The sequence below is a fragment of the Saccopteryx bilineata genome, chromosome 3 (assembly GCF_036850765.1).
Source record: "Saccopteryx bilineata isolate mSacBil1 chromosome 3, mSacBil1_pri_phased_curated, whole genome shotgun sequence".
NCBI lineage: Eukaryota > Metazoa > Chordata > Mammalia > Chiroptera > Emballonuridae > Saccopteryx > Saccopteryx bilineata.
The window spans coordinates 10,192,378-10,769,093 of NC_089492.1; the positions used below are offsets into that span (position 1 = coordinate 10,192,378).

Consider the following 576,716-nt stretch of genomic DNA (forward strand, 5'->3'; position numbering starts at 1 on the left):
CCAACGATTTTCATCTCTCTTGCCTGAAGGAACTTCTTGTGGGTTTTGAGCTCAATGGCACCACATAATCACCCAGCCCCAGACCGTGCAGATACTGCACACAGTACATTAGATAATGTGCTGCCTTTGGTCCCCACAGTGACCTTCAAGCCAGGCGTGCACGCCCAGTTCACAGGCGAGGAAAATGGAGCATGCCTCTCAGTTCAGAAAAGGGTACTTGACTGGAGCTGCAAAGCAAGAACAGAATCTTAACCGGCTTCACATAAGCAGCACAGTATCACATAAAGGGACAATGACATTTTAGATCAGTCACTCTGGATTTGAAGTCCAATTACCAGCTGTGTGACCCTGGGCAAGTCATGGAAACTCAACTACCATGGCAATGGTTATGATGATGATAACTTTATCCCAAGGCTGATCTGAAGATTAAATTAATTCATGAATGGGACACTGCCTGATATATGGAAAGCTTTTAATGAAATGTTTATGAATATTATTATTATTTTTTTAGTGAGAAAGAGGAGAGAGAAACAGACAGGAAGGGAGAGAGATGAGAAGCATCAACTCATAATTGTGGCACCTTAGTTGTTCATTGATTGCTTTCTCATATGTGCCTTGATACAGGGGGCGGAAGTGATGCCCCAGCCAAGCCAGTGACCACTTGCTCAAGCCAGAAACCTTGGGCTCAAGCTCCTGACCTTGGGTTGTAAGCCAGCGACCTTTGGGTTCAAGTTAGCAACCCCATGCTCAAGCTGGTGAGCCCAAGCTCAAGCCGGATGAGCTTGCGCTTGAGCCAGGGACCACGGGGCTTTGAACCTGGGTCCTCAGTGGCCCAGGCCAATACTCTATCCACTGTACCACTGCCTGGTCAGGCGATGTTTGTGATTCTTAACGAGGAAGAGATAGGATACAAAATAGGCAGAGTGCAGAGCAGCAGAGGTGAAAGAGCCCATCACCTGCCGGTGAGACCACAGGGCCGATTGTGGACTTGATTTGTAAGAGGAAGATGGTGCCACTGCGTGTTCTTGAGCAGAGGACTGGCATGGGGAGTGGGGGGCTGTTTGGAGACCTTCCTGACCTCTGAGATGTGATGATAACTTTGTCATCCCATCAGCTGCGGAACTGCAGCCAACATTTTTCTTCATTGCCTGACGCTCATGAGTCTATAGTAGTTCTCTAAACGCAATCAGCCAGGAGCCACATCGCCTCGGAGCCCGAGGAAATTACACGGTCTGAGGGCCCTGCCCAGATTTAGGAATCCAGAAACTGAAGATAACGCCCAGGAATGTGCATGCTTCCAAATACCTCGGGTGATTCTTACCGACGTTGACGTTTGAAAGCCACTCGTCTAGAACAGGGGTGCAGACTTGGACTAAAGAAGCATCTCGTCTGAACAGGTTGTCTTATAAGCTGGGCACTGGGTTTCCCAGGGCAACCACGGTGTAATAATAAACCGAAGACAGTTGTGGCCCTCTTTTAAGCTGTCAGACACCTAAAAATAAAGTCAGCAAAGCAATGTGAGTTCAACCCTAAGAAAAGTGGCCAGAGGTGGAATTACATACAATTAGTAACCGACCCCCTGTTGCAGAGCAGGACTTTTTTTTTTTGGCCTATAGTTCATGCCAATTTGGCAGCCCAACTCAAGTGCAGTTTACACCACTGGCTAAACAGAGTCCTGGAAAGTGAGCGTGACGGTGGCCAACTCCGAGATTTGAGGCAGAGCAGCAGAGCTGGTGGAGGGAAGGGGGAAGTGGTTCAGTTTGGTCCACAGCATGGACTCGGTGGCCACCAGGAGGTAACCTGATGGCTACACAGCTGAGAGGCCAGCCCTCAGGCGACCGCATCCAGTGTGGCATATAACACAAGAACACAGTAGCATAGTGCAAAATGGCTAGGAGAACAGGAAAAGAAGATACTGAGTGTCAGTCTTATATCCACATATGAGTGAATTCATATAGTTCTTAGCTTTTTTCTGACTTATTCTGCTTAGCATAATGTTCTCAGGGTCCATGCATGCTGTCGCAGATAGCAGTATTTCATCTTTTCTTCTGGCTGAGGAGTGCTCCACTGTATGTACGGACCACACATGTACAGGCTGGGAAGGAAAGGCTCTGGAGAAGGCGGATGATTGAGCAAGGTCTTCATCGGAGGCGCGCGATTCCAACAGGCAGCAAGGAGGGAGAGCACAGACAGAGAGAAAATGTGACACAAAGGAAATAACACTGGGGAGCACAGGAAGAACTAAGGATTCTGATGGACTTGAAGTATTCTCTCTTCCAAAACTAACCAGGCAAGAGCCTGGAAGGAGAGGTTGGGAGCAACTGATGTGGGCATCGAGTGCCAGACTGAGAAACCAGGGTCATGACTTTGTAGGCAACAAAGAACTTTATTCAGGTAACCTTGGTGACAAAGGGAGAGTGATTTGCAGTGAGAAGGTGCAGGAACATAGATCAGTCTGTGTTGCAGGTAGTATGTCTGTATCTGAGAGCACCTATTTCTTCTTCTAAGCTTAGCACAGCACTGGGGAGATAGAAGACCCTAAGCAAATGTTTGTCAAATTGGCTTGAAGGCAGATAGATCTGTTTGGAGCTACCATAACTGCTTAGGTAGCAGAGATCACAAAAATCTCCCCTAGGGCAGAGTCAGGGGGTCAAAAAAATGCAGGGGTCAGATAAAGAGATAAGATAAGAGAGAACTTACATTTTTCCATTTGCGTTTCCAACATTAAATGACTGTCCTCCTTTAGTTCAAAGGTTATTTGGTTGATTGCAAAATACTCCAATTTCTATCCCCCAGTTTCTGTACCCCTTGCAATGTGACTTTACAGCTCTTCCCAACAGTAGGTGAAGTCTGTATTCCTAAAACCCAAGGGTCCCTCAATGGAGGACTAGATAAAGAAGATGTGGTCCATACATGCTGCCCACTCAGCCAGAGGAGCAGATGAAGTGCTGCCATTGGCCACAGCATGGACGGACCTTGAGAACATTATGTTAAGCAGAATAAATCAGTCAGAAAAATGCTAAGAACTATATGATTTCACTCATATGCGGGATATAAAACTGAAACTCATAGACAGAGACAACAGTGAGGTGGGCGCCAGAGGGAGGGAGGTGGAGGAGTAGGGGGTAGAGGGGAGCAAATACACAGTGATGGAAGACGGTTTGACTTGGGGTGATGGGCACACAGTAGCGTGTGCCATGAGGGTTACACCTGAAGCCTGTGTGCTCCTATGGGCCACTGTCACCCTATTAACTGTAATTTCTAAATTACAATTAAGAAGAAGAAGATGTACAACTTACTCCCTGAATCTGGGATAGCTGCATACATTGCTTTGGAAACTGTGGAGTGGACCGGTTCTGAGCCCAGACTTCGAGAGGCTTTGAGAAAGTCTCTAGTCCTTTGGAAACATGCAGCCACCATGACCAGAAGCTCGGGGGAGGCTGCTGAAGAATGAGGGACTGGATGACATTCCATCCCAGCCCTCCTCCACTGGCCCACCAGCTGGCATCTGATGCCTGGGAACAGTTCATTAACACCAGCCAAAAAACTGTCCGGCTGACCCACAGACTCAAAAAAATAACAACAAGTGGTTGGTTTGGGCTTTGGCATGCGCGCGCGTGTGTGTTTTTCCAGTGGAAGTTCCGTGGGTTACCCAGGCAGCCATGGTAACTGACATAGGAAGCTCTCGAGCCCAGCTTCTCATGGCCAAGGATACATTTTAAGTGAGGTGGTAAGACGGAAAAGATTCCAGGAAATGATACCTTTTGTGACAGCATGGGCAGACCTGGAGACGGCTGTGCTGAGTGAACTAAGCCAGGCAGAGAAGGACAAGCTCCGCACGGTTTCACTCACACGTGGGATCTAATAAACTAAATGAGCTCACAGACAAAACAGCAACAGACTCACAGATACGGAGAACAGACCGACAGCTGTCAGAGGGGAGAGGGGAGGGGGGCTGGGTGGAAAAGTGAGGGATTAAGGAAAGAACAAAACCCCTCCTAGACACAGATGACACTGTTGTGGTTATAAGGGGCAGGGCGGAGGGGGAGGCAGGAGAGGCTAAAGGGGAGAAACGGTGACGGAAGGAGACGTGACCTGGGGTGGTGGGCACACTGGACAGTGTGCAGGTGATGTGTTATAAAATCGTACACCTGAAACCTACATGACTTCATTAACTAATGTCACCCCAATAAATTCAATTAAAAATAACTTTTAAAAAAAGGAAAAGAAGAATTTTTGAATATCTCCCTGAAGAGGATTTGCTTATGCTATTTTATTTTTTCAACAAGCATGTTGGGCATTAACCATATTGTTTTTTGGGCAGTTTGTACTAAAATGAGTATTTGGTCAGTGGTAACTAAGACAAGTTCCGAGCTGTTGGGTGTAGTCCCTTCGCAGTTGACAAAAATGCCTTCACATCCACTCGTTAGTTCATTTGATTCCCACAACTCCTGGAGGGCGGCATTCTCAGTCACCCCCATTTACAAATAAGTAAACTGAGGGTCAGAGAGGTCAACTAATTTTCGCACATGATGCAACCAGTTAGGAAGCCCACATGCCCACTAGACTGGGAGCTCATTGTGGGATGAGAAGACAGCCTATTATTGTCCCGACTCCTGGGACCAGATCAGTAGATCCTATAATTAGATTTTAAAAGAACAAATTCAAGGACTTGGTCTCAAACCCACAGCTCTGACTTCAAGCACTCTGCTCGCTCTGTAATATCAGCCAGGCCTCCAACAGACTGCTCTGAAACTTGCCTGCACAAGTTCAAGTCCGGCGAAGAAGAGAATTCATCATATGCTTCATATCGTCAGCCCCCAACTCTCGTGTTGAGTGTGGCCAGGGCGCCTGCGCAATGAAGCTACAAAAGTCCAGGGGTTCAGACGTGGTGGAGTCCAGGTGCTCACCTGTTTCTTCTTTCCCATGTCTCAGCCCTGTTTCCTCTGTGTTGGCTTCCTTCTGAGGGAGACTGTTGTAGGGCAGGGAGTAAAATAGCCCCTGGCAACCCCAAGACCATTTCAGCTCGAGATCTGAGAGACGCTTTCTCCCTGAGTGTCCATGTTAATTCTTGGTTTTGGACCCTTGCTCAGCTCAGGTCATCTGCCAGACCCTGCACTAACTATTCTGCCGGGGAGAACGGAGTATTCCGACTGGCCTCCTTTCTCTTAAGGTAAACAAAGACAATAAACGTTTACCATAGTGAACAATAGATATTTTTGGACAAATTAATGAATAAATCTTGGCTTCGCATACATATATTTCCACTGCTAAGGGACAAGCCAGTGTCTTCCCTCACTCCCCTTGCATTCCATGAGTCAAGTGTCATCTAACTAATAGCCCTTCCTGGGAAGCGAGATACGGTCTACAATTCTAGAGGCATCTGTACCCTAAACATATAATTAAATCAGAGGCAAGTACAGCTGGCGAAAGCAGGAAGACGTGCATAAACTCTTCAATCTAGGAATGCTGTGGACCCTGTCATTACATACCCGACACGCTAATCTATCCCACTGGGATTCCATAAACTCGGTGACTCTAACTGTTCTCCAGTTGAAAATACATATGTCTCCTCTGGCCTGTGGTTTTCCTCCTTTCTCCTTTTATTGAAAGCCTTTTCCAATCATCACTGAATTAAAGACTTTATGTTATCAGATAAGGGGTTGCTGTAGGTGTTATTCAAGGTAGAATATGAGCTTTGGGAGTTGGTCACAGGAGGATAAGTTTAAAGAGAAAAGCTCTGTTCCACATACTCACTGTGTTACCTTTGGCAGGTTACTCAACTTCTCTGAGCCCCTGTATCTCTGTCTTGTACAATGTCAGTAATAAAACCAGCCTCTCGTGGTCACTGTGAGGATTAATGTTATTAGAAATGCAACACGCCTCACGTGGTGGTGGGACATGAGAAGTATTTAAGTATTTGACAAATATCAGTTCTTTTCCCCTTTACAGACATGTAAAGTTCAGATTCTACTTGTCAAGTACAGTTAAAACCAACTAACAAATAAAAAACAAATGTAAAAGAAAAGCCTTTAGAAATGGTCTTCTTAAAACAAAAGAAAATTATTCAGCAAATTGTATAGACGACTTATTGACCCACGAGGTGCTGAAATACGATCTTGGGTAAGACACAGGCTCCAGGCTGAAGGAACTTAATCTAGTGGATCTCATCGTGCTCCAATGAGGTCTACTCTAGCTCAAAACTATAATTGAATCTTAGCTGATAAACTTTGTCCTTAAACTCTGGCGTTGTTATTGAAATCCTGAGCATTTATATCTTATCTCTCCAAATAACTATGAGCTAAGCTAAGGTAAATGTTTTTACCTTCCACATTGCCAAATAAGAGCAATTTTTTAAAAGGCAATTTGAAGGGAGAGGTGGGGGTTGGAAAGAAAGTGGGTTTTTTTTTTTTCCATTTTTCCATTGATTAACAATTTTCCTCTGAGTGAATACTTAAATTAAGGATGGCCAAGTTCTGGGATTCCTTGTAGCTCGGCTACAATATTGCAGGGTTCATCTAAACAACTTTGCCATGCCTCAGTTTTCCCCATCTGTAAAACAGACATGGCAGTACTTCCCTATCTTAACCTCATTGCAAGTTCTCAGGAAGCTTTCAAGAGCAGGAACGATTATTTCCTTCATCATTGTTTTCTCTGCATCTAGCAACCTTTGGCACATAGTATTTGCTCAATAAATGGCAACAGTGTAAACAACAAACATTTCTTATTTCTCTTGAACCACAAATCGAATGAACCGTTCTGATACAGGCCAAGTTCAGCAGATCCTGGCTGGGTTCGGGGCTGTATCACTGAGGGTTGTCAGGTCTGGGAAGTTCTCGGGGGAGACGACTGCATTTTGCTCCATTTGGCCTCCCAGAGAGGATGGGTTCTCTGGGAACCAAAAGTTTAGCAGGTCTGCATTAAATTTATTTAATGGTACTGAGCAATACCCTGAGCAAGTTACTCTCTCAGACAGGTCCACATGAGTAGAAAAGAAGTAAGACAGAGAGAGAAGACGGATATACTGGTTTCACATACTTTTATGTTTTGCTGCAGGGCAGTTCGGTGAAACGTGTCGAAACGCAGCCTGGCTGCATTTTAATTATGACGTGTCTCGGTGTGGGCCTCTTTGGGTTCGTCTGGTTTGGAACTCTCTGCATCCCTGGACAAGAAGAGAATCTCAAAAGCAACAAGAGAAAAGCAGTTCGTTACCTCCAAGGGAGCTCCCATAAGACTGTCAGCTGATTTCTCAACAGAAACCTCGCAAGCCAGAAGGGAGTGGCAAGAAATAGTCAAAGTGATGAAAATCAACCAAGATAACTCTACCCAGCAAAGCTGTCATTTAGACTTGAGGGACACAGAAAGATCTTCCCAGACAAGAAAAAGTTCGAGCAGTTCATCCCCACCCAGCCAGTGTTACAGGAAGGGTTCAAGGGTCCTCTTTAAGAAGAAAATGGAAAAAAAAATATGAACAATAAAATGGCAATAAATATGTATCAACAATCAAATCTAAAAAATAAAATAAACGAAGAAGCAGAACAGAAACAGATTCATACACACAGAGAACATCTCGATGGTCGCTAGATGGGAGGGCTGTTAGGGGGGTAGGTAGAACAGGTGAAGGAATTGAGTACAAATTGTTTGTTACAGAATAGTCACAAGGATGTTAAGTCCAGCATAGAGAATACTGTATTGTTAATAATATTCTAATAACTATGTATAGTGTTTGATGGGTACAAGATTTATCAGGATCATCACTTAGTAAGTTATATAAGGTCTAATCACTGGGGTGTACACCTGAAACATAATATTGTATGTCAACTGTAATTGAAAAATTAAAAAAAAAATGATTTTAAAAAAATGCAGCCTGGTTGCCCATTTGAGCTAAAGATGGCAAGGTTTGGAGAAATCAGACTTGCCACGGAGCGGCAGGGAAAAGGTGAAAAGGAGAGGGATGGGGAGGAGAGATGGATGGATGAGCCGTGGGGGGCGGCAGGGAAGCAGGGGGCCTCCTGAATCCTATGCCCCTCCTGTCCTGCTGTCCCGCACTCTTCCAAAGACACCTGTCACCCCGAAACCCAGCCGTGACCCTGTCCCCACGTCCTGCAGACCGGTGAGAAGACAATGTGAACAATCGAACACAGACGTGGGAATCCGGGTGGAACAGCCATCCCACCCGGCTGACTCCCCGTCCTCCCAGCGAGTGGGGTAGAGGGCACGCCCCATGGCACAGCCTCCACCTGCAGCGAGGAAAACAGCTATCGAAACATACTGAGCAGATCACACCGAGCTCACAGAGTGGGCGGGCAGTGCGGTGCTCAAACGGAACTGGATCTCTTAACTTCAATCTCTGCGGCGGGGAAGGGGGGGGTCAGATAAATAAATTGCCTCTGCTGCGTTTTTGCCTTATCTGTCCCTGTGTCTGGGTCACTGGAGTTGGTCACAAGCTCTCAACTGTCTGGAATATACGGTCTTCATTGTGTTTTTTCTGGGAGGAAAATTACAGCGGGAGAAGGAGAGGAGGCGGAGAGGAACGTTACATTGTAAACAGTGTCGGGGAGGTGATTGCCGAGGCCCTTTGGCTCTCCCCCTGCTCTCCCGCCCTCCTCCAGGGCCTAGTAAACGACCCTACAGAAACTGCTGGGGTAGGTGGACCAGACGCTTTGGCCGAGCTTCCCCTGGACGTGCCAGCTGTTTTTCTTCATCTTCCAGGGAAATCAGGGTACCCACCTATTGCTGTACACAAAAGAACATTCCGAAGGTTTTGTTTAGGGAAAGATGGGCTATTTCTTTTTCCCTTGGTGGTCTGGGTTATTCCTTTAATACATCAACTGTCTGCTTGGCCGTGACTTAGTTCAGGTGGCTTCCAGGACACACTGCGTAACCACGTCACTGTGTCAGGCATTGCCAAGGGCGCAGTAATGACCATTTATTGATTATTTACAATGTGTTCAAAAGCATGCCAACATCTCTATCTCTGATTTTATTGAATCCTCATAGCCAGCCTGGAAGGTGAGTTGTACGCTTCTTTTCCCATGAGGGATGAAATGTTGAGTCTCAGTGAGTGCAGGTCATCTGTCCCAGCTCACAAGCTATTCAGTGGCATAGACAAGATTCGAACCTACTTCTGTCTGAATCTCAACCATTTTGCTACAATATGCCCATCTTTCTTCCCTCAAAATTGATAAGGGGCAGTCCGAGTCCTCAACACCCCTAATGTCTTAAGAAGACAGACAATATCAATGAAAGCGGTTCTGGGAGTAACAACGAGATGCAAGCAGAGAGGTTTCTAAGGGAGTGAAAGACTCGTCCAAGGTCACAGGAGGGGGGGGGCAGATGGGAGGGGGAAGAGATTGACATCAGAGAAACAATCCACCCAACTCTTTCTAGAACAGAGATTTAGGAAATTATGACTACCAGGTCCCTTAGCAGATGCTTGAAATAGTGCTTAAAACGATCATCTTCCTTATACACAGCTTGGAAGAAAATGCCACCCCCCCTAAAAAGGGAAAATTACCTTGGTTTTCTTCCTTACACCCCTCCTTCCTTCTTCACTCCCTTTCTTCCCTCTTTTTATTTCCTTCCTCCCTTCCTCCCTCATCTTCCTTCTTAAATTTAAGCATTGGGTTGGTTGGGTCTCTGTGTCCCTGTTTCATGGGTGACGAGACTGAGGCTCAGAGACACTGAGTCACCTGTGATCTGAAGGCCAGGTGTCTTTCCTCCACACTGCTGTTCCTCAAAGTGAGGTCCCTGGACCAGCAGCAGCACCCCTTCCCTGGGAGCTGTGACAGGTGCACATTTTCAGACTCCACCCCCGACCCACTAAATCAGAAACTGTGGATGGGGTTGGGGACCCACACGCTGCGTTTTCACACGCCTTCCTGATGATCCTGCTGCCATGACAGACTGACCGACCTCTGCTTTATCGTGGTCTGTAATTAACAGTTAGTAACAAAATCCAGGCATCAGCCCAGGCATTCTCAATTTTTGCTGCTTGAAATAACAAGATCATTCTGAAAGCAATTTTATGCCGACCTTGGAGAAGTCAGTTGCAACAGTAAGATGGCAGCAAACGTTTAGAAATCTAATCAGCCAGGAAACTCAGGACGTGCTGGCATTGGGCCCTGGCGCAGAACAGCGGGTCGCTGTACTGGGTACAAAGGTGTGGATGAGAGGTTGCCCAAGTTTTCACCACTTCCTCTTGAGCTGTGCCCAGCTGGGGCTAAACTAAGTGGAGTCCTTCCCAGCTGTCAAGACACAACATGCCTCGTTAGAGCTGAACCCATCCAAGGGCCTCACTGTACAGACGAGAAATCCTAACAGCTTCCTCCAAGGTGAAATGACTTGCCCAAGGTCACCCGGCTGCAGAGTGAGTGTGGGGAAGGCAGCCCCTGTCAGCACCAGTATATAAGGCACCTGACTGCCCGGGGACTTGAGCAGATGCTCCAAGTCTTCGCTCATCCCGCCTCCCGGCAATGATTGGCACACAGCTTGCAAGAAAATGCCACAAAAATAAAAACACCACCTCAGAGTAGATTTTTTTTTCTCCTATTTTTTTTAACCGCCTTAGATTTGTTGCATATTTTTCAATGTTTTCAAGTTTTTTCAGTGGTAAAATGATTAAGTGGTATTATAAAGGTACTCGCTTGGGCCTGACCTGTGGTGGCGCAGTGGATAAAGCGTCGACCTGGAAATGCTGAGGTCGCCGGTTCGAAACCCTGGGCTTGCCTGGTCAAGGCACATATGGGAGTTGATGCTTCCAGCTCCTTCCCCCCTTCTCTCTCTCTCTCTCTCTCTCTCTCTCTCTGTCTCTCCCTCTCCCCTCTAAAATGAATAAATTAAAAAAAAAAAGAAAAGTAAAAGGTACTCGCTTGGGTTGTTTCCATGTCTTGGCCACTGTGAACAATGTTGCAATGAACATGGGGCTGCATGTGTCTTTATGTACCAGTGTTTTTTAGTTTGGGGGGTAGATGCCCAGTAGGGGGATTGTGGGTCATATGGTAGTTCTATTCTTTTTTGAGGAACCACCATACCTTCTTCCATAATGGTTGCGCTAATTTGCATTCCCACCAGCAGTGAATGAAGGTTCTGCACGACATGGATGGACCTTGAGAACATTATACTGGGTGAAATAAGTAAATCAGAAAAAGCTACAAACCATGATTTCACACATAGGTGGCATATAAAACTGAGACTCATGGACACAAATAAGACTGCAGTGGTTACCGGGGGTGGGAGGGGTGGGGAGAAGGATGTGAGGAGGGGACTGGGGAAGGGTATAAAGAGGGACAAATATAAGGTGACAGTAAATGATTTGACTTGGGATGATGGGCATACAACGTAATCAACTGTTCAAATGCTGTGGAGATGTTTACCTGAAATCTATGTATTCTCGCTGATCAATGTCACCTTGTTAAATTTAATTTTCTAAATTAAAAAGAAGTACTCACATGATGCCTTCAATTTCCACAGCAAACAAAAACTGAGCAGTGTTCCGTGAACCCAGCGTGGAAGCATCCAGTTGCAGCTCAGGGCCTCCTGTCCTCTGCAGCTGAACTGACTGCCAGGGTGGGCCCATCCCTGGCTTCACCTTCCTTAACACACTCCATTCAGCTTTCTGGTCTACCTCACTGCGCGCGCTCTCCAGCGATTGCCAGCAACCTCCTCATCCAACCATTCCCTGGCTCTGAATCCTCCTCCTGCCCTCACTCTGAGTGTCTCCTCCCTTTCTCACGATTTCTTCTCTCTCCTGCTGGAATCCACACCCTCTGCCGGGCTGCCAGACATCGGGGATCTCCAAATCAATTCGAGCAGATGCTTAAAGTGGCCAATGACATTGAAGGGGACCTCCCACTGCTCTTCTGGGACAATGCATCTGGGGAGACCAGTATCTCAAGCGGTTCTCCATCCTGCTCTGCCTTTCCTTCTGAGCCTCAGGCTGGAACAACTAAGTCTTTGCACGGCTTCTCCAGGGATGCTTCAAACTCCACAGGGCCCAGACTGAATCAACTCTCCGCCTCTCAAAAAACTGCTTCCGCCCTATTTAAGACTAGATGTACCACACCACCAACAATCCAGTTACTCGAGCCAGGACCCAGGCAGTCATTGTCAACCCTCCGTGATTCTCACAAGCATCACTCATACACACATACACAAACACATACACTCAAAGCACAGACGCGCTTTGTCTTACACACGTGTGCACACATATGCATGCACGCGCATGCCCCATATGCAAAGACAATATCCGTTCTGTCTGGCCTGCACATCCCCTCTCCTCTGCAGCTGGGAACCTGGTCATTGCTCACCTGACTTTCGGGAGGATTTCCTGAATGGTCTCCCTCCTTCCTGTAAATCAAAGCTCCCTGGTGCAGCTGGAGGAATTTCTCTAAAATGTACATCAACTGTTGCCTCCCACTCTGCGGATTTCCACCCCTTCCTTCTTCCACCACAGAATAGAGTCCAGGCCCATAAGCACAGCCAACAACGTCCTTCTCGCTCTGCCTCTGCTGTCCTTCACCAGTGCCCGCAAGAACTCCTCCCCCAGTGAGCACCCTGGTCCCCTCCAACGCCTGACTGAAGACGCAGGCCCGATTTGTATCAGTGGAACACTATTAATTAAGAAAACCAACTCTAGTGGAAACGTGCTCTAGGAAACAGAGACTTGGGGCCCATCATTACGTCAGACCAAACGACCCTATCCCTCCAATGCCGTAGCGTTTAACTGACCAAAGGGCATCGGTACAAGGAGGAGTGTAACTATAAAGAAGAATTAGGAAATTCTTCATGCACTGAAGTGGAGGTTTGATCATGTATTCAACCAGCCCTTATTGACAGAAACAAAAGTATTTGCCAATCTTTCCAACCTACGAATCAGAATAACGGCCTGTCTGCCGTAGGGGGCTAAGGGTGAGAAGAAGGGCTCGAGTCAAACTGGGAAGACCAATTATGAGTCACGGACCAACCAAGAGACCAGCTGGTGGCACTGGCGATGGAGCAGGGCTATGTAAAAACCTAGAGGCCTCAGCTTTAAGACATTTAGCATTCTGAGCAGAAACACAATAAACTAATAACACCAATGCACTGATTTATCTAACACAGATGGATCATCCACTGACTATGTTCTCCACTGTGGTTCTGACCGGCATGAGCAGCAGTACCTGGGGACCTTTTAAAAGTGCACCATCTTGGACCCGACCCCTGACCTCCCAGGTGAGAAACTCGGGCCAGGTGGAGCCCAGCATTCCGCGTTTAACAAGTCCTCGGGCTAGCCTTACGTAGCTACAGTTAAAGTCACTGCCTAGAAACCCCCCAAATGTAGGAGCATTTCCCTGACCAGTGCCGGGCTAGAAAGGCAGGAAGTGGCCGACCAGCTGGCTCCTCAAAAGACAGTGAGTGCCCCAGAAGAAGCAGAGCGGGTGAGGAACCTTCCAGAAATATTTGCACATCTGAGCCAGGAGCCAGTTCCCAGGACCACCACCTTCATATGTCTTAATGGATTTAAGACTAAATCAAGGGAAATGACTGATGCGCAAAATTATCCGTGGCATTTTTGCAAACAATTTAAACGCTTATCTGCAGATGCCTGCCTGAGTCAACTCTGAGTCATTCATACTAACAAGCGCCATGGCTCCATGTAGGGGAGAGGTCTCCATCGACCAGCGTGGAGACGAGCTTTGGAATCCGTGCTCACTGCAGACAGACAGCATGTGTGGGGCGTGCTACTTTTTGTGTGCAGATGCAGATCTCTATCTGTTTAGAATACTGCAGAGATGCACAAGAAACAAGCAGCAGGAAACGGGCAGGGGCTCCAGGGCAGATTTTCACTGGAGACTACTTTGTACCTTTCAATTCTGTTCAATGTGCATAGATTACTGATTCAAAGAAACTGACGTGTTTCTTGTAATATACAAACTAATAGTGGGGAGAGGGGAAGCTGTTCTGAAGGTCCTTCTAGCCTCTAAGAAGGATCCCACCCCCCCCCCCAGTCAACCTCTCCCCTCTGACACCTCTTGGGGGAATTTCACAGGTCGGGGGATGTGACAGGGAGGGGCGTTCGGTGTTATAATTACCACTTTCAGTACCCATTTGCTCTAACAGGATGTGCTGCTTTAGGTCAAAGCCCGAGGCCAAAGTTATAGCAAAATTCGCGGTACCCCCTCCGAGTTCCCGGTATTTGGGAAATGGTCACTGAGCAGCCAGGGTGGGGGTAAGATGGGGCAGGGGTGCAAGAGTTCGGGGGGAGGGTGCAAACAACCACTGTGGTGGGAAGGGGGGCCCCCAGGGGCTTCATTCAGAAAAAGAAGATGTGGTGGTTTCAGGCAGCTGAGGTGAGGGCAGGAGCGAAACCAGCAGCCTCTCCGCGGGGGGAGCACTGACCCTCGCTGCCTCTATCCAAAAAAGGGCAAAAATAGGTGTGGATGAAGTGGCCTTTAGTGCAAAAAAATACTCCTTCCCCAGCAGCTTTTAGCACTCTCAACATCTCACCCCCTGCTGGGCCTCCTCACTTCCCTGGGAGGACGGGCACCCCTTTCCCGAGTGCCCAGCACCTGCCAGGTTCGCACTGTCAGCCCTTCTGGTTAATCACATTTCATTCTCTCCGAAACCATTCCAGGACAGCATCACAGTTGCAACTGTGGAAACGGACGCTTTAGAGAAGCAACGCAGCTTGCCTGAGGTTGCCACAAGGAAGCGGGACGTGAGGACCAGGTTCCTTCCGACTCCGACATCTCTGCTACGCTGACTGCTACGTGGAGCGAGGGACAGACCCCTCCCCAGACTCTGATCATTCGTCCTTGAGCCAGACACACAGACCCCGACTCGGAGCCGTGGGGGTGGACACGGCAGCTGAGCGCGGCGCAGAGAGCCCTGGGGTATCTGCGAGGGGAGAAAAGGAGGCACACGGAGGGTTCCCAGCTCTATCTGCTTGGTGACCACGACTTGTATTTGCTTCTGTAGAAATACTGGTCTATCAAGTCATGTACTGGATGCCACTCTTGCCCCCACCCATCACAAGAGTTTTCTGTTTGCACGCTGCCCAGGAGCTGGGCCCACACAATTCCCCAGCTCCATGTTCACTGTCAAGATAAAAGCTTGTTTGGAAGGGACATGACCTTCTCTGGGGTTTCAAAAAAAAAAAAGGCCCTTGCAGATGGCTTTAAGCTGAAAGGCACCTTGACTCAAATAAGATAAGGCGTCTCTGGGATCTGCTTGTTGAATCGTTCAGCAAGATGCATCGAGGACGCCGACTTGCTGACGCTGTCGAGCTGACTGAGAGGTAGCTCCCGTCTCTGCAGTCCCCTCGGTGTTCAGTGGGACCGCGCTAAGCTCCAGGAGAGCCTGGTGGGATGCGGGGAAGGGTGTCCCAGGTGGAGGAAGAGTGGGACCGCGCTAAGCTCCAGGAGAGCCTGGTGGGATGCGGGGAAGGGTGTCCCAGGCGGAGGAAGAGTGGGACCGCGCTAAGCTCCAGGAGAGCCTGGTGGGATGCGGGGAAGGGTGTCCAGGTGGAGGAAGAGTGGGACCGCGCTAAGCTCCAGGAGAGCCCGGTGGGATGCGGGGAAGGGTGTCCAGGTGGAGGAAGAGTGGGACCCGATTTCGGGAAGCTCGGAAGTCGGTTATGTGCACAGGGGTGCCGCTTGCTGACTAAGCTGCTGCACGTGGAATTCCAGAGGCCTCTCTCGCCTCTCTGACTGGAAGTCTCCAGAGAAGCAGAGACAGGGACAGGGACAGGGACAGGGACAGGGACCTGCCTCATTTGAAGGTAAGAAGAAACACAGAACTGCATATCACAGAGGCTCCCGACGGGTTTATCACAACCTCCAGGCACCTCCGCCTGAAAACACGTGTGCTCGGTTCCAAAGCCACAGAGGAGGGACCCCAAGGTCAGCTGGTGGCTGTGATCCACACCACCCCAGGTCTCAGGTATCTCTGGTCAAGTTCTCAAGAAAAGAGGAAGTAAAAATAAAAAGTGCTAGACAGCTGAGAGCAGCTGGTAGCTGGTGCTTGGGGAGAGCCAGAGGCGGACTTCTCCTCTCACACTGTGCCCCCTGGCAGGACCACCTGCACCCGCCCTCTCTCCCTGGCCAGACCCAGACTCACGTCAGCTCAGCCCACCCCCTTCCCTGACCCGGAGACCGGCGGTCGGGTCCGCCTCTTCTATGCTTTCGGGCCCGCCGTGCTTCCTCCACGGGAGCCTTTATCATCCTGCCTCGGTCTCATCTAGCGACCTTTTCACAGCCTTCATTAGACTGTGTGTCACCTTGGAAAGCCATCATGTCTCTCCATTCTACCCCTAGTTTGTCACATAACAAGGAAAAAGGAACAGCTTGAGAGATGTGAATGAGTGAACCAGTGGACGTGGGAATGAGAAAATGAAAGCTGGCAGGCAGCAGCAAGTGGCTCACCTCCGCCCACAGGGCAGCCACGGGGACGAGCCCCTCAGGGCACATGGCACACGCGCCCCGGGATGCCAGGCACCATCAGGGTGCGTGCGAGCGCGGAGCGGGCGCCCCAGCCAAAGAGGCGCCGTATCGCAACTGCCTTGGAGACCCGATGTCCCCACCACCACCCCTGCTGGAATTTGGATTATCCAGGCGGGATTTTTGGCCATTTTCCTATGGAGATAAAAGGACATAATCTACTGTCTTCCACAGTTAGCCTCAGATGGCTAAGCCAGACGAGATTTAGAAGACGCGCCATTATTTGATATGGGAGAGGGCAGGCTAGAATGAAGCGGGCAGGTTGGGATGCACCTCACCTGAGCTGCAGGGATCATGGTGAAGGCTAGGCGGATGAGGAGGAGGAGGGGGGGGAGGAGGAGGGGGGAGGAGGAGGGGGGAGGAGGAGGAGAAAGAGGAGGAGGAGGAGGAGGAGGAGGAGGAAGGGGAGAAGGAGGAGGAGGAGGAGGATAAAGGCAACAATAATGATGAGGGTGATCGTGATGACGGCAAGGAGTTGTCAAAAACGTGAGCGTTCTACATCTGTTACCTCATTTATTCCTCACAGCAACCCTAGGAGGGGACGCTAGTCTTACACTAGGCTGCAGACGAGGAACGTAGAGCTCAGGAGGTTGGAGTAATTTGCTCAGAACTGCACAGCTCACTGGCGGCAGAGCCAGGACTTAAACCCACGTCTGGCTCCAAAGCCCATTCAGTTCAACATGGCTGCTCTGACAGTCACTATTTGTTTTAATGGGTTAATATTCTCTGACCTAGGATCTTGATAGCTTCCTGCTGACATGCCCTCGATCGTGAATAACTGTCCGTCATTGCTAAGAAGAAATAAACTTTCTGCCAAACGTAGGTCCCTAAAAGTGGGTCAAAAGGCGCCTGACTCTCACGCTAAGTCCTTCTGCCATGAAGGACTGGTGCACGGCAGACAGTGCCCAGAACTTGATTTCCGAAGATGAGAGGCGAGTTCGGATGCAGGAGGACTCGCCCAGATTTTAAATAGTGCATGTTGTCCTTCTCCTGAGCCACTGCATTGGCATCGAGAACTCACCGGTTCTGCTGGAGGCCCCTCTTCATCCTAAGGCAGCCCCAAAATCCTCTCTCCAGCCTTTGCTTTAGGAAGAATGATCATATTAGGTGCCCGATCCATTCCACGGTGTTTGGTCACTACATTTTAACTCACTGCCACCTTTTAAACATCAGGAAATATGAGCGTTAACTGCCATTTAACCAAAAGTCACAGGTTAAAACGTTCTCATGAACTTAATAGTCTGGTGAATCAAAAAAGGCTAATGACAGAAAAAGATGGATTTCTAGATTTCCACAATATACTCTATGGAATACAGTATTTTTAGCCTTCTATAAAATAAGGTTGCCGTACAGTTTACAGAGCATTTTAAGAACGTCACTCCACGTTACTACAAAGCCACGGGGGAGATCATACCATGGGTTGTCTGCATTATAGACAGAGAGCCTTGGAGCTGTTCACCTATGTGTCCCAGGTCACACAGGGAACAGGGAACGGAACTACAGTTGAGCTGTGTCTCTTAACTCCTTACTCAGTGAGCTTTCTGTCACCTGGCCGGCCCCAAATTTTGGTCACTCTCCCTTTCTACTCAAGGCAAGCATCACCAACATGGAGGGACAAACAGAACTCACAGTGAGAAAACGATATAGAAGTGCAGCCAATAATCTGACCCAGTGCAAAGGAAATGTGGAATTTATTATGGAATATGGATGGTTATAAGTCCCTTGAGTGCACGGGTCACGTTCTGTTGACCATTTTTATGCCTGGGGCTCAGCACAGAGTGAATGTTTATTGATTTCAGCAACCAGCACGTTACTGTTCTATTCGGATAACAAAATGTTTTAGGGGGGGAGTCCTGAGTTGTGAGCTCTCTCTCTCACAATTAGCTACTCTCCCACGTCAAATCAAACCAAGAGCTCAGATTTGGACTGAAAATATTCCTGAGCAGGCTCCCTTGTGACCTTCCGCCCAGAACAATGTCATCAGGTGCTGTCAGCAGATGTCTCCCCAAGAGCAATAAAAGAAACACGAAGTGACATGGAGCTGATGAAATCGGAGCCTCGCCTACATCAGCCAGTGGGTGCAAAGTCAGGGCCTGGCCTCCAGCACGGCTTGCGCTTACACGCAGGCCACGCTAGGTGTCCCCAGGAGTACCGGGAGATCACACTGAAAGAGTTGTTCCCAGTTTCAGGTCGGTGACCTCAGTCATGAGGTCAGACAGAGCTCCCATGAGGGCAAATGACAAGGCCCCATTTCCAGAGATGACCAGTTACACATCTCCCTGTTGACCATGGACCCCGCTCACATGGGGGCACTGTTGCTACCCACCACCCAGATCAGTCAGCAATGACGGGAATGAACAGCCAAAGGCTTGGCTTTTAGACTATTTTAGTTTTAAAATCTTGATTTTTGTAGCTTTGCAACATTGGGCAAGTTGATTCACCTCCTTCAGCCTTAAACTTCTCTTCTGTAAAATAAATGGGCACACAGGTGAAATGAGATATTATATATAAAGCATCTAACACATAGTAATGAAGCTGAATTTCATAGGACATGTAAAAGTTACCCATAACAGCACCTTACGTTGTCCAGAAAGGACAGTATCGATGTTCTCTTATATAATCTGCCACAGTAATATATGCATATCAATATATGATGCAAATAGGAATTAGTATACATGCAGAAATATAATTTTATACTATTGTAATGACGTATAAAAGACCACGTAGTTGAAGTTGTATGAGTTAAATAGACAAGATGGGAACAGTCCACGCTAAATAGAAGCTGAGCATTTACGACGCTACTGCTCTAGAGGAAGCAGATAAAAAGAAGCATAAAATAACTAATAATAGTGAATTAAGCATATTCCCTAATTAGAACTATCTTCTGTTCCATTCAGTCTTCACAACAACCCTCCCACGGAGCTCCTGTTATTAGTTAGATCAGGGAACTGCAGAACAGAGACATTAGCACGCAGTCCGGCTTGCAAAGGACAGCACCATCGCGTTATACAGGTGAACCAAACCTGAAGTCGATACTACAGTAATATCTGTACGATGACAGCCTGGAAGGATACCAATGAATGACAGAGGGGCAGTGCAGGTCACACTCCCTACATGAGGACTTTTGAGCTGGAAGGACCCTGAGTACGTCTGGTCACGTGGGGAATGAATGGGCAGTCACTGTGTAGTCCAGTTCAGAAAGGACTGTTCGCAAGTTGAAACCAAGGCTCTGCCCGAAAGGACACGTTTTCCTAGTCAGTTGGTAAGAAGATGAAAACAACTGCATGTATGTTGATTAAGGGGTGCAAAAACACGGGGGCAGGCATGGGACATTTTGTCTAGTGGATACATAGAAAAGCCTAGCTTTAGTTACAACGAGAAAGGACTGTGGTGATATGGAAAATAGGCCAAGGGCATACTGTGTCCATCTCGGGGTAATACTCCAGGGAATTTGATTGAGAATCTTAGGGTCTGAAGTGTGAAGGAAGAACATAAAAAAGGGGGGTAGTGGAGAAGATCATTCCTACCCCCAGCCAAACCTATTTGGGCCATCGAACTAGCTGGAACGCCCCTCCCTCCATGAGAAACAGCTCAACACAGTTCTGTGGGGGCCATTTTTACTCAGCAGGCCAATTGCTAAACAAGTGTGTTTTCTTTCAAGATGAGTCTGGACTTTCTGAACTGTCAGGAGACATCTTCACACACAACCCACAGAGCCTCTGCAGAAGGTCCCTGCAGCCTGAAGACAGAGCCATTCCTGGCACTTGACAGGACGCTTTCTGTTCAGTCCTCCTGGTAAATGACAGCTCCTGGAAGGCACCTTCCCTGCGCCCTGTCCCTCCGGCATGCCATGCCTGCCACCCCACGCTTCCGCACACCGGGTGTATGTGTGGACTGGGCAGACCACGGACAGGGACTCTAAACACTTGTGACGAAGCATCCTGACATCCGGTGCCTAGAACTTTTGTAGTCAACGAAAGTATTTTCCTCCACATTTCTTCTTAGTATTCTCTCCCCTCTTGGAAAAATAAATCCCACTGGGGAAAGGAGGTGGGAGGGGTGACTGAAAAAGGGGAAGGACATTAAAAAGCACAAATGTCCAGTTATAAAACAAATCACAGGGATGTGGTGTTCAGCATGGGAATAGAGTCTATAATATTGTTATAACTATGGTGACAGATCATTACCAGACTTCTTGCGGTGATCATTTTGTAAGGTAGATAAATGTTGAATCATTATAGTATTAAATGTCAACTATAATAAAAAATAAATTTAAAAAAAAATTTTAATTAAAAAATAAACTCTACTGGCTTGTTTTACAAAGCTAGAGACACGAGGGTTTGATCCACTAAGCCCTGGTTAATTTTAAAGAACTGGCAACTCAGTGTTAAAGTAGCCCTCGGGTTGTATGGTAGCGCCTGGCGGCAAAGTGAGGTGTACTAACTCAGTCCTGTAAACATTCAAAGCAGTCGGTCCTCGTGGTTCATGGACTCCGTATCTGTGAATTTGCTTACCTGTGAAGAGTTATTTGTAACCTGAAAATCAATACTCACCACACTTTCAGGTCATTCATTGACAGGGACAGCACAGCAAAAAATGGTGCCACCCATCATGCAAATCCCCAGCTGGGGTCCACCAGGGTGATGCTCGGCCTCCTGGTTTCTGCTCTGCTGCTGTAGATAGGTGTCTTTTTCCTGAGTTACTCCGTGTCTCGTTTTCCTCATTTTTGCATTTTTTTGTTGGTTCGCTGTTTAGAATGGTCCCTCGCGATAGAGCTGAGGTGCCGTCCAGTGTCAAGAAGGTTGTCACAGTGCACAAGAAGGCTGCAATGTGCCCAATGGGAAAATGAGTGTGTTTGATGGGCTTTGTTCAGGCATAAGTTGTAGTGCTGTCGGTTGTGAGTTCCATGTTAATGAATCAACAATATATTAAGGTGACTTTAAGTAGAAACACACATAAAGCAAGTTTATTTACTGATCAGTTGATGAAAATGGGACCAGAGGCTCATAGAAACCTAACATTATATTTCCCCTAGGAGCGATGGTATATAGTATTTACTGGTTCATTCACAGAATGTAAGTACTGTGAATAATGAGACTCAAGTCCCCTGGGAAGGGGGTGTGATGTGTGTAGAGGAATGATGGCATGAGACTCACAGGGCAAGGAGGACCCAAGAGAAAAGTTTCAAAGGAGTTTTAAGACTGGAACAAGTTCTAATGGACAGGGGAGTGGAAAAGAATGTACCAACACAGAGAAGACTCAGAAAATATAGATTAATGGCAAGTTCAGAGAGCACTCCAATACTCCTAAAACATACTAAACATCTCACCAACTTTGCAAAATTCTGAACTCAGTGGATTGTTGATTTTGTTCTGCATGAATATATATTCTTTTGGGGGGAGTCTATCTGGAAATATATTTCCTTCATAGTTAACTTTATTCTGGAAAACCAAGAATCACATTACTTTTCACCCCAAGAGTGACCTGATTATACTAGTTTCCTCATTGACCCACAGGTACAAAGGGCTGAATTCTAGCATGTCATTCCTGCCCTTTCTTGTGCTCCAAATGCTCCCTCCTCCTATGACACTCTACACAACACTTTAGGACCAAACATAATTCTTTTCCAGAGCACTGACCATCTACCCTGTATGCCAGTAGCATAATTATACGCACATGCATTGGATTTAGAAAGGGGTTTGGATTCCAGCTCAGTCATCTACCAGACTTCTCTGTCCTTGAGGAATTAGTAAGTGCCTCAAACTTTAGTTTCATGATCTCTAAAAATGAGTGTTAAATAAGAAGATATGCTGGCTTCCAGAACACTACAGCTGCTTTAGCTATGACTTACTGGGTTTTCTGTGTCCTTAGCACTCGACCCAACACTCTCATTTCAGGCTCTGTATCCTAATTCTCCCATGTGCATGAAATTTGTCCCTGAAATAAGACTCCAAGCTCTTTGACAGCAGGAGTCATACTTGTAATCGTGACTGTCTCATAGCTGACTTCTGTTCTTGTCTGACTGCCTGCTAGTATGTGTCAGTTTCTCCCTCCCTCCCACCTGGCTAATGCTACTTTTCTCCTTAAGCACCTCCAAGAATCTCATTCAGACTCCTGTGCAAATCTCCCAACTAGAGAGCCCCTTTTTCAGTCTCCCCTGTCTCTGACCCATTATAATATTAATAACTCCTCTTTCCTGTGCTCTTCCTACTTAACAGGGACTAATATGAGCGTGTGACATACCCTCCCTCTAATTCCGTAACAACAAGACTGCTATGTCTCATTACTCTGCTTTGTGGATGAGGAGACTGAACAAGGCTGAGAGAAATTGTTATATGCCCCAAGGCTACCCAGTAAATGACCAGAGTCAGCTTCAAACCCAAATTTATGTCAGTTCCAAAGCTTTTCCAGGATGTCCAGCTCCATCCCAATGTACCTTAAAGTCTACTTGCCAATGAATCTCGCTAAGTCACAGAAGTGCTCGAAATTCCGCAAATGCTTTTTGTTGGAGAAGAAGAAATGTGACTTCGCTGGTCTGGAATATAAGGATTTCTATGTCTGACCCCAGCCGAGCACCCACTGCACCTTCATGTGTCACCACTGCACTTTCATGAACTTGGCGTGGTGAACAAAACCATGCCCCATGATTCTTCACGGAAACCCGGCATTTGCTAACCTCTGCATAGTTGTTTAAACTGGCCCTTGTTGTGGAGAATGCTCCCCAAGTGACCACTCTTCCCTCTGCACCTCCAAATCCTTCCTGTCCCCCCAAGCTCCTCTCCCACACTATATCTCTCACGACACACGCACCCTACTCACGCCTTCATCGCAGGCATGCAGCGTCTACTGAATGCCAAGCAGTCCCATTTCCCGTGCGATTCAACACTCACCGGGGAAGCATGTTGACAAGATACGTACAGGGGATGGGGGCCCCGGGTAAGGGCATTAGCCAGTCAGTAATGCCTTTCTGGAGGAGGTGATTACATGGCTAAAACGGAAAGAGACGTTAGTGATTCAAAAGCAATCTCTTCTCATTTCACACAGCCACACCGTTTTTCTCCATCTTTCCTAAGATCTCTCTTTCTCCTTTGCATGACAGGGTTTAATTTTCCCCCCCCTCACATAGTTTATCACTCCTGCTGGACTGAGGGCCCCTAAAGGACATTATCTGTGGTTGTTCCACCTTTGAATCTGTTTTTACTAATAGGTACTCGATGATGACCATGAACCCAGACTTTGGGACGAGCAAATGTGGATTACATATTCACCTCCACCCTTTCTGTGCCGAGTGACCTTGGTCTGACTGGTTAAACTACCTCTTTAAGACCCCATTGCCACGTGTCAATTAAGCAAGAAAAAAAATTTATTGCATAGAGCTGTTATGCAAACACAAAATAAGTATGAAAATGTTAGTATAATGCTTAGCATTGTACCTGGCACACAGTGGAAGCCCAGGAAGGGGTAGCTTTGTACTCCTCATACAGTCAGTGATTATTTATTTATTGTGCAAACCTCTTAGCACAGTACATAAGGACAGTCCCACGTGGACACTTGCTGATTTGAATTACCTTACTCCAGTTCAAATGCATGCACATAGCAGGGTCATGTGAATTAAGAGCATGCCACAGAGAGCTCTTTTGCATGGCAGATTTTTTTTCTGCCCCCAAACTCATAAAGAAATGGCAACTGAGGTTAGAAAAGCTAGTGCTTAATCATACACCGCCTTCTGCTGAGTTATCGATTACTATACAAATGAGTCAAGTGATGTATTGTGCAGTGTGTGTGTATGCATGTGTGCGGGGGAGGGGGTCATTGAATTGAAAAAATAAAAAGAGAAATACAAACAGAATCCAGGCCTAATTAAAAGCTAAAAATCATGTTATTTTTTCTAAGCAGCTTTTGTGGTTGGTTCTTGGTTTAGATGGTGGTGGTTTGAAATGACCCACGACACAGGAACACCCATCGAAGAAAAGAAGTCCCATTCAACTTTCCCAAGTCAACCTCTTTCATCCAGGCTAATAGAGAGGGAAGGGCCGATCATGAATTTAATTTTAATTTCTTTTTGACAGAGACAGAGACGGAGAGAGTCAGAGAGAGGGACAGACAGACCGGAAGAGAGAGATGAGAAGCATCTTCATTGTAGCATCTTAGTTGTTCGTTGATTGCTTGTTTATTGATTGCTTTCTTGTATGTGCCTTGACGGCGGGGGGGGGGGGGGCTACAGCAGAGCAAGTGACCTCTTGCTCAAGCCAGAGACCTTGGGCTCAAGCCAGCGACCTTTGGGCTCAAGCCAGCGATCCCATGCTCAAGCCGGATGATCCTGTGCTCAAGCTGGTGACCTCGAGGTTTCGAACCTGGGTCCTCCGTGTCCTAGTCTGGTGCTCTATCCACTATGCAACCACCTGGTCAGGCCCAATCATAAATTTAAAAGATGGTCAAAAATGTGTTTGTATTACCTTCTAATGCACCTGGAGAATGTCAGTTACCTCTCTACTAATTAAGCAGATGCACATAGAAATTCTCTGGACAGAGAGACTATAATTGATTAGAATACTGAGCCCTTTAAGGGGACTGGGGCAGGGGGAGAGAATACACCCAGGAATGAGACCCAGGTTCTTTCCATAGCGAGAGAAACATGCAACCTTTCTGGGATAGAGTGAAATAACACACTTCGTTTTGAGATAGTGCAGAGGCAAAGTGGAAGCAAAGTTAACGTGTCATCTGAGCTTCCAGAATGGGTCAATCATTCCAATTAGGAATGACTAATTTTCTTTTTTAGAGGAAGTAACAGTGTATCTGGGCTTTCAAGACTAAACTCACAGGAAAAATCTAGGAAACTTGTCTTTATTGAGAACTCACTCTGTGCCATACATTCCATGTACCCCATTTTATTTAATTCTTAAGGTAACGTGGGTATCAGAGTTACATTCCCACTGAGAGACGTAAGGCACTCTGCCAACGGCCACTGTGCCGGTGACTAGGAGTCTGGATGCTAACCTGGGTCCATGAGTTCCCCTCCTCTTCCGTCCTGGAGCCTCTGTACAGAATGTCTGAGGTCGCTATCCGGGAGACGAAGTTCAAGTCCCAGTGCCGGATTTTCTCACCACAGCCAAACAGGGGCTGCGTGACAGCCTTCGTGGGCAGTTCAGCCCTGGAAGTCGATTCTGCTCACTGCCAATACTGCTTACACTACTCATTACCCAATATAGATGAACTAATTTACAGCTAACTTATAGCTAATTTACACAATTAATAAGGATTATTGGATTGAATTGAATGAATTTCTCTCATCAGAGACCGTGTAAAGGTTAACGGTACCTAAGTGCAAGCCTAATTATAATAAATGATACAAAATCCTGAATTACTCGGAGATCTAATAAGTTGTCCCTAGGGCTTTGATGAAGACACCAGCCCACCAGGTCCTAATATAGAGCTGATGTCTGTGGGAAAGGCCAGGAAACATGAGAGAGCGCTGTCAGAACGTGGGTAGTAGACACTTGAGCGTGCTTACAGAAAACAAGCTAATAGAAATCAGCCTCATGTCCCTCCCGAGTGGAGCGCCTCAGGAAGTTGCAGTCCCTCCACATTGTGGAGTGGGATGCTGCTATTAAGCATTTCACTGGTTGCCTCTTGTTGGTCTCCTCCATAAGCTCCACCTCGTCTCTCCGAAGGAGAGTCCGTGGTGCTCTTCTCTTCCTCGTCTGTTCTCCCCCACGAGGTGATCTCACCCAGCCCTACAGTTCTTACCACCACTCAACACGCAAACCCTCCGAATTTATGTCTCTAGACCTCTCTCCTGCATCCTAGACGTGCATATCCAACCGCCGGCTGGACGGCCCTACTCGAAAGCATCAAGACATCTCAAATCTAATGGAATTATTGGTTTCTGCCTCTCCCTGCCTCCCTTCCTCCCCCCTGAGCTGTCCCTGCTGAAGTTTCCCCAATCTCAGGCAGTGGAAACACCAAGTGTTCAGTCCTTTTGGTCCAAAGAACTTGGAGACCACCCCCGACTCCTCCCTTCCTCATACTCCGTCTAATCCCTCTGTCTAGACTATCTTCTCATCTCCGAGGAAATACCATACAACCATCTCAACCTTGAAACCACGTGGAGAAACTGACCGCTCCGGTCACCTTCTCACTCCCACCCTGGCCAGAGCCACTGTCACATCTGCTTGCCCTTTCCACACTGTCTCCAACGACTGTCCTTCTTCCTCTCCTGCCCCTCCGTTCTCTTCTCCACACGGCAGCCAGGACGCTGGTGATGTCTCTCCGTCTCATCAGAGTAGAAGCTCAAATCCTGACCGGGCCCTGGCCAGTTGGCTCAGCGGTAGAGCGTCGGCCTAGCGTGCGGAGGACCCGGGTTCGATTCCCGGCCAGGGCACACAGGAGAAGCGCCCATTTGCTTCTCCACCCCTCCGCCACGCTTTCCTCTCTGTCTCTCTCTTCCCCTCCCGCAGCCAAGGCTCCATTGGAGCAGAGATGGCCCGGGTGCTGGGGATGGCTCTGTGGCCTCTGCCTCAGGCGCTAGAGTGGCTCTGGTCGCAACATGGCGACGCCCAGGATGGGCAGAGCATCGCCCCCTGGTGGGCAAAGCGTTGCCCCTGGTGGGCGTGCCGGGTGGATCCCGGTCAGGCGCATGCGGGAGTCTGTCTGACTGTCTCTCCCCGTTTCCAGCTTCAGAAAAATGAAAAAATGAAAAAAAAAAAAAAAATCCTGACCGGGAACCCTGAGGCCCTATATGAGCTGTCCCTTCCCTCCCGCCCACTTCCCCTCTGTCCTTATCTTTGTCTTCTCCCCCTTGTTACTACAGTCTGGCTATGCTGGCCTCCTTGCTGTTCTTAAAAACGACAACAACTTTCTTACCTGGGACCCCAGCGCATAGCTTATCGACCCCCTAACCTCCTCAGGTGCAAAATGTGGTATCGGCTCACAGGATCGTTCAGGGCCCTCCACAACGCTGTCGGCACCTTGTAACTATTTCCATCTGCAAATCGTCAAGATCACGAAGCCCAAGCCTAACAATACGGCAATACTAGGAGCTCTGACCACCACTGGCTTTGAAAATCAGAATGAAATCGAATAAGCCATTCGTATACTGAGTACTGGGACATAAACAGTGATCAGTGGGAGTATTCTTGAACTATAATATTTAAATGTTATGGCAGGATACGGTATTATACTAAATTATTCTGTTAAAATGTTAAGGGGAAAGTAGAAAACAGCTTTCTATGAATACTATTACGATGAATGAAAATGTAAAAATAAGTAGGAAGAGCTGTGGAATAAATCACCCAGGCGCTGAGAGGAACGTTGCGGAAGCCGTGGGGTCCGAGGCACTTTTTGGCCTTGGTACTCGTATCTAAAGTTGCTGCTCTATGGTTTATTTTACGACCTTTCGTAATGAAGATGTGTGTAGATGTGTTTAATCTTTTAAATGTTTCAACCAGGAGATTGCTCTCTGACTAGAAACAACACTTTAAGTTCTCCCAATTACTGGGTCCGCACACTGCAGGCAAATTAGGAACAGAGTTCTTTGAACAAGAACACAGTAATAAAAGATTAACAGACAATTTCCTACATTGATGTGGGTTAGCCGTGCAGACAACTCGGTTGGCAGCCCGGAAGCCCCTGCACACAGATGCAGGTATGGTTTTGTTTTTGTTTTTAATCACATAAATATAGCTAGTGGCATCCTCAGTGATTTTAATTGCTGGGCATGCTCAGAGCCCTCAGAAGAATGCTGTATTCTTTCTCTTCCTGGTGATGCCAAGAAGCTCTTCTCCAGGAAGGGGCTAGAATAAGTCACGTCATTCAGAAATATTTCTTGAGTTTCTCACATGGCGATGCATTCTATCCAGCATTTATTCATCTAAACTGTGGGTGTATGCATGTGGAGTCCACAGTTATATATTCAGCGACTTCTATCGAGAAGCTGTTTGGCTTTGGCCAGGCTACTTATCGTCATGGGACTCAGTCTTCTCATCTATAAAATGGGAAAATAAGACATTGGCCACTAAGGAAGAAAGGGTGAGAGAAAGGGAAGAATAAGGGCGGATGTCCTCCATCATACCAGGTTGTTATGTACATAAGTGTCAAAACAATGTCACTTAATATTTGGGTCACAATATACACTCAAAAAACTCAGTCCTTTACCCATTCAGACCAATACGTATTGAAAACTTAGGATGTGCCAGACCTGGGCCAGGTGGTATGGATCCGATGGAGAACAAGGCTCATACCCCTCCTCTAAAGAGCAGTCCAGGCTGGTAGGAAAGCCAGGAAGTATGGACGGTTAGCGCCCTGCGGGTCGTGCACCAGACGCGCAAACACAGCAGCACAGAGGGGGGCAGGACGGCATGGGACACAGAACCTCGATGCACAAATTTAATGAGTGCTCGTTAAGTGCCAGGCACTTTCCAGAGATATCCGGAACTTCTCACCGGCGCGATCTCCTTGACTCTAGTCTACGATTCATTGCCCTATTTGAAGATAACTGAGACACAGAGTGGTCAAGCAACATGCCTAGAAGCACACAGCCGCTCGTCGCTGGAGCCAAAAACACTAACTTCCCATTTGCTTTTCCAACCACTGGGCACACTGCCTCCTTCACTGGATGGTGTGCTCACTCAGTGAAATAACAAATGCGAAGTGTGTTAGAGCACCCTCTGTCACTTAGTGGGTACTCAGTAGATGTTAGCTGGTGTTAGTAATAGCAGTATTAGCAACAGAAGTCAGAGTAATAGCAAGAGTCGCAATGAGCAGGCCCAGCAGTAACAGTGGTCGTGGCGGTAGTAATAACAGTAGTGGCAGCGGCAGAAGGCAGAGCTCTCTGGAAACCCTGCAGCTCTTATCAGTCTGGGCGCAGAAGCGTTCTAAGAAGGAAGGGGGGAAATGTCCCTGTATCTCTGGGTTGTAGGGCTCCTACTCTCAAGAAACCCACTTCTTGGTACAGAAAAAAAGGACCCCCACACAGAATGCAGCTGGTAATCTAGAATAGACACTACTGAAGTTTCAAATTGAGTAGCTGAATTTCCAGGAACCAAATGGTTTAGGAAAATGTCATCTGGTAGGGTTAGCGCGGAAGGGAGGTAATAGTTGAGTACCATGGCACACGGAGCCTGCGGGAGGCGCTACAACAAGTGCGTGACAAGTCCCAGGACGTTCCTTCCTTACAACTGCTCTGTGTTTTCCCTGTCGACACAGGAGAGGCCCGGGGTTGAGAAAGGGTAAACCATTGGCTCATCAGTCCATATCTAGGTAGCAGCAAAGGCAGGATTTTAACCCAGAGCCATGAGCGCAGCTCCCCTGGCCGCTGGGACGGGGCCGAAGCACTATGCAGGCTGATGGGGGCTGGGCAGACCTGGATAAGGAAAGAGAAGGCAGGGCACAGGGGTGGAGAAGCGCTGGGCCAGCTGTCAGGCGGCAGCCTCGGCCCTGCCCACCCAGGGCTCCCCACCCAAGGAAAACCACAGCCAAGACACACACTTGTTTACAAAGCCTTTGATCTTACGTTGTGTTTTGTTTTCGTCATGTGGACCGAGGTGTACAAGACCAAGATGAGAACACTGAGGGGAAACAGCTTTTGTTTTTTAGTTTGGTGTCTTCCAACATGATACCAAATAAAACTGTTTTTAAATGCTACTTTAGACTTGGGATTATATTCGGGGCCACATTTGCATACCCATTTGAGTCCTCTCCCAAATAAAAACCCTCTAGAATGAATTCTCACCTAAAACAACCATCAGAGGCTTAAAATAATAGTTGTGTATTCAATCAACAAACATAGTGTTTCAGCCCATCTGCTCAGCAAGGCAGACGTGGCATGGGACAAGATGAGGCACCGCCCTTGCTCCCCTGGATTTCACAGTCTTTCTGGGTGGAGGGGAAGAGCGATAGATGTAAAGTCAAATAAATAAGATAATACCAGATTGAGACACACACTTGGGCTAAATATGAGTGACATGGAAGAGAAATGATCCGGTGCAGGGTCTAGACTAAGCTGTGCGGACAGGGTTGGGCCTGAGAAAGTTATGTTTGGACTGAAGGAGGAACCAGAAGCAGGAGGCCCTAGTAAAGACCTGAGGCCGAAGGGAGCCAGGGGGAGGGAAGAGCTAGCACCAAGCCTCCGAGGCTGAGGAAACCAGTCTGGCTGCATCACAGACGGAGAGTGTGACGGCGGAGATGAAACCCAGAGTGTCCTCAGAGACCGGCTCTAGAGGGATCTCACAGGTGTGGGGCGAAGAACCTGGACTTTACCTTGAGGGCCACAGAAGCCGTGTGAGGATGGTCAGCAGACCAGAGAAAGAGCTTATTTTCATTGGGGAAAACATCTCGTTGGCACTGTACACAGCAGTGCTTTTCAATCTCTTTACACCTGGAGACCGGTGAAAACAGGAGGGTTATTTCAGGGACCGCTAAGGCAGAAATCACCCTGATCATAAGCGAATGTGAATAAGATCATTAGGTTATAATCGTCATACTACGCCAGGGTGGTTAACCCGTTCACAGACCGGCACGAAATTTCTGGGGGATCTATCGCCGACCGGCAGTTGAACAACACTGGTGTAAAGAGTAGATTGTAGGCGAGCAAAGAAAGGTGGAAACCAGTTAGGAAGGTAATCTAGTAATCGAGGTGGGTGAGGATGGGGAGCTGACGGGATGTTTCAGTTTATATGGAGCAAAGCACACAGATTTAGAAAACGTTTTCAAGGTCGAGGGAGGCGCTCTCACTGACTGAGCAGAGGTAGGGCATGAGGGCATTTGTGAAGTCCAGGAAGACCCCTCGGTCTTGGCTTAAGACACTGGACACACTGGGATATCAATCAATGAAACAATGTGGAGGACGGGTGGAGAGCAAGCCGCTGGGGGTGTCGGGAAGGGAATTCAAGGGTTCTGTTCGACATACTAGGTTACCAGTGACTACCAGACATCCACGCAGAAATGTCCAGTAGGTTCTAGACACGTGAACCCAGAGGTTAAAGGAGAGGTCAGGCTGAGAATAGAGACTTGGGCTTTCCACTATGTAGATGGTAAGTTTGGCAGGGAACTGGACAGGACTACGCTGGAGGAGAGAGAAGAGGCAAAAGTAGATTTAAACCACCGCAAAATAGACACCATGAGCCTCAGTTTCCTCATTTATGAAACAGCTATAATAACAGACATCCCATAGCGTAGTCTTAAATTTTAATTAAATTCTATTTGTATATAAGTCTCTAAGTCCAATTCCCTGGTCCATTCTAGTGCCGCACCAAAGTCTCAGCAAAGCCAATTTCAAAGGGTTAGAATTTCTCAAGAGACGAGGTTAATTAATAGATTTGCAAAGCCCAGATTCTACAGACCTGGGCTCTCCAAGCACACTGCCTTCTTTCTCCTCTTCCCTTTTGGACTAACTCCATCTGCAACATGTTTCTACACAGCACACAACACGCACAATACACCCGGGCTGTTGCCTGTGGGCTGCTGAATCCCGGGTCCTCAGGAAAGAAAAGGTCTTCAAGAGTTCTGACCTGGTGACACATGATCCCAGAGAGTTATAATTGGCATGGATCGAGCCCCATTACAAAATGTCAAGTCAAGTGACAGCAAATTCCCTTGGCTGGAATAAGTAGTGGCTTCACTTAGAGCCCTGGGTTGGTGCCCAGTAGGGTGAGTGGCAGGCGAAGGAGTCCTTAGTCAGTGGGGGACTTGAGGACACAACACGCTTATGCCCCAGATTGCCCTCTCTGCCACATTCCATTGTCCGAGAGAAAGGGCAACAGAGTCCGCAATAATAATAGCTAACATTTATCGAGTGCCTACTGCGTATCAAGTACTAGGGCAAGAACTTTCCGTGCCTTATCTTATTGAATCCATCCATTAATCTAGTGAGGTTGGTGCTATTATCACTCCCAAGCTACATACGAGAGAACCGAGACTCGAGGAGGATAAGTCATTGTCAAAGGTCAAACAAGTAAAAAAGTGGCAGTGATCTGAATGAAGGGCTGCTTCAACCATTAACCAACATTGGCCTCTCGTGCGTACAGTGGTAAGAAGTCAGGCTGAGTTCTAGTCTCAGGTTTGTTACTTAAAAATTATGTCACCTGTAGTAATCAACTTACCTTGTATGAGTTTCCTATCTTCAGAGTGAAGAGAGAAGGTCTGCCTCAAGAGCATTACAAGCACACAGTGTCTGAAGTGACGTAAAAATCATTTGATGTAAAAACCTCTCCTGGAAGGAATGTGCATAAATGATGATGATGATATTTATATTGACACATGCGCACACACACAAATCAAAACATTTCGGAAGTCTCCTTACTAATTATTAAAAGTAATTAGGATAGTGACTAGTCCCTAAGTAGTGTTCAATAAATATTATTAAATAAGTAATAAAGATGAACAAGAAAGAGTTGATAAAGAAGAATTCAACCGATTTCAAACAATTGGGCCAGTGAATGAATAACCTGTATATACAAGAAGTCAGAGTCAGGATGCAGTTCAAGGTGTTAATAGCAAGGTAAAGAGTCTATATCTATGGTTCAACTTTATCCTCCAGGGACTTCCGGAAGGGTCCATCGTGGCTCAAGAACGTCCCCTATCCAGCAGTTAGCACAGTTTAAAACCCAGTAGGTTCTTTATAAAGGTGTTTTCTCATTGTCTCCCTTGTACTCTTTCTCAATCCCCTTCCCTCTCTTCTCTCTTACCTTCCTATCTTCCTTCTCCTCCTCCTCCTCCTCCTCCACCTTCTCCTCCTCCTCTCCTTCTCTTCTCTACCTTCTCCTCTCTCTCAGTAACTGCTAGTTCTAATGTCTTCTCTTCTTTCAGTCCCTCCATCGTCTTTCTTCTCTTATCTCCCTAGCTTTTCCTCTCCCATTTATCCTCTCCCATTTATCTGCCTAAACAGGAGGTCGGCAAACTCATCAGTCAGCAGAGCCAAATATCAACAGTCCAACGATTGAAATTTCTTTGGAGAGCCAAATTTTTTTAACTTAAACTATATAGGTAGGTACGTTGTTATTAACTTAATTAGGGTGCTCCTAAACTGGCTTTTGCTAAAAACGTCCTCAATCTGATTGAAGTACGTTTGCTGAGGTCAACCCCTTCTAACTCTCCCATCCACACTCGTCTTGTATATTCATTTCGTCTATCTCCTCTCGTTCATCCTCTCTATATGTCCAAACCATATCAACACACCGGGATTTGCGGACGTGACTAGCACTAAGCACTGCACATGAGACTGCTGACTGGCTCACTCAACTGCGCACGAATCGCGCACGCCTCCCCCGCGCTGCGTATCCCAGGCGCCTGCGCTGCATCTCACGTCTCCCGTCGCCCAACCGAAGGACGGATACCTGGCGACGGACACCTGGCGTGTACCTGCGCGCCCCCACGTGGTATTTTGTGGAAGAGCCACACTCAAGGGGCCAAAGAGCCGCATGTGGCTCATGAGCAGCGGTTTGCCGACCACTGGCCTAACCCAATATGAAATGAACTCTCTTTTATGGTTTGTATCTCCACCCTAACATGAGCCAGTAAGCTCTTCCTTCCCAAATTTTAATCACTTTAGTTAAGAAATTAAACCATGCAGTCACACAGGAAGTCTTCCCTAAACACTGTCACCATCCAATGGCCAAAGTTCAGTCTCAATGTCTAATATGTGGATTCACTCATCCCCAAAGACACCATTAAAACCATTGATATCATCAAGGCCAACTTTCACATGAATATAGTGGTTAAAGAGAATCTTGTTAGTCTTAGGAAATACGGGTTGTCCGTTTGTGTTGCTGTAAAAGACTGTCTTAAGAACTAGCTATGTGGGTTTCTATCTTCTTCTCTGAACTTTGGGGAAAGTCCTATTCATTTAATTCCTACAACCACATGGGAAGACCCTATTTCCCCCCAACTTTGAGATAAGTAAACTCAAAACTAAAGAAAGAGAAAAAAAGATCAAAAGAAAGAAAAAAGGAAAGGAAGTTCTCCAAGTTATATATTTATTAAAAGGAAAACACTGAATTCAAGTCTAGGTCCCTGACTCCAATGGCATTGGGAAAACAAAGACGACTGCTACCACCACCCCAAATCCCCAGTAACTTTCTGAACATTCACCATCCAAGTTATTGAGGATAGAGAACATACAGGTTAAGGTTGTAAAATCAGACAGATCTCAGCTTTCTTTCTTTTTCTTTTTTTAGCAAGAGAGAGACACAGAGAGACAGAGAGAGAGACAGAGACAGACAGGAAGGGTGAGAGATGAGAAGCATCAATTCTTTGTTGCAGCTCCTTAGTTGTTCATTGATTGCTCTCTCATGTGTGCCTTGACCGGGGGACTCCAGCAGAGCAGGTGACCCCTTGCTCAAGTCAGCAACCGTGGACTCAAGTCAGTGACCTTGGGCTTCAAGCCAGTGACCTTTGGGCTCAAACCAGCGACCATGGGGTCATGTCTATAATTCCACACTCAAGCTGGCAACCCTATACTCAAGATGGTGAGCCCACTCTCAAGCAGCAACCTTGAGGTTTTGAACCTGGATCCTCAGCATTCCAGGCTAACACTCTATCCACTGCACCATCACCTGGTCAAGCTGGGCTCATTTCTTAGCTCTAAGACTCACTAGCTGTGTGTCCTTGGGCAACTTATTTAGGATTTTCACGCCTCATTTGTATGGAGTTAAATATATATATATATATGTGTATGTGTGTGTGTGTGTGTGTGTATTTCTTGTAGAATTAAATGTGATAATGCCTGTAAAGTCCTTAACAGAGATCTTGGGAAATAGTGGTCAAGGAAAGCTAACTATAGTTACTGTAAAGTTTTGATCCCTGGAGAAGATGACCCCTTAAGCCACCCTTAGGAAAGTGAATATAAGGGTCAGAATACAGAATGAGTAATGCCCAGAGGTGACTCTGAAGCAGAGTACTCTCCCACCAGCTCATGAAGAAAAAGAAGAAATTGTGAGAAGCAGACCCCCATGGTTCTGGTGACCCGTTCTCCAAAAATTCTCACAATGGTCAATATATAAAGATGTCTTGTCCCCCACAGATTTTCTAACAAGTCTCATTAGAGCTAATGACAACACATTCCAGACATCTGTGGGCTTTAAGAAAGTCATCACAGAAGGCTCGATGATGTTCAGCCCTGGGCCCTTTGATTTAACAGAAGGAGGAAGGGAGGGGGAGTTGAATTGCTTTCTTCCTGCGGAGGAGTCTTCAGGACATCACGAGTGTGTCAGAGAGGAGAGGACATCACCTGTCTTCACTCTCCTGTGGATGAGAAGATGGGTTAACTGTCCATGCTCACCTACCACAAAGCCCACATATATAACTGGGGGCCGGGCAAGAGATCAGCTACCTTGGACAGCCTCTGAAAGGAACAGAAATCCTGGAGATTAGAGTTAAGGAGTGATGTCACACTCTTCAATCTTCATATCCCTGACGATGCTACTTAGAAAGGGGTTCAACCTCACCATTTAACAGGGTACATCCAGGGAGCCAAATCCAGCACAGAGTTTAAAGTGTTCTTGTAGGTTCTCCAACACTCTCTGCCACGTGGATGACGTTTACCCTTCCGATTATGAAGCCTGCTGGGAGCTATGGCGGGTAGTGAGAGAGAAAAGGGCCTCGTCAGTCTCACTTGGCCAGGAGGATGGACAGTAGAGATGGCTTGTTGGTGTGGCTTCTCTTTCATGCTGCCCTGCATGGGTGAATCGAGTCTCCAGAGGGACATGGCTCACCTTTCCCCAGGCCCTTCCCTGACCCTCCATCTGTGCCTCATTCAAAGGCTGGTAGAATAGGCCTCTGGGGGTACTGTCAGTTGAGTTTTGGGTAACCGTCACTCTGTTCAAGGTCAGGTGTAGTTACTTCCTCTCCTTCACTCAGACCTCACCATTATTAGGCAGTTGTAAGGTTGATCTCTGGCAAATTCTCAGTTTCACCGAAATCTTTCCTCAGGGTCTTTTGATTCTTTGTTGTTTTTATTGGAAGGCAAAGAACCTCTCCAAACCCTTATTCTGCCGTCTTCAAACCAATTTTCTCATTTTCCAGTGAAGTGAACACGTCCAGAAATACAGTCCGAGTCAAGCACCCTGAGGAGTCAAGCACCCTGAGAAGCAGTGACGGGCGGAGCTCTGGTCCCTCGGTCCCACCCTTCTGCTGGGGAACAGAGTCTGGGAAGGAGGGCTTGCCCGCGGGCTGCCGTGGTGATCGCCTCCGAGGGGCACCGCTGCGTTGGAGACTGCTGCCTCCAGTCGTTTCTCACTGTCTCATTGCTGATCCCAGGGGAGCTCAGCTGGTCACAAACGCTCGGAAATGTAGTTTGGTCAGCAAGTTCATTACATATAATTTACTATCTCATTTGGTGTGCAGAATCAAATTTGGCGAGAGAATCAGAAGGAGCTGTGGTTTCCCAGTCAATTAACATTTATTAAGATCCATCTGTGAGATAAGTTGATTCATTTATTCATTCAGTATGGCCGGTGTCCTCTCCACGAGGCGGAGGCAGCAGCGTGCGGGAAGCTCGGAGCTCGGGTTCTCCAGTCCAGCGGCTCCAGCCTGCCTCCTACTTCACTTACCAGCTGCCTGACTTGGGATCGATTCCCTAATCTTTATGAGTTTGACTCTCCTCTACATTAAAATGAGAGCAAACGTTTCTACTGGGCAGCATTGTTTTTTAATTGTTTTTAACTTTTATTTACTGATTTTAGTGAGAGAGAGAGCGCGCGCGTACACAACAGTGAGCCGTTCCTGTATGTGCCCTGACAGGGGATCGAACCAACAACCTCTGTGCTTTGGGATGACGCTCCAACCAACCGAGCTCAATAGCACTTTTTAAATAAAATAATGTAGGTTAAACATTTCTCATGGGACTTGGCACATTAATGTCTGAAGATTGTAAATAATAATAATAAGTGCTAGGTTATGGTTGAGGGAGAGGATTCCATATGAGCTGGCTACCTCCTGTCTTTTTTTTTTTTTGTATTTTTTCCGAAGTTGGAAACGGGGAGGCAGTCAGACAGAATCCCGCATGCCCCCAACTGGGATCCACCCGGCGTGCCCACCAGGGGGCGATGCTCTGCCCATCTTGGGGCGCCGCTCTGCCGCAATCAGAGCCATTCTAGCGCCTGAGGCAGAGGCCATGGAGCCTCCTGTCTTATTGAGGAAAAGTTTTGAGAGACTTTTCAGACCCTTACTTGGTACCAGAAACACTTATTTGTCAGTAGAAGGTCAATGAGTTTGCATGTGGGTCCTCTTGGGCCAACACTCATTGACACAGATGTTTCACTCTTAAATCTGCTCAGTCTTACAATTTTCATCTTACTCATAAAAAAAGATTCTGACCTGGCCAGGCTGTTTCCAATAAGTCATTTGCGTTTTCATCTCCTTTCAGTTTAATGTCAGATTTGAGCGTACTGTCCACCGGGGTGGACTCTTGCAGTGTTTTTCTAGGTACATACATCCCACAATGAATTTACACCACACATGAGAAAGGTCACCTCTCCCAAGCCAGCCAGGCAACAGTGGAATGAAGTGATGGTTTATTAACATGAAAACTCAGGTCACATATATAATATATTAAAATAAGATGTGCAATAAATATATTTGTATATTTTCTCCTTTTTATGTATATACTTACATAGTTAACCCCCCTCCAAATATACAACCAATTATATTTGGATATATATTAGTAGCAGTAAACTCTAATAAGTTATTACTTTTGTATTTTCAGAAATGACTATAATGGACCTATTTTTTTTTTTTTTTGCAATAAGGTAAATAACAAAGCTAAAATTAGGTTAAAAAACACACTTAGCATAGTACCTGACAAATTGTACCCACTCAATGAATGTTTAATGATTGAATGGATTGCCCACAAGCTGGGCAATCCCTGCTGAGCCAGCAGTTCATCTGCCTGGAGTAGCCATCATTCCAGCATCACTACTAAATGGTCCCTCCAGGACAACAAGAGAAAAAGGAGAAAGGAATAAAGATGGAAATGAGAACGGAGAAAAGAGATTCAGGAATAAGGTGCGATAGGGGTAGGTTACACACTTGACCACGGAATGTTGCACCTACAAGGCGAGCTATGAAAAGGGGACTCTCATTTCTTGGGCAACTGTGTCTGTTCTTCCCGGAGAACACAGCCCCAATCCTTTGCAACGCCCAGCCTGCAGGAATCAACCTGGCCTGCTTCGAGTGTGATTAGTGGCGATGAGCTGTATCAAACCCTCCCCGACCTCGGTTCAGGATTCCTCATGATAAAAATAAAAATTTATAAAACGTGCGTATATGTGCAAATTTCATATAATGTAGGGGCTCCAAAGGGTTATGGGAAACAGAAAAGACAGAGAGAAATCAGAACTTAAGGGCATATTTACAAACCTTTGTTCAATATTTATCATACAACCTCCAGTCAAATAATATTTATGAATGGCAGGTTTTCAGAACCTACAAGGAAAAGCTGTCTACAAAGAAGAAAGAAGTAACTTACCCAGTGACGAGAAAGTGCCTCGTCAGTCCAAACAAACAAATAAGGAGATATTTAGCAACAATCTGTGGGAGAAAAAAATTTCCATTGTACATTCCGAATGTCATTCATTGTTCTGCCGAGTTCTAGATGAACGTGGCAAAATCTATTTCTCTTTACTGAATCGTTTAACTTTTGTCCACTACCCACCACCACCTAACCTCCACACTGTAAGACAGGAATTACCTAACTGTATTATTTACTCCAACCCCCAAAATTGTACCTCGAAATGCCAAAGGGATGATTTCAATGCAGACTCCTTACTGACGCACCTGGACAGCCTAGCATGCAATCACAGGGGAAAAGAACTGTGGTTCCTAGATCGCAAGTCTCTACTTAAAGGTTAATCCCTTTTTCCGATTATACATTTATTTTCAACTGTGAAACGGGACCCTGTATTTTAACCAGGATCTGATCATGCTTCCACGATGTTATCTAGGGGCCAGTGTTAGTTTTGTCTGCTCTTCACATCCCTTCTGCACATTTATTGATAAATAAAGTTCACTGGGATATTGAGGACTTACATTTTATCAGAGATAAGGACCAAACCCTGAGGGGACACTATTCCTCTCATTTCCCAAAGGCTGGGGAAGGGCCATAAGAACTTTGGAATCCTTTGATCCCACTTTGCTGACCCTTGTCTTTTGCCCTGTATTGTCACTGACCAACTCTAAATTTGAGAGAATATTTTGTCTGTATTGATTGTAAAAAAAAAAAAAAAAAAAAAAAGCAAAAACACTTTGGTTTCCTGGAAGTCAACTCATCATAAACATCATTAATTAAAATTTGGGTTTTGACCTTCCTTTCATTATTAGCAAGTGATACAAAAATTACTTACTGTACTATTAGCTAATATGATAAATAAATTTTAAAAATTTATCAAGTCCCACCCAAATACGATAGAAATTTTCACAAATGGAAAATCCAAAGTGGGTGCTATTGATCAGCAAGGGGTCCTATTTCTGATTCCAGGAGACAGAGTCCTTCACCTCCTGGCTCCACGGTCTTCCAGTATGTGGCTCCCGAGTTTAAGGGTGTGTATGTGTCTGCCCCAAGCTCATAGACTAGAAGGAGCATGGGAGAGATCATGAGAGAGCTTTATGTACTAGACTAGAAAGAGGAACATTTCCACCTCTGATTACATTTGATTGGTTAGAGCTTAGTCACATGACCAAACCTAAATGCAAAGGAGGCTGGGAAATGTAGGCTGTGTGCCCAGGAAGAAGAGGAAACAGGTGTGCTGTGCTGCTACCCAGTTTCCATCACAACAGGGCAATGATTTTCAACCTTTTTCATCTCATGGCGCACGTAAACTAATTACTAAAATTCCAGCGGCACAATAAAAAATATTTTTGCTTATCTGACAAAAAAAAAAGTATAATTTTGATTCATTCACAAGATAGATATTGTTGTGTTGGTTGTCTTTTTTTTTTTAATTTGACAAATTAAGGGAAAAGAGGATGGTGCCCCTGAGTAGTCAGGTATTGCATATTTTAAAAGTTCTTGCAGTTGGAAATTGCTGCCATAGGGGAATGACATCAGCACAAAAGCAATAAAATGGCAGTTCCTAGCGTGTGCCCTGAAGGGTAGAGAGGTGAGGACCACGCTCCCCCAACTCACGTTCAGTGCCATAGCGGAATCCCTTTACAGAATTAAGACTGCATTCATACTGAATGTAGATATCACTCTGAAAATGATGTCATTTTGCACAAATTGGAGGCAGGCTTAAAATATAATGTTAAGTGGAAAAAAAAAAACCCCAGAAACAGAAAAGTGTTGGTACAATCCGGTAACAAACATAAAACAATAAAAAAATTTGAAATAGAAAAAAAATTCTATTTTTTGCCATTTTTCTTCCCCCCCTTCAAAATCTTAAAGAAAAAAAAATAAACTCTTCTTTGATAAAGAAGAAAAAGGTATATATGTGAAGTTGAAACTAATGGCCTCTTAGGGTTATACTTTCCTATATCCCAACTGCAACTCTCAAACAGCATCATTTAGGTCCCATGCCGGCTGACATGAGCCATGTGTCCGCAGGGCTTCTCGGGAAACTCAGAGGAACTCACTTATCCGCAGAGCTAGCGTGAGCCCTAGGAGGACGGGTATGCAGGTAGCCAGCCGAGTGTCCCGTGTTCACACCCACGCCCTGTGGAGTCAGGAGGGTGAAGGTGACCGCCCGTTCAGCAAAGGGATAAAGGAAGCTGTTCACCCTGCCTCCACTCCGCCTCTCCCCCTTTCCCTGGCTCCAGAATCGTTTCTCAGCCTGGGGGGCCGGGGGCAGCCGAAGGGCCAGGACCGGCCTTTCCTCTCTAACAGCAGTGCATGCACCACAGGCAGAGACCTGAGCCACCACAAGGCAGAATGAGTCAGGTCGCGCTGCCGATAATCTCCTTATTGCTCTTGTGGGCAAGATGCGGTTTTGTTTCCCTTTCGGTGACAGTACCACTGAGCCTAGCATGGGTTAAGGCCTTCTGCATCATCCTGAAAGAACGTTTTCTTCCTCTCTTGCATTGAGTCAGACTCTTAGCTCCTGTAGTTTAATTTTTTTAATTTATTGGGATGATACGGTTCGTCAAACTATGTATACTGCAAGTGTACAACTTAACACAGCACCGTCTGCACACATCAGGCACCCTCCACCCCAGCAAAGTCTCTTCCTGCCCCCATTCCCCCCTCTGCCTCCCCGCCCCCCCATTCTCCCCTCTGCCTCCCCCCACCCCGTTCCCTCCAGCTACTGCTACCGGCTGTCTGTCTCTATGGGTTAGGTAGGTATGTTTTAGGAGCAGTACTTAGATCCTGTTCAGCTGGGGCTTCAAACAGTCCCTTTGCTTTGCTCCCAAAGTTCTGATGAAGGAGATTTGCCTTCAGCTTGTGAAGCAGTTCAAGAATCCTCCCTGCCTGTGTTCCCACTCCAGTCCCCAAGTCCTGCCCCCTCTCCCAAATTCAGCTGCAGTGTTGACTTTGAGGACGTGCAGTGCCAGCTGGCCACGTCACCTTGTCAGGTCCTGAGCACCTGTTGGGTGTCCACAGTGCATTAGCTGCTAGAAGTGTGACAGTGGCAACATGCCGTCCACAATTCCTATACGTTACAGGGATTGTAACAATGTCCCATAAGAGACATCCTTTCATCTAAGGCCGCGACTCTCTACTGGGGCGACCCCCACCCCCCACCCAGGGGACATTAGTGATGTTTGAAGACATACAACTTGGCAAGGACGTGAACGGGAGTGGTGCTGACACTGAACAGACACACGCTAGGATGCCGCTACCACGTCAGCAGCGTCGGGGGAGAAACGCCGGTGATTTTTGTGCTTCAGTAAAGAGTCACCTGGAGAGCCGGGCCCCGGCCCAGAGTTTCCGATTCTGGGGTGAGACCCGAGGATTTGCATTTCTCGCAAGTTTCCAGGGGACGCTGCTGTTTGCTGGACCAGGGACCACCGCGGAGAACTACTGGTCTGCAGTAGCAGCAAAGGCGTCCCCAAGAGAAGGATGTGTGAAGGTTTAGCAGGGGTTAGCAGGAGCGAAAGGAAAAGATGACATTTCGAAGGCAGTCTGTGCCAAAGCCCAGAGGAAGGAGGTCTGGGCTTGTTCAAGGAACTGGAATACTGGAGCATGAGGTCATTCCACTTAAAGCAACGTCAAGGCACTGAAGAGACTTCAGCAGGGGACTCAGGGAATCTTGACCAGGCTGCTGGGGTGGGGAGCAGAGCAGGGCATGATGCCTACAGTTTAGTATCATAAAAGAACATGGACTTGGGAGCCAGACAGTCCTGCATTTTCATCCTTGCCAGGTCTATTACTAGTTATATGATCAAGGGCAAATTACTTGACTTCCATGCGCCTCAGTCTTTCTCATCTGTAAAATGGGACCATTCATACCCACTTCACTGGATTGTTTGGAGAGTAAGTGAGATCATGTTCATAAAAGTGTCTGGCACACAGAAGGGCTCAATGAATGTTAATTCTCTTCCATTAAGTGTCCATGATGAAAGGACCGAGGGCTCCTCCACCACCTAATTTGCATCTCAAAGAGCACACAGCAAAGCATGATGTCAGCAGCCCGGTCTGTCCAAAGAGCGCTTGCATCATCCGTGTGCCAAACCCGCGCCAGGGCCTGCTGCTGGCGTGTTCAAGGGCAAATTAGGCAACCACCGGCCCACACAAAAATGCTGCAAAGCTAATGCTAGGCTTGCAGATACCATCACAGGGCTCAGGCCAGGGTTACCTAATCTATTAATGGCTGGATACTTCAGAGACTCTTTAAGCATTTCCCTTATTGTTTTGTAGCCTGACAATGGGGAGGAGACACAGTGTTTGGAACCTCAATAAATAATACTTAAATAGCCTTTGTCATCTTCAAAGCCAGCTGTGAACACTCACAAATTAAGACTTACGCAGCCCCGACCTTGGGAAAGTGTCATTATCTTTGTTTCTTCAACACGGCAAAAAGGATGAGGTCATGGAGTTGCCCAAACCCTGGGCAGCTGGCTTTGGAACGGGCGGCTTTCACTCGATCGGGCATCCCTCGTGGGTCCCTTCTAGAAGGCTGTCCCTGGATGAGGGCTTGTGCAAGATGTGTGATTGAAGGAACAAGCTCCTCTTTTCAAGAATCCCTTAAAATAATTATTATAAGAAATAAAGAAGGTGGAAGGAAATTGTCGGAGGGGATGATATGTTCAAGGCATGGATTTTAGTGATGGCTTCATGGGTGGATACTTATCTCCAAACTTATCAAGTTGTAGACATTAAACACATCTAGTGGTTTTGTATGTTAACCACACCTGAATAAGGTCTAAACAAAGGACCCCTGTGAGTCCAGTGCGGCCCAGATGGTCCCAGCACAGTCTGAGTTACACTGGAAGGGCTGCTGTTTAGCCAACAAAGGGCTGTCTCAGGGTCCCCAACTCTTACTCCACCATCTCCCAGAAAGCTGATTCTCAGGGTTTTTTTGTTTTGTTTATTTTTTGTTTTTGCATGTGTTTGATAATAACATAATTAATAATGATAGTATCTCCAAGTTTCCTCATCTGTAAACTAGACATAATGACTCACAGGGCTGTTGTGTGGACATCGCATAAAGGATGCCAGGGTGGTGACCCACGCGGGGACACTTGTCTTATTGCTGCGGCCATTGACACCATGACCCTTGTGTTTATATCACTTTATTATTTTCTATAACTTTTATATATGGTCCGTCATATAGTGCTCAAAATGATTTTCTTCTAAAGAGATCAGGTAACATTATCTTCTCCGGAAATATGAGCTCAGAGAGGGGAAAATGGATTCATCTAAATACACACAGTTAATCATAGGTTGTCCATCTATCCACTCCCCCCCACACACACACTTCATTCATAACTTCCTCTCCTCCTACCCCAGAGATGACTTCTTCATGCTCATGAAGTCAAGGATGTTTGCATTCCTCCCTCTCCACATTCTAGGCAAATAATGGTGTCTCTCATCTTCCCTCCCACAACTCAAGACATTGATTAAGGACCTAATATGTGTCAGACACTGTACCCAAGGTCTATGGAATATCTTCAAGGAGTTTGTCCTCAAGAAGTTTTATGTCACGTGGGAAAGATGAGTACCAGCGAGAACAACTGTTTCTCACAACCAAGATTCAGAAAGGACCTTCAGAATGGCCACCACTGGAATTCTGGGTCTGTGACAACCACCCCCATCTTCTAGATAAGGCCAACCATCACCAAACGCCGTTCTATGCCATTGAGGACATGATGCTTTTGAAACAGAATCAGACAACTGCATAAGATAGTCCTCATTTGTCTCGAGATATGAGGACCTCCTGTTAAGTAAGTGCCTGTTAAGTATATGCTTATTTCAAAGTAGGCAATGTTTTCTAATGTATTGCACTGCTGAAGTGTTCAGCCATACAGACCTGGACCCAAACCCCAAGGCCTCCATTAGCCTTAGATGTACCTTGTACATCTTACTTAACTTCTCAGAAACTGATCTTTTTTTAAAATTTTTATTTATTCATTTTAGAGAGGTTAGGGGGAAAGAGAGTGAGAAGAGTGAGGGAAGCAGCAGAAAGCATCAACTCCCATATGTGCCTTGACCAGGCAAGCCCAGAAATTGAACCGACGAGCTCAGCGTTCCAGGTCAATGCTGTATCCACTGCACCATCACAGGTCAGGCCCCTGTCCTTCTTATAAAATAGAAATGACATGTTATGGGGTAGAAGATTTAAAGGAGAAAATGTAAGCAAGTGTTTAGCACAAAGCTGGACACAGTGTAGCTCTCCATAAACAGCAGCAATCATTACATTATTAGTCTATTATTCTGTTGTTGAAACACAATATTGCTTACATAAAATTGTATTAAACTTTAATACAAAGTTTGGCAACGATACTGCTAATATTCCTCCTCCAGATAATAGTGCAAACTTGCTAGTTTTCTATGATAACAATAATGGGGTCCTTGAAAATAATACAGCTATCCATGATATTGTTGTGTAGATTAATTTTTTTAAAAAAATGCTTTGTGCTTTTTGACTGCGGTTGCATTAGCTCAGTTTGGAAACACCGGTCATGTCATGGCCATCAGAAGTGAGGCCCCAGCTCAGAGGACCAGTCGTTGGAATCAGACGGAGTAGAGGTCCCAGCTCTGCTCCTGACGGGCTGTTTGTTCATGGGGAACGTTACTGCTCAAGGATTTGTGTCCTCATTTATAAAATGGGGACAATGAGGTCAACTTCCTCAGGTTATTGAGGAGTTAATGAATGGATACATGACACTCCACAAATGGTGGTAAGATACTAATGATGAGTATCGTTACTGTTCTTAAAATACTGATAGCTCTAATTAATGAGAAACTGGAAAACAAAGAACTTATTTTATATGGTTATTTTGTGGATAAACTCTTTAAAAATAAACTGTTTATGATAGAAAAAAATAATGAAAGGGATGCATGGGGCAAAATGGTGAAAAGCAATGCACCACCCTTATTAAACACCTTTCATGCACCATGCAAGTACTATGATAGTAATTGTGTGGTCCCAGATCCGGACAGACCTGGGTTCAAATCCCAGTGCTACTGCTTCTTAGCCGTGCAGTCTCGGGCAGCTACTCAAGCTCTCTGGGCCTCAGCTTCCTGGGTGACAAATATGACCTACCTCGTAGCAGTTTATGAAGACTGCATATAAAGCACTTAGCACAGCACCTGAGAAGTAGCAGGCATTTAATACATGTTCCGTTTAACTAAAAAGAGGCAAGACAGCTTAGTCAAAGCCCTCAGCGGCAGCGCCTGAGGGAGTGGCACAGCAGCTACAAGGATAACGTCCGAAGGTGCTACGCCAGGTGGGAGCGGCCCAGGCACGGACGTGAGCTTGTGCAGGCCGCCCGGTCAGAGAACGGCAGCCTGGGGAGGAGAATCTGACCGGCAGCCTGGGGAGGAGAATCGGAGCTGCGTGCAGCGCACCTGAAATGTGTGCAGCTCGGGTGACTGCCTAGCCCAGCTGCCCGGCGTCGCGGCCATCTTGTGACACATAACAAACCACTCCAAGTGTAGTGGCTCAAAACAACATCATTTTGTTCATGTATCTGCAACTTTGGAAGGGCTCTACAAAAAGGCAGAAAGAGAAGAAAAGGGAAGGGAAGGGAAGGGAAGGGAAGGGAAGGGAAGGGAAGGGAAGGGAAGGGAAGGGAAGGGAAGGGAAAGGAAGGGTAGAGAAAGGAAGGGAAGAGAAAGGAAGGGAAGGGAAGAGAAAGGAAGGGAAGAGAAAGGAAGGGAAGGGAAGAAAGAAGGAAAGAGGAAGGAAGAGAGAGAATGAAATAGATTAGATAGATAGATGATAGGTAATAGATAGATGATGATGATGATAGATAGATAGATACAGATATAGATACTGTTGAAAGTTAAACGAGGGCAGAGTTTGTGTGAACTCATGGAGGAGATGGCAGGAACTCTCCAGCCCTGGAGGCTCCACAGGAAGGAGAGTTCCTCTGGGAAGTGCAGGCTGCACCCTGACCCGCTGACATCCCTTCCAGCTGTCAGCTTCTGTGACCCTCTCCAAGGAACAGAAAAGGTGGTGAATAGCATTCCCTTTTCCCCAAACTGGGTGGTGCATGCTTTCATCTTTCAATGTTTATAAATGTCTTTGAAAATGGAATATGTGCCACATACATGCTAAGCACTATTAGTAACATGGGATCCAAACCTCTTGCTCCACAGGATGGTTAAGGCGCAAAGCATTAGGGACACGAGTGTCAGAGAACCCCCGCTTGTGTGCACACACCCCAATCGAGGAATGGTCCTTATTCCCGCCCTGCCTTGGGAGAGGCAGAACAGCTCACAGTGCTGGAGATGGGGCGGAGTGTCAGAGAACACACGCGTGTGTGCACGCACCCCAGTGAAGGAATGGTCCTTATTCCCACCCTGCCTTGAGGGAGGCAGAACAGCTCACAGTGCTGGAGATGGGGCGGAGTCAGGAACGTGGAAGCCCGAACAGAAAATTGGGTGACACAGGTGGAGCATAATGAACTAACACAAAGTTTTCACGGACCTCCTACTGGCAAGACATGAGCTGAGCACTAAGGAAAATGCACAAACTGAACGGACACAAGCCCCCGAGCTGGAATACAGGTGACAAAGACAAGGGACCCGTCTTTAGGAAGTCTGCTATCAGAAGGCAGACTTAGAAACTAGGCCCCAAATGCAGATAATCCACCAAGACTAAGCAAGGAGGGACGATCCCACCTGTAGAAAACGAGGGATGTGTCCTCTAACATCCTGGCTGCGGCCGCAGAGGCGACGGTTCGCAAACACTTGCCAATGGCGAATGCTTGAAGAATTCAATGAGAGTGATGAACCCTTCTCCCAGAAAAATACACATAAAGATAAAATGGTGCCCTGAATTTCTAACAGAGCTCACCAAGGTCCTACAGCTCTGTGCGGGCCCTGCTCCTGAAACTCCCTGGGCCCTTGGCCTGAAGCACGTGTGTAGCTGTCACCTCTGAGTTGAGAAATGAGCCAACTCTGAACAGACTCAGAGCAGACAGGTGGGACCCTCCAGCACCAGACCCCGGGCAGAGAGCCCAGCGCACACCTAAAATAAACGCGTGTTTACTAAATAAACGTGGAATGGAAGTATTTTAAAGAGTAACAGGGCCTCCTTTAGCTGTACCTCTAAAGGCCTTTTTTTTCCACTTGTTTATTTTCTGGTTGTTGTCTAATACCTCTCAGGAGTTGGACCACTGCTGGCTAGGGAGCCAAGAACACGTGAGCGAGCAACCGAATCGCCCACAATCATCTCACGAACAGGGAAAGGTCCAGACACGTGCTCTCTCTTGCCCCCAACACAGGATGGAAACTCGGTCTGGAAGCGTACTGAGGGACCGTGTGTGAATCAGAAGGACCCACCTAACATGGCAAAAATCAAGGAGCTCTCCAGAAATCCCAGACGCAGAGCCTCTGTTTGATCTGTGAACAGAAGAGTCCTGGGCTCACGTCTTAAACTTCCACACGCCCCTCCGTCGGGAAAGAAACGGGAGGCGGTCACGCTCCAACTCACCCTGGCTGGAACTGTCCCTGAGATAAACCCCCGCAGGCCCACTGGCAACTCGTTCCCTGGAAGAAATAGAGCCTACCCCTCAAGCAGGGTCCTCGTGTACAAAAGTCCAGCTGGCAAGAGAGAGGGGCAGAGTTCTGGAGAGAGTGACAGAGAGACAGAGAGACGGGGTGGGCGGCAGGACCGACAGAGACTCAGGGCCTCTGGTTTCCTCTCTACTAAAGTAGTCATTCCCCCAGAAGAGGTAAATAAAACAGCACCCTATGGGCAGGACAACATGCAAATGAGGGGCCAGAGTGAAAGAACCCTTCGAGCTGGTTAGAGCCAGAGACCCAGAGGGAGCTGATGCCCCATCTCCGGCCACCCCGCCCCCGCCTGCCTTTGCATGCTGCTCCCGGGCTCTGCACTCTGAGGGCTTCCAACTTCCGGCCACCTTGAGGGGCTTTCTGGTGGAGGGCCACAGGAGATAAAATTAGAAACCAGGCTTCCTTTTTCCCTTCTCACTCGGTTAGTCACTCACAGAGCAGCGTTCACTGAGAAACGCGCCCCTCCGATTTCAATGGCAGACAGCAGAGGAAGCGGAGTTTCAGCGGCTGCCTCCACACCTGTAGCTCCTTCTTCACCTGGCGACCCAGGCAGAGAGAACAAGGCCCCCTGCCCTGCGTTCTCTCCCGTTTCCTCTTCTTCTGAAATGTGTGACCCTGGCAAACAGGCCTCACTTCCTCAGTCCTCACCCATGAGATGGGAATTTAGAAAGCCTGTCCACCTGCAGAGTTATTTTAGGGCTCAAAGGCAACAACGTGGGTGGTCCTTGGCACAGGCTGGGTGCCTGCTTCTGAGCGAAGGTCATTGTATCCGCGAGCCCAGTTGTTCGAGGTCATAACCCCCAATCCGGCCTCCACTGTGATCCTCAAGGGCACGGACCTGCTGCCCTGGTCACTCGCTGTGGGGTCTGCGCCCCAGCGGGCGGTCAAGAGCGCTCAGCTCTCAGGGCCAGGAATAAAAGACTCACTGATCCACTCGCTTCCCCAAGGACTCCCTTACATCCTTTATGTTTTTCAAAAGGACAAAGTAAAGGTAGAAGTTTTGTGTTGTTTTTTCATAAGGGTTAAGACTTGGTTCATGTGAATGTAATTCACACTGGCTTTCAGGAGGCCCTAACTTTGTAAGTAACCCCGAGAGGAAGCATGGTGAAGAGAGCATCACCTGCTGTGACCAGTGAGGTCTTCAGGAAGCCCCGGGAAGCTTTTCCCAAGGTGACAACGCCCAGGGAGGTGCTTCTAGCAGTGTGTGGATACACACCACCTTTCTGTTGTCAAGATCCTGGCCCTTCCCCAGGATAAATGCTATCTTTCTGTTGTGCTATGTGACTTTGGAGAAGTCATATGACCTCTCTGAGCCACAGTTCTCCCATGTTGGCACTGAGGTTTTAAGGCCCCCGATTGCTAAGGCTCCTTGTAAGTCACCTATCCTGTGGCTTATCTTGGGGTCATGAAGCCGCATGGTCTCTGCTGTGATTGACATCTTCAGAGTGGCCCAATGGCCAGTGCACACCACGTGAGCTTGGTCCTGACGGCTGTTCGTGACCTGGCCTCGACCCCTTGCTCCACTCTCTCCACCCCCTTCTCCCCACAGGCAGACGTACCCTTCATTCCGGAGACCTGTTACCAACTTTGCCCTGTCATTGCTCTGTTCAGCGGGCCACCCCTGGAGGGACTCCCTCTTGTCCTTGCTTCTGTCTACCTGGTGCAATCAAGATCCTAACTTAAAGCCCAATGTTCACGCTGCCCCGGAGAAACTTTCCCTGCTTCCCCTGCTCCAGCTGTGCCCTCGGTGCCCGGGCTCCACAGCACTCTACCCACCCACTAGGCAAGACCAAACGGTTTCTGGCCATACTGAAGCTTACCCCTGGGACTGGTGGAGTCATGATCCAGCTGGCAGGTCCCCTGGCTCCTTGTCCTGTTCTCTTTCCATAGATGCTTTCTCTCTCTCTCTCTCTCTCTCTCTCTCTCACACACACACACACACACACACACACACACACTCATTCTAGGAACTGCAGGAAACTCTAATGAACACCCGAGACAGTTATTCCATGCTGAACAAGGCTCAGCTACCCAGCCATTCTAATAAAATTGTAAAAATGTAATTGACCAGACCCTGTGACTCACTCACGGCTGGCTCTGTCCCCTGAGATAAGACAACGAGAGCTGGGGACAGAGCTCATCCAGATAACAAAACAGAACAGGGATGAACTAAGGGACTCTAATTCCATCAAGGGTCTCTGACCATGACAGAATCCCCCAAAGCAGGCTCCTGTGGTCACAGAAAAGAGCGGCTCGGTGACACCATCGGTCCCTGCAATATCTGGCTTTGATTCTGACAGTGACAAGACTCACCAGACGAGGCCATTGGCTGCAGTAACAGAGTGGGTCTGGGCAGCAAAGCTGTCCACACGTGAAGGATTCACTATATGTCCATGGAAGCCGATGAATTTCAGTCCAGAGGCGGGGCCTTGTGTCCACACCTCCAAACAGACTCACCTCTCCTCCAATGAGAAACCGTTCCCGTATGCAAAAAGGGAGATGCTTCAGGAGGCAGACAAGTCATAGGAAGAGAGACTTTGCTATTATGTCCAACCAACCATCAACGCTCAGCAGGAATGAGAGGCCGACAGGATCTGCAGGCCTCGAGAAAGTGGCAGCAACGTGGGAACTCTGCCTCAGAACAGCAGCATAGGGGCCGTCAGCCTAACATTGTACAGCAGTGATCTGGGTAGACAGAGCCTCACAAAACCCGTAAATGTGGGCAAATAAGCTACACAGTTGTCCCCATTTCACACATAAGAAAACTGAGGCTCAGAGGTCCCGAGCGAGTCCCCTAAGGAGAGACTCGGGGACAGTCGAGGTTCCGGGTACAGTGCCTGTTGCACCCCCTAAACAACCCCCCTCCCAGGGGCTCCACACACCATCAGAGACATAGAGAAGCTGAGAGACAGTGAGCTTGCATGACAGGGAATGGAAAGTTCTGCATTCCAAAGAAAATTGGTTTTTCGAAGTTATCAGGTGATAATATTCATAGTTATCATTTCTTATAATAAAACTGGAGTAGGTTCTTTTATCTATACTTTCAGTCATCCCTCTGTACGGGAGGTGTTTTCCAAGGGACAGAATACAATATATGTACAGGTATATAACACACACACACACACACACACACACACACACACACACACGGAGCGCAATGGGATATGGCTCCAGGCAGACTTGGGTTCAAATACCAGCTCTGCTATTTACTAGTTGTGTGACTGAGGGCAAATGACTCAATCCCTTTGAATCTGAATATCTTTACCATGAAAAGAGGGACAAGAATTCATACAGAGCAAGGAGTAAAGGAAACAGCATGTGAAATGTGCATAACAGAGTACCTGGCATAGCAGGTGCTCAGAATACGTCCGAATCAAGAGAAACAAACTCCTCACCATCGTCTTGTCCACAAACAAGGAACAAGCCACCCGCAAGCTCACTTAAAGCGTGGCTCTGCTCAGAGCGGCCGGCTAGGGCGCCGCTCCTTGCTCCACCTCTCACCCCCCTTGCGAGGCAGAAACATGGTCCTGAGTAGAAGACTCAATCACTGTCTTCGGGTCTTGGCTGTTGAGCTGGGAACTAAATGAGCCTTTTCATCCACCAGCAACAGATCGGGTTCTTTCTTCAGGGAGCTGTGACTTTTTAGTTCAAATGAAACACGTTGAAGCATCTCAGATAGATGCCAAGGCTGGGAAAGAACCGGAGGTCAGCTAACACTTTTCCGGGCACCTGCTGATCCCCCCACCTTTGAGCTTTGCCAAGAACTCTCCACGTAGGCTCTGGAGAGACAATCTTCTCTCCGCCTTATGTGTTAAGAAACTGAGCCTGAGGGTTACCCGAGGTCACAGAGCTCCCACAGTGTTTGAGCCCGAGTCCCACCTCTAATGTTTCCCCCTTTCCTTTAGGACACAGGCTCGCTGCCATGGGCCTCCTAAGCCATCATGCCAGCACCAACCCCAGAGAGAGCAGGGACGGCCCAGAGTGAGACACGCCCTCACCTCTGACTCATGACCGGGGGATTCTGCAACAGGTCTTCGCGCCCTCTGACTCTTCACTTGTGAAATGGAACGGCTCCTCACTCGGTCTAGATTTAAGTCAGTATCAAGTTACCAGGTAGCCTGATTCATTTCAGAATCTCGCATTTCAGAATCTTCCAAGAAAGTCACTTGGAAGAGCAGCCTTTCTCTAAGTTTGCTTCTTACTACTTTACTGAGAAAAATCTTCTTTTCACCTTCAGCCACTATTTAGGGAGTGACCACCGCAGGCCTGGCCCTCCGCTAGGTCCTGAGGATGGAGAAGCAGAGCAGACAGACTCCATCCCGCCCTCGTGGAGCCGACCGTCCACGGGGAAAGGACACAACTTAGCAGGGTAACGATAGAATCAAAACTCTGCCAACGGCCACATAGGGCGCATCTAGAACGCACTGAGGGGGTGACCAGGAAACATACCCCAGCCTCGGGTCAAGCAGGGCTTCCCTGAGAGAGTGGCGTTCAAGGGAAAGCGGAAGAATGAGCACAGGTTCGTCCGTTGAAGGGGGTGGCGGTTCATGATACTCCAAGCAAAAAAACCCAGCACTTACAAATTCCCAGGAACCTGACTTATCTGAGGAACTGAAAGACCAGGGTGGCTCCAGCCCAGACGCGCATGGCAGGAAGGAAAGGACATGAGACCTGTGGTGACAGGAGGACCCCGCCCCTTCCCAAACACCAAGTGGTGACTCGGTCACCTAACTAGCTGTGGTCACAGTGACTACACCTGTTTAGCCCAGTGCTCGTGTCAGTTAATGGGTCTGATATTTACACAAGTTAGACCTACCTCAGTGATGAGTTCAATCCACTAGCTTTTCTTTCTCCTTCTCTTCCTCTTTCACCCTCCTTTCTTCCTTGGTCATCATCTCGCTTTCTACGCACGGTAGAAGAAGTGCAGCAGAAGAGACCAGGTTCCTAAGAAGCTACAGGCATTCAAAAGGTACACAGTTCCAACGACAAGATGAGTAAGTTTGGGGGGATCTCCTACGCAGCGCAGTGACGATCGTTCACCACACTGCGCCAGGCGCACTTGAAAGTCGCGGAGAGAGCAGAGCTTCAAAGTTCCCGTTGCGCACACACCAAAGATAACTGTGAGGCAGTGGAGGTGTTCACGAACGTCACTGTGGGGATCATGTCACAATACAGTATATATATCTGTATCAGTTCATCGTGGCGTACACCTTAAACTCACAGAGTGTTCCATGTCCATTATAGTTAAATAAAGCTGGGGGAAAATAAAAGTAAAAAACAATGTAAAAAGGAAAAAAGGAAGGAAAAGAAAGAAGGAAAGAAGAAAGGGAGGGAAAGAAGGAGGGATGGAGGGAGGAAGGGAGGGAGGGAGGAACAAACAGACAAGCAGAGGAGTGCCGGGAAGGAGGGGACACGGTGTCAGTGACTAGCCAGCAGTCTTGGCCACCACCCCAGGATGAGGGGGAGCCCCTGCTGCTGAGCCAGCCTCAGGAAGCCCGTCCACCTGCAGTGGGTACAGCAGGCAGCCTCCTTTCTGCTGGGCCTCCCTGCAGTCTAGGTATAGGAGTGACGAGGACCATCACAGGACAATCCTCTTCCTCCCGATCTGCAGGCTCCCAAGAACACATTGGTAGCCTAACTCCTCCCTCTCCTTTATTTCCCCACCCACCCGGTCATCCGATTTTCTGGTTTTCTCTCCTAAAATGTGTAAAAACCTTTCTTCTTTCCATGATGACTGCTGCTGCTCTCTATCTTTTCTCCCCTGAATCGGGACAAAAGTTCCCTTATGTCCCCATTCACCAGACTGGTTCCCACCCCTCCGCCCCCACCTCCAAGTCCAGGCCACCCTCCTCCCCAGGGCCACCAAAGGGCTGGCCCTCAAAGGGAAATCTCAAATGTAGTGGCCACTGGCCTGCTTCGAATCCTATCAGGTATGTCACACTCCGCAGGATGAAGACCAAAGCCCCTCATGCGACAGCTGACAGGAGCCGGCCCTGCCTCCCAGGAGCCTCCTCCTACGCTGAGCCCAGCCTCCAGCTGTCCCGCATCACCCAATTACTGACCATTTCCTGCACACAGAGGCCCCGGCCAGAGCCTCTTCTCCAGGTTCTTAACTTAAATCCTGCTGGTCTACTTACTCCATGCCCCTCTATAAAATCCACCCCAGGCATCCCGACTCTCGGCAGCCCCCTCCGATTCTCACCCTGCTCCTGTGTTCTCAGAGTACCCTGTGCAGATACTTCCCCCTGAATGATGGCTGCTGTATGTTCATCTGTACCTCACTCACCCTCTCCACCATCCCTGAAACTCCCGCAGCAGGACGACTTGGAGAGCACTGAATGTAAGTAATGCAAAGGACAGGAGGTATATCCTCAGTGTAAGAGGAATTGCTGGGACTTCTGATAAAGGGAGTGATACAGTGCAGCCAATATTGTAAATAGCTCTATGGGAAAACCATCAAATAGATTATGGAAGGACTGCCTGGACACAGGACAGATAGCAGGGCCGGACAGGACACCGGGGTGGAGTTTGCTCTCTAGCCAGGGACTCAGGATTTGGGTCCCAGCTCTACCGGATATTATCGAAGTAACCTCTGAGCACACCGCCTCTAGCAGTCTTGTTTTATTTATGAACAAAATGGAAATAATAAACCATTCTGGACCGTCTCCCCAGGCCTATGGGAGAACATTGCAAGATATACATTCCAGCCTGACCAAGTGGTAGTGTCGTGGATAGAACGTCAGACTGGGATGCTGAGGACCCAGGTTCAAAACCCCGAGGTCGCTGGCTTGAGCGCAGGCTCATCCAGTTTGAATGCAGGCTCACCGGCTTGAGCGCGGGGTCGCTGGCTTGAGCGTGGGATCATAGACATGACCCCAAGGTCGCTGGCTTGAGCCTAAAGGTCGCTGGCTTGAGCAAGGGGTCACTCGGTCTGCTGTAGCCCCCCGAGTCTGCTGTAGCCCCCCGAGTCTGCTGTAGCCCCCTGAGTCTGCTGTAGTCAAGGCACATATGAGAAAGCAATCAGTGAACAACTAAGGAGCCACAATGAAGAATCGATGCTTCTCATCTCTCTCCCTTCCTGTCTATCTGTCCCTAGCTGTCCCTCTCTCTGACTTGCTGTCTCCTTAAAAATATATTTTATATATATATATATATATATATATATATATATACACACACACATATATATATCCACATACACACACACACACACACACATTCCAGTTAAATTAGTAAGGCTAGTAGTTAAAATCCAAAGAAATCTAAAGCGAGCTAGTTTCACCATGCCCTCAACGTCAGATCGAGCCCCTTCTTGAAGTCAGATGAGCCCCAGAACCCCCCAGTCTGCCCCTGTACAATGTGAGGCTAAGATTACCCATGCTGGCCTGTCACTTGAAAGGTGACTTCCAGTATCTGAAGGGTTGTCACACGCATGAAGGAGAGGATTAACTCCGTGGGGCCGTGTGACAGCTCCCAGGCGACACATCTCGGCTCAGCAGAAGGAAAGACGCCCCCACTGTCAGAGCTGCACAAAGGCTGCGGGGGGCAGAGGGAGGAGGGGGCCGTGGACTGCACGAGACGAGATGACAGGCCCAGGCCGCAGGCTTCAGCCATCGGAGAGGTCTGAACCGTCAGCTTCTCAGTTTCCTTCCGATTCTAAAATCCCATCGCCCGTGGCCCTGCGCGTACTTCTGCCATTGTGCGTGTTGCTCAGATTGTAATTGTCAGTTTATGACCTGAAATGGCCGGTTTAGAGGTCTGTTTCCTCCACTGGGACCACCCAAACGGCAGGCACTGGGTCTCCTTCGATGTGGGGCTTCAGTGCCTACAACTGTGCCTGGAACACAGTCAACCCTCCGTAATTGTTGGTGGAACGGACGGATGGACGGATGGATGAATTATTCGCAGTTTACAGATGTGACGTGGAAACCCCACAAGGGAACTGTGACGACATCTTTACGTTCACGCCAGGATGAGTTCTTGCATAGTGAGGCTTGTGTGTGATAATGCTGGTCTGTATCAGTACTGTCCAAGGTGGAGTCTTTTAATTTCTAGGAATCTGAATTTAAATATTAATAGAAAAAAACAAACAACTATTACAAATCAAGCATTTGTCCATGTCACAGAGTCCCGAGGTTTCAAAAACAGTTTCTCTGCATTAGCTGGGGACTTATCAATGCGGTGTGGCCACTCTTTCTCTCATTTGGTGAACCATCACCCTGGGACTTGATGCATATCATCTAATTTAATCCTTGATACGAACCTGGATGTTGGGTCATGTGCCTCCAGCTTGCAGACAAGGAGACTGGGACTCAGAGAGGATTCTGACCTGCTCCGTGATGGACGTTGACAGTACCAGGGGCAGAATTTCAATCCAGCCCTGGCTGGCCTCTTAGCACATGCTCTTCCCAGGTAGCCCTCAGTTTCATCCCAGAGCAAGAGGCTCCTCTGATGTGTTCCCATCACAGAGGTGCTTGCGATGGGGCTCTGTCCTGTGATCAGCAGTCCCCTTTTCTTGATGACAATGATGCACAGAGGGTCTTCAGACCACTCCAACCAACCTGGGCTACTGAGAAGGCAAGTACACCCACCTCGCAGACTTCCCAGCCTCAGACGCCCCCGGCTTCCTCTTCTGGCAGAAACGACTTCTTACCCCCCAATGATATTAGATAGAAGAACATCGGGACATATCCCAGGATCTCTGTTCTAGACTTTGTATTGTCCAGTGTTGACAACTTAACACAAGTTCACACTTACTTTTATGGGGAAGGATAAGACTCCGGAGGCAATCTGAGCACCAGGGAGAGAAATGCCACATTGCTCCATGTAAATATTTGACTAGGCTCTCTCCAGGCCATGCATCGCTGTGCTGAGCCCCCCGAAAGGCTTCAGGTCGACTGATCTGCTGATAAGATACCCCAGCAATGAATTATGAAAGGGCACATTTAAAAACCAAGGCCAGCCTGACCAGGGGGTGGCGTAGCGGATAGCATGTTGAATGGGGAAGTAGAGGACCCAGGTTCAAAACCCTGAGGTTGCTGGCTTGAGCGCGGGTTCATCAGCTTCAGTGTGGGGTCCCTGGCTGGAGCGTGGGATCATAGACATGACCCCATGGTCGCTAGCTTGAGCCCAAAGGTCACTGGCTTGAGGAAGGGGTCACTGGCTCGAGCAAGGGGTTACTCGGTCTGCTGTAGCTCCCCGGTCAAGGCACGTATGAAAAAGCAATCAATGAACAACTAAGGTGCCACAACGAAGAATTGATGCTTCTCATCTCTCTCCCTTCCTGCCTTTCTGTCCCTATCTGTCCCTCTGACTCTCTCTGTCTCTATCAAAAACAATCAATTAATTAATTAATTAATTTAAAAAAAAAAACAAGGCCAGAGTGAGGTATTCATGGGGTAGAAAGCAAGGGAGACTGTTTTATGTGACCAAAACGGTTCTGAGGAAGTCAAGAGCACAGACTGGTCTTAGCTGGCCTGGAGTTCCCTCCTTCAGTCAAATCACCCTTGAGAAAGGACGTTTTGGTTGGTTGAAATAAAGAAATGACTGCAGCCATGTAGCTGATGTACATGTCTTTACACAAAGTAGAAAATCAGCAACAGCCTGAAGGTCGGAAAGAATTACTTGGATCCATCAATGCAGTGGGCAAATAATAAAAAAAGTATTGATAATAATATATATATTGATGGCTGACGATACACCAGTAACTATCATAGGTTCTTTTCATGTAATCGCCTCATTTAACCCTCACAACATGCTCTTGAAGGCTCTTACATAAGTGTTTCCCTTTTAGCACTGTGGAACCTGAGGTAGGCAGAGGCTGGGCAACGTGGCCAGGGTTGCCAGGGAGCAGACCCTGGAAATGGTTCGATAAATGAATACTGTTGACTTAAAAATATGTTCATGATATTAAAGGGCGAAATGCAGGTTCCAAACTTGTGTGATTCCACTTTTTTTCCATCAAAAGAAATGGAAAACCACCTCACACTCATGAGCAGGGGTCCCCAAACTACAGCCTGCAGGCCGCATGCAGCCCCCTGAGGCCATTTATCCAGCCCCCGCTGCACTTCCGGAAGGGGTACCTCTTTCATTGGTGGTCAGTGAAAGGAACATAGTTCCCATTGAAATACTGGTCAGTTTGTTGATTTAAATTTACTTGTTATTTATTTTAAATATTGTATGTGTTCCCGTTTTGTTTTTTTACTTTAAAATAAGATATGTGCAGTGTGAATAAGGATTTGTTCATAGTTTTTTGGGGGTTTTTTTTCTGAAGCTGGAAACGGGGAGAGACAGACAGACAGACTCCCGCATGCGCCCGACCGGGATCCACCTGGCACGCCCACCAGGGGCGATGCTCTGCCCACCAGGGGGCGATACTCTGCCCCTTCGGGGCATCGCTCTGCTGCGACCAGAGCCACTCTAGCGCCTGGGGCAGAGGCCAAGGAGCCATCCCCAGCGCCCGGGCCATCTTTGCTCCAATGGAGCCTCGGCTGCGGGAGGGGAAGAGAGAGACAGAGAGGAAGGAGGGGGGGGTGGAGAAGCAAATGGGAGCTTCTCCTATGTGCCCTGGCCGGGAATCGAACCTGGGTCCCCTGCACGCCAGGCCAACGCTCTACCGCTGAGCCAACCGGCCAGGGCCCATAGTTTTTTTATAGTCCAGCCCTCCAATGGTCTGAGGGACAGTGAACTGGCCCCCTGTGTAAAAAGTTTGGGGACCCCTGCTCATGAGGATGAATATTTAAAAAACAGTCACACAGAAACAAAAACAGAAAACCAAAAGTGTCGATGAGCATGTAGAGAAACGAGCATTGTTGGTGGGTATGTAAGATGGTGCAGCTGCTGTAGAAAACAGTGCAGGGCCTTCCTCAAAAGTAGAAAAATAGCATGAGCATATGATCTAACAATTCCACTACCGGGTATACAACCAAAAGGAATTGAAAGCAGGATCTTAAAGAGGTATTTAGATCACAGTAGCATTATTCACAATAGTCAAAAGGCAGAAACAACCAAAACACTGATCAATAAATAAATCCAGTCTATACATGAAATGAATGAACCCAAGGACATTATGCTAAATGAAGAAACCGGTCACAGACAAATGTTGTATGATTCCACGTATACGAGGTACATAGAGTAGCCAAATTCACAGAGCAGAAGGTAGATTGGTGGCTGCCAGAATCTGGGGCGGAGGGGAGGGAATTGTTGTAGAATGAGTACGTAGTTTCAGTTATGCAAGACAAACACAGTTCTAGAGAATGGTTGCACAACAATGTGAATATACTTAGACTGCTGAATGGTGCAATTAAAGGTGGTTAAAATGGGGGGAAAGAAGGAAAGATCAAAGTGTTCCATGTAAGCCCTGTCTCTTAAGTAGGTTTATGCATTCAAGAATCCACTGTGTTTGTGTTGACCAAACTCTCTCTCTATATATTTTTTTGACAAACACTACTTTTTGAGTCATCATGCAGGAGCCAGAGAGGAAGTTTGCCTTAAGCTAGTCATTATAAGATTGGTGAGAAGTAGCCAGACAGAGCCATGTTCCAATCCTGGGTCCACCACTTTCAGCCACATGACTTTGGGCAATGATTTAATCTCTCAGTGCCTCAGTTTCCTCTTCCATAAAGATCGTAATTCCTGCTTCACGTATGTATCAGAATGCATGAATAATTCTTAATAGCAGGGGTTGAATAAACGTTCTTTTTCTCCTCCATCTGTACACAATTTGTCCAAGGATTTTTAAACACCCCCCCCCCCCCCGGGCTGTGCCCTTCTCAAGGCCATCTTCTGGAGCCAAGGAACAAAGCCAGATGAGGAGAGAATACTCTTCAGACTAAGAGAAGAAAGCAGTGAACCAGGCTGAGCTCGTTCTGAGCAGGGCAGGCAAGCAGCAGCCCCGGGGCCAAATCTGACCAACCTACCCTCTGATTTCACAGATCAAGTTTTAGTGCAACACAGCCATGTTCATTTATTGACATATTATCTGTGTCTACTTCCCCTATGAATGGCAAAGTGGAGTAGTCAGGAGAGAGACTGCGTGCTCCACAAGGCCAAATATAGAAGTTCTTTGCAGAAAATTTTGCCGGTCCCTGGTTTAGGGCATAAGTGGTATTTGATCAGAAGATGGTTGACACGTCATTATCTCCTGGAGCTCTCTGAAATGAAGAGGTGTGTAAGGGCAAGGCCAGCTCGGGGAAGGAGCAACTTCTGTTCCAAAGCAGTCTAGTGACCGCTTTTTCCGAAACTCCTTCCCACTTCTGTTTTTTTTTTTTTTTTTAATTTAGTGGGTGACACTGGTCCCTAAGAACACATAGGTTCCAGGTAAACATCTCTATAGCATTTGAACTGTTGATTGCGTTGTGTGCCCATCACCCAAAGTCAAATCATTTTCCTTCCCCTCTTCTGTATGCTACTGACTGGTGTCAAGATTGACAAAACCAGTGTGTGGTTGTCAAGTGGGAGGCAGGGGGGAAACTTCATTGGTTTTCCACCAATAGATCAGTGAGTTAGATCTAAAACAATAAAAAAGGTCAAAATAGTCCTGGGCCTACTGCTACAAGGCCAATGAAAAGTCACAGCCCATCTCAGCGGTTAACCCTGTGATACTGAAATGACTCATCAGAGTCCGTGACTACTATTATTGACTGCATTCCCCATTCGTTCACTCTATTCATTCTACAAATACGGCTGAGAACGTCCTGACGCCCAGCAATGTTGGCTGCAAAGGCTTCTCATTACCCCACGGGTTTCTTTTTTTCTTCTTCTTTAATAAAAAGAGCCTTCGGCCTCTTGCAGCAGTTGAAGAAACCGCCTGCGTTTCCACTCCACCCCACAGTCTGTGCACTCAACCTCTAAGTTACCGATTTGGGAAATAAGAGGAATAAGGTGCTGTAAGACCATCAAGAACAGAGTGCTTAACTCAGTCTGGGTGTTTCCAAGTTGGGGCAGGAAGATAGGAGGCCCTACGGGGATTTCAAGCAAAAAGGGACTGAATACAGGAAATGAAAAGTTTGAACAATTGTGGGATGGGTTAGAGTCATGTTGCTAGGGACATCTTAAAGGGCTGGAATCCAGGGAGCTGCTACCCCTGGAAGCCAGAAAGGAGTGCTAAAGTGGGTGGTTCTCAGAGGATCCGTGAAAAGAAGTCCCTGTCAAATCCCCATCTAACAACACCAACTCCCTGACAGCTGCTGCTGAGAATAACATCTGCTCGTCCTCAGCCTTTGAACACCATACCAGCATCTCTCCTTGGCAGAGTCCAACCTGGAACCTGCTAACAAAAGTCTAGGGAATGTGTTCCTAGGCTGTCTTCTCCCATGTGTGGGACAATGCAGAGGAAGAAGGGGAAAGGGTTGAGTTGAAAGATGAGAGAAGACTTCCTAAAGAATGTGATGCCAGAGACATGATTTTGTAAGATCAAGGTTGGCCAAGCTTGGTCAGTGAGTCATCAAAAGAATTTCCCTTTCTAGACTGCAAGAGCCTGAGTTAGGGAAGTGCCACCTTCCCAAGAAAGGCTTATCTTATGCAATCAAAGGAGGAGAGAGTTATAAATAGCCCGACCTTCTCACCATTCAGTGTTCAAAACAAACAACTGCAAGCAACTTTTCCTTCCTGGAAAAAGAGTTATGAGTTATAGCTACTATACCCAACAGTAATAGCTCTCCTTATTGGAAATGTAACTGGTGAAGGGTTTCTCTCTGAATGGACTGCATAAGCCATTTGAGATCATTGTGCCAAGGGAAGGAGAATCTGCCAGTTACAGTAGTTGCCAGGGCAACGCAAGAGTGACATCCTAGCATCTCCACCTTGAGTACCATTCTCCCTCTCCTTGGTAGCCGCCTCCTCTCATTTTCAGGACATACCAGGAACTCTCCAGATAACAAGTCCATTGACAACACATCTTTCCCTCCTTAGATTGACAGAAACCTCGCAGTACTGGGAAAATAAAGGTGCACTATAAATTAAGCACCTACTGTTTCTCTTGCTTTGTTAGATGCTTTGTGCATCTAATGTGTTGAATCCTCTAAGGGACCTTCGAGAAAAGCCTATTGCCCACACTTTCCAGATGAGGAAGCAACGGCCAAGAAAGGTAAAGTAATATTTCTGAGGTCACACACCCACTGTTCCCCACAAAGAAGGTGGTGAGACCCTCCCACTCCCCTAGTACAAGTGAACCCACATTCCACGGGGTAGGCCTAGGTCACACGACGGTCAGAACATCCTCACAGCTCTGCAAAACCATGCAGAAACTTGAGCTCATCCCTCATGACTCTTCTTCCTTTCCCTTTTACCCCTCCCCCCAAAATGTGGGGTAGCCAGATCTCACAGGGGCTAGGGGAGAGCTCCATCCCCACCCCAGCTTACCTTTGTGTCATTTTCCCACAGAAGTGAAAAAAAAAATGATGGCTCCTTGGAGACTAAATCCCATGTAGCTTTTCGACATTTCACGTAAAACTCATCTTAGGATATTTTATTTCTTTTTGCTCTCTTTTTTTTTTACCTTCCTCTGTTCATTAATCAAGTAAATACTTATTTTAGAAAAACAGGAAGTACAGGTACACCTAAACAAAATTCAAACCCATACACACCTTCCAAAGGCAAGATAAAGATGCGATGCACAGGTCCTGCGTGAGACAGTGAGTGCGCCCCTTTGTGGCCTTCCCCACACCCCATCTCAGCCTTTAATAGTTCTCTGAGGTCTGGGACCCAGGTCATTGATGTGACCCTGTGTCATCAACACTCTGTTTCCTGACTGCTTCAGGTGTCCTTTCAGTTTTCTCGCCATCATAGCGACACCTAAACTGATCTCTTCTTGAACTGTGTCACACTACTCATGGCTAGGACTTCTCTATGATGACCATCTAACTCTGAGCTCTCACCACTCGTTCTGCAAATGTATTAAAGACCTTTTTCAAGGAGGGTTTGTGGATCATTCATTTTGTCTCCTTTGCATCTCCAGTGTCATCATTACTTCCTGCGTATGTGAAAGCTCACTGGGCCGTATCGGTCACATCCCTGGGTCGTGTGTCTCCTCTTTGCTCTCAACTCTATAGATGCTATTAAATCATCTGCTGGCACGTGGTGCGCTGGGAAGATGAAGGCTGGGTTAACGGCGATCATCTGACACCACCCGCTGTTGCATGTCTGGATATTCACGGAATTTTGTACTTCTCTTATTAGGCTGACGCTTTCCCCAGGGTGTGAGGCGATTATCCTGGGATTTTCGTGAATAAGGGTCTGTTGTTTCTGTCTCCCATGAAGTTTTCCTTCCCTTTTTGCTTGCGAATGCTTACTTATGTCCCAAGCCTCCACCTTTTACTGCCCAATGTTTCTGAAACATCCACTATTGTCACTCTCACCCTTTCTAGTCTTTGTTATACTTTTCTAAATTCGGGGAGACTTTCCTCAAATACCTGATTTGCAGCAGGAACATCGCTCCAGGCAGCAGGAAAGACCGACACTGCCCTTCCGGCCTCTCGCTGGACCGACTCGCAGCCACGGAGCACACATCTTCCTGCCGATCCCACATCCACGCCTCCATCGAACGCTTTTGCCTTCCCCCTCCGGATCTCGCGTCAGCCATCCTGCTGCTGCTTCAGAGTGACCTCCCTGCCGCGGCGAGCCTGTCCCCGTTTTCGGAAGCGACCCTCCAGCTTGCCAGGTCAGTCAGTCTCCGCATTTCTCTGCCTGACTGAAGTTATGCCTCCCCCCTGCTTTAGGGGGCGGGATGAATTTTTCATCAACACTTTCTTTGTTGTTCATAATGATGCTGTTCATTTTCCTTATCCTTGGGCAGGATGAGGTCAGGGTGTCAGTGTTTTTCTTTTAATTGAATTTATGGGGGTGACATTGGTTAATAAAATGATATAAGGCTTCAGGTGTATAATTCTAGAATACCTCGTGTGTACATTGTTATTGTGTATCAGTTATTTGAAAGCCAGGCAGAGGGATTTTTCTCTGTGAACCGACCTGGGAGTCCAATTCTCTTCTCCAATCCACAATTTCTGCTCACAGACCACAGTCTAGTTCGCGCCTAGTGGCCGGCTCTCCCCAGGGGTGCCCCGTGTCGGCGATGCCTCCCTCGTCCTCAGGGACAAGCCTGGCAGGACAGAAACAGCCCGACCCCTGACGGGGTCACTCTCCTCCCTGTGGTCACTTCAGTCCCTCCCTGTCCTCTGCCCAGGGATTTCCCACGGCTTTCCCAGCACCTCCCTGGACTGGCAGACAGGGGAGGAAGGGGAGCCTGGGACAGGGAAAGGACACTGTCTGCTGTCTGCGGGGACAGCTCCTGCGGAGCGGAAACTCCTCGTGAAGGAAAGGAGAGTGTGCCGCGCGCTGGGGCCATGGGGGCCACCCTCCCCCAGGCCCACCTATCTCTGGGGCCACGGGGGGCCACCCTCCCCCAGGCCCACCTATCTCTGGGGCCACGGGGGGCCACCCTCCCCCAGGCCCACCTATCGCGTAACTGCCGGCCCTCGCTGCAGAGTCTGCCTTTCGGCTACACGCGGAGCCCTGGCGTCCTGTCTCGCCTGCCGGTTAAACAGAGAGCCCGACGGCTCTGCTTCGGGGGCCACCAGCCAGATGCCATTTTGAGCTGAATGTTGGCGGGCAGCTTCCTTTGAACTTGTCCATTTTCCAAGTAGCCCTTATCTCAAAGGGTCAAATATATATATAGAACCAAAAACTGAAGCCCCTGGTGGCTTCTTCCTCTCTCTCCTCTCAACAGTCTGGTTGAAATGTTGCTCATAAAGCGAGAGAAAAAAGGTGGCATGCTTTTTTTTTTAATTTTATTTTATTCTGTTACTTCATTTTATTTTATCTTTATTTTTTGGGCAAGCCTCCTCAGACTGAGAGTTTAGTTTTCACTCAGCCTTTCAGCCCCGCAGCCCAGCCCAGCCCAGCCTCCTGCTCCGTGCCCCGGGCCTGTGCAGTCCCATCTCTCACAGCGGGCCACGCAGTCCGCAGACATCCATGCCCCGGGTCTGTGCAGTCCCATTTCTCACAGCGGGTCACGCAGTCCGCAGGCAGCAGCCTCTGCCTTGGTCGCTGGAGGGCGCAGAGGCCTCGCCCTGGGCAGGGAGGCTGACCTGGAGCCCCCCACTCCCCACCCCTCCTCAGGGCCTGGGGAGGAAGAAGGGGACCACACACGCTCTCTGATCCTCACCCGTCAATCTAGACACCTCTGTTACCTTCCACCCCTCCAAATGTCACCTCCTTTCCAATCTGGACTCTCCCCCTGTTCAGGCTGGAGTTCCATACCCAACAAAATATAAAAGTCATACCCCAAGGGAAACCAATTTGACAAGAAACTCACACGGTGAGGGTATATTCATATGAAGAACAGCATGGCGGTTGGTGCATTTGTATACTGTGGACGGCCCAGGTTCAAATCCCAGCTCTGCTGCTTAATAGTTATACAAATTTTGTCAAGTTATTTAACCTCTTTGTGCTTGATTTCTTCATCTATGAATGGGGCAATAAAAGTACCTTCCTCATAGAGTTGTTGTGAGACCTAAATGAGTTCATATATTCAACGTGCTTTAAGAGCAGCGGTTCTCAACCTGTGGGTCGCGACTCCAGCGGGGTCGCCTAAAGCCATCGGAAAATATATAATGCATATCAGGTATTTACATTCCGAATCATAACTGTAGCAAAATTACAGTTATGAAGTAGCCACCAAAATTATTTTTTGGTTTGGGGTCACCGCAACATGAGGAACTGTATTGCGGGGTCATGGCATTAGAAAGGTTGAGAACCACTGTTTAAGAGGAAGATGCTCCATGACTGTTAGCTACTAATATCACCTATTGCAGGGCAGGAGGATGCAGGCTCTCACACCCGGTGGCAGAATGTGCACAAAGGGTTCGCTGTGAACGGGCCCCACTCGGATGAGTGACGCCTAAAGGGACGACGGTAAGCACTTCCTGCGCCCGCCTTCGGCCATGGAGAGGGACAAATCTGCCCCCCCCCCCGCCAGAGCTTTCTCAGGAAAGTCTCCCCCCGCCCTGTCAATGGTGCACGGTGACCCAGACTCCCCAGTTAAGGACTGAGGTCCAGAGTGTCAGTGTAGAACCACAAACAGAACCAGGCTGGTCCCAGCCCACGGCCACGCTGCTCCGCCATGCCCCACCACAGCAGAGAGTGCCTGTGTGCGAGCCACAGCCAGGACAGGTGAGCGCTCTTCGGCCAGTCGCTCAGCCAGGCGCAGAAAACCAGTTCGCCAGGAGCCTGGGAATCTTCTGAGCTTCAGGCGGGAGGCTCTGTCATGTGTCTGTTATGGCGGCTCATCCGGATTCTCTTCGGGAAAGTACACCGCTCTCCTGCTTTCCACTCGGGGGTTAAATAAAACCTGCTCACATACCTGACAGCAAGAGTCCACCAACGTTTTCTCAGGTTTCACGGGGGCTCCGGTTTCCCATCTGTAAAATGGGAAGAGCAGTATTGATTTCGCAGGGTGTCGGGAACATTACAGTGAATGTTCTGAGTCTCTGGTATCTGCTGGATGTTCACTCGAGCGTCGACAGTCTTATGTATTAAGCAAAGTGGACTCCCGGCGTTTCCTGATATTCCCAGTCTTTCCCTGACCTTCTCCCACTCTGGCCGTTAAACAGAGTAGCATCAGGTGATTCAGGGACAAGACATCACAACAGAAGAAGCAAAAAGGCTTTTTAATCTCCCAGAGTTTAATATCAGTCCCAGTCACAGAGACTACATAATAAAGATCAGAATAGGGCGTTTCCTGTCCCCTGAAATTAAGTAGAGATTTCGTGGGAGCGGGAAAGGAGAGGAGAGGACTCTTTGGAAGGGGGCCTCACGCTTTGTCACCTACGTGACAGGTGAGGATGGCAGGTCAAGGCCAACAGGAGCCCCAAGAAGAGGGGACCTGTGCTTTCTTCTCCAGATTGGAACGGGAAAAGTGGCAAGTGCCCAGACACTCAGCCTGGTGTGAAGAGAAGAATATTCACCAGGCAACGAGGAGCAGCTGAGAGCCAGTGGACAGCCCCGAGGGAGAGGGGGACAGCTGAGGCTCAGTGAGCCGCCAGTGTGGCTGCCGCCGGGAGAGCCAGCAGATAGCAGCGGGCGTCAGGGGCCGCTGCACAGAGGGACCAGGAAGCACCAGCTGACTTCGGCCTTGAATGAGTGCGATGGGAGTCTCTGGAGGACTCTGGGCAAGGGAGTGGCACGCCATGACAAATGACAAATGACATTAGAGGAGGGCTATGGCAGTTGCAATGAAAGTAGACCAATGGGGAGGCACAGAGGACTTGGGCAGAAAGGTCAAAGGTCCCCGGGGACCAACCTTTTACATTAATTCGAGCCCAGACGGTGGAATGAACAGGACGTATCAATGGCTGGGGGTGTGGGGACCTCTACAGGATGCTGTGTGGGATCTTAGAAGAAAATCCGCGTGGGGCCCACCAGCAACCGGGGATCTCAACCCACAGCCTGGGTCCTCAGAGTCCAGAAAGATCCACCCGGCCTGGTCAGTGGAACTAAAAGTAACAAGACCAGACCACCTCATCAAAGCAAACAAGGAACACTAATGTCTTTTCCACACTGGATCGAGCAAAGAGTGTTTGGACAGAGCTCTGCAAGCTAAGCATGGGAAGAAAGGGGGGAAGTGGCATTTCAACTACGCAAACATTCTCGAGTACAAAAGGGAAAGGAAATGCAATCCGCAAAGGAACAATAAAACACTCGGTATGGAGTCATTTATACAAGGCTGGAAAACAAGACGACCGAGCAACAGGCCGGGATGAAAAGGAAGATTACCGGATGAGGGCAAAGCAACATACTCACAGATCAAATACATCAGTGTAAGCGAGGGGAGAGCAGGCGGCACGGCTGAAAATTCCTGCAGTGATGAAAGGGGAAGGCTTTAGAATGTCACGGTGAACACAAAGGAAAAAGATAAACTGAATAAATCAATTAGAGATGATGACAAAGACTTCAAAGTTGACCCATATAAAGATCACTTCTATTTCTTTTTTTTCTCTTTTTTTTTTTTTTGTATTATTCTGAAGTGAGAAGTAGGGAGGCAGAGAGACAGACTTACGCATGCCCACCAGGGGGCAATGCTGTGCCCATATTGGGTGTTGCTCCATTGCAGCAACCGGAGCCATTCCAGTGCCTGAGGCCATCCTCAGCGCCCGGGCCAACTTTGCTCCAATCGAGCCTTAACTGAGGGAGGAGAAGAGAGAGAGAGAGAGAGAAAGGAGAGGGGGAAGGGTGGAGAAACAGATGGGCACTTCTCCTGTGTGCCCTGGCCAGGAATCGAACCCAGGACTTCCATACACCAGGCTGACACTCTACTTGAGCCAACTGGCCAGGACCCAAGACCACTTCTATTTCTTAAGGAGAGTGCCCAACAAATGAAAGAGTGTTTCAAAGATGTAATGCATCAGGGTGGCTTTCTTTCCTTTTTTGATATTAGAAAAAAAGTGAATCTGCAAATCATAAAGTTTTAGTATCCTAGAAAAAATATTGTTTACATAGGAACACTGAATGTATCCTGATCAACTTTACCAGTAGAGAATGACCTCATCCAGGCAAAAAACAAACAAAAAAAAAAAAAAACAGGGAGCAAGCCAGCTGACCCCAGATTTCTCCACACTGATTTTTTTTTCCAAAAGAAATAAGAGTGATGCCCACAAAGCCCAAATAAAGGAAAATGTTACTCAAGAATGTTAAAACTTGAAGACATTCTCAAACATGTGAGAATTCAGGTCTATATCAGCCCCTTCGGAAACTAGACCAGAAGACTAATCCAGTCACGAGATGAATGTATTGAGCACACGCCCCGCTAGAGTGAAGAAATTACGGTTATGAGATCACTGATGAGGATTAAATCCACTGAAATAAGTGTAAATAACAGCAAAGCAGCAAACATTTTGAGAACACGTAATCAATCATTTTAAGTTAAAATTACAAATGTAACAAAAATCAGGAGGCAAAAGAAAGGAGAAGGGAGAAAGTATCAGAGGACAAATCACCTCATCTTTACAGTATAAGGTTAGCTAATACAACCTAAAAAGTTGAAAGGTGTTATGTTAAAAGGAAAATAATCACTCCAAGTTATGTGATTTCATTGAATTTTTACTTACTCTCACTTAGAAACTGGACAAGATTCAATCACTGGCAATGGAGAAAAAAAAACCTGATCTAAATCTCAGCAATTCTTTAGTTTCACTTCAGTTAATTTTTCTTTGGTTCTAGTCAAGTGAAATTAAGTAAATGTTTTCTTAGCGTGGTCTCTAATAAGTTAGTTAACTACTTCTCTCTCTAAATAGCCTTCCTTTCACCCAATCTATCTACTCACAAGGACATTTGGAATGATGTCTCCTTAGGGTTAATTAATGTTGGTTACTCCTCACTGGTGGAGTTTTGGAGTGATCTGTTGCTTTCTTCTTTGTACTTTAAAAATATTTTAAGAAGTTATTTTATTATGCAGATTTATCAATTAGTAAGAAACAGTGATTATGTTTAAAAATGCATATGCTTACTTTAGTTTTAGAGAGTGATAAATCACTATTTGACAGTGTTCTGAAATCAGAATTATTGCTCAACAGTAACTGCTGTATTGAGGGCTTGCTGCATGTCACATGCTCTGCCCAGGGCCTTCTATAAACAATGCCACTGTCTTTAAACCTCACACCTCCAGGATAACGTTCCCATTTTAAAGATGAGGAAATTGAACAGTCCCGGGATGTAAAGCCCAGCATGGGGTATATAGTCAATAATATTATAGTAACTAGGAACGGTGTCAGGTGGGTACTCGCAGGATGACCGTGCCGTAAGTTAGAAAGATTTCTAATCACTAGGTTGTACATCCGAAACTAAAAAAGCATTGCATGTCCCCAGTAATTGAAAAAAATTTTTTTAAACTTCTTGAGGTCTTCAAGAAAAAAAAAAAAGATGACATGAAAGCTCATATATGTTTAGTGATGATGTCACATATTTCCAAATGGCTGAGAAGAAGCTCAAGTCCATCTTTTTCATGCCATTCTCCTTATTAATTCATCAGTTGTGGACGGAGGTCCCGCTCGTCCTGCACACTCTGTATGCACATTCTCTATGGCACAATCCCTGGACTTCCTCCGATGACGCATTGTAACCAAGAATTTCCTCTTTCGATGGTTAAAGAAGAGTGCGTGGCAACATTTCATACTGATTCGGACTCTAAATCATCTGAGAATCACATCTATTCAGCTTTCCTTTTATCTTCTCTTTGAAGATGAACTAGTTACTAGATTTACATATATGCTGCGGATTTATTTTATTTAAAAAAATAAAATCTGCTGAGATTGGAATCAGGATGTTTGTGTAGGATTCTTCCAGCTGCGTGTTTCAGCTCTGGGACTTTCTGTCTGTGGCTCTGTTTCACAATTCTTTAAAAAAAAAAGACTGTTCACTGCAAGCATGATTTTCCAGTTTGTTTCACTCAATAAATTAAATTTTGATTTATGATAAATAGTAAAACAGATTAACCATATTTACATAAATGGACATAGGATTATTTATTATTTACCTATTGCTATGTATCAAATTACCCCCCAAATATTTATTGTTGCACAGACACTGGGTTGGGAATCCCGCTCAGCCTAGCTGGGAGCCTCCGGCTCACTCTCTCACACAGAACCAGAATCAGCGCGTTGAATGTGGGGGGCCGAGGGGGGCAGCCACCACTATGCTCAGCTGGGGAGGAGCTACTTCCAAACTCAACCATGTCGCTGCTCCTTGCTGCCTGTTGATCCGAGTCCTTAGTTACGTTACCACATGATTTCTCAATAGGTCTGCTCACAACATGGCAGTGAGTTTCTTCCAGAGAGAGAGAGAGAGAAGATGGAAGCCGCAGTCTTTTTACAACCTGATCTTAGACGTTCCATTCAATCATTTCTGCTTTGTTCTGTTCATCAGAAGTGAACCACTAAGTCGAGCCCTCACCCCGCGGGAAAGGTGTCAGAGGGTATAACCAGAGGTGGGCATCACTGGGAGTCCTGCTGGATTGTGCTTCCTGTAGACTGAAAAGCCACGTACCAAACTGTTGGCAGCGGTTGCCTCTAAAAGCAAACTGGAATTATGGGTGTTTTTATATTATATTTACTGCTTCTCTAAATTGCCCATGATGCAGAGACAGACAAGGCTGAAAACATAAGCTCTGTGTTTAAATTCTGATGTGTCACTCACCATTTAGACAAGACACAGCCTTACTTAGCCTTGATTTCCCCGGTGCCTAATTCTTGTGATTACTGAGAAGATCAATGTGACCTAACCGTCAAGCGCTTACACAGTGGCGCACTTTAAGAGCTTACGCAATATGAACATTTATCGCTGATGAATATGTAATTTTTAAAGTAGGAACAGGGAAGGTGGTAGAAGTTACGATGGTACAAAAAGTATTATCCCGTTTATGCTTACGTTGTATGTGCATCAGCAGGAGACAGATGTGAACACATAAAGCACTGGAAAAGTGAGAGCAAGTAGTATGAGCAAATGCCTAGTTGTGTAGATCAGACCATTAGAATAAAGGGAGAGTGGAAGAGGGGTCATGGGTAGAGGAATGCATTTCAGAGGAGGCAGGGCTGTCGTGGACAGACGGAGGGCCGGGTCAGAGGCTCTGATACTCCGGCCAGTTCCTCATTTAGCGAGGCTCCGCCACACCAGCCGCTGAAGATGGCAGAAATGTCTTCCTTGAAGAAACTCAATGCAGGGACGTAATAAGCTCATAGTCTAGAAGGCAGGGACAGCAATCCAGAGAGCCTCTCAAACTATTTGGTGACTTCAGAGATAAAAGTAAGCATTTCATCGACAGCTATTTATTGAGCACTTATTATAGGCAAACATTACAGGGGATACTAGAAATCACTGCCCTCAAAGAGCCCATTGCAGGAGGTGGACAACTTAACAGGCAGTCTCAAGATGATGTAATAAATGCTCAGATGAGCAAAGAGTCTTTCTACAAGAGATTACGTAAGACGGGAGAGCAAAGGGGAGCAGAGGTGTGGGCTAGGGAGTCAAGGAAGGTTTGTGAGCAAGGTCAGGTTTAAGCTGAAGCCCTGTTAGCCAAGCCACTGTCTGGGAAAGGAAGGTTCTGTTTAAAGGAACGCCCTAAGGACAGAGCTCTATGACAGCTGACAGCCCAGAGAAAAAGGACATGACGGCCATACCATGGGCTTGAGGGTTGAGACAGCTTAACCAAGGCAAGGTTGTGGAGCACTCAAAACTGCAGACGACAGACACTGGGATGCGTGTTTGAAATCTGCAGACAGCAAGGACACAGCGGGTGCTCCGGGGAAGGATGACCTTGTGTTTCCTTCAGAGGCAGTATGGGTAAGGGGTGAGCTCAGCACCTGGGGAGCAGATGACCTTGACCTCAGAGGTGGTGTTCACCTGGAGCAGTCCTTTCCAGGCGATTTCCTTAAATGCCAGTAACAACTGGGCCAGAAGTCATGCTAGCTCTTCCTAAGCTCTATAGGACTCCCGGATACTTGCAGAAGCAATTAGTCACACACGTCACAGACAGTGTCACAGAGAATGACCAAAAAAAGAGAGTTCTCAAAGCAAAGTAAAAATATGAGGGCTCAATCGGGGTCCTTGCAGAGAAAGTAATCAGTGGGGGAGGTGGCAGCAAAAGCGGGGAGAGCCAGAAGCAAGGTGGAAGAAGTCATTAGTCCCCCCAAAGCGGGACAACCATCTGACTTACTATTCCAGAGCAGGGTGCCTTTGGGTAACTCCCTTCACCTCTTTGACCCAAGTTTCACATCTGTAAAACAGGAGTAATAACTGCTATTGCACAGGACTGCTATAAAGATAAAATGAGATGAACTCTATGAAAGAACAAAGCATTGTCCAACTGTAAGCTAATTTTACTACTCTTATTAGACAGGAAAGAGAAGGTGATTGAGAATGTTTAAGTTCTGGAGTCCAAGCTTGGATTCAAATCTCAGTCTTTCAATTACTAGCGACATGATCTTAGACAAGTTATTTAACTTCTCTGGGTCTCCCATTCCTTGTCTATAAAAGGGAAAAAAGAATAGTAGCTACTTCATAGGGGTTTTATGAGGCCTAAAGGATGAATTCATGTAAGATGCTAAAACAATGCAGGGACGTAATAAACTCTCAGTAAAGAGCCACTATTATTAGCAGTCATCATTGGAATGAATAATCACAAGTAGGAGCAGTAGTATTTCTGGACTCCGTGGCCCTGATTTTTATAAGATGCAACTAGGGCTGGAAAAATAACACATTAGTGTAAATAAGATTTAATTAGCGCCTCCCAGTAAGTCCATGTATTCTATGGTTTCCATACTCTAACGGCAAGGCCGCTGGATTTAAACAGAAGGAAGCAGACCTGGAGACAGTGCATGAATTTCTTAAGAACACACACCCAGCAATGACCCGAGTTTCCTGATGGCCTCGAGTTTCCTGATGCTAAATGCAGCCGCCCTGACCAGCGGGGCTGCCACTGCGGAGAGGGAGGGAGTCGTGTGGAGATCACTGCACCGGGAACCAGGAACTAGGAATTTCCGTTAGGCTGAGCTGAACCCAAACGGGATGATGTCAGCGAGGCTGGCTGCTGTTTGAGAAAACTCGGGTCTCATTTGGTTGTCTGTCCGCTTCCCCCCCCCCCCACAAGAAGTTTCCAATTAACCAGCAGCTTACGCTGCACACATTTGTTCTGAAATGCACTCATTCGTTCTTGCAGGTGATTAAGGATGAGGGCTGTATAAATACACAAGCACATAAATGACAAGCCAAGCCGTGTGCGCGCGGTAATTTAATTTTGAGGTGAGTACCACCTCCTTGCAATGAGCGTGCAGTTTCCCACCCCCCTTCTATCACTGCCGATATTCAAGGGAATAGCCTAAGTGCGGTACCAGGGGACACATCGACGCCGGCCAGGTCATCTGCAGCTGGGACAGGCAGGCAGGAAGGCTCTCTCTGGACTCTGAGTGTGGCGAACTGATGTCCCCTGGTCCCTTCCTGCTGCCCTGTTAAGCGGGGGTGTGGCAACCGGGTACGTTCCACCGGCTGAAGTAATATTGATCCCAGTGGGAGCATGAGATTTGAGATGAAGTTCTATCACTTGATTGAGAACTGCCGAGAATATTTATTTTGGTCACTATCACAGATGACAGAGTTCTCACATTATGTAAATAGAGAGAGGGGACACTACTTCCAGCTCCGTGAGATGGAGCCGGGGAAGAGAGGAGGAGAGAGAGGAGGAAGTGCCTTCTAGAAAGCAGGAACTGAGTCACAACAGGGTGTCTCTGCAGGGACCCACGGGCAGTTTGGTGTTCCTACGACAAAATGGCAGAGAGGAGACCCAGGCGGGCCAAGGACAGGTGGGGAGGGTCTTGCGTGCCACACAGAGGGATGTGGACTTTGTCCTGAGGCCGTGGGGAAGGTCTCAGGCAGTGTAACCAGGTGTGCATGTTAGGGGAAATCACACCCGTGAAAATCACGCCCGTGAGAGGAGCTGACAGCGTGGTGTCTTAGTTCAATAACTGGCCAGAAGTCCCAGTGCGCTCTGCTCGGCCTTCCCCATTGGCCTTCACTCACGGAAGCTTCCAGACCACCCCTCTTCTCCCTGCTCAGCAGGGAGGCCTAGAGAGAGTGATTCTAGGAAGCCTAGAACATTCTGGGTTGTCAAAATCAAAACTGAAAGTCCTCCCTGGCAATGAGCAAAGTTGAAATGCCAGTAGGTTTCAGAGGGCTCTGTGCTAAGCGATGGGAGCCCTGCAGACACAATGTGAAACCAGCATGGAGCCCCAGGGGGCCGCATGCTCCCCTCGGTCATTTCTGCACCCCTCGGGCTGTTGGCTAGAGCTGAGCTAGTGCACAACTGTGGGTTTTGCAAACCTGAGCCCCTGAGTTCTTTCCCTCAAGAGCCCCCTCCATATCTCACACCGTAACTGTACCCCACTCCAAAACTCTGGGGTCTTAGGGTGGGAAGTGCAGCTCAAAACTCCAAAAGAACCACGAAGCCCCTCTGCTGTTATCAGCTCCCCAATCTCCTCTTGCAAAGCATAGCTTCTTTTCTTTTCTTTTTTTTACTGCACATCTACCTCGCAGATGCTGTGAAGTGGATTCCAGATGTGACACTGAAAGGACCCTGGGCTTGGAGTGCAGGCAACTTGGTTTCAGTTTTGCTTCTGCAGCTTTCTGGCCATCTGACCTTGTCAACCTATTGAACATCTTGAGCCTCAACTTTCTCACAATAGAAAATTAACTAGATGATGTCGGAGGGAGCTTTGGGCTCTTTTATTCTGTGACGATGAGAACATCCTGCTGCTCATTCTTGTTTGCTGAAGAGGAATAGAGTAGAACGAGCCCCAGTCCCACCGTCGGGATGGGGCCATGACACGCACAACTGGCAGCTACCCAAATGATGCTGTAGGCTCGGGGCCACGGAAAGCTCTTCAGCTCCGTGCTCTCACGAGAAAAGAAGCTACAAAGAAGGATGGTATGATCTCATTTTTGTAAAACAAATAGGTACACAGAAAAATATACCCAAAGGACAGTCTCATGGCTATCTCTGGTCATGGAGTTTTCTTTTGTTCTTTGCTTTATTTATTCTGATTATTTTTTTAAAGGAAGCACTTGATTTTTACACTGAGAAGATTGATTTTTTGAAGCAGCATGGATCCATTGACCATTCTTATGAGGAATTAAGGAAGACTTTGCCGATGATGTGACATTTATCCTGGACAGTGACGATCACATAGGAGGAGTTTCTCTCTCAGCACCCCCTCCACTGGTTTCTCCTGAACACACGCGGTTTCCCGGGAGTGAGCCCCGGAATCCACACTGACATCAGCCCTGCTGGAGGACAAGCCACAGTCCCCAGTCCCCCTGTACCCTCGCTAACCCCCCCAGAATACACAGAACAGATACACTCACACTTGTGATGGGGGCTTTGTTGAAATGAGGGGTGCTGATTAACACCTAACTCAGTGGACTCTTATGAGAACACCCCATTTCTGATCCCTCGGTCGGTCTCCAGAACCCTCAGTCATGAGTTCACTTTCTGCATCCCTCAGCTCCTGTCAAACCCCAGACCAGTGTGGCATCATTCACAGGGGAAGCTGAGCAGAGGCAGAGCAGTGAGCACAGGGCAACAGGGCCCGGCCATGTGGGTGGATGGTCGCACTCCATGCGGAAGCACGGAGTCACTGGGGTCGCGCAGAGGGGGCAGGAGGAAGGGAAGAGGGAGGGCGGAGGGAGGAAGGGAGGAGGGAGGAGGGAGGAGGGAGGAGGAAGGGAGGAGGAGGAAGGAAGGGAGGAGGGAGGAGGAAGGAGGAGGAAGGGAGGAGGGGGAGGAGGAAGGGAAGAGGGAGAGCGGAGGGAGGAAGGGAGGAGGAGGAAGGGAGGAGGGAGAGGAGGAAGGGAGGAAGGGGAAGGGAGGATGGAGGAGAAGGAAGGGAGGAAGGGGGAGGAGGAGGAAGGGAGGGAGGAGGAAGGGAGGAAGGAGGAGGGAGGAGGAGGAAGGGAAGAGGGAGAGGAGAGAGGAAGGGAAGAGAGGGGAGGAGGGGGAGGAGGAAAGGAGGGGGAGAGGAGGAAGGAAGAGGGAGGAGAGAGGAGGAGGAAAGGAGGAGGGAAGAGGAGGAAGGGAGGGGGGAGGAGGAAGGGAGGAAGAGGGAGGAGGGAGGAAGGGAAGAGGAAGGAAGAGAGGAGGAGGGAAAAGAGGAGGAGGAAAGGGAGGAAGAAGGGAGGAGGAAGGAAGGGAAGAGGAAGGAAGGGAGGAGGAAAGAAGGAAGGAAGAAGGGAGGGAGGAGGAAGGCAGAGAGAAGGAGAGGAGGAGGAAGGGAAGAGGAAGGAAGGAGGAGAAAAGTAGGGAGAACCCCCACTACTTGGACTGAAGCTGAAACAAGGTGAAATCAATCTTGGGAAAAGAACGGTTGTCGGACACACTGCATCTATAAATACCATCTATCTACACGCCAATGAAGCCCCAAGCTGATGTCGCCAGGCCAGACACATCTCCCAAAGCCCAGTCTTGTATGTTCACCTTGCTACGTGATATGTCTACCTGGATACCTAACCCACCTCTCAAACTCAGCGTGTCCTAAACTGAAGTCCTGATTTTTCCTCTCCAAACATAGGCTATCTGTAGCTTCCTCATCTCAATAGATGCGAAGCTCATCCTTCTAACTGCTTAGACTAAACCCCAGGGCAAGGTGCCATCTGTGCTCCTCTGTCTCGTACCCCACCCTCGGTTTGTCAGGGAATACTCGAGGCTCCACCTTCAGAAGATATCAGGATCCAGCGACCAACCCACCCTGCCACCCCTGCTCAAGCCATCACGATCTTTTGCCTGCATTACTGCAATAGCCTGACTTTCCCCTCCTTCCCTAATGTCCTGTAGTCCCTATAAGCATCACAGCCAAAGTGATCCTTTTAAGAAATACAGTATTTTATGACACCACCCCTGCTCAAAATATTGGGCTGCACCTCCTCCCCATTTCGTTCAAATACAGGTCAAAGTTTTTATAGACAGTGTTGGATAGGACCCAGTGTGATCAGGCCCCGGTACCTCTTCCCTTGCCTCCTCTCACTCACTCAGCTTTGGCCACCCGCCTCTCCTTACCACTCCTCCTGTGCCATTACCCACTGCTTATTACTCATCATTCATGGTTGTGTGCATACGCTTCACCTAACTGCTGCGAAACCTCGTATTTGCATAAAAGCGAATAAATTACTTCCGCATATACCATTTCATATCATTCTCACAATGGTTCTATGAACTAAGTATTACCTTACCCATTTTGTAGATAATAAGTCTGAGCTCAGAGAGATTAAGCAGCTTGTTGAAGGGCACGTGGTTAGTAACTGGTGTTCTTACATTCAAATGTAGGTCTGTTTGACCCTAATGGGAGAAAAAAGGACTTAACATCGATTGACTCCTGCTAGGTTAAGGTCCTTTAGTTAATCATCTCATTTAATTCTCCTTCACTTATTATCTTCTCTCCTTTCATTATGTCCTACTTTAGTCTATAAGGTGTCACACACAGCAGATGATCGTAAGATGTTGACAAACTTCATCATCGTTCTTGTCATGACATTAAAATTTTTATCTTTTGAGTCTTCGCTTCAGTTCCATGGGTCACGTTTTTTGTTTCTTCCTTCATGCAGGAAAGAGAGACCATACAGCATGGCTGGATAGTTAAAAGTCAGGGGGCAGTGGCTGGCTGTGTTTCTTCTTTCTAAAAATTGTTACCAATTTGTCCTCACCGTCTGTTCTCTATAGTCATTCCCAAGGCAACACTTGGACCACCCGGTTCCTACCTAATGCCCTTCCCACCAGCAATTCAGTTATTCAACTTGTCAATTATATGTTTTCAAGTGGCCTCTCAATTCATTTTATAAATGTGAATATGGTCTAATTCAGCATTATTCCCTAAATGGTTCACCTGTATTGCTGGATACAATTATTGTTCATCCTTTTCAGAAAACTGCTCAAAGCTTGATTAGCTTTTGAGTCAACAACTACTTGTGTAGCCCCTAGTACAGGTCAATCCCTGTTCAGGAATTGGAAATAGACAAAGGGATAGGACACTTGGCCCTGTTATGGTACAACAATGAACAAAGGTGAGAAACAAGGTTATTTTGGTTTATTTCTAAAATATAAATATCTGAATTTGAAGGTACCTAAGAGATCAGTCAATCTCCATTTTACAAATATTACAACTAAAACCCTGATTTTTTAAAGGCAGTTTCCAGTTTTTATACCAATTTTTTTTTTATTCCAACAGATTTAAAGTTTTAAAATGATAGTGTACCCATTTTTAAAAATATATTATTTTAGCCTGACTAGGCAGTAGCGCAGTGGATAGAGCGTCAGACTGGGATGCCGAGGACCCAGGTTTGAGACCCCCGAGGTCGCCAGCGTGAGCATGGGCTCATCTGGTTTGAGCAAAAGCTCACCAGCTTGGACCCAAGGTCGCTGGCTAGAGCAAGGGGTTACTTGGTCTGCTGAAGGCCTGCGGTCAAGGCACATATGAGAAAGCAATCAATGAACAACTAAGGTGTCGCAACGAAAAACTGATGATTGATGTTTCTCATCTCTCTCCATTCCTGTCTGTCTGTCCCTATCTATCCCTCTCTCTGACTCTCTTTCTCTGTCTCTGTAAAAAAAAAAATATTTTAAAGCAATTTTAGTGTTTTATATACTGCTCACCAAAATTAGGGGATATTTCAAAATGAATATGTGTGATAAAATATCCCCTAATTTTTGTGAGCAGTGTAGCTTTATTCATTAAAGATGCCAATTAGGGCTTCTAACTAGCATGAGGTCGTTCTGCTACACTAAATTGGTTTCATTCTAGCAAAGTTAGAAAAGCTCGACATTTGGCTGAGCCCATGCACTAATCAGAAGACTAAACATATATTTTCCGTTGTAATCGACACAATTTTTTTGTGGACTCCTGGGATTCGGAAAGTACAGTTTAGGAAAACTTGCTGAGTGCATAATAGTGCCAACGTCAAGACCAGGGCCCTGTGTCTGACAGTCTACGCACAGCTCGTCATAGATCATGCATTCAACACGCATTCCTTGAGCCTCACCTGTGCTCAAACCACTCTGATCTGTTCTGTGGGATACCAAGAGCTACAGAAGCTCCCAGAGAAGAAGAGAGAAGAGCAACAAACCACTCACAGCAGTTAGAACTAGTACAGGGCACCAGTGAGCAGAGGGAGAGAGCAGGTAGGAAGGGATCTGGTTCTAAAACTATTTATATTGCATTTCATAAGAAGTGAGAGGCCATTGAGGGTTCTGAACTAGGAAAAGGACATGATCACTTTATGTTTCTCCAAGGTAGCAATGTGTATTGGCACGGGGGAAGAGATCAGAAGCATGTAGACCAAATCAGAGACTATCACAGGAGTCTAAGCAAGAAGAGATGGGGGTCAAAACAGGGGGGAGGGAATAGAAATGAGAATGATATAGCGTACTAGGTGGGATTAGAAGAACAGGAAGGAGGAGTTATAAATTGCTACATAGGTCCTAGCAGTCGATTCATCAGTCACTCCCGGTCTCCTTTTAAAGATCAATGTGTCATGTTTCTACATGACTTTCCCCAAGTTGGCCTCAGTGTATTGGACCAGAGGTAGACACCTGATCCCCAAATGGACCTATTTTCTTTCCTGGAAATCTTACAGTAGTAAGACACTGAGACTTAATCTTCCATTCACTGGAAAGTCCTGGAGATTAAGGTTGACACATGGAGACTCGAGGGCCAAAGGCCACGTTGGACCATGAACACATTGTTGAATGTAGAATCAAAGACAGAGAACGGGAATGACTCATAAAGAGAGGGCAAATGTCATCCCAGGAATGGGTCAAGTGAGACAGGGATAGGGAAAAGGGACAGAGGAAGAGAGACAGAGACCTGGCTAATGGATCATAGTCTGAATTATAAGAAAACAAACTGAAAATCATTCTTCTGCAAAAGCTGTAAGATTTGCCTGTCCCACCTGAAGAAGGTGTTGAACAGAACATTATATTCCACTTTAGAGTGCTTCCAGGAGACAGAAGAAGAGAACCTGGTAACGAAGATGAAGACATTACAAGGCATTATGAGTCAGGAGAACAAATACGGCACAAAGAAGTTGTGACACATAGTGTTTTTAAAATGTGACAAATCACAGCATTTGCCAGTGTTTGGGGTTTTTTTTTTTTAAAGAAAGAAAGACTTCCACAGAAACAACTGGGTGACCACAGTCATTAAATTTATACATTCATCTAGCAGCAATAAATTGCAATGTCACATTTTGGGGTTTGGAGGTTTTCTAAAGAATAGTTGTGGTGAAGGGTAACAACAGCCTCATTAAAGAAAAAGAAAAATGCATCTTTTGCTGGCCATTGTTCCAGGTGGACAACAAGACACAGAAATCTTAAGACATTTCCCAACCATGGAGAAGCTCACACTCTAGCGATTATGATGATATAATGCTAAATGTTTAGAAAAGGGGGGTGGTTGGACAAGAAATCCTAAGAATCAAGATAAGCACACATACTTGAGGCAAGGAGAGAGGGGGAAGTATTTTCCAAGGAGGAGGCATTTGAGTATTACAGGATAAGCAGAGGTTCACTGGACGACTAGAAGGTTGGAATTATCACACATTTCCTTCCAATAGTATTTCATACATGTAGACTATGATTCTAAAACAAAACCTTCAGCCTCTGGCAAGTAGGGTCTAAGTTTATTTTAATATTATTCTTAATGAGCTGATGTTTTCTTCTTGGAGCCCTAACCATTCTTACTATAACAAGCGGATCACTTCAGGGTGGTAAAGCCCACATGAACTTCGGAGTCCAACAGCCTTGCCCACAAGTTGCAATGCTGACATTCCTTGGGGAGTGACCTTAGGGATGCTGCTAAATATCTCCGTACCTCAATGTTCTAAAACAGGGGCTCCCACCTACTTCTTCGATGGTTCTGAGAAGGATACCATGTCAAGTACACAAAGTGCCTAGTCCTCTTTGGGTGACACAGAAAATATTCCAAACAAATTCCTTTAGAAAAAGCTTATGCCTTGTGTTTCATTACTCAGTAAAATCATATCAAAATTGGAAGCTGACAAATGCAATTCATTCATTCACTTCCTCTTTTTAAAATATTACATAAAGTTGCGAAAGAAAATTGTCCCTCCCCTGCCATGTCCGTTCAAACAATCACCTACCTTTCACGCTTCTCCAAAGCTTCCTTCCAACGATTATCCCCCTACACCTTGAACTTAAGTCGGCCAAATCCTAGCACACATTTAATTATGTGTTCTTCTTCTTTTCTGCTAACATAACTTACAGGTATTTTTTCCTCCTTTTTTTTTTATTTTCCTTCTAATTGACGCTCAAATTATTTTAGTTCTGACATGTCACAGTTCAGTCAGCTTGCACCCTATTGTTAGATGTGTGAATTACTTCTAGTCCTACTGGGAAAAAATATTGTACTGCTTTCATTTACTCCACAAACATTTACTGAGCATCTACTAAGTGCAAAACATAATGTTGCCATGTGGTAGTAAGTTTATTCCAGGAGAAATTCTGTTTCCAAGTAATTTTCAGCCTAGGGGAATATGGCTAGACCATCAGGCAGAAAAACACATGCAGTAAGAATTGCTCGGGTGACGTAGAAGATGCCCAGTCACACTTCTAGAACAAGTGATTCTCCTTGGCTCTGACTCAGGACCAGTGCAGCAAAGCACAGGGCGATGAACTTGGAATAGTTAGAGAAGATCACGTTAAGTCTTCAACTCCACGTCAGAGATCCTGGATCACTTCTGATGACTGATGGTTTACACTCCACTGAGGTATCATAGAATAATGATTTTAAAAGCCCAGATCTAACAATAAAAGGTTAAACACATCACATGTACACATGATGAAATACCATGAACCGTTAAAGTGATAAAATAATAAGTGATGGTTTGAAAATGATGCACGAGATGATCTACATAGAAAAGTCAGATCATAAAGCAATATATCCAGTATGATCCCAATCTTGTATAAGAAATAAACTAAAGAAAAAAGCTGGAAACATTTGTTCAGCAATTTCTTTGTGATTATTTCCCAGTACAGGCACAATGAATGATTTCTTATTTTTCTTTGTGCTTTGCTTTCTCTTTCCATTTTTAAATCGAGCACTTAATACATCCTTAATTGTTCAGCATTTGGAGTGTTTCCAATTCCCATTATCTGAAGGAATGGCTTGAAGAACATTCTTGGCCATAAATATTTGTATGTCTCTCTGTTAATTCAAGTAAGTAACAATTGGGGATCAAGAACTATTCCCACAGGGCACTTGTTACTTTAAGATTTTAATTTTTAACTTAAAGGGGAAAAAAAGGGAGGCACTAGACCCAGATTACCTGTGTTTGAACGTGAACTCCACCGCTTCCTAGAACGTCACCTCCAGCAAGTTCCAGGAGGATTTTGTGCCTCGGTTCACTCTTTTTAAAATGAGGATATTAATTGTACTTCCCCATGGGGCTGTTGTAAAGATTAGATGCATTAATTTCTGAAAGAGCTTGCAATGGTGCTGAACAGATGTTAGAAATCATGAATTTTTATTGTTGACAACACAATAAAGTTTTCTTCTTGTGTTTTTCCCTGGTGCATTTTTTTCTGATCATTGCCTATTTTTTTTCTGTTAGGGCAGAATCAACTCCTCTCCAGTGAAGCCTTCGCTCTCACAACCTCTTCCCATCACTGCTGGAGAAAGTGCTCTTTAAGGATAATTCCCAAGTCATGGGCTACAAACCATGTCTTTTTTGCTCTTGATGTAAAAACTTATTTTTAAGTATTTCTTCAACTATCCAATCATTAGTCACAATATATCCTGGCATGGCAGTCAGCTCGGATGCAAGTTCCACAATGTCAAAATCAATCCTGAAAGAACACCGCATCCCCCCCGGAGTTCACGCTTCACTTTTCACGGGACTATTACAGCTCAAACAAGCGTTTGTTCCCAACACGTCCCTCTGGGGCCTCCCTGAGATATCAGATGAAAGCCGGAAAAGGGGTCTTTTCCATTAAGTAGGAGGCACTCCTGCCAGAAGCAATTACTTATCGCCAAAGAAAGCATCTTTTTTTTTTTTTTTTTTTTTTTTTTGGTTTTTGTAGAACATAATTCTATCGCATAAAATACTCTGTTACACGGAGCCTGACTTGCAAGATGAGGCTCCCGAAGAGTTCCGAAGTGTTCTGTATGCGAGCAAAAGAAACGCGCCCTTTCAGAGTCCCTCCTCTTCCTCCTGCACATCTGTAACTGATAGAAGTGTGCGTGTGACGCACAGGAAGGCCTGAGGACCGGAAATCAGGATACCTGGTTTTCAGACTTGCTCTGCTACTAATTACCTGGGTGACCTATTCTAACAGAGCACAACTTCTCTGAATTTCAACTTTCTATCTGCAGAAACGAGACATAAGACGCAACTGACGTCCAAGGTTCCTTTGGGTCCAAACATTCTAACGTGTTCTTCCTTATTTTGTTTCCTTCGAGACTTGGCTCAGAATGTGGGATGTATGTAGTGTGTCATCATTAAATATTACAACAGAATTCCCCTTGGCACTTGGAGGGAGAGGGTGGAAATTCATGTGCTAGCATTTTCTCGCTTAGCACAAAACCCCTATTTATAAAGAACCTATTAGGTGTCAGGTACTGCTACGTGGTAGGGACCTGTTACGAGCAAAATACAAACCATCTCTGCCCTCTGAGGTTTACAATAGATCAGACAATGAAGCAAGTGATGACAGTTCAGTTGATAGGTGCTGTGATCTCTGGGACTGCCAGCTTTGAGAGACTGGAACTTTGACGCTGGACCAACAGGAGAGAGAACACTGAGGTGTTGGCTCCCCTGGTCCTTCCCAACTAAAGTTAAGGGGATATTCGTCCCCATGGCACCCTGTGCTTACTGCTCTCTGACCCCTTAGCACATTGTATTGAAAATATCTATACATATGCGTCTCCCCCGTTAGACTGCACAGACCTCAAGAAGAAGACCATTTTATTTTGTGTGTCTGCCTACAACCCCTAGTTTAGCACATAGCACAGTTCTTCATGTCTAGTGGGGCCCCCAACATGTTTGTTGACTAGGAATAAAAAATAATCCACAATTTTAGAAGAACGATGACAAGTGGGAGGAGTCAGGATCTAATCAGAGTCCAGTCTGCCCCGTGAATCTAGATCCATCTCCAGCCAAAGTAGAAAATGTCCAAATAAAGGTAGCCCTCCGCCTCTCTTCATTCTTGTGCCGAGTTTTCTTTTCCTGCCCACATAACTGTAATTCCTTTCTTTAAAGAGCCACATGGGAGCACGGACGCTTAAGGAGATGATGTTGGCAAAGGCCTTTGACCTCTCTGCAGAAAGGTGACCACATACAGAATACCTCGACCTCCGGGGCTCAGAGGGAGTGAGGGGGACGTGAGAGGCCTGGTTGTTACAGAACTTCCTCAAATTGGCATCCTTCGTTCTTTCTGGGCTACACCCAAGATGGGCTGATTTGGGGATGAAAATCCTTCCATTGCAAAGGAACTGTGTGAGCAAAGGCACAGCATGTAAGCAAGCATCGCACCTTCCGTGACGCGGAGAGTGACCTGACTGCAGGGTCCTTGTGGCGTGGGCGGGAGACTAGCAGGGGCTCGGCGACAGCTAAGGGAAAGTTCAGTGTGATTCTCTGACTGTACAACTTACCCTGGGGGGGCGGGCCAGGGGAGAGAGGGAGAAATTATAAATCTGTATAGCCTGCAAACACTTTTATTACAATTAAAAAAACCTGCAAAAAAAAAAAAATGAGCTAACTACACACAGAAGCCTTCAAGAAAACCAAGGCAACACACAAATGTAAATTATGCATTTCCCCAGGCTAAGGGGGAGATGCAGCTTCACACTAAGTACTGTTTCTAGGCACATCACATTTATTCACTGTGTCTGTACAGTGATTTAGACCCGTGCTTATTTGAAACATCCATTATTCCCCCAAAAGTAAGGAGGAGAAGGGCGGTGCGGAAGCTTGCCGAGCTGAAGGGGAAAGGCAAGTCACAGCAAGTGCACTTCAAAGTACAAGTGCAAACCATTGGTTTTCTGTGTGTTTGTTTAGTTGTTCATGCGCATTTGTCTTTGGGTACATTTTCATTCATTCCTTCTTAGAATTAGTAACCGATACAAAGGAAATCACTAATACTCGCTGGAGAAGGTCATTTCCCTCCATCTTAGTTGCCTTTTGCTTCTGTTTTGGATGTTGGCTTTCTGTGGCTGCCATTTTGAGAGATCTAAAAATAATAGGTAAAGACAGGTGATGGGCAGATCAGAGGTGAGGCAGGAACTCAAGAGTTGGTGCCTTGAATTGTTGCAGTTCTTCCACTTCGACTGGGCAGGACCCTTGAAGATCCATGTAGAAGTTCTTGTGCAGAGTCTTGCATGAATTCTCTGGATCCCACTTTTTTTGGACCGAGTTCTGCGATGCTCTATCTCAGCCAGTAGTCACCAGATCCAGCATCCCACTTATTGTATGGTCACAGAGTCAAGAATGGTTTACATTTTATTGTTTTAGAAAGAGAGAGACAGAAAGGGGCCGGGGGAGGAGAGAGATGAGAAGCATCAACTCAGAGTTGCTTCACGTTTGTACCTTGACCAGGGCACTCCAGCCAAGCCAGTGACCCCTTGCTCAAGCAAGCGACCTTGAGCTTCAAGCCGGCAACCTTTGCACTCAAGCCAGAGACCTTGGGATCCTGTTGATGACCCCACACTCAATCTGGTGAGCCCTCACTCAAGCGGGCAAGGCTGCTCTCTAGCCAGCGACCTCGAGATTTCGAACTGAGGCCCTCAGCATCCCAGGTTGATGCTCTGTCCATTGCACCACAACCCATCAGGCACTTTTTAAAAACTAAGGGAAAATATCAAAACTATAACAATGGTTTGTGATATGTAAAAATGATATGAAATCAAATTTCATCATCTATAAATAAAATTTTGTTAACATATAGCCACCACCATTCATTCACCTATTGTCCACAACGCTTTCCACTATGCCTGTCAGCTCTGCCTACTATATATAGCACAACACCAGAGACCAGTAACCTAAACAACAGATTCCTGCTAGTGCTGCAATCCCGGAAGTCCAAGACCAAGGTGTTGGCGGGTCCACTGTCTGGTGAGACTCCTTTGCCCGGGTCCCACATGGCTGTCTTCTCATGGCGTCCTCACAGGGTGACGTGCAGGGAGACAGCTAGTCTCCTCTTCTCAGAGGCCCACCCACAGGACCTCAACTGACCATAATCACCCCCTAAAGGCCCCACATCCACATACCATCACATTGCGGGTAGGGTTAATGACATGGATTTGGGAGGGACACAAACATGCAATGCAGGACACACTGCAAGGGCAGAGTTCAGTGACTGCAACACAGACCCTATAGCCTACAAAGCCTAACATAGTTGCTCTCTGACCCTTTAAAAACAGTCCCATGAGTGAGCTACCCCATGGTCCCATTTAACAGGTGAGGAGACTGAGGCATGGTGAGGGACTTGTTCTACTTAACTATCACACAGCCAGCGAGTGGATGCAGGATCCACACCACCCAGACAATCAGACGCCAAAAGGTGCACTCTTATTCTATACAAAACTGTCTCCCTAACAGTCCGGGTTGATCCTCCAAGCCATCATTCAAGAGCCACTGAGTGAGTTCGGAGTCGAAGTCTCACAGCCTCTGAGAAGTCTTTCTCCACCATTTCAGCTTCTACCACCACAGTCTCCCCTCATCCAGGTTTCACTTTCTGAGGTTTTAGTTACATGCAGCCTACTGTGATCCAACCATGTGAAGTGGAAAATTCCAGAAGTGGACAATCCATAAGTTTTCAATTGAACACCCTCTTGAATAGCATGGTGAAATCTCGCACCATCCCACTCTATCCCACATGGGACGTGAATCATCCCTTTGTCCAGTGTACCCACACTGCATACAGCACAAGTCAGTCACAAGAAACACAGAGGTGATGTGAGGTGAAGCTGGAGAGATAGAAAACGCTGTGTGATGTCACGTTCCCCAGCAGAGTGAAGCAGTTGGTGTGACATGATGTCAACACTTTGTGAATTATAAACACCCCTCAAAGGTAACTGATGAGCCCTGATCTAAAAATCTGTGTCTTGAAATGTTTTGTTATTCATCATTTTTTAGTTTATTTAGAAAGGTAATATAGTGTGTATAGAGAAATTATGAAAGAAGACAGCAGGGACTAGAGCAGGAAAACATAGGAGACCCAAGAGAGTAAATCATAGCTCATTAAAAAGATAAAACAGCCTGACCAGGCGGTGGCGCAGTGGATAGAGCGTTGGACTGGGATGCAGAGGACCCGGATTCGAGACCCCGAGGTCACCAGCTTGAGCGCGGGCTCATCTGGTTTAAGCAAAAATCCCACCAGCTTGAACCCAAGGTCGCTGGCTCCAGCAAGGGGTTACTCGGTCTGCTGAAGACCCACGGTCAAGGCACATATGAGAAAGCAATCAATGAACAGCTAAGGTGTTGCAACACGCAATGAAAAACTAATGATTGATGCTTCTCATCTCTCCCCGTTCCTGTCTGTCTGTCCCTGTCTATCCCTCTCTCTGACTCACTCTCTGTCTCTGTAAAAAAAAAAGAAAAAAGATAAAACAGAGGAAGTTCACGTGCAAGATTTACATACAGATTTTTTTTTCAGATTATTGAATGAGGAACCCTACCAGTCTGGGTGGGGTTTTCAACTCGATGGGTCTAGCTGAAGCAAAAGGGGAAGTGGAAGTCAAGAGGGAATGGAACGTTGATTTGGGGTGGAAAGCCTACATTATGACAAATGATCTGGGTCGTTTTGCAAACTCCTTAGAATCTATGTCTCAAAGAAATAAAAACGCTCTGATGGCTTGGCGGGTGCCCATGGAGACACACGGCCCGGGTCCCTGTGATGGGATGCGGAGCTGACTGGTGCCCCTGCTGCACCTGTGTGTCCCTGCCAAGGCCACACCCACCTCACACGTGACTAAGCATGCAGAGCAGGGGTACAAGTCCAGGTCCGTTTCTGTAGGACAAGGAACTGCTCTCATGGGCAATTTTGGCTCAAGAACGTCCATCGACCTAGCCACATACTAAACTTTAGAAATGCACTCCTGTCAGGGACTCTCCACCCTTCCTTCCTCCTCTCCTCGCTCGGGTGTGGGACCTGCATCTAGTCTGCAGGCTCCACCGGCCTCCTTCTTCTCCTCCTTCCTCCTCCTTCTTCGCCTCAGCGTTTCCTCCAGCTAGTCTCTGCGGAATATAACCCTGCCCAAGCGTGCGCCTCTTCCACTTCACTCCATTCTGGCTTCCCGGTGATCAAGTGAGAGCTTTCTGATATATCTTCTTACGTTTAGTTTGATTTTTATTCGGGGATTTGGAAAGAACTGCTTAAAAAAGGACAATTGTTTTCTTACTCTTTGACCCAAGGAACTTCTAGCATTGGAAAGAATGCTCAATGATTATCGCAATAAAATCATTTTGTCTTATATATATTTTAAAATAACCAGCTAAACGATATGGGTGGGTATTAAAATGCTGACGAGCCTGACCTGTGGTGGCACAGTGGATCAAGTGTTGACCTGGAACACCGAGATCGCTGGTTCAAAACCCCGGACTTGCCTGGTTAAGGCACATATGGGAGTTGATGCTTCCTGCTCCTCCCTCCTTCTCTCTCTCTCTCTCTCTCTCTCTCTTTCACCCTCTCCACCCTCACTGAAATGAATACATAAAATCTTCAAAAAAAAATAATGCTGACATCAGGGATCAGGAGTCCCAGAACAGTGAAGTGAGCTGCCTGAAGTGTGCTACTAGACGGGCATAGACGGGCACAGCAAGACCACCATTGCTCCGATGCTGGTCTTCCGCATCTTCTATGCTGCCACACGAGGCGCCTCCATGGTTCACCCCCCAACCCCCACTGCAGGACAGAACTTAGGCAACCTGAAGAGACCATTCTGAGTGACATGATCAAACCACCCAACCCAAAGAACCTCATTTGTGCAAAAAATAAATACACATCAATTCCCTGGGTACTTCTTACCTGTCCTTAATTGACTGGTCAGAGTTCCTTTCAGCAAGCTGAAAGGCCCATTGGTTCTGAATACAATGCCAGTGACCAGCACGATGCCAAGGAGACAAACAGTGCATCAAACCACCGACTGACTGTTGGAAGGACCGACACTGGGAATCTCCCCAGTGGCGCAATCTATTTTTTAAAGATGACGATGCCAGCTGTCCTCGGAGAAGCTGCTCATTTCAATGGCAGACAGAACACCACCCTGTTGGCGAAAGCGATACGAGAAGCTGTTCCTGCGCCTTTACTTCACTGCACACACAGGACCAGAAGCACCCTCAGTCACTGCCCCGTTCTGCAGATGAGAAAATTGAGGGTTAGAGGTATTAAGCAACTTCCACTGTGTGTCACAGCTAATAAGTGACAGAGATCAGATTCAACACAGATTAGACAACCACTCTGTCAGTCTATCTCCTGCCCGGGGAGACTCCGGAATTGAGCACGAAAGTCCCCATTTTGGCCCAACAACGGGGGTAAATAAGACTGACATAATGAGTAATCCAGGATAATCGCTTATTCAAAGAAGTATTTTTAGGTCTTTCATTCAAACTAGATTTTTAACAAAGTGATGCCCAGAAAGGCTGTTGAGCCCTTCTGAGCTCTGAGCTAAGTGGAAGAGGGTTATAATTCTCTCATTAAACGCTTGATAATGAACGCTTCCAAGGTATGTGGAGCACTTGACCGTTTCTCTTTAATATTTTCTGGAGATTCCTGTTATTTTGTTGACATTCTAATAGGGGAGCTTGAAAAGCCATAGGAGCTGCCCAGAAAGAGGATTACAGGAAACATACTATCCTGATTTCCAGTCTCCCTGAGTGTGCGCGTGGTCAGGCCCGTGCGCGAGGTCAGGTCCGTGGGCGTGGTCAGGCCCGTGCGCGTGGTCAGGCCCGTGCGCGTGGTCAGGCCCGTGCGCGAGGTCAGGCCCGTGGGCGTGGTCAGGCCCGTGCGCGTGGTCAGGCCCGTGCGCGTGGTCAGGCCCGTGCGCGAGGTCAGGCCCGTGCGCGTGGTCAGGCCCGTGCGCGAGGTCAGGCCCGTGGGCGTGGTCAGGCCCGTGCGCGTAGTCAGGCCCGTACGCGTGGTCAGGCCCGTGGGCGAGGTCAGGCCAGTGGGCGTGGTCAGGCCCACGCAGGCCCGTGCGCGTGGTCAGGCCCGTGCGCGAGGTCAGGCCCGTGCGCGTGGTCAGGCCCGTGCGCGAGGTCAGGCCCGTGCGCGTGGTCAGGCCCGTGCGCGAGGTCAAGCCCATGGGCGTGGTCAGGCCCATGCAGGCCCGTGCGCGTGGTCAGGCCCGTGGGCGTGGTCAGGCCCACGCAGGCCCGTGCGCGTGGTCAGGCCCGTGCGCGTGGTCAGGCCCGTGCCCGAGGTCAGGCCCGTGCACGAGGTCAGGCCCGTGCGCGTGGTCCTGGAGCTCCCTACCGGCCTCACCCCCCCCTGAGCTTGCCTTGGCCACAGTGATCAGCCCACACCAAAGGCTAAAAATGGACAGTGTGATTGGTCATAGACATTGGGAGAAGGCATCTTCAGGCAGGAAGAACAGCTCCAGGACTGTCTATACTTGATTCAGAGAAATGAGGAAACCAGAATTCATGAGAAAAAAAAAAGTCAAGGGAAAGAACATTCTAGTAATTATTTATTCATCCATTATTGTATTCATTCCCTAAAGAAACATACGTGGAGTGCCTATTTTCGGTCAGGCACCGTGTTGGAAACTGGTGAGCAGGCAGACGCGTCCTCTAGCCATGGGCCCTGGTGGGCGCGTCGGGATTCTTGTCAATCACTGTCACCACGGCCCCTGTACCGGCGGCTGGCTCAGGGCTGGGCATGGAAACCCTTTGGTCAATGACACATGAAGAGAAGTGTGCAAAGAGCCTTCTTGGAAAGATGTCCTTCCCTAATACAAAGAGAATCGCATGAGGAGTCCTTTTGTGTCACCTGCTCCCTTCCTTCTCGTCTGAGGTGATGTCCTGGGTGAACACGATCCTTGGAGCTGACACAGACATCCTGTCACCAGGAGGAGAGAAGGGGACACGCAGCAGAGCTCAGCGAGCCTGTCAGCAGCTCAGACTGGCTCGGCCCTTCTGAGGATTCGTGGAGTGTCACGTTTTATAAATGATTACCATAAAGCAAGATAAACCCTGCAGCAGCCATTTATTCCAGCTCTGCTTTGTACCAGGCAATGCACAAGGTGCTTTGCAATTTTTTTGTAATCAGCACCAGAAAGATAACATGACGTTCACAGGACTGAGGGGAGGCAGCCCCCTCATATTTACCCCAACCACCTGCAATGTCCTCATCTCCAGCATCCCTTCCCCTTCCTCTGTTATCAGAAGCTCAGTTTCCCATGGGAAACCACAGTCCATGTGGTTCTGGGTGAACCATCAACCATGACATCCTGGCCCCTCCCACGGACCTGACATGCGGGAAGGCCTGAAAAACCGCTCATGTTGTCTCTGAAGCACACTTGCCTTGTTCTCTTTAATGTATTATATATATATATATATGTTAATTTTTATTGAATTTATCAGGGTGCCGTTGGTTAATAAAATTATATATATATATATATTTAAATCTGCTGTCTTCCCAAGACTTGACCAAATTAAAGAAATAAATAAACCATCTCTTTAATCTCTTTTCCAGGAAGCACTTCTTCTAGACAGATTTACCATATAACTAACGTTGTACTTGGGAGACAAGCAAAGTCCCCAACTCCCAAAGGCCCAGTTTCGTCAGCACGGACGAGTTCTGGAGGGATGTGCACAGTTCTAGAGGGAATCGGCACCGTTGCCAGGAAACGAGGAGTTAGAGGGAAAGCTGTCCGTAGACTCCCCCACTCACACTTGGTAGAGAAATATCAGTAGAGAAGTATTATAAACAAACGCAGACTCTGAGAGCACAGACATCCTGCTTGGAAAGTGGTGCTCCTCTTTAACTGGAGCGAAATGAAGGAATGAGCTTTCCCGAGGAAGTTCAAGAGTATTTGCAGTCTGTGGTGGCTTCCTGCAACCTTTCAGGTTCACACGACTCCAACCATGGAGTCCAGAAATCAGCACACTACAACCCGGGGGCCAAATCTGGCCCTTCCTGTTTTTGTAAATAAAGTTTTATCAAAACACAGTATGCCCACTTGTTTACATATTATCTATGGCCATTTTCACATGACAATGACAGAGTATAATCTTTGTGACAGAGATCATCTGCCCCACAAAGCCTAAGATATTTACTATCTGGCCTAGTTCACAATATCGGCAAGTATTATCAACTATTGAACACCTGCATCTACCCCCGCGTGAGGCCTCAGAGCCTCTGAAATAGGTACCCAACTCCAGTTTTTCAAAAGGATGGGAAGTGAAACTTACAGACCTTTAATAACTTGACAAAGGCAACACAGAGGAAGCAGAGATTCAAGTTCAGACACAGGCATTCATTTAATGAATACGTACTGAACAGCTACTGTGTTCTGGGCATGTGCTAAGGGCAAGGGACACAGTGGTAAAAAGAAACTGTAAAATCTTTTCCTCGTGATGCTCATGGTGGATGGGAGATTGCTGTTATATCGATAATCACCCAAAGAGACACACACACACACACACTTATACAGGATTACCAGTTGTGCAAGAAAAAGATGAAAAAAAAGTAGGTATGGGGCACTAGAGACAGAAAACAGGGGAGTCGAGTTCAGGCGGGAAGGGGTTTCCTGGGTATGGGTTCCGCAGACAGCGGGCCCTGCAGGGGCGTCTCCTTGCCCAATAAAGCTCTATTGGGAGACGCGGTCTAGGACAGGAAGCCGAAGGAAAGGGGAAGTGAAGCAGGAACGAGGAGAGCGGCGCTCCCCATGTCCCCAGCCTTGCCAGGAAACACAGCCAGTGGGTCAAAAAGATGGGCCATCTCAAACAACCGTGATTGGGAGAGCCCACTCGGAGAAGGAGGAGGGTGAGATTTCTCTGCTGGCTCCTCCCATCTCGTCTGCTCTAAAGAGGCCTGAGACCAGGTGACACACATGAGGTTAAGACATACCAAGCTGGCCCTGGCCAGTTGGCTCAGTGGTAGAGTGTCAGCCCAGCATGTGGAAGTCCCAGGTTCAATTCCCAGCCAGGGCATACAGGAGAAGCACCCATCTGCTTCTCCACCCCTCCCCCTCTCCTTCCTCTCTGTCTCTCTCTTCCCCTCCCGCAGCCAAGGCTCCATTGGAGCAAAGTTGGCCCAGGCGCTGATGATGGCTCCATGGCCTCTGCCTCAGGTGCTAGAATGGCTCTGGTCACAGCGGAGCAGCTGCCCAGATGGACAGAGCATCGCCCCCTGGTGGTCATGCTAGGTGGATCCTGGTCAGGCACATGCGGGAGTCTATCTCTCTGCCTCCCCACTTCTCACTTCAGAAAAATACAAAAAATAAAATTAAAATAAAATAAAAGACATACCAAGCTAACATGGATGCTTTCGTTCAAATCTCCTCGTGCTCTCTTGTGAGAGGGACAGCCCTGCCTGGCTGGGCACACACTCCTCTTTCTGCACGTGCCACCTCGCTGACTTCTGTTACCTTCTAGGCATCGCCAGTGGGCATTTTCATTTTCCGCTGATTCAAGCAGAGATGTAGGGGGTGGAGGAGTGTGTTTCTGCAGACCTCACCATGGCCCTGACTCACGGGTGGTCCCAAACCAACTCCAACCGTCTGGGAAATCCTTACAGACTGCCCCTGCCCCCTCCCTCTTCTCTAAGAACCATGTTAATAAAACACACTCAGAATTCCAACTTCCAAACAGAAGTTAGAGACAGGACCTCCTTCTACCTTCACCATACCTTACGTCCCCTGTGGAGAGGCAACACCATACAATGGTTAAGAAGGAAAACTCTACCAGAATCTTGCATCTGAGTCCCGCCAGCCCAGCTAGGTGACTCTGGACAAGTGACTTAACCTCTCTGGGCCTCAGTTTCTCGTGTGTAAAGTAAGGATTACACCCCGTAGGGTCATTCCGATCATTGTTTGAGTCCAGGATCAGGAAGCACTGAGAGTGAAATGCTCAAGGAATGTGAGTCTTTCATAGTATTTCATGAATAAGCCCAAGTGTTCTGGTCCAGTCACACAGGCAGAGACAGAGTGGGAGTTTCTGAACTCCAACCCCCTTTCCTACAAGCTAGAGAGGACCTGGATCCCAGCTTTCTCTCGGTCCCCTGCTGGCCTTGCACTCAGCCTGTTGCTATGGCCTTGTGGCAGATATTCTTACTGGCAGAAAATGAGCTGCGGCTGGAGATGACAATGGACCAGGGCCCAGCACTGTCCAGAGAACCAGAGCAGGAGCTCAAAAGGGATGAAAGGGAGGAAAGTCTGTGAGGGCCAGAGGGCCACTCTGAGAGAGGTCAGGCTGCACTGAAGGACAGGCGCACCCTGGACAGTGGAAACATTCATTGCCTACTTTGTCACCCATGACATACAGGAAAAGCAGAGCAGGTGGCCGGTTGTAGCAGCCTTAGCCTCCCCATATCCTCTCAAACAATTCAGCTCTGGCCCAGACTTGCATTAACCATTATCCCTTTTAAAAAGGCAACTAAATGGGGAATTGTATCCACACTCCCAACTCCAATAGCTTTCCAAACATGCTTCCATACAGCATTCTCTCTGAGAGTGGGAATGAGAAATACAATGGTTTTCATATCATTACATTTCCAGTGATGTGTTGGCACCTCTTACAGAATCAATCTTCTAGAACCTTCCTGGCTGGCCCAACCCTTAATTAGACAATCATCAGAGTTCTCAAAGCACACTGACAGAACCAAAGTAAAGGAGCCATAACTACAAGATAACTTCCGAGGCCATGGAACCGAGCCAGCCTCACCCACCAGGTGGATGAGCAGGAAACTGGCTTTAAGTGAAAGGAGATTGAATCTATGTTTCCCCCCTCCCCTCTCACCACCAAACTCTCTTCCATTTGCTTTGCCAAGTGGCCTCCTTATCAGGATATTCTTCTTTTCAGGAAGAAGCAGCTATTAAAGATATCAACTGATAGAGAACTAAAGCTAATACATTAGAGCCAGAAATTGGGAGTTAGTCCTGATTTCAAATTCCACTTTCACAAATACTACCTTTTCCTCATTTATAAAATGAAAGCAATGATAACCACTCTACAGATTCCCGTGCAACACTTAATGTGCATAAAGTGCCACACAGCACTTGGCGTATGGCAATGGGTCAGGCAAACTTAGTGCCCTGTAAATAAATAAAGGATGTCAGCGGATCCAGCACCTAGGCTTGCCCCCAATCCGCTAAGCGACCAATCAGGAAGGAGTGGCGAGCTGAGATGCCTTGAAAACATTGCTCTCTGCCATCCACCAGCCACCTCCCAGCAGCTGGCATCCAGGTGGCACGCACCCACCATGTTGGGTGGCACAGGTGAGTGGGTGAGCTGTACTGTGACCTCCGTGAGGACAGGGCTCTTTCTCAGGCTGGACCTCTGGCAGAGGAAGGGTCTGGAGGGGGAACTTGGCGGGAAGGGGCAGAAGAGATGTGAGGCGCCAGTGGACAGACAGGGGGAGACCTCTGAGGCAGCAGACAGCCGAGGCACCGCCCTCTCTCCCCGGGGTGACTCTCCCTTTACAGCCATCCCACCTCGCTGGCATGTGAGCCGGGTCTTGGACAAGACGGCAATGACCAGGCATGTTTCCTGAGCACCCGCGATGAGCCAGGCAAGCTGCTAAGGGTGTTCTATACACGCTCTCTTCCAACTTCCCTGATCGTCCTCAGTTCACAGGTGGAGAGCTCGTCTCGGAGACCTTAGGTAAACTGCTTAGAGACAGTGTCAACGTCAGGGATCAAACTCAAGGTCATCTGTGTTACAGTGTATGGCTGCTGACACGACGAGAGCACTTACAGCCCAATAGATGGTGACAACAATGACTAAGAGGAGGAGACAGCCGTGGGTTTGTGCAGCAGTCCCAGGAAGCCATCCCTATCCCCTTCCTGCCCCTCTCTGAACCAGGAAGCCATCCCTATCCCCTTCCTGCCCCTCTCTGAACCAGGAAGCCATCCCTATCCCCTTCCTGCCCCTCTCTGAACCAGGAAGCCATCCCTATCCCCTTCCTGCCCCTCTCTGAACCAGGAAGCCATCCCTATCCCCTTCCTGCCCCTCTCTGAACCAGGAAGCCATCCCTATCCCCTTCCTGCCCCTCTCTGAACCAGGAAGCCATCCGTATCCCCTTCCTGCCCCTCTCTGAACCAGGAAGCCATCCCTATCCCCTTCCTGCCCCTCTCTGAACCAGGAAGCCACCCCTATCCCCTTTCTGCCCCTCTCTGAACCAGGAAGCCATCCCTACCCCCTTCCTGCCTCTCTCTGAACCAGGAAGCCATCCCTATCTCCTTTCTGCCCCTCTCTGAACCCCTCCCTGAATCTCTCCCCCTCCCGGGACCACCCACCTGCTGCTCCTTTTTATTCTTCCCCTCTCTCCAGGCTATCTCTTCAGGAGACGATGGTGACAGTTACTGAGAATACCTCATGATTCAGAGGGACTCTCCCACACTTCGGACTCACTCTCGCCCTGTATAGAGAGGCCTGGGTTTGAGTCATTACCTGTCACCGATTACATAGCCTTGGCCAAGTCCCCTGACATCAGTGAACATGAGTGGATAAACAAGACCTGTTCTACAGACACATCATATCCTTGGAAGGGGCTGCGATGTCACCTCCCCACGTCCTCCTGCTATCAAATCCTCTCTCTCTGGAGAGATTTGGCATCTGCTCTATTCCCTCAGGGTGGTCCACAGCCTAAAACAATAGCACCTCTTGGAAAGACACCTTCCCACGGCCAAGCTTACACGGTGGCCAGTGTTCTGCGTAAGTCCTCTTCGTTTCAGAGAGCACAGCAGCGTCACAGCCTCAAATCCTGAAACCCGAGTGCGCACCCACATCCACGGGAGACTGCCGCCCCCCCCTGCCGCTGCGCCCACCTTCTGAAGTTTCTGACTCAGTAGGTCTGGAGGGGGCAGGACTGCGCATCTCTAACAAGTTGCCTGGCTGATGCCAGTGCAGCTGGTCGTGGGACCCTCTGAGAACCAGGGGCATTGTCCTAGGGCGGAGCCAGTATTTGCAGACAGGATTAAGTGCTCAAGCTGCCTCGTGTCAATTCCCAGCTCCTCGACTTCCCAGCTGCGCAATCCTGAACAAGTCAATCTCGCCAGGCCTCAGTCTTCTCGCCTGGGAAATGGGTATAACAACGACACGTACATCATAAGGTTATTGTGAGGGAGAGCAAGCGCCTGTGTGTGGAGCCTTCAGTAAGTGCTTGGTGTCGTGAGTTGTTGTGATTCAAGGGGTCCGAAAGCCCCGGGGGTCACTTCGCCTGTATCTTCTCACTAGGCTGCGCTTCTACTGTCATTATGGGAGGTGTCTGCATCCCAGAAGCTGGCCCAGGACGAAGGCCAAGATGCAGAGCAAACTGGTCATTAGATGACAATGAGCCAAATATACTGAGAAAAGTTGAGGCGTCTTCGATTCTTCCTGTAGGGAAGGAGCGGAGGCTGTGAGCATCAGAAGCTCAGATTCTGGGGCCAGGCCCCGCCAGTTCCCAGCTGGGTAACTCCAGACAAGTTCAGTATCATCTCCGAGACTCGGTGTCCTCTCCTCTTCTGTTCCCAGGGACAATCGTGCTCACCTCCAAGTCAATGAGCGGCCGGTTTGTTCTGTAAGTTCTGGTCTCTCGGTTGTGAGAAACCCAGCAGCTACCTAAATATTTGTGTCCCCTTCTGCTCCAGGCCATTAAGGTGCCATGGCTGATAACCTGAGCCCAGCCACACTCCCTGCCCCTGGCTGCGCTGCCATCTGGATTCTGTTACTTAACAAACCCTCAATTCTGAGAAAGGCCGGGTCACTCCACTCGTGACCCACATTCCCCGGCCTCTACCTCACCGCGTTTCCAGGGAAAGGTCATCATCGGTCTGTGAACCCAACTATAGGTCACTCCGAAAGACAGAACATCCTGCCAAGGCCTGGCAGAGTCATGGTCAGCTAGAGCCACAAACCCCACAAGAGACAAAGGCTCGTGGTAATATATCTATTTTCCTTCTTCTCCATCCTCCAAGGAGTCGATCCCACCAGGTACTGGACATGCTTTGAAAGAAAATCCCACAGGAAAGCACCACAGAGTGTCTGTTATCGTTCTGTTCCATTTCTCCTGTTTGCTTAGTAATCCTGGTAAATGGACTCGTGCAAACAGAAGCCTTTTGAAGTCTATCGAGTTCTCTCCCGGGGCACGGACACCTCGGTCTGCAGCTTTGTGTGTAGGTGGGTGGAGGAAGCTCTTTGGGACGGAACTTCCTGATCGATGGACATGGAACGAAAATGAAGGACCACCCACCAGCCATTTATTTACAAGAAACGTTGGCTGCACGTGACTGGATGACAGGCACAGTTCTTGGGTGTCGGGGACAGAAGAGAAAACAAAGCCGAGTTTCCATCCTCGCAGATCAATAACTAATCAGGGAACATTCCAGATAACTCAAATAATTAACTGCAGAGTATCCAGCCAGTGAGCACGGGCTCCTTTTTAAGACATATTGGTCAGAGGACGTGGGCCAGCAGGGCAAGACTTGATGAAGCGAGCACCGACTGGCTTGCTAACTGGGTCAGAAGAAGGGATGACTGCCCAGACCCAGAAACGAGAGACCGGGAAGAGTTCGTCTAGTTCAGGGGTAGTCAATCTTCTTATACCTACCGCCCACTTCTGTATCTCTGTTAGTAGTAACATTTTCTAACCGCCCACTGGTTCCACAGTAATGGTGATTTATAAAGTAGGGAAGTCACTTTACTTTATAAAATTTATAAAGCAGAGTTACAGCAAGTTAAAGCATATAATAATAATTACTTACCAAGTACTTTGTGTCAGATTTTCACTAAGTTTGGCAGAATAAATCTTTATAAAACAACTTACTATAGTTAAATCTATCTTTTTATTTATACTTTGGTTGCTCCGCTACCGCCCACCATGAAAGCTGGAACGCCCACCAGTGGGCGGTAGGGACCAGGTTGGCTACCGCTGCTCTAATTCTTCTTAACTGGCTCCACCGCCCCAGCTCGCCGTCTGTGTCTTCGTCTGCTCGTACAGTTAGCAATGTTCTTCGGGACTTTTTACGTATCAGGTACTAGGGATCCAGACAGGACTAAGACTAGTGCCCTGTCCTTCAAGGCCGCTCAGTCTAGTGGAGACAGATAATGACCGTTCCATGATGCGTTGGAGGAAGGCGAGAATAACAAGGTACAAGGGAAACACGAGTCTACAGCCTGGTTGTGTGTATCTGACAGGGTGGCTCATGCCTCCTGGTGCCATTCCAAGTGCTTTACACATGTCCACGTGACCTTCACAACAACCCCGCCAATGACATTATAAGCGTCATTTTACAGATGGGAGACTAAGCCACAAAGTAGTTTACACAATTAGTAAGTGCCAGATCTGAAGAGGCAACCCAGGTGGCTTTTAATGACAAAGGTGCCTCTCCAGCCACACTCTACAACAGGCATTTATTAGAGGTTTGGTGACAGAGCATCTTGCCCTAGAAAGGCACCCAAACACAAAAACTTCTTATCCAACAAGACTTATTTCGAGTGTGAGAGACTCTAGCAAGAGTTTTTCCAGTACTGGGTGCCCAGGAGGGTTACTGACATCCGTGGGTGGTGGCCAGAGAAGCACCATCATGGAAAACAAAGATAGTAGGATAGAGAGACGAAACTCAGGCCCCCAGCCCAGCCTGGTCTCCCTGTGGCCACGTGACCACTGGTGAGGTGTGGGACATCCGGTTCTCCTTTCAGCCCAGCCTGGTCTCCCTCTGGCCACGTGACCACTGGTGAGGTGTGGGACATCCGGTTCTCCTTCCAGTCCCGTCGGGATAACGGTACCTATCTCGGCCATATTTTGAAGGGGCTAGATATGAGTGGCTTTTTTTTTCTTTCTTTTTTTTTTTAGAGAGAGAGAAAGAGACAGGGAGAGAGATGAGAAGCATCAACTTGCAGTTGTGTCCCTTTAGTTGTTCATTGATTGCTTTCTCATTAGTGCCTTTACAGGGGTTGGGGGGGGAACTCCAGCCTGAGCCAGTGACCTTTTGCTAAAGCCAGTGACCTTGGGCTTCAAGTCAGCAACCTCTGAGCTCAAGCCAGCGACCCCAGGGTCATGTCTATGATTCCACGCTCAAACTGGTGAGCCTGTTCTCAAGCCGACAACCTCGGGGTTTCGAACCTGGTACCTCAGCAACCAGGTCAGTGTTCTATCCACTGCACCACCACCAATCAGGCCAGATGTGCATGGTTTTAAAGCTGCTATATGGGTGCTATACATTTTTATTATCACTACCGATTCTATCAACATCATTATTGTTGTCATTATTATTGCTGTCATCGGAGACCTGGCCCACAAATCCATCAAGATGGATTTGTTAAGTGGGAACTAGTCTGGGAGATCAGAGTCCTGAGCCCAAGGTCCCCTACTCAGTCCCAGCCACAAGCCCTAGGGAAAAAGAGATCCCAACGTTTGGGACCGGAAGGAGACACCAGTAGAGCCTCAGATGTGGTACGAACCAGATACTGTGAATACACACTTTACAGAGACCCAGAGGACTTTGCCAGCTTAGAGTTTCCACACGGCCCCACTGACCTTCCCTAAATTACCGCCCCAACACCAGGCAGTGACCCCGCGTGGAGCGCCACACCACCACCATTAGCGAAGGGGAGGATACCTTCTTCACCAGCGTGGTTGCGGTTTCAGAACCTCCTCCCTACCATACTGTATTTTCGGATTTCTCGTCTCCCTAGCCCGATTCCCACCATCCAGCGCCTTTCTCTCCTCCTGCCGTGCTGCCTGGGCGACCGGCTTCCCTCGGCCCCTTCCGTCCTGACGCAGGCTGGCACTCTCCACCGCCCGAACTCCAACTCATTCTCTGTTTCCTTTGACTTCCAGCCAAAAGCCAGCGACTCCCCTGGTTTCACTCCCGGTTGCTCAGATAAATAAACCCAGTGTTAATTTGTTGCTCATTGATTACGATTAAGCGCAGAGATGTTGTCACCGGAAATACTAATGTTTTTCTAGGAGCCCACAGTAGAGCCGTGGTGGTCTTGGGTTTTGTTGGGCTTTGGTTTACCAGGAGAAAGGGGATGCCCCTTCTTTAATGTCCATTATCCCCCCTGATCCTCCCAACAGCTTGGCAACGTAGACAGGACAGGAATTGTGAGCCGTATCACAGGGGGATGAGGAAACCAAGCTCAGAGAAATTAAACCGCTTGCCCAAGGCCACGTAGCTCAGAACGGCCGCTGGAATCTGGTCCACCCGACCCCCAGTCTAGCGAAACTTGGGAGTGGCTCTACTTCCCATTATGTCGTCAGCTGGGATAATAGCAATGATTTCCAAAATATATTTTCAAAGACATGTTCTGAGTTATCCAGAAGGCCTTCCGTGTGATCAAATACGTCAGTAACGTGCTATACACTATAGCAAGGGTCGGGAACCTTTTTGGCTGAGAGACTCATGAACGCCACATATTTTAAAATGTTATTCCATGAGAGCCATACAATGACCCATGTATATTACGCATTATCCAATAAAAATTTGGTGTCGTCCCGGAGGGCAGCTGTGATTGGCTCCAGCCACCTGCAACCAAGAACATGAGTGGTAGGAAATGAATGGCCCGTAATGCATGAGAATGTTTTATATTTTTAACGTTACTATTTTTTTTTTATTAAAGATTTATCTGCGAGCCAGATGCAGCCATCAAAAGAGCCACATCTGGCTCGCGAGCCATGGGTTCCCGACCCCTGCACTATATCCTCCTGTTAGTGATTCACTAACTGACTAGCTTAAACTGGTCTCGGGTCCCTGGATCTGGGCAGCCGGCACAACCAGGGGCGTCATCAGGGTGCAGGGGCAGGTGCCCAGGATTTCACTGTCTCTCTGAGACGTCCCGCTGACCAAGACTCTGAGATGTCCTGCTGTACAAGACTTAAAATTTTTTGACCCATAATTGTCTGAAAATATGTGACCACGAAGAGGCAAGGGGCAGAAGCAGAGACCACATCCCCACAACACGGATAAAAGACTGGGTAGTGTCTGGGTGAAGAGGAAAGGCAGGACTGGGCAGAAGAAAGTGGATTCTGGACATATTCCAGCAGCAGAGCCAACCAAACGTGCCGGTGGACAGGATGGGAGACACACGAGAAACAAGAGGAGGCTAGGAGGACTCGGGGGTGTTAGGTCGGAGCCACCAGATGCAGAGATGGCCACTGCCTACAGGAAGCCTCCCTGAACTCACAGCCCACCCATCACTGCAGCCTCTCTCTCCGCATCAGATCCCTTGTCTTCGGGATTGCACCGCTTTATTTCTATCTTTGTCTATAACAGTTTTGACAATAGCTGAGCGTATCGTTTTTTTTACTTACTAAAGTCGGCCTTCCACATTCGCAGGTTCTGCATCCATCCATTCAACCAACCGCAGGTCATAAATAGTCTAAAAAATATTTATAGAATAAAAGGTTACATACATTGTTGTTAGGGTTAACTATACGTGGACTACGCAGGCTTACAATGGTTGTGTCTGTAACACACTTGTACAGACTTTTTTTTTGTCATTTTGCCCTAAACAATACAGTATAACAAGGATTTACACAGCGTTTACATTGTATGAGGTATTGTAAGTAATCTAGAGAGACTTTAAAGTGCACTGGAGGGTGTGCATGGGTTATATGCAAATATTGTGCCACATTTTCATAAGGGACTTGGGCAGTGCAGATTTTGGTATTTCCAGCGGATGCTGGCACCTACCCCGTGGATCCTGAGAGGTGACTGTGGCATGTCCCCAGTGTCTAGCACACTGCAGGCACTCAATAAATGTTTGCTCCATAAAATGAGCAGGGACTTGCAAGCAGTAAATGCTTGACAAACTGTCGCTTCCCCTAGCGACTGCTTATTAATCACCGAGCATACAGGTGTTATGGATAGTACCGGCCAATTTAGCGGACAGTGGAGAGCTGGAGGCCAGTGGGCGAGGAGTGACCGCTAACAGAGAGGAAGTGATGGTCAGAACACCCAGTCTGGACTTGAGCCCCGTCCCCTTATTCCTGAGTTAGCCTTGGCCCGGTCCGTCCCATTCTTGGAGCCCAGTTCTAAAGTCCATCCTCAAGGGGCAGAATATGATATCCACCAACCCTGCCCCTTGCTGCTCAGGAGTCCACGTGGGGGCCACGGCCTGTGTCCTTGGGAACGTGTCGTGTGGCACTGCCTGACCCAGACTGTGTCTGACCAAACACTCCACGGCCAGCTAGCACCGCTTGAGTCCTTCAGGTACGGAGAGAAGAGGGGTATGTTAGCGCCGGCGTCTGGAGGAAGGCTTCCTCCTTCCTCCTTCCTCCTGCCTCCTGCCTCCTTCCTCCTTCCAAGATGAAGATGGTAATATGTGCTGGAGGAAAAAGTACCCAAGCATCTTATTTTGTTTTCATCCCTCCCAGTCCAACCGGCAAGACTGGGATAGGGGCTTGCTCCTCGTACAATCGCCTTCTCCTCTCTTCCCCTTAGGAGGACACAGGAATACGCTTTCCATCTGGACCCTTCTCGAACTATTTGACCTACGGGCTGGTCTCGGGCCCCTGGATCCGGGCAGCCGGCACAACCAGCGGCCTCATCAGGATGCAGGGGGCGGGTGCCCCAGATTCCACCGTCTCTCGCTAGGAGGGTTCCCCCGGAGAAAGCTCCAGGGCAAGTGACTTTTAGTTTCGGTTCATTCCTTTTAGTTTTCCGCTTGGTTGCCCAGGGTAAACACCCACCCTGAGTGCTGCTGCCCTGGGGACCATGCCACCCCGTCTCTGCTGGCACGCCTTGGTGCAGATGTTGTGAGGTCCCCCAGGGCTGAGGCCCTGCTTGCTTTCCCCAGAAGGGGTCGCTGCACGATTAAGAAAATTGGTCGTTTTACCCCAGCCCCCCAACTTTCCCCACTGTCATTCAATAAAAGGTTCTGCCCAGTAGTTAATAACCAAAGACCACATGGCCACTTAATCTTGCCTAGTATTTTTACCATTGATTTTATTATCATTGTTATTCTGAAAGATATTCATAGCACCAGGTGGTGACTGTCACTGCCTCAGTCTTGGCAGAGATCTCAGCAGGACAATCATTGCATTTCCCCCTCGAGCTGCCCCTCTGCCACTGCCTAGCCTCATTGAGAGGTGGGAAGACTGCAGGACAGAGAGAATGAGCTCGCACACGTAGAGATGACCAACAGCGAAGGCTGGGTGGGACCCCGTGTCTCCTGATGACTAGTGTTGAAAGAAAAGGCATCAGGGAGCTCGTTGGTTGAGCTACCTTCTTAAGGCAAGAGGGAAAGACTGGAACACAGTAATAACTCAAGGTGAGAAGTAGCATCCTGTGATGACAGACAGACAGGAAGGTGATTTGAGAGCCAGTGGCTGAGCGAGAGGGGAGCTGAACATTCTTCTCCATCTCCAGGATTCCCAGAAAGCCAGCAATGGAAACCAGGCTACAAAGCCAATGGCGGCAGAAGAGCCCCTCTGCCACCACGGGGAGGGGCTCAGAGATCAGACCAGCGCACCAGGGATTCTTCGTCACTGGGTGACGTGCCTGAGGTACGTAGTATCTCATTCTAAGTTCTTGCTCTCAAGTAACATTTGGAGAAAGAAAAGTGAAGGGGGGCGGGGCAGGTAGTGATTTACTGGATGTTTCCCAGAGCTTACAGCAACGAGTGGTTTTGAAAACAAGAACCATCACAGCCTAGATGATTAAAGAGCAGGAAGTTCAACAGTGATCTTGTAGGAAGAAGGGAGAATGTAACTGAAGGCCACCATCAAAGCTGCCTTAGTTATGAATGAATTCTAAAGGACCCTTTAGTCTTAGAACATACACTCAGGTTACAAAAAATAATAATAATACCAGCCATGCAACCAAGATCTTAAATGCAAGAAGCAAGGTCCCAGAAGCATTCGACTGGCCCAGCCCTGAACACCTGAACACCGAACATTGGCTCCACTCTGGCGCCTTTGGGATGAGGTGTGAGCTCTCTGACATCTGTGGTGGGTGAAGGCTCCCGCAAGACTACAAGAAAAGATGCTGTACCAACAAAAGAGGAGCTTGGATGCTGGACAGCGCCGAGACTGAAAGTCTGTGAGATACCACCACAAATGAGGTTGGCATCCATCCTTAGAAATGCAACGTTTCTTACAAAGAGTCCTGGAGGACGCAGGGCACTCCAGCATTCATGGTCAACACTGGTCATCCCTATCTTTAATAAGCCCCTACCATAGAGGGAGGAAGGGAACAAGTGCTATGTACATACATTATCACACTAATGCTCGCAGCAGCCCTGAAAGCGGTGTGTTGATTCCATTTCCTAGAAGAAGGGCCTGAAACATGCAGATGCAAGGCACCTCTCCTCGTTCATCTGCTTACCCAAGGAGGATCTGCAGTGGATGGCAATCCACTTTCTCTCCTGTGTGTCAGTAATGTTTTTTTAATGCTGAAAAACCACATACGTGCAGTTGTTTGCTGTTTGTTTTTATTAACAAAGCTATGTTAGGTCAATAAAACCCACTTTCTCCATGTCTCTACCCTGCACCCTTCACTCATCCAATCCAGCAGGTGCCAGGGAGCCCTCACCCAAGCCAGTAAGCCCCAGAATTGAATAAAGCTCCAGTCATCTCATCAAACAGGACCCTGACATTGGAAACGGGCCCTGGAGCTTCAGCAGTTTGGTTTTTTGGCAAGAGCCAGAAACGCTGAGCCGGCCTCCCTGGCAGTAGCCGTGACCTGGGAGAAGCCGTAGATGGGGAGTTATTATGCTCAGCACTCTTCTCCATGACAAGGGACCTGGCAGAGGGGTGGCAGAGATCTCATAAAACCTTTCTGAGCCACACTTGCCTCCGCAAAGACCAGCTCTGGCCTTCAGCTCTGTAATAAAGGTTCCACAGAAAGGCTGGCCAGATTCCTCTCCGCGTCTCCCACATTTTGAGAAGCCCCAACAAGTTCTCCGTCTTCACTGCGACGCAGGCCGACCCACTGAGCTCTTCTCTGACGTGGGAGACCCCTCCTGCTGCCAGTCTCCCAGGAGGAAAAAGACGTGTCTCGGAAGGTAAGCACTAAACAGGGAGAGGCGCTTGCTGGGTCCTTTGTCCCCAGAGACATCCGTTGTAGAGGAGACCTGAGACCCTCGAGAGAGAACTAGGCAAGGCGTTCTCCGAGTCTGATTCTGTGTCGCGTTGTTTGTGCAATCCCTCAGGAAGTTGCGAAATCTTTTCTACTGTTGATCTGTTCGGGGGGAAGGCGATGATAATGGCGGCACTAACTGCCGTCTGTGGGGCCAGGCTCTCGGGGTCCTCCCCACGGCTGTGTGTGAAATGGGAGAGGACGTGCCCACGGTGGAGGAAGGGACAGCTCACGAGCCCCAGCACTGTGTGAAGCCAGGCACGCACCCCAGACCTCAGCTCGGACTCTCATTTCCTCCTCACAACAACCTTTAGAAGCAATGACATCACCTCCACTTCGCCGCTGAAGTGGAAGGAACGGACGAGGGGCACCGGAGAGCAAGTCACTGTCCCAGGGTCACAGAGCCCATTCGTGCAGGAGATGGAATTCAGACTCGGCCCTAGGAGCTCCAGCTACTGCGCCCTCCTCCGAAATCACAGAGGCGGGACGAGGTGTCTGTACTCAGGCCCAAGTGTGAAATCAGGAAGCAGAGCAGCAGCAGCATAGGGGGGCAGAGCCAAAGGGAAGCCGCCTGCCCACACGGGAAGTCCTGTCTCCCGGGGACAGGCGGGCGCAGGCACGGCAGGCTCTGCCCTTCCCCGCCCAGCTGCCCCGAGGCCCGGCATCCGTGAACCTGGACAGCCTGCTGCTCTTCAGGTGTTAAGGGAGGCTGCGTTCTCCAAAAAGAGGAAGCCTGCTGTCCCTGTGAGAGATGTCCATTTGGTCCCCTTGATACACATGGCTGACCCAGGAACAGAGCGAGGTGCTGAGGTTATAAGGCAAAGGTGTTCCCAGCCTAAAGAGCAAAGGTATCCAGAAACTGTACATCAGGGACCGTGGCAGACACGTGAGCAGGGTCTTCAGAACAGGGAGGAGAGGCGGGCCACGCCCAGCAGAGTCCGTGCACACTTCTGTCGCGGTCCCCGGCTGGCCGGCTTCGCTCCCAGCATGCTTCTAGGTACTCGTAGGGGGACTTCCGGCCGCCGACCTCCACGTGGCATGTGCCTGGCCTTACCGTTGGAACAAGCTAAGCCGTCTGAGGCAGGAACCTCCAAGGCCACAGAGAGCCATTCCCGGCAGACATTCTGCGCTGTTTCTGTCCCCGTCTATCAGAGCAGCAGTGACAACAGCTCAAGTGGCTGAAGGAGACCGAAAGAGCCTGCAGCACAAACTGAGGCTGCCTCAGACCCTGCAGAACAGCGTTCCCCTCGCTGCCCACCTCGCCTCTCCTAAGAGCTCCGTCTGCCGGGTGCCAGAACTCACACCCATGCCACATGCGGGCACTCAAGGACGTACACTCACACAGGTGCCCGGGCTCTCCTGGAGTAAACATTACTGTCAAACCGTGGCGGGCGTGACCTGCGGGCCTGCTGAGCTTGAATTACGGCAGCAGCAATTTTCCTTTCCAGCCAAGATCAGATTCGAGTCCACACTGACGGCCCGGGGGCCGTGTTCCTGAGTGAGAAACGCACCAGGACTGCGGCAGATCGAAGCCAGCATGCCACGGATCCATCGTCGGCCATGCTAAGAGCAGTTAGCCTTCCGGCTCCAGCCACTCTGATGTCTGCCCGAGAACCGTGTCAGCAGCTGATGGCAGAAAAGGAGGCTGTACCATTCAGCTTAATTGGGCGATCATTAGGACTTCCTCCAATAAAGAAAGGAAGCCGGAACCCGCAGCTGACCCCCCCAGGGCTCTCCGGGGTCCCGTGCCCGGGAGCGACCTTCCACAGGATAACTGTATTTGAAGTTGCCTAACTTCCCCACCTGATCTAATTAGTAAACACCTTCAAAGGGATCGAGCTGACTTCTGAGACAAGGTCTGCCACACACGGCCGAGGTGGGCAAATCAATATTTAAAGGGCACATCTGTGTAGGTGGAGTGGGGAGGGGAAAGCAGATTAGAAACAGACAGGAGGTAACCGTGGGAGCGCTGTTGAACAATTGCCCTTGCCCTTGTCCTCCCAGCGGCCAAAGCTGCCCCTTCCCCTGGGTCCGGAGCACCCAGCCCACCGGACACTCAGCCACCCCATTTCCAGAAAGGATGATCCCAAGACAGGGACTCAACTGGACCAGAGCCCTGGTCGCTCAATACCACAGTTATTCTGGATGTTCGACTTGAACGAGACGCAGCTGGGGGTCTCATTAGCACCCGGGGACCACTGAAGGCATCGCTGTCGCTTCACTCCATCAGGGGTTTCACCTCAAGGACTGACTCCAGTGGGCACTTCCGGCATGACCAGCGGCCCCCAGCTGGACCTCGACGAGACCAGCCCTGTCTACAGCACTTCCTGACTCTCGGTGCTCTTTTGGTGACTGGAGGTCAATTATCACACTGCTCCCCGCCACACTGTGCTGGGACAGCCACTAACAAGACCTCCCAGGTCACACAGCGTCTTCGAAAGAGTCAAAGCACAGGGTGCAGTGAAGAATAAACGAACTGTCATCAGTCCCGCCTCCACTGTTCACACTCTGGGAGGACCCAGTGCAGAAGCATTTTCATCCAGGGATATAAACCTAGCAGCCTCCATGGAGGTGAAGTGCGGTCCTCTGGGGTGGGTCAGACAGGTAGACGGATACACGCTTCTTAATACATCTGGTTGCACATACCCGGGGCGGTGGAGGGTGAGTGGACAACACCACCCACGGGGCACCTGCCAAACGCCAGGCATGGTGGTGGCTGCTGTCCGTGCATTCCCTCACTTCATCCTCCTGGCACAGAGGAGGCTGAGAGTTAAGGACGTCAGATGGGCCACAGACACTCCAGTCTGTTTTGTTCTGAGTCTGCTGTTGATTGACTTGGTTTTGGGTTTGGTTTTACTGCTATATGACACACGTGATCGTTCATTCAGCAAACATTATAAAACACTTGAAGGCAAGAGTCCTGTCTGTCTTCTCTCCACTGTGTTCACAATGCATAGCTGAGCACTGAACCCACATCCATCCATCCATCTATCCATCCATCCACTCATTCTCTCAATATATATTTCTCAGATATTAGGGATACAGCAGTAAACAAGACCAAAATGTTACCTGTTATCATGAGGCTTACATTTTAACTGAGATAATCAATCAATAAAGAAGTATATGAAGGAAGGAAGGAAGGAAAGAAGGAAGGAAGGAGGGAGGGAGGGAGGGAAGGAGGGAGGAAGAGAGGGAGGGAGGGAGGAAATAAGTATCCAAAAGTCATGAATGTGGGGGTGGGGAGGTAGAAGAGGGTAAGGGGGGAGATGGTGACGGAGGAGACAGGACTCGGAGCGGGGAACACACGGTGCAGTGTACAGATGACGTGTTCTAGAATGCCACACCTGAAACCTATGTAATTCTATTAACCTATGTCACCCCAATAAATCCAATTTAAAGAAAAAGCCATGCATGTCACGCAAAGACCTGGGATTGAAAGATGGAACAAAGAGAGGCAGTTGGTACCACAGACTGAGCATTCAGGATGGGCTTCTTGGAGGAGGTGACCTATACATGGAGATCTGAATGACAAGAAGGGGAAAGCCTTAGAAGGCCACAGGGAAGAAGGTGCAGCCAAGGCAACCATGGAAGCCCTGAAGCAGGCATGAGCTCTAAGAGTTCAGAGGGCTCAGAAAAGGCCAGTGTGCCCGGAGCAGGTCAGTGAGCGAGCGGGAATTACACAAGACGACATCACCATCACCAGGAGGTGCGGCAGCCAGGTGACACAAGGTTTTGTAAGCCAGGTTGGACTCATTCATCAAATATTTGGTGATTGAATAATGCACAGGCCTTGGAACAGTGTAGGAATGTAAGTACCGACTGCCATTCAGAGTCCACGGTTGCGTCAGAAAGATGAAAGACACCCACACCCATTCACTCAGGAAAGATTCACTGGGGTCTAGAGGGTGCCAGGCACTGGGGCAGATAAAGGGAACAGCAGGGTGGAGGAGCCACACTCCCTGCCTTGCACCAGCTCAGGGTTTTAAGGAAAGACAAGCTCACAGCACGGAGCCATGAGTTGCTTTAATGTGAGGAAACATGATCTGAGCACTCAGAAAATATCTATCTCAGCTTGGAAAAAAAAGGGTCAAGGAAGAAGTCAAGAACAACATATGAATTAAGATAAAAAGTCAAGGCAACCACGGTGGAGAGTTCAGAGGTGGGTCGGTCCCCGCCGGCTGGCAAGGTCAGGGACACTGGGCAGAGAGGAGCGGGCTTGAGGAGGACCTGCAGGAAGGAGTGGGACTCGGAGGCAAGAGGGAGGGGCTCCAGGCTGAGCAACAAGCACACACAGGTTTAGAGCAAAGGTCCATGGTGAAGTGCAAAGCTCCCCGCTGCCTCTCTGCCTCCCGACCAAGACCTGCCGCGCACACGCGCTCCCCCTCCACGCTCGGCCTGCCTCTGCGGACCAAGACCTGCCGCGCACACGCGCTCCCCCTCCACGCTCGGCCTGCCTCTGCGGACCAAGACCTGCCGCGCACACGCGCTCCCCTCCACGCTCGGCCTGCCTCTGCGGACCAAGACCTGCCGCGCACACGCGCTCCCCCTCCACGCTCGGCCTGCCTCTGCGGACCAAGACCTGCCGCGCACACGCGCTCCCCCTCCACGCTCGGCCTGCCTCTGCGGACCAATACCTGCCGCGCACACGCGCTCCCCCTCCACGCTCGGCCTGCCTCTGCGGACCAATACCTGCCGCGCACACGCGCTCCCCCTCCACGCTCGGCCTGCCTCTGCGGACCAAGACCTGCCGCGCACACGCGCTCCGCTCCCCCTCCACGCTCGGCCTGCCTCTGTGGACCAAGACCTGCCGCGCACACGCGCTCCCCCTCCACGCTCGGCCTGCCTCTGTGCTGGAAGACCACGGAGGTTACCTGCTGCCGCTCCTCACACTGCTGAGCACACCAGTCACTCTGGAACGGAAGTCCGACCCCCATTCTAAGTGAAGAGACCATGTACAGCGGCCTGAGGGTTGAACATCCCAGGATAAGGGACTCCTAATTACACCACAGGTTTTATTTGGGGACAGTTCTTTTCCTTGGCAAAGAGGTCCCGACTTAAGTCCAGTGGAATTTTGCTTCCTTGATACAGCTGTTCATTGATTCTAATTTTAATCTCTGAAGTATTCTGGTCAATTATTACTTGATCAAAACCCAAGGAGTGCCTGACTAGGCGGTGGTGCAGCAAATAGAGCATCAGACTGGGACGCAGAGGACCCAGGTTTGAAACCCGAGGTCACCAGCTTGAGTGCGGGCTCATCAGCTTGAGTGTGGGCTCACTAGCTATAGTGTGGGGTCGCTGGCTTGAGCATGAGATCATAGACAAGACCCCATGGTCACTGGCTTGAGCCCAAAGGTCACTAGCTTGAGTCCAAGGTTGCTGGCTTGAGCAAGGGGTCACTCGCTCTGCTGTAGCCTTCCCTCACCCCGATCAAGACACATGAGAAAGCAATCAATGAACAACTAAGGTGCCTCAATGAAGAACTGATGCTTCTCATCTCTCTCCCTTCCTGTCTGTCTGTCCCTATCTGTCCCTCTTTCCATCTCTGTCACACACACACACACACACACACACCCCAAGGAGAATATAAGAACAGGTATTAATTTCTCACTCATGACTCTATGTCTGCTGGAAAGGCTCTGTCGCATTCTGCAGGGTGGTGGGGGTAGCCTCACATGTCTCTCACCTTTGTCTGGGACCAGTGAGCCAACTGTAACATGCTGCTGTTACGGTGATGGCAGAAATACAGGAGAGTGGGTCCACTACAGGTGCTCTGTAACATCCAGCTACATTTCATCAGCCTAATCAAGCCACAATGTCAAAGAAAGTATCCAAGAGAGAACACTGCCCACCATAGGGCCACGGCAAGAATGGAGGCGGTGAGGCAAACACTGCAGCCAATCACTGTCTCCACCCAAGAAGTTATGAAGAACCCCTCCCACTTCCCCACCCATGCCAAATCTCAGAGGGCGGGCTCGTGCTCCAAACATCCTCGCTTTTCAGAGCAGGCTTCCTACACATCTTACCATCGGGTTTTCAGACCCCTTCTCCTCATCCAGCCCTGAACACATTCTAGTCTGTTAACATTTCTAGCTAATTTTGTTCATCAGATGTAGCCGTGGTACTGTCTTCCAGTGAGGGTTTGCCAGCGCAGGACAGTGGGTGCACCGGTTAGAACTGGATGCCTTGTAAACCCTCCGAAAGTTAGCTTATGATTGTGTGGGTTAATTCCTCTAGTCTGGGCTGGGCTCACTTCTGTATCTGCAATCAGGTGGCAGACTGGCTAGATGTTGGTTGGTCTAGGAAGGTCTCAGCTAGGAGACCTGGGCTCTCTTTCCATACTGTCTGCCTTCCTCCAGAAGGCTAGCCAGGATTACTTCTACGTTGGTATCAGGGGTCCAAGAGTCCAAGAACGGAGGCTGCGTGCTTGAGGAATAGATTCAACATGGCACAGTATTCCTCCTACCACATTCTATTAACCAAAGCGGATCGCAGGGCCAAACCAAAATCAAGAAGCAGGAAAATAAACTCTACCTAATAAGGGAGAAGCTGCAAAGGACCTGGCCACTGTGGAACATCCCCTTCTATAATGTATGCTATGGGTGTATGGAGTACATACAGCCAGGCATACCTTGGGCTCCGGCTTATTCCCACTGTGATTCAAGTTAGACATCAATTAACAACCCCAAACTTTGAGCCATGAATTACCGTCAAAGAAATTTCAATTCCATGTGTATCTTGTTGATTACACAAAGTATAATCCTTTGCGTTCCATTTCATCTTCACTGTTCCAGCAAGCTTTGGTCCTCTTGTATCCCTTCTTGTAATAATCTCTCACAAACCCATGTAGAAACGGCCCACTTCTGACCAACCTCTTCCTGTACTTCTTTCCTGTCCCTGGCTTAAGTGACAGGCTGTTGCCATGTTGGTTCTAGCAGTTTCAGGACAGGAACGATCACGTTTTCTAACATTGCTGAAGACTCCATGGAAGTATTCCAAGAAGCCACCATGGTGCTGGGCACACCGCTGGACCCTGGACCACTTCCACATGAAGTCACACAACAGTGAATCATCCCTCAATGAAGCATGATTCCAATGAGGTAAACTGGTGGCTCTTCCATTCTTTTTTCTTGTTTTTCAGTTAAGTTGTTTTATTTTTAAGATGAAATACGACATAAAAATCCAACATGGAAACCAGATAAACAACAGGGACTGTTTAGCGAGAAGAGGGAACATTCCTGAAGCTCTTCCTACTCAACTTCCGATCCCAATCTCCCCTAAAGTATCTGAGGCCACCTTGGAGGCCGTGGAACAGAACTTGAAAACCACCGAATGAAGCCAACATCTTTCACACTTTGCAAAACATGATCCTCAAATAAGCAATGCGTCCCACATGGTGACTGAGGTCACACGCTAACATACACACACACAACTGAAACAACTGCTTCTCAGCACCACTTCACCCCAAGTACAGTGCACTCTGTGTTTTCTCTTCTATTCATCTCATGTGGAAATGTTGGTCATGAACTACTAAATTGATTTTACAACTCTACTAAACAGGTCATTCCCAACAGCTAGAAACCAATGGACTAGATGACCTCTTAAAGTATTTCAACATCAAAACTATTGACCTATGGTTCCGTCTCTTCCACACTCTCAATTTCCATGACTCATTCTCAGGAATGGGGAGAGGCTGGTGGTGGGCACCCCTAAAAAGCGTGGAAGTTAAGCTCTGGCCATAACGATGCTCCCCCCGAACAGTGGAGACCAGGCGACCTCGTGGACACTAATAAAACCAGTCAGTGAGACTTAGGAGGAGAGTTTACTGTAGTCAGACTATCTGTGTTAAACTGTGCCCATTAGAGTCTGGGCTAATTTCCTCGGGCTTATTACTTAATCTTTCTATACCCGAATAACGACATCTTCTGATATTTAGGTCTCCTATTAATATCTTCCCTGCAGGACTGTTCACGGCGCTAAATAGGATAGTATATAATGGGCTCAGCATAGCCAGGAACACAATTTCAGGGTTCTTTAAAAATAATAAGGAAGTAGAGGCTTCCCCCCAAAAGGAGTGGGCTCAATAATAATACAAAGATGGATTACTCTCTCTGCCCCCTGTCCCTAATTTAATACTCAGAGGGATCTGAGTTCAAATGCTTGTTCTCCCACGTAATAATGGTGGTCTTCACAGTGGGCGTGGACGACTCACACTTTCTAAACCTCAAGATCCTCAGCTGTGTAATGGGAAAGAAAGCCTCCCTGAGTAAGATGCTCTCAAGATAACTGGAAACAGAGGCAGAACGCTTGGCCCGGGCCTGCTGCACAGCAAATGCTCAGGAAAAAGGAAAGAGACAGACAGATCTTGGTAACATCCAGAAAAAAAAAAAATCAAAGTGCTTTTAAAGCAACTGTTCATATTTTGAAAATAACTGAAGAATATTCAAGTTGTGTAAGAAACAGCCAAGCACAGCCAAATCACTCTGGATGCCTCAGCTATGATTTAGTATTTAGTCATCTAAAACACGGAGCCCTACCAAGGAGTTCCAGCAGCATGAAGTCATGAAATTCATCCCTCTGCGAGTGTGTGTGTGTGTGTGTGTTTGCGCGCGCGCGCGCACGCGCGCGCACGCACTGCATTTGCCTGGCTCAGCAAGCACAACTGTCTCCCGGGTGCCCCAATATGTGCTAGGGTTTCATGATAATGAAGGCCGGTCAGAAATCAATATATTAATAACTGATCAATGTCGCACCCTTACTCGCCCTCTTATGGAGCAGGTTTCTTGCCACTGGGCCTGTTGTTTCACAGACATCCCTTCGCCTATTCCTCTGAGCAACCCAACTGCACAGGCTCTGTTGTTCCCATTTTACAGCCGAGAATCCGGAGGCCACATAACCGTGAGACACAGAGCACAATGTGAGTCCAGATCTCTGACTGCCAAGACTGAAGTCCTCAGAAGCTTCCCCATCCTACTCCCATGGACTAATAGCTGTGAGGATCAGCAGAGAGAGCATCAGCCACCAGCCGCATGGCACCTCTATGCATGTATCTTGATAGGGCAGGGTAGGGTGAAGAATATGGGCTTCAGTATTGGCCAGATCTGACCTCAAATTCTTGCTCTACCCACTGATCGCTCCAAACTTCAAGAGGCAATCAGATGGATAGATGATAAAGTTTTGTGAATGCATGCACACACACACACTCACCACCACACCGCCACAGACTCAGTGCTGAAGGGTACCTTAGAGAATATCCAATTCAAACTCCTTACTTCGCAGCTGAGAAAGCCAACACCGGGCAAAGCTGAGAGCACCTGGGGGCTTCCGGCCTGAGCTCCCACAGGGAAGGAGAGACGGCCACCATTAAAACCAGGGGGCATCAGAACCCAGCCCCCCACCTCCGTGCCCTTCCCAGAGCCCCACCTGAGCCCACCTCTCCGTATAAACATGTCCGGGTTTTCCAATGGCTACCGCCCAATTCTAAAGAAATGCCTGGCCCAGATGAGGTAGACTCCTCTGCAGAAAAAAGAAAGCCCATCTCATGCTGAGATTTTTCTCTGCCGGCTCGTTTGCCGAGGTCATGAGAAGGGAATTCTCTCATGACGTGACTCTTGTGTCTCCACACCCAAGAATCCAGGAAGGTGTGAATAAATCAGACTGCAGGCGAGAATTCAGACAGGCTCCCTGACAGGTTCTGTGCTTTTTCCCCAAGTGGATGCCATCAGCTGTCCTGTTGCTAAGAGACCAGGGTGGGTGGGAAGGGCCAGTAGCCGTATTTTTCAAACTTATCTGCAGAACCGGTTGTGCTTTTGCCTCCCCCCTCCCCCCCCAAAAGGCTGGGCTTTCTTAAGAACAGGATATCCCCACCAGGACAAGGGAGAGAGTGAGCAGATATTTTTTCGAGAAATGAATCGAGCTTTTCCTGGACGTCTGCTGTCATCCAGCAGGGTGCTGGGTGCTGCCAATTACGGGTCTGATTCAATGTTTGGGAAAGAGCTGCTGAGTACACATGACTCAACAAAATCTTCTGATCTGCATCCTTATCTCTTGGGAGGCCGCACTTATCAGCCCCAGCAAGTGCCATGGTGGGGGGGGGGGCGTTGGTCAAAGCCCTGGGCTGTGTCTGTCGTCTGGAGAATTAAAAAGGGATTAAAAGAACCAGCAGGGGTGGTGGGGAGGTGAGTATCTGAATCACTCCGGGACTTTCCTTTTGGGTTGCATTCCAATCTGCCAGACCGCAGCCTGGCAAAGTCATTCCATTGCTCAACGTCAGAAACATCCGCCCGGAATGCGGGACATGCGAACTTGGACGCCCCCCCCCCCCCCCCCGCAGCTCCCCTGTGTGGTCCAGCTCGCTGCATCACTATCAGCACAGCCGTCCTGGGAGCAGAGGCAGGGCCCGGGGCAGCCTCAGCGAGGAGACAGCACATTTCACATAAGGGGAGGCAGGGAGGCAGCATTCCTTTAAGGCCTTTGTACGGACTCACAAAACACTCTGATGAGCAGAGCAGAGATGGGAAGTGAGCCCTGGGGAACAGATGGGTGGGCTTCTCCCCCCCTTATAAGAAAGCAAGAATGTGAATTAACTTTCTCCTGCTCTGGGTTGATAGCTGGCAGTCCAAGGCAGAAAAAAAGAAGAAGAAGAAAAAAAAAAACCTGTTACCGTTACATATTTCCAAAGAACTCTACGAGTGATATATATGGACAGCTAATTGCCTGCTCTGCCTTCTGCCCATGAACCCCTCCAGCCTTGGCTTAAATAGTCAAAGAAGCTAGCAGTCCTTACCACTCTAGTATAAATGAGAGGGAAAAAAACTCAGTATACTCAAAAAGCCCATTCAGACCTGGCAGCATGGTCTAGAGCTCAGCACCCCAACCAGCGAAGGACTAACGGCAGACAAAGCTTTTGGGGTGACCATATCCAAATCACATCACTCCCTTCTCCACCTTCCGACCATTCGCAGAGGGTGAAGCTCACCGGCGAGTCCTCGGGCCAGCTGTCCCAGATGGCGCAATCCTCCACCAGGGCGGCACGGGCTGAAAGAATGCCAGACCGTGGCTGCCTTTCACTCCTAACTGCCCATCTCGGTTTGCAGTGTTGTTTACCAGAAAGACAAGAGTAGCAGGTGAAAGGGCTGTTCAAAGAAGATTCTAGAATGAGGTAAAGTGTGTCTTTTTTAGAAGACTTGAGAGGTAGGCAAAAGGTCGTAGGCAGGGTGAGACCCAAGGCAGGGTGTTCAGAATGGAGTTTATTGCCCTCTGAACCCCTGGTGCTGGGCGGCAGAGATGGAGGTGGGAGCGATTAGAAGACAGATGTGACAGCTGGGACTTCGGGGCAGAGCCCGCTCTTGTTTCCATCACGAACCGATGTGTGACACAGACATTTCGCTCACGGAGGCATCAGAATGCAGTACACTGGATGTCGGCCACGCGGTTTCTCCTTTACAGTCAGACAAACTCGCACTACCTCACGCAGGCCTTTCTTCCCTAGCTCAGCAGAGGGCCGGACTGAGCGAAGGCGTTCAAACCCACGCTTCTAGTTCCTGTAACGGCATTCGTAAGTTATCTTCCAGACAGGTTTGATCACATGGACGTTTCATCCGTAGGTAAAGTAATAGTCACACTGACACCCAGATTTGTATTTGGAGAGAGTAGTAAAAGACAGTCTCAGACTCTCCCTTGTGTTTTTGAGAACATACAGAATAATGGCCCCCCCCCCAACAGTAGTTGCCCCTTAAATAGCAACGTGCTTTGTCATACATAGGTGGACAAGCGAGGTGATTGTGGCCAAGTTAAATTCTGACACTGGTTCCCGGACCTGGAGAAAAATCACCAAGAGAGAACTGTCAGCATGATGTCCCCGACACCCAGCACACTGCAAAGCACGTCGTTGTTGACTAGATCTTTGTTGAGGACGTCAGTGCCTCGGTGGAATTCAGTGTTAACAGGCTGCAAGGAGGGCTCTCTCTAATGAGTACTGGAAATTCTGTCCACACGGGACAACTCGAGTCGGTTGATCAGTGTGGGCCACGACTTCTCTCACCCACCTGTTTGCCCCCTCCTCCCGTCTCTCCCGTGTTGATCAATGCTGCTTCCCCCACGTTTGCCTGGAAAACTCCTATTTCTACTTTGAAACCCTTCTCAAATATCTATTCTGCCAGAAGCCCATCTCTGCTACAGCTCTAAGGACAACTGGTCACTGCCTCTTTTGTGCCCACACTGGATACGTGGCACATAGTACAGTGCCTGGCAAATAGTATCGCCTGGCTACATTGGGATTGATAAACAAATGGATAAATAAACGGTCAGTGAGAATACAGACTATTGGAGTAAATCAATCTATAGCAATTAGGTGCCCACTCAGTATAAGGCACTATCCTCTGACTTTAGTTAGAATCATATTTGATAGTAAATGTCTTAGGGGAGGTGGGTAGGGAAGAAGCTATAAAAGGAAAATTCATGTAGCTTTTGTTGTACCCCAACAATCCTAAAGCATTTGAACTGACCCCAAATAACATTCTAGAAAACTAAGGAGCCAAAAGGAGTGCTAATGCCGATATTAGCCCTTAAATATTCATTATTACCCACCAGCGTCTCTGAAGGGCTTCCACCCAGTCTCTAAAAAAAACAAAGCAGAAGCAACTGCCTTCCTCCTTCGGAGACTCTATGTTTTAAAATAATGTTGGTCATTTTCACAAGTGCTTTTGACTCACACAGTTTGTCACCCAGACATATTTCCTCCTCGGCCTGTCCCATCTCACACTGGAAGAGGAAGGATCATTCGAGCCCAAGGGACCGAGGCTTTGGGAGACAGATCTGGTCTAGGGTGACAATGCTCCAGAGTGGAGGCCCAAGGACGCGAGGAAAAGCTCGAGCCAGGGGGAGAGCTACGGCTGTCAGGTCCTCCCAGCCACTTCCAGACTCAGCAGGCGACTAGGACGCATTAGCACCCGCCCTGTGCGGGACCACTGAGAGCATGGGACCCGCTCTTCTCCCGGGGACGTCTCTCAGGAAATCTGTGTGGACATTCAACTCACAGAACACACATGGCCTCGGTGAGACAGTCTCCGTGTCTGACTACGCATGTTTCAAACCCCTGGTAGAATGTCTAGAAAGGCACACGGGACTTTTCACCATGGTTATCTCTGACGATGTGTACAGGATTGGAGGGTAATTAAAATAAATTTTTAATATTTTTCTCTATAAGCTTCTGGATAGTTTGATTTTTTTCCCCCACCACAAACACACTGATTATAAATTTTAAAAGTAATAATAATAAGTTTGTTTAAAAGTAGATAAAAATGAATTGGGTCCACTGTGATCCTCAGAGCTCTCTTTCTCCATCCCTGGAAACCCTGAGAACCCGGGCCGCGTGGCCTTCCCACTCCAGCCACAGAGCCCCTGGGTGTCCTCTGTCCGTACACACTTCCCGGGTCACTCCAGAGGGAAGGGTGGTCCCCGAGGAAGAGAGACTGCTACTACAACTGGTCCCGTGTTGGGTCGGGCCCTTCACCGCAGGGCCTCATGCTGACCTCCCTAAAAGCACCACCACCTAAATACAACGAGCTGCACTTTGAGGACGGGGCCATGAAGGTCAGAGAATGAAGTCAGGTCCTCAGGGTCACACAGCTGGGGGGGGGGGGGGGGCAAGGCAAAGCAAGAATCTGGACTCAGACCTGCCGGGCCTCCAAGCTCCTGTTGCGGAAGCTGCTTTGCACTCCGTCCCAATGGCCACTGACCTGCATGGTCTACCAGGAGGCCCGGCCACCGGCCACCAGCAAGCAGCCTCGCTGGACCAGGCCTGGCCACCCCACCTCCCCACTCACATCAGAAGTCGCCCTTTTGAGCTGAAAAGGAAAATGCAAAGCTCACGCACCTTACTCCCCCTGGGTCTCGTGAGGGAAGGTCGCTGTGACTAAAAACTTCTCGCGACCAAATTACCAGGCGTATTCTTGGACTTCCTCATAGTCGACGGCATGATTTGAATGCTCAGGTGCCTCATCCACCTATCTGCTCCGTAATAAGTTCACTCACGTCCAAAAAAAACCCAGAAAGAAGAGATAAAGTAAAAGCACCACTAGGGGAAGAGAGAAGATACGACCAGTATGAAAATGTTGGGGGTGGGGGGCTTAGTCAAAGTGGGTCCAGAATGAGTCAGCAGGGAGATATGGGTGACAGGACTGTCACCCATATGCAACTCCGAGTCACTGCAAGGACTCAGGTGGCCAGAATGGGGAAAGGAACCCCTTTCATTGCGGCCAGGGCCGCGGGACCTCCGTCTGAGTCTCACCTTCCTCCTTTGTAGAAGGGCAACAATGCCGGAGAGCGCGGGCAGGGGCTCAGCACACTCCCCGTCATGCCGCAGGCTCTCCGGCCCAGGGCGGTCTCATCACATCGTCAACAACGCAGGAGGAGGTACTATTACTGTACCTATTTTACAATCATGAAACGGAGCTGACCAAGCTGTCAAATGGCAGAAAATAGACTAACCCCAGGTCTGGCTGATTCTGAAGTCCATTTTCATAACCACTAAACTATAGTTCCTCCTCCAATAGAAAATTTAGAACAAGAAGAAATTCCCCCATCATCTCACGACCCAGAGATAAACACTTTTACCTTTTAAAACTTTCAAATTTTCTTGCACACAACTGCGGGGGGTGGGGGTGGGGGTGGGGGGACTCATATACTGCATTCTGTTTCACAACCTGCTTTTTGTATTTGCCAGTACACCCCCACCATCTTTCCAGGTCAATAAAACCCATATTCCTCTAGGCATGCTTGATAACTGCTTAGTAATTGTTCACATGGACTGTGGCCATGCTATAATCTATCAGCCAGTCCCCCGCCATTAAATATTTAAGCGATTACCGTGAGTTTTTCCCACGTGTAGTCAATGCTACCGTAAGCACCCTCGTTGCTAAGCCTGCCTCAGTTCTTACCAGTCCGGTGGCACAGAGGCACAGGAGCCGGTCTCGGGCTGGCAGCTGGGTGGGCAATGAGACTTTGAGCCTCATTCTCTGAGGAAGGTATGGAGGGACTGACAGGGACCGTCCTACCTAGACAGGTGAGACTCGGGGATAGGACAGCGGCCTTCAGCGGCTGCGGAGGGGCCTGCGGCACAGGGACGGGGCTTTCCCCAGTGGTCTTGAGCAAAGAGGACCACAGAGAAGCAGACCTCTGCTGAACAGGCGAAGCACCTCCCCACAGACTCAGCTGTCCGAGGATATATGATACAAATTAACCCGCCCCGAGGAAGGGTGCGTTCCCCACCATGCAGGAGGCTCAGTTACATGCTGACCATGCCCTCTCTTCAGGGATATTACAGAAGAACGCAATTAGTCCTAGTTTGGGGATTGCCTACATTTTAAAAAAATCTAAACTCTATCTCTGACTGACTTACCATTAAAGTGGGGTACCTTCTAAACATCAGGTATTTGGCAAACACCATCTTGTTTAACTCAATGAATACATGAGGAATGGGTTGCAAGAAAACTTTTTAAAAAACTACTAACTTTCCTCACTTGACACAGCTGGTAAGTCCTGGAAATTCAAACCTAGATTTTCCTAATACCAAAGCCCCTTGCAGTCAGGTATGGTGATGAAAGGCCCAGGTTTTAGAGAAAAACAGACTTGGGCTCAAGACTATTCCATCCCTTGCTGGCTGAGTGACCTTGGGCAAGTGACTCCAGCTCTCTGAGCCACGGGCACACCCTCTGCCGGAGCAGGACGACAGCACTCGCTGTGAGCATGACTATGAAGCCTGAAGGAGCTGTCCCACGCCAATGCTCAGCCCAGGGCCCAGCACAGAAGAAAGTCAATATAGTTGGGGCGACATCTGCTAGCTGGCATCTGCTGAAAGAAAGGTCTAGAAGAAAAATATGAAGGTTTGCAGATTTTGTTCAGTCATGTGGTAACTGTTCTCTAAAATGGGACCGTCTGTGTCTACCCATGAAGACCAGAGCACCCCCGCTCCCAGAGAAGAAGTCGAGAGCGTTGACCCGCACGCTCTGTTCATGCATCTATTGCTGGGCCCTGAAACCATTAGGCACCATGGTTCTAATGGATGAGCAAGCAAGCGAGGGTGCCTGGCCTGATGGAGCTTCCAGCTTCCTGGAGAACGCAGACCCCAGCACATGACAATGACCAACGGTGGAGTCCCCTACTACGGGGGAAAAGCAAGACGTCATGGAAGCATACTGCAGGGCACCCCACTTTGTCAAGGGGAGTGAGGGTCGGCACCAGGGGTGGGCGAGACCCAAGCTGAATCCTACAAGCAGAGGAGGTGGTACCCAAAAGCAAGTCCCAGGTCAGACGGTCCTGGGTGAGCAAGGTCCCAGGTGGGAGGGCGAGAGGTCGGCACGAGGCCGGGAAGGTCAGCAAGCGCTCCTGTCTATACAACCAGACTCTCCCTGGAGGGCACTGCGGGGCCGTACTCCAGGGCTCAAGCCCAGAAGCAGCAGGCGGAGACTGGCGGTCCGAGAGCCAGCTCCTCTGGAGCACGGCTGGATCGAGCCTGGGGCCGACCGGGGGCCGGGGCCTCTGGGAGGTGGCAGCAGTCCCCGCAGAGAGGAAGAGTAGGTCACAGAGAGGGATGGGTGGGAAGACTGGGAGACGCTGAGTCTGCCCAGCACGCCCACACTGAGAGCCCCCAGCCCCCGGCCTGCGGGTGACCCGGGTTTTCTCTCTGCAGCCTGTGTGCAGTCCTGGGAGCTCCCGCCGGGACCTGAGAAACCCAGACCGGGAAAGACGGGGAAGGGGGGTCGGGCTCCTTTATCCTTCCTCCTTGGTTCCACCTGCTTAAATCCTAGCGTCCAGAAGACTCCCGGTGAGCGGAGCAGATGCTCCTAATTTCTGGCCTGGAAGGTGAACCTCCAGCAGCCTCAGCCTCCAGTCCCTCGCGCAGGGGAAGGAGAGGGGCCGGCGGAAGCAAGACCAGTTCTGAACAATAACAGGTCCCCTGGGGATGACAGCTCCCGGTTTACAGAGCACTTTCACAGACATTATCTCACTGGATTCGCACAGTAAACGGGGCGGGGGGGGGGCAGTCCGCATTAGTCCTACCCTTTCAAATACGAATGCTTGTGGCCAGAGTGGTGAAGCGATCTGCCCAAGATTACAAAACCGGTGTGGAGTGCAATCGGGAATGCCAGATTCATGACTCCAACTTCAGTGACTTGGCTCCCCTCCCCCCTCGAGTTCTCTTTTGGGGAGTGAGAGTGGCTCTTTCTGTCCTCAGAGAAGGATAACTAACTAACCAATGTGTAGCCATTTGCTCTAAACAACCAGAGAGTCAAGAACGGAGGAGGATCCCTGAGTGGCCAGGGCACAGAACAGGACCGTTCCAAACGCTGTGGGCAGGGGACACTGATGACAGGAGAACAGAATCTCGGGCTGGAGGTGGGCTGGATGCCCAAGAGGCAGGAGCCCCGCAGGCCCGATGGGACTGGGTCAGGTGAGGAAGGAGGAGGCGAGACCCCACGCACAGTCGGGGCTGCCAGTGGGAGTCCTTCAGCATTCCCAGAGCCCCACCGGGTCCTGGGAAGCAAAAGCAAATTCCACACCCAGCACCCCCAACCCTGAATAGGGGCCTTCGGGTGAAGGGGTCTTGCTCTGGTGCCTTTCCATGTCACCCAAGAGTGGACACGAAGACTGGAGACTCGGTGTTGGGGCAGCTGGGTGAAGTCCACGAGCAGAACTGGACTCACGTGGCCCCGCCCGCCCTGGGCGCCGAGGGCTGACCGGGAAGGGTGTGATGGTCCCTTTCCTGGAGCAGTTGCGCTAGGCCCCTCCCACGGCCGGGAACCACAGAAAGGAATTCTGCAAGGACGACCCGCAGTAGCCAAACAGGAACGGTTTCCCAGGGAGCCACTGGAGAGCCACAGGAAGATGGCTCTGCCATCTCCGACCTGCAGTGCAGAGAACCGGGGCCCAGAGCCTCAGACCACAGGCATCCTGGGCACTTCCTGCACACCCACTGTCCCCCACCTTCTGTGCAAAGCCCTTTACACTCAGCCCCATCCAGCCCTCCCGATGCCCCTGCACTGTGTGCAGAAAACCGAAGCTGAGAGCGGTGAGCGATCTGCGCAAGGTCCCATCTCAAGCGCACCGGCGGGCTGAGCTTTGCGGCCAGGGCTCCAGGGCTGGCAGCTCAGGACCCACGCTCTTCCCTCTCCCCGCAAAGCCTGGTGAGTGTGTGTGCTGGAAATAGCAGGGCAGGGAGCGGAAAGGCAGGGAGCGCGGAGCAGGGCGGGAATGCGTCTGAAGCCACCACCCTGACTCACTCCCCTCAATAAGCATCGAATGACAGCTGGAGTGCCTTTCTGGGGGGAAGGGGGTTTACAGAAGAGCACAGCGAAGGGGAATCCAGAACTGGTAGTGACTGAGGCATGAATCAGCTCGGTGACTTCCAGGTCACAGCAGCCCAGATACAAGAGGAACAGTGCAACGCTGTCTGACAAGTCTGGGACCCAAAAGACCCTGTCTTAGTTCCCTGCTTCCATCGTCAACCTTATTTCAAACTGTTCTCTACGATGCAAACCCCTACAGCCAAGCCTTCTTCCAGGTCGCCGATGTACGGACCTCCATCTGCCTTGGTCTCTGCCCATGAAAGGGTCTCCACTGAGGGTCCAGTTTTTGTCTCCTCTGCCTTTCCGACTCTGACTTCTAATTCAAGGCCAAACGCAAGTCCCTCTCCTTCCAAAAGATCTGTCTGATCTAGTCCGTTCCCTTGTGAACTGCCTGTCATTGAGAGGATGTGTTGAAGCATCTACAATTTCTGGGTGCTGGAAGGCACAGGCGTACAGCGTTAGAAGACTGTCCCTGCCCCCACTGCCTCGTAGGAAAGGGAAATAGAGTTTAAGGACAGTAAGAGCTTGGAGGATGTTTTAATGTTACAGAAATGCTCGACTTTCTGGGTTATGAAGGGGTTAGGAAGGTTTCCAGAAGGATGTGTTTTGAACAATGGATGAGATAGATGAAAAGCCACGTACTATAAATCAAGAGACCAGGGTTCTAGCCCACACTCTGCCTCTGTTTGTGCTGACCCTGAGCAAGTGATCTCACCTCTTGGGGCCTCAGGAGGGGGCTGGACTGGCACAGCAACCAATCTCTCTCTTTCCTGAGCCCCCATTTCCATATGGAGTGACCACCTAATCATCACTCATCTTGCATCTTGTATCTCCAGCCCTCTGTTTCTTTGCACGTAAAATGGAGATGCTAATCACCAAACCTTGGGGCTCCAGAAGATTCAACAGGAGAGTGTCCGGGAAGGCACTCTGGAGAAGCTAACACGCTGACACAGTGAGCTCTGTGGGAGGACTCTGTGGCTATCCGGAGAAGCTAACACGCTAACAGTGAGCTCTGCGGGAGGACTCTGTGGCTATCCGGAGAAGCTAACACGCTAACACAGTGAGCTCTGCGGGAGGACTCTGTGGCTATCCGGAGAAGCTAACACGCTAACACAGTGAGCTCTGTGGGAGGACTCTGTGGCTATCCGGAGAAGCTAACACGCTAACACAGTGAGCTCTGAGGGAGGACTCTGTGGCTATCCGGAAAAGCTAACACGCTGACACAGTGAGCTCTGTGGGAGGACTCTGTGGCTATCCGGAAAAGCTAACACGCTGACACAGTGAGCTCTGTGGGAGGACTCTGTGGCTATCCGGAGAAGCTAACACGCTAACACAGTGAGCTCTGTGGGAGGACTCTGTGGCTATCCGGAGAAGCTAACACGCTAACACAGTGAGCTCTGCGGGAGGACTCTGGCTATCCGGAGAAGCTAACACGCTAACACAGTGAGCTCTGCGGGAGGACTCTGTGGCTATCCGGAGAAGCTAACACGCTAACACAGTGAGCTCTGCGGGAGGACTCTGTGGCTATCCGGAAAAGCTAACACGCTAACACAGTGAGCTCTGCGGGAGGACTCTGTGGCTATCCGGAGAAGCTAACACGCTAACACAGTGAGCTCTGCGGGAGGACTCTGTGGCTATCCGGAGAAGCTAACACGCTAACACAGTGAGCTCTGTGGGAGGACTCTGTGGCTATCCAGAGAAGCTAACACGCTAACACAGTGAGCTCTGAGGGAGGACTCTGTGGCTATCCGGAGACGCTAACACGCTAACACAGTGAGCTCTGCGGGAGGACTCTGTGGCTATCCGGAGAAGCTAACACGCTAACACAGTGAGCTCTGAGGGAGGACTCTGTGGCTATCCGGAGAAGCTAACACGCTAACACAGTGAGCTCTGCGGGAGGACTCTGTGGCTATCCGGAGAAGCTAACACGCTAACACAGTGAGCTCTGCGGGAGGACTCTGTGGCTATCCGGAAAAGCTAACACGCTAACACAGTGAGCTCTGCGGGAGGACTCTGTGGCTATCCGGAGAAGCTAACACGCTAACACAGTGAGCTCTGCGGGAGGACTCTGTGGCTATCCGGAGAAGCTAACACGCTAACACAGTGAGCTCTGTGGGAGGACTCTGTGGCTATCCGGAGAAGCTAACACGCTAACACAGTGAGCTCTGAGGGAGGACTCTGTGGCTATCCGGAGACGCTAACACGCTAACACAGTGAGCTCTGCGGGAGGACTCTGTGGCTATCCGGAGAAGCTAACACGCTAACACAGTGAGCTCTGAGGGAGGACTCTGTGGCTACCCGTCAGTTCTCCACTGGATGCCGGACAAGGACGCAGAAGACCTGGGTTCTCGGTCGGATGAGCCCTACAACGGCCCTTGTTTACTGCCTTGAGAAGGTTTCTTGGCCTCAGCACCCAGAGGAAGAACTAAGACTGTGCCCGCAGGCAGACCGGGCTGAAGAGATGAGGCTGGGAGCCCAGCAGAACAGTGTGGCTGCAGCTCACAGAACCCAGAACACCAACAGGCCACCTCCACAGTCTGCACTCCACACCCATCATAAGGGCTAAAATGGAAAAGACTGACCATTGCAGGTGTGGACAAGGACGCAGTGAAACCGTAACTCCCCTACCCTGCTGGCGGAAATACACAATGGTACAACCAAGTTGGAAAACTGTTGGACAGCTTCTTAAAAATGTATACATACAGCTAAAAAAAAAGTGTATGAACAACGAAGATTTCTACAAGAATGTTTACATCAGCTTTGACTGACATAACCAAAAATAAGGAACCCACCTGTCCATCAACAGGTAAATGGATATACAAACCAGGATACAACCATACCATGGAATGCCACACAGTAACAAGGAATGGATGGATGACTGGTATGGGCTATGACATGGGTGAATTTCACCGTAAGTATTCTGGTTGAAAGAAATCACACACACAAAGAGTATGCTATGATCGATTCCATTCATATAAAATTGTAGGGGTGAATTAATGTACAGCAACAGAAGGTAGACTATTGATTGCTTTCAGGATAGGTGGGGCGGGGTTACACAGGGAGGGGCTTGAAGAGAAACCTGCATTGATTGACATGTTCATTATCCTGCTTATGGTAACGTTTGCATGGATATACATGAATGTCAACATTTATCAAACTGTACACTTTAAAAATATGCAGCTTACTACATGTCTATTATACATGGATAAGGCTGTTTTTATTTAAAAAATAATAAAATCCTGGAATTGGGGACATAGGTATGTAGATGTCAACAATGATGAAATCTTCCATCCTGGCCAGTTGGCTCAGTGGTAGAGCGTCAGCCCAGCATGTACATGTCCAGGATTCAATTCCTGGTCAGGGCACACAGGAAAGGCACCCATCTGCTTCTCCACGCCTCCCCCTCTTGCCTCTCTCTCTCTCTCTCTCTCTTCTCTTCCCTGTAGCCATGGCTCAGATGGAGTGAGTCGGCTCCTGGCACTGAGGATGGCTCTATGGCCTCGGCCTCAGGTGCTGAAAAGAGCTTGGTTGCTGAGCTACAGAGCAACGCCCTAGATGGGCAGAGCATTATCCCCTAGTGGGTTTGTTGGGTACATCCTGGTTGGGGTGCATCCGGGAGTTTGGCTCTGCCTTCCCTCCTCTCACTGAATAAAAAAAGAAAAAGAAACCTATTAGTTTCCTCTTTTATTGTCTCTTCCCCCTAAGATGTGCCAAAAAAACATCATCTCATTCATTGAGAATGTCTAGTTATTTGAGCTCTAGTCAAACAGCTCATTTCCTCATTCATACAAGGGCCCGAGTCCTCGGTCCCTATGAACGTGGGCTCCCAGGGATGGTTTGCCTGGTTTGGAGCAGCACCTGATCATGAAGTAACAAGCTAGTTCCAGGGCCCACTCTGAACACACAGCCTCCCGGCACCAAGAATGAACCGTTCTGTCACCCAGCAGGCTGGTCAGGCTCATGACTCTCTATGCTGGCTGCCACAGTGCTAATGGAAACTGACACCCATCACTGAGGATGTCTGTAACAGTCTTCCCAAAGAACAGACCTCTGCATCCGATCCCAGCCCTGATTTGAACAAAATAAAGAATAATGATAGTACTGCTAACAACAGGTAGCATTTACAAGGCACTGACCATATGCCCAGAGACCAGCGGCACTTTGCATATGTTACTTCACTGAAACCCTGAGACAGGTTGAATTATGGGCCCCAACTTCGTATCCCTCTTTTTGCCCTTATCCTGCCCTTGGCCTTGCGACCTTATAGCTCTTCTCTCTAGAGGTGGAGTGTATTGTCCCGACCCTTTCACCTCAGACAAGCCGAGACTACATCAGCCAATGTTCAGATACTTGAGCAAGAAAAGCTGGTTTTGACCTGAAGTCACTAAGTATCGGGGAGATTTGTTACACAGCAATAACTGACCAATTCAAGTCCCCGAGAACGGAGTTTGGCAAAATGAAGCCTAGACCTGCTGCCTGTTTTCTGTAAACACATTTTATTAGAACTCAGAATTACTCATCCATTTCTGCACTGGCTGTTTTCAGGCCACAACAGCAGAGCTGAGAAGTTGCAGTCAAGCCCGTGTGGTCCACAAAGCCTCAGATATTGGCCATATGGCTTTACCAAAAAAAAATATTTTTGCAGATCTCTGCCCTAGAACAGGGTTTCTCAAACATTAGCCTCCATCAGAACCTTCGGGGGGGGGAGGGTCTTATTAAAACACAGACTCCAAGGTCCCAGCCCCAGATTTCCAGTTGTATAGATCTGAGTGGAATGAGTTGTGCCCCTCCGCCCACACTACACACCAAAACCAAATTCATATACAGTATTAAAAACCTTAACCTGCAGGACTTGAGAATAGGACTCTATTTGGAGATAGCATCTTTAAAGAGAACAGAATTAAGTTAAAACAAGGCCATCAGGGTGGCTCCTAGTCCTATAGGAGTGGTGCCCTCATCAGAAGCAGAGATTGGGGCTCATGTGCAGGAAGCCCCTGTGGAGACAGACACAGGGTGAAGGTGGCCGTCTGACGAGCCAAGAAGAAGAAGCCTACCCCGTTGACACCTCGATCTTGGACTCACCGCCTCCAAGAATGTGAGAAAATTGATTTCCGCTGTTTAAGCCACCCAGCCTGTGTCATGGCGGCTCTGCCAAACTAATACGGGAGGAGAGAAACCTATGCCTAAAGGAAAACTAAGAGTCATATCAACCAATGGCAACGAGCGGATTTCATTTAAGTAATGATTCAAACAGATAACGGAATCTCGCATACCTAGTTGTTGAGCACATCACAGGTTCCAAATTCAAATCATAATGAATTTATTCATATCTATCCCTCATTTCCAGAACTGGTGCTTTGAGCATTATTCAACGGACCTTTTCTGGAAATGAAATCAGTCTCCAGTGACTTCCATCAACTTTCGTTCATATTTGAATGCGCTCTGAGGGGAGCTGCTCTGTCTCGTACACGTTTACTCTGTTCTGCCCTGAACACCTTGCTCCTTCGCCTGTTCCCACGCCACAGCTTCTGGGCCCTCCCCGGGGGCCATCGCGCTCAGAATGATGCCTTCCCTGCCCGGCCTTGCCAAATACACCCCTTAGCAGGCTCTGCGTGCTGCCTCGCTTTGCCTCGTGTCACTGCTTCTTCTCTATAAATAACACACATGACACATTTACCTGCATCTTCCCCACCACCAGTCTCCGCCCCCCACCCTCTACGTTCCATGAGAAGGATTCTGCTCTACTCTCTGCAGATCCCAGGATCTCAGACAGAAGACAGAGTTGTACTGCAGGAGCTCAATCAATTATTTTCCGAATGAATGAATGAATGAATGGGGCCATTAGGGTGTCATTCGGGTGGGACATTCTGGTTCCTATAACAAATACCTTTTATTGCACCCCTTCTGTTTACAAGGACTTAGCATGGAGCCTAGAAAAAGCAAAAGCATGCTCTGTGGGCTGGCTGTCCTGCCCTGCCCCTTCAGTACCCTTCGCCCCTGCCCCCCGCCCAGACCGCCCAGGCCGTAGCTGGACAGCCTGCAGCATCTTTGCGGCCATCTGCAGACCGCCAGGCCCCAGGCCGCTTGGCCAGGAGGTGGCAGGAGTCCGTGGGGACACAGGCTTCCGGCGGACGCACACCACGAGGACACATGCGACTTTCTCCTGGCTGGCTTGCTCCTCTGCATCTGCCCGTGTGTGCTTTGGCTTGCAAAGCCTCTGTTTACAAGCTGAGATGGGGAAGGGCAGGAATTCCTCAACACGGGATTCTCAGAAGCCGGCCAGCGCCTCCTGTCCTCGTTTCTCCGTGTAAGAAGGCAGTGCAAAGAAACAGGAAGTCACCCATCGGGTTTCAAAGCCACAAGGACCTCATTCGTGTCCAGCTACCGTCTTTATTTACTGTTCTTGTGACTTAGGGCACATCACATAACCTCGGTGAGCCTCAAATTTCTCATTTGCTAATGTAAGACAAAGATGCAAACTTCTTACCAGGATCAGAACCAATATATAAAGAGAGGTGCGTATGGACGTCCCTTAAAAATTTGATCTTATTAATTACCTTTTCAAGTTATGCTTCAGGGTGTCCTATATCAGGCAGAACTGAAGACTTGTTCTTGATTCTACACTCTCTAAGACAACTGACCATCATTATACACATTCTACATCTTAGTACAGCATCAATGTGCCTCCCCCTCCCCCTCCCATTGACGGTCTCCACAGGAGGACTGGACGGACGTCACAAGCTCAGACTCAGGAGCGGTCAGCCTGGGATGTTACCCATGCCTCCATCACTCAGGCCACCTCTCTTGTGACTCAGTTTTCTCATCTGCCAAGTGGAGATGACAATGGTAGCCATGATACAAGATACAAACCCTGTTGATTGACCGACCTTCTCCCAACCCCCTTGCCCATTGCTGCCTCCCAGAGGAGAGCTGAGAAGCCAAATCGTAGATTCCCAGTCCTCCTTACAACTGGGGGCGGAGGTATGCAACTCCCTCTGGCCCAAGAGATACAAGCAGAAGACTGCTGGTGCGTGCTGACCGAGCATGAGGATTACACTGTAATGTCCGTGCAGAAAGGCCTGGCAGATGGTGCGGAAATGCTTGTGGGATGAACATAGGAAGGTAGAGATGGGACATGAGTCAGACTCAGTACCGGGTGAGGTGATCCCTGGGGTGATGGGAGGAGGCCCCGGGGTGGTGCGTGGCGCTGGAAGAGAGGACAGGATCAGGAGAGGGGGGGAGGGCATGGCAGCAGGACGCAGGCTTTGAGCAGACATCCGGGGACTGGGAGCACCGGGCCTGGACACCCGCACCCCAGGCTGCTTCAAGACCCTCTCAGAAGATGCCTGTCCCTGGAGGGAAGCCAATCAAAGGTTCGATTCCAGGGACCCACCATTCATCATGGGACTTATGAATTGGTCCACACATCAGCAGGTTTATGGAGAGAGCATTCCAGTCGCCATGAGTGTGAAAGTGTCTTTCATCTTACGCTGCCTTGCGGCCTGAGGCCAGACAGGGCAAAGCTCTGCGGGAAGCGCCAGGACACAGGGCTGCAGACAGCAAGGTCCCCTGGGCTGTCCTTCTGCAGGGAGGGTAACCACAGTCCCGCGTGGGGGCAGGGGAGTGAGCAACCGAGTCTGAACCCCCCTCGTGCGCCGGGAGGGGTACAATGTCATGCTAAGGCCTCCGATGGCGTGGAGGTCGTGAAGAGAAAATTATTCAATCAAAGAAACTGCTCCTCTCTTTCCTGAACCCGGGTGGCTGTCTCCCACCCACCCACCAGGCAGAAACACTGATATTGGGGGAGAAGTGAGAGAATACACAGGGAGCAAATAGTCTCCTTAAAGAGTGGCGCTTAGGTGCCCCACTGAGGTGACCAATTACTGTGCAGAGGGTGTGCCCAGAGGCTGACGCTGAGCCAGGGTGTTGCTAACCCCAGTTTGGAGAGGTCTCAAATGTGTGAAAGGTTATATTATGCTGGGCACTCAGTAGCCCTTTTGAAAACATGTTTTAAATACCTTCAGTGTCCAGTTTCTTGTGGGCTTAACCTGGAACACAACCCCGGGAGTGTTCTCTCCAAAGAGCAAGCCAGACCGTGGCAGTCTCCAGCTCAGGGCCTCGGCGGCTCCGTGCTAAGGGTGAAGTCGGGAGTCGGCCCGCAGATGCGCCCGCCGCTGACCCCTTCCTCACTTCTCTTCCTAGGCTGGGCATCCCTACGCTAGTGTGTGTGCCCCTGCTTGCCTCTGGGCACAATCTCATTCATTCAATGATGTACGCACTCATTGAGCACTTATTTAACACTTGCTGCATGCCTCTATGGCAGCTATGAGGACGCAGTGGTGAGTGAGCTGTTCTCAAAGATCACAGCCTCAAGGGTGGGAGGTCCCTACCCGAAGCCCTCCAGAATCACCCACGGGACTTCTTAAAGGTACAGAGTCTGGACTTCATTCCAAGATCCCGGGATGGGAAGAGAGGGGAACGAATCAGCAAGCAGAGCTGCTACAAAAGAGGAGGGGAACTGAATTCAAATGTCCCCCGTTACCTTCCTGGGAACCAATAGGTCAAGTGTGCAGAAAAGTTGGGCTTTGAAGCCAAAAAAGACCGGTTCAAGACTCAGGCACCCACGTGTTCTGGCTGCCTGGGACATTCCTGCTTTATACCTGCTGGCCAGTGAAATTCCCAACTTTCGCTCTCCTAAGTGCCCACGTTTGGATGATAATTTACATGGTCACTTTATCCTAAACCCAGCCCTCCCCTTTCCCACCAGTGAGGAGCTGGGGAGATGGCAGAAACACCCTGAGCCTCAATCTCACTGTCCACACCACAGAGGGAACACCACCTGCATTAGCAGGCGGAAGGGTACCTGAGGTCACGCTGCCGGGTGCGGCCGACAGGCGGAGCCTGACTCGCAGATGCTATTATTCCATTATGCTTTGCCTTGTAAGAAGTACCTGCCTTCACTGTGCGTTATTCTCTGACAAGGGAAATGAGACCTCGATTATGAAAAAATAGAGCATGTATATTTCTGGGGAGGATGGTCCAGAGTCTGCGAGATCCGGCTTCAGTGGGTGCTGACCAGGGTGGCAAAGCTGTATGGAGAAGCTCAGTCACGACACCGAAACGTCAGTTCAAACTCCCAGGGAGCCGGACTTGAATGTCTCTCTGCGTTGGTTGGAATTTTTCATAGAATGGCATCAAATGCTTCCAACGTACCCACACGGAGGGAACTAGAAGCCAGGCAGATGTCCAGGGCTGGCAGAGGATGGAGACTGACACATTATCTGTCCGGGTGACCGCCCGCCCAGCCACAGTCATGACTCATCAGGTACGAGAAGGGCCTGTCTCGACCAGTCCGAACAGTGAGTCTGCCGTGACTCAGCGATGCCCACCGGAAAGCCCCTCAGGAGGTCCTCTTTCTGAGCTCTTTAATTAGCATCTGAGCCCAAAGAGAGCTGGAGGAGAGGGGGGCGGATAGACCTGGTAGCTGGATGGAGTGGGGCTTCGCCAAGCAGCGGAGAGAGGAGGAGATTCTGACTCGGGCACGCTGAGCGGGAACTTGCAGAGGACCTGGTACAGAACTTCAATAAAAGCCCTAGGTCACGGTGGACAGCCTTAACATGTCAGAGAGCCTGGAGGGGTGAGGACCTCGCTGAGGACAAACAGAAATGCCAGAGCTGCACAAAAATCAGGAATCTCTCTGGTGGCACAAATGAACAGCCACATACGCTGACGGTTTCGAGACCTCAGGCATCTGTCCGGAGATGACGTGGGTCAACACAGACAAGGTGTCAGTGGAGTCTTGAATTAAGGGGAGACCAAGTTAGGAGTTCTCCAGCCCCGTTTTAGAAAGACAGAACCCGAGGCTGGTAGAAATTCGCATCTCCAGAATGAGCCTGCGTCCTCTGATGCGGGTTTAAAAGAAGTGATTAGTTTTCCCCGAGCGTGGTTAGGCAAAATGACTATGGTATACACGCAGAAAGAAAACCATGTTAGTAGCTGTACATTCTCTCACATCACTTGTGCAGGAAACCCTGGGATGTCCCGTTAAGTGAAAACACGCAAGCTTTCTCCAGATATGCCAGGCCTCCGTGCCCACGCAGTTCTCTCTCCAGTGTTCCTGGGCCAACCCTCACCTGCCCAGCGCCTTCTCTTCACGCCGGTCTCAATCCTATGCCTTCTACTCAGCGAGACCTTCCCCGCCCGGGCAGGCTGACAAACCCACGTGTCCCCTGGCAACCCTCTCTGCACTGCCCGGGGCCTCGGCCATGTCTCTGCCCACTTGTTAGGGCCTCGTCTCTATCCACAGAATGCAAGCTCTGGGACAGCAGGACGTCACCTTGTGCTGGCCTCCCTTGCAGCACCTTGCCCACCGCCTGGCACACAGTAGATGCTTAATAATTACTATTTGTTGAATTGTGGCCTTATTGATGACATTATTGCATGGGAGAAAAAAAAGTGTGAGTTGCAGCTAGAGCACGGCTGAGTCCTGTGCCACCCTGGATGTGGCCATGGGAGGATGCAAAACGTCTGGTGATAATTAGACTTCTCTCCACTTCAACGGAGCCAGAGACCTGGGAGTTATGCAGAGAGGGACTAACTGCCTTATGATGGTAAATACGGATTAAACAACGCAGCTTAGAACAGAGTCTGGAATAGGCTCTGTTCCTGTTCCTTCCTCTTCTGATGCAATTCCTCATCCAGCTGCAGCTATAAAACTTCAGGCCTTCTTCCCTTCCTCCCTCCTCCCTCCTTCCCTCATCCCTCCTCTCCTCCCTTTCTCACCCCTCCTATCTCCCCTCACCCTGACTCAGGCCAAGGCCCATCCCAGTGGGCTGGTCATATGCCAAAGGTAGGAGCCCAGAAGACACGTGTGACTCTGAAGTGAGAGAAGCAATAAAGAGCCTGGCAGTGCCAGCCAGGGGCCCTGGCTCCCGGCCTCACCAGGCTGAAAAGCCATTCTTCTATGAGGAGGAGGAAGCCAGGGCAGACGCTTCCTCCTCGGTCCTTCTGAGACTGTAGAAGTTTCTGTGTAGCAGCAGGCTAATAATGCAGGAACAGTTGGAGAAGAGAATGGTTCTCCCTAGAGTAAATGTCATGGTCACGCATGTGTCACAGGTGCAAAGGGAAGTTGTCACAGGTGCAAAGGGAAGTCAAGGACCACTGTGAGCAACCATGAGAGCCTGGAGGCCATGGTTTTTTTATGCCGTCAGCCCCTACTTGGACACCCCTGGCCCTAGCATACATCTCTGTACCCGCCCATCAGTAGCAGTCAACAAGTATGTGCTTAACAGTGTTGCTGAAAGAAGGAAAGGCTGTATGAATGGTGAACCACATCGGTGACTGAGCAAAACACATGCCATATCTCAGTCTCTTAGGAATCTGGTTCATGAGTCTAATCTGAACTCCTGATCACCTCAGCATATAGTCATTAAAAGGTTGATTTCACAAATGTCCAGGGCTGAGAATCAGAACCTGCACAGCAGTGACCTCAGACCTCACTCCCTCAGAGCCACAAGCACCCACCCTGCACACAGGCAACACACCCAGTACCTCAGCAGTATCTGTGACTTACCATCCACAGCCATCATACATCGTTTCAGATCGTATGTCAGCTGCTGCAGGTGCTCACCTCTACCTCAGAGTCACACGAATGGATGAGCCTCTTAGTTCTTACACAATTCCTTCATGAATAAGCATATGCAGGACTCGTGCAGTCAGGCCTTATAGATGGTCCTTAAGGATCCCCGCCTCCTGGAACTCACGCCCTGTGTAACCTTCTCCTTTGAGTGTGAGCTGAACCCAGTGACCCGCTTCTAATGAACGGAGTATGGCAAAAGTGAGGTTATAACCACATCCAAGATGAGGTTATAAAAGATGATGACTTCCATCTGGCTCACACCCCGTCTGCTGAAGCCAGACACCCTGTGGAAAAGACCTGACCATGCCCTCTGGACAACAGTCAGCCAGGAACGAGGGCCCTCAGCTCAACATCCCCGAGAAACCAGATCCCGCCAACAATCTGGGAGTGCGTTCGCCAGTGGATCTACCCCTGGTGGGTCTTAAGGTGACTACACCCTGGCTGACACCTGCTCTCAGCCCCATGAGAGACTCGGAGCCAGAAGACCCGGCTAAGCTGCGTCCAGACTCCTGCCACACAGAACCTGGGAGATGACAGAGTGTAATTAATATACAGTTATCCTTCGCCATATTGTGGTTCACTTTTCAAGGTCTCACTGTATCGCAGATTTTTAAATTGTATATATCTAGTTTTGTATCGCGGATTTTTAAATAGTATATATCTAGTTTTATATCGCGGATTTTTAAATTGTATATATCTAGTTTTGTATCGTGGATTTTTTGCTATATTGTGGAATTTTGCAGTACATAGGTATTTTTATATATTTATTATTTTAATTATTTTTGTGGTAAAATAAACAAAATAAGTGTGGGAAAGGTTAATAATAGTGTGGGAAAGATTTATAAGAGAGTGGGGAGGGTTTATAATGCCTTAAAGTATATATAAATATTAAAATAAATATAAGGTCGCTACTTTGAGGATTTTCACCTATCGCAGGGGGTTCTGGAACCTGACCCTGGCAATAGACGAGGGACGAGTATTACACGCTCCACATAGCACATATACACGTGTATGTTGTATATACAAATAGTTACATACATGTTATATTTAACTAGTACAGTATATATGTACATGCACATATACAGTGATGGAGAAATGCATTCAAGATCACTGGTTTTCTTTGAAATCCCACGTATTTTCATTCTACAGATTTCGGGAGGGGTGACAGGCTTCACCAGCCCGCCAACATGGTCCATGCCACACAGAGGTGAAGAGCCCCTGCCCAGACCTTCTTTGGAGAAGAGATAGGCTCAGGAAGGGGAACCAGGGAATAGCACACGTCTGAAGTCACATCCTCCTGACTTTGGAGGCAGTGAACAGAAGGAGCGAGAAGAAGCAGGGAGTGAGATGTGGTTCAGCTGATATGGTGTCACAGCTCAGAGCAGTCGATGTTCATTAAGACAGCAAACGTCACCAAAGGGAGAAGAGAGAGTAGAGAACCCATGTGGCAAGTGTGAGTCCAGGGTCTAAAGTGTGACAGAGAAGGGCAGACAGGGACAGAGCCGGGAATGTCACACCTCGGGAGAAAAAAGCTGGCCCGGCTGGGCGATGCAAGGGACCCCAGGGACTGCTGTGTGCCTGCGTGCCTTCACCTGGTGCGTTTAAAGGGCCAGACTAGCAGAGAGAATACAAACACATCTCCCATTCAGAGTAAGAGCTGGGAGCTGTGTGACAGGCATCTGAACACTTCCCGGCATGCATCACCAAAGCCTGCCCTCTCACCTGCACGGTCACCTCCCCGAGGACAGGACCAATGTGTCCTTGTTTCCTTTCTACCCCAGAGGTGGCTCCCAGCATCAACTTTCAGAAACCAACTATCTGCTAAAGGGCAGTACTGGGCCTGGGAACCAGAGGTGAATTAGGCTCAGTCTCTGTTTCAAGTGGTTCCTGACCTACAGGGAGGGGAGCCAGATGAAGACAGACACGGACAGCAGCAAGCCCTCAAATATGAACTTCCCTTCCCAGCAGGTCTGGGGGCTCGCCGAGCCTTGCCTTTACACTGCGAATGGAAGGTAGTGACGCTTATTTCGCTGGTTTGTGGGACAGAAAGTGAGATGTAGATTAGAAGGGCCCCTGCACAAGGCCCGCCATTGCAGGAACGTCTACCTTGCTTCGTATTCTCACGGTTTCTGGTCGGCTGGCCTCAAAGCCCCAAGGGATCAGGCTGGATGTCATTCCTGTGAAAGCTGTGGTTAGACTTCTGAAGACGGAAATCTCCCCCAACAGCCTTTCTTTCTCACTGCCAGACAATGTGAGGCCCCATGACGGGCTCGGTGAGCGCTCAGAGCAGGGACCACGTGGAAGTCCTTTCTGCAGCTCCAGCAAGCAGAAGCCCGCGGCCTCGCGGGCAGGGTCGTTCAGCACACGCCCGGTGAATGGTGAGACGATGAGTGAGAACTCTGGAAGAGCCTCCAAGATGGCGCCCAACAAGACTCTGCGAGGAAGGTCACCATGAGTTGCAGGACTCGGGCTGTGGCCTGGGTCGCAGACCCGAGGGGGACTTGGGCGAATGGAAGGGAACTGGCGGTGGTGAGAGGGGGAAGCTGCAGAAGGCTGCACACCAGCCTGACAACGGGTCACCTCTCGGGAGGAAGGAGCGGGATGTGAGGGGCTGGGTCACAAAGGGAATTTCAATGCCCTCTGCCAAGTTTCATTTAAAACAAAACATCAGAAGCAATAGTGGCAAAATGTCAGCACATGGTAAACTGGAGTGGCGGACGCAAAGGTGAATGTTCTTCTCGCCGTGCCTCTTGCTATGTCAGGGGTATTTCACGGTAAGAGGAAGCGGAGGCATTTCAGATGGGAGGCATGACAGGAGTGGGGGCACAGGGTGAGGAGACCTGTGACAAGGACAGAACAGGGAAGCGCCGACTTGGAAGGCTCCTTCCTCAGACACTCCAGGCTTAGAATGTCCCTAGGGCGGGGGCGGGGAGCAAGTTGGGAACTGTCCTTGGTACTGAACCAAAACAACACCCTTGGTCATTGCTATTTCTGGTTATCACAGAACTTTGGGGGTTTCTGCTCAATTCCCCAGTGGTTATAGATTTCCTTGGTATTCTCTAACTTCATGTTTTTTAGTCCAATTTTACCCAGTTGCTGCTATTGCAGCAAAAACAAAAGGCTAAGAACAGAACTTGAGTATTTTTAGGCCTAATAATAGTATTTACTATTTATGAAGTTCTTACACATGCCAGGAACTGTGATAGCAGTTTTCATACATTGTCACAATTATCGCCATTTTATAGATGAAGAGACAGAGGCCATAAATGGCGGAGTTGAGATTAAATCAGGCCGCATAAGTACACAGCCCAGGAATTAGCTCATCACTCCCTGGCAGGTGCGACCAAGGTCTGGACCCAGAAGGAAGTGTCCCCATGGAGTCCATCTCAACACTCTCTGGGATTCCTTTCCATTTACAAAAGCAGGACTGTAGTGGGACGCGCCTAGCTGTGTTCACCCCATTTTAACATGCATCAGCGATATGACTGTGGCTGAGTCATTTGATCACATCCCAGCCTCAGTTTCCTCAGCTGAGACATGGTTACAGCAATAGTATTCACTGTTCCCCAGAGTTGTCAGCAGAGAAAAGACAACGTGTGACACAGCAGCCTAAGATAACTCCGATGATGAGGAAGAAGCGATCACTGATTGGTTGCTGCTGTCTTGTGCCAGGCGCTCTGTCAGGCACCTTATGCCATTAGCTTCAACCCTCATAATGGCCCCAGGAGGTGTCTACTGTTATCTCCTTTTCAAAGATGGGGAAAATGAGACCATACCGTCGGCTAAGTCAGACCCAATCTGAGTCATCCTACCCAGGTGGCCTTTGAGAGACGGGGTGACAGGGGCTGCTAGGTAGAAGGGGGGTCCACTCTTTAATTTCTCCCCAATCGAGGCAGGTACTCTGATGAGCAGGTCCCACTCAGCGCTGGAGCCTGGGGAGAGAAAGCCACACAAGCCAGCACGTAATTTACCAAAATGCCAATGACAAGTACGGTGGAACCCAATCTGGCTCCCCTGATGGCTCTACGCAGAGCTGCCTCTGGCTCTCCCCCATCTTCCTTGCCTCTGGATTTACACGAAACCTGTCCTCCAGGCAGGGGAAGCCCGGTGCTGAGGAGCTGGGCTCCCTCCTCCGGGCTTGGCCAGCGGGGGAGGCAAGGGGAGGGAACTGTGCCAAAGGTCGCAGTGTCCCAGTCGACGTGCTCTGGCTTTCCAGTCGGAGAGCTGCCAGTGTCCAGGCAAGAGAAATTCTGCTGGCTGCTCCAACTGCCAGGCCTCCAACCAGCTCCAGCTGGGCCCGGCCCCCACAGCAGCTGCACGGTGCAGGGACACACACTCAGCCTCTCCCGGCCCCAGCAGCACCGCTGGTGACCTGCAACGGCAGCGAAGTCATCATCGAGCACACAGCAGCCTCACCGACGCGCCGGGAGCTTGCTCTCAGAGCCCCTGAAAGTCAGCCACACGAGCCTCCAACACCAAAGCCACAGGGGAAACGGCGCCTCTATATTCTCCAGCTCTCTCTTGCTTTCTGCACTTTACTTACAACCTCTCTTTCATTTTTTCAATCCTGGACTCCTCCAAAAGGCTCATATATACCTGACTCGGAGGTCAAATAATGGTTTAGGTACAGATATAAAACCATCTTTGTTCCTGTCCTTGTCGAGTTTATAGAGGGGAGGAGACATCAAACCACAAATGAAGGAATTACTATACAATTAGCAATTGTGATGGGGGTCTGAAAGAAACAGAGCAACGTGATATGGGAGAGAAGAGCAAAGTGCAACCTGCAAATAGGAGGTCAAGCAAGGTCTTTTGAAGCGAGGGGGGGGCACTGAAGTTAAGAAGTGAAGGAGCAGCAGGAGGCAGCCTTCTGAGGCCAGCTTCAGTGGGGGTGAAGAGTTTGTTTTGGTAACAGCATGTGTAAAGGTCCTGAGACAGGGAAAAGAGTAGAATGTTTGAGGAGCTGACAATACAGCATATGAGTAAATGTGACTCCAAGATTAAGCGGTGGGACCCTTGAAAATATATATATGAATTCTCAGTACCTTCATTTTCTCAAGTAGGATCAACTAAGAATTCAGACAGTGGGTACATTTGAGCTGATTGGTCCAGGCAGGTTAGAAGATGAAGAATCAGAAGGAAAATATTCTAGTTGAAAAATATTTTAGCAGCTGTCCATGGTCTCCCAGCAAAAGGGTAAAAGCAGCAACAGCTATCTAACTTACAGGTGCACATTTTTCTAACTGTTTTCAGCTAGCCCCCCCCCCCCCATCACCACTGTTCTTCAAGTTGGTCTAGACGTAAGTTGGTCTAGAGGTAAGTTTGTCTACAGATAAAAGAAAAAGTTAGAGAAGGAGGGAGGGGAGTCCAGGTCTTTGTCTTCTCTCTACCTCTGGTTAAACTGGTCCACGCGTGGGGCCAGGGGGAGGTCCTTAAACGGAAATGTTACCACACGCTGGTGCTTCCTCTCGTCCCTGTGCCCAGCGCACCCAGAACAGGCTGGCTAGCTCAGGGTGTGCTTACCTCCTACCGCCAAGTGGGGATACTGGTGGTCCCTCCTGCCTGCGTGTATTTTCTGGGACATATAATAAGAATGCTTATGTAAAGGAATCGACCCGGTGCCTGGCACATACTTAGGGCATAGAGAATGTGAAACGTTAACGATAACAATAGTTAGTGGTTACCACATTCCTGATGATAGCAGATAAACACCACAGTCCCCCCGACCCCCACGCGCACCGTGAGGCACCTGCTAGTTCCGTGTCCCTTTTCAATGTTTGCTGATGCCTCTTCAGCGCCCCTCCCTCATCAGAGGATACAGTTTACTGAAGGACTGAGTCTATTTTTGTTTTCGAAGAAGGAAAACAAGGGCAAGAACCAGAGCAGAGACTTCTTCAAAACAAGACAGGGCCCCAGACAAGGCCGTGGCCCGGCTTTTAGGAAGCGGGAGGGTGGTGCACTTTCCAGTAACCTCCTGACAGAAGCTTCCGACAGCGTCTCTCATCCCCTGCTCTCAGTCAAGGACTCGTCTCCGGGTTTAGCACAAAGGGTCAAGTGCTTCCCTATTTGAGATTCTATTGCTTCTAACAACATCAGATCATGAACTTTCGCCCGTTCCCCGGGCTGCTTCACCCCTCCTCCTGTAACAAGGAGCCATCCTCTGTGAACTCTTTGATCTTTGAGTACATTATGCAGGGCGCAAGGTGGCCACCATTGCAGTGCCTTTCAGATGAGACCTCTCGTTTACCCCTGTCCAAGCCCACCTTGGTTAGTTCATTTCTGCATTCAACAGAAACTTCTTGAGCACTCTGTGTACCAAGTAATAGTGCTAGACACTCAGGGAGAGGACCGTTGAGTGAGATATAATCTATTTTATGTGTGTAAGGTAGCCTATAAATAGAAGATTCCAATATAACGTGTTAAAGGCAGTTAGGGAAAAAAAATGACCATGGACTCCAGAAGAATGGCCAAAGAACTTCAGAGGGGGCTTAGCCCTATGTGCAGACTCAGTACAGACTGGAGAAGGGGGACATCTGACCAATCAGGAACGGAAATGGCAACTTTTCGTCCATCACTTTGCTAAATCATTCATCATAGGGATGAAGCCATCCTTCCCTCAACTCACCCACATCTATCACCCATCTTAGCTCTCAGCACACAGTTCAGGATGTGCACATGTCATTATGTAACTCCCAGACCAGACTCTAAGATCTGTAAACGCAGGCGCCAGCCTGCCATGTTCTCTGTCGAAGCCACAGCCCTTAGCCCAGTGCCTGGTCCACAGCAGGCACACAGCCAATACTCATCACATTGAACAACAAAACATATTTTGAAAGCCTAATATTATGAAGGCCCCGGGCTAGATAATGCTGATACAACTTAAGATAAATATGCGTTAAAAAAGTAATTAACAACAGAAGGTGGTAAATGTAAATATAAAATGAATGTGATAAATTGGAGAAGTTAGGTAGAGGACGGCATGGTCAGCTCAATCCAATTAAATCCAGTTCGAAAACCATGAATTGGGTCTTCCTATGCAAAGGGAATGTTCTAGGAACGAGAGAGGCTGCAACAACGGATTGGGTAAAGGAAACTAATGCCCAGCATGTTAACTTAGAGGAGACCACGCAAGTACACAAAACCAAGGTCTACAGAATTGAGGGGGGAGGACGGCTGGAGGGAGGGGCGCCAGGAGAGATTTAGCTGTGTTTAGCTGGAGCTCGAGTAAAGCACTTCTTCCCTGTGGGCTGAGACAGGGTGGGGGAAGGGACCCTTCCGGGAAGAGAAAAGCAGCAGCAAATAGGAAGACAGATGGGACACTGCTAAAGCTTGTTGGGGAAGTCCAGCATGACGGTCATCTAAAGACAGTGCTCAGGAGCAGAAAGGGCCCGGCCTCAGTACCCTGTGACCCAACTGACCCTTCTGGGACCCTCCTACACAGCCTTCAGGCCCCATGACCCCGGCCCTCAATCGTCAACCAGAAACATGGATCCCTTCGTTTCTTCCAGCAGGGAAGTGTCGCCACCAAAGCTCTGTCCTGAGGACACGGAACGCACCTGGGTAGTGGATGGACGCTACTGCTTCCCCAGAGGGCCTTCTCCTCTGTCATCAAGGGTCCTAGGACTGCCGTCTGGGTAGTGCCCCGCCCATCCCTTCTCAGGAGTGGATACAAAGCCGCGTCATACAAGCGAATCCCTCCGCAATCACGAGGGACCCGGGGCTGCGCCTGTGACGCAAGCAGAACCGTTCCGGACCCTTCCGGGCACTGGCACACCCTGGGGGGGGAGAGCGCCCTCTCCGGCGGAGGCTGCGCGCTGGGACGAAATGGACTGGTCGTGTGCGCAGCCCTCTCCTCTGCCCCATGGAGCGCTCCTGTGGGGGGCAGGAAGCCAGCACCCAGGGGAAGCCAGGCTGAAGGACACAGCAAGAGCCCAAGAGCAGGCTGTGGCAGGTGGCTGAGGTTTAAAACCTGCATGGCCGAAAGAACGGTGGGCTGGTCAGTAGAAGTCAAGAGTCCGGAGAACGACCGATATTCAGAGAAAGATGGTATCGGCCCAAATCTTAAAAAATGAGAAGAAATTATAAAGGGATTTGGTCCAACCCCTCATCTGATACTTGAATTGCTTTTTCGGTTTCCCACATAATGAGTTTCAAGCAGCTGGTGGTTTCATTCAGTCCACAAATGTTGATTAAGCATTTGATCAATTTGATGAGTAAAGTATCAATGGCCCTCATTTTAAGGAGCCTCTCATTTAGTTGTGAAAAAGAAAAAAAAAACTATATATCTATGATATATATACAGATATCTATAGAGAGAGAGAAAGACTTAGGTTGTGAAGGCAGGCTATGATGAACATAACTGAAACAGGGTCTCATGATGATTTGGGGGTACACTGTGTTACATTAGATTACATTAATCATCATCATCAGTGGACAGAGTAACTACAATATGACAGAAAGGCATTAAGAGAGTTTTAGGTAGAGGAGTCCTGTTAAAAAAACAAAAACTAAGAGATGATCTGACCCAGATTCCATGAAATGGGGTTTGACTTGACCCCAGAGGAAGACGGACAGCAGAGAAAGTGAACGGGGAAAACAAACGGAGTTCCAGGGCAGAGGGGAGCCCAGAGGGACAGACACACAGTGACAGAAAATGATCTGACTTCGGGTGAGGGGCACACAACACAGTCAACAGTTCAAATGCTATAGAAACGTTCACCTGAAACCTATGTACTTTTACTGATCAGTGTCACCCCATGAAATTTAATTTATTAAATAAAAGCATATATATTAAAAAAAAGAAACAGGAGTTCCAGGCAGGTGAGCCATGCAGACCTCTGCGCAGCAACGCACAGGCACCTGCGGCGGCGTGTGCAGGAGAGCGAGTGCGCAGCTACGCACAGGCACCTGCGGCGGCGTGTGCAGGAGAGCGAGTGCGCAGCAACGCACAGGCACCTGCGGCGGCGTGTGCAGGAGAGCGAGTGCGCAGCTACGCACAGGTGCGTGGGTGCAGCCGAGCTTTCCGGTAAAGCCCAGGGGACCAGAAACCAGAAGGTGGAGGATGGAGTCCGACTTTGGACTTGGATGTGACGCTAAGGAACACTCCGCAGGTGGGCAGTGGAGAGCCAGGAAAGGTCATTGGAAAGGGAGGTGACCTCGTCTGCCGCTGCAGGTGCTAACTGCACTCTCATGGAGAAATGCGGTGGATTGGAGCTGAGCGCGTGGGACCCGGGTGCCACTGCTGCTGTGTGATCGTGGGAAATCATGCTGAAGGGGCGGGGCCAAGGGAAAAACTCAGGACTACGTCAGGAGGGGCCTTGTCTCCTACGGGAGTGTGCAGGAGTTGGTAAACTACTTTATCTTTGCAAGTGAAATGTTATTGGAACAGAGACACACCCGTCCGTTTACAGCCTTGCCCCAGAACAGCAAGGCCGAGTAACTGCCGCAGAGACCACAGGACTGGCAAAGCCTAAAATAATTACTATCCGGTCAGTCCTCTACAGAAGAGCCGGCTGCCCTGTTCTAGTGTCTTCCGGAATAAAACGTGACGTCACAGGACGGTGACTCCGCAGGAGGCGAGAAAAAATAAAACAAAAACCTCTTACTGCACACAGGATAACTTCGGAAGGAGGGAAAGCGGATGGGACTGGCAATTTCCCCTAGATGTAGGGGGCAGCGGTTTTCTCCCGACGGACAGACAATGGCAGGTCTCCTGTGACATTCAGGGACCCGAGACAGACATGGAGAAATGCTGATGAGAGAAATGGTAAACTGAGAAAAACAGAAGGCGCCTGGGGACAGCAGAGAAACACACAGGAGAGAGACGGGCAGGAGGAAGGAAGGAATAAAAACACCATTCCACAGGAGGAACGGGAGATTTAAAATTATATATAAAATATAGTTATATATGTGGGTGTACATATACATGTGTGTATGTGTGGGTACATATGCGTGTGTGTATGTGTGTGTAATCTCTATTTTTTGTTCAATCTATCATATTTTTCCTTCCTTCCTTCCTTCCTTCCTTCCTTCCTTCCTTCCTTCCTTCCTTCCTTCTTCCCTCCCACCTCCCTCCCTCCTTCCCTTCCTTCCTATCTATCTATGATGGTGGCCCTTTCTAGGTCTTTGACAGAGTACTAAAAAAGAAAAGGTCCTCAACACAAAGAAAACCTTTTGGGTGGAAATGTTGGGAAGTCATTTCTTCATTCCAAACTGCTCTGAGGTGGATAATCAGGATGTATTGACCCTAGGGATAACTGTGTTGACCGAGCCCCAGACAAGATCAATACAAGGTTTCCATAGCAGAGTTTGCAGAAGGTTCAGTTAAATAAGAATGTGTTCCTTGTATGCTTTTATCAGAAACTTCCCCTCCAGGTTTATGAGACTTCCTTCCCAGTCTGTCTCTTTCTGAGCTTATAAAAGTGCTTTTAGGGGATGTCTTACTGACGGCAAATATCACAAATGGAAGGGATGAGCTTTTTTAAGTGTCACACACACACACACACAAAACACACAGGAAAACAAAGCTGCTTCATGATTTTAAAGAGCAGAAGAGGGGCCTGTTATCATAGAAAATTCCAGCAGGCCTCAGGAAAAGTGACAACCCCTTTTCAGGGTGACGCTATCACTGATACTGAACAGTGCCAGAGGCTGGGCAGAGCTGGAAAAGAGGGCTCAGGATAAAGGGAAAGAGGGAAGTAAGGAGGGCCCTTCCACCTCTGCAGTAACACAAATGCCCAACAGACACGCAGGCAAACCAGGACCTGAACTCCAGATCTGACACCTGAGAGCTGGTGGGTCATGGGCGAGAAGTGCCTTCAACTTTCTTGGCCTAAGTCGCATCTGAGGAACTACAAATAGTGCCCTGCAGTTGGAGGAGGCAGTACTCGGGGGGCTCTCGCAGGAGCCCACGGTGGTGACAAAGAACATACATAATTGTAATTGTAACAATAACAGCAGCTGTGATATGCCGCATGCTCCATTTGTGCCTAACTACTCTAAATGCCTTAAAATAGAAACTCATTTTATTCTCATAACAACCTTAAGTGAGTTATCACTACCGTTGGCTCCATTAGACCACCGAGACTCAGAAAGGTACACGGGAAGCAGCCAGAACTGGAGTCCCGAAGGCCCACGCTCAGGGTCTGCTCGCTCAGCCACTCCGCGCTGCTGCCCCCACCATGAGGCTGGAAGGGTGAGCAGGGCTGAGATCGCTGCATGAATTTCTTAGGAGTGTCATAACAAACCATCACAGCTTGAGTGGTTTTATTTTAAAGGTTTTATTTATTCATTTTAGAGAGAAGAGAGAGTGAGAGTTGGGGGAGGGGAGCAGGAAGCATCAACTCCCATCCCATATGTGCCTTGACCAGGCAAGTCAAGTGTCTCAAATCGGCGACCTCGGTGTTCCAGGTCAACACTTTATCCACTGCACCACCACGGGTCAGGCACAAATTGAGTGGTTTAAAACAAGAGGGATCCATTCCACCACAGTCTGGAGGCCAGAAGTCTGGAATCAAGCTGTAGGGAGGGCCATGCTACCTTTGGAGGCTCTGGCATAGGACCCTCCCTGGCTTCTCCCAAATGCTGGTGGCTCCTGGCAATGTCACTTGTTTGGCTTGCAGGTACATCACTCCAACCTCCAACCCCACCTCACATCATCTTCTGTTCTGTGTGTCTCACCTCTTCTAATCAGGGCACCAGCCACTGGACCGGGGCCACGCCAATTCAGTGTGATCTCATCTCAAGCCTCAGCTAATGACATCTGCAAAGACCTGATCTCAAGATAAGGCCACATTCCGAGGTGCCAGGTGGCCATGGATTTTGAGGGGGGCACTATTCAACTCACTACAATCCTGAGACCCACTAATTCCAACCTCACCTAGTAGGGGGTGAAGAGACAGGAGAGTGCGTATTTTTTGGTCAGAGCTCCTTGGGTTGCGAGTGACAGAAATTCAGCTGAAACAGGGCCCTTAAGAAAGAATAAAAGAAATCTGTGAACTCGGGTAACTAAAAAGTTTAGGTATAAAAATCTCAGGGATGTCATCTCCCAGGTGACCATATCAATGTCTCATCTCAACACCTCTCGATTCCCCTTGTGTTGGTTTCCCTGAAGCTGGCTCAGGAGGTGTCAGGCTGGCTTTCCTAGCTCTAGAAATAGGATTCCACGGACACATGACCAAAGCCACAGTGCTTTTATTTCTGTCTGCAATTACTGGTGGAGAGGGGTTAAGGATCATAGTCTGTCTTCTCATCAATCCCGAATGAAGAAGAACATCTTTCTCCCTAAATTCCTACCAAAATCTTGGGAATGACTCTCAGCAGATCAACTCGGAGCAAACCACATCCTTTAATCACTGTAGCCAGAGGAAGGGGACACTCTAATCAGCATGGACACATGTCCACCCTACTTGATCACCTACGTGAACACGTCAGGGAGGTTTCTCCAAAGAGAAACTGGACTTTATTTTTTTTTTTTTTTTATTGATTTTTTTTTTTTTTAGAGAGAGAGGAGTGAGAGAGAGAGAGACAGAGAGAGAGAGAGAAGGGGGAGGAGCAGGAAGCATCAACTCCCATATGTGCCTTGACCAGGCAAGCCCAAGGTTTCGAACCGGAGACCTCAGTGTTCCAGGTCGACGCTTTATCCCACTGTGCCACCACAGGTCAGGCCGAGAAACTGGACTGTTTGACCAGAAGACGGGCTCGGTCCTGGGCAGGCAACCACAGTCTATTGCCAAAATATCAAGAGAAGAAAGTGACATGGTTGAACACACCTGAGTTTTCAAAGGAAGGCACCCAGGGCCTTTTCATCCCGCTGAGCCTTGCATCTCTAACCCAACGTTTTGTAGACAAAATGGGACCTGGCCTCCCAGAGCACCGCAGTCAGAAGCATCTTATTCAGCACTGGACTCTTCAAGGTTCCTCCAGGCTGGGCTTCACGTCACTGCAGGAAGGCTGGCGTCTCCTGGCAGGCACAGCCACGACAGCTACGTGCCTCTGTGTCTACTCTCGCTGGACGGCACCAAGAGCCCTAACCTCCAGAGCTGACATTTTATTTGAAGACATAACCTCTACGACTTGCATAGGGGACTAAGAAAAATGAAACAACACTAGAGTCCCAAGAATGAACTTGGCATAGCAGGATGTCCGAAGTAGACAAACACTTCCCTCTGCTCTGCACGGCTTATGTTTCTCATTTTCCCAGAGGCAAATCTAATTAGCAGCAATGGAACAGGAATGAAGCAATCACACGAATCCTCCTGTGGATGACCATTATAAAAATTGGATTAAAAAAAACTATTTAAAGATCCTGAAATACATCCAAGAGCAATAGACAGAAGAGAGTTTAAACTTCACACACACACACACACACACACACACACACACACCTGTGAGGAAGAAGAGCTGGAAATGCGTGGGGTTGCTCCACAACCCCCACGGCTCAAATGTGAAAACCCAGGGCCTTTGGAAGGTGCCAGAGATCAGAATGCAGGATTATTCAGGCAGGTGAAAATTTAAAGAGGATATCCTAGCAATGATAGCAGCACGGAAGTAGCAGGATGCAAATGCTAAGTATAAGCTTTTTCCAAATCCCTGGGAGACTGAGTGTGTGGGAGAATGCAGAGGGACAGTGGAAAGCGTGCAGAGACCAGAAGGATGCCTGGTCCTTTAAGACAGAGCTCAAATGGGTGAGCTCTGAGAGCTTTCTGCCTTGTTCTGTTTAACTGAGTGCATTCCCACTTTTGCACAGCTTGGGTAGCAGAAAATCAAAGTCCCATGGGCTTGAAATGACATGTAACAGAACCTGGGGCTAGCAGACAAACTAGAAATTAGAAGGGAAACCCTAGAAGAAGAAGGAAAAAAGAAAACTACTGAAAGTATGAGTCTTATCGCTTGCCCAAATTCTCGGCAAATAACCAAGTAAAGCAGGCACATGGGAGACACCCCCCCCCTCAGGGAGTCAGTCTAAAAAAGGAACAGTGAAAACCATAAAAAAGAGACCAAAAATATCAGTTACCACATACCTTTGAATGCAGGCAGGTTAACTGCTTACTATAACAAAAATCCAATAATCCTCAGAAGAACATAGTACCAGAATTACTATAATGCATTATCTGTAATGTCCAGTTTTCATCCAAAAATTATTACACATGCAAAGAAAGAGAGGAACTCATACTCAGAAGAAGAAAAAAGTCAGGCAATAGAGAAGGACATTGCATGGGAAAGAATATTGTCATTATTAGTGAAAAGTTTCACACTATAGTAGCAATAAATGATCAAATAAGGAATGAAAGAAACAATCAATTGATATGTAACAGAAAAGCAGATCAATAGAAACTATCCAATTCAAACCACAAAGTTTAAAAATATTAAGGAACATAAACAGAAGCTAAGAGAACTGGGAGACAATATCCAGAAAGATGCAATGATTGTGTAACTAGGACCCAGACAGAAGCAAAGAGCTAGGAGAGGACAGGAAAACTATCTGAATAAATAATGGCCTCAAACTTTCCAAATTGGGCCTGAAACATTAAAGATCACAAAAGTTGAAAAGAACATTTTGCAGAATAAGCACAAAGAGATACACTCCTGACGACATCAGAAGAGAACTTCTCAAAGCCAAAAATAAAGCTAAAATCATGGAAGTAGCCAGAAAAAAACAAAAAAACCCAAAAACCACATTTCATTGGAGATAAACAAAATAAAAGGCTGACATCTCATCAGAAACTATGGATGCCAGAAGAAAGTGGAAGAGCACATTTAATGCAACTAGAAGAGGGGGAAAAAAACTATCGGTCAAGAGTTGCATATGCTATCACTGGTCCTTTGAAGATGAAGGTAGAATAAAAACATGTCTTCTTGGTGTTCCTTTACTGCCACAGGCTCTTTACTTTCCAAAACATTGCTGTGTCGTGTGTGTGTAATGTCCCAAAGCTGAAGGTGAGACTTCGTTTCCTTTTATATTGACTGAGCACATTTTACATCCTCTTACTTTCTCAGATTCAGTTGAATTAGTGGATGCATAGACCTGATTAAACAATTTTTCCTTGCATCATCTCCTTTCCCCCTTTCAGGCCCTCATGACTGTTTTCTGAAGGGCTACAGGTGTGGGGAAGGACAACTATTTCTTGTTAGTTGTTGGACATGGCTCCCAATGGCAGGATTGTAATGAGAGGAGGGGAGTCAGCCTTCTCCACATACACTCAGATCTCCACTGGGTTGGAATGAGCCTCAGAAGCATTTGACCCAATGGCTCACAGCAGAGGGCCAGGCTTTTAGGTAGTAACTACTGCTTTCCGTGGGGGAGGTTGTATGGAGTTGGGAGTCAGAAAGCAGCCTTTTACGTGTTCTGTGACACTGGTTTAAGTGACTTCAAATCTCTAATCCTGTTTCCTCATCTGTAATACGGACATCATAATACGCCATCCTGTCCTGAAGTAGCATATATATAATATTTTACTAAAATATTTTATCTCTCCCACCAGAACATAAATTCCAGGGATATAGGGACGTTTTTATTTTTTCAGTCTGATTGCTCACTTCCTTATCCCCAGCACCTAAAACAATGGCCAAAGTATGACAGGTATTCAATAAATACTGAATGGAAACAGACACGTATCACTAAATAAATGACTGACTGGCCAGAAGAGAGCCTGGGGCCCAGTCGAGGCCATTTCCCTGTCCTGGTAGCCTTTCCTCCCACAGTCAAGGAAATGCATTTGCCGGTTACTGTGAGGCTGAGTTCATAGCTCTGGACCCATTCTCATTCCAGTCAAAATAACATGATCGTTTGGCTGAGTGAGACAGGAAATGACCAACAGCCGCAGCTAATGGCACAGTCAGTCCCTGGCCAGGGAGACAAAAGCACAGCTTCTGTGCAAAGTAAGCAGCACAAAGCCACAGGAATGGGAGACAGAAACATTTTTTAATGATTATTTTCAATGAAATGATGCGGCTTGCCTTCCTTCTGTTCTGATAAATCCGATGCTCACCTTACACCACTCAACTGGGATGGAGCAAGCATGAAATCCTACTGGCTTCTCCACCCATTCCTGGGAAAAAAGGGAGAAATCACACTCAATAAACATGAGAATTAGAGTTCCTCTCTGAGGGAGGAGTACTGGGAAGGGGGGGGTCAGAGACGTCTCGCAGGACCTGACGAATGTTATGAAACCTCTGCCCAGAGACACACAGACACACACACACAACACTGTGCATATACTCTCATGGTAGAAGGATCCCATCAGTTAGATCCACAGATCATGCAGTCTGAGGCAAAGCACTCCATTTCTCAGATGAAAATACCAGGGCGGAGATGGATGACCAACCAGCTCAAGGTCACACAATAGGGTCACTTGTAAGAAACAGCTGCAAAATGACCCCATATTTCCTAACCTCAAGTCCAATGTTATCTTCACTACTTAATAGTCATTTTGACTTTCGTAAGCAGTCAAAATATTTGTAGCCATCTCTGATGAGTAAGGTATGTGACTCAGCTTGTTAATATCCATTTTTGGTGGGAAAAATGTATGAGTAGAAAATAATGACATTAGGATGTTGTGCCTGGTACAAAGGCAGGGTGAAGTCTGACCCTCCTCTTAGTCATGTGATCCTGAACGCATTAAGCATGTCTCTGAGCTTTGGTTTCCCTTGACTGGAAGAGAGAAATTAAGAGTACCTACCTCACAGGCCTGTTGTGAAGATGAAGTGAAATGATACTTGTGAAGCATCAGCTGTTATTAGTAGTATAGAAGTATTTGTATCACTTTAAAAGTTTCCAAAATGAAAATACACAATGCTTCTAGCAATGACAACAACATTGGGTAAGGGTCCAGCTATCTACAGTAACAAAGCCACAGGCATGGGAGACAGAAACATTTTTTAATGATTATTTTCAATGAAATGATGCAGCCTGCCTTTAAATGGTTAGTTCACAGGAGCTCTAACAAGGTCTCCAGAATGTACAAGAAAGGCCAAACTGTGACAGCAAATCTCGTAATACTCCATAGACAGTGACTACATCCCTCAGGATAGGCTAAGTTATTCTCCTATAAAAAAAAAAAAAAAGTGGCCCTGGCTGGTTGGCTCAGTGGTAGAGCGTCGGCCTGGCATGCGGAAGTCCCAGGTTTGATTCCCGGCCAGGGCACACAGGAGAGTTGCCCATCTGCTTCTCCACCCCTCCCCCTCTCCTTCCTCTTTGTCTCTCTCTTCCTCTCCCGCAGCAGAGGCTCCATTGGAGCAAAGATGGCCCGGGCGCTGGGGATGGATACATGGCCTCTGCCCCAGGCGCTAGAGTAGCTCTGCTCATGACAGGGCGACGCCCCGGATGGGCAGAGCATCACCCCCTGGTGGGCGTGCCGGGTGGATCCCAGTCGGGCGCATGCGGGAGTCTGTCTGACTGCCTCCCTGTTTCTAGCTTCAGAAAAATACAAAAAAAAAAAAAAAAAAAGTAATTCTACAAACTTCCAAGGCTTGCAAACAACGAACCTTCATTTCTTAGCCACAGGATTTGTCCACCATTATTTCCAACTAGCTCCATTCCAGAACCCAGTAGAGAGCAGGTTATCTGGCACACTGCCTGGCATCAGGTCAAAAGCTATGACAAACCACATACAGGTCTTCTTCTTGGCAGTGACATGCATCAGTTCAGAAGCTATAACAAGCCACACAGGTCTCCTTCCTGGCACTGACATGCGTCACTTCCGCTCACACACCATGGGCAGAGCAAGCCACACGGCAGGCTGTATGTCCACGGGGTGGGGATACATGACCCTATCCCCGAGAGATGCAATGAATACTGGTGAACACTAATGCAACTTGTCCTGCTGGACGGGAGCTGCACTTTCTAGCATGGACTGTCCTAAGTGATGGAGTGTGACTCTGGAGTGAAACACTCAGTCCAATGAAAATGATCAGTTGATAAAATAAGAGTCTGCAGGTGACACAGAACCAAAGCCAAGACCAAATCAAAATGACCCCAACAAGGCAAATCAGAAATAATTAGGTTAGTAGAAAGACCAGAATCTCCATGGAGGCTGGAAAGGGAGGCAAGGGGACATCAAACAGAAATGCCACCAGTCACTGCTCAAAATGAAAAGAATTCTAATCATTTGGCGAGGACATCCTGGTGCACTTGGCAAGCATACTTTTGCCATGGTGATTATCTGGAAGACGGGGGTCATAATAATATGTATTCCGTAGGGTGATCATGGGAACACTAAATGGAATGACTATCATGTGCTTAGCTCAGTGCCTGGTCCATATTATGAGATGATTAAATGCCACCTCATATAGCTATAGATATAAATATAGGTGCAGATAAAGGGGTAGACACAGGCATAAATGTAGACACATTTGTCATCACATCCAGGGTCTGGACCCTGCAATGCTGAGCCTCAGAGGCCAACTGGATCTACCGGAGCCCTCTGTCATGATGTGGCATGGCCTACAGCCATCTCTATTGCGCTTTAATGCTTGAAAAATGCATTCTCATCCATTTTTTCCTGTTTCGTCCCTGCACGTCAATAGAGCAGAAGAGCCCACAGTTGGTAAGTCACATGGCCAGACTCCAATGCGACTTCACCTGAAGCTTTCGGGCTCTTTCTTCAGTGAAACCTGCTCGAGGCAGAGTCCTGGCACCTTCTTTGATCTCTCCCCCTCTCTTTCTCACCCTTTCTCTCTGCAACAGCGACTTCAAAGGGACAATATTTGAAAAATGATACACAGCTATCACTTTTCATTCAGGGCCTGTGTCTCCCTCTCATCACGTCCGACCCAGGACTGTGACTGGCTTTGGGTGGGTTTGGTCCCTGCTCTGGGCTCCATATGCCCTGGCACAGAAGGCTGAGCCTGCTTCTCATTGTAACAAGGTTGCGCTAATTAGCTGCCTTTGATTTTGCATATGGAGAGAGAATGCAAATGAATGCAAAGCAATATGCAAATTAGCAAAAATCCTGGCTCTCCAAAAGAACTAGCTTGCAATACTGATGTCATAACAATGTGTATTAATAGTCCATCTCACTAAGGCATGGAGTTTTTTTCCAAAAGGGGCAGGTATCCGGGGTTTTCTTTTTTTCTGGAACAAGAGTGACTTTATGTTGAATTTTAAGTTTATGATCCTTGATAAGAAGTCCATCGGCCACAATGCTCTACGTTCCCTAGAGAAGGTTTTTGTCGGCAGTGGAGTTTGTTGAAAAGAGGCACGAACTTGGACGTTGAGCCTTCCAGGTGGAGGTGCAAAGCCTGGCTCTTTGCCTGGGCAAGCAACTTAACAGAATCTCAGTCTTCCCAGCTGATGAATGGGGCAACCTGGCCAACTCTTGGTGATAACTGAGCTAACGTTTAAAGTCACCTGACAAACAACAGGTGCTCAGGAGCTGTTCATTACCTTCCCCACGTTCACTCCTTCCTACTCTGGCAGACTCAAATGGCAACTCTTGGGGACCGTGGGGCTCCTCTCCCAACCCTTGCTTACCGGGCATAGCTTGTCTTTCCATTTACTGCACCTCTCTAGCACAAAGAACTATACATAGGACCTCCCAGAGGCTTCCAAAAATGAGTAGATGCTCCCCAACGCACCACCACTGAAAACCAGCAGCTTGTCTCACAAAGCCTCTATCATTCAAGCTGGTGAACTCCATCCCCACCCCCCATGCTCACGACTTAGTGTAAGCATCACTGAACTAGAAACCTTTCCTGGGGCTCCTGAGAGCCTAGGGGGCTTCCCTCAGGGCTCCCAGACACCCTGTGGCCCTCCACAGCTAGCTGTTACTGAGCCTCGCCTTCTGTTCCTCCCTAAATAGACCGGATGCTCCTGGTGGACAGGGCTCTTCCTCAGTCCTCTTTGTGTCCTGAGCCCAGAGAATAGGGCCCAGCACAGAGAAGTGTGGGAGCAAGGACGGAAGGAGAAAAGCATCTTAGCATATTCAGCTGGAGCCAAGAACAGCGCATGCTCACGCGCAAACACATACGCACCCATACACATACACACACACACACACACACACACACACACAGTTAACCACCGCAACAAACCCTGATGGGACTCAGACTTAAATTCTGGAAATGTGTGAACACCCGAACTTGATTCTCCAGAACCAAGTCACCTTCTCAGCAGAGTGAGTCACGAGGACACAAATCCACTCTGGGGCAGAGGGGCTTCTGTTCAGGGCACCCAGTCTCCCAAACTAGCTCCATCCTCTCAGAGCTGCAGGTCGAGAGGCTTTGACCTTAGGGAGGACTCCGTAGTCTGCACCGGGGGCCTCCAGCCTGTGCATGACACCGCCGCTGTGCGCCCGTGGAGAGGGCGAGCAATCGCACTGCACACGCACGGCGGCACGCTCTGCGCGCACGCAGACCCGCCTTCACGCTACCCGAGCACACACACTGCCAGGCAGACACTTCACGCTACTCACAGGCAACTCCGAGATAGCGTTATCCTCCTCTCTGGTTCCAAAGGCCCAGACTCGGCGCTGGGGGACAACCAGGGGTCCTCCAAGTCCACCGACCGGAAGGACAGTGCAGTCCCGGAACGCACGACTTTGTGCCCGAGCCCACCGCAGGGCCTCGGCCCAGCCGGCCTCTCGGGGCCCCACGCCAAGGGGCCTCCCCAGCCTCCTCTCGGGACTGTTCTTAAATAAACTCCGGGGCCAGGGCAGAGGCGTCAGCTGAGAGACCCTCGGACGGGAGTCTGGTTTCTCACGGTGGCTGCCCGGCGTGTTCTCAGGGCCAGTCTTGGGGGAGTGAGTCTCACTACTGCGCAGGGGAAGAAGCGGAGACATGAAGCACGCCGCCCGAAGTCACGCAGACACGTGGCCACAGACGTGCATGTCCCCGGAACCAACACCACGCCACGGCCGCTGCGTCCAGGGCTCAGGTTTGCTCCACTGCTCTGGGCCCTTTGCAAAACAAGTTCTTAGAACAAGTCCAAAGATTGAAGGTAAAACGGCTCGGCACCCTCCGCCCCCGCCAGGACTGAGGGACCCTCTCCGCAGGGGCAGGGGGGGGGGCCGGCACTGACCCTGGGGGGGGTCAAAGGGCATCATTCTGCCTGCTGCTTACAGACAGCTCTTTTGGGAGGAGGACAGGGCAGAAGAACCTGAGAAGAAGATCAAGGAGAAAGAAAGGGAGAAATAGAAAGAGGGAGAGAAAGGAAGGAGAGAGGGAGGAGGGGCAACTGGGCAATCTACCTTAGAGGAAGCAGGGGTTCTCCATGGAAACAAAAGTGCCTGTTCGGCTTAAGATGACACTGAAGAGGGAAACTGTAAATCATCAGATGATTGCCTGTTCTGACAGTTGAATCCAACGCCACTCCCGTCAGTCAACGGTGGCCCCAGGGATGCCCACCTATGCCAGATGCTGCGGGGGCTATTTAAAAAAAAGTCAGACTCCATACACCCTGTTTTATCTGCAGCACGTCCTTCAGCCAAATAAGATTCAGGGATCCGCCTGACCTGTGGTGGCGCAGTGGATCAAGTGTCGACCTGGGAACACTGAGGTCGCCTGTTCAAAACCCTGGGCTTGCCTGGCCAAGGCACATATGAGAGTTGATGCTTTCTGCTCCTCTTCCTTCTCAATCTCTCTCTCTCTCTCTCTCTCTCTCTCTAAAAACTGAATAAAGTTAAAAAAAATAAAATATTTAAAAAAAAAAAGATTCAGGGATCCTTTCATCTCTTCCTCCATTCTCAACCTCCGAGAAGAGAAGGAAGAAAAGGAGGAGGGAGCAATGACAAACAGAGGGACTTGGGCCAAGCTGCCACCGGCCATGATACGAGGGTCTCTAGTGCTAGAGATCGATGGGTATGAATCTGAAACTCGACAGCCCTGTGCCAAGCAAGGGGGCCTGGGAACCCCACTCAGCCTCTGACCCTCTTATCCGGGACTGAGAGGTAATGTGCCCCCAAGCTCCCTGGCATGCTGGAGATGACTTCACCTACCCGTATGGCTTCTGCGAGAGAGCCTGGCAGAGCACTGGATGCCTAGCCAGCCGGCTTGAGACCCCACTCTCTCCTTCCCCACCCTGGCGCTACTGTTGGATAATTACCTCAAAACCACGTGGCTTCAAACAGTGGGCATTCATTCTCTCACAGTTTTCAGTGGGGCAGGAATTTGGGAGGGGCTGGTCAGTGTGCCTGGCACACATGGGCCTCCCCACAAAGCTGCTTGAGTGCCCTCACAACATGGCAGCTGACTTCCCAGAGCCCAGGATCCAAGGGAAGGCGGGTTTGTCTTGTCCAGTCTCCTGTGGATGGACATTGCGCAGAGCAGTTTTGTGGGACTGCAAACGCTGCAGTTCTCCTGTGCGCATGAGCGTTCTCCGGGGAGTCTAATTAGGAGCAAACTTGCTATCGTGTAATATTGCCAAATTACTCTCTAAAGGCAGTATGGTCTCTAAAAGAACAAATCGAGCTGGAGAGCTTAACTAAGTTGAAAAACAGGGTTCACGTTCCATTCTGCAATTAGCGGCATTTTGAAGGCCTGTAGAAGCGTCCGGTTGGAATGAACCTCCCACCCAATGTAGGAATCCTTTCAGTGGCATTCCCAGGAGATGGGCAGACCGTCCTTGAAAACACACAGGGGAAGATTGTTGCTTTAACTGTGAATCCCTCTGCAGAGCAAGAATAATTTTGAAAATAAATAAATAACCCTTTCCCTCTGGAGTGCAGCGGACGCCGGGGCGTGTAGCCGAAGGAAGAAGCAGCACGTGATGAGGGAAGTGGTGGGTGAGTGGGCTGGAGCGGATCAGATCGTGGAGGGACCGCTCTGTGCTTCATCTTGCAGTATGCCGGGAGTCACCCAAGAAAACTGGGCAGGCAGGAAAGGAGCAAGTTCAGATTTGGTTTTTAAAGTCATTCTACAGAGAGGATCCAAAATGGAGGCAGAAGGACCAGAGAGAGAATGATAGCTACAGTGACCCTGAACAGATGGTGAGGCCCAAGTGAAGAGATTATTAAGGATGGAGAAAGGAACAGGATACAGTGGTTGAGGCCAGAATCTGGCATAAAACTGCCACATGACCCTGATGGATGAATGAATAAGGAGGCACTGCTTGTATGCGATGGAATACTACTCAGCCATGAAAAAGATGGATTTATTTATTTATTTAATTTACAGGGACAGAGAGAGAGTCAGAAAGAGGGATAGACAGGAACAGAGAGAGATGAGAAGCATCAATCATCAGTTTTTTGTTGTGACACCTTAGTTGTTCATTGATTGCTTTCTCATATGTGCCTTGACTGTGGGCCTTCAGCAGGCTAAGTAACCCCTTGTTCGAGCCAGCGACCTTGGGTCCAAGCTGGTGAGCTTTTTTGCTCAAGCCAGATGAGCCTGCTCTCAAGCTGGTGACCTCGGGGTCTCGAACCTGGGTCCTCCGCATCCCAGTCCGATGCTCTATCCACTGCACCACCATATGGTCAGGCAAAAAAAAAAAAGACGGATCTTGAAGGTATTTTGTTGTTGTTGTTGTGTGTATGTGTGGGGGGGAGGGATGGGGGTGTGGTGAAAATGGGAAGCATCAACTCATAGTGGTTGCTTCTCTTGTGTGCCTTGACCGGGCAAGCCCAGGGTTTTGAACTGGAAATCTCAGAGTTCCAAGTTGATGCTTTATCCACTGTCCCACCACAGGTCAGGCAAGGGTATTGATTAGTCTAAGGGAAACAAGTCAGAAAGGACATATACTATATGGTCTCAGTCACGTGGGGAACACAGAACCAAAGAGTAACAAATGAACTAACAAAACAAAACAAAAAACAAACTCCTAAGTACAGAAAACAGAAGGGTGGTCAGCAGAGGGTAAGGGGGTGGGGCGGCGGGAATTGGACAAAGGGGTCAAATGGTAATGGGAGGGAACGAGACCTTTGGTGGTGAGAAAGCAATAAGGTATACAGATACTGAATTATAATGCTGGGCACCTGAAATTTATTGTTATTAACCAATGTTACCTCAATAAATTTAATTAAGAAAAGACTGTCATATGGTACTTACTTACCATGCTAACCTCTTGAGCATTTGCTCCTTCCTCTGAAAACCAAGGACAGTAATAACTGCACCAGCCTGAATCCGCCCTCGCCGTGAGGGCTGACCTGTGCACGGTCCGATGGTGGGCGGCAACCCTGACTCCTGCCCGCTAGAGGCTAGTCACACGCTCCCACGCCCGGGTCCTCACAACCAAACGTGTGTCCAGACACTGCTGAAGGTCTGCCGGGGGCCAAGGGATCCCTCACTTACAACCACTGCCGTACAAAGCAGAGGGAGGCAAGGTTCTGGGGCAGCTGGCCGCCTCTGACAGAGAGACAGGAAATTCCAGCTCATCACTTAGCCCAGTTCCTAGTCTCCACTAGCCTGTGAGCTCCCCAAAGGCAGGCGTCTTGGACCTTTTGTTTACTGCAGATCTCCTACCCCTGTCCCTGCCCCAAACCTAGAGCAGCACCTGACACCCAGAAGGCACTCCATACTGTACCCAGTTGTCAACTAGCTGAACATGAACTGTCGACTGGACCAACTGTCACCCTTCCAGCATACCTTGAGTGCCTTCCATGAAGCAAGCAAGCATTGTGCTTATGAAGGATGCTCTCTCTCCTTGCTTCCAGAAATATTGATGATGCTGATATGCTGATGACAATGATGTTGATGACGGTGAAAAAACGTCAGATCCACTGGCAGAAGGAAATCGCATGACATCTGCCCACCCGCCACCCCACCTCTGGAGAACCTGGTATCTAAAGGGGAGAGATTCCAGCTCAGGATGCTGCCCTGCCACCCCCACCCCACTGCTGATTTCATCTCCCTGAAGGGGCTCCGGAAGCCAGAGTGTCGCAGACCCCCCTGCCACGCCTGCTTCAAACTGCGGCGTTCTCCGGGGAAAGGCCTGATTATGCGAGACACAGCCACCTGCGGGTTCTCCGCCACTAAGTGAGGCGCCGTGGGGTTTTAATTCTCCCCTTCGCTGCAGAGGCCCCCTTCCCTTCTGTTAAGTCCCTCCCTCCTCCTGGCGCTGACATCCCTGTCAACATCATGGGCCAGGCGGGAGACACGGTGACATTACGGTTGCCATGGATTAATCTAATGGCTATGTTGATGTCTCGGTCACAGAGAATCAGCCCCTCAGGGTCTGGAAAGATTAAAAAAAAAAAAAAAGGAGAGAGAAAGTAACCTAAGTGGACATTGTTTTTTCCCTTTGGGGGAATAATCGCTACAAACAAATTAGTGCTCCAGCCCACATTCAGAAGCATTTATTACAGGAGACCATGAAATACAAGCACAGCGGTCTAGACATGTAATGTGCGATGCACGAGAAACCCAATGCCGAAATGGGCTGAAAACGAAGCGGCAAGGACCGTTAAAGGCGCAGACGGGTTACATGTGTAATGAAAAGACACTTACCAGCTGCATGTAATTAAAATCGATGAGCCACAATTCCCTCACCTGTAACGTGGAGCAAATAATATCTACCTTGCAGGATTACTATGAAGAACAAATGAGACAACAGGCATGAAAGCAGCAAGCAAAGCCTCTGCCACATATTAAAATCTCAATTAATACAAGTTTTGATTGACGGGGGGAAGACTATTGTAGACTCAAAACCTCTGGGTGGTTTTAGGCATGGCAATTGGTAAGAAGTGAAAATCGGGACAGCACTGGAACAACTATGTATAGATAGTATTAGAAACAGAAGAAAATGTCTGTAGTATCATATGCGGTTCCTCCACATCAGCAGGCAGCAGCCCGTGCGTCCGTCCAAGGAAGTCACGGGGGACGGGAGCCAGATTCGGCCCTCTGAGCCTCAATACCCGCACCCCGGCTGCAGGAGCCCGTCACCAGCACAGAATCATCTACCTGGCCTGCCTGGGGCGGGGAGGGGGGACGGGGGTCGGGGAACAAACTCCCCACACTGCCACCCCCAGGAGCCAGCGGAGCAAGCAAGTGCAGAAGGTGGAACAGAAAGGGGACAGGCTGAGTTCTAGAGCCACCTTGCAAAGCAGGACCAGACCTCAGCTGCCAAAAAAGTCGAACACATGGAAGAAGGGCCTAAGGACTGTTTTGGCCGAATGTTGCCATCTAGCCCATGACACCAGTGAGGCAATATTGTGACTCCAAATCTTCATTCCTAAGATACCGGCAGTGAGGAAGCTCCCTTCCTGCCCTGCTGCCTGCCTGCCTGCCTGCCTCTTCCTCCCTCCGTGGTTTCCAGGCACTGGGTTAGGCAGCGGGGTTCCTGTGGACCACGACACGCTCCGAAGTGGGTCAGCAAACATGGCAGCTGCGAAGTTCTTGATGACTCCCGCATGGTCCAAGGAACGCAGGTGTGCGTTTCTGAGTCCCACTGGTCATTGTAAAACTTGGTCATTCAGGACCAGGGAAAGCCTTCTCGTTCAGAAAGAGGCAAAATTCAGATATGCTGATTAAAGGTCACCCTCCCCCAACCGGTGATATGAAGTCAGAGTGATTTGGTTTCATGCAAGAGAAACAGAATCCTGGGTGAGCAGCCATAATGCACCAGGGGTCCCCAAACATTTTACACAGGGGGCCAGTTCACTGTCCCTCAGACCGTTGAAGGACCGCCACATATAGTGCTCCTCTAGTGCAGTGGGGGGGGCGGATAAATGGCCTCAGGGGGCCCACATACAGCCCACGGGCCGTAGTTTGGGGATGCCTGCACTAGGCACTGGAGACAGATTCAGAGTGCAGCAATAGTCACGCATTCATGCAACAAACATTTATTAAGCTCCTCCTATGTTCCGGCCATGACAGTAGGAACCGGATTCAACGTAGTAAACCTAGGGGGAATAAAGGGCATTTTTGCTGCTCTCGAGTTCACAGAGATACAGAAGAGTAAACAGGCCTTTGAAACAGGAGTGGTGAATCCAGAGGGAGTGGCCAGCAAGGGCTGACTGAGGCGAGTCTTCAGAACGAACCTTCGGGAGCTCAGCACAGGCTCTGTGACACCAATGAATGAACGAATAGGGGTGAATGAACAAGTGACGGATACGGAATTGCAAGTGAAGGAACACGAGTGTAAAAGCAAAGGCACATGCAAGACCATCAAAACTGTCAACACGTAGTGAGGGAAATGAGGAGTAGTGAGGTCATGACAAGAGTCATGATGAGAACAGAAAGACAGGTGGCATTTCCTGAGTATTTTCCATGCGCTCACAGTGCTGAAAGGGCTGTCGGTGCAATATTTCATCAGAATGCCCAATGCTGTTAGCCCCAATGTACAGATGGAAGACGGTAGAGAAGCTAAGGATTTTCCCAAAGTCTCCCAGCCACAAGGGGCAGAGCTGGGATTCACACCAATGCCCGAGTCTTCCCTCTCCACCTCTGGACCTGGCAGAGGGCTTGGGACTTTGCAGGACATCTTCTGGATTCAGTCTTGCTGCTAATGAAGAGGCCAGTAACGGATGCCACACAGTCTCTGCTCTTGAACGTCTCACATTCTGCAAGGAGAGACAGGCATGGGCAGAGGCCTCGGAGTCTACACAGCCACAAAGAGGTATGTCTCTCCTCTGGAATGAGGGGAGGTCGAACAACGATGAATGAAGGCTTTCTGGATGGACGGGTGGATGGATGAAGGGACGGGTGGATGGACAGATGATGGCTCCACGGAGCTGGTGTCATTTGCGTTGGGTCTGGAGAGAAGAGAGGGAATTCAGGCAGATGTCAAGAGTATATAAAGGCAAGAAAGCTGGAAACTGCAGGTGTTTGAGGCTGCTGCTTTGGGGCAGTTTGGAGCAGCGGCACCAGGAGCGCCAGGAAAAGCATCTTCCCTGGGAGCCTGTCTGTGGCCCTCGGTCCGGGGTTAGGCACTGGGGGAGCAGCAGCCAGAGGTCTGCTCACATGCTGGAGAGGGAGGCCCTGCACTGCTAAAGACGGTGGAAGTAAAACTCACGCGAGAAACCATTACGTACACGGCGGGACTTTTCAGAGTGCTGATGGCTGTTAAGCTGAGCACCTGGGCCTCTAACAGGGTGAAAGCTGCCGGCAAAAGAAGGGACGGATGCACACGAGTCTACGCTTTCCTTCAGGTCTTAAAGGGGAAGAAATGTCCTGTGACACTGGCTAATAAGAGAAAGCCCATTAAAAGCATCTGAACCAGAGACAAGGCAAGAGATGAAGGAAGAAAGCACCTGAGATCAAGTCCTAGCCTGTCCCTGACCAGCTGTGTGCTCATTATACCATCTGCTCCTCCTGGTAAAGACTACATTTCCCAGCATCCCTTACAGTTAGTCTGAGACCATGTGGTTGAGTTTTGGCCAATGGAGTGTGAGCAAGGGAAAGCCACTTCCAGGTCTAGCCCTTTATAACATCCCATGCCATCGTCTGCCCTCTCCTCCCTCCCATAGTGACTTTGCATGTCCACATGCTCCGAACGGTGTATGGATGCTTGAAGGAGAACCACCACAGTAGGACTGTGACCTGGGCAAGAAATATAGTTGAGTTGTTAATCCAGTAACACCTTAGGGTTCCTGTCATTTCAACAGCAATCCCCAGGGGTTCTAATAGCATGGTCCACAGACCTATGGCATCAGCCTCACCCGAGAACTTGCTTGAAATGCAAATTCTCCAGCCCCACCCGGGACCTGTGAATCGGAAACTCTGTGCACAGGGTCCAAAAATTGTCTTCAGGTAATTTTGATGCAGCTGAAGTTTGAGAACCACTGCCTGACTCACACGGGCTACTGCGTAGCCTTCATCTTTTGAGCCTCAGTCACCCGCTCTGTCAAACGGGAGTGAACTCCTTCCCTGGTTGAGTTCATGTGAGAGTTGAGTGGCACTACATCCTGTGATGTGGGCAGAGAATGTAGGTCAGTAACCCACACACGGTCAACCTGTGACCCAGAGCCAGATGTCCTGGGAGAGCCAGAGAAATGGAAGATGGGACTCCTGCCATCTGTGGGAAGCCGCCTCTAAGATGGTCCCCAGTGGTCCTGCCCCCACCCCGGTATTCAAGCCCTTGTGTAACCCCCTCCAGTGTGGGCTGGACCTGGTGACTCGCAGCTAATGAAGAGAATATGCTAGAGCCATTGCTCCCTTCAAGGCTCAAGGGGAGAATTCCTCCCTCTTCCAGCTTCTGGGGGGTGCAGGCACTCCTTGGCTTGTGGCTGCATCACTCCGGTCTCTGCCTGTCTTCACGTGGCCATCTCCCCCTCTGGTCACCTCTTCTGTCTCTTGTAGGGACACTTGCCACTGGATTTAGGGCTGATTTGGATAATCCAGGGTGATCTCATCTCAAGATCCTTAACATGATTATATCTGCAAAAAAACCTTTTTTTTTCCCAAATGAGCTGACAGTCATAGGTTCAGGGATGGGGACCCGTCTTTGGGGTGGTGGGGCAGGGGTGTCCCATTCAACCCACTACACTACCCAAAGACAGGGACAGGTCTTGTTCAACATTTATTCAAGTCCCTCGACCGAGGCACCTGAGGTAATTCTTCACATAAAGCGGGAATCAACACAAGTCTGTTCAACACGGGCAGCAGAGCACAGGGTTTAAGTGACTGGCTATGGAATTAGCTACACTGCTAAGTCATACCTCAGCCACTCACAGATGCTGTGACGTTAGGCAAATTACTTAGCCTCTCTGAACCTCAGTTTCCTCCTGCGAGCACTTTAATAATACCCATCTCCTGGGGTTATTATGAGCAGGAAGTGCAAAGCACCTACCTTACCGTATGTGGCACGAACAAGGACGGAAAGCACAGGCAGTGCTCGGCCAAGGCCTGCTCTCTACCACCCTGCTGATGACAGGACTCCCTGTGGCGCCCCTCTCCAGACCGTCCCCGCCCTCTGCTCTGACTGCCACGGGGCCCCTTCCCCTGCTCAGAGTCCCGGGGCACCCAGGGGAGGGGCCCTTCCCTGAGGCAGCTGTGGACAGACGCCCCAGCGCCGCCCTCACATGCAGCCCCTTCCTTTCCCACCGCTGGGCAGGGCTCCTCCGGCAACGCCTCCCCGAGCAGGGCTGGCAGCGAGCTCGGCGGGGCCCCTCATTGTTATTCCTGGCATGAGCTAATCCTGCCAGCATCCTCGGAGGCCCATAAAAATACCCGCAGTTTGCCTTTCATCGGAGCAGCTGAAAGCCCCGTGGCATCCGCTGAGAAGATGATGCTCCCCACGGCGTCCGGGCGGCCACTTCCCAGGATGGTCTGGTATGTGCGAGACACAGCGAGCAAAGAGTGTGAACTGAAATAACCCAGGCCCGCCCCGGCCCGGCTAGAGAACCATGCCCCTCCAGGCTGCCAGGGCGACACAAGGCTCCGTGTGTGCCGAGAGGCTCCCTGGGATGCTCTGGAGGTCGATGCTCTGAGTCACACACAAGAGGTTCTGCATTGTGCCCGTGTGCCAGTGAGAAGCTGTGTGACGCTGGGCATTTCACTGAACTTCTCTGTGCTTCCGTTTCTGCCTCTCTAACACAAAGCGGACATCGTAAGATTCACTTCGTAGCGTCTGGGAGGGAGGTCTACAAGGGATAGTATAGGCACAGGCTGGAAGAAAGCAGCTGCAGCACATGTAACTGACAAACCACGGGTATCTAGAATATGTTAACAACTCTCACGACTCAATACCAAGATAAACGAATACCCCCACCTCCACCCCCAGGAGAGAAATGACTTAAACTTCAGACACCTCCCAAAAGAAGATATAGACCATACATAGAAGAAAAGGTGCTTGATGTCGTTAATCACCAGGGAAATACAAATTATAAGAACGAGATACTAATTCAGCCCCCATTACAATGGCCAAAATGAAAACGACTGTTACATTTGGTCACTGCCACCAGGCAGACAAGCGGCGGTAAAGAATGTTAACAGAAAGTGTCAGAGAGTATGGAGCCAGTGGCACTCACACGCGTGGGGGAAGTGAGAAGAAAATGAAATAACTGGTTGGAAAAAGAACAACGTGGCAGTTGCTTATGAAGTTAAAAATACACTTAGCATATGACCCAACAATTCCACTCCGAGGTATTTCCCCAAGAAACACGTCTCCGCAGAGGCCTGCACTGTGCCCTAGAGCCCAGAGCAGGCTTATTCACCTCACCAAATGTCACAAAACAACCCAGACGGCCCCCAGCAGATAAAGGAGGGTGGACAGAGTGGTGTGGTTCCGGACAATGGAATATGAGCAATACGCAGGAACGGCTCCTGGTCTGCCTGGGTGAATGCCTTGAACCATGCCGGTGAAGAAAGGCGGGTGTTAACAAGCCAGACCTCCCGTCGTAAGTTCTAGAACAGAGAAATGAACACGGGGTAAGAGAAATGAGAGCGGCAGTCGTCTGCAGGGGAGGCTGGGGTCGGAGGGTACGTAGAAAGAGGCGCGAAGAACTCTCTGGGGTGATAAGCAATGTCCTCTATCCCTGTTTCCAGGAGATGGGGACGCGAGTGCGTGCCTGGGTCAGCACTCCCCGAGCTCTGTACTGCAGACCTCTGCAGCAGGCTCTGCGTCACCTGCATGTCCACAGAAAGGACCAGGAAGGGATCGCGCACGTGCAGCGCTCAGCACAGGGCCTCACCTCCCCGCGGACGTCAGCCAAGTCAACTACCATCAGCAAATGACAAAAACAAGTCAAAAGCATATAAATGATCCGACTACATGCTGGGAGTTCCAAGTGCTCAGCTGGACCCCGAAGCTCTCCGAGCCATGGCGAAACTCACCAAAGGGCACCGCCCGGAGCCGAGTCTCTGTGCCCGCCCCCACCCCACCCTGTTTCTCCTGCAGAGAGAGAACCAGAAAGGCGTGTGGAGCCCGACGGAGACGCTGTTCCCAGGAGAGGGTGACTCTGGGCGGTGGGGAGGACGGGCTTACTATACAACACACACACAGATGCCTCCATGGGCCAACACCCACTCCGCTACGTCGGGCGTGTTCAAGACGCCCAGCGCTGCGTGGACATGAGACTGGCCTGCTGTCTGGACAGCGGACCCCTGAGGGCAGGCCTGTTGGTGAGATAAGAAAATTGGCTGAGGCCCAACTGACCCCCCCCAAACTTCCATCCTATCCAGATCCAGGCAACCATTTCCCCTTACCGCCCCCCCCCAGGGCCCCTCCCGTATCCCTCACTGTTCCGGAATGTTCCGTCTGCGTGATGTGGTGCGGCCTGCACAGAGCAAGGAGACATTGCTCCCCACTGAGGGCACTGGCCACCCCACCAAGTCCGGGCCTCTCACTGGACACCGCCGCACAGTGGCCCTGGGTGCCGGAGCCCCCAGGAGCCTCCTGTCACACAGGTGACAGCACGAGAGCCCCCCCCCCCCCGCGCGGCTCCGAGGCTCTGCCCTGTGCAGCTGCCGTCCCCGCCCCTCACGCCGAGGGCAGCAGCAGAGAGGTGCCAGGACGGGCCGCAGGGCCGCCTTGATGGCCCCCGCCCGGCACGTGGGGTCTCCCACGCAGACCTCCAGGGCCCGGCTCCAGCCTCACAGGCACCGGGTGTCTGTATCTGCATCAAGTAATTGCCCGTGGTGTCTTCTAAATACAACACTCTGCTCCCGAGGATTACAGCAAGAGAAGAGGAAGAGGGAGAAAGAACAAGGAAGAAGGAAGAAGGAACAAGGAAGAAAAAGAAGGAAGAAGGAAGAAGAGGAATGAAGAAGGAAGAAGAAAGAAGGAAGAAGGAAGAAGGAGGAAGAAAGAAGGAAGAAGGAAGAAGAAAGAAGGAAGAAAGAGGAAGAAAGAAGGAAGACGAAAGAAGGAAGAAGTCCCTATCATTTGCTACCAGAGAGGGCTGCTGGCTGGGAAATGGATCGTCCAAAGGCCTCCGGAGGCTCGAGGCCATCTCCGGGGGAAGAGCCGGAGGGCCACCGTTCTGGACTTTATCAAAAGACTCCTTCAAAGAGGAAGACAAACAGCTTGTAACGTCATTCCACAATCTCCATCTCCATCTCTTGCGGGGTGTCTATTTGCTACTTAACGCCGTGCCCCTCGGGCCCAGGGGTGCTTGGAGGTGAGTGCAGCCCCTCACAGACACCGGCAGTCTGACCCCATGCCCCTGCCGCTCCCACGCCTCTCCCCAGGTGCACACCGGGACAGGAGGCAGAGGCCAGGTGTGGCGAGGGCAAGGGAGGGCGCAGCCAGGAATCCACCCAGGGAGACAGAAAGGTGACCAGAGACGGGACTTCAGTACAAAGCACAGATTCAAAGATAAAATTATTAAAAACGTCAAAATGGCTATGGCAGACCATTAAACCCCAAGCATGGCCCGTCTCTCTTCCCCCACCCCCTCCTTTCTGCCAGTCAGGATGAATGAGGGTTATTAAAGCCCTGCCAGCCAAAACGGGTTCAAGGCCTTGGCCAAGCTAGTAAGCTTCCCCATTTATAAAATGAGGATTGTTACAGCACCCCCTACGTCAGGCTGATTTGAGAATCAGATAACCTAATAATAATTGCTAACCCTTACGTAGGACTTGTCTCTGGCCCCACGTGATTTTATGTGCTTTATACAAGTAAACTCAGTTAACCCTCATAACAAGGTGGCCGGTAGGCAGGCTGGTACCGTTCCTACTTTACACAAAAAGAAACTGAGACACAGAGAGAAGTAAAGCAACTTGCCCGAACCCGCACAGCAGGTCAGCGGGTCGGCGGCGGAGTGAACACTAGCTCACGTCCCCCAGCTCCAAAGGCTGTGCCGGAGGCCACGCCGCCACTCACGGCCCCTATGGAGGGAACACCGCTTGTTGTTCCACTCGGCGATCCTCAGGGTGAGCCAAAGTGTTGGGTTTGCGCTCATTTGAGATCATTTCAGAGAGGAGAACCGGGGAGCTCAGAGAGGTTAAGAAACTTGCTGCAGGGACCCCCGCAGGACTGAGTCCAGGAAGAAGAGAATGTGGGCTCAGGGGATGAAGAGAGATGGGGCCTCTGACAGAAGGGACCGGCATGGAGGGCTTCCGTGCAGGCCCTGGGCTCTGGGTAGAATGCAAAGGCTTGAGTTTGAGAGATTGGGAAAAACTGCTAGGCGCAGCGTCTGGACGCTAAGATCCTAGATTATCAGACAGGATAGCAGCATGGACCTCATCCCATCTGAGCCCTAATCTTATAACTGGGGAAACTGAGGCTGGAGGAGCAAGTGGCTAGCCTGATGTCCCAAAGTCAGAAAGTACAGTCCCAAGAGCAGATGACACGCTGGCCAGGGTGCTTGCCCAGCCTGTGGACTATCCTGAGCACACACCCAGGGGGCTAGTCCATCAAACCCCACAGTCAAAACTGCTCCCAGCAGGCTTCTGGAGATAAAGCCCCTTGCTCCCAGTAAGACAATTTCTAGTCGGGATTGCTTTACTCAGGTGTAAAATTTCAGGGGAAAGAACAGTGTCTTCGAAGTCAGTCATACTAGATTTAAAAAGGGTTCTACCCCTTATTGGCTGTGTGATCTTAACTTAGACAAAAACCAAACCTCCCCCGTTTCCTCACCAGTTAAATGGCTCTGACGTGAGATCACTTCACAGTGAACCCAGATTTCTGGTACAGATTAAAGGAAAGGGAAGCCACGAGCTTAAAAGCTGGCACATAGTAGGTGCTCAATAAAGGCTGTTCTGACTCCATCAGAGGTCAAACCCATGTACCAGGTGACAGAGGAGTCTCAGGGCAGACGTCAATTCTCGAACCACCTAAAAGCACCGACTGGACATCTCCATCTCACATCCCAGAAGGGAAAACGCAGCAGAATTTGGAGAGGTCCAAAATAGGGCCACCATTCATCAGGACCCAAGGGACGAGCCCGGGAGTCCTAGTGACGGGACACGGGGAGGGGACGCTGAGAGAACTGGCGGGCTTGGAGTTTCTTCTTTTCTATTTACGGTCTTGCTGACTACTTGGTAAAGCTTATTTCTGGTTCATGTTCTCAGCAAGAAAGCACATGCAGGCTCACCAGTAAGAAGGGACCCTGCTGGAAAGTCCTCCCAGGTTCTCGTGTCTCTCTTGTATGAAGTGTGACCGAGGCTGACACAGTTGAGCACTTGATTTGAATAATGGCGCTTTGAGGATTTCCAGGGGAAGCACCTAGGACAACCTGCGGATCTTATGACACAGGCAGACTTAAACAGAAAAAACCTGGACGTCCAGAAGATTGTCCCTGGCCTGCCGTGCATTTATCCAACAAATGCGTACTGCTCACCCAAGCTGGGTGCTCTGTCAGCGACAGGGGTCACGTCGTGAACAACCTGGGCGCAGCAGAGGCTGGCCCTCCTCGGGGAAGCTCTCCACAGGGAACTGTGCACGGTGATAAGCACTGGGTAGGGGAAATAGTAAATGGAGCCACAGAGTGTAACCAGGGGACCGAGTTAAGACAGGGAGTCCAGGAAGCCCTTCAGGGGGTGGTGTTTAGGGTGAGAACGAATGGGTGGAAGGGGTGTGTGAGTTTCCTGGGACTGCTATCAGAAAGTACCACACATCGAGTGGCTTAAAACAACAGAAATACCTTCTCTCACAGTTCTGGAAGTTGTAGGGCAAGATCCTTCCTTGCCTCCTCTAGCCTCTGGTGCTTGGCCAGCAACCCTGGCTATTGTGTGGCCTGTAGAAGCATCACTCTGACCTCCGCCTCCATCTCCACATGCCTTCTGCTCTCTGTGTCTGTGTCTTTCTTATAAGAACACCAGTCATTGGGTTAGAGGCCACCTTAAACCAGTATGACCGCATCTGAACCAGATCACGTCTGCAAAGACCCTATTTCCAAATACGGTCCCGTTCACGGGGACCACAGTCAGGACTTGAACATGTCTTTTGGGGGGGGGGGAGATCCAATTCTACGCACTACAGGGCACAAACACGGGTAAGTGAGTAGCCAGTAAAGTCCTAAGCTGGAGATGGAGCAGGGTAGGCAGGAGACGGTGCCTTTGGGGACACAAAGAAGCCAGCACGTCTAGAGGTGGGATGACGGGAGGGGAAGCAGCCGTGGTGAAGTCTAAGCCAGACCCTACTCACCCAGGACACAGGGAAGGCCTGCTGGGGAACTCACCAGCGTCTCACATCTCAGAAAGCCCTGCCTTCCTCTGTTCCAGCCGGAGAGGGCCTCCAAGAGGCTGCCATCGGGCAGGGAGCTGCAGCCCTGGGCGCTGTCATGGTCCGGTGCCCCTAAGGCCCCTGTGACCGGCCTGCCCATCTGGAGAACCGGAAGTGATGTGGAAATTGCCTGGCAACGATGTGCTCTCTGCTCTGGAAGTCTAGACGCTAGAAGTGTGCTATGCCCTTGACAGTAGCTGCCTGAGAGCCTCCTGCCAGGCAGCCGGAAGTCCAGCTACCGGCCTCCTTTGCAAAATCCATGCACCTGGGCATGTAAACTATACTGTGGTCTTCGAGAGGCATACATACACTACGCACACGCACTTTCTATATCTTAAAGTATATGCTATATATATGATATACCAATAAATGCTTGAAATCTTAAAAACACGTATTTTATCACTATATATGTGTACATGGCATATACATACATATGAAAGACCAAAAGCTTTCTGTTTGAAATAAAGGTTATTTTCAGTGCAGGCTGCCTTTGCTATGTGGTCATTCATTCATTCATTCACTCCACACATATTTATGGAGTGCCCGGCGCTGCTGGAGCCTAAGACAAAAACCCCTGCCCTCCTGGAGCTGACTCGCTAGTGGGATGGCGGAGCTCAGGGATCCACTCGGACAGCTGTGAGGACACGGAGGCGCTTAGAACCACGGGGAAGACACAGGCAGGAGGAAGGAGGCGTGCTGACTCGCTAGTGGGATGGCGGAGCTCAGGGATCCACTCGGACAGCTGTGAGGAACACGGAGGCGCTGAGCACCACGGGGAAGACATGGGCAGGAGAGAGGAGGTGTGCTGACTCGCTAGTGGGATGGCAGAGCTCAGGGATCCACTGGGACAGCTGTGAGGAACACGGAGGCGCTGAGAACCACGGGGAAGACACGGGCAGGAGAGAGGAGGCGTGCTGACTCGCTAGTGGGATGGCGGAGCTCAGGGATCCACTCGGACAGCTGTGAGGAACACGGAGGCGCTGAGAACCACGGGGAAGACACGGGCAGGAGAGAGGAGGCGTGCTGACTCGCTAGTGGGATGGCGGAGCTCAGGGATCCACAGGGACAGCTGTGAGGAACACGGACGCGCTGAGAACCACAGGGAAGACACGGGCAGGAGAGAGGAGGCGTGCTGACTCGCTAGTGGGATGGCGGAGCTCAGGGATCCACTGGGACAGCTGTGAGGACCACGGAGGCGCTGAGCACCACGGGGAAGACACGGGCAGGAGAGAGGAGGCCTCCGTGTTCCTCACAGCTGTCCCAGTGGATCCCTGAGCTCCGCTATCCCACTAGCGAGGCATGGAGGCACTTGCAAAGGCAAGTGCAGGGAGACCCGTCTAGGCTGTGTCAATGGTGCAGGTAAGAACCACGGGGAAGACACGGGCAGGAGAGATGAGGTGTGCTGCAGAAGTGCGGCGGCCAGGGCAGGCCTCCTGAGACAGCAGTGCCTGAGCAGAGGCTCGGGACAGGTGGGGACAGTGAGGAGAGACAGCCAGGCAGGTGCAAAGTCCCGAAACACAGGCACCCGGAGAGTCTGACAGGGGACGGGCCGGCTGGCGGGGTGCGGGATGTGAGATGGAAGGAACGCAGACAGAGCTGGGGTGGCAGGGTGGAACCACAGGGGCCTCGCAGGCCACAACGAGGCCTGCAGCTCTTCCCCGGATAGGGTGAGAAGCCTTTGGGGGCTCTGAGCAGAGACGTACGCACTCTGGCTTCCACCTCACGGGGCCCCCCTGGCTGTTGTGAGACTCGACTGTAGAGGGCAAAGGCAAGTGCAGGGAGACCCGTCCAGGCTGCGGCAACGGTGCAGGTAAGAAATGCTGGTGGCCTGGACCCAGGCAGGGGCGGTGGGGGTGAGAGGTGGTGATATTCTGGATCAGTTTCGTCGATGGACAGAATATGATGGGTGTACGCAGGGAGTCCAAGGTCATATGTAGCCTGAGCCACTGAAAAGACAGGCTGTCATTAACAAAGATGGAGGAGCTCTGGGGGAGTTCAGAGGCTCGCGGTTACGGTTAGATAGACGCCCAGCTGGAGGCGAGGCGGGGGCAGCCAGAAGGACCAGTCCCGACAGGCCTGGGCAGGGACATTTGGGAGAGGTCGGTGTGAAGAGGACACGGACAGGCCTAAGACTGAAGGAGCTCCCCAAGGACTCGTGTGCAAATTAAAAGAGATAAGAGATCTAAGAATCAAGGCAAATGTTGCCACTGTCAAATTTAGGGCCAGGGAGAGGAAAACCAGGCCAAGGGGCCTGAGGGGAGCAGCGAGGGAGAGGAGGCGATGCCGCAGTGTGGGTCTGCTGGGCAGATAAAATGTATTATGGTCACTTTGTTAAAGATGGCGCTGACCACGTGGAAGCCCGTCGCCCAGGTGATTGCTTGGGGTGGGTGTGATTGTATTAATGTGTGTTGGGGGCGGGCTGTGGGCAGGCAAGATCCTTGTAGCCTGGGGCTTGGTTTTAGGACTAAGCCTTTCCCACCCTTTTTGATGTGGATGGTATAATCCCATCTTGACTCAGATAAGTGACTTTGTATTAGAACAGGGGTCCCCAAACTTTTTACACAGGGGGCCAGTTCACTGTCCCTCAGACTGTTGGAGGGCCAGACTATAAAAAAAATATGAACAAATCCCTGTGCACATTGCACATATCTTATTTTAAAGTAAGAAAACAAAACGGGAACAAATACAATATTTAAAATAAAGAACGAGTAAATTTAAATCAACAAACTGACCAGTATTTCAATGGGAACTATGCTCCTCTCACTGACCACCAATGAAAGAGGTGCCCCTTCTGGAAGTGCGGCGGGGGCCGGATAAATGGCCTCAGGGGGCCGCATGCGGCCCGTGGGCCTTAGTTTGGGGACCCCTGTATTAGAGACTTCCTTATTTTGTATATTGGATTAAAGGTTTTGATTTCTATACTATAAGGTAGGACAGACCGGGAGCTTGCTCTCTCTTGGTTCCTGAGATTAGCATTAGAGAGGAGAGCAGGGAAAGGCCACGTGGAGGAGAGGAGAAGCAGCCAAGATGGCGGAGTGCTGAGTGAGAAGTCAGTTTGTGCAGAGTTTGTGCAGGGAGAAGGAAGGAGATGGGGAACAGAGGTGAATAAGCCTGGTGAGCTAGAAACCTTTGATTTTAGGAAAATTCAGGTAAGTCGGTAGCTTTGTGAGCACTGAATGAGTGGGTTTTGGAGCCCAGTGTGTGTTTTTATTTGCCCGCCGGGTGCAAGCTAGGATTAAAGGTAATGGCCCACCAGTTCTTGGCTCAGTTGTTTCATTACCATCTGTCCGAATCCAATGCGAACCTGCATGGGCCAGGCGGCTGTGATAGTGGCCGTGGATACTGGCCTCACAGGGTCCCAGAAGCCAAATGAAGGACATGTTTCAGGAAGGATTTACTGACTGTGTCAAAGGCAGTTCAAGAGCAAGCCAAGAAAGAACTCCGAAGGACCACTGGAGCAGGCCCTTCCTTACTGAAAATGAAGGCCGGCTCTCCCTGACACACACGGATTTTCTGTTCTCACCTCACGCACCAGGCACAGTAATTACTTGGTTATCTTAAGTAGGAATCTAATTTCAGTTCTCGTCAGTCCTTCCCACTAGACGCCCACTGGCTGGTGTTACAGGGTCAGTGGAGTTGTCTCCAATTCCTCTGTGGAAGCCCTAGCTCCCGGGCACCTCAGCATGTGACCGTATCCAGATGTGGTCTTTAGAGAGGTGAGTAAGTTAAAATGAGGTCAGTAGGGTGGGGCCCTGATCCATAAACAGGAGAACAGCAGAGATGGGAGAATGTGGCCCTCTGCAAGTCAGAGAGAGAGTTGCGGGAGGACCCGAACCTGCCGAGGCCGCTCCAGACCGTGAGGAAACAGGGTTCTTTCCCAGACTCCCCGTCGGTGGTAGTTTGTGTAATAGTGCGTTTATCCAGCTAGAGAGTAAACAATGATTTCTGTCTTTGCATCTCCGGCACCCTACCGAGCACCAATCACAGCCCCCCAAAGCAAAGGGTCATTGACTGAAGTGCAGTGGTGCTTCCGGCCTCAGACCTAGTGACCTGGGGCTATATTCCCGGAGATGAGACGCAACGAGAGAGAGAGAGAGAGAGAGAGAGAGAGAGAGAGAGAGAGAGAGAGTTTTCTCACATTCACGAAGGCTAGAGGGAGGCAGTTCAGAACCAGCAGGGAACCCCCTACTTTCCTGAACCCTTCAGCCTTGTGGCCCTACAGCCTACCTCAGGGTTCTAGTCAGCTGACCTTTACTATAAAGGCCAGAGAGTTCATATTTTAGGCCTTGCTGGCCGTGCGGTCTCTGTTGCATATTCTTTTCCTTCAAGCCTTTGGAAATGTAAAAGCTGTTCTTCTCTCAAGGTCCTTACTAAAACAGACCAGTCTGATCTGGCCAAGGGGCCAGAGTTTAACAATCCCTGGAGATCTGCATGTGGTTGGGGACTGGGACATGTTCCTGCACCTCACAGGGCTGGGCTAGGGACGACAGTAAGTCCCAAAGTTGCAAACATCCAACTTAAGTACAACTCGTACTTATGAACGAAGCACCATAAGGGCTATTGGTAACCAGCTGCAGGTGGACATCAGTGAAAAGGTATCCTTGAGTCCCGTGACAAAGAACTAACAATGAAGACCTTATGGAACTAGAGCAGATGACAGCGTTTAGGGGAGAAAACAGGGACCTAGAAACTCCAGAACCAAAGACGTTTTCTACAAAAGAGCTGATGCTTTTCGTCTTATGGAAGCAGGGACCGCAAAGTTAAAGGAGCAAGATCCCGACACAGAGAGGGTCACCGAAGTTTACCGTCCAGTTACCGAAGGCCTGAGATGCTGCAGGGCCATCTGTCATGAGATGCAAGGCTCTGTGCAAACCTCCCGTGACGCCTACTTCAGGGAACTGACTCCAGCAGCAGAATCAGACCCGGACTCTGACACTAGTCCTGTCCCCTCCAACAAGTCCACCATCTGCATCATCCAGCATTCTTTAAGCTTGTATTTGAAAATGTTTAAGTATTTATATGCACAGGAAAGTAAAAATAAGCACTAGGTTAAGACAAACATCTGTCTAAGCTGCATTTAATAGGTAAACGTACCTGTTCCAACTTACATACAAATTCAAGTTAAGAACAAGCCTACAGAACTGATCTCGTTTGTAACCTGGGGACCGCCCACATGGTGGGAGGAGCCCTGGGCACAGGGGGACCTAGTAAACTGGAGGATGGGGACCAGGACAGTCGATGACCGGAGGCTGGGGGAGGGCGGGCAGGGTTGCCATGTGCTCTTGTTCTGAACCTGGGGCTCAGCTACTGGCATCCTGAGCATCATAATCTAAGAGACACGTGTGGTTGGAGCCTCTGAGGACGGTAGGCAATGTGTCATTCACAAAGGGTGGCCATTCATCTTGCTGATCAACAAACGTTTGCAAAGCGCTCGCTATGGTTGAGGTATTGTTCTAAGGTGAGAAGAAGAGAGAAGGGACCGGGCTCTCCACCCGCAAGTCCTGGCTGGCCGCAGGCACCTTGGCCAGCCCAGAGCTGAGCTCCTGTCCCGGTCACAAGGATGCAATCACCTGGGTGGTTCCTGGGCGGCCCTCTCCTTGGGGCTTAGCACTAGGGAGCCTGTTGTTCAATCTTTCTGGAGGGAAAAGAGGAAAGATCTGCTGACCGTGTGGCGGTCGCAGAGCAACGGCCCAGCCACCCTGCTCGGCCAGCACAGTGGACAGGGAGCCCTCCAAGGGGGACCTCAGAGGACCATGCTCAGGTCAGAAAGACCCCATTCGCCACCCCACAAAGCCAAGGTCCCACAAGGCTCCTAACTGTGGGATACCTTCAGAGGAGTGTCAACCTGAAGCAGCGATCTTTCATTATCTCTCCTCCAAACAGAAATAACAGAATTATCTTATTACAGAAACAGCTAGTAGTTACTATGTTTCAGGTGTCTGATACATTACCTTAGTCTATTTTTTAAATTTATTTGTATATGCACTGCAGAGACCTTCTTCCAGTAATTTTTAACAGCTTTATTGAGATAGAGTTCACATATCACACAATTCAACCATTTTAAAAGTGTGTACAAGTCGATTGTTCCCCTACTCCAGTCAATTTTAGAGTATTTACACAACTTCAGGAAGACTCTGTACTGTTGTTAGCTATCACCCCTTTACTTCCCCAACCCTCCTCAGCAACCACTGAGCTATCAGTATATCTATTCTGGATAGCTGGTAAAAGGTGGAATTATATAATACGTGATCTTTTGTGACTTTTACTTGGCATACTATTTTCAAGGTTTATCCATGCTGCTGTGCCACCGGAGCTTTATTCCTTGTCGTGGATGAGTAGCGGTCCGTTGTAGGGATAAGCCACGTTCTGCTGACTGACTCGAACCTAACTAAAACATAACTGATATTGAAAATTGTTTTTCTCATTTCTGCTTATCTGACCTGACTGCTTACTCTTATTCTCTTCCCACACATTATAGGAAAGGCATTTTTTTACCAAAATGATGGAAAGTTTATCAATGGCCTTTTAAAATTGAATTTGTTGAGATGATAATTGCTTCACAAAACCACACAGGTTTCACGTGCACAACTCAACAAACACCATCTGCCCACCACATCATGCCCCTTCTGCGCCAGCAACATCTCTTTTTGTGCCCATTCCCCCCTCACCATTGCCCACCTCCACCCAGCCCCCACCCTCATCCCCTCTGGCCATTGCCACACCACTGACTATGTCTATGTGTCATATATATATATATATATATATATATATATATATATATATATATATATATATATAAAATTGGCTAATATCTTGTTTATTCTTCATAACAACTCAACGTGGTGTCATTGTTGCCATTTACAGATTGGAAAACTGAGGCTAAGTACGGTGTCCGAGGTCACTCTGTTCATACCAATGGAAGGATCGGAAACCTATGCAATCAGCGCCCCAGACATAGCGACTCCCTCCTGCTGCCCCCTGTCAGCATCCTTCCCATTGATACCGTAAGTCAGTGGTCCCCAACCTTTTTTGGGCCATGGACCAGTTTAACATCAGAAAATATTTTCACGGACCGGCCTTTAGGGTGGGACGGATAAATGTATCACGTGACCGAGACAAGCGTCAAGAGTGAGTCTTAGACAGATGTAACAGAGGGAATCTGGGTCATTTTTTAAAAATAAAACATCGTTCAGACTTAAATATAAATAAAACAAAAATAATGTAAATTATTTATTCTTTCTCTGCGGACCGGTACCAAATGGCCCATGGATCGGTACCGGTCTGCGGCCCCGGGGTTGGGGACCACTGCCGTAAGTAGTATCTCGTGGCTCTTCCATTTTTATTTCGCCTCTTCTCCTGAGAGGGCCCCTAGGTCAAGACTGCTTGCAGGATACATGGACAACCCCTAATGAATATGCCAGCCAACCACTGACAGGTGGCTTGAGTTTCTTTTTACAAAGAAATGAAAGTAACACCAACTCACATGTGAGAATTGGGGGGGGGGGTAGGAGGGAGAAAAGAGTGAGGGCACAGAAACATCAGTTCAGACCGGGCGGCAGGTATTACAGCGTCAAAGGAGAACAAAATGCCTTCGAGAGAGCGACGAGAAAACGCACCTCAAGCTTGTGACTTGTTTTCAACTTGTATCTGCCCGCACACCTGCAATCAGGGGAAGGGAAATCCATGGCCACTTAGCAGGAGTCACAGAGGTTTACGGTAACAAGCCAGGGACTGTATGTTTCTCTCACAACAACTGAACTCCACCATTGTAGCAGGAAAACTGCCCTTGACCATACATGCAAATGGATGGGCACAGCTGTGTTCCAATAAAACTTTATTCACAAAAGCAAGTAGTGGGCCAGACTTGGCGTGTGGCCACAGTTTGCTGATTCCTGGTTTAGAACAGACACTTCAGTAAGCCTATTTAATGAGAATCTATCGTGCGGCAGGCACGCCTCATATTTTATCTCCTTTCAACAACAGGTGTTCATTGTCAGTGTACCTACCACAGGCTGGGTACTTTTCTATGCATCGGGCTTCCATGCAGAAAAAGACAATGGGCAACTCCAACAGGTGGGATGCGGGAAGAGTAGATGCCATCCCAGGACTAAAGGCCAGGCGCAGTTTGAGCAGGGAAGAGGAGAGAGCTGTCCAATTCTTGACCCTCGGACTTCTTACACCCCTCCCCCCTCTCATACCTGATTCTCACCAACTCACTAGGGCAGCTAGTGGCAGGAAAACTGAGACCCAGAGGCCACAAAGCCTAGGTTGAGGATACAGCCTGAATTTTCCTAGGACTAAGGATAATAGCATTGGTTAATAATAATTAGCCCTGGACATGTTTTCTTTGAATATATGTATCTTGATTTATTGATGTCACCCCATTAAAATTTTTTAAAAAAATAATGATTAGCATTGAGTGTTTACAGTGTGTTTGCATGGGTTATCCTGTCTGCCATTTAACCCTTCCAACGTGATGAAAAGTGACTCCACATATTATAGATAGGAATGTACACGTAACGGTACTTGTTACACCGACATGGGGCCTTCAGCGGAGCGGCTGTCTGTACCAGACCAAGGACATGGCCAGGATTAAACCCAGGCTGTTCGATGTTCAGTCCTGTCCTTACTGCCCGCCCGCCCCTCCCAGCATCTGACAAGCATCACAGGGGGACAGGGAAAGAGATGAAGAAAAAACAATGGTCTTGGGGACACCGGGCCGCTGGGGGAATGGCCATACTCGGTGCCTGGGGCCTGGAGCACGCTTCTGCAGGAAGGGCAGAGCGAGCAAGCGGCTGAAGGGTAGCAGTTCTCTCAAGCGCAGCTAAGCAGGCCGCCAAGGCCGGCGCTCAGCCTGGCAGGCTGTGCAGGGCCGGTTACTAACCTCGGCCCTGCCGGGTCGCTCCAGAACACCAGGGCCAGCTCCGCACCAGAACAACACACTCCTGGAGGCCGGCCAATCGGAGGAGCAAACGGAGGAGTGGTCGCACACCAGGGACCCCTGATATTCCTCCTAGTCCTGCTGGGCTGATAAGCACCGGACTGACCCTGAAGGAGCATTTACATGTCAGGAATGTGTGCTCAGAGCTTTAACTGCAAATGGCTATTTTTTTTTTTTTTTAATTTATTGATTGATTTTAGAGAGAAAGAGAAAAAGAGAGAGAGACACGTTGATTTGTTGCTCCACTTAGTTATGCATTCATTGGTTGATTCTTGCGGGATAGAACCCATAACCCTGCCATATCAGTACCACGCTTTAACCAACTGAGCTACTGGCCCAGGGCTCCATGCACTGCACTGTCTCAATAGTGCATCAAAAAGAGTCCTTGAGTTAGGTGCTAGGATCAGCCCGTTTTACCATCGAGGGACCTGAGGGGGCGGGGTTTACCTAGGGTCCCTGCGCTATCTGGAGTGGATCTGGGATTGGATCCCAGGCAAACTGATTCTGGGAGCTGTACCCAGGTCCTCCATGCTGTGGGGAGGCAGCTAGGCATGTGGCAGTGGAAACAAAGATCTTGGAGCCTTGGATTTCATGAAATCAGAGCTGGATTCCACCACTTCTAGCTGGCGCCAGGTGACCTGGGATTACCTATGGTGAGTGTCCGCTGTTTACGGGTAGAACGGGGATTTCCCCAAGTCCTGGGGTGGTAATGAAGATGGGAGATATAGGAAAAGTGGCTGCCGTCATTTCCCCATAACTGATGTGTCATCTCACAGGGCCCACAGCCTCATCTACCTCAGAGAGTACAGCATGGGTCCTCCCTGAACCTCGGGCTTCTCGTCAGCTCCCATAAAGAGTCTCTCCACCCTGTCGGGCGGCGCTCTCAGCTTGGTGAATCCCAAGTTGGGTTCCCAAACCTAACAAAGGCTACGAAAGACCCTGCCAGGGTCACCCAGCCCCAGGCCTTCCGTCTCCCTCCACAGCCAGCCTTTAACTTTCCTTCGCCCCACCTTCCCACCCGCCTGCCTGCCAGTCCATGATACTCCTTCCACCGGGAAGCAGCAAGAGCAACGCAAAGGGTGGGAAATTCAGCCAGGTCAACTGGGCTGTTCTGCAGAAGTTTAAGTACACAGCCCGGTGAGAAAAAAAAAAAATCCAGAGACCCTGCGTTCACCAGAGGCAGGCCAGGGCCGTCTTCTAGGGAGGTGCCTGAATCTGTCTGAAAGTAAAACCTCCCACTGAGCCCTCCTTGGAGGGAACCGATTCCCTAAACGTAGAATCACCCGGGAAAGCTGTTGTTCCCTCAATGCGCGCACCTCTCCTGGATCCCATAAACCTCCCAGCTGGCCGGGGAGCGGAGGGAGGCCTGCACACAACGCTGCACGCCAGCGTGACTGGTTTCCCGTGCAATCGGAGTGTTTCATTACGTGTGTTTTCAAATGATGATTCTGAAAAGGCCTCCACGGCTTCACGGTTTGTGGAAAGGGTCTTTGGAAACCCCCACCCCCAAAAAGAAGGGGTGGGGTTCCAAAGTTCTCTGGTGCTGGCGTGCCAGGCTCTGGGAACTGACAATTTCACGAAAGTATTTCCTAAGGGTTCCTAATAGCTTTACACCATCCTGTCTCCACCTCTCGGCTTGACTGTGAAAACCGTTTTAGCTGCAGGTCTGTGTGACGGAGGGGAAGGCAGAAACAGAGCAAGCATGACAGCATTCTGATCCGTACGTACTTGTCCAGTTACGACCCCTGCCTTTCTAGGCACAACTGCCTGTTTAAGGATCTCTTCTCCCAGCAGATCCGCAAATCTGAGAGGGCAGGGGCAATGATGCGTCCCTGTGTGCCAACACCCAGCACACAGCTAGGGTGAGCAAGCCTCTGATCCGCGTTTGCTGACCGCATGAGGGAAGAGGTGTTACTGCATACGGCTTCCTTCCTCGTCACCATGGGGAACGTGCCTTCTTTGGCAAACGCCTGGACACTTTCTCTTAGCCTCAGATGCCTGTTTGGAGTTCTTTTTTTTTTTTTGTATTTTTCTGAAGTTGGAAAAGGGGAGGCAGATAGACTCCCGCATGCGCCCAACCGGGATCCACCCGGCATGCCCACCAGGGGGTGATGCTCTGCCCATTTGGGGTGTCACTCTGTTGCGACCAGAGCCATTCTAGCACCTGAGGCAGAGGCCATGGAGCCATCCTCAGCGCCCGGGCCAACTTTGCTCCAATGGATCCTCAGCTGCAGGAGGGGAAGAGAGAGACAGAGAGGAAGGAGAGGGGGAGGGGTGGAGAAGCAGATGGGCGCCTCTCCTGTGTGCCCTGGCCTGGAATCGAACCCGGGACTCCTGCACGCCAGGCCGACGCTCCACCACTGAGCCAACCGGCCAGGGCTTGTTTGGAGTTCCTGACCTCCTCCTCTTCTCTGGGCCACATGGAGGACAAGCTGGCATCGTGCCCGCCTCCCGGGACCAGGGGCTGCCTGCCCATGCTCACTCACACAGGCCTTGCCCCTTTCCCTGCTCTGGGCGCATGCACAGTGAAGATCTTTCTCCACCAGGCAGAGCACTGGGCCGCCCACAGAGGGGATCTGTGGAGCACTCCACCCCAACCCTGCAGCGTCCACGCTCCTGTCAGGGGCACACGCCACACTCCCCGGGAGAGACCGCAGGCCGAGCCGGAGAAGAGGCCTCGATACATTTCAAAGGACTGAAATACATAGACTGTCCACCTTACCTGAGGACAATGGAAATACGTGAGAAGTTAGCCAGAGGAGATAGACGCATTGGAAACCCCCCAGATAGCTGCAGAGCCTCGCTCAGTGCTTGACGTGGGCCAGGCCGTCGATCGTGTGACTTCCTTCCCACAAGCCCCGCCCCGATACCTGCTCCCTCCCAGTGAGGACCCGTCTGCGGTTGCTAAAAGCGAAGGCCAGGCCGCTGCCAGCCCAGGGGGGCGCCTGCTGCTGCCCATTCCGCACAGTCAGCCGGGACAAACAGCCAACCTCAGAGCCCCTCCGCGCCTCTCGCCTGTCACCAGACCCCCACTCAGACAGGACGGCCTGTGCCACCCTGCTGAACGGGGTGCGGGCCTGCTGTCCACTCTGAGAGTGCCAGCATGCTCAAGGGCCCAGAGCTCGCCCCAGGGACGGACATCGCTCCAGTCACTCAGTGTTCTCCGGCAAACACAGTCCAGTCTGTTTGGTTTCAGGAGTCTGACTGACACCCCACTGTGGATGGAAAGGGGCTCTCTAACCACTCAGACAAGTCCAGGGGCGGAAAGTGACCTCAGACGGTGATCTCACACTCTGTGTCCCCAGTTCTATCTGGGCAGGTCGCAGTGGGCAGTCACACCCCAGCCTCTCACATCGTCCGTAAAAGGTATGTCTTTGCCTTAAGCCAGCCCCGGCCATTTTGGGGGGAGTATGTCGGTTAACACACCTTTGAAATGTCTGTTTTTCGGGCCCCTCAGAAGAGGAAGCACCCTCAGAGGACCTTGCTTCCTCCCACCGTCATGGACTCTTCCTTAAGCCCCCTCCTTAATGTCACATGCACACAAGAAACGACAAAACTGTCATTCCCCGGAGCATTTAACATCTTGCTTCCAGGCAATGTCCTCAGTTTGACTGAAAGAAACGCTTATAAAAATTCCCAAGAGGTTTGGGTGTTTCTCACACCATCACCCTGAGGAGAAAACAAGGGTCCCCTCCCCCTGAGATCAATAACAGAGTCGACCAGAAGGACACTCTAGCGGCCAAGTCATCCCAGGGACACGGCGACGGTGGCCCTGACGTCTTTGGGGAACAGAGTGGACCTGAGTTATACTGAAGAGTTTGCTTCAGCTTTTCATATATATATTTAATTTACTCAATTTAGAGAGTGGGGAAGGAAGGAGGGAGGGAGGGAGGGAGGGAGGGAGGGAGGGAGGGAGGGAGAAGGGAGGAGCAAGAAGCATCAACTCCCATATGTGCCTTGACCAGGCAAGCCCAGGGTTTTGAACCGGCGACCTCAGCATTTCAGGTCGAATCTTTATCCACTGTGCCACCACAGGCCAGGCCACTTGAGCTTTTCCAGGCCAATAATCTGGCCCATGGTTTTGGTTCACTACATAAATGGGCAGTGCTGGGGCTGGTCACTCGCCCCCACCAGAGCCAGACGATAGACGATCTGTTATTGGCAGTAACGTGCACTGTGTAAACGAGGATGTCTTCCTGAGACAAAGCCGGCTGCAGCATCATTTTCCTACAAATCAGGGTAAAGACCAGCGGCACAAGAGGTGGAAAATCAGGACGCTCATTAAAGCACATCTGAAGAGGCTGCTATATGACAAAACCCGTCAGAACTCAGTCCGTGGAAGGTCTCCGCGGGGATCCCATCAAGAGAAGGGATTTGAAAAAAGTTATGAGTAGACCCCAGTTTGTCACACTGTTGCGTGGACATGTGACTTCACTTCTGTGTCCCCATCTGTAAATTGGGGGTGATGGGAAAAGAAGTGACCTCAGAGGGGGGTTGTGAGCACCAGCGACAAGAAGGTATGAAGTGGCCCTTCCATCATCGCAGATAACACAGAACCTTTCCTGGGAGACCTCAAGTTGGTGACAACCCTGGGAAGTGGACAGTACGATTGTTTCCATTTTGTAGATTAAAAAATAAATAAATAAAGTCAAGGAAAGGTAAGAAACTTGCCCAAGGACACAAGCTGTAAGTCAGAAGTGGATCCAAGCTCAGTCTAACTCCAGAGCCTCAGGAATCTTGCAGTCTAATGGACTAATAGCAGAGTGACCGACTGCAGTCACCCCCACCAAGGGGGTCGGCCAAGAGGTCCAGGACAATGCGCAGGGGTGGAGATGGCTGAAATCACCTCGGGGGAGCAAGGGTTCAGGCTTCCCGTTTGACCTGGGCCTTGAAAGACATTTTGGTCTTCACAAGGAAGGGGAGAAGCCAAGAGATGTAACTGGTGGGAAACTCACACCGGCACAGGCAAGGGGCTGTGAGAAGAGATGCCATGTTCGCGAAGGCTGGAGGGCAGCTGCAATGAGAGCTCGGGGCTGGCTGGAGGGTCGTATGAACCTATTTCCGTGTCTTTGCAGAAATGCTGATCAATGGCGCAGTACTGCGGTTCGGAGCGCAGCCTGAGTCTGGTGAACTACACTGACATATGCACTGCGTGACTCTGAGCAAGAAAGTTAACCTCAGTCCTGGCCAGATAGCTCAGCTGGTGAGAACACTGTCCTAATACACCAAAATTGAGGGTTCGATCCCTGGAGAGGGCACGTACAAGAATCAACCAACGGGCCCTGGCAGTTGGCTCAACGGATAGAGCATCGGCCTGGCATCTGGACGTCCCAGCTTCCATTACCAATCATGGCACACAGGAGAAGCGTCCATCTGCTTCTCTCCCCCTCTGCCTCCTCTTCCCCTCCCATAGCCAGTGGCTCCAGTGGTCCGAGTGCATCTGCCTCAGGCGCTAAAAATAGCTCGGGACTCAAGCATCGGTCCAAGACAGGGCTGCTGGGTGGATCCCAGTCGGGGTGCCTGAGAGAGTCTGCCTCACTATCTCCCCTCCTTTCACCTAAAAAAAAAAAAATCAAGCCTGACCAGGCGGTGGCACAGTGGATAGAGCGTCGGACTGGGATGCCAAAGACCCAGGTTCGAGACTCTGAGGTCGCCAGCTTGTGCGCAGGCTCATCTGATTTGAGCAAAGCTCACCAGCTTGGACCCAAGGTCGCTGGCTCAAGCAAGGGGTTACTCGGTCTGCTGAAGGCCCGCGGTCAAGGCACATTTGAGAGAGGAGTCAATAAACAACTAAGATGTCGCAACGAAAAACTAATGATTGATGCTTCTCATCTCTCCGTTCCTGTCTGTCTGTCCCTGTCTATCCCTCTCTGACTCTCTCTCTGTCTCTGTAAAAGAAAAAAAAAAAAAAAAAAGATTAAAAAAAATCAAGAATCAACCAATGAATGCATAAGTCAGTGGAACAAATCAATATTTCTGACTATCTAAAATTAATAAATAAAATGTAGATTTTTTAAACACACGTTTCCCTGGCCCTGCGGGGGCTCGCTAACACTCTGCGTGGCTGTGCTGACTCAATAAGGCCCTCCATGAAAAGCTGAGCCTCGGGCCGTTCAGACGCTTTCTTATATCCACTGCCCTAAACACGGCCTGAGACACCTCTGTCGTCCTTCTGCCCACCGACCGGACCCCTTCTGCCCACCAGCTGACGTCTCTCAAGGAACTATCATCCGTTAGTGTTCTAAAAAAGGGAAGACAGAACCCACAGAGAAATGGGGCTCGGTCCATTCCCAGCACTAGAGACAGGCTTCCACTGAGAACTCATCCGCTCACAGCCAGTTAGGGCCTGACTCCATCATCCCTCTTGTAAAACACAATTTCTGCTCAATAACTGTGACACAGGTCATTTGAAATTTAACCATTTACCAGCTGCCCCAGGAAGACAAGGTCTGCCCGCCTACAAAGGCCTCTCTATTGATCTTCGGGTTCCACCGTGTGACAGCGGACGGGAGATCCGAGACTTTAACTGGCATTTGCTTTAAGTTCACCTCTTGCTCCTCATAAAGTCACATCGTGGGGGTCTTGTTCTGTGTCTGAACTTAGCCAGCTATTTGTGTTAATGACTCTTTAAATCAAAGACTCCAAGATACATATCCTTCCAAATTTCAGCAGCTCCCAAATAGGGCTATGTACTAAAACCAGTGGCATCAGGAATTTAATTGGAAGCATTTGTTCATTTCTTAGTGGCACATAAGTTAATGGTGAGCTGTATATAACTGATGGCATCTTTGATTTGAGGAAACATGGTAGATGCTAGAAACCCTGCTAGGCTTTGAACAAAACAACAACCGCATAAACACAGATTGTCACTCGATGAGGAATCTGATGCCCGGCATGGCAGGGACATCGCCTTGTATGTAGGAGGAAGCGTAAGGGCGGAGTTCTGGTTACTACCACTGAGTACAAGTTACCGCAACGCCAGCACTGTAAAACAACAACCACCTTACATTACTCATGTGCCTCTGGTCAGGAATTTGGGAAGGGCTTGGCCGGGCGGTTCTCACTCGGGGTTTCCCATGGCTTTGCAGTCAGATGTCGGCGGGGCTGTGATCATTGCAAAGCGCAAATGGTCAGAACATCCACGATGGCCGTGTGCACGGCTGTCGGCCAACCCAGGTGCTGGCTGCTTGCTCATCGAGACCACAGACCACAGCACCTACGTGTGGCCTCTTCAGCATGGCCATCTCAGCGCTTCCCCAACAGAGAGTGGTCCAAGAAGCCAGCTGGGAGCTCCATGACCTTTTGTGGTTCTGCATCTTGAAGCAGTCACAGGACTCAAGGGAGGGACGGAGACCCCATCCTTCAGTGAGAACGCCACGGAACGGGGCCGCTTTGTCTTAAACCATCACAGATGAGATCCCTGGTCTGACTGGGCCATTTCCTGTCTGGTCTCCAGGTACCAAAGAGAGGAAAAGAACTAAATGGGATGATAAGGAGGACATTTTCTAAGCAAATGCAAAAGAAATCCTCTAGTCACTGGCAGGTTCACTTTTAAAGGGTTTGCTTTGGGGCGCTCGACACTGATCTGGTGCTTTCCGGGAAGTGGATTTGGGGAAAATTTATGAGGTTCTCAAGAGACCTCAGGCTCAGAGCTTTTTGTCAGACAGGCCTTATTTCTAAACCAGCCACAGGCTTTATCTAGTTGAATGTTTACTAAGCACGGCGACTGTAGAATGTTCTGGGCTCTGTGGCTACTCTGACGGACAAGACCGTGCCTCTTCCCTCACAGGGCTTATCCTCTCACGAAGGGGGGGGGGGCGAAAGTCACCCGTAATGGCCTCAGCAAGCCTGCAGGACTGTGGATAATGACAGATAACGAGGGGCGGGGGACTGTGTGCCCGAGCAGGCGGTCAGAGGAGGGCTGTCGGCGAGCTGCCATCTGAGCAGAGACCTAAAGGAAGCGAGGAGACGAGGCAGGCAGGGATGTAGGGGAGAGAGTGCTCCGCACCGGGGTCACATTCCGTGCTAAGGCCCTGAGGCCAGCCTGCACAGGTGTTCTCGGCCTGCAGCGAGAAGGCCAGCGGGGACAGCAGGGTGAGCAGGGTGGGACCGCAAGGGCACACAAAGCACTTGGGATGCTGTTCCCAGACAGGGCGCCATGGAGAGTCTCACAGGCTGAGCCCAATGGTTTGGCTGACATTTTGAAAGGACGCCCCCACCCCCCCACCCCACCCCAGGCTGCTGAGAGAGAAAGAAGGGTGAGCAGACGCCGGAAGGCCAGTTGGGAAGCAGTAATCCAGGCAGAGGTGGAGGTGGCTCGGTCTGGACCAACGCTGGCGAAGAGGGGGAGAAGGAAGGGGGTCGGCCTCTGTTTTGAAGGAAGATTCCACAGGATGTGCTAATGGACATCTCTCTCAGTTCATCCTTTAACCTAGCAAACAAGATCTATTTCCCCAAAAGCCTAAACTGCTGCCCAAATTGAAATCTGGTCTCTACATACCATGGCCACGTCATGAGGGCAGAGCGTGAGAGAGCCCTGGGTCAAAGCAACTCGTGCACGCATGAGCCAGGGGCGTCCCTCTCGGCGCAAAAGGGCCTGGAATGCAGGCATGGGCCCCTCCTCCCCACCCCCTGCCGCACACGCCCTCACCTCCCAGCAAGAAAGATGTGAGGAGATTCTAAAGAATAGGCCACTGGCTGGAAAGACCCTTTCAGAAAGGGGCTCAGGAGAGGCAGGGGCGTGGCTGTCCGGGAGAGCCGTGTCATTTGCATAGCCCACCGGGTGTTCTGCGCACTCACTGCATGACAGGGCTTGGTAGTCACAGCCACTCCTCCTTTCACAAGTCACTGTTCTCTAAGGAGCTTTTTCTGTCAAAAAGAAACCGCCACGGTTACTGCTGTGAGACCGACTGTAGGGCCGTTTCACACTCCGTCGGGCTCCACACCGAAGGGGTCAGGCTCTCTGAAATCCCACAGGTGGCCCAGTGGTCAGGTCAAGGTGCAAACCCAAGCCTATAATAGTGACTACTTTTCTTTCCTTTCCTTTTTTTTTTTTTTTCTTTTTTTTTTTACAAACCTGAACATAGCCTCTTACTATGTGTCAGGCAAAGTTCTAATCATTTTCTACAATGTTTTGTCCTTTAATGTTCATACTCATCCCATGAAGTAAGTACCAACACTGCCCTTCATTCAGTGTTCAAAGCACAGGTACCGAGGACTTTCCAGACGAGGCCAGTGACTCACAGAGAGGCTCAGTGACCTGTCCCGGGTCACACAGCTCGTTAGTGAGAGAGCCGTGATCAGTACCCAGGAACCCTGGGTCTGGAATTTGGCTCCTAACCACCATATTAAGGGGCCCAGCATTGTGCTTTGGTGGAAATCTGTACATCTATTAGAAATACTTCCAGCTGCAAAACAAACCAACCAAACCGAAACAAAACAAAAAACCCACTTAGTGGGGCACAGGCCAGTTGGAATCGTTTCAGCAACAGAAAGTTTGGAGGCCGTCTTCCCTCTGGGGTTGCTGGAATTGCTTAACAAGGCTCTTCCACCTCACAGCCAGGCTTTTCCTATATTTTAGGAAAATTTCCACCAATGTAATCTGTTGCTTATTACCTCATGTTTGCAAGATGGCTGCTGCACCTCCAAGTATCACGCCGAAGAGCCAAGTAGAAAAATAAAAATCAAATGCACTTGCCCAAACAGGGGCTACCTTCTTATTTAGAAAAATAACCCCTCCCTAGCACGCTTCCCCTGACAAAACCCAAAAACCTATCTGCCATTGTCGCCACAGCTGCCATGACTGCATCTGGTTTAAACCGATCTTGACCCATCTTGTGAAGCGGGGATGGGGGGCCTCTCTTCCCTGCAGTCTGGGGTCTCCCCTCCCTACTACCTGAGCCTATGGAGGCACTATGCAGTGGCGAGGCCACAGCGACTGAGGAGGCAGCAGCCGGCACCGGCCGTGGTGGACATCACTAACGCTGTCCTACAGCCTGGCACCCTGCGGCAGCCAGAAGTCGCAAGGTCAAGGTCACAAAGCTGGCAAAATGGTAGCCCCAAAATACTAACCCAGGTCCCTGCAATTTTAAATCTCGTGACTCGAAATGGATGGACATACATTTGACTTTTCCCAATAATTGCTGCAGAGCCTCAGGCAAGTTACTCAACCTCCTGAAGCCTCCATCTCCTCATCTCTAAACTGTGGCCAGTAATGGCACCTCCCGAGAGGCTGGCGGTGGAGGAAATGAAAGACTACAGCAGACCCTTGAACACAAGTGTGAGCTGCGTGACCCGCTGACACGCGAACTTTTCCCATAAATGTGTACAGTACTATAAATGTATTTTCTCATCCTTGTAACTGTCGTATTAACATTTTTTTCTAAGAACTCCCAAGCTAGTGTCCCCAGAACGCTCTGTTTCCAAACTCTGGCACTCCGACAAGGGAAAGGCATGCTAACTGTATAAAAGGCTGGATAGCAGGCTTAAGCGAGACCTCTTTCAGCACCTCTGGGTGTGGAGTCACCTGAAGTCCCCCACCACAATGCAGCCCCCAAAGAGCAGGGGCCAGCCCCCGAAACCACAAGATAGCATCTCCCCACGCTCCCCCACACCCGTGCTACTTCACCCAAGACCTCAGGGAATTTATCTCTGACTCGCCCTCCCACTGCGCCCCAGAACATCAAGCATTTCTGATCAAGTACCTGTGAATCATAGGTCAGGTTGACTCATTTCTTCAAGTTCCCAGGTTGTGAACAGAAAGGCTATTGATCACTCAGAGGAGGACCAAATAGAGGGAGAGACAATGTGACCTGCTGGGCATTTATCTGTAATAATGCAAACCATATTTGCAAGTATTTAATGGAAACGGTGTTGGCGGGGAGGGGTGATGGCTGCTATAATATTTGCAGTGAGGGTTGGCAAGTGAAAATGATTCCATGTCCTTTTTTTTCTCCCTCCTCTTTTGCAAATGAGAGAATGGGAGATAGACTCTCTTGCATGCACCCTGACCAGGATCCACCCGGCAACCTCCATCTGGGGCCGATGCTCTGCCCACTTGGGGCTATTCTTGCAAACAAACTATTTTTTTTGTTTGTTTTTGTTTTTGGGGTTTTTTTTGTTTGTTTGTTTTTCTTATTGCAAGTTTATTTCTCACATAATGAGGATGGCAAACAAACTATTTTTAGCACCTGAGACAGAGGCTACACAAAGCTACCCTCAGTGCCCGGGGCTGATACACTTGAACCAATTGAGCCATAGCTGTGGGAAGGGAAGAGAGGGAAAGAGAGGGGGGATGGGTGGAGATGCAGGTGGTTGCTTCTCCTATGTGCCCTAACTGGAAATCGAACCCAAGACATCCACACACTGGGCCAACACCTTTATTCTCCTTTTTTTTTTAAAAAACAAATGTAAGGCAGGTACCATGCTAATGACGTTCTTTCCGCCCACTGTACCGTCTGTGTTTTATCTTGTTTAATGGGGAAATATTTATGGTAGGGTTCTGGAAGCTCAGTGACAGAGCCTGCAGAGTGATGCTTTTCCAGGTAAGAAGGGAGAGGGGAAGGAAGGTGACTGGGGTTGAGCACCTTCGACAGACGGTCACATTTGAGCTCACAAAGACCCAGCAGGGCAGGAAGCCTGGGAGAGGGGAAGTCACCTGCCCCAGGAGCTCTCAGAGGAAGGGCACCACAGACTCGCCCAGCCCTCTACGGACAGCCCTGCTCAACCTGGGAATGCTTAGCCCAGGGGATGTTCAGAAACAGAAGCTCCAAGTAGGGTCGCAAACACCCCAGAGACCTTGCAGGGTTACAACTCCCACACAGCCGCCACACCCAGTCACCCTGATCTTTCACCTGCAGAACCACACTGTCCCCAGACCAACGTGCAACACCAAATCAAGGGGCCAGAGCTCTCGCCCCATGTGGGAAAGCCTGGCTCGGACCCCCAGGGAAACCCACAGGCAGTGTGTGAATCAGAACCTGTGACCCTTGTGGTCCCACATCTCCAGTCTGGGGGAACACATATCGAGAGGGCCCGAGGGCCCGGGGCGGGGGGGAACTCGACCTATGAATCATGGCAGCACAGCCCCTTCCCTGGGCCTCCCTCGGAACCCACAGAAGGGCTCGGGGTGTGTCACAAGGGGTGGGGGCAGCTGCACACTTTTCGTGTGAAAAAGCCAGGCGATTGCATGGGTTTTGGTTCTCTCTTAGGATGCCTCATCCGTTCACAAGATGACCTATCTGCAGGTGACACGGCGTCGAAACGCCAGATGAAGCTGCCACAGGGGAGTGTGGTTTCTACCTTTCCTTTAATGAACACTTGGCAAATCTGGAATCGCAATATTACTGGATGAAACCCAGAGGAGGTGAGTGACTTAAGAACACACGGCGGGAACTGGACCAACCTGGAAGTCATCCCAGGTGTCCCACTCTCTGTCCCCAACACCACACTGCCCTGATCAGAACAAAGCACAGAAAAAGTACACATTTTAACTGGGTAATGAAGTAATATGAATGACAGGAAATGTCCTGACCAACCAGGGACTCTCAGCAACCCTGACTCAGCTTAGAGCTCTGGGTCGAATCTCTCTACTGTATAATTTCAAAACTTACTTTAACTAAAACAATAAAATCTATCTAGTTAAAACATAATAAAATATATTTAATTCAAGTAAACGAGAAATTGAAAATATGGTTTAAACCGGCCCGTTTCCTGTCCTGGCACAGAGTGGAAATGTAAGCTAAGACTGCATTCTGGGCCGCAATCCCGATGCCCCTGGGTAAGCCGCATTATTTGGAGGCTAAGAGCTGAAAGAGCTCACAGAGCCCATTGTACAGATGAGAAAAGTAAGACCCAGGGAGGGGAAATGAGAAGGAAATCCAGCTGTCCACAGGCAGAGCCGACACCAGCTCCCACGACACTCACTACCCAGAGCGGAGGAATTCCCAGGTCACGGTGCACATCTCCGGCTTCTGCCGACAAGGGACTTGAGGTCCCTCTGGTGACCTCAGCATCTCACATGACTCCATCTACTGCAGCGCTTCTCAACCTGTGGGTCGCGACCCCGGCGGAGGTCGAACGACCAAAACACAGGGGTCACCTAAAGCCATCGGAAATACATATTTTATTTAAAAGTGTATTGTATAATAAATATGTATTTTCCGCCTAAAGCCATCAGAAATACATATTTTATTTAAAAGTGTATTGTATAATAAATATGTATTTTCTGCCTAAAGCCATCGGGAAATACATATTTTATTTAAAAGTGTATTGTACAATAAATATGTATTTTCCGATGGCTTTAGGCGACCCCTGTGTTTTGGTCGTTCGACCCCCGCCGGGGTCGCGACCCACAGGTTGAGAACCGCTGATCTACTGGGTTGGCTTAATCTCCAAAGCAGCTGGCTGACTTTGATGATGCAGTTACCAAAAGATCGCAGTGGGCGTGGCTAGTTTGTCAACATGTCCGTGAGAAAGGAGCTGAACTCTAATGAGCACAAAGGCAGATCAAGAAGGCAATCGGTCCAAATAAAAGGTATCATATCTACACAATGCACTAGGTACAATGTACTATGTACAATATAGTAATTACAAAGGAGAAGGCAGTTGACATGGTTAGTTGCTACTCCTTGATATATTGCTAACTGGACAAGGCAATTTGCAGAATGATATGTTACCCAGTTTGTGTGTATGCGTGTGTGTGTGTGTGTACACATAAATGCATTAGAAAGGTTTGCAAAGATATATGTGTGTGTGTTTGTGTGTACATAAATGCATTCATTAGAAAGATCTGCAAGGATGTGCTCCGAACTGGTGAAAACCTACACAGAGATGACAAGGAAACAAGGATTGAAGGAGGCGATTAAAAAAAGAAAAAACCATTAGCTTTATCTGGAGTGGTAGTTTTTTCAGCCCTCAAGGTAAAAACTTTCATTTGTTATTTATGCAATAAATAAATTTTTTTAAAGAGAAGAATAAAACAGGATTATATTCACTCATCTATCTATTCATTCAACTATTTAAGCACCTACTAAATGCCAGTCACAAAACAAGATGAAAAATACAGCCACTGCCCACAAGAAACCTGCACTCTAACGGGTGAGGGGGAGGTTTGTCCCCTTGGTATGTGTGCTGAGGCATGTCCCATGTGCTCCAGTCGAAGGAAACAGCACAGAGTGGGGAAACAGTGATTTTCACGTGTCTTCGGAGATCTAGAGGCGGAAACAGCGTCCCCAGTACATTCCGCCAAGGCCTGCCATCTTGGAAAAAAAATGACCATGACAACAATCTGATCTGCAAATGAACAAATCCTTGGTCATTTTACAGGAATTTGAATGATCTGTCTTCAGTTGGAGTTCGCAAAGGAATATACTAGTACAAAGGAGTCTGCAGTTCCCCCAACTCACCCCCCACACACAGAGGGCAAAGATCTAGCCGCTTTTCAGAAAACACTGACTCGGGCTGTTTCCACCAGTACATAGGGTTTACTGTGCGAGGCTAGAAACGGCCTCCGCCAAAACTGCTGTTTTGATTTGGATTTCTAAAAATAACTCTTGAGAAGCCTGCTGTGTGAGAGAAAGATGGTCGCTCACAGCTCCGGGGAGGAGAAGAGACAGTGCTGGATTAGCATTACCTAAGAGCTTGAAATTGAAAGCAAATATCTCCTTGTAGCAACTGCTGTGTAATTAGCCATTCTAATGGAATCCTTTCAAAACCAAGGCAGTTCAACAAGGAAGTTTAATTGAACAGCAAAATTTCCAGACCAACTATTCTGTCAAAACCACATTAACTGAAGATAGCTCTCAGCAGTGACCGAATCCCGGATAAAATGTATTATGTGTTACGGGAGCCGGGGGTGGGAAAGGAGGGCGGGGTTCTCCTCCGTGGGGGAATGTTCTCTGAGCAGTTTTCTCACCTTAAATAAAGAAGAAAAGATTATGTCCCCACACCTCACTGGATGGTAAAGTCAGGAGGCTGTAATACGACAATGTTGCTGACAGGGCCAGAATGATGCCACCGAGCCCTGCACATGGCGTGGGCAGGACAGGGAGCCCGTGATTCGAGCAGAAGCTCAGTGCCCCCGCCCCCCAGAGTTTAAGTTAACAAGACTCCGAATTCAACAAGGGCTACTGGAGATTTGTGAGTCTGGCTCAGTTTAAGGAACAATGGCCTCCACCATCTCTCAGGTGTGTGATTCTGATCCAAGTCAAAGAAGTGATGGAAAATGCCCTTGGGGAGAGCGGGTTTCTCAGAGAGCCCCGTGCTGTGGGAACATTTGTGGCGACTGCCCTGGACGGCTGTCCAGCCTTCCTGCTTCCTGCTTCCTGCTGCAGGAGGTTGGGGGTGGGGGGGAGAAAGGCATAGCCCAGGGCCTCAGGAAACCTGGAGATTCCACAGCCGGGCTGGACCACTCCAGGGCCCAGAGCCATGTCATCTGGGGTGTCCCCATGTCATCATACATGTGGGAATAGGTCCTTTGTGCAGAGAGGACAAGGGAGGGAGGGAGGGAGGGAGGGAAAAAAAGAAAGAGAAAGAAAGGAAGTAGGAAAACCAGGGAGGAGGGACATTATTTTGGGTTTTTTTTTTTTAGGGAGCTTGTATTTTCCTGAAGTTAGAGGCGGGGAGTCAGTCAGACAGAGTCCCGCATGCATCCGACTGGGATCCACCCAGCATGCCCACCAGGAGGTGATGCTCTGCCCATCTGGGGCTTTACGGCTTCATGCGGCTGAGCCATTCTAGCGCCTGAGGCAAGGCCATAGAGCCATCCTCAGCGCCCGGGCCAACTTTGCTCCAATGGAGCCTTGGCTTCGGGAGGGGAAAAGGGAGAGAGAGAATGGAGAGTGGGAAGGGTGGAAAAGCAGATGGGCGCTTCTACTGTGTGCCCTGACCAGGAATTGAACCCAGGACTTCCACATGCTGGGCTGACGCTCTACCACTGAGCCAACCAGCCAGGGCAGGGAGGGGCATTTAAACTTAAAAATTAAAAACAAAAGCCAGCCGAGTCACCCAATAGGCAACACTAGGTTTAAGAGTCCTCCTGAGATGGCACGAAGCCATCATCTTTTTTTCTTAAACCACTTAGTCTGCGACCTTCCGTTCAGACTGAGCACTTGGCCCCTCACACCATCTATGTCTTCAATGCCGAGTGAGACTCTGTGAGGCATGTCCGGTGTGACAGACAGACAGCCCAGATATCCGCTGTCTAAGAACCCCAGCGGCCCGTTTAACTTAGGGAAAAAAATCTCTTCCAGAAGGTTCTGAAGCCCCGGTCTGCACAGCCTTCCAGTGTGACTAAAATGGACTTAGGGGACATACACTTACAATACATTGTATGAATGTCTATAAGTGCAGGTTGAGATAAGAAAGAAGATAAAAAATACCATGCGGAGCCCTCAGTCTGGAATAAGTGACCCTGGCTATGTTCCCTGAATCTTTCCCGCTGGGAGACAGAACAGAAATGGATTTTAAAGACAAGGAGGCTGAGGCCCAGCAGAGTGTAGTGGTGGCATGGGTGCTGTCCCAGGCCACACCTACCTGTCATGTCCCAGGGTCCCCAGCCACCGTCCAACAATGAGCCACCCTTCTACCCACTGCTGGGAACCTGACACTGTGTCTTCACAGTTGGTGGCTGGTGACTATGTCTGTACAAAAAACCTAACAGGGCATTCGGCTAAAACATTTATTCTACTGATAAGGAGAGTAATGACCTCCCGGAACTCCTGAGGTCGAGTTCTGTCCCTGCTACTCCTAGCTGCCTGACATTTGGTTAAGATGATCTTTCTCGGCCTCTTGTTTCTTCATTTTTAAAAATGGCAACCATAGCAGCTAGTATTTATCAGATGTGAACTATGTGTACTCAGAGCCCCCGCTACTCCAAGCCTTTCTTGTTTATACACTCGTGGAACATTTGCAACATACTGTTACTATTCTCAGGAGCCAGTGAGGAGGCCGAGGCACAGAAAGCTGCAGTAACTTGCCCCAGGCCAATAAATGTCAGAACTGGGATACCGTAGGCCGTCTAAGGCCTGTGCTTTTAGGCCGTCTAAGGCCTGTGCTTTTACCAAAACACCGGAATGCTTTCACAAGGCTGTCTGGTTATCCAAGAAGTGCTCAATAAACTGTAACTACCAGGTGCCGCTGAGAATTAATTTCTTTGGTTACACAGAAACACAAGGGTTACTGCTGTGTGCACGTGGCCGAGAGGAAGCTGCTACCTGTAGAGGTACTAGTCCCGAGAGGTGTTCTTCCCCACCTGTCCCCAGTGGCATTCTGCTCCGGAATCCGGGCACAGGAAGGAGCTTTGGTGCGTGGCCCCTTGACCCTCCACCTTGACCTCTCCCACGGGGAGCCCACACGGAAACCCAGGCTGGGCAGCTGCGGTGGGAACAGGTCTGACGGCCAGCTGACAAGAATGGCAATTCCACAGTGAGTTGGGCAGCTCTAACCCCAAGGTCAGGGTCAAAGGCTGGTCAACTCAGAAACATGGCTGATCACAGATCTGGTGAAGGATGGTCCCTTGAACAGAAAAGGCAACACGTGTTCAAAGAAAACCTGGCAAAATTAGAGATGTGGTGTGGAAGGCGCTATTGCTGAGTGAGTACTCAGCCCCAGCTTTCTTCATTCTTACTCAGGCGATTCGGACATGTCCCGTTCTGTTCGGGTGCCGGGCCAGCAGCCCTGTGCGTGGAGGAGGGGCACGCGGTAAGGCGAGCCCGTCACTCGGTCAGGGACTGGCTCCGGGAGGACACTCGGTCCCATCTGGCCAGTAAGACACAGGGAAGCCTACTGGCAGTTCCTGGGGAAACCATCTGCCCAACAGAAGGGCAGGCTGCAGTGAGAAATGCACCCCTTTTCTCCTGCCTGGTCTTCCTGCTGCTCAAAATGTCCTAATAGCCTGGCCTGTGGTGGCGCAGTGGATAAAGCGTCGACCTGGAAATGCTGAGGTCGTTGGTTCGAAACCCTGGGCTTGCCTGGTCAAGGCACATATGGGAGTTGATGCTTCCAGCTCCTCCACCCCTTCTCTCTCTCTCTCTCTCTCCTCTCTAAAATGAATAAATAAAATTAAAAAAATTTTTTTAAAATGTTCTGATAAGTGGATGTGTGCAGTCGAGGGGGGCCTCACGGAGATGCTCATCCAGCACCCCGACATGCTTGAGCTATCAAATGCATCCCTCCTGCCACTGCCGCATCTGATCACAGCAGGTGCCGCCGGGGGGGCGTGGCCGGGGGACATGGTCAAACAGGAACTCGCAGCACACCGGTGGCAGTGTGAATGGGTACAGTCATTCTGGAAGACAATCTGGCAGTACTTGTGAAAATAAGTATGACTGTGCACAGTGACTCATTCCTCCCAGTTAGTTTCTCTAGCTCTCCCACAGTCCACACGAGTACAGGTGTGAGGTGCTCGTCACAGGACGTGTCCAGGCTTTCCTCATGTCCATCAGTAGGGGGCGACGCCGGTGAATGGGGCAGGACCCATGGCAAGGGAAGGGTAGAGGTCGCCCATTGTATCAGCTAGGTGTACACTGAGCAACCAGCTGGGATTTAGAAAGGAGCCACAGGTATCGCATCCATGGATTCAACAAGCTGTGGATCAGATGTATTTGGGGAAAAAAACGTTGCGTTGCCACTGATGTGTACTCCGTGGTTAGGTCCATGACAGCCACGTGTGTACTGAGCATGTGCACACCTTTTATTTTTTGCCATTTTTCCTTAAATAATACAGTGTAACAGCTATGGCACAGTATTTACATTGCATTTGGAATCATAAGTGAACTAAAGATGATTTCAAGTACAAGGGAGGATATGTGTAGGTTATATGCAAATACCATGCCATTTTACATACGGGACTTGAGGGTCTGCAGATCTGGGATGCCCAGCAGGTCCTGGAGCCATCCCTGTGGATGGACAGCTGAGGAGGACTGGAGCCATCCCTGTGGACGGACAGCTGAGGAGGACTGGAGCCATCCCTGTGGACGGACAGCTAAGGAGGACTGGAGCCATCCCTGTGGACGGACAGCTGAGGAGGACTGGAGCCATCCCTGTGGACGGACAGCTGAGGAGGACTGGAGCCATCCCTGTGGACGGACAGCTGAGGAGGACTGGAGCCATCCCTGTGGACGGACAGCTGAGGAGGACTGGAGCCATCCCTGTGGACGGACAGCTGAGGAGGACTGGAGCCATCCCTGTGGATGGACAGCTGAGGAGGACTGGAGCCATCCCTGTGGATGGACAGCTGAGGAGGACTGGAGCCATCCCTGTGGACGGACAGCTGAGGAGGACTGGAGCCATCCCTGTGGACGGACAGCTGAGGAGGACTGGAGCCATCCCTGTGGACGGACAGCTAAGGAGGACTGGAGCCATCCCTGTGGACGGACAGCTGAGGAGGACTGGAGCCATCCCTGTGGATGGACAGCTGAGGAGGACTGGAGCCATCCCTGTGGACGGACAGCTAAGGAGGACTGGAGCCATCCCTGTGGACGGACAGCTGAGGAGGACTGGAGCCATCCCTGTGGATGGACAGCTGAGGAGGACTGGAGCCATCCCTGTGGACGGACAGCTGAGGAGGACCGCGTTGCGTAAAAGGAAAAACCGCAGACAGATGGACAGCAGAATCCCACTCGTCCCAATTGCAAACAGCTGCCCGATGGGAACAGCGCAGGAGCCCGAGGCACGCAGGCACAGAGCGAGCACAGCAGGGCGGAGGCCCTTGAGGGGCACGGGGTGGACAGGAGGCAGGGCAGGATGAGAGCAGAGCGAGGTCTGACAGAGCCGGGATACTGTGCTTACACCGTGGAGGCTTGCACGAGAGAATTCCAAAGATACAGCCCAAGCAGGTTTGGAGTCAGGAAGCCCAGGAATAAATGTTCCCGTGAGTCTTTCTGGCTGTGGGTGCTTTAGCCAATAATCAGACGGAGCCTCAGTTTCCCCGCAGTGAAAAGCCAACATGAAGTACGGGCCTAGCCTGTCCTGTGAGCTTCCAAGGAGACTGGCGCCGAGGCCTGAGTCTGGGACGCCGTAGAGGCTTTCTGGATGGGACCTCAGGGCTCAGCTTTCTCATCTGTAAAATGGGGGTTATCATATGACAGTGGTCCCATCGGGGACCATATGACAAGTTTTGGGAAGGACAGAAAGTAAAATGAGGACCCCGTTTGATAGACAGGTGAGAAGGTAGGCATATCCTTCAGGGAGCCCGGGCTGTACCAGGCGCTGGGACGGGGGCTCTAGAGCTTACCGCAGTGGGGGAGGCACTGGAGCCAACATTCCAGGAGCAGTGCCCGCCCCTCCACCCAGCCTGGGGGAGCAGTGCCCGCCCCTCCACACAGCCTGGGGGAGCAGTGCCCGCCCCTCCACACAGCCTGGGGGAGCAGTGCCCGCCCCTCCACACAGCCTGGGGGAGCAGTGCCCGCCCCTCCACACAGCCTGGGGGAGCAGTGCCCGCCCCTCCACACAGCCTGGGGAAGCAGTGCCCGCCCCTCCACCCAGAGCCCGCGCGGCCTGTGCTCAGCCTGGGGGAGCGCTGGGGACTTCAGGCTTGGCTCCCTTCTGTGGCGTCACCTCTCGGGGGCACACGGGGCCCTGCAAACCCATATATATATACATTGTTCTTCCTTTCTTCAGTTGCAAGTCTTCATTTTTCCAACCAAGAGCACATCTCTCATTCTAACTTTCCGTAACCCCAGGAAGGACACTCTGCTGTACGCAGCTGTCACATCAGTTTGTCACCGCTCTCCTTGAGGTGGCTACCTCTTCTCCCTCTTGAGCCTTCAGCGCCTGGCAAAGACTCAGGGGCACACGTACCCCTGGGTGGCATTTTGTTTCAGATTTGCCCCTAAACGCACCCTGCTTCGGAAACCGCCTTCCTGCACACCACTGCCTGCTCTTCTCCTGGGTCGCGTCTTTGAAATGCATTCCTCCAACAGGGATCCAAGGTCCAAGGGATGCCTTGATGAGTCCTGAAAAATAGTGTTTCTGGAAGGCCAACTCATGCTGCCCCGGCAATGGAGGCCTGTGCCAGCTCCCTGCAAGTTCTTAGAATGAACTTCCAAACCGGGAAGGACCAGACAAGAAAGGTGGTGGGGGTCCTTGGGGGTCTTTGCGTCGGTCTCCCCCTTGGGCTCCCTAGCCCTGCGCCACCAATCCAACCCACTCTTTCAAAGCACCTGTTTATCAAGCGCCTGTTGTCACCAAGACGCTGCAGCGTGGAATTGCAACGCCAAGGCCATTCCTGAAGTAGAGAACCGAGGTAGGGAGCCCAGATGTCGACATGAGGAATGTTAGATAACCACAGAAGAATGAAGTGAAGATAGCCAAACAAGGTGGTCAGAGACTGACTGAGTGTGGGCACCGTGGTCTGGGCGCAGAAGAGCAGGTCCGGTGGCCTGCAAAGGAAAGTCGTCTGAGAGCCTGACTTGAAAAAATGGCCAAACAGGTGGATGGCAGGTGAGTGGGCAGAATTTAGTAGGAGGAGAAGGGGAGCGGTGATCAAAGCCTGCAGCGGGCAAGGGGGACCCTTGCTCGGCGGCCAGTGGGGGTCCTGGGAGGCTGTGTTAGGTCCAGAAGGTTGAGGGCCGTGCATGCTGGGAACAGAGGAGGGAGGGCTATCGGGAGCAGGGCAGCCAATGAGAGAACGTATGGGGAGACGGGGGGGGGGAGGGGGGGCTATCGGGAGCAGGGCAGCCAATGAGAGAACTGTATGGGGAGACGGGGGGGGGGGGGGGAGGGCTATCGGGAGCAGGGCAGCCAATGAGAGAACTGTATGGGGAGACGGGTCCGGGGGAGGCCCTCACCTGCACTGGAGAAAGAACCCGGGTAGGACCTCCTCTAGGAGTTACAGCGCAGAGAGAAGCAAACGGTGCCTGAGCTTCCAGTCTCACCTGCATGCACATGGCAGACATCACCGATCTATCAGAGCCCTGATGGGGCCTCAGAATGTCTGGCTACTCTGGACTCCAGGCAGACCCTGCCAATCAATCCCGGGTGACAGTTCAAACCTCTCTGCCCTGCAGGTTGCATCAGTCAGGAGCTGCAAGTATTATGCTGCACTAACATGTATTCTCAAATTTCAGCGGGTAAAACAATTAAAATTAATTACTCATTCAAGTTATATGTCCATCACGGTCAACCAGAGATTACACTCAGAGCTATCACCATCCATACCAGCTGACAGGGGCACTGCTAGGCCCAGGGTGAGAGACATGGAGAGAAAGAGAGAGAGAGAGAGAGAGAGGCCTCTGGAGGGTCACTTGCTAACATTCCAGCGTGGAGGAGGCCAGCAATGGCATGACACTCGGGCTCACTGCCCACGGCCAGAACTGCTCACGGTAGGCAAGCAGGTACCATCCTAATTCCAGAAGGCACAGAGTCAGAAAACAACAAAGTTAAAAATAAAAAGCTTCAGTGCAACACTTCTCAGGGAATGTGGAATTTATCATTCATTCATTCAGCCAGCAAGAGTTTATGTTTAAAATGTCAGGACTTTCACTGAGTGCCGAACACCCTAAAATATTGCCATTTCCGCTGGACTCTTGAACACCCCGTGAGGCAGGTCCCTTACTCCCATCTTACTGAGAAATGCTGGGCTCCAGGAGCTGGAGATGCCCAGATAGTGAAGAGTGGAGCTGTCTGTGTGGCCCGTGACCCCCACACACATCGCAGGGACGTGCTCACAGTTCCTACGGGAGCACAGCAGCACTTCCAGAAGCCCTGGCTCCGCGGATGGGCCCAGGGGGCTCTGCAGGCAAGCTGCCTGGGTGGGCCTCCTGGCTCCATGCTCCTTAGCCGTGCGACCCTGAGCAAGTCAGACTCCTGCGCCTCAGTTTCCTTAGCTGTAAACTGCCACGATACGAACAGCACCGCCGACCTCACCGCAAGGCTGGGACGACTAAGGGAGAACACGCAGGTAAAGCAATAAGGTCGTTTCCAGCACAGAATCAGCAGCCAATAAGTAAACACCGGCTCTGATAGTAACAGGAGCACCTGACTATTACAAAGACGTGCCACTCCGAGAGGCCTCTAAACCCAAAGATAACCTACGTTCCAACACCTTTCTCGGCCTTCCAGGTGGGGTGGCGGCTGGCAGGGCCGCTGCTCCGTGTGCAGGGAGAGACGCTCTGTGTGCAGGGAGAGACGCTCTTCAGCCGGGGTGCGTGCCGCCCTGGCCCCAGCAGGCCCTGCACCCGGCCCCCTTCTCGTCCTCACCGTATCTTCCCCTAGGCCTTGGCGCATCTGAAACGTCTCCCTCGTGTGTGGCTCTGTCATCTTGCTTCCTGCCTGTCTCCCCCACTAGAACCTCAGCTCCATACTTGCCTTGTTCAGAGCGCTGGGCACACGTAAGATGCTCAGAAGACAGAATGGACGAGTGAACAGATGTAAGCTCCCTGAGAGCAGGGGCGTCGTCAGCTTTATGCCCTGCTGTCCCCACTGTCTTTGCACAATGCTCAGCACATAGTAGGTGCTCAACGGCTGCTGAGAAGTCTGCCTGCTTTTCATGACCCCGTTTCAAGTGAGAGACTCAGCCCTTCTTCCTCTGCAAGGCACGAGGCTGAAGACGGGCTTTGTCATGTGCAAGGCCCATTGCTTAGTGGTGGCCGCCCTGAGAGCCCCTCGACCTTGGTCCTCTGCTCTCGGGGTGAGAGAGAGATGGGGAAGAGAATGCGGGTGTAGAGGAAGTGTGTAACAAGCCCTTGCACACTTGTGCATGCGCATATGAGTTATAAACGCTGTGCACTTAATCCGGACTCTTCTAGAAACTTGCTGTGAGAAATTGAGCAAGTCATGCTCCTTCTAGGCCTCACTCTCCCTCATCACAAAGCCTAAGCACTGAAGAAGAACATTTCTAAGGGCCCTTCCAGGTTGAAATGCTTAAAACAAGAAATCCTCCAGGCCTTTATTTCTCAAAGCTGGGTCCGTGGTCTTAGGGTGTTTTCCGGACCTTCCTAGACCTGGCATAGAGCCTAGCAAATATATACTTTAAACCTACCCAGGTCCTACTTTACAAAGAATTCCTGTGTGACTGAAAAAGTTGAGCTGCACCTGACAAGTTGCTATAAAGTTATGTAAACGTGTATCACTAGTTCAATTTTTCAGTTTTGTTTGCATAGTTTGAAACTGATCATTGTATCTGGGCTCACACTTGTTTGTGAAACCCTGCTAGGCCCCAGGCACTTTGCATCTAGTGCCTTCCTGGTCAAATGGACCTACCTGAGATGTCTTGGCAAAAATGCCATTTTTCCAGGCCCCGCCCAGAGCCAATGAGTTAGAACTGCTGGTGGGGGAGCTCAAGAACCTGTATTATATCAACCTTCCCAGGTGACCCTTTGCAAGCTGAGGTTTGAAAACCACTGCCATAAAAAGAAGCCAAGCCCAGGGGCTGGGGAGGCAAGGCTGCCGGAGGAAGAAGGCGAAACAGAGGTCACAGCAGCAAGGCCCCTGTTTTGCATGCCTGCAACTCTCTTCTGCCCCGTGCACCCACCCGTCCACCCCGGCATGTTTCACCAGCGTAAACAAACTTCAAAACCCTGACTCACCATCTGCTGGGCCCCTCCCCCAGACCTGGACAAAAAAAGAAAAAGAAAGAAAGAATAAAACGATACTCACATTCGGCCGGGGAGAGCACTCAACTATTGTGATTTGCAGGAAGAGACCGTTTCCAACACGACGGGCACAGTGCGTAAAGACAGAAGCCACCGTGGCCAGCGACCGTGCTACAGGGAGGAACAGAAAGAGTGCCGTCACCCAGGTGTTTGTTGCAATCTGTCCCACCTTCGGTTTGTGACAGATAACTGGTTCCAGCAGCTGGCAGTCTCAACTCATCCACGGGAGGAAAGTTTTGTTTAACGTCGAGCCGCACACACAAAGTGTTCCTTACCGGCTGAGTGTGTGTGCACACAGACCCACACTGAACGTTTTGTGCAGAGGTGTGTAAGTTCCTGCCATGGTTAGGGATGCAGCCCAGCCACCAGAAGGCGTCTAGACCAGCATGCTGAGTGCGACCAGGTGCCAGGAAGGTACGGCTGGGCTAAAGTGCAGTGGGAACGAAGGAGCCGGGAAGAAGGGCCAGGTACCGTGCCGACTTTCCCAGCGCACGTTTCCCAACAGTCCATCCCGGAGAGGGTCATCAGTTCATGCTTCGGCTGAGGACGCCAAGACACAGAAAAGATCTGTGACCTCCTCAACATCCTAGGAGCAAACCCTGACCTAGCCAACCCCAAAGTTCACGTTCAACGCTCTATGCGGGGTGGCCTTATAGTCCATACCGGGGGGGGGGGGGGGGGGCACGGCTGACGGGAGGGGAGCCTGCTCTAGAGAAAGGGAAGCCCGTGGAAGCTGGTCTCTCCGACCGCTGAGAGAACCAAAGTAAGTTAAGTAAGTTCTTAACAAACTATGTATTCCACAAGCAGTAAATAATCACTGGAAATACTAAAGCACCGAAATCACAGCTAAGCAAGAAGCGAGGGGGGGGGGGGGGGGACACACACGCACGCACACAGGCAATCACATCTTCCTCCAAATAATTATATAATTGTGTTGTTTATACTTATAGGCTTTTTTTTCTAGCCAAAAACATGTTTTGTTTTTCTTCCTAGCCTACAAATAAAATGATGCAAGCTTTGCAATTTATCAAAAATTTTAAAATACTGATGTTAGTACGTGGGTCATTAGTGATGCTTGCCCAGCCCTGATCTGCTGTGAATTTATGTCAAACCGTGGAATTTGTTCACAGACTCTAAGGTAGAGGGAGCAACCCTTTGACCTTTTGTTTGTTTGTTTGTTTGTTTGTTTGTTTCCTGTTGTCCGTTCATCAGCTACTAAGTCATTTAGGAAAGGTTAAAGAGCGTTCTGTCCAAATGCCGGGCTCTGGGAGAGGACACAGCCTGCAGCCTTCGGTTGGCTTTCTCCTCCCCACAGATGAAAATGGAGAATAAGTTTTGTAGCAATTGAGAAAATATATTTTATTTTAATTGTATCTTAATGCCGAAGGAACATGCAGCCCCACTGTGCAGGAGGCCTGGGATCAGACCTCCCGGAGCCCCCCTGCCCCCCAGGCCCCTTCCAGGCATCCCCTACTTGGGACAATGAAAGATCACCTCCTTTTCCTCCCCCTTGCTGGTAACGAGGCTCCCTACTGAGACGCGGCTAATCACATCAATTAAAAGATTTGTACTTGGCCTGGCCTGCCAGGCACACAGGCCCTCTTTCCAGGGAGAGGGGGGCAAGGTGAGTCATCATGAGATCACTTATAGTTGGTTTTTCTCCCCCCCACCTGTGTTTCGTTTTTTAACTTGTATGTTTTTCCCTTTAATTTCGGCATAATCAACCCATAGTGAAATGTCCTGATCTTAAGTGAAGGAGGGTTTGATGAGTTCTGACAAAGGCTTATACCAAAGACACCGAACTGCTGACACACAACAAACACGTCCCTCACCCGGACAGTGCCCGTGCCTTTCCCGTCGTCGTCTCTGCCCTCCGCCCTGCGGCCCCCTGGCACCGCTGATGAATTCGGCATTCCCTAAACACCCACAGAAATGGAGTCAGGTGGTGCTCCGGGAGGAGTGGGAGTGATGAGCAGGAACAAGCAGTTCCTGGTGGGATGAAGGACGGCACAGGGTCTCGGGAAACCCATCTGGACGGCCGCAGAAAGCTCTGCATCGGTTCCCCCAGGACTCCGCAATTCCACTCCCAGGCACACCTACCCTTCCCCCACGACTCAGCAATTCTGCTCCCAGGAGCACCTACCCTTCCCCCAGGACTCAGCAATTCCGCTCCCAGGAGCACCTACCCTTCCCCCACAACTCAGCAATTCCGCTCCCAGGCACACCTACCCTTCCCCCACGACTCAGCAATTCCGCTCCCAGGCACACCTACCCTTCCCCCACGACTCAGCAATTCCGCTCCCAGGCACACCTACCCTTCCCCCACGACTCAGCAATTCCGCTCCCAGGCACACCTACCCTTCCCCCACGACTCAGCAATTCCGCTCCCAGGCACACCTACCCTTCCCCCAGGACTCAGCAATTCCGCTCCCAGGCGCACCTACCCTTCCCCCAAGACTCAGCAATTCCGCTCCCGGGCGCACCTACCCTTCCCCCAGGACTCAGCAATTCCGCTCCCAGGCGCACCTACCCTTCCCCCAGGACTCAGCAATCCCGCTCCCAGGCACACCTACCCTTCCCCCAGGACTCAGCAATCCCGCTCCCAGGCACACCTACCCTTCCCCCAGGACTCAGCAATTCCGCTCCCAGGCACACCTACCCTTCCCCCAGGACTCAGCAATTCCGCTCCCAGGCACACCTACCCTTCCCCCAGGACTCAGCAATTCCGCTCCCAGGCACACCTACCCTTCCCCCACGACTCAGCAATTCTGCTCCCAGGCACACCTACCCTTCCCCCACAACTCAGCAATTCCGCTCCCAGGCACACCTACCCTTCCCCCACAACTCAGCAATTCCGCTCCCAGGCACACCTACCCTTCCCCCACAACTCAGCAATTCCGCTCCCAGGAGCACCTACCCTTCCCCCACAACTCAGCAATTCCGCTCCCAGGCACACCTACCCTTCCCCCACGACTCAGCAATTCCGCTCCCAGGCACACCTACCCTTCCCCCACGACTCAGCAATTCCGCTCCCAGGCACACCTACCCTTCCCCCACGACTCAGCAATTCCACTCCCGGGCATACCTACCCTTCCCCCATGACTCAGCAATCCGCTCCCAGGCACACCTACCCTTCCCCCACGACTCAGCAATTCCACTCCAAGGAGCACCTACCCTTCCCCCACAACTCAGCAATTCCGCTCCCAGGAGCACCTACCCTTCCCCCAGACTCAGCAATTCCGCTCCCAGGAGCACCTACCCTTCCCCCAGGACTCAGCAATTCCGCTCCCAGGAGCACCTACCCTTCCCCCAGGACTCAGCAATTCCGCTCCAAGGAGCACCTACCCTTCCCCCACGACTCAGCAATTCCGCTCCCAGGAGCACCTACCCTTCCCCCACGACTCAGCAATTCCGCTCCCAGGAGCACCTACCCTTCCCCCAAGACTCAGCAATTCCGCTCCAAGGAGCACCTACCCTTCCCCCACAACTCAGCAATTCCGCTCCCAGGAGCACCTACCCTTCCCCCAGACTCAGCAATTCCGCTCCCAGGAGCACCTACCCTTCCCCCAGGACTCAGCAATTCCGCTCCCAGGAGCACCTACCCTTCCCCCACGACTCAGCAATTCCGCTCCCAAGCACACTTAACCTTCCCCCAGACTCAGCAATTCCGCTCTCAGGAGCACCTACCCTTCGCCCGCGACTCAGCAATTCCGCTCCCAGGAGCACCTACCCTTCCCCCAGACTCAGCAATTCCGCTCCCAAGCACACCTAACCTTCCCCCAGACTCAGCAATTCCGCTCTCAGGAGCACCTACCCTTCCCCCACGACTCAGCAATTCCGCTCCCAGGCACACTTACCCTTCCCCTACGACCCGCAATTCCGCGCCCAGGCACACCTACCCAGGAAAACGAAAACACGCACCCGCACAAAATCTTCTATGTAAATGTTCAGACCAGCATTATTCGTAACGACCCAAGAACGGAAACTTCCTGCTGTCTATCACCTGAGGTTGGAAGAAACAAAACTGCAGTGTTCTATCCCCGGAAGGGAGCAGTCTTCAGGCACAGAAAGGGGTAATACGTAAAAGGGACGGAGACCGCGGCACCGCGGATGAACCTTGGACGCGTCAGGCTACGCGAAAGCAGCCAGGCCTGTAAGACCGCATGTTGCGCGATTCCATTTATGTGAAACGTCCACAATAGGCAAATCCATGGCACCAGAAAGTAGATTACAGGTTGTTTCGAACTGGCAGGAAGTGGGGGGAAGGCAACAGCTGAAAGGTACAGACTTTTCTATGAGGTGTGAAAATGTTCTAAGATGGGTAAATCGTTTGTTATGCGAGTTAAATCTCAATAAAGTTATTTAGAGAAACCAAACATCCAGAATCGACAAAAGGAGAGCCAGCTGTGATGCGTGTACAACCAGTTTCCTTCAGTAGAATTTTAACTGAAGATGCCCCGTGCCCCCTGCGGAGCATAACTGGTATCCAGGAAGGTCTCCTTCCCATGACAAGGTCATGGGATTTGCTGATTTTCCCAGAGGCCCCTATTCTGTCTCCAGAGTCCAAATTGTTCACCAGATCCATTTATTCCTCCCACGAACATTTACGAAGTTCACATTCAGGAGAAAGCGCATAACCACATCTCGTCTTGTCACCAGGGCTCCCTGCTCTCAGTGCCTACACTGTTAAGGACACGTTGAATGCCTCCACATGCTAGGTCCTGTGGTTAGCAGGTGATCCTTGGAGCCTGGAGGGGTGGGAACAGCCCATTATGACAGAAAAGGCCAAGAACACTGAGCCCCCAGAACTGCTTCTAAACCCTGATCCTACCACTCGTGAATGCATGACTTCACCTCTTCCTGCCTCATGTCCCTGAGCTGCAAAGACCAACACGTTGCCCCAGTGTGGAACCATGAGGAACCTCAACTCTGGGAAGCAAACCCCATCTTTACCACTTCCAAGCCGTGTGTGACCTCAGGCCAATTTCTTACCCTGTCTGTACCTCACACTTCCCCATGTGGACGATGGAGATGGTGACCATGACAGCGGCTCTATGCAAGATCCGATGAGCTCATACCTGGAACCCAGAGGCAGCAAACTTTCTGTAGAGGACCAGAGAGTAAATACGTGGGCATCAGCCCACGTCTGTCCCAGCTATTCATCTATGCACGGCAGCGTGAAAGCTGCCCCAAATTATGCATAACGAAAGGGCATGCTGTCTTCCAATAAAACTTTATTTATAAACACCAAACTTTCATCCCATGTAATTTTCATCTATCACAAAATATAATTCTCCTTTTGAAGTAAAGCGCTCGGAGAAGCGCCAGGCAGAGTCAGCACTCACGAGCACCCAGTAACCACAGAGTCAGCACTCACCAGCACCCAGTACCCAGAGTCAGCACTCACCAGCACCCAGTACCCACAGAGTCGGCACTCACCAGCACCCAGTAACCAGAGTCAGCACTCACGAGCACCCAGTAACCACAGAGTCAGCACTCACCAGCACCTAGTACCCACAGAGTCAGCACTCACCAGCACCTAGTACCCACAGAGTCAGCACTCACGAGCACCCAGTAACCACAGAGTCAGCACTCACCAGCACCCAGTACCCACAGAGTCAGCACTCACCAGCACCTAGTACCCACAGAGTCAGCACTCACGAGCACCCAGTACCCACAGAGTCAGCACTCACCAGCACCTAGTAACCACAGAGTCAGCACTCACCAGCACCTAGTAACCACAGAGTCAGCACTCACCAGCACCCAGTACCCACAGAGTCAGCACTCACCAGCACCCAGTACCCAGAGTCAGCACTCACCAGCACCCAGTACCCACAGAGTCGGCACTCACCAGCACCCAGGAACCAGAGTCAGCACTCACGAGCACCCAGTAACCACAGAGTCAGCACTCACCAGCACCCAGTACCCACAGAGTCAGCACTCACCAGCACCTAGTAACCACAGAGTCAGAGTCAGCACTCACCAGCACCCAGTACCCACAGAGTCAGCACTCACCAGCACCTAGTAACCACAGAGTCAGCACTCACCAGCACCCAGTACCCACAGAGTCAGCACTCACCAACATCCCGTAACAACTCCGGGTCGCGTGTTCACCCGTGCTGCGCCCTTCATGTGCGGTATCTCAATTAAACCTCTCCACCATTGCATAAGGCAGGCAACGTGATAACTCAAGTGAGAAAGCCGAGACTCCGGTGAAGAACGTGGCTGAGCCACAGTAGACCGAGGTCTCTCGTGAGCCCTTGCTTCTGACCACTGTAATGCCCCGGACTGGCCACCAGGGCCCACCGGGGAACCAGACCCACTCAGGTTCAGCTAACACGACAGATCATGACTGAGTTCACTGGAGACGTGTGTTACAGAAACCGAGGGCGGGAAGGGGCACAAAGGGGCATCCCACAGTCCACAGGGAGGGGACACAGGCTGAGAAGCCAGGCGTCTGCTGCTGTGCCCACGTGCCAAAGAAAGAGGCTGGAAAGCGGACGTTCTCCCGGCTTCCCGGGCACGGAAAGCTCAGGAGATGGTGGTGGAAGGAGGGACCGGTCCAAACTTCCTGAAGGGGAAAGCAGCCAGGTGTAGCCTCAGTGGTCCTTGCCTCGGCCACTCTATTTTACGGGAATGCCATCTAATAGAAGAGAGCGACAGTCACAAAGAAAATCACAGAAGCACTGTTTGTGACAGTGGGATTCAGACTTCAGAGAAAGGGGCGCAGCACCCTGTCTCTGAAGGATGGGGTGCCCCATGCCCCATGTCCGCGCCATCCAGTGGGGCGGAGCAGATGCTCGTGTGGGAAGACGGCTCTCACATAGTCAGTGAGACAGCTCTCTACAAGCTAACGTGGACACGACCAACGATGACAAGAGCATGTACAGCCATCCTTCCGTTTAGTTAGTCACCTCTGAGTGACCACAGAGGTGTGTGTGGCTTCTTCCTTTTGTCTGGATTTAGAGATTTTTCTGGAAGAGAAACTTAGTGCTGTATAAGAAGAGGTGCAGGACGGCTGGTACCCAGACGGGAGGGCCACGCTCCCAGGGCAGTCTGACCGGTAACGTGGAATGCATCCTTAGGGAGAGGCCACTACAAGCCGAGGACAGGGTGACGGATGGAACAGTGGAGGCCGGTGAGGCAGAGAGCTCCTGTTCTGTGGGGAAGCGGTCAGGTACCCACCTTGGCGCACTCAGTGGTCAGCTCTTCTCCGACACGGGCACAGGGGACCGTATGCTCATAGAGAACAGAGTCCTCTCTTCCTATAATTTCAGTACACCCTCGACTACACTCAGCTAACAAGCTCTTAAACAGAAGGGCTCCTGGTAGCCATGATGAGGCTGGTGTTTAGGTTTAAAGCAGGGGTCCCCAAACTTTTTACACAGGGGGCCAGTTCACTGTCCCTCAGACCGTTGGAGGGCCAGACTATAAAAAAAACTATGAACAAATCCCTATGCACACTGCACATATCTTATTTTAAAGTAAAAAAACAAAACGGAAACAAATACAATATTTAAAATAAAGAACAAGTAAATTTAAATCAACAAACTGACCAGTATTTCAATGGGAACTATGCTCCGCTCACTGACCACCAATGAAAGAGGTGCCTCTTCTGGAAGTGCGGCGGGGGCCGGATAAATGGCCTCAGGGGGACGCATGCGGCCCGCGGGCCGCAGTTTGGGGACCCCTGGTTTAAAGCGAGGCTGCTAGCTCTACACCTAAACCTTTGTTTTCCTCATCTGCCAAGCAGGTACCCTCGCCAGGGCGCTGGGAAGGTGGGCTAAGGTTCGGAGGGCACTGGGCAATGGCACAGCCCTGCCCACACCACCAGGGTGACTGGATGCCCAGATCCGAACCCCTTTCTCCAAGGGTTAAAACCCTGGAATTGAAGTCATGACGGATGCCAGAGCGTGGGGTGGAAAACATGTTTACGACCGAGGACTGGACAGAAGGCAGTGAGCAGCGTGACTCCCAGCGCCGCGCCCCAGCCGGACTCACGCCTTCTGTCCTTTCCAACCCGGCCAGCACGGGGCCGCCGCTCTGACTTTCCAAAACGTGTTTATAACCCAAAGACAGTCTGCACATTGAAATGGGAAAACATTTTCTCTGCAAGATTTGTTCACCTCTGGTACAGGGAAGTATTCAGGTCCTACAGCCTTGAAAAAAGAGATCTTACTACAGCTGTCATCAGAGAGTAGAAAGAGAAAGGCATTCCGGTTAGGCAGACAAGGGTTTGAACTCCGGCTCTGTGCCTGTTTGTAAACTCTGTATTATCTCCTAGTTTCAGGGAAATAATATCTTGCCTGCAGGTAATACTTAGAGCAATATACTGACATAGCATACATGTTCAACAAACAGCAATTGCTTTTTCTTGGTGGAAAGACTCAGGAAACTAACAAAGCACTGAGGTCATGTTGCCCAGAAGTTGTACCTTTGGGGGGAGGGGGAATCAGCCCATGGTGAACGGGAGGGAGGCCCAGGGTGGTCTGGCCACCCAGAGCTCACCCTGACCTCAGCTCTGCCTGGGAAAGGTAAGGCGAGGATACTGTCTCTCAGTGATGTGGGAAAGCGAAATGAGACCGAAAACCCAAGCCTGAGAACGGGCCCTGTGAATCCTGGGTGAGCGTGAGTAGAATGAATTAGGTGTTCCCGGGAGGGAAAGAAAACACCTTCGGCGGACAGCGAGGCTGCAGCCGCTGGAGGCGGCCCCGGGCGGCCTGGAGCCGGGCCGAGAGCAGCAGCGGGCGGAGGGGCCTTGCACCCAGATAACCCCCGAGCAGTGGTTGAGGACTGACTCTAGGGCGGAGGGGCCTTGCACCCAGATAACCCCTGAGCAGCCGGCTGAGTGCTGACGCTAGGTCTCCCTGTTCCGGGAGGCCAGGGCTGGGGCTCCGGGAGAGTCTATCTCACCAGGCCGCCCTGATCCTTTCGATGCTTCCCAAGGACAGGCGTGGGAACCCTCCTGTGACGCAGCAGGCAGCAGACCCTGGCCTTGGAAGGCCTCGGCGCAAGACCCAGCTGGGCCCCAGCTCTCGGGTCCAACGTTAGAACTCTCTGCAAAACATTGGGACCAGGCCCAGGGCGAGGCTGGGACTTCCCTGCAGGCTGTAAAACAAGTGAGCTATCTTTATGAGCTAAGCACTGAATTTATATATACATAGGTGGGTGTATAAATGTACACACACATATAGTATATAAACATGTGCGTTTACATGTACACATCCATGTATACACACAAATAAACACGTTTATATTTATGCATGTACCTATGCATACACACCTATTCACATATATACACGTGCACATGTGTATGTGTACACATGCATGCATGCAGGCCTGCATATGCACACGCACGCTCTCCTCCTAGCACTAGTACTGCCCATTGTCCTGAGGAAGAGCCCAAGGCATGCGGAGAACCAGAAACCCGCCTACGGTCACCCAGCCGGCTACTGGCAGAGGAAGGAGGTGAAACAGGACGGGCCGGCTCCGGAGTCCCTGGCCCCGTAGCAGACAACCCAAGAGGTCAGAGAGAGTAGAGACTGAGAGTCACAAACATGGAAGTGACCTGCGTCTGGCAGGGGCCTGCGTCAGTGACCTGTGCCGACAGTTCTTCCCATCTCTCCCACTGAGAGCGGGGTTGGGTTCTCCTGCCTCCGAATGCGGGCTGGGCGGGCCGGCGGCAGCCTGGCCAGCAGAATGGGAAGGGACGGCCGTGCCCAGCCCGCAGGCTCCACATTGTCCACTCGAGATGCAGCTGCCGTCCTGAACAGGTCGGGCTCTAGACCACGGGTGAAAGAGAGACCCCTCGCCACCGCCGTCACCCCCACTGAGGAACCTGATGTATAAGCAAAGCCGCCTGACCTGTGGTGGCGCAGTGGGATAAAGCGTCGACCTGGAACACTGAGGTTGCCGGTTCGAAACCTTGGGCTTGCCCGGTCAAGGCACATATGGGAGTTGATGCTTCCTGCTCCTCCCTCCCCTTCTCTCTCTCTCTCTCCTCTCTCTCTAAAAATTAATAAATAAAATATAAAAAAAAATTTAAAAAAAAAAAAATTAAAAAAAAAAAAAATCTCTCTGTCTCTCTCTCTCACTCCTCTCTCTCTAAAAAAAAAAAATCAATCAATAAAATATTTGGCCTGACCTGTCGTGGCGCAGTGGGATAAAGCGTCGACCTGGAACACTGAGGTCGCCGGTTCGAAACCTTGGGCTTGCCTGGTCAAGGCACATATGGGAGTTGATGCTTCCTGCTCCTCCCCCTTCTCTCTCTCTCTCTGTCTCTCTCTCTCACTCCTCTCTCTCTAAAAAAAAATCAATCTATAAGCAAAGCCACCTTGGCCGCGTGGCCTCAGCAGAGTGGCCCGTGAGTGTGGCCACCACTGCCTCCAGACGGCTCCGAGTGGAGAAGAACTGCCCGGAACACCCAGCCACCCTACACAACTACGAGAAAATAAGCAGTCCTTGTTTAGAACCACTGAGTGTGTGTGTGTTTGTGTGTGGGGGGGGCAGCAAATCAGAGTAACTAATCCATGCGCCTCCATCGGTTGCAGACAAGTATGAATTACACCAGTGGTCCCCAACCCCTGGGCCATGGAACGGTACTGGTCTGTGGGCCATTTGGTACCTGGTCCACAGAGAAAGAATAAATAACTTACATTATTTCCATTTTATTTATATTTAAGTCTGAACGATGTTTTATTTTAAAAAATGACCAGATTCCCTCTGTTATATCCGTCTAAGACTCACTCTTGATGCTTGTCTTGGTCTCGTGATACATTTAACCATCCCAGACCTAAAGGCCGGTCCATAAAAATATTTTCTGACATTAAACCGGTCCGTGGCCTAAAAAAGGTTGGGGACCACTGAATTACACCGTAGCCAAGACAACTTGGTGTGCGCTGTGCCAGGCAGTGTATCAGCTGCTTTACATTACATCCTGTTTAGTCTTTACTGCCATCTGCTTGGCAGGGGTTCACATTATGTCCATTTTCCTGACGGAGAAACTGAAGCCCAGTGAAGTAAGTAAATAACTTAAGCAGAGGCAGTTCTTGGATTTGGACCTCGACCCATCCCATTCTAAAGGCTGCATGTATTTCTGACCAGGTTTCTCCAGAGGAACAGAACCAACAGGGCCACCATCTAGCCAAGCTGACATCTGCCAGTCACCGTCACACAGCATTTCCCCCACTGGGTGCCACTTAGCCCAAACCCCCACATTCCCACCCACAGTTATGATTTCCATTATGGATCCCACAGTTGGCAAAATAAATGAGACCTGCAGTCAGAGGCTGTCAGCTGAACTGGGGGTTGGGGTGGGGCCCTAAAATGTGTGGCTTCAGCCACACTGAAGCCACTCAGGAATAAACCCGGAGTGCAAAGTCAACCAGCCTGGCTGACACCGACCACTGGAGCTCCCATCAACAGATGACAGGGACAAGGACGGTGGCAGGGAACATCCACTGGACGAGGAGGAAAATCGGGGATGTTCAGGACCTGGCCTCACTCACAGCCGGCCGTGTGACCTTGGACACCTTCACCCCTCTGGGTCCCAGCTTCCATGTAAGCTTGGTGAGCTCCAAACTACTGTCCACTCCTTTCTATGATTCTCTTCAGCTTCCTCTTAAGCACCTCCTTTTCTTTTCTAAGATGTTACTTATTGATTTTAGAAAGAGAAGAGAGAGAGAGAGAGAGAGAGAGAGAGAAAGGGAGGGGGGGCGGAGTGGGAAGCATCAACTTGGCAGTTGCTTCTTGCATGTGCCTTGACCGGGCAAGCCCAAGGTTGCGAACCGGTGACCTCAGCGTTCCAGGTCGACGCTTTATCCACTGCGCCGCCACAGGTCAGGCTCAAGCCTGGGGGGAAAGCCCAGCGATCCCCACGTTGCCACCATAAAGAACCCAGGGACAGAGTGCGTTATCTCACTCTGCGGCAACACACCAAGCCGCTGATGGAACCTCCAAACCTGAGAACCCCCAAACCCGGCTCCTCTCCTCCTGGCCCCACAATGGAGCCCACATTTGGAGGAAGCCACACTCTCCACCACCTCTGAACGTCATCTGCAGCCACCCAGCTGGCCCCTGCGCCCCCTCCCCCCAGTTAATGAACGACTCAGACTAGCAGGAGGTTATCACCGCCCCTGGGCTTGCTTCTTCACCCCATCAGAGCCAGCTGCTTCCTTCCAATGGGTATCACTCAGGCCAGGAAGTTTCTTTTTCCCTGCAGCCCATTGTACGCAGGAAGATCAGAGGGACCTGTCCAACGCAGGGACGGAACCAGCTGGGCATGTGGAGATACGGGCTGGTGGCCTGGCCTGGCCTTACCGCTGCCCTCCGGTCAGACCCCCGTGCGGGGGGTTACACCAGCCGACAGTGAGGACAACAGGAGACTTGTTGTGATAATTAATCAGCGGCATTATCGGTATCCCAAAGAGCCTCTGGTCTGCTCCAGAGCCAGCGAGGAAACTGACCTCAGCCCCTTCCTGTCTTACGCACTGCCTCCTGTCCAGCCAGGACCAAGGGACAAACACGGTCAGGGAAACAAAGCCCTTGGGAGGCCCGCTTGGACGACAGACGGGACTACCTCTCACTGTCCCCCAGGTGAGAGACCCAAGGCTGGAGACAACGCCACCGTGCACCCACAGACATGGCTCGGAGACGCCGCGGCCTCAGCGGCCCCAGACCTCCATGGAAGCACACGGCGCGACACGGCGAGTCCCGATCTTCCTGCGGATGGAGGTCTTGGCCTCTGGTGTGTGAAAAACGCCACACCTGTGCAACACAATAAAGCCAAGCTTCCAAAGCTTCCCTGGGCCCCTGACGGAGAAGAGAGGAAGACAGAAGTCCGAGAAGAACAACAGTGGTCGGTTCACAAGTCGGGGCCACGATGAGCTTAGCAGGTGGACGCCGATGAGAAGTTCAGGTGACCAGGATGGGATCAAGAGCGGGCAGGGTGGCATTCGAGGGGGCCTCATATGCCACGCTAAGTCAGACTGCTTTTGAGTAGAGAGGGCGGGGTCAACGCTGTGCTCTCAGAATTGACCATCGGGAGGAGAGCTGAGGGACAGGACATCTCAGCACACCCAGCATGAGGCTCCGGCCTGAGGCGGAGGGGGAGACGGAGGGAGACGGGAAGTGGGGACCAGGGCAGGGCTCGGAGGCAGGGCCTCTGGCTGGAAGGTATCCAGGGAGAGGAGAAAGGGGCTTCTCCTTCCCCTCCTGACGACAGCAAAACTACCACGTGAGAGCGGGACGGGCAGGGCAGGACTTCCCAAAAGTTAGAGGGGCAAGAGGCCCGAGCACGTGTCCCCAACAGCAGTCGCAGTACCCAAATCATGTGGTCACTCCCGTCCCTTCCGCCGACCCTGGGGCTTCCCTGGCCGTGAGCGGTGGCCTCTGACAGGCCCCGGTGGGCCCGGCAGGGCCCCTCCCTCCAGGGTCTTCACGGCAAGAGAGAGGCACAGAGACCAGAGAGACCCCAGAGTGGCGGTGAGGGACGGCGGGAAGAGTGACATCACCCCACGCTACGGGCGGAGACGCTGAGGCGCACAGAGGTTCTACAACTTGCCCAATGTCCCAGAGCGAGCGCGTGCGCAATCAGGATCCGCGCAATCAGGATCCGCGCAATCAGGATCCGCGCAATCAGGATCCGCACACGGAGTCCTCCGCCTACACCTGGCCTGTGTCAGTCAGGGACCCGGCGGAGAGGGAGCAGAATGGAGGTCCTGACCTTGCCCCCATCCGGCCCGCGATTCCCAAACAGACGCGAGGGGGCCCGGGAGCTCGCTCGCTGTGACATCCACACCCTGTTGCATCCACGCAGGCTGGCTGCCTGGGCACAGAGCAGAGAAGAATGGGGGAACGTCTGGAGGGGGCACGAAGGATACCGGGCACCTCACCGTGACTCCCACGGCTGGGCTTGTGGGTGCCTGGCCTTGGCTGCCTCCACTCTGCAGACCCCTGCGGCGGAGACCAACCTGCAGCACGGGACCCGCCCGCCTCCCTGCACACACAGAGCACGCTCTGCCTCCCCCCGAGGCAGGCCCAGCCCTACGGGCTCCTGCTTCCTTCCTCATCCCCACTCCACGGCTCCGCCCAGCCTCCTTCTTACCTACAAACCTCAGAATGGCCCACTGCCTACAACGCAGGCCACTGGGAACGGCTGCCATCAGAGAGCAGGGCAGCTGATGCCCACTGCAGCCTGGGCTGCCCACCCCGGGGGCCCAGCCCTCCCCCGCCCGCCCTGCCAGCCCTGCCCTTGGAGGCCTGGCTTCCCCGGAAAGAGCTGGTGTCTCTGATCCCGCAGGGCCTCCGATAAGAAATGTCATCCCTTGCTGGGTAATATTATCGGGCCGATAAGAATCTCTATCGAGCTCAAACATATGGCTGGCCACAGAACACAGAGCAGGGCGGAGCAGGGTAATTTATTTGCTTAAGCTGAGGGCCCAGGGCGGCCCAGAGCAGTGCACTGAGTGAAAGAGGAAGAACCCGAATCCGACCTATCTGATTCGGAAGCTGGGATTTCTCCCCGGGAAGGACGAGGCACCCCAGAACCGTGGGGGCCTCCACTCTATCTCCCCGCACAGTGCGCACTTTGACCTTCCTCCTTCCTCAAAGGGCACTTTCACTTGTGGCCACACTGAATCCTCAGGACAACCTCAAGAGCAGTATTTCTGGACTCCTCGATGGATCAGGAAATTGAGATTCTGCAAGGTTAAGTAACATGGCCAAGGTCACAGGGGCGGCCACACCAGAGCAGAGACTCAATCCCCTTCAGGTCTGACTCACCAGCGGGTTGTCTGACCAAAGTCTGATCCCAGCTGTGGGGTCTCTTGGTGCGGATGACTAAGTTAATCAATAAGGCGGGTGTGCCTGGCTTCACTGACATCAGCCACATATTATCATCTGAAAGGTCCACCTCAAATCCACACTAACGCCCTCCATCTACTTGAGTCTCTGTAACCTAGGGGATAACGAGGGGGCCTTGAAGAGCACAGAAAGTCAACGGAGGTCACGGTACCCAGGAGAGGGAGAAGGGACTTCCAGACTCCCCTCCAGCCTCAGGCGTTGGGGATTAGCAGACACGGGACAGAAAATCCCCCCCTCTGCTCACTGATTCATGCATTCAGAAAGTGACGGAAAGGGTACTGTGACCCTGGCTCTGGGCTTGGCCTCAGGAAATTCCCTGCCAATGGACATACCAGACTCTACCCTCCAAAAGTGGTCTGTCAGTCAAGAGGCAGGAACAAGAGACTGTGTTCACCACGGACGCAGGAAGCACAGGTGGTGGCTGCGTCTCAGCACAGGGGACCGCCCCCCACCCCACACTGTTCTACGCTCCCTTTTGTTCAGGACGTTGTTGTAAAGCCAGTAGCTGCGGCCACCATCACAGCCGCCTGGCCCATGCAGGATCACAGTGAATTTGGACAGTCGGTAAAGAAACAACGGAGCCAAAATCTGGTGGGCCATCATCTTTAATCCTAACTTGCCCCTGGCGGGCAAGTAAAAACACACACTGGGCTCCAAAACCCACTCATTCAGTGCTCACAAAGCTACTGACTTATCCGAGTTTCCTAGAATCAAAGGTTTCTAGCTCACCAGACTTAATCCCCTCTGTTCCCCATCTCCTTCCTTCTCCCTGCACAAACTGCACAAACTGGCTTCTTCCTCAGCACTCTGCCATCTTGGTTGCTTCTCCTGGCCTCCTCCATGTGGCCTTTCTCCGCTCTCCTCTCTGCTCTCTCCTCTAATGATAATCTCAGGAACCAAGAGAGCAAGCTCCCGGTCTGCCCCCATTTTATAGTGTAGAAATCAAAACCTTTAATCCAATATACAAAATAGAGAAGTCTCTAATACAAAATCACATATCTGGGGCATGATGGGATTGTACCACCCCACATCAAAAAGGGTGGAAAAGGCTTAATCCCAAAACCAAGCCCCAGGCTACAAGGATCCTGCCTGCCCACAGTCCGCCCCCAACACACATTAACATCACCTGGGCGACAGCTTCCATGTGGGCAGCGCCATCTTTAACAAAGTGAACATAATATTTTATCTGCCCAACAGTTGTTAAGGTCGATATTGCTTTTTGACAGTTCCTGTAGCTTCAAGATCATCCCCCTCCCTCCACAAAGCCACGAGTTCTCATGAACAGCTGATGAAATACCATTTTATGGATGTATCTCAATTTAATCGACCAATCCCCAGCTGAGCAGCACTTACCGTATTTTTCATTCCCTAAGACGCACCTGACCATAAGACACACCTAGGGTTTTAAGGAGGAAAATAAAAAAAAATATCCTGAACCAAATGATTTGTTAAAATATTTAATAAAATACCGTATTTTTTGCCTGACCAGGCAGCAGCGCAGTGGATAGAGTGTCGGACTGGGATGCAGAGGACCCAGGTTCGGACCCTGAGGTCACCAGCTTGAGCGCGGGCTCATCTGGCTTGAGCAAAAGCTCACCAGCTTGGACCTAAGGTCACTGGCTTGAGCAAGGGGTCACTCGGTCTGCTGTAGCCCCCCGGATCAAGGCACATATGAGAAATCAATCAATGAACAACTAAGGAGCCACAATGAAGAATTGCTGTTTCTCACCTGCCTCCCTTCCTATCTGTCTGTCCCTATCTGTCCCTCTCTCTCTCTTTGTCTCTGCCACAAAAAAAAACCCAAAAAAAACCAAACACCGTATTTTTCGCTTCATAAGATGCACAGGTATTTTCTCCTCCGCTTTTGAGGGGGAAAATGCATTTTATGGACTGAAAAATAAGGTAAATTGTGTCTCGTCAGGAGGAATGAGTAAGGGGAGCGCAGGGGACCGTTACGGAGGTGACACTAACCCACAGGAGACTACGATGGCCGGCGCGCGGCATTACACCTGGCCACTGAATGTACGACAGCCAGAGTGACCCCCACTGTGACGTGCGGACTTGGGGTGATGATGAGTCAACAGGTTTGTCAGTGGGAACAGACGTGTCACTCTGGTGGAGGATGTTGATAGTGAGGGACGCTCTGCGTACACAGGGACAGGGAAGTATGGGGGAACTCGGTCCTTCCTGCTCAGTTTTTCTGTTAACCTAAACCCCTCTTTAAAGAACACTATGCAGTTTTTAAAAAATCAATCGATCACACAGTGTGAGCACAGCTCTGACTCACAATTCTACTTTGTTTTCTGTGGACTATTTTTTCTCCTGAGGTTGGGTCACACTTCCCTGGTTTTGTTTGTTTGTTTTTTACATATCCAGTGCTCTGATGGAAAAGCAGGCATTTTATGTCGTAGATTGATCACTAGTTGCATCATCTGCTATTTCAAACCAGGTTGCGATAAAGATCCAATTCAGATCACGGGCACCGGTGCATGTTATTTCTGTAGAATAAATTCTCAGAATTCTCCCCGCATCTTTTCAACTTGACATCTCTGTCCTCTTCGCTGTGGCAATGGCAACATCTCACCGTGGCGCCCGGACAGGCCAGGGGCTCCCATGTGCCCACCTCCCGCAGAGCCCGGCAGGGGCTCTCCTCCTAACGGGGCCTCACCTCTCCTCGCTCAGCGGCTGCTGGCGCTTCCACAGAAGCACACGAGGGAACAAGCACAGCTCTCTCCTGGTCTCCGAGACCGTCCCTGCCTGTCCCTGCCGTTCCTGCCGCCCCTGCCTCCTCTGGCCCACGGCGGCGGAGTTAGGAACCAAGCTGAACCCGACACAAGATGTCGGTCCCAGAACTGCTCACCTTTCCAGTTTTTCTTCTGAGCCCTGATTGAGGTGCTCAGGAGTGCAGAGTCTGAGGCTGGAAACGGGCAAATTTCCAGGGAGCTCAGAATGCCTCTAAAATCACAGCCTGGGATTTTAGGAAATCCAACATCTAGGAAAGCACCATAAATGCCGCTGATGCAATGTGTGGCCCGAGGTACCTTGAAGGAAGGCATTCATTACAAACAGAAAATCCTCGGGTTGTCGGAAGATACGGAGGCTGTGTCTCCACGGCCGAAATAAGATGGAACCCAAGGTAAAGGAGCTCGTCCTACAGGTGAGAGGTCGGCCAAGCCCTGGTGGACGCCACGGGGAGAGCAGACAAGAGCAAGGCAGAGCCCCCCTCCGCGAGGGACTCCAGAGCACAGGACACTGAGAAAAAGGCTGTGATCCACATGATCACGGGGGGGGGGAGAGACCCAGAGCGTGGGGGACACAGAGGAAGGCATCCCTGACTCTTCCTGTTTACGCAGGTCAGAGACAAAGCTATTTGAGCTGGGTATTGGAGAGCAGGAGTTCACCAGGGGAGGGGGCCCCAGAGAGCAGTAACAGCGTGTGTGACAGGGAGTGGGAAAGAACCCCCCTGCCAAGGGTGTCCCTCGCGAAGTCTGCCTTTTGCTCCCAGATGCCGTGGGGGTCACAGGACAGACTCGACCTAGGCCTGTGCACCACCACAAGTGATCAGCCGGTGAAAGCAGACCCCCCAGCCACATGTGAATCTGTCCATCACGGTGCCCCCATCATCCTGTGAGGCAACAGACACAGGGGTTATAATGGTGGCCTCAGAGCCAGCTGTGTCTCAGATCCCAGTGCTGCCCCTGCCAGCTTGAGCTGGTGTCTGCTCCGTACCCAGTCTTGTCATCTGTGGAACGGGGGTACTATCAGCGGAGCATCATGGCCCTACTGTGTGGACTGTGTCCTGAATGACAAAAGATATGGAAGGTGTTTAGAACAGTGTCCGGCACACAGTAGGGGCACCCACATGACAGCTTTGGGGGCGCCCCTGTCTCCCCTGGCTTCCTCCTTCAGCACCGTCAATTCTTCTGAAGCGTGAGCTGCCGCGCACCGAGCAAGGGGGAGCAAGGTCAGGCGGACGCTGGCTTCAGGAGGGCTGCGACTCCCACCCGAAAGAGAGTTCAGGCAGTGCTGGCAAGTTCTCGTCAGCTCCCAACCTCCCTGCGAGGGGGGTGACCTGTGACAGCAGGTCTCCATGCTGCTAGAGTCACCGGGGGTGGCGCTGTAACCCCAACACCCAGGCCCCGCTCCTGACTAGTTCAGGCTGAATCTTTGGGGGGTCAGGTCCTGGCAGCAAGATTTTTAAATTCCTCCAGGGATTTCAACATTAAAGCCATTCTAAGAACCATTGATGGAAGAGTCCAATTCAACAGGAGAGGGAAACGGGGTGGAAGGGAAGTGTTTCCACCCGAGCTGTGTCATCTCCAGAAGCCACTTGGGTTGGCCAGGCCACCGTCCGTCACCCACCGGGCCAGTGGATGGCAGTGCCTAGACACCTTACAGCATCCAGGATGTCACACGGAGCTAGTGGACTTGAAAGAACCCTGCATCATTAAAATTGTGACACACCCCTGTGGCCTCCTCCAGAAACAAGGAGCGTGTAACACACCAGCAAACACAACCACGCAGGGACTTGCGGAGGGAAAAGCGTCACTTAGGGGCTGAGCCGGTGACAGTCCTTTCACAACCCCCTCTGTTACTAGTAGTCCCGTCCCTTCAGAGCCTCGGCCTCTTCCCACGGCACTTAGGGACAGGACTCCCTCATCAATCAGACAAGGTGGCTGAGAGGCACCGGCAGGAAGATGCAGGTCCCACGACGAAGCGTCAGACGCAAGCAGAGCATTTTTATTTAACATTCTCTCGGCCCTCATTGGCACATGGAAAGTTCTGGACAGAAATGTCCCCTGCAACAAGTGCCGTAGCTGAGGGGCTGGGAGGAGGCAGGCAGCATGAAGCCTTCTGCGGGGCAGGCCCAAGTGGGGTCAGCGATAGGACAGGAGGGTGGGTGCGGCTGAGGCTGCCCTGTGGAGACGTTGAGATAGACGGTGTTATCTGGGAACAATGGAGTAACGGTGCCGTTGTCCTGCCTGAGTCTCACCACGGGGGATAAGCCTCCAGGAAAGACGTCCCCGACACCCGGCCAGAGCGGCCCTGACAGACCACTGGCCTGGCCTGCTGGGTCAGACGTCCATCCGTGCGCGTGGCCTGCAACAGTCTCCTGGAGCCGGAACCAATGCCAAGTGTGGGTAAGAGGGTGGGGGTGCCGACAGAGCACCCTGCCCCCGGAGCTCTCCCAGGCACAGGCCCCTCACCGGAAGAAAACAGTGTAACAACCACAATGAACAAACAAGAAACAAAATCAGCCACGGCACCCAGACTGCACTTCCGGCTGCCTATCTGGTGACTGACCAGCAGCCAGGCAGAGCTCCGAGCAGGGGGTCAGGGCCAGGCACCAGGGACCTCACGGGCCTGGGGTCAGCCTCGGCCTGTGTTTACACCGCCCTGACCGTCAGTGTCCTCGGCCAAAAAATGGGAAGCAGAGGACAATGAGGTCAGGCCCAGATAACAGGCGGTTTCTGCCTTCATGATCCCTGCAGGCCCCCACCCAGGACCAGGGGAGGCACGGGCGTGTTCTAGACGCTCCCGGCAGCGTGGAAACGGGCACCCACAGGAGGAACTCGATGTCTTCCACAGAACCCCGGTGCCCTCCCAGCCCGTGGGGACGGGCATGACTCCTTAATCCGGGAGCTGGGCCCCACCCCCGCTGCGCCTCTCAGGGCGGCATCTTCCATTGGAGAGCTAGTGCTCAAGGGTGAGTGGATATTGCTTAGAAAAGCTGGGGTACAACTCAAAGGGGTGTCCTAGGACAGGGGACGGTCGCTGAGGGCGTTATCATCATCATCACTTTCATTCGACAGACATTCACCGAGTCCTTGCCGTGTTGGAGGCACTGGGATTCCTGTTACCTTGTTGCGACTGCTGCTGTTGTTTTGCCAGCAGAGAGGCATCACTGGCTTAACTTAGGAAACAGGCGCTGGGTCCAAGCTGACCCACTGCCTGGCGGTGGCTGGGAGACCCTGAGCAAGTCACTCGACCTCTCTGTGCCCGAGTCTGGGCCTGGAGACGCATCCGCTCAACACACTGTTTACTAGGCACCTGCCCGGGTTCCAGGGAATAAAACCTTAAAGTGGACGGGCAGCTCTGCATCTGTGGAGCTCAGGAGGGGCTGGGGGCAGAGCGCCCACAATCATATGAACAAGTGGGTCAGACGGTGGCAAGGGCTGTAGGGAATAAAGAAGGGGAGGAGAGCTGGATGGGGCGGGCACTGTTTACACGGAGTGGCCACGAAAGGCCGCTAGGATACGGGGTGTGTGTGAGTGTGTGTGTGTGTCCACATGGTGTGCTGAGCACTTACTACATGCCAGGCGCCATTCTAGGGCTAGGTTAGGTGTTTCTCCAGGAAAACTCATTTTCCTGGAGAAGGACAACAGGATACTCCTCCATTTTACACAGGACAAAACCGTAACTTGTTTAGGTGACTGAGGCTGCCAGAGCAGAGCAAACAGTCGGACTCTGAAGCCCAGGCTCAGAATCACTGCACACTAATTCTTCCCTTCCTAGGACCCCACTGGCTGGCGAGTGATGCTCTGTGGTCACCGCCAAGACACCCCCAAGGAAAGGAGCAAAGGTGCAGAGAGTGAAAGGCAGGGGATACCCGGGCCCAGCTTCCGGCACAGAACGCTTCCACACCCAGCCTTGGGGTCGTTCTGCACAAGCCCCAGCCCCAGCCATGGGGCAAGGGAGTGGCAGGCAGCCGACGAAGGTCATCCAAGAGGGTCCCAGGAAGCAGACAGGAAAATATTGGTCCAAAGTCTGAGCGCCAGTTTGATCACACTCCAGAAGGACAGCCAGAGCCCCTTTAAAAAGACGGTCGTAGAACCTGCTTCCAGGAGTCGCCATAATGGGCTTCCTCTCCGGCCTCGGATCGGAGCTCTGAGGACAAGCCCCGGGGTTCTGGCCCGTCCGCCCAGCAGCAGCAGCTGGGACAACACACATGCTTGGTGAACGTACCCAGAGATGATGGCGGCAAGGGACGGAGGTAAGGAAGACGGGAGGGCAGGACGGGGGTGTGGAGTGCCGCATCAGTGCAGAAAGAAATTCTGTGACGTCAGGGGAAATAGAAATGAAAGAGGGAAATAGGTGAAAGCAAAATGTCCATTAATGTGGAACAGTTAGAAAAGCCATGGACTACTTACTACACAGTAGTTTAAAAATAACACATGTATATATAGACACACACAAAAGGTCTACGAGATTGGTGAGTAGAAAATTATTTTTCCAAGTGACAGAAGAAGAGCTAGACAGACAGACTCCTGCATGCAATCAGACCAGGCTCCACCCAGCAACCCCCGCCTGGGGCCGATACTCTGCCCATCTGAGGCCATGCTCGCAATCAAGTTATTTTTAGCACCTGAGACAGAGGCTCTACAGAGCCATCTTCAGTGCCCAGGCCAATGCACTTGAACCGATTGGGCCATGGCTGTGGGAGGGAGAGGGAGAGGGAGATAGAAAAAGAGAGAAAGAGAGAGGGAGAGAGAGCAAAGGGGGAGGGGTAGAGAAGCAGATAGTTACTTCTCTTGTGTGCCCTGACTGGAACTGAACTCGGGACATCCACACGCTGGGCCAGCGCTCTACCACTGAGCCAACTGGCCAGGGCCAAAAATTAGTATGTTGAAATACGCGATTCCCTCCAGCTCTGAGCCCGGGGGCTGGGCTGAGGCTGGTCCTGGGGGTACATCTCCAGGAGATGAGCTGGCTCAGCCTGCGCTGTCGGCTGACACTTCTGGCCTCAGGAACAGGCATGTCCCGCCTCTAAGTCTCTAGACAGCAGCCATCTTGTGACCTGGACTCCATCTGGCACTGCTCCCCCATGTCCTTGAAAATCCTTGTACTGTCCACGCACCACAGCTCTTTAATCTATGCGACTGGGCTGTGAAAACGAGGGAAGCCTTACCTTGTGCGACAGCAGGGACGGACTCGGAGAGCATTATGCTAAATAAGCCAGTCAGAGAAAGACAAGTACCGTCCGATTTCACTTATATGTGGACTCTAACGGACAAAACCAACTAACAAAGTAGAAACTGACTCACAGACAGAGAACAGACTGACGGCCGTCAGAGGGGAGGGGGTGGGGGGAGGAAAGGGGGGAGGGAAGAAGCAAAGAAACAGAAACGACAGACACAGACAGACAGCAGCACGGTGACAGCCAGAGGGAAGGGAAGGGGCCGGGGAAGGGAGCGCAGGACGGACGGGGGGCAGGGGTGATGGAAGGAGGCCTGACTTGGGGTGGTGCACACACCCCACGACATACGGATGACGTGCTGTGGGTTGTACACCTGAAACCTATATCATTTCATTCAGCAATGTCACTCCAATATATTCAATAAAAATTTTAAAGTAAATAAATGAGTTAATTAATTAAAAGAACACACTTGTACTAGTTTCAAGACAAAATAAATCAGATGAGCTTCCCGCACCTCCCGGCCCCCAGCCTGTGACCCCCATGAAGAACGATGCAGTCACACTGATTTCAAACCAAAAGCCTGTGGACGCTGGTCCGGCTACAGCTGTTACCCACAGGACACTGCAGATATTTCTGACTGTGCTGCCCACCTCTGCCGTGCAGGAGCTGCCACACATGACAAAGTCCAGAAACGAACTAGGCAGTCCGGCCCCACGTAAGCCAGCAGCTGGCCGGGCGCAGAGGGCGGGCTGCCCCTCCTTCAGGGCAGGCAGGTGCCCGCTGGCCACAGTCACCCCACAGAGACCAGCTCCCGCCTGCCCAAGCTCGTCACGGAGGAAGGCGCTGCTGTCAGGAAGGTGAGGAGCCCTGCCCAAGGCCACACAGAGTGCCAGGGTGGGGGAGCAACAGCTCGATCAAGACCTGCGTCCCTTCTACCTGTGAGGCGACAGCTCTTCTCACGTAGCATCAGTCACAGCCTCAGGAAGCAGGTGACCCATTGGACATGTGGCTGGAACAAGGCTCCTAGGGTCACCCTGGGTCCAGAGCACAATCCACCCCAGGCAGAAGTCACGCCTCATACGACACAGTGGCCCAAACACAGGGCGCCGTAATTAGCCCGGGTCTAGTCATCGGGCCGACTCTTGCTCAATGTTATTCTTTGCTTCAGGATTTCCACATCCAGAGAAACAATACTTCCCTAAAAATCAATTGTCCCCAGCAACCCACCTACACAGTTCTAGGAAAATATGGGTTCAACACTCCGCCTCACAAAGAAAACAAGGAACAAAGGGTGAGGGGAACTCCTCACCATGAGCCTGCACTTTCCATTATTCACAGCGAACGCCTGTCCAGTCACTGAGTTCAGTGACCCTGTCCCTTGGGCGGCAGGACTATTTTTACCAACACTGGCCGGTAAGGAGGCTCCATCTGTCTGAATAAATAGAATTCCTCGGTATCAAGAGACACTAAATGGCTTCCAGAGGCTAGAGGTTAGGGGAACGCACAGGGGCCTGAACGGAAGATGCTGGAACAATCCATCTCGGACACAGGAGAAGGAACGGCTGGATGCCATCCTGCTGCTCAGAACACCGGAGGTGCCGAGACACAGGGATTGCAAAACACAGTCAGACAAACAGGTGGCTCCGTTGGGATCATTTCTCAAACTTCCAGAACAAATAAGGCGACAGATGGCTCTGGTGTTAAGACGAGACAGCATCCAGTGAAAGGATGCCTGGCCCATAGTAAGTGCTCACTAAATATTACACACACACACACACACACACGGTTTCAAAATCTCTTGAAGAATCCAGTGGACTCTCCTCTCTGTCCACACTTTCTGGGGATCACACCCAGTCTCGAGGCTTAAAAGGCATGAGTCTCTCCTGCTCTTGGTGGCTAGACTGCCTTCCTCCTGGGGTGTGGAGTGGGGCTGGCAGGTCCTGGCCACCTCCTCGTGCCCAGATAGGGCATTTCCTAAACCTAGCCATCACCCACTAGGGCCTTATAAGCCAGACAATGACCATGATGACATCAAGGCATCAAACTGAGGACAAGAGGTGTGGGGAGGGGAGAAGGCCACTGAAAGGCATTCAGACACTAAAGGAGAGGCTGGCACGGGCTGGGATCTGTGTCTCTGAAAAACTCCCGAGATACCACCTCACACCAGTCAGAATGGCGCTCATTGGCAAAACAACACATGATAGGTGCTGGCAAGGATGTGGAGAAAGGGGGACCCTCCTGCACTGCTGGTGGGAATGCAGACTGGTGCAGTCACTGTGGAAAACAGTATGGAGATTCCTCAAAAAATCAGAAATGGAACTGCCTTTTGACCCAGCCATCCTACTTTTAGGAATATATCCCAAGGACACCATATCACCGACTGAAAAAAAGAAATGCACCCCCATGTTTATGGCAGCATTGTTCACAATAGTGAAGATCTGGAAACAGCCCAAGTGTCTGTCAGTGGACGAGTGGATTAAAAAGCAGTGATACATATATACAATGGAATACTATGGGGACATGAAAAAGAAGGAAATATTACCTTTTGCGACAACATGGATGGACCCGGAAACTATTATGTTGAGTGAAATAAGCCAGGCAGAGAAAGAAAAATATCATATGACCTCAGTCATTTGAGGAATCCAAGGAACAATATGAACTGAGGAACGGAATTGAGACAGAGGAGGGATCAAAGGGACCAGAGGAAAAGAGGACAGAGGGAAAGGGGATGACAGGATGGGATAAACCTGAAGGGAAGGGGGAGGGCGCTGTAGGGAGGGGGGCAAGGGGGATGTTGAGGGGAATACGGGGGAGGGGGGATGCATTCGGGGTGATCCTAGAATCTATGTAAACACAATTATATATATATATATATATAAAAAAGAAAAACTCCCTAAGGCAGTGGGTGTGGATTTGAAAAGGGAAAGAATTAGCTGGCAGCCAGGTAAGGGGAGGGGGAGGGCAGAGGGGGGAGGAGAGGAGAGGGGAGAGCCGGGCAGGTGCCTGAACACCTCCGGGAGCTCGCTGCGGAGCGGAGCGGAGCGGAGCAGCAACCATGTCTCACACCCACGGCCGGCGCAGTCCAGGGGACAAAGACAGAGCACGGTGTGTGGCTGTGGCAGGAGGAAGAGAGCCTCGGGTGGCCGCGAGGAGGGCCGACACCTGCCAGCGGAGGGTGTGGCTGCGGGGGCTGCTCCCGCCCGACCCTCAGGGCTTCCCTCCGATGGGACTTGAGCTCGTTCACCCTTTATTATCATAACTGAAGTTATCCTGAAATAGCCCGGAGGGAAATATTATACCTTTAATTTACAGGAAAGTATTTTGGAAGGAAAAAAAGATTGTTAAAACTAGGTGACGGGAATAGATGGGTGTTCTCTCCTTTGTACTCTTCCCAGATGTTAGAAATTTCCCATAATCCCAATTGAAAAACATGATTTAGTAGACATTTTCACAGAATAGCATTTTTGTTTTCTTCCTTTGAATGATCCCCTTAGGATAAAACAGAGACATGAGGTAATCATGGAAGGAAGATACACAGACTCTGTCACGGCCATCTTTGCTTACGAAGCCAACAGAACCCACTGCCCGGGACGCAGGGTTCTCGCTTCAAACCTTGGGGCGGTGAGTCACCACAGAAGAACGGTGTTAGCGTGTTAGCGCTCACCACATACTATGGAAAAGACACAGTGTATTCCTTTCCTGCTGTTGCCGTAACAAACTATAATGCACTTCATGTCTCAAACTTGCTCTCCTATCATTCTGTGGGTCAGAAGTCCAAAATGTCATAAGAATCAAGATGTCAGCAGGGATGGTTCCTCACGGCTCCCAGGGAAAGCATGTCCCCTTGCCTCTTCCGCTTCTAGAGGCTGCAGGCTTTCCTTGGCTCCTGGCCCCATCACGCCAACCCTTTCTTTCGTAGTCACGTCTCCTCTTGTGCCGTGCAAGTTCCCTGTGATAACATCGGGTTCACCTGGATAATCACGGATAGCCTCCCCGCCCCAAGGCCCTTAACTTCCTCGTATCTGTGAAATCCCTTCTGCCATGGAAGCTGACAGTGACAGGTTCCAGGGATTGGGTTGTGGGGGACTCGCTGGCTGCCTTGTCTGCCTGCTGCACTACGTGTCACTCAACATCACATCCCCAGCACCTCGCAGGTGCCCGCTATGCCTAAGTGCCTAATAAATGCGGAAGGAGAGAAAGCAGGGAAGGGGTTCGAGATGGGGACCCAATCCTAAAGCAGCCCTGGGCCCCCCAACAAGCATGAGAGTGAAGAAGGCTCAGTGGGCAGACAGGCGTCTACCGGGAACACTTAAAAACCACAAGGTGCCGGCACCGTATTGGCTGGAGGATGGCGGTCCCTGGTGTGTACTGTGTTTGTTTCCCGCCCCTGTGCGTTCCCACAGTCGCCGCTGTCTACACAGTGGGCAGCACGCAGCCCCCGGCTCCTTTCCCGCCGATTTCCTGGGACTCCCGGCAGGGCTGGGGCAGCCGGCAGGTTCACTGCTGTGTCTGACGAAGGCACTTTTCCTACAAGAGAGTACACAAAACCAGGAAGCCTCCACGTGACGGTCCTTGTCACAAACTCATTCACTGCTGCCACCCCCACCCCACCCCCACGGGACAGTCAGGACTCTTCCTATTCAGAGAAAAGATCATCCCAACCAAATAGCTACTTCTCCCGCCAGGGCTTAGCAAACATCATCTCTATTCTTTTCAACAAATGGGGCAAAGTAAACATTTCCATGTTCATTCTGCAGGGGGGGAAACTGAGGCAGGGGCAGCAGTAACTTATTCCAAGTCACCAGCTGGGAAAAGGTGACGCAAGGACTCAAACCTGAGTCTATCAAACTCTTAAGACTGAACTCTTTAACTTGGACAAGCAATGAGGGTCCAGTTGTGTGCCCGGAGCCTCAGGCTCTGGCTGTAGGTGGTGCTGGGTATGACCGGCAGGCGTTCCAGCTTCCCAGCCAGAGCACAGGGACCCGGAACTGAGGTCTCTGCTGAACTGAGACGGCCCCTGTCACATCTTCCGTGTCCACGCTGCACGCACACGTGCTGGGCACTGTGGCAGCCACTGGGGACGCCGACACTAGACCAAGGAGCCACCGCCACAGCCTTCACAGGGAGATAAACCGGAACTGCCCGGGAAGTGTTCTCTGGGCCAGAACCCGGCCCCGGGGATGTGGTGGTCCTAAACAGAGAGACAGCAGCATCAGCCAGGGGAGGGCACAGAGAGGTTCACGGCACAGGGGCTCCGTACCCAGGTACGGGAGGATGAATAGGAGTTTCCCGGGAGGAGAACAGGAGTTCTTGCAGAGAGAACGGGTCCTCTTCATAAATCCTGAGTTCCCTGGGAACTCGCTGGGCTGATGTAGCACTGCGGAAATGTGCAGAGGAGGGCGGGGAGTGAAGTAAAAGGATCTCCTACTTCTATCTCCCCCACTCAAGGCTCTGCGCTTTGCTTTCATCAGACCAAGGTCAGGGCCGAACGAGGTGCCGACGAGACCACGTTCCAGCTCACAGCTCGGGCCGGGCCGGGGAGGCGGGCCGGCCGAGCAGCCCACTGCCCAGCCTTCCATACCTGGCCACCCAGCAGTCACCCTGACGTGTCTTCTGGGCCTGGGAAAGCCCAGAAAAGCGTGGAGAAGGGCCCCAGGCAAGCGAGTGGAGACAGGGCTCCCTCGGGAACAGCCTCCGTGTGTGTGTGTGTGTGTGTGTGTGTGTGTGTGTGTGTGAGAGAGAGAGAGAGAGAGAGAGAGAGAGAGAGAGAAGGTCAAAGGCTGAACCTGGCATTTCTACTCCTTGGGGCTCTGCCACGGGCGCAGAGGGGCAAAGCGGGGAGAGAAACAGCTCCAACCGCACAGCCAGGAATGACTTACTTTGAAGCCATTTGCAAAACTGGAAGCCAGAAAGTTCTCTTCACTGCCGTGTCGCCAGCCTGTGCACCCTGGCTGACTTATGGCTGAGGGCCTCCTAGCTCCACGACACTGACATTTCGGAAGCCCCTCTCCCGAAGGCTCCCAGGGTGACAAAGGAGTCCTCCACTGTCTTCGAGCCTCTGGGATGAGCACCCGGAGGAAGCCTGTGGGAAACCAGTGGCCCTGCCCTCCCTGTGGAAGGAGAGGTCACCGTCGTTCTGTCTCAGCGCTGCTTTCCCGAGCAGCCCCGCCCCCAGGAAACCCTGTGCGGGAGACCTGGCCGGGCGCTTCCCGGAAGTCGAACCTGGTGCAGGTTCGGGCTTTCTTCCCTGAGCCCCGCCCCCAGGAAACCCTGTGCGGGAGACCTGGCCTGGCGCTTCCCGGAAGTCGAACCGGTGCAGGTTTTCCCGAGCAGCCCCGCCCCCAGGAAACCCTGTGCGGGAGACCTGGCCTGGCGCTTCCCGGAAGTCGAACCCGGTGCAGGTTCGGGCCTTCTTCCCTGAGCCCCGCCCCCAGGAAACCCTGTGCGGGAGACCTGGCTGGGCGCTTCCCGGAAGTCGAACCCAGCACAAGTTCGGGCCTTCTTCCCTGAGCCCCGCCCCCAGGAAACCCTGTGCGGGAGACCTGGCCGGGTGCTTCCCGGAAGTCGAACCGGTGCAGGTTTTCCTGAGCAGCCCCACCCCCAGGAAACCCTGTGCGGGAGAACTGGCCAGGCGCTGCCCTGAAGTCGAACCCGGTGCAGGTTCGGGCCTTCTTCCCTGAGCCCCGCCCCTTCCGACATGCGGAGAACAGGCAGACACACTCCAAGGCTGGCCGGGCCACCTGGGGAAGTGCCCAGGGCCCACGGAGCCACAGGAGCCGCCGTCCTGACCCCCTGAAGTGAAGTGTCCACATTCAGTGAATGCTCACTGCCTGTTAATCTCCTTCCTCTTTCTCACATTGCGGTTATTTTTCGATAAAGATGACAGCAAAGCTCAGAAGTCTCAGGGACACCTGAGAGGACATCATCTGTGACCACTTTCAAAAGGGTCCCAATTCTTCATCCGCCAGCTACGTCCTCACCCTCTGACACTGGGATCAGCCATGTCACTTGCTTCCACCAACAGGGTGACAGCCCGTGAGAGGCAAGCAGACGCCTGGGAGGCCTGGCTCAGTGGGCGTGGTCTTGCTCCTGACCTCTGCCCTCACTGTGAGAAGGACATTCCCGGCTAGTCTGCTGGTCCCAAGAGATGAAAGACACACAGAGCAGAGTTGAGACACCCCAGTCACCCCAGATAAACCAGACCAGCCACCGCCACCAGGCCCCAAACATGGGGGGAGTGCAGCCAAGATCAGCACAGCCGCTTGGACAGCCAGCCCAGACGTACGAACAATAAATGCTTCTTACTGAAAGCCACTGAGACCCTGTTGTTTGTCCCTTGGCATGACTGAGGACATAAAGCCTTGATACAAAATCTGTACAGGGACAGTTATAACAATACGGAGCTCCTAGGGCCACACTGGAGATTGAATTAGACAAATGTCTGCACTCAGTGAATGGGAGCTGTGAGCCCACCGTCCTCCCTGGAGGGGGTCACCACAGGCAGGGGCGCGCAGCTTCGGTCAATTGCCCCAAGGGAGCAGGGGTGGGGCGACCTCACTGCCATCGGCATCACATCTCCCTCCTTGCTGGGCCCCCGCATGGTGAAGCAGAGGCGCCAGCAGCCTCGAGCCCATCCTAGCAATCAGGGCCCTGAGCCACAGGCCTGGCCACATGAACCGGGGCAGACCCTCTCCCCATCCGTCCCTCCCACCTCCAGATGCATGAACACAGCCATCTTCCCCCACCTCTCCTGGCTCAGTCTCCTCAGATCTCAACATCACACTTCCCAGACTTTCTGAGGGTCAGATATAAAAATGAGTTTGAAATTCTAGCCACTAGAAGGTCACTATACAAAATGGAGCAAATGTTCTCCTCCTCCATCTCCACCACCATAACCATCACCATCACCACCTCGACCACCACCATCACCACCACCACCACCATCACCACCATCACCACCACCACCACCATCACCACTACCATCATCAAAACCATCACCACCACCACCATCATCATCACCACCATCACCATCACCACCATCACCATCACCACCATCACCACCACCATCACCACCACCATCACCATCACCACCATCACCACCACCACCATCACCATCATCATCATCACCACCATCACCATCACCACCACCATCACCACCATCATCATCACCACCATCACCACCACCACCATCACCACCATCATCATCACCACCATCACCATCACCATCACCACCACCATCACCACCACCACCACCACCACCATCACCACCACCACCACCACCATCACCACCATCATCAATCACCACCACCACCACCACATCACCACCAATACCATCATCACCATCACCATCACTACCACCATCACCACCACCTCCACCATCCCGTCACCATCACCACCACCACTACCACCACCACCACCACCACCACCACCACCTCTGTGCCTGTCATCACCATGATAATCAATAAAGAAACAAACTGCTCAAGAGTAGGGAACCTAACCGGGTGGTGGCACAGTAGATAGAGCATTCACCCAGAATGCTGAAGTCTCTGGTTTGAAACCCCGAGGTCGCCAGCTTGAGTAAGAGGTCACTGACTTGCCTTGAGCCCACCCCGTATCAAGGCACATATGAGAGGCAATCAATGAACAACTAAAGTGATGCAACGCCAAGTTGATGCTTCTCATCTCTCTCCACCCTCCCTCTAAAAAAAAAAATAGAATGGGAAGAAACGTGTCCAAGGTGGTTATATGCACATGCTCCACAACCAGGGTAGTGGGTTTGAATGTCAGGTTGAGCTCCTAATGAGCCGTGTGAACTTGCGGAAGTTACATCTCTGAGCTTCCTCTCATCTTGGAGCTAGTACTACCTACCTCATAATGGCATTTTGAAGATTAAGTATGTTAATACATGCAAATCAATTAAAACAGTGTTGTTTGGCACGTTATAAGTGCTCAGTATGTGTTAGCTGACGCTGTTATGATGACTGTTATTACTGTTATTATAATACCGCCAAGTAGGCACTTTAAGGATCTCAATTCACCTAATGCTCACGAGGGTGCTAAGAGCTGGGTCTCATGAAGCCCATTTTATATGTGAGAAAGCTGGGACTGGGAGAGGTGAAGGGACCTCCTAGCTTTCAGGTTAACGCTGTGTCAACGACCGCGGGGTTGACACCATGTACACGCCACCACGAGGCCCAGAACACTCCCCGACGCCTTCCCACACCCGGACAACCAGGAAACAGGTGACAAGCTCCCTGGCAGCTCCCAGGTCGTTTTCACTTCATTTGTGCCGCTTTCTGCAGCTTTTTCTCCCACAATACCCTCTGCTGGGCGGGCAGCCCCAGCAGGCATCAAAGGCCCCGCTGGCAGCAGCCCCGGAGCAGCACTGCCAGCTACCAGCCACCCGCCACGCAGCCCGGGAGCTCGCAGAAACCAGGCGCCTGGCCTCCTAACTGCTCCAGGTGTTACCTGACCCTCGGCGTGAGGTCTGCTCCAGAACAGCCCAGGTGTGCCAACCGCAGGTGCGCCAGCGTGGGGCAGATGTCCAGGTTGTTCCTGGACCAATGGCGGCAGGCAGGTCACTTGCAACCAGAAGGGCCCAGGGAACTTAACCTCTGCCTGTGATGTCGGAGTCCAGGAGAGCTCCGCGGGGAGGACGCCGCCCCGAATCCAGAGTCAGCACTCAGGTCCCTGCTCCACGTCCACCTGGCGTGCTGCTGCCCTGAGGGGAACACAGCTCGCGAGGGGGCCGCCGGGGGGGCATGCCGAGTGCGGGGATGAGGTCTGAGCGAGAGGACACGGGGTCAAAAGGGAAGTGGGCGCAGCTTCGTTCACTCACTCAGCATGAGGTTTGCCCACCTCGTGGCAGGTGCCAGAGGGAGTGGAGGCCGAGCAGGACACAGTGTCTGTTCTCACCCAGCTCAGACTCTGTGGAGACGCCTCGGGAACCACGTGGAGAAGCGTCTGGGGCTCAGCAGTGCCCAAGCAGCTGGCTCATCTTGGGGGGGTCAACGTCCTCATCTGTGGAATGGGTAAGGCACCTTTGTGTGACATAACATATGGCCCTTGGGTGGAGATGAATGTCTTAACAAATAAAAAGTTCACCTTATGATGCTAATTGGCAAAAGCTGGTAACACTTTCCTTATTTATTTATTTATTTATTAATTATGGGAGACAGAGAGAGAGAGAGAGAGAGAGAGACAGAAAGACAGGAAGGGAGACAGAGATGAGAAGCATCAGTTCTTCATTGCGGCACCTTAGTTGTTCATTGATTGCTTTCTCATATGTGCCTTGACCAGGGGGCTCCAGCAGACTGAGTGACCCCTTGCTCAAGCCAGCAACCTTGGGCTCAAGCCAGTGACCTTTGGGCTCAAGCCAGTGACCACAGGGTTATGTCCATAATCCCATGATCAAGTCAGTAGCTTACAAACTGGCTATGCCAGTGTATATATGTCCTATCCTGCTTGAGATGCTATAACAAGATACCAGAGACTGAATAGTTTAAATAATAAAATTTATTTCTCACCATCCTTTAGGCTGGTGTGTCCAAGATCAAAGTGCCAGCCAATTCTGCTTCTGAGGACCTACCTCCTGGCTTGTGGACAACCATCCTCTCTCTACCTGTGTCTTCACGTGGCCTTGCCTCTCTGCTCTCATGGAGAGAGCTCTGGTCTCTCTGTCTCCTTATGAAGCCATTGATCTCACCACGAGGTCTCCATCCTCAGGACATCACCTAACCCTAATCACCCCCGAAAACTCCACCTCCAAACACCATGGCACAGGTAGGACTTCAACCTGCAAATGCGGCTGAACCCAGTCCCGGGCTGCCGGTGCGTGCACCTGGCGGCGTACATGTGCGTGGGAGACTGCACATGGTTTGTAATTTTCCTCTTGCTTTTCTGAATTTCCTAAATGGCAGTAACCATGCAACTTAACATTACAAAATAAGAACAAAAGACCCCTCATCCTCATGCGGATTTTTAACAGGAGCAAGGGCAGTGGGCCGCCCAGTGGGGTGGGGACACGGTGGACCTATGGAGGCCGCACTGGGCTCACATACGGCCTCCTGCTGGTCCCAATGTTCCGACACTCCCGACAACTCCAGTGACGACCCTGCGCGTGGATAATGAGCTCCCGCAACTGTCTACCCAGCACTCACCACGTGCTAACCTCCAGCATTTCGTTCCCCTCACTGGTGTCCGTGAACTAGCTGTTCTGTTCCCCGAGCTGACAGAAGGGAAACTGAGGCACGAAGCAGCTAAATCCAACTGCAGGAGACGGTAGGGTGAGGTGGTCAGCACGTGTCTGGAGCCAAAGCTGGTGCTCCTGTCCGCCATCCCACCCTGCCTCTCCTCAGAGATCTCAGAACCCGCCAGGCCCTGCGGCTGCCCCTGTCCTCCACGGGGACCGAGGGCTGCGGGCCGCACAGAGGGCCACGCCACCTGACACGGGGACAGGCCTCGGGCTGTGGGAACAGCTCAGCGGCAGCCCTGGGCACGCATCCATGCCAGGGAAGCACATCCGGGCATCTCTGTCCCCACGCGTGGGCCCCGGACAGCCAGGCCCGGGAGCCGGCCAGGCGGGAAGCAGCCGCCAGGCCCTGGCACCGGCCCCAGCCCCGGCCCCGGCCCCTGCGCACTGTGCCAGCTCCGCTGGCTGCCTGTCAAGGCTTCAAAGGGGTGCGTGAAGCAGGCCGGGGGGCCAGGCTGGGCTGGGCTGCCCGAGATGCAGAGCAGGGAACAAAAGGAGGCTGTGCGGGCTGGGCTGGCTGGAGCCGGCGGCGGGACCGTGGGCGGGAAGGGGCAGCCAGCGGGGTCCAGTGCAGCAGCCTGGGCAGCCAGCAGGGTCCAGTGCAGCAGCCTGGGCAGCCAGCAGCAGGTCCCGGCGTGGCCGCTGCACAGGAGGCACCTGAGGCCGGGGGAAGGCCAGGCCTTGGCAGGTGGTACTGGCCGGCACAGGGCAGCCCCTTGCGGCTGTTAGAAACTCGAAGGAGCCAGCCAGGCGTCTGTGCGTTTCAGAGCCCGCACCCCCTCACTTCTCTACTCACTCACACATCATGGACTGAGACCCACTTCGCGTTGGACACGAAGGGACCCAGGGACCCGGCGTGAGCCAGAGGACAGGGGCCCTGCCTCACCGAGCCTGCCTGCGGCAGGAGGGGTCCCAAGCCCCGCCCTCATGAAGACGGGGCAGAGCCTCGTCACAGGGCACAGGAGGTAGGTGCCCCCGTGGGCCCTATGGACAGAATGCCCACGCTCCCCTCCTGACTCCGTCACCGACTGCAACCTCGGGAACGTGACTTACCGCCGTCCCTCAGTGCCCGGCACACAGCACGTGCTCATCCAGGAACCCTGGCCGACAAGCACATCAGCAGGATGGCAGGTGGGGCAAGCCTGTCCCCAGCAAGACGCTCTCCTAACTTCATCTGCCAGCCCCCACGGGAATCACCGCTGTGGGGGACAGGAACCTGGCCCCTTCGAGGCGCGGGGCCACGGTGGGGTGGAAATGTGGAAGGGGTGACTGTCATTGCTGCAGGAGAGCACAAAGGGGAAGGAGGAGCAGAGATAGTCACCTGAGTGGCCACAAGCAGCTTGCCCTTGGGCACACAGCAGGGAACCCGCATCCCACCGATGTGAAGCTCCAGCGTCCACCCAGCTCCAGCTCCAAGGACAGTCACCCCGTCCCCTGCCTCTGAGGTCCTCGTGTTCCTCCTGGAGATGGGAACCAGACGTAAACAGAACCCAGGGTGAGCAGTGGAGACTCCGTGAGCAACAGCCACAACGAGCGACCCCCAGGAGAGCTCGATGAGGGCCTGGGAGGGACCAGGAGGCGGCAGGAGGGGTGCTCAGAGCACGGGCCTGGGGTCAGGGCCGGTCGCCTGCCTCCCTTGGAACGACGTCTCAGTTGGAAAGTGAGGGTCCTGGAGCAGAGGGTCCACCAGCTCTCAGAGTGCCCGCGGCTCCTGGAGGTCCGCGGGCTCCTGCACCCCCCCGCCTGCCCTGGCACACCTGCCCTCAGCGGGAGGCAGCGTGGCCCATGGCCCGGGGGGGGGGAAGTGAGGCTCTGGAGGCCCCCGTCCGCCCCCTGCTCCGGGGGGCACTCGGGGAAAGCCGTTTCACCCTGGACGCCCAGCTTCCGCAGTGTCGCAGGCGGGCGAACAAGAGCCGCCTCCGAGATCACCAGCACACACGGGGGAGCGTGACAAAGAGCAGCCGTGGAAATGCCAGCCGCCTTCTCGCCACGCTGACCTCCTCTGGGCACAAATCCCAGAGAGAAACCCGTGTGTCCCTTAGTGTCTGCAGCTAACAGAGAATGAACTAGGAAGAAGTTTGGGACTTTTAGAGGGAAGATCTGGCTCCCAGTTCTGCCCTGAAGCCCATTGTCCCTGTACGGCACTGGGTGAGTCACACAAGCTCTCTTGGCCTCAGTTACCTCATCTGTAAAATGGGGTTATGAATAATGCTTCATGCACAGGGTGTGGGAGACCTGAGGGGGTGAGCTGGTGTAAGCAAAAGTGCTTGGCAAAGCACAGAACCCTGGCGTGTCAGTTACTGACGTGCTCCGTCTCACCGACCGGGGCAGGAACCCTCTGGCGTTGGGGACAGCCTCAGAACCAGGAAGGGAGCTGTGCCGAAACTCAGGGTGGACGGGAATGGCTGCTCACGTCTCATCAAAGGCAGACCGTGGGTCACTGGAGGTTCTGGCCAGAACTCCAGCAAATTCTTCCTGCCGTGGCAGAAAGTGCTTGGGACGGGTGTGAGTGTGAGGCAGGACATCTGGAGGTGGCCGGGGAGCCCCCGGGGGCTCCTCTCTCCCTTCAGGACTGAGGGTGCCTGACGTGGAGCTAGCTCCCGGCACCTGGCCAGTGTTTGTTCCGTGCACACTAGCTGGGCCGCCTGCCTCCTCCCGGGGTTACCTTAGGGGCTGGTGAGATTATTACCTGCCTCTCAGGTAGCGGAGAGAGGGAGGGACAGAAAGGGCAGGGGACAGCTCCTCGGGGAAGCTGCCAGCCCCAGCAGCTGGTCCCCGGGGCCAGGAACACCCAGGGCCCAAGAGGAAGCATCCTGCTTCCTCTCCCGACCCACTGAGCAAACACACCAGGATGGCAGGTGCCTGGGGCGGCTGGCCAAGCAGGGCTTCGGCCGGCCGCTCCCTCCTCCGCCTCCCGCCGGGCCAGCGCTAGCCTGAGTGAGGCCCGGTCACCTCCCTGGCCCGACCCTGCTCGCACTGTCCACGCTGGCAGGGGGAGGGAGGGTGACAGGGTACCCGAATAGGGGCTTCCCTCCCTAGCCCCTCGGCAGCATGGGAAACTGCACGCACCTGTGGCTCTGGTGCTGCACAGGGCTCTAGGCTGATGTAGAAACCAGAAAACTTTACCAAGGCATCTATCTCAGAGATGCTTACTGACCATGCGACTTCAACCGGACACGCCAAGGGCTGTAGAGGTTGTGTCAGGTGACCTGGTCACATGTGCAACCTTGGGCACACCACATCCCTGCTCCTGGCGGAACTCTGCCCGGTGCCGGCTCAGGGACCTGCAGAACGTGAGGAGGTGTCCTTGCTGGCAGGCGGCCCTGCTCCGGAAAGCCCCTGCTTCCGCCTCCGAGCTGCAACCCCCCCCCCACCCTGCACGGGAAAGACACTGTCTCTGCTTTCTGAGCTGCACACCCCCACCCCGCACGGGATAGACACTGTTTCTGCTTTCTGAGCTGCAACCTCCCTCCCCCGTCATTCATTTGATGGCCCAGAGGTGAGTTTCGTCACCTTCAAGGTGCAGAGGACAATTTCTCCTTTGCAGTGACAATCAAAAGAGAATGGCCACTAAGTGCCGCTTGGGGGGCTGATGTTTATTTAACTCAGGCATGGTCAGTTCTTAAACTGGTGTCTGGGTCCCATCATCCCCCGCCCCCCACCAAGGAATAGAACAGGCTTGCCTTGGTGGTTAAGGCCCAAAGTATCCAGTGGATCCACAGAAACTTACGGTTCCGACATAAAACTCGGCCCTCGGCCACTGCACTGCCCGACACACACACACACACACACACACACACACACACCTTTCCTTCTCTCTCACCCATGGCCTCGCTCACTCTACACACATCACTTCTGCTGCTACAGAAAACCAAGTACATGGGACCTGACCAAGCGGTGGTGCAGTGGATAGAGTGTTGGACTAGGACATGGAGGACCCAGGTTCAAGACCCCGAGGTCGCCAGCCTGATTGAGTGTGGGTTCATCTGGTTTGAACAAGGCTCATCAGCTTGAGCCCAAGGTTGCTGGCTTAAGCAAAGGGTCACTCGCTCTGCTGTAGCTCCCCCCCCCCCCCGGTCAGGGCACATAAGAGTGAGCAATCAATGAACTAAGGTGCCACAACGAAGAATTAATGCTTCTCATCTCTCTCCCTTCCTGTCTGTCTGTCCCTCTCTCTGACCCTCTGTCTCTGTCACATACAAAAAAGAAAAAAGAAAGAAAGAAAACCAAGTGCACAGGAAATCACCGTGCTCCCAGACGAACAGAGATGTTCCCGAGGAGAGGAAGCAGGCAAGGTAAGACGCAGACTGCATTCGCAGAGGGGTGACCCGCTTTCTCCTTGTCAGGCCACGCAATCCCTCGACAGGGAGCTGCTATACAAGGTCATGTGTGCGGGGCTGGGCAAGCCCTGTCCTTGCAGAACTCGTGTCACCAATAGTGATCACGGAGATCCTGGAACAGGACCTCAGGGGCATGAACACTAAGTGTCCGTGCATCTGGACGGGCAGAGAGCGGCTCTGACGGCCACGGCGGGGCTCCTCAGGGGCCGAGGAGTGGGTGGTTGTCCGCTGGCCTCGACTGGGAGGATAAGAGCACCTTGGTTATGCTCTGCCTGTCTGTCATTCTTCTCTGGGAACCACAAAGCTAGCTCAAAGTGTCCTTCCTTGGTGATGGCAGAGGTCCAACAGTGCGGGGGTCTGTTCACAGCCCGGGGACAACAGCGCATCAGAGAACCTAGTCCAGCATCGGAGGCAGAGGCAGCAGGGAAGAGCTGGGGCCACGCATGTCATCAACGCACCACACCACTGCGGAGAGGGAAAAGGTGGGATGCACATCATTCCGCTACTTAACGAAAAGCTAAGTGCCGCTACGTGCCCCAGATGGGATGTGAACCCAGGCTGTCTGGACTGTGCTCAGGCCTGTGCCACCGTCACTCTGGCATGGGCACAAAGGAGAGGCAGCGATGACTTGGAACACCAACAACGGGAGCCTGACGCCAGACCTGGGCCCTGCCAGGGAGTATTTCAGTGCATCGTGGGTAGGGATGGTCTCAGTGGGTGCAGGGACATACCCTCCTCAGCCACGGCTCGCAGGCTGGGAACTGACACGGGTCTGGCTGTCGCACGCTCTGCGTTACCCCACACAGGACGAGACCCAAGACCAAGGAGTTGGGTAGCAACCGGCAGCCGCACCTGGGAGAGTGTGCACGCATTAAGCAGTTCCCCAGAAAGGAATGCAATCCTCTGGGTTCCATGCATCATAAATCCCAGAGGGAAGTCGAGCGAAAGCTCTGAGTTAACTGGTCTACCTCCTCCCTATCCGCACCCCCAAATGTCCTTGCTTTACTGGGGACAGGAAACCAGCAGCAGCAAACTACCTCCGCACAGGGTCTGCAGCCCTGCTGTCCCTGAGGGGCCGAGACAAAGAGGAAAAGGCCAAACGGGGTCTACACTGATTCCCAGCGTCAGATCTGGGGTTCTGGGCTGAGTCCCAGGGGCCGATCTTTTTAACAAATGCACCAGGTGATTCTAATACAAGTCTCCTCGGATCACACGCTGAACCCCCTCTCCTCCCAAATCACTCCACGCCCTGCAGAGAGCACACCTGCCCCAAAGCTGTGCACATTCCAGTGGCGAGACAGCACACACACACACACACACACACGCACACAGAGGAGGGTCTGCAGTGACAGCAGCCGACAGGCACACCCCCTCACCCTCCCACCCACACTCCCCACCCCCGTCCTGCAGCAAAAATGAGTTTAAACCTGTGCGCACATGATCACATCTAAGTCTCACGGTAATTTTGTTCACATTGCCATTTTTCAGACGGGGAGAATCAGGCGCAGAGAAGCGTCCCAAGTTCCAGAGCTAGTGAGCTGTGATGTCCAGATGTATCAGCGGGCAGTCTCAAGAGCCCCGGTTCTCCGGCCGGAGGGGCTGCCTGCCACCAGAAAAGTCCTGCAGAAGTACCCTTACAAAGAGAGTCAACGTGACCGTGCCTGGTGGTGGCACCAGTACCTGAGAGCAAAACTGCTGAGATTGTTAACACCGTCACAGACGCCTTTCCGAGAGGGGTGGGTGAGTCATGTCACCTCCCATTTTTCCTGCCCACCGTCTCAAGCCAGCTTCCACCATTCTCTACCAAGCCACCATCCAAAGGGAGGGGGCACCCTGAGGAAGGTGGCTTCCCCGGGTCTGCCGCGGCGCACCCTGGTGAGTGAGCACCATGCCCTCCTCACGCGGCCCCGCTGGGGCTATGTGCTCCCGTTTTGCAAACCAAAAAAAAAAAAAAAAAAAAAAAAAAAAAAAAAAAAAAAAAAAAAGGGCCTGACCTGTGGTGGCGCAGTGGATAAAGCATTGACCTGGAAATGCTGAGGTCGCTGGTTCGAAGCCCTGGGCTTGCCTGGTTAAGGCACGTGTGGAGGTTGATGCTTCCAGCTCCTCCCCCCTTCTCTCTCTCTGTCTCTCTCTCCCTCTCTAAAAATGAATAAATTAAAAATAAATAAATAAATAAATAAATAAATAAATAAATAAAAAAAAAAGGTCAAGCGAAAAACCAACCACAGCCTCATGGCCAGTCGGAGGCCCGGCCCTGCATCTGAACTCCAGGCTTGTCTAATCTAGAGCCCAAGTTCTCGCCTCTTCTCAAATGTGACTCATGTGCCTGTGTCAAGGCTCTTGGGGATTCGAAGAAAATGTCAACACCCAGGCGGAAAACTGTGATGACCGTCCTCACTGGAGGGAGAGGCACTTCCCACGCCGTTAGGAAAAGTAATGGAGGGCGGGGACACGACTGGGAACCGGAACCGTGCGCTTCCCAGCAGAGGGGGCGTCCCGTCCCGGGGCCAAGGAGATGCTGTGTTCTCCAAGGCACATTCCAGGGCAGGGCTGGCCTGCCTGCAGCCGCCAGTGCCAGGGTCACCACGGAGGCCCCCGGGCCGGGCTCCAGCTCGGGCCCTGTCCAGCACTCGCTGCCGACGTGGCTTCCGACGACCGGGACTGGCCTCTAGCCAGCAGCCAGCAGGACAGACACTTTGGCAAACTTCCCTAGGATGGAATATGAAGAGATATTTTTCCTTTCTTACCCCACCCTTCCCCAGTGTGGGAAAATATAGGAGATAAAACAAAAGCAAAATAAATGAAGAAAATGGGCCTCCCTACCCCAACAGAGCATAAGCACTCACAAATGGAAAATCTACAGACCAAAACTGAAATTCTAAGGGAAATATCACCATTTCTGACTGGGGCCTGCACAAGCAGCTCAGGTGGCCTTGATTCTCCTCCGCCTGGTGAACCTGACTGTCACCCTCTCCTCTGTCTGCTGCGGGCACAGCAGCATGAAGAGCAGCGCAGAGCAGGGCCAGGTCAGGGGTCCAGGCTGTGGTGGGAGGAACACCGGTCTGGGATGAGGAGTCCTGGGGCCCCGAGCCCACTGCACCTTCAGGAAGACTGTGGCCTTGGACCTGGTCATCTCACTGGGGTGCATCTGTAACGGGTATCATCCTTGTCACGCCCACCAGCCTCACCTCTCTGCGAGGGATAGGCTTTTGAAACCAAATCCCTGAGTACACATGAGGTGTTAACAATAGTAAGAAGCAGAGAACTCCAGCCGTAATGCTCGTGACCTCTGCCCCAGGGACAGTGGGCTGTGCTCCCTCTGTGGAGTGGGACAAAATGGTAGCTGTGAGGGAGAGGGCGCAGCATAGGGGTCACAGTGTCAAAGGCCCGAGAGCCAAACGGCCTGGGTGGGAAATCAGGCTCTCCTACTAACTAGCTGTGTGACCTTGGGTGAATCACTTAACCTCTCTGTGCCCCATTCATAAGCTGTAGCTACGAATAGTCTCGACATCAGAGCACTGTTGTAAGGATTAAGTGATCTGATCCATGGTGATCGATATATGTTAGCTATTATAAAACTAGAGATGTACTACTATGTCATAAATAGGAAAGTATTACTCATTTGCCAATGTTTGGGCCACCTCTGAAGTCGATACACGCAGCTCCTACAAACAAAAATGCCGCCGCAGAAAGAATGGACTAAAAACACACTTCTGAGATGTCTCAAGATCTCAGAGGCGCCCGTTTCCACCTAGTGCCAGATGAAGCCACAAGCGCTCAGCTAAGAGGTGTTTTCATAAGCAACTGAAAGCCTGTGGCTAACATGATAAAAGGTCCCCCAAAGTTCCAGTGCTTCTCCCCTTCATTCCGACATCCCATGTCAAGGTTGTGAGCACAGGTGACAGGTGTCATTACGCACAAGGCACTGGGGGAGGAAGGGGAGTGAGGAGGGGAGGCCCCATAAAGCATTTCCAGTCCGACAGGAACTGGTGCCTCACACATGTAAATGGCAGCACCTCTGGGGGCTCCATGAGGGCTGCAGGGAAGAGGGGGCCCGTGAGCGGGGACTTACAGAAATGGCGGAGTTGTGACACACGGGGCTGGGGTGCGCACGGAGAGAACAAAGGGAAAACGCCCAGAAGGAGTGCTGGGAAGCCCGCTGCAGAGCTATGCGCCTGCGCAGTCTGAGGGATTTGCGCTCTCGGTGTAGGGTCCGCCCCGGATTCGGATTCGGCCGGGGCACAGGGGAAGCCCGGGACGCCCGTTCCTGAGGAGCGAGGGGCACAGGCGGAGTGAGCGTCAGGAAGGTGCGTCGGGGCGCGGGGAGGAGGATGGTGGGAAGTGGGAAGACCTGGAGGCGGGGAAACCCCGGAGAAAGTGACCACAATGTCCAGGAGATCCAATGTTGGGAGCTGAACCCCGTGTTGCGGAGGTAAAATCCAGTGATGACTACAGACAACAGGAGAGAGAAACTGGGAGACGATGAAACCACTTCGCTCAGGAGACCAGGAGAAGCTGGGCTGGGATGTGGCCAAAGAAAGACCCTAGAGACCTGAGGGTCTCCCCGGGAGCAGCACACACACAGCTGCTCCTTCCTTACCCGCGGTTTCACTTTCCGCGGTTTCAGTTACCCCCAGCCAACTGTGGTCCAAAAATACAAAATGGAAGACCCCAGGAATAAACAATTCATAAGTTTGAAATTGTGTGCCATTCTGAGCAGGGTGATGAAATCTCTTGCTGTCCCTCTCCATCCTGCCCGGGACGTGAATCACCCCTTGGTCCGGCGTCTCCACACTGTGTAACCTACCTGCCCGTTAGCTAATCACTCGGTTATCAGATCAACTGTCGTGGCATCACAGTGCTTGCTCAAGTGACCCTTATTTTACTTCACAATGGTCCCAGAGCACACAAGTCGTGACCCTGGCATGTCGGATACATCAATGAGACGCAGTAAAGCGCTTCCTGTAAGCGAAAAGTTCTCAACGTAAGGCACGTTATCACAAGAGCGAGGACAACACAATAAGATAATTTGAAAGAAAGAGACCACATTCCCGTAACTTTTATTACAGTGGATTGTTACCATTATTCCACTTTATTATTGGTTACTATGTTAATCTCCTCCTGTGTCTAATTTAGTAAATAAATGTTATCATAAATATGTATGCAGAGGAAAAAAACTAGTCTATGGGGATCGGTACTATCCGCATGTCAGGCATCCCGGGGGGGGGGGGGGTCTTGGAACTTGTCCCCTGTGAATGAGGGGGTCTCCTGTATTCTGAGGTCAGATGAGAGGAGCCCAGAACCTAGGTCCCCAACCACTGGGGTTCTATTCCTGTCTCACAGCTGCCGTAACAAATCACCGCAAACAGGAGTTCAGAGCAGCGCCCACACACTGGTTATCTCACAGTTCTGCAGGTCAGAAGCAAGAGGGGGCCCAGCTGGCTGGGCTCTAACCGGGGGGCTGTGGGGGGAGGACCCACAAGGTCATTCATTCACACCCTTGGGCAAATTAAGTTCCCTGCATTGTAGGATCAAAGCCCAATCCTTTCCTGGCTGTATGCTGGAAACTCTAGTTGCCATCCTTAGCAACTAGAGTCTTCCCTCCAGCCTTGCACATGGGCCCCTAATTTCAGAGCCAGCACCTGTACCCCCAACTCCTCATACCTGGACTCTCTCCAACCCCAAGAGAGAGCTCTCTGCACGGACCTTAGTTATATCTGCAAAGTCCCTTTGCCACATAAAGTGACCCCAGAGATTCAGGTGTGGACATTTGGGGGACCCATTCTGCCCACTGGCGCTTCTTTGCCTGTCCACGGGAGCTGGGAGACATCACACAGTAAGTAACAAGGTGCGGGGAACACCAGCATGGGCAGCAGTCCCACGTTCTGAGGACTAGGAGAAGAGGTGCTTGGCTAGCCCCGCAGAGGGAGCAGAGGGAAGGGGCAGACAGCAGGAAAGGGTTCCCGAGAGAAGCATGAGATCACCGAACAGAGTCTGAAGGTGAGCAGGAGTGAAGGGAAGCTGGTTAGCCTGCAGATCATTAGAATAACGTGCTTAGAAGAGGCCAGGAACTAGAATAAAGTCGGACAAAATATGCCAGGTGTGAGATGGGGACAGTGTTGCAGGAGCCAGCCACCTGCCCGCGACAAGCGGTGTCACCCACCCCCCTCTCCTGACACGGTGATTCTACCCTTCTAAGAACCTTCCAGAAGCAACATGGTGCACCTTCATGGAAGCCCCACCGTGTGAGAAAAGGAGCTAAGTGCATCTGCACGTCCCGGTCTGGGAAGAGGTCTGCAACACCGGATGTGAGAATGACACGCCGACCAATCCAGGCAGCACGTTGCAGTCTCCCCAGAGAGAAAGAAAAGCCATCGCTTCTGAGCGTGCACCTGTTTCTGAAAGCCACTTGTTGATTTTGCATACTGGTTTTTAAACCTTTGGCAGCCTGACATTGGGCGTGACGTGGCGGGATTTCACCACAGACATCAACAAACGTACAATTCAGGGCCTTTTTTCCCTTCCGGAGAGGTTGAGGGTTTGCATGAATTTCCAGGTAGCAGGAACTATATCTCAGGAAGAGGCGGGACGGGTTCCAGAGGTATCGGTCAGCCCCGTCCTTCTGTTATTCATTTTTAAGATTGGTGCAATCACAGTGATTTTTATTCTTTTAATTATTTTCCAGATATAAAAAGATACTGACCATAAGACATAGGCCAGACTGCTACGATCCCCGTTCCCCTGGCTCTCGGCCCTCGAGGTGACGGTGACGACAGCCTGAGCACCGTGCAGGCCTCCAGCGGGCGTGGACGTCCCAGGCAGACGGGAACCTCCGGCCGACGATAGTGGCTGCTCCTCACTGACCACACTGCTGGGCACCGGGCAGCCCAGGCCAGCCAGCCAGCCAGCCAGACGGCTGAGGTCCTCCTGAGGTCCCCCTGAGGTCCTCCCGGGAGGCTGGGCACGCCTCCTTTGGGAAAAGATTTCCACACACTGTAGAAGGAGATGCAGACCTCATGCCTCATCTGTTACAATCATTATGAATCATACAAGAATCGTCAAGAAACCCAGAGCGCTCCTCCAGGGCCCGCCAGCTCTGATCCCCGGCCAGCCCTTTGCCCTGGCACTGTGAGATCCAGAGAATTTTACGGGATGGTGGTGGAGGACGGGACCCGTGAACTGGAGACAGCAACACCAGTCTCCCGCCCAGGCGATGTGAGGCTTTCTCCTTCGGAACACCCTGGACAGCATGCTCATCACAGCCCACATGATACCGATCTGAGAGGAGGGAGACCTGGCCACAGACCAGCAGAGGCTCCCCCAAGCAGAGGCTCCCCCAAGCAGAGGCTCCCTGCGTCAGCCTGCTTTCGCCATCCGTCTTTCTACCTGGAAAAGAGTTTGCCGCCTGGACCACTTCAGTATCCAACCCCCTCCTGTTTCTCCCAGGGTCAGCTCAGAGACACAGGGCCGAGGGCCTCCAGTAATCTAACAGTGGAAACAGAGGCAAGGCAGACAGCTGCCCATCTCCCTGGGAGAGCCTCTGCTGACCCCCAGCCTGGGGCCTGGCGTGGAGGGGCTGGTCGTGACAGGACGGCTGATCCGTGGGCCACTTAAATGACCTGAACTCTCGTAGCACCTCTGTCTGTATCGTATCATCATGCCACGTTAACAATGTTCCTCCTGTCCCTCTTCCCGTAAGGTAGCCCTTTCTAACCACCCCTGTGATGTCAAATGGCTAAATAATGAATTCTCTGCACGTGCAGTTCCTTCAAATACCCCCGTATTCTGTGATATTGAAGCGATTTCTGATTTTTCACTGTCATAAATACCACGACAACTAACACCTTTGTGGCTTAAATAACAGACATTGTTTTTCCCCTTCCAGTTCTGGAAACTGGATTCCAAGATGGAGGAGTCGGCAGGTCTGGTTTCGTCAAAGGCCTCTCTCTTTGGGTCGCGCACGACCGGCCACCTTCTTGCTGTGTCCTCACATTGGGGGTAGGTGGGGGGAGAGAGGAAGCAAGCTGTCTCCTATCTCTTTTTTACAGGGTGCTGATCCCATTATGAGGGCCCCACCCTCATGACCTCATCTAAATCTAATTACTTCCCAAATTAGGGGTTAGAGTATCTGCATATGAATTTGGGGACCAGGATACACAATTCAGTCCACAGCACTTTCCCTGGTAAGTCTCGCTAAGCAGAAGCAAATCTTATTCAGACACTGATTGAGTACCCCAACGCCTACGAAAAAGCATTAATTATATGTGCTGAGGAATCCCAGGTGAATTACCGGCTCATAAGACACTTTATCGTCTAGAGCAGGTCACTCGTACCTGTGCCATAAGAACAAAGGGACCATAAGCCAGGGACAGGAAGTTCACAGATAGAGTCACAGTGAGACGGTAACATAGCCTTGCCCTTTGATTAGCTTTGATTATGGAGGTGGTGACCCCTGAGCTGAAATCAGGAATTTCTCATCCATTCACTATGGACTGAGCATCTTCCCTAGACTGGGCTCCACACGGTGAGCTGCAGATGTCGCTGTGAGCAGAACAGGTGTGCCAGCAGCCCTGGGCGAAATGGAACTGCTTTCTGCTATGGGAGTGAGACCCTTCCAGGTGGGGTGCGTCACCCCAAACGGCGCTGCGCACCTCACCCGAGCACAGTGCCTGGCCCTGCCTAGATGCTCAGTGACATTATCTCATAAAATGAGGAGTGAAAACCAAGACACTTCCAAACTCGGCCTTCCTCATCAGAGATAATTAATGAGCGCTTGCTGAAGAACGTTTCTGCTAATAAAGATAGCAGACACCTAATACTGTACACGCTTTTGAGCTCTGCACCTTACTGGTAGGGACTTCATTATCAGCTTGATTGTGGCACTTGATAAAAGGCTGGTGTGTACGAAGAGTAGCTCAACCATGCATTTATAACATCTGGGAATACGGGGCGATAATGAGGAGGAAGAAATAGCCTGACAGCGATCACCAGCCTGCAGAAACCAGTGCAACAGCTTAACTCTCTAAGTGTACCCTGAACTAAAAACAAAAACAAAAGAAGAGAGCTTGGACCAGTTAGCTCCCGGTTCCTAGACAACCTTGGCTGTGGGTCTCAGGCCCCCATCCCACAGTGAGTGAGCCCCCAAACCTCACCGGACGATTGGAAGGAAGGGAGACACGATGCATGAAGGGTGTTCGGCACGTTGCCCAGTACTGCAGGGACTCAAAGGACTCACACAGGCACTTCTATATCCTATTTTACTATCATCACCGCCATCAGAGCCACCACTGAGGGTGCCATCCACGGAGACATCGTGCCAGGACCTGGCAGCGGGAGGGATGGGGCAGTCCACAGTCCACGCTGGTCAACTCCCGCCCCACAGGAGCCTCCCTCACGACATGTCCCGTGTGCTCCTGCTTCTCCCTTCTCGGATCAAGGGAGGATCTGCTCTGAAACGGGAAAACCAACCTACACCTAAAAATAAATCTGCCTGAATGAAATTTTACACTAACTACAAAAGCCTAGTGATCACTAAATATTCCCGGGAGGGGCCCTGGCCGGTGGGCTCAGCGGTAGAGCATCGGCCCGTCATGTAGAAGTCCTAGGTTTGAATCCTGGTCAGGGTACTCAGGAGAAGTGACCATCTGCTTCTCTACCCCTCCCACTCCCCTTCCCCCTTCTCTCTCTCTCTCTTCCCTTCCCGCAGCCATGGCTCGAATGAATAAGTTGGCCTCAGGTACTGAGGATGGCTCCATGGCCTCCACCTCAGGCACTAAAATAGCTCAGTTGCTGAGCAATGGAGCAGCAGCCCCAGACGGGAGTTGCTGGGCAGATCCCGGTCAGGGCGCATGCTGGAGTCTGTCTCTCTGCTTCCCTGCCTCTCACTTGATCAGGGAAAAAAAAAAAAAAAATTCCTGGGAGGAACCAATGATGAATCACTAGTTAATTGGGTTTAGTACTCTCAAGCACCACTTAACAAGTGATTGCTCTCCTCAGAGGAGCAAATATGGTGACTGTCACTTGGCAAATTTCTCATTTGCACTCATCAAAAGGCTACATACACACTTAGTTTAGAATAAAGCCTTTTAACGGTGAACCATCGCCAGCTTCCTCAGATAAAGGGAAGATGAGTCAGCCGGGGTCACTGTCAACCCACAGAGACTGCAGGCCACCTCTGTGTCCACCACGGACAGACTTTAAAGATCAGCTTTGGGGACGCGGAGAGCGGAGGAAACACGGGGCGGGTTCCCACTGGGTAGGAACGCTTTCGCGGCGTTGCCGAGGCAGGAAAACACGACAGAAACGGAGTCGGAGGAAGGCGTCAACACTGAACACGCAATGGCAGAGCACAGCCACACACACAAACCAAACGCTGATTACTTTCCCACTAGAACACGGAAGCATGCCCTCGGTTAAAAAAAAATCAGAGTGAAAGCTCCCACTTTTTCACACCTTCCAACCACATTTCCCAGAAATGTCTGTTAACAGGAAGCACATGCCCTTCTCAGAATCTCTCCCATGTGTCGAGACGTACGCTTACGGCTCTACAGTTCTGCCTAAATGTTTTCCAAAAGGGGGCCGATGCAACACAAAATGGACTACTAATCTTCAATTAACTGATTATGGACACTTTGGCCTTACTAATAGATGTAGAAATTTATCACATTGTTTGTGGTTACCATTTCTTTTCTCTTCAAAATAATTTCACACTTACAAAAAGAGTTTAAAAAAAAAAAAAAGACTCCCCATGGCCTTGCAATGCCTTGATATTGCTCTTTTATACTCACAAGGCAGCTATCAAAGTGTGTCAGGGAGTGAACATGCATGTAGTACACATGAGGGCCTGCATTATTCCAAAACCTACAAAATCTCAGACACTTGATCAAAAAGAAGCAAAGTGAACAGAAACAGAAGTTGTAACACCTTCTTACACCCTGTTGTGGCTTAAACTGTGTGCCTCTCTCCCCACCCCCACCCCTGAAAAAAGACATGTGGTAACGAGAACCCCCATATCTGTGAACGTGACCTTATTTGGAAACAGGGTCTTTGCAGAAGTCATCAAGGGAAGACAAAGTCATACCGAATGAGAGCGTGCTCATCCTCATAAGAACAGGGAAAGTCACACACACAGGGAGGAAGGTCACGTGCGGATGGGAGCGGAGGTCGGAGTGACCCAAGTACAACCTAAGGCAGGCCCAGACGCCAGCCACCACCAGGAACTAGGAGGGAGGACAGAAGGAGTCTACCCTAGAATTTTTCAGAGGGCATGGGGCCCGGATGACACCTTGATGCTAGGCTGTCAGAGAACACAGTTCTGCTATTTTTAGCCACGTACTGTGGGGTACTTCTCACAGCAGCCTTGCAAACGAATACGAACCCCCATGCATCTGCCCGGCCCATGGTGGAACGCTCCGAAGGAAAGAGCCTCAAGCGATGAAGGGAACTTGGGACGCACGGACGAAGACCTGTTTTTGTTCCAGTGGATCATCGCATTGACCGCTACCGTTGAGAGCTCCCAAGGAGTATCAGGATTTGTGGCGTCGTACCCTGAGAAACATCAAGTGTCAGCCTCGGCGTGACCGTGCTGGGTCAGGAAGGGCTGAGTGGTCCGGAGCACAGGGAGAAGTCACGGCAGCGGCCTTGCTTTTGTCTCGTGGACACACTGCAGTGAGCAGCTGCGGGGTATGGAGCGTGGCAGGGAGTGTGCCCCGGGCAGCCGGCTCAGAGGAAACTCCCCAAGAAGCACCCAGCCCACGCATTCCCCCCGCCAGCCTCACTTCCCCCTGTCGGCATGGCCCGGTCTACTTGACGAGGCTGTTTCCAGCCCCCATGGGCACACACCCCTGCTGAAGCAGAGGAGCCCAGCTCACCCTGGGGACCAGCGTTCACCCGTGGAAAGCCCAAAGCTTCACCTCCATGAGCAGCAGGTCGTGGAGAGAGGGGCTGCCGGGCAGCCCCCAGGGGTACTCGTGCTTGTGGGCAGGCAGGAAGTGTAAGCTGCCGGGCTTCCAGGCAGGGACTGCCAGTGGGCGGCGGAGCGATGGCAGGCCGGGAAAACCTGCTTCGCACTCCAGTGGGCAGAGGAGACAAGTCTAGGAACTACAGAAATACACCTGGCGTAGCACCCAGGCTTCGCCGCCGGAGGGAAAGCACGCTGCTTGTCTGAACGGGCAGACTCCGGGTAGAGAACGGGCCAGTTACTGAAAAGGGGAGAGGGGACCCAGGGTATCCGGGAAGCAGTGGGCTGTGCAGGGGGAGCGCCCCCCTTTAGGGCTGGGGTGTGCAGGGAGGGTGTCAGCACTGAGAAGCCTGCAGGATGCCGCAGAGCCCCGGCAGGGGTGTCCTCTGAGAGCAGCCAATGAGGCTGGTTCCCAGAGTGCGGGACAAAATAAAAATAATAAAACCCTGCAAACTGGAAGCCACTGCTGCTTGGGGGCCAAGGGCTGCTGGCGGGGGAAGACGTGTTGCTACAGTGACAATGTTGGGAACAGGAGGCAAATCAGAAGGGACAAGGCTCTCCCCGTCCCCCAGCTCCCAGCTTCCCTTAGACTGAGAACAATCCCATCCGGCCACCCTGGGCCAGCGGTCCTGCAGGACCACAGTCAGTGGCCACAGACTGGCACTGCCCCCTTTCTGCTGGGCAGGCATAGGAGCAGTCATGAAGTCTGTAACTTGCCAGGATACCTGGCTCCTCCTCAGCCCTGCACGCCTGCCAGCTCCCCACCAAACCTGCGGTCTGCCCGCCGGGCCGGCAGCACTAATTTATACCGCCGCGTGGCTCCCATAGACACCTGAGGGTGAGCCCCTGGCCGAAAGGGAAGCCGGGTGAGGGCTCTGCGCTGTGTGTGGCTCCTTCCTCCACTCAGTGCACACCGGGTCTCAGAGAGCATGTGTCTGGCCCACTGCATTATTCCAGCTCTGGAATCCAATGGATGACCACTTCCCTGGATTGGGGGCCATGGGAGGTGCTGCCCAGGTGATGTCGACGTGGGAGAGTCAGCCAGGAGAAAATATTTTAAAAGGTGGGTGCATTTTGGAAGGAGTAAGCCCAGAGGGCACCAGGAACGTAGGTGAGGGAGGGGATCGTAGGGGGAGACATGGGAGGGGAGGGCCAATAGGGAAGGCTTCCCACGAGAGGACAGGAAGGCCGCGACCAGGAAGGGCACACAGGCCTGTGAGCATGAGTGTCCCATCTGCAAGCATTTCTGGGCAGCACGTGTCTCTGAGTGTTCAACTGTGTCCAGTTCATGCTGACTGCTGCTCCTGAGACCACACTGCCCATGGGGGGATGTCCATTGTCCTCAGCCCCCTGCTCTCAGCCCGTGTTGTCTTTTGGACTTCACCATTGATTAACTCCTCTTGCCAACCAATGTGGGCAAAACCACAAGTCTGTTCAAAAATGTATGGTCATAGCCCTGGTCGGTTGGCTCAATAGCAGAGCATCGGCCCAGCATGTGGAAGTCCCGGATTCGATTCCTGGCCAGGGCACACAGGAGAAGCGCCCACCTGCTTCTCCACCCTTCCCCCTCTCCTTCCTCTCTACCTCTCTCTTCCCCTCCCACAGCCAAGGCTCCACTGGAACAAAGTTGGCCCGGGTGCTGAGGATGGCTCCATGGCCTCCACCTCAGGTGCTAGAATGGCTCCAATTGCAGCAGAGCAACGCCCCAGAGGGGCCAAGGATCACCCCCTGGTGGGCATGCCAGTGGATCCCGGCAGGTCGCATGCGGGAGTCTGTCTGTCTGCCCCCCCCCCCACTTCTCACTTCGGAAAAATACACACACAAAAAAAATGTGTGGTCACAGAGTAGAGTTAGGACATCAACATGGACTCATGGTTAGTTTGATAAAGCTATAAAAGAATATCTATGGAAATATGTACACGGGTTAGTATACACACATTTTATTGTTCTGTCGGCTGAGAGGGCCTAGCAATGACACCCCAGTAGCAATGAACACTTCTAGCACCAACATCTTGGTTTCTAAAACCATTCTCCAATAAAAAAACACCAGAGCTCGCTGGAGAAATGGACCAATTCTAAGTCTGGGGCAGACAACATACAAGGTGACCCTAGAGCATGTTATAGAGCCAGAAAATAAGAAAATGCTAAGAAAAAGAAAAAAAAATCCTACCATGACAGGGGTATATCGAAAGGGCATAGGAGCCAACTGAAATTGTTCTCAATGGCCAAAGCTGGGGGAAAAAATTGAGCCATAAAATCAAGTCATATTGGATTATAATCCAAAGTATATAATAAATATTCATGAGTCTATATTGATATAGATTAATAAATGGGGGAGAAGAGAGAAAGCTCACATGGATAAGAATTCCAAATAGTGTGTATAGATTCTCTAATCAAGAGGATAACCCCCCACCCCAGGAGTGATTTGTATACGGTGACATCGTCACAAGCGTAAGGGAGGGGGACAGGAGAGGGACAGTATCTTCCCAGCGGAGAAACCCGACAAGCAACACCACAGCCAGGTAATCAAGGTTCACGTAACAGCGATTAGTCACGTTGACACTAAGCAGCCGTGACGTCACATTACCGCACGTGATGGACAGTGCTCTGCCTCTGAGCTCTTGCTCCCTGAATCCCTCATCCCGTGTGACGAGGAAAACATCAGACAAAACCTAACAGGGCATTCTCCACAATATAGACCAGTACTCCTCAGGACCTCCAAAATCATCAAAAACAAGGAAAGTCTGAGAAACTGTCCCAGCCAAAAGGAACCTGAGGACACAGAGCAAGTAATGGTCATGTAGGGTCTGGGGGGGGGACCCTAGAACCAAACAGGCCTCAGATACAAACCAAGGAAATCAAAAAAGTATCAACTGTGGCTAATAAGAATGCTTCAATATTGGTCATGAGTTATAACTAACGTGCTACACTGCTTTAAGATGTCAATAGTAAAGAAAGCTCGATGTAGGGTATGTGGGACCATTCTAACCTATGTTCACAATTTATCAGTAAAATCTAAAATAATTCTAAAAGCAAAGTTTGTGTTGCCTGAATGGTGGTGGCACAGTGGATAGAGCACTGACCTGGGACACTGAGATCCCAGGTTCAAAACCCCAAGGTCGCCAGCTTGAGCGCGGGCCCATCTGGCTTGAGCGTAGGGTCACCGGCTTGAGCGTGGTTTCATAGACATGATCTCACAGTCGCTGGCTTAAAGCCCAAGGTCGCTGGCTTGAGCAAGGGGTCACTGGCTCAGCTGGAGCCCCCCAGTCAAGGCACACAGGAGAAAGCCCAAGGTCGCTGGCTTGAGCAAGGGGTCACTGGCTCAGCTGGAGCCCCCCCAGTCAAGGCACACAGGAGAAAGCAATCACTAAACAACTAAAGTGACACAACTACAAGTTGATGCTTCTCATCTCTCTCCCTTCATCTCTCTCCCTTCATCTCTCTCTCTCTCTCTCTCTCTCTAAAAAAAATGAACAAAAAATTAAAAATGAAAGTAAAGTTTGTTTAAAAAGTGTGTGAAGGATGTACATAGTGGAGTAGAGGTGTGTGGGGGGGTACAGGTAAATAATGATGACATTTGGAATACTTCCTCCGATTTCTGTTCCTCGAAGTGCCTATCTTACACTGTCTAATAAACTCACGTGTTAGCAGCCTGGAAAAGGAACTGGCATCAATGTGACACGTGCGAGCTGGGAGGGACCGCGGGCGCCACCCAGTCACCTGCTCTCAATCACAGCCGGGGGGACCAGGTTCAAGCAAGGGAGCGAAGGGCTAGCGAATGGTCAGCCCAGCCCTCCCTGGCGGAGGGCCGTAGGTGCGCATCCTCGAGGGTTCACAGTTACGTTATCTGTGTGTGAGACACATGCTAGGTGCCACGTGCTTCTACATGATTTCAAGTTCTTCTCTTTAAAAACAAACAAAACAACAAAAACTCGAGGCTAAGATTTAGCAGCTTTTTCTAATGAGAGGGTCACTTGCTAAACTGAAGCAACTGCTCCCTGACCCAGGTAACTCCAGCCTGCCATGTGTCTCCTGAGGCCTTTGACGGTCGTCCCTGCTGCCGCTCTGTCCCCGCAGGCGCCCTCCCAGCTCGGGGTCCAGATCCTCCGCACACAGGGAGTGGGGCCCCTTCTGGGCAGCGGTGGCTCTGAGACGCTCCGCGTGCCCCGCTGTGGCTCCGAGATGCTCCGCACTCCCCACTGTTGCGCTGAGACGCTCCGCACGCCCCGCTGTTGCGCTGAGACGCTCCGCACTGCCCGCTGTGGCTCCGAGACGCTCCGCACGCCCCGCTGTGGCTCCGAGACGCTCCGCACGCCCCGCTGTGGCTCCGAGACGCTCCGCACGCCCCGCTGTTGCGCTGAGACGCTCCGCACGCCCCGCTGTGGCTCTGAGACGCTCTGAGCAGTGACCCATCGGCTAGCGTCCACGTTCGTCTGCTCCAAGCCGTTTTCTCTCCCGCTCGGTCACTCTCCCTGAGCTGCTGGCAGATGGTGCCTTTATGAAGAAAACACTGGTGGTAGGCAGGGCATCCTGAGGACTTTTTTGTCCCCTCCAAAGATGAAACCATAAAACTAGGAAACTGACCTGTCCCACCACGGTGCCACATCTGGCCTCCAAGGCTCATAAGGGCTGTTTCCTGCTGTCGCAGAGCAGAGCTACGGCGGCTTCATGCCGGTGAGAAATCAGATGGTGGACCTTTAAAAAATGTGTGTGTGGTTAAGGAAAAGTATCATAGAATACTAAGTATTCTATTAATACTAATAGAAATAAGGAAAAAAAGAAAATTTAAGTGATAGCTTCCCTGAGCCTGCTCCTTCCCTGTGCATCTGCCTCGCCCTCAGTGGAAGCGGAGGGAGTGGGGAAAGTGACTAGCCAGGGGTGGCTGGGGGGGGGAGCGGCTGGGGGGGGTAAGGGGACCCGAGATAGTGTGCACGAAGCAGAACGCGCTGGGAGCACCGTGAGTAAAGACATGCGTGAGCTGTCACGGTCTCCACGCTCACTGCCGGCAGTAAGAGCAGTCGTGTGCTCCTCACTGCACTAGTACCCCAGCCCCACCAACGCCCCTGTCAGGACCCGCCTCATCTGTGACGCTAACGGGTGCCGCTGAAGTTCCCACGCTCAGCCGCCGCAGGAGGCCAGTGGGCGGACCGACCGACAGGACGCACAGAGGGGGTGAGACGCACACACGGGGTGAACGGTCTCCCGCGACACGGGCCGTGCATCTGAACAGGAGGCAGCCCGGTGGGCCCACAGGGCGATGCGGAGTGCTGAGCTGTCTCCTTCCCAGGAGTCTGATGCGGTGACCACACGCGTGTTCAGGGAACACCGAATCTTGTCTGAGCGGGGAGGACGGACAACCATCAGTCGGGCCCAGCGAAGGGAAAGGCCGGAAGTCAGGATCCAGACAACACAGGCCCACAGGAGCTCCGACGGTTATTCACTCAGGCTCCTCGGTTCAGAGATGGGGCTGTAATGGGTCCAAGGTACCAGCTGGGACTCGGCACCCAGAGGGCAGTGCTGGGGCCGAGCATCGCCCTGCCCTGCAGCCCGTGGCCTGAGACAGGCGGCCCCCACGTCCGTGCGCTCGGGCCACGGGGGGGCAATACCAGAGGCTGCACGGCTTACACGGCGGACCTCATTTTCCCACAGTTCCGGAGGCTAGAGCACAGTACCACCAAATCAGTTCCTGATGAGAGGACAGCCACCTTCTCGCTGTGTCCTCACGTGACAGAGAGACCAGAGCGAGCTCTGTGGAGCTTCTTCTCGTAAGGACATTAGCACTATCAGATGAGGACCCCACCCTTATGACCTCATTAACCTTAATGACCCCCTTAATTCGAACAGCCGCCCTGGGGGTTAGGGCTTCAGCTTCTGAATCTGGGGTGGGATTGGGGGCGGGGCACATTCAGCCTGTAACACTGTGCAGACACAGCTGTGGGGATACACTGCTCCCCCCCCCACCTCCGCTCTCCGCCAGGGTGGCGCGCGTCTGCTCTGCTCTCTCCCCACAGCGGGCGCAGCACCTGGCGCCCAGCGGGAAAGTGGCAGCGGGCAGAGAGGGAGGGAGAACACTGTGACATCATGCCAGTCAGCCTGCAGGTGCTGGGGAAGTGACAGGTGAGACAGACCCCCGCCCGGGGCAGGAGGGGGGGCACAGCCCGATGTCATCAGTCTATTCCCGCAGGAGGCACTGCAGACAGAAAGAGCCTCATCTGCAGGAAAAAAACAGCTGGGAGAGGGAGATAGGGAGAGACAGAGGGCGCAGCGGAGAAGCAAGGAGAGAGAGTCCGTCCAGATATGCCTGTGATGAGGGTGGGGTGGGCTGGGGTGCAGGGGTGGGTGGCTGGATCCCGAAGATGCCTGTGGGGACTTGAGACCCACCATCACCAGCGAGCAGGGAGGTGTCACCAATGCCATCTCGCTCAGAGTCCCCAATCCATGCACCCGTGAAGTATGATGTCTTAGCTCAGGCTGCCATGACAAGATACCACAGACTGGGCGGCTTCGACAGCAGCCACTAGCGTCTCACTATGCCAGAGTCCAGAAGTCCAAGGTCAAGGTGCCGGCAGACGCAGTTCCTGGTGTGCGGGGAGCAGGCTGACATCGCTCCTCCTGTGTCCCCGCACTGTGGAGGTCAGAAAGAGAGCTGCTCTCCGGCATCTCTTCTTTGTAAGAGCATAACCCCCTCATGGGGCTCCACCCTCACGACTTGGACCTAGTCACCTCCTGACACCGTCACATTGGGAATGGGGGTTTCAGCGCATGCTGACGACATACGCAGGGCATTCCAGGAGGCACACGCAGGCAAGCCGATTTGTCTCAGGATTCCCGTCAGAGCAGGAAGGGCGGCTTTTCTCTGCTTCGTTACAGACACCGTGCAGAGAGGCACACGGCAGGTGCTCAGTAAGCAGAGAACAAAAGGAAGGAAAAGGAGAAAGGACTTATAAACGGTGAGGTTCCCCAGCAGACGCCAGTGCTGACTTTGTTCCCAGAGCACACTGAGGAGCCCCAGACGCTCTTTCTGAATCGTGTCTGCCTTGCGAGCCCAAACCCAGGCTCCTACAAGTCAGTCAGTCCAAGAAAGCCTTCCCCAAGCACGTCCTGTGCGCCAGTCACGATGCAGAAAGCTGGGGCAAAGAAGGAGAACAAGACCCAGAGGCTGCCCTCGAGGTATTTCCGATCCAGGGAGAAGCCGGGAACTGCCTCCAAGGACAGGATGAAACCCACTGGGGAGGTCACAGGAGCTGGAGGTTCCAGCCCAGCCTTCACCCCGACAATCACTGTAACAGCTCCCCCCCGTAACAACCACCGAGCTCGCTCACTGTGCGGCCAGCTGCTGGACAAGCAGGACAGAGTAAGACACCCAGAAAGGTTTCATTTTCGGGGTGGCTGGCCACCACTCCCTGTCTCTGCATAAGCCCACAGCAGGCACCGCGGAGGAAGCTCGGTGGCCGCTGCTGTGACAGATTATATCAGAAGCAACAAAATTAGGCGCATTTTCCCCTAGCCTTCCGAATCTCTCCTCTGTATTTGCTCTCGTGTTCAAACATTAATTGAACTGCCTTCGCGACTAAAAATAAACTCCAGGTCAAATGCAACAAGCCAAAAACCTCAATATGAAACCACAAGAAGCAGAGCCAGTACCAGAGGTGTATTTAAAAAATATTTCTTTCTCAAGTGTAGAGTTCTGAGGGGGCGGTGTTTTCTGCTTTTTTTTTTCTCTATGTGATGGCCACTGAATACAGGAAACAGCCTTTACACACGTACCTATGGCTAACGGCCAGGGCTGGCTCCTATCCACAGCAGGCAGGAGCCATCAGACACCCTCTGACCAGAGGGGGTCAGCTCGGGAGTACGAGACAGGAGCCAAGAGATGCTTCCAGGGGAGGCTGGGCCAAAAGAGGGGTCGAAAGAGCAAGGTGGGGGGTCAAAGGGAAGAAGCCCACCCTGTGTGCATGTCCAAGGAGGATTCTGGATGGCAGAGGAACGGGAGACAGTCAGGTGTCAGCCAGGTAAGCAGGTGGCAGAGTGGGGGTGGTGCTTTCTCAGCTGAGAAGAGTTTGGGAAGCAGTGAAGGACTTGCCCAAGGTCATGAGGGAGTGGGAAGTGGCACTGGGGTGGAACCTAGGTCCCTGGCGCCTCTGGTCCCTGGCAGGAATCTCACACAGCCCGGGTCACGCATGGGAACAGTACAGCTGCTCTCCCGTTGGTGTGTAGCCCAGGTGAGCTGATTTCTAGGCATGGATGCGGGCAGACAGGCTCCCCGTGGGAGTGGCATCCTGGGCCCTAGGACATGGGAGAGCCACTCGGTACAAGCACCAATGCGGGGTCCTGTATCGGAACCCCCATCCAGGCCAGACCTGCCCCGGACGTGTTCGGGCCTGTGCACCTCTGAATCCCAGCGCACACCCTACTCTGCCTGCTCTCAGCAGCTGATTCTAGGGACGTTCCTCTCCCAGCACACCCAGGCAGACCTGCCCAGCCTTCTTCCACTCAGGACGCAGGCCAACCTGGTCACCTCTGCAGCCACGGCACCAAGAGCCAGTTCTTCCAGCTTTCAGATCGTTCACCCCAGTGACTGGCATCCCATCTGCCCTTCCCCCTCAATGAGAACGCTGGTTCCAGCCCGCCAGGTGCCACAGGGACTGGTGGCCACAGAAAACGCTGCCGCAGGTCCCTGTCCGCCCCTGCTCCCAAAGCCGACTGCCTGGGTCCAGAGCATGGGCTCGCGAAACAAACTAGAGACCCAGCGGAGTGACTATGGGCTAAAAACGGAGGCCCGTAGCCCACGCACAGGAAATCCCATCAGCCGCATGCACTGTGGACGAGGTCTGACCCCAGAAGTGACATGGAACTGGCCAGGGAGTGGGCGCACAGAGGTGTGCAGAGTTCCAGGGACAGGGAGGCTTCCTGGTGGTCCACTGCTCAGCTCCTGGCCGGTCTCACTCCCGTGCATCTGTCAAGGGTCTGAAGAGGCGGCACCCTCTCTGGGAAGCCTCTCCGAGGGACCAGGGCACCTCCCCAGGCCTCCCACATGCCTGGTGAGTTCAGCGTGTCCTGTGCATGCATCAGTCCCCGCTCCGTCCTGACTGAAGGCCGTCCACCTCTGTGCGTCCCAGGCTGCGGACCACCACGGGCGGTCAGAAGCAACGCACACAGAGGGCATCAGCGACGCCCTCCACTGCCCTCGCGGTCAGTCCCGCCTCCCGGCTGCGCCCTCCGCTGCCCTCGCGGTCAGTCCTGCCTCCCCGGCGCCCTCCTCACGTGTCCGCATCAGCGCGCCCTCTGCTGCCCTTGCGGTCAGTCCCGCCTCCCGGCTGCGCCCTCCGCTGCCCTCGCAGTCAGTCCTGCCTCCCCGGCGCCCTCCTCACGCGTCCGCATCAGCGCGCCCTCCGCTGCCCTTGCGGTCCATCCTGCCTCCCCGGCGCCCTCCTCACGCGTCCGTCTTTCTCGCCCACCTTCCCATCCTTGCGTTCGTTTCAGGATGGGTAGTTAGACTCATTCTCCATCTTTTATCCTATTATTTATTCTCTTCAGTGTCTCCTTAAAATGAATGAATGAATGAATGAATGAATGAATGAATGAATGAAAGCTGCCGCTGGCCTCATCCATTGCTCTAAATCTTGACCACGTGCTCTCTGCGGTTCCCCCCCAGTAGCTCCGTCCCCCCCAGTCCACTGTCCCCTTTGCCAGGACACGTCCACTTGTTCCTTCAATCCAGACGACAGGCAGCCCAACCCTGGGGTGTCAGGGCCCACGAGACAGCCCCGGCCGGACCCAGCTCACCGGCGACTGGGGTACGGGCAGGAGAAGAACCCGCTTGCTATGACGGACTCAGGCCCGAAACTGTCGGCGGCATCGGAGGAGGGAGCGCTCCACTCTGCTAGGGGCGGGGTCTGTGCGTGACCTGCAGCGGGACTCACAAGCTGGACCGGAGCGGAGCTGGGGGCCGAGTGGACAGCAGGCCAACAGCGTCCAAGCAGTCCGCTGCACGGAAGCACCTCTGGATGGTATCATCATCGAATTTACAGAAATAAATAAAAATAAAAACCCTGTTTTGGAGCGATTCCTCCCTTGCCAGGCAGCATGCTAAGCGCTTCCCCTCCTCTGTCTTGTTCAGCACCCACAACACCCTCCTGAGGCGGGTGCTAATAGGATCCCCGTTTTACACACGAGGAGACTGAGGCCTGGAGAGGCGGGTCTGCCAGGAGCGCTCGGTTTTCACGTCTCACCCTTCACCCCAGGCAGCCTCCGACGTGGTGGGCAAGGAGGTGGGGAGGGAGGAACGGGTCACCCTCCAGATGCCCCCAAGGGCATTGGACCTGGTCACTAACCCCGGCAGCTCCCTCCTGTCCCCTCCCCGGTGTAGTCCCCTCGTGTCTCAGCGGGACCACCAGAGCACCCACCTCTGCCAGGAGGGGCGGTGTGGGGGCATCTCCTAGGAAACAGCGGGCTCCCTCCTCCGCCAGGACCAGAAGGAGAGCTCCTGAGGCCAGCTGCCCAAGCCCGGTGGGGCGGCACCGGAACCACACCCCACGCTGTGCAGCAAGAGATCACCCATTCCAAAAGCAAGTTTCGGTCCCCAACGGTCCAAGAGGAGAAGTTCCCTTACATTCATTCTCCACACCACAAGCTGGTAGAGCTGTGGTTTCGGGAAGGCTGGTTCTCAAGTCCCCCTGGAGAGTAAAGGCACCGGAATCCCAGGTCTAGAACAGGCATCTGGAAATAGATAAGAAAAGGACAGAGAATTATTAGTACAGATGCCCACTGGAGCTATAACATTCATTTCAAAAGTAAGAAGCACCTATTGATTATACGTTAAATGAGAAGCAGAGGAAGAGCAGGCATTAGTTGAGCAACTATGATGTATCAAGTACAGGGATAGACAAATTTAAATACAGTAAGCCTTTTAATCCTAAGAGATCGGCTTTGATAGCTCCGTCTTTCAGAAATCGCCTAAGAGAGAGGCCCAGCCGGAAGTGATGGTCAGATGGCCCTGGTTCCCAAGCCCAGCCAGGTCCCTCCCATCCCCCTTCCCCACTCCAGCTTGCATTCATCTGATTCCAGTTCTGGCGAGAGGGGAATGAGACAGACCTAACCACTCCACTTGGAGCGTGGCCTGTCCCTGATGCCCCAGGCAGCCCACAGATGGTGGGAACGCTGCACCCCGTCACCGAGGAAGCTGTATCAGATTAACCGCGTTGTAGCTCTTCTCTGGGCTCCACACTGTCACCTGGTGACAGGCGTTCAGGGGACATCATGAATTCCTCAGGGAATAAAGAGACAGGTAGCCTCCTCACCGGGGATTCTTACCCTAACGGATAGTCGAGACAGCTTCCATGAGGGGGCCAAAAGGGGACAGTCAGTGTGGGGAATGGGGGTGAGGGGGCCCCCCAGTCTAACAGGTTGTAAGAGGACCACCTAAGATACCCCGGAGCAGGACCAAGATTCAGCAGGTGAGCTTAGACATGGCTTCCTCTCCTTCGAGGGGCACTGTGGGACCCCCAGACACCACACGGTCACATCATGATGGAGTGACCCTTCCAGACCTTCCTCCTGTCCGCTCCCCCAACCCCAAACTCCACAAAATCATGGGTGCCAGGTCACCCGGACGACGCACTCAGTGAGCACAGACTCAGAGCCAAGTGGGATGACAAGTGCTGGAGGAAAATTTACACTCAAAGATTCTGGAAACACCGAGAGACCCGTCCTTGCCCCGAGGACAGAAGCCATCCATTCCCTCTCTCCTTCAGGGAAAGGGGGTCATAATGTGCTTCTCTGAGGCCCTCTGGTTGTCACCTCCCGCCCTCGGAGGTGTCAGTCACAGGGGGACCTACAGCAGCTCCTCCCTCTGAGCGTTGGCGGACCCACCCATTGCTCAGAGCTCCAGTTCCCAGCAGAAGAGGGCGGCTCCCTCTCGTCCGGAGAGGTCTCCCGGCGGCTGACCATGTGTGCAGAACGATCACGTGCCCTCCCCAGCACGCCCGCGCTCCCGTGTGGGCAGCCTCCCACACTTCTCAGGCAGTTTACTTGCCCCAAAAGAAAAGGCGTTTTATTCCCTTATTGTCAAAATGCAGCGGCTTCATCACCCGGAGGACAGCGGCCCAGCTCCCCGCTGGCTGTGGGCTGTCAGGCTGCCCAGTTTGACATCCCGGCTCTACTGAAAACGTCCTGTTAGAAGCCTAAGCAAACGACTCTCTGAGCCTCAATTTCTCATCTTCGACGTTTGTTCTCAATTAAAAAGCAAGAGCCCCGGCAGAGCGGAGCACGTGGCCGGGCATGACGAACACTTAGAAATGTCACCGACTGTGCATGCCACTTCAGCAGTGCGGGGCCTGGCCTGCTTGTCTCCTCCCAGTAAGGAGGGTCAAGGTCCCCCTCTTCCTGTGTCCCCACGATGACTCGGTCAGTGTATGGACTCAGTACACGGAGCACAGGGCTGAGAAAGGAGCCAAAGCCTGTGGTTTGAACCCAAGGGCCCCGGCTCCAGGCCTGACGCGACCGTCGCATCTGGTTATTCACCTGCGAGGCGGAGCAGACCATAACCTGGACCCCCTCCCAGGTGTGCGGCACGCGATCGTGCAGGTGAGGTGTGCCCTGTAAACTGGAGGGTACCGGACAGAGATGTAACGTATCCTTAATGACAGCACCACTTACATGTGCCCTCCGCCCAGGACACACACTCGGCTGAGGAATACCCTCCCCCAGGACCTCCGTGAGCACCTGCAATGTCCCCGGCAGGCCAGGTCAGAGTACAAGCCTCATGTCCATTTCACAGACGTGGGAACTGGAGCTGAGAGAGGCTGAGGAGGCTGCCCGACACCCCACGTTTGTGTGGCTGAACCACGGGGGTGCAAGCTCCCGCCCCCCTCCCTGCAAGGGGAGCAGCAACCCAGAAAGTCGGCTTCTAGCAGAAAAAGAACCTCCTTCCGAGGCAGCCAAACTGATTAATGTTTTTAATTAATGTTGAAACCATGGAGCAATGTGCCTTGGACATTAGGGAACTAAAATTTCTAAGTTCCTCCCAGGAGTGGGCCCAGCCAGAGGCCCGTGGCCAGAGCTGGGGGGAAGGGCCCTGGGCCGGCCAGGATGCTCAGAGTAGAAAGATCACAACCCCATCTCAATGCACCATGCCTGGCCGGCAATGGGGTCACTTCCCACCCACAGAGAGCAGCCAAGGTGAAGGGACGGGCCCCGCACAGAGTGGAGGACTAGGGGGGACATTCATCCTTGGGACTGGGACCAGCCGGCCCAGCAGGAGAGGGAACGGTGGGACAGACACGCAGGCTTGCACCTGGGGGGGGGCGTGGCTGCTGCTCCCACCCCTCCTGCCTGACGCACTGGCCCAAGGACAGGACAGCCACCACTCTGCGGCTGTCAATCAGACCCTGCACTTGCACCTGAACCAGGCGACCACGGGCTTTCTCGGGGTGCTGACAACACTTCCCAGCGCTGTGTCCTGATGCATGAAGTGTCTGAGTGCCCGTCACAGGTAGACCCAGGACCCCACGAGGTGAGAGGTAGATGGGGGCCCAAACACAGGCCCCTCGGCCATCGTGCTCAGGGATCTTCCCGCTCTGCCACCAGGAGTCCAAGCGTGTCACCATCTGAGAGTGTCTACTCCTCCCCACCACCCGAAAGGCAGGGCCGAACATCTTCTTTTCTCCGATGAGGGGAGGCGAAGAGTGTGACATCCGGATTGAATAATGTACTGCTGTGAGCGAGGCCGGCTCATCCTCGGGACAGCAGCCTTGAATGCCACGTACGTGCTGCCCAGGTAGTGGGTAGAGGGGCCCACGGGGTGCTGACGGAGCCAGGACCACCCCGCCCAGAGGCAGGGGCCCTGGGCTGCTCAGCAGAGGACAGACAGACAGCCATTGATAAATGAGCACATGGGGACCTCGGCCTGGACATCGTCAGAACGCCATCTGTTCGCTGCAAACAGACCGCGGAAGTGGACACAGGCGCCGACAGGAGCGGAGGGCAGGCTGGTCCCGCCCGGCCCCGCCCCAGGAAGACCCTGAGAGCAGCCCCGGCCTTGGGATGGGCTCGCTCCCTCTAGAGAAGGCCCTGGAGAAGGGCAGAAACACTGGAGGGTCGCAAAGCCTGGCTCAGGGGCTGCCCCAACTCTGAGGTCCAGCAGGCCTTAGTGCACACTCAGGACGCAGGCTGCGTGGGGCAGGGCTCGTCCCCACTGGTGGGTAGCTGGGCACCCTGGGCAGTCTACTGAACCCCCTGATCATCGTCTGTACATCCGGGCTGGTCGGAGCAGCCACCTTCCAGGCCCGGGGTGAGCACGCACTGCAGCGTAGACAGGGTGCTCAGCGCAATGCCTGGCCCGTGGGAAGTGGTTGGTTAACACTGTGTTGCTGTTCCCAGGGTCTAATTGCTGTCATTATTGCTATCACAGGGCAGGCAGATTAGATAAGCCTGGATCTGAACCCCAGAGCAGCAATTTCCCGGAATGTAACCACAGACCAATCGCTTGACCTCCTTATTCCTCCGTCTGCTCACACAACAAGTGTGGTTGTGACCACCAGCCACACTGGACCACCAAGGATTACAGGACAACGTAGTGAAACAAGTGGTAAATACAGTATGAGCCTCCAAGACGAAGAACCCAACCCAAACCGAGGGGCATTCTACAAAGCAACTGGCCTGAACTCTTCAAAAATGCCAAGACAAGAACGGCCAAGGGCCTGACCAGTGGACAGACCATCAACCTGGGCAGCTGAGGTCCCAGGTTCGAAACCCCCAGGTCACCAGCATGAGCACAGGGCTGCCGGCTTCACTGTGTGATCATCGACATGATCCCATGGCCACTGGCTTGAGCCCAGAGGGCGCTGGCTTGAAGCCCAAGGTTGCTGGCTTGAGCAAGGGGTCACCGGCTCAGGTGCAGCTCCCAGTCACGGCACGTATGCGAAGCAATCAGTGAACAACTAAAGTGACACAATTATGAGTTGATGTTTCTCATCTCTCTCTCTCTCTCTCTCTGAAAATAATAAAGACCAGCCGAGGAACTGTTCCAGTAAGAAGACATGGGCACGGAGTGCAGCGGTGATCTGGAATCAGGAAAAGCCAAAAAGACATTACTGGGACAACTGGTGAAATTGCACGGCCTGTGGATTAGATAATACAACTGTAGCAATGCTCAATTTCCTCGGTTTTAGGATACTTGGGGATAAAAGAGCATGTCTGCAACTTACTCTCAAATGGCTCAGAAAAAACGGCACGTACACGTGTACACGTGTGCGTGCGTGTGCGTGTGCATGTGAGAAGGGGCTCGGGTGGAGAGTGAGTTGACAATCGGTGAATCTGGGTGCACAGTTCTCGGTATCATCCTGGTAAGTGTCTCCGCCAGGATAAAACCCCACCCAGACACAAGATGACCCAGAGCTAGGGAGCAGGACGAAACTAACAGGCCTGAGGGCTGAGTGAGTATCTACCCTCCATGCCAGCCAGAAACACAAGCCTCTCTCACCAAAGCCATGTCACCTCATGTAGAAACGCACCGATTTATTGTGCGGAGAAGTACAAAGGAAAACACTGACAGTTCATTGGAACCACCACCCCTCCCGCCAAAAAAAGGAAAGACAAATGGATAGGTCCCTCTACTCCTGCGCCCCAGGGCCGGCCTTGGAGGGCCCCCAGCCTTGCCAGCCATCGCGCAGAGCGCCAGGGGAGGCACCCTGGAGGAGGGCAGGGGCAGCACGAACCAAGGCAGCCAAGTCTGCCAGGCCGTGTCAGGAGAGCCGCCTGCATCTGCAGCCATCTGGGCCTCCCAAGAACCCTTAAAACAAAATGCTATTCTTTGTTGTTGTTGGTTTGTTTCTTAATTGGTTATTGAATTTATTGGGGTGGCATTGGTTAATAAAGTTACGCAGGTTTCAGGTGTCCACGTCTAGAACACATCATCTGTGTACTGAGTGGTCACCACCCCGGGTCAAGCCTCCCTCCATCACCGTCTGTCCCCCTCCACCCCCTCGGCCTCCCTCCACCCCGCCGCTCCGGCAAGCCCCACGCTGTCGCCTGTGTCTCTAAGTTTCTTCTTTGCTTAATCCCTTCACGTTCCTCGCCCCGCCCCCCGCCCCCCAGCCCTGACAGCTGTCACTCTGGTCTCAGGATCTCTAGGTCCGTTTCTATTTGTTTGTTTGTTTTGTTCCTTAGATTCCACAGGAGACTAATCTATGGGGCTAGTCTTTCTCTCCCTGGCTCATTACACTTCGCACAATACACGGGACCACATTCTTACACTCTACACAAGAATAAACTCAAAGTGGATTAAAGACTTAAAATGTCAGACTGGAAACCATAAAAATTCTAGAAGGAAACATAAAGCAGTTCAATCTCGGACATTTCTCAGAGCACTGTTTTTTTCTGATATATCACCTCAGGCAGGGGAAATAAAAGGAAAAATAAACAAACGGGACTCCATCAAACTAAGAGTTTTTGCTCAGCACAGGCGAATGCTGTCGTTACTCCCATCTCTAGCTGCAGGAGTCGAAGGCTGGAGGGAGGCTCTTGACTGGGCTTTTCATCTAGAAGGTGGGTGACCTGGGATGTGAGCCCAGGGATTTCCACAGGCAAAAGGGAGGCACGCCCTTCGTGCCCACAGAGCAGCCAGCACCAAGACCGGCCCGCCCCTTGATGCCGAGGCCCCCAAGCCAAGTCGCGGTCTCCTTGCTGGGAAGCTAACGTGGTGCTGAGACCGCAGCCCCCTGTCCTGGGTCCCCTGCACCCCACCTGCGTGCCCAGCACCGTCCACAAGAACTGTTTATGAGGCACTCACCTCACGAGCACACACCTTCTTTCCCAAGGGGTTCGGCACTGCGCAGACGATGTCTGGGAGACCCAACAAACGGACAGTGTCGGTGTCACTGGGGAGGGGAAACGGGTCTCAGGGGACAGGGACGGGTAGACATCGTCATCGGAAACTCTTCTCCCTTCTGAGTTTTGTCTAGTGAATGTCTCACCTATTCAGAAAGTTGAGTTTTTGCTTTTTAATATAAAGGAGAGGAAGAAGAACAGAGTCACAGTGTGAGCCGCTCTCTGTTGAGCAAGGGCCGAGCACGCGAGATGGTTCCCATCTACCCCCCCCCCCACACACACACACACACATCCTCCTGCTTTCCCAGGCGGGGGAGCAGAACAACGCAGAAGACCCCCATGCAACCTCGCTCACCGCACTGAATGGCGTTGGTCCAGATCACCACGAGGCCAGCGTGGGTCCCAGAGACGCCCGAGCAGCTGCGGCGGCCACGTGGGGAAGCACCCACAGCGCGGGCACACCTGGTTCTGCAGGGCTCCGCACGTTCTGCGCTTCGACAAACGGAAGAGAAGACCCCCACCAGCAAAAAGATAATGACTCACTGAGGGCTCGGGTGCTGGTTAATATTCTTTAGCAATAAAGCGTATTTTTCAGTTAAGGTATGCACAGTGTTTTGTTTTGCTTTTTAAGACAGAATACTATTGCCTGACCTGTGGTGGCACAGTGGATAAAACCTCAGCCCAGAGTACTGAGGTCGCCGGTTTGAAACCCTGAGCTTGCCTGGTCGAGGCGCATATGAGAAGCAACTGTGAGTTGATGCTTCCCTCTCCTCCTCCCTCTTTCTCTAGCTCTTCTCTCTCTAAAAATCGATAAATAAAATCCTTTTCAAAAAAAAAAAAGACATAATGCTATTGTACACTTAATAGACGACAGCACCAGTGTAAACATTAACTATTACATGCACTGGGGAAGCCCAAACATGTGTGTGACCTGCTTTATTGTGACACTTCCTTCGCTGCAGCGGTCTGGAACCAAGCCAACCGTGTGTCCAAGCTGCGCCTGCCTTCCTAACACAGTCCCTAGCTGCAGCGTGTGCCTGGGACTGTGAGTGCTCTTATCCCACGACAGCCCAGGACGACAGGCTGGGACTCTGGTCATCCCTGTTTGTACAGCTCGAGAGACAAAGGCACAGGGGGCTGGGAAGTGCCCAGAGGACAGAAGTCTAGCTCCAGACACTGGGCTCCTCAGCCCCATACTTCCCCCAGGAGGGACACCGAGGACCCACCACTGTCCCACGGACACAGGATTTGGAGTCAGAGACTCCTGGGCTCTGGACCAAGCTTCCCCTAAAAGCCGCATGCGTGGGAGAGACAGCACGCAGCGGCACGGCCAGTGTGCGGACGGAAGGACGTCACACACGTGGGAACGCTCTGTAAACCGTGCAGTGTGCCGCATGTCCCCCTGCGGTGGCAGCAGCAGGAGGAAGGCACGGCTGGAGAGCCCACCGGGCCAGGCGGTGTTCCCTGAAGCAGGGAAGCATTTCGCCTCCGCCTCAACCTTTCCTGTTTGTACCTATGCTTACGTTCAACTTTCCTTCACAAACATCCTCCCACCCCACCTCTCCTCCCACCCCGGGGGTGTTGCATTATTAAATCAACCCCCAAAACCTCCCTTCCTGCCAGCCCCAGTCTTGTCACCAAAAACATCAAAGCCATAGCTTTCGGTAAAAGACTCTCGGATCTAAAAACAACTCGCCACACGCCAGTCTGCGTAGCACCTGCTGGGCGACCCCATGGGGAGGTGGGTGGGCTGGTGAAACAGTGATCCACACAGGCCGACACTCTGCCGAGAGTCGACCGCCTACCCCACCTCCAAGTCCAGGCCGCTGGATGACCTGACCAGTCCCTCCCCCACCGCAGGCCTCGTGCAAAGGGAGGGGGTTGAACCGGGCAATGGCGAGGTCTCTTTCAGATCTAGAAATCACTGATTTCATCTCCTCTCTCTCAGCATCTTGACTTCCTGAACTGCAATGACAGTTCTTTTGCATACAGGAAAGTTAAAGACCGCATTGTTGCTCAGACCCTGGGGTGTAGTTTTTGGTGACTCAGAGAGGAGAAAATGTATCTTTTTTCACTCCGCTCAAAGGAGTGGTGCCTCCATTCTGCAATGACTCAAATGATGTCAAGTCAATGGGCCAATGGGGACCCTGGGGAAGTTCCAGGCTACTTGGGATTCCAAATGCCAGTGAACTCGAGCAGGGACTTTCCCACACTGAACAGGTGCACGGACAGGTGGGCTGAATGGAGATTCCCATCCCCGAGAAAAGCATCCCTCACCCATTCACTCTCTGTTTCAGTAAGCCACCGTCTGGGAGGCACGGAAACACTGTGCCCACCGCTGGCCCAGGGCCAACCATCCAGGAAGTCACACCCCCAGAATGAAGGTCGCCTCTTCCAGGAAGCCAGCTGAACCACCAGCCACCCCAAAACCTCTAGATTATAGAAGCTCTTAAAAAAATAAAGAAAGCCATTGCTAAAATAGAAAATATTTGCTGAATGAATTAATCATGCTTTAGGTAACCCATCCCCCCAAATACAGGGTACCTGTGGTGTGCAGGGTGCTGTGGACACAAGGGTGATCAGAGCAGACACATCCATGCGGCCATCAGCCAGGGCAGTGGCCGAGAGTGCTGGCAGATGATGGCCTTCATGACCACCTTGCTCGAGGCCGTGTGTCCTTCCAGGGTACCCCACATGCAACGATGGACCAATCCTCATCTCAATGCTGGACAAGTCTGAAGGGACATTCCAGTTCCGGGGCTGCTCCCAGAGGGCTGGCTGAGGCCTTGTTGGGACGTTGTCACAGCCGCACTGCTCCTCTGTCCGGTCCGCATTTCCTCCCGCCTCGGTCTCACGGCTGTTGACCCCAAAGGCATCCCTTCCTTTGCATCCTGCCTACTGACCTACATCTTGGCATCCGCTTCCCAGGGAACCCAACCTGCGCTGAGAAGGTTCTCAGGATGGATGCTCACGCCCTGGGCCACCAGGAGGAAGGCCCTAGGACAGGCGTGGCCAACAGTTTTTGCCCCTGGGCCAGATTAGAAAGAAAACTTTTTTCATGGGCTGGGTGAAATATTAAAATTAAAAAATGTTGAATAAAAAAATGATTCATTTAAGTAAATAAAATTTTGTTATGTAATTTGTTTATGAATAAATGTAAGTGGGTGAAAAAATTTTAATATACAATATTATTTTAATAAAATATATATTTTAATAAAAATATAATTACATACAATATAAATATCAAAACTGCATTGCAATCAATCAAAACAATATTTAATCAATAGAATGAGCTTGAAGGTGTTATATTGCAAATAAAACAATTATTTTGTTTTACAAACAGCCCGGACACGTTTTCAGTTATCAACTGCAGCTATTGTCTATGCCACAATGCCACTTGATTCAGCACACTGACCACAAAAATAACAAATTGTTTGACCTTGGGTGCGCACTGGCAAACTCCGCCTAAAAGAATGTGGGTTTCACATCGCCGCTAATCATCAAACAGTTCATATCGAGTACACATGAGTATAAAAGTTGTAAATCTTTATAATGGAATTGTTTTTAAAAATAAAGAATTATCGCGAATCCATTCCACCAATTATTGGAAGTTAACCCTAGATCGGGGTCCCCGAACTACGGCCCACGGGCCGCATGCGGCCCCCTGAGGCCATTTATCCGGCCCCCACTGCACTTCCGGAAGGGGCACCTCTTTCATTGGTGGTCAGTGAGAGGAGCATAGTTCCCATTGAAATACTGGTCAGTTTGTTGATTTAAATTTACTTGTTCTTTATTTTAACTATTGTATTTGTTCCCGTTTTGTTTTTTTACTTTAAAATAAAATATGTGCAGTGTGCATAGGAATTTGTTCATAGTTTTTTTTTATAGTCCGGCCCTCCAGTGGTCTGAGGGACAGTGAACTGGCCCCCTGTGTAAAAAGTTTGGGGACCCCTGCCCTAGATTATTCGTACACAGAATTCTTTTTCGCGTATCACTATCTTCTTAAATATCTCTATTTCTAATAATCAAAGATGCTTCCGCTTCTGAGTAGCTGAGATTTTAAAGTAGCGGAGAATATTAAAAATTTAATCACAGGCCACATAAACTCATTACGCGGGCCGAATCCGGCCCGTGGGCCGTATGTTGGCCACGCCTGCCCTAGGACCTGGCTGGCAAACAGACCCTCTCCAGATGGGAACTGCTTCCTCGAGGCGTCCCACTGACAAGGGGGCTGAGCCCGATTTCAAGGCCACGCTCAGTAAGAGACCTGGGAAGCAGCAAACACGTGCAGTTGTTCTGATGCATGGCTCAGTCCAGGAAGGAAGGGAGAGAATGGAGGAAGGCGCAGGAAACGAGAGAAACGAGGCATTCACACCAGAAAACCGAGTCCAGACGCTGCTCATCAGATCCGGAGTAAATAACGTCCTCCTCACAGACAGCCCAGTGATGTAAGGGGTAGGGGTGGGGGCTTCCACAACCGTAACATCCGTTACCCTGAAGGTGGGCTATGATGTCCCCATGACCAGCACAGACAGCGGTTGACGGAAGGTCCTGAACCTAGTGCTGCAGCTTGAGGACTTTAACCTATAGTGGTGGGAGGCCGTCAGGGCCCTGGAACGGAGCCAAAGGTGACAGCTAGTCATCTAGGCTTCAGAACAGGTGTTGATTTCTTAAATCATCTATCCCTTAGGTTGTCCGCAGGTTCTTCAAACACCCCTGCATGGAGAACACCCCCCCACCCTGGTGTGCTCCCCAAGACGCCTCACAAGTGAAAATGCCCTTGAGGAGGACTTGGGGACGTGCCCAAAGCCTCCATTCTGACAAGGCAGCCCCAGGGGCAGCGGAATCAACACTGAAGAATCCCTCAGAGCCGGCCTCATTCAGCACCCGCCCCACCCACCAAGTGTCCTCATTTCTGAAGGTGATGCCCAGGGGCACACGTGTGCCCAGGGAAAGGGGAAGTCTCAGGAGCCTGGGTGTTTGTGCGAACCAGAGCAAGCGATGAGGAGAACGGGAAAAATGATGAAACAAATGATGTCACAGACAACTGTTTGTTAAGTAGCACAGTGTATTCCAGAAAATACAGACACCTCTGGCACTGTGACTGCTTGTCCCTGAACGGGGAACATATAAAAAGGCTGAAAGCTGGGGCCAGCTGAGGTGGTAGGGAGGGGCGACAACTCAAAGAGCCGCCCCCAGGGCCAGCCAGTACGCCCAGTGGGGGGGGGGGCACAGTCACAGGGAGACAGTGATGCTCGGAGCTGGAGGCCAGTACGCCCAGTGGGGGGGGGCACAGTCACAGGGAGGCAGTGATGCTCGGAGCTGGAGGCCAGTGCGCCCAGTGGGGAGGGGGCACAGTCACAGGGAGACAGTGATGCTCGGAGCTGGAGGCCAGTGTGCCAGGTGTCGGGGGTGGGGCACAGTCACAGGGAGGCAGTGATGCTCGGAGCTGGAGGCCAGTGCGCCCAGTGTGGGGGGAGGGGCACAGTCACAGGGAGGCAGTGATGCTCGGAGCTGGAGGCCAGTGTGCCCAGTGGGGGGGGGGCACAGTCACAGGGAGGCAGTGATGCTCGGAGCTGGAGGCCAGTACGCCCAGTGTGGGGGGGGCACAGTCACAGGGAGGCAGTGATGCTCGGAGCTGGAGGCCAGTGTGCCCAGTGGGGGGGGGCACAGTCACAGGGAGGCAGTGATGCTCGGAGCTGGAGGCCAGTACGCCCAGTGTGGGGGGAGGGGCACAGTCACAAGGAGGCAGTGATGCTCGGAGCTGGAGGCCAGTGTGCCAGGTGTCGGGGGTGGGGCACAGTCACAGGGAGGCAGTGATGCTCGGAGCTGGAGGCCAGTGCGCCCAGTGTGGGGGGAGGGGGCACAGTCACAGGGAGGCAGTGATGCTCGGAGCTGGAGGCCAGTGCGCCCAGTGTGGGGGGGGGGCACAGTCACAGGGAGGCAGTGATGCTCGGAGCTGGAGGCCAGTGTGCCCAGTGGGGGGGGGCACAGTCACAGGGAGGCAGTGATGCTCGGAGCTGGAGGCCAGTACGCCCAGTGTGGGGGGAGGGGCACAGTCACAGGGAGGCAGTGATGCTCGGAGCTGGAGGCCAGTGCGCCCAGTGTGGGGGGAGGGGCACAGTCACAGGGAGGCAGTGATGCTGGGGAGGGGGCACAGTCACAGGGAGGCAGTGATGCTCGGAGCTGGAGGCCAGTGCGCCCAGTGTGGGGGGAGGGGGCACAGTCACAGGGAGGCAGTGATGCTCGGAGCTGGAGGCCAGTACGCCCAGTGTGGGGGGAGGGGGCACAGTCACAGGGAGGCAGTGATGCTCGGAGCTGGAGGCCAGTGCGCCCAGTGGGGGTGGGGCACAGTCACAGGGAGGCAGTGATGCTCGGAGCTGGAGGCCAGTGCGCCCAGTGTGGGGGGAGGGGGCACAGTCACAGGGAGGCAGTGATGCTCGGAGCTGGAGGCCAGTGCGCCCAGTGTGGGGGGAGGGGCACAGTCACAGGGAGGCAGTGATGCTCGGAGCTGGAGGCCAGTGCGCCCAGTGGGGGGGGAGGGGCACAGTCACAGGGAGGCAGTGATGCTCGGAGCTGGAGGCCAGTGCGCCCAGTGTGGGGGGAGGGGGCACAGTCACAGGGAGGCAGTGATGCTCGGAGCTGGAGGCCAGTGCGCCCAGTGTGGGGGGAGGGGCACAGTCACAGGGAGGCAGTGATGCTCGGAGCTGGAGGCCAGTGCGCCCAGTGGGGGGGGAGGGGCACAGTCACAGGGAGGCAGTGATGCTCGGAGCTGGAGGCCAGTGCGCCCAGTGTGGGGGGAGGGGCACAGTCACAGGGAGGCAGTGATGCTCGGAGCTGGAGGCCAGTATGCCCAGTGTGGGGGGAGGGGGCACAGTCACAGGGAGACAGTGATGCTCGGAGCTGGAGGCCAGTGCGCCCAGTGTGGGGGGAGGGGGCACAGTCACAGGGAGGCAGTGATGCTCGGAGCTGGAGGCCAGTGCGCCCAGTGTGGGGGGAGGGGCACAGTCACAGGGAGGCAGTGATGCTCGGAGCTGGAGGCCAGTGCGCCCAGTGTGGGGGGAGGGGCACAGTCACAGGGAGACAGTGATGCTCAGAGCTAGAGGCCAGTACGCCCAGTGTGGGGGGAGGGGGCACAGTCACAGGGAGGCAGTGATGCTCGGAGCTGGAGGCCAGTGCACCCAGTGTGGGGGGAGGGGGCACAGTCACAGGGAGACAGTGATGCTCAGAGCTAGAGGCCAGTACGCCCAGTGTGGGGGGAGGGGGCACAGTCACAGGGAGGCAGTGATGCTCGGAGCTGGAGGCCAGTGCACCCAGTGTGGGGGGAGGGGGCACAGTCACAGGGAGACAGTGATGCTCGGAGCTGGAGGCCAGTGCGCCCAGTGTGGGGGGAGGGGCACAGTCACAGGGAGGCAGTGATGCTCGGAGCTGGAGCAGACCGCTCTGCTGAGGAGCATCCTGGGCTGGATGGGGGAGGCTCCCCACTTCCTTCCTGCGTGACCCAGGTTAGGCGGAGCTGCCTCCCAGAGCCGCGGCCTGCCAGAGCACCCGGAGGAACCGAGTCTGCCTGACCCAGTGCCGGTGCTGTTTCATCACAGGTCCCAGGTCTAGGAAGCATCCAGGGCCCCCCTTCTCACCGGCTCAGGAGTCTCCCCCAAGGCCCCTCCTGGGCACTCAAAGGAGCCGGGCTGGGGGCAGCCGGGGACCAGAGCCCCATTTTGACCCAAGCAGCTTCTCCCTGAACAGTGACCTGCATAAGGTCCACACACAGACTTCAGTTACACCCAAAGCGTTTGAGGGCTTTGAGAAAACACGAAAGCGTCAAATATTCATTAATAAAGAAAAAAAAACAAAGCCTCCGGGGACCCAGGGGCTCATCTAAACTCCCACTGCGGGTCAGCAGCAGGAAGACGCAGCCGGAGACCCTGCCTGACACCCAGGCCACCAGTTCAAAGCCTGGAGCAGCTGGGGACCCACCCTGTGGTCCAGCGATGGAGGCATGAGATGCCCTCGCTGTGGGCGTGCTGGTGGTGACCCCAGTCCCTTGGCACCCCAAGGGGGGATCCTTGCCTTCAAAGTCTGGTTCAAGGAGCAGACGGGACGTCAAGTGGACAATGCAGTCCGGGCAGAGGGAGCGTGACCCCCTCCACGTCCCTAACGAGGAACAATCTCCCCGCACGACCTCCCAGACCTGGACTGGGCCGGGCGAGGGGCCCTGGAGGTGTGAAGGAGAGTCAGTCTACGGACATCAGGAACGAGACTGGAGCGAGAGAGGGGGAACCAGTCCACAGACATCAGGAACGAGGCTGGAGCGAGAGGGGGGGAACCAGTCCACAGACATCAGGAACAAGGCTGGAGCGAGAGAGGGGGAACCAGTGTCCCCGCACGACTTCCCAGACCTGGGCTGGGCCGGGCGAGGGGCCCTGGAGGTGTGAAGGGGAGTCAGTCTATAGACATCAGGAACGAGGCTGGAGCGAGAGAGGGGGAACCAGTCCACAGACATCAGGAACGAGGCTGGAGCGAGAGAGGGGGAACCAGTCCACAGACATCAGGAACGAGGCTGGAGCGAGAGGGGGGGAACAGTCTCCTTCACAACTTCCCAGACCTGGGCTGGGCCGGGCGAGGGGCACTGGAGGAATGAAGGGGAGTCAGTCCACAGACATCAGGAACGAGGCTGGAGCGAGAGAGGGGGAACCAGTCCACAGACATCAGGAACGAGGCTGGAGCGAGAGAGGGGGAACCAGTCCACAGACATCAGGAACGAGGCTGGAGCGAGCGAGGGGGAACAGTCTCCTGCACAACTTCCCAGACCTGGGCTGGGCCGGGCGAGGGGCCCTGGAGGTGTGAAGGGGAGTCAGTCTATAGACATCAGGAACGAGACTGGAGCGAGAGAGAGGGAACCAGTCCACAGACATCAGGAACGAGGCTGGAGCGAGAGGGGGGGAACCAGTCTCCCTGCACGACTTTCCAGACCTGGACTGGGCCGGGCGAGGGGAACAGCCCCTTCTCGGTCGTGAAGTCACAGCTCCCAGATACGCAGGCGGGCCTTGTCCACAGTTCACCTGGGTCTCCATCTTCCCACAGCGCAGCCCGCCGAAGCAGTCGCCTCAGGGACTTCTCTCTGGGGAGGAGGACGGAAGAGGAGCAAGACGTCTCACAAGTGAAAACGCTCTCAAGTGACCACAACGTTAACTGTTAACCCAAGAGTCGCGCAGACAAAGGAAGGAAGAAGCATCGCAGAACATGTCCATCCCACAGGCCTCGCTCGTCACGGCCCTGCGTGGCCAGCCTCCTCCGTGCCGGGCCCTGGTGGGCCTTCTGTGTGACCACTAATCCTGGAAGACAGCTAGATTGTCCCCAAGGGACAGATGGGTAAAATGAGGCTCAGAGTAATGCATGATGATGGAACAGTCTTTTGTGTGAACAGGAAGACCTGCATAACATAACCCCTTCCAAGTACCTCCTCCCACCCCACAACACGCACCCTTCTGTTTCCATGGGCATTAAGTGTGAATGAGGTCGATTTCATTCAACAAGGAAGACCCAAACTGCACAACGTGGGAGGGTGCAGACGACACCAGTGCCACCAGCAGGACGCCTAGATGGGAGCCCTGTGCCAGACAAGGACGGGAGGATGCAAACTCAGAGACCTCTCTCAAGATCCCGTACGTCTAACCTGAAGTCCCAACCGTCCCCAATGAGTGGAACTGAAGGCATTTCTGCAAATGCTAAGACGTAAGCCTCAGTCTTCCTGAGGGACCACAAGGCACTGTACAGCCATCCCTGGCTGCTCCGGGTCCGCATCGGAGGTCCCGGGGAGGAAGGTGGCCACTGAGGAGCCGGGCCAGGACCACGAGGCACTCGGTGACAGACAGGCCGAGTGAAACGGGGTGAGAGGAGCCTCCCGGGCCCACAGGATGTGGTGAGTGAGCAGCAGCAAGAGGAAAATCAGAGAAAGCTATCTAGAAACGCACACAGCACCACCAGCAGAGAGGTCTAACAAGAATCTACAGGAGGACGTTTTCCTTTTTGTTTTGTTTTTGTTTTATAGCTAGGAAGCCCAAAAATAGTTGAAAGAGTGAGGTCTGAAAGCCTTCTGGAGAAAGATCCCGCCTCGTTCAGAAGACAGATCCAGGACGACGAGTGTTAAGTCTGAAGTCACGAAGACTACAAGAGCCAGCCCCGACGGCCAGCCGGCGACGCCGTGAGCACCTCCCGGCTCCGGAGCCGCCTCTGCGTTCGGGAGCAGTGCACACAAAGGCTCGCTTTTGAAGATCAACTCATTTTATGCAAAAGCTGAGCCGCCACTGGCTCAGCTCAAAGGGGCCTGGCACAGACAGTCCTGAACCTGGCCGGCGCCAAAACCAGCCTTCCCGAAGAGAGTCTGTCAACAAGCCGATGGAACATAAAATTTGGCCCCCATAACGGATAAAAATATCTAAATCTCACGAGAGACCTTCCGCATCTATAAAGACAATGATGATAACACACGATGTCTAGGAGGCTATGGGGAACTGGCAGCGCCCCCTGTGGACGGTGGCAGCATAAACAGCCTTAATTGAAAAGAACTTGGCAATCGCGGTCAAAGACTCATCATGTTGTGCCTTTTGAGTCAATAATCCGACTGCGGAGAAGGTGTCCAGAGGTTTTCCCAAGAAGAGAAGAGGAACAGGCACAAAGATGTTCCTGGTGCCTGTAAGCATCGCAGCAAATTACTAGGAAATGCAATTTTCGACCACAGAGTCCTGGCATAGGGCAGGATTCACTGACCTGATGAAGCATTACACACTTTTTAAACATGATCATTAATTAGCTATCTTAGCAAAATTGGGAAATGCTTAGGATATAATATCAGATAAAAGATGACAAAACAGCCCCTACACCTATATGCCTAAAGACAGTTCCAAATTGTTGTATGGACAGGCATATCAGATACTGATCGGTGGCGGAGGTGAAGTGGGATTGTTGACTTAATTTCCTCACCCATTTTCATTTGGTGTGTGCCATTAGTGACAACAACCTTGATGATCATGATTTTTTTTATTGGTAAAACTTAAATAGTGTATAGAAAAAAAAATGGGTGGAACTCCAGAGTGCTAGAAACAACTCTCAACATGAGAAATGATCAAAACCTCATTTGAAGATCAAGGCAAAGAAAGGGGATCGCTAATCGGAGAATGGGAAATGCAGTCACCACCCGTGGGGTCCTTTCTGAGCGAAGTCAGCCTTCCAGACCCCACAGAGCACCCAGCGGAATCTGATCACCTCAGCTGTGAGCCCTCCGCCGTCTGCCTCCCCACCACGCCCACGGTGCTCAAACGGGAACAGGAAAACCCAGAGCCCACAGAGTTAAATGCCCAGCCTCCTAGAACACACAACTCTGCTGAGAGGCCTGGAAACAATTTAAATACTGAATTTCCTAAACAAAGTCTTTTTCAAAAAGGCAACTCTTGATCAGTTTCTACACTTGGTGCTCGGGGTCACATGGAACTTTCGTTTTCTCTAGGGAGACCCAGATGGGATTTCCAGTGTGGACAGAAGTCCCATCACACAGCTGTCCCCACTGCAGGCCTGGGGAGGGGCAGTCAAGTTGGGGGGAGGGGTCAACACTCTGGAATCACACATGACCTGAGTCCCATCCTGACTCTAACTCTACCAGCCTTATAGATTTGGGCATGATATTTCACTTCTGTGGCCTCAGTTTCTGCATCCATAAAATGGGGATATTATAGAACCTTCCGCATAGGGGTGTGGTGAGGATTAAGAGAGATGCATCCTCTCAGCGTAGTGCCTGGCAGCTGTGGGCACTCGCAAATTGGTGGTGGTGGTCTCCACAGCTGTCCTCCCCAGTCTCCTGGTCTGATTGGTCTGTCTCCTGCGTCTCTGTGCTGCGCCTGCGCCCTCAGTGAGGACAGGGCGCGCGCGTGTGCGCGCGCGCACACACACACACACACACACACACGAGCAAATGACCCGCCGCAGCTCCACCCAGGGTCACAATATCACCTGGTTGTTTCAAAAAGCACAAACACAGATGCCTGGTTCCTCCCAACACAATGTTCTCAGTGAGGGTGGGGCCCTGGCACTGCTGGTTCTTTAAAGCTGATTCCACTGGCCCACCGCCTGGGGCACATCTAACCCAAGCAAGAAGTCAGTCCTTTCTCCTCCAAACCCTCAAGCCTGGGGGAGCGTGAGGCCACAGTCTTTCTTAATTTATCGAGGCCACAGTTCAGCAGCTCCTCTTGGAAGCCAAGCCCTCTCTGAGTGACTGGCAAATGGAGAGGGGCAAAAAGACTTCCCCACTCTCTGACTTCTTGCTCAGCCCAGTGATTTCCTGCAAAGCAGTCAAGCGGCCCAGATGGAGTGACCTGGCTCCCGAGGCCACTGGGAAACACCTGACCAACATGGGCAGCAACACGGACGTGAAACACTTGACCAACATGGGCAGCAACACGGACGTGCCGAGAGTGAACACAAGTCCCTGGGGCTGTCCCTGCCCAGCCCTGACCTCCTTCCCACCTATGAAGTGCAGAGGATCACACCTGTGAGCCTGAGCACCCGCAGACCCTCCTCTGGGAAATGGGCGCACCCTCCCTGCAGGGCTGCTGGGGCGAGAGGTCATGTGCCCAGTGCCTGGCCCCAAAAAGAAGGTGGGAGGCACTGTGCTAGGTATGAGGTTCCCCTGGAGGGAGACAAAAGGGACCATGCTACCAGGCCTTGCTGAATTATGAACTCGTAATTCTAGGCTCTAAAGAGTTTGGGAAAGCCCATACCTCGGACAGAATAGTCCTTTCTACAATGCTCACAAAAATTAGGGGATCGGGGACCGTGCAGATGCTCCAGGACTTCCAGCCTTCCGTAGAGTGCATAAGAGTTGGTTTTCCATCTCATTTGCATAATTGAACAACTTTCTTTGACTTGTCATTTGCTTTTCTCATGTTCTTGTTTAACAACAACAAAAAAAAGCAAATGCTTTCTTTTTTTATCCCTTTGTGTTCATTTTGAAACATCCTCTCATTTTTGTAAGCAGTATATATTCCTCTCCTAGGGCTGCCATTATGAATTGCCATGAACTAGGTGGCTTACAACAACAGAAATCTATTTGCTCACAGTTCTGGAGGTTGGAAGTCCAAAGTCAAGGTGTCCGCAGGGCCACAACCTCTCCGAGGCTCTGGGGAAGAATCCTTGCTCATAGCTTCTGGTTTGCTGACAACCCTCGGTGTTCACATGGCCTTCCAGGGGCGTGTGTGTGTGTGTGTGTGTGTCCACGTCTCCTTTCTCAGAAAAAAGCACCCTTCACTGACTGAGCCTGCCCTACTTCCGTACGACCACATCTTCACTTGACAGCTGCAGAGGCCCGATTTCAAAATAAGGTCAACATTCACAAGCATGAGAGTCAGGACTTGAACATGCCTTGTGGGGGGCGCACACTTCACCCACACTGTCCTGGGTAGGTCGCAGGGACCCCCGCCCCCATCAGGAGCTCTGCACTGCACCCAGGGCTTGCTCTGGCTGTCTGGAAAGGGGACAGGACCCGCCCGACAGCTTGGACACCCCAGTGTGCGCCCAGCTTCCCAGAGGTGTGGCGGGGAAGACCTCCACAGGGACAGAGGGGTCACTGCTCAGAAATGAAAACAGGAACCGCAGGTGAGAGACCGAAGACTTGAGGCCCCAATGCAGCTCCGCCACTTGCCAGCTGTGTGACCCCAAGCAATTCATGTCCCCTGTGAGTAGCTCCCCTTTCTCAGCCGTCTGATGATGGTGGAAATACACTCCCTGCCTCTTTGGGCACCTTTCAGGGCTACTGAGTGACTCCAAACCCTAACCAAGCCCAACACCATAAAGGGGTGATATTAAAGTTTCATTCTCCGAGATGCCATTAGCATCCTGCTTCTCTCATTATGAGAGCACCAGCTATATCGAGCCACCAGAATTTAATGGGCCTCTTAGTAATGAAATTTAATTTAATACAAACCAAGCAAGCTACCCTCTCGGCACGCCTGCAAAACCCCCAGAACTGGAATTGCAATTAGTCTATTTATTGTGACATTCTCTTTGGCTGGTGTGCCAGCCCTGACTCTGCAGTCACATCGGGGTGATCTTTCCAAAATGCAAATCCAATGACTTCACTGCCTCCCTCCACCCCTAAGAAGGCAACACCAAAGAGACTCTCGGAGCCTGCAGCACCGACCGCTGAGGTGACAGTGCCCAGCCTGCTCATCCCTGCTCTGCGCCCAGAACCAGAGCCCTGACCCTCCTGGGCCCACGCACCACTTCTCTGGGTCTGCGGCCCTCCCTGCCTATCCGCCTGAGCAGCGCCTTCCAATCTGGGCTCAAAACCCAGAGCAGGCATCACACACATTTCGGAAAGTCGCATCCGTGGGAGCCTCACCCCGCCCTCCTCGGTGACCCTCTGTGCAAGCTCCCAGTGGCACTGTCCCGCCAGTGGCCTCCTCGAGACCTCTCGCCTTGCTCAGGGCCTGGCACAGTGGAGACCCCCACCCCGCCCGGCCGGGCTCTCCAGTAAAATGAAGGCAGCTGAAATGCACACAGTGGAAAGGCAGGTCATGGGTTTGGGGCAGAGGTGTGGGCACCGGGCTCGGAAGGGGCCAAAGCAGGCGGGAGGACCACTGTCTATAAACCGCCCCGACTGAGCGGGAGCTGCCCCTGAGGCATCCAAGGGAGGGGGGGGGGCAGGACGGCCACCAGTGGGGCGAGCAGGGATGCAACTGCAGCAGCCTCCCCCGGACTTTGCCAGGAAGGTGCCATCTTCCCTGGTGACAAATGGGCTTATTATCCCCTACTTTCTACAGCAGTGTTGGCATCATTACGGGATAACACCATATATATATATGGGTGTGTGGCTTCATTTGGAAAAAGGGTCTTTGCAGATATAGAGATTCTGAAATGGGATCGTTCTGGATTAGGGCAGGCTCTAAATCTAATGACCGGTGTTCTTGTAAAAGAAGAGGGACAGACTCAGAGAAAGCCACGTGGAGACAGAGGAGAGATCCGAATGATACGGCCACAAGCCAAGGAGTGCCAGCGGCCGCTGGACACTGAAAAGGAAGGATTCTCCCCTAAGAGCCTTCAGAGGGAGCACAACCTTGCCGACACCCTGATTTCACACTCTGGCCTCCGGGACTGTAACAGGACACATTCCTGCGGTTTTCAAGCCATCCAGGTGACAGTCATTGTCACGGCACCCACAGAAACCTAACACGGGCCTTTGCCTCCAGCGTGGGAAAGAAGCCAGGAGCCTGCTCTAGGCGGGGGTCCGAAGTCCAGCGGGACCAAGTGCCTCCCAAGGATCTCAGTCACCCGGTTCTGGTCCCACCGGTACCTTGGGTTGCCGGCTGCGATCCCCTGCAGGCTGAGGACGAGACTGGTACATACGAGGCGTGGCCGTAACTGTACCTGGTCACAGAAACTACCAGTCTCGCACCCTGACACCGAGGAGCAGGCTCGCCACGTGGGAAAAGGCGCCCTGGCCTGGGAAGGGGAGCTTGGAGAAAGAAGCTTCCAGAAGATGCTGCTCCTCTAGGACCTGGCGCAGGCCCACTGTTCTCAGCCCGCCTTCCTCAGGCTGTGTGCCAGACTCCCAGCCCCCCATCCTCACCACGCTGTTCCCTGCACCTGCTCCTCCCAGGAACCTGGCAGGTTGCACTTCCACGGCAGGGGGCTCCCTGCTGGGCCAGCCATCCCAAGATCTGCAGGAGGAATAAACACTCCCAGAATTGGATAGACTCCGGAGATGTTTTAATCCAGCTGCCCACTCCACCTATGTGCAAACTGAGGGTCAGAGAAGCAGATGGACTGCCGCCCTGGGGCCCGGGCCACCCAGACCACAGCCCTCACCATCACTGCCTCTGTGTCTGGCAGGACGTGAACTTCCTGCAAGCCCAGTTTCCCCCCCAAACAGCTCACTCCCTAATGTGTCCCAGTGTCCACACTGTCTGGTGCTCAGCAGGGGCGCGGTCTGTATTTGTTGAATAAACATTTGTTAAACGAGCCCAGAACTCAGAGAAAGGGTATTCCAAGTTATTCATAATATTGTTAAAACTGTTTAAATGGGGGCTTCCTTCTAAGAAGAGAAATACAAATTTACCTACGAGCGTGAATTCCCCCTGGGTTTGCACTGCAGGGGACTTCTCTGCCACAGTTTTCCTCTGAGAAGACAGGAAGGGCTGAGAGGAGCAGGACCTGAATGCTTTCCCGTGACCACCATCCTGCAGAGCAGGGGACCCCAAACTACGGCCCGCGGGCTGCATGCGGCCCCCTGAGGCCATTTATCCGGCCCCCGCTGCATTTCCAGAAGGGGCACCTCTTTCATTGGTGGTCAGTGAGAGGAGCATATTGACCATCTCATTAGCCAAAAGCAGGCCCATAGTTTTCATTGAAATACTGGTCAGTTTGCTGATTTAAATTTACTTGTTCTTTATTTTAAATATTGTATTTGTTCCCATTTTGGTTTTTTTACTTTAAAATAGGATATGTGCAGTGTGCATAAGGATTTGTTCATAGTTTTTTTTTATAGTCTGGCCCTCCAATGGTCTGAGGGACAGTGAACTGGCCCCCTGTGTAAAAAGTCTGGGGACCCCTGCTGCAGAGAATGGCATTCATTCCCTCACCACACACCCACCCAGGCTCAGCAGGTCGGATACTGAGACAGGCGCGAGGGAGCCAGAGATGGCAGAGCCGGCGGCAGCCTGCATGGCCCACGCAGCTGTAAGGACCCCCAGCAAGCGGCCCGTCACCTGATTACCTGTTCCCTCTTCCCTCCTGCCCACCTCGTCTCGTCTTGGGGCTGATTCCTTCCCTCCCTAACCACCCCAGGTCCACCCTGTGGGACCCTCTGTGTGCTTATGGCAACCTGTGTCTGTCTCCCCAACACAGCACTTGGGGCCTCTGCTGTGATTCCCTGATTCTCATCTAACTCTCCCCTCCCAGGAGACCAAAAATTCCCTGAGAAAAGAGAGCATCCTATTTCTGTTTGTGTTCCCACAATGCCACATGGCACTTAGCCAATAGTATATGCTCAATTAAACCGTTGCCAAAGGAGCAGCATCTGCATTTTGAAGTATCCTAGGGAGCTGAAACAATGATACCCTATCAGGATATTTAAAAAAAAAGAAAATGATTATCTACACCTCAGTTTTTGCATCTGCAAACTGGAGACAGATTCCCGAACAAGGGTGGACAGGAAGGAAGTGCCTGAGCCCCACAGAGCCCCCCCACCCCCACCCCGGTGATAACCGTTCTCTCTCTCTATCTCGGCCTTGCTGATTTCCCTATCAGGACACATCCATCCAGAAGGCTCCTATGTGACTGGCTCGGCTCAGAGATGCTATCTCCCCCCAACCGAACTTTCAGCCCATCCTTATCAGGGGGCACCCACCTCGAGGAAGGTGCATTCCAAATGCGTCCTGGTAATCCTTTTATTCTGGGCCTGCCGGGCACACCCGCCCAGCCTTATCTGACAGGTCCCCACGCTGCTGTCTTTCCAGGAAGGGTGTCTCCTATCTGCAGACCTCCAGGAGGCCAGTGGAAGGGAGCACCAAGGGCTGACCCTGGCTCCTGCTGCAGGCCTGCCACCCTCTCTCTGTGTGACCTGGGACAAATCAGCTCGTCTCTCGGGGGACCCAATTCCCCCTGCTCTCCCTGCTGTATGAGGAAGGGGTGGACAGTGCAGTGATGATAATAATAACAGCAATGGTGATCTCAGTCTTAGAGGAAGTGCAGAGCCCAGACCACGCCAAGCTCTGGCCTCACTGCTGTGGACGACCGGGTGTGTGAGCACGGAAAACTTCCCGGCCCTCCACGTCTCGGCTGTGGTGCCGCCCTCAGAGGGAGTCACACAGACTCCGTGGGTTCGTCATGCATGCAGCATGCTTTTAGCACAGGGCCTGTACGTGATCCCGTCACTCAGAGAGGTCGTGTGCTGTCACAGCTGTGGAGTCGTTGAGCAATGGAAGGCACTCATCCTTGATCCCAGATCACAGAGGTCAAGACACACTTGAGCTCTGGACTCGGAATCCTAAATCCTCAAATTGTGGCTCCCTCCCAGGGGGCCTCCGGCACGTGACTTCCCCTCTCAGGGCCACCAGTTCCTTCTCCGGAAAACAGAGCTATAAAAACCACTCTGTCTCCCCTGGAGGACAGGCGCAAGTCACACAGAAAGCACCAAGCTTGCCACAATAGGGAAGTAATTCTATGTATTTACTATATTTATTTGAATGAATGAGTTACAAGCTCCCCCACCCTTAGATCAACTGGCCACTCTGAATGTTCCAGTGTGATTTCTGGCCTGTGCCCCTCCCCTCCCCTCCCCTCCCACATTCCCTGCCCAGGTAGGGGCACTCAGTTTCGATCACCCAGCTGGGCCTCTGGTGCCAGGGAATTAGACACAGTGGCCAAGGTCGGAGACCATGTGCACGCGCGTGGGGCACGGCTGCCCTTACCCTGGAGCCTTGCCCAGTGGCACAAGGACCAGTTAGTGACCTGGGAACTACACCTGGAGCCTTGCCCAGTGGCACAAGGACCAGTAAGTGACCTGGGAACTACACCCGCACCCTGCCTGAAGCCCTGCCTGCCTGTGTGCTCCTCGGGGACCAGCGTGGCATCAGCGGCACAAGGCGAGCTGCCGCTCTTGGAACAAGACAAGCGCCGGCTTCACCGCACACCAGAGCATAGGCGACGAAGCCAGGCTGCCACATAAAAACTGTGTACCCTTGGACAAGTTTACCAGCCTCTCTGGGCCTCCACTGACTCACCTACAGCTATAGAGGGGGATATGAGATAGCACCTGCCTCTGAGGGGTTTTGTGTGTGTGTGTGAAATTGAGTTCGTTTCCAGACACTGCCGGTAGCTCCGCTGCTGTACTGGTGAGCTACCCTCACCCTCGGATGAAGATGAGAGGCCTCAGAAGGCACCTGGGAAAAGGCGGTTCAAGTGACAGAACAAGAAGCATGGAGGCTTGGTGCCCCCGGGGGCATTGTCATCCCCCAGGCAAGGGTCCCTGGAGAGAGGCAGCAGGACAGGAGGCAGAGCAGGGGGAGGGGGAGGGGGAGGGGGAAGGGGAGAGGGAGGGGAGGGGGAGGGGAGGAGGAGGAGGCTGCTGGAGACAAGGCGGTCCCAAGGCATCCACTCCCTGCATCACCCTGTCATAAAACACACAATCTCATCCCGGTCTGATGATCGATGAGGTGCAGCGAGGCAGAACCACCTGCCCAAAGCACACAGAACATCGGGGGTGTGGACCAGGGGCAGTTCAAGGCTCTCTCTCTTCCATAATGGGGGAGGGGAAGTCTCGGAAGGAATGGGCTGTGTGACCTCAGCAAGTCGCTGCTCCTGAGTCTCAGTCCCTCCCCGATCAGATGGAGACGGTGGCCCTCCTGGCCTGCAGAGGGTCCATTTAAAACCACCCGAGCCCTGAATCTGAGGAGGGGTTCCTATCACAGACTGTCCCTCTGTGCTCTCCCGGGGCTGGGGAGCAGGGCACGGATGCTGCCACCCCAAACGGTGCCACCTGGGGCGAGTTCCTCGACCTCTCCGACCTGAGCTTCCACATTTGTAAAACACAGGTGAGAGTCACAGTTAAGGTAAACCATGCTTGAAAAAGCTCTTTGAAAAGCATTAAGATAGGAGGCAAGCTGGGTCGATTTCTAAAGAGGAATAAAGAGTAGCAATGTTGGTGATGGTGATAATAGCGGCACCCACCAGGAGAGTGAGGCCTATGAAATGACTATTATTTAATCTATTTTTTTAATTGAGTTTATTGGGTGACACTGATTCACATGATTACACAAGTTTCAGGTGCTTGATCCTACAACAGTCTCTGAAATGGGTATTCTGCCAACTGAATGAACAAGAAGCAGCATCTCCCAGAAGGTGGGTTCCAGCTCAGGTGCAGAGCGGACCCTGCTTTCATCTTTTGCAGAGGAATGTGGAACTTAATGAAAACGACATGGAAGGGCTGTGTCTCTTCCCTTTGCCAGGAAAGATGGAGAGGGGCAGCAGTCCCTCCCTCTGCCGTCACGCCCTGCCCCTCCCGTCCCTACAGTCTGGGAGGACTGGCAGGCTCTGGCCAGAGTAGACAGCGTGACCTGTCGGCCGGGAGATGCCCTTGGATGGTGCTGGCTGGAGGAGGGGCGGCCGCTCCAGCCCTGTCGCTCCAGCCCCCGATAGCCCGGCTCAGCACTGCCCTTCCCGGGGGGGCCAGCACTAGAGCTCACCCCGGAGAAGCCAGGGGCTGCGGTCCAAGTCAGAGCTCTCCCGCCATGAACTCGGGTTCCAGACGTCCTTCTCAGGTTCCATATTAACATATCTCACTTTCTACACCCCCGAAGCCCCCTGAGGACGCTGTCCGGGACCAGCTCTATCCGGAGGGGTCCAGTGCCACGGGCACGCTCACTGCTCAGGAGCCCCCCTACCTAGGTTCAAACCTGCCCTTGCACAACTCACTGGGTACCCTGGGCAAGCAACTAAGCCTCTCTGAGCTTGGATTTTCATCTGCACTAGAAATTATGATAATACAGACTCATGCACCATCGCAAACTCTGAGACGCTCTCAAGAGCAGTATGTTCAGGTAATCTAGAATCCTGACCTGAACTAGACTAGCATGAGGCTAGTTATTGACTTTATTTATCCTACTTAGTATGAAATTAATAGACTGTCCCATAAAACACAGGGCTTGGTTCATGGCACTGGCCTGAACACAGTGTGTGAGCCTGCTTGGGCTGCCGTGACAGGGCGCCCCGTTTGAGCGGCTTTAACAATAGAAATGTACTGTGCTCATCACTCGGAGGCTGGACGGTCAAGGGTGGGCAGGTCGGCGTCTCCTGCAGCCTCTCTCCGCGGTGCAGATGACTGCCTCCTCGCCGCACACTCACACTCACGGTGCAGATGACTGCCTCCTCGCCGCACACTCACACTCACACTCACGGGGCATTGCCTCCGCCTGCGCACAGCCGCAGTTTCTCTGTGTGCCCACAGTTCCTCGTCACTGGACTAGGGCCACCCTACTAATGGCCTCACTTTAACTGAGTCAGCTCTTAACAGGCCCTACCTCCAAACAGTCCCATTCTGAGGTGCGGGGTTTACTACTTCAACATATGAATGGGGGGAGGGGGCAGTCCCATCGTAACACACGGTGTAAGCGCGCTATGCCCCTTTCTAACATCTCAGAACACCGAGAGTTCGGACACACAGAAACTCACCACAAACGTTCTGAATAAGGGGTGGGGAGGCGGGGCACTGTCCCCACAGGGTCAGGCTGAGGACCAGTGCATCGGCACACATAAAGCACTAGTCCAGGCCATCATGTGGCTCTCCCACTGGGAGGGGCTCAGTGGGGTCCAAGGACGTGGCACATACAGAAGCAGGTGCACGCTGAGCCTAAGGCACATGCACAACCACAGCTAGTTACGAGATGGGCCAGGCCTGTGGCACCTCGGAGAATGGTTCTCAGAGAGCAGCGTACCTGAGGCCACAGGCAGCTGAGTGACAGGTGGCCAGCCTGTCCCCAAAGCCAAGTCTTCTCTCGAGTTCTTGCAAAGAAATGAGAAAAACCCATTTTTGGTTTTCATTTTTGCATGTCTATTTTCTAGTAACCAAGTAAGAGTTATCCAAGATTATTAATATTTGGCCTGGCCGGTGATACAGTGGACAGAGTGCTACACCAGAGTACCAAGGTCGCTGGTTTGAGCCCCGGTCAGGACACATGTGAAAAGTAATCAATGGCACAACCAAGTGGAACAAGTTGATGCTTCTCTCTCTCCCCCCTAGATCATACACACACACACACACACACACACACACATACTTAAAGTTTGGTGGGTGTTTTCTCCAAAGTCCTACAGCCACCCCTGCCCCCTCTGCCCAACCTCTGTCTTTGAAGACATCATCTGTAGCTGGAACTCCACTGGGAAGGAGGAAAGGTATGCCAGGCAGCTTTTGACCCACCTACCTGGTCATCTAGGGAATCCATTAGAAACGGGCTCACGACAGGTTTTTTCTAAACGGGAGGCGGGGTGTTTCATCCTCTGAAGTCAGGAGAACTGTTTCAGCCCTGATTCTGTAACTTTGAACTTTAGCCTCAGCTTCCTTATCTGTAAAATGGGAGCAAGCTGCCTGGCTCAACATATCGCGTGGTGGGCCCAGGAGCGGAGTGGGCAGTCTGCTCCTGCCGGACCCAACACAGACGCTCTAGGACAGTGATCGGCACACACTAAGTGCTCAGATGTCATTCTCTATCTTCACTACCTCCACAGCGTCCTCTGACGAAGGGATCCCCAAAAGCCCAGATTCTGTGGACACAGACGGCAGACTTGGGGCCGGGTCACAATCTCAGGGCAAGCCACCACCCGGTGTCTCCAACCTCAAGGCTCACCTGTCCAACCATCTCAGTGGAAGAGTCAAGTAAAGGCACTCCTGTGTACAGAGACTGGCGGGGAGACCTCCCTAAATCAGGGCCAGGGTTCTCCAGGACCACTCCACAGGTCAGAGACAACCCAGCCCAGCCTTCATAGCAGAAACTAATAACACACCATCACCGTCATCTCGGGGCCAAATCCCAGGTGGGCCCCTCCCCTCCTCCAGTTACGGGCAGAGCAGCTTCTGTTCACTAGAGAGAATGATCTAGAAGACACAGGCGGGGTTGCAGAGAGGCATGACCAGGTCAAACCACAACTTGGGAACAGACCCTGCCTGCCGCTCGACAATATGTGACCTTGCTGACCTTTGCAATCGGAGCCTCAGTGACCCCACCTGAAAATGGGGATGTACATGTACCTCGCTGCACAGGATGGCTGCAAGGTGCAAACCGCTCAATGGATAGAAAGGCTCTGCACCCATATGCACCCCCAGACATGCCAGTTCCTCCTAGGAGAGCAGGTTAACAGAAATTTGACAGGTCTTCGCGAGGCAAAGGAAGCATCATCAAGCAAAAAGCATAAGGAGACGGGGGCTGGGAGGAGGCAGGGCTGGGCTTCGCCGCCCGGACAGTTTTGCCGAGTAAGCAATAAAGACGGCGTATTAACAGGGCCTCAGAGCTCAGGGAGCTCAAAGGGCTTTAACAGACATGATCTCACCGGGATTTTTTTTATTAGCTTCTAAGTCAGGTTAACAGGTTCCTCCATCTCTGCTGAGACAGTGAAACTGCGGGCTCCCCAGCCTCCCCTGACATGCAGGGGCGGGGCAGCCTCTCTGAGCTGGCCCGGTGGCCAAGCCCCAGGATGTGTCTCTTGATCTACGACCTGTCACGGCCAGGCATCTCGAAAGGAAATTAATTTTTAAACAATAAATTTCCTACAGCAATGGGGAAGAAATTCTGTTTGTTGTTCCTCGGCGCAGAGCAGGGAGGGAGGCGGCGAAGGCTGGGGTCAGAGGCGGAGTCGCTGTGTCCCCCACTCTGGGAAAGGGGGGCACACAGCTGTCCCCGGAGGGCAGTGCCCAGGCTCCTGACTGCCGGGGGATGGCACTGTCGCTATTATTGCGCTCCCGGGGGCCCGCCTCCTCCTCCCTCCTCGCAGGCTTTATTCTGCACACCGAGATGTCCACCCCACCGCATCTTCCTTTTGGTTAGTTTAAGACCCACTGGCCTCACCGGGGCCTCCCACCTGGGCCCCGTTTCCAGGGCCCCTGCTGGGGCTCAGGTGCAAGGACTAACTCAGCCCCGGACGATTCTGTGCAGGGGGCCCCTGCTCCGGGATTACTGAGCCGGACAGCACGGTGGGGTGGAAGGGCAGGGGCCAGCTCCTCGGCAAATGCCCCCCTCTCTGCAGAAGCCCCAGGTCCCCTGCGGGCTAACAGGGGCTTCTAGTCCCGGGTGCTTTCCAGTGGAATGAGATCATGTCTGTGAAATGTTTCTATAACTGTGCAAGTGGTGAGCAAGAGACGAGCATCCTTGCTGCATCCTCCTCAAGAGAGGGTGACTCGCATTGGTCACCATGAAAGCCAGGTAGGGAGGACACACTGCAACACCATGGCCCCATGGACAGGGTTGCACCATGAACCTTGGCTGTGTGTGACCGGGACAGGAAAAAGAGGCCTAGGCTCTTCTGGGTAAAGGCTCATCCCTCCAGGTCAGCCTTCTTAGTTCCGGTGACCTTCCTGCCCCGAGTGACTCCCAGTCATCCCTTCCCACCTTCCAGCCAGCTCTTCTCCCAAGAGCCCCATAAGCAAACCCACTGTTTGTGCCTGACCACCGCCGGCCCTTTCCTGGAGCCCATCTGAGCGTGCGGGAAAGCCCGCCGGTCCCAGGTCCCTGTCCCAGAAGCAGTATGGAGCAGTGGAGACGGTCAAGTGCACAGCTCTGTGGCCCTGGACCCTACAGCAGACCACATACCCAAGTCAGGGGACCCAGATGCCAGCTCTCCAATGCCCCACCAAGGAAACAGACGTGGTGAGAACGCACGGGCGGGGCTCCGGGGAGGCCAGGGACCCGGCACCCACAGCACCCGATCGAGGTGAGCCACCGTACTTCCCTGCCGCTTGTGACTCACACGGCGAGGACAGGGTCCTCCTCGTCAGTGACAGGGAGATCGGAGGACACCTGCCCGGAACGTATTAAAGGGATTAAATGAAAAGATGCATTAAAAGTGCTGAGGATGGTACCTGAACCCATGGAAGTACTCGGTCAAGGAGAGCTCTCATGAGCTAATCATGGCTGAAGTCAGAGGGACAGTGCACATGAAGCTTTTCCAGGAATCCAGGCTGTCGGAGCAGAGAGTCGGCCTCACCCTGGACAAGGAGCGTCTCTCTGGCCAGTGACTAAGGCCGGCGCCCAGCCGCTCAGGCCAGGGCGAGGCGGGGCGGGCCAAGGCCTCGCTTGGCCCCCGTTCCGGGTGATGCGTTTTTACCGTAAGGCCTGGGTAAGTCAGGGCCAGCGCTGGCTGCGCCATCCCTGGGGCCCGACACTCCCTGGTCAGTGAGGAGAGATGCCTGCTGGAAGAGGCACAGACTCCAGAGCCCTGGAAACCATGCACGGGGGAGAGACAGAGCTGGGGAGCAGGACAGGTTCGCAGGCACGTGCCAGTTAATAGAAGTCACCCTCCGTTTGTTTAACCATCTGAGGTGCTGTGATAGCGCGGCAGCTCTGGGTGCCAGGCTGCATTCTGGGACAGGAGCCAAAGTCAATAAACACCAAGGATGGGGCAGGGTGGGGGCTGGGAGGGGGGTAGGTACACAGTGAGTGCAGCTGACGGGGGTACAGAGAAGGAGGGGCTGAGACCCAAAAGCAGGGGAGAGCAGACAGACCCCCACATACACTCACACACACAGTTCCTGGGGTCCACACAGCCCCAACTCAATGCGGAAACGTAGGTTCTGGTCCCGGGCGTCTACCTGCACCCTGCCTCATGGGCACATACACTTATATCCATCATGTCATTTTAACAGGAGCAGAAACAACACAGCGATCAGGTGTGTGAGCTTCAGAGCCCAAATCCAAGGGTCCAGGCGCTACAGGTCGGCCCCCAGCTTGCTGAGAAAACACAGCAGAAGGAGCTGCCAGCAACTTGAGCCCACAGGAGTCCAGGACAGGAGAACCGGACAGGGCTTGCTCACGGTGGCATTTTGGTCCAGACTGTTTCCATATCAGCCTTTGGGGGACTGCAGTGATTTCTTTGCCACGACAAACTCCATGTGCCATCACTTGCTGAGTTCTTTCCCAACAAGGGAACAAGAGTGCAGACATTAAAAGCCAGCCCTTCGCAGCTGTGAACCCATTCGAGCCAGCTGTGTGACTCTGCATGCGATACTTAACTTCTCTGAGCCTCTGGTCCCTCAGGTGCAGACTGAGGAAAAGACCCACCGAGTTGTTGTAAGGTGAGAAAAGGTTAGGTTAGGCACCTGCCATGGTGACAGGCCTTCAAGGACAGATCACCCGTTGTCATGAACAAGAGGCACATCATGAAAAAGTGACCATGGGTTTAACTTTGCAAAGCCACTGTGAAGACATCTTCAAAACTATGTATTATATATAAATGAACAGAATCATTACCAGAGCTTCCTGCTTAGAGAAAACTGAGGGGGAAAAAGGAACTGCAGAGCAAGGTGAGAATGTCACAGGGAGAGTCACGACCTCAGGTCCACTACAGGCGAACAGCGCTCAGAGCAGAGAGGAACTGCAGAGCAAGGTGAGAATGTCACAGGGAGGGTCACGACCTCGGGTCCACTACAGGCGAACAGCGCTCGGAGTAGAGAGGAACTGCAGAGCAAGGTGAGAATGTCACAGGGAGAGTCACGACCTCGGGTCCACTACAGGCGAACAGCGCTCAGAGCAGAGAGGAACTGCAGAGCAAGGTGAGAATGTCACAGGGAGAGAGTCACGACCTCGGGTCCACTACAGGCGAACAGCGCTCAGAGCAGAGAGGAACTGCAGAGCAAGGTGAGAATGTCACAGGGAGAGAGTCACGACCTCGGGTCCACTACAGGCGAACAGCGCTCGGAGTAGAGAGGAACTGCAGAGCAAGGTGAGAATGTCACAGGGAGAGAGTCACGACCTCGGGTCCACTACAGGCGAACAGCGCTCAGAGCAGAGAGGAACTGCAGAGCAAGGTGAGAATGTCACAGGGAGAGAGTCACGACCTCGGGTCCACTACAGGCGAACAGCGCTCGGAGTAGAGAGGAACTGCAGAGCAAGGTGAGAATGTCACAGGGAGAGAGTCACGACCTAGGGTCCAGGTCCACTACAGGCGAACAGCGCTCGGAGCAGAGAGGAACTGCAGAGCAAGGTGAGAATGTCACAGGGAGAGTCACGACCTCGGGTCCACTACAGGCGAACAGCGCTCGGAGCAGAGAGGAACTGCAGAGCAAGGTGAGAATGTCACAGGGAGAGTCACGACCTCGGGTCCACTACAGGCGAACAGCGCTCGGAGCAGAGAGGAACTGCAGAGCAAGGTGAGAATGTCACAGGGAGGGTCACGACCTCGGGTCCACTACAGGCGAACAGCGCTCGGAGCAGAGAGGAACTGCAGAGCAAGGTGAGAATGTCACAGGGAGAGTCACGACCTCGGGTCCACTACAGGCGAACAGCGCTCGGAGCAGAGAGGAACTGCAGAGCAAGGTGAGAATGTCACAGGGAGAGAGTCACGACCTCGGGTCCACTACAGGCGAACAGCGCTCGGAGCAGAGAGGAACTGCAGAGCAAGGTGAGAATGTCACAGGGAGAGAGTCACGACCTCGGGTCCACTACAGGCGAACAGCGCTCGGAGCAGAGAGGAACTGCAGAGCAAGGTGAGAATGTCACAGGGAGAGAGTCACGACCTAGGGTCCAGGTCCACTACAGGCGAACAGCGCTCGGAGTAGAGAGGAACTGCAGAGCAAGGTGAGAATGTCACAGGGAGAGTCACGACCTCGGGTCCACTACAGGCGAACAGCGCTCGGAGCAGAGAGGAACTGCAGAGCAAGGTGAGAATGTCACAGGGAGGGTCACGACCTCGGGTCCACTACAGGCGAACAGCGCTCGGAGCAGAGAGGAACTGCAGAGCAAGGTGAGAATGTCACAGGGAGAGTCACGACCTCGGGTCCACTACAGGCGAACAGCGCTCGGAGCAGAGAGGAACTGCAGAGCAAGGTGAGAATGTCACAGGGAGAGTCACGACCTCGGGTCCACTACAGGCGAACAGCGCTCGGAGCAGAGAGCTGGTACTTGCTGTCCCGGGATTCCTGAAATTCCAGCCACGTGGCACCAGCCACAGACACTTTCAGATAAAAGAAAGGCACCGTTGCCAAACTCTGACCCCTGTGCACTGGCTCAGTGGACAGACTGCCGTCTGGGCTGTGTCTTCTTGTCTGGAGAGGGGAGATGACAATATTCCCCGCCTTATTTGTACAAAGCACTGAACAAGGCATCATGCACACAGTGAGTGCTCGATAATAGGAGCTGTTTGGGAGTTTCTTTCTTAACTCCTATTTAATATTATCGACACCATCCTAGCACAGTCTCTTCTCTTTCCCTCCTTAGGGACTGGCACTTTCTCAGAGGTAAATGGCAGCTCCCGAAGCAGTGAAGATCACCACGCTTCCTTTCCACGGTGAGTGACACAGTTACCTGGAAATGTCCGGGGGACTTGAAGATGCTTTCTCGGTGTTGACGCCTACTTCCCACACATCCTTAACCCTTTGCCGTTTCCTCCCACTAGACAACAGCAGGCCCCACAGGGACAGGAAGTACATCTGTCTGCTTTCCGTTATATCCCCAGCGCTCGGGACAGGTTCTAACCTACACCGGGGACGTGATCATATGGACAGGCTATGGGGTGCATAATTGCTCGACAAGTTCAGGTGAACACTTCTGAGCAGAAGGCCAGTCCCTGCGCTCTCTCCATGCACAGCCAGCCACCCACTGGAGGAGCGGTGGGCCGGTGCCCGGCCGGCCAGCAGTAATGTGGCCTCAAGGGCCTGCGGGCATGGGCTCCAGCCTCCAGCCACACTGTCCCTGCGTCCTGCTTCCCTCACCTCCAAGCCCCTTAGTATACATATACACTCATTGTGTTACAAACTCTTCTCCTTTCCCATCGACTGTGAGGTTTGGGCGTTTGGGGCCTTTAGTGTAGAAACGAACCAGGCCCAGTGGCTCATGGGACCCTCCGTGGGCCAAGGAGCTGGCACGGGGCAGCAGGAGCCCTCGAGGCCCCCCTGGAGCCCGGCCTCTTGCTTCTACACTCTGTGCTGAATAAGACATTCGATGGCGGTTGCTAAGAGAGAAAAAATGAACACCTGGGAACAATGGGGTGCTAGCTGCCCAGAGAATCCAGAACTCTCTACGGCTAAATAGCAGAGGACACCGCTTAGCGCTAAGTCCAAAACTGACACCCCAGGGCAACAGAAGTGGCCCGGGAAGGGGAAGCATTTCAGGGAACAACAGACACACGGAGGGTGGAGTCGGGCGGGAGGGATGGGAGGACACGGGCTGCCTGCAGGGTCCTTCCTCCCGGGCAGGTGTGTGCGCCAGGGACAGGGGGCTCAGCCTCCCACTGTCGCTGTCCGGGGGATACCCATAAACTGCACCTCCGCCAGCAGACTGGCGCAAGGCCAGACCTGGCCGGCCCGAGGGTGAGGGTGGGTGAGCAGGTGGGGAAGGCGGGGCTCTGCTGGAGGGTGGGTGAGCAGGTGGGGAAGGCGGGGCTCTGCTGGAGGGTGGGTGAGCAGGTGGGGAAGGCGGGGCTCTGCTGGAGGGTGGGTGAGCAGGTGGGGAAGGCGGGGCTCTGCTGGAGGGTGGGTGAGCAGGTGGGGAAGGCGGGGCTCTGCTGGAGGGTGGGTGAGCAGGTGGGGAAGGCGGGGCTCTGCTGGAGGGTGGGTGAGCAGGTGGGGAAGGCGGGGATCTGCTGGAGGGTGGGTGAGCAGGTGGGGAAGGCGGGGATCTGCGGCCCGGGAGGGGAGGAAGCGGGAGCTGTGGGGCTATTTGGGAAGGTGAGCTGGGAGCCTCAGTGAGAGGGAGAACTTCAGTCCCCCTTGGAGGCAGCAAGGGGACTCTGCGTACAGACCCTGGGGGTGCGGGGGGTGAGGGGGACAAGCAGCACTGTTTGTAATATGGTGGGGGGGGGGAGAAAGGGGAGAGAGAGAGGGAGGGAAAGAGAGGAAGAGGAAAGATCAAGCTCAGTACTTATCCACGTGAAGGGTCACAGCCCTTGACAAACGCCCGTGACTGCTCCTGCTCACCCACTCCTGACCCAGGGCGCACACTCATCCACACCAAGTCCACTTTTACATTTTATCAGCCGATTGGTCTGCCCCCCCCCCCCCCCCGGAGGAAATGGAATTCATGTGTGAAACAGTGCCAGCCTCCTTGGAAAGCTTCTCCACGTCCTTAGCCCCGGAGAGGGTCCCGTTACCATGGGGCCTGGAGCTCAGCCAGGAGCCTAGGGAGGCGAAGCTGACTTCATCCCACTTAACCCGATTTGCCGTGCCCAGAAGGCGGCTAATGAGCCGCCTGTGCCCTCAGAGTCACCGATACCACTTTCCAAATCGAGTTACCAAATTGGTCGTAATGTCGCTTCAAAGCGGCTGGGCCGACTGTTACCGATGAGGCTTCCTCCTGGCCATCTGGTACCAATTCCTGCTGTGACATCCCCTCCAGCAGCAGTAGCGGGGACCAGGGAGTGCCTTTGTGTCCATGTGGGGTCCCTCCTTCCCCCAAATGCCTGATTCCCCAGAATGGAACTCAGGGCTCCATACCAAACATGGCACAATGTGGCAGACAGACCCAGGTATGACAGGGACAGGTGAGAGCCATGCCACAGGTGTGAATACAGCAGCTGGGGGACCTGGTGGCAGACAGACCCAGGTATGACAGGGACAGGTGAGAGCCATGCCACAGGTGTGGGTCCAGCAGCTGGGGGACCTGGTGGCAGACAGACAGATCCAGGTATGACAGGGACAGGTGAGAGCCATACCACAGGTGTGGATCCAGCAGCTGGGGGACCTGGTGGCAGACAGACCCAGGTATGACAGGGACAGGGGAGAGCCATGCCACAGGTGTGGATCCAGCAGCTGGGGGACCTGGTGGCAGACAGACTCAGGTATGACAGGGACAGGTGAGAGCCATGCCACAGGTATGGGTCCAGCAGCTGGGGGACCTGGTGGCAGACAGACTCAGGTATGACAGGGACAGGTGAGAGCCATGCCACAGCTGTGCATCCAGCAGCTGGGGGACCTGGGAAGACAGAGAAAGAAGAAATTCCCCACTCAACTGCACCTGATTCCCAGAAAAGTTTCCCAAATAATCCACGTCAGGGCTAGTACAGGTCAAAGTCCAGCATCCAGCCCTGGCCGGTTGGCTCAGAGGTGAAGCATCAACCTGGCGTGTGGAAGTCTCGGGTTCGATTCCTAGTCAGGGCACACAGGAAAGGCAATCATCTGCTTCTCCCCCCCCCCACCCCAACCCCTACTCACTTCCTGCCTTTTCTCTCTTTCCCTCCCTTAGACATGGCTCTATTAATTAGAGCATGTTGGCCCTAGGCTCTGGGGAGCCTCCACCTCAGGCACTAAAAATAGCTCAATTGCAAGTAGCCCCAGATGAGCAGAGCATTGACCCCAGATGGGCATTGCTGGATGGATCCCAGGCAGGGCACATGTGGAGTCTGTCTCTGTATCTCCCCTCCTCTCACTTTTAAAAAAATTGTACAGCATCCAGCAGAGAACTGGACAACAGGGCCTAGATGGTCACTTCAAGAAATTATGGCAAGCATTTTCTACCTATGTTTTCAATGAAGCCTCCAATACCCTGTGAGGTCCACACTCTTACTTTCCCCATTTCACAGACAAGGAAACTAAGGTTATGAAACCTAAATTGTCCACAGTTAGCCAGTGGCCAAAGCAGAACTCAAACCCAGGCCTTCTCCAAACCCCAGTCTGTGCTCAGCCTCCACCAGCTTTATCACTGAGATCTCAATGTCGTACATTCCCTTCTCTAGAACTCAACATAAAAACGGTCCAAGGAACCTTGCACAAGAGACAAATAAGCTTTCCTTACAACGCTGTTGTGACCAGTCCTAAATACGGCACAAGGACCCTTGCACAAGGACAAATAAGCTTTCCTCACAACGCTGTTTGTGACCAGTTCTAACTACGGCACACGCTGGTTTAACGGAGCGTCCACAGAACGGAGGCGCATGCCCATTTATCGTAATCACACAGAAGTCCTGAAGGGCACGGGATTGGTCCCTCTTTCACAGATGAGGAGAAAGCGGCTCTGAAATGTTGAGTAATGTGATCAAGGTCACACAGCTGGCAAACAGAAGGACGCCCATCCTCTGAATGTGGCATAAAATTCCCTTCAAACACTTGATCTAGTGCCGTTTTCCCCAAACCTGTCAATGTTTTTGTGTTGAGTCTGAGCAAGGGACTGGGCTACTCGACCAGTTGGGGAGACCCAACAGATCTCTCTCGAGACCCGTGGTTCTCAGCAAAGGGGGATTTTGCCTCCCCACCGAGGGAACGTGGGCCGCCGTCTAGAAACACTGTGGATTGTCACACGAGGAACTAGGTCAGGGGGGCCGTTCTACTGGCATCTAGTGGGCAAAGGCCGGGGAGGCTGCTAAGCACGGCAGAGGCACAGGACCGCCCCCACGTGGGAATTACCTGGTGCAAAACAGCGACCGAGCCGCAGCTCAGAGAGCCCGCGCCGGAGCCTTCCCGCGCCTCTCCAGCGTCTCACGGTCCTCGTGTCGGGCAGCAGCTCCTCCGCTGCTCAGTACAATAAAACGATCCTTGCTGATTTGCACAGAAACTTGCCACAGATCATTCTGGAGGCTCACGCACCCATGGAAGCCTCCCAAAGAGTCGGCCGGAAATGAGACCTGGGCTGAGATTCAAGGCATGAGGTCATGATGCTGAGATCGCCTGAGAAATCCGTCCGTGTGTCAGACCCCGCGCTGGACCCGTGGCGGTGCCAACAGGAAGGAACACTCTCCGGGAAGCGCAAGACTAAGTGCGTTCTCCCCGGGGGACACAGGTCATGCCACAGAGCCCTGGACAGGATGGGACAGGTCATGCCACAGAGCCACTGGACAGGATGGGACAGGTCATGCCACAGAGCACTGGACAGGATGGGACAGGTCATGCCACAGAGCCACTGGACAGGATGGGACAGGTCATGCCACAGAGCCACTGGACAGGATGGGACAGGTCATGCCACAGAGCCACTGGACAGGATGGGACAGGTCATGCCACAGAGCCACTGGACAGGATGGGACAGGTCATGCCACAGAGCCACTGGACAGGATGGGAAGGCCATTAGCCTTTTATTCCAGGGACATTGCCAGGCCCTCAGCCCCAAAGCCCCACAATGCACTCCCTTCAGAGCCTCAGGAGAGAGACTCCAGACAGAATCAAACAAGAGCTGGAAGACAGCTCAGAGGTGGCAGGGAAGGGCCCGAACCAGGCTTGGTTCCCAAGAACCACAACCACAGGCAAGAGGTCGGCGTAGAGAAGCTCACGGCTGGATCCAGCAGTGTGGTTCTGACCTCCGCGAGGGCCCCCAGAACAGCGGCTGCCCGCTCAGCAACTGGAGGACGAGAACCAGTGCTCCGCCTCAAGGGAGGGTTTAATCCCACCAGCCCTTCTCGGTGGAAGTCGGCAGGGATGGAGGCTCTGACACTCAAAGCAATCTGCCCCATTAGCACCATCCAGTAGGACAAGGCAGAACGTGAGCCCAGCTCTACTCCAAACTTGTCACTGACTGGGTCACTGTCGCTCATTTTGGTCACTAGTATACGGTGTGACCTCAAGAAAGCCCTGCAGACGCTCCCTGGGCCTCAGTTTCACTACCTGTAGAATGGGTGACCACATCCACCAACAGGGCCGCTACTGAGTCTTAGGGGAGAAGGTGAGTGACATCAGCTTGGCTGCAGAGATGTCAGGCACTTCCCTGCACGTGCTGAGCAGCCCCAGGCAGGAGGAGACCTGTTAGTGAGAAGTGGTTATGGGTAAAAACAGAACCTGTGGTCACAGACAGACCAGCCTGGGCTGAGACGCCAGCTCCATCGCTCGAGGCGTGTCACGCAGGTCCTCAGCGATCCCACCCACAGCTGTAGGCACAGCTCAGACCTCAAAGGGCGGCAGTGGGTGAAAGTGCCCGGCCTGAGTACATTCGTGGGTGTCTGTTGAGAACCAGAGTCAGGAAGTGACAGAGTTGGGGACACAGAACCATACTCCACGGGCAGACAAATCCCAGGGGGGGCTGCGATTCGGACTGTTCTTGGGAAGGGAGTCATGGTGTCCCTGACCCACCGCACGTGGGCCCACAAGGGCGGCACCCTCCACACCTGGTTCCAAGCACAAAGAAGCCCAAGAAAGCCAAGGTGATCAGTGCTCAGAAAAGCGAGAGGGACTGCCCCTCTTCCCAAGGACGGAACGGTCCCGCTGAGCAGGCACCAGACAAGGAGGGGCGCTTCCGGGCCAGCCAGAGGCTGGGGCAGGAGCGGGGGCTGACCCGGAGGGAAGAGGGACCGCAGAGGACAAAGAGAAGGACACACTGCCCTCAATCAGGAGACTACAACTTGTAAAAACATGATGACCAACGGGTATATCAGGAGGCTCGCATAAACACTGTAATTCCAAAATAATAATAGTGACTTGTAAAAACTAATATTCAACAATCAGAAACTAGAACAGGACTGAACCAGCTAAACAAAACATGACGTTTCTACCGCTAGAAAAATGGCAGTCAACAGTCACTGAGGATCGACTGCACACTCGCTACTATTAGACTGACTTTCACAGGTTAACAGCTGAATGTGGGCAATCTCATGGAGCTCAAGGGAATATTTTAAGCACTTTACATGTAACAATTAACGTAATCCACACAGTGTGGTGGGCAGAATTATCCTTCCCTCCAAGACAGAGAGAGAGAGATTCACATCTGAATTCCCAGAATCTGTTACTATGTTACTATCCCCATGACAAAGGGGAATTTCGCAGATGTGATTAAGGACCTGAGATGGGGATTATTATAGATCAGTGGTCCCAACCTTTTTTGGGCCACGGACCAGTTTAATGTCAGAAAATATTTTCACGGACCGGCCTTTAGGGTGGGATGGATAAATGTATCACGTGACCGAGACAAGTGTCAAGAGTGACTCTTAGACCGATGTAAAAGAGGAAATCTGGTCATTTTTAAAAAATAAAACATCCTTCAGACTTAAATATAAATAAAACAGAAATAATGTAAGTTATTTATTCTTTCTCTGTGGACCGGTACCTGTCCGCGGCCCGGGGGTTGGGGACCACTGTTCTAGATTATCAGCGTAGGTCTAAACTAATCACACTGGCCTCTAACATCAAAACACCTTTCTGGACTGGTATCTCAGAGATAAGAAGAAAGAAGAGGAAGAGATTGGAAACATGAAAGGGACTAGACCTGTGGTTGCTGGCCTTGACCACGGAGGGAGGAAGCTGGGCAGCTACTAGAGAGTGAATCCAGCTCTCAGCTGACACCCAGAAAGAAAACAGGGACCTCAGTCCTACAACCACAAGGTACTGAATCCTGCCAACAACTGGCGTGAGCAAGGAAACAGACTCTTCCCTAGAGTCTCCACAAAGGCACGCAACCTGCAGATACCTTGATCTTAGCCCAGGGAGACCTGCATGGGGCTTCTGACCTATGGAACTACAGCATAATGAATCTGTGCAAGCACTAAGACTATGATACAGAAAACTAACATCCACAGTAAAAAGCATCCACAGCCACACTGAGAAGGTGGAGGAGAAGATGCATCCACAGCCACACTGAGGAGGTGGAGGAGAAGATGGGTCACAGTGTCCCGAGGCCACTCAGCCAGCAAGGGGTAGAGCTGGACTTAGGGCAGCAGGGGCTCCCGGGACTTCCGCCCTCACAAGGACTGCGCTCTACACTGTAGAGTCTACAGCGTCCTGAAGAACGGCTCTAGATCACATTCCCAGATGGTAACCGAGAGGCTGAATTTGGACTTACTCTACCTGGAGTTTGACTTTTTAAATACAGCTATTTTAAATAATTGAAATTGATAAAAAGAAATAAAAGTATAAGAAGTATGATTGGCACTTGTCTCAGGAAGAGGAGGGTGAGTTCTGTCTTGCCCGACCCTGGATAATGACAGTAGGAATATGAGCCCAGAGAGATTAAAATGTGTTCACAACAGGTGATGAGGGGCTGCTTCCCCAAGAGGATGACTCTCATCCCACTACCTGGGCCTGTCCTCTGGGGCCACGTATCCCCACCCCCACCCCAGACCCAGACCCCCAGAAACGCAGGGTCAGGTCAGCACAGCCAGGAGGCTCCCAGACCCTGGTGCTATACCTCCCCATTACTCACGCCTAAGTATCTGGAACATCACCCCCAGGGAGTTGGAGGAAGAGGTGGAAAACAGTGGTGCCCGAAGACAGGCGACCTTGGCCTTCCCTAAATGAGAGGAAAACCTCCCCCTCCCGGGCCTCGGAGGCCTGGGAGGTGGGCGGTGCACAGACGCTTGGATGCAGCCTTGAGCCTGTCTCCACCATTTCTGTTAGCATGTGGCCTGGGCACACCAGGTAGTGCCTCAAAATCCCAGGGTCCCTTGAGGTAAAATGCAAACGCCAAGAAGGCCACCTGCCGTGCAGCTCAAAGGAGAGACCCCTGAAATCAGCCCCTACTTTAACCAGAGCCGCTGTGATGACTGCAGTGTGCCAAGGAGCCACGGACACCAGGCAGCTCTGGACAAGGCTCGGCCAGGACCAGGAGTGCCTGGCAGAACGCAGTACTCCCGGGTCTCGGTGGCCTCAGGAGGCCCCATGTGGCTCAGCCTGCTGCACCCCAGTGGGATCTTTCTCCAGCCAGCCCACCCCGCCAGGCCAAGCCCACCAGGCCACGCCCTGTCCACCTCTGGCTTCCCGTCAGTCTCCCCATCCATGAAGCGCGGTTGCTTTCGCTGTGCCCGTTTCCTCCCCAGACCAGGCTGCAGGGCCGCAGGCGGGAGGGGAGGGCACCAGCACAGCCCCCTCATGGGGAACTCTGAATCCATGCTGGTGAAACGGGAAGGAAGGTGAAGGGAAGTCACTGAGGAGCTGGGACAGACCCAGCTCTTTCCTCCTCGGGAACCAGGAAGACCCGGCCAAGACAAAAATGGAGCAAGAAGACCCCCCAGAACAAACCCCGATGGTCCATCTAACCTCACCGACAGAGGGATGATACTCCAGAAAAGAGAAGGGGCTTCCACGGTAGCACACAGCCCCAAGTCCCTGAATCCCACTGGCCTCAGTTTCCTCATCTATCAAACGGGCAGGACGCCCGCCCTGTCTACCTCACCACGGGGAGGAGCTACTCAAGGGGGACTGTGGGCCAGAGTGGTGACCCGTGATGACAGCGCCACCTCACAGCACCGGCCACGTGGGGTGATGACAGCCCCACCTCACAACACCGGCCACGTGGGCTGCTGACAGCCCCACCTCACAGCACCGCCCACGTGGGCTGCTGACAGCCCCACCTCACAGCACCGGCCACGTGGGCTGCTGGCAGCCCCACCTCACAGCACCGGCCACGTGGGCTGCTGGCAGCCCCACCTCACAGCACCGGCCACGTGGGCTGCTGGCAGCCCCACCTCACAGCACCGGCCACGTGGGCTGCTGGCAGCCCCACCTCACAGCACCGGCCACGTGGGCTGCTGACAGCCCCACCTCACAGCACCGGCCACGTGGGCTGCTGACAGCCCCACCTCACAGCACCGGCCACGTGGGGTGATGACAGCCCCACCTCACAGCACCGGCCACGTGGGGTGATGACAGCCCCACCTCACAGCACCGGCCACGTGGGCTGCTGACAGCCCCACCTCACAGCACAGGCCACGTGGGCTGCTGACAGCCCCACCTCACAGCACCGGCCACGTGGGGTGATGACAGCCCCACCTCACAGCACCGGCCACGTGGGCTGCTGACAGCCCCACCTCACAGCACCGGCCACGTGGGCTGCTGACAGCCCCACCTCACAGCACCGGCCACGTGGGCTGCTGACAGCCCCACCTCACAGCACCGGCCACGTGGGCTGCTGGCAGCCCCACCTCACAGCACCGGCCACGTGGGCTGCTGGCAGCCCCACCTCACAGCACCGGCCACGTGGGCTGCTGGCAGCCCCACCTCACAGCACCGGCCACGTGGGCTGCTGACAGCCCCACCTCACAGCACCGGCCACGTGGGCTGCTGACAGCCCCACCTCACAGCACCGGCCACGTGGGCTGCTGGCAGCCCCACCTCACAGCACCGGCCACGTGGGCTGCTGGCAGCCCCACCTCACAGCACCGGCCACGTGGGCTGCTGACAGCCCCACCTCACAGCACCGGCCACGTGGGCTGCTGACAGCCCCACCTCACAGCACCGGCCACGTGGGGTGATGACAGCCCCACCTCACAGCACCGGCCACGTGGATAAAATAACAGAGGTGCAATAAACTCAAGACACCTGCACATTCGTACAGTCCGTCTGGGGTGTCCATTCCCTCCCAGGGAAACTTATGGCATTGCTTTTTAAAAATATCTTTTAAAACTCTAAGAAAAAAATCAGAACTCCCAAAGGAACCTTATATTTAACCTCGGGGTAACCTTGCATTGCTGGGAACTTTCAAATATAGACACATACCAGTGTATATGTTTTGGAGCCACGGGGTACAACCATGGGGTAAAGAGCCTCTAGCTCACATCACAAGCCCCTCTAATCTCGGGGGCACCTCTCCTTCACCTCGGGCAGCTGCCCTCGGGGAGCACATGACGGATACAACCGTTCATTCGATATAAATAAGCCGCATCTCCAGCCAAGAATCATGATGCAACTCGGGCTTCTCCATCGCAGGACAGGACCCCTCGGGCCTGAAGTCACTTGCAGTCACGTCAGGTCTTCTGGGAAGCGCTGAGACTGTTAACATCACTCACATTTGATGACTGTCATCTCCTCTCTCCCAGGTGGTAAAACAGGGCAATACCACTTCTGAAGTAATGGGAGGGGCCAGAGAGAACACTGGACCCCACACTCGCCCACCACGGTGCAAGAACACAACCCTTCTCCCACTGGGTCTGCTCCTTGCAACACCCAGGGAGGTCGCCTGAGGAGGCTGCAAAGCCCGGACTGCCAGTGGCTTCAGAGACAAGGACAAGAGCTAGGAGAGGAAGAACTGAGACTGTTGCTTCAAACTGGACAGAGCATAATAAATTTTAAAAAAGAGAGAGAGAGGTCTTGATTTGAAGTGACAGAACTTCCTGGGTTCAAACTCCAGGTCTGTGGCTTCCTCAGTGAGCGACACTAAAAAAGTCTTATCATAAGTAACAATGACCCTGTGCGATGCTCAGACCAGGATGGACAGCTACCTGGAGGTACCTCGAGACTGGCCCTCAGGACTCGTCACCCCCCTTGTCCCTGCTGCCCCAGGGCTTCCAGTTTACTTGCAGAGGCCAAGTGGGGGCCCGTAACAAAGTGACTGAACGGGGCGACTAAGGGTTCCCACCAGGCCAGCGATGAAGACGACCGCCTGCCCGTGGGGGGGTGGCTCCATCTGGACTTGAATTGGGGGCAGGAGCCCGATAGCGGCCATCTTCCTCCTGACCTGCACGTTCTCTTCCGTGCAAAACTCTCCCAAGGCACGTGCAGGAGTGCAAGTGGAGCTGGGCCTCAGCTGGGCCCTCGCAGCTGGACACTCCGACCGAAGGCGAGCGGGCTGTCCCAGAGGAGCAGGCGAGTCCACGGGGCAGGCAGCCTGCAGGGGCGGCCGCTGAGCCAGGTCACAGGGAAGGCTGTGTCCTGGGCAGGGTGTGGAGCAAAGACCTGCTCAGCCTTCTTCCAGCGTCCAGCGTGAGGCTGCCCTCGAGGGCGAAAGCGACAAGAGCCCCCTCACAGAGAGGAAGGAAGGGAGGAAGCTGCTTTGCTCTGCACGCTGCGGGCTCAGCAGGGCTCTCTGCCCCCTACGGCCTTTGGGCATGGACCCATCTGGGGGAGAGGAGCAACATCTCCAGGGCCAGGGCCAGGGCCTGGGGGTCTGGCCGTGCAAAGGGCAGGAAGGAGATGCAGATCTCACAGCAAGCCAGGTTCCGAGCACAGCGCCCGGGCACCATAGGAAGTCAGAGGCCACACCCAGCACCACCTTCCTCGTTTCTGAGAAAGATAATCAGATCAAAGCAAAGCAAAGGCGGCTGACGGGGTGGGGAGCTCCCCATCACGGAGCAGAGGTCCGGCCTGCGCATGGCAGGGCTTCCGTCCTGCTTAGGAGAAGCACTGTCTGCCCAACACTCATCCTAAGACCTCCGCTCCCGCAGACCCCCACACTCCCTCAGCCGTCCGGCCACCCCTGACAAGACGCACCTTCCTGGGCTGGCTGTGCCCCCTGACCCCAGAGTCATTCAGCTCCCAATCCGCCCCCCCAGCTTTTGTCAAATCCACCACGGTGACCGTAGAGCCGAGACCATCAGAGCACGCCGCACGCTGTCCCCTGCTCCTCCCTACGGACGACCTGACTTTGGTAATGACCCTTCAGGGTAAGTCCTGTTAACATCCTATTTGACAGGTAGGAAAAACTGAGACTCAGCAAATTTAAGTAACGTCCACCAGGCACCCACGCTCTGTGCCCCCAGGCCACACGCGTCTTGCCTTTCCCGCAGTCTGTGTGCCAGACGCCTGGGCTGAAACGTGACTCTGATGTTGACCAACTGTGTGGCCTGGGACAAGGCACTCCATCCCTCTGAGGCCTCCCTCCCTCCTCTGCGAGCGAGGACCCTCACCACACTGCTCCGCCCTGTGCTGCGGCTCGGGGCTGCGGCATGGAGGTGCCCGCCCCACGGTCCAGCATACAGGAGATCCTAGAAATGGGAACTGCTCCGCTTGGTCGGTCGTGCGGGGGGAGAAGACAGGTAAACGCACAGACAGGTGGGCAGACCAGCTCCTCTGAACAGGTAGCCGGCACACAGACGGCGCGGTCTTCTTTCTTCCGAGGAGGACAGAGCCTGGCAGAGCCTTGGAGCCTGCAGGCGCAGAAAGGAATGCAGAACAGAGCCGCCCCGTGTTGTTCTTACTCCGGCCATGTCTGGCCCCGGGTGGGGGGGGGGGGCGGGGGGCAACGTGGAGGATGCATCAGCAATCATCGATCACTTATCTATTCCACCCCATCACCTGCCATCAGATCTGAACCTCAAAGAGCAAAGTCACAGCCTTGTCTGAGAGCTACAAAGGGAACGTGTCACCAGACAGAGATCAAGGAGGCTGGCGGACTCCTCCAGAGCCCAGGCCCCGTGGGGAGGAGGGGGCATGGACAGGAGGGTTCAGGTGGCCCAGCCTCTTAGTGGACGCCACCCCACAGCCCATCAGACCGGTGGCTTTATGATGGGGTGCCGGGGCTGTCTTGTTTGCAATGGCAAGTACCTGGGGCAACAGACTCAATTAATGTTTGCTAAATGACTGTCATGAGTAGGTTCCTGCCCCCCTCCCCACACGAAGAATGCCATGCAGTAATGCCACTCAGTGAAATGCCCAAGGAGAGACCCAAGCTTCTCGGCCCCTTTGCAGTGACATTCAACAGACACGACTGGGGCAGAGGAGACCCACCCAAATGCAGCGGGACAGGCCGGACCTTTGTCTGCTGATTAAAATGGTGACTTGTGGGGTCAGGAGGCTCCAAGCTCCCACGCCCGACGGAGCGCTCGCTCTGGCCTGGCCCCTTGCTAAGGGCCCCCCATGCCCATCCCCACTGATCCCTTACCTTAGGAGAGACATAATCATTCACATTGCGCGGATGAGGAGCCCAGGATTTCTAGAAACTACGAAACATGGCCCAGGTCACTCATCCCTAAAGTAATGGAGGCAGGCTTCGCCCTCCGCTCGGCCTGTCTCCTGAGTCTAGGACCTTCGGCTACACTGGACGCATGGCCAGGTCCAGGCCAAGAGAAAGCAGCAAGCAGATCAAAATAGAACCCCTGTCGTGGCGTGCCCACATGGCAGGCAAATGTCCAGGACCTGCCCCCACCAATCCCAGGAAGACTTCTCTCTGCCCCACCTGGCAAGACAGCGCCAGCCCCTCCCTGGTCTCCCCATCTCCACCCCACCCTGCCCACACATGGGGTCTCCACGGGAAAGCGGGGAGCAGGGCTATCTTCTTCCCACACCCAGGATTCAGTAGTACCCAGCACACGAGACACTTCATGAATACTAATGACACAGAAGTGCACAACTGAGCAAGTCCCGTCTACAGAGTGGGAGTAACAATATCCAGGATAACCCACGAAAAGAACTGCTCACTAGGGTCCATGGTGTTGTAAATCCATCACTGGTTCCCGACAGCCTTTACGGTGGTAAACAGAGGGAGAAAAGTGAGCGTGTGAATAACTTAGTATAATGCCCATGTGGACTGGCGGTATGTACACATATGCACATGTGATGTGGTGTGTCTGTGCATGTATGTATGTGTGCATGTTCACACTTAGCAAGATGGGAATGTGTGTATGTGGTTGTTTTCCACTGGGCCACGGGAGAAGGGACTCAGGTGCAGCTAGCAAAGCTGTAGCTTGATACTGGCCAGGTAAACTGTCCGCAGACAGCTCGGCAGCCCAGTGTGCACTGCTGTCCGTGACAGACAGGGACGTGCCCACAGCAAGCCGGGGCTCAGCCACTCCGCTCCTGTGGCGAGTCAGCCCAGTGTGTCAGCCCAGTGTGTCAGCCCAGTGTGTCAGCCCAGTGTGCACTGCTGTCCCTGACGGACAGGGACGTGCCCACAGCGAGCCGAGGCTCAGCCGCTCCGCTCCGCTCCGCTCCTGTGGCGAGTCAGCTGAGGCAGGGGCTGGGGGAGGAGGAAACAGGGATGATTTCCTGCAGCGCTCACCTCCCGAGTCCTACCGACAGGACAGAAAGGAAACGACACCGCAGAAGCCTTCACATGCCCCAGTCCCTGCGCCCTGGACGTAATCCACCCCAAGCTCACCCACCGTGCCTGCATCCATCCCGCCGCCAGGGGAGGGGCGGAGAGGAAGGAGGCGACAGGTGGTACTGTGCCAGCTGTTAGAAACGGGGGAGGGGTGCAAATACGTCCTGAGCTGCCCACCGGAACCCCACCCACACCTTGGGGTCTCCTCACACCTGTGGCTGGACCCCACCTTGCCACGCGCTCTGGAATTTCGGCAAGCGGGCTACGAGCGCACCCCACGCCCCGCAGCGATGCAGGCCCTGCTCCTAAGTCTTCTTCCCGTCACAACCCTCGTGGTGCCGTGCCCAGGAGCGGGGAGGGCAGTCCACAGAGGCAGCCGGGGATGTGGAGGGAGGGGGAAGCGGGCAGCACGGCCCGGCCAAGCTTTCCAGAGGAAATGAGTAACCCGCTGTGAGGCAGTTACACATCGCTGAGCGAGGAAGCGGCATTGTCTGGGGACCACTGAGGGCCTTACATAACAGGCGCCCCCCCTCACACCCCGGCCATGGCCGTATTTGGGGATTGGCGAAAACATCTGACGCGCACCTCTCCCCTGTGTAAACACTGGCTTTATTAGGGTGGCGCAGCGCGGTCTGGACCCGAGGCCCAGTTGGCTCAGTGCTGAGAATGAAATCAACACAGAGGCTCTCGGAAGCTTTTCCAGTTCTCACCGGCTCGCTTCGGCACAGCGGCCGTGCGGCTCCGTGGTTCAGCCCGGGCCCAGGAGCCGGGCTGCCAGCCGCCACCCCCACTGCTTCCTGGGCTGTGTGATCTGGGTCAGTTGTTCAACTGCCCCGAGCCTCAGCTGCCTTCACTGCAAAACAGGGAGATACTGGCACCTGAGCCCCGGGGTTGCTGAGAACGAACCGCCATGAGACACGCACGGAGCTCGGAACAGCGCTTCGTACACACTACGCTTTCAGTGATGTCCCGCGCAGGGTGCTGGGGACACACACCATGCTGCTCCCACCTCCAGGCAGGTCACCGAGAACAAGGGTCCAGGGGCTGCACAAAGGAGCAGAGTGGTCACTCCCCCCAGCACCTCAGCAATGGAAATGGACAAGGACCTCTCTGGAAGCCGCCCGCAGAGGAGGGAGACCTGGAAAATGAGGAATGCTACATGATTACTGGAGACATACGAAGATACTTAGCAGAGTCCAAGAAAATCTTGAAATTCATTACAATTCAATCAACACGGTCATGGGCCCATGGGCCGTGCGGCCGGGATCAGGGCAGAGAGAAGGTGTTGAAGGGAGTCCGCTCTCCACGGGGTCCGAAGATGCGCCCACTGCTCTGTGCCTACGAGCCACTCGCCACCAGCGAGTAGACAAACTCGCAGTCCCCAATTCTAACACTTCAGGTGCCTGCTGGGGCCCCCCGCAGTCACTGTGTCACGTCCTACTCACCCCAGCAACCTAAGGAACATATTGTCATATGTACACGTGCAGACACACACGGATGTTCACACACACCCCCCCTTTATGTGGAAAGGGAAGAAAACAGAGGCGCGCAGAGGTCAGTTCCCTGGCTAACGTACGCCTGCAGGGACAGAATTCAAACCTGGCTCTCGCTCCTCCCACGACAGGGACCCCAGCCTCTCCCCCATCGGTTGGTCGAACTTTTATTATTATTTTCATTAGTATTTTGTTTAGAGTTCCCTTTTTTAATGACCTATAACGGACACATAACATTATGTTAGCATCAGGTGTACAGTACAATGATTCGACGTACGCACATATTGCAAAGTGATCACACTAAGTCTGGTTAACCACGGCCAGCCCATGCAGCTGTCGTTTATTCAAATGTCGAACTGGGCAACTATCATTTTTTTAAAAACCATCACAAACTCAGAGAGAAGTAGGAAGTACCGTGCAAATCCTTTCCCCCTACACTGTGTGCTAGCAAGTGGCTGGTGGGGTACCCCATCGCCCCGGAGCACTTGGGTGTGGACTTTCCCGAGGCCAGAGCCGGCGAAGGCAGGAAGGAGGCGGGCGCTGACACCCCATCCTTCCGCCCCATTCGAGGTCCTCCGGTTGCCCGCAGGCGAGCCCGCTGCCACCTCTCCTCACCCTCCTTCAGCCCACAGCCATCCTCGCCATCCTCGCCATCCTTACCTCTCCTGACCCTGGCACTTCTGAGGCTTCCAGGGCGGTTATTGTGAAGCACGTCCATTAATTTGGGTTTGTCCGGTATTTTCTCCTGATGAGATTCACCTTAAACATCTCCATGAATGTGTGGGGGTGGGGGGTGGGGTAATTGCAAAGCAAGAGTTGGCAGGAAGATCTCCTGGGCAGGAGTGAAGTAAAACACACGCGGAGTCAGTTGTGATGACAACCTTTACCCAGTGTTTTCCCATCGGGGAGGGGTGGCCGCAGAGCCTGGCTGGTGACCGTGGGAGGGACTGACCGGTCCAGTCCGCAGCCTGCTGAGGGACACCGGTTCCGAGGCGGCCAAGCAGAGAGAGGCTGGCTCCACTGACCTCGTGCCAGCTTTGCTGACAAATAAAAACCACGTTTTTGAAAAAGAAAAACCCTCTAAATTCAGCTTAAAAAGACCTTTCATGCACTGCCAGGCGGCTCCCTTCCCCCCACTGCTCCCCCACCCGCCGCCTCTATCACAAAGTACAATGTTTATCTTGCTTCTAAGAAAAGGGATATTAAAATACTTGAGGATTTTCCCCTCCCAGCCCTGGCATGCCGGCTCCCACCGGCGGCACAGCCACATAGAATGGAGTGCAAAAGCAACAATTAGGGCTTTTGCAAACACAGGGATCTTTCCTGAGGTTGGAAGTCACATCACTTGAAAGGCCGACTTTCTTCAAACTTCCAGGAACTGCGTGGCCCAGAGCCCGTCTATTTAAAGGTCAGCCCGGCCCCGCTGGACTTGGAGGGCTGCCGCGGACACAAGCTTATTCTCGGTCCCTGTCCGCAGCCACCACAGCCGCCAGGCTGTGAGCAGCACTGTGTCCCTTCAAAGGGAAGGGGGGAGCACCAGACACAGAGGCAGGGCCAGAGCGCGAGGGGGGACTGGACGCACCCCGCCCGCCTCCCCCTGGACTGCTGCGCCCACCGAGGGGGCAGGGAGTCAGCCGTGGGGGCTGGGAGTTAACAGAGTGAACTCACATCTCAGAATCAATCCAGGTCTCAGTTGTCAGGGAGGTGATGGTCCTTATTTGTCCGTTTTAACTCAGCCCTCTGGAGAAGCAGAGAGATGGCTCCTGGACCCCCTTTAAAGTAAGATGACCAGAAGGGCAACAGCCCACCTCGCTCACCAACCACATACAACCCCTGTGGGCAGTGTGGCACCCTCAGCGTGGTGGGCACTAACACAGCTCTGCATTCACTTCTATCCAGACGCCTCCTCTCTGTCTGCTCCCTCTTCCCACCGCCGGCCAGACACAGAGGTAGCGGGCGGTGAGAACACGCCACTGACCAAGAACCCATACTGTGCCCGGGGCCCTGTGGGTGAGCGCCTGGCACAGCTTCCCACCCCAGAGTCACCCAGTTAGTGAGCACCAGGGCCAGGGCTCCAACTGTCCCCTCTCTGGCAGCAGCCACACTCTCCTACAACGTCACGCCCTCCACACATAGCCCATGTTCACAGAGTCAGCGATGTGGTCAAGGACATAACACCCTCCAGCTCCTGTGCCCTCCGGCAAGTAGCCCTATGCTGGGAAGTGCTGGTCTTACTGGCCAGGCACCCAAGAGGGCTTCAGGGAGGTGGCGGCATTTAAACATTGCCTTCAACGGGGCTCAGAAAGGAAGAAAGCATAATGTGAACAAAAGCAATGTGACCTCAGAAGGGCCTGGATGGATGATCAGAACTGGCCATCAAGGCTGAAGCCCCGAGTGGGTGAGGGACTCCGGGGGTCCTTTGGGACGTGTTCTCAGCCTCTGTGCACGGAGCATTAGTTAGACAACAGTCACAGTACTGTCTCAGCCACCCAAGTGACCCTGATCCTCGAGACAATGCAGAGAAGCATGTGACCAGTGCAGTTTTCAGATAAGCCACCCCCACTGGTTACCTAGTTACCAAGTGGCAGGGCTTGGACTTGACCCCAGCTGGTACCAAGGCTAGTGAGCCTCCCGGTGCCTTTCGAAGTATTTTTTCCTTCTGCTGAGGGCGTTGTAGACACAAGAAAGGGTGTTCCTGGGGAATGAAGGGAGGGAGGGAAGAAAGGAAACAGAGGGAGGGACAGGACGGGAGGAAGGAGGCAACCCTGCCAGGGCTCTGATTCAACACAGACCTTCCCGAGTGTCCGATTAGCCTGAAAAGACTTTGAAACCAAAACCAACAAAACAAAACACCCAGCAAGCCAGGCCAGGAAGCTAGAGCAGAGACTCTCCAAGATTCGGCGTCAGCAGAGGGGACACTGGAAAGGGACTCTGTCACCGGAGAGTGTCTGAGGCTGTGCTCCCTACACAGATACTGAGATGGGAATTCTTCTTTGCATGACTAGGGGGGTGTCTCTCAGGAGAAAGGGAGGGAGGGGCACAGGATGGCAGGGGAGGGATTCAGCAAGGACGTGGTCTCAGATGGACACCGGCCTCAGCCCGATCCCACCAGAGCTCTGGGGAGGGACTCAGCAAGGACGTGGTCTCAGGGGGACACCGGCCTCAGCCCGGTCCCACCGGAGCTCTGGGGAGGGATTCAGCAAGGACGTGGTCTCAGAGGGAGGGACACCAGCCGCAGCCCGATCCCACCGGAGCTCTGGCACGTGAACAGCACCACAAGTTCACTCCACTTGGAAGCGAGGGGGCTGGCTTTTTGTACCCCTGAGTCAGCAGGGGCTGGGACAGGGGGTGAGCCACTTCCTAGATGAGGCAGCAACCCCCAGAGAGGGGCTGCCGTGAACTGTAGCAGCTGGTGATGAGTGTATTGGTCTGGTAACGGGGACTTGGGGCAGGAGACATGGGCAGCACCTTCTACCATTAGTCATAATTAGTGTCGGGGCAGGGGGGTGACCAAGAATGTTAATAGCCCCCATTTTTTTTTTAACATTTCCTGCAGATTTGGGCTGCCTAAGACAGAGAGGGGCCAGACCTGAGTCAGCCTCTCAGAGGAAGGCTGGAAACATCTGGGACTGTGAGGAACACAGAAGACGGGAAAAGCACAGCCCTGGGAACAAGAGAGCCGTACAGAGACTCACGTCTGCTGAGAGGTGCGACAAAAAGGACCCTCTGGAGAGGCACATCTCTTCTCCGTCCCTCTCTCCTCAAGAGAGACAATGTGTCAAGTCAAATGAAATGGGCCAAAAAAAGAAACAATCTCCCATTCTCCCACGGCCCCCACTCCAAAGTCTAGCAGAACAGTCTGTGACAAATGTGTACCTCTATTCAAGAGATCATACACAATCAGATATTTTCCACGAATGACCCGACGGGCCCACGACAGTGCCTGGCACACAGCGCTAAACACAAGCTGAGTTCTGAGCTGTACACATTTTAACCTCCGCCACATACTTCACGTCAAACTTCTAGACCTTGCCCAGAATGGTGGAGACTCGTTTGTGAGCGGGTTTTGCCTTAATCACATGATAATAGATCGGTCACATCTTGATTTGTCAGCTGAAGAGTTCTGCTTGTCTCCACACATACATCAACAGGTGAATGGATAAACAAAACGAGGTCTATCCACACAGTGGAGTAGTAGTCAGCCATGAGAAGGAGTTAAGTATCGATACAGCCTCCAAGTTTCATGGATGAACCTTGGGAACCTTATGCTAAATGAAATAAGCCAGGCAGGAAAGACCACATATAGTACACATCCATTTATTTGAATTCTCCAGAACAGACAGATCTCTAGAGACAGACAGTGATAGATTAGTGGTTTCCTGGGGCTGGAGGGGTTGGAGGGTCAGGGGAGTGAGAGGTACAAGTTTTCTTTGGAAGGGTGATAAAAATGTTCTAAAATAGATTGTAAAGATGAAATCATACACTGTAAACGGGTGACTACTAAGGTATGTGAATTCTATCTCAATAAAGCTGTTTGGGGGGGATTTAGGTGAGAGGAGGGGGAGATAGTGAGGCAAACTCCCACATGCACCCCAACTGGGATCTACCTGACAACTGCAGTCTATGGCTGATGCTCGACTCAACCAAGCTATTTTTAGTGCCTGAGGCCACTGTGCTCAGACCAACTGAGACATCCTTGGTGGCCAGGGCCACGCTCAAAGCAATCAAGCTACTGGCTGCGGGAAGAGGAGGAGAGAAGGGGGAGAGGGAGAGAAGCAGATGGTCAGTCCTGTGTGCCCTGACCGGGTATCGAACCTGGGATGTCCATATGTGAGGCCAATGCTCTATCCACTGGGCCACCAGCCAGGGCCAAAGCTGTTTCTTAAAGGAAAGTTTTACTGAAGAAAGGACAAAGCACATCCCTCGATGGATCCCAGCTACTTCTTCTAGGATAGTGTGCTCCATCTAAACAACCCATGGACACACAGACCTGTGTCCCCAAACAAAACCCCAACGAAGAGGGACGACACCAACTAAAAGCCAAAAGGGCTTTCAGAATCACCACTGGCCGCCACCTCCCAAACGCCTCACATCGCCACCACAACAGAGGGGCCACGCAGCGGACAACCAGAAACTCTTCTTTTGTCTCCTGCCCTGAGCAATCCTAAACAGTGGGAGTTAAATATTTATAAAGCGGTCAGTGTTTGTTTAACATTCAATCTGTACTTGCGAAGCCCTGGTGGAGAGAAAGGCTGGAGTGACGGCTGATTACACAACACAGGAAAGCACCTCGCAAGGGCGCCTGACAGTCCCCGGGACTCCGGCCTCACCTGCCCCCTTTGGTTGACAGCCCTGCCGCTTCCTACTCCTCCTCCTCCTCCTCCTCCTCCTCCTCCTCTTTGCACCCTCAGGTTGGGAGGGGCCCCCCATGTTTAGTCTCCTCGTCCCCGCCACCGCTGAACAAGACAAAGTAGCTGCTGGTCTCCTTGCTCTTAACGTTGTGTGAGGGTTGCTGACACTGGGTGGTTGTGGGTACAGGTCTTCCTTCGGAGTCCCCACCACCCAGAAGGGGGAGCCCCTCCAAACTGGGGCAGGGAGGGACACTCGGCAGATGAGCAACACCTTCGAGCCTCCCCCAGAGCGTCTTCCCCTTGCTCGTGCCGCTTATAAATGCCGGGCCCCAGCCTGACACAGGACATCTGGCTTCTACCTGCTCTGCCTCAGTTTCCCCCACTGTAAAAGATGGTTAGAAGGCCCGCTTGCTACACAGGGTCACCGGTAAGGAAACAAGGTGGTGCTTTGGGGCGTCCGCAACACGTGGCCTGCTTCCCACTCCCAGCTGTACTCTGATTCAGCCATGACCCTGGGGAATGCCGGTCACTTGTCCCAGCCCACCTCTGTGGCCTTATCAGCACATGAGAGTAAGGAAATGGTTTTTATTGTGAATTACAAAAACACTTCCAAATGGGGCTACCACTGCTGCTGGTAACCTCCAGGGTGGAGAGCTGGCCACTCATACTTCCTCTGGGCCCCCATGACTCCTGTTGGGGGCCAGGACACCCCTGAGAACGGCTGAGGCCCAGGGAGCTGCCCACTACACCGGGAACAACTTCACCAGAATCTGCACCCCGCCTTCCCCATTCATTCTAGGAATTCCCACCCATTCTGTTTTCGCCAGATGGGTCCATAAGCCAGGGCAGAGGGGGGGCCCTAGAGAAGTCAGGACAGGACCTTGTCCGAGCCCAGGGTCCTGGCCCTTCTCCCGCTGTGCGGGCAGCACAAGCCAGGGAGATACAGCTGACCAGGGAAGGTCTCCCTCCTCACGGGTCCTCCCTGCAGGAGGAACTGACCCTCAAAGGGATGTCTGGGGAGACAGAGGGAAGAAGGGAGCTCAGAGAGGTGCAGATAAGGCAGGAAGGGGGACCAGCAGGCACAAAGACCGGGGACATGCAACCCTGTGGAGAACGGGACCCAGAAATAAAGCCCCCTGAAGCCACTTAAAATAAGGCCCAGATCTAGAGAGTGAGTCAGGCATGTGTGTGCCATAGGGAGGCGAGGGCCTTTATCTTGGAAACACAAACTGCTTAACCCTAGCTTCTAATTCCCACCTCTGTCCCCCATTTGGCTGTGTGTTCTTGGGCCACTCACGAACACTCCCCAGGGGGATTTTCTATCTTGAAAAAAGAAACAGCCTGACCTGTGGTGGCACAGTGAATAAAGCGTCGACCTGGAAATGCTGAGGTCACCGGTTCGAAACCTGGGCTTGCCTGGTCAAGGCACATATGGGAGTTGATGCTTCCAGCTCCTCCCCCCGTCTCTGTCTCTCTGTCTCTGTCTCTCTGTCTCTCTGTCTCTCTCTCTCTCTCTTTCTCTCTCCCTCTCTAAAATGAATAAATAAAATAAAAATTAAAAAAAAGAAACAAAGAATTTTTAATATAAAATATTCTCTATCCATAAACTAAGGATTTATCAGGTATAGATTATAAATGATAAGTAATTATAACTATAAAATAAGGGTTGTCTGTCTTATACTTAAGTGTGAGGCCATCATTTTCAACTAGGCTCAGGAGTGAGGTCACACCGAGAAAGAATCCAATACCCAGGCTTTGCTTTGCACCCATTTTCTCACCAAGAAAAAAAAATTCCTTCACACCTCATCATCAAAAGGATCATTTTGCAAAAGACTTTTGGGGGTTAATTTCCCAAGGCCTCTCATAATTATTTTAATCACTTTTTTTTTATTTGCTCTATGCAACTACATATTTCCACATCCTGGATAGAAAACAGAACCGCTATTTTCACAGAAAAATGAAACAAGAATCCCCGTGCACGTGGACCCGCACACTCAAACCCGTGCTGTTCAAGGGCCACCCGCAGCGTGGAAGTGAGTGCTCGCAAAGCATGTGGCATGCAGGCTCCTTGGAGTTTCACAACTTTTTTCCTTTATTTTTTTTTTCACAACTCTTTTGCCCCTAAGTAATTTGGTGACAACTTTTTAGCAACTCAATGTTAGTTTTCATGCCACCACCCTCTTTTTATACTCAACTTTCATCCGTTCGTGTAATATTTAATTATGAGTACAACGTTCGACCAGCACACAAATCAACAGGTGGGCAAAGCCTCCTGGGCACACCGATACCAATAACTAACACTTCACGGGGGGTTACCACGTGCCAGGAACACCCTCTTCTGAGCCTTTACATGTAGTACCTCATTTAATGTTCACGGTCACCCTGGAAGGTGGGCACTCGTAGTAGTCCCACACAGGCACAGAGAGGTTGCTTAACTTGCCCAAGGTCACACAGCTAGTCAGGGGCAGAACAGAACTTGGGATCTGGAACACCGGGCTCACGCGTCGTGCACCAGCCCCACGTGAGCCTGAGGGCTTGCTCACTTCGCCGCACAAAGAGCATGAGTATCGCCCGCTAACCCAGCGAGCGAGCCAAACGGAGGTCAGGGAAGAGTTCCTGCAGTTCTTGCCCTAGCCTAGACTGACAGATGTTTACAACGTCTGGCAATTAGTAAGTCACTGATTGTCGTGGGATGTGGGTGGGCTGGACGTTAGCAGCCAGTTTATTAGCGCAGAAGTTCATGTAACGAGAGCTGCCGCGTCCCTGTGCAATCTGTCTGCAGGAGCCCAGCCAGGGAGGGCCTGAGCCGGGTGCGGGGCTGCAGCCCGACCTGCCGGTGGCGGGAGGGCAAGCGAAGAGGCTGGGCTGAGTTAAGGGCAGAAGTGTCGGGTCGAGAGGTTTGGGTTTTCACCATCTGTGGATGCTCGGGGTCCTGCGACCGGCCGGCCTGCGGCTGTCCTGGCAGAAGGCAGGAGATGGAGCGAGTCCCCAAACTGCCAGTGTGCACAGCAGCCAGAGCGGGCGGACAGCGAGAGAAACCTCAACACAGGGTGGTGGCTCACAGGGGAGGCCTAGGGGGCTTTCCTTCCACTCTCTGACCTCCCCAGAAACCCCCGGGATGCCCACTCTGCCCACACACCTGTACCAGGTGAGGCCGGACCCTCCTCTGGGCTGAGGAGAGAGAAAGCGTCCGATCTCCAGGCTCTCAGGTCAGCGCCCTGCCCGCTGCCCTGCGCCACAGCCCGCGACAGCGCCCGAGCAGAGACTGCTCAGGGGAGGGGGCAGACCCCCAAATCTCCAACACGAGAGGGGCGTGCTCAGTCTCCAGAGGCTGAAACCCAGACCAACGGAGCCCGTGTCACTAGATAAACACCTTCCAGGAGAGGGGTTCAGGGCGAGGAAATGGCTCTGCCACTGAATCCCTTCCATGAAGCAGAAGTCGTCTTCCTAGCTCTCAAAGTGACGGGCCTCGGCGGGGAGCACCCAGCTCCTCAGCCTGCTGACCGGCCAGGCTAGAAAGAGGGTCTACAGGAGCCCAGGTACGGCCCCAGGGGCAGTGGCAGCGGCTTTAAAAATAAACACACACGCAAATGCTGCCTGAGGCTCCACTGCTGCCTGTTTACAAAGGGAGAGCGGGTCACTTTCCTGTCCTCCGCCCACAACCGCGTCCTGAGGTAGGGGATGCGAGTATGCGCTCGGCACATCCTGTGTGGACATGCACTGTTCCGTTTAACTTCATCCTTCAACAGAGCTCAGGAGCCAGGAAAACCAGCACGCCAGCCAGGGAAGGGGCTAACCCCACGGCGGACTCACAGGAGGGAGGGACTGGCGTGTGCCTTCATCACCCTGAAAGCTGTCCCCCTCTGTGAGAGGGGTTTGTTCCATCAGAGGGCTCCAGTGAGGATCAGAACCCACAACGCTGGGAGAGGAAGCACCCGCGGCTCCGCAGAAAGCAGAACATCAGGGTTATCAACACCGTCCTTTGGGGGTAGTGAGTGACCCTTCAGTGGAGGTATTCAAGGGCTGGCTAGACAGACAGGTGGCCAGGGTGCTATAAATAGGGTGGTTATAGCCAGAACCGCAATAGGGATTCTGTGAATGAATCAAGCCTGAAGCAGATGCTCTGTGTTACTAGTGCACGTGGGAAAGGTTGCACAACCTAGTTTCAGAGACTTCAATTCTGTAACCTAACTCTGTACCCATGTACACACGCACTGCAAACCTAGGTGAGCCATATGGGTGGCATAAGGGAAGGCCCCTTTCTTCATAAAGTCACCTGCCTGCCATTTTCAGAGGACCTATTATGTGGTGGATACTGCAAGTCGCAAGTTCCAGCCCCTTAGTTCCTAAAGCACAAGAGGTCAGGTTCATCCATTAATTAGGTTAGAAGCCAATCAACATCCTGAGGGCCTAATGGGCTCCAGACAGGGCATACAACGGGCTGCGAAGGCCACAAGAGTCGGCGATAATATCCCCCCTTGGCAAATGAGGACACAGACCAGAAAATGTTCACTCCATACGCAGCGAAGCCAGCATTCCAATTCAGCCAGCCGTGCCCGCTCCAAAGGGCACACTCTCTCCCACGACACGGGGACACGGCAATCTACGACCTGACACGAAGGGAAGCCCCTCCACCAGAGAGCCAGAACCCGCCCGCTGCCGCCACGCCTCCACCCACAGCCTTCAGAGGCGGCTCTGCCATTTCCTCGCTCTCTGACCGCCGGCCTGGTTCAGTTCTGGGGGCGCTGCCCGCCCCGAACACAGGCCAGTGCCATCCAGGCTTTGATAGCGAAGATGAAAGGCTGAGCCACAGTGCACATGAGGTCCGAGCAAATGTCGACAGCTTTCATCAGGAAAACCCCAAATTACCCACTTCGACACACAGCCTTTCATCTCCCACAGGGCAAGCGGAGGCTGCTTATTAGAAGAGCTGCCTTGTCCACATATCCCCTGGGGGGTGGAGTGGGAGTGGGGTGGGGGTCGGGAAGGCACATGCCAACGTCACTCTTGGAATCACTGCCCAGCCTGGCTCTGGGGGGCGACCGGGACATCAGAAACACAGGCTCCCCTCTGCCCTTTGCCGGCAGGATGCTGACTAATCGGACAGAGAGGAGGTCTGTCCAGGCCAGCCGTCACCGCTGCCCAGCGAGGGCGCTGCCAACAGACAGCCGTCCCCGGAGCTGGCTGCAGGAGCGCTGGGCAGCCGAGTGACCGCTGTGCGCCTCCCACACACACTGCCTGCAGCCCCAGGAAATGGAGGTTTGGGACCCCAAGCAGCACGGTGCAGGAGGGCTGACCAGCCTTCTATTTCTTCTATCTTTCTTTCCCTCTCTCTCTCTCTTCTCCAGCAAACCTGGCAATTGAGAACTCCACATCACAGATTCCTGCAGCCATTGGGGGCCTCTGAGGTCATCGGCACTGCTCCCCCACATCAAGACGAACCTGCCTGCGGCTGTCACAGAAGCAGGCCGTGGTCCTCATTAGCAGAGGTCTGAAGGAGAGGTGGCTCACTCCTGTGCTGCTCAGAGAGCAGCCTGTGCCCTTCCGAATCCCTGGTTACGTCAGACTTTCCATTTCTAGTCCAGTATCTATGTCCCACTCGTGACTGTGAGCTTGTAGACCTAGGACCCTGTTTTAATCTTCAGGACTCAGCCTAATGCCTGGCCCAGGGGAGCTGCTAGGTGATGTGGGTGGGTGGACAGATGGACGAACACCGGGAGGTGGGGGAACGGGTAAGCGGTTAGACGGGAAGTGGATAAGGGCTTCGATGGGCAGGACAGGCAGGAAAAGGGGGAGGAGAAACAGGAGGTTGCAGGAAGGGACTACCAAGCTCGTCCACTATAGCCACCATAACTATGGAACTCTTGGACCAGAGGGCCTTGCGCGATCTTCTGCATGTCACCCCCACTCCTGAGATGTGAAAACTGAGACTCCTGCGTGAGCGGCCTGGCCCACGCTCGCACGACTGAGGCACGGAGGCTCCACAGTAAGACAGACCCTAGGCCTTGGCGACCCCAATCAGAAAGGATACAATGGTAACCACCGCCGCCACCACCCCCTGTGAGAACCAAAATGACCCTCGTCCTTCCCCTGCCAGTGCCCGCAGAGGCCCCGTTGGGGCTGAGTGCCCCCGAGCGTGGGATGGAGTCAAGACAGAGGGGGCAGGGAAGCAGGACTGCAGGTCTCCACTGTTCTCAGGCAAGCTGGAGGGGACAGCCCAGCACGTGTCTGTCTACCACGGGGACGGACGAGTCGCAGGACTCTTCAAGGGGGGAGGGTGGACAGAACTGAGAGCTTGGTCTTCCTCTACCCCCTCTTCCTGCAACAATTCTTACTACGGAAGAAAAAGCAGCCAAATCCAGAGACCAGAATAAAACTGTCCATCTCCAGCTTGACTATGAAGCATACAGACAAATCACTTAACACGATTTTCTGAAGACCTACTGTGTGTTCAGTCCCAGACTATGGATAATTCGAAGCGTGAATCCTGAACCAATTCAGGTACTGACTGCCTGCCCACTGATCACTGATTCTCTTGTTCACGTAACAGATCGCTGCTGAGCACCGGCCACAGGCCCCTCTGCTGGCTCTTGGAGTTTAGGTCTGTTCCCGGCTGAGTACGCAAGAAGTTTGAGCTGAACTCAGGGAGTGATCACCCCCGTAGTGATCACCCCGTCACTCACGTGTAGTCTGTATGGTACCTGTCCATTCTCAAAGCACTTCCCTGACATGGATCTTCAATCCTACCAAACCAAACACCCAACAAAGACAGCTGGGGGGGGGGGTTCCCGATGCTCTCCCACTGCACATTTAGGGAAACTGAGGCACTGAGGATTGAAGAGACTCATCCAAGATTACCCAGTAGAACAGTGACTGGAAACCCTCGCCTTCTTCTTTCTTTCCACTACAAAGGTTTGCCTCCCTGTGAGGAACATGAGAAGTCTGTGCTGGGGAAGAGCCCTGTGGGCAGGTGCCGGACCACTGGACCATGAGGGACTCAGCTACGGCAGGCATCTCATGGAAGAGCACAGAGCGGGACTCCTGGGAGTCAGCACAGTGCACGGGGCTTACCACAGCTCCTGACACGCGCCGAGGATCCAAGGCAAAGCCCAACAAAAGCCTTCTGTATTGCCTAGGAAAAGGCCTTCTGAGGTGCTTAGGAAAGTGATTAATTAGGTCGGCATCAGACGAATCCGTGTATCCACCTCTGTCTGTGCCGCTATATACCAGGTTCTCTGAGGCTTCATTTTCTCATCTGTGAAATGGGAATGGTGCAGCCCAGCCCATCGCCAAAGACTTCAGTGGGATCAAGTGTCAGACACAGTGTCGGGCATGAAACAAGTGTTCCTACGGGGACCTGCAATGCCACATTACAGCATGTATCAGCACTTCCTTCCTTCATTTGTCTGAACAGTATTCCATTATGTGTATATGTGGGTGGGTGGATGAGTGGATGGATAAATAGGTAATAGATATAACTGTATATACATATTCCATAATATATGTGCACATATATTCCACTGTATCTATAGCTACATAGATACTTGCATCACATTATGTTCATGCATTCATTTCATCTATTAATAGACATTGGAGTCACTCCCACTTTCTACTGTGAATATACCATGAACATTTTTGAACACATCTTTGGGGATGAGCGTATGTTTTCAGTCCTCTTGGGTATATATACCTAGGAGAATTGCCGAGTCAGGCAGTAATTCGGTACCTAACTTTTGCAGGAACTACCAAGCTCCTTCCCACTGTGGCTACACAATTTTACATTCCCATCAGAAACACACAGGGTTCCAATTTCTCTGCATCCTTATCAACACCTGTTCTGTTCTGTTCTTTTCCCCCACGCACACCCCAGCCCTCCTGGTTTTCATTTGCATTTCTATCTTGTCATGGGCTTGCTGGACATTTGCATTTCTTCTCTATAGAAAGGCATTATTCTAGCTTTTGACTGTTCTTACGCGAGGCTGCTTGCCTTTCTGTTGAGGAGTCCTCTGCGGGCCTTGCGTTAACCTTGATACTCGATGGCTTCCCAGCACCAATGGGCACACACCAGGCCTAGCCTCACGGATGAGGTCCTCCAATCACCCCGGGTACGGAGCGAGTCCTGGCCTGAATGCCAGGTGCTGGGGATCAGAAGTCAAGAGGGCGTCATGTTTGGCTGACAGGGACGACACCGGGGCACCGCCCATTCCAAACCAGCAGAAAGCACAGGCACCATGTGGCACCTGCACAGGGAGGCCACGGGAAGCGGCAACATGACTGCACCTTCACGTTAGCAGGAAAGGGAGCAGAGAATACAAGCGTGACCCTCTTGCCCGGCCGAATAGCTCGACGGGCTAGCTAGAGCACTGTCCCGATGTGCTAAGGTTACTGGTTCAATTCCCAGTCAGGGCACACACAGAAACAGATTGATGTTTCTCTCTATCTCTCAGATAAATAAGTTAATTTTCAAAGAGAGGGAGAAAGAGAGTGTGACCCTTTATCTGGAGTCACTGGACCTGGGGTTCAATCCTAATGTCATTCATTTACCACTTGTCAAATTCAGGCAAATTCCTTGACTTCTCAAAGCCTTCCTTTCCTTGTCTCTCTCAATGGGGATAACCCAGCTTCTCTGGGACAGCCGTGGGTCCCACAAGGGACAGGTCGGCTCCAGAAGGCTGGCCGGCCTTCCCTTCATGGAGGGCCACAACCCAGAGTGCTCACCAGCATGAGCGCTACCGCCTCTCCCAGGGTTCAAATCCTGTCTCGGCCACTTACTGGCTGCAGGGTCTTTGGCAGATTACTTAACTCCCCCGAGCCTCGGTTTCCCCGCCTGTGCAATGGGAGCAGTGCTGACAGTACCTCTCAGGCAGGGCAGTTGTGAAAATTACTCGACTTAACAGATGCCAACCACTTAGAAGACGCCTGGGCAGTGTTCAAACACGGTCTTATACCTTCAGCAAAACAAACAACCCCTCCCCCCCGGCTGTCCATGCTCCGAACGCTCTGACTGTGGGTCACAGAATTTCACTACGGAACCGGAGGGTCCTCTCGAGGAAGTCGGGACACAGCCCAAGGCTCCCCTAACGAGGGGCGCTCAAATCTAGTCTCCCCGAGAAGCCCGCATGCCCCGCCCCTCCCCACCCACCAACGTCCAGCATGGAGCCGCGCCCCTTTTTTATCCACCAGGAAGCCAGCACCGCCCGAAACCCTGCAGTGAGGTTCAGTTACAGCAGTTAATGGACAGGACAGCACTCTTTCTGCCTTTGCCCGAGATAAGAGGAGTCTGAGGCCTGCAGGGGCCAGGACATCAGCCGCCACACTGACCGCTGGGCACAGCACCGCAGCTCAACTTCCCTGGGCAGGACAGGCATGCCACGGGTGCACTGGCGTCAGGCTCTAGTTCTGTGTTCCTCAACCTCCCTGGGCCTCAGTTTCCCCCTCTGTGGAATGAGCACAGGGGATGCAGTGGGCAAGAACTAAGGAGGCCCACATACCACCTGGTGCACAGGGACCTGTTCCCAGCGGCTGTGGTCCCATCTGGGTGACTCTTGGCGGCAGGGCTGGGCCCCGCGGAGCCTGTGCCAGGCAGCAGGGTCAGCGCCGGGTACAGGAGCAGCGGCGACGTGGCTGTGCTGTGCAGGCTGGAGAAATGCTCTCAGGGGCCCTCTGGCCACTGCCCTTCCAGAGAGCTGCCCACACTGATGCAACTGGAACCACACCACGGAGGACAGGCCCACCTGAGCAATTTCTGCAACAGAGGAATGTGGCTGTCACCAAGAGGGGGCAGTTACCACGGGAGCGGGGCAGAGGCTGGGAACACAGAGAGGAGGTCTCCCAGTGCAGGGAGTCCTGTCCTGTCCTGCTGTCCAGCCTCCTCTGCACCCCTGGGTGGGTTCGAGCAGACGGAAGGAGATGTGTGGCCAGTCCAGCCTGCTCCAGGCTCTCGAGGCACAGGCCTGGGGCTGGGGAACGGTGGGAGGCTGGAGTAACGCTCACATCCCCATCACTTCCCAGAATCCTCTTCAACTGCAGAGCTGCTACAAGCAAGCACGGCTCCCCGCCCCCCTTCCCTGTCCGTCTCCCCCTCTCCTCTCACCCCCGTCCACACTGGTGATGCTGGAGTGCATCTCCTCCTTGTCACAGGGGCCCGACTCCTCCACTCGTCCAGACACCCATGGCTCCGCCACCCACAGCACAAGGCATTTTCCATCAGCACCCTCGAAGCCAGCCGGGAAGCCAGCAGTTCTGAGGTCCTTCTCAAGGGTCCAGACAGTGGGAATTTTAAACCAGCAGTCCCACCACAGGTCAGGAGCTGAGCACGGAGCCCTACAGGATAGACGGGTGCAAGGGTGTGCACAAGTGACGAGGACCAGTGCTCCAAACCGCCCACCATTGTGCCAATATAAAGCCCGAGCCCCGCAAACAACTGTGTGTGAGATGGAGATTTGGGGTATTCCGTGGAGTCGTACCCACAGGTCACCTCAAAACAGTGCCCAGAAAAAAAAGAAATAGAAAACAAAAATAGGCAAATTCCAAAAAGATGACGCAGCCACAAAATCAAGGCAGAGAATTGGCATGAAGGATGTGTGGCCACAGCCTAAGTAAGATGGAATTTCCTTCTCAGTCTTGGGAAGGCACAGGAACCAGCTCTGGGGAGGGAGGCCCCGGAGCCCCGTGCATCAGCCCCGCTCGCGATCGCCGGGAGAGGAACTCCATCGGGAAGGAGCCGACTGGGCACTCCTGCCCTGGCCTCCTCCGGTCCCTCAGCTACGGCCCCTCCTCACACTCTGCCTAAGTCTTTGGCTTGGAAAAGCCAAAATCCACCATCACCAGGGTGATGACTTAGCCAATGGGGTCTTTCAAAAGGGTGAGGACTTCGTGGAAAAACAGAAAGGTTCCACATTATCTTTCTTCAGCCCAGGCTCCCTGACCCAACTCTGGTCCTCTCAGTCACCGGGTACTAATCCAGGAATCTGTCCACGACAGAGTACGGTCTGATCTGTGGATATCTGGGTTTTCCTTCCTGCCGGTCCTGCCTGCCTGGCTCCCAGACCAACATGCACCCAGCCAGCCAACAGACCTGCCACCCCGCACTGGGCTGACCATCAGGTTATGACTGCCGGAGACACTGCGGGGGAACGGGGACTGTCAACGTGGCAGGCTAGTGACACTTCCATCAGGCTCAAAGATCAGGCCTCCGTACACCCCCCTCCAACCCTCTGGGGCTGGGGGACTCCTGGCATTAAGTGCTGTGGGGTTTGACAGTTCTGGGGTAGGGACCCAGCAGCCTGGGGAACAGGTCAGGAGTCCCGGGGAAGCCTGGAATCCTAGCCTAGACTCTCCTAGCTGGGCCTTCTTGTTCACACCTGTAAGGTGGGAGTCAAAGAGCACTGACCTCCTGGGGTGGCTGGAAGGATTAGTTACTTTGGCATGCGGCTGGCATTCAATAAAGAGAAATAAATACGCAAGCACCTGCCATCGGCGCCTACACAGCAATGCCCTCCATGACACTGCACCCCGGACCGTAACATCCAGCAGAGTGGATGGGAACAGGTCTCCAGCAGGCCGCAGAAGCTTCTAGATCAGCGGTTCTCAACCTGTAGGTCACGACCCCCGACCCCAGAGGGGGTCGAACGACCAAAACACAGGGGTCGCCTAAAGCCATGTATTGTATAATAAATATGTATTTTCCGATGGCTTTAGGTGACCCCTGTGTTTTGGTCGTTCGACCCCCACTGGGGTCGGGGGTCGTGACCTACAGGTTGAGAACCGCTGATCTAGAAAGTCCAGCTTGTCCAGGCAGAACAAAACCCCCCTCCCCACCTCCACCCTGCCTCTCTCTTCCCAACACCTGAGAGCACAGGACATCAGAAGTGTCCTACAGCCACTTGTCACCCCACTCATCACACCAGCGGTGGCGGATCAGTTCAGCCGAGACTGAGTTTCCCCTGAACTTCCCTTTCACGGTATCTCTGTTGCTATCTAACCACTTATCATTCTCAGGAAGATGAGAAATGCCAGCACTGTCTGAATTCAGAACGCTATGTCAGCTGGAAACCTCAGAGCCATTTGGAGGCATTTATTTTGGTGCTAACTAGAGAGCAAAGGAAACCCCAGGAATGGCTTAATTAACTCTGCAAGCAGCAGCCCAGCCTTTTTTCTTCTTGTCTTGCTCTCAAGCCCTTGGCAGGACTGGCCAAACCCAGGTGGTCACTGGGTCCGTCCATGACTATGACAGCGGGGATGGGAATGGGGCCCAGCCCATCCCGAGAGCTGCAAAAAACTGACCGTGTGGCCGTCCGTCAGCAAGTCGCTGACTGACAAAGGGGTGGCCAGCATGACGGCCGGGCTCCATCGAAGGCTCGGTGTGTGCTGGGTGCTGAGCTAAATGCTTCATTCGATTATCTCATTTAAACCTCAAAACCTTCTGGCACGGAAGCTGCCTCCGTCTGCTGTAACCAGATACTGGAGACGCTGGTTGCAAACAGAGGCATTTGTTTCTCACGGGCCGTGCAGGCCAGGGTGCCCGTGGCGCCTGTTCTCGGGGAGGCCCTGCCTCCTGGCTGGGCACGGCGGCCTCCGCACGGCGTGCTCCAGACCTTCCCTCGGTGTGCACGCATGCAAGCTCTGTCTTCCTTTGTACAGGGACACTAACTCCACCCCGCAGGCGGCACACTCCCATGACCACATCTGACCTAATTACCGCCCGAAGGCCCCACCTCCAAACACCACTGTGTTTGGGGCTTCAACATATGAATGTGCGAAAGACACAAATACTTAAGGGCGGTAATAGAAGGGTTATGATGACCCCATTTTAAAGGTGAGGAAACTGAGGTCAAGAGAAGTTAGACAACTTGCCCAAGGCCATACAACTAACAACGGCAGAGCCAGGATTAGACCCAGGCCTCATACGCTCTGTGTTGCATATGAAGGGGCAGGAAAGACGGAGACGGTGATGTCAGGCAAACCCCCCGACCTGATTTCCTCACCTCAGAAACCTCAGAAACACCTACAAAAGCCAGCCAGCAACCTCGCTGGGTTGCTACAGTGACTACACAGGGCAGAGCCATGAGAAGGACCAGAAGAGAGCAAACACATATTAAACGAACCCACGGGTCCCCGGTTCCCGAGTGCAGTGCCCTGCACTCAGTAGGCGCTCCACACACATCAGCTGGAGACTCAACCGAGTGTAAAAGCCTCATACAGCATTGCAAGAATTAAGCAAAGCGACCAGTAAGAATGCCAGCCCTCCAAGAACTCAAGACACAAGCAGGTAGAAGGGGTCGGTGCCCACATTACAGAGCAGGAAGGGGAGCAGGGTCGAGACTTACTCCCAGCAGGTGTCCCCTGCAACAGCAGGACGTGATCACGCTCCAGGCAGAAGCTGGTCTGATTCCTACCTGCGCGCTTGTAAGTGTAGCCTGGGCAAGGGAGGAGGATAAGCTGCTCCCTACGGAAGCCCACAGATACGGGCACCCAGAGGACCTTGCTCGGCCAGGACCCTGCATACCCACGAAATACAGGCCGGCCTCACTCTGCCCGGCCCAAGGGAAGTGGATGCAAGGCCCCAAACTCACGCTGCCCTGGGCCCACATCATGGGGATCCAGGCTCAGAAGGGCCATGGGCTTGACTGAATGTCATCCCTATTAGTTCTTAATCCATTTTGAACTGGGAAACTAGATTAATCCTGCGCTGAGCACCAAGCATCATATAGCTGCTCCTACCCGCCACAGCGCTCACAGGGCCAAACGCCTCCCCCCTCACTGGCCTCAGTCTCCAGAAGGTGAAACGGGGGCAGAAGGCCACCTCTGAGACGTCAAAGCTGGCGAGGGACACGTGTGCTCAGCATCTGACGAGCGTGAGCTGCCCTCCCGGGGGCTACCTTGTGCTGCCTGGAAGATGGGGTTATTCTATCAGGCACTGGCTACACTCACAGGTGCTTGTAGGGTCCCATAACACCATAGAGGAACACAAGCTCAGAAGGACGGCTGCTGACATCACCACCATCACCCTGACACAGTGAGCTGCCCACAGACACAGTCACACCATTCGGGGGTCCCAGTGTTGCATTTGGGAGGGGGCGTGTTCCTGGCTTACTGCTTACTGCCAAACAGCATTTGGACCAAGCTCTCTCCCAGCCCCAGCCGCAAAACCAGATAACCCACCAGCGAAAAGAAACCTTCAGATCTCCACGGTGCAGCCACGAGAAGTACTGGCCAAACTCTACTTGCCTGGTCCTACTCCATAACCAGGGCAAGCTCTCGGCTCCTCGAGGACATAAGACAGCACCAGCCCAGCAGCCACTTCCACGGCCTGTAGACCCATACACGTCAGGCTCGCAGCCACAGACACACACACACACACACACACACACAACTCCTGACAGCCCTTTAGGGTCTGTCATGATGCTCGGCCCCCAGAGGTAGACTCGGTCTCACAGATAAGGTGACAACCACAGTGGTCTGCCCAGGAGCTGGGACTTTCAGAGCCAGAACTAGTCAAGTCCCAGAGCCCCCAGGCTGGGTCGGTCATCCTAGTCATATGTTATTTTTACAGAGGGATCTGGGGGCTGCCCCTCCGTGGAGGGTTACGGGGCTTTTTTTGAACATGCTAGACAGCCAATTCTCTACATTCTAAATTTTCTCCAAAGACCTCGTATTAGCTTTATCATGAGGGAAAAAAAAACTTAAGAAGAGACCATTGCATAGTATAAATAAAATTTCCTGTTACCAAGCCCAAATTCTCCATTTCTAGTCGTTTTTTTCCTAAAAGATAACTCTCCGATTTATGTTCAGTTAACCCTCTCTCTCCTGCCCCTCTCAGCTTTTCCACTGCACGGATCTTCCTTCCAGCACACGCTCCACGGCAGCCCGGCCACCAACAGCCCGCTGCGGCCGCCCCGCTCCGGCTTCATCCTGGGCTTCCCCAGCGGCGGGCTTTGCTGGAAACCGCTGTCCTGGCTGAGACGGGCTCCGACAGTGGTCACGGTGACTCTCCAACCCCCACGCTGGGGAAGAGTGGGGTGGGGGGTTCCACTTCAGCCCCAGGCTCTCAGTCCAGCCCCCCATCCTCCGCATGCTCCCCACTCTCCACACCGCCCAGCCCCTCCTCCACGTGCCTCTCCGCACGCGACACCGCCAGGCCCCTCCTCCATGGGCCCCTCGATCCCCACGCCACACCGCCTGGCCCCACCTCCTCCACGTGCCCCTCACTCCGCACGTGGCACATGGGGGGGGTAGGGTGCCCCCCCTCCTCCAGGTGCCCCTGGCTCCGCCTACATGTGCCCCTCGCTCCCCGCACGCCGCACAGCCCGGCTCCTCCTCCTATACGTGCTCCTCACTCCGCACACCGCACCGTCGGCCTCCTACCGCTCCCATGTGGCTCCCAGCCATGGTGTCTGGGACCTGCACGTCCAGCCCGGGGACAGCCACCCATCCAGGATCAGACACGTCTGTTGGCCCCTTCACGGCTGTCCCTTCGGCCTCCATTGCCCGCACCCCACCCCCACGGCTGCTTCTCTGTCCGCTGACCTAGGGCTGCTCCAGCAGAGGGCCGCCCTGGCGAGCTACTTCTGCGCCCCGACTCTGGTCCTGCCCTTGGGGTTTGCCTCAGCTTCACCCCGATCATCTCACCCCATCCAGCGGGTAATGAGCTGGGACTGGGGCCCAGCACTGCCCACCCAGCCTAGGGCTACAGCAGCCAGCATCATACCCCTGCCTTCAAATTCACGGGCTCGCAGAGAGACGCCCCAGTACACAGACCCCTCCAGCCAGACAGCAGTGCCTGGGCAGGGGTGCATTCCCTGCGCTGCGTGGCCCCAGCGGCACCCATACGTGCCCCTGGACACCTGTGCAAGGATGCCCTCCCTGGCGCCATGTACAACAGCAGGCACCTAAAAACAACCCAAAATCCATCAGGCCCCAAACGATACAGTGGGCAGAGCCGGCTGCAGTCACCACACACCTGCACTATGTCACCACCGGAAGAACTTTTAAACACACAAAACAGGGCTACAAGTGGTCTCCAGACAGACCTGTAACAAAATTGGGAGAATGTGTCCTATCACGGCCCGCGTCCAGGAGAGCAGCTCTTCTGTGAGAAGGAAACGGGTGGCGGACTTCCCTTTACCTCTCTCTTTTTTAATTTAATTTCTTCAGAAGCAATGATGCAAAACCAGCATGCCACATCCCCTAACATTTGTTCGTCCTGAAGGCGGAGACAAGGGTTCGATGACCTTTTGTGGCTTCTTGCTTTCTGTTTCTGGTCTGGACAACTCCCATTATGCAAAGGAAAGACCCCAGGCCCTGACAGGAGAGAGCAGCCGATTAGAGCATCATCCTGCACGCAGAGGTTGCTGGTTCAATCCCCCGTCAGGGCACATACAGAAACAGATAGATGCTCCTGTCTCTCCCTTCCTTTCTTTAAAATCAATAATTTAACTTAAAAAGAAAAAAGAAATGACCCCCAAAACTTGACCCTAGGTGCTCGAGTCCAGCAAGTCCTTCTGAAGAACAGAGGGAAGCAGAGAGCGCGCGGGGGGGGGGGGGGGGGACGGGACACTCACACTGTCCAGCGCTCCACCACGGCGGCGGGAGGTAGAGCTCAGCAGCCCCCTGCTGCCTGGCCTTGCCCTTGAGGACAGTGCCGGATCCCGTCACCTCCGCCACCACACCACCACACCACCACACTCCCCCGCGAGAACCCAGCCTCAGCCATCCCGCCAGGCTCTGGCCGGCGGCACAGTCCAGCTCTCGGGCACTTTCCCAGGGGTGACTCATTTGATCCTCTTGACAAGCATGTGAGGAACACAAGGCAAGGACTGCCACCTTGCTGAAAGACGACCCGGGGCCTGAGAAGCCCCAACAACTGCCTGGGCTGAGTCCACCGCTGGAAAACACAAGTCACAAAATGACTGGCAGATCTGCCTTACATCCAGGGTTACTATGTGTCAAGTTCAGAGACAGGGGCTGACAACCAGCCAGGTCTCACATCTCTGGTCAATTCATTGTCATTAAAATCCTGGCTTCATGCCTGACCAGGTGGTGGCGCAGTGGATAGAGCGTCGGACTGGGATGCGGAAGACCCAGGTTCGAGACCCCAAGGTCACCAGCTTGAGCACGGGCTCATCTCGTTTGAGCAAAAAGCTCACCAGCTTGAGCCCAAGGTCGCTGGGTCAAGCAAGGGGCTACTCAATCTGCTGAAGGCCCGTGGTCAAGGCACATATGAGAAAGCAATCAATGAACAACTAAGGTGTTGCAACACGCAATGAAAAACTAATGATTGATGCTTCTCATCTCTCCGTTCCTGTCTGTCTGTCCCCGTCTATCCCTCTCTCTGACTGACTCTCTCTCTCTCTGTCTCTGTAAAGAAAAAATAAATAAATTTTAAAAAAAAAAATCCTGGCTTCACTGAAGAGTCAATAAAGGCCCAAGCATTCTAAGGTCACACAGCCAGGACACCCTGGGACTTAAAATGGTCCAGAGTTGCTAACCTACCCCAACACCTCTCTGGAATATTTCTCCATCAGGAAAACTCTTTTTTTTTTGCACGCATCCTCTGAATATGCAACAAGAAGTTTCCGGGCTGGAGGCCGGGAGCCAGTCCTGGCTAATGTTTGTTTGTTCATATCATCGCCTCCGCGAAGCCCAGTCCAGAACTTCTCGGTGACTCAGAAACCTCTCCACCAGCAGCTGCTCTTTGGTGGGAGCCAGATAAGCCTCCAGGGAAGGGGACGAGGGGGTCAGGTCAGGGCAGTTCCTGGAATCGGGGGAGTCGACCCCTCTCCCTAGAACACCCACCCTGTAGAATGAGTAGATGGTGGCAGATAGAGGGGAGGGAAAGACCCCTAGCCCCAGCCACTGCCCTGCAAAATGACGTCGACAAGACAAAGAAAGGGGACAGCCTGCCCGTCCCCCTCATGGGAAACCATCCACCTCGCAGGGAGGAGACAGGTGAAGGAGAACCAGGACAGAAACGCACACACACAAGGACCTTCTCCAGGAAGGGTCTACGAGCCCCCAACAGGGAATACGTCTTGAACCCATATCCCTCACCACCGGCCTCTTCTCTTGACCTGACCCCACTCGCCCTAAGTGAATAGCCTCTTGGAGCCTAAAGGTTAGAATAATGAGAGAAGAGAGTTTCCTTTTTGTTTCTTTGTTTCGGGAAACTGGGTCTTCTTTCAAACCTCTCACATAGCCCCTTACTATGCCTCTCCTTTGGACAGCCAGCGGGTTTCATACACACGCTCCTTCTCCCACGATGGCCTGCCCTGTCCACCTGCGCTGTTCCTAGTGCCTTTCTCTGGTTAACCAGGCAGCTTAGGGAAGAGACTCACACTCACCCACACTGGCCCAGGCTTCGTGGCTAAAGCCACTGTAACGTCCCCCACTGGCAACAGAAGTCTGTGTTCAATCACTATAAACTTTCCACAGCCTCCAAACTCACTCAGGGGTGCCCGGGGGTTGGAGGAGGGTAGGAGGTCACACAGAGACCGTCCTGGAACCTGCTCCCTTCATTAACTTTGGAATTCCACGGGGCAGTGTTTTCTCAAGACTTCTGACACTCAGCACTCAGCCCGGAGGAGGGGGCTGCGATCCTCACACCCACAGGGTCCCCGTGGAAAAGCCAGGACATGGCTTTCTCCGGTGAGGGAGGGACAGGGGGAGGAGGCCAGCAGCCACAGGCTCCCCGTGGAAAAGCCAGGACATGGCTTTCTCAGGTGAGGGAGGGACGGAGGGAGGAGGCCAGCAGCCACCAAACCGGCACCCACAGGGTCCCCATGGAAAAGCCAGGACATGGCTTTCTCAGGTGAGGGAGGGACGGAGGGAGGAGGCCAGCAGCCACCAAACCAGCAGCCACGGGGTCCCTGTGGGGAGGAACTAACAGAGAGCAAACAGTCGCTGGCCACACTGAGGTAACAAGTAACAACCAGAGACGCAGCGGTGCTATGGAACCGACTTCGTAGACGAAGAAAGTGGAGCTCAGAGAAGTTAGAACCTGTACCTGGGGCCCCTGGGGTCTGCACAGGGCCACCAAGAGAGAAGTGCTTTGGACTCAGTTTCTCCAGGCTGGATTCGGAGGTCGGGGTTCTCAATGACAGCTGGGGGGGGGGGTGCTTAATGGCCGGAGTTTATGAATGGCCGGAATGGGCCTGGTCAACCTTCCAACCTGACGAGGTGGCTGTGCCCCCACCCCCTTATAGATGAAGGAACAGGTTCAGAGAGGTGCAGAAGATGACCAAGCTCATCTCTAGAGCGCGGAGGAGCAGGCCTGCACACCGACCTGTCAGCCTTCACCCTCCCACTCCTGCTTGGCCAGTGGTCTCCAGTGCACAGCAAGGTTTTGTGCTCCAAAGACCACCCTCTCCCAGTAACTGCGTCCCACAGTCACGTTACAATGCTCCTATAAGAAGTGACCCAGGTGTCCTAGCTTAGAGAAAAAAAGTAGACAGTTTCCCTACCAATGAGGGTAGAAAGGCCCAGAGAAGGAATCTCCGATCTGCCCGAGGTCACACGCCCCAGGGGGCACCAAGACGGGAGTTCAAGTGGCCTAGGGCAGGGGTCCCCAAACTACGGCCCATGGGCCACATGTGGCCCCCTGAGGCCATTTATCTGGCCCCTGCCGCACTTCCGGAAGGGGCACCTCTTTCATTGGTGGTCAGTGAGAGGAGCATAGTTCCCATTGAAATACTGGTCAGTTTGTTGATTTAAATTTACTTGTTCTTTTATTTTAAATATTGTATTTGTTCCCGTTTTGTTTTTTTTACTTTAAAATAAGATATGTGCAATGTACATAGGGATTTGTTCATAGTTTTTTTTTATAGTCCGGCCCTCCAAAAGTCTGAGGGACAGTGAACTGGCCCCCTGTGTAAAAAGTTTGGGGACCCCTGGCCTAGGGGCTTTGGAATCAGAAAGAACTATTTTCAAATACTGACCGTGTGTGCCCGGGGAGAACTGCTTTTCCTCTCTGTGGTCCGGTTACATCAGCACTGGAAAGAAGACCATAATAATGCAGCCCTATCCCTCTCACCTGCCAGGTCTGCTCTGGGCCTGGAGAATACTGTGTGCCGCGTGCCTAGCACAGCGATCGGCTTAATACACGGTGATTATTTGTCCATCACTGTCCACCCACAAGGGGCACCCTCGCAGACACGGGCAGGCGCTCAGGGCAGCCAGAAAGGAGGGGCAGCGGGAGTCTCCTTTCTCGTTGTGGCCATTCTGTGTCTGCTGCTACCTAAGCCCACCCTCACCCTCCTGGGAGGAGCAGGAGATAACCAGGACCACCACAATGGGGTTGTTCTCGGGAGCAACCGATAACAGGAGAAAAATCCAGGGCTGCGGGCCATGTGATAAGTGAGGGTGCATCGGCCCAGCAGGGGGTGGGGGTGGGGGTGGGGTGGGGGAGAGGCAGGAAGAGGTGTCAGAGCCCTGCGAAGGCAGAAGCAGAGGGGCAGTGCTGGCCTCGGTATCCCCCACTCACTTTTCTAGCGGAGCCCGTCCCGACCCCAGGACAGATCTGCCCACCACTGCGAGCCTCCTGAAATCTCCCGGGGGTCCCCACCTTCCCTCACCTGCAACAGCCCCTCCCTGGGTGACTCCTCCCTCTGCCCTGCTCGGCCACCGGCCACCGGCCACCGTGCAGTGCGCACAGCACCCATCGCTCTGGGCTGCAGGTCAGCACTCACTCAAGGGCACAGGCACCCTGAGGACAGGAGCCTCCAGGGGCTGGACTGTGAAGCCAGCCTCACTGCACCCCAGGGCCCAGCATGGTGCCTGCCTCCTTCACACAGTGGGTGCCTGAGCAGTTTTATGAAAAGTCTGTGTCTCCGGGGCGACAAAGAGGGCACCCAGTTCTAAGGACCCCCAAGAGCATCCCACTGCTGGCAGCGCGCAAACACACACACACACACACACACACACACACACCCATCCCGGCTTCCTGCTCTGCCTTGTCTTGGATAAAGAACCTCAGGGAAGTTATACAACCTCCCGAAGCCTCCAAGTTCTCAGCTGTCAAACGGGCACCTCACTCACTGCCCACTCACCTGACAGCTATTAAGTTCTATACACACTCAAAGGGCAAGTGTTTCCCTTTTGTGTGTCCTGTCCAGGGAAGCCTGAAAGGAAGCCAGTAGGGTTTACCATCTGATCTGATTAACTATGATGCGATAAATATGACGCCTACTGTGTGTTTAGCCAATGAGCAAGATAAACTCGTTTCCTGAACTCAGAAGATGGTTCTCTAGCGTGGGAAAAAGAGAAACGCCTGTGTCAGTGAACATAATACCAGCCCACATCCAGAAGCTGTGAGCCAAACAGTGCCGAACAAACAGAGGGCTGTTATTTCCAGGGAAAGGCCCTCTGACAGGTGCCACCAGGCATGAGCAGAACTGGGAACCCAATCAAAATCAAACTCCAGGCCCTGCCCCAAGTGCAGTCTTGACAGCCAAGTGCCAGGTGGCCCCAGGTGACCTGGGCATTCAGGACACTAGCTGTTTGAGCTGCCACTCTCCTCTGGGCAACCCAATGCTGAGGCAACATTCCTGGGAGCCACCAACCTCACAGCAGCCAAGTCAGGACACGGGGGTCAGTCCTCCTGCGTGTCAACTGAAGGACCGCCATAGGCTTTGTGGCCAAGTCCAAGTCTAGCTGTTCCCTCCCTCACCTGCTGCAGCCCGGCCACACAGCCTTCCCACCGGGCTCCAGGGACTGTGACCTTTGATGACCTGTCCGTGCCAATCGGCAGTGCTCAGTTCAGAGTCCAGCACACCCACCTGGCTCTGCTCAGAAAGACTTTCAAGGCCCCAGCGACACCCTCTCCCCAGAAGCCTTCCCCCGAGCAACAGGGAGCCCGCCCAGGTGCCCAGGGTCTGCTGCGAACCAGGCACGAGGCTGGCGGTCAGCACGTCGGCCTCTGTGCCGTGACCCTTGATGCCAGTCTTGGGAAGCGTGACATTGCTTCACTCCTACTGAACAGAGCAGGGCCAGGTGTCCAGCCGTCACTTGCCCAGAGTCACACAGTCGGTACAGTTAGAGATGCAGAGTCACACAGTAGGTACAGTTAGAGATGCAGAGTCACACAGAAGGTACAGTTAGAGATACAGAGATGCAGAGTTACACAGTAGGTACAGTTAGAGATGCAGAGTCACACAGTCGGTACAGTTAGAGATGCAGAGTCACACAGCAGGTACAGTTAGAGATGCAGAGATGCAGAGTCACACAGTAGGTACAGTTAGAGATGCAGAGTCACACAGTCGGTACAGTTAGAGATGCAGAGTCACACAGTAGGTACAGTTAGAGATGCAGTCACACAGCAGGTACAGTTAGAGATGCAGAGATGCAGAGTCACACAGTAGGTACAGTTAGAGATGCAGAGATGCAGAGTTATACAGCAGGTACAGTTAGAGATGCAGAGTCACACAGTAGGTACAGTTAGAGATACAGAGATGCAGAGTTACACAGTAGGTACAGTTAGAGATGCAGAGTCACACAGTAGGTACAGTTAGAGATGCAGAGTCACACAGTAGGTACAGTTAGAGATGCAGTCACACAGCAGGTACAGTTAGAGATGCAGAGATGCAGAGTCACACAGTAGGTACAGTTAGAGATGCAGAGATGCAGAGTTACACAGTAGGTACAGTTAGAGATGCAGAGTCACACAGAAGGTACAGTTAGAGATACAGAGATGCAGAGTTACACAGTAGGTACAGTTAGAGATGCAGAGTCACACAGTAGGTACAGTTAGAGATGCAGTCACACAGTAGGTACAGTTAGAGATGCAGAGTTACACAGTAGGTACAGTTAGAGATGCAGAGTCACACAGTAGGTACAGTTAGAGATGCAGTCACACAGCAGGTACAGTTAGAGATGCAGTCACACAGCAGGTACAGTTAGAGATGCAGAGTTACACAGTAGGTACAGTTAGAGATGCAGAGTCACACAGTAGGTACAGTTAGAGATGCAGAGTCACACAGCAGGTACTGTTAGAGATGCAAACCCAGGGCATTCCGGCCCCAGAGACCCTGCTGCCATCCAACTCTGTTTCTAAGCACAGAGCCAGGAAATGGCCCCCTAACCCTACATTCCCCATTTGCTCTCCAATATCTTACTTCGTTAATGATCACGTCTTCATCCGCCCTTCCTGCAGCAGGAGACACGATATGCCGGGCACTGTGCTATGTCTTAGAGACACGGAGCCACGTGGACGAGGCCACGGCCCTCAGGCACTTACAGTCTGCTAGATGGAGACAGGCACAAAACCCAGGAACCTCAGTGAAAGTGACAGGTACGATGACACATGTCAGCAAAGGCTCCCAGGAAGCACCTTCCTATCTCCACGGGTCTCCCCCAAGTACCAGCACTGAGCCAGACACCCAGAGTGAGCTCATTAAACACCGGCTCCTCTTGAGAGCCGGCTACATCAAGTGACCTTTCTACCACCAGCCAGGGCAGAGCCGCCTAAAGCCCAGGTGGGCGCTTGACAGACATGCATGAGAGGTGTGCACCTGAGACGTCGGGCAGGACTTACGATCCTAAGGAGCCTTCGCGGCTTGCTGGACAGACCCAAGCCTACATCCAGGATAACAGCGCGGCCTGCGCAGGGAGCTGCGGTCCTCCGGCCCCCGCGGGCGTCCAGGCGGCCGGAATCCACCAGGCACTCACCAGGGCCTTCCTTAAAACCACCTTTAGCATCCAGACGCGTGCCGGGTGTGTGTAATCCCAGGGAAGCCTTCCACCAGCGCCTACATTATTCCGCAGGCAGCCGAGTATCACTGTAAATCCACACGGTTCAGAACACGTTCGAACGACGGGAGGTCCATGCCATTGCCACACGGTTCAGCACGCCATTGCCACACGGTTCAGCACGCCACTGCCACACGGTTCAGCACGCCACTACCACACGGTTCAGCACGCCATTGCCACACGGTTCAGCAAGCTCCACACTGCTGGCAGGTACCGCCATCGGGAGGGGTATCAGGTCATTTCCTTTCTGGTTGGAAGAGCAGGGCCTAGGGACAGGAAGAAGAAAAACCAATCTTGTTACAATCACGAACACAGAGCAGTAGTTGGGGCTCTTCTCCTTTCTTTATCGTTGTCCCCAGTAAACTTAGAGGGAACTCTCTAGAAAGAGTGCCCTATATATAGCTTTGGCACCCAAAGAGAGGTGAGGTGGGGGTACCAGGGGCCCTCAGGGGAGGGGAGGGGAGTGTTGACTCCCACTGGGCCACCAGACCACTCAGGAGGAGAACTTACTACTGCACAGGGCCCCTCAGAACCACCCTGGGAGGGCAGAAGGGGCTGAGGCCTGACCATGATGGTGAGGAGAGAAGGTTCCAGAAAGGTCAGGTGGCCGGCTTAGGGAGTGACCAGCTTGGCCAGGCCTGGCGTGCTGTCCTGGACTCCCCTGCAGCCCAGCCCTGGCAGTGAGCTGAGGGGCTTTTGGGTCAGCTGGTAGGAAGTCATTCTTTGTTTTGTTTCTTTTTAAAGACAGCCGCAAAGCCCTGGCAGGACGCCAAGCCTTGCCCTGCACGGAGAGGTTCTTCAGGGCAGGCCTGGGGCCTGCTCCCTTCTGTATTCACACACCCAGCCACGACCGAGCGCCTGCGAGGTGCCCAGCGCCGTGCCAGCTCAGTGGGGATCCTCTGCCTCCCGACCCAGCGTACTGGAATTGTGACAGAGATAACTGAAGGACAAACGGTCCACCAGGCCTCGGGCTGGAGGCCCAACAGCCACCAGCCACCCAGTGATAACAATAACTGCCCTTCGCAGAGAGCCTGGAGCTCCACCTGCCACAGGCTCTGGCCACCACCTGATACAAACCCCGACCACACTGGCACTCCCACCCCAACGTCCCCGACGAGGAAATGAGGCGCTGTGACTCCCCTCACCCCAAACAGTAAGAGAGGAGCCGAAACCGGGGCCAGTCTGTCCGCCAAGCCTATGCCTGAGCGGGCCCCTGGCCACCCTGCTGAGAGATGCCTGCCCGACTCCACGCCCTCGGCTCGCTCCAGGCACTTCGCACACAGAGTCCTCACCGCAGCCTCACACGCCCCACGTGTCAGACTGCCCCATCCCCATCTCAGAGAGGAGGACCACGAGGCCCAGACCCGTGAAGCACGTCCCCCCAGGCTAGGAAACGCTAGAACGGAAGTGGAAATCCGGTGGTCCGGCTCCAAAGCCCATGAGCTTGACCGCCGTACCAACCATCAGCATTAACAATGGGCTGCGGACTCAGTGGCAGAGAACAGCGCACATTCATTATCTGACGGTTCCGGAGGTCCACAGGCCCATGCGGTCTCACTGAGCTAAACTCGAGGTATCGGCCTCACCTTTCCATCCGGAGGTGCCGAGAGATCCGGTTACCTGGCCTTTTCTGGCTTCCAGCAGCCGCTGTCCAATGCCCCAGCCCAGGCCTCCTTCTCCCACCTTCAAATACAGCAACGCAACATCTGTCTGGGCCCGTTCCCCCGCCACATCTCCTGTAACAGGCCTTCTGCCTCCCTCTACTTCTAAGGGCCCGTGTGATTATCCCAGGCCCACCCAGACGATCCAAGATCATCTCTCCACCTCAAGGTCGTGCCCCTCAAGCATTTCTGCAAAGTTCCTTTTGACACGTAAGATAACGCATTCATAGGGTCTAGGGACTAGGATGTGGACATCTCCAGGGGCCCGCTGCTCACAGCAACCATCCCAGAGGGCATCCATTCTCCATTTTAATCATTCTTCAGTGACCAGGGCGGGCTCCCCTTGTCCTGTGTAAAGCCACCTGCCATAGCTTTTAGAGCCAAGAGAAAGATGAGTTCAAAAGGAAGCTTAAGCATCTACACATCAGCCCTAAGAGGAAAAGACAGGGAAGGGGTTAAAACATTAACATTTGAAGTCGAGCTACCAAACCTGCTAGCCACAGTTACAATTATCTTTACCCTTTAGCTTCCTCACCCTTGGGATGGGGCGAGTCACGCCTACCTGTCACTTCCTGACACTGCTGCAGTTACCTGCAGTCACATGAGAGAATCGGCAGCCCCGGTGGTGCCAGGCACAGGGTCAGAGCTTGGGTGGCCGTGCTCAGTTCCAACAACCAGCACCAGGAGCGGCATCGTCCAGAGTGCCGGGACTGGAGCTGGGTCCGCGGAGGGGGCTGCTAACAGCAGAAAGGGGAGCAGTGCAGAGAACGGGGGGGCACCGTCTGTTCAATATTTACTGAGGCCCCCGGGCAAGTCTGAAGCCGCATTTGTTTTGTTGGGGTCGGGCACATTAAAGCTGTCACCTGGGGAAGAATCATCACACGCTCTGCTGGGTATTACTGCAGCAAACGGCGGCCCCTGACCGAGGGCAGGCCAGCGCCCAGGCTCGGGCCAGGAGGCAGCCCCGCCATGGGCACCCGCAGCCTGCACCCAGGGCACCGCGCACGACCTCCAGTGTCGCCAGAGGAAACCCTCTCCTGGCAGCACCTGCCTTTCCTATGCCGTGTGGTCCCTTCCTGGTCACTTGCTCTTCTATCACGAACTGGCCGGAATAACAACGACAGACAACACCAAGGACTGGTTTCAACGGGGAACTGGAATTCTCCAACAAGCGGGAGGACAGATATTCTGAAGAAAGACAAACAACCACTCTGGGAAACTGTTCTCCTCTGTCCACAAAAGCTGACACGTGCGCGCCCTGTGGCTGGGCAGGTCCTGTCCTTGGTGTAGACTCTCGGAAGTGTGCACGAATGTTCACCAAAAGATGTGTCTTGGCCTGACCTGCGGTGGCGCAGTGGGTAAAGCGTAGACCTGGAACCCTGAGGTCACCGGTTCGAAATCCTGGGCGTGCCTGATCAAGGCACATATGGGAGTTGATGCTTTCTGCTCCTCCCCACCTTTCCCTCTCTCTCTCTCTCTCTCTCTCTCTCTCTCTCTCTCTTTCTCTCTCCCTCCCCCCCTCCCTTTCTGTCTCCCTCTCTTGTCTCCTCTCTATAAAATGAATAAAATCTTTTTAAAAAATCATTTAAAAAAAAAAGATGTCTTTTAGCCTGTTCACAGCAGCAGCACGCCCAGCAGCCAAACGCTGGGAACCTCTAGAACACGCACCCACGGGAGAACGGGTTTTAAAACTGCACACCCCGTGGAACACTCCAGAGCAATGAGAATCACCTACAATGGCACACAACACGTGAACACGTGTCCCAAACGTCATTTTAAGTGAGAGAAGCCAGTCACAAGGGAGTGCGTATGATATTATTTCTATTAAATTCCCAGACATGCACTGTTAGGCGTCAGGCCAAGGTCATCCTGAGTGGCGGGGAGGGGGCAGGTGGGGGTCCTGAAATGCAGGTAATGTTCTATCTATCCAGGCGGCAGCTAAGCTCAGACATGCTGTGTATGACGTGTTTTATTCACGCACGTCGCCCCAATAAAACACTGGTTAGCATTTTTCCCCATATTTCTCCTGTGAAGGTATGTTGCCAGAATATTACTGACTTTGCAACCAACTCCCTTCAAGGCTTGGGAATCAGTACCTCCCAGGCCTCCCTGACCCTCAGTATCTTCATGCCCCGGGAAAGCAAGGAGGGGGAGACTTCGAGAATAAAACGCTGGGGCTTGGTGACAACCCCACATGGAGTCGCCCCACAAGGAAATACGACCCTCAGCAGCATTCTCTCGGCTGAGTCTGTCTCTCTCTCCTCGGCCTCCTGGGCTATCAAGACAAAACACGTCATTTCCTTCTTGACCTTCCCCCCAACCCAGAGATTTCCACCAGCCAACCCTCCTTGTTGTGAACACAGTGAAGAGAGAGGAACAGGGTGCTTCTATTTCCTACCCCGCTCCAGGAGAGCACCTCTGTACCCCAGCGTCCCCTAAGCACGGGGCGCACGGGGGCACTCGGGCATCCTGGGCTGGGGGGGCCTGGTGAACGGGGTGCAGGGCTCAGAGACAGGAGCCAGGTCAGGACATCTCCGGCACAGCTTGTGTCCGAGGGTGCGGGTGGTGCGTGTCCCCCCTCTGCTTCCAGGTTCCCGGGCCTCCGCATGTGCGCACGTGTGTGTGTGTGTGTGTGTGCGCGCGCGCACGTGTGTGAGTGTGTGTGTGGTGCGTGTCGTCCCCCCCTCTGCTTCCAGGTTCCCGGGCCTCCGCGTGTGCGCACGTGTGTGTGCGCGCGCACGTGTGTGTGTGTGTGTGTGTGTGTGAGTGTGTGTGTGGTGCGTGTCGTCCCCCTCTGCTTCCAGGTTCCCGGGCCTCCGTGCATGCGCACGTGTGTGTGTGTGTGTGTGTGTGTGTGTGTGAGTGTGTGTGTGTGTGTGTGTGTGTGTGTGTGGTGCGTGTCGTTCCCCCCCCTCTGCTTCCAGGTTCCCGGGCCTCCGCACGTGCGCACGTGTGTGTGTGTGCGCGCGCGTGTGCGCTCTCTCTTTCCCTCTCTTGCAGCAGCCAGCACCGGTCATGTTGTTCATTTTAGCAGGAGCCACTGTCAGCGGGCTGATGATCACACCTCTGAGCCGAGCCAGGAAGGCCGCACACGCGTGGACGGTAGGAATGATGAAGCACTTCTCCCAGGCGAGGGGCAAGTCAGCAAAGTTCTCCCAACCTGCACTCAGGCTGGTGAAGGAACGGCTTTTTCAACAGCCCCCGAAGAGGTGTCGACTTCATCTTGTTCCGATGAAGGGAGAGGCAGACACCCCTCTGGCCGAGGTCCCGTTACTCCTCCGTGATGCCCCAAGTGCTGGGTTCCCCGAGAACATGGCCACCGTCCTCCTGCCAACAGATTCTCTTTCTTGTTTCATTTCGGAGTGTGGTCAGCAGTGCTGGGGTGACATGGATCAGCAGCTTTGGCCGAGCGCACACTGCCATGTCCCCCACACTCACCAGTTCCTCATTCAGGGGGACAAGGTGGGCTTGGGGACCAAACACACCAGCCGTGAATCCCAGAGCTGCAGTTAGTGGCTGGCCATGGACACGTCCCTTAAAATCTTTGGAATTGTCTTCTCGTCCATTTAATGAAAACGAGCAAATGAAATTCACCTTCTTTAGGGCTCATTGCGGATGAGATGCACAGACCCGCCCACGTGGGCTCACAGCTCGCTCAGATGTTGCGATTCCCACCAGTCAGGCCTGGGAGATGCACACCGAACCCGGTCTGCTCACTACTGTCAGTGCGCATCAGACGGTCCTTCCACACTGTGGGCTTCACGGCAGGTGACAAAGGGGCCGCATGGAGCGGCCCTCCTGTGGCCAGGCACCGCCCCCTGCACAGTGTAATGGAGCCCTGCTTGCAGCTCTGCGAGGTACACAGACTGCAGCCATCCTAGAGCCAGGCTCCGGACACCCCGCGAGGTACTGGAGACCTCAACAGGTGCTTGGAAACATGGGGTGGGCTAGGGAGTGATTCATCACAGCCACAAACGGAGTACTCATGGTGTCAGGCACAGTGCTAGGACCTGGACAGCACACCAATCCATCAAGACAGGCTCCCTGCCCACAGGGAGCTCTCAGGCTGCACCCAGAGAACAGGGGGACCGAACGTGCAGACGGCGTGTGCCCATACTCGGGCATATTGGCGATGTCCAGGTTCTCCTACGGCATGGCAGGCGTGGCTCAGAGGAGGAGAGGCCCCAGCACAGCGGAGCAAGAGAAGCCTTGGAAATCACACGGTTCAATTCCATCACCAAAGAGCCGAGAAAGGAGGTCCAGAGAGGGGAAGGGATGTGCCCAAGGCCACCCGGCTATGGCCTGCGGGATGCGGAGAGCAGAGCTCGGTGAGAGTGCACAGGGGACACAGCCCTGGGAGAGAAACGGTGAGAGTGCACGGGGACACAGCCCCGGGAGAGGAACGGTGAGAGTGCACGGGGGACACAGCCCCGGGAGAGGAACGGTGAGAGTGCACGGGGGACACGGCCCCGGGAGAGAAACGGTGAGAGTGCACGGGGGACACAGCCCTGGGAGAGGAACAGTGAGAGTGCACGGGGGACACAGCCCTGGGAGAGGAACAGTGAGAGTGCACAGGGGACACAGCCCTGGGAGAGGAACGGTGAGAGTGCACGAGGGACACGGCGTCTGGGAGAGGAACGGTGAGAGTGCACGGGGGACACGGCCCTGGGAGAGGAACGGTGAGAGTGCACGGGGGACACAGTCCTGGGAGAGGAACAGTGAGAGTGCACGGGGGACACAGCCCTGGGAGAGGAACGGTGAGAGTGCACGGGGGACACAGCCCTGGGAGAGGAACGGTGAGAGTGCACGGGGGACACAGCCCTGGGAGAGGAACGGTGAGAGTGCACGGGGGACACAGCCCCGGGAGAGGAACGGTGAGAGTGCACGGGGGACACAGCCCTGGGAGAGGAACAGTGAGAGTGCACGGGGGACACAGCCCTGGGAGAGGAACAGTGAGAGTGCACGAGGGACACGGCGTCTGGGAGAGGAACGGTGAGAGTGCACGAGGGACACAGTGCCCGGGAGAGGAACGGTGAGAGTGCACGGGGGACACAGCCCTGGGAGAGAAACGGTGAGAGTGCACGGGGGACACAGCCCTGGGAGAGGAACGGTGAGAGTGCACGGGGGACACGGCGTCTGGGAGAGGAACGGTGAGAGTGCACGGGGGACACGGCCCTGGGAGAGGAACGGTGAGAGTGCACGGGGGACACAGCGCCCGGGAGAGGAACGGTGAGAGTGCACGGGGGACACAGCACCCGGGAGAGGAACGGTGAGAGTGCACGGGGGACACGGCCCCGTGAGAGGAACAGTGAGAGTGCACGGGGGACACGGCCCCGGGAGAGGAACGGTGAGAGTGCACGGGGGACACAGCGCCCAGGAGAGGAACGGTGAGAGTGCACGGGGGACACGGCCCTGGGAGAGAAACGGTGAGAGTGCACGAGGGACACGGCGTCTGGAAGAGGAACGGTGAGAGTGCACGGGGGACACGGCGTCTGGAAGAGGAACGGTGAGAGTGCACGGGGGGCCCAGCGCCCGGGAGAGGAACGGTGAGAGTGCACGGGGGACACAGCGCCCGGGAGAGAAACTGCCTGATGTAGCAGGTACAGGGGTGCTGTTTACAGGGGTGCTGTTGGCAGAAGGCAACCTGAGCAGAGGCCCAGCTCCTATGTGCTCGCTCCAAGCGCATCGGTTGCGTTAAGTCCTGTAACCTCAGCAAGTGTGAAGACAGAACGCAGTTTGAATGGGAACACTGGAGCACAGCGAGCTATGCTCGAAGCCATGCTTTCAGACATAAGCCCAGACACTCAGCCTCCAGAGCAGGGGTCCCCAAACTTTTTACACAGGGGGCCAGTTCACTGTCCCTCAGACCATTGGAGGGCCACCACATACAGTGCTCCTCTCACCGACCACCAATAAAAGAGGTGCCCCTTCCAGAAGTGCAATGGGTGGCCGGATAAATGGCCTCAGGGGGCCGCATGCGGCCCACGGGCCGTAGTTTGGGGACACCTGCTCCAGAGCCTTCCTGCTTCATCATGAGGCCGCCCTGCCTGAGAAAGACAGTGCGGTAATAAAGACTCAGGGGCAGGATGATAGCGTAAGAAGGTCCTGGGAGCCAGAGATGGGGAGGGCAGCTCAGTGCTAGAAAACGCAATGAGGTTCCAACACCATCCACTCTGACCAGAATGGCCCCGATCCAATGACTGGTCAGTGTGGGAAAACTACAAGCTGGCCAAGCCCTCGCAGTTTAAGGCTTAGCCAAAGGCAAGTTCTTTCCCCACACCTCCATACTGGCTATGAAGCTGAATATTTGTACTCATCCCATCCCCCCCACCTGACTTGCTTGATTTAGTTGCTAGAAGCAATGTACATGCCCTTCTTCTCACCCTTTGTTCTCATGTTGGTTGATTTCAGTTATGCAGAGCAGAGTGGAGGGTTTTCTGCACTAGTGAGAATTCCTGGATTGCCTTGGAAATGTAACTTTGTATCAGAGACTTCCTTATTTGCATACACTCTGCATTATGTAATAAAGCAGACCCAGCAGAGGCTTTGCTTTTAGCTCTTGCAAGCTAGCTACCTGCCTTGCAAAGAGACCTCCCCATCCCATCCTTCCTTCTGAGTTTATTCACTCCGCACCATTCTCACTCAGGACCTGGACAATTACTAGCCACACTGGTCCACGGCAAGTCAGCAGGCCCCAAGTCTTGCTCCCTTTCCCGCACTAAGTCCTTCGTGTCGCCCAGGACACACTTCTTCAGATGGCTTCTGGTCAGATAGGGAAAGTGTCCAGCTATGGCCTGCAGGCACGACATCCTTTCCACCAGGCCCAGGGCCGACGTGACAGCGACAGGGAGGTACGTCTCCCCCAAACCCACCCAACTGCTTCTCCCCACCTGCGGGCAGGAGGACCAGTCCCCTGGAGAAACCTGGGATCAGCGTCCAGGTAGAATGTGGACATTGGTCACAAACTGTGCGACACACCCACCAGGCTGAGGGCCCAGCAGTTACAGGAACACAGCTGTGCCCAGAGCAGGTCCCTGGGATGACCTCTCAGGTGCCTTCTTTTCCATTAACTAGACCTAAGCAGAGAAGAAGAGCAAGAGAAAGAGGCTGACAGATAGAATGGAGGTGTGGGGGTAGGAATGCCAGGACCAGTGACCACCAGCACCTTACAGACAGACCAGGGTGAGAATTTCAGCTTCAACACTTCATACTAAACAGCTATGACACCTTGAGCCTCAGTCCTCCAAATCTATACCCATCTCTACAAAATGGGTCCCGCCTTGCGCAGTTAGGAAAAAGCGTCAAGGTCACCTACAGGAGCCTGTTCACACAGCGGGTCTCCCATAACAGAAGCCCTCCCATGTGGTGAGCTCATCTCCACCCCCGTCCACAGCCTAAAAGTGACAAAGACACAAAAATGAGCTGAGAAAAGTCATGAACCATGTCCTTCTAGAAATGACAAACCTTAAAGGTTTGGGGGTTTTACTTTTAAGTTCCTTTTGTTGACCTTTGCCCACACAGTCCTTCAGGGAAAGGTCAGTAGAGATCCAAATGTCAATCAAATCGTGAAAATAAAGGGGGCAAAGGGCCAAGGAACTGAGCCATCAGACAGTGACTCAAGGAGGCCGTTCCGTGGGGGACAGGAGGACCTGCCCCTGGAGACGCAGGGCAGTTCCAGGGCATGCCTGTGCTCCAGGAAGGTAACACGGAAGGAGACGCCAAGTCTCACACAGGGCGCTGCCCGCAGAGAGCTTCAGCTCTCATTAAAGGACCGGGGCCATGACAAATAGCCCATGCTAAGGACCAAGCCAGCAAGGTGTAAGGCAGGGGTCGGGAACCTATGGCTCGCGAGCCAGATATGGCTCTTTTGATGGCTGCATCTGGCTCGCAGACAAATCTTTAATTAAAAAAATAATAACGTTAAAAATATAAAACATTCACATGTATTACAATCCATTCATTTCCTACTGCTCATGTTCATGGTTGTGGCTGGAGCCAATCACAGCTGTCCTCCGGGACAACACCAATTTTTATTGGGTAATGCGAAACATACATGGCTCGTTGTGAAGTCAGGAAGAAAACTTCCCTCCTTTCTATTTATTTATTTATTTATTTTTTTCCCCCGAAGCTGGAAACGGGGAGGCAGTCAGACAGACTCCCACATGCGCCCGACCAGGATCCACCTGGCATGCCCACCATGGGGCAATGCTGTACCCATCTTGGGGCATTGCTCTGTTACAGCCAGAGCCATTCTAGCGCCTGAGGCAGAGGCCACAGAGCCATCCTCAGCGCCTGGGCAAACTCTGCTCCAGTGGAGCCTCGGCTGCGGGAGGGGAAGACAGAGACAGAGAGGAAGGAGAGGGGGAGGGGTGGAGAAGAAGATGGGTGCTTCTCCTGTGTGCCCTGGCCAGGACTCCTGCATGCCAGGCCGACGCTCTACCACTGAGCCAGCCGATCAAGTAGTCAGCTAGCTAATTGCAGAAACCCCTTTGACGAAGAAAATGGCTAAAAGAAAACAAGATGAGGAGTATCGTACTTTTCAGCAGGAAAGGACAGAGGAATTCGCCTTCGTGGAGAGAGCAAGTTCTGCAGTGTGTCTAAAATTGCATCAATGAAATGGTCAAATATAAAGTGGCACTTCGACACATGCCATACTACATTCACATGGAAATATCCAGCAGGGGACAGCAGGAAGAAAGCATGTCAAGAGCTACTGTGCAGAGTGCAAGCTAGTCAGCAGCAACTCCATGCTTGGACCCAACAAGGTGACTGGAATTTGGCTGGCTTTGCAGGTGCTTTAGCAATTGTGAGAAATGGAAAGCCATTCACAGATGGGGAGTATGCCAAAACATTCATGCTTGATGTTGACAATGAACTTTTTGATGACTTTTCGAATAAAGACAAGATAATCAAACAAATAAAAGACATGCCTCTGTCGGCAAGAACTGTTCACGATCGTACCATCATGATGGCAAATCAAATTGAGGCAACACAAGTGAAGGACATAAATGCAGCACCATTCTTTTCTCTCACTTTGGATGAGTCAACAGACGTAAGCCATTTATCCCAGTTCAGCGTGATTGCAAGGTGTTCTGTCGGTGACACACTATGTGAGGAAAATCTTGCTGTTTTGCCTATGAAAGAGACAACAAGAGGGGAAGATTTATTCAAGTCTTTCATTGAGTTCGCTAAAGAAAATATATACCGATGGATAAACTTATTTTGGTGTGTACTGATGGTGCTCTGTGCATGGTGGGTAAAAACAGAGGATTCGTAGCGCTTCTTCGTGAACATGAAAAGAGACCCATCCTAAGTTTTCACTGCATCCTACATCAGGAGGCACTTTGTGCTCAGATGTGTGGCGAACAGCTTGGTGAGGTGATGTCGCTGGTCATTCAGGTGGTCAACTTTATTGTTGCCCTAGCTTTAAATGATCGCCAGTTTAAAACACTGCTGGATGAAGTTGAGAATAATTATCCTGTTCTGCTTCTGCACAGCAATGTGCATGGTTGTCAAGAGGGAAGGTGCTCAGCCATTTCGCAGCTTGTCTGAGTGAAATCCGGACTTTTCTTGAAATGAAAAACATCGAGCATCCTGAGTTAGCTAACACTGAGTGGCTCCTGAAGTTCTACTATCTTGTGGACATGACTGAACATCTGAACCAGCTCAATGTGAAAATACAAGGCATTGGAAATACAGTCTTATCCCTTCAACAAGCAGTGTTGGCATTTGAAAACAAGCTGGAACTCTTCATCGCCAACATTGAAACAGGTCGTTTACTACGCTTTGAAAAACTGGGAGAGTTTAAAGATGCATGCACAGCAAGTGACTCTGCTCAACATCTTGATCTCCAGCAGCTAGTGGGCTTCACATCTAATCTCCTGCAGTCATTCAAAGCGTGCTTTGGAGAATTTTGTGAGCGCACTCGTCTTTTTTTAAGTTCATCACCCATCCACACGAGTGTGCAGTGGACAGCGTCGATCTGAGTTACATCCCCGGTGTCTCTGTCAGAGATTATGAGCTACAAGCTGCTGACCTGAAGGCCTCAGACATGTGGGTGAATAAGTTCAAGTCACTGAATGAAGATCTGGAAAGACTTGCACGACAGCAAGCAGAGTTGGCGAGCAAACACAAGTGGGGAGAAATGGAAAAACTTCAACGTGTGGACCAACTGATTGTCAAAACTTGGAACGTGCTTCCCGTCAGGAATCACACACTGCAGCGTGTGAGTATTGCTGTACTGACAATGTTGGGCTGTACATATCTATGTGAGCAGTCTTTCTCACAGCTAAAGAATGTTAAGACCAACCTACAATCACGTTTAACGGATGGAAGTCTCAACACCTGCATGAAGCTTAACCTCACCACGTATCAACCAGACTACAAAGCCATCAGCAAAACCATGCAGCACCAGAAGTCGCATTAATGGTAAGAAGTACTTTATTCATCATTGGTTAGCAACAGCATAACAACGTTATTAAAAAGAATTCAGACGTATTGTACTTTAAAAGTGTTGGTCTTACATAAAATGCACACATTTACTTGTATTTAGTGTTAAACATATTATATGGTTCTCACGGAATTACATTTTAAAATATGTGGTGTTCACGGCTCTCTCAGGCAAAAAGGTTCCTGACCCCTGGAGTAAGGGTGCGCTTCAGGACCTCGGGAGCTCCACACGGATTAGAGAGGCTTCCATGGAAGCATCACACGGCCCCTGAGAGGTCTGTAAGTTGGGGAGAAGGAAAAGGATGCTTGGAGTAGTAGGGGGTGATGCTCAAAACGAGGAGGAAGACGAGATGCAGCATTTATTAATCACCTATCACAGAAGAGGCCCTTTTAACTCCCCCATTTAGTCTGCACTGATGCTCACACCCCAGAGTTGGGTCTCTGATGCAGAAATGACAGAAACAGCCACAGGGGACAGGGGAAGGCAGGCGCCCCGCCCGAGGTGACACAGGAAGCAGGGAGGAGATGAGACCCCAGGCTCGTCGGGCTGCAGGGCTCCTCCGGATCCTTCCGCTCACCAAACCCCACCTCGCTCTGAGAACTGAACCGGGCCGTCTTCCGAGGGCTGGAGAACTGGCCCCCCCCCCAAGCAACCTGGGCACTGCCCCTCCCCACCCCCCACAGCTCCCCGCCTCCCGTAACCACCACAGTGGTTCCAGCTCCTCTTTGAAACCTGCATTAGCCAGGCTTCCGGGAGGTCACGCTCCTGATTCTGGAATGCACTTCTGACTTGCATGGAAACAGGTCTTTGCTTCATGTCACACAGGCACCTTTCACTAAGTAAACGTTGGCAGCGCTCTGCCATGCCCACAGGCCCCTGGGTAAACCCACAGTGCTGGGGGTGGGGCAGGAGGAAGGGGTGGCAGAACAGAATCGAGGGGGGCGCGCACCACGGGGCTCTCGCCCAAGGGCTCCGTGGGAGGCAAGGGGCTGTTCCACTCCTCTCCCCCCTCCCCTTCTTCCCCTGCGCTCAGGGGGCACCGCCACTGATGGCCCATCCAGCCAGCGTACAAGGGGTCAGGGGACGGGAAGCGTGCACAGGCAACACACGCATCATCTAGGGAAAGGAAGGAGGAAAGGGAGCGGCGGTAAGAATAAAAACAGAAGCAGCAGAAATCCTAACTCATTCAAAGCATGTCAGAACGGCAGCTGGCAAAGGAACACTGACTGGGGGAACTTCAGTCTCTGGCGCTCCACGGGAACTTGGTGACGTGTGTGTCTGTCTGTCTCTCTCTCTCTCTCTCTCTCTCTCACACACACACACACACACAGCCCACGGCCATGTAGGGAATGTATGTATGAATCACCCCCTTCCTGGTGCAAGTTACAGCACCAGGCTCATGGATGGCGCTCTGGGCCAGGGGGCCTCACCTCGATGTGCCAGAGTCCCCTGGAGTCCTGTTACAATATAGGTCCCCAAGGACCACCTGCCACAACCCCGGTTAACCGGTCTGTGCTCGGGTCCACTCAACAGGTTCTGCGTGATGATGAGGCAGAGGCGCCCAGAACCCACTGGAGAAACCCTGCTCCTGGGCCTGCCTGCTTTCTTCTCAACGCTGAGCTCACCTGAGAGGTGAGTGGTTGTCACGGGGAGGAAGGGGGGCCAACACCAGCCTTACTAAGCTCCAGTCTATGCCAGCCCCGTGCTGGACAGCTGGGCCTCAAGGTCGCACTTTGCCCCCCTTCCAAGCTCAGAAGCAGTCACTAGATGCGTTTGACAGATGGACAGCTAAGGCTCCCAGGGCAGCTTGTCCAAGGTCACCTAGTTAGGAAGGAGCCCAACTTGGAATGTCGCTGTGCCTCCAAAGCTGGGGAGAAAGGAGAGGAAAGGAATACAGTCTGTGGAGGCACGTGGAGAGGCCCAGGGGCCAGGAAGGAGAAGGAGCAGAACAAAAGGAAAGGAAAATAAACGACTGCGCGCCTTGTACCAGCCACCCTTGGCGACATCTTTTTTATTCCTTCAGGGAGACTCGGGAGCATGCAGCCTCGGGGACCCCCACAACTCCCGCAAATCACAGCACCGGCAGGAGATATGATGGGGGATGGGGGTGCGCAGCTCACAATGGCCTCATCATTTCCTCCTTTCTCTATTCTAAACACACAGGCACCCAAAGGGTCCTGTCCAGCAAAACATGCCCCATGGGGCACAGAGCACCTCGGCGGAAGCCAGGAGCAGGTGAAGACCTTCCTCTGGGGGCAAACCAGGTCACAGGACACAACGAGTCACATCGCTTCTTCATCTCAACCTTGCAGGATCATTTACTGCAAGCCTACTGTGTGTCAGTCACCGCACCTGACCGGAAGGAAGGAAACTAACTGGTTTTACTGGAGAGATGGCAGAAAGGTCCCGAAGGAAAGGTGGTGGACACGGAGTATCACTGATCCAGGGAGCGGGGCGGAGCAGAGAGGTGGGCAAAGACTCCAGAAGGGACACTTCCACGTGGGAAGCTCAGGCTCTGGATCAACACACCCACGAGCACCCTGCCTGTTACGCGCTGTGTACTTAGCCCGGCTAATGTGTGTACCAGGAGGGTCACTCGGCTTTTCGAAGCTCTGCCTTCCTCTTCAGAAATCAGCAACGGCCCTTCCTTCATAGGCTGCCAGGAGGAGATGAGATCACCCAGGCAAAGTGCACGGCAGTCCCTCGCCCATGGAGAGCGTTCAACAAATATTAGCTTCTGTCACTCCCCCCCCTCCCCCGCTATTCGACACGTGGAAGTTGACCGCGACGATTTCTCAGTGACCAAGAATGCACCTGAACAATACAGATAATCCCTGTGCTTCCGGAAATGAAAGTGTCTTCTCTCTGTTCATTTTCCGATTTAGTTACGGAAGAACAAGTGCTGTCGTTCAGTTCACGTCAGGGGCCAGGTGCATTCAGGTACAGCTCACTGAGCAGGTAAACGAATGGACAGAAGGGAGCTGTGTGTCAGGGCATCTTCCAGAGAGGCTGCAAGGAGGAGTGCCTGTGGTCTGGACCCTGACATTCTCCAGCACCTTCGGGAAGACGCGTCAGGAGGCCGGGGGGCAGGCCCAGGTTTGGGGGCACCACAGGTGCCCCGGGATGAACACTGCTGCTCCATGTCCTTGTATAACCTAGGCACAAGAGGCGGAGGTGGCCAGCAGGAGAACAGGGCTCGGGAGGAGAGGGCAGCAGAGTCAGAGGATGGACACAGCGTTACCGGGCACTTCCCTCTCACACATTCGACTTCCTAGAGCAAAAGCAAGGGGCAAGAGTGGGGACAAAGGCTCACTGAACCCACAAAGGCTCGGTGACAGCCCTGGACATCATTTCATCAAACATCTCCTGCAGCGCTCAGGACGGCCCAGCCAGGGCCCTGCCTCCTTCCACGAACATCTCTGCCAAGCGACAGGGAGGACATGACACGAAGGTCACTCCTGACTCCTCACATTTCGTTAGTAGCTGGGGTTACTTTTTAACAAGCATGTACATGTATTTTTTTTTTTAATTTGAGAGAGAGAAAGGGGGCAAGGGAGAGAGAAAGAGGGAGTGAGGGTAGAAGAGAGAAAGAGAGAGTGAAAGAGAAACATCGATGTGTTGTTCCACTGATGCATGCATTCACTGGTAGCTCCCTGTACGTGTCCCGATCGGAAATGAACCCGCAACCTTGGCGTATGGGGAGGATGCTCTAGCCACCTGGAGCTACAGGGCCAGCACCTCACCAAGCATCTATTTTTAATACAATCAAGAAAAAATACAGATGTTCTGCTCGGTGTTGTTTCTGAACCTGCATCTGGCACCTGAATTTGCAGAAACTCTTCTCCGGGCGCTCCAGAGCCGCTCCAGGCTGTAGGCACAGAGCAGCAGGGAGATCCAGCTAGCCGTTTCTCTGCATAACAGACGTCCTGCCCACACTGAAGGACAGTCACTCACCGTACCAGATTCTAACGGACTCTTGCTCACAGACAGATGAGGTACGAGGACCCTGGACACCCGGAGCCCCGCATATCCAGCTCCAGAAACAAGCCTTGCAGGCAAAGGCCCACTCACACACACCGAGGGTGGGAGGGGCAGGCAGCCGGGGCAGAGCTCACTGGACTCTGCCCCCCCCCCCCAGCCAAACAGACTCAGGAGTGAGAGCTGGGAGGGAACCAGGACACAGGGACACGGAGGACACGGGTTCGTCCCTGGCTCTGAGAACGGGCCACAGAACCCGAATCGCCTCTTGAAACCAAATTCCCTCAGCTGTGAAACAAGGCTGCAGATGGTGGGAACAAAAATCCAGGGTGTCTCCCAAAACCTTCCACCCCAGTGACCTATATGGCCAAACACGGGGCAGTCACACGCTGGCTGTGGGGGCGGGGGTGGGTGGGTAGGGGGGTCAGGGTCTGACATTTCCCTCTCCTCCTTAACGTTTGATCGTAAGCTTTCACATCCACTGCCTCCCCGCCCCCCGCAACGAGTCAACCATCACATCTATCCTGAGCTATGCCAGCCCTGGGAACGGTCCTGGGCGTCCACTCAGCAGAGGGCCAGTTGTCCCTGCTGGACCACACTAGACCACAACAGAGACGGGTATCACCTGCTATGCGGTCAACTTCCAACACACCCTCCTGGTGCGCCCTGGCAGCGCCCAGCCCACAGGAACCATCCCTCTGCGCTGCATGCTTCCGCTCTGCTCTGTCTTCAACCTTCTCCTTGGGGAGTAGACAGAACACAGCTAGCTACTCCACCACTGACAAGGGGACCTGGAAGACAGTCTGGAAGAAACAAGAGTCGATTTGGCATTCCACGCTGTGAGCGTCCTGCCTTCCCCAGTCTCCCCCGTCACTAGAGGGAGGAGGGAGAGGAGGAACAGTGGTGGTCAAGAGGGCGATGCAACTGTGGCGGTGACGGGGTTAACAGGAACCGGGGTGCACACGCCAACACTACGTGTATCTCCAGCAAACAGTGACAATAAATGCTCGCATCCTCGGGGCGCCAACCCCGTGCTGGGCTCCACGGGCATCAGCGGGTCTTCTCATCACGACCGGGGACAGGCTCGCACTTGACGAGGCCGCCGAGGCCCGGGATGCGAGCCGCCTTCCCGAGGAGCCGTAGCTAGTCAGGGGAGCAGAGGGCTCCCCCAGCTGAGGAGGGCGTGTGCACAGGCCTTTCTGGGGCCCTCAGCGCTTCCGCCAGGGCACGGGGGGCGCCAGTCCCAGCACACTCCTCTGGCCTGCATTCGGCGGACGTGGGCTCAGTGCCTGCACTTGATCGGCGGGAGTGGGGTGCATTCTCTCATCTACTTTCTCCCCCATGCACAGAGCAAGCGGGGCTGTGTGGACGGCTATTTCAGGACTCCCTCCCCGCCTCTTCCTCGCTCCTGCAGGGACACTCCGCTGTCCCTGGCCTGCAGCGCCATCAGGCCTCAGCGGTCAGGTGCCCTTTCCCCGAGTCTCTGTCCCTGAGCCTGCCCTCCGCTCAGGACACCTGCCATTGGAGCGAGGGCCTGCCATGACGCAGGGTGACCTCATCCGAGCGAATCACATCCACAAAGTCCGAGGCCACGGTCTGAGGTTCCGGGGTGGGGAGGGGTGGGGGGTGGAGCATTATTCAACCCAGCGCCGTTGTCTACTGACGCTCTATCAGACAATAACATCTGACAAACTTACTCCAACTTCCGGGGTGCGGAGTTCAGGGGACAGTTCAAACAACCAGGTCCTCAAACTCTGAGGGCCACAAGAGGAAGAAAATCCAAACAGGAAGTGGTGGGATTACCAGGGAATTAGGAGCAGAGGCCCAGCAAGCCAGCACGGACAAAGACCAAATATCTATGTCTTACCGTGTCACAACCCACCACTGACTCTTCACTTAAGAAATGAAACAACTACTGGTTTACCATGTATAGAAAACTTTTGCACTTGGCTGTCACGAAATTGAAGGTAAAATTTCATGATTGTGCCTCAACTCTGAATTCTAGCTTCCATATCTATTGTCATAGATAAAAATATAGACAAGTACCGTTAAAAAAGAAGAAAGTAGCTGACGATGTCTAACACCTTTGTGTTCCTCTGACTTTCGATGTTAGTCCAACACTACACAAAGCTCAGTACTAAATAACGAGGCTTCAATAATTAACCCTTGACGACACTGGCCTCATTCTGCTGTTTGATAATAAAGGATAATAATGCCAGCCCCATGGCTTACTAATGACTGCTTAAATAATTAACTGTACCGTGTAACACGCAACTCGCAGACTCCTGAGTCATTCAGTGGGCGCCGCCCTGCACCTGGGCCCCTGGCCTTGGGTCCCCATCCTCTCTGCCACCAGCTGCTCGTTACTACCCTCTGTCCACCAGACGCAGCCCGCTGATCCACAGTTGGCACTGAGGTCACAGCCGTGCCAACGGGGGTGTTGGGGGATTTTAACTCATCCTTCAAGGTCAGAACACTTTTTGAAAGTAAAGAGACGGCACGAACCGGAAAGAGGGCCGGGGTGCCTGAGTACAGTAGACATGCGGGACCGTTCACGACAGCGTTACCAGGTCGTGCGATGGGAGGTGGGTTAAACAAACTAGGCCACATCCATACAAGGAGTGCTCTCCGCAGAGCCACGCCCCCATGTCCCATGCTCTGGAAACAGAGTGTGTATTCCTGGGCAATGCCACCGACACTTCCCACTTTCTCTTTGTTGGCACAGAGAGGACACAGGCCCTGAGGCGGTCTGGACAGCTCTTTACCAAGAAGTAGCCCTGTGACCTCCTCACGTCACCTACCCCCCGTGTCTTACTAGCACAGCCTCACGGGACTGACTGCTGCGGGACTCAATTAAATGAGTTCATGTTTGCAAAGGACTTGGGACACGTGCCTCGTTCATGAGAAGTGCGATATAATTCTTTGTTAACCAAAATAAGCATTTTATGATAAGAAAAAAAAATACAATTTTTTTTAAGTCAAGACAAAAACTGCTAGCGGACAAGGACAGGAAGAATGGCAATCTAGTAATGCCACCGGGGCTGTGTTGCTGCCTTTTCTTATACTTCCCTTTTATCATGGTGGTTCCCGGTGGACTTCCCACCCTCAGCGAAGGCATAGCTTGGGTTCACCAGGAAGCCACACACAGTAATTTTATCAGAGGGTGAAAGGTGGGTGACCTGGGACCTTTGACACATTGACAGCAAAAGAGATTCCCCATAACGGGTGACAATTAAGAAGATCTTGGTTTCGGGTCTTAGGACTTCTTAGTCCCCTTCTCTACACTCACACTCACACACACACTCACACACACACTCACGCCCAAGCACACACACACCCCCAGCACACCTGGATAAAAAGTAAGACTGCACACCCTCCGGGCTGGCTTCAGAGCTCACTGCTCACATCCTCCGGAAGCATCCGCTCATTGTCACTGTAGCCAGGTGTGTGCACGTCGGCAAGGTCACGGAGACCGTGCCCCCACCCACTCCTCCCACCCCCTGGCTGCTGAGAGTGAGGGGGTGTGGTGTCCCTGGTGGGCAGAGGAGCTCATGGGCCAGGTCTGCACAGAAAAGGGCTGCCAGGCTGCCGTCTGGGTCCCCCTCCTTCCCAGACCTCCCCCTTCGTCCTCCCTGACAACCTGACCTGGGCTGAGGCCAAACACAGGCCCTGGGCAGCATCCCCAGCCACTCCCTGCAGGACGGGCGGAACTAGGAGAGTGTCCGAGCGCAGCCGAGCCGCAGGGTGGGGCCGTGCCCTCCGTGAGCAGCCCCCACCTGGCCCAGCTACCTGCCAGGCCAGACTTACGACAACAGGGAGCTGCCCTGGCTGGGCTCTAAGGAGGCTTTTGTAGGTAACTGTTAAGGATGGCTGCGTTTCTGAGGACTGCCCAGGGAGACACACAGGAAGGTGTAATGGCAGGGCAGTGTGTGGACCGTCAGAGATAAGCATATTTGATGTGCGGCAGAGGGAGCGTATTTTGAATTCTTAAATGAAATAAGGAACTTATCACTTGGCCACACACAAAGTTCAAAAACAAGCACACAGTGCGGAGGACCCGGGTTCGATTCCCGGCCAGGGCACACAGGAGAAGCGCCCATTTGCTTCTCCACCCCTCCGCCGTGCCTTCCTCTCTGTCTCTCTCTTCCCCTCCCGCAGCCAAGGCTCCATTGGAACAAAGATGGCCCGGGCGCTGGGGATGGCTCTGTGGCCGCTGCCTCAGGCGCTAGAGTGGCTCTGGTCGCAATATGGCGGCGCCCAGGATGGGCAGAGCATCGCCCCCTGGGGGGCAGAGCGTCGCCCCTGGTGGGCGTGCCGGGTGGATCCCAGTCGGGCGCATGCGGGAGTCTGTCTGACTGTCTCTCCCTGTTTCCAGCTTCAGAAAAATGAAAAAAATAATAATAATTTTAAAAAAAACAAGCACACAAACACACACACACAACACATAAAACAGCCAGGGGAGTGCACAGTGGCACATGGTAGGGTCCTAGACATGAAGGATGGAGGAGACAGAATCACCCTGAGGTTCTGGAACCCGGCCAGGCAGAAGGGACATACTAGATACACCTGAAGACCACCTTTATGCACCTCTCCCTGGACTGCCCCACGACTCAGACAAAACAGGGAGGCCGCCTCTCGCAGGATCGAGTATGAACTGCCCAGTGCAGCATCGAAGGCCCCGACCCTCATCTCCCTAGCCCGTCCCTCAGACCTCTCCTGCTCGCTGAGGGGAGGGGTCAAGCAGGAAGTCACAGGAGCGTAAAACGTGGGATTTTGCTGGGGCCTCCTCCGTCCCGATGACCCCACCCAGGCCAGGCAGCATGGCGCCCTGCACCCCCTGACCGTTCCTGGTGGTCCTCCCAGGCCTCCAGCTGCAAAGCCGTCTCCTTTCCAGCTCTATTTACATGGCTCCCCCCCCCACTCGACCCCGGCTTCTCTGTCCTGCCCAAGTCTCTAGCGTTGTCAGCATTCATCTGCGTCTGGCAGGTGGGTGAGTATGCAGGGGGCGTCCCCACGGAGCTGTCAACAACTAAGGGAGAGCCCACCTCGTCCCTCTCTGCCTCCCTCCTCATCTGGGTCAGTATGGAACCTGGAACACAGCAGACCCCTAGTAAATGTCTGTTGAACTAGGTGGGTGGAAGGATATATGGATGGATGGGAGGGAGGGAGGGAGGGAGGGAGGGAGGGAGGGAGGGAGGGAGGGAGGGAGGGAGGGAGGGTTAAATGAGGCTTTAATGCCATTTTATACAGTGAATGCACACCTCACACACACACACACACACTCAGTATTAGTGCAATACACTTCACAGGAGCCTCCACCCCGCGCCACGGTCTCAGCAGCAGCTTCTGACCCTGCTTCACGCCGCCCCCAGCCCTCCTGACGGCAGGCTCTCTCCCTGCCGAGTCCCCACGCTCGCCCAGCCTGAGCACGGGTCCTCCTCCACAGGAGCCTCCTTCACACCCCTGTTCAGCTCGCGGCTCCCAGCAGGCGCTCAATGAGGCGGGGTGGGAGGCAGATGCGGAGGGAAGGCTGCAAAGGCCCAGGGCCCACATCCCAAGAGCGAACAGACAAGGTGAGGATCACCTGCCCCCAGCCCCCACAGCAGCCTGATACCCCACTGCTGTGCATCAGGGCAAGAAAGAAGATGGGGGTGGGGACAGGGCCACCTGCCCTGCATAGGCAGCTCAGGGGTCGCTGGGCAGGAGCTGGGACATGTATCCAGGAAAGATCGAGAAGGTGCTGGGCCCAGAGCCAGGACACAGCCAGCACACCAGACAAGCTCATCACTGGACACAAATGAGGACTTGCAAAGCGCTCCCCAAGATGCTCAACAGAACAGCAATTAAAACTTGAAACAGGCCCTGGCCAGTTGGCTCAGTGGTAGAGCGTCGGCCTGGCGTGCAGAGGTCCCAGGTTCGATTCCCGGCCAGGGCACACAGGAGAAGCGCCCATCTGCTTCTCCATCCCTCCCCACCTCCTTCCTCTCTGTCTCTTTCTTCCCGTCCCGCAGCCAAGGCTCCATTGGAGCAAAGATGGCCCGGGCGCTGGGGATGGCTCCTTGGCCTCTGCCCTAGGCGCTAGAGTGGCTCTGGTCGCAACAGAGCGACGCCCCGGAGGGGCAGAGCGTCGCCCCCTGGTGGGCGTGCCGGGTGGATCCAGGTCGGGCGCATGCGGGAGTCTGTCTGACTGTCTCTCCCCGTTTCCAGCTTCAGGAAAATACAAAATAAATAAATAAAAACCCTTGAAACAGCAGGGCGGGGGGGGGGGGGTCCGACACCTAAGGCACCATTATTCCATCCTGCCCCAGCTGCCCCAGCCGAATGCTGGGCTGTTAGAGGGGGTGGTGATGGGCAGGTGGCCTTACACACAGGGCCTTTTATCACAAGATCTCAGAATACCTGGTTACCCAAGCCACTCCGGCCAAGTCACCGGCAGGCCTCGGTGGCCCTAGTCTCCGAGGACCACACCCTCGGAGGTTGCCTGCCAATGCCACACCCGAGCGGACACTTCCCTGGACCGTTGCCACCTCCTACTCCCCGCGACGGCCACCAAATGCTTTGTCCATTACATGAGCTCCCCAGGGCCGCAGGAACGACAGTCCCACAGGCTCGGTGACTTCCGTGCAGACATACCTGCTGCCTGGCAGTTCTGGAGAGGAAAAGTCCACAGGGCTCTCGCTGAGGGCCGGCAGGGCTCCATTCCTCTCTAGAAGCTCTGACAGGATCCAATTCTTCACCTCTCCCACTTCGAGAGGCCACGCAAGACCCTTGGCTCATGGCCCCTTCCTGTCACCTTCACAGACAGCCGTGTCGCTTCTCGCACCCATCGCTCTGACCTCTCCTACCTCCATCTTCCACTTTTAGGCATCCTAGTGATGACAGGGGACCAGTGGAAAATCCGAGATCGCCTCCCTCTTCTGAGCTCAGCCTTCAGCCCACTACGGCCGTGACGCCTCTCGGCCACAGACCACGTAGCGGTCACAGGTTCCCGGGCTTAGGCAGCGAACATCTGTGAGGGGCCATTGCTCTGCCGACCACATCCATATTCACGCCAGGCCCAGAAAAGCAGCCCCGAGACTGGCACCCACCACCACCACCAGCACCCGCCCTGAGAAAGCCCGGTCGGCCCCCAGCCCAGTGGCTCCTGGACAGTCTGACCTGATCCACATCCTGGGGGCTCCTCTCCCAGCCTTAGGCGCAGCGACCCTCCTTCGTGCCCACCTCGCAGATGAGGAGCAGTGGTAAGGAACCCGCTCAGGGCACCGCGTGGTGGGGCTGGGGCTGGAGCGCGGGTCTTCACTCCCGCGTGCTCTCCATCACCCCCCGGGGGCCCCGGGGCCTTGGGCCGGTTCTGAACGTGCGAGTTTAGCCTCCTGGTCGGGTCCCTTCCAGCCCAGGGTGTTCTCTGTTGGGTGGAGGGGGAACTCCCAACTTGAGTTCTCACTGATCTTGCGGAGAATTTCCCCGTTAGAATTCTTCTGCCAAATTCAACATCTGTCAACTATGAACGTGGGGGCTGGGGAGAAGGAACAGAAACCAGCACACTGACCACTCGTGAAGCGCCAGGAACCCAGGTGACCACTCGTGAAGTGCCAGGACCCAGGGACCCAGCTGTGGAGTTTGCCCACGGACCTTGGGGCGGGCCTGATGACTCCACCAGCAGGAGGCTGAGTCTCTCAGAGCTCGGTCGGTGCCCACACTCGCACAGCAGGGGACTGGCGGCACCTTTAGGACTGGCAGGCTCTCTCCCCTCCACCAGGAGACTTCCCCCAGCCCTGCCCACGCAGGAACCCAGCAGCCCAACCCACAGGGAAGGCATCTGACCACTGACCTCGTGGGTACTTCTCCCCCCCACCCCCAGTCCAAACCCACACCCCACCTGAGGCTTCTCCTGCCAGCAGCATGGGTCCCGGAGCGGCAGGACCAGGGTGCTCAGTGGGCTCCGTGCCTCGGCCCGTGATGGAGAAAACGCCGTCCCCGCACAAGGTGGGCGCAGGGCAGCCACGCCGGGTGCAGGGCACAGGTGCGGCCAGGCAGAGGGTACCGCGGCTGCAGCTGTGGCTGGGCACTCGCCTGGAAGCTAGGCCCAACCTTTCCCCTAGATCACTCTCCGTCCTCACTGAGCCAGAATAGCCCGGAATGATGGATGCCAGGCCCTGCCATGCCAGCCAACCTTTGCTCCACTCACCCAGACACGAAAGCAGAGCCTGACCCCAAAGTGCAAAGGGTCCTGGGCATCCAGGGCAAAGGTGGGCCACACCTGTCCACGCTGTGTGGCCTTAGACAAGTTGCTTTACAACTCTGGGCGTTCCTTTCCAAGCACGTTACTAAGGGCTGGGGTAACAGAAGAGACGTGGTCCCTGCCCTCAAGAAGATTCGAGTCCACTGAGAAGCAGACAGAGGTTCACATAAGCATTCACCGAGTTAGAATCTGCAGCTGAGGCTGGGAAGAAAGAGTCCATCCGACTCCTCCCCCCACCCAGGTAGTAAGCTGAGGGGGGGTTCAGGAAGGTCTCTGAAGATCTGCCATTTACCCTGACACCAGACAATTCACAGAACTTTTTATTTACTTATGAAGAGAGAAAGGAAGAGAAAAAGAAGCCCCCTAGGCAAATACCACTCAAGCGGGGACACTGAAAATGGACAGCTGCCCAGATCAATAAGCCCAGTCCCATCCCACATTTACTTGCAAAGCAGGATTTGCTGCCAGTCACATGCAGATTTGCAGAGCCAAGCGCCCCCAGGAGAAGTGGCGGTGCCCTGAGTCTGGAAGAGCACACCTAAGGAGGAATCCATGGGGCTCCCCATTGCCTCCCACCTGCAACATTCACAAGTTCATCAAAACAGATCTCACAGATCAGTGAGAAGAAAAGCCCCTAAAGCCCCAGAGGAAATGACCAAGTGACAAAACACGCACAGCGACACCCGGTGCAAGTCTCACCGTCACACCCGAAGTCAGAGAAAAGCCACCGGCCGTGTTTTGTTTTGGGGTGCTCCGACCACATTGCTGCACCCCGCTGGAGGGTCAGCTGCCCTGGCAGGAAGCCAGCCCAGCAGCAGCAGCAGCAGCCGCCCCTCCTGGCCCTGTCTGTGGGGTGGCCGCTGGTGAAATCCCCTCAAAAGAAACCGGACAGAACGCACTGCGGGTCTGTTACAACCTCCCCGTGCCTTTCCAGGGAGCCCCGCCAAGGATGCCACCAGAGGGAGGGGAGGGGTGTGTGCACTATCCCAGGTGGACGCAGAAGGGACTCTGAGCGGCCAGAGGTGCTGACCTGGCTAAGGACAGCAGAGACAAACACACCACTCAGCCCGCGTGCACTGCACAGGAGCTGTCCCAGGGAGGCCCCTGACCAGCTTACTTCTCCTCGCCTCACGACCTGCTCCCACAGCAAGAGCTCAAGCCCCCGGCAAAGGAGAAACTAGTTCCAGGTTCCTTTCTTCTTCACGTGCGTGGTGACATCTGGGAACGCCGCTCAGGACCAGTTTTAGAAGTTTTGTGTTTTTTTTTTGGTTTGTTTGTTTTTTGTTTTTTTTTTTTAATTTTTTTATTTATTTATTAATTCATTTTAGAGAGGAGAAAGAGTGAGACAGAGAGAAAGAGAGAGAGAGGAAGGGGGGAGGAGCTAGAAGCATCAACTCCCATATGTGCCTTGACCAGGCAAGCCCAGGGTTTTGAACTGGCGACCTCAGCATTTCCAGGTCGACGCTTTATCCACTGCGCCACCACAGGTCAGGCTCAGGACCAGTTTTAAATGCTACAAACGCCACCAGGAAATGGTAACGATAGAACGTTAAGTAACCAAGTCACGAAACCATGTGGAAGCAGGAAGCCAGGTGTTTTGTTTTAATGATTTTATTTATTGATTTTAGGGAGAGGAGACAGAGAGAAAGGTGGTGAGAGAGGAGCAGGAAGCATCAACTCCCATATGTGCCTTGCCCAGGCAAGCCCCGGGTTTTGACCGGCGACCTCAGCGTTCTAGGTTGACACTTTATCCACTGCGCCACCACAGGTCAGGCAGGAAGCAAGGTGTTTTAAAGTGGCTATGGCTGAGGGTCAGGGTCAAATTTTCTGTAGTGGGGCTTCTGGCCTGAGTCTTTCGATTCCTACAGTTGACCACTACTTCAAGGTCTCGGGATCTCCATACTCACCTCTGCCTCCCCTCCCTGGCCCCCATTGGCCGCAAGAACCAATTCATCCTCCAAGACTCAGTCCAAGCAATTCCCAGTGGAGCATTCCCGAGGCAGCCAGACGAGCCTACTGCCCTCCGTGCTCCAGTGTGCCGTGAGTACTTCTAGCCTAGCACCCCTGAGATTATGCTAAAACGACTACATTATCTGCTTCGCACCGGAAGAAGAACCCCTTCAGAGCAGAGACCGTGTTGGCTCCTCTCTATCTGTGCCTCTCCAGAGCCAGGGACAGTGCCCAGGGCACAGGAGGCTGGCAATGGCTGTCAGGTGGCTGGGTGGAACGATGGTTAGGTGAAAGGATGGTCAGGTGGCAGCGTTGTAGGGTGGACAGGCGGCTGGGCGGAAGGCTGGTTAAGTAGAAGAAAGGACGAGTGTAGTGAAACACAGAAGGCTGGTTGGGAGAGTAAAGCATGGAAGCAGGGAAGGAAGCAAAGACAAGAAAGATAAATGGAGAAACAGAGAAAGAATTACCAGGCAGGGGCGACAATGCGGTGAAATCATGAGGAAGAGGTGGAATCAGAAGCTCCTGGCAATACAACAGCAGCAGGCAGAGGAGAAGGAAGCTGTGTGACTGTCACACCCCCAGTGGCCTCTCCAAAGGGTTCGAACTTTGCAAGGAGCTTCTCTGCCCCGTGGTCACACAGCAGGAGGGGGGAAAGGGCCACAGGGCCATGTGATGAACAGGAGACTGAGCCTCCGGAGCTCACACATCGTTATCAGTTCCTCTTCTCTACAGAGACTACCTGTCAGCAGGCCGCCTATCTGGAGGAGTGTCCCCATGCAGTGCCCCAGCCTGAGATCCCAGAAGTCCTCTCCCCCCACGCTCCAGCCTGGGCTCCCCTGCCCTGTGAAGGCCCCTTTGGGGAGCAGCTGTTCCCAGTCCCACACTGCACCCCAGCGCCCACACCTGGGAACCATTTCTGCCAGGAGTCCTGCTTCCTGCTTCCTGCAGCAGCGCCAGCACCACCAGAACCCGCTCCTCTCCTCTGCGCCTGGCAACCAGGTGCCGTCGTCATGGCGCTGCCTGGCAATTCCAGTAAGCCGCCCTGCCCAGCATCCTCGGCTCTGCCAGCTCTCATCCCTCCTCTGGCAGCCGCACACGGGTCCTGAGGTGTTTCACAGGGCTATGTCACCCGTCAGCTTGTGCTGGGCACCCTTCCTGGGGCTCACCGCACTCAGATAATGCCTGCTTCGGGAGGGGTGATGACACATTGAAGGAGGGATGAGAAAGTGATCTCCCCTCAGGACCCGTGACTCAGCGCCTCCCTACTTGTAAGGACAAAGAAACAGAAGGTTGCTGAAGGCCTCCCACTTCCCAGGAGAGTCTTCTCCAACGACCTTTGACCTAGATGGCATTGCACCCATTTGACAGACTAGGAAACTGAGGTTCGGGCAGGTTAAATAACTAGGGGGACCAAGATGAACCCCAGACTCCACGGCCCAGAGAGCGGACGTGGCACTGATGCCAGCTCGCTTTTCTGACACATCCAGTATTTCTCTTCAGAAAGTGTCCACGGCCACGCCCCCTCCGCCTCACTGGCACCTGGAGGAGACTTCAGGCCGAGTGGAGCCCCGACCGCCATCTGGTGGGTGCCAAGCTTGCGTCTTCTGGGTTCCACACACTCAAGATTCAGAACCGTCAGACCGTGGCAGGCTGACCGCCCTGAGAAGGTTCTGAGTGTTAAACTCGACGATCCCAGTTTCCCCCGTTCGAGCCCACGTTTCCTCTTCTCTCATCCCAGAGCCCCCCTTCATCAGAGTCCAATAGACAAACCAAGCCGTGCCGAAGAGGTCTCAAAGCACCAAAGTTTTCCATTGTAAGAAAACAAACAAAAAACCACACGACTTAATATTCATTCATTCATTCATTCACTCATTCATGTAATGCTGGGACGTCTACTGTGTGCCTGGCAGTACACGGGGCGGAGGAGAAGAGAATACACAAAAGGGAAAAAGCAGGAAACTCCAAGTCAGTCAAGGTGGCCCTCTGCCCGCAGTGTGTCCCTAACTCCCTGGGCCTCCCCAAGGGAAAATGCCCACCACCTCTACTAAATCAGGCCATCAAGAGTCCACAACAGCTCATCTCAGCTCCTCAGCATCGCAGTACCTGGTACAAGGTGGGCACAGGACAGGCACTCAAAACTGTACCCTTCAGCCTCGGTCAGCGCCTCCCTGCTGGGACAACACAGGACGGAAGGTTTGAATGAAGGTGGACATGGGCCAGTACCCAGCACTCCCAAGCAGGAGCGTGGTAGGCTACCAGAAGGCTCTGAAATTTTCCCCACGGACACTCAGAAGCCCAAGTCCTGGGATTCCACACACTCCCAGCCTAAACACTGACCTTCCCCTTACAAGCTGCCCGGCCTTGAACAAGGGAGCATGCCTTTCTCCACCTGGGAAACGGGCGTTAGGACAGGCCCCCACCCCACTAGGTCTTTGTTGAAGAGTCGGTCTATTCCTGTACGGAAGCCCCTGAGCACAGGCCCAGGACACTGAACGTGCCTGTGAAAGTCTTCTCGGGACATCCACCCGTGTCTGAATCACTCCACACACCAGCAAGCCCTGCACACGTTCCCACCACGGCCCCCGATCCTTGCTCTCAAGGGCAAAGTATAAGTCAAGAGCAGGTAGAGAAATTCTTTACTTCCAAGGAGAGAGGTGTACAGACGCTCACCTTTCTGGAAACACACAGCCCTGTTTCCTTCTTTCCTTTTGATAGAACACAAGAAATATTCCACATGTTTCCTTCTTTAAAAGAAAAACAACAGGAGAAGCAGGAATAGAAAAGGCAAGTCTGCCCAGTGGCCTCCTCCGGGGGGCCAGGGTTGGGCGTGGGGAATCCTGGGAAATGGACCGAGACCATCCCAAGGGGTCGAGTGCTCCATTTCCTCACACCAGGCCCCAGACACACCCCTCAGGGGTCCTCGCTGCCCAGGCCTCCAGCTGCTCTCTCTGTCCTGGTCAGTGCGGTCCACTGCCCCCGCTTGCCCTCGGGGTTCAGCAGGCAGGCTCAATCCACAGTGACAGCAGGACTCCTCTTAACAGTCTGCTTCCTGCTCTGCTGACAGCCCTTCCTTAGGGGAGACTCCAGCAGCCAACAAAGAGGGAGGGAGGGAAGGAAGGGGGAGGGGAGAGAGAGAATGAAAGACAAACAAACAAACCTGAATCAGAGAATCTAATACAGTAAACTGAGGCCCAATTCCAGACCTGCCACTCTCTAGCCCTATGAGCCAGCATCCTCTGCTACTGAGCCCTTGGTTTCTTCGACCATGCAATGGGTATAAGGACAGTGCCCCGTGTGGATACACAGATGTTACTGTGGCACCTGCTCCCTCAACAGTCACAGAGGTGGGTTTTCCAGGTCATTTCCAGATGCTCACGAGACCCAGATCTGCGGGCTCGTCCCGTGGCCCTGCCGGGACCCGAGGCCCAGCCCTTTCCCTGGGACCGCGCCTGCTTGCTCCAGCCCCAGCTTGCTCCATCTGCCCACGCCTCTTTCCCGAAAGCCAGCCAACTCCTGGCTTGAGTGAAAGCCCCGGATCCTGGATCTCAAAGGGACATCGCTGAGCCTACGAGGCAGGTTTGGGTCGGCACTGTGAAATAATCAAGGTACCTGAGAGCTCAGGCTAGCCGGTGGCAGAGAGAGTCCCGTGCCAATTCGGGCCCGGCAAGGTCCCGTAAAGGCCTCCGCACTGAGGACAGAGCTGCCCCGCTGACTCAGAGGCCACACTTCGGGGCAATGACTCAGCACCCCAGCTCAGAGCCAGGCAGGCAAGTGCCCCCGAGTTGCCTTCAGAAACAAGGGGTCCCGTGCCAGGCAGACCTGGATGGAGTCAGCCAGGAGGAATGTCCCCCACCCGCCCGCCTGTGCCCACTGCCTGCGACTCACGCGGCTGGCATCCCGGGGGGGTGCCATGTGATCCTCCTGTCGCTGTGCCAGGGTAAACAGGCAGGAGCAGGAGCCTCGCTTCCCGGCCTCAGGGTGAGGTCATGCCTGCGGAGAGGGACTGAGAGGGGGCGGGCGGCCCCCGGGACAGGAAATGGCCGGAATGCCAGCACACGGGCTTCTGGGGCTGGGGAGACAGAGCCAGGCAGAGAAGTGCCTGCTCTCAGGACTGACAGGAGCAGGCAGGGGCTGCCCCTGGGGAAAGGAGGAAGCTGAGGCATCAAGTGCTCCGTAGGTGTTCAGAGACTTACTCTGCATCTCGTCCCCCACCCTCCTTGGATTCCTCTTTCTAGGCCCCTGTCTTCCCTCCCTCTTCGTCTGTCTTGCATCTCCTTCTCCTCTCTCTCATTCATTTCTGGAGAGCTCAGTCACACCACGTCCCCAGCATTCGGGACCACACTGCGCCCCTTCGGAAAGCCCCGCCACGACCAGGAGCCCCGCCTCACCTGACCCTGTCATCCCCATGGCAACCCTGCCGGGGGGCCGGGACACTACACCACCCGCTTTATATGTCACCTCATTTAAAACACCAGCCCTTCCAGAGAGACACTGTTACGATTCCCTGTTTCACAAATGAGAACGCTGAGGCCCAGAGAGGTTAATATCCTACTGAAGCTCACACAGCGGGAGGCAAAGCCAGGCAGGCTACCACAGGCTCCAACTACCCGCTAGGCATCACGGACTTGCTGTCCCGCAGCCTCCAAGCGGGGGAATGATGTACGAAGCAGGATTTAGATGGCTGTCCAAGGGTCCCATGCTTAGTCATGCCTGAGCGCCTCTCCCACGGGCCTCCAGGCTCACAGCCCCACACCACGGGACACTGAGTTAGTGCGATGTGCCTCCATGGTGCCTCCCAGCTCTGTCCTGGCTGCAGTCACCACGGCTCCAGTATGGAGCTGCACACGAGGTCAGCATGATTCATCACAGCAATGAACGCTGGAACTCAGCCCCAGGAATTCTTAACCAGAAGTCACGTCTGCTTCCCAGAGCCTCTGAGCCCGGGTATGGGCTACCCGGAATCCCAGATGGCCAGCCCACGGGCACCCAGCTCAGGTCGTCCCTGCAAGGCGCTGGCAGGCTACAGCGCAGCACTTAGACATCTAGGGGAGCCTTCGCCCAAGCTACCTGAAACACTGCCCATGTAGGAGGGCAAGAGCAGACTTCCTCACAACCCAGGAGATCGGGCCAGAGGAAACAGACGGGTTCCTCCGATGAAGCCAGGCCACAGAAGTGCAGGGGATAGATATAAACAGCCCACCAAAGACCCCTTGTCCCGAACGCACTCCTGCATGTGCAAACCGTGGTCTAGAATGCCTAATAACCTGACTCAGAATGAATGGAGTCTCCTCTCCCTGACCCTGGTCCAAATCCACCCTCCCAAAAGGCTGAGAAGAAATGACTCCTGCCGTTGACCAATGGGACCTTCCCTCCCAGGCCTGCACCCTTTCACGGAGGACAGAGGAGGTCACGTCCAGAGAATGGCTCTGCCCTGGACTTGGCCTCCAAGGACCGAACGCCCCTCCTGTGTCGGGTCCCGAGCTGGCAGTCTCACACAGCGCTCCTAACTCCACCCAGCAGCCTGCAAGCTGCGTGCCACCTGCCATCTCCGTGAGGGGGTCTGACGGGGTTCACTGACCAGGTCACCCAGCTGGGGACTGAGCTGGGATTAGCAACTCAGGATTACCCAGCCCTGTGGCCCCCACTCTTCCCACACAACCACAGCGTGCCCCAAGAAAGGGAGAGACTGCCACGGAAGGGCACCCACCCCCAAATGGGTCGACCAGACCAACGCTCGCAGAGGAGGCGACCGCGACGTCAGCGAGTTATTCACAACACCCAGTCCCCTCCCACCCAATGAAAGCTCCACACTTAAAACTGAGGAGAGATTTCTCCCACTCGTTTTTGGAATGGCCTCGATTCCTTCGGCATTCGTGGTTTACTATCCAGTGTTCTGTGACAGCGTTTCCTTAATTTAAGGAAAGGGACTGTGACCCACCCCGGGAGTCCACACCAGAGACCAAAGGACAAAGTTCAGCTATCAACTTTGCATTGCTCAAGCCCATGTGTAGACACTAATCACGTGCTCTGAAGACTTGGGTGAGCTCCACAAAGATCAGGCAAACTAATTCTTCTTAATAGCTGCAGAGCCGGCCCTACCCCGGTGTGCCCCATCGCTGTGAGTTCCAGGACAAATCACAGCGCTTCGCACGTGACCTACATACGCATTGGTCAGCTCTATCACTAGTTAACTGTCTTAGAGTCCCTGAATGGGAGCCAGGAGAGCGTCCCCTAAAGCACAGAGATGTGCCCCCAACAGCTACACATGGCCTGAGCTTCCACTCAAGCTTCACATGTTGTATCAGCAAAACAACAGAGATGAAAAATCTTTTAGAAAGTGTTTCCTTTTCCATGCCAGAGGGCTGCTCCCCAATTACCTCTTTGAAAGCCAGATGTCTGGCCATCAGGTACTTTCCGAAGGCAGTATGCTTCTGCCTGGAGGCCTCTGAGAGAAGTCTGCAGTCCCGGACAGCCGCACAGAGCCAGCCAGCCCCTGGCCCACACGCCCTCCTGCACACACATGCACACCCAGGCATGGACGCACACACAAGGACGCACAGAGCCTTTCTCTTGTCTCATCTTTGTGTCCCTGTTTCTTCTTCCACCCCCTTTTACCTGCCTGGCCGGTGCGGCTGGAGCGTGAGAGCAGAATCCTCTTGGGGAAGGCAGGGCCCTGGAAGTTTTTGTAGGATTCTACCTTTATCCGATTGAAAACCAGTCTTTCCTCGTCCCCAGGAACACCTCGTTCTGTGAACTGGGCCAGGATGCAACTTCTGCCTTCTTCTAAATCCTTCCCGAGGATTCAAGCCTAGGAGGACCCCAGGGGCTCACGCCCACTCCATCCCCGACGGTACAGAGAACTCTCACATAATCTATAGCCAACATCCCCTACCGTTACCACTTTATATCACTTTGGTACATTTCTTACAAATCCTATGTCATTGCTGACACATCATTACAAGCTACACTCGGTACCTGAGTAGACTTCCTTAGTGTTCTCCTCACGTCTTCTTTCTGGTCCAGGATCCTACCTTACCTTCAGTCACCGTGACACCCTGTGGCCGCTCCTGACTGGGGCGGTTTCTCAGACTCTCCTTGTTTCTGGTGACCTTGCCAGTTCTGAGGATAATGTATCTGAGACTCTGTAAATGTCCCTCAGCTGGGATTGCTACAAGGCATGTGGATAGTATGTACTATTGATATGATGGGACAAAAATCACACTTCACCTCTGTGGTTTTCCTGCCAAAAACTCGGAACCCAAGTCCACTCAAGAGAAGATCATATATATATGATGGGACAAAAATCACACTTCACCTCTGTGGTTTTCCTGCCAAAAACTCAGAACCCAAGTCCACTCATGAGAAGATCATATATATATATATATATATATATATATATATATATATATATATATATTTTTTTTTTTTTTTTTTTTTTTTTTTTTGGTCTTTTTCTGAAGCTGGAAACAGGGAGGCAGTCAGACAGACTCCCGCATGCGCCCGACTGGGATCCACCCGGCATGCCCACCAGGGGCGACACTCTGCCCACCAGGGGGCGATGCTCTGCCCATCCAGGGTGTCGCTCTGCCTCTAGCGCCTGAGGCAGAGGCCATGAAGCCATCCTCAGCGCCCGGGCCAACTTTGCTCCAATGGAGCCTCAGCTGCGGGAGGGGAAGAGAGAGACAGAGAGGAAGGAGAGGGGAAGGGGTGGAAAAGCAGATGGGCACTTCTCCTATGTACCCTGGCCGAGAATCGAACCCGGGACTCCTGCACGCCAGGCCGACACTCTACCACTGAGCCAACTGGCCAGGGCCCAGATCATAATTTTTAAAAATCAAATGTGTGATGGATAAATACTCACTGTGATTCAAAATTCAAATGGCACCCAAAGAAAGACATAAAGTCCAAAGTCACCTGCCTGCCCCTGCACACCTCTGCCTGGTCTCCCACTGACACATGGGTCAGTGTCCCCTTACAGAACCTGGCAAATATAAATTCTCACTTTCCATCCATACACTCGTGCTTTTTATACAAAAGATGGCAGTGCACTCACTACACTTTGAACTTTTCCTCACTATCCACCGAGACCTGCCGTGTTGTGCTCATCGCCGTTCCTCAGTTTCCCACCTGGTCCACTGGACCCAGACGGGCCATCGGTCAGTGAACCAGCCTGTGACGCACGGACGTTTGCATCGCCCCAAATCTCTTGCGACAGTCTCTAACCCTGTGCATTGTTTGTTTCTCACAAATACTTGCGGCTGGGGACACACCTCAGCGTGAGAGTGCTGGGTCAAAGGGCACATCTATCTGTAGTTCAGACGGGAGACCAGGTGTTTTCCCCAAATTCTGTACCAACTTGCATTCCCTTCGAAACATGTTTGTCTGCAGCTCTGTCAACAACGAAGGACATCACCAACTTGCCCATTAGCAGGGATGGATCTCAACAGGAAAAAAGGGCATTTCCGACTTACACTCCCCGTTCTGTGACTGGGTAGATCCTTTCCTGCTTCAGTGCCATTCGGGATTCCTCTCCTGTGAACGGTCTTCACATCCGGAAGAGTTATGTGATGCACACATGTCCGCGCCCCGAGCCGTGGGTTAGGCTCTGTGTGTGCTCCCTGGACACCCAGGGGCTCGGGTCCCAGGAAGGGAGCCAGCAGCCCGAGGAAGCATGGGTAAGAACTGGAACTCTTCGAGGGCTGGGGGCTGGGGGCTGGGTAAAACGGTGCGGGGACTGAGAAGTGCTACCTGGCATTACAGAGTCGTCACGCAGCTGTGCTGTGCAGCACAGGAAGACAGGAATACTGGAGTCACCCACCATGGCGCTAGGTGGGTGCCTGACTTACAGGGGGGCTCACTTCATAAGTTACAGAGTTATCTAACCACCACGCTATAAACCTAAAATTAATCTCATACTGAATGTCAACTGTAATTGAAAAATTAAAATTTTTCTAGTTAAAAAAATCGACTTGAACTATTCTAGAAAGGACAGAGCCCCAGGGAAGGCGTCACGTCCAGAAGGCGGCGCTCAGCCAGAGCCTCTAAGCACACATTCTCTGTCACCTGGAGAGACCGTCGGAGAGGGCCTCCCTGGGAAGGTGCCCCCAGAGGACAAGCGTCCAAGGAGACCCAAGAAAACAGAAAGCCATGGGGTCTCTTTCAAGGGCAGGGAAGGTCAAAGGCGACAAGCCTGGACGCCACCCGAGGCCTGGACCCCCGTGACACGGAGCTGGGTTTTCCCGTGCAAGCGAAGACCTGGCCAGTGTCACTCTCCTGTTCTCCTGGACGCCACCCGAGGCCTCGAACGCCGTGACACAGAGCTGGTTCTCCCGTGCAAGCGAAGACCCGGCCAGTGTCACTCTCCTGTTCTCCTGGACGCCACCCGAGGCCTCGAACGCCGTGACACGGAGCTGGGTTCTCCCGTGCAAGCAAAGACCCGGCCAATGTCACTCTCCTGTGTGACATTCCACAGCCATTTTGAAAGCAGACACTCTGTTTGCTTTTGGGACCGTTGTGTTCACTAGCTCTCGAAGCTTTGATCACCTGGAGATGCCTGTATTTACAAAGCACCCTCTCCATCCTGAGCAGGGTCCGGGGTGTGTGCGGGACAGAGGCTCCAGGTAGGGGCTTCTCCCGACAGCTCTGAGAAAGGCCCACAGCCCCGAGGTGGAGGCGCGGGGCCCCCCGGGAGAGCCGGGCTCCCCACAAGCTCAGCCTCCTCCACCCACAGGAGTCTGACCCTTCAAGTTCTGTTCTGGACTGAAACCCGCTGGTGCAAAAGAAATGTCCACTCGAGAACTCTCTCACAAACACGTGCCAGGCCTGCAGGCTAGGGCCAGGGAAACGGAACACTCTGTTCTGCAAACACCTCAGATCTGTGGAAAGTTTTCCCCAAGAAAGATAACCTGGGTAGTGCGTCTGGATATCTGATGGACGGTGTCTGCTCCTGCAGCTTCCGAGCGCTCTGGGTCATATCACTTGCATAACCTCATCCGGTGGATGGCAGGTGGTAACGCCCAGTCAGCTATACGTATGCTTAGGGTCAAGGGCTAGCGCTCTTGGATTTCTAGACTTCAGAATAATATCTTTGTCCCTCCATTCCTCTCCCTGCCAGCATCTACACCTGGGCTAGGCTCTCAAATACTTCTAAACCTCCTCCTCCGCCCCCCTCGCCCTCCCACTCCTAACCCAGCCAGCCCACCAAAGAGATGATCTTATCTTGAGGCATGCCACTCAAAGCCCTCCTTTCTTCCCTTAAGACTCCAGGCTCACACTGTTTGCTCGGGCTACTCATGTGTCAGTACGCTCGCCTCCTATGCCATCTCCAAGCTCTGTCCCCACCAGCCCTCACTCTGACCATCAGCTCCAAGGAAAGGACCCAGCTCGGCACCTCCAGTGAAGCCTTGACTTTGGCCCCCCAGTTCCATGTCCCCCCTCAAAACGCGTACCCTCCCCCACTCTCCTGTCAATTCCCATTCCACCTCCTTTAAGAAACCTTTTCCCACTACTGCAACCAACACCCCATGGCAACAGAGAGCCTGCTGGGTTCCAGGAATTGTGCCAGGCTGTGAGCTGCATATAAAACACAGGCTCTTCTCCAAGAAGTTCAGTCTAGTAGGTGAGACAGATACTATGACACAAGAGTATGAGAACGGCTATGGCGGCCTGTCCTAAGCCTGGAAGTCAGGGAGGACTTCTTGGTGGAGGTGACTACTCAGTTGCATCTTTTTTTTACCCCTCCAAGAGAGAGGGGGAGAGGGGAAGGGAGGGAGTGGAGCAGAGCGGAGGGGAGAGAGAGAGAGACTTCTGTTTCTATATGTGCCCTGACCAGGGATTGAACATGCAACCTCTGTGTGTCTAACTGAGCCGTCCTAGAGCCTGAGCTGCATCTTTAAGAACCAAAGAGAGCCTGACCAGGCGGTGGCGCAGTGGATAGAGCATTGGACTGGGATGTTGAAGGACCCAGGTTCGAGACCCCGAGGTCACCAGCTTGAGCATGGGCTCATCTGGCTTGAGCAAAAACTCACCAGCTTGGACCCAGGGTCGCTGGCTCCAGCAAGGGGTTACTCGGTCTGCTGAAGGCCCAGTCAAGGCACGTATAAGAAAAGCAATCAATGAACAACTAAGAAGTCGCAACGCGCAACGAAAAAAACCTAATGATTGATGCTTCTCATCTGTCTCCATTCCTGTCTGTCTGTCCCTGTCTATCCCTCTGACTCTTTCTCTGTCTCTGTAAAAATAAAAAATTTAAAAAAAAAAAAAAAGAACCAAAGAGAGCCCTGGCCAGATAGCTCAGTTGGTCAGGTCGTCCAATATGCATAGGCTGCTGGTTGAATTCCCCATCAGGGCACATACAGGATCAGACCGATGTTTCTGTCTCTCTCTAGAAATCGATAAATAAAAAATTTAAAAGAAAACAAAACGAAAAGGACCAAAGAGAAGTACAGGCTCCAGAAGGGTCGCATGGGAGGAGGAGGGCCCAGTTCGGAAGGCCTGGGAGGCGAGGAGAAAAGGGAGCAGCATGAGCACCGAGAGCAGTCGGGACCCCAGTGCCGCGGCCCCGCCCCACTCTTCCCACAATCCCCTTCAAACCCCGGGCGAGAGAATGAGCACTGAGAGCAGTCGGGACCCCAGTGCCGCGGCCCCGCCCCACTCTTCCCACAATCCCCTTCAAACCCCGGGCGAGAGCAGGAGCACCGAGAGCAGTAGGGACCCCAGTGCCGCGGCCCCGCCCCACTCTTCCCACAATCCCCTTCAAACCCCGGGCGAGGCTGCCAGCAGGACTGCCTTTCCCGGGCAGCTTCCCCAGTCACATCACGGGGCCACCAAGGTCAGCTACCTGGCGCAGAGAAAGCCTTTAATAACGCAAACATGCACCCATTATCTGAAGGCAGGGAGATTCCCCAAAGGACCCGTGAACAGTATTGAGAACCCCCTGCCCGGAGTCAGCTGCTTCAGAAGACACGGCCCGGGAGGCAGTGCTCTGCCCAGAAAGGGGCTTCTCTCTCAAAGAACCTGTCCCAAGTCCCATGCCAGCATCTCCTGCCGCCCAGAAGGCGAGGGATTCCAATGTTGTTTATAAAAGCAAGTGTCACCCATGAACTGCTTGATTTAGAAACACCTGGCCTGTGATGCTCCCTTCCAACCTCCTCGCCCGTTTCTGTCCGGCAGCAGCCCCGAGGGGTGGGCAGGGTCCCGCCTATCGGGTCTGCAGGCCGGAAAGCTGGGTTTCCCATCCGGGGACTTGCAGACGACAGCAGGTTCGAGAAGGAGGATTCGGACCTGGCCCTCTCGCCCAGTGAGATTTGCTGGGATTGGGCAGATCCCCGGAGGCCGCCTTGCCCAACCCCGCTCCACACCCAGGGAAGGACTGGGGGTTCGGCCCATGACTTGCCAGTGACCACGCTGCATGGGTCAAGAGTGGCGTCCTAGGATCAGCTGCAGGACAGCGAGGGCTTTTCTGAAGCAAGGGGGAGAGCTCCTACATGCTAGTTTCGGCTGGCCCAGCTGGGTCCCCTCTGGAGGAGGGGACAGATGACCTTCGCAGGGACTGGGTCTGGGAGCAGCGCCCTGCGCTTCAGGGATGGTATCTCCCCGCGAAGAGCCGGGAACTGCGGGCGCTGACAATCAGCAGAGTCCCGTCCAGGGAAACAGTTTCTCGGCTTCTGTCTTAAACACTCAGAGTAGATAGAAGGGGATAGGAAAGGCATGAAATTCCAAGGATTTAATAAGCCAAACAAAAGTTTAAAGGACCAAACAACTTTAAAAATGCAAAATTACAATGAAATAATAAAACAAAAATAAATGAATACATAATACAGTAATAATAAATACTGTTTCAAAAACCATAAAAATGCTCTAATGTGCCTTTGCAAATAACAATGCAGTGTATGGACATCTCTCCGGTCAATCGGTGGGGTGTGAGAAGGCAACGTTTCATGCCCTGGCTGGGTGGGACCAGTTCACCGGCACCGTCTTCGGGGAACCCGACCAGAGGAGAAAGCCCCCATGTGCCCTGCCCAGCCAGGCACAGCTATGAGAGCTTGGGAGTCCCCGCGGCCAGAGCTGCCCCGGCGAGGTGTGGCCAGCCTGCGCAGTGAGCTCGCGACCTCTGCCCCCTTGGAGCCGCCTTTCAGCATCCCACACTATTTTAAGGCTTGCCGAGACTCAAACAGGATCCGGGGCTCACCAGGGACTGTCTGTAAATATTTCCCCTGGAACACACACTTCAGTGCTGTAACTCAAAGCCTGACTTTACAATGGGCTCTGATTATCAAGAGTTCCAGAATATCCTCTCTTGAGAGGTACGACTCCTTTCTCTTTCCTGTCCTTTAAGGCTGGCAGGCACACAGCACGTAGACTGGGCCAATGCCTCCTCTGGGTGGGGGAGGGGGTGGCTGGGGGAGAAAGACCTTTTCCTCTCCTGCCCGAGGCTCTGGGGTCTCAGCACTCACCCTAAGGGGCCTCGGAACACACCCACCAGACAGAAAGCCGTTATCCTGCTGGTAGTGTCAGTGTGTAAACACATCTGCTCCAACCCTCTTCCCAGCTTCCCAGGGCCTTTCAAGTAGAGCCCGCCTGTCAGACCCAGCACCTAGCCCTCCCTCACCTGCTCACTCCGGTCTGGCCACAGGACCGCCTCACTCTCCAGGTTATTGTGCTGTTACTTACACCACCATGCCCCCACCCTGACTCCAACCCAGGCTCTGCCCGTCTCCACGCCCCTCTGTGCCCAGCACAGAGACCAGTAGGCTCTAAGAGTGGCCCCTTGTGCACTGGCTGTCAGGTGAGCTCAGCCAACGGGAGGTCCCAGCAGAAGGTCAGAGTATAAAAGGAGGACTCTCTCCATGCTGCAGGGCCGGGGTCCCTCCACACCACAGCCCTGCCGGGAGCCTCCCACCCCCGCCCCCGCCCCCAGGGCTGGGCCTGCATGGTGCCCCACATCAGTTCCTTAACCCTCCCCCAGCTCTGAGCAGGGAGCCTTCAGTATACCACCTCCGCTGAGCCATAGGAACCCTGACTCATCCAACCACCTCCTGACTGGCCTGGGCGTTTCCTGCTCCATTCTCCCAACACTGCCTGCGTTCCTGCGTTATCCTTCGACTTCATTCACGTCCTGGAACCACTGCCCCCTATAAGACCTCTCCGGGTTTTAGTTTTCTCTGTAGTGCCGAGGACTTCCTAAGAGAGTCTAACTCTCTCCCACCCCTCCAGAGCTAAGCGCCATCAGAGCACAAATGTGGGTTCGTTTGCTCTGGTGTTCCCCGTGCCTAGGACAAGGCCACAGGAGTGCTCTAGGCTTGTTGAATATACACTTGTTAACAGCTGTCTATATAAAACAGAGCTCATCAGCTATGGCCATCACAAGACGGACAAGTATTTACTGAGTGACCAATGCATGCCAGGCTCTCTTCTAGATTCTGGGAATGTTTGGTGGCCAACACAACAACATATCGACCTCTGTTCCCAAGAGCATTATCCAATTCTGGCCTGCCCTGACCCGCCCGGCCTCGGTGGGTCTGTGTCCTGACCTGCAGCCTCCATGCCACCATGGAGGAGAGCTAACCAGGAGCGCACCCTCGCCCTGCCTGACCGTGCGCACAGCACTGCTCTCTCGGCCGTCTGCGCCCTCCGCTGGCCAGCCAACTTCAGATATTTGCACACAAACATGGGTGGCCATGTGATTGGGAACAAGGGCTTCGATTACTCTGTCCTCTGTGCTGGCTTCCGATGACGATGCGATGTGACAGGACTATCTGGCATCAGGTAGGATAGCTTCACATCCACCCCTGCGTAGCTACTCACCAGCTCTGCATGACCCTGGACAAAATACTGGACATCCCTGAAGCCTCAGTTTCCTCATCTGTAAAGTGAGGGGAATCATCTTGAGTCCTTCCAGGGCTACCACAAAGGGTCGATACTCTGTTATGTAAAAGGCCTGGCACAAAACAAAAATGCACAGAAGGGGGAAAAAATAGAAGCTTATCATTACGCCTCCGAAGAGCAAAGGCTGGGCTGAGTTTCCGACGCATTATTATTATTTTTTTATTATTGTTCAAATCTTCCTGTTGCATAAATATTTAACTCCAAAGAATTCAAAGCAGTCATTTCTTCACATATAGTCTATTAATAACCTTTTTTAAAGACATACAATTTTTTTTCCATCTAACCCTCTCCTTATCCTTACTGCTGACCCTATAGAGACAGTAGAGTGACTGGCCTTCTCCATCACTTAGGTAAGTAAAACACTGCATCATATTTCAACTGATGTTCAGAGCCCTCCCTGTGTTATGAGCTGGGGATACAGTATGTGGACAACAGGACATTTCTCCTCACAGAACATGGTAATTTACAAAGGTCTGTGGTGTTAGGCAAAAGAGAAACTTAACCCTTTATTTAAATTTCTAACCATTATGTGTAATAGCGCACATATGTGGGGTGAAGCAGTCACTCCTAAGAACCTGTGCTCCATACCCTTCTGGGCACAGAAACCTGTCTTTAAGGAAAAGAGAACTTGTCTCCTGGGAATGTCACCCATCTGTGTACACAGAGGCCATTATGACAGAAGGCATCCTGGTATAACACGGAGGTGACAGCATCTATACAAACGTCCCTCTCTCTCTCTCTCTCTCTCTCTCTCCCCCCCCCCCCTTTTCCCACAGTCATGGCTTGACTGATTCTAGCACATCGGCCCCGGGCACTGAGGATGGCTCCATGAAGCTTCCGCCTCAGGTACTAAATGAGCTCCTTAGCAAACATGGTCTCAGATGGGCAGAGCATCAGCCTCAGATGGGGGCTGGCGGGTGGATCCCAGTCAGAGCCTATGCAGAAGTCTGTCTACCTCCCCTCCTTCACTTGCAAAAAGAAGAAGAAGAAAAAAGAAAGTAAGAAAAGGAAACACATGCTTCCCAGTCCAGCGGGCCAGCCCTGCAAAGGTAAAATTCTCATGCTACAGCTGGGACCCAGGTGACCTTTGCTCAAGGTCACACAGTTAGGCCGGAAAGCTGGGTTTCCCATCCGGGGACTTGCAGACGACAGCAGGTTCGAGAAGGAGGATTCGGACCTGGCCCTCTCGCCCAGTGAGATTTGCTGGGATTGGGCAGATCCCCAGAGGCCGCCTTGCCCAACCCCGCTCCACACCCAGGGAAGGACTGGGGGTTCGCCCCATGACTTGCCAGTGACCACGCTGCATGGGTCAAGAGTGGCGTCCTAGGATCAGCTGCAGGACAGCGAGGGCTTTTCTGAAGCAAGGGGGAGAGCTCCTACCTCCTAGGAGGTGGCAAAGCTGAAATCCAAACCTAGTAGGACTCCAGGACTCGGTTCTTTACACTGGGCTGGGTAGTCGCCCTGTTTTTTTATAGAATTACAAAAACAAGAATGGCTGAGAACATCCGAAAGCCTTGCTTGCTGACAGGAGCTCTGGCGGCTCCTCCGCACCAAGGGTTCTGGGAAGCTCTGCTCACCGGGCAGAGCTGGCGACCGGCGGCTTCCAGGAGGGCTTGGAGGCGGGGGGAGGCTGAACTGCGCAGCTGGGTGGCTTCCAGGAGGGCTTGGAGGCGGGGGAGGCTGAACTGCGCAGCTGGAACAGCACTTTACCTTCTGCTGGGACCATCCCATCACATATGTGTGTGTGTGTTGTGTGCAGGTACATATGTGTGTATATAGCTCACATTATATATAATATATATCTCATATGGTGTGCACATATATATACTTATGTATGTATATAGCTCGTTATATATACATTTCATATTGTGTGTGTGTGTGTGTGCGTGTGTGCAGAGGTTTCATTACACGCAGGAATTATTTTTCACTCATCACAGGGGCCTTTGTAGTCCCTGACCTGAATCATCATTCTACTTGGCTCTGATGCTAACGAGCTTACCTTCTGAACAGGCATTCTGGGCAAAAGATCCAAAAATCTTTAACCAGCTGAGGCGCAGAAACTTGGAACGGCATCTAGAGTGCCATTATTTTTAACAGGGAAAAAAATAGAGGACATCTTGTCAGCTTTCCATTCTGGGCGAAGACAAACTGGCCACAAGCACACACAGAAAAAGGTGCGTCTGGTCACACAGCCATCATCCGCTCTCTAGCTCCGCGAGCCAACCCAGATGAATGCTCTCATCCCCTCTCAGCAGCGGAGGGACTGTCCTGAAGGCCCCTCTCTCCCCGTGCTACAGGGAACCCTGGCTGACCTTGGCTCACAAAAATACCCTGGACAGGTTATACGCAAGTTTTCTAAAGCTTCGGTGAAAACAAGGCTTGTTTGCTTTATCATTTAAATTTCAAAATGCACCTCTGACCAAGGAGAAGTGCAGACACCACGGGACCTGGGCTGCCCAGCCGGAGAGGGGAGAAGTCACTAGGCAGCACCCCCCCAGATGAGAAACAAAGGCCCCCACTTTGTGGCTGCCACAGTGCACAGCCTGTTCTTCTATCACTGTTATTAGTAGTAATAGTATTGTAGTGGAGGTGGCAGGCATTATCAATAACAAGTCTTACCTATCCAGAACCTTACAGATTATCTTGAATATCACCTCCACTCGGGCCTCGGTCTCCCTCTTCCGCACAATGAGGAGCTACATCAATAGGAAGAAGCCCCTGGCCCGAGATCTACTTTGACAATGAAAAGGGGAGAAAGCTAGCTCAGCTCTGCTCTGCTCTGCTCTGCTCTGCTCTGCTCTGCTCCACAGAAAGATGCCCGCATGTGAAAGGTCAGAAAGCACTAGGCCTTAGTAACAGCTTGCTTGCTTTCCAGTAACGTGGCCCATCCAAACACTGAGAAGATACATGGGCCCCTTGCCCAACCCCCCGAAACGGGATGGCTATGGCTATTTTCATTTTGAATGGAAGAACAAGAAGTGGTCCTAGAAACACGTGGGTGTTTCCTGAATCGGTCCCAGGAAGGAAAAGAAACCACTCAGCATTGAGCTCCATGGCTTCCAAAGATCCCCAAGATCAGAGGTAACAGCCTGGCCGCCAGCTGTGAGAATGGGAAGGAAGGTGGGGCTGGGGTGGGGGCTGGGGGAGGGACAGAGCCAGGGCAGGGTGAAGATCAAGGGCCCTCAGAGGGAGGCAGAGAGAGGTTTCAGGCTTCCTGCTCCCTCTTTGGCCTGAGGCCACAGAGAAAGATGCTCCTTTAGGACTCAACTCAAATGACCCCTGAGATGCACAGTCTGGGGCAAGGCAGGTTATCTGCTCCCTGTGCCAGAAAGAAAGAGGAAAAGAAACGTTTCCAGGGAGCTGCCAACTCCACACATGGGGCCGGGGCGGGCGGAGGTGGGGGCAGCTCACCACTGCCCTGCAAGCAGGGAGCCCTGAAGTTCTTGGAACTGGCTTCAGTTCCAAGGAGAGGGAACAGGAGGCACAGGCTCTTCCCTCTGCACCGGGAGGTGCCGGGCTGGACAGGGGATGCGGGGAGGTGCCTGGGCTCCCGCTCAGGCCCACGTGGGGGGGGTGTCAGGGCTCCCGCTCAGGCCCACGTAGGGGGGGTGTCAGGGCTCCCGCTCAGGCCCACGTGGGGGGGGGGTGGCCAGGGCTCCCGCTCAGGCCCACGTGGGGGGGGGGTGTCAGGGCTCCCGCTCAGGCCCACGTGGGGGGGGTGTCAGGGCTCCCGCTCAGGCCCACGTGGGGGGGGGTGGCCAGGGCTCCCGCTCAGGCCCACGTGGGGGGGGGGGTGTCAGGGCTCCCGCTCAGGTCCACGTGGGGGGGGTGCCAGGGCTCCCGCTCAGGCCCACATGGGGGGGGGGTGTCAGGGCTCCCGCTCAGGCCTGCTCAGTCAGGCCCACGAGGGGGCGGGGGTCAGGCGGGGGTCAGCTGGGGGGCCAGGGGGTGGGCATTAGGACTGGGCACTCAGCGGATCCCAGGAGGTGGAAAGGGAGGCCAGCAAGGGGCTGGAAGACTGTCTGTGCGAGTGTGAGGCAGCCGTGTGCCGCGTTCTGGGCACGCGGGTTCCGTCCCGCAGCTATGAAACAGACTTCTGAACACTCCCCGGGCTTCTTACTCCTGCAGCAGGGAGCCCTCAGGATGGCATTCCAAGATCCTCTACCACCTGGTGGGCTTCTAAGAACTTGTTTCTTACTGACTGGAGAAAATACCTGCACATGGTGAAATTTTCCAACAGGGTGAGAAAGAGGCGGAGAGCCCGTGCTAAGCTCCTCCCTGCCCCCCGAAGGCCCCGGTCGGCCGGCCGTTAGCAGAAACCACTATTCCCACTGGTGCGCCCTTCCAGACCGAGTTTATACGCACACGTGTGTGTGCACTTCCTTTTACACACAAGTGGAACAAGTGAGAAAATTCCCAAAGAACTCATGTTTCAACATCTGGAACCTGACCTCCATCCACCAGACGGCAAGCCTGGGTAAAGCCCCTTCTGACCTTGAAGAGTCCGCACTATGAAGATAGCTGCCCAAAGCCACTGGCAACCAACTTGAGGAGCGAACCCGGAGGGTGGTCTGACTCAGCCCTGGGGTCCTGTCAGGTCAGCTGGGGTGCACAGTGCCAACAAGTGCCCTTCACCGAGTCCGCCCCAGGACCGGCCCTGGGCCACGCCGGTCACAGGCACCATCTCGTACCATCTCCACAAGCATGGCAGGAGGTCAGGCCTGGTGTTGTTATTATTCCGTTTTATAGGAAGAGAGCTGACGTCCAAAAACAAAGCAACTTGTCCAAGGTCCTTGGGGTAAGAGGTAGGCAGCGAGGTTGCAAACGCACTTCTCGAGCTCGTGTTTCTGAGGACACGCACAGCAGGGCTAGAGCTGTGACGCAGGTATTTCTCCCCCTGAGCCTGCGTGACTGCAAGGAGCACACATCCAGCCAAATGGGTCAGAGACAGAACCTAGGCCCTTCGGGTCTGCTTCCCCAGGACGGAACGCGGCCGCCCCGGGTGCCCACCGCTTACCAGCACGGGGCCTCCTCGGCACTCAGGTTCCTACTAGCTTGTTTCAGTCTCAGCAACCTAAAAAATGTGGTGTGATCAACTCTCCACTGCTGGGAAAACAAGGCTGACAGAAGCTGAGTGACCTTCCCCAGTCTCGGGGAAGACAGTGATTGGTCCCCTGGCTCTGGCCAGGGTTCCGCCTCTCAGCCAGGTGTGGTATTTCAGTGAAAACCAAAATCATAACGAGGAACAGTGCCACACGCTGCAGAGCTATCCCCTTCTCCTCAACCAGACCCACGTCTTCCAAAACCCAACCTAACAGGAAAGCAGCTTCATACAATGAAAGTGTGTTGCCTTCATCTTGTGGCTACAATCGGGCAAAATCAAATGGGACAGTGACTTAACACTCGCATCAAGAGCCTTAAAAATGTTTAGAACTGGCCCTGGCCGGTTGGCTCAGCAGTAGAGCGTCGGCCTAGCGTGCGGAGGACCCGGGTTCGATTCCCGGCCAGGGCACACAGGAGAAGCGCCCATTTGCTTCTCCACCCCTCTGCCACACTTTCCTCTCTGTCTCTCTCTTCCCCTCCCGCAGCCAAGGCTCCATTGGAGCAAAGATGGCCCGGGCGCTGGGGATGGCTCTGTGGCCTCTGCCTCAGGCGCTAGAGTGGCTCTGGTCGCAATATGGCGACGCCCAGGATGGGCAGAGCATCACCCCCTGGTGGGCAGAGCGTCGCCCCATGATGGGCGTGCCGGGTGGATCCCGGTCGGGCGCATGCGGGAGTCTGTCTGACTGTCTCTCTCTGTTTCCAGCTTTAGGAAAATGAAAAAAAAAAAAAAAAATGTTTAGAACTGCGCCCTGGCTAATGATGCCAGGGTCACCAGTCAATGGCTTGACCCCAGGGTCACCAGCACAATCCCAAGGGCACTGGCTTGTGCCCAAGGGTGGAGGTTTGACCCCCAACATCACCAGTTCAAGCCCCGTCAGGGCACATACAAAATGCAATCAATGACCCAACTAAGTAGAACAAGTTGATGCTCCAGTCTCTCTCTCCCTCTCTCTCTCTCCCCCTTCCTGTCTTTCAAAACAAAAAATAATAAGCCTGACCAGGCAGTGGCGCAGTGGATAGAGTGTCGGACTGGGATGCGGAAAACCCAGGTCGAGACCCTGAGGTCGCCAGCTTGAACGCGGGCTCATCTGGCTTGAACTAAAAAAAGCTCACCAGCTTGAGCCCAAGGTCACTGGCTCGAGTAAGGGGTCACTTGGTCTGCTGAAGGCCTGCGGTCAAGGCACATATGAGAAAGCAATCAATGAACAACTAAGGTGTTGCAACACACAATGAAAAACTAATAATTGATGCTTCTCATCTCCCTCCATTCTTATCTGTCTGTCCCTATCTATCCCTCTCTCTGACTCTCTGTCCCTATAAAAAATTTAAAAAAATAAAAACATTTAGAACCTTTGACTTGGTCATTCCTCTTCCAAAAATCTCTTCTAAGGAAATCTGAAAGATGGAAATAGGTTTATTTGTATGTGTGCGTGCTCACACACTTACCTCAGCCCTAGTTATGAGAGAACAATATAAGAAATATCCTTAATACTCAAAATTACAGGCCAAATTGGGAAAATGACAAACCATCAGAGCAATGGGATATTCATTACATTACATTGCACTAAAAATGATTTACTTCAATGCCTGCTTTTAACACCAGGTGGAATTACCTCTCTTACAGTCAGAGAAAAATCCAATAACGTTATCAACATCAGGTCCTCTCAAATTTAAAGGAAATATGCAAAGATAAAAAAAATGCAACAAAATCTGTTAATATTTTCTTATACTCTTAACATCTCCCATAATTTCTACAAACAAACATATTCTTTCTTACAAAAGAAAAGTGGGCCCTGGCCGGTTGGCTCAGCGGTAGAGCGTCGGCCTAGCGTGCGGAGGACCCGGGTTCGATTCCCGGCCAGGGCACACAGGAGAAGCGCCCATTTGCTTCTCCACCCCTCCGCCGCGCTTTCCTCTCTGTCTCTCTCGTCCCCTCCCGCAGCCAAGGCTCCATTGGAGCAAAGATGGCCCGGGCGCTGGGGATGGCTCTGTGGCCTCTGCCCCAGGCGCTAGAGTGGCTCTGGTCGCAACATGGCGACGCCCAGGATGGGCAGAGCATCGCCCCCTGGTGGGCAGAGCGTCGCCCCATGGTGGGCGTGCCGGGTGGATCCCGGTCGGGCGCATGCGGGAGTCTGTCTGACTGTCTCTCCCTGTTTCCAGCTTCAGAAAAATGAAAAAAAAAAAAAAAAAAAAGAAAAGTGTTATTTGAAAGAAATGGTGACCCACGCCCCTGGATAAAACAAGCAACAGGTGGAATAGAAGATAGAAAAGGATTTATTGAGTTTTTAGATGATGCTCGTAATGAGTTACATGCTCCTAAAAAGTAAGAGGGAGCAAACACAGGAAAATTGGTGTGTGTGTGGGGGGGGGGATCCAGTATAAAAGCGGCTCGGAGCTAAAAGAGCCACGGAGTGCAGAGGAGAGAAGGCCCAAGACCAGCCGACACCATGGTGGGGGCGCTGTACCCAGAACTCCGGAGAGCAGGGACCGGGGAAGGGCGAGTCCCAACAGAGTGATCTGAGAAAGGGAGCAAGGGTCTTTGATGAAGCGGAGAATTCAAAACGCAGCTCCTCTCGAGATAAAGAGGAATAGCTCAAGAGAAGAGGAGGACGAGGAACTGGGGGGGGGGGGGGGCGGCAGGGGGCGATGGTTCAAAACGCCAGGGCAAACAGAGGACGGTCAGAAAGGAAACATGGTCACACGTCTACCACTTGGACGTGCAGGGAAGGCCAATGAGGCATTGTCACACAGAGGCTGTTTCCCAATGGTCCACTTCCAGAACGACCCCTGCAGATAAACCACAGAAGTCATCATCATGGACGTGGGAGAGAGTAAGAATGCCCTCTGCTTTGCCAATGTGAAAATACATACGCCAGAGAGAAGAGCGGGCATGCTGACATCCCAGCAGCAAGTGTGAGTCACAGGATACTGGGGAGAGCCAGAACCAGGTCTAAGTCAAGGGAGCCTCTTAGAGACACTGACCTACCCCCACCCCCTACTCTGGGAAGAGGACTGAGGGCAGGGGACAGGGGGCAAGGCCTCTGGCTCTTCCACCTAAGCCTTTCCCATTGGATTTTAAACGCGCATACATTATTTTGAGGGGAAGTCTAGTTCTTTCATCAAGTGGTTCGACTCAGGGTTCAAACAGGCTATAAGCAGCTCCTTCCTACTTTAATGCTCACCTCTCTCTTCAAAATGTTTCAAAAGCTGTGTCCAGATGGAGCCAGTTGTCAGTAGAACAGGCTGGGAGCCTACAGGGAACAAGCTTTCCCAAGAGCCTGGCATCAACCCAGATCCCCACCAAGCTGAAGCGGCCTTTGCGAGCACACCATTCCAAGAGGCTTGCTTATGCAGATGAGCCAGTAAGGGACGCCAGATGTGGGTCATATTACACATGCCACTGTGAACACAAAGACTTCTAACTTTCACAGAAACAATGTTCTACTTGGGCTCTTGAAATGGCATCCTTCCTTTCCCTGGTCTTCTTGCCACAGGCTCCTTGCACCTCTGGCAATACAGCTTCCTCAAGCAGGAATGGCCTGATCCCCAAATCCAACCACATCACTCTCCAGCTCAGGATTCTTCCTGGGCTCTCCATGGACTGCGCCAGGGTGGACAGGACGCCTGGCTACCAATCTCTCTTAACTGAGGCTCCTCTCCCACCACTGCAACCTGCTCAGGACAGCAGCCGCCTCAGCTCTCAGACCGAGCCAGGCTTCCGCCCACCTGGGCCTTGCAGGTGCTGTTCCACCTGCCCGCAATGCCCGTCCATCTCCTGTCTGGTCAAGGCGGTCGGCATCTCCACTTCTAAGATTCAGTCCCAGTCCTGCCTCCATGGGAAGGCTCCCTCATTTGCCCAGAGGGATTTATACCCTCTAATAATCACTGCATTTATATTGTTTCTTTCTCTTTTCTGGTTCCTCAAGGACAGGACCCCTTCCATCTTTGTGTCTCTGGACCCTAAAAAAAAAGCAACCACAGTGATAACAATTACAACAACCAAGATTCGCCTGACTAGGCGGTGGCGCAGTGGATAGAGCGTCAGACTGGGATGCGGAAGGACCCAGGTTCGAGACCCCGAGGTCACCAGCTTGAGCGCGGGCTCATCTGGCTTGAGCAAAAGCTCACCAACTTGGACCCAAGGTCGCTGGCTCGAGTAAGGGGTTACTCGGTCTGCTGAAGGCCCGCGGTCAAGGCAATATGAGAAAACAATCAATGAACAACTAAGGTGTCGCAACGAAAAACTGATGATTGATGCTTCTCATCTCTCTCCATTCTTGTATGTCTGTCCCTGTCTATCTCTCTCTCTCTGACTCTCTCTCTGTCCTTCTCTCTGTCCTTATAAAACAAACAAACAAACAAAAACAAGACTCAGTGAGTTCTTAAAATGATTCAGATCAGTGGTGGGATTCAAATAATTTAACAACTGGCTCTCTGCCCTAATGACCATTTTAAGTATAAAAAATGGTATATCAAAGGTAGTTTATTATTTCATGCATATAATACTTAAATAAAATAAGAGGTATATAAAACCAGATTATAAGAAAGAGGTTTAAAATGTTAATTAAAAAATATTAAGTAATACCTGACCAAAAAACAGTAAAACTGTTAAAGATATTTCCATATTTCCAAGTGTGATTGGCATCTTCAGTTGCAACTTCTTTCACCTATGGACGGAATGGACATTACTATGGGCGCTTAGAATACGCTGTCGCATAGATGAACATTAAAAAAGAGTAAGGAATGTAAATTTGTGATTTCCACACTGGGCGGCTGCCCAGGTGCCCACCTTAGAGAGAACCCTGATTACAAGTGCCATTTTAACAACCGGTTCGCCAAACTCAACAAAAAAGTAGGTGTGGTCGGTTCTGCCAAACCGGTGCCAACCAGCCGAATCCCATCATGGGGGCAGACAGAATTCCGACCCTTTTATGTACACTCTACTATTTCATGTCATCCTTACGACAATTCTATGCAGGATGTGCCATTACAGTAGTCACCTTACAGGTAGAACACCGAAGCTCAGAGAAGTTCAACAGCGTCACCACATCAGCGGAGCCAGGACCCAGGCCCAGGCAGGGTGGCCCAGGCAGGGTGCCCCAGACCCGGCGCGGGTGGCTACCCTGCACACCACCAGAGCCCACCATCGGTGTCTCAGTCTGGTTTGGCACTGTCCAATAGGAATATAATGCAAGACATGTATCATTTTAGATTTTCCAGTTAGCCTTGTTAAAAATAATAAACAGGTGAAATTAATTCTCTAATGGAGCCAAGTCTCACTATGTCAAGTTATGTCAACATGTCATCAATATAAACAATTATTAAAGAGATTTTTCTTTCTCCCTTTTGCGGTAAGACTTAAGACACCAGTGTTCATTTTACACTCGTGGCACACTTCCATTTGACTTTTCCACACTTCAAGTGCTCCGCAGCCCCTTGCTGGCTACAGGTGGACAGCACAGGTCCGGCTGCAGCCGGAACCAAGCCCGCCGCCCTGGCCTCCATCCATATCGCCCATTAGATGTGAGGACTGTGTGCCGGCGTTATTGACGAGAGACAAGATACGGGAGCAGCCTAGGTGTCCATCAGCAGACAAATGGATAAAGAAGATGTGGTCCACTTACTCAATGGAATATTAGTGAGGCATAAAAAGAATAAACTCTTGCCATTTGCTACAATATGGACGGACCTAGAGGGTATTATGCTCAGTGAAATAAAAAGAGAAAAACAAATACCCTATGATTTCACGCATAAGTAGAATTAAAAAATGAACAAACAGAACAAAACAGAAACAGACTCAAAGAGAACAAGCTGACGGCTGCCAAAGGGAGAGAGAAAGAAAGAACAAGTAAGAATGGACGCATTCTCTTCTTTCACTGTCAGACACAGCTCCACATCCTGTCACGGGTCGGAAGAGCTAACACCTGCACAGCCCCTTTCTACAGGAAAACACTTCCTCTGGTTCTTAAAAAAAAAAATGCCCCCAGAAACTGAGGCTCAGAGAAGTCATCTGCTCAGCCCAGAGCCACACAGCCTGAGGGAACCAGAACTCGGGCCTCTTGGCGTACTGCTTACTAAGTTCTTTGCTCAGGCTACCCTAGCAAATGGGCGCCTCCCTCCCTAGAGGAAAAGACTATACCTCCCCTGGGGACACTGGCAAGTGATTGAAATTTAATGAACTGTCTGTGCAACGATTTTCAGAGAGATCCAACCCTGCACCTTCCTCAGATTCGGGGGTAGGGGAACATCAGGAACTTTCAACTGCTCAGGAGCGGAGAGACATTCCCATCCTTAAAAAGCATACTTTCTTACTCCAACAGCAAACACCAGTCAGCCGGGCAGGCCGAGGGTCCCGCTCTGCAGCTGTCAGTTTCTCGGCCAGGAGGGAGTGTGTGTGTTTGCCCTGGGCCCAGGACCTGGGACCTGGGACGAGCCTGCTGCTACCGCACTGTCACTGGTAAGGTCCCAGCCCGCAAGAGGTGTCCCTTCCACATCGACCAGCAGGTCCGCAGAGGGGATGATGACTGGACACGAGCCTGGGTTTCTCCCAAGACAGGGACTCATCCCCGTGCCGGCTGAACTGGGGGCTCAGGACAAAACCCATGGGAGCAGGCACACCGAAAACAGCTGGAAAAGGGGCAGAGTCCCAAACCCCAAGTGCTTGGTCCTGCCCTGGGAGCCACTCTCAAGCCAGTGACGGTCCAGAGAGTCCAAGAATGTGGATGAGCCTTGGAGCTGCCCGATGGGACCCAATAGCATGTGCAGGACAAGGACAAAGGGACGTCCGAGTACTGATCCCACTTCCCTCCACTTGGGATCACCTTGGAAAACTTCCCCTTACTGCTTGTGCACAGATGACATTTAATGAACTACTCCCAAGAGCCTGGAGCTCTTCCTCCCTGTTGACCTCATGAACTGCCTGGAGCCCGGAGGTTGCAGCGGTCACCTGTGACCGGGAGGGTGGACAGCTGAGACGCAGAGCCTACAACGGGGCCGTTAAGCCTCCACTCTTGGCTCCGGCCTTGCTACTTGCTGATCATGTTCTGCCCCTTAGCAGGGCGGAGGGTTCTCAGCTGTTTGTTTACTGCATACTATGCCTCACAACTAGCCTGTAACTTACGTCAACTCTTTTACAGACATCAGTAAAACCTAATGGACTAATTTATTGAAGCGATACGGAATTCGCTCACCACTGTTGTCACACCAAAAAAAAAAAAAAAAAAAAAAATGTTTACTACTGATTTCTTTTCCAAGAAGCACAACTCCTGAAGAAGCTTTTGAAAGCACTGTGACAGGCTGGAATGTCCAGGGCGGGGGCACTCTGACCCCTGTGACGCTGCTGACCTGCCCTCGAATACCTTCGCCGGGGGCTGAGCACCGGGTGTCCCCCCCACTGCTGGGAAAGGGAGGTCAGAGCGTCCAGCTGATGGAGCTGTGGAGAGGATGGCCAACGTGACACACGCAGGAGCTGAATCAGCAGCTCGGGGTCAGCACTGGCCACTGGAACCCGAAGGGTGAAGACTTGGGAGCTGTGGCAGTCCGGCCACTGGTCAGGACACGCGCTCTGCCGCTTCTGGCTGGATGGCTCTGGCTGAGTTTTGAGCAATGTCTGAGCCCCATACCAAAAACTCAGGCAACAGAAGAAAAACTAGGTCAAGTGGCCTTCATCAAACTCCAAAACACCTGGGCATCAACAGACACTCTCAAGAGAGTGAAAAGAAACCCACAGGACAAGACAGAATATTTGCCTATCATACACCCCAAAGAGGACGGCTCTCCAGGCTAGATAACGAACTCTTACAAATCAACAACAAAGCCACGCTCCAAAGAAGACACATGAGTGGCCAATAAGCCCCTCTGAAAGATGCTCAACATCACTAGCCATTAGCGAATGCAAATCAAAACCACTATGAAACACCACTTAGGACTTACTCAGATGGCTATTACTAAAAAAAATAATAATAATAATAATAACAGAGCGTGTAACAAGTGGTGGCGAGGACGTGGAGAGACGGGAATCCCTGCGCATTGCAGGAGGGGATGTAAAATGGTGTGGCTGTTGTAGAAACCAGGATGGCTGTCTCCCCGCAAATAGAAACATAGACTTACCACACGTATACCATTTTATTATAGCAATTAATAATACTAAATTAAGCCTGACAGGATATGTGGTAGTGCAGTGAATAAAGCATCGACCTGGAATGCTGAGGTCGCTGGTTCGAAACCCCAGGCTTATCTGGTCAAGGCACATATGGGAGTTGATGCTTCCTGCTCCTCCCTTCTCTCTCTCTCTCTCTAAAATATTGATAAATAAAGTCTTTTAAAAAAAATAAAGCAGCCTGACCAGGCGGTGGCGCAGTGGATAGAGCATTGGACTGGGATGCGGAAGACCCAGGTTCGAGACTCCAAGGTCGCCAGCTTGAGCACGAGCTCATCTGGCTTGAGCAAAAAGCTCACCAGCTTGGACCCAAGGCCGCTGGCTCAAGCAAGGGGTTACTCAGTCTGCTGAAGGTCTGCAGTCAAGGCACATATGAGAAAGCAATCAATGAACAACTAAGGTGTCCAACGAAAAACTGATGATTGATGCTTCTCATCTCTCTCAGTTCCCTATCTGACTCTCTCTCTCTCTGTCTCTATAAAATAAATAAATAAATAAATAAATAAATAAAATTTAAAAAAATAAATAAAACAGTAAAAAAATTAATACTAAATTACATGGTACTGCCTGACCTGTGGTGGCACAGTGGATAAAGTGTCGACCTGGAAATGCTGAGGTCACCAGTTCAAAACCCTGGGCTTGCCTGGTCAAGGCACATATGGGAGTTGATGCTTCCAGCTCCAACCCCCCTCTCTGTCTCTCTCTCTCTCTGTCTCTCCCTCTCCTCTCTAAAGTAAATAAATAAATAAATAAAATTTATAAATTACATGGTACTGCCTTATAATTATATTAATACTATATTATCATCTCAGTGTTTTTTAAATTTTTTATTTATTGATTTTAGAGAGAGAAGAAGAGAGAGACAGAAACATCGATCTGTTTCTGTCTGTGCCCTGACCAGGGATTGAACCGGCAACCTCTGTGTATAGGTACGATGCTCTGTCTAACCAACTAAGCTATCCAGCCAGGGCTTCTCAGTGCATTTTTCTCTTACTCTTACTGGCTTTACACTCTGCATCTCTCAAAGGCAAGAATTGGATCTTCCAAACTATAAAATCCACAGTTCTTTTTTAACCCTCCCTGTAAAGCCAGTAGCCACAGCCACCATCACAGTCACCTGGTCCATGAAGTTTCGCATTAGATTCGGACAGTCGTAAAGAAACAACGGAGCCAAGAACTGGTGGGTCATCATCTTTAATCCTAGCTTGCACCCGGTGGGCAAGTAAAAACACACACACACGGCTCCAAAACCCACTCATTCAGTGCTCGCAAAGCTACTGACCAATCTAAGTTTCCTAGAATCAAAGGTTTCTAACCTCACCAGCCTTATTCACCTCTGTTCCCCATCTCCTTCCTTCTCTCTGCACAAACTCTGAACAAACTGGCTTCTCCCTCAACACTCCACCATCCTGGCTGCTTCTCCTGGCCTTCTCTGCTCTCCTTTATCTGCTCTCTCCTCTAATGCTAATCTCAGGAACCCAGAAAGAGAGAGAGAGAGAGAGAGAGAGAGAGAGAGAGAGAACGCGAGCAAGCTCCTGGTGTGCCCCACTTTATAGTGTAGAAATCAAAACCTTTAATCCAATATACAAATAAGGAAGTCTCTCTGATACAAGGTCACTTATCTGAGGCATAATGGGATTCCTCATGAGAGTGCACCACCCCACATCATGCAGTCAAGGGTGTGGGGAAAAGCTTAGTCTTAACACTAAGCCTTAGGCTATAACGACCCGGCCTGCTTTATAGCCTGTCCCCTACACCCAATGCAAACTATAAGCGAGCAAACATATATAGCATATTTACAAACTTATTTGACCAACACTCCCCCTGCCCCGAAACCTCAAACAGTTCCTGGTACGTATTACACTGGACAGTTCCCAAGCAGCCAGGCCCTTCCAGACACGCCCTCCCCCATGCTCAGGAAGATAACAGGATGGGAAGCCCTGCTCCAGACAGGCTGGGCTGTTGCCACCATGGGAGCTGATTAGTTTGTTTCTTCAAGCAATTTTGCAGCACTGTCAATGAAGAGAGATCTGACCTCGTGCCTGTCCCCCTAACGCCGTCAGCAACTGGGAAGGCAAAAGTCAGGGAGACCACGGGAAACCACAGCCACCTAGTAGCCCACGCCCACCAACACCTTCCCAGCCGAGCGGGATACAAAGGGCTGGCTTCCTCAAACAAACAAGCAAACAAAACAGCCAACTTGTGTTGAGGGGGCGAAGAGGGAAGGGGAAAGGAAAAGGACAGTCTAGAATCTCGGAAGAAATTACTTTTCCAGGTACCCACAGCCAAGCCGAAAAGTATGCAGAGGACTGAAGAAGCAACTCGGGACAGCATTACGTGCAAACAGTTCCGAGGGAAAACATTAATCCTGCGCATGCCGTAAGTCTCGTGGCTCAGGTGAGGCACTCAAGTCAGTCAAGATTTAAGCATGGAGCATCCACCATGACAGACCAGCTCCCTGCTAGGCGTGCAGGCACAGAAAAGTGTGTCAACTGTGGAAGAGCTTGTGCAATAAGACAGCCATAAGCAGGGGTTGCAATCTGCTGGCCCTGGGGGGGCTACATCTGGCCTACACGTGTTTTGTTTGGCCTGCTAATGTTCTTTAACAACCAGAATTGAAACATTTGAAAATCAGGAAAGTTACATTTAAAAAAAAAATAGATATCTGGGTTGTCTGTAAACAGTGGGAGCTTTGGCAACAAGAGATCTACCTTCTGGCATGGGGGAAGGGAGAGAGGGGGATGGGGACTGGCTCTAAGAGCAGCTGCCCCCTCTAGAGAGGGGACAGGTTGTTTGTCACTCTACACACTTCCTATCGCCCTCTCTTGGGCCCACCTGGTATATTTACATAATCCGCTCATCACCCTTTTAAACAGAAGAGTCTGCCCACCGCTGCCACACCACCACACAATACAAGGGGTGTGAGCTGATAGCTCAGGCGCAGGGCCCTTGCAAGGGATGGTCACAGGAGGCTAGGGAGGATGCTCCCTGGAGGAAGTGACCCCAAAGCTGAGACAGAAAGCATAAATAAGAGTTGGGGATGCCAGTGGAAAAGAGATGAAACCTATTGCGTTCCCTGGCGGGCGGGAATACTGGAAACAAATCCACAGACACCATCCCCTGGAAGAACCACATACTCGAAACCTTCAACATGATTCACACCCCACACTCGCCAGCTGCCCCTGACCAGAGGAGCCTTCCTTCTGGTCCAGCCAGAGGCACCCACGGGCAAGGGGGAACTACTCAGGCTTGAGGGCCCTTGAGAGCTGGGTCCTCCTCCTCGCTCCACCACTCACGTTCACTCCGCAGTTCCATCGGTACCACTGAGGGCCTACTACGCAGTAGCTACTTGCACTAAGAACTGGAACGTTCAAAGCTATTAAGTCCTGGAGTTTCAGGGTCTAGTCTGCCCCTTCAAATGCTCCCTCTCTCCAGTGAGGAGGAGGGCAGGAGTGGGGGCTGGGGGCAGGGATCAGGGAGACACCAGGACCTGACGGGAGGGGGGGGGCGCTACTCCAGAAGGCGGGTTCTGGTTTCAAGCTGGACCGGGGTCAAGGCTGTCAGAAACCCTTTAGGGGTAAAGGGTGAACACCTTACTGAGCTATTTAAGTTGCTGCAGCTGCCAAGACAATTTCCATGTGTATAATTACTGGATGGTGATCTCCCCTGGACCTCAGCACCCCTAGCTTTAAAAGAAAAAAAAAAAGCCTGACCAGGCGGTGGCGCAGTGGATAGAGCGTCGGATTGGGATGCACAGGACCAGGTTCAAGACCCCGAGGGTCGCCAGCTTGAGCGCAGGTTCACCTGGTTTGAGCAAAAGCTCACCAGCTTGAACCCAAGGTCTCTGGCTCGAGTAATGGGTAACTCGGTCTGCTGAAGGCCTGCGGTCAAGGCACATATGAAAAAGCAATCAATGAACATCTAAGGTCTCGCAACGAAAAACTGATGATTGATGCTTCTCATCTCTCTCCATTCCTGTCTGTCTGTCCCTGTCTGTCCCTCTCTCTGACTCTCTCTCTGTCCCTGTAAAAAAAAAAAAAAAAAGACAGAAACAAAAAAAAGCCCCTCTGCTTCCCTTTTTAAGAGAATAAGTATGTCAGGCCTGGCCTGTGGTGGCCCAGTGGATACAGCATTGACCTGGAACACGGAGGTCACCGGTTCGAAACCCTGGGTTTGCCGGGTCCAGACACATAGGACAAGCAACAAGCATGCAATGAACAGCTTAAGTGAAGCAACTATGAGTCAGTACTCACTCCCACCCTTCTCTCCTCTCTGTAAAATCAATAAGTAACATCTTTAAAAAAAAGCGTAAGTATGTGGGGAATGCCTCTGATGGAGAAAGCACGCATGGAATGTCTAGAGAAACAAGGGCAGAGAAACTGCCTGTGACCTACCTCGAGGCCAGGCGGAGGCTCAGGGCTGCCTGGGGACTCCCACAGCACACAGAGAGGACCTTCCTATTCCTAGAGCACCGGTCTGGGACTCTATCTTCTCTAGGTGCCCTGAGGCCAAGGCAGCCCTGTGGGGGGGCGGGCGCATGCACTGACAATAGGAAGCACGGAAGCCCTGGGTCCCCACTCTCCAGAGTGTCATGGACCAAATGCCCTGGTCTGTTCTGTAGAAGGGGCACCACCAGGACAGGAGTGATCCCCTTTGGAAATCTCAGTGGGAGAACCGGCCACAGTGATCCCAGGGCTGCTGCTGGCCCGGCTGGATGAATCATTACTTAAGTGGAACCGTGGAACAAACTCTGTCACCATAAAGGCCGGAAGGGGCCTCTGTTCCGACAGCTGCTCTTCCGTAAATTCCAGGGGACTTTCCACACAGAGGACCTTTCCTTTTTCCTCCGTCCTCCAGTAAAATGGGAAAAGTTGAGCATCCAGAAACAGGGTACTGGTGCACTCACTGCTCCACTAGATAGAACAGTCTTCAGACACCAAGCTGGCGACACCACGTGCAGACAGATGCCTCTGAAATGTCACTCTCCTCTCATCCCTGCCCCTCTTCAAACCTCCCATGGCTCCCTACTGCCTGCTGGAGAAAGATCGAGCGGGGCTTGGAAGGCCCCTGGCTACCTCTGTAGTCCCATCTGGAACCCTTCCAACTCTGCCCTCCAAGCTGAAGCCCCCTCTGTCTCCAAAATAAATATTGAATCCGTCCTCTTCTCTTTCTCTACTGTTAGATCCCGAGTTCAGGTCCCTCTCCTAGAATGTTGCCATACAGCCTCCAAAGGGCCCTCCCACTCCCACTGCCAACCATCCAATCCATTGTCTTCTCAGCAAACAGGTCAATCAAATGAGGTCCTGCCCACTTAGCTGTTCCTGAAGGCTTAGTATAGCGCTTTGGGCCCTCCAGGACCTGGCACCTGCCCACCCTGGACCTCTCTTGGGTCCCTGGTCCCTGGATGTTCTCTCTACTCCATCCACTGGAGTTTCTTGATATTCTTGATACTATGGAACACCTCCAACTTTTTCCTGTCTTGGGTCCTTCCCTTAAACTATTAATAGAAATTTTAAGATCCTAGAATTTACATCTATATTATAGGCACACTACCAGCCTATTCTCCTTTCCATATATTTTCAAAATGTTTAAGTGATATATGGGTCTATACTGTCCTTTTGAAAAGCATTAAAGGTGAAGTTAAAGTGACCTTTGACCCCCACATCCGCCCTATTTCCTCCTCGCCTCCCAGATGGTGACGGTGAGTTTGCCCTAGACACCCTCCAGCCCATTTTTCGCGTTCGGCATCCACCTCCAAGCAGCATCCGTCACACGGAGCAGGAGCTGTGGATTCTCAGGCTCACCTCGGAGCCGGCTGCACATATGTTTTCGATTACACCGCACGCTGACAAACGACCTCACACGCTCGCTCGCTAAGTGGGGGATCCTGTCACCCAACCTCGCCAAGACTTGAGTCAGACTTCCTATTTTCGGCGTCTCTTAAAATATGAAAATGCACCCCTTGGAAACAACCCAAATGCCCGCAACCGAAGGATGGGTAAAGAAACAGTGGCGGTACAGCCGCAGAGCAGACAGCACTGGAGGCCAACGACCAGAGGACCGACACCTGCCACGGCACAGAGGAGCCGCGCCTGACGGTACCGGAGGGAGACCCAGCTAGAAGGGCTTCCGACGTGTTGGTCAGATAAGTTTGTAAAATTCGATTTTTCTGTTTGCTGGCTTAGTTTGCACTGGGGGCTGGGCAGCGCCAGGTATCTGTGGTCTGTGAAATTGCAAATTACCTTCCTGCTTGGGAAGGGCATTGTTTTGCTAATGTGTGCTGGAGGAGAGGTTTCCCAGCCAGAAAGCTTTGAAGAGAGAGAGCAGAAGGAGAAAGAAGCCTTGTGTGCAGGGTGAGAAGAGAATGCAGTGCTGAGGAAGAAGCCATGTTGGCAGACAGAGAGAAGGGGTGCAGATGGGGAACCGGAGCTGAGGGGCTTTGCGAGCTCCGCCGAGACTGGTGGGGCCTTTGATTCTAGGAGGAACCAGAGATTCTCCTGGTTGTGGAACCGGAGAATGTGTCAGTGGCTTTGTGAGCTCTGAATGAAGAGGGAAGTGTTTTCTCTGTGTGTTGGCTCGTTGGCCAGTAGGAGACTTGTATAAAGGAATGGCCCGCCATTGTTTGGCTCCACTGTTTCTTTACCGTCTGCCCGAATCCAATGAGAACCTGCCTGTGAACGGCCACGACGACTGGCCATGCACTGCCATATGACTGATCCTGTTCCTATGAAAAAGGCAACAGGGTAAGGAACGAGAACAAGCCGGGGGCTGTCAGAAGTGGACGAGGGGGCCGAGTACAAGAGGGCAGGAGAGAGGCGTGGGGCTGATGGACGATGCCACAGCTACCTTACACAGCTGTGCGCATTTACCGAAACGCCGCGCGGTGGGCACTAGAAAGGGTGAGTTCTACGGTGTATAGATCGGACCCCCATAAACCTAACTTTATTGGCAAGAGTCAGAATATCTTCACAGGCCTCATGAATTTCCCATTCTTCTTTTGAGACCTGCCGGCTCCTGCTTTTTAACCACTTTGCTATGAGGCTGTTTGGCTTTTGCTTATTGACTTTCAGGAACTCTTTACTCCTTATCACTTTTTTTTTTTTTTTTTGCTTCTTTAACATCTAGTCATATTAATCAATCTTTCCCTTTCGCGTTTCTCCTCTGGTTAACGCCTCCCACGTCGTCATGTCTCACACCGACGCGGGATCTCAGTGTAAACCCCCCGCTCCAAGTGAATCGTCCCCTATTTCCTGTTCTTTCATATGCTTTCCAATAATATTATTTCTGTGTGTATGCTTGCTTCTTTGTCTCCCCACTAAATAATAAGCCCCTTCTAAATGAGGACCCATCTGTTTTGACCACTACAAAATACCCCTGACCCAAAACAATGCTTAGCACACATTAGGTGTTTCACAACATCTGCCGAATAAATGAAAGTAAAGAAAAAAGTCATACAGGTGCATATGACATACATATAAATCTCTGTCTAGCATGTATACATCTACACTACACATAAATGTTAATGACATATTAGTTTATCATCAACAGCACCAAACATTGCACATCTCACCAAAAAATATAGCTCCAGTGTAAATCCCTTGAACCACAATATTTACCTAAAACTTTTAAAATATTGAGAGGCTCTGATGCAATAATACTAGTCCTGGGGATTTATCATACAAAAATAAACTGAAAATCAGAAAACCTGACATATATAAACAGTCTATTCTACACTAAGCATCCAAATCAAAAGAATGATTAAGTAATATAATACAACGCTCACTGAACTGAGTAATGAAGTATTATCTACCCAATAAAAATAATATGGATAAAGACAGGATGCAAACATATATGCCATAATCACAGTTGTTGTTGTTTTTAAAGCAACAATAAAGAGCCTGACCAGGCGGGGGCACAGTGGATAAGCATCAGACTGAGACGCAGAGGACCCAGGTTCAAAACCCGGAGGTCGCTGGCTTGAGCGTGGGATCATAGATATGACCCCATTGTTGGTGGCTTGAGCGTGGGATCATAGATATGACCCCATTGTCGGTGGCTTGAGCCCAGAGGTTGCTGGCTTGAAACCCAAGGTCACTGGCTTGAGCAAGGGGTCACTCACTCTGCTGGAGCCCCCCCCATCAATGCTCATATGAGAAAGCAGTCAATGAACAACTAAGTAAGGTGCCGCAACGAAGAATTGATGCTTCTCATCTCTCTCCTTCTGTCTCTCTCTCTCTGTCACAAAATAAAAAAAATAAAATAAAGATAAAAGAGTGATTGTAGTTAAAGAAATATTTACTTTTTTATAACATTTCTCCCACAGATTGTAAAGATAAGCTTGTATCTCATTCATCTGAGGAAAAAGTTACAAATTTCCCCCAGTCACAGTCCTGCCCCCACCCCTGTTACCCTGGGTTCCCTAACTCAGGTGCCCCCCACCAGAAGCCCACCTGCTTTCACCATCTTTCTAAATGTAAATCTGGGAGGTACTCCTAGGTTATACATGTTGGAAAGTGCCCACATTTTGCAGGATGCTTCAGATAAACAGCTTCTGTCTGGTCTTGAACAGCTCACCTGGCCGGCCGCCTCTCCGACCTCAGCCACAGTCCCGAGGTGCAGGGCCCTCACCTCTGTTCCCTGTCTGCAGCAGGGTGGTTACTGGGACCAGAGGCCCCTGACCCATTCTCCTCCCTGGGGGGATTCTCAGCCACACCACACACACCTAGCTGCCTGGGGCCCTGCTTCAACCTGTCTTCCCTCCATTCTAGTCCTTCTCAGCCGTCTGCCTCCGCCCACACTGGGGCCTTCTGGAAGGCAGGGACTCGTCTTCCTCACTGCAGGACGCCCGGGGCCTGGCACTCGGTCACGTGGCTACTCACGGAATGCCTGCCGTGTCCCGGGCGCTGCCCTCGAGCCCCACAGTCCATGGGATATAAGTGTGCGCCACGTGTACTTTTAGATCGGCTAGTAGCCACATTAAAAATCCTTAAAAATTTGACACCTGACCTGTAGTGGCACAGTGGACAGAACGTTGACCTGGAACACTGAGGTCACTGGTCCCCAGACACATACGACTTGACGCTTCCCACTCTTCCCTTCTCCCTTTCCCTCTCTCTCCTCTCTCTAAACATAAATAAGTAAATAAAATATTTGGGGAAAACTTTTTTTTTCATTTTTCATAGTTAAGAAGAAACATGAACCTAACCAGGCGGTGGCGCAGTGGATAGAGCGTCGGACTGCGATGCAGAGGACCCAGGTTCGAGACCCCAAGGTTGCCAGCTTGAGCACGGGCTCATCTGATTTGAGCAAGGCTCACCAGCTTGAGCCCAAGGTCACTGGCTTGAGCAAAGGGTCACTCGGTCTGCTGTAGCCCCACGGTCAAGGCACTTATGAGAAAGCAATCAATGAACAACTAAGGTGTCACAGCGAAAAACTGATAATTGATGCTTCCTGTCTCTCTCTCTTCCTGTCTGTCTGTCCCTATCTATCCCTCTCTCTGTCTCTGTCTCTCTCTGTGTCTTTGTTGAAAAAGAAAAAGAAACATGAAATTAAATGTAACGATATATCACATTTATCTATCACCTAATAGATCCAAAATTTCGTATCATTATGCAATCAACGTCAAAGCACTTGTTAATAAATTGTTTCACATTCTTTTTCTGGTGCAAAGTTTTTCAAATCCAATGTGTATTTTACATATACAGTATGTCTCCATTCAGCCTCGCCTCACTGCGGGTGCTCGGGGGCCAGGTAAGGCTGGGGACTACCCCGCTGGACAGCGCAGTTTCAGATGCCCGTGGCTACAGCATGGAGAGCCCAGGCGCCTGGACCGGCGGCCACGCCCACCGCCACCAGCCGGGACCAGCTCCTGCGCCAGCGATGCGGCCAGTGATGCGCAGTGGTGCAGGTGTGCCTTTGCCCCGGGCGCTTCCGACTCCGGTTTCCTTCCTCCTCCACACAGCTGCCAGACCGATCATTGCAAAAGCCAGGCCAGATCAACTCGCCCTTCTGTCAACTCGCCCTTCCGTTTAAAACCTTTCAGTGGTGCCCGTTTAACCAGGTACAAGACAAAGTCCTCAGAAAGGCCCGAAGCCTTCCCGGAAGCCCCCCCCCCCCCCCCCCCCCCGCACATGGCCCTGGTTCCCCCTCTGCCCCTGCCTGCCTCGCTTAGGTCACTCCAAGTCAGTCTTTCCCTCCTGCTGCCCGTCTCGCAGGTCGCGCCTGGGCTCAGATCCTCTCCTGCCTCTGGCTCTCCCAGGGCCTGAATCACCTTCCTCCACACTAACGCCTTCACCTCCTTCATGGCGGCTCCAGGTCAGATTCCCAGTGGGGCCTGCCCTTACCAGCCGACTCCATGCCGCAGCTCACGGAGCCTCGCAGCCCCGACCATGTTCTTGCACCCACAGAGCGCGCATCACCCTGATTCACTCCTACGGACCTCGCCCAGAATGTCTCCTGTGCCTTACCCGTCTAGCCCAGCTATGACATACGCACCAGAAGCCCAGAAATCTCAGTTGGGTTCCTTTCTGCATCCCCAACGCCAAGAACAGTGCTTGGCAGAGAGTAGGCACACACTAAATATTTGCTTAGTTGATGAAAATAAAAGGATTGCCGTAAGCCCTCAGCCTCCTTGAGTGTACAATTCCTTGGGAGAAGACAGATACCTGGAATATCAAGTAATGAGAAGCGCTGCCTTGGTTCGCTCGAGCTGTGGTAACAACACACTGTAGATAGGGTACGTTAAACAACGAAAATTTCTTTCTCCCACTTCTAGAAGCCAGGAGACTCATGATCAAAGTTCCCATCGCTTAGGTCTCTGGTGAGAGCTCTCTTCTGGGCTGGTCAGCAGCCACCTTTCTCTCTGTCCTAGGTCTCTGGTGAGAGCTCTCTTCTGGGCTGGTCAGCAGCCACCTTTCTCTCTGTCCTAGGTCTCTGGTGAGAGCTCTCTTCTGAGCTGGTCAGCAGCCACCTCTTTCTCTCTGTCCTCACGGAGTGAAGAAAGCTCTCTGGTATCTCTTTTTATATTCTTATCATGAGGACCCCACCCTCATGACCTCATCTTTCCCTAATGGCCTCCCAAAGGCCCCATTGACAAATACCACTACAATGGGAGTTAGGTTTCAACATGTGAATTTTAGAAGGACAGAAACATTCAATCCATAACAAGTATGATGGGGGGGGGGGGGTAAGACAATAAAACTCAGGAAGGGAAATGGGAGAAAGGGGGGTTGCTGTTTTACGAGGCAGCCACCAAAGGAAAATCATAATCTTAAGAATAACAAATATAGCAATTACCATCTATACAGTAACTACCACATGCAGGGCCCTGGGCTAAGCACCTTCCATCTGTCATTAACACTGTGGTGGGAGGCCACTTTGCACTAAGCCCATGCAGGTTCTGCCTGATCCACCTCTCTATCTGGTCCCACCTCCTTCTGGGGACCACCCTGTCCCCAATGCATGGCTTGGGCTAGAAGGAAACCTCAGGAGAGCAAGGGTTTTTTTTTTCTCTTTTGCATCTCCAGCACATAGAATGCCTGGCACACAGCAACAGCTCAGTAAATGAACGAATCCATCAACAAATCAATCTTGAACAGAATAGCAAAATGTTGGTTGGGGCTCCCTTACCAGGAAAAGGGAGTCCTGAAGAATAATAAATAATAACAATTGCTTTTATGTCTCACTCGAGAGCTTACTTCCTCTGCGCTAAGTAAGCGCTTTGCCCCATCCCCGGGAGGGGAGACACTGTTTTCCCTGCGCGGCAGCTGAGGAAGTGGATGCACAGAGAGCTTCAGCAACTGGCAAGGGCAGGGCGCCCTGATTCCTGCCCTTTCGGAGACCTGCTCCTGCCGCTTTCCTGAATTCTTTGTTACCTTACACATGATAACGTATTCAGAAACCACTACTCGAAGCAGCCTCAGGAAGTAACAAGCCTCCGATAATTATAAGTAATATTAGCTAACCCGTGCTGTGCTGATTGAGTCCTTACCCTGAGCCTAGGCTCTCTGCTAATTACCTGCTGTTCTTCCCCTATGTCCTCCTTACAGCATCCTCTGAGGCTGGTACTTTATCATCCCCACTCTACAGACAAGAAAACTGAGGCTTAGAGAGGTGGAGCAACTTGCCCCAAAGTAACCCAGATGTGTACTACCCCTAAATGTACCACATCCCCACTTTACAGACAAGAAAACTGAGGCTTAGAGAGGTAAAGCAACTTGCCCCGAAGTAACCCAGATGTGCACTACCCCTAAATGTACCACATCCCCACTCTACAGACAAGAAAACTGAGGCTTAGAGAGGTGGAGCAACTTGCCCTGAAGTAACCCAGATGTGTACTACCCCTGAATGTACCCAGATGCCTCAAGGCTGGTTTCCTTCTCTTTCTTCAGTGTCCTTTTCCTGGGGCCAAACCCTCTGCATTCCACCACGGCAGGGGGTTCCACATCTAACAGGACGAGGACTGTAGACCAGGGGTCCCCAAACTTTCTACACAGGGGCCAGTTCACTGACCCTCAGACCGTTGGAGGGCCGGACTATAAAAAAAACTGAACAAATCCCTATGCACACTGCGCATATCTTATTTTAAAGTAAAAAAACAAAACGGGAACAAATACAATATTTAAAATAAAGAACAAGTAAATTTAAATCAACAAACTGACCAGTATTTCAATAGGAACTATGCTCCTCTCACTGACCACCAATGAAAGAGGTGCCCCTTCCGGAAGTACGGTGGGGGCCCGGATAAATGGCCTCAGGGGGCCACATGCAGCCCTGAGGGGGGCGTAGTTTGGGGACCCCTGCCGTAGACTGATCACCACTTGTTTCCTTGAAAACAAAGAAAGAGGTTTGGAGGACAGATGAGTACCCCCCAGCTGGCTGCAGCTCTCAAGAAGGTCAAGGTCAACGAGGGAAGAGTCAGGTAAACAAATAAATATGCAGCTCAAGACCTACAAAGCAGCAGCGAAGCAACCCCCACTCCCCCCCCCCAAAAAAAAACCAGGTAAGAGAAAATAAAAGAAAGCCCATTCAGAATTCTACAATTAAAAAATAACTTGAAAAAAAAAACAAAAACAAAAAACCTGAGCCTGACCTGTGGTGGCGCAGTGGATAAAGCACCGACCCGGAATGCTAAGGTCACTGGTTCAAAACCCTGGGCTTGCCTGGTCAAGGCACATATGGGAGTTGATGCTTCCAGCTCCTCCCCCCTTCTCTCTCTCTCTCTCTCTCTCTCTCTCTCTCTCTCCCCCTCTCCTCTCTAAAATGAATAAAAATAAATAAATAAATAAATAACTGAGACCACTATGTTGATGACACAGCATTATTTCTCATTTTAAAGATAGGGTTAACTTATGAGAGGGGCCACTACAATCTTTGCATTGTTAAGAGTCGCTACTGGCCCTAAACACACCCAGGATAGAGAAGGAGGTACTCAGAACAGGTGATCATTTGCCAAAAAGAATTCTAGCTCCCATCCACTGTGAAGATTTCTAGTAATGAAAAGCTACACACAATGTAGCAGTGAGCAAATGCACAGAGATTCTACTCCCAGACCAGACGGAGACCAGACGGAGGCTTCTGACCACTACCCACAGCTCCTGCTGTGGCCCCAGAGTCCCCTTTCCCAGACCCCCAGCCCAGGACTTTCCCCTGCCCCTCCAAGACTCAACAGGCCAGGAGCTAGAGCACCTGGTGTCTTCAGGAAAGGTGCTGGGCTGGCTTTCTATCTGTGCCAGGGTGAGGGGCGGAGAATGGACAGAACACTCAATCCTCCTACTCCAAGCCAAGAGACATCCTTTGTTCTGAACATTGTCCTCTAACTTCTGAGAATGGGTCCAGGGAGTCGGGCCGCCCTGGTCCAAATCCAGGTGACTGCCACTACCTAGCTACGTGACCTGGGGGAATATTTCTAACCTCTCTGAGCTGTGGGTTCCTCATCTGCAATAACAGTAATAATCCTGTCTTACATGATGGTTGGGAGATAGAATGAAATCATACACCTAAAGCATTTAGAACTGAGCACGGCCCACCATAAGAAGTCCATCATGGGGTTGTAGGAGATAAATTGCAAAGGACATGCTTGGCATGATAAACGATTACAACGTTATGACAGGAACTACTACTATTGTTACTGCTATTGTTAATTACTAGTACGTTTATTAGTCACTTTAGGTCAGAAAAACAGAAGAGACAGAGGAGGCACCTACCAAAGAACACATTTTGGCCGTGTTCTGTAAGGCCTAGAATTTCTGAGGTTTGCAAGGGAAGGTACAGAAGGAACTATCAATGGGATTCTTCAACAATCAGAATTATTCTAGACTTCTGCTCTGTTTCCATCGTGAGTCAGTGTGCCTCATAAACACTGAGTGTATAAAGGGGGGTGGGTCTGGGCCCTTAAAGAGATCACAGACCATGCCCTGGCCAGGTAGTTCATTTGGTTAGAGCAGGGGTCCCCAAACTTTTTACACATGGGGCCAGTTCACTGTCCCTCAGACCGTTGGAGGGCTGGACTATAAAAAAAGCTATGAACAAATCCCTATGCACACTGCACATATCTTATTTTAAAGTAAAAAAACAAACCGGGAACAAATACAATATTTAAAATAAAGAACAAGTAAATTTAAATCAACAAACTGACCAGTATTTCAATGGGAACTATGCTCCTCTCACTGACCACCAATGAAAGAGGTGCCTTTTCCGGAAGTGCGGCGGGGGCCGGATAAATGGCCTCAGGGGGCCGCATGCAGCCCGCGGGCCGTAGTTTGGGGACCCCTGGGTTAGAGCATCATCCTTATACACCAAGGTTACAGGTTCGATCCCCCATCAGGGTACATACAGGAATCAACCGATGAATGCATGAATAAGCAAAACAACGAATCTCTACCCACCCGCCCCCCTCCGTCCCCTCTCCCTCTCTCTAAAATCAATAAATTAGTCCTGGCCAGATAGCTCGGTTGGTTAGAGCATCATCCCAAAGCATAGAGGTTGCCAGTTCGATCCCCAGTCAGGGCACACTGATGTTCCTTGTCTCTGTCTCTCACTCTCTCTCTCTCTCTCCTTTCCTCGCTCTCTAAAATCAATAAACATTTTTTAAAAAATCAATGAATTAAAAAAATTTTTTAAAGAAAAGAGATCACAGACTAGCATCAAAAGAGAGAAAAAAAAAAAATAGAGCTAGCGCCATGTTTATGCCCAACTATGAAAGGAAATACAAAATAAAAGCCCGAGAGTCCAGGAGGGCATCCGACCTCAAAAACACACACTATGAAGCAAACAGGCCAGTGGCTACCTCTTCAAGGAATAAGGACGTGACCAGCAACTAGCCAAGGTCCTCACTTCCCCAGGAAAGGGTTGATCTGCCTCTGGTCTGACCAAATTAGGGACACTTACCCAAAGAGGAAGAAAGAAGGTGTCTCACCATTCAAGAGACCCCTTAGCTGGGCTGTTCGAACACAAGGTCCGCCCCCAGCAGCAGACAGAAAGCCCTGGGCACAGGACACGTGGGCTCCCAAACCCGGCCAGTCTCCCTGCCATCACGAGAATGAAAGCTGAAGGCACAGGGGTAAAGGTGGATGGTGATATGCACCAGGCCCTTAGACCAGCAATCACCCAAACCTTCAGGGGTCAAACATTCCGGAGGGTCAAAAGAAAAAGACTCCCCCTTTCCAACCCAGAAAAGCTCCAGCCAGGGACAGAAGAGCATGGGGGAGCGGGGGAGGGGAGAGGGAGGAAAATCAATCAGAAAAAGAAACTGATTTTTTTTCTACTTTTCAAGAGAAGCCTGGTTTATGCAAAATTCTGCCCTCGAAGTAGGTAAAGCAACCATAACAACAGAAAGGCACCCCTGAACCAGGCCAAACAACAATGTGATCAGACAACAAATGGCCTCTGAGTTCAGTGGGTACAGCCTTAGGGTAGGCCCGGGGCCCACCCAGCCTTCCCATCCCCCGACTCACACGTGGAATTCCGCCGGGCCCTCTCGACAGTGCCTTAGACCACGAGGCAGTTCTCTCCTCCAAGATGTAACTCATCCCAAGCAGTGGAGCCCAGGCCACGAGGCTCTGCCTGCCAGGGATTCAGTTTCTCCTGCTGCTTCCAGGGAGCTTCTTCCTAATAAACGTTCCAAGGAGCTCCACTCTGGGCTCCAAGGATGCACGCAGCCCCCTACTCCACTGGTTGGAGCCTTAGAAAGATCCGCTGTGACCACAGGACTGTGTCAAATGAACAAGCCTCAACTTGTCCCCGGCTAGTATGCAAAATAGGCCTGCATCATCCTATAGCGAACAGCAGAGCTGATACAGTCCCCGTGTCCCCAGGGCCCCCGCCCACCCACCACACACAAACAGGCGGGTCTCCATGGTTTCCCCCAAACACGAAACAGCTCCCGTAGCCTGGACTAACTGTGGTGGTGAGGTGGGTGAGAAGGGGCTGCCAGCCTCCTCTCTCTGGGAAATACACGACCAGTAGGAACCACCAAAAACCTCATCCCCTTCTTCCTAAAATCTCTCTCATCTTCTAACAGGGCCTGAAGTCAGGATCTCAAGTAAACAGAAGAAAATTCCATGCCTGCACACTGTCAGGAAAATTCGTAGTGTATCCACACACCGGACACATGCAGCCTCATGGCTGCCCTTCCTGAAAGTCTACACCCGACCACAAGCACTGGCATAAATAAGAGCACATTAGCGGTGGGAGGGTAAACCTCATTGAATCAACAGCCCATCCAAAAAGAATTGCCACGGTAAGGCTGTGGGGGCACCTGGCCAATCTGGAAATGCAGTGCAAAAGTTTCAGAGACCAGAGTTGTGGAGTTTTCGGAAATCACCTTGGGGGTAGGGGAGGAGAAGATGGTCAAGGGATGGAGGGAGCATCATATGGGTCACAGACTTCCAGCTTCACAGAGGGGCCTCCAAACCACATCTGGGACCCCTGTCCGTACTGACTGGAGATGGTCTATTTTTAGCGATGAGGTAATAAACCTTTGATCAAGCGCATAAGATCCAGAATTATCCCCATGCACGGGGCATTTGATGTCACGCTCCTCCCCTCCCCCTCTCCTCAAAGGGCCGTCTAGAGTCTGGTGATGAAGAAAATGCACGATTAACACACACACAGATGAATCCGAAGCCCCCTCCTCCGTCCAGCTACTTACTCACTGAGCATCCCTACCCGCAAGGCCGCGAAGCTTGTGAGTTTCCAGAAACGCGGAGGACAAAATTCTAACTTACTGGAAGGTGGATCCAAGCCGTGTCACCGGGGCCGCCAACATCCTTTCCGCGTGGAACTCCACTCAGGGGGTGCCGAAGGGTACCAGGGCCCATCCCGGCTCGCGGCTCCTCGCTGCGCCTCCCGGTCCAGGCCGCCCCCAGCCCGCCGGGCCCCGGGGCCCATGTGCTCGGCGGCCGCACGCGCTCTGCCCGGTGGAGCGCGGGGCTGGCGGGCGGCCCGTGACGTCACGGCGGCTCGCGCTCCGGGCCGCGGGGAGGGGGAGGGGAGCGCGCGCCGCCCGGCCCGCCGCGTGCGTTCTGGGCACCCGCGCGCAAGGCCCGCTCGCCTCCGGGAGCCCGGGCCGGCCGCCCCGCGATCCCCTCCGCCTGCTGCTCGGGCAGAGCGGGCCACAGAGCCGCCGAGGACGGCGTGCCGGCGGGGTGGGCCTGCTCCGCCGCGGGCCCAGAGGGCGCGGGGGCGGGCGCGCCCGGCACCGGGATGGGTCCCCGCCGCGCGGGTCGCGGGGCCGAGCGAGCCAGCGCCGACCCAGAGGGGGATGCCGGTTCGCCGGTGCTCGGCGCTTTCCTCAGTCCCGCTCTCCTCTGCGCTCCTCCCCACCCCCGGCGTCCCCGAGGCAGGGAGCCTTCCCACTTGCCAGATGGGGAAGGCAAGTTCCGTGACTTAGAAAGACCGAGATGCTCTGATATGGTAACACTTAGCGCAGGAGACCCCTGGCTTAGCTCCATCCCTAGTGATCCGAGTGCCTCCTTGGGTACCAGCCAGCATCCGCCTGCCTGGTGCGAGGGGCACACGCACCTTGCCACCTCCTTCGATATCTCCAGCTGTCCCCAGGTGCTGATGGTGGCACGCCCGTGCAGAGGGTTGGTTAGCTGCGCTATTCCCTCCACTCACGGGTATTAAAGTAGAACCTTCAGTCCCCAATAGTTTTCCCAAATGAACGGGAGAACGCCGGCCTCCAGGGTGTGTGGTGTTGATCTTGCTTTCCCGACATAACCCCAGCGACAGGACTGATGCGACGAGCTGCCTCGGTTCACCAGTTCAACATTTTTTGAGCACCTGCAGGGAGCCAGGCGCCCTGCCTGACGATGAGGAGAAGGGACTGAAAGCCGAGTTAGACACGGACCGGACCGTATAGAATGAGGTCACAGCCTAGTGAAAAGATGGACACACAAGTGGGCGATCTCTAAATTATGGAAGCGAAGGCTGCCTCTCTCCCCTGCCCAGTGCCTTAGCATAAATGCTAGGATGTATCTCCCAGCATTTCCTCCAACCCAGGGGTCTTTGCCCCCCCTTTTCTGTCATATTCAATTTCTCCTATTCTGATGGCTTCTTCCCGGCGTGAATGGTTCTCTTCTCTTGAAAAAGAAAAAAATAAACTTTTTTTTTTAGTTAATGATCCTGAACCGTCTGCTATGCACATTCATTTATAATCTCAAAACATTTATTTGGTGCTCCAAGGGTCTGGACTACAGTTGTCAAATTTTTGCATCTATTATACGCAGAGCGCTACAGGAGCTATGAGAACTCGGCCCTCTGGCTACGTCAGCATTCTCCCAGGAACCAAGGGCTCTCCCCTGGGGGAAGCTGGTCTCCTGCCGGATGCCCGCAGGCCAGAGAGGCCCAGCTTTTAATGACAACCTGTCTGGTCCCTAGGTCCCTGGTCCTGGCTACAAGATCCTTCCCCTCAGCTGGTGCCTCTCCTGTCTGAAATGACACTCTGACCCAGGACTCGCTAAACCTTAACTAACTTGGACCTGTTTTCCCTCTCTGGATCCCTGATGCATGAATCTTAGATTAGCATTTTTTCTTTTAGAAAATTTACGCTTAAAAATGAAAGATCAGCCTGACCAGGCGGTGGCACAGTGGATAAAGCGTCGGACTGGGATGGAGAAGGACCCAGGTTCAAGACTCCGAGGTCGCCAGCTTGAGCGCGGGCTCAACTGGTTTGAGCAAAGCTCACCAGCTTGGACTCAAGGTCGCTGGCTTGAGCAAGGGGTTACTCGGTCTGCTGAAGGCCCACGGTCAAGGCACATACGAGAAAGCAATCAATGAACAACTGAGGTTTTGCAATGAAAAACTGATGATTGATGCTTCTCATCTCTCTCCATTCTTGTCTGTCTGTCCCTATCTATTCCTCTCTCTGACTCTCTATCTGTCTCTGTAAAAAAAAAGAAAGATCGTTCTTCAGAAAGAAAAAAAAAAACAGAGAAAATATCTTAATTTCCCTATCATCCAGAATTGACTATCAACTACATTTTGGTATACCTGCTTCCAATTTTTTTTAATCATTTGCATTAAATGTACATGTACATTTAAAAAATTAAAACTCTTCAGGAAAGTGCAGAAAAAATTTTAAAATAAAATTTGTATCAGTCAGAAATAACTCTCATGACTATTAGATAAACCCCAGACATCTTTTTAAGCATATACATAGCACAGAAATATATTCTATGTATTTATCTATATGACATAGAAATATATATTTTTTATTTATATTTTTATTTATGTATATATGTATATGGATAATGAATATTAGATAAATCCCAGACATCTTTTTAGGCATATATATGACATAGAAATGTATATATATATATATTCAATATATTTATCTATATGACAGAAATATATTTTTATATATTTATCTATATATATAAATGGATCATAAATATTCGGTAAATTCCAGACATCATTTTAGGAATATGTATCATAGAACTATATATACATGTATATATAATTCATACATGTGTGGATAAATGCAGTCTTGACAGATAGAAGGAATAAATTTATTTTAAAATATTAACAACCTTATAGTTGCTATCTTTGAAGCTAAGGTATTTCTTTTTCTTTTTATAGAAGAAAAGGAGGCCAAAGTGAAACTTAAGGAATTGTTAAGAGTTAGGTTTTGTGGGGTCTTTTTGCCACATTTTCCTAAATAATTCTGGAAAAGTGCAGAAAAGGGATGCTGAACAAGAAGAGAGTGGAGTCAGGGGATTTTACTTATAGATCTCTCCCTTTTAAGAGAGCAGGCCCCTTCCTGCTGCGACATGAGCACATTCCCTCTCACCTCCCCTAGGTCTCCTCCTGTATCTGTTAGCAGTGTCCTTGTTTTTCAATTGCCACGCTCCACTATGTCTGAAATTCCCGTGCTTCTTTGGTATTGGGGTCTATAAGTCAATAATTTCATGCTCACAACCAGTCCTTCCCTTTTCTTCATCTGCTCCCTTATCTACTCAATCCACCCATTCATTTATCACACACGCACCAGGCACATACAAGTCCCCGAGACTCTGTGGGCAATAGGACAGGCAAGGTCCCTGCTCTTGAAAAGGTTACACTGGAGTAAGAAAAAAGGCAGATAAACGAGCCAATTGGCAAAGGAGTTTCAACAGTGATAAACGCAATTGAGAGAGGGTAAATCTGGGGGAAGAGGTAGAGAGGGAGGGGACAGGAGGGGAACTGACACCAGATAATAGAACCAAGAATAAGTCAGACGGGCAGACTGGAGACAATCTTCCAGGCCAACAGAACATCAAGGGCAAAGGCCTGGAGGCACATGAAAATAAGATCATCAATCATTTCACAGAGGCTTACTGAGTCAGACAGGCAAATAGTGGCAGTCATCGTTTACTATTGGGTCAGGAGTCACGAGTCCGCAACTTGCCATTAGATCCCACTGCAACACCAGCTCAGTAAATAAATGTAGAAGCAACGAGAATGCATGGACATCCTGGATCTTGTGATAGTGAAGGTTAAGGAAGGGACAGGTGCCAATCAATGTAGTAGAAGCCGCAGAGGGAGCCATCTATTTGGCACAGGTTGGAAAGGCTCCCCAGGGGAAATGGAGACTGAGCTAAAGCCGGATAAATAACTTGGAGCTCACCAGTTTGACAGAGCAGAGAAAGAGGCATGTGAGCAAGGGGAACGAGGTACGTGCTTGTGAAGTTTGCCAACTGGTAAGCGGTTCTGTGTGGATAGAGTGTAGATCACTGTTGGAAGAGTGGTGAAGGATGGACCAGATTCTGAGAGGCCTTTAACTCCATGCGGAGGGATTTAGCCCTTGCTGTCAGAAAGCAGGAAACCTCTGAGGACCTATGAGCAGGACCAAGACACGAGCCTCTTGCTCTGTAGAAAGATTGCATTGGCTGTTATGCATAGGATGGATTTCACGAGGACCTGACAAGAAGCCACGAGACCCATGAGGAGGTAGCAACAGAAATCCCGGAGAGAACCAGTCAAGAGCCTGGACCCCAGTGCTTGCCTTGGGAAAGGAAACAAAGAAGCGAATGCAAAGAAGGTGCACAAAGCAAACCCACCAGATAACAAGTCTAGGGGAGAGGAAGGGCCACGTTACTGGTTTAGGCAGTTGGGGGGTTAGTACTGTTCATTCAAGCCCGTAATATGCAGAGAAGATGCAGATTGGGTGGGGAACTGGGTGCACTTGATCGTGGACTGGTAGAGTTGGACAGACCTTTGGGCCTTCCCAGCCAAGTCCAGGAGCCAGGTGCTTCTCAGCCGATGGGAGGAGTCTCATCTGAAGATACAGTTTAGCAGTCCTCGATATACAGAATAGTGGCTGGTGCACTGGGCAGTAGTGAGCTCACCCGGGAGCGCATACAGTCAGGCAGGGAGTCTATTTAAGTGACTGAGGATCAAACTCTGAGGAATGAACATTTATCGGGAGGAAAGAGGTAGGGAATGCTTAAATTCAGAACGTTCTGTGAACACCTGGGATTTGAAACTTTGTCCTTTCTGCCTGACCTGAGAGGCCCTGACAGCACCTAGGACAGGCCTCACCATGTGCCGAGGAACCAACCCTCTTCTTGGTGACTGTCCAGTGATTAGGTTCTACAGACCACCCCCCTTCCTCGTGCTCAAAGTTATCACTCTGGTGGGTTTTTTCGTTTGTTTTAATTTTTATTTTTTGTACTTTTCTGAAGTTGGAAACAGGGAGGCAGTCAGACAGACTCCCGCATGTGCCCGACCGGGATCCACCTGGCATGCTCACCAGGGGGCGATGCTCTGCCCATCTCGGGCTTCGCTCTGCTGCAACCAGAGCCATTCCAGGGCCTGAGGCAGAGGCCACAGAGCCATCCTCAGCGCCCGGGCCAACCCTGCTCCAATGGAGCCCTGGCTGTGGGAGGGGAAGAGAGAGACAGAGAGGAAGGAGAGAGGGAGGGGTGGAGAAGCAGATGGGCGCTTCTCCTGTGTGCCCTGGCCAGGAATCGAACCCGGGACTTCTGCACACCAGGCTGACACTGTACCACTGAGCCAACCGGCCAGGGCTAGAAGTTATCACTCTGGAATAGGCTTCTATCCCTTTTTTTAAATTTTTTTATTTTTTGAATTCTGCAACCTAGCTGGTCCCTTTAACTATAAATCTCTCCACTCTGATACCCTCTACAAAGTCTCACCAGGTTTACCTTACAAAGGTGTGTGTGGGTTCCTTTTTTCCCACCCTAGCCACCTAGTATCCAAGTGTCCCAACTCATTAGCTTTCTTTTTCCCTCCTGATGTGTCCTTCTTTAGGGCTCAGCTGTGCTCTGTCCTTGGTGACTGGGCCCCAGTCTCTCCTCTTCCACAAGCAGTTCACAGAATAGTCAAGGCTGCATGCCTTTCTCCTTGTAGAGGTCATGGTCGTGTTGCCACCAGCCCTACCTGGCAACCTCCAATAGCTCCTGAGTGAAACTTGCCTTCCTCTCCAGCTTTTGAATAGCCCTCGGGTGGAGACTTTGTTATAACCCTCATTCCGCAACTTAGACAGGCCAGCCGAGGCCCAGAGAGCTCACTGGTCTTGACCAAGACAACCAGCGAGTGGCAGGACCAGGCACCTAGTCACGTACTTGGACCCCTACAGCTTACCTGCCAGGACTGGTTGTACTTCCAGCAGCAGAGACAAAGAAAGCTGACTTCCAATGAAGGAACACTTCTGCAATGTCAGTGTATCCAGTCAACACACTGTACATGTCTAACTTACACAATGTTCTCTGTCGATTATATTGCAATAAAAAATATAAGTGGCCTGACCTGTGGTGGCACAGTGGATAAAGCGTCAACCTGGAAACACTGAGGTCGCCGGTTCAAAACCCTGGCTTGCCTGGTCAAGGCACATATGGGAGTTGATGCTTCCTGCTCCTCCCCCTTCTCTCTCTCTCTCTCTATCTATGTATCTCTCTATCTCCCCCTCCTCTCTAAAATGAATAAATAAAAAAAATTAAAAATATATGTGACTGAAAAAGACTCTTCCTCTTTCCTAAATTTCACAGAGGATTTGTTTAATATCACATCTGAGTCACTCAAATCCAGGAGACTGTTTCTATATTCTGAAGAGAACAGCTAGTCAATGAAGGTGAAAGGAAATGTGTGCTCGTTCCCCTCCCTCTGGAGAAGCAGTGTACTTGTGAGTTAGCTGAGAATCGGGGCTCTGGAGTCAGACAGACCTGAGTTTGACTTTGTTAGCTGTGCATCTTTGGGCAAATCCCTTCAGCTGTTTGTGCCTCGATTTGGTCATCTGTAAAATGGGTCCAATAAGGTTACTTGCAATCAGAATGGTGGTGAGAATGAAATAAAACCATATATATATATATATATATATATATATATATATATATATCACTTTGTAAGTACCTAAAAGATATTTGTGTCCATTGATTTCAACAAGTGTCCAATAGGGCTTGTTGGGTATCTTTATAGTGTTAGATTTTTTCTGGTTAATAATGCACAAATGAATATTTTTATGAAAAAACTTGAAAGTAGAGAAAATGTAAAGACATAAAAAATATCCATGATCCCCTTACCTGAGATCTCTGTTATTAATATTTTGACTTATATTATTTCAGTCTTTCTGGACTATATGCTAAACTTGAGCACATAAACATAATTAGTATTATTTCTTCAAAATTTGTATTCATATATGCCTCTTTATAAGCTTTCTTTCATTTACTTTCAATTCTGAGTATTTCCCTATATTATTAAATATAATATTTTAATTAAATATGCCTTTTAGTTCTTTTTTAATAATGTACTCGTGCCTACACAGCATAATAGATGTAGCAGTTTCTCTCTCCCTGAATACTTAGTTTCCAATCAGTCATTCTTCATTATGTAGAAAATTGACATGAAAATCCTGGAACAATAGTCTTGATAGGAACCTCTAATGGCTTCTCTTGGCTCTATGTCCTGCATTGGACCTGTGGGGTCAAGGAGAATGAGCACTTTTGAAATTCTGCCTACTGACAAGTTGTTCTTTGGAAAGGTTTTACCTGTGAGCTTGAAAGTTTCCTTGTATTCCCAACCAACGTGTTCTTTTTGAAGGGGAGAAAGCATTTCAATTCAATGAGGTAGGAAGAGAGAGAGAAAAAGGAAAGGAAAGGAAAGGAAAGGAAAGGAAGAGAGGGAGAGAGAGAGAGAAAGAAAGAGATGAAAGAAAAAGGAAGGGAGGGAGGGAGGGAGGAAGGAAGAAAAGAAGGAAGAAAGGAAGGAAGGAAAGAAGGAAGGAAAGGAGGGAGAGAGGGAGGGAGGGAGGGAGGGAAGGAGGGAGGGAGGGAGGGAAGGAGGGAAGGAGGGAGGGAGGCAGGGAGGAAGGAAGGAAGGAAGGAAGGAAGGAAGGAAGGAAGGAAGGAAGGAAGGAAGGAAGGGGCAAGGGTGGGAGAGAGAAAGGAAAAAAGAAAACTGCATCACATTTCTGTTTCAATTGCATGTTGAATTATTATTATTATTTTACTTTTTGGTATTTGTTCCCAAGAGTAAATTTCTTTTCTTCTTTCTGTTCTTCCTTTCCTTCTTCCTTCCTTCCTTCCTTTTTTTTCTTTTTTCAAAAGCAGCTTGCTACAAAAAAAGAAAAAAGAAAAATCAGCAAATATATGACCCACCAGAAATAGCCATTGTTAACTCTGCACTATATATACACGTCTGGATACTTACACGCACACACACATAGAAATACATTTTTCATCAGGAAAATAGAATCAAGCAATATACATTATTTGTATTCTACTCATGTCACTTAATAATACATCACAATCGTCTTCCCATGACAGTATATCTGTTTCTGCAACATTGTTTTTTTTTTTTTACTTTATTTATTCATTTTTAGAGAGGAGAGAGAGACAGAGAGGGAGAGACAGAGAGAGAGAAGGGGGGAGGAGCTGGAAGCATCAACTCCCATATGTGCCTTGACCAGGCAAGCCCAGGGTTTCAAACCGGCGACCTCAGCATTTCCAGGTCGACGCTTTATCCACTGCGCCACCACAGGCCAGGCACATTGTTTTTTAATAGTCCTGTAGCATTCTATTATAAGTTTCAATCATATTTTACTTAACCAATACCTTATTGCTGGTAATTCATCTCACTTGCAAATTTTCATTATTAAACACAGTACTGCTACTCACATCCTTGTGACTAAATCTTTGCATATGTCCCTAACAATTTTCTTCAGGTAAACTCTCAGAAGTGACTTATGGGGTATTAACACTTTATTCACCATGTAAATTACAAATATTTCTCCCTGATCTCTGATTTGTCTTTTCTTTTTATCCATAAACTCATATATACTAGTCCTGGAATTTGTGATGCGTTCTTATTGTTCTTACGTTCACAAGTCATCACTCATCCTGAGATCACATTTACCCCTGCCGGGAACTTTTTAGTTGGTACTTTCAATACCCACCCCACTCGATAATCAATCTAAGCCTAGAATGTCACTCCATCCCTCTCGCTAGTGATCAATCCCGGAACATACTGGCTGATCCGATTCTAGACAACAGCGTGTGAAGGACATGTTATTGAAGAAACGCAGTGAAAAATAAATTAACCCTAAGCCCAAGAGATGAAAGAAGATATTGTTTCTCTTCTTAGGTAAAAAAAAAAAAAAAAAAAAAAAAAAAAGAATAAATTTATTTTTTTTTTAAGACAGTGGTTACTCTTAGAAGTGTTTTCAGCCACAGGTAACAGAAAATCCACAAAAATGGTTCAAACAAATAAAAGCTCAGCTTTCCCACTAACCGGTAGTCCAGAGACCATCTGGTATTGGGGCAGTGGCCGTTTGTACCTGTCAGGTGGCCACTGCAGCCGTAGGCAACACCTTTATGGTGAAAGCAGAAAATTATGCAGAGTGGCATCAACTCTGCCACTTCTACCAGAAGACTGACCCTTCTACCAGACAAAGCAAAAGTCTTCCCAGCATCCTCCAGGCTCGTTGGCCAGGACTGTCACGTGGCCTCTGCTGTCTCCTAGTCAAGCCACAGCCCTAGATGGCTAGTTTTTCCAACCTCTGTAGCAAAGGCAGCCGAGTGGAAGGAATTAGGAATCGGGCGGCATTACCCAGCAGGCTGTGTCTGCCTCAGTCGGTTTGAGCTGAAGTTTCTGATGTTCAGAGCATCTGAAATAGAAGGCCTGAATTTTTTTTCCTTCTAGTTGCATTAACAGTTTCCTTTTTGACATGTAAACTTCCTATTCTGTCTGAAATTTAGTTTTATTAGATTATGAGGTTCTGGAACTTTCCTCACAGGTACCTTGGCATATGCAAGCAAATCCTGCCAAACATGCCGAGTGCTGATGGTCAGGAAGTCTGTGCTGAGGAACCTGTCCCTGGCCTTACCTGGGGGGAAGTCTGTGCTGAGGAACTGTCCCTGGCCTTACCTGGGGGGAAGTCCGTGCTGAGGAACCTGTCCCTGGCCTTACCTGGGGGGAAGTCTGTGCTGAGGAACTGTCCCTGGCCTTACCTGGGGGGAAGTCTGTGCTGAGGAACTATCCCTGGCCTTACCTGGGTCAGGAGGGCAGAGGGAAGACCCGTTGCTGAGTTTGTTCCTGGTCTGGGTGATGTGGCATCCTAGGTCAGAGTGTAACCCTCCCGAGTCTCAAGTTGTAGGGTCCAATCCCTAATGCCCAAGTTAGCAAGTACGCAGCCCGGAGAAGTCTCTGTTCTGTATCTGGAGCCTCTACCCGCACACCAAGCCCAGTACCTCCCAAAGGAGGGAGTGTCTTCGAAGGAGACAGTGGATCTGAGATACTGAAAATGACTCAAAGAGAGAGAGGACTGCAAAGAAAAACCCAGCTGATTTTGTCAACTGCCTGATCTCCCTCTGCTACGGTCTGTACATATAGGTATATACTTTATATATATATATTTTCATTAAAAATAAAACCCTCAAAGCAGCATGCAGTGAAGCAAGGCCTGGGCTTTGGGCCAGAGGGAACCGAATGGGGATCTCTCTGCAATGAGCTTTCCTCAGGTCCCTGAGTCTCAGTTTCCTCACCTGAGCAATGAAAATAGTAACACCTACTTCAAGGCATACTTGTGGGGATGCGATCACAGATAAGATAAACTCCAGAAAGTCGGCTCTGTCTACCTGTGTAATGTGGCTGCCCAGCCTGTGTGCAACATTTTTATCTCCTTGATAACACGTCTGGGTATTTTCTTAGTAGAACGGCTCGATGTTGCCTCATTTCTGCATTTTGCTTGTGGGTTATCCCCATTCCCCCAACTCACAGGAATGTGAGCTCCAAGGAGACACCTTGTCTGTCTTATTCATCTCTCTTTTTTTATTTTATTTTATTTATTCATTTTAGAGAGGAGAGAGAAAGGGAGAGAGAGAGACAGAGAGAGAAGGGGGGAGGAGCTGGAAGCATCAACTCCCATATGAGCCTTGACCAGGCAAGCCCAGGGTTTCGAACCGGCGACCTCAGCATTTCCAGGTCTACGCTTTATCCACTGCGCCACCACAGGTCAGGCTGTCTTGTTCATCTCTTGATGTATCCTTTAGGCCTGGTACATAGCAGTTACTCAATAAAACTTGTTATATATTTATAGACTGAGTACTGAACCTAAGGGTGGCCTCACGCATAATAAGTGCTTAGCAAATGTTAATTCCCTTCTACTCTTTCTCCAAGACCTAAACAGTAAGCTATTTGGGAATAAGAACAACTCTCAGCATCAAAAACAGGGTCCCAGTTCCGGCTCTCTCCATGCAGAGCTGTGTGACTTTTGTAAAATGACTTTCCCTCTCTGTGCTTCTCTTCCATCTCCTTATCTGTATAAAGAGAAGGTCCAAGGAAATGATCATGTCCAGGACTCTCAGCCTGCAGCTTTGTGGTCCTGAATGAGTTTGAGCTGCAGCCTTAATCATAACAAAGAGCACACATTATTTCTGACTTTTTTTGCCAAAGCAGAGAGGGCAGCTAATAGACACATCTGTTTCCATGGAACCTGGCCTTGAGGAATGACTGGCAGTGACCACTGTCATGGCTAAAAGAGACTGCAGGAATTTTCCCGCCCAACCCTCTCTTTACACGTGGGCACTGAGAGGTGGACCTGCCCTGCCCAAGTTCACAGAGCTAGTTACAGGCCAACCCGGGCCTAGAGCTAGGACTCCTAACCCCCGCTGTCTCTCTGCTGCACATGTTTCTAGGGTACTTTCTCATTTTGATCTGTCCCCTGGGCCTCAACCCATTTGAATGTGTAGCTCTCAGTACTCTGGGAAGAAAGTAGGGGCATTCCAATGCACACTGCTAAGGGACATTAGATATATGGTCTTACATGACTCTTATGACTCAATTGATTCATGATTAAACATTAACCAATCCCTTGCAGGCAGATGTTGTCACTTCCCACCACGTTTCCTTGGCTCCCTGCCCAGCGCTGATTCCTGGGGTCACCATCAGCCTGTCTTTCTTGGCTTCCCTATACTCTAGCTACCCAACTATCTAGACTCAGTGGTCTCTCGGGCCCAAGAGTTCTCGGAGAAGTGGAATCTTTTCCTTACAATGTCCTTCTTTTTTTGTACCTGGGTCCAGGTCAAAACAAATGACCTGGAATCCAGTTGTCTCTCCCAATTTGCTGAACACCGATATCGATGCCGTGTGGTCAGGACACCGAATCTGGAGCCAGAATGATCTGGTTTCCATCTGCTTCTGCTGCTCTCCAGGCACATGACCAAAAACAAGTTATTCACCACACAGCTCCTCAAAGTGCTAATGTAGCTCTTGAAGAGGGAACAGTGATGTTTGCTTCACAGACTTCCATGGCAGGCTAAATGGGGCATTGTGAGGGTAGGTTGTAGGACAGTGTTTGGAAGCTAGTGAGCTCTTAAAAAACATTTGTCAAGAATTCTCAGTACTTAAAACCCTTGGCTTGCACCCATCTGGGTTAGTATTTCTCGGGTTTCCTTTATAAGTGAATAGAATAGACCCAGTAGAGAGAATGATAAAAGTTTCCCTTCTTGACCAAACCTAGCGGGGTTCCTTGGAGCCATCTTCTCCGCTCAGCCTTGGCATACAAAGGCTTGACCAAACAATACACAATTTCTAACTGCTCAAGGCCACATCCCTGCGGTGACTCCAGCCCCCCTTAAAGGGCCTGCATGAGAACAGTCAAGGCTGCCCAAAGAATTGACTGTTCCTGCCAACACCTGAAGATAAGGTCCTTGTCTCCCAGCCCCTCTGTGTGTGTGTGGGGGGACCAGTTAGCAAACCAGATGGGTTTCACACGAACCAATACCCCCTTCTCATTGTTTGTAATCTTTCACTTCCCTGACTACAGAGTCCCTCCCCTCCACCCCCTGCCCCCACTCATTCTCCCCCTAAAACTCCCAGTCCCCTCTGCACAAGTGGGAATGGGAACCCAGTGCTTTTCTGCATGGTCAGTCAGTGAATAACATGTTTTCACTGCTTTAATGTCTATGTTCTTCTTCTTCCCCTTCCCCTCCCCCTTCCTCCTTTTCCTCTTCCCTTTCCTCTACTTCTCCTCCCCCTTCCCCATATTCCTCTTCCTCTTCCCTTTCTCCTTCCTCCTCTTCCTCTTCCCCTTCCTCCTTTCCTTTCCCCCTTTCTCATACCCCACTTCCTCTTGCCCTTCTCCCTTTGCTTCTTCCCTTTCCTCCTTTTCTTTTCCCCTTCCCCTTATTCCTCTTCCTCTTGCCCTTCCCCATACTCCTCTTCCTCTTACTCCTTTTCCTCTTCTTTTTCCTCTTCTTCTTTGGCTGTGTTTATCTTTGACAATAACAGTCCAGGTACTCACTTGGAATTCTCAGCTGATAACAGCTCTGCATCTTTTATTTATTTGTTTGTTTATTTTATTATTATTATTTTTACAGAGACAGAGTCAGAGAGAGGGACAGATAGGGACAGACAGGAAGGGAGAGAGATGAGAAACATAAATTCTTTGTTGCAGTTCCTTAGTTGTTCATTGATTGCTTTCTCACATGTGCCTTGACCAGGGGGCTACAGCAGACTGAGTAACCCCTTGCTCGAGCCAGAGACCTTGGGTCCAAGCTGGTGAGCCTTGCTCAAACCAGATGAGCCTGCGCTCAAGCCAGCGACCTTGGGGTCTTGAACCTGGGTCCTCCACATCCCAGTCCGATGCTCTATCCACTGCGCCCTTGCCTGGTCAGGCTGGTTATTGTTTATTTTTTAATTCATATATATACTTTTTTTTATAGCTTTCCATCTTTTATATGTAGCTTGCAAGCTACCCTGTGGTCACCGTTCTAATCAGCCTAAAGGGAAAGAGTGTGTAGAAATGTGATAGAAGTGGCTCCCATCCCGTCCATCCACATTCCTTTTGCCACAACACAGTGGCATACTGTGTGCCCAGAGAAAGAGGAGATGGACTTGGTGTACAGCTGGTGGCCCCTGGCATGCATTCTAATCAACTCTGTCCTACCTCTGGCTAACGCTCTTATTCTGTCTTTATAGTTGTAGCTTTTCCTTAACAGTTTAAATGTTCTAGCCTCAAAATATCCTCATGTATCAGTGTATTAGTCAGCTTTTTTTTTTTTTTTTTTAATTTATTGATTTTTTAGAGAGAGGGGATAGAGAGAGAGAGAGAAGGGGGAGGAGCAGGAAGCATCAACTCCCATATGTGCCTTGACCAGGCAAGCCCAAGGTTTCGAACCGGCAACCTCAGTGTTCCAGGTCGACGCTTTATCCCACTGCGCCACCACAGGTCAGGCCTAGTCAGCTTTTGCTGAAGCAACAAACATCCCCCAAGTATCAGTGCTTAGAATTGACTTTCTTGCTGGTGCACAGTTTATCCGTGGCTATGATCAACTTGGTTTGATGTGTCTGCTCGTTCCTGGATCTGAGCTGACGGACGAGCCCAAGGTTGGGACAAGTTCCCAGAGCAGAGTGTAAGAGTAAGGGAGGTGTTTGCAAATCCGGCACTTGTGCTTAAAGGTTCTTGTCAGTCTTGACAGATTGCACCCACTCGCAGCCCATTGGTCAGATTAACATGGTTAAACCCAAAGTCAACGGACACAGAAGTATATTCTTCCAACAGGGAAGCCAGGGCAAGAAGGGGAAGAAAGTAAATAGCGGTGAACAAACAGTACAACCGCTCAGCCTATCACAGCCAATGCTGCACTGAAGACAACAAACAGTATTAGCTCGTGAGTCCCTATTTTGCATTTGAGAAAATATTTTTCAGAGAAGTTAAAACTGGCCCAAGTTCTCCACAGCTGGTAAGTGACAGAGCCAAGATCTGTGTGACTCTAAAGCCCATGTCCTTTTTCTGACCCCTCTCTTACTAGTGATTGGACTCTATATTTCTGAGTCATTACAATCCCACTCTCTCCCACCTCCCATGTGGGTCTACCACTCAGCATTCCTCCACAAACGCACCAAGAGGCCATCATATATTAAAGATGACCCCTCCTATGTCAAGGCAGCCTCTGGTCCTCTGGGTCCCCCTGTCCTCGTACAGACCGCCAGTATAGCAATTGCCGGGCCGCTTTTGGTTTGTCTATTACATTTTCTATCAGTTTCCATATTTACAATGATGTTCCTTAACAATTAAAAAAAAATCTGTTTAGGGGATAGTCATGCATCCCTTTGAGAAAATAGTGAAGGTTACCTGTCCTCCACTGTGGGAAAACGTGCCTGTGCACATATGCATGAACATGTGTCTACAATTCCAGGGATCTGCTGATTCTCCATCAACAATACCTGTCCCGGGCTGTGGGCTACAAGAGCACAGGGACCACTCTTTGTACTCTGGTATCCTTTACACCTAGCACAGAGCTCAGAACCCAAAACAAGTCCCCAATGTATGCTAAAACCCGGTTGAATAAATGGATGGGTGAACTAAGGCACAAACTATAGCAAAGCTTACACAGAGCTTACTATGTGCCAGGCACTGTGCTGAGTGATTTTTGTGGGGGCCACACTGAAGTCTCACAAAAACCTATGAGGCCAACAGTAGTATGATTCACATTTTAGAGAAGGGAGACCGAGGCACCCAAAGCTTTAGTGGTTTACTCAGGCTTCCTGAGCTAGTTCTAAGTTCATAATTGTAACACTCAATTATAAGGAAAATGAGGCAAATCATTTTAGCGGTGTTTTTTTTTTTTTTTTAACTTAGAGTTAGCTGATATCTTTGGAGGACCTATTAAGTGCCAGGCATTATGCTAGGTGTTTCCAGCTCTAACTAGAGATCGGCCCCCTACTTCCCACTGTTTCCCCAGGAAACGTAAGGAAGATGGAAGAGCCCGTGAGCTCGTGCTCCACTGTAAGGTCTAGACTGAGAGCAGCTCTTGGTGCAGAACCAGAAACACAGGTTCTGTTAATAGAAAGCATTTCCTTATTAATGGCCAAGATAAATGGGGTTGGTTTATCACCTTTTTAAATGGATTGACATCAACCCTAAATATCAGAGGCTGGTTGGACTGGCCCATCCGGTACAGAGTCTTTGAGGTCTTGATCAGCTCAGTTTATCGGGAGCAAACAGAATCATGTGCCCATCTGTCACTGGTCCAAACACAAAGAAACTGATTGCTTTTGAATTATCCTCATAGAATTTCCTGGCTACTGGGAAAATTACAAATAATGAAGATGACAGTTGTGGTTAGAAATGCCAGGCAAGAGAATCCAACAACTTGGATTCTGTTCCAATCATGTCATTGGATTAGACACCTGTCACCTCTGGATCTCGGTTTTCCATCAGTGAAATGGGCGAACTTTGCAGGGTGATCTCAAGAGAGCTCCCACACCTTGTTAGCCTGTGTGTCTATGGACCTATTGAACACCGAGCCTCAGCAAGGTGTCCAAAGCTGTAAAGAAAGAGGTGAGGAACTGACTTTTCTTTCTTTCTTTCTTTTTTGCATTTATTTAGCAAATATAGATCAAGCGTGGTCCTGAGCAAAAAGGCTGCAGCAGGGAAGAAAACAGAAGAACATTCCTGACCTTATGGAACCTGCCCTCTGTGGAGGGAGGCGGGCAGGAATGAAGAAAGTGAATGAGTACATTATACCCTATGTTAGAAGCTATTGAACAGTACAGAGAAAAAGAAAGCAGAGCTGAGGGTTGGTGCGGCTTGAATTGTGTGCTCTCCCCAGTTTCGTGAGTTGAAGCCCTAATCCACAGCACCACACACTGTGACCTTGTTTGGAAACACAGTCATTGCAAGTGTAATTAGTTTAGTCCAGAGGAAGTCGTACTGGACAGGGATGGGCCCTGATTCCATATGACTGGTGTCCTCAGAAGAAGGGGAAGTTTAGCCACAGACACACCCAGGGAGAGGCCATGTGAGCACAATCAGAGATCAGCGTGATGGGTATATAGTTCAAGGAACCCAACGGTTACTGGTGACGCCAGAAGCTCAGAAGAGAAAGGCATGGAATACTTTCTCCTTTGCAACCTTCCAGAGGGCATGGCCCTACTGACACCCTCGCCTGGAACTTCCGGCCTCCAGCACTTGTGAGATAATGAGCTTCTGTTGTTTAAGCCATCTGCCCTGTAGGACTTTGTTACAGCAGCTCTAGCAGACTAACATGGGGGCCTTGCAAAGTTAAGTAGGGAGATCAAGGAAGTCCTCACAGACAAGGTAACATTAGCTAAAAGTCTTAAAGGAGATGAGGGAGGGAGTCATGTGACTATCTGGGGTAAGAAAAGCAAGTGCAAAGGCCTTGAAGTGGGCCTTTTCTTTATTTACTTTCCCCATTGTAAAGCCAGTAGCCATGTGTAAAGCCAGTAGCCATGGCCACCATCACAGCCGCCTGGCCCATGCAGGTTCGCATTGGATTCGGACAGATGGTAATGAAACAACGGAGCCAAGAACTGGTGGGCCATTACCTTTAATCCTAGCTTGCACCCAGCGGACAAGTAAAAACACATAGTGGGCTCCAAAACCCACTCATATTCAGTGGTCACAAAGCTACTGACTTATCCGAGTTTCCTGGAATCAAAGGTTTCTAGCTCACCAGTCTCATTCACCTCTGTTCCACATCTCCTTCCTTCTCCCTGCACAAACTCTGCACTAACTGGCTTCTTACTCAACACTCCGCCATCTTGGCTGCCTCTCCTGGCCTCCTCCACGTGGCCTTTCTCTGCTCTCCTTTCTCTGCTCTCTCCTCTAATGCTAATCTCAGGAACCCAGAGAGAGCAAGCTCCCCAGTCTGCTCCACTTTATAGTGTAGATTCAAAACCTTTAATCCAATATACAAATAGGGAAGTCTCTGATACAAAGTCACTTATCTGAGGCATAATGGGATTACTCCTGAGAGTGCACCACCCCACATCAAAAAGGGTGGGAAAAGCTTAGTCCTAAAACCAAGCCCCAGGCTACAAGAATCCTGCCTGCCCACAGCACACATTAATATAATCACGCCCATTCCAAGCAACCACCTGGACAACAGGCTTCCTTGTGGGCAGCGCCATCTTTAACAAAGTGAGTATAATATATTTTATCTGCCCAACACCCATCATTTGAATTAATAAAATGTCTTATGATATACAGAGAAGTAAAACACAATAATATCATGTAGATTCATTAATTATCAACATTTTGAGAGAGAGAGAAGCAGGGGGAGAGAGACAGAGAGACAGGAACAGGGAGCTGCTCCTGTCGAGCCAGCTAGGGCTTAATTATTTTTTAAATTGATTGATTGATTTTTTTTTTTTTTTTTTAGAGACAGAGAGAAGAAGGGAGGGAGAAGGAAGGGAGAAAGGAAGCATTCATTTGCTGTCCCACTCAGTCATGCATTTATTAGTTGATTCCTGTTTGTGCCCTGACTGGGAATCGAACCCACAACCTTGTCATTTCGGGATGACACTCTGACTGACGAAGCTAATCGGCCAGGGCCATATCTGCTCACTTTTGATCACTGAGCCATTCCACAGTAAGCTATTTATATAACTTCTTTAACCTTTACATGTTTCAGCATAAATCCCACACACAAAGAACATTCTCTTAACTAAATATCATACCCACACCTAAAAAATTAAACAATGACTGCATATTCAAATTATCCCAGTTGTTCCTCATGCATCTCTTATAGTTCTGTGTGTGTATGACCTAGGACAAGGTCATAGTCTCTTTTAATCTATAATAGTGATCCTCATATTCTTTCTTTCATGATTTCAGCTTTTTGAAGAGGTCAAGGCACTTATTCCTTGCAATTTCCTGTGTTCTAGATTGTTTTCTGAGGTAGGGGGATCTTTCTCTAGCAAAAACCAGGCTAGTCTACAAAGACTAGTACAAATGCCCTGAATTTACTTTTTGTAAACCAACTCAGTGCCTGTCAAAATGGTGTCTTAGTTGGGTAGTTCACAGGCAACTGGAAGACCTATGTTCTAGTCTAGTGTTTCTCTGCTGGAGACCACTTGACCGCCCCCCACCCCGTTCCCCAGGAGACATTTGGTAATATCTGGAAGCATTTGGAGTTGTCCCAAATAAAGAGGAGAATGCTACTGGTATTTGGTAGGTAGAGGCCAGGGATGCTTCTAAACATCCTACAGTGCACAGGACAGCCCCTCATAATAAAGAATTGTCTGGTCCAAAATGTCAATTGTGTTGAGTTTGAGAAACCCTGCTGTCATCTATGACCCTGACTTCACCTTGCTCTATGACCTAGGGCAAATGCCAGCCTGTTTCAGGGTTCTTCTCCATGGTTCCTTCCAATTCCACCCAACCAGGTCAGACAGAGGCAAGTTCTCCTCTACTCCTGGTGTCTCTGCAGCTGAGACTGAGTGGATCAGGGACATGACAAGCCAAAACCTGTGTGACTGACAGTAGGTCAGGTTCACATCCTGTCTTATTGCTACATCCTCTTTCACACACTGTAGACAAACTATTTTAGAGCCAAGCCATACAGGACAGTTTGGAAAGACCCAACCACGAGACAAATGGGTTGTGGCTAAACAATGACCACATAGTGTTGCTTGTGTCTAGCACTTTTTATGACCGACTGAATAAGTAGGCTATGAATTTGAAAGAGAATAATGATTGGGAAAGCAAAACATCAACACAGATCGTTCGAAAATCACTCAACCCTGAATACGTACCTGTTGAAGGTCTGTCTGAGGTCCTGGTTACCATTGGTTCCATGTCCATGTGTCAACCAGCCACTATGGACAGAGTGTCTACTATGAGCCAGGTACTCTACTGGGCATTTAAACATGTATTATTCACTTAATTTTATTTATTTATCTATCTATCTATCTATCTATCTATCTATCTATTTATTTATCTATCTATCTATTTATTTATTTTTACAGAGACAGAGAGTGAGTCAGAGAGAGGGATAGACAGGGATAGACAGACAGGAATGGAGAGAGATGAGAAGCATCAATCATTAGTTTTTCATTGCGCGTTGCAACACCTTAGTTGTTCATTGATTGCTTTCTCATACGTGCCTTGACTGCGGGCCTTCAGCAGACCAAGTAACCCCTTGCTGGAAACAGCGACCTTGGGTTCAAGCTGCTGGGTTTTTGCTCAAACCAGATGAGCCCGTGCTCAAGCTGGCAACCTCAGGGTCTCGAACCCTGGTCTTCTGTATCCCAGTCCTATGCTCTATCCACTGCGCCACTGCCTGGTCAGGCTATTCACTTAATTTTTAAATCATTTCAATTCTGTGCCAAATTTACTATCCAGATATAGCTTCAGCAAAACCTTCCAGCCTATCAGCTCTTCATATAATGCCACTTGCCATTACTTCCACCAAGAGGGAGAGTCACCCTTCCTGCTGCATCTAAAATGCAATTTGCGTTCTATGACTTCTGGGGCTAGGTCATAAAAGGGAATATACCTTCTACCTGGACCTCTTGGAACATTCACTCTTTACAACCAAGCCACCATATTGTACAACAGTACAAGAAATCTATGACAAAATCCATGTGGAGGAGACCCAAGAATCCCAGACCATAAGCCCCACTGGAGGTCCCAGCTGATAGATGGCACCAATCTCCTTAGCCGTCACATGAGTGCGCCATCTTGAAAGTGGATTCTCTGAGCCGCCCCAACTCACAGCTTCTGGAGGGGAGGAGAGAGGAGCTATCTCTGCCTAGTGCTGCACCTAGCGCAGATACATGAGCCAAATAAATGATTGCTTCTGTCTTAAGGCATTTGGATTTTAGATGGTTTGTAACACAGAAATGCATAACTGGTAGTAATGCCAATGTGGACGTATAGACAGCGTATTTCACAGTGGGGAATGCTGGATTTCAGAGCAGCAAAGCCAGAATTCATATTTGGATCTGTCTGGTCCTAAAACATGTAACCTGAACCACCACATGACACTGCCCAGTGGAAATGAGATATACTCTCTACTGCAAACCTCACATGGGAAAATGACACCCAGACTTAATACATTAATTTTTAAATATTCAAACTTAAATCGCCTGTGGACAGATAACAGCCATCCACCCTGGGAAGTTAGCCTACCCAGGAGGACGTGTCCTGTGTACCAACAAAAGAAGTTTTGAAAGATTCTGAATGTCCCATCATGGGAAATGGTTGATAAAATGTGGTGCAGCGAATAAAAAATATAACTATGATCACCAGGTGACAACTTGTAAAAATGATTGTGAAATCATATTAAGTGACAAAAATAAACCACAAAATGAAATGTGAACTAAGCTCATGACAACATAAAGAGCAGAGCAGAAAATCATGTTTATTTAACTTCTCCTAAGTCCCTGGCACCGCATGTATTATTCTTTAATTTCAGCTTTTCACAACTCTCTGAGGAAGTATGACTATCCTTTTTTCACAGATCAGGAAACTGGGGCTCAAGGATATTCATCAGTAATTTACACAAAATCAAACAGCTACTACGTGACTGGGACAGGGATCCAACCCAAGGAGGCGAGGATGGGGAACAAAGGGCGGAGAAGTAGCAGACGGAGGCAGGATGGAAGGCGAGGCAGAGAAGACATGGAAGGCGAGGCAGAGAAGAGGAGGACAGAGCAGCAGGGGTGAGACTGGATGAGGTCAAGTGATTGCTTTGGCCGTTGGTTGCAGTCCCTTGTTTTAGCAGAAGCAGACTTGCCTTTCCGATTATGGTTTCCTTATAATCAACAAGCAACTATTTAGCAGCTGCTGAGCCAGCATTCTGCCAAGCCCCTGGAGTAGAGATGAGTACAACCCTGGTCACTGGCTTGAAGGACTGCTGGTTACTTGAGCTTGGTGTGGGCTCAATTCTTTATTTCCGGGGACACTCCAGGACATCTATGGGCAGGTGGATAGGTAGGTGAAGGAGACAAGTGATTGTGACCAATGTTCTGACGCTATTTGAAATATGGAGGTTCCACGGACAAAGTGATGAATAGTAAATCCTTAGGGTTTTACTCCCTGTTTGTCCTCTTACTTAGAATTCCTCAGAAAGAAAGCTCTTTGAAGACGCAGCGCTGAAACAATGAGTGATCGAGTATGAAAACAGATCAACCTTACTGTCAGGACGCTTCCTGGGGAAGAGAAAGGACAAAGTGGAAGGCTCCCTCCCATTTGGCGCGCACTCACGGCTTATGGAAGAGTCTTTCTGGACAGAAAGAAGTACAGCAGCCAGCTTCCTGAATGGCCCCAGAGATCCTTGTCTTCTTGTATTCATACCTTCATGTGGTCCCCTCCATGCAGAACAGAGTTGACATCTGTAACTTCATGAGATGTTGGAGAAAGGATGCACGTGACTTCTGAGGCTGGGACATTAAGGAGAGTGTGGCTTCCGCCTTGCTCTTTCTTAGAGTTTCTCGCTCTGCGGTAAGTCGGCTGGCATGTCAGGACACTCAAGCAGCGCTGTGGAGAGGTCCCTGTGACCAGGAACGGAGAGTCATTAGCAACTGGCAGTAGTGAGGCTTTCAGATAACTTCAGTTGTTCGTTGCTTGCTTCTTGTATGTGCCTTAACCAGGCAAGCCCAGGGTGTCGAACTGGCGACCTCCGTGTTCCAGGTCAACACTTGAACAGGTCAGAGTGCAAACTTTTGAACGACCCTGAGCCAAAGCCACTTAGCAAGATATCCCTAAAATCTTGGCCCACAGACATTTTGGGGCATAGTAAGTGTTCACTGTTGTTTCAAGCCACAATGTCTGTAGGTAACTTGTTATACAGCAACAGATAAGTAATACAATCTCATAACTAGTCTAAGCTTTCTGAAAGCAAGCATTCAGAAGCTAGTAGGTTGCTTTCTCTTTTCTAAAACAGCAAGTATTTTATTATTTCGTTTTGCTTTATTTCATTATTATTAATTTACACCTGCTTGTTGCAAATGACTTGGAAAATTCAGGAAAGGGTAACAAAAGGAAGAAAATAACCCCTGTGATCTAAATTTTTTATTTATTCATTTTTAGAGAGGAGAGAGGGACAGAGAGAGAGAAGGGGGGAGGAGCTGGAAGCATCAACTCCCATATGTGCCTTGACCAGGCAAGCCCAGGGCTTTGAACCGGCAACCTCAGCGTTTCCAGGTTGACACTTTACCCACTGTGCCACCACAGGTCAGGCACCCCTGTGATCTAGAAGACAGAGACAACTATTGGTAACACATGTCTTTACAAGTTCTCACACACAGACACAGACACACACGTTTTAACCCTTTATTGATTTAATTCTTAGGAATAATTTGCACAAGGTAAAACTTCAAACAATTCAAAAAGATATTTGGTGACAGAAAATTCTCAGACAGACCCACCCGTTCCACTGCTTAGAATCAAACTCCATATCCAGGCTCCTGGATAGTCTAGTAGGGTATTTCTTTGCATATATGATAATATCATGTTTAAAACATGCATATATGATAATATCATGTATAAAACAAATCGATATCTCAACAACTAGAGATCTATTTTATCACATTATTTTCAAAAATTTTATTGATTTGAGAGAGAGAAACATCAATTTGTTATTCCGCTTATTTATGCATTTATTGGGAGATTCTTATAAGTGCCCTGGCAGGGTATTGAACCTGCAATCTTGGCATATCAGGACAATGGTTTAACCAACTGAGCTGCTTGAGCAGGGCAAGATTGAGTGTATAATTTTAAATGCCTACTCTTATTGCAACATATGGCTATATCGTACATACTCAACAAATTCCATATGGATAGACATTAGATTGCTTCAAATTTTTCAATATTGTCAACAATGTCTCAGGGAACATCTCTATACACATATCATTTTGTGTACTTCTCTGGGTATTTTTTTTGAATAAATTTCAATAAGGAGACTTGAGCCAAAGTGTACACATTTTAAAATTTCCTCATCAAAAAAACAAATAACAACAGTGCAAAGCAAACCAAAAGAGGAAGAAAAATTCCCTCATCAACAGTATGTGAGAGATGTTGAATATGACTACTTCATTTTGTAGACCTGGAAACTGAGAACCAGAGAGGTTAAGTGACTTCTCCCAACTCACACAGCTGGCCCATGAGCGCTGGCACTCCAACCCACATTTTTGGACTTGAATCTCACTGCTTCCTCCACCAGGGCCAAAGTCTCAGAGGCAGATGCAGGGTGCCCATAAGAAGAAGAGCCTCAAAGAGAAGAACATGACTGTCCCCTTCCTGCAAGCCAGACCCTGTGTCCTTGTTCCCTCCTCTGAGCGGAGGTAGGGACTGGCTGTTTCTTCTTGTCACTTGAAAAATCACACAGCAGAAGACGGTGGAGTTATTAGAGTCTCAAGAATGGAGCACAATGGGGAATCAATAGTTTGCTGGAAATGGTGGAAATGACCAGAATTTTAACATTGAGAAGTAGTGAAAGATGTCTTCTAAAATCATACGCCATCCAAATGATCATACTTTTGGATTTCCCATTACTATGGGTTATGTCAGCCAGGATGCCTGTCTGGCTGCCTACTGGCTCTGGCTTGAACAGGTTCAAAAGATGTGACCACAGGTGCCTTCCAGGTAGAGAGTTGAGCCTAGGCTCCTGCCTAAATCACGGGGCAATATTAAGTGTGCCTTTTCTTTTAATCCTGAAGGAAAGGAAATTAACTTTCTACTTCCCTTCCATCCCTTTTTTAACTTGCTGTGAGAGGTCACGTGTTTTCATAAGAAGAACCTGAGCTGTAGAGTTAGGGTCCTGGGTTATCATTGTGGCATGATGCTAGAGGTGGGGACATCACCAAATCCCCGAGTTCTAGTTTTCTCATCTGTGAAATGGGTATATCCATCTCTCAGGGAAGAATTCATTAGCTCATGTACACGGAAGAGCCCCCAGATGAGAGGTAAGTGCCTAGTAAACGTGACTCTCTTTTCCTCTCTATTCCCAAGGGAGGCCTCACCAACCAAGTCAATGTTCTCTATTCCCTTAGGAAAGGTCATTCCAAAAGGTCTTGAATTACCTGCTGTTCCTAGGCTTAAAAAGAGACACAGCAAATAAAGTCGTGATCCTTTTTGTATTCCGGTACCTGCAAATCCCATGAGAGGTTGTGTGCATGCACGCACATACACTCACAACGCACACAACGCAGCCACCGCCGGAATTTCCCTCAGTAACCTGCGCCCTTCAGACAGATCTGAGCACATGACTTAGGTAATCACCCTAGAAGTAGAACGTAACATGTAAGTCCTAATTAAAGTTATCCCCTAAGACAGCCTGTAAATGATAGGTTTCCCCCAAACACAGGATCAGAGAGCATTTATCTGCAGCTCGTGCTGTGGGCTGATAACAAATCGTCATGTTTTGCAGGCACAGAGTGGAGGAGGACTTGACTAGACTCTGAATGAGCCTCGTTAAGGGAAACTCGGTCCGCACTCTGCCTCTAGCTAGCGGGCTCTGCTCCAGAACTCCACAGACTGCGCTTTGTTTGGGGCCTGCTCAGGGTTTTCAAAAGCTTTCCTCCACGCAAGGCCCTGTGCAACCTGGGCCCAGCCCCTCTCCCTGCAGGCTTTCTCAATATCAACACCGAATTTGGAAGGACGCACTTAGACGGGCTCTGTTCTCTTCTGGGAAGGTGGCGTCAGCTGTTAGACAGCACAGAGCAGTTCCTGGAGGTCACGCTCCCTACCGTGTGGGACCGGCGTGTGGACCGAGAGAGACAGGCTCCTCTGACGGATGGCCCGTGTTTATCTCCCGGGGGTTGTTTTGTGGGCGGGGGACTTGTACAGTCACACAGTCCCCGCACACAGAAGCACCCACACGTAGTTCATGTCCTGCTGGAGCTGTCTTGAAATGCTTAATAATATTTGGGCAAGAGGCCTTGCATTTTCATTTTGAACCGGGCCCTGCAAATGAGGCAGCCAGTCCCGTTAACCCCTCTGTTGGCTTTGCACATACTGTTCCCTGCCTGGAATGCTTTTCCCATCTCTCCGGCCTGGGGAATCCCTAGTTTTTCTCTCCTTCTTTCCTCCCTCCCCCTGCTTTTTCTCCTTTTTAGATTCTTTTTTTTCCATAAACAGTTGGTGAGTCTTTGCTTTGGACTCTACATTGTGCCAAGGGCAGGGGCCAGAATGTCTAAGGTAGACAAGACAGAAACAGTCCTTGTTTTCATGGAGTTTACAGCCTGGTGAAGGAGGTAGACAAACAAAATAACAAGGAAACAAAACAACATCAGTTTCGTTATGGTCATTGCTGCAAAGGAAACAGTGTACAGAAAAAAGAATCCCAACAGTGGGGGCGGGGGAGGTGGGCCACTTTGGGCGGGGGGATGGTCAGTGGTTTCAGATCAAGGCTCCACTGAAACACCCCTCATTCTCCACTCTCAGAAGAGCCCAGTGTGCGCCTTGCCCCTCGGTCATCGCTCTTGCGGTGCTGCCGAACTTGGCGGCTCTCAGGTGCTCACACAGCCATCTGCCCTGCTAGCCCGGAGCTCCGAGCTGCGCGAGGGCTGAGACCAGCTTGCAAACAAGTTCGGCTCTTCAAACTCTTTGTGGATGCCTCCTAGACACTGAGTGATACCAAATGCTTAGCTATCGACACCAGTGTTTCTCAGAGGAAGTAAGGGAGTGATTTTGCCTCCTAAAGGACAGTTGGCCATGTGTGGAAACTTTTTTTTTTTTTTTGTGGTAGAGACAAAGAGAGTCAGAGAGAGGGACAGACAGACAGGAAAGGAGAGAGATGAGAAACATCAATTCTTCGTTGCGGCTCCTTAGTTGTTCATTGATTGCTTTGTCGTATGTGCCTTGACCTGGTGAGCTTTGCTCAAACCAGATGAGCCCGCGCTCAAGCTGGCGACCTCGGGGTCTCAAACCTGGGTCCTCCGCATCCCAGTCTGACGTTCTATCCACTGCACCACCGCCTGGTCAGGCCGTGGAAGCATTTTTGATTGTCATGACCTGGGGTAGCGGGGGTGGCTACTCGCATCTACTGAGTGGAAACCGGAGATACTGACTGCGCAATACCCTACAATACACAGGCCAGTCCCCACGACGGAGACTTATCCGACCCAAAATGTCAATGGTGCTTGCTCTACACTCATACAAAATCACCTGTTGGGGCAATATTTAAAAAACCATCCACTGGCTCAGCCTACCTGCTGCCACCCAGCAGGGCCACACCGAGGAGGAGTAGTTTTCTCTTCAGGAAGCCCCTCAGAGGCAGCCCTCGGCTGTCCCTGGGACCTCCCAGTGTCTCCCGGCCCCAAACCCCTGCCTCTCTTTCCCACCGTGACTCTGCGAGCTCGTGGATGGGAAGTTCCCCAGCGAGCACGGGACAGCTGTGACTTCCTTTCCTCCAGCGCTTTCTCCTCGGCTTCCTTCTGACCCGCGCACGGTTCTCCTGATGCAGCTAAAACCCATTTCCTCAGCAGCAGTTCTTTTCTGAGCTCACCAGGCCACCCAGGAATGTGATTGAGCAAGTTCAAGAGCAAATAGCAACTCAAGGGCTTTTGAGTTGGGGAAGGAAGGAGCATTTGGTAAGGGCACTTATTAAGGGCCAAGCCACTTTCCCGGTGTAATCGCAAGTGGTTCAGGGGAGGCTGGCCCTGGGAGAATTCCCTTCCGGATCACTCCTGTGGCTTTTGACAGGCGTGTCCTCCCTGGCTGTTGGCTGGAGAGGTCAGTTCCCGGCCACCTGTGCCTCTCCATGACGCAGCCTCGAGGTATGGCGGCTGGCTTCCTCAAGATGGGGGCTCTAACGGGGCGTGCCAAAAAGTACCCCAGATGGGGTCACAGTCTTTGTATGATCTGACCTCAGAGGTGACATCCCATCATTTTTGCTATATTGTGTTTTTTAAATTATTATTATTATTTATTTATTTTATTTTATTTTTTTACAGAGACAGAGAGAGAGTCAGAGTGAGGGATAGACAGGGACAGACAGACAGAAACGGAGAGATGAGAAGCATCAATCATTAGTTTTTCATTGTGCATTGTGACACCTTAGTTGTTCATTGATTGCTTTTTCATATGTGCCTTGACCGTGGGCCTTCAGCAGACCAAGTAACCCCTTGCTTGAGCCAGCAACCTTGGGTCCAAGCTGGTGAATTTTTGCTCAAACCAGATGAGCTCATGCTCAAGCTGGCGACCTTGGGGGCTCGAACCTGGGTCTTCCGCATCCCAGTCTGACACTCTATCCACTGCACCACCGCCTGGTCAGGCCTATTTTGTGTTTTTGATAAGCGAGTCGTGAGGTCCAGCCCACACCAGGGGACAGGAATTACACAGGTTGGGGACGCCAAGTGGCCTTGGTTCTTCGGGGCCGTGGAGCCTACCTCAATGGGATGTAATGTCAGGTGGACTGTTCAACCCTGGTTCCACCGCTCACTCGTTGATGATATTTTGTGTGAGATTCAGTCTCATGCTGACAGTGTCTTCTCAAATGTCTACAAGCCTCCTGATCTACAACCTCAAATGCACCTAGTGAATAGTAGCCATCCAACCTGGCATATGCAGTTCAGCCTGCCTACGTGTCCCCACATACAAGAGGGCAGTTGTAACAGGATGTGTTCCGCTGGGGGGGGGGCATAATGTAGAATCCCATCACAGGTCTGAACATGTCGGGCCGGCTGGTAGGAAACACTCCCAACGCTTCCATTTCCTGTTGGCAGGCTTTCTCCTCTCCTTCCCTTTCCCTTGACCTTGTCCAGGCCCTTGGGTATCCGAGAAAGTGATGACTCTCTTTTTTAATGCAAGGGAGTTGACAAGCTGTTGGATAAACGCAGTTGGACATGCTCCCCGTTTGATGGGGAGTCTCAGGGTGGGAGCGCGCTGGCTTCTTGTCTGACCTGTGACTGTCAGCTTGCTGTTTCTCTTTTTCCCGGGCCTGGGGGACTCACCCGTCCATCAGGATCCTCTCTGAAGTCGGGCATTCCCTGCAGAGACAGGACCCTCAGCGCTTTTCCGAGTCCCGTTTCTGCAGGTTCTCCTTACCGCTCTGCTCCCGGCATCTCTCCCGCGTGCTCCAGGCTGGCTACTGGGCACTCAGGCCAAGTTGAATTATTGTTGACTTCCTCCCTGTCCGCCTGTCTGCCTGCCTCCTGCCATTTTTTTTCCCATTGAATTATTGAAGTGACATTGGTTAATAAAATTATATAGGGTTCAGAATCTGTGATACTCTTGTTGGCATCTCGTCCTGAGCAGAACCAATATTTGGAATAAGGAGCTTGTGCTCCTGCCAACAGGTGAGCACGTTGTGGCAACCCCCAAATTTGACAGGTAGGGGAATGGAGTCCCGGTACCTAGCAGGACTTGGGGCAGGCCTGGTCCTACCTCCTCCTTAGCAATGCCCATTTCCCCCTTTCTTTTATGTGGCTAATTATTATTTTTCCAGCTTATGTAAAATGTTCCTCATACCACTTTAAATCAGCCTTTCCGACCAAATTATCTCCCACAAATGCATTTTATACAGAAGCATTAGAGCCGGAGACGGTGGCTCCAGGAAAGTGTGTGGGAAGGGACGTTATGCTTTTCTCAACACAGTTAACCACTTCTCATTCATTCATTCATTCATTCATCCATCCTACAGTTTTTGTTGAGCACCTTCTCTTTTTTTTATTAATTTTTAGAGAGGAGAGAGAGAGAAAGAGAGAGAGAGAGAGAAGGGGGAGGGAGGAGCAGGAAGCATCAACTCCCATATGTGCCTTGACCAGGCAAGCCCAGGGTTTTGAACCGGCGACCTCAGCATTCCAGGTCGATGCTTTATCCACTGCGCCACCACAGGTCAGTTGAGCACCTTCTCTATGCCAGGTTCCGAAGATACAAAGGAACGACAGGACAGACATGGTTTTAATCTGCAAGATATCTGCAGCATGAAAAAGGCCACAATGCCAAGATCTTGATGGTCTCTGGGGTGTGAAGAATCAGCCAGGCTTCCAATGCAGGTCTGCCCCTACCTGCTCAGACCTGGACGACCTCCCTTTCGTGGGCATTAGTCCAGCCTCCTCAGCCTCCTAACTCTGCCATCCACTTCATCTTACTGTCTCCTTTCAGATCTCACCAGGCTGCAAAGAGTTTAGATTTCATCAAACCTAACATCAGCTCCCTGTAGCAAGAATAAAGAAGCCGTAATGGACTTTAATCCCAGGTGGAGGGATACAAAGACGAATGAATCCAGCCCCTGTTTCCGGGAGCTCAGAGTCTGGAAGAGAAAATTACCATTGATTGTGGTCAGCGCCAGATAGATGTCAGCTCGAGCCCAGAGCTTCCCAAACTAGAGACATAGGTACAGAAATCTGACATGATTTTAGGTGGCATGCACATTTTTGAACAGTCATAAATTATGTCAGGGTACTTTTAGTGAGCATGAAAAAAAATACATACATCCTCAACATCTCAATTTCACGTGAAATGTTTTCATTCATTCATTCAACAAATACGTGGTGATGACTGCTCTGTGCCAGGTCTCGTCCCAGCCTCTGAACACCCAGAAGAGAACAAACAGCCGAAAAACCCCTGCACTCATAGAATTCACATGAAATGCAAGCAGAGTATTGAAATGTTAAAGTGAGACGACTTAAAGAAGGAAATCCAGGCCTGACCTGTGGTAGCGCAGTGGATAAAGCGTCAACCTGGAAATGCTGAGGTCGCCGGTTCAAAACCCTGGGTTTGCCTGGTCAAGGCACATATGGGAGTTGATGCTTCCAGCTCCTCCCCCCTGTCTCTCTCTCTCTCTCTCTGTCTCTCTCTCCTCTCTAAAATGAATAAATAAAATTAAAAAAATTTTTTAAAAAAGAAGGAAATCCACAGATACGCCAGCCCTGCCGTCGCTTCAGCAGTAAACTCAGAGCCGCACCTTCACCTCTTTGTGCCTCGGTTTCCTTATCTGCAAAATGGAAAGAATAATAGTATCTTCCTCCCTGGGGTTGTTCCGACGCGCATGAGAGTTGATAGCGTGAAGTGCACATATAGGAAGTCTCGTGCGTTGGCTTTTTTTTTCTTTTTTAAGCACAGAATAAAAACGTTGACAATGAAGCAAAGATTCGCTTCTGGGAAGACTGGCTTCGCACATCTTCCCGGAGCATGAGGAGAACTTGATAAAGTGTGTATTTCCTAGGCTCCACCCCAGAGTTCTTGACTTAGTAGATTTGGAACAAGACCCAGGTTTTAAAGCCCCCTACGCCTGCTCTCCTGAGAGCAAACCAACGATGCTGCTTTCGGGTTTAGATCAAGACTCCTGCAGGGCGAGGTCACGTGGGGCACTGCCTTCCCGGTGGGGTGGGGTGCCTTGCAGGAAAACCCGCCCGGAGGTAGCTGGGTTCAGGAGAAGGCGTCCCACGGAGGAAACAGCAGGTGCAAAGAGGCAGAGGCAGAACAGAGCAGGTTCACGCATGCCAGTGCAAGTTCACCAGGACTGGGAGGTCCGGTGTACAAGGCTGTTGGCTGACTCCGACGTGAGGATACACTGTGGATGGCTGTCCCCAGCCTGGGGAGCATGCTGAATCAAGTTCAGTGGAAAGCTGCCAACAAGGAGCTTTCTTTTTTAGATTGTGAGAAGTTTGCATTTTAGGGCTTAAGTTAGCGCACCCAGAAGCGCAAAGCAGCTGTTATGAGAAAAGCCGATTCCAAGAGAAGTTTTTATAACGATCTGCAGGCTGTCACTTTGTCTGCAGAGTCCCCTTTTAGCATCGGCCCTACCCTGCAGTGGTCTCAGAGGAGAGGAAAGCCTGAAGAGCCTGCTTAACTCCTTAAAGGGATGACAGCTCTAACTCAATGGTCTGAGATAGTTTCTGGAAGCTTGGCTGGGAAGCTGTGTGATGGAATAAAATGTCCCAGCATCCCTTTCATACCCCGAGAGCGATGAAGAGGAAGAGCTGTGAAATCCAATGCACAGGTTCGAATTCTGGCTCCGCCTTTTTTTTTTTTTTAATAATTTTTTTTTTCAAGTGTGTGTGATTCTTTTTTTTAAATTTTATTTATTCATTTTAGAGAGGAGAGAGAGACAGAGAGAGAGAATGGGGGGAGGAGCTGGAAGCATCAACTCCCATATGTGCCTTGACCAGGCAAGCCCAGGGTTTCAAACCGGCGACCTCAGCATTTCCAGGTCGACGCTTTGTCCACTGCGCCACCACAGGTCAGGCTAAAGAAGGAGATTCTTTATTTATTCATTTTTTTTTTTTTTTTTTAGAGAGGAGAGAGACAGAGAGAGAGAAGGGGGGAAGAGCTGGAAGCATCAACTCCCATATGTGCCTTGACCAGGCAGGCCCAGGGTTTTGAACCGGCGACCTCAGCATTTCCAGGTCGACGCTTTATCCACTGCGCCACCACAGGTCAGGCCGAATTCTGGCTCCGCCTTGACCTAGCTGCACGACCTTGGGAAGCTACCCAGCTGCTCAGGACCTCAGTGCTCCCGTCTGTACGGTGGCACACCGCTGGGCACAACATGAAAGCTCATTAAGTGACAAGTCACTATGAATTTTTATCAGAAAAAGCGAACTGGCATCCAGAAACTAAAGAAAGAGGAAGACACGGGGCGGGGGGCACTTGCAATGAGGAAACGTTTCACTCGGGACTTCTGCAGAAAACAAATCGGAAGGGTGTGCGGCTAGGAGACGACACTTGATTAAGGGCTGAGAACTTACTGGTAGTTTGGCTTTGGGGGAGGATGCTAATGGCCTTGTACTCTAAAAGCACAGAGTAAAAAAAATGCTTGGATGGGGCAAGGAAAACAAAGGCAGGTGGATGGGATGGGGTGGGGGTGGGGGTTCTCGGCCCAAGGACGCATGAGGGTGTGCACATACCTCCCTGCAGAACCGCCCGTCAGTCCAGCCATGTGCGGCTGGAAGGAGGAAGGAGAAAAGGAGGCAAGAGTGGGAGGGAGCGGGAAGAGAAAGCCCCGTGGAAAGGGGAAGAGGGTGCTCGGGAGTGGCTGGCCGGGCAGAGGGCGGGGAGTAGAGAGAACGAAGTGAAGGCGGCCCTCGTTCAGCTCCTGCCCCTGGGAGTGGGTCCAGCCAGGATTACTGAGGACCTCCTGTGTGCACTCCCCCACTCAGGCACTGAGGGCAGAGCAGAGGACCTACTGTGTGCACTCCCCCACTCAGGCACTGAGGGCGGAGCGGAGGCCCTACTGTGTGCACTCCCCCACTCAGGCACTGAGGGCAGAGCAGAGGACCTACTGTGTGCACTCCCCCACTCAGGCACTGAGGGCGGAGCGGAGCTACGCACAAATCCAGCTCTGGATGTGTTGACCCATCTGCACTGGGCTGAATTGTGTCCCCCGGAGTTCAGGTCCACCAGGAGCCTCCGAATGTGACCTTGTTTGGACATAGGTTTTTTGCCGATGAAATTAGTTAGGATGAGGTCATATTGGTTTAGTGTGGGTCCTACATCCAATAACTGGTGTCCCCAAAATAAGAGCAGAGGAGACACAGAACTAGACACAAACACAGGGAAGAAAGCCACGTGAAGATAAAGGAAGGGCGCCTAACCAGGCGGTGGTGCAGTGGATAGAGCGTCGGACTGGGATGCAGAGGACCCAGGTTCGAGACTCCGAGGTCGCCAGCTTGAGCACGGACTCATCTGGTTTGAGCAAAGCTCACCAGTTTGGACCCAAGGTCGCTGGCTTGAGCAAGAGGTTACTTGGTCTTCTGTAACCCCACGGCCAAGGCACATATGAGAAAGCAATCAATGAACAACTAAAGCACCACAACAAAAAATTGATGATTGATGTCTCTCATCTCTCTTCGTTCCTGTCTGTCTGTCCCTGTCTATCCCTCTCTCTGACTCTCTCTGTCTCTGTAAAAAAATAAATAAATAAAAATAAATAAATAAAGGCAGGGCTGAAGTGATGCATGTACAAGCCAAAAAATGCCAGGGACTGCTGGCACCTTCCAGGGTTCTCTGCTAGAGCCTTCGAAGGGAGCACAGCCCTGCCCACCCCTGCACAAATCATTTCTGTTGCTATAAGCCTCCCAGTCTGGGCTCATTTGTTATAGTAGCTGCAGGAAGACTGAGAGATCATCGTAAGAGAAAAACAGAACGCAGGCACGCCTCATTTGCAAGGCACCATGTTAACAGAAACTTGTACATGTCAGAATCATGTCCTCATTTTGCACATTCTGCGTAACTGAGGTCTGGTTTCAGTTGTGGAACTGTGCAAAGCAAGGCCTGTCTGCACACACGCGTGCGCGCGCGCACACACACACACACACACCTGGAAAAGTACAGACCTAGTTTATAATCAGGAGGAAATTAGTGAAGAGCTGTAGAAGGCGAGTTGTAGACGGCTTCGAGGCTGCGGAACTGACTGCTGTCAGTTGGGAAAGACTTCCCAGTATAAGCAAGTGTTGATTGTAGTTTTGAAAGACTGGAAGGACGTGCCCTCTCAGAAAATTTAAATTTGTTATTAGTTTTTGTAGACACTATTCTGGATGGGCCTGGGCTTCTGTTGCCTTGTCTATGGTGACCACTGTGTATCCGGCTTGTCACTGACCATTCTCCATGAAGCTGTTTATAGTTCTCTCTCAGGTTCTGTCCATGGCTGGTCCAACAGATCTGGTCTGCTGGAATAAACTTTGATGTCTAAGCAATCACACTGGAGGCCTGATCTTTAGAGTCTGGGAGTAGGGTGGCTGGGTTCCGGTAGTAATGATCTATAAGGTAACATTGGGATTGTCCAGGGGCACGGCCTCATACGGGCCCCGCCGGTAGGCAGTCGGAGGTTGAAGACGGTAAAGGGAGGATAAACGGTGGAAAAAGAGACGTGAATTTGGACAGTGGACACACAATATGATATGCAAATGATGTATTATAGAATTTATATACGTTATTATAGAATGTACACTTGGAAGTTTATAATTTTATTTATTTATTTTATTTTTCTAAGTGAGAGGAGAGAGGAGATACTGAGACAGGCTCCCACATGCGCCCCGACTAGTATCTACCTGGTAACCCCGATCTTGGGCCGATGCTCAATCAACTGAGCTATCCTCAGTGCCTGAGGCCAACGCACAGACCAATCAAGCTACTGGCTGCAGGAGGGGAAGGAGGAGAGAAGGGGGAGAAAAAGGGAGAGAGAAGCAGATAGTCGCTTCTCCTGTGTGCCCTGACCAGGGATTGAACCTGAGGGCATCCATACGCCAGGCCAACACTCTATCCATGAGCCAACCGGCCAGAGCCAAGAGTTTTATAATTTTATTAACCAATGTCACTCTTATAAAGTCAATTCAAAACATTTTTAAAAGAAGAAAATAAAAATAAAAGGGTTAAAGCTGGTGTGGTACAAATACCACAGTAGTTTGCCTCCGAGTGAATATCTCTGCTTCCTGTGAGATGCCATAGGTAGCTGCTATTGCCCAGGGGCAGGGTGGTCATTTTTTTGTCCGTTTAGGTTAAATTTTTTTTTTTTTTTTTTACAGAGACAGAGAGAGAGTCAGAGAGAGGGATAGACAGGGACAGACAAACAGGAACGGAGAGAAGAGAAGCATCAAATCATTAGTTTTTTCATTGCACATTGCAACACCTTAGTTGTTCATTGATTGCTTTCTCATATGTGCCTTGACCGCGGGCCTTCAGCAGACCGAGTAACCCCTTGCTTGAGCCAGGGACCTTGGGTTCAAGCTGGTGAGCTTTTTGCTCAAACCAGATGAGCCCATGCTCAAGCTGGCGAGCTCGGGGTCTTGAACCTGGGTCCTCGGCATCCCAGTCCAACGCTCTATCCACTGCGCCACCGCCTGGTCAGGCTAGGTTAATTTTTACAGGTTGGATATTAAACACTCTACCTGGGATTCCACCAGCCCAAATGGCTTGATCTGCATCTAGCTGCTTGTAGATCTCAGATGGGAAGAGCTCACCTCCACGTCCTTCCGGGCAAGCCCGAAGCACCTGGAACTAGAGAGCATGTTCCTGTGGGTGGGACCCCTAAACATAACTGCTGCTTCTCGGGGGGCAGGTTAGCTGTGCATGCAACTGACCAAGTCCGTCTCAGCCCGACAATGGAACGGAGATGTCCAGAAAACTATGCATAAGGTTTTGACCCCCAAGCTAGCATTCTAGAGGTTGAAGGAAGTCTGTTTTTATAATTGTCCAGTAACCGAGACCACAACTGAACTTTGAGGGTTTCTATTCTTTTTATTTTCCCGTTTGAGTTTTGGGCAGTCCTTTCTCCAGTGGTCCCCCTGCCTGCAACAGGCACATTGATTGGCTGCTGGTGGGTGGTTCCTCAGAGGGGATTGTCCTGCTCTGGATCGGAGTGCTCCCAGGCCAAGTTGGGTGACTTGCTGTGTCTTCAAGAGGAAAACCATTCCTTCATCAGACAGGGGTGGGGCTGTCGCCCCTTGCGGCCCCATTTCAGGAGTATCTAGCAGCGCCGTGGTGATAGAGAATCTTCCTGCTCATCTTGGCTTCCCTGGGGTCAGGAAATTGAAGAGAGTCATCTCCTCATACTCCTTTTCTCCCTGTGTCTTACTATCAGGGAGCTGTTTTGAAGCCAGTTCCCTTCTCTGACTCATTGATGTATTCCCTTTCTTTGCCGAATCCTTATGGTGTAAAGACATAAACACCTGGACATAAGGGATTTCGTCCCATTTCCCCGACTGTTGGCAAAACAATTCCAACTGCGTGATGGCGTAGTAATTTAGAGAATCATTTGGGGTCAACTTTCCACAGGCCAAGCAGTGTTACAATAGAAAACCAATTCCTTCTTCATCATTGGGTAAAAGCCTTACATGTATCAATTTGCTAAAGTTCGGCCCATGGGTTCCCTTTAGGAAATGAATCAGAACAACCCCCCACAGCACGAAAGTTCAAACTTGTAACCATGGAAAGACCCACCCAGGACAAAGTGAAAACATATAAACAAAGCTTGGATCCACAAATGAGTGCTCCCAAGTAAGTCCTAGTGCAAGGGTCCCCAAACTACGGCCCGCGGGCCACATGCGGCCCCCTGAGGCCATTTATCCGGCCCCCGCCACACTTCCAGAAGGGGCACCTCTTTCATTGGTGGTCAGTGAGAGGAGCATAGTTCCCATTGAAATACTGGTCAGTTTGTTGATTTAAATTTACTTATTCTTTATTTTAAATATTGTATTTGTTCCCGTTTTGTTTTTTTACTTTAAAATAAGATATGTGCAGTGTGCATAGGGATTTGTTCATAGTTTTTTTTATAGTCCGGCCCTCCAACGGTCTGAGGGACAGTGAACTGGCCCCCTGTGTAAAAAGTTTGGGGACCCCTGTCCTAGTGTCTTATCTCCTCTCAACCAGCACTGGAAGTGATCCTAACTGGACCTAAACGACATAAAGCCTAAGTGGCAGGGATAGCCTGCCAACCGGTACCAAAAATGGTCCTAACCGAACCCAAGTGACACAAAGCCCAAGCGGCAAAAAGGCTAACGGGGCATGAAGCCCAAACAGCAGGGACAGACGGCCGCTTAATCAAAACCTTGCCAGCAGCTGTCCTTGATCTCACAGCTGCAGCTACTTGCAGAAGTTAGGGTGTCCCAGCCATTAATTTCACACGGCCAGCTCATCAAAACTTTGCCGGCAGCCGGCAGTGACACAAAGCCCAGGTGGCAGGGATAGAGGACCCCCAGGGAACACGCTGGTTGACTCACCCCGTCTGGGGGTTCGTCTGCTCCCCCAAAACCTATTTCCTTTCACCAGCCGAGCGTTTCAGGCATCTGACACCCTGAGTGCAGGGAAACTTCTCTGAGAAAAGCTCTCGGCGGCTGCTGGGAAGTCCCCACAGTCGTGGGGTCCCCTTCCACAGGCAGCTGGGGCCTGAATCCGGGCCCTTTGGGACTTACCAAGGTCTACATTCTCCTTGCTGGCTTGTCAAAAAGTATAATCGAGCAGGTGGGTTTGGCTGCCTGCCGAATCAAAAAAAACTAAAAAAGAGGCCGGTGCTGGTGCAAAAGAAAAGAGGTTTATTCAGGTGCCCCCGCCCCCCCCCCCGGAAAGCCGCGACTCCATCCCCCAAACTCTCCCCCCTTTCTGCGCAAGCCTGAACTTTTATAGGGATCCCGAGGGGCGGGCTTTTTTCTTTACCCAATTATCTTGCTAGTTTTTGGCGTGGCCCTATCCACTTATCATTTTAGCTTTTAGCATGCTCAGTGTAAGAACCTCCCTGCATCACCTCGCCAATGGGCGAGGCTCCCTGGGGCTCACTGACTGTCTACCTGTCTGGTAACAACGGGGTACATTAGCCCAAGAGGAGGGAAAGGTGCCTGCAGCCCCCATGCCTCATGGGCTCCCTAAAAGTGGGCCTAAGAATCTCACGTGACCATCGCAACCTGCTCCTGAATGTCTGCGCGGTCTGTCCACAGCCCTTTCCCTGCCTGGACCTCAACTTTTTCATCTGCAAAATGAGCTGGTCAGCTCATGGGACACGAGGGGCCACTCCATCCAGAATGTTCTCTGATCTCTGGCGGCTCCCCCTGCCCTGATTTCTCATTTCCTCACGTTTAAACCTCGCATCCTGACGGTCACAAGTGACTGATTTCTTTAGGTCAGGGACCCGTTTCAAAAAAATGGCTGGTGAGAGGCCCGCTGCTGGGCCCAGGCCAGTGCTGGAGGCATTTGGTGGTGATTTTGCAAACTTATGGCTGCAAAGGCAGCCGTCTTGATGCCTGGGAGGGAGGTTAGTGAGGGGAGGGAAATGACAGCCTCATCTGCTAAGAAGAGCGAGGGGGGTCTGGAGAACCGACCTCAGGACAGGACGTGGTCTGGCCCGAGAAAGCGGTGGCGGTTTGGGCTGGACGCTGAGATGAGGCTCGCGTCTAACTCGGAATGATCCGCGCTGCGGGGCTGCAGGCCTGGGAGAGGCTCCCGCACCTCGCGGGACGCTTCTGCCGGTCTTCATCCCGAGCCTCCCCGCGTCCCACAGAGGGACTTGGTTTAAAGTTCCAAGCAGCTGCAACAGACTCTAAAATGTTAGTATTAAAGTAACACGCTGGCCACCTTACATTTGCACAAGATTTTGTGTTTATTCAATAAAGTTTTTAAAAAGCAAATGTTAGACTGGCACATGTCACGTTTGTTAGGGCTTCAGAACTTTCTACAGGGTCATAGATGTCTGAGAGGGCAGGCGAGGGTGTGGGCTGAGCTTGGATTCCAGTTCTTCTGCCTCTTCATGGGGCGGGGGAGAACTTGGGCAACTTACCCAACGTTTTTCTCAGTCTCTTTTCCCATCTGTAAAATGGGCAGAATCACAGTGACCTATTCAGAGGGTCGTCAGAAAACTCAAGGAGAAAATGCAGGTGAAGTACTTTGCATACGGACTTTTCTTAAAAATACTTATTTATTTTTTACTTTATTGATTGATTTTAGAGCGCGAGGACAGGAGAGCAAAAGTGAGACAGAAACATTGATCTGTTCCTGTATGTGCCCGGACCGGGCCTTGAACCCGTAACCCTTGCACATCAGGATGGTGCTGCAACCGGCTGAGCTATCCAGCCAGGGCTCAGCACTATGACTTTTGAACAATATAACTCAAGGCTGTGGGGATGGGACCACTATGACCAGAGGATCTAGACAAACATAGTGGGAATGACGTAGCATTCCCTCTGACAGAGTCCGTCCTTAGACTCTTTCCAAGGCCCCCCGTGAGCTGGCTTGGGGCCCACCCAAGGATATTCTTCTCTTTCACTACAAACTCCTTCCATTCTGGTTTGTGCTGGGTTTGCCAGGCGTGTCTTTCTCTCTCCCGTCTGGGATCTCAGGCTACTGGGCTTGGCTAACTCACACCCATCCTCTGTGTCTCAGTTAAATACCTTCCCTGATCTGTGAGGCTGTCAGATGACCCCATAAAGATTCCTTCTTCCTCACCCCACTACTCTGGGCCCTTGAACTTATTTAGTTAATTATTTGTATAAACACATTTATTTAGTTAGTTATTTGTATAAACACTAGGGAAACTGGAGTGATAAGGTCTGTGAGTCAGTAGAAGAAGCCGGTGTGGAGAACCTTGGAGGTCCAGGATGGCTTTGGACTGCATCTGCAAGATAGCAGGAACCTGACGAGAGCTTTTATGCACAGGAGGGGCATGTTCACGTGTGTGATTCAGAAAGATCACTGGGAGGCAGTAATGGAGAAAGCAGTGGTTCTTGAAATTTTTCTAAAGGCCTTGTTATATCAGAGTATCTTGGGGCCTATTTTCTGAGATTCTAATTCAGAGGGAATACAGTATTGTGACTTCAGTATTGTCACATTCAATAATTATCTGTAGAGGATATGTTCTAAGACCCTTAGTGGGTGCCTGGAACCATGGAGAGTACCGAACTTTCACCTTAAAGGAAGCACTTACGGACTTCCCGGTGGTGTATTTGAATTCCCAGCATGATCACTCTTGCACTCTGGGCCCTTACTAAGTAGAATAAGGGTGTCTTGAACACAGGCACTGCAAAACCGTGACAGTCGATCTGATAACCCAGCCGGCTATGAAGTGACTAACGGGTACGCGCCGTGGATATGCTGGAAAAGGGCGTGAGTCATGTCCCCGGTGGGACTGCAAGAGATTTTATCACAGTGCTCAGAACGCTACACAATCTAAAACTTATGCATTGTTTACTTCTGGGATTTTTCATTTAACATTTTTGGGCCACAGTTGACCACAGGTAATGGAAACTGTGTGAATTCTAACCCTCTGCCTGCTGTCCCGCTTGCGTTCGCCACAAAGTCACAGGTGAGGTTGATGCCGATGGTCAGGAATCAACCGCCCTTTGGGAACCCCTGGTGAAGGTCTTGCGGGAAGACAGGTCGCTGGGGGGATGCTTAGGCAGCTGTTTCAAATGATGGACTGAATGAAGGGAATAAAGGAGAGAGAAGATCCTGGGTGGATGGGGCTGCCCTCCCACTGGGGAAGTGTAGCCAAGAAGACACCCCCATTTTCTTCTTCCCAGGCACCATTCCTGGACTTCCGGTTGCGCCTCTTGCTGCCTTTGACACCTCTGACAGAAGGGTTTTCGCCCTTAGGTCACACCACTTTCTCTCAGCTTCCCTTCAGCCCTCTGAGGATATCTTCTCCTCTGTTCTTCCAGCATGGCCTAGGCTCCAACCTTCATTCATTTTCCGTGTGGGAAATGTGTTCTCAGAGCTTCAATCCTCTCTCTTGCTATATAGCTGAACACTCAAAGAGTCTGTAAAATAAGAGTCTAGTTCAGGGGTCCCCAAACTACGGCCTGCGGGCCGCATGCGGCCCCCTGAGGCCATTTATCCGGCCCCCGCCGCACTTCCGGAAGGGGCACCTCTTTCATTGGTGGTCAGTGAGAGGAGCATAGTTCCCATTGAAATACTGGTCAGTTTGTTGATTTAAATTTACTTGTTCTTTATTTTAAATATTGTATTTATTTCAGTTTTGTCTTTTTACTTTAAAATAAGATATGTGCAGTGTGCATAGGGATTTGTTCATAGTTTTTTTTATAGTCCGGCCCTCCAACGGTCTGAGGCACAGTGAACTGGCCCCCTGTGAAAAAAGTTTGGGGACCCCTGGTCTAGTTGCTGATTTTCTTTCTTCTCCAACAATCTCTAGGGCTAGGACCTTATCTATGGGCTTTATCTCAATATTCCATCCCACCCCCAGCACAGTGTGGGCACACAGTAGGTGCTCAATAAATATTTATGAACAAAAGAGTAATCGCTCATTGTTGCCAGCTCTGCCAATGCAGGCGTATTGCTTAATCTCTCCAAATTTCAATCCCTTTAAATGTACAATGGGATTAGACATAGAATTTACTTTCTCAGAGTGGCGCTGGTGATGAAATGAGATAAGGGCCCTGGCCGGTGGCTCAGCGGTAGAGCATCGGCCTAGCGTGCGGAGGACCCGGGTTCGATTCCTGGCCAGGGCACACAGGAGAAGCGCCCATTTGCTTCTCCACCCCTCCGCCGCGCTTTCCTCTCTGTCTCTCTCTTCCCCTCCTGCAGCCGAGGCTCCATTGGAGCAAAGATGGCCCGGGCGCTGGGGATGGCTCTGTGGCCTCTGCCCCAGGCGCTAGAGTGGCTCTGGTCGCAACATGGCGACGCCCAGGATGGGCAGAGCATCGCCCCCTGGTGGGCAGAGCGTTGCCCCTGGTGGGCGTGCCGGGTGGATCCCGGTCGGGCGCATGCGGGAGTCTGTCTGACTGTCTCTCCCTGTTTCCAGCTTCAGAAAAATGAAAAAAAAAAAAAAAAAAGAAATGAGATAAGGCCTATAAAGTGTTTAGCACATAGTAAAATTACTATTTTTTGTTGTTACTTGTGTGACTTTAAAAGCGCTATTGAACTTGTCTAAAACTTCAGTATTGTCACATTCAACAATTACTGTCCCGCTGGGCCGTTGTGCAGGTCTGGCAGATAGTAGGTGTGTAATAAAGGCTAATTGTCGCTCCCCAAGCTGTCCCTGTCCCTACCCCATGAGACCCCTGACTGCCCTGGCCTGTTTTATCCCTTGATGGGCTGACACAGTGACAATGGGAAGAAAGTGTTGGGGATTGTGGCTGAGCTCCCAGGCATTGTGTAGAAACAAAGAACATTCCTTTAACCTTAGAAGATCTACATCCCATCAGCACTCCTTCCCTTCAACTCTTCCTAAAGAGATTAGGGTAGGCTTATATTGAAAGAAATAAAATTAAAAACAAAATGTGAAATCAACTCCAAAGTCATTTCCAGTCGTCTTGAACCATTTTGGCAAAGCAAACATTTTTGTCTATTTCTTCTAAATTTCTAATGAATCTGAATTCTCCCCTGAAGGGTCTTGAATAGAGAAAGATCATTGCCTCAGGTTTCGTGATGGGTGGTAGAGCCTTTTTAGTTTTATTTTTATTTTTTTTTAATGGCTCCCTGTTCTCATCCTGTTCGCTTGTTTCTACCCTCTTCCTTTGCAATGGGCCTGTAATGATCAATAATCTTAAAGGAGGAGCCTTTGTAAAGCTCCCAGTGCATTATGGGTAGTGTTGGGGGACAGCGGTTAGCATTTTCAGCCTAAGGGTTATTTATTGTTGGGAAGAAATGCCTCAGGAACCTTTAGTGTGTATCCTGAAAAAATTATTACTGACTGAGCAGACAAACCACAGAAAACCCCCGAACACAACCTTTTTTTTGGTCCTCTTTCCCAAGCTTTGTGCCAAGTTTGTCTTAAAGACCAGCAGAGAACTAACTCTACTTACATATCCCAGCTGGGAGGAACCAAAGTATTAAGCCAGGATTGTGAAAAAACTTTGTCCAGTTACAAATTTGATTATTTTTATAATGTGGATCTCCTTTGTTGTTTCCAAATGGAAACACAAAATAACTTTTCCTTACTCTTGACACATTCCCTCCCTAAACAAAAGCACCCCAGGAATCCAGTAGGGTGTCCGTAAAAATTCCTGCAGTGTCCAAGGTAAAAAAACTGTCAGTATTAGCTTATTCCTTCCGGTGTATTCCAACCAATTTGCAAGCTCCTAACCGCCGTCTACAGTTCTTCTACAGAATAGATTGTACAAGGCATAGACCCTGGGGACGCTCTCGATCGGCTCTGAGGGCCAATCTGTGTCGGGTTCAAGATCAGCTTGACTTTATGGGAAGCCTGGTCCCTTGGCTTCCTAAACCCAAGATGTAAGCCAAAGAGGTTTTTTGAATGGTTCCCCTCCCACAGCCAAGCTCCTTGTCCCTGAAGTTGTTTCCTCATCCTTTGGAACGGGCAGTTGTTTTCCTGGTGAGGAACAGTCTGGTGCTCCAGGCGTTTACCGGGATTTAGTGATTCAAACCGACCCCTTCCGGGTTCCTTAGTGAGTCACTCCAGGGCTAGTGTCCAGCCACAGAGGGGCAAAAAGGGAACCGTTTAAGATGGCCCTTTCTATGTTGTAACACTTCTGTGGGTTTTATCTCCCTTTGAATTGAGGATATAGGGTGTGACAGCTTGACATACTTAGAGCCCAAAATGAAGGACCAAGAAAAAGACATTAAGGGCTTGATTAAACTATTGTAGGGGTCAGAGCCAAGGACAGTAATTATCTATTGATTTCTGGGCGGTGGTGGATTAAAATCCCAAGGAATCCAGGAATCTGAACATCTCCCTGGAGGCTGAAACAATTAGGTAATTAGAACAGTGATAGTAGCTTCCATTTACCTATGTGGTCAACTTTCAAGTTTCTGGTTTGGGCTGTGGGTTTTCAAAGGCTTATAATTAATATCTACATTCAGAAAATGCCTTTTCATGTCCCAGTGATGAGCATGTGTCATGATTGTCCGTGTGTGAAAGAGTTTTGGAGTCTGTCGTTTCCAAAATAATGACTCACACGACAAAGAGTAATTATATTTTATTTTATGATCTAAAACAGTAGCAGTTCTAAACTGGCTGCCTCCCCGGAGCAACTGGTGAATCTCACTTAACAAATGGCCAGCGTATGAACAAATGGAGGGAATGAATCTGGGTTCTGGACTTGTCAATGTGAAAGGAAAAATTAAAACAATGGACGACAAGATAAAACAAACCAAAAAAATGGGGATCTGATGTCCAACAGGGCCTGCATGTTGAAATAGAAGGCACAGCCTGACCTGTGGTGGTGCAGTAGATAAAGCGTCCACCTGGAACACTGAGGTTGCTAGTTCGAAACTCTGGGCTTGCCTGGTCAAGGCACGTATGGGAATTGATGCTTCCTGCTCCTTCCCCCTTCTCTCTCTCTCTCTCTCAAAATTAAAAAAAAAAAAAAAAAGGCAGAGTCCACTGGATTGGTCACCCCTGTTCTCACAAGTGACTCCTTTATTTCTTCTGGTCCCTTTGAGAGGTGGTCTAGCACAGTTTAAGAGTGGATGCCTGGGTTTAAATTCTGGCTCTCCTTTTTGTTATTGGTGGACCTCGGCCACACGAAGGAGTCTTTCTCGGGGTAGCTGTGAAGTTGTGTAAGAAAAATGCTTCGAATGCCTGGCACGCAAGCGGGAGAGGTGGTTACTACTCAGCAGCCCATCAGGCCCACCACCAAAAGCAACCTTGGTCTCTGCACTTTGGGATGAGGTGAGGCGTAGGTGCAGTATGGGGTGTTTTCCAACAAAGACGGGGCTTGGATGCTGTCTTTTATTATCTGTGTGGCCACAGAGAAGTTACATAACCTCTCTGAGCTTCTATTATTTCCTTGCTTGTAAAATTAAGGTTAATAACATGCCTCCCAGAGCTCCTCTGGGGCTTATAAGATAAGCCACGAAGAGGCCTGGGACCTGCAAGCAGCAAAATTTGGTTTCTGCTCTTCTTCCTCGATCCACGATTTCCCTGGGCAGAACCCCTCGGTGTGACTGGAGCAGGGAAATTGCGTGGGTTAAGAGCCCTTGCCCTTCATCTTCCTCCCAGCCCCCAGTCCTTCCCCTCATCTTCCTCCCAGCCCCCAGTCCTTCCCCTCATCTTCCTCCCAGCCCCGTCCTTCCCCTCTCCCCGTGTTATCTTTCACCCTGAGCAGCCCTTCGCCGCTCTCCTGCTCACGGCTTCTGCCCTTTCCTTCTTTCAAGTGTCCACTTCGGCCCTTATCACCAATCTCCACCATGCTCTTACAAACCTGCTAGGTTAAAAGACCGTAAAGCCCCAGACCCATTTTATCAAAGCCGCTGTCCCTTCCCGAGTAACTTCTTTCCCCATCTTGTATTTACGCTCAAGCCCTTGTGGACCCAATTCTGTTCATTTTTGACTGATGAAAGAGAATGACAAAAAGAAGAAACAAAACACCCACAGACGTACGATTTGGCTGTATTATATAATAGCCATTGATTTTATTTTTCTAGAAACAATAAAAAAAAATCAACTTTAGAAAGCAAAATGTATTTAAATAAAAAAAAATTATGGTTTATAATACAGGTTTTGAAATCTTGTATAACTGCTATAAACGTTTTATTAAAGTTATTTACATTTAATGGCTATATTTACACAGGAAAGTGGGGTAAACTTTAAGATTTTTTAAAAAACAATTCTTTAAATACAAATCTTTAAGGAAAAAAAAAATTAGGATGGCAAGCATAAAAAAACTTTATGCTAAAAAAATCTATGAGGTGGTGTATATCATTACGGCTCAGCCTTTCAGTCCTAAGGCGTAGCCAAGGTTGTGAGGTTGCGCTTGGCATGCAATTGCGCAGTTTTGTCAGAAGGAACCTTCCCCCTTACTTTCCCTTAGTAACCAGTGAGAAGTCGGCGAGTGATCCCAGTTCCTCCTTCCAATAGGACAACTTTTATGCACAAGAGTTCCGTAGCTGTTCAAGTTTGTGTTTCCACTGCTCTCGTCGTTTCCGCAGTAAGTCCTTCTCTGAAATGAGCTTTTGCTCCTCTGCTTGGATGGCCAGGATGTACGCAGTGGCTTTTTTCAGGATCACAACCTTGGGCGCCTTTTCGTTGTTTTCCAACTCGGGGATCTGGTCGCGCAGGGCGAAAAAGCTCCGCTTCAACTCGTTTCTCCTCTGGCGCTCTAAGACGTTGTGTGTCCGCCTCTTGTCGTTCTCCTCTGTGTCTGAGGACCTGGGGCTGGCACATTTGCGGTTGTTGCTGATCTGTTTCAGGACCCGGCCACTGTCCAGCTTGGCCCTCTTGGCTGGCGGATAGTCCTTCCTGGTGGAGGGGGGCGCTGCGTAATTGTGCTGATGGGTGGACACATGGCACCTCTTAAGGACCAGAGGGCTGTGAGGAGGTTTGCTGTGACTTCCAGCGGGTGACCCTGATTCTGACCTTTTGGCAGAAGGCTGCCTCTTCTCCACAGAAACAACATCAATTTCTTCCTCGTCCTCTTGTTCTTCCTCTTTAAGAAAAAAATAGAAATCAACCGGTTAGTCACCTTTCCTTCAAGTAATCGATGATTACATGACATTAATGCTATGTAAATATAAAGGAATCTACATGAGGAAGGACCCTGGCACAAAGTTACCCCCAGAGAACAAACTAGCCAATCACCCTGGCTCTTCTCCCTAGGAAGGCAGAATGACAGCTGGGTTTATGGCACAGGCAAGAAAATTATAATTTACCAGGATACAACATTGATGCCAATTCTTACCTAAGACTTAATGAGGCTTTGGACACACCCAAAGCAAAGCACATTCCCAAGCACCTCCTATTTTTAATGGACTTTACCAAGAACCCATCAGCTGTTGCAAAGGATAGCTGCAAATCTCCTGGTATGACTTTAGCAACTCCGTATTTTACTGTTAGTCAAAAAGAAAAAAAAACCTTGCAGCTTTGCCAAAAGTTGTAGGGGATGGGGGAAGGAAGAAAACTCCAGTTTTGGAGAAAGAGTTGCTTTTAAGTGTTCAAAAGAGGTGGGAAAGATCCCAACTTTCAGCTCACTCATTTTTAGGCACTTTAGCTAGTTCGCTGCCCCAGGCAGGGAGTCCACAACCCCTCTTCATTTTCATAGATCTGCAGTCCTTTAAATTCCAGCACTTCTCAGAAAGGAAGAAGGTGGCAATTCTTTCACTCTCAGAGATCTAGCCTCTTTTAATCTCATTCACACTCCCCCCACTCCCCCTAGGGCAATTAAAATGCTTAAGAAAGGTAAAAGGGAGTGGATTGAGTTGCAAGATAAACCCGGAAGGTTTAAAATCCAAATGAAATTCCTAAGGGGTGGGAAGGAAAGGAAGTTGCAGGCCACTAGGGCGGTCTAGGGGAACAGATGGGAGGGAACAGCAAAGCCCAGTGTTTCTAAGATGATGGAGCTCCCAGATCCTCCCACATCTGCCCTTTCTTTCCCAAATAGTGTTAAGAAAAGAGAAAAGACAAGTTTTAACTGACGTGGTCAGCTGAATTAGCGGCCAATGAGAAAAGAAGGCTGTTAGGCTCGCAGGGGTCCAGCTTACCAGAGTCGCTGCTGGTGGTGGGTGGTGTCTCCTCGTGGAGCGCCAGGGGCTCGGGGCTGGCCCGTGGGGAGGAGGCAGCCGAGGACAGCAGAGAGTCCGAGGACGGGGAGAAGGCGGGGGAGGCGCAGGGCTTGGGTGAGCTGCTGTCGTTGAGCGGGTAGGGGAAGACCACGGAAGGGTCGATGCACTCGGAGGCAGCGGCGCTCAGGTCCTGCAGGTACAGGCTGGAGGTGGAGCAGGCGCCGTGCCCTCGGGCGGGGCTCCGGCTGCCGCCGTCTTTGCGGGCAGCCTGGTAGGAGGCCAGCTTCTCGGAGACGAGCTTGGCGGCGGCCGAGAAGCCGCTCCACATACAGTCCTGGATGATGATGTTTTTGATGAAGTTCTCGTCGTCCGGGTCGCAGATGAAGCTCTGGTTCACCATGTCTCCTCCCAGCAGCTCGGTCACCATCTCCAACTGGTCAGCGGTGGAGAAGCTGCCGCCGCCACCGTCGTCAACGTCCCTGGGGGAGAAGGACGCGAACGCAACATAGGAAGGCGAGCAGAGCCCGGAGCGGCGGCTCGGAGACAGGGGCGGGGTGGGCAGCAGCTCGAACTTCTTCCAGATGTCCTCGCTGGGCGCGGGGGGCTGCAGCTCGCTCTGCTGCTGCTGGTGGTAGAAGTTCTCTTCCTCGTCGCAGAAGAAATAGGGCTGCATCGAGTCGTACTCGAGGTCATAGTTCCTGTTGGCGAAGCTGACGTTGAGGGGCATCGCGGCAGCTTGCTAAGGGGGGCACACAAAGGGGGCAATCTTGAGTTAAGTCTAGGTTGGCGCTTCAGCCCCGCGCACTGCGCGGCACAATCACGAACCACTCCCCATTCAGGGCTCTCCCCCAAATGGGCCAGTGGCGGGAGGGGTGGGAGCAAAAAGGACACCCTTTCACCCTCTCCGGGTGACCTCTCATCTCGGACACATACATGGTTAACTAGTTGCGGAGCACCAGCGGGGTTTCGGTCCCCCGGGAGTCCGGTACGCAAAGGCTGAGACTCGGCACCGCAGCCGCAGAGCAATAGAAATCGGCTCTGGTCTCGGTAAGAGGCCGGGAGAGGCGGCGGTGGAGAATACAATCTGCCAAACCCGAAAAGTTTTGCGCCACCTGAAGGAGAAGGCGAGACGCTGCGGCGGGAGCGGCTGCGCCCCTTCCCACTCGCGCCCTCGCCGCGTTCCTTCCCCCGCGGGCTCCACCGCCCATCCCAGCCTCCTTCTCCTCCTCCTCCATCTCCACCCCGCAGCGCGCCCCCTCCCTTCTTTCCCGGTTTTTCTTCGTTTCCTTCGCCGGCTTGGTGCGGCGGGCTCAGCTGCGAGCCTTTAACACTCCCCTCTTCCCATAAATAACAGGGGGGTATTAGAGAATAACAGGGGCACCTCCCTTCAACACCCAGCACCGCAACGCAACTGCGCCAGGGACCCTGCTGCGATTCCGCGCCCGGAGCGGGGGCGCTCTTCCCTTTACCAGAGCAGAGGAGCAGCTGTTCTGAAAAAGCCCGGAGCCCCGCTCCTGGTGGTCCCTCCGAATCTCAGGGGCGCGGGGACTCTGAGGCGGCGGGGTACCAAGGCTGGGTGCGGAGATTTGCCCTCGTTTTCTAACTCAGTAAATCCAGGAGAGTCGGACACATCCCTACCCTAGCCTTCCCTCTCCGCCTCCCTGCGCCTTCCCAACACCAAGTCCTCATTGCTCGGTACACCAAGATCTTTAATTTTATTATTTTCTTCAGCAGCTAAATGCCAACTTCTGAAAAGGCGCAAGGGACGAATTGGAAACGCCGGCGGAATAGGCCGGCCGGCTGTGCCGCAGTGTCTCCGGCTGTCAGAAATGCGGTCAAAAAAGCTGAAATTTAAATGCCCTTTCCGAGCAGGGGAAAAGTCAGCGGCTCCGGAGCTCTCTAGATCACACATAAGGATATGTAATCCTTACTCCAAGGTGCTCGAGATGCAAAGGGCTTTCTGCCCACCACGAAGCATAGCTCTCCCCGCCGTCCGCAGAAACAAAAAACAAACAAAAAATCCCCAAGCAATTAATTCAATAAAGCAGGAATATACAGCCGGCTGGCCTCTGCGTCAATTATCATCGACAAAAACCTCCAAAGGCTTGTTTAAAAAACGCAATCCCGTTTTCCCTCTGCTTTCCACCCTCTCATTTGACAAGTCGCTCAACCCCGAGCCAGGTCGGCTTCAGTCCCCACCCCACCCCGACCTACGAGAACTACTCCGAGAAGTGTCAATAGTACAGGAATGGGGAGAAGACACCCTGCTGCGGGTACTCGATTCTTCACGTCAATAGAGCGGTAGAAAAAATAAATTAGAAGACAAATAGATCCGGGGGCTTACCGGCTTTCCTACTATCCGGAGGAAATCTAGCGTCCAGAAAGGATCAAGGAACGCCTTTGAGATCAGCGAGTCGTAGGCAGCGGCGAGGAGAAACGTCTCCCCAAATAGGCAAAAGAGCCTCTCAGCGTCCGGAGAGTCGCGTTCTCGCTAGGGTGTTGTAAGTTCCAGGGAAAAGTGCCGGCTTGCTGCAATGGGCAAAGTTTCGCGGATTCGGCGAGGGTTGCAGGTCGCTGGCAAGGGTCGGCGGGAAGGGTGGAGAGGAGGCGGCTGGACGGGAGGCGAAGCCCCCCGTTAACTCCGGATCTCCCTGCCCTGGGCACCCGGAGCGCGACTCTGCTCGCTCAGCTCGCTCGGCTCACTCTGGCGGGTCCGCCCGCTCGCTCCCTCTGCCTCTGGCTGGAATTACTACAACGAGTCAGATAAGCCGGCTTTTATATTGGTAAGTTCGAGCCCTCCCCTCTGTCCGTTTTCCCGCCAAGCCTCTGAATAGCACGGGGGTGGGGGGAAAGGAGGGGGGAGAAGTAGGCGGCGGCTGAGACGCGTGCACCGCGGTGGTTGCAGCAGCCGCGAGAAGCGCAGCCGGGGGTCCTCGCCCCGGCAGACCCTTGCCTATAAAGGGCGGGTGGGCGGGGATTCACGAGAGAGGATCTTTTTTCTATCCCCCACCCCCGCTTGCTTTGGGAAATCGGGAGGGGCGCTTGTTCGGAGGGAGGGGCTCGGGGGGAGGAGACACAGCCTTTGAGCCTGGCACTCCCGTGCGCCAAGCAATCGGATGTAAATAGAGTTAGATCCTAGCATGAATTAACTGCTCGCGCCTACCATTTTCTTTTGCTCCCGCTCAAACCCGGTCCTTGGCTGTACCTCTGGTGCAGCACTGTTTGACAGACCGCTTGCTTGTCCTGCTTGCTTAAATCATCGCAGGCGGAACAGCTGAGCTCTCAACACAGAACACACGGTGTACCCACGGCCACGCCACGCACGTCCCGGGCGGTCGGGCACTTCCTTTAGCCTGGGGAAAGGGCAGCGTTTGGAATTAGTCCTACGGAGAGAGAGAGGAGGGAAGAAAGGGTATTCATGGGCGTGCGCTGAGTGTGTATGATGTGAGTGTAGATGGGGGTAAGTGATAAGAGGTTAGAGGGAGGAAAATGATGCCTGGATTTATTAAAATAACTCCGCCACGCACTGCCACGTATACTTGGAGAGCGCGTTATGAATAAACAGCCACTGCATTTGTTGGGGGTGTTATGCTTTTATGTGTGTATCGCTATCTAGATTGGGCACCTTCCACCAAAATGAATCCCCCAATTTGCTGCCAAGGTTCAGACCCCCACCCACCCCGGCCCCGCCCGGCCGGCTCAGACTGACACAGAGCCCGACGGGATCCGGCTGTGCCCTAGAACGCGTTAATCCCTGAGATCTTTCTGTGTGTTCCGCGCTGGAGTAAGGGAGGGACACGGTTGTAGGTGCGCGCCGCGGGGTTCCCTCCCGTTCTCTGCTCCTCTGTACCCCTCCCTTCGCATCCCCGCGCCTCTCGGAGTTCCAGTTCCGCAGCAAATAGGAAAAATCCTATTTGCGTCCGTGGTTCGGCGTTGCAGTCTGGGGAGCCCAGGTTTGGGGAAAATCAAAGGCGCTAGACGGGAGAATATTGGGGAGGGTAGCGAAAGCCGCGGGACTGGATTCCCCTAAGGGGGGAAGCGGCGAGTTTGCGGTCCCTGCCGGGAGCATCAGCGGAGACCCCGGTGAAAACCGTTAACTCTTTCCTCCTTGAACAAACCAAACATAACTTTCTTCCTGGTCTTCTTTTCCCTTTATTATTGGAATCGTGATCATGCACGTAAAAAAAAAAAAAAAAAAAAAGAAGGCATGATTCTGATCAAAGGAGAAGAACCAAGTATTACTTCCGTCCCTGTTTCTTTTTTATTTTATTTATTAGGGGGGGGGTATCTTGAGCCAATTAAAAATTGGCCGAATTTCAGGCACTAATTTCCTAGTTCACTGACCCTAAATTTTTGTTCGGAATGCCATAGTGAAAGTTGTATGAATAATACACATACTTCTATATACATTTCATGTACACGTCGACCCAGAATGTGGTCCAACACGACATGATTTATTCTCCGCCTGAATGAATCTATAGTTAATATTTAATGCATATTCGCTTGGGATTTGCAATTTTGAATTATACCAGGACATTAAAAACAAAGGCCATCTTCCCATCCCTGGTTCTTCACCCAAAGGCATTTAAGTAAACTTTTTCCATTTCTCACCCCCCCTCCCCCACACTCCAAAACAAAATTCGGAGAGGGGGTGTGCGTGTATAGTGTGCTTGTGTTCAAAGTAAATTATTAGCCATTGAGTGTGCAGCTCAGCGTTCGATTGTTAAATGAGTAGTAACTTCCTCCAAATCAGGCGCACAGCACAATTCGGCTTTAAGGATTGCAAATTGCTCCAGCCTCCAGCCCTTTGCCGCAAACGCGTGGAGCGACCAATCCTTGGTCAAGGTTTTGCTGCAAAGCCTGTTTTCCCCGCCCCCTCTCAAACTGCACTCGAGCTCCTGCTTGCGAAAGTAAAGTCAAGTGTGCCCTCTACTGGCCACTGAGATCACCGCGTCGGACTGCCAACTGAGGTGGGGGGAGGGGACAGGGGCAGCTGGATCTCATGGCTTACAGTGGGCAGAATGATCCCGAGGCTCTTTAGAACAGTTTCCAGACACCTCTGCAGGATTCCTTCAGGTGGACTGCAGAAGGGCAGAAGGAAGAGGAATTTCTGGCGGGTAAAGGGGTTTAGGGACGGCTATTCAACCGCACAGACGGTGGTGAGAATCAACATATCACTACTTATTGACAACGAATGTTACCCTGTGGAGAACCGATGCCATTTATAGGAAACGTGAAATAATTAACAAGTACACGTATGGGGGAAAAATGCCAGGAGAACTCTCCTGCAGCGAAGCAAGTTTTAGCCCACAGTCTTCTTCTAACTACCAAGTTTTTTTTTTTTTTTTCCTGTATTTCTCCGAAGCTGGAAACGGGGAGAGACAGCCAGACAGACTCCCGCATGCGCCCGACCGGGATCCACCCGGCACGCCCACCAGGGGCGACGCTCTGCCCACCAGGGGGCGATGCTCTGCCCCTCCGGGGCGTCGCCCTGCCGCGACCAGAGCCACTCTAGCGCCTGGGGCAGAGGCCAAGGAGCCATCCCCAGCACCCTGGCCATCTTTGCTCCAATGGAGCCTCAGCCGCGGGAGGGGAAGAGAGAGACAGAGAGGAAGGAGGGGGGGGTGGGGGTGGAGAAGCAAATGGGCGCTTCTCCTGTGCGCCCTGGCCGGGAATCGAAACCGGGTCCCCCGCACGCCAGGCCGACGCTCTACCGCTGAGCCAACCGGCCAGGGCCTAACTACCAAGTTTTAAAGGACACTGGATTTATTGGGAAGGGGAGGCCCCATGGAATGTTGAGGGGAATTTGATTTTGCTTATTTTTAATTTTCTTAAATTGAGCTGATGAGCAGTAGATAGCTAGACTTTTTGATAGCGATGGGAAGTGCATTTGAGATTTCACTGAAAAAAGTGTGGAGGACTATTTAAATAAAAACAAGTTTTTATATTTAAAAGACTGGGCAACACAGCCTGACTGTGGAGGCGCAGTGGATAAAGCCTTGACTTGGGACGCTGAGGTCGCAGTTGAAAACCCTGGGCTTGCCTGGTCAAGGCACATAGGACAGGCAATCAATCAATAAACAACTACAGTGAAGCAACTGTGAGTGGATACTTCTTGCTCCGCACTCTTCTCTCTGTAAAATCAGTAAATAAAGTCTTTTAAAAAAAGAAAGAAGAGAGAGAAAGAGAAAGAAAAAGAAAGAAAGAAAGAAAAGAAAAAAGAAAAGGAAAGAAAGAAAGAAAGAAGAAAGGAAGGAAAAGGAAGGGAAGGGAAGGGAAGGGAGGGGAAGGGAAGAAGATTGGACAGCACAGGTGGAAATAAAAGCAGAGGAGTTTACATAGCGAGCTTGATAGGTGTGAATACTTCAAGTCGGTTTTGATGGTGAGAAGGATGCTTGGCAGTGTCTGCCCACCTACATCTAGCCCCAGAAAATTTGGCACCAGGGGATCCTTCCCAGAGGAGGCCTCTCAGGGCGATTTCCCAGGAATCTACACTTCGGGCACTGCTCCGCTGGAGGCCGAGGCTCTGCTGCTCTCAGCAGGAGCAGGAAACAGGAGCTCCAGCAACCCGCCAGCCAATCCAACAACATCCATCCACGGTCTGCCTGGCTTGACCTCAGAGGGTAGTTTGTGAAAATTGCTAAAGATGGCAGATATGCCCTATCTTAAGGTTTGAACACTAAACGATGCCAGCCTGTTGTAGGATGTGTGAACCCCAGGAAAAAAAGCTGCTTGTGGATTCAGGGCTCAGCCTCCTTCACCACCCAGGCTGGTGACATCACCTGGGCTGTTATTTTCCCAAACAAGGTAGGGGTCACCTCATTTCTCAAAAGAGGAATGAGAAAGTCAGATCTCAACCAAGTTAAGGAACCTCACTGTCTTTTTCTTTTTTGAAAGAAAAATTTAAGAACCATTTGACCTACAATAGACATCCCCTGAGCTAAGAAATGATTGAGGTGATTAAAACTAATATTTGAGTGACAAAAGTGATCCATAGTCTCTGTGAAAGCAAAATTGGAAATAGAAGAATAAAGGAATAATAAAAAAAAGAGTTCTTTAATCCTGAGCACTCAGAGATAGCTGTTGGACTTTATCTTTTAAAAGAACTTTTAAAGGGATAACCTTTTCTTTCTATTTCTTTTTGACATCAGTGGAAGGTGTCTATCGACCAAACGTTCCTGGTGTGTTCTAGGGCCCCCTAAGGCGGCGTCTCTCCTTGGTTTTGGTACTGCTAGCTTTCTAAGGACAGGCAGGTCTTCAGATGGGCAGCTGGGGTACCACCCACAGAGTTGGGACTCCAGGTAAGCAAGTCTGCAAGATTGCCTCATGGGAGACTGCTCACAGGATGGTACCAACAGGAACCATTAATCCTCACAACGCCACGTTCTCCCAGGAACAAAGTGACAGCCGTGTCACTGCTGTACTTAGGAAAAAAAGATATGGAGGAAGAATGAGTAATTTAACCAGACGTTCTCTTTTCTTTCCAGGGACACAAAAGGAGATTCGGAATATGTGACTTGTGTAGCATAACACCAGTCCCGACCCCTTCTTTGAATGTCCCCCACCCCCCAGGCCCTCAGAAAGTTTCCAACCGAGTTGATCTCGGACAGATAATAGCAGTGCCTGACAAAGAAGGAAACTGGACCCTGCCAGTGATCAAAAAGCTAGCTCTAACTTGGGGGGTGAGGCGACACACCCCTCGGGATGGCTGGGCTGTTATTTGAAATCCTCTTCAAGTCATGTGAGGCCTGTCAGGGAGAAAGGGGGACGAATGATAAACACGCATCCTCAGCAGAAGGAGCATTTGGGAAGAAGGGCTGTGAGATTAAAAACCAGGCTAGCTAGGGAATGTTAAAAGAAGGGAAGTTTGCACAAGCATGTTAATGCCAACCATGTGTCCCAGTGCGAGGAACCCAGGGAAGCTCTTCAGCAGAGAGGAAAATTCGGCATCATTAATTCATAGGAATGATAATAAAGAGGGAGTGAAGAAAGTCTGAGTGCACTGAAAAAAATGCATCTCTTTAGAATGTTGTCCTCCTCCCTGCCCACCCCACCTCATTCCACCCATCCCTCCTTGATTTGAGCATACTGCACACATTCAAGGGGCTGAGAAGGGAAGAAAAGATAGATTTTTAAAAACAAAAAACCCTAGAGTCGCATTGCGTGCACTTGGTTGCTTTCTTAACCCACTAGCTCCCAGACCTCAGCTCCCGGCGGAAGGTCCCAGGCCAGGCGCAATAGACACTCATGTCATCTCCAGTGAGGCCTTGGCTGTGGCCACCTTACTCCACAGTGTAAGTGTGTGCCTTCGCTCTCTCAGCCCTTGGCCGTGACCACCTTACTCCACAGTGTAAGTGTGTGCCTTCCCTCTCTCAGCCCTTGGCCTTGGCCACCTTCCTCCACAGTGTAAGTGTGCGCCTTCGCTCTCTCAGCCCTTGGCTGTGGTCTACCTTACTCCACAGTGTAAGTGTGTGCCTTCGCTCTCTCAGCCCTTGGCTGTGGCCACCTTACTCCACAGTGTAAGTCTGTGCCTTCACTCTCTCAGCCCTTGGCCGTGGCCACCTTACTCCACAGTGTAAGTGTGTGCCTTCGCTCTCTCAGCCCTTGGCCGTGGCCACCTTACTCCGTAGCTTCTAGAGAAGACAAATGGTTCCTTCGCCCACTTTCTTTAAAGGCTGTTGTTCTGTAAGGGTTAAACCCGAGCCAATCTTAGATGTTTTGAAGGCTTCGCTGACTGGGCCTGTCCCTGTTCTGGTCCTTTTAGGCGTAACATCTGTCCCCAGGATGGACCCTGGCTGGGATGGAGATGGAGGTGCCTGTGAAGGAGGGACTTTTGCTTGTCAATCTGCAGCCTTCTTTTGGAATCCGGTGGGCACAGGACCCTGTCCTCTGAAGGGCTTGTGGCCCCCCAACCAGAGCCTCCGTCTTCCTGAGCCCTGCTCGCCTCTGATTCTCCTCACTTTTAAAGCGTTTCCCCCGTAACGCCTTTTAAGTGGACTTCAGGACAGAAGGAGCTCTCTTTTTTAAAAATTTATTATTTATTTATTTATTTATTTATTTAATTTTTATTTTTTAAAAACTGGCTCTTTTTAAAATTTTTTTATTTTATTTTATTTATTCATTTTTAGAGAGGACAGAGAGAGGGAGAGAGAGAGACAGAGAGAGAGAGAAGGGGGGAGGAGCTGGAAGCATCAACTCCCATATGTGCCTTGACCAGGGAAGCCCAGGGTTTCGAACTGGCAACCTCAGCATTTCCAGGTTGACGCTTTATCCACTGCACCACCACAGTTCAGGCTAAATTTATTTATTTTTTTACAGAGACAGAGAGTGAGTCAGAGAGCGACAGACAGACAGGAATGGAGAGAATGAGAGGCATCAATCATTAGTTTTTCATTGAGTGTTGCAACACCTTAGTTGTTCATCGATTGCTTTCTCATATGTGCCTTGACTGCAAGCCTTCAGCAGACCCCTTGCTGGAGCCAGTGATCTTGAGTTCAAGCTGGTGGGCTTTTTGCTCAAAGCAGATGAACCCACGCTCAAGCTGGTGACCTTGGGGTCTCGAACCCAGGTCCTCTGCATCCCAATCCAATGCTCTATCCACTACGCCACCGCCTGGTCATGCCAGAAGGAGCTCTCTTGAAGGTACCTAGTGACCCTCTGTCACCAAGGCCAGTGGCCTTGTTCCCATTTCCCCTCTCGGCTTTTCTGCCATCAGAGAAACATAACAAAAAGGGAGTGAAGAAAATCTGAATGCGTTTTCAAAAATGCGACTATTTAGAATTTTGGCCCTCCACCCTCCATTTTGGAAATGATTGCTCTTTTACACTTTATTTATTGATTTTTACAGAGGAGAGTGGGTAGTGAGAAGCATCAACTCATAGTTGCCTCACTCTAGTTGTTCATTGATTGCTTGTCATATGTGCCTTGACCAAGCAAGCCCAGCATTTTGAACCAGCGACCTCAGGATTCCAGGTCAATGTTTTATCCACTGCGGCACCGCCGAGTTCAGTCAGACAGACTCCCACATGCGCCCGACCGGGATCCACCTGGCATGCCCACCAGGGGGCGATACTCCGCCCATCGGGGTGATACTCTGCCCATCCGGGGCACCGCTCTGTTGCAACCAGAGCCATTCTAGCGCCTGAGGCGGAGGCCGTGGCGCCGTCCTCAGTGCCTGGGCCAACTTTGCTCCAATGGAGCCTTGGCTGCAGGAGGGGAAGAGAGAGACAGAGAGGAAGGAGAGGGGGAGGGGTGGAGAAGCAGATGGGCGCTTCTCCTGTGTGCCCTGGCCGGGAATTGAACCTGGGACTCCTGCACGCCAGGCCGACACTCTACCACTGAGCCAACCGACCAGGGCTCTTCTTCTTTTAAAACTTTTTAAATTTATTGATTTGGAGGGAAGGGAATGGCATCAATTTGTTGTTCCACTTACTTATGCATTCATTGGTTGATTCTTGTATGTTCCCTGATGGGGGGTTGAACCTGCAACCTTGGGGTATTGGGGTGATGCTCTAATCAACTGAGCTACCTGGCCAGGGCCTAACGGCTTCTTCTTGATTTGTCTAAGAACCATTCTTCTTTCAAGACTCAGCTAAAGTCCCATTCTCTCTGGAATTTTCCCATACTGCCCTGGCCCATGACCATCTTACAGAACCATGAGAGTTTGGAGCTGGAAGCAGTTGTGAAGAGCATCTATTTGAGCTGCTCTGAAGCATGAACATTTGTTCTCTGAGTGGAATATAGGGGGTCCCTGGCTGAAGGAACTGTGACCTTTTCTAACCACCAGAGAAGGAGTCCTCTTCCCCCTCCTCTGAGAGATTATGACCATCACAGGGGCAGGAACCAAGCCTGGCCCCTAGAAATCGCTCAGTTAGTCCTTTCAGAGAGAATGAGTACATGTTCCCAGGCTACTGGGTAGGAGAATGAAGTTAGTGGGTCGACTTTCTCAGTTACTTTCTGGCTATAGCAGAATCTCGCATATGAGCAGAGGATGGGGAATCATCTTGCCCGGGGACCTGTTCTGTCACCACCACTTGCTACGTCAGGCAAGCCACATGAGCTCTGTGGATCTCACATTTCTTGTCTCTAAAATGGGACTTCTAGAATTACTTCTAGCATCTATCTTATTGAAGACCTTGTAAAAATAAAATGAGTTTGATACAGACCTCGCTGGCTGGCCCGCATTCAATAAATGTTAGCAATTGCATGGCTCTTGATTTAGCAGAAAATTGTGTATTGAGCTATTTTAAGTTTAACGTATCAGTATTTCATGGTAATCTACATAGAGTCCCCTGATATCTATGTCCTCTGTCACTTCATCAAGCATGAAAAATGGTGGACTCACACACGCTTGTCATTGGACATGAGAAAGTGAGGTCTGGCATTACAAGGAGACCGTGTAATGTTTGGTGACTAGTAATTCCTGACCCACACCTCTCCTGTCGCTGGCTGCTGCAGGACAGACCTCCTCTTCCAAGGGCCTGCTATTTTATAGACCCCATTCATCCAGAAAAAGCAAAGTTCTGGAAGGCAGAATTATGCAGTGTTCATATTTAATAAAAATCAAGACATGATGTTAGAATTTCCCTGAATTCATATGCTGTCCAGTGGCTAACAACCAGGGCGTGGTTCTGGAAGACCCAGTGACCAAGGGAATACCTTGGTTCTTGGCTGGACAGGAAATCTGCAGCTGTTCTCTTGTCCTGGTGAGCTGGTCTAGACAGTGGGAACACTCCTCCTTCAAAGCAGAGGCCAACACCCCGATTTAGAAACTAACATCCAACCCACATTCCCCACCCCAACACATTTTAGATCAAGGATGGCAAACTCAGATGCTTCGGAGGCCCAGGAGAGATTGCAAATGAGGAGTAATAGGGAGTGGTGGGGACTGTGGCAAACCAGAGAGCATTTACCTATGGAGTAGCTACCAGCACCTACTGGTTATTGCCTTTCAACACGGGCCCATGGCTGGCACACCTCCCAGTGTTCAGGGATGGTGAAAGTCAAGGCTTTAAAACGTTGGCAACTAATTTAAAAAAAATTATATGTTGGAGCAAAACATGCCTGCGGGATAGATTCAGCCCCCAAGTGGCTCGTCTGAGATCTCTGATGTCAGGTCTCCATAACCCAGCTCGACTGTGTGCTCCCTCATTCTTCTGTGATCAGAAGTCTTAACAGTTCACTGCTTTCATGGGTTTCCACGGCCGAGTCCTCGACCAGAAGCTGCTGGGGCCAGGGTGGATTGTGTCTTACTCACTGTGGACGAGAAAAGGGGTCCTACGGAAAGTCACCTCCCAGGGTTATCTGATCAGAATTTCCTAACGGGGCCGGTCATGGTGGGTAGTCTCCCCCCAGGCCTGGAACGTCTCAAGTGCAGGGTTTGAAGCCAGCTCTGTCCGTTGCTCCTGTGCATAGGCTAGCACCCCATTGAGATGCCAGAAGCGATACCCCTCGAAGTGGGTACGAAGCCTCAGGAGAGCGCATAGCTCTGTTAACTGTCCTGTAATCCAATCCCCGCCTTGCTCTCTCCGTGCTCCCTACGTCCCCTCCTTGATTCCAGATGCATAAGAGAAGCTGCAAAACTGCTCCTCTCTCGAGCATTGGAGATCTTGCTCCCCGGCCTACATAAGCAGTTTGGCTCAAATATACTCTTACATAAAAGTTCTCTACAGGCTGGGATGTTTTTCACGTTGACAATACATTTGCACATCGCACAAGAGTCTTCATGTTGCAGAAGTCCGAGGGCATCATTGACAATGTACGTGGGCTCTAGGGCCTAGCACAGTGCCTGGCACATGGCGGGCGCTTGGAAAATTATTGAACAAATGATGTTAGAAGGGGCTTCCAAGAAAAATGCACACCCAGCCCTGCCCAGCTGTTGTTGTTGTTGTGTGTGTGTGTGTTTTGCATTTTATTTATTTTATTTTTCAATTACAGTTTAAATTCAGTATTATTCTGCATTAGTGTCAGGTGTGCAGCACAGTGGTTAGACACTTATATACTGACATTTCCAGCACCCACCTGGCTCCCTATGTCGTTATTGCAATGCTGTGGACTATATTCCCTGTGCCCCCGGTTTTAATCAAAAGGGAGAGAGAAGCTTTGAGACCCTCCCCCCTTGCTTCAGTTCCACCGACAGGCAGGGCCTTGTTCACGTGTCCTTGAGGACAAGCGAGGCCCTGAGACCGTTACAGCGAAGGGGAGACGGACAGGAGCCAGCCCAGGTAAGCAGAGTGGGGCTCATTGGCCAAACACCAAATGCAATAAAATGAAAACCAAACCAAACTTCACAAAGGTTTCAAACAGCACCCCCTGCAGGTTGCTTACTTCACAGTTTTATAACCCTGCCCAGAGGAAAAATCCTACCAGAACGGAAGAGAGGAAGGGAGGTTCGCGAATATGATCAGAGGAATCCGGCCGGGGAGAAGTTCCTTGCATCGGAATTCGCAAGTGGAATGTGACCTGTTACCGGGTCATGAAATCAGTTTCATAGGTTGCAATCCACATTTTCACAAACATTGACTAGAGTAGAAAATACCAAAGTTATCAAAGTATATTACTAATGACGTATTATTATTTTTAAAATACACTCCCTTTTTTAAAAAAAAACCAAACTTTATTTATTCATTTTAGAGAGAAGAGAGAGAGAGAGAGAAGGGGGAGGAGCAGGAAGCATCAACTCCCATATGTGCCTTGACCAGGCAAGCCCAAGGTTTCAAACCGGCGACCTCAACGTTCTGGGTCAGCGCTTTATCCACTGCGCCACCACAGGTCAGGCCTAATGAAGTACTACTTTATGAATTTTCTCTCTCTTTTTCTCTGGGTGTGTATCCACTTGGTCATGATATGAGATGCATCTCTAACCGAGAGCTAAAGAGGTTACAAAGGTTGCAACCTTTGTTCTCTCGTTAAATCTCCGCAGTCATCCTATGGGGTGCAGATTTATATTCCATTTTACAGATGGAGAAAATGGGGGTGCTGTAGGGACCCTGTAGGGACCCTGTGAGTGGTAGAGGTGGGATGTGGCATCGAAATCTCGGGTTCCGCAACCTGGGCTGAGTCCGACAAGCCTCAGTAGACCTGAGTGTGAGGGGCTCGCTGTTTCTCTGCCGCTGCTGCTGGAAAAGTGTCCCCCCCCCCCCTCCCGCAACACTGGCAGAGGCCAGCAGAGAAGCGACTTCTCACTGCTGCCCTCTTCCTGGAGCACAACGCCAAGGGGTCAGCGACAGCACGAGCGTCCTGACGGTGGATACGGATAAATGCTCCTTGCCCTCCGAGGAGCTTGGGACAGAACGTGTTCTCTCCCTCTCTCTCTCTGCTGGGAAATGCCATAAGGCAGCGGAGTGATCTTTGAGCGTGGGAAGGACTTTTGTGTTGGTGAGGGGATGAAGGCAGAGGACGAGGCCGTGCACGGGGGAAAGAACATAGCTTGGTGGTCCTATCAGCCTTGGCAGTCCTTTGTGCCCTCCCCCTCACTCCCCTAAGCCGGGGTTCAAGTGCTGACACTGGCTGAGTGGACGTAGAGCCTTGAAGAGATTATGTCCCTGAGGCGAGCCTCAGTTTCCCCATCTGTAGAAAATGGCGACAATCCTCACTGCTCCTCCACACTGTCCCGAAAACGAGGTGAGAATTCATTCGTGCCCTCGATGCACGCTTGCTTATTGTCAGGATAGGTGGTGTTCTTTATCTCAGAGCTTCCGGTTTCTTTGCTGCTCTTGCCTACACCAGAGGCTCATACAAAGATGTCGCGAGAGACTGCACGGTAAATTGCAAGCTTTGAGCCTCTGTTGGCATCTGGGTGGGCGTCCACGTAGGATAGGTCTTGTTATTCAGTGTCCATACAGGATAGGTCTCTCTGCGTGCACAACTGTGAGGTCCCTGCAATCAGCCTCCAGTCTGCCAAATGCAAAGGACTCCTCCCTGTGCTCCTCAGTCCACAGGGAGCGGGAAGAGCAAGGCTCCCAAACCCCTTGGCGGCTGCTGCCTGCGGGCCACCTTGGAATTCTCACCTTCCCTGCGGCCTGCATCTCTGCGGGAGGAATGGGAGGGAGGGCGTGCATGTTGGGAACCGGCCAGGGTACTTCACAGGCCCAACAAAGACTCTCTTAAGAGGGTTGATTTGGTAATAGGCGGAGGGGAATTCCGCGGATAAATAATAATTTATGCAAGGGATGCCCTCTGCTTCCCTGCTGAAGCATTAGCACGTGATTGCAGGCTCAAGTCTGTCCCCCTTCCTTGTCCCTTCACCTCTCAGCTCCTGAAAGAATTACATGGGTACCCCCTCCCGCTCCTCCCACCTCCTGGCTGACTGGGTGGGAGGGGAGGCCCGGGTGCACAGCTTGGATGCTAGCTGCGGACAGTTTGCCATAAAACTGAAATAATTAATTTTAATGCCTTAGAGGATTAAACACTGAATAAGAACATATTGAAATTCTGGCCGGAAGATCTGAATGCTGTGTTGGAAATGAATAAAAACTGGCTTCACCGGAGATATACCATTGTAAATTAAATTTGATCTCCGAACACAGTCTCTGTGAGAGGTTTCTCTAGTTAGATTAGGAATGAAAATCTGGAGGCCCCACACCCTTGTCCACACCACCCTGCCCTTACTTGGGCATCCACGAGGATGTCTGGGGACTCTCTGGTTATGTATGAGTTCTGTCTCTCTTTGTGGCTCGGACACATTCTGGTCTGGGGTGAGGGGTAAACCTGGGTTTAGAGAGGAGGCTAAGTTAGAGGCTTGGGGACCATTCTGCAATCATGCCAAAGTACTTACATACAGACACCAAAGTGGACGGAGGGTCAAAGCCCGCTTGCTGGTATGCCGCCTCAGACACAGGTTTTGACCTTCTCAGTGTTTATAACGTTTTAAAATTGGTGCCAACACTTAAATGGTCAATTGATTTTACATAACAATCTGACCTTCTGCATCCTTTGGAAAACCATCTTTAGTAACCCTGGGCTGGCCTTGCACTGGATGGAGGCTGAAAAGCAGTCAGCTGCATTGCAAGGGCTTCAAACTTTGCAGTTTGTTGCAGTCACCACCACTCCCTTGTGCTTCTGCCTGGTCCTTGTAAGGCAGGGGTCGGGAACCTTTTTGGCTGAGAGAGCCATGAACGCCACATATTTTAAAATGTAATTCCGTGAGAGCCATACAATGACCTGTGTACATTACACATTATCCAATAAAAATTTGGTGTTAAAAAAAAAATTGGTGTTGTCCTGGAGGACAGCTGTGATTGGCTCCAGCCACCTGCAACCATGAACATGAGCAATAGGAAATGAATGGATTGTAATACATGAGAATGTTTTATATTTTTAATGTTTTTTTTTTTTTTATTAAAAATTTGTCTGCGAGCCAGACGCAGCCATCAAAATAGCCACATCTGGCTCGCGAGCCATAGGTTCCCAACCCCTGTTGTAAGGCCTTGAGTTTGCAATTCATGATTTATAAAATTTCCTGCCCCAGCCAGTGGCACAGGGCATAAAGCATTGTCCTGGAGCACAGAGGTTGCCAATTTGAACCCAGGGTTTGTGGCTTAACCCCAGGGTCTTGGGTTCAAACTCCAGTCAGGGCATATATGAAAAACAATCAATGGGTGCACAACTAAGTAGGACACGTTGATGCTCTCTCTCTCTCATCCTCTTCCTCTCTCTCAAATCAATGGGAAAAAAAAATTCTTGGTCTATTCCCAGGTCTGAGTATGAGGAAAATTTCATCCTTAGACAGGAGGTATTTATTGAGTAATGTTGATACTAGCTAACATAAAGTAGACACGTGCCTGGCCCTATTTATTTTTTGGTAATAGCTTTATTTAGATAAAATTCACATACCATACTATTTAAAGTGCATCCATCATTTAATAGTTTTTAGCGTATCACAGGGCTATGCAACCCTCCCCGCAATCACTTCAGAATGTTCTCAGCACTCTCAACATTGTCATCACCCCGGGTCTATTAGCAGTCACTCTTCAGGTCCCTTGACACGCCAACCCCAGGCAACTGCTCCTGTCCCTTCTGTCTTTACGGACTTGCTTAGTTTGACCATTTCCTATTAATTGAATCATACAGTATGTGGTCCTTTGTGACAGCCTCTTTTTTGAGATTCATTTATGTTGTAGCATGTATCAGTACTTGGGTTTTTTTAAATTGCCGAATAATATTCCGTTGTATGGATACATCATGTTTTATCGATCCATCCATTGGTGGACATGTGGCTTGTTTCTACTTTTTACTATTATGAATAGCGTTGCTTTGAACATTGTTGTGCACATCTTTGAATGGACATATGCTTGTATTTCTTTTGGGTACATGTACAAATGTATGAGTGGAAATAACGGGTCATATGGTAACTCTGTTGAACCATTTTAGGAATGTCTAAACTGTTTTCCAGAGTGGCTGCATGTTTTATCCCCACTGGCAATGTATGAGGGTTCCAGTTTCTCCACGTTCTCACCAACACTTGTTGTTATCTGTCTTTTTGTTGTAGTCCTGTTAGTGGGTGTGAAGCAGTATCTCATTACAGTTGTGATTTGCATTTCCCTGACGGCTAATAATATTCAGCGTTGTTTCTTGTGCTTTTTGGTCATGTGCCAACCCTGTTTTAAGTGCATCTGTGCAGTAACTGTTCCACAACAACCTTGTGAGATCAGTACTAACATTACCAGTCTTCCCTGTGACATGCCAAGTTTAGACTTTCGGTTGCAAGCTTCCTTTTCAGAGGATGCCGTTCGTCCGTATTATACACAAGGACATTTTAGTTCCTGGTTCTGGAGAGGAGTGTAAATCTCAGAGAAAGTCCGTCTGATAATGAAGTCTGCACTTCATAGCCAGTGCCTCAGCGATTGCTAGGTGCCGTGCTTTTCCTGGTCAGGAACTTCGCAGGTGCTGTTTCCTCTGCCTTGAGTCCTATTGCCCTGGCTGATGTTTATTCATCCTCTAGAGTCTCTGAGAGGCTTCCCTGACCTTCCTGTCTACACCTGGACACAGTGGACTTATCATAATAGCATTCATTCCCTATTTTTTTTATAGTTTTTCATCTTTTATCTTCTATCTATCTATCTATCTATCTATCTATCCATCTTCAAATCTATCATCTCATCTAATCTATCTATTCATCCATCCATCCACCCATCCATCCATCCATCCATTTCGAATCTATCATCTCATCTAATCTATCTATCTATCTATTATCTAATTTATCTATCTATCGAGAGGAAGGGAGAAAGAGAGGGGAAGGAGGGACAGAGAGAAAGAAGCATCAACTCCCTGTTCCATTTAGTGTGCATCCAGTGATTACTTCTCACATGTGCCCTGACTGAAGCTTGAACTGGTGCCCTCGGGATCAAGCCAGTGACCTTGAGATTGAGCCAGTGACACCCATATTGAACTGGTGACCTTGGAGCTCTGGGATGATGCTCTATCCACTGTGCCATGGGCCAGTGCTCATCTTTCTTTTCAACAAAGGATTTTGTTTTCTACACTTGTAGTTATGCTGCATGTGTACATTTGTATGCTGCCTTTTTATTTAGTGCTGCGTTACAAACATCATTGACACAATTAAAAGCATATGTTTAAATGTCTACAAAATATTCTATTAAGTGATTATAAAATGGGAGGGGCACAATGCAGGGTGTAGAGGGGACATTGAGTGGGACATCTGAAACCATGTCAACACAATAAATCAAAAATAAAAATTAAAGTAAATAAAATAAAATGGCTCATTTAACGATTTCCTTTTAAAAATATTTGAATTGTTACATTGATTGTTATGGTAAATAACACTGATATGAACATCTTGGTCTTAAAGCTTTACTCTTTCTTTAGGAATATTTCCTTGGGGTAAAGTCTCAGAAGTATAATTCCTGAGTCAGAGGCGTGTGTAAGGCCCTTGATAAATATTGCTAAAGCACCAGCTGGAAGAAGATGCTGCTGCGAGTTAGCCTGACCCAAATATACACGGCATTGTCAGCACTGAGCTTGCTATCATTCTGTAAGAATCTTTGCTTTCATCTGCATTTCTTTGGTTAACAGCGGTACACATCTAATAATTACACGAACAGTGGAAGGACACCTTAATTGATAGGCCAATTAAAAAAATAGATACTCCATTATGGGTGCATTTTCTCGAAGGAACCCAGGGAAAGACTGAATGAGAACATTTATTGGTGAGGATAAGAGAATGAAGTGGCCCGAACAGCCTCCATAAAACTGCTGATAATGGGATTTGCAGATAAGGCAGAAGGACACATAGCTGGATTATAACTCTGGGGCTCATTTTTTGTACCTTATCAGAATAGAGGCCTGCTCCCCTGTGAATGACGGCTACACCTGGCAGTGCAAGAAAAAGATCTGTAGGTCGCAGGTGCATGGAGACACCTCCTGGTGTGGGTGACAGAATTTCAGATATAGAATATCACCACTGGAGGAGCCTTAGCGAGCACTGGGAAGGCAAGGGTTTTCAAACATTTTATTTTAGTTTAATTTATTGGTGGGACGTTTTATTTCTGTGTGACATCTCAACATGGAACTGGGGGTGGGGTGGGGTGGAAGGGGGAAGCAGAGGACCATTTGGCCCACTCTCATCCACAAGGGGTCTTGAGATGTTGGCCATTGTCTTCAGAGGAGGTTACAAGTGCAACCCTAGAGGTTTGCTGAAATTATGGGGCGAAGGTTTCACCCTTTGACTTTCTTCCAAGCACTTACACATCTTAATTCAACCCAGTCAGATGAATACCATCGTTATTTATGTCTTGCAGAGGAGGTTAAATAATTTGCCTAGGGCCTGACTGGTGGTGGCTCAGTGGATAGAGCGTTGATCTAGGGTGCTGAGATTCCAGGTTCGAAACACGAGGTCACCGGCTTAAGTGTGGGCTCATCCAGCTTGAGTGCAGGCTCACCAACTTGAGTGTGGGGTCACTGGCTTGTGCTTGAGATCATTGACATGATCCCAGGGTCGCTGGCTTGTGCAAGGGGCCACTGGCTCAGCTGGAGCCCTCCAGTCAAAGCATATATGAGAAGCAATCAGTGAACAACTAAAGTGCTGCAACTATGAGGGAATACTTGTTTCTCTCCCTGTTCGTTTGTCTCTTTCTCACTTTAAAAGAATAATTTGCCTAGGATAAAACAGTTAGTGAATGTTGGGGCACAGTTTCGAATCAGGCCTTTTGAAGAGGGTAGGATAGAGACTTTTATTTTTCTTTTCTTTTTTTGTATTTTTCTGAAGCTGGAAACCAGGAGAGACAGTCAGACAGACTCCCGCATGCACCCGACCGGGATCCACCCGACACGCCCACCAGGGGCAACGCTCTGCCCACCAGGGGGCGATGCTCTGCCCCTCCGGGGCATCACTCTGCCACAACCAGAGCTACTCTAGCGCCTGGGGCAGCGGCCAAGGAGCCATCCCCAGCGCCCGGGCCATCTTTGCTCCAATGGAGCCTTGGCTGCGGGAGGAGAAGAGAGAGACATAGAGGAAGGGGAGGGGTGGAGAAGCAAATGGGTGCTTCTCCTATGTGCCCTGGCCGGGAATCGAACCCGGGTCCCCCTCACGCCAGGCCGAATAGAGACTTTTAAATGGAAAAGAACACGCTATAATTAAAAGGACAGTCACTGGGAAAACATCCATTATGGGAGACCTACTGATATTTTTAAAAACTAAGTTCTAATTGAAAATGGAGTTAGCTAATCTTGGGTCACCAAATATCAACCAAATCAAGCAGTTGAAAGAGGCAGAAGATAACGATGCCGCAGAAGGGCAGCGGACCCTCACTTAGTCACCTGAAGATATAAATAGACACTGTATAGATTCCTCTGTATCTCCTCATGGCTTCATAGCTCATTTCTTTTGTGCACAGAAGGACATCTTGGCTGCTTCCAAGTTTTGGTAATTATGAATAAAGCTGCGGTAAACATCTGGGTGCAGGTTTTCAGGTGGGCATAAGTTTTCAGCTCCTTTGGGTAAATAGCAATGAGCTTGATTACCATTATTTCATTTTCAGTCTTTCAGCAGCTCTGGGGTATGACCATCATTATCCTCATCTTATGAACGAGAAAACGGGTTGAGAGAAGTCGCAATTTACCCAAAGACACACAGTGAAGGGTCAGAGTCAGACTAGATGAGACAGGGTCCTTGTTGTCGACGTGCTGCCCTGGGAGTCAGAAGCCGATACTACTCCCGGCTTTGCCCAGACACTGGGGATGCCCCTGGTCTTCCAACTCAGCCTTTCCTCTGTAAAATAACAACATGTGTTCTGCTGCTTCGCAATGTCCTTGTCAAATGCAATCCTGGGCAAAAGCAAGCAAGCAAGCAAGCAAACAAACAAAAAAACCACACCGCTTTGGATTTCTCAGGTTTCCAGTCGGCACTGAGGACAAGTAACTGACACTCTGGGTTCACTTATTGCACCCGTGCAATAAAAGCAGTGGGTCGGCTGTGGGGAGCCCCGTTCCAGCCCGGGAGGTGTAGGGTTTTGCACATTCACACCTCTCTGGGCTCCTCAGTGGTCAGTTGGAGATACTGGCTATCGAGGGAGGGTGGGAAGCTGTAAATGCTTCCACTTGAGCTTTCGGGTTGAACACTGTTGGCAATTTCAAAGCCTTATTACCTTACTCCCTAATGGTTTGCCTCTAAACAACTGTAGTTCTTGAGGGAGGGGGTTTGGAATAACAATGTGGGAAGCATTTCCACTGGGGAAGGTGAAGGGTATTGAGAGTTTGTAACTTAGAACTTTAGTGACCAAATGATGCCCTGAGTTGGGCCCTGGGGCACCCAAGTCTCCCTCAAGCACTATCCAGTGTTTGGAATTGATCCTGTTATTAAGTGAGAGCCCAACAGTGAGGAATAACATAGGAAGGAGTGGGGGGGGGCGGTACCCTGTAGTGGCCAGCTTGGGTTTGGGGCCCAATAGCCTGGTTTTAATGCCTGTTCTCTCACTCCATAGCTCTGTGACTCCTAGCTCTCCATACAGTGAGAATGGGAACTATGTCCTAACTGGATGTTCTAAGAAAAGAGATGTTAAGCCTGAAGTCTGGATGCTTAGTAAACTGTTGTTTAATTCATACTCTACAGAGGACGATCCAGCAGAGAAGAGGAAGTAGTAAGTAACAGCTATCCACTGCTGCAAAACAACCACCCCCAAATGTAGCGCCTTAGAAAGAGGGTAAATTTACAGGGGAGAAACCTGTCAACCACTGTTTGACTGAGTGTCAAGGTTAGCAACGCCTGGAGTCACCAAAACAAGTTGCAAAGAATTGCTTGACCTGCCATGAACACTGAGTAAGAATCAAATGTTTCTGTTAAACCACTAAGACTTCAAGGCTTATTTATTCCTGCAGCATAGTTTAGCCTATCCTGACTAATCAAAGCATACATTTCTCCTCTAATTGACTCTTACGATATTGCTGGCAGAGATGTATTTAAATAAGATTTCATTGAATATATTTATCTACGTTCCCATTCCTGGGCTTTTGGCTTTACCTTGCAATTACCTTGAAGCAACAGACCTGGCTCGAATCCCAGCTCTGATTCACTGGGTAATCTTGGGCAAGTTGCTTTACATTTCTGAACTCAGTTACTTCAATGAAATAAGTTGAAAATAATTGGGCTTCTTGGGAATTTCCTCCACGATTGCCTATTCAACTTTCAGTAAGCTACCTATCTTTTTAAACTTGTTTCCTCATCTATTAAAAAAAAAAAAAGGTAATTTTTTCTGTCCCTCAGAGTTGTCCTAAGGCTTAAATTAAAAAAATATAAAGAAACTAGCCCTGTGATTAATCTATTTAGACACTTAATATACCTTATGCTCTTTCAATCTTTCTCACCCATTGAGATTTCCTGATTTTCCTTTCATTCTCTGCTTTATTCATTTCCCCCTTTTTCTCCTTTCCCAATCTATGCTCAGATATAAAATATTGTTTATTTTTAAGGAAAACTTTGAGTCTTTTGTGGTTGGTGTGGTGTCACGGGTCAGTAATAAACTCTCTACAACAACTGTGTGTGTGGGTGGGTGTGTAAACTATTTACAGCTGCTGGAAGTGGAGGACAAAGTTGAATCCACACCTGAAGAACATATTTAAATACACTGATAAAGACTGAAGGACCTAATCATTCGTCTTGAAGAAAACTGAAACAGTTCCACTGATAAACAGACTAATTGAGAACAATTAAAATCTGAGCCATTTATTTGCAGCCAAACAAGCACAACGTTGGTGAATTTTTTTTTTTTTTTAAACTTTGGTAAGTTTGAAGATGAGAAGTCACTGAAGCAGAAACTCAGAGGGCAGGATTGGTTGAGGAAAAGGACATTTATAACAAGATTTCACCCCACGCACCCCTCTATACAGAAGTGGGGAGTTTCCAAAACAAAGAGTCTAAAGTGGGAGTCCTCTGTCTGTGTGCCAGGTGGGGTGAGGTGAGGTGGGGTGGGGTGGGGTGGGGTGTGTGGGGGCAAGAAGGGCACAAAACAACCCCAGATCGTGACAAGTTGGGTTTATGTACAGATTCTTTCTTTTCTTTTCTTTTTCATTACTTCTGCCTGAACTTTGTGGTTTTCCTCGGAGAGATTGGTGCCCCAGAAGGAGGGTAGAAAGAACCGATTGACTGTTCTTAAAACAAAACAAAACTCAACAAAGACCCTTTCTTCCTCAAGGACTATTCCCATGGAAAGTTAAAAGTGAGCCCACTTGGAATTACCTGACGGCAAACAATGCCACTTTTATGAACGGGAGTTCGTTTTTCACTCACTCAGTTTGAACATGGCCCCAGAGAAACTGCTGAAGTCTTCGAAAAGGATATGGTCCTCAGACTAGAGACCGAGGCAGAGAAATTTAAGGCTGAAAGGAATATTTCTTTCTTTTTTTTTTTTTAGCAAACCAAAAACAGGGAGTTAGAAGAGAGCCACTCTTCTTCTTTTTTTTTGTATTTTTCTGAAGCTGGAAACGAGGAGGCAGTCAGACAGACTCCTGCATGCGCCCGACTGGGATCCACCCAGCATGCCCACCAGGGGGCGATGCTCTGCCCATCTGGGGCGTCGCTCTGTCACGACCAGAGCCACTCTAGCGCCTGGGGCAGAGGCCAAGGAGCCATCCTCAGCATCCGGGCCATCTTTTGCTCCAATGGAGCCTTGGCTGCGGGAGGGGAAGAGAGAGACAGAGAGGAAGGAGAGGGGGAGGGGTGGAGAAGCAGATGGGCGCCTCTCCTATGTGCCCTGGCCGGGAATCGAACCCGGGACTTCTGCACGCCAGGCCGACACTCTACCACTGAGCCAACCGGCCAGGGCGAGAGCCACTCTTCTTGAATTATGTTCCTAGTAAGGTGTGTTGTTCAGCTATCCACTGGCGAGCAATGGGACCCAGTCCCACAGCCTTTCTCCAGTGTTCCGCAAGGGACGTGTTGGTTCGGTTCTCGGAATATTTTAAACCAGCCAACAATTAAAAAAATAAAAATAAAAGCACATGTGGATTTGTTTGGGGGTTCTACACAGTGCGCATGTAATAAAAGCACGTTCGCCTTGAGAGGGGCACGCTTCATTTGATGACATTCCCTCTGAAAAAATACACGTCACCTTTGGACTCGGGATGAGTAAAGAAGTAACACATGGCGTTAATGGAAAAACAAATTGTGCTCCACCTGAGTGAGGAGAGCAAGGGATTGGCTTTAATTCAATTCAAGTACGAAGACTCTGTTAAAATTTGCTTCTTGTTTTTTTTATTCCATAGCTCGGGAATCCCCCAAATCATGGTGACCCAGGAGTGGCCCTGAGGGCTCAGCCCACAGAGCTGATGGGCAGCACGAGGTTTGAGTGGGAAACCACGAAGCCCGGGCTCACTAAGCTAGACTCGTCCCCTGCTCTGAGCACTCACGCGATCTCCGGTTTTCACTCAGACAGGTCTCCTGGGTGAGAAAGCAGTGGGGTAGTGGGGCAGGTCTTGGTGTGGGTTTTGATTCAGGTGTGAAGAAAACAGTCTTCTTCTTCTTCTTCTTCTTCTTCTTCTTCTTCTTCTTCTTCTTCTTCTTCTTTTCTTCTTCTTCTTTTCCTTCTCCTTTCCATTCCCCTCCTCCTCCTCCTTCCTTTTTTTTTTTTTTTCCAGAAGAAATCACTAGCATTTGAACAAACCTAGCTCATCGTTTAAGACTCAGACAGTAGGTTCTTTGGGGACAAAGACTGGGTTTTGTTTACCATTTTACCTTCTGAGCACAGGAGGGCTGAGCTTATGACTGGTGATGGAGTGGAGATCAGTGACTGTCACCTCACGCATACCAGGTCTCCCAAACGCCCGTGCTAGACAGATCCACTCAACACGCGGGGGGCGCGGACGGCGGGAGAGTCTCTCCTTCTCCATCGCCTCAAGGGGAATACAAAGGATATATTTATTTTGAAAGAATTTTATCACTCATCCCTGTGGGGGAAGGACCAGGAGAAAGAAATAACCTGCCTGGGCGTGGGCACAGTTTTGAGACAGTTGCAGCCGTGATCTCTGTGCTACAGGCATACCTCATTGACTGCCGTTCATGTGATAATGTTTAGCAGATCTGGGTTATTTTTTTATACATTGAAGGTGAGACCTTTCCACCAGCAAAAAGGTTGCGACTCGATGAAGGCTCAGAGGATGGTTAGCATTTTTTTAGCAATAAAATATTTTGTAATAAGGCATGTACGATATTTTTTTAGACATTGCTATTTATTGCTGCTTCATAAACTGCAGTATAGTGTTAGCATGACTCATATGCTCTGGGAAACGAAACACTGTGTGTGACTTGCTTTACTGTGATATTTGCTTCTTTGTGGCAGTCTGGAACCGAACTCTCAATGTCTCCCAAGTGTGCCTGTATACGTTCTGATTCCTTTACTCGGACTGTTCCATCTGGCCTCGCCTCTTCCCCCTTAGAGGCCAGCCGATCTGATTGCTGTGTGGTTTGCATTTCTCGAGAGTACCAGATCACGAAGCCTCATTCATTTGTCTCCTTTCCTGTATGTTGCTTCATGTAGTACAGTAAGTTCCTGAGTTACAAACATTTGACTTAATACAACTCATGAACGGACTGCCATAAGAGTTATCGGTAATCAACTGCAGTTGGACATCAGTGAATGTGGTATCATAGAGTCACTCAACTCCCATGGCAAAGAACTAAGCGATGAAGATCTTATGGAACTAGAGCAGCAGATGACAGCATTTAGGGGAGAAAATAGGGACCTAGAAACCTCCAAACCATAAAAGTTTTTTACAAAAGAATTCGCTGATGCTTTTCTTCTGATTGAAGCAGGAATGGCAAAGTTAGAGGAGCAAGATCCCGACACAGAGAGGGCCACTGAAGTTTACCGTCCAGTTACCAAAGGCCTGAGATGCTGCAGGGCCATCTGTGACGAGATGCAAGGCTCTGTGCAAACCTCCCGTGACGCCTACTTCAGGGAACGGACTCCAGCAGCAGAATCAGACCCGGACTCTGACACCAGTCCTGTCCCCTCCAACAAGTCCACCATCTGCATCATCCAGCATTCTTTAAGCTTGTATTTGAAAATGTTTAAGTATTTATATGCACAGGAAGGTAAAAATAAGCACTATGTTAAGACACACATCTGTCTATGTTACATTTAATAGGTAAACGTACCTGTTCCAACTTACATATGAATTCAACTTAAGAACAAGCCTACAGAACTTGGCCCTGGCCAGATAGCATCAGTTGGTTAGAGCATCATTTTGAAATGCGGAGGTTGCTGGTTCAATCCTGGGTTAAGGCACATACAGGAACAGATCTATGTTCCTCTCTCTCTCTCTCTCTCTCTCTCTTTCTCTCTTCCTTCCCCTCTTGCTAAAATTGATAAAAAGAAAAAAAGAAAAAGCCTACGGAAACTTTCTCGTTCATAACCCGGAGACTACTTGTACACTACCACCAATATAATTCTCCCATTTATTCAGAAACTATGTGTGTGCTGGCATCTATACCAAACAAAGTGTTTGGTAGTAGTGGCACAGGATGAATGAGATACATTTTTTTTTAACCCCTGAGACACAATGTAAAAGGGAGAAAGACCCAAGTAGAAACTATGAGAATACAAACTGGTAAGTGCAATGAATGGGGGATAGGACAGAGCACAGGCTGGCCTGAAGGTGTTGGCCACCAACCTGGGCCTTGGTGGTTCTTCCCTTGTTGTGTGGCTTTCATCACAGGTGGAGGGACATTGTGAAAAGTGTCAGTGACAAGATGTGTGGAGAATGTTATTGAATGAGTGGACACCGAGTGTTCTTTGTAGAGAGCCATCATCATCCTGGACTCTCGCTCCTCTGTCCAGTGGTCATTTCCCAAAATAAACTTCCATTTTCGCCTCCAGTAATATTTTCTTTACCCAACTTGAAAATCAGTGGGACCAACGTCTTGGTTAGTACATTTCCCTCCTTCATATCCTTATTGATACCACCTCTGTGAACTGGTTTTGGGGAAAATTCTGCCCTGAAGAACTTTAGTGACTTAGTGTAACAACATTCCTACCACAGCTGGGTTGGTTAGCCATGGCCTTGGACAACCGAGAAGTCCAAAACAGTAGAAATATTCACCATAAAACAGAAGTCTGGAAGCCTGCCCATGTTCTGGGAAAAACCTTTGAGCCAAAGAACTCAAATTCCTGAGTTACACTACATGAGTAAAATTCCAAAAAAGTCTCTTCTTAGAGAAAGAGAGCGGGGGGGGGGGGGGAGAGAAAGAAAGAGAGAGAGAAAATCACTTTTGTAGTTCTGAGCTAATTCTGCTAATAAAGAATTTATTAGTAAGAGAATTTAGTTAGCATCTAATCACAGACTTATTTCCACCCAACAAGGACCTGGGCTTTGTTGGAACATTTGGGGAACTAAAGTCCTAGTGATCATTCTTCCTCTAACAATCTGTGTGACTCAGTAGAACATGCCTGACCTCTCTGTGTGCATAACACGTCTCTTCCTCTATGTGAGTCTAAGAATATCTGCTGACCAGAGAGAAAAATCGCACAGGGCTTTGAAGTGCTGTAAACGCTTTACTTATTGGAAGTTTCATAATTATCTTGTCTTTTATATTTAGAATCATTTTCTGGAAGAGGGGAGGGAAAAAATGGCTTATATGCTATATAAAAACATTAGAAGTCAAATAACAAACAAGGCAATGCATGATGACTGTTAAGCAAGTTTCTGTTAATTGAATCATGTTTCCCCATGAATTTGCATAAAGAGTGATGATTGGTTTCCACGGGGGCCGGGGGCTTGCAACGAAGCAAAATCACACTTAGAAGTGCAGCTCTTAAAGCAGTTATTTAAAATACCAAGAATAGGTCAGACACAGGAGTGTTACATGACCTTGAGGAAAAGTAGTCCATATGTGGGGAGCTGTGCCTTTAGATAAGCAGGAGGGCCAACTCTGAAGGAACTGAAGTCCTTCTGCTGATTAAGAGGAAAAAGATTTTCCTGGGTAAGGGGGATAGATACCTAGATGTGTCTAAGGAAGGGTTTGGTTGGGAGAACAAAAGCCACCCTGTAGATTCCAGGGAATAAGGGTTTTTGCTAAGAGGAATTAGGGGCATCTGCGATTATTGAATAGCTGGAGGCGGAAAGATCAGGGGCGCGACCCTGGCTGTTCTCAGCCTCAGTGCCCAAACACAGTCTCGTGAGCTCTAATCTGCAAGAATGGCTGGGAAGCTCCCCCCCAAAGTGACACTATGGCGGAAAAGGGGATGATTCTCAGGAACTCTCTGGGAAACCGCTATGAAGGTCGGAGGCCCGGAGGCTGCTGCCTCCAAAGCAAACAGTCCCTTCTCCCCTGTGTCTTCCAGATCTAGCCCAGACCTCTAATTGGCCAACTCTCCCCTGGGAAATCCTCTCATTGGGCAGCTCTCGCCGGACAGTCCTCTCATTGGCCAAATATCACTGGACAGACCTCTCATTGGCCAGCTTTCACCAGGAAGTCTCTCATTGGCTACCCAGTCTCTCACTGGGAATCTAGATGGGAATGGCATTCTGGGAAACCAGCCCTGCTTCTTTGGGAGGGGGATGATGCTGAACTGACATCAGACAATTCCGTACAAGGGAGGGGTCCTTAGGTCATGCCCTAGTGTACTGTTCCCTGGGCTAGCGCTCCCTGTCATCTCAGTGAACCCACCAGCAATCTTAGGGAGATGGTAGCATTCATTTTATAATCTTTTTATTGTTTTAAAATAAGTGATAAAAGTGAGGCTCGGGAAAGTTAAGTCACTGGCCTAGGTTCATACCACTGGTTCAAAGTTGGGTCTCTCCATAAGGGAAAACCCCAAGTTCTTTTGGTAATTCATACATTCTAGACTATACATCTAGAATAGCGGTTCTAACTTTAGCTGTGTCAGAATCACCTGGAGGGATCGTCCCACCACCCCCAGAGTTTCTGAGTCAAAAGGTCAGGGGTGGAGCCTGAGATTCACACTGTGCACTAGTTCCCAGGTGCCGCGGCTGCCCGTCGAGGGCCCGCACTTTGAGAACTAGAGAGCAGGGAGGAGACCCTATCCCTTAGTTCGATCTACCGGTGCTCAGGACCGGACAGATCCTGCAGAATACCAAATTTGCTTGAATTATTTTTACTTCCCGTGCATATGGTTCCTATCAAATAGCATAACTGCTATGCTTGCCTCTGTGTGTGTGTATGTGACTGAGTCTATACCTGTGTGTACTTTAGCCAGATAGCCTTAGCAGGTAATCACGAAGCTGAGTGATGGATGGGCTCCTAGTTCTGAGTGTCACCTTCTTTGGAAACCAAGGTGGTACCTGGTACTGTGCACATTTTCCCAGTTGAACCAGAATACCAAATTAAACTTTTTGAGTCAATTATTTATTTATTATTTCATTGTGAGTTTTAAAAATCAGCATTTGATAAGTACATGGCCCAAAGCTGACTTTGGCATTCATGGAAGGAGCATTAGTCTTGATGAATTATTTGCTTATTCATTCACTATGTAATTTAATTCTATAGAAATTGCATGGCAATTTTGCACGCATTAATGAGTGGGTACCATCTCATGGCTTAATGAACCTGTCATCATTTTAAGGCAGGGGAAATGTTTAAGGAATTAACAATTGACTGGATTATTGGACTTAACCAACCTTTCTGAACCCTTTCAGATACAGATAGAGATTTAATTTTTAAAAAGATTTTATTTATTGATTTAGAGAGAGAGAGAGAAAGAGAAAAAGGCTGGGGAATAGGAATGGGGAAGCATCAACTTGCTTCTCATGTGTGCCTTGACCAGGCAAGCCCAGGGTCTCGAACCAGCGGCCTCAGCATCCCAGGTTGTCACTTCATCCACTGCGCCACCACAGGTCAGGTTGCAAACAGCCAGGTCAATACCAATGGTAGCCGTTCTTTTAAAGAGAGTCAGAAAGACCTGAGTGTCAAACTAAGTAATACCTCCAAGTAGCTAGGGAATGCTGGCTGCCACTCTAGGGGTCCTCACCTGTCAAATAGGGGGCTCTGTTACTTATCTTACAGGGTTACAGCAAAGAGGAAATGAAATGCTGAATGGACATAAAGATTGTAAAGTGAGGTTGCTGCCAACAAATTATTATGATTATTATAGTATTATAATGCTACTATTACCTTAGCAACAACTTGCCCTTTTTACCTCCTTTCCTTCCTTCCTTTCTTCCTCCTGCTCTCTCTCCCTTGTCCATAAGGATGTTTCCTGAAGGAGATGCGATTTTCATTGACATCTCTTTGGGAAAATTTAGTTTATATCTATGCCTTGTTGCCTGGGAGACTGGAAAACTGGTTTTATTATTAGAAGGAGGGGGGCAAGGTGCCATCTGTGCCTCAGTGGACGTAGGTGGTGGTCACAGTCCGGAAGTCTTCACGAGCACTTGCTACGTTCCAGCCACATGTATCGAGTACCTTCCTTAATTTCCACAACTGCCCCATGAGATGGGCACTACTGGCGTCGTGCCCCTTGTACCGGTGAGGTAGCTGAAGGACAGAGCTCAGATGTGATCCCAGGCTAGCCAGCTCCAGGGCCTACACACGTAACCACCATGCCTACTGCAGGGACCGGAATGAAGAGACGTGGTTTAAACTCAAGAATCTGCTAGTTACCAACCACATGGCCTTGGGCAAGCTACTTGGCCTTGCGACATCTCAGTGTTCTCATCTGTAAAATGGGGCTGACACATGTACTTGACCGAGTGGTCTTGTGATCAAATGAAATAACAACACGGAATAGCTCTTTGTCACCTGGAAGTGTCAGAACTAAGACTACGATATTTTTAGTGACCTTGGGACTCTGGGTTCCAGTGGGAGTGATGAGGGAGAGGCCAGCATCACCTGACCATCAACTTCCGGAAGATGAGGTTGTCTGCACAAAAGGTTATTTTCCGGGTGATTTTCAGGGTGCTGCCCACACCCCACACGACTTCGGTCCCCACCCTGGTGGGGGACAGCCATGCCCAGTGCATTACTCTGCCTTTCTGTCCTGCTCTGTGGGAACAGTGAGGCAGAGGAAAGGAACAGAAACAGACAAACACGTACCACGTGCAAAGATCCGCTCTGTTGCTAGAAAGAGGTGCTCCATCCAGGAAGCCTTTCTCATGAACCTCCCTGCCATCGGCCACTTCTCTTAGGAACAGCAGAAGAGCCTTCATTAGTTACTCTTTGCTGGTAACAGCTAGGAGACTCAAGCCAGCCCTAGACAGAGGTGGGTGTGGGCACCCCGAGTCCAGGGCCCAGGGTCCGTCTAAGGTGGGGACTCAAGGACTAATTACAGCGAGTAAGTCAGCAGCTTCTGGCTTGTGTGGCCAAAATGTTCCTCTGCGGCTGCGGCTAAGGTGGTTCCGCGTGTCGCCGCCGTCTCTGCAAACTGGGTCAGTGGGTCAATCGGGCTTTTTATATGCCGGCCAGGCTGCCTGCATTTACGTTTAGGGTCAGATCTGGGGCAGAAAAAGATTCGAGCAAAAGAAATCTATTTAGAGCCTTTCAGCACTGACACGGACTGCTCTTAAGGGCTGTTCATTATTTATAGATCACACAATTGTGTTTTGTGCAGTAACCTTATTTGGGCATATAAATAAAGCAAAGGATAAGAGAGGAAAAGAAAACGGCATTGATTTTTTTTTTTCCTCCCTTCTCAAATGAAAGGTAGAAGCAGTGATTTATATACGAGGTCTCCTGGATGGCATGTTACCCAGACAGCAAGAATTAGAGGAGATATAATCCTTTAATCCATACTAATGTGGACATTAAAAGCACTGTTTATTAAATTTATCCTTTTGACATTTTTAATATATTCTATTGCTGCCTCGCAGGGTAAGTACCAGAGAAGGATAACCGTTCGCATTTATGAAATGCTTCTTATCACTGTGCCGGCCACTGTGCTTGGTGGCACACGTGATCACGTTGGGTCCTCAGCACAAAAGCGGGAAAAAGCATCTATTTCAGCTCCCATTTTACAGCCGAGGCCTGGAGCGAGAGGCTTGAGGCTGAATCTCCGTTGCCGACAAGCAGGGGGGTGGGGGACTGACTCGAGCTGTCCTCTATGCATTCAGGCCCTGGCCCATCGCAGGGCACCGAATGACGGAGATGCCCCCAGCTGGGTGGTGGGAAGTCCCCTTCTGTTCCGGAAGTGACAGGTGAAGGAGGCAAAAGAAACTAATTCTGAGTGGGTGTCCACTGAATGCATGCCAAGCGCAGGCTCTGGCCCTTGGCTTACAGGATCTCATCGTGTGTCCTGAACTCATGTTCATGGGTCCTTTGCCTTTGGGTATCTTCTAGAACCTTCTCTATTAATCTAAAGAGAATCTTGGGCCCTGGCCGGTTGGCTCAGCGGTAGAGCGTTGGCCTGGCATGCGGGGGACCCGGGTTCGATTCCCGGCCAGGGCACAGAGGAGAAGCGCCCATTTGCTTCTACACCCCCCCCTTCCTCTCTGTCTCTCTCTTCCCCTCCTGCAGCCAAGGCTCCATTGGAGCAAAGATGGCCTGGGCGCTGGGGATGGCTCCTTGGCCTCTGCCCCAGGCGCTAGAGTGGCTCTGGTCGCAGCAGAGCGACGCCCCGGAGGGGCAGAGCATCGTCCCCTGGTGGGCAGAGCGTGGCCCCTCGTGGGTGTGTTGGGTGGATCCCGGTCGGGCGCATGCGGGAGTCTGTCTGACTGTCTCTCCCCGTTTCCAGCTTCAGAAAGAAATCCCCCAAAAAAAAAAAAAAAAGAATCTTGAATTTTCTTAACTGATGTTTTAAAATAATATGGCCATTTTTCTGACATCAAGTTCTGGGTATGTCAGGAAATTAATGGGCTCATTTACTCATCTATGTAAACAATTGTTTTGTGAGCATCGACTCTGTTCTAGGTGCTAGATCTTTACCAGCCAGTAAGACAAAGACGCCTACCCTCCAGGAGATCATGTTCTTGAGTGGGGAGACGGATGCCAAGCAATAAACATACACAAGCAATTGCACTGTGATAAGTACTATATGAAAAAAGTAAAGATGGTTATGCTGGTGGGTGGGTCCATTTGGAGGAGGTCTTTCTTTGCATATGATGTTTGAGCAATATTTGAAGTAGGTGACAGGGTGAATTTGGGGGTGATATGTGGGGAAAGGTATTCCAAGAGAAGGGGACAGCCAATTGAAGGATCTAAGAGAGACGCTTGCCCGACAGGTTTGGAATAACAGGTCACAGTGGGTGGAACAGAGTTAGCGAAGGAGGGAAAATACAGAGGAAGTCAGAAAGGTGACGGGGGCCCAGCTGAGAAGGACCTGCAGACCATCAGAGGAACTTTGGCTTTTACTCTGAGTAAAACAGAGAGACATTGGAAAAAGCGAGTGACAGTCCGTACTTTTATTGAGCAGTTACTAGAACAGCAAAGTGAAATCAACAAGCCTTTAACAAGTCATAGTCCTACTGTGAGTGGTGAGTAAGGCAGTAACTTTAACTAGCATGAAAAGTGCCATGACACATGATGGGGACTCAGTGTGGGGGCTGGTGTCCACCACGGCCCCAGGGACCCTCGCTTCCTCATATTTCATGCCCTGTGTAGTCAGCCCCCTCTCACACGGACCGGAGCTGACCTGCGTAGCAAAAAGGATATTGCCGTTATCCTGGTGTGTGATGTACCAGGCTAGGTCAGGAAGGACTTTGGGGCGTCTGCCTTTTTTTTTTGGATCACTGGGAGAAAGCCAGCGGCCGTGTTATGAGGACACTCAAGCAGCCCTACAGAAAGTTGCATTAGGTGAGGGGCGGATACCTCCTGTCAGGGGCCAGTGCCATTCGCCTATCGTGTGAGCGAGCTGTCTGCTCAGTAGCTGCTCGCGCCCGGTCAAGCCTTCAGACGACTGCGTGCTTGTGGGGGACGTGGAACTAGAACCACACAGGCACACTACTTCTCAATTCCTGACCCCCCAGAAACTGTGACACAGTCAGTGTGTATTATTCAGTGACTTGAGCCACTGAAGCTTTGAGGCCACTTGTGACACAGCAGCATCTAACTGCAATACTCAGGGACCCAGTCGGGGAGGAATGAAGAGATAAGAATCTGAAAAGATTTCTTAGAGGAGGTGATAATGGAGTTTGTTTTGAAGAATGAGTAGGAGTCCTGAGTAGGAGCCGGTGAAGCAGAGAAAGAGTGTCCTGTTGGTAAGAGCTTTTCAGGTGGAAGGAAAACCATGTGCTAACCCCTGCAGATTTCTCAGTTCAGGCTAGAAACTCAAAATGCCTACTGGGCCTAGACAAGTAATGCAAGTGAGTGGAGATAGTTTACATTCTGACATAATGTGTGTGAGGGGTGTGACCAGTGAGAAGGGGACAGCCAAGTCCCTCAGCTGCAGCTGATTGCTGCCACATCAGAACACAGGTCCCAACATGCTAGACCTTCCAATGTGTCAAAAGAAGCCAGACATTGTATTATAATATAAAATTTAATTTTCAGAAAGGTGCCAACCCAAGCCTCTCCTTGGCCAAGTGTCCCCCATTTGCAGCTTCTTGTTCGAGAGCTCCTCATGAATCTGGGAAAACTGAGTTCATCTCGTGTGCTGACCTTTGTCCTCTGCCTCTGCGTTAGCCCACGTCCCATATGATTGGTGCAATGATTAACTGACTTGATGGTTTTCTGAATGGTGGCAACGGACCCCCAAACGCCACTGAGGGGAAAGGAAGTCAGTGCTAATCCACATGCAGAATACCATAGTCCCTTAGCAAAGCCAGCTATAACCCAATACTCCTATGACGAAGGTGCCAGAGCCAAATCTCAGAACTGAAGGGAGTTAAGGTACATGGACAGTGAGCCATGTGTGTCTTTCTGGAGGACACTGCCTACAGGAAGACTCCGGGGCTGGCTACTCAGTGCGACTTTTTGAGATATTGGTATGCAGCTGTGCAAATGTCTCTGTCTTAGAGAGGGAAGCCAGTGAGCTTATGCAGCCCTAGTATATGTCAGGGATGAGGTTATACACACAGTAGCTTGTTAGTCCTCACAGCAGCCCTGGGAGAGGGGGGTTGTCATTTCACAGAGGAGGAAATTGAGTCCCAGGAAGTTTACTGACTTGTCCAAGGTCTTACAGCCAGTAAGAGGCAGGGCAGTGATCTCTCCTGGGTCTTTCCAATGCCCACATTCCTATATATGCTCCTGTGTTTTCCTCCCTCATGTCAAAAACGAGAAAGCTGTGGGTGGGTCTCTGAGTTTTTACTTGACAAGAACTTGGCCATGACAGTCTGATCAGAAGGAGGGTGGGCCAGGCAACTTATGAAGTAGTGCTTGCAGAACAAGCATAGTTTTTTTTTTTCTTTTTCTTAAAATAAAGTGCTTTCCCTTACTCTTGCTCCAACCAGAGTCACCTACTGACAGGGACCTAGTTATGAGAGGAATTTCAAGGGCAACCCATATGTCATAGCTAGTCACCTGAATTTTAATCAGGTGAGTCAGAAGTCTTTTCTCGTTGGACCACATAGCTTGGTTTGTGGCAGGAGGTGACACAAAGTAGAGGCAACGCTCTGGGTTTTGGACCATGGGAACTGCGGGGTTCAATCCAGATGCGGTCACTAACTTGATGTGTGACCTTGGATGACTTGTATAGCCTGTCTGAACCACAGTTTCCTCTCCTGGTACGTGAGGACAGGAATATTTAGCTTACAGTGTCCCCAGTGGCTGGTACAGTTGGCTTTCAACAAAGCCTTGTTAAGAAATGAGTGAATGGATGAACGAGTGAATGGTTAGAAAAGACTGCAGAGCGGATGGGACCTGAAGTGTCCCTGAAGGGTTTAATCACATGGAGAAGAGAAAGAGGGAATTCCAGGCAGGGCAATGACATGGGCAGCCATGTGTGGCGAGAATGCCAGGTTTAGGGGACAGTGAAAGGTCAATATGGCTTTTTTGGAGGAAAGTATGTCCCAGGAGCGCCCCCCTCCCCACCCTGCACTGAATTCTTCATCCTGAATCAATTTTGCTTGCGTCCAACACTCCTAGGTGCTGACTCTCATAGTTCCCTTAACAAGTGTTAGTTAACTCTCGGAACTCCTAGAGCGAGGAACTCTTTATCCACCTTTTGTAGATGAGTAAACTCAGGCACTAAGAGAAGTGACTTCCCTGGGGCCGGGCCCAATGGGGGCTCTTCCCACCCTGGTCCCAGAATTGCAGGAACACGGAGTGGGAGAAAGCAGGGAAACAAAATGCAGTTCCTCTGTTCTCCCCCCTCCTCTACCCTCAACTACAGGAGGGTCCTGCTCTCCCTCCTCCACGCTCACCTACAGGAGGGTCCTGCTCTCCCGCCTCCACGCTCACCTATGCAAGAAACAGCACCAGGACAGGGAAAGTCAGTCATCCCGAAAGAACATGCCTTCGAATCTTTAAAACGCACTCCCACCCATTTCCAAATGGTCACCTCCTCTCCATCATACACAGTTTTCTGGGACTTGTGGGGCAATGCGGTTAGGAAAATCATTGTTGAGTGTTTCCCTCCTGTAATTTAGATTGGAAAGGTGTGCTTCACACCTCCCACCTGCAAAATAAGAATCTTTCCTCGATGTGTTGTTGGGAGGATTAAATGAGTTGATCTATTTATAAAAGCACTAACCTCAGGGCCCAATCTGTTGGAAGCACTTGACCAAAGGCGGTCACGAGAATGATTTTGGTGGAGCCAGCAGAATGCCTACCCTGATCTTAAGTGGTTCCTGGACGTTGCCACTCAAGTGTCCTTCCATCACCTTGATTCATGTATCTGACCACTTTTGACTGGGGTCTGAAGGGTGACGGGAAATACTGGGATGAGGGAGGGAGGGAAGAGGGTGCCACAACAGGGAACAGCATGTGCAGAAACATACCAGACTAGCGAGATGCAAACACCATCCACTCAACCACCGTTCCTGAGCACCTTGTTGGAAAGGATGTCCGGCACTGGAAGCAGAGAGAAACTAGCCCATTCAGGAGGAGCAGCATCTGGGGGGTGTGAACTTAAATTGCAGCCCCGTTTGATAAAGAACGCAGAGGAGGAGCTAGGATTGGTCAGAGGCCCCGGTGAGTGGCTCTCCCGGGAAAAGATGAGGCATGCTTCCCAGAGGTGGCATGAGACCTGGGATTTTTTTTGTTTTACCAGCAAAAAGTATGGAGCATCTATAAGGTGCCAAGTAGCAAGCTTTGCCCTGTGCTCAAGAAGGGGGCAGGATAAGGTCCCCATCCTGAAGGAAGTCACCGTGGAATAGGGGAGACAAAGGATTTGATGTTGGCAGAGCAAACAAAAGGGAGCGCGATCTAGTTCTCAGGTGTGTCACAGAAACACAGCGGGGGAGGGGCATGGCTGTCCGCACGAGCCTTGTTTGCAAATACTGATATAATTCGATAGTGAGGACTCACGGAGGGCATCTCACTAACTCACGGTAACTAATCGTGCCTTGCTCTGGCTTAGCACCTCATAGCTCAGAAGGCGTACCCATAAACTCATTATTGGATAGTCACAACAGCTTGGCTAGAAGGCGAAACAGGTATTATCACCGTGTTTTAAAAACAATGAATTTTTCAGCTCAGGCAAGTTAAATGAATGATTTGACTTTTATAAGCTATAATGCCCATAGGGGCAGACCGAGGGTTTCCATCCACCTGTATGAATTTGCTTCCGATGAGCTGTTGTTACCGGAATCCCAATCCTTCCTGGGATCTCTGGACGGTCACAGCTGAAGATCGGAATCTGGTGCACACACCGCACCCTCCCCCTGAGCTGCTGGGCACACCTCTCTCCAGCTCTCCCGAAACAACTGCTGTTTACCTGTATCTGTGGTTATTATCTGAAGAATCATGAAGCGGCGTTTCTTTACAAAATATGCTCTAAATTAGAGGACCACCTCATAGATCATGTAACTCGGGACACTTTTGAGAATGAAAGGGAGGTGTGATTCATAATCATAGAAGGACAACAAGACACACACTAGGACTGTCCCTGGCAAACCGGGGCATCTGGTCACCCTACCTATGAGTCATTCTTTTCACTAATTGTATTCAGATTCTTCCCTTTGTCCTGACTTTTTCTGAATCACTTACTCATTCAATTAGTGGACACCCATTAGTAACTGTTGTCAGTGCTGGGCCGCCAGGGACAAGTGTTGGGCTCTGTCTCAGGAAAAGCACCACGTGCCCCGGGGACTTGGACAGGAACCCTCGCTAGCTTTCAGTTGCCATCTTCCTACGTGTTAACGAGTCAGTCAAAGACGATGTTCCCGGAGGCAGAGGCCATGTCTGCTGTGACTGCTACAACATGGGGGGGCATGTGGGCATGGTCAGGAGACTGTCCACAATACCACCAGTCAGGGACTTTCAAAGTCGGAGGGAGGCCACGCCCTCCCGGAATGTAGCCATGCTCAGCTGATGACTCTTGGCAGCCCCACTTTTCGATGCCTTTTCCCCCTCACGCCCCCTTGTTTTCTCCTGTCCTGAAATACTCATCGAATCACTATTAATTATTTGTGAGCATTGGTTTAAACTTGTCAGATCAGAAGGAAGGTTTCCCCATCTGCGAAATGAGGGTGACAATAATGACTATCTCTCAGGGTTCTTGGGAGGGGTCAGTTATTTATGATACATAAAGCCTTTAGAGAATTTTTCGGCACAAAGTGTTAGCTAAAGGTGAAATAATCCCCCCTTCACACCACCCCCCTTCACACCAATTCTCTTGTGTCCCTTTACTTTTATCTTTCTCCAATTCCTACCTGCTTTATCCTATCTCTCCTAGGTATAGCCTAAGCGCCTCATTCATTGAATCATCCGTCCATTCATTCATTCATTTGTTCAGCAAACCTTACTGGGTACTTAGCACTTGCCAGAAATTGGTAAGAACATGTTACAAACAGGCAAAGTGCTTTCTTGCTTGCAAGAAGCCTACAGACCATTGATGATTCAAATAGAAGAATAAATAATTTGAGTCAAATAGCAATAAATTCCCTGAGACAGAGGTTGAAACAAATAGAAATTAGTCCTTTTAGTAGAAGAGAGCTTGGAAGGCTGCCTAGAAGAGGTGTCATCTAAGCTGTGTTGAAAATTATAGGTCATATAATAATATAGTAGTCCCTACCCCTGTCTGTGGTTTTGTTTTCTGCTCTATCAGTAACCTAAAGTCAAATTCCAGAAATAAACAATCCATACATTTTGAAGTGTGCACCATTCTGAGTAGTATGATGAAATCTCAGGCTATTGTCTACTGTCCCACCTGGGGCGTGAATCATCCCTTTGTCCAGTGTATCCTCATTATATATGCTCCGGTTCCATTAGTCACTTAGTAGCCATCTTGGTTACCAGAACAACTGTTGTGGTATCATAATGCTTGTGTTCAAGTCCCCCTTATTTTATATAACAATGACCTCAAAGAGCAAGACTAGTTTAAACTTTATCACAGGTGTGTATGTACAGAGAAAGACATAGCATACCCATTCTATCTGTGGTTTCAGGCACCCACTGGGGGGACTGCTGTAATAATAGTAATAATTATTGTTATTATTAATAAGTATAGCCTAATTTTTGAACATTTGCTCTGTGCCCCGTACTATGTACCTTTCATGGGTTATCTCTTTGCAACTAACTCCAGGAAGCAGGCACTATCATTCTGCTCCCCTTTACAGATGAAGAAACTGAGGCTTCCAACAGGAAACCAGGTCATCTGAGTTTTCACGGCCAGGAAATAAGAAGCAGGATTCGATCCTGGGCTGTCCGGATCAAGAGTCCAAATACTATTGTAGTAACCCCATGGAGAGGGCCCTTCATGCTGGGCCTACCCCTACTGAGACCCTGGGACTCCTTGGTCCAGGGCTGTTTCACCCTGAAGTGTGTCTGCATGATGCTGTGGATGGACCATGGGAACACCTGTCATCTCAGCCCTTGCTGGTCCTTAATCAATAAATTCTTAAATAGCCACGGGCAACATTTATGGAGTGTCTACCAGAGTCTAGATGTTCTCTGAAGAGATTTCCATGTATTAACCAGTTATCCCTCACAACCACGCCATAATGTAGTTATTTTTCAGACAAAGAAATAGAGGTACAGTAAATTTAAACCACTTGCCTAAGGTCACAGTGATGGAGTAGAAGTCCCGGATGAGGGGAATCCCAGGTCTCCCCAATTCTGTAATCCTATAGCTTTCTTTTCTAGGGTGTTTTGTTTGTTTGTTTTGATTATTTGTTTTTGTTTTGCCATACCCCTTTCTGCAAGGGTGAGGACACTTCAGGGTGGGGTGGAGGGTGGGGTACCGACAGGCGGTCAAGGCAATCTGGAAACAGCACAGTTGTGACCTCCCAGGGCAGGGGGTGGACACCCGGATGTCCTTTCCTGGACTGGAAAAACACAGGGTTATTTGGTCCTTGAAGGGATTAGGGTGTCCTCTCTATTTTCTGTCGCTGACTCAGGGCATTAGGCTGGCTGACACGGGGGACGCCCGAAGCTTGCTGGTGGCTGCCTGTGCCTATGGGAACAAGTCCAGTGACACCCGTAGGAGGCCAGGCGTACAGAGACCCCCAGTGCTCACAGAAGCCCCAGGTTCGTCGAAGCCCCAAGCGTGAAGCCTCCTTTGCCCTCGTCACCCCCTTTCTGTGTGCACCTGCGTCCCCTCTCTAGACTATCAGCTCCCGTGCAGGCAGGGACAAGATCTGGCTCATTGCCACACCCGTCTACCCCCTCTAAGCACCTCTACTGGGCCTTGGGTGAGTTACTACACCTCTGTAAGCCTTGATTTCTATGTTTGTAAAGTGTGGGTGAAGCTTCTACCCTGCAGGGTGCTGAAGATACGAAGCAAAGTGCCCGGTTTAGGGCAGACACGTAGTAAGTGTTCAGGGAACCCTGGCTGCCCTGACGTTGCCCATGGCGATAATGATTATGCCCCACAAGTTTGTGGCGCAGCCCCCATTTAATTCGTGAGAAAAAGGTAGCAAAATGGTCTGTGGTTAGTTTTCGGGCTGCCATCTCCTGGGAAGGCTAGAGTCTTGAGTGGCCTACGGATCACTTAATTGTGAAAGAGCCTGCATTGGGTCCCCCTCCCTGTCCCACCCGGAATCCTCGTGGCCCCTTAGGAAGGGGGCTTCTCGTCCTCTTCCAGGTGTCTGTGGCATTGGGACATTGTGATTCAACAAAGTCAATGTTTCTCCGAGTGGTAAGGCATCTCCCTTCTTCATCCTGCAGTGGGATTTTTCAGCTGCTGGGCCACCGGTGGTCAGCCTGTCCTTTCAGGACCGGTCTCTGTGGCCTTGTGGAGGCGTCCTCCTCACCTCCCCCCTCCTGTCCTCCCTCGCCTCCAGCTCTGGGAGACGCAGGCCCATGAGGAAGGCCCAGGCCGGGATGCTTCCTTTCTATGGTGCCGTGCGCGTCCCTGGTGCACTAGAACCCAGGCTCAGGGGCCGGAGCTGCCTCCTCCCTCCCTCCGCCATGCCTTCCCCAAGCCGTCCAAGATGCAGAGCCAGCCCTGGACCACTCGCATCACTAGCCTGGGCGCTCTATGAGGGTGGCAGCCCCCCGCAGCGGAGCAACCCCCCCCCCCCGGGTTTGAATAATAATAAAAAAACCCTCAACAACTCACAAGTCATAATACACATAAAATCCTAATGTGCCTTCAAAATTACCTCATCTTTTATTTAGAGGTTATTCCGCCCTTGTCTCCCTTTATCGCTCTTTATATGACCGAAGTGGGTGAGCAGCGCCAAATGAGGCCATCTCGGTGGCTGAGCGGAGGGGTGTTTATGGCCCAGCGCTGGCAAGGCAGCGAGGCCCGGGGTTCCCTCCCAGCGGCCCCTCCCCTCCCCCAGGCCCGCCTGTTCTGTCTGGAGGCTGCTGCTTCCCTACCAGGATTTTTCTTCTTTTTTTATATCGTCCTTCCCAACGTGGGTTTTATTGTATCCCTGAGAGACGGGGAGGGGCCCTTCCGAGAAGCTGTGCGTTCCGAGTGGGCTGCGCACGCCACCCGGGCCAAGGCCGGGGCTCTGACACTCCTGAGGCCGAGTCTTCCGCTCAGCGTTTCCGCCGAGGTCCTTGTTCGCTGAGCTCAGGATCCTTGACATTTAAAGGCCAAGAGGAGCAGTGATTTACTGTTAAGCTCCTGTAGGAGACGGGGGTGGGGAGAAAGGACAGATCGTGTTTTGCAGGCTAAGGCAGGAGTTCTCAGGCGTGAGGGTTATATAAGGATCACCCGGAGCGGAGGGCTCCCGGAACCCGGGTGCTGGGCCCCACCCCCAGGGGTTCCGGTTCTATTGGTCTGGGGCCGGGTCTGAATTTCTGCATTTCCAGGGAATTCCGTGGTGATGATGCTGAGGGACCGTGGAGTATCACTGGCTAGGGAAGTCAGTGAATTAGGGTGTGTGTGTGTGTGTGTGTGTGTGTGTGTGAGAGAGAGAGAGAGAGAGAGAGAGAGACCCCAGAAAAAGAGATGAAGAGAGACTACACAGAGACACACACGCACACTCTCTGACTTCACTTTCCAAAGGAAAGTTTCCTATCTAGGGTGAAGATGGGCTTAAATTACAGCAAATTGGACTCTGGATTTCAGAGCCGCGAGGCCCTGGAGCATAGGGCTAAGGGTCCAGCCTGCAGACATTTCAAAGGGCCGGCTGTTATCAGACTTTGGAAATGCCCAGTGCCTGGTCCTGCTGGAAAGCCAATGGCATCCTGTGTGTTTCACAAGTCTTTGAAATTAAAAAGATCTCCCAGGAAATAACAGCCTTTGTTCTTTAAACAGTATGGACAGTATCGTGGTTACGAGCCCAGGCTCCAGGGTCAGACCAATGGGAGTTTCTCTTGTGGTCTCAGGCAAGTTAGAAAACCTCTCTGAGCCTCAGCTGTAGAATGGATAAAATGAGCACCAACTTCAGAGTGTGTTGTAAGGACTGAATGAAATAATGCATTTAAAAATCTCTCGTCATCGCACCTGGGACTTGGTCAATCTCAACAAAGTATTACTGCTGTTGTCATAAGCATGTTCTCATCTTTGAGCGCTTCCTTAGATGAGATGAGCATCTATTGAATACTTACTATGCTATGTTCCACACTTTTTTGTTATACTCATTACTTTATCAGGCAGATTTGTTGATTTACCGACGAGAAGACAGCTCCCCAGAAAGATGAAGAAGATCACTCTGGTTATCTAGAAGTCACAGAGCTTACAGGTGGTACATCTGAGATCACACTCAGCCTGACTAATCTCTTCCCTGCACAACTCAGGTGGAATTGGAATTTGCTCTTGGCTCTGCTGTTGGAGAGCTGTGTGATCTGAGGCCATAGGCTCACCCTCTCTGGTCCTCATCACTGAAGAGAAGTGAAAGGACTAGATTATCATAATAACTAAGAAGTTCCTTGCAGAGGTTCTAGTAATAGTAGCTAGGGGCCTGCCAGGTGTTTTGCAAGGATTTTCTTTTTTTGTGTTTTGCAAGGATTTTCTTGGGAACTAATGGGGTTTTGCTTTGTCATCGTGAATCCAGATAGCCACTGAGCCTCTACTGAGTCTCCAGAATTATTCTAATCAGTGGAGATGATGCAGTGAGGGAGACAGAGGAAAGTCGCCCCCCTCCCTGAGTTTTTGTCCTACTTGGAGGAATGATGGGGGCGGTGGTGGCCACGAACATGTACATGAAGGAAAGGAAAGAGCAGGCCCTTAGTTTAAGGCATGCTTAGAATGTTCCAGGAATAGCCAGGAAGCCAGCACAGCTGGTGTGGAATGAACCGGAGAGAGAATGGCTGGGGACAGAGCACGTAGGACCTCGTGGGTTATGACACAGACTTTGGTCTCTGGTCTCAAAGAGGAAGCCATGGTCTTTGGTTCCCTGAGATGCATGACCCCAACCATCGATGATTGAGACTGTGTCCAAGGCAGTGATGACCAGCTAGCACATTCTGCTTCCGCTGTGCTTGGCTGTGTGAGCTTCTCTAGCCACAAACAAGGCTCTGGGCCAGAGAGTTGCAGGCAAATGGCCTTTGGCTTGTACAAGCGGAGGAAGAAGGGGCGTGGCCAGGGCACCGGTGCTCTGTGACACCACTGGGGAATGACGTGATCTGACATATCTGCGCACACTGTCATCCCAGTTTAACTTAAAAATTATGGATAGGTTCAGAAAAAAGACAAGAAAACAAGGCTTAATGCTGTTATTTTCTTCTCTATGTCGTTGCATGTGTTACTTTTATCATTGTAAAGAAATGCACATTTTTTATATAAACGAAAATCTCTGCAAACTATGTGAGGAAGGGGTTCCTGGGCAAAGCTGGAAATGAGCCCAGGGTGAGGATATCGCAGGCAGGCAGTCTGCGGTGTGGAATTTGCCGCGGATGAGGCCCAAGTGATGGCGGGACATCCCTGTGAAACACTCACGTTTTCCCCTCTGGTCAGGTCGGTGCTGGCCAAAGAAGCTGAAGGCAGGGACATGTCTCAGAGACTCTCAGACAAGTAGTTGTACGTTAGAGCCTTCTCCTACCGAGGCGACAATACGCACAACTGCCTGAGGACTTTGGGCACATCTGGCCTGCTTTTTCTCCATCTCTATTTCTTTCTCCCTCCCCTCTTTCCTTCCTTCTTTCTTCTCTTTCCTTACACACCTCCCCCTCTTCATCTCTTCTTTCTGCTTTTCCTGCCTTTCTTTCTTTTTTCCTCTGTCTTTTTTTTTTTTTTTTTACTTTTTTTCTCTTCATTCATTCATTCATTCATTCATTAAGTATTCACTGGGAGTCTTCCATGTGCCAGGGAATATGCTAGATGCTAGGGATATCATTCATTTATTTTTTATTTTATTTTATTTTTTTGTGGCAGAGACAGAGAGAGTCAGAGAGAAGGACAGACAGGAACAGACAGACAGGAAGGGAGAGAGATGAGAAGCATCAATTCTTTGTTGTGGCTCCTTAGTTGTTCATTGATTGCTTTCTCATATGTGCCTTGACCTGGGGACTACAGCAGACTGAGTGACCCCTTGTTTGAGCCAGCAACCTTGGGCTCAAACTGGTGAGCCTTGCTCAAACCCGATGAGCCTGCAGTCAAGCTGGCGACCTTGGGGTCTTGAACCTGGGTCCTCCGCATCCCAGTCTGACATTCTATCCACTGCACCACTGCCTGGTCAGGCTCATTCATTTATTTATTACTTTATCCATTCAGAAATTATCAAGTTCTAACGATGTACCAGGCACTGTTCATGGCATTGAGTCTGCAGTAATGAGCAAAACAGACAAAAATTTTGTCTCGGGAAGCTTATACTTTAGTGGGGAGAAATGAACAATAAATCAAATAAAGATAAATACAACACACAGTGTGTTAGATGGTGATGACTTCTATGGAGAAAAGTGAGTTAGACAAAGAGCATAGGAAATGCCAGTGGGTATAGATTGTGAGCTTCAATTTTAGGTAAGCAGGTCAAGGAAGGCCTCACTGGGGAGCTGGCAGCATTTGGACAAAGATCTGAGGAGGTGAGGGTGGTGGCCGTACAAATAACCAAGGGAAGAGCGTGTTTGAGGAAGCAGGCATAGCTGGTGCAAAGGCCCTGAGGTCAGAATGTGCCCAATATGTTTGACTATTGATAAAGGAGGCTGATGTAGCTAGAGAAGGGCAGGGAGGGACAAGTCATAGGAAGTAGGGTCAGAGAGTTATGTGTGAGCCAAGGGGACTGTGCAGACTTCCCAGCCCCCCCTCCCCCAGATCTAGGTCAGTACTGGGGCTTTCACTCCGAGTGAGGGAAGAGCCCTGGGTGGTGTGTGAGCGAAGGAGTGACACGATCCGGTTTGTAGTTCACCGACGTCTCTCTTGCTGCTGTGAGTCACAGTGAGTAAGGACTCAACCCTCAACGAGCTCAGGGCCTCGTGGGAGAGAGAAGCCCTACAAACATGAATGAGTGGAAACAAAAGGCTGTGACAGAATGTGACCTGGGGACAGAGAGCATAAAGGACCGCACTGGTACCTGGGCTGGGGAAAGCTCTGAGGAGTTGTCAGGAAATACCTCACAGAGGTGGTGTCTTTTGAGCTGAGGCTTAAAAGATGAATGGACCATATTCACTGAGGGACAGAGTACAGGCCGTCCCGGCAGAAGGCCCCGCACCAGCAGGGGTGTGGAGGCTTCAGCGAGCTGGGCTCACTGGGGACCACGACGGACGGCGTTCAGTAGGGCTGGGACAGAATGTACAAATAGTGAGTGGCGGGAGAAGGCAGACATGTGGGGCGTCAGGAGGGGGAGACAGCCAGGAGCCACGTCGGGAGAGTCTTGCTGGCTCCAGAGAGAGCTGGGAAAGGAGCAAAGGGGTGCTGGAGGGGTGTCAGGCGGAGGAGGGCGGTGATCGCCGTGCGGACACAGGTTAGTTTGAACGGCCCTCGCCCCCCACGTTGGCCCGCACCCTGCCGGGAAGTGGTTTGAGGCGTGTGATTGCGCAGAAGCACGATGGTATCTTGGTTGCGCTCCACCCTCGTGAGCAGTCCTGCGTGGTGACAGAGGGTTCAAGAATGAGCCCGGTCGGAGCTGTGGATGGTCTCCTCCGACCCAGCTGTTGACCCACATGATCATGTCTCCACACCCAGGACAGGGACAAAGGGAAGGTGGTCTGTGCCCTTCACCCTGACCGCCCAGCATCTGTCCCCAGGAGTAGGACACTGGGGCTTCTGGGGCTCACTTACTCGAGAGATTCTTGCAGCACAGATAGCTTGGGACAAAGCTCAGGTCTCTGAGACACAGAGTGTGGGCACGGGCCGCTAATAAGTGAGCGTATCTAACGACGCTGGTGCTGACATTGGGAAGTGCTGTGAATACAGCCATAGGCAGGGATGGAAATGCGGTGATGCCGGATGCTGTTTCAGATGGAAGACCAGGAGCCGGATGCTGTTTCAGATGGAAGACCAGGAGCCAGAGATGCCGGACGCTGTTTCAGATGGAAGACCAGGAGCCGGATGCTGTTTCAGATGGAAGACCAGGAGCCAGAGATGCCGGACGCTGTTTCAGATGGAAGACCAGGAGCCAGAGATGCCGGACGCTGTTTCAGATGGAAGACCAGGAGCCAGAGATGCCGGACGCTGTTTCAGATGGAAGACCAGGAGCTGGATGCTGTCTCAGATGGAAGACCAGGAGCCGGATGCTGTTTCAGATGGAAGACCAGGAGCCAGAGATGCCGGACGCTGTCTCAGATGGAAGACCAGGAGCCGGGGAGACCTGGGGAGGGAGGGAGGAGGCGGGGAGACGGCTAGGCAGGCACGTCTGGGGCGGAGGGGAGCGCAGGGGCAAAGGTGGTCAGGCAGGACCACCTGGTGGGTCTCAGAAGCAGGTCAGCGCGGCAGGGAGGGGTGCAGGGAGTGAGGGGAAGAGGAGGGTAGGGACCTGAATGACCTGGGGCCCCTCCCCCTAGGCCACATGGGCCAGCAGAGGGGCTTGGGACATGCTGCTAAGTGTGGAAGGTTTGGAACTGGGAGCGATGGGACTGGATTTAGGCTCTAAGGGGTCATACTGGCCTCTGGGAACAGGTTAGGGAGCAGGACCAGGAAAAGGAAGATGAGGAGGTGGTCGCTGTAGAGTCCAGGGGACCTTGGATGCTAGCAGGAGGGGTGGAAGGGGTGAGCAGGTCTGATCTGAAGGCGATCCAGATGGCTATGGGATTATGAGATGGTGCTGTCATCCTACCTGTATTTACAGTGCTCGTACCCGGAGGATACAGAAAAGACCATGTGACCCTTGTCCTCAAGGAGGTTGTCTTCTCATAGGGAGAGGCGTGCAGCAGGACAGACTGACACGGTGAGAACCCAGAGGGCATACCCCAGGGAGAGGCCAGCAATGACCTCACACAGCGGAGCCTTGCGGAGGGAGTGGGAGTCTGCTAAGTGGGCAGGCCATGCAGGAGGACGGCTTTCCGGCACGGGAAACAGCCCACGCTAAGGCTGGTTGCTTGTTCTGGGGCACCTGCAGAGACTGTGTTTCCCCATGGCATGGCCAGTGCCCGTAAATATTGTGATGAGATAAATTTAAAAAACAACAACACAACAAAACACTGCATGGCACATTTGAGAAACCGCAGGGTGGCTTATCACTTGGCGCCTAAAACGCGATGAGGGTGTGGCGCAGTGTCTCCAAGTTCTCCAATGGGAGGAGTTCCGGGAGGGAGCTCAGAGGATGGCGGAGCGGTCCGTGTTGGCACAGCTCCCAACACGAGATTGGGCCAAGTCAGCAGGGCACATCACAGAACGGGGTGCCACCAAGGAGGTGATGGGGTCACTACTCTCCACGCAGTCCTTGGCACCGCTGTTGAACTTGGAGCGAGCCTGGGGAGACAGACCAAGGGCCGGCAGGGCTGTGTCTGCCTTGCTAATGAGTTCCGACTAGTGCAAACAGGGGGCGCGTGGAGGTGAGCGAGCGAGAGGTGCTGATGAGCCTGCCAGAGAGCGCACGCTGGAGCATGGAGGAAGACGGAGAGACCCATGCAAAACCAGCTGAAGGAGAGGGGGAAGGCTGTTGCCAACACCCGCTGGGATGGTCCCTTTGGAAAACTTTCTCTGGGACACGCCCCCAGGGCTTGTCCCTGCTGGCTCCTGGGGGGCCGTCAAGAGGGGAGGCTCTGGAGTCCAGACAAGGGGAGAACGGGGCAGGGATGGGGTGCAAGTCCCAGGATCCTCCATGGCTCCCGGGCCAGCACCACCTCCCGCGCACACTCAAGCCAGCTCTCTTGGCAGTGGGCATAGGAATTGGCCCGGGGCGAGTTCCCCAGGTAAAAGGTGCAACCCGGGCGTGGGCCGGTTTCCCTGTGAAGGCTGAGCTTTTCCTTAGGCTCAGCCTCTCTGCTGCTGAGTCATCTGCAGGCTGCAATCTGTCCGTGAAGAACTCTTGCAACACGGAGTGCCCGGCTCCCAGGTAAACAGCCGGTGTGCGCCCAGAGCGGTGCTTGCACTGTCTCCCGGGGCACCTCCCTGCCCGCTGGCTCGGGGCCCTGCCTCTCTGTCTTACTCTCTGAGGCTGCCCTGTCCTTCCCTGGGAACCAGGTCAGGGGCCCTCCTGGCAGGTGGCACATGCATGAATCAGGCCTCCAGAGGAGAAGGCTGGGGATCTGGGCTGCCGCCAAGCAGGAGGGGTAATTGGATGACTTATCTGGTCAATAGCCAATCTATTCAACTCCCCCGAGAGAATTAGAAACCTGCCTATAGGATGGGTCATTTCTTTGTGGGAGAGGTGTGGGTAACTGGAAACCATATCTTGGTCAAGAATGAGTCAGTTGATTTTATCCATGCCTTTAGTGGAGAGGATTTACCTTCCCGCAGACGGGACACTTAGGGGCGGTGAGAGCTGGCTGTCACCCCGGTTGGTGGTTCCGCAAGGCCCGTGATTTGTAGGATGGGTGGAATTTCCAAGACAAATTTATTTACGCTTAAGTCCAGGTGAAGGCTTCAAATGTTTTATTTCTGAGACCTCACAACCCATGAGTTGGTTTGTCTTCTAGACTCATGTCAATGTGATTCAATAGACCCTTCCTGGTCATTGTCTCTATGTGCACCTGTCTCCCGGGGCACCTCCCTGCCCGCTGGCCCCGGGCCCTGCCTCTCTGTCTTACTCTCTGAGGCTGCCCTGTCCTTCAGCGTGGCGAGTGGTGGGGTTTGGCAGGGACAGAGCCTGCGTCCTGCCTTTGGGAAGCTAGCTCCTGGCCCCATGCTGGACTCCCACATGAGAAGCAGATAGGAGTGGTGGTGCGGGTGACGTGCTGAGGGCAAAGGGGAAGGAGGGGCTCGTCCTGTTGGAAATGGCAGAGAATCAAGGAAGGATTCCCGGTGGAAACAAAACCCTTTGATGAGTCAGGAAGGATAAATAAGAAAGAATGTTCTCCTACTGTGGTCCGTCTGGCGGTCTCAGTGTTGGACTCTTGTCGTGCTGGTTCTGCATATGAATGATTAATTTATTGGTGACAGTTAATAAAAAGTAGAAAGCATTCACTAACATTGTGAGTGGGATTTATCCCTGACTTCTTAATAATATCTCTGTTACCATGATGCAGTGGTCCACAGTGTGAAAAACCGGAAGGGTCGCACAGGAACGACTCGCTGGTGAGTTGGGAGACTCTATTGGGCATGGAGTTAGCATGTTTGAGCTATGTAATTCTTCAGGCATATCTCTTTCAAAATGATTATGATTCCTCCAGGGGAGGCGGAGTGAGCAGGAAGCGCTTCAGCAGAGTGACCGAAAGGGATGAGGTCAGGAGAGAGAAGAAAGAAATACGTGATGTCGGCAGAGAGGAGGTGAACCATGAGAAACACTCTAAGACCGGGTAAAGGCAGCTTGTCCAGGACCAAGCATGGGGGTTAGGTGGGGCTTTGAGGGCACCTGGTCTACCTACAGAGACACTAGTGTGTCATGACTTTCGTTATGACAGTGGGCAAAGACACAACCCGTTGAGGCAGTCATTTTCTGAGCATTTCCGGCCCTTAGTAAGTTCTGAATATTAATAATTGTCTCTATTTCAAAACATTCAGCAAATATCAAAGTGCGTTCCCATACATCATTCATTTCAGGCAGTCTGGGCAAATAATAATGGCGGAACCACTAGCTAGGTAACCTTAGGGCAGCCACTTAACCTGGCCGAGCCTCCATTTTCTTATCTATGAAATGGGGTGATGACATGTCCCTCATCTGGTAGGTGTGTGGCCTAAATAAAATGATTGTATGGAAGGCCATTGTAGGCACTCGATGCCTTACCTGTTTGCCATTATTATCATTATAATGGGGTAAAAGTCCCATAAGCCCACTACCAGTCAGATCAGGGGGTTTCCTAAGATCCCCCACCAAGCTCCTGTATGAAGCACCTGTCCCCCAGTTTGAGTGTGCTGGGATTGGCATACTACTTCTTGTTCATGCTTGTCACATAGGAGCACTGTCTTTAAGATGAGTCCAAAGCCGAAACTGGGAAAGTCAGTGTCCTGGGCCAGCAATATATGTCTCTGCAAAAATGCAACGTTCCCTTGAGTGGCTTTGTTGACATCACCCTTTCTCTTCTTACAAGACCACCCATCATGGTGGAGTAGAGCCCACCCTATTCCAATGTGACTTCTTGTCAATGTGATTACCTCCGCAAAGACCCTATTTGGTTAGGGCTTCAACATGTCTTTTTAGGGGCCACGATTCAACCCATAACACAAAACTTGCAAGAATGTATTATAGTTGGAACATGGGTCATCAAGAATATAAAAATTTAGAATCTTCTTGACTGATCTTTGGGAATTAATATACAGAAAAACCAGTTAGAAATGATAGTAAACTGAGATTGTGCCCTGGGACAGACCTCACACTCTCCAGCCAGCCTTTCTCTGTTCCTAGAGGGGCCCCAGGCTGCCTTCAGAGGAGGCCAGGGGGCTTTCAGCCTCCTCTGCTATCTCTTCTCCGCCCCTTGTATTGAAATTCAGAGCAATTAGAGGTGTTTGGTCTAATCTCCTGTAAGGTGCTCCTCATTATGGTCTTATCAGTCCGGTGTGTTGATGTTATCTGGGAAAGACTGTCCCGGCTGGGCTGAGGGAGGCAGAAGGGAGAAACGGAGCTCATATTGATCAAACAGGTGTAATCAGAAGGCATTACTGAGGCTTGGTGTATTTCCCTTGAAATGCCTCTCAAAAGCAGCTTAAAAGAATGAGCAAGATGAGATTCACAGAGATAGCGTTTCAAAAGGGAGTGTAGGTGCAGCTGAGCTGAGCTAAGGAGTGACAGGAGGGGGAAGTGCATCTCAGAAGAAAACGAAAAAGAAAAGAAAGAAAAAAGTCACCCAGTGCCTCTGCCTGCAGTTCTTCTGGGCGGCAAACTTTCCCTACAGAATGTGTGTTTGTGTTTTGAGTGACTAAGAGTCTAGAGACAAGTTTAAACACAAACAAGTCCAACTTAAAAGTAAATGAGATAACATTGGGAGAAATTCATGCTACAATGTCCCTTTTTATATGACATTTTTTCCCCTTTGGGATTCAAACTAAACACTGCTTAAGAAACGGCCCAACGACCAGCACATAGTTGACTGGGCGAACTCCTTTGTAGTGCCTTAGTGTTGGAAATGGCTCCAGAGGGAACCTTTCACCTGCATTCATCTGGTCAGGGAAGAAGATGGAGATGGTATTGTGAAGCCAGTAGCCACAGCCACCATCATAGCTGCCTGGCCAGTGCAGGTTTGCATTAGATTCAGACAGACGGTAATGAAACAACGGAGCCAAGAACTGGTGGGCCATTAACTTTAATCCTAGCTTGCAACTGGCGGGTAAGTAAAAACACACAATGGGCTCCAAAACCCACTCATTCAGCGCTCACAAAGCTACTGACTTATCCAAGTTTCCTAGAATCAAAGGTTTCTACCTCACCAGGCTTATTCTCCTCTGTAAAGCCAGGAGCCACCATCGTGGCCATTCACATGCAGGTTCGCATTGGATTCGGACAGGCGGTAAAGAAACAATGGAGCCAAAAACTAGTGGGCCATCATCTTTAATCCTAGCTTGCACCCGGCGGGCAAGTAAAAACACACACTGGGCTCCAAAACCCACTCATTCAGTGCTCACAAAGCTACTGACTTATCCAAGTTTCCTAGAATCAAAGGTTTCTAGCTCACCAGACTTATTCACCTCTGTTCCCCATCTCCTTCCTTCTCCCTGCACAAACTCTGCACAAACTGTTTTCTCACTCAACACTCCGCCATCTTGGCTACTTCTCCTGGCCTCCTCCACATGGCCTTTCTCTGCTCTCTGCTCTCTAATATTAATCTCAGGAACCAAGAGAGAGCAAGCTCCCATTCTGCCCCCATTTTATAGTGTAGAAATCCAAACCTTTAATCCAATATACAAAATAAGGAAGTCTCTAATACAAAGTCACTTCTCTGAGGCATGATGGGATTGCACCACCCCACGTCAAAAAGGGTGGGAAAGGCTTAATCCTAAAACCAAGCCCCAGGTTACAAAGATCCTGCCTGCCCACAGCCTGCCTCCAACACACATCAGTATCACCTGGGTGACGGCTTCCCTGTGGGCAGTGCCATCTTTAACAAAGTGAGCATAATTATTTTATCTGCCAAACATCCTCTGTTTCCCATCTCCTTCTCCCTGCACAAACTCTGCACAAACTGGCTTCTCCTTCAGTACTCCGCCATCTTGGCTGCTTCTCCTGGCCTCTTCCACATGACCTTTCTCTGCTCTCCCCTCTAATGCTAATCTCAGGAACCAAGAGAGAACAAGCTCCTGGTCTGCCCCACTTTATAGTATAGAAATCAAAACCTTTAATCCAATATACAAACAAGGAAGTCTCTGATACAAAGTCACATATCTGAGGCATAATGGGATTCCTCATGAGAGTGGACCATCCCACATCATGCTATCAGTCAAGGGTGTGGGGAAAAGCTTAGTCTTAAAACTAAGCCTTAGGCTATAACAGGGGTCAGGAACCTTTTTGGCTGAGAGAGCCATGAACGCCACATATTTTAAAATGTAATTTCATGAGAGCCATACAATATGTTTAACACTAAATACAAGTAAATCTGTACATTTTATGTAAGACCAACACTTTTAAAGTACAATAAGTCTCTGAATTCTTTTTAATAACATTGTTATGCTGTTGCTAACCAATGATGAATAAAGTACTTCTTACTAGTAATGCGACTTCTGGCGCTGCATGGTTTTGCTGATGGCTTTGTAGTCTGGTTGATATGTAGTGAGATTAAGCTTCATGTAGGCGTTGAGACTTCCATCCGTTAAATGTGATCTTAGCCCTGGCCGGTTGGCTCAGCGGTAGAGCGTCGGCCTAGCGTGCGGAGGACCCGGGTTCGATTCCCGGCCAGGGCACACAGGAGAAGCGCCCATTTGCTTCTCTACCCCTCCGCCGCGCTTTCCTCTCTGTCTCTCTCTTCCCCTCCTGCAGCCAAGGCTCCATTGGAGCAAAGATGGCCCGGGCGCTGGGGATGGCTCTGTGGCCTCTGCCCCAGGCGCTAGTGTGGCTCTGGTCGCAACATGGCGACGCCCAGGATGGGCAGAGCATCGCCCCCTGGTGGGCAGAGCGTCGCCCCTGGTGGGCGTGCCGGGTGAATCCCGGTCGGGCGCATGCGGGAGTCTGTCTGACTGTCTCTCCCTGTTTCCAGCTTCAGAAAAATGCAAAAAAAAAAAAAAAAGTGATCTTAGGTTGGTCTTAACGTTCTTTAGATGTGAGAAAGACTGCTCACATGGATACGTAGAGCCAAACATTATCAGTACAGCAATACTCACACGCTGCAGTGTGTGGTATGTGATTGGAAGCACGTTCCAAGTTTTGACAATCAGCTGGTCCACGAGTTGAAGTTTTTTCATTTCTCCCCACTTGTGTTTGCTCACCAACTCTGCTTGCTGTCGTGCAAGTCTTTTCAAATCTTCATTCAGTGACTTGAACTTATTCACCCACATGTCTGAGGCCTTCAGGTCAGCAGCTTGTAGTTCAAAATCTCTGACAGAGACACCGGGGATGTAACTCAGATCGACGCTGTCCACTGAACACTCGTGTGGATGGGTGATGAACTTAAAAAGACGAGTGTGCTCACGAAATTCTCCAAAGCGCGCTTTGAATGATTGCAGGAGATTAGATGTGAAGCCTGCTAGCTGCTGGAGATCAAGATGTTGAGCAGGGTCACTTGCTGTGCATGCATCTTTAAACTCTCCCAGTTTTTTAAAGTGTAGTAAACGACCTGTTTCAATGTCAGTGATGAAGAGTTCCAGCTTGTTTTCAAATGCAAACACTGCTTGTTGAAGGGATAAGACTGTATTTCCAACGCCTTGCATTTTCACATTGAGCTGGTTCAGATGTTCAGTCATGTCCACGAGATAGTAGAACTTCAGGAGCCACTCAGTGTTAGCTAACTCAGGATGCTTGACGTTTTTCATTTCAAGAAAAGTCCGGATGTCACTTAGACAAGCTGTGAAACGGCTGAGCACCTTCCCTCTTGACAACCAATGCACATTGCTGTGCAGAAGCAGACCAGGATAATTATTCCCAACTTCATCCAGCAATGTTTTAAACTGGCGATCATTTAAAGCTAGGGCAACAATAAAGTTGATCACGTGAATGACCAGCGACATCACCTCACCAAGCTGCTCGCCACACATCTGAGCACAAAGCACCTCCTGATGTAGGATGCAGTGAAAACTTAGGATGGGTCTCTTTTCAAGTTCACGAAGAAGCGCTACAAATCCTGTTTTCCCCACCATGCACAGAGCACCATTAGTACACACCAAAATAAGTTTAGCCATTAGTAGATTTTTTTTCTTTAGCAAACTCAATGAAAGACTTGAATAAATCTTCCCCTCTTGTTGTCTCTTTCATAGGCAAAACAGCAAGACTTTCCTCATGTAGTGTGTCACCGACAGCATACCTTGCAATCACGCTGAACTGGGATAAATGGCTTACGTCTGTTGACTCATTCAAAGCCAGAGAAAAGAATGGTGCTGCATTTATGTCCTTCACTTGTGTTGCCTCAATTTGACATCATGATGGTATGATTGTGAACAGTTCTTGCCGACAGAGGCATGTCTTTTATTTGTTTGATTATCTTGTCTTTATCCGAAAAGTCGTCAAAAAGTTCATTGGCAACATCAAGCATGAATGTTTTGGCATACTCCCCATCTGTGAATGGCTTTTCCATTTCTCACAATTGCTAAAGCACCTGCAAAGCCAGCCGAATTCCAGTCACCTTGTTGGGTCCAAGCATGGAGTTGCTGCTGACTAGCTTGCACTCTGCACAGTAGCTCTTGACATGCTTTCTTCCTGCTGTCCCCTGCTGGATATTTCGATGCAAATGTAGTATGGCATGTGTCAAAGTGCTGCTTTATATTTGACCGTTTCATCAGTGCAATTTTATCATTGCATATTAGACACACTGCAGAACCTGCTCTCTCCACAAAGGCGAATTCCTCTGTCTATTCCTGCTGAAAAGTATGATACTCCTCATCTTTTTTTCTTTTAGCCATCTTCTTCGTCAAAAGGGTTTCTGCAATTAGCTAGCTGATGACTTGATTAAAAGGAGGAAAGTTTACTTTCTGACCTCACAACGACCTGCGTACGTTATGCATTATCCAATAAAAATTTGGTGTTGTCCCGGAGGACAGCTGTGATTGGCTCCAGCCATCTGCAACCATGAACATGAGCGGTAGGAAATGAATGGATTGTAATACATGAGAATGTTTTATATTTTTAATGTTATTATTATTTTTATTAAAGATTTGTCTGCAAGCCAGATGCAGCCATCAAAAGAGCCACATCTGGCTCACAAGCCATAGGTTCCAGACCCCTGGGCTATAACGACCCAGCCTGCTTACAGCCTGTTTCCCCACACCCAGTACAAACTATAAGTGAGCGAACATATATATCATACTTAAAAACTTATTTGACCAACAGGTATCTATTTTTGAGTGAGGTAGGAGATGCTTCCTGGAGAAGTTTCTAGAAGTCAGTATTGGGCATGGGAATAGTAAATATGTATGTTTTCAGTAAAGAGGTTCTGATCCCCTTCTAAGTGCCAGGCATTGAATTGGACCAAGTGTCAGGGCTGAATGAAATCTCCCAACCCTTCCACTAAGTCTACGAAGGAGTTACTAAGATCCCTCTCACTTTACGTATGCAGAGACTGAAGCACAGAGAGGTTAATGACACGGCCAAAGCCACACAGTTAGGAAGTGGTGGGGGCCAGGATTTGACCTGAGAGTTCTGCTCCAGATTTCAGGTCCCTCGTGCATCAGAACAATATTTAAAGAATAAGGAGAGTGCCTGACCAGGCAGTGGCGCAGTGGATAGAGCGTCGGACTGGGATGTGGAGGACCCAGGTTCGAGACCCTGAGGTCGCCAGCTTGAGCACGGGCTCATCTGGTTTAAGCCAAGCTCACCACCTTGGACCCAAGGTCGCTGGCTCGAGCAAGGGGTCACTCGGTCTGCTGTTGCACCCCGGTCAAGGCACATATGAGAAAGCAATCAATGAACAACTAAGGAGCCGCAACAAAAGAATTGATGTTTCTCATCTCTCTCCCTTCCTGTCTGTCTGTCCCTCTCTTTGACTTTCTCTATCTCTGAAAAAGAAAAAAAAAAAAGAATAAGGAGACTGCCACATCACAGGCATTATCATATTTGGTTGTCTTGAAAAAAAAAAAAGGTATGAGAAGTGAAAAGAATAAAGAGATTTGGGGAAGAAAGCACCAGGGTTCTGAAGATGGGTCAGATGGTACTTCTGGGATGGTGGGGAGAAAGTGTTAGTGACAAACCATAAAACCACAGAGATTTCTGGGCAGAACAAAATAGCTCGTTTCCACCAGGGTGGTTCCTCCCTTGAGGCTGGACGGTATCACAGCACTGAAGTTCTGGCAGGTCTTGTGTGTTGAGGGTCCAGCTTCTCTCATAAATACATAGCATGTGGTGGAACTATGCAGAGAATGACCAGATACTTTGAGGACAACATTGATCTCCATGCCTAGCACAGTGCCTGCCTTTAAGCAATTCTTTGGACTGTGTTTGCTGAAATTTTCTAGCATCAAACATTTATGAAGCACCTGCTATGAGCAGCTCAATGCACTGCATTAGGCCCTGGGAGCAGATGAAATAAAGTTTCTCTCCTCATGAAACTTACTTTCTAGTGGAGAAATTAATTCAGATGTTATACATATTTTTAAAAATAATTTATTCATTGATTCTTTAGAGAGGAGAGAGAGAAAGGTGGGGAAAAGAGCAGGAAGCATTAACTCGCAGTAGTTGCTTCTCAAATGTGCCTTGACAGGACAAGCTCTGGGTTTCAAACCAAAAACCTCAGCATTCCAGTTCATGCTCTGTCAACTACACCACCACAGGTCAGGCCAGATGTTATACATATTTACTGAGTACCTGCTATGTGCTAAGTATAGACTTTGGAGTTATGGCAATGAACAAAGGTTTGATCTCTCACCTTTGCTTAGATTATAGGCTAGTATCACTATATGGGTAAAGTAACTAATGGTCCCTCTTCTATTGAATGAGTTAAATGGGGATGTTTGGGCCACTAAATAACATAGGGTTGGTAGTACCTGGAAGTACCTTGCTCTATCAAGGCTGTATTACTTAAGCACAAAAAATATTGAGGACATAAGCAATGACTATTTTGGGTGTAGAAGGGCTGATGCCTTTTATAACCTGGGATGGTTTTCAAAGGCTGTGGTACAGACCGCCATGTATTCACTCAAACCCATTTCTGTTCCTTTCTTGGCACAGAGCTAGACTATGTTTCCCAGGCTCCTTTGCAGCTAGGGCCATGTGACTGAGTTCTGGCCAATGGAACATGAGCGAACATGAGCAAATTAATGAATGCTCCTTTCAGACCTGGCTTTTACATAATCTTTCCTCTTCCTTTGGCTGTAGGCTGAGGGTCCTGAAAGGAAAAGTGAGGCCCAAGGAATGGCAGAGTTTCAGAATGGGAAAGGAGGCTGAGTCCATGAACAAGTAGTCTGCCAACCTTTGTTTAGGTTAAGCTACAGTTATAATTACCGAACCTTAGTGGTTTATGAAGGTTTACTCTTATTTCTGTAATCACCCATCAGAATGGGCTAATGCCACATTGACAAAGAACTCCAAAAACAGTCGTGGTTTATAAAAACAAACATTTTTTCTTGCTCACAATGCATAGGCACTGCCAATTGGCGCTTCACTCCATCCATGCCTCCTCACACTGAGACCCAGGCAGATAAAGCAGCCAAATGTCTTTGGTCTCCAAGTGAGAGAGAAGAACTTTTGAAGGTCTTGAAAGAGCAACGAAGAGATCCTGCCAAGAAGTGCACGCAGCACGCCCACTCCCAACACACTGGCAAGGCCCAGGCACATGGACCCACCCAATCACGAGGGGCCCGGAAAGTGCTGTCCTACCATGTGTCCAGAAAGCAGGGAGCTGGAAATGTTTGGCAAACATCACTAATGATTTCCACATTATTATTACTACCTACGCCCAAGCTTCCAAGTCAACATGTTAGAGCGCTGACCTCACTGGAGAGAGAGACGTTGGCTCAGTATAATTCCAAACTCGTAAGGAAGAGAATCTAATGGGCTCAGCTGCAGCCGGAGGCACACTGCTGGTCCCCTTCCCTGAGTAAGGAGGGTGTCATATTATTATTACCCAAGTCCTGGTTCTGTGGCTAACCAAGCTTGTGTTCTGGGGTAGGATACCTCAAAAACTCTTGATGGCTCAGTTTCCTTATCTGTGGAACATACCCCTTAGTAAAATATAGACTAAAAAGTAGTTTTGTGAGACAAATGAGGCATGTCAAGATGTTCTGAAGATTACACGAGACAGTGGATGTGAAGATGCTTTGCAAATCATACTCTGGTCTTGTAATTGTACAGTCTCGGTTACAGTGGTTACAATTTGTGAGCCCTCCTCTCCTCACTGTCACATGGGGATTAGGAGATCTGCTTTCTAGAGGAGTGAGGATCTGAGCTAATGAAAGCTGACTTTACAGCGTCAGGTCTGGCAATGCACCCAATTAATGATGGCTCTTATGACTACTCGTCTGTACTGGTGGGATGGTGGGATATGAATCCATGTGTCTCATTGACTTCCCTTCCACATTTGATTAGGCTGACCTGAATGATTGTGTGTATTTATTTTCTCTTCTTTCTAGCTGCCATTGACTGGCTCATGAATATGCACTCTCGTAGGAGCTGTGGAATGAACAAGGCTGACCCTCTAAGCAGATGGCCTTCGGTGAGCTGTACTATTAAAGGGATAGTACCCTGAATTGCCTGCCCCCACTGGTGTGTCTGGAATTCTCATCCCATGTGCTGAATATATGTGCCCATTAAGGCATTGTTTATGTAGAAACCTTATGAAAGCAAACATTTACTCCATCATGAAGTACAAGCAGATAAGGCACCTGGCCACCTGGAATGGAGTAGGATCTTAGAATGCGACATAGGGAAGGTGTGCGTTGGGAATTGGAATTACTCAAGGAGCTTTTTTTTTTTTTTTTTACAGAGATAGAGAGTCAGAGAGAGGGATAGATAGGGACAGACAGACAGGAACGGAGAGAGATGAGAAGCATCAATCATCAGTTTTTCATTGCGACACCTTAGTTATTCATTGATTGCTTTCTTATATGTGCCTTGACCACGAGCCTTCAGCAGACCGAGTGACCCCTTGCTTGAGCCAGAGACTTGGGTCCAAGCTGGTGAGCTTTGCTCAAACCAGATCAGCCCGCGCTCAAGCTGGCGACCTTGGGGTCTCGAACCTGGGTCCTCCCCATCCCAGTCCAACTCTCTATCCACTGTGCCACCGCCTGGTCAGGCATCAAGGAGCTTTAAAAAATTCTGATACAGGGACCTGCCTGCAGAAACATGGCCTAGTTTGGGGGAGATTTAAAAGCTCCCTGGATGATTCTCGTGTGTTACCAAAGTTGAGAGCCGTTGGTTTAGAGCACGAGGTATTGTTAGAAAGGGCAGATTGTTTGGAGAACTGTAATGAGACCCAGGACAGACGGTGGCTGGGGGGATTTGAGGGGCCTGTGTCTCTGGGAGAGATTTTGAAAGAGGACATTTGAAAGGCGAGAAGAGGGAGAAGATGGAGACGGCAATTTCACCCAGATCTAACCGAAGCTTAAAAGCTATTTTGAAATTTGGGTAGAACAAGGTGAGGTGCATTCTGACCCTGTAATGATTACTTTTATGTGTCCACTTGGCTGGGCCACCACAACCAGATAGGGAGTCAAACATTCTTCTAGATGTTTCTGTGAAGGTATGTTTTAGATGACATTAACGTTTAAATCAGTAGACTCAGCATGAAGTGGATTACTCTCCACGGTGTGGGTGAGCCTCATCTAATCAGTGGAAGTTTTGCTAGAAAAAGACTGAACTCCTGGAAGGAAAAACAAATATACTAGAAGACTGCCTTTGGACTTGACCTGCAACTCTTCTTTGCCTATAGATTTTATATTTACCAGTTCCCACAACTGCATAAGCCAATTCCTTAAAAATTGCCTCTCTCCACCTTTTTCTATGTCTTCCCATGTACTTATCCTACTGGTTTTGTTTCTCTGGAGAACACTGACTGATGCAACCTCAGGGAAGCGTTATTATTAGTTTGCTTTATTTTACAGAGGAGGAAACAGAGAGGTTAAATAACGTGTCAAACTCCCTGGAAGTGGAGAGACACAGGGTGTAAGGCCAGGCAGTCTGGCTCTACCATCTATGGGTTCAGATTCTCATTAAGAGGGGGTCACTGTGGTGCATAGTCATGGAAACCTAGACCTTTGGGAGGAAGTTAATTCTCAGTTTCTTCATTCACTCCCCAAAAGATGGCTATACTCAGGTCAACCCTTTTAGCCCTTCTTAACTTATATCAGCTAATAGCCAACACTAGATTTTGGTGCTGGTCCATTGGTAACTGCAGCGGTGCCTCTGGGCAGTGAAATTAACCCACAGGTGGGCTTTTCCTTACTCCCTGTGTCCCTCTGTTCTGTCCCCCCCTCCCCACGACGATAGGCCATCCACCCACTAAGACCTCTGGTTTTTCAACTCACATTCCCATCTTTCCAGCTGCTACTGTCTGACACATTAGCAATATCAGAGGCTCGGAATGATTTCTTCCAGCCAAACATTTGGTTGGTTTTAAATGCATTCTCATCTTGTCATACTGGTTCCTGGCACTGTTTTTAAGCTTCTGTGTGTGTGTGGGTGGGAGGGTGGATGGAGGGGGGGCTCATAAGCATGTGTGTATATTTGCTCCTTTCTAAATAAGTCACCGAAATTTTTTAATCATATGCGCCTCTGAGTAGACCAGCTCAGCCCCAATACTTTGGATTTTACTCAGGGCTCAAGTATTGGTCTGTTCTCAGCATTTTCTCAGTCTGCTTTCTATCTGCCTGAACTCTGGTCAAAGTCCAGTTCTGGCAATAAAATGGGGAGCATGTCTCTGCTTGAGAAGGGCACCTGCAAGTCAGGCCCCCTCTCGCACACCCCCTCCTCTGTCTCATTGGTCTTGTTTCTTCTCTCACCTGACACTTTTTCAGTCTACCAGGCATCTCTTCTTTGAAATGCTGCTTATTGAGATGTAATTGATCTTTTAAAAGTGTACAGTTTGCTAAGTTTTTACATATGTACACATTTGTGAAAACATTGCCACCATGAAGATAATAAACATCTCCATCACCCCAAAAAGCCAAGAGTCGCCTTGTAATCTCTTCTCTTCTTGACACCATCACCCCGGATAAGAATTTATACTTTCTAGAATTTTACATACATGAAATCATTCAGTGTGTGTGCACACTTTTTTTTGGGGGGGGGAGGTCCAGCTTCTTTTAGAATAATTATTTTGAGATTCATCCATGTTGATTCATTTTCATTACTGCATAGTATTCTATTGTGTGGATATACCGTCATTTATTTATCCACTCATTATGGATGGATACATGGTGCTTTTAGTTTTTGACTATTACTAATAAACCTTTTATAATCCTTTATGTAAAAGTCTTTGTATGGACATATGTATTCATTTTTCTTGGCTAAAATAGCTGGAAGAATATCTAGATCATGTGGTAGGTTTCTATTTAACTTTTAAAGATATTTGCAAATAGTCCTCCAAAGAGATTTTATCACTTTACAATCTCACTAGCAATACACAAGAGGTTAGTCGCTCCACATTTTCACCTGTACTTGGTATGGTCAGACTCTCCAATTGTAGCTTTTCTCATAGATGTGTAGTAGCATCTGCTTGTGGTTTTAATTTGCATTTCCTAATGGTTAATGATGAGGAGCATATTTTTATGTGCTTGTTTACCACCTGTATGTCTACTGTAATGAAGTATGTATTCAAACCTTTATTTTTTTCTTACTGTTGAGTTTTGAGAGCTATTTATAGATAGTGAGTTTAAGTCCTTTATTAGATACGTGATTTGCAAAGATTCTCTTCCAGTCTGTCCTTGTGTCTTTTAAAAAGCAGAAGACTTAGGCATCATATTTTTCTCCTTCTTTGCACAACTGGTAAATTTTTTGTTGCTATTTGATTGAGCATGCCAGACATTGTGACTCTTACTTTGTGTGCTGAATAGTTTTGTATTATTATACGTATTCTTGAGCTCGGTGATGGGATGCAGTTTGGTTACTTAGAAATCGTTTGATCCTGTAGGTCTTGCTTTTAGGTTAGTTGGGGCTGGAGCTGTTTAGTGTAAGGGTGCTGTAATACCCTTCTGAGTTTTCTAGGCAACTGCCCTGGTGATCCCACTGCTTCTGGTGCTTTCTCAGAGCCTCTGTTATCACTTCCTCCCCGTATCAACAGCACCTGAGCGTGTGAACTATGGCTCCTGGGACAGTCTGGGACAAATTCCACCAGGGGTTTTGAGGAGTGTTCTTTGCACGAGAAGCCTCACGAGGTGGCCGGGCCCTTGCTCATTGGCTGTGTTTGAACTATAACAACATTCAAACCCAGCAAGACAATTAAAGCTGAAAACGACCAGCTGGCATGAGAAGGATTCAAAGGGTAATTGCTATAGAACAAGCCCCACTGTCCAAGTAGCAGGAAGGATGGAAGGAACTAGAATGAATTATATTGGAATACTTGTTTATTTTTGTAGTCTTTTAAACTCGTTTGGAATTGGCCAAGTTGGGCCTTTCCTCAATACGCTTGGCTTTGGTTAACTGCTGTGGATGTCTCTGCCAAGTGCATTCACGTTTATTCTTGGAAACCGGGGAGGCATGAAAACTCACTCACCTCTTACCAGTGCGATCAATCCTTTTAGTGCCTTCATGATCATGACAGCTAAACTTGTATAGTGCTTGTAATGTTTTCAAAATGCTTTTATATAGATGTTCTCAGTTTGTCTTCACAACAACCCGATGAGATGGTTAAGGGCTGGAGTTCCCATCTGAAGAAGATAAAACTGAGGCAGAGAGAAGTGAGCCCTGATGCACGTTAAAGGAGAGCTTGGGCCAGGACGCAGAATGCCTGCTTCTCACCTGGAGTATCTGTTCTATGGGACAAGGAATATGTATTTTGTCTGCTAGGCAGACAAGGCCCAACACTATCGCCATGACCGGGAAAGGTCATTGCTAGAGTTCGAGCGGAAGTTGAAACTCCTTAATAAGTTAGCCACTTACACTGGAGAAAGGAGAAGACATCATTGCTCGGCTAGGAAAGGTGCTTTTGGAAATGAGGTAGCTGTGATGAGGCCTATGGAATGATGTGGAGTCAGCAGCTGTGGGTCCATGTTCTGCCTCTTCACCTTCAGGGGTCTGTATCTTGTCACGTGACTCTCCCTCTGGCCAACCTAGTAATCCTCCTGCACGATGGGTCTGATGATGACCTTTATGGGCATTACACTTAAGGTCAAATGTGTTAGAGCCAGACAAATGAAAAGCACTGTTGTCACTGGTGTTTTTACGTCCAGGATTCCTGTACTAATTGTCTGTGACATAATAACCAAAACACTGATCAGAAGACTCTGCTTCCTGTATTCGAAGATGTGTTTTAAGGGACGTTTTTCAATTCCAAGCTCAGCTCCCTCCCTTGCTGGTGGCCCTTAGAGCATGAGGTGTGTTGACATGTCACAGATGTGTGGACCTGGTAGTAGAGAGAGCCAGAACTTCAGTGTAATCCCTGGCAGCCTGGCTCCAGCCCCCAGACTGTCACCGGGGGATGCCATTGCCGTCACAGAGTCCCTAAGCTGAGCTGAAACTGGGGAGGACAGCGAAGGGCTGAAGATCTCAGATGTGACATCAGCTGCCTGGATTCAGAGTCGCCTGTGGACAGCTGCGGAGCTGGTTTCCAGACGCTTCACTAGGAGAAGTCCAGCTCCACGCACACCCTGGGCGCCAGCTGATCGGTGTGTGGTGCGTCCCATCAGGTTGGTCGGCTACGGTGCTGCCAAATGGCTCTGAGATTCGCTGCAAAAAATCCACACTCCCATCAGACTCTTATCAAAATCCTGTCTCTTTATGACTCATCCATTCTGGCATTGTCTGACTTTTAAATTTTTGTAAATCTGGTGATGTGAAATGACAGGTCTTTATTGTTTGAATTTATATGACCCTGATTATGTATAAGGGTGAATTTCTTTCTATATGTTTATTGACCAGTTGTGTTTTCACTGACCTTTCCTATTCTTTGCTCATTTTCTATTGGGTTGTTCATTGTTTTTCTAGGAGTTCTTTATGTATACAGATATATATCTATGTATATGTATGTGTGTGTGTGGATATGAGTATCTATTCTGAAGTATATATATTCTGTTGATTATACGAATCGTAAAATTTTCCCCCTAACTTACAGTATCTTTGAGAGAGTGAAAGAGAGAGGGAGAAAGTTCTAATGTCTCTTTTTTTATAAGACACTAATCCCATCATGGGGCCCCACCCTTATGATTCAGTTCATGCTAATCACTTCCTTAGTGGGGCTTAGGGCTTCAACAAATGGATTTTTGGGGCTGCCACAAACATCTAGCCCATAACAAATGTACAGGAAGTCCCCATGTCCCCCAGTGGTAACATTTTGTGTAGCTATCATACAATATCAAAATCAGGAAGTCAATGCTGTTAAATCTGGAGAATTTATTCAGAGTCCACCAGTTTTACTTTCCCTCCCGTGTGTGCGCGCGCGCACGTGTGTGTGTGTGTGTATGTGTGTGTGTGCGCGCGTGCGTGTGTGTGTGTGCGTGTGTATGTGTGTGTGCGTGTGTGTGTGTGTGTACAGTTTTATCACATACAGATTCTATTAGCCCCCACCACAGCCAGGGAGTCTGCCCTGTCACCACCAGACTCCCTGGTGCTGTTCATTTCTTTTTCTTGAAGCATCTGAAGAACACTCCTGTTCAAGACCATTTTCTGTTTCTCTGAAGGACTTTAAAGGAGTATACATTTAAATCCATAAAGTCTTAACATGTATACAGGATACAAAAAATAACAAACCCCCGGGTTTTAGGCACAGCAGAGCCAGTTCTTAACCAGCTGAGCAACCTTGAGTCCCCTGTCCCTGTCGGGGCCCTTGTGATTGATAAAAGGCGGAGGTGGGGGGACACATCACTGCTCAGGGTCCACGAGTGCCCAGTGAGCGCCCGCTGAGCGGCAGTCCCTAGAATCCAGGGTTTCTCCTCTGGTATCCAGCACGCGATCATGATTTTCTTCCCCATGAGCAGAAATCATGGCTGTTCTGGTTCCCCTCTCACCATCCCAGCTGACAGAAGCATCTTATTTGGAAGGTTCTCTGTTTCCGGTTTTGTCATCCTCCGCCCCTTTGCTCTCCAGCAGGGGTGATAACGGTGGTGGAGGTCTCTAAGCTCATTAGCTGGGGTCTCGCATCTGTCTCCGTCCCCTTCGTGTTCACCTGCAGCTCGCCAGGGAAGCTGCTGGCATTCCCTGCCTGGCTGGGCAGGGCCAGGCCAGTCCTCCAGGGGTCAGCGACCGTGGGCCGGGTGCCCTTGTGAGGGGCACGCAGCGTCCATCCAGCGCTGGCTCCTGATCCGCGCAGGGAGGGCTGAGCTGGGAGGAGTCCGGAGCATCCTCCCGGGGGAGCGTCTATTCTGGGAAACAAACGCTCCAGGCCGCTCATTAGCATAATCTCAGGAATTAATGGCTTGATTGATGTTCCGCGTTTCCCGGCAGTTCTCTATAAATGATAATGGATTAAGCTGAGATGGAGGAAAGAAAACATGACACGACATATATTATTTAGGTGTTTGCGGGGAGGCTGACGTACAAACACACACGATTTATCAATAGTCATTTTTTTTTTTGCACGGTTTTCTGAGCCCCAAGCCTCCAAGATGTGAAATTAATTTCATAGCAGGTGATTCTAGACTATTTCACACGGGCCATCTGTCGCTTCTTCGTCTACCTTTCTGCCGTTACAATAATTAATCATTTCAGGCACCGGCTTGGCCCCAGAGAGCCCATTCTGGCTCAGAGCTCTACCAGACTGAGTGGCGTTGGAGTATTTATTTTGAACTGGTGTGTTTCCATGAAGCAGGTGTGTTCAAAATATTTTTGTTACTCACTTTTATCTGCCCACACCAGTGGCTCAAAAGCTGGAGGCTGCTTCGGAGAGGGTTAGATAGCTGTGGTGGAAACTGTTCACGTGCTTCCTTTGCCGTTGTAGAAACCAAGTTCAGAGACGTTCCTTGACTTGTCCCGGGTCCTACAGCTAAACGGAAAGAGTTGGAACCAGAACCCAGGCCTCTCGACTTTTCATGCCTGGTCCTTCCAGTTCTTGGTCTGCAGTGGTTTTTTCATGGAAGGAAAGGAATCTCTCTCCCCTCCACCCCCAGGTAAGAAGAAGATAGCCTTAGGCATCCTAAAGGAAGCTCAGTGTGGGATATGTGGGGCCCATTTCAATTAAATGTTACAAGTCGATGGCTTAATCATTAGAGAAATAAAAATAGCAGTAGGCTGTAAGGTAGAGGACATGTTAGAGGGAAGCAGGTCTTTGAGGAAAGGTGAGCCACAGCTCCACCATGTTTGTGTGACAGGTGGAGAGAGAAAACACCAGGCCGTTTCCTTGACCGAAATGCATTCACCTACCTACCGACACTTACTGATTTATTTTTATCAATGGCACAAACATTTGTTGATTGACACTCTGTGCCAGGCACAGGGCTAGGTGCTGGAGACACAGTGGTATAGTCCCCACTCGCATGGAACTGCTATTGTGGTAGAGAGACATGAAATGAAGAAATAAACAAACAGATACAAATTAGGATTAGTGCTCCAAAAAGAAACAAACAAGGGACAGAGACAGAGAGGACTGGTGGCATTTCCCGTGTGTGTGTGTGTGTGTGTGTGTGTGTGTGTCCTTTAGATGGGATTGTCACAGAAGGCCTCTTGAAGGAACTGTTTTTGAAATTGGACCCTGAAGGATGAGAGCTGAGCACAAGACAAGTAGGGAGAGTGTCTCAAGCAGTGGGGACTGTATCACAGTGGCCTTGGGCTGGGCCAGAAGATCCACATGACAGAAATGGAGTCAGGGGTGGGGAAGGGGGTAAGGAAGGGGCTGCAGGCTGTTTGTTTAAGGCCTTCCCTGTGAGTCAAGGCGAAGAGTCTAAATTTGACTTAAGGGAAGCCACTGGAGAGGTTCCACAGTCTGATATGCAGTTACTATTCCCATTTCACAGATGCAGAAACTGAGGTTCAGAGAAACACTGTAACTTACTGAAGGTCACACTGTGGTAAACCGGGCAGCTGGGTTACTAACCCAGCTTTCCTTGACTCCTGCGTCCAGGATCCAGGCCAGAGGCTGGTAAACTGTGCCCTGTGGGCTAAATGCAGGCTGCGGAGTGTGGCAAACAAACTGTCACGGGTACAGAGTCCTGTCCCTTTGTTAACATGTTGTCAGTGGCCACCTTCCACACAAGAGCAGAACTGAGCAGTGGTGACCGTGGTGACAGAAACTGTGGGCCGCAGAGACTGAACTATTTACTGTCTAGCCCTCTAGAGAGGAGGTCTGCTGACTCCTGCACAAGCCCGCCACCTCAGCGGGCTGGGGTCTTGTCTGCCTTGCTCCTGGTGTTTGCCCAAAGTCACCCAGTGACTGGGATCAGGCCGGGGCCAGTGAACATGTGCTGAGTGCAGGAAGAAGGGGAAGTGAGTGCACGGAACCCAGAAATCAGAGGACCAGAGGCTAGGAGGACGGGGGCAGCAGGAGATAAGAAACACAGGCGGGCTAACACGGGCTCTGCTTTGATGCGGCAGGTGGCTAGCTCGACCCGAGACAGGAGCGGGATGTCAGGTTAGAGAGATGTCTCGAGATTGAGAAAAGCCTTGAATGCCACCATCATGAGGTGCCTAGACCTTTAAGTGGCTGCGTGAGCCGGCACAGATGCTCTGGGAGAGAACTGCTTTTCTGCGATGGAGACTGTAATTGGTTATTGATGTCCTATTTGTATGCTAATGCTGTTCAATAAGGTAGCTAAACCATAATTAACACTCCAGCTCCAGCTTCCTATATATAAAAAAAAGCCCACTGAAAGGTCAATGGATTTCATATAATAAATTATTAAATAATGGGAAACAGAGGAAGTTAAGTTTCTGAGTTATTGTCTTTTCCACTTTTATGAACTATTGTTTATGAAAAGCGCCACGATGTTTACGTTTCGCTTTTGCCGTTTTCCTGCCAGCTCCACACATTTTGGGTGTTGGAGTGAGCATGGAGCCCAAAAATATATGGTTTGCCAGACTTCACCTGTCTGGAAATCAAGAGAGCGTGACCTCTGTGATCTGACCTCTCGTCTTGGTGTCAACGTGGAGCCAGAGAACACGGCAGCACATTGGCGGACCTGACACTCTATGGAAACCAGGAATGATAGCCCGGTGATGCCGGTAACACTATTGGTAATACCGAAAATAGACCAGGACCCTTTGTAGATAAAATTCTTGCTCCTGTTCCGCAAATTCTGCCCAAGGGAAGAGCTGACGTGCAGGGAATAGGCACGGCGAAGGACACCTCTGACCTCGGGCTCTGGGGTCCGACTGTCCGGGACTGAACTCCAGCTTCAGCTCTTAGTCGTCGTGAGCCTTGGACTTCGCTCTGAGCGCCTTGTCTTACTCAGTGAGAAAACAGGGACACGAGCAACACTACTGCATAGAGTCGTGATGACAGTGAAAATGTCCCGTTCAGTGTCTGACACACGGCGAGTGCTCAATGTGTGCTAGGCATTATTATAACCCTGTCAGGTTTGAAATGCTCCAGGTCAATGACCCACAAGGAAGCCAAGTGGATTAGTAAATATGTCGGCTTTCAATTTTGTCTCCAAACACTAATCAATCCATTGGTGGTTTGTTTACTGAGCCTCGTCCTGTGTGTTTTGGGAAGATGGTAAAAGCATATAAGCTGATGTCATCCTGGCTGTCAAAACTTTGCCATTCTGGGTAAGGGGACAATGCAGAGACAACACAAGGTACTATTTAATAGAACTCACTTGTTCGTTCATTGGACACTGCTCTGCGTCAGGCACTGTGTTAAGTACTGGTGACATAGAAATGAATGAGGAGAAGACTGCCCAGACTAGCTGGGCCCATAGACAGGATCTCAATTAGGGATGGCAGACTCAGTATTAGAGCTCTTTCCTCAAGAAGGGAATGAGAACCCCAGCTTTGCATTTTAGTCCTGGTTTTACTAACGATAGGATGTCAGCGCATTTCTGAGCTCATTTTCTTATTTTATGTTTGAGCTTGAGACATAAAACTTCTTGGCCACACACGAGGACTCACTCCTTCAGAAGGTATGGTACATACATAGAACCATTGTTCGACAGTTAAATGATTGATGGTCAACTTGCAAAAAAAAAAAAAAAAAGTACATTTAGATGGTGAAGTCATCTAGGCATGTTAAAATCACACATAATCCCTGCACCTTGACATCTCAGCTCTGACTATGAATTTTTCTTCCTGTCTCCTTTTTTTCCCCATCAGGGTTTCAAGTGCAGTTTTCACTGTATTTCTAATCAAATGACATACAATAGTTTTTTAGGGCCACAGAATCACATATTAAAAACATCATCTCAAGTCACAATGCACTCTTATGATTGTTTCATGCCCATAGGATTTTGTGTCCTGGTGTTTTCTTCTTAAATTCGGCATGACATAAGCATTTGAATTCGCTGCTTGGTTTTAATAAATACTATTTGTATCACTGGTGTGGTCTGGCTTTTATCTGCTGTCAGATGCTTTACAGGCTGACTTATTTCCTACTATGTAATCTTTCCCAAGAGTAACGGAACTGGGTGCAGGCAGAACCCACGTCGGCAGAGTGTCAGGTGGCAATGAGCACTTCTCTTGGCCTTGGTCATGAAAAGAACATGTCAGAGGATGGATGCTCTGAGAGCCATGGCTGGCGGACTCAACCGACATCTCAGCTGCTTTGGGGACCACTGACCTGCACTGGGTGGCCGTGATAATATTTCAATCATCCAGCTAGGGTTGTTATTATTATTTTTTAAATTAATAGATATTATTTTTGAGAGCAGATTTAGGTCTACAGAACAATTGCAGAGAGAGTAGAGAGTTCCTTATACCTCCTTTCCCCCATCCACAGTTTTTCCTATTATTAACTTCTTGCATTAAAATGGTATATTTATTGTAATAGATGAATGAATATTGATTCGTTACTATGAACTGAAGTCCATCATCTACATTAGGGTTTGCTCTTTGTGTTGTACACTCTATGGTCTTGACAAGTATACAATGTATGACATGTATCCACCATTAGAGTATCACACAGAAGTTTCACTGCCCTAAAAGTCCTTTGCGTTCCACCTAACCACCCCTCCTCCCTCCCCTCAGGCCCACGGGTCTTTCACTACTTCCATAACTTGCCTTTTCCAGGATGTTATATAGTTTGACTTGTACAGCATGTAGCCTTTTCAGATTGAATTATTTTACTTAGCTAAACGTATTTGTTCCCTTCATGTATTTTCATGGCTTGATAGCTCATTCATTTTTATCACTGAACACTATTTCATTGTATGGATGTACCACAGTGTATTTAACCATTGACTGATTGAAGGACATCTCGGTGACTCTCAGTATTGTCAGTTCTGAATAATGTTGTTATAAATGTTTGTGTGCAGGTTTCTGTGTGGATTAAGTTTTCAACTCTCTTGGGCAAATTAGAAAGAGAACAGTTGCTGGACTGTATGTTAGAATATTTGTTTTTATATTTTTTAACTTAAAAACATCTAGATGCACCTTTATTTTTAAAAGTTCTCTACCCATTTAGGTAAGAATCACTGTACCCGAAACATTTCAATGAGGGCAAGAAGGGTGGGTACCTAGGGGTGAATATATCAATTCCTACTTCCTTGAAACAGGAAATAAGGCAAACATTCTGGCACCTACCTTCCATAAGAACTTTCCAGATAAATATTTTGGTACACACTATTTTGAACTAGGTCGCACCTGTAAACTTTGCCTATTCTGTCATCCTACAAGTTACAAAACTTTCTCTACACATAAGGGGCACTGTTTATTAGCATATATAAAAAAATTAATAAAAATTCAAATGAAATAAATATCCAAATAGTTTTCAGAGATGTTCAATGTGTGACCCATATCTCATCCGTATCTCATTCTTTCCTGATTATTTTCAGGGAGAAATCGGTCTGATGAACACTAACATTTTGATCACTTGGCTTTAACAGTTGCTGATGTTTTACTAGTATTGCTTTATCTATTCTTATATATATTTTTTGCTTCACTATTTAAAATAAATTTGACACATTGTGTTTACATTATTAATACTGGCTGCCTACTATTCCATCGAGTGAATTATGCTCCTAAAAACTTCCCATTGTTGAAGAACCCCCCCCCCACAGTGGCTATCTTTGAGTCTAGCAGGGGTCCACAAACTTTTTACACAGAGGGCCAGTTCACTGTCCCTCAGACCGTTGGAGGGCCGCCACATACAGTGCTCCTCTCACTGACCACCAATGAAAGAGGTGGCCCTTCCGGAAGTGTGGTGGGGGGCCGGATAAATGGCCTCAGGGGGCTGCATGCGGCCCACGGGCCGTAGTTTGGGGATGCCTGGAAAGGTTACTGATACTTGAGGAAGGCTAATATATGAAGCCTTTCTGTTCCTCTTACAAGGTCCGGTACAAACGAGAGACCGGAGCTAGGGTGAGATGGATGGAGAATAAGATATCTACTATATAGATTTGCTCATATCTTTTCCTCTATGAATTGAACTTTACATCTCTTCTCACTCAGTGGAGAACAGAACAAGCCTCCCAGAAGGCCGCCTGGAGAAAGGGAGTCCAACGTATGTACGAAGACTCTTGTTGGACTTCCTCTCCTGGATACACTTAGCAACTGAGTCCTTCTCTCCCCCTTGGGGCAGCATGAGTACGGGAGGATTCTCACTCTTCTAGGGTGTAAAATTTCCCCCTGTAAAATGAACCTAGAAGACGGAGAGAAATGATCCCCCTGACAAAGGTCGTGGATCAATCCTCAGATGAGGGATTCATGAGCCAAAGGGTAGATGCGATTTTATAGCCTGCTAGAGATTTGCTTTTCAAAACGGTTATACCTCTGTATACTCCTACCAATCATAAATGAAGCTGCCCAAATTTTAAATCGGTTACATTGCATAAACACCTGTATTTCAATAATAAGACCACTGAGCACAAATTGTTGACTGTTCCCCAGATGAGCTTGCCAAAACCCTGCTAATCAAATTGGGTATTAACACCCTTAATATATAGAGAGGGGACTGTCTGAGCTAGATCAGGCACCAGTTGGAAAGCATGAAATTACTGACTTTGTTTAAATCAAACTGCAATTTATCTGTAAGAAGAGCACTGAAAGGTGACATTTGTCTTAGCGAGTTTTCCATTCATTTCTAGAGCCGGAGTTCATCAGTCATGCAGCTCAAGTGCACGATCCATGCAGATGAATATTTATTATAGATGATGGAGTATCCTTCTGGCAACATAATGCACTTCATTCACTTGAAAAGGAATTCAAACAGATCCGTGATAGACTGCTTGTGTCACTGGAGGGGACTTTCACTGCCCTTCGGGAGAAATCCGTGAAGAGTCTGCCATTTTGGTGAAGGGAGAATCCACTGGGTTAGTGTCCACATGTAAACTGATTTTAAAACATTATGTCTGGTTAAACTTAGTTAAGTTAATTTTATTTTGAAAATAGTTGCTATCGCAAAAATAATTCATCAAAGGTTGATGAAAAAAAAAATCAGTTATATACCTGAGTCTAGCTAATAGTCTTGAAGAAGCATATTGGTTGTTTCAATGCAACCCTTTGTTTGACTCTTTAAATTCATACATGAAGATACCGATTTGGCTTGATTCACAGAGTTTTTATGTTTTCAAAATGATCTTAAAATAAGGCACAAATTTCCAGCATGAATCTGACACTTGAGGTTAAATGCTTCCTTCTCAGGAAACGCAAGATCAAAGACAATGAAATACAAGAAAAACTACACTCAGAGCATCACTTTTCATTTCTTTTCTTTTTTTTCTCTTTCTCTCTCTCTCTCTCTCTTTTGAATTTAGAAGCCACTCCTCTTCCCAGGAAAGCTGAGCAGAAAATTCACCAAGAAAATAGCTTCTTTGTGCCCCTTAAGCTACCTTTTGTTTTCTTTTGATGACTGATGGGAATTTTGTTCATTAAAATTGTATGGACGCCATCTCCTTTCCTCCCACTGTTTATTTACACATAAAAAATAGATGACTTCAAGGATTCAAACCTCACGCTTGCTAAGGCTGCTGAAAACCCTCCATGCAAAGAGTCATCTCTGTAGAATCACCAGGACTTTCTTAAAATATACAACAGTGTATTCAAGTGGGTGTAATTGGGAAGGTGCGAACAAGACTGGGTATCCATGGAAAACCAGTATTACAACAAATCTTCCTTGTCTTGTTTTAACGAAGAAGCAGCACCCTATCTTTCCAGTCTCCAGACACACGCCCTTTCCCATTAGGTGCTGAATGGAAACTACAGGAAGCAAAGCAAGTATGGGAACATTGAAACCAAAAGTACAGCCACTGAGGAAGATTAAACTCAACTTGACCTCTAAGGCTGATGGATGAGTGATGATTAGAAAGAGGATATGCCTATCTAAATTGCATTCTATCTCTATTACAGTCTAACGGCAAAACTAAAATTGCCGTTTGATAACTTCTCAATGTGAAAACGTGTCCACTTATCTCTGGCTATAAAAACAATCATTGATTCAGCCCCTCAGTGTTGGTCTTGCCAAATTATCTTGGGCAGATGGTCAGACCACTGAATTAGGGTTGGATCCAAATTACCTTTCTTTCCTCCCTCTCTGCACTTCTCTGCTTCTCTTCCTACCTCCCCAATGAGTATTTATGGAGCTCCTGCTGTGTTTTTAATGCAGTCTGTACCATTTGCTCACTGGTGATCTTGGCCAAGTCACTTGAAATCTTGGAGCCTTGTTTTGTCCTCCATGAAAAGGGGAATGAAATCTGCCCAGCTTGACTCACAAGAGTTGTTGAGAAGCACAAAAGCCAAAGAATTGTGAGGCAGTCAAGTGCTGCAGAAACACAACGATCCAGGCCCGCCTTGGGCTATAATATTCCTTTATGTTTTCATAGAGCATACACTATGTGCCAGGCACTGGGCTGGGTATAGGGACGTGAAGACGAATCAAACATACTTTTTGTGCTTCACACTTTTTCTATCCAGTGGGGGAGACAGATGTATAGCGTGTAGACAAGGAGAGGTGGTATATGGGAAGAAGATCCCATATAGACAAGGGAGCTTGTGACAAGGTACAGGGACAGGGTTGGTGAACGTCAACTAAGGGGTCGTCTTTGTTTTGTGAGCATTGCTGTGTTTGTCTAGACTCCACCCACCTTTCTAGAACCTGAGCCTCTATATCCCTTATGACTTGGGCCAGCCCAGGTGGGGCCCATCTCAAGGATCCTGACAGATACTGTTGTTTTGATGGTATCATCGTGTAGCTGCTGGAGGGGAATGAAGGTGAAATTGAGATGAATAGCCTGGGTACGAGGATGACTCGGGAGGAGGCCGATTCTCTGCCATTTGTCCCTTTTGCTGGTGATTCAGTGCAGCTCTGATGGACCTGGGTGACCTGGCGGGCTCTGTTCAGACCATGGGCTTACCTGGTCCCTGAGAAAGGGAGCACCTGGAGCACATTCTCTGATTTCACAGCTAGGGCTCTCCTTGGCCCCAGGATGCAGACCTGATAGTACAACAAGCAGAAGTGGAGTCGGACGGACTGACTTTGGGTTGCAGCTTCGATACTCACTATGTATACAATCTAGAGAAAGTTACTCAGATGCGTCAAGCCTCAATTTCCTTACTGAAAAATGAGAGTGATACTAACAGCAGCAATCTCATGGGTTCAGCACCTAATAAACACTTAGCAAAAGTGCTTTTGTCACAGGGAGTACTGTCTTCTGGATTTTGTGAGAATTGGCAGGGGAGAGAATGAAAAATGGCACAATCTTCTCCAGGGATACCGTTTACTTCTTTCAAAGGGAGATTTTTTTTGCAGGGCAGCAAGACAGCAGTCAAGAGAGGGATGGTCCAGATGTTACTCCAGCTACTGCAGATTCCATTTTCCTGCAGGTGCTTCTGTGCAGTCTCCCCAGCAGGTGTTTCCGAGTTGTATCTCCAGCCTGTGTGGTCTACAGGTCCTCTTTCCAGCTGGGCAGACTGATCTGTGCTGCAGAACAAATAACTCCTCCCAATCTTCGTGGCTTCTCATGATGAAGGTGTATGCTTATGCACGCTACCTGTCCACTGGGGGTTGGCGGGGGATGCTCCGATTGTCACTCGGGGACTCAGCTGATAGAGCTCCATGGATTTGGCTCCATGAATTTCCAGGCAGGAAGAGGGAACGTAGTAAATCTTGCATTGGCTCATAAAGCTTTTCCTGGAAGTGATACAGATGACTCTTGCTGACATTTCCACTAAGCAGAAACGGGAAGGGCAATCCCATGTGTATCTGGGAGGGGTGGGGAACCAGAACTATTTGGTGAACAGCACTGATGATTTCCAGGGCCCTGAGCAGCCATTTCCCCTTCTTCCTTGCTAACAGAACCCCGACTTTATTAGGGTGGCAGTGTGCCAAGCTGTAGGGGGGCAACTCCCTATTGCTCTAAAGTCATCATGGCGATTCCGTTTTCCTTTGCTGGTGGTTGGTCCAGACTAGAGGTGAGCATGTGACTCAGTTCTGTCCACTACCCTGGGACTTCTGGGGAAAAAAAAAAACCTCTCTCCCTGATTAAAAGAGATAATGGCACAAGGAAAGATTCTTTCCTTCTCCCATTCCCTCCATTTAAAAAAAATTTCTGCCTGGGATATTGTTGGGTAAGAATGTGATATTTGGAGCTGTGGCAGCCATTCTGTAACTATGAGGAAAAGACCAAGGGAATTGCAAAGACGCCGAGCCAATGTAGTGACATTACTGTGCCACTAAACCAATCCGGAGTGACTTATCTTCAGACTTCCCTTTGTGTGGGATAATGAAAACTGTGTATTAGTTAGGCTCCTCTAGGTCCAGACTGTGTACCTACAGCCAACACAGCTGAATCTCATTCTAAACAGGAGGCTATGTCACTGTTTCCTAAACTTGCCTAATCATTAGAACCACCTGAAGTATTTATGAAAAAAAAAAAAAAAAAAAAAAAAGAAATTCCCAAGCCCCTCCCTAGGCGATTCCTAGTTAGCAGGTTGAGGGTGGGGCCCAGGAACCTGCATTTTCAACAAGTGCCATAAGGTGAATCTTCTGATTAAACAAGTTTGAAAAACACTGAGCCAGATACTATCAAAAGCCCCCCACCTTTTTAAAGCAGGAGACTGCCTGTTTATGTGAATGTATGTGTGCGCGTCTGGTTTATTTTTCAACAGCAACAGTGTGGAAAGTGTGGTGGAGGAGCCAGGGAGTGGGTGTGAATGGAAAAGGGGCGATAGAATTCATCTGACAAGTTCGGTGACCACAAGTAACCTCATTGGGCTGATCTGATCTTAAATTCCTAACTGGACGGTGGAGTCAGTTCCAGGCCTGTAGAAGGTTTCTCTTCACTCAGAGCAAACCCTGCCCGTTGTTCTTGTGCGCCTTGGTGAACACACATTTGAAATGCCGAAGAAATCCACTTTTCCAGACCCTTCAGAGGCGTAATCACCCTCGAGGTTGCACACGAGCTTGTTAACTACCGCGTAATCCAATCATATATTTCCCTGCCTTGCTTTCTCCCACCTCAACGCAATCTTCTTCAAGTTTCCTATGAATATTCATTACCCCAGTAAGCATTGTTCTCGGTGATGTGGAATTTTGTCCCATGGCTTTAAAAACTCCATGAAGGTACATCTGTTTTGCTGAAAAGTCTTTAGTGCATGCCACATAGTAGATGCTCAATAACTATTTAATGAATAAATGGTGCTAGGAGGGGTGAGACAATGAGAAATTAAATGCACTGTGAGATGATAAAATTTTGACCTGCTGAGCCAAACTAACTTATTTAGTGTAGGACTTCCCAGGGCCCTCAATGCATTAAAGCAGTGGTCCCTAACCTTTTTATGGGCCACGGACCGGTTTAATGTCAGAAAATATTTTCACAGACCGGCCTTTAGGGTGGGACGGATAAATGTATCACGTGACCGAGACAAGCCTCAAGAGTGAGTCTTAGACGGATGTAACAGAGGGAATCTGGTCATTTTTAAAAAATAAAACATCGTTCAAACTTAAATATAAATAAAACGGAAATAATGTAAGTTATTTATTCTTCCTCTGCGGACTGGTACCAAATGGCCCATGGACCGGTATCGGTCCGTGGCCCGGGGGTTGGGGACCACTGCATTAAAGTAAACCATGACTCATCAGGGGAAGTCAGAGCTAGTGGGCAGCATTTCACAAAATGATTTGACTTTGGACCTTGTTTTCTTCCCAGGAACATCTCCTCGGATGACACACTTTCTTCTTCCACGTTACCCCCAGAGTCAACCTCAGATAAGGCCATTGTCTGTAAGCTGATGAGAATTGATCTGGCCTGTGACTGGCTGATTATTTCTGTCCCAAGAAGAGTTTTTGTGTTGGCGGGAACATCACATTGCTAATTTGTACTTTGACTTCTCAATCTGTACAAGGGAGCTATCTTCCCTGCTTGTCTCATATTTTCGAGAAAAAAAGAAAAAGAAAAAGAAAACAAATGAGATGGAGCAGCAGACTGAGCTATTTGAGGACAGGGTCTGTGGCTTATTTCCCGTGTTCCCAGCACCTGGTTCATAGGATGGAATTCGACACATTTTTAATGAGTGCCTGAATAAATTCACAGCACCAATGCAAAGTGAGCAGTAGGGACTGGAAGGAGTTGGGCCGGCATAGTGAAAAACCAGCTAGAGGTGACCTGGGAACTTCCATCAATAAACCAGCCAGTTTTGCCTTCGGTCTACCACGAGCAATCGTTCCACGGTGGGCAGGCAGGCAGTGAACCTGTGTTCTGTGGGAGGCTAGTGTCTGTACAGGAACAAGCCACAAGGAGTTGGCGGATGCTTACCGCTGTGTCTGCCTTGTCCATTCTCCCCTGCTGAGAGGGCCCTGCTTTTGTTCACCTTTCTCTGCAGCGGTGCCTTTTAGGAGAGGAGGAATTGGTATCTGCCATCCACATGGCCTCCTTGTCCTTCTAGGGACTGGTGTGGTGGGTACGGACATGGGTCGCATGGCTGGACCGTAAGATACGACAGGGGAATCTGCTGGGATAACTGAGAACGGGTGTTTTAATCTTAAAAAGAGTTATCAGAGATTGCATGGTTTCCATTCTGCACATTTTCCTGTGTTGACATTGCTGTGTCCACATGTGATGCTGGAAATGTGTGTGGCCGCCATCTTGTAACCGCTAAGCAGAAGTATCACTAACAGGGAGGACAGAGTGGGACTAGGGGAAGTGCTGGCTACATAAAGCGTTCATTGAAATTTTGAATTAAGCAGTCCTGGGGTCTCTGCACCCCCAGGCATCTTATCTTGTAAGATAATAAATGTCTTCATTAGTCTAACCAGTTAGTTGCGTTGACTATTATAGTTATAGTTGGAAGCTTCCGAAAAGATACAAAATGATGCAGACGTGACCTACACGTGGCACCTATCCATCCTCAAAGGGCTCAGAGCCTAGCTGCAAAGGGAGCCAGGAAAGAACACTCTCACGGTGTGACGCATGCCGTGATGTGATAGGTATAAGCCAGGTGCTTCAGGATGGCGCAGGGGAGGGAGCTCGGTCTGCAACGGAGGGGAGGGGAAGGCTCCCCAGAGGAGGTGGCTTTGGGTGGAGCTCGGAATCAGATGGGCCCTGCCATCCAGGCGAAGGAAGTGGTACGTTCAAAGGCAGGGAGAGCCGAGGGAGCTTTGTTTGATTAAGGTTTGTTTGGTTTGGCAAGACTGGGTTGTAAAGGGGGCAGTTGAGATGGTGAGAACAGAGCAGGAGGAAATAGGCAGATCCTGAAGGACCTTGTGAAGGATGCAGGAAGAGGCAGAGGCAGGAGCCCAGGAGGACCTGGGAGCCAGGAGCCTACCTCTCAAGCATCCATGTGGTCAATGGAATCTATGGAATGCCTGCTGCGTACTGGGCCCCGGGCCCCGAGCCGGGAGCTGGGGACACAGGGTTGTGTGCTGGATTCTGCGTTCCAGAAGCCCTAACGCCATCGTGGTCACTACCGAATCTCCAGTGTCTCGCCTGGAGCTCGGCACTGGGAAGAAACACGTGGTTGTTGACCAAATGAACAAGAAAAGCAGCATCCTTACCTGTGAGGACTTACTGACTGGGCGGAAAATAAGAATTTAACAGAAATTGGAATGGATTGTTGAATACAGTTCTGATGAGTGTAATTACATGAACATATTTGGGAACACATTCTACGGGGACCTAGTAAAGCCAAAAAAAGCCACCCTGAGACAGGGGCCAACAAGCATTCTTTGGCCTCAACCTCTGGGCCTCAGTTTCCTTATTGGTAAGCTGAGAATAATTCTTATTTCCAAGGGCTGTAGCGAGGCTCAAGGTAATATATTGAAGATTTCCAGCACATAGCACACTCAGTATGTTTTAATGCAGTTCAGCTAAGTCCTCAGGAAAAGCCACTTGCGTGGGCGATACTGAGTCCTGGCGTTCTCTTGCATACTAATTTCCCTAGACCCAATCCTAAGTCACGGCTTTCGGGTAACACAGTTGGTTCCTTGCCACTCACTTCTTGACAGTGCTGGGAAAGTAAGGTGCTATTACCTTTCATAATGGAAAAAGAGAAAAAAAACAACCCTTTTATGAATTTGATTGATATCCGAATCACTCCCTCTTCAGCCCCTGGCGAAAAATGAGCCAGCAACTAAATATTTATGTCATACCCAGTCAAGAAGTGGATTAATGGATTAAAAACTACCATTTAAGAAGGATAAAGAAAACTCAGTTTCAGAGGAGACGTGGGTGGGGAAGGGCCTATGGCCTCTCTTGCTTCTTTCTTTTATCCAAGTGACTGGTCGGCTTCCAGCAGGTTTTTCCGGGGGCCAAGCTGGGGGGCTGCAGAGTGGAGAGACTATCTTATACCAAGACCTGTTGGTAAACTGTGCCTTTTAGACTCGGGCCAGGGCTTCCCGATGTTCTGCCTCCCCATCCACAGGGGCTCTGAATCCGAGTGAGGCTTCCAGGGGTAACCAAGCACCCCTCAATCGGGGAGCATTCAGAAAACCCGGGCTCGGAGGCCCCTGCGCTAAGCGCTTGCTACCCTTCAAGCTGGTGTGTGAGTCGAAAAGGGTCGCCATAGACAGATGAGGAAACTGAAGCCCAAGGAGAGAAAGCAGGTTATTCAAGGTGACAAATCTAGAAAGTGACAAAGCTGGGATTTTAACTTGTCCATTTTCTTTTTTTTTTTTTGCTCTGGAAATCGGAGTGAAGAGTTATGGGCATTTCCCCGACAATATAATATGCAAACACGTCTAAAATGCATAGGCCTGTGTTATGTTATTTCTGTGAACTCACACCATGTGGGCGGATGGGGCTGTCTGTGTCTATGGGGCTCCAGCTCTATTCTCAGTGCCCTGCGTGGCACTTGACACATAAGAGACTGCCAAGCAAATGTGTGGACTAATGAAGAAATGAACTTCTTGGCTTTTGATTTCATGGGGTCCCTTATTCCAGAAAAAGCGACCCAGAGGAATGACCAGGACGAGGCAGGGCATCTGGAGCCAGTGCTGACCCACTGCCCGAATCTCCCCATGACTCATGTCGAGCCTTCATTTCACAGAGAACACGGGACAGGAAGTGCCAGACGTGCCAGACATCTGGGCCCTAAGTCATCATGCAGATTTTATGGAAAGTATTTGACTGAGCTATAATAAGCTTCTCCCACAAATCAATCAGTTGATCTTTTAGTGAAGAGACTGAGTCACAGAGGGAAGGGTGCTGTAGGAAGGCATCTCCCAGGGCTGAACGGGGAGGGAGCTGCCAGCCCGTGGGCTTGTCGGACCCGTCGGGCGGGTCAGTGGCAGACAGGGCACTGGCTCCCTGAGGTCTCTCCTGAGGTCTCCTTGGCCCAAGGACTCCAGAATTGCAGCCTGTAAGAAACAGAAGGGTCCCCACCATTCCAAACAGAGAGTTATCACTGCTCTGTCAACTGCCTGACCATCCACAAAGAGAAGTGCCGCAGAGGTGACAAGGGGCTGTTATACAAATCTGAACGCACTTATTTGTTTCTATTAGTAACAGCAGCAGCTGTCACTTACTGAGGACCCACAAAGTGAGGATAATAACAACATCCATTGCGTTGAGTTATTGGAAGTTGAAAGCATGTAAATTGTTGAGTACAGCCAGATCTGCTATAACCCGACATACGTGCTCCTAAAAATCACTGTGCTATGCAAAATCGCATGTTAGACACCACAAGGTTTCGGAGGGAAATGGGGTTAGGGGCAGAATGCTCAAAAACATCAACAGTGAGACCTATACCTATGATAAGGACCCAATAACCTGATAGCACAGTTTTGTCCATTAAATGGTTAATAATTGCATAAACACTACTATAGATATGGCACTTGATCTTGAGCGAGACTTCGAGTTTACTTGTGTAAGCGGGTGTCAGAAAGACTGCAGCTTGTGAGTTACCGTGCGGCCGTGTGATCAGGGTTATCCGAAATCAGATTTGGAAAGCGCTTATGCCAGATGCACGAGGGCGTGGCTCACGCACACGCCCCGCGTTTCCCACTGAGCTGGCTGGTCGGTATTTGTACTGCATTTCGTGAGCTCTCACCTCGCTTGGGTCGCCTGGGCGCACCTAGTGCTTCTCACAGATGGAATCTCACACAAGCAAACATGGAATCTGCGTTACGTTCAAATTATTCCCTCATATTTCAGCAGTACTGGAACAAATTCCCGTTTTCAAAATAATCATTATAGCAGAACTGGCTGTACAGGATTCACGGCCAAGGCACAAGAAAAGAGAGCTGTAATAGTTACGGAGAATATCTTTCATCCATGCGTTAAGCTCAGTAAAGTAAGTCTAAACAATCCCATTTTACAGATGACTAAAACTGAGGCTCACAGAGGTGAAACCACTTGCTCAAGGGCACAGGGCTAAGAAGGGGCAGGAGCTCTGGACACCTGTACGAGTTCTCTCCCGGGCTAAGGCTCTTCTTAGATCCCTGTAAGGCATAGTATGTTCTAGACAGAGCAAACCACCAGTTTGTGAGTGCATCCTTCCTAGATCATTATCTTTGCCAGTTCAAGGTATCATTGCATAGAATGGACATGCCCATGGTCTTTAAAGACCAGACACGTTTCTGAGACATCTCTCGTCTGTGTTGCTACCACAGGGGATAGGTTTATTCTCCTACTTTGCTCTTAGGGATAATGGAGTAGAACATGTTGGAAAACACTGTGATGTCCCAGGCTACTTCCTGGTGTTGAAAAAACCCTGTATTCATTCAAAAGGCACTTTCCTGGAATGTCCACCAAGGTGGCCTTAACTGAGTTTTTGCTTCTCCAGGCTGAGCCTGGCAGTAAGTAGCATACATTTTGACCTTGTCCCTGGAAGTTCTGAGGCCCAGACTTGAGCACACTACCCTAGACATGCCCAGGAAGACCTAGACACAGAGGATCCTATTGAGGTCTTGGCCTAAGGCAGGATTAACTTTTCTAGCAGATGCCTCACTTGGCTGGCTTATGTCAGTCTTGGGGCAAACTAAATCCCCTGACCATTTGTTTATAAATTCTTGACTCTGAGTCTCTCTTCCCCATTCTGAGGTCAAGCATAGGATTTATATTTTTTATCCATTAAAATATTTTCTTACTGGTCTCATCTCAACATAGTCTATTTCCCACCAACTTTTAATTATGGAAGACTTTTAATTTATTGAAAAGCAGAGAGACTATTAGCATAATGAACCTGCACAAACCCATCCCCGACAGGAACGTCACCAATTATAACTCAAGGACAGTCCTGTTTTGTGAAGACTGCCTACTATTCACTCATGACATTGCATCTCCCCCTCCCCAATTGCTGTTAAGCAAATCTTAGACTTCGTATCAGTTCACCTGCATTTCAGTACACATCTTTGAAAGGCAAAGAGTGTTTTAAAACCTATTTGCAAGATCATTATCATGCCAAGATAAATGATGAGTACTTCCTTAAGATACTCAAAGATTCAGGGTTCAGATGACCTCAGCTGCATTTATGCAAATTAGGATTCAATATGGATCTATCTTTTTTCATTTTATTTTAATTTTATTTATTCATTTTAGAAAGGAGAGAGAGAAGGAGAGAGACAGAGAGAGGGAGAGAAGAGAGAGAGACAGAGAGAGAGAAGAGGGGAGGAGCAGGAAGCATCAACTCTCATATGTGCCTTGACCAGGCAAGCCCAGGGTTTCGAACCAGCGACCTCAGCATTTCCAGGTCGACGCTTTATCCACTGCGCCACCACAGGTCAGGCAAGATGGATCTATCTTTTAGTGTGTTTTTTAAATTGATTTTAGAGAGATAGAGAGGAAGGAAGAGAGAGGAAGTGAGAGGGAGGGAGAGGGAGGAAAAGGAAAGGAGAGAGAGAGAGAGAAAAGCATTCATTTGTTGTTCCAGTTAGTTGTTCATTCATTTGTTGCTTCCTGTGTGTGCCCTGACTGGGGATCAAACCCAGAACCTTGGCGTTTTGGGACAATGCTCATATTGACTGAACTAACCGGCCAAAGCGGATCTATCTGTAGTGTTTCTTTTATTTTATAGGCTTCCCCTTCATTTCTCTCTCTCTCTCTTTTTTTCTTGAATTATTGTTGTTGAAGAATTCAGGTTGCTTATTGTTTTGAGTTTCTGAAATTGCGAATTTTTTTATTGCACCCCAGTGTTGTCATTTAACACGTTACTCTGTCTCCTGCTTTTCTGATAAATTGGAAATAAAATACTCAGATTCGGTTTTGATATTTCTAAATATATTTTTTTAAATTTTAAATGTGCTGTTCGGTGACTTTATATTCGCCACACTGTATGGTCATCAGCACTGTACACGTCTGAGACTTGTTCATCATCTCAAATAGATGTGGGAACCGGGGACAAACAGCCCAGTTGGGAGATGCAGATGGGATTTGGTTCCCCTGCAATGGATTGCAGAAAATTAAAAATAGTTAGCAGATTTACTAAATTTCAAAGTAAAACAAATTCAACTTTTCCAGTTCTTTTGAAAAAAACAATCAGAATATTTAGCTAATCTAGGTGCCCCTTCATCGGCAGTTGAGTCGAGTGGCAGTGGTTCCTGTAGGGAAGGCACGTTTCGGTCGCCTATAGCTGAGTTACAATTCACCCTCAGACTTAGTGGCTCCAAGCGCCCATTTCATTAGGCTCACAGATTTGCGGCTCAGGAATTTGACTAGGACACAGAGGGGATGGGGGGGATGGCTCGTCTTTGCTCCGTGATGTCGGGGCCTGAGTTGGAAAGGCCTTCTGGTCGTAACTCCAACAGCAGGGGGCCGGCAGTCTACTGTGGTTTGGGGTCCATGTCCAACGTGAGTTCTTTACTCACGTGTTTGGGTCCTGGGCTGGGATGACTGAGGGGTGGGGCTTGGCTGGAAGACTGCTGACCCCGTGCACCCAGGCCATCTCTCCACGTGGCCTGACTCCCAACCCTGTGCATGTCAGCTGGATGCTGAGGGGGACGGTCCTGGGAGGGAAACCTCTTTCACAGCCCAGCTTCCGAAGTCACGCGGCATCATTTCTGCTACATCGACGGAAGGAGTCAAGGAATTTGAAGACTTTTGTTTCCCACAAGTCCCCAAAGAGTGTGTGCTATTTTTTTGTCTTTTAACCTGCTCCTCAATGCAGATGGCTGAGTTAAATTCTTCGATGAACTGCACACTATCAACCTTCTCATTTATGCTGGCATCTATTTTTCCATTTATCTACTTTTCCTTCTAATGCCCACCCTCCTCTCCCCCGGGAAACCTCCTGCTGTATCAGACATTTATCTTTCTTTTTGTAGGTGTTCTGGTACGGTACATGGTGCGTTGTATGTGCAGAGTTTAATTTCCATAAATAGTGTTATTTCACAAATCTCATTCTGGGTCTTACTTTTTGGACTCAGCCTGGGGTTTTAAGATGCATCAGGTTGTTTTGATGTGTGTGTGTGTTAGCTTCTAACTGCTGCTGGCGCTTGGTCCTCTGGGGTCAGGGTCCCCTGTGTCGTCCTATGCCCCGCCCCAGTGCTGACCACATGGAGGCGTCCATTCTCGGCGACCTGCTGTGATCATCGGAGCAGCCCGTGTCCTCCCCCTGGCGGGCCTGTGGGAGGAATCCTTTCGGGGGGACACGTCCGGGAGTGGGAGGGCTGGGTCACACGGCTGCACATGTAGCTGATGTTTCTCTCCAGAACAGCTGTGGCATTCCACACCCACCAGCGGGGTGTGGATGTCCCGGAATCCTCAGTCCCACCAACTCATGGAGTTTCCCAGCTTTACGAACATCTCCTTTTGTTTTAATTTCTTCCGATGACGGATGAGTTGGAACATCCCTTCTAGGCCTCCTGGCCTTTTGCGTACGTACCCTCTCGAGTGAGATCTTTCTCACACTCTCTGCCCATCTTTCTAATGTGGTTCTTATCTTCTTCTTGGTGCTTGGCAGGGTCACGTGTCCTTCGGTTTGTACGACTCTCCACGCAGCCAGTTCACACGTTGATGTTACTTGCTGTCCCCCGGTACAGGTGAGTTTGTGTCCCCGGGTAGAGGAGTTCTGAGGGAAGGCAGCACAGGCTGTGGCCGGGACCATCTGGCTGAGACTTGCAGGACAGGTTGGTAGGGCAAGCGTTCTGAAATGATGTGTCAGTTTCCTGTGGTGGCTGTAACAAGTGTGCACAGACTTGGTGGCTTAACACACCAGAAATTTATTCCCTAAATATGGCTGCCGGAAGTTGGAAATCAGTTGCACTGGGTTGAAATCAATGTGGCCTCAGGGCTGTGCTCCTGCCGGATGCTTTGGGGTGGACCCTTCCTTGCCTGGTCCAGCTTCTGGTGTTTGCCTGCATTATTATTATTATTATTATTATTATTATTATTACCACCACTACTACTGTTTTTGTCATGTGAACACATCGCTCCAATCTCTGCCTCTGTGATCCCATGGCCTCTTCTCTCTCTGTGTCTGTTCTTCCTCTGCCTCTCTTACAGGGACACCGTGGTGGCATCTAGGGCCCACACGGATAATCCAGGAATAATCCCATTTTGAGATCCCTAACTCACTCACACTTGCAGAGGTAACAGTCTACAAGGTGACACACCCAGGTTCCAGGGATCAGGAGCCGTTATCCTTGGGGGTCCCTTTCTGTCCACAAGGCTAGGCTTCATGTGAACCAGGAAAACAAGGAAGAGTAGGGGAGTAACAGAGGCATGAGGAGACGTGATATATTAGGGTGGAACTGCAAGGCGTTCGGGACGGCCCGTGCCTAGGGCCTGAGCAGGAAGCAGGGGAGGTTGAGGCTGTGTGCAGGGAGGGACGGGAGGCTGGCGGTCTCAGCAATGACCCGAGCAGGCGGACCCGAAAGAGCTGGCTCTTCTGAAGGCTGGCTCACAGGTGTAGGACAGGTTTGAGTATTATTCTTGGTGGCTTTTCTATGTCCTGTATCAGCAGAAGAATATCCATCTCCTAAATATGCACCCTTTCAAATGCCGTAGGAGAGCCGAACCCAGCTATGACCCCTGGCAAGGCCGAGACTCTGCAGAGAAATGGCTGGGTGTTTGAAGGGCTGCTGCTGTCCAGCTTTAAGGCCTGTGGCTGAGCAGACCTTAATTTTTTGAAGATTGACTTCTTGGGAGTTTTAGGATTTCTTTAAATATTTAGTAAGTAATCAAAGAAACAAGATTCTTTTTTATTTTTTTGAGCATTACATGCCAGACTCTGTCCTGGGGGACAGGGGCGTTAGAGTGAATGAGGCAAAGCCGCAGTGTTGACAGGTCAGGGCAGGGTGGTCAGTATCACAGCGAAAACGAAGCGGTGTGGCCGGGACCCGTGCCGGGCAGGAGAATGGGATTGGGACTCACACAGGTGGGCAGGACGGGCAGTGTGCGGTGGCAGACAAATCAGACTTCATTTTTTTTTCCTTTGGCAGAGACAGAGAGAGTGTGAGAGAGGGACAGATAGGGACGGACAGACAGACAGGAAGCGAGAGAGATGAGAAACATCAACTCTTTGTTGCAGCTCTTTAGTTGTTCATTGATTGATTTCTCATATGTGCCTTGACGGAGGTGGGGTGGGGGGGTGGCTACAGCAGATCGAGTGACCTCTTGCTTGAGCCAGCGATCTTGGAATCAAGCTGGTGAGCCTTGCTAAAACCAGATAAGCCCGTGCTCAAGCTGGCAACCTCGGGGTCTCGAACCTGGATCCTCCACATCCCAGTTTGATGCTCTATCCACTGCGCCACTGCCTAGTCAGGCCAGACTTCATCTTGATGAGCTGTATGGCCGCCGGTAAGTCACTTAACCCCCTTCTGCAAAATCGAGGGTGGTGAATTTCAAACATGGCTGCAAGTTCTCTGAGGGGGCTCTGTCCCCCTCCCTTTGAGTTTGGGTGATATTTAATTGATTTGAGTGAGTTGAGTTTGGATGAATTGAGTGTGATTGCTTTGACCAACCTAGTAGGACCGAAGTGACGCGGAATTCTGCAGTGGGTTAAAAAAGACCACGCGGCCTCTGCCTCCTTTGTTGGATGATTTGTTCACGGAGCTCTGAGACACAGACAAAAGGTTGATGGGAATGCCACATTGCAGAGGCCTCTGGTCCACAGCCTTTAAGGCACCCCTGGCCGGGGCCAGGCATGCCAGTGAAGACACTGCAGATGATTCCAGCCCCCAGCCCCTGAGAGTTGCCCCCAGCCATTCCAGTCTTCCAGCCGAGGCCCCAGACATCACGGAGCAGAGATGAGCCGTCCCCTCCTCGGCCGCGCGTGTCCTGACCCACCGATACTGTTGGCGTAATAAAATAGATGTTGTCTTGTCCAGACATTGTGGGTATTTGTTACACAGTAACCAGGCTGCTGCATGGTTTACGTGAGCTCATGGATTTAAATGTAAGAAAAGTTTTTAAATTTAAGCGATTCTAACCTTTGCTTAGTTTAAAAGGAGGGATTGCTGAGGAAATGCGTCTTTTCAAATGATAAGATCGCCAGAATTTTAATCATGATATTCTCCGGTCCTACGTATCTGCTCCATTAAAAATAAAAAAATCAAACCCCTGAATTCCTCTTTTAGAATATTGCAGGTAACTCGTGTTGTGTGTCCACCTCAGCGTGGGACACTTTCAACATGGCCTTTTTGGTCTATGTCTCCGTGGGCGGTCCAGGGGGTCAGATCCAGGGAAGTGTCTCATTAATACAGACTCCTAGGTAATTAAATAGTCAGCATGGATCAGTCAACAGATCATTTCTAACCTTCAGAAATTAACCTTTCTTCTCTACAACTATTACCTTTGGAAAACAGGATTAAAAGGAATTGGTTTGTCCTTGACTCCGGACACCCACCATCAACCACCCCATTTCTTTACAAACCTTTAGAAGGAAAATCTCCAAAGAATTCTATAGACTTGAGGTCATCATTTCCTCTCTCCCCACTCTTTCTCAACTCATTCCAAGCAGGCTTTTGTCTACGCGTGAAACCAGCTTCTATCTACACCACTAGTGGCCTCCCCGATGCTAAATTCAGTCACCAATTCAGCGCCCTTAGCCTCATTCTCATCCTCCATCCTCATCCTCCCTCGGCCACCTGTGCATCAGCTGAGACAGCCGACTGTCCTCCCCTTGGAATCATTCCTTCATTTGGTAGCCAGAGCCTCCCTCTCCTTTGGCCCTCCTCCACCTCCCCACCCACTCTCCGCCTTGCGTGGTGGGTTCTCCTGGCCTTCTAAATCTTTATATGTTGGAGGGCCCCGGCAGAACTCTGAGCTTGTCTTTGTTTTCTGCCCTGTCTCCAAGAAGTTACAGTTTTTAAACATCAGCTGTATGCTAATGACTCCCAAAGTGTTATCACAAACCGGGTTCTCACGCCTGGACTCCGGATTCTTACACCGAGCTACCTGCCTCCTAGGCATCTGGAATGGAACATAATCAACACTGCACTGGTCTCTCCCAAGACGGCTCTCAGTGAGTGACTGTCCCCTTCTTCCAGGCGATCCACCTGGACATCTACAGTCACCCTGACTTCTGTCCTCTCTGCATCAGCTCCGTTAACAAATTCTGGTGGGCTTACCTGCCAAAGACTAAAGAATCTGACCACTTCTCCCACCTCCATTGTTACCACGTGTTCTAAGCCACACTCCCTTCTCACCCCGTCTATGTGGTAGCCTTCTAACTCTTCCTCGGCTTTCATTTATGTCCCTTTGGGGCCCATTCTCTGAGTGACACATTAAAAATATACATCAGATTATTGCACTCCTCAGCTCAGACTCCTCTGGGAGCTCCTCATCTCACTCAGAGTAAAATGCAAAATTCTTTTTTTTTTTTGTATTTTTCTGATGCTGGAAACGGGGAGAGACAGTCAGACAGACTCCCGCATGCGCCCGACCGGGATCCACCCAGAATGCCCACCAGGGGCGATGCTCTGCCCACCAGGGGGCGATGCTCTGCCCCTCTGGGGCATCGCTCTGCCGTGACCAGAGCCACTCTAGCGCCTGGGGCAGAGGCCAAGGAGCCATCCCCAGCGCCCGGGCCATCTTTGCTCCAATGTAGCCTTGGCTGCGGGAGGGGAAGAGAGAGACAGAGAGGAAGGGGGGGTGGAGAAGCAAATGGGCGCTTCTCCTATGTGCCCTGGCCGGGAATCAAACCTGGGTCCCCGGCATGCCAGGCCAACGCTCTACCGCTGAGCCAACCGGCCAGGGCCAAAATGCAAAATTCTTATAGTGGTTTGCAAGGCTGATGCATGCCTGGTCCCAGCTGCACCTGTGCCCTCGTCACTTGTGTCTCTTTCCTGCCCTCACTCTGCCCCAGAACACAGTTCCCTGGCTGTTCCCCGGGGCTCTGACATGTACTGTTCTCTCTTCCTGGAATGCTCTTCCCTTGGCTCTCTGTGTGGGTGGCTTTTCTCTGACTCATTCAATGTCACTGTCACGGAGACCTCCCTTGAACACTTGCCTGAAAGAATTTCCTCTATTCTCTGTCATGGTCTGTCTCCTTTTCCTGCTGTATGCATGTATGTAGGTATGTCTACATGCATGCATGCATGTATGTATGCATATATTGATGTGCAGATTTAGGTTCATGGTGAAATGAAAAGAAAGGTGCAGGGATTTCCCATCCATGCTCAGCCTCCCCCATTATCAACATCCCCCACCAGAGCGGTACGTGTGTGACAGCCGATGAATCTGCACTGACATATCAGTCACCTGAAGCCCAGTGTCTACATTAGAGTTCATTCTTGCTGTTGTACATTCAGTGGGTTTGGACAGATGGATAATGACATATATCCACCATTATAGTCTTGTGAGGAGCCATTGCACTGCCCTAAATACTCCCTCTGCTCCTTCTATAGGTCCCTTCCCCCAGCCCCAACCACTCATCTTTTTAATGTGTCCAGAGTCTGGCCTTTTTCCAAAATGCCATGTTGTACAACACGTAGCCTTTTCAGATTGACTTCTTTCACTTTGTCCTATGCACTAAAGTTTCCTCCATGTCTTTATATTTTTTTACATGGAGAGGTTAACCCAACCTGATACAAGTGTATATTACTTATTTCCAGCTCCTATATTATAAATTCCCCAAGGCAGGGATTGTTTTATTTTTAAACAGCTGTATCCTCTGCAGCTAGAACAGTGGCTGGAATGTAGCAGGCTTGCAGAGAGGAATCTGCTGAATGAGTCAATAAGTCAAGCCATGAAAGGATTCTTCTTTGCAGGAGTTGCAAGTTTGCAGAGTGTTCTTCTAGATCATTGGTAGTCAACCTGGTCCCTACCGCCAACTAGTGGGCATTCCAGCTTTCATGGTGGGTGGTAGCGGAGCAACCAAAGTATAAATAAAAGGATAGATTTAACTATAGTAAGTTGTTCTATAAAGATTTATTCTGCCAAACTTAGCAAAAATTTGACATAAAGTACTTGGTAAGTAATTATTATTATATGCTTTAACTTGCTGTAACTCTGCTTTATAAATTTTATAAAGTAAAGTTACTTCCCTACCTTATAAATCACCATTACTGTGGAACCAGTGGGCAGTTAGAAAATGTTACTACTAACAGATACAAAAGTGGGCGGTAGGTATAAAAAGGTTGACTACCCCTGTTCTAGATAATGCAGCTGAAAGAGACCAGTAAGCTGCAAAGAGTTTTGAAAATTAGAGCCATTATTGTTGCTACCTGTTGGGAACTGCCCATGGCACCAGGTCAAAGGATGATGGAGTCTCAGATTTGGAAGCAAACGGAGAGGTCACCTAGCAGTGGTCGGCAAACTCATTAGTCAGCAGAGTCAAATATCAACAGTACAACAACTGAAATTTCTTTTGAGAGCCAAATTTTTTAAACTTAAACTACATAGGTAGGTACATTCTTTATCGATGTAGTGTATGTGGTATTTTGTGGAAGAACCACACTCAAGGGGCCAAGAGCTGCATGTGGCTCACGAGCCACAGTTTGTTGACCAGGGATAGGGTAACTCTTTGATGGCCCCAAAGATCCATTCTCCCATTTCCTTAGAAATTTCAGAAACTATTTCCGTTCCAACGTCACTTGTTTGTCTTTAGTCAAGAAAAGAGAGTTCCTGATTGCCTTTGGCATGTCACGGAAGCATGCTTGCTCTCTGAGATCTGGCACCGTTTCTCATGTGCTTCTGGAGCCTCTTACTGTGAGACATGCAATGATTTTTCACTAAAGATGCACGAGGATGGCAGGCTCCACAGAAAGAGAGATGGAAGTCCAAACCCTGAACCTACCTCTCACTAGCTCTGTGACTTTGACCAAGACACTTACCTTCAATTTCTTGTGCTAAAATCAGGCTAACTTACCTCCTGTCTCATGGGCTTTGTATACATATAAGCATTAAATGAATAATACCATTAAATGTCTAGTGCCTCCAAAGCATCTGACACAGTTCCTCATCCATAGGCTACACTCAGAGATAATTTTAAATTATTATGGTGGCCATATGTCAATCACCTACTGTGGGATAAGCCCCATATTAGGAGTTTCATGTCCATTGTTGCCATTAAACTTCATATCAACTTTACTAGATAAAAGTGATAGTATTTCTTCTATAACGAGAATGCTAAAAGCCAGAATGATGGTAGTGGCAGAGCCAAGGGTCACCTGGATCCATCCGTTCCTGATGCCCGTGCTTTTCCACCTCTGGTCCCTAGTCTCTATGGTTTTTCTGCTTTACATATTTCTGAGCCTTTCTTTCTGACTTACCTTCTTATCTTTTCCTAAACAAACTGTCTACTCCAGCCAACTTGATGCTTTAATGTTCTAGCAACATGGTTTGTACATTTCTCTAACACTCATCAGTTCATTCATTCATTCATTCATTGGTTAATGCCATTTATTTTTAAAATTTTTATAAGAGTTTATTTGAGCCAAACTGATAACACAGGGCTGGGAGCAAAATCTTAAACACTCCCTCAGCCAGTGACTCTCAGATACTGTGTCTGAGGCCAGGCTACAAAGATGCAAAGATCAGAAGTTCGCTCATGGGGAAGTTACAGAACAGGAAAGAGTTACGTAAAGAAGGATGTTAACATGGAAGTTTTGGCTGAGAGCCTAAAGCAAACAGATTATCACACATCACAATGGGGAATGAGATGGACCACCCAGAAAGATTGGTCAGGAGCTAATTGGCTACCTCTGAAGCCCCTTCACCCACATCAGGATGTGCAAGTGTTGGGAGAAGAGATGCCTGGGTGGGAAGAGGACTTCTCGGAGGAGGAAGCTTGTGTGCTGGGTCCTTTGAGACTCTGAATGGGTAGGGGTGGGGTGCTTGTCCCTCACCTTGAGTGCATGGAGAGAAGCTTCAGCAGGACCACTCAGAGAGCACAGAGTGTATCTCTGGAGGTTGGAAGTGGCTGTGGACCCAGGTGTGACTCCCTTCTGGGACATCTAGGGGGTGAGAGGTGGGCTGATAGAGGATCCAAGGGGCAGATATTGTACTGGGAGCCTGTCTCCTGGGAGTGCGTCGGGATGAGGATGCACGACTACTTCATGGACCAGACGTGGATGCATGTGCATGACTGCTGGTGTGGGGTTGTAACTGACTCTGCTGCAGAGGGCTGCCTAGAGCTGGGCTCAGACCTCGGCCGGGGCTATGGCCACATTCCCAGGAGACGTGGAAGGGGAAAAGCATCCGTTAGAATAGAGGCGTGGATGCATGTGCATGACTGCTGGTGTGGGGTTGTAACTGACTCTGCTGCAGAGGGCTGCCTAGAGCTGGGCTCAGACCTCGGCTGGGGCTATGGCCGCATTCCCAGGAGACGTGGAAGGAGAAAAGCGTTCATTAGAATAGAGACGTGGATGCATGTGCTTGATTGCTGGTGTGGGGTTGTAACTGACTCTGCTGCAGAGGGCTGCCTAGAGCTGGGCTCAGACCTCGGCTGGGACTATGGCCACATTCCCAGGAGACATGGAAGGAGAAAAGCATCCATTAGAATAGAGGCGTGGATGCATGTGCTTGATTGCTGGTGTGGGGTTGTAACTGACTCTGCTGCAGAGGGCTGCCTAGAGCTGGGCTCAGACCTCGGCCGGGGCTATGGCCGCATTCCCAGGAGACGTGGAAGGAGAAAAGCATCCGTTAGAATAGAGGCATGCATCATCACATCAAGGGGACTGTGGTCAGAAAACCCCACCAACTGGAGAGGGGTCTGCAAGGGATTCACCAAAGCATCCCTCCAGAAAACAAGTCAGCTTGAAATACCTGCCAAGCTCAGGGAACACAAAACCAGCTAACGGCACTACTGGACAAGCAAGAGCAACAGGACTTCTTATTTTCTAGCTACCATTTATTAATAAGCTATTATGTGCCAAGCAAGAATCTACAGGGTCTGCAGGGTCTCTCTGGAAAGACCAGCCATCTGTTCCTCCCATGAGCACTTGCCCAGAGGCCACGGCGATGGTGTTTCTCACATACATGGCCGTTTCTCAAAAGCACACGGATGAAAACTTCTGTCCACACAAAAACCTGTGCTCAGATGTTTATAGTAACTTTATTCATGATTGCCAAAACTGGAAGCAACTAAGATGTTCTTCAATAGGTGAGTGAATAAATAAACTGAGATATAGCCAGACAATGGAATAGGATTCAGCTCTAAGAAGAAAATGCATGATCAAACCATGATAAGACATGGGGGAACCTTAAATGTATTCCGCTAAGTGAAAGAAGCCAATCGGAAGAGGGCACATACATTGTATGATTCCAACCACACAGCATTCTTGCAAAAGCAATACCGTGAAGACAGTAAAAAGATCAGCAGTTACAGGGTTGGGAAAGGGAGGGATGAAGAAACAGAGCACAGGGGATTTGCAGGGCAGTGAGACTACTCTGTATGACACATAATAGGGGATACATGTCACTATAGATTTGTCCAAACCAGTAGAACGAACAACACCAAAAGGGGACCCTGATGGAAACCATGGACTTTGAGTAATAATGATGTGTCCGTGCGGCTTCATCAATTATAACAAAGGTACCCCTCTAGTGGGGGGGTGTTGATAAAGGGGACAGGGGGTAGATGGGAAATCTATGTATCGTCCCCAAGATTTTGCTGTGAATCTTACACTCCTGAAAAAAAAAAAAAAAAGGTTATGGAAATAAATAAAAAAATAAATAAATCACATGGGCACTGTGATGACAGAAACACAAATTTATTTACATTTTACAGGATTAAAAAACATTTTTAAAATCAGTATGTGCCCCAAAATTGACAATATAAATAGGAGTAGAAGGGTGGGGAATTACGTTGGAGGGGCCCTCTCACCCAGAAAGGGGGCACGTCCTGGAAGCGATGGTCTGGAAAGGCGCCCCTGGCTTCTTGTCCTCAGGTGTCACTGAACAGCCTGTGACGCGGCAGTAATCATGGTGACTGCCACGTGACCTGACCAGGGTCCTTTCCTTAGCTCCCTCCACTCCCCTGCTTTCTCTGAAGGGGGCAGGGGCAGCATTCACAAGCCACTGCGGTGGGCCAGGCGCTTGTTTCTTCTCCACCCCACACCTTTGCTCGCGAGCTTCTCTCTAGTTAAAGCCTTCTGTCCCTCCTCAATTTGCCAAGTCACGCCTGTCCTGTCCTGTCCTGTCCAGCTCAGGAGCCTCTTTTTCTTGAGGCCTGGTATACTTTCCAGTCCCCTAGCTCTGCCCTGGAACTGGGGAGCTCAGAGTCCCCAAGGGAGGCCTTTTGCACAAAGGCCAACTGAGGCAACTTGTCCAGCGTGGCTGGTTATCAGGGGCAGAGCCGGGACAGAATTTGGTGCCTAGGAACCATGAACATGTGTCCTCTCCCACATGAGTGTGTTGGCTCTTGTGGGACAGAAAATACATGAAATTTCACTTTTCCTGCACCCTCTGTAGAATCAGAGCGGGGGTGGAGACCTCGTCGTCCTGCGGACTTGAAGTTGACAACATAGCAGAATGCAGTTGCCATGGTGCCTTGTCCGTTACATGAGTGAGGACCTTTCTCTCTTCCTCTTCCTTCCCTCGTCCAGTCTCTAAACTGGGGTTTCTGAAACTCTTCACTACTGGCATTTCGAGCCAGAACAGTGTTTGCTGTGGGGGCTTCCCTGCCTGTGGTAAGGGTTTAGGAGAACTCCAGGCTTCTACCTACCAGATTCCGGTAGCACCAAACCCTCCAAATTATAACACCCACAAACATCTGCAGACTTTGCCAAAGGCCCTGGGGAGCAGATCGCCCCTGGCTGAGAACCCCTGCCCTAAATGCCAATTGAGTACCTGTTGTGAGTCTTCTGTTTTTCCCCCCCATTGATTTGAGAGAGAGAAAGGAAGGTGGGAGGGGGGAGAGAGAAGCATCAATTCGTTTCACTTAGTTGTTCCATTTAGTTGTGCACTCATTGAGTGCTTCTCTTATATGCCCTGACCAGGGGTAGACCCTGTGACCTCTGGCCAACGCTTTATCCACTGAGCCACCAGGCCAGGATGAGTCGTCTATTCTTTAAACTCGCATGGGGTCCCTCTGCTGTGCTGGACGGTGCTCTAAATGCTGGAAAACCACTGGTCTCCCTCACAAGCCCCCCTCTCCCTTACATACTTCCTTTCTCTCCTGTTGTGAGAAGTCAGGGCTGCTTACGGGAAACCATAAAGTCATTCTACCCTCTCTCACCTTGGCTGTGAAGATAACACAATCAGGTTACAGAGGCAGGGGGTTAGAAACTTCAAAGCTGAGCCAGAGGGAGTGGAGGGACAGGAGCTGGGAGCTGAGTCTTATCTGGGGCTTACATGTTCTCATCCTTATCAACCCAGAAGGAGGGACCCTAGGGGAGAAGGGTGGGAGTCAAAAGGCCAGGCTGGTTTCTGTTTCCACCCGCCTCTGGACCGAAAGAAGGAAGGACTGCAGGAAGGAGGGCCGAGGAGAAAGAACGTGGACAGGGGAATGGGGTTCTGGGCGTGAGTGGGTGTGACAGGGTTTTCTGACCCTACACTCACCCATGCTGACCTGGATTGGATACCAGGGATGGGTGCCAGGGAGCTCGAGAATGAGAAGGTCTTGGCTTTCGCTTCATGATCGTCACCCAGATGACGCCTGGGCCTCAACCCCTGGGGACCGTCACTGTCTAGCTGTGGAATGAGGCGCAGTTGCTTTGAGAACCTCTGCCACAGACAGTGACGATCTGGACACAGACAGAAAGCACCTGGAGGGGAGACGTGAGAGTCTACACAGGATGAATTTGTTGGAGTCAAAAATGAGTCATTTGCAGGGATAGGAGGAATCAAAGATAATAATTGCAAACCCTATATGTCACTCACAATGGTATAAATATTATCCCATTTCATCCTCCCAACAATTCTGTAAAGTAGGTATTACTGATGTGCCCATTTTACAGGTGAGGAAATTGAGGCACAGAGATGTTTAGTGACTGGCAAGTCACAGAGCAGATCAGGAGAATTGGGACCTGAACTGGGAATTTCCAGTTCTAACAGTTGTGCTTTTAAACACCCCCACTTGAGTAAGAGACCTTGGGCAGTTGAGTGGATAGGGAAGTCATCAACTCGGGTATGTCCTTAAGGAGGAGCCGTGTATGGCCAGTATCCACAGCCACCATCACAGCTGCCTGGTCTCTGCAGGTTTGCATTTGATTCGGACAGTTGGTAATGAAACAACAGAGCCAAGAACTGGTGGGCCATTAGCTTTAATCTGCACCTGGTGGGCAAATAAAAACACACACTGGGCTCCAAAACCCACTCATTCAGTGCTCACAAAGCTACTGACTTATCTGAGTTTCCTAGAATCAAAGGTTTCTACCTCACCAGTCTTATTCACCTCTGTTCCCCATCTCCTTCTCTCTGCACAACCTCTGCACAAACTGGCTTCTCCCTCAGCACTCCATCATCTTGGCTGCTTCTCCTGGCCTCCTCTGCTCTCCTCTCTAATAATTAGAGAGGAACAGAGAGAGAGCAAGCTCCTGGTCTGCCCCACTTCATAGTATAGAAATCAAAACGTTTATTCCAGTATACAAATAGGGAAGTCTCAGATACAAAGTCACTTATCTGAGGCATAATGGGATTTCTCATGAGAGTGTACCACCCCACATCATGCAATAGTCAAAGGTGTGGGGAAAAGCTTAGTCTTAAAACTAAGCCTTAGGCTATAATGACCTGGCCTGCTTACAGCCTGTCCCCACACCCAATACAAACTATAAGCGAGCAAATATATATATTTGCAAATTTATATATATATATAAATTTTATATATATATATATAATATATATATATATATATAAATTTTCAAACATTTGACCAACAAGCAGGTTTGAGGGGAAAGCGATGGGTTCAGCCTTGGAGATGTAATATCTGCCACGTGTGTGTGGGGAATGCAGGTGCATTGCCTGGAAGGTGGGTAGCAGCTCAGCTCTAAGCTCAATCCAGAGGTTCAGAGAGCTCAAGTCATGGACTGGGTGCTGTGGCCAAGGAGCTGTGTGTGGTGACAGACGAGAAACCGAAGAACTGGGGGAACACCAACAATTAAAGGCAGGTGGAAGAAGAACCAGGAAAAAAAAAAGAGAATGAAAAAAATCCATCAGCATAGAGAGGTGCTGTGGAAACGAAGGGTGAAGTGAGTCAGGAAGGAGGGCAAGGTTACAAGGGACAAACGCTGTAAAGGCGTCTACTAAGATAAGGAATGAAAAGAGGTATTGTTCTCCAGGGGCACATGGGTTTGTAATTAATTTCTCCAGCCTGATAGGAAACTTCTTGAGGTCAAGAGCTACATCCAACTCTTCGCTGTGCTCTTTGGGTCTTCACAGTTCCTAGTGCGGGGTTAGGCCTGCAGAAGGCCTTGCTCAGACACCTGCGGGTTGAGGGTGACTCAGGTTCCTGTTACTTCTCATCCCTCTTAAGGCAATGACCTTCTGAAAAGGCGATGTGATGTTCCGAGCCTTATACAACTGCGGGTAGCCCATAACCCTTGCACGTGGCATTGCTGATGCAGAAGGCTGCTGGTTGCAGCATCATGGTCTTCCCTTCCGCACTAGTGGGGATAAACACAAAAATGTTGAGAACCTACTGTGTGCCTGCTTCTGTACGGGACACTTGACATCTGTAGTTCAAATCCTCACCACCTGGCAAGCTGGGTATTAGTGTCTTGTTTTTGCAGGGAAAGGGACTGGGTAGAAAGCCCGTTGCCTTGCCCAGGGCCACTCCAGTAGGCAGAACATGGTCAAGATCAGGGTCCCGGTTCACCTGACCCCAAAGCCCTGGGACTCAACACACCCCTGACTGAGTGCCTCTCCTCCGTGGCTGCGTCACTACCGTTGAGGTGGGTGTCACCAAAGCTTCTTATTTGTTCTCCACTCTTTTATCAAACCTCCTTCCTCATTCTCCAAACTGCAGCTCTTGTAATTTATCTAAATGTGGCCCCGATCACTTTTAAATCCCTTTAGTGGCTCCCTCTTCAGGGCCTAACGGACACTTATGACCAAACCCAAACCCCTCAGCACACAGGATGAGGCTTTTGTTATCTGACTCTTCTTGGCTATTGCCTCCAACTCACCCTCTGTCCAGCCACACCGACCTCCTGTGCTTCCCTGAAGATGCCCTGCTCTCATTTTGCAAATTCTGGTCCCCAGGGTTACAGCATGCTGTTTCACTGGTGGGCTCACCTTTTTTTTTTTTTTTTTTTTTTTTTTTAGAGAGACACAGACAGACAGGAAGGGAGAGAAATGAGAAGCATCAACTCGCAGTTGTGTCCCTTTAGTTGTTCATTGATTGCTTCTCAAACGTGCCTTGACAGAGAGGACACAGTGCTCCAGTGAGCCCGTGACCTCGGCCTCGATCCAGCAACCTTGGGATCGTGTTGATGATCCCATACTCAAGCCTGTGACCTTACACTCCAGCTGGAGAGTCTGAGCTTCTGAGCTCAAGCCAGAGGAGACTCAAGTTGGCAACCTTGGGGTTTCAAACCTGGGTCCTCAGTGACCCCTTCCTCAACTGACCCCCTTGCTGACCTCCTCCTCAAACAAGCGTTCCCAGACCTTCCAAGACCTTACGAAACGAGGACCCTCTCTTTCCCTCCTGGGAGCGCCCCAGCGCCCGGGTATAGATGGGTCACTCTGCATTCCGCTGGCTGCTTCCTTCTGTTCCTCTCAGTTGGTTCTGAGGTCTCGGAGGACAGTGGTCCCATGTGCTCCCAGCTCAGAGCAGAGCCGAACCCCTGCTTGTTAAATGAGTGGCTGGATTTCGAGGGGCGGACTGCCCCTGGGTCGGAATGGGGGAGAGGGAGGGGGGAGCTTGGGAAGGGCGGGCGGGGGCAGCGGGGCTGGCCGGAGTGGAGGCGTCACCACAGGGAGTGGGAATAATGCTTCTCCCACATTTTCACTTCTTCTTAGCATTCCTAAAGGCCCGGGGAATACCCGACCTCTGTTTCTAGACAGTGAAAATCCCCCAGACCCATATCAGCGAGCCTTGCCTTGCCTTGAATTGTATCAGTGCAGCCCGGAGCGCTTAGCCTTGGGACGAGACTGAGACCAGAAACGCTGGTCAGGGAGGTTCCCCTCCTGCGGAATGTGCGCGGGGACAGGGCTGAGAGCCAGATGGAAGACGCCTCTGAAGTCCTAAGCCGGGCTGGGAAGATAAGTCGATGATAGCAGGGTCCGTCCCTTCGCTTAGAAAATAGTTGGCAGTGAAAGTAATCCAGGCTCATGCATCTAAGTGTTGTAAAAATTAGCAGGACTCAAGGGCCGACATGAAAGTCGTTGGGATGGAGAGAAAGGACTCTTGTCTTCCTCTCCGTTATCTCGGTCTGGTCATCTTCACACCGAGGGAAGCATTTCTGTTTGAGTGGCACCCCGATGTCTTTACTGAAAGGGATGTCTGGTGGTGGAATTTTCAGCCAGCAAAGCAAGAAGGGAAACCCTTTCGAGGGGGGCAATCCGACCCTTCAAAGCAGACTCGAAGGGCAGCCACTGAGAAATGTATGTCACGACATCGTGAATGTTTGACGGAGTTAGAGCTGGTGACACCTTTCCACAGACGTCATCCAGGTTGATTCTTACAAAAGCCCGGAGAGGACAGCATTGTTACTCCCATTCTACAGACGGGGACACTGAGGCTCAGACACCTCAGGTGAGTGGTCTGAGAGCTCACAACCACTCCGGTGTGCACTCGTTGGTTGGTTATTAAGCGCTGACATTGCTTGGGCTGCTGATATCATGCCGCTCAAGACAGGCGAGGCCCCTGTCCTCATAAAGCTTATACTCTGGTTTGGGGAACAGACAGGAAACAAGGGACTGTAGATAAACAGGGCCATGTGCTGACAGGAAGCCATGAGCCTGGGGAATGGAGGGCAGCGGGGTGCGTGCACTCCCTGGGGAAGGGTGTGCGGGGAGGCTGGGAGCGGACGGAAAAGCGGAATTGAAAGAAAGACAGCTTCTATGCTTTTTCACCGCGCCCGCACCGCCGGGGCTCCTGTTGGGACTGCCTTCCCCGCAAACCTCTCCTTTTTCTTCATTCTCTAAGAAGAACCTCTCATAGAAATGGATAATGGCCGGAAGCATATTTCCCGGACCTCTAAAGAGGACACTTGGCCTCTCACCAGTGACAGCTCGGAGATGGGGACAGGCGAGTGCCGGCCCCACCCTGGTGGTGAGTCGGCAGCTGTTCTGGAAAATAAAAACACTGGCCGTTTACAGGCTCAGGAAGCTGGAGGGTTTTATGGACACAGCCATCAAAGGCAAACACAGCCGTGTTTCTTGACAACCCCTCCCGGAAGTCATTCATCCCCTGGACAACAGCGAGCTTCGAGGAAACTGAACGGTCTCCAAATATTTGAAGGACCGTCATGTGGCAGGAGGGCCAGCCCCTGGGAGGAAAGGTAGGGCCGGTGGCGGAAGGTGACAGGGAGGCAGGCATCAGCGAGGCTCTCGGGAAACATTTTCTAACTGGTTCTGCTGGCCACAACTGGGATATGATCGCTTTGGGTGGGAGAGAGATCCTTCCTGCTGTCCCTAGTTGTGTGTCAGTAGGGGCTCAAGGACCCCCTTCCACCAGTTCAGTGATGACTTGCTGATACACTCATTTATTTAACCAGTCCTTGTCAAGCATCTTCTATGCGCTAGGTACTTGAACGGGGGTGTGTGTGTGAGTGAAAAAGACACACAAGAGCCTTGTTCTCATGAAGTTTCCATGCCAGTGGGGGAGGCGGTCAAGAAAGGGGTGAACAAGTAGTTAAAAAGATAATTGTAGCTAGAGATGGGCGTGAGCAACACAGCAATAAAGGGTGTGCAGGAAGCACTGTGCGTTTGTACAAGCACGTGTCTGCCTATGAGCGGTTGGTGGGTTGCCCTCCGTGTCGCGGGGTCAGGGAACGTGCATCTGAGGAGATAACCTCCAGGGGGTCCTGAGTGAGCAGGAGGACCAGCGAGAGCAAAGACCCACCCTGTCTTCTCCGGAGCAGAGAGAGGCCAGCGCGGTTCAGAGCGGGCAGCAGAGGATGGAGCGGCGGGAGCTGAGAGCGGGCAGGGGCCAGGCCGCGTAGGACATTGCAGAGCACGGCCAGGCAGTAGGGGATTTAATAAAACGGGCAAGGGGACATGGGGCATGGCAGGGACATGTTATTTTGGAGGGAGAGGTTGGACCAGATGGCACATCAGAACCCCGTGGAGACCCCAAGTTGGGCTCCAATGGACTAAGTGAGCGCTAAGCTGCCTTCCACGGTGCTGATGCGAGGTACTGGCCGAGCTTCCTAGGGGGTTATGTCTCTTGCTCAAGACACATGAGAATGTTGCGGCCCACAGGTGGCACAGTGGATAGAGTGTCGACCCGCAACGCTGAGGTTGCCGGTTCAAATGCCAGGGCTTGCCTGGTCAAGGCACATGCAAGAAGCAACTACCACGAGTTGATGCTACCTGCTCCTCCTTTCCCTCTTCTCTCTCTCTCTCTCTCTCTCTCTCTCTAAAATCAATAAATAAACTCTTAAAAAATCCCCACAATTATGTGGTGAATTGTCCTCCATGTGACAGGCACTAGGTGTGCACAGAGGGTAAAACACTGTGGCTGGCATGTAGCAGGTGCTCAATACATATTGTCAGATAAACAAGTGGACGAATGTGAATGTGTCAAGGGTCCGCTGGGCCCTGGGGAAGAGGTGAGTAGAAGACAGAAAGACGACTCTGTTTCTACTCTCTTACTGGAGGACTGCAATGGGATTATTTGCAAACTGCTTCTAGAAAAGTGCAAAAAAAAAAAAAAAGAAAAAAAAGAAAGTGAAGTGCAAAAAGAAGGGTGTTTGGTGTGAGTTTTGGTTTGGGCAGCAGGAACCCCTGGGATGTCCCGGGGAAGGCACATACAGCGCTGGGGCCCGTTGGAAGGTCTGAACTCTCTGCCTCGCCGCCTGGCGGGTTCTGGTGTCCGGTTTCCCAGGGGAGCCTGCTCCCGTCTCGTAGGGAGAAAGGAGGAGACACTGGATGGTCAGGAGGCGCAGGGATTCCGGGGCTCCTCAGGAGACCAAGCAGCTCGGACCCAGAGCCTCCTTGTGATCTGCGTCGGCAGGAAGACGGAGGATTTCGCCTAGAACCTTCGCAGCGGCCGGCTTCCGAGGCCCGTCGTGGGGTCAGGGCGGGGTACTGCCGCCTGTGCCAACCCAGCCAAGGGGCCACAGAGCGGCTCGAGGCCACAGCCAAGCCAGCCCCACCGTCTGCCCCGCCCTGTGCTTATCATCAGGGGTGAATTTCTGGAACTGCCTCTAATCTAGGGAACATGCATTAAAGAATCGAAGCTCAACAATTAACCCTTCCCGGGGCCAAGGAGGCACCTGTAAAAGGTTCTCGTTTTGGTGTCGGGAAGTAGATTGGAACTTCCTGTTGATTCTAGCAGGACGGGAAGGAGAAGAGCTTTTGATCACTTCCATGATGGGCCAGCCACAGTGCTAGATGTTGGCATCCACCACCTATGCACACCCGCTCTGAGTTAAGGATTAGTACCTCTGTTTTTCAGAACAAGAACCCAGAGCTTCAGAGAGGTTAAGGGACCTGCCCAAGAACACACAGCTTAGTAACTGGCAAGATTTGATGCCAAGTCTGTTTCCCACACTCAGGCTTCTCTCATTGCATCTTTTTCCAGCCCAGGACTATCTAGCACGCACAGCCCTTTTCTTAGAGAGTCTGCACAGGGGATTGAGCCCCAGGGTCCACGCTGGGAACCTCCAGGGCTTGGCGATGGGGCGGTGTCATTCTTGAGCACCGCTGCGCAGAGTACAATGCTCGTGTGCTGCTCCTGAGAAATTCTCATTTGTGTGGGGATGCAGCCTGGGTTTTTGATTTTTATAAGCTCCCTAGCTCAGGACTGGGGGTGCACGGGTCCCTCCGCCGCAGCCAGGACCCGGATGAAGGCAGGAGGCTGGATGGCAGGACCGCGGCTGAGGGAGTTGTGGGGGCGAAGGGTCAGCTCTGGAACTGTATCCGGGCAGCCTAGGATGTGGGGGGGGTGTCTGAGGGGTGAAACCAGGCGAGGATCCCAGATTAATGTAGGCCTGGTGGGCGGGACCCAGACTCTGCGTGGTTGGTGGCAGGAGGGAGAAGAGCTGCCACAGCCCAGGAGGAAAGGGGGCTGAGGGCACGGGGCACCAGGAGACCTCCAGCTTCCTGACTCAGGAGGTGGAAGGTTGTGGCCCGAGAGGAGCCCCCGTGAGTGGGGGATTTCAACTGGACGTGGTACTACTGTCCTAGAGAGAGACTCAGATCTGGCCTAGGTCATCCTGATAATGACATTGGTGACAGTGATGACCACGATGACAAGCACGGAATATCTGACACGAAGTGCCTCAACACTTTACCTGGGTTATCTCCCACAATGGGCTGAACGGTGCCCCCCCCCCCCCCAAAGATATGTGCATGGTGCAATTCTCGAGATGAGATCATCCTGGATGACCCACCGGGGTCCCAAGTCCAACGCCAAATGTGTTTATGAGAAAAGGGCGGAAGGGGATTCGAGGCAGAGAGAGGAAGACGAGGAGGTCGTATGAAGATGGGGCAGAGACCGGGGTGCCGCAGCGCTGGGAAGGAAGGCTGCAGACAGCAGAACGAGGGACAGGGTGGACTCTCCCCTCCGGCTTCTGCGGTCAGTGCAGCCCTGCCAGCCGGCATCCCAGACTCTGGGTCTCCAGACTGGGAGAGAGGGAGGGAGGGAGGCTCTGCTGTTTGAGGCCACCGGGGTGCGGTGCCCTGTTGTGGCAGCCCTAGGAAACACCCCCCCCCCCTTTAATCTTCACAGCTCAGCCTGGCATTGTTATTCTTTCCATTTCACTGATGAGGAAACTGAGGCTCAGAGATTTTGAGTGTTTTGCACAAGGATCGCAATTGATGGCACGAGATGCACCCCTGGGCAATGTGGCTCGAGCTCGGACATTCCACGAGCTCCCCAGGGTCAGCTCACGGCTCTGACCTGTTCTAGATGCCTGCTCGTCACAGTCGCTGCTGTTCTTACTGCTTCCTGTCCTTGTCTGTCACTCTGCTGGGGACACCCTCACCCTCCCGATCACCCAGGAAGTCCCTCCCAGCTTCCGCCTTGCCTTCCGGACAGAATCCTCTCTGACCCTCCTTCTTGCCCCCGAAGCAGTGAAGACCTCTCGCCCCATCATCTCCCAAGGGGATCCTGGGTAAATCTCCGTTAAAACCCACATCACTTTATACCAGGGGTCCCCAAACTACGGCCCGCGGGCTGCATGCGGCCCCCTGAGGCCATTTATCCGGCCCCCACTGCACTTCTAGAAGGAGCACCTCTTTCATTGGTGGTCAGTGAGAGGAGCATAGTTTCCATTGAAATACTGGTCAGTTTGTTGATTTAAATTTACTTGTTCTTTATTTTAAATATTGTATTTGTTCCCGTTTTGTTTTTTTACTTTAAAATAAGATATGTGCAGTATGCATAGGGATTTGTTCATAGTTTTTTTATAGTCCGGCCCTCCAACGGTCTGAGGGACAGTGAACTGGCCCCCTGTGTAAAAAGTTTGGGGACCCCTGCTTTATACCGTGACCCCTCATTGGCAGGCCCACTCTGTCAGTAGACTGAGCTACAAGTGGGCAGAGCCCGTGTCTCATTACTCCTCTGCGCCAAGGTGTGCAGTCAATCCTCGATGAATGAATGAATGAACGAGAGAATGAGTAAACAGATGAAGGACCAGCCGAGAGATTCCAAAGGTTACCCTGCGGTTACGCAGGGCACCTTGTTTTGATGAGAGGGCACAGGTCGGCACCTGCCTGGACCTGCTCTGCAATGTGAACACACTCAGCCCTCTTCACTCCTCAGAGAAACACCTGCGATGCCTCTCCCTGCCCCTCCAGGTCAGTTCTGTGAAGAAGGCGGCTCAGGGTCGTCCTGGCATGGTGAAAAGACCCGGGCTGCAGGCAGACGAACGGTGTGTGTGTGTGTGCATTGTCCCCCCCCCCACCACTTCATCTTTCCCTGGTCCTGAAGGAGAGTAGCTGAGCTGAACTGCCTAATACAGTGTGGCAGCCCCTCCCGGTCCGGTCCAGGATCTCCGTGTCTGGAGAGGGGAGTTCTCTCCCCCGGGCTAATAGGGAAGTGGAAGTGATTGCTCCTGGCAGTGAACCAGAAGTAGAGAGAGGAAGGGCTGGGGGTTGCAAAGAAGAAACAAGCAGAGAGAGAAGGCTGCACTGGGGAGCCAGCTGGCTGGCTGGCTGGCTGGGAGCGCGCATCCTCAGGTGAAAGGGAGCGCGGATGGATCTTACTGTATCCAGCCACATCCCCATTCCCGTTGGAAAGAACTGGCAGCAAGGGCCTCAGCAGAGGCTGCAGGAGGCCGAGGGCTGCTAAAAATAAGGCAGGCCACCCGAGGACCGGAGCCCACTTTGTATCTGGTGCAGAAACCTGTCCTCAAACTAGTGTTCGGGAGGGCAGAAGAGAGGGGAAGGAGGGGCTGGGTCTGGCTGCGAGCAGGGAGCAGGGACCGGTGGGAACAGAAGGGGTGCTGATAGGGCGGGGGGGGGGTGTGCACGGCCCATTTCTGACTCTAGTTTGGGTGGAATAGAAGCACTGTAAGAAGGCAGGGAGGCGGGCCTTTTTTATTTCAACCAGGTGGCTCCTGAGGCCAGACCTCTTGTGGGGGTTCCGGGGAGCAATCCTGGCCCAGGATGGAGCGAGGGGGGAGGACTCAGAAAAGGAGGAGGGGTGAACGTTAATCCAGGTATTGTACTGCTCAGTCCTGGAATCAAACTCTCACTCCAAGCCTGAGAGGTCGGTGCCACCATCGCCCCACAACACCTGCCACCCCTGAGGCTCACGAGGTTTCATGACTTGTCCCGGATCACACAGCCAAGTGGCGATGGGACTCCAAACTCTGGAGGTCTGGTCTAACAGGTAACGCCAATGCTTGTGTGAATACCTACAGGGAGCTCGGGAGCCCAGAGGAGGGGCCCGCACATCGCTGCAGATGCAAGGTCTCTCTGTGGGCAGCACTCTCCCCACCTGCGGGTCGTGGAGGTTAACGCCAGCATCCTTATCACCTTGGAGCATTTATTCCATCCCAGGTGGATTTAGCTGTAGCTCTCCTGCGCATATTTCAGCCATGTCCCTGACCACATTTCTGTAATCATCTAGTCCCATCTATCTTGTGTCCCTGAGACTGGGAGGCCCTCCAGAGCAGAACAGAGTGAGTTTTTCTGCATCTCTAGTACCTGCTGCAGAGTAATAATCACTAAAAGTGGGTAACCGCCTGACCAGGCAGTGGTGCAGTGGATAGAGCGTCAGACTGGGATGCGAAGGACCCAGGTTCGAGACCCAGAGGTCGCCAGCTTGAGCACGGGCTCATCTGGTTTGAGCAAAAAGCTAACCAGCTTGGACTCAAGGTTGCTGGCTTGAGCAAGGGGTCACTCAGTCTGCTGTAGCCCCACAGTCAAGGCACATATGAGAAAGCAATCAATGAACAACTAAGGTGCCACAACGAAAAACTGATGATTGATGCTTCTCATCTCTCTTTGTTCCTGTCTGTCTGTCCCTACCTATCCCTCTCTCTGACTCTCTCTCTGTCTCTTTAAAAAAAAAAAGTGGTAACAGTCACTCAGCACACACCATGTACAAAGGAATTTGAGAGCGGTGTCTCATTTTTTTGGGGGAGGGAGTACCCAAATAATTTTTTTTGCCTTTTCTTGGAGTATTTTTATTAGAACATGTTACTATCTTGGTTCTTTTGGGTCTATTTTTCCAGACACACGGTATCTTTTCCTTTCTTTTTTTTTTCATGTGCCCCTACTGAGATCCACTACGCAATCCCCATCCGGGGCTGAGGCGCAAATCAATGGAGCCATTTTTAGGACCTGAGGCTGATGCTCAGATCAACCAAGCCATCCTCAGCTCCTGGGGCCGATGCTCAAACCAGTAGAGCCACTGGCTGTGAGGGGGGAAGAGAGAGAGAAGGGGGAGAGGGAGGGAAGAGAAGCAGGTGGCCGCTTCCCTTGTGTGCTCTGACCAGAATGGAACCCGGGACATCCCTATGCCGGGCAGACCCTCTACTCTCCTGAACCAACCAACCGGCCACGGCCATGGTGTCTCTTTCAATATGTGGGTTTAAATACTCTTTTTTAGTGGAAGTTTTTATGACTTAGAGTTTTTTTCTGACCATTTTCTATTCAAAGATTTTTAAATAGCCTTATTGGCAGTTACACCCATACCCCCCCCCCCAAAGCTGCACATATATTATGCATGTAATTTGGTGAGTTCAGACCTAGGCATATACCTATTAAACCATTACCATGATTAAATGCATCTCACTTAGTCATCACATGACTGCACGAGGGAGACACCCTGGTGTTCGTTACAGCGATGCACAGAAACCCAGAAATGACAGGGGCATAACCCAGCAGAAGGTAACTGGCTGCTCACGTGAATCCACGAGAAATTCCTGATTGGAAGGTGGTGGTGGGGGGCTGTCGTGGATGCTACTGGTGCCCACCCCCAGCTACTGTGGTGTGGGGAACGGTTCACAGCTGCCCCCTCTTCTAGAAAACTGGCCCTTGTGGAATGGGGGGGGGAGAGGAGCAGTCCTTGTTTGGTCAGTCCCAGCCTCCACTCCCTGCGGTGCTGCTGACAGTCCTCGGTCCCTGGTGGCACAGAGGATGCTTGAGGTCACTTGGAGGTGGGACCAGCTCTCAGGTGTAACTCCTGCCTCCGAGCCCGTCCTCGGCAGAAACCACATCCTCACGGACTCCATTCTCTGTCCGGGCCTGCTCTTCCCGCTCCCTTTCCCCTGAGATCCCTTCTTCAGGGAATCACTCTGACCCCTGTCCCAGCCTCTGCTTTGCGGGGACCTGGCCCCAAACAGGAGCTCTCTCTGTTGCATGCAGTTAATCAGGGGTTCCAGCTGATGGAGGCTCTGTGTTCAACACGGCTTCCAAAGTCACCCTGGGGGTCCCCATCCTGCCAGCCGACCGAGAAGGGAGAAAGAGAGAGGAGGATGGCGGAGCAGGGTGGGTGAGTCAGGTCTGGAAGTGGTACCCACTGCTTCTTCCCCCGTTCTGTTGGTCAGTACTTAGCCATGGCCTCACCTCACTGCAAGGGACGCTGTGCAATTTCATCTTCCTGTGTGCCCGGAGGAGAGGCACGTAGGCCTGTGACCAGCTAAGCTAGCCTCTGTGACGATACCTCATTTTTAGGTGAAGAAACTGAGGGCTAGAGGTGTTAAATGACTCACACAAGGTCACAAAGTCAAGAGTAAAAACACAGTCCGATGCCAGAACCTGTGTCCTTGACCACACATCTCCATCACGGGATGTCGGCAGTGACTAAAGATGCTGAAGGTCCTATCGGGGGCAGGTCCCTTGTCCCCAAGGCTGTGTGGGCAGGGCTTTGCGTCACCAGAGCGTGGAATCC

The 576,716-nt window shown here is 51.0% G+C and overlaps 1 protein-coding gene and 1 long non-coding RNA gene across 12 annotated transcripts; both read right to left on the reverse strand.

The window, feature by feature from the left end:
* Positions 1-65,390: 65,390 nt before the first annotated feature.
* LOC136329469 (uncharacterized) lies at positions 65,391-418,784 on the reverse strand. Of its 11 annotated transcripts, none has more exons than XR_010730205.1 (7): positions 418,588-418,784; positions 346,720-347,200; positions 267,787-267,893; positions 206,849-206,955; positions 103,583-103,650; positions 68,386-68,440; positions 65,391-67,004 (listed from the first exon to the last, which is right to left on the reverse strand). It is a non-coding gene; the product is annotated as an uncharacterized lncRNA (long non-coding RNA). The 11 variants fall into 11 exon arrangements; XR_010730210.1 differs by lacking the exons at positions 65,391-67,004; positions 68,386-68,440; positions 103,583-103,650 and adding exons at positions 163,928-164,956; positions 203,413-203,631; positions 204,040-204,126; XR_010730204.1 differs by lacking the exons at positions 65,391-67,004; positions 68,386-68,440; positions 103,583-103,650 and adding exons at positions 201,768-202,310; positions 203,092-203,631; positions 204,040-204,126.
* A 44,997-nt stretch (positions 418,785-463,781) lies between these two features.
* On the reverse strand, positions 463,782-468,776 carry MYC (MYC proto-oncogene, bHLH transcription factor). Its single transcript, XM_066265670.1, has 3 exons — positions 468,241-468,776; positions 465,876-466,635; positions 463,782-464,824 (listed from the first exon to the last, which is right to left on the reverse strand). The coding sequence occupies exons 2-3, from the start codon at positions 466,621-466,623 to the stop codon at positions 464,265-464,267; spliced, it is 1,308 nt and encodes a 435-aa protein (XP_066121767.1). The 5' UTR covers positions 466,624-466,635; positions 468,241-468,776; the 3' UTR covers positions 463,782-464,264.
* Positions 468,777-576,716: the final 107,940 nt, after the last annotated feature.

What these genes read in the sequence shown, in the direction of transcription:
- MYC (XM_066265670.1), bottom strand. Translation starts at nt 466,623, where the DNA reads ATGCCCCTCAACGTCAGCTTCGCCAACAGGAACTATGACCTCGAGTAC. An exon ending in CACCACCAGCAGCGACTCTG is followed by an intron (nt 464,825 to 465,875) that starts GTAAGCTGGACC and finishes TTTTTCTTAAAG; the next exon opens with AGGAAGAACAAGAGGACGAG.